General features: G+C 42.4%; 1 protein-coding gene, 1 long non-coding RNA gene and 1 other non-coding gene across 52 annotated transcripts; 2 read left to right on the top strand and 1 right to left on the bottom strand.

Moving 5' to 3' along the window:
- Positions 1-25,769: 25,769 nt before the first annotated feature.
- LOC118152128 (uncharacterized) lies at positions 25,770-64,623 on the top strand. The gene is made up of 3 exons (XR_004740483.3): positions 25,770-26,083; positions 54,544-54,619; positions 64,508-64,623. It is a non-coding gene; the product is annotated as an uncharacterized LOC118152128 (long non-coding RNA).
- Positions 44,114-436,743, bottom strand: SORBS2 (sorbin and SH3 domain containing 2). 50 transcript variants are annotated; one of them, XM_078366090.1, is made up of 31 exons: positions 282,892-283,442; positions 247,694-247,833; positions 162,390-162,439; positions 156,344-156,436; positions 150,474-150,500; positions 150,126-150,247; positions 148,719-149,345; positions 137,463-137,936; positions 133,575-133,713; positions 128,273-128,445; positions 123,532-123,598; positions 122,632-122,676; positions 120,227-120,416; positions 117,171-117,285; positions 109,348-109,503; positions 108,559-108,642; positions 106,177-106,233; positions 101,506-101,555; positions 98,032-98,210; positions 93,857-95,440; positions 90,954-91,042; positions 89,510-89,556; positions 85,678-85,792; positions 85,464-85,592; positions 82,890-83,090; positions 78,595-79,326; positions 76,084-76,269; positions 72,026-72,133; positions 65,768-65,817; positions 61,668-61,774; positions 44,114-46,589 (listed from the first exon to the last, which is right to left on the bottom strand). In XM_078366090.1, the coding sequence occupies exons 3-31, from the start codon at positions 162,397-162,399 to the stop codon at positions 46,528-46,530; spliced, it is 6,018 nt and encodes a 2,005-aa protein (XP_078222216.1). In that variant the 5' UTR covers positions 162,400-162,439; positions 247,694-247,833; positions 282,892-283,442; the 3' UTR covers positions 44,114-46,527. The 50 variants fall into 50 exon arrangements, with proteins under 50 accessions (XP_078222216.1, XP_078222217.1, XP_078222218.1 ...); XM_078366091.1 differs by lacking the exon at positions 156,344-156,436; XM_078366092.1 differs by lacking the exon at positions 156,344-156,436 and having other exon boundaries at positions 150,126-150,181.
- On the top strand, positions 428,542-428,645 carry LOC118152634 (small nucleolar RNA U13). Its single transcript, XR_004741369.1, has one exon. It is a non-coding gene; the product is annotated as a small nucleolar RNA U13 (small nucleolar RNA).
- Positions 436,744-477,468: the final 40,725 nt, after the last annotated feature.

The raw sequence follows: 477,468 nt of genomic DNA, 5'->3' as shown, positions 1-477,468 counted from the left end.
AGGAGCACAGTCGCCTGTGGCCATGTCAGTAGATAGAGGTGGGAGACAAGGAGCACAGTCGTCAGTAGAGAGGATTTCATACGTTACACTAAGGTTTTGATAATTGGGAGCCTTTGAAGGGTTGTAAGCGACATGAATAATAATCAAATTTGCATTTACAAGCATTGTTCTGGGAGGTGGGAGGCTGAATCACAATGGAAGGAGATGATGCAGGGCATCCCATGAACGCTGACTGCAACAGTTTAGTGGAGGGCTTTGATTGGGCGATGATGATGGAGCAGAGTTGGCAGATATGGGAATCACTTAGAGGATAACTGGCACAATCTGGGGACAAATCTCACCTGGGGGATTTGGATGGCTCCCAGACTTCCGGACCGGGTTTTACATGAATGGTGGAATTATGACCAAGGAGAAAATGTGTAAGAAATACAACAAGCTATTATTGTTTTAATTAGGGATGGTGGGTTAGAGAACCATTTTGGCTGTGCTGGTTTTGAGATCTGTGTCATATAGTGTACTGGTTAAAATACTAAGATTTGCAGCCACACTATCTGGCTGATATTCTGGATCCATTGTATTTTCTGTGTGATCTTAAGGCAAGTTATTTACCATCTTTATTAAAATGGTGATGGTGATAGTATTTGCCTCCCAGAGTTACTGTAAAGTTTATCTGAGTTAATAAGATACCTGAAGTGTGCCTGGCACATGCTTTGTGCATATAACCATTTGCTATTATTATTACAAGCAATTGGAGATATAAATCTGTCTTGAGATGAAGATTTTGGAATTATAATAGAATCTGGCTGTTTGACAGTTTTTAAAAAGTGGTTGCAAATCCTTTGACTTTATTCGAGAAGTGGAGGATATGTCTTCTCTCCTCGAGCTTGCATAGATGTAGGACTCTTATATTACTAATGAAATGAGGTGAGACTTCTGAGGCTAGGTTAGAAAGAGTGATGTAGCTGCTGCCTTGCCGATTGTAACACTTGTGTCTGGTGCCTGTGGTGCATGTAAGAGCTCTGAGGTGCCATGCCGTGGGGAAGCGCAGGCTGCATGAGGAGGTCACATATTATTGGTTACTCCAGATTAGCCACAAGACATGTGAGAAGAGATTCCTCTTTCCAGTGTTACTTAGCCAGTTCAGGATGCTATCGCGAAATACCGTAGATTGGATGGATTAAACAAAAAGCTTTCATTTCTTACAGTTCTGGAGTCTTCGAGGTCCAAGCGAGGTGCTGGTAGATTCAGTGCCTGGTGAGGACCCTCTCCCTCATTTGCAGATGGCCGCCTTCTTGCTGTGTCCTTGTGAGAAAACTCTATTTAGTTTCTTCTTTTAGGGACACAAATCTCATCATGGGGGCTTCACCTTCATGACTTTATCTAAACCTAGTTGCATCCCAAAGGCCTCACCTCCTAAAACCATCACAGTGGGGATTACTGTGGAGGACACAAACATTCAGTTCACAACACAGTCTCCAGCCCTTGCATCCCTCAGCCTCTGAGTCCTCTCATCTCAGGCTCCAGACATTGTGGGATAGAGAAGAGTCATTCTCACTGTATGCTTTCTGATTTGCTGGCCCATATCATCTGTGAGCATAATAAAATTGTTGTTTCTCAGCTTCTAAATTTGAGGATCGTTTGTTACACAGCAATAGTAACAGACACCAGATGAAATTGCCCAAGGAGATTAGCTATGCAAGGGGAGAAGACAGACATTCAGTGATTGAAACTCGAGGAGCAGCAGCATTTAAGGGGCAGGAGAATAAAGGGACCAGAGAAGATGATTTTTCTCTTATAAAAAGCTTAAAGAAAAGCATGAAAGTGAAGGCATGGAAGACAAGTGAGGAGAAAAATTCAGAGTGAAGGCACATATCACAGAGGGGTGGAGGTAAAGCTGTAATGACAGGGGCTTGTTAGGTTTGCTCATTCTAACGCTACTGAAATCTTAGGGCAGAATCAGCAGAATGGAGAGGACAAGGCCACCTGCTGTGGTCTGAAGGTAATGGGTAGAGACGAGAATACGGAAAACCTTTCCAAAGAATTTGTTCATAAAAGGGAAGGAGAGACCCAGCATGGTCAGCTGAGGCAATGTGGGTCAGGAGAAATGACTTTAAAAAATTAGGATGCGAGGGTTTGCTGACGTCAGAGAAGATGCTGAGAAAATGGAGAGGGGTTAGGGCTGAGCAAGGGCTGGGCGTCGAGCGGTGGAAGCGTAGCTCTCCAGGATGGCAGACCCCTTCTCTTCTGAGAACGTTTGGAGTTCCCGTAAACTGAGGTGTGCTCGCCGTACAATAACAAATGGTCTAGTCCTGTGATATCGATCATCTCCCTGCCTGCTTCCGGCTCTCAGGGACCTCACCTCTTGATGGCCGCAAGGGTTCTGAGATTGCTTCCTTGCCAACAGTCTTTCCAGCGCTTTCTGCCTTGCAGACTTCCGCCAGATGGAGACTCTGTCACTCTTTGGGTCGCGGACTTACGCTAGTGCTTCACTGGCCTGGGATAGAGCAAAACTCTGCTACTGAAGGGCTTGGAAAGTCTTTCATCATCCGTGACACCTGCCGTGGGTGCCGTTCAGGTTTGTCTCCACATCACACAACAGTCATTGCAGAGGCTGGCCGGGGGCTCTGGTTCCTCTTCCCAACTTTTCTATATTTTGACATTTTAAAACTTTCTTTTTCTTTCTTCCTTCCTCCTCTTCCCTTCCTGCCTCTTTTTCTTCCTATCTTTAAGGGAGGATTATATATCTGTTTACACCTTGGGTTCTCTTAGCCAGCTCAATGTTTTGTGCATTGAAAGAGCATTGGTGGTTATTAGAAATGCAAATTCCTGGGCTCCACGCTCAAGAGATTTGAATTCAGTTGCTGAGGCCAAAATCCACTGTGGGTGGTCTGTGGACCACACCTTAAGAAACAGGAATTCCAGTCAACACATAGGATTAGACCTTCTTATACTGTGTCTTTATATGTGCTGCTGTTTCTTTCTGGAATGTTCTCTTGTCTCTCTCCCATCTCACCCTCTTTCCGCATTTCCTGGGAAGACTGACCGTCTATAGCTACCTCTGCCTTTCCCTTGCTTAGTTGTTATATCTAGGCAACATAACACGAAAGTCTGAACTTGGCCACCCTCCAATTTAGCCAATGGCTTAGCAGTGAGAGGCGCTGAGCTAAACAAAAGAACAAGGCATGCATGGATGTGGGTTTGGGAAGCACACACTCTTGCAAACATGCCTTTTCACAAGGGCTAGTTTTTAAAATTCCCAATCAGACAGTAGGCTCCTCCAGGGCAGCGGCTGCATGTCTCTGGAATCAGCCACAACTGCCATCCCAGAGCTGAGCACTGAGGCGGTGGTCGCTTGTTGCTGATCGTGAGAAACAGGTTTGCTTCTGAGATTTGTTGGGCAGGGGAAGCCGACTCTTCCTTCTATATGTTCCTTCAACAGTAGTCCTACCAAGAAGCACCTTCTGGCCAGTTGCCATTGTGTGCAGTGTTGGCAGTTCCATCTCCCTCAGCTTCACCTTGCCATTGGTGTATTTGCGTATACTCACGGGTCTGGTTGTGCAGATGAGCTTACCCCAGGGCCAGCCAGCCAGCCAGCCAGCACTCCCAAATCTTCCACACATTGCGTATGACTTCCCCTTTGGGAAGAGCCCATGCGATTTTCATGCTTCGGAGGACCTGGCCCTCATGACGTCTCTTGTGGGGAATTAGCTACACTGAATTCCAGGCTTTGTGTCTGCCCTCGGTGCTGGCCTGAGCCTGTATTGTTTTGTTCCCACGTCGTCACACTCCCCGGGCTGATGCGATGGTTCAGCTCGAGTTCATTTGGTATTCCCCTCTGAAATCTCAGAGTTTTCCCAGTGTTTGTTCTGAATTAACTAACAACAATTGAGGGAATCATTAGTATGCTGGGAACATGAACTGAGACATTGTGGGCGAGCAGCAAATTGGGGCCCCCTTTGGGCATCAGCTTCTGTTGCTGTGTGGCTGCCATACCAGTACGAGTGCTTTTGCTGGGTTGTGAAGAAAGAGGGTGCATGTGTGTGTGTGAGAGAGTTAGGGTGGGGGAATTCCTTTTTTTTTTTTTTGAGATGGAGTTTCGCTCTTGTTACCCAGGCTGGAATGCGATGTCGTGATCTCAGCTCACTGCAACCTCTGCCTCCTGGGTTCAGGCAATTCTCCTGCCTCAGCCTCCTGAGTAGCTGGGATTACAGGCATGCACCACCATGCCCAGCTGATTTTTTGTATTTTTAGTAGAGATGGGGTTTCACCATGTTGACCAGGATGGTCTTGATCTCTTGACCTTATGATCCACCCGCCTCGGCCTCCCAAAGTGCTGGGATTACAGGCTTGAGCCACCGCGCCCGGCCGGGGTGGGGGAATTTCATGTCTTCCCATGTGAGCAGCTTGCCCCGGCATTTCCATCCTGCCTGGATTGACTTCCAGGGGGATTTCACGTCGAGTGAGGGCGCATTGCTTCTTACCACTTCTTTCCTTGTGGACTGATCATCTGGTTCTGGTTCTGTGAAAGTGAATTTGGTGAGAAGAGCTGCTGTGAAGTGTCAGGCATTGTGCCAGGCATTTGAGATGCTAGTTACCTCTCATTCTGAAGACGATCTTGTAAAACACACGTGATGATCCCAGGGCACAGAGAGGGAGAAGATAAGGGGTTCCTGGAGAGTGGCCGAGCGCGACTCAAACCCGAGTCTGCACCTTTTCGCAGCTTCCCAGTTCTCTTACTGCTTCATGTTGCCTCTTAAGAAGGCACATTTGCTAAGGTTTGTGGACCCTGCAGCCTCTCTCACAACCTCTGTTCAACATTCGTGCAATGGTTTAAACTCCTGAAAAGCCAGCAGCTCTATTTAGACTGAACTTCCATTCTTCCTGGGGACTAAGGTGACATCTCGAAGTGCCATGGAAGATGTGGCTGAAATTTGGAGTCCATTTCCCGTCCATTTCCCTCATCACAGCCTGATAGTGCTGTTGTCCAGATCCTAGAAATGCCTGCCTCGATGTGCCTCAGAAGATCAGAAGGACCTGGTGTTTCGTCAGTGGTATTTGACTTGCTAGGGTGAGCTGGCCTCAGATTCCCTCTGCGTGCACCTGCACGTGCTTTCCATGGCACTGGAGAGCAATCTGAAGCGCCGGGATGCGTATTTCTAATAGTAACACATCTGAACCCATTCGTCAGTAACAGAGACCATTCATTTCAGGGCTTTTAAAAAAAATCTGGAGTCCGTTTATCATCACTATAAAAACATTTCAAATGAGAACGGAGTGCACGGAGACCCTAGGGAGCCGTACAGGGAGTTCTGGGTTTGGATGGCTGCATGCCTGGCCTCGGTTGAGTCACTCCCAGGGTCTGCAGTGAAGCACTCAGCTAGCGTTTAATCTGTCACAGACGCCTCAGCCTTCTCCCTGAGCTTTCCCACCTGCTCTGCTGCTGGGATCCGTGGCTGGTAAAATGTGTGTGTTCTGTACTAGACGTGTCAGTTAAGTCAAGAGAGGACTGGGTTCCATATATAGTCATGTTTGTGGTGTTTTCTTTTTTAAAAAAATCCTTTAACGAGAGATGAAAAATGAGGTTAATAAGTAATGACTAAGTACTTTACAGGGTTCATATTGAAATGATATGGAAAATATTGTTCATATTCCAGGATAATAGGCTCAGACTTCTCTTAAAGAGAAGACAGAGACACACTTTAGAGTGGAGGAAAATTACTGCTTCCACCCTGTTTCTTTCCCAGTTTTCTGATGACATTGAGAGGAAACGAACACTTTAGGTTTTAAGTCCTGGCCAGGTGGTTGTGGTTAAGGGGAAGGTCAGGCCAGGCTCAGTGGCTCACGCCTATAATCCCAGCATTTTGGGAGGCCAACGCGAGCAGATCAAGAGGTCAGGAGTTCAAGACCAGCCTGACCAACATGGTGAAACCCCTTCTCTACTAAAAAAAAAAAAATACAAAAATTAGCTGGGCATGGTGTCAGGCACGTGTAGTCCCAACTACTTGGGAGGCTGAGGCAGGAGAGTTGCTTGAACCCAGGAGGCAGAGGTTGTAGTGAGCCAAGATCACACCACTGCACTCCAGCCTGGGCAACAAGAGCAAGACTTCGACTCAAAAAAAGATAAGAAAAGAAAAGGTCTTCTCTCTACAGGAAAGCCATCTGCAAGGAAAATACACTTGCTGAAACTTCTGTAGAAGAGAGAAATCACAAAATTGTAGACATAAACTGGATGTTCATGATACAAATTAAAACCAAACTCAGTGAAGGCCCTGGGCCCAGCTATGGTGTGAAGATCATTCATTCCTTGGATCCTGCCTTACCGGAATCCTCTGGATTTTCTCTGACATGCATCTCTGGTGCTCCTTATAGTTCCTTGAAAAGGTCCCCCTTCTAATTGCTCTTGCATGACAATGAGTCCCAGACTCATCTCATGTTTTGGAATATCACTGGGTGGTGTCATTAAAACCCATGTCCTTTTCTACTTAAAAATGAAAGCCTGCCTCTCCCAATGAAATCTATGGCTCCTGTTTATTGTTTGCTGGACCTGAGATTCACATACTGAATTGTCTATTCAACTTTTTCTCTCAGAGGAGCTCAAGCTCAAGTTGTCCTGAATTCATATCTTTTGCTCCGTTCCCTTCCTCTCCCGTCTGTTTCGGTGAACAGCACCGCCACAGCTGTCCCTCAATGCTCAAACCTGAGAGTGAGCCTTCCACACCTCCCCTCCACCACCCCAAGTACGTGACAGGTCAGCAAGTCTCTTGGATCACGTCGGCACCTCATGTCCACGTCCCGTGGATCACATCGGCACATTTTCCTCTCCTCTTCCAGTTCTCGTGGGTCACGTGGGTATGTGACCAGCTCTTGTATCCAAACCCTTGCCTCCATGCCCGCTCTTGTAGTTGTTCTCACGGACTCTGTGAGGTGACCAGAAGCTTCCTCTCGCCTCTTTTCTTGCTTTGGGTTTTACCCCTGACAGTCCAGCCTGCATGCTGCTGCCACCATGATCTGAAGGATAAGTGTCACCAAGTACCTTCCCTGTTTAAAGTTCCTTGGGGGCTCCCCAGAAACATTCAGGATACATATCAGTTGCCTTAGCTTAATCCATAGTCCCTGAAGCTCTGCTTCAAACTGGGTCGGTAGCTTCAACTTCCACCAGTCCCTGGACAGATGCCATTTCTCCAGCTGTCTAAAGCTCTTGTTCACGGAACTCCCCAGATGGCTTTTTTAAGTCCTTGACCATGATGCCTGTTTGGCCTGGATTCATTCATTCATTCATTCATTCATCATTCATTCATTCATTCATTCATCATTCAGTCGTTTATTGAACAATTGTTTGTGGAGTGTGTACTCTGTACCAGACACCCTTCTAGTGATTCCTGCTCTCAGGAAACTCACGTTCTGGTAGAGGAATACCGTAAGCGAGCACACAGTGAATCGCAGGCAGTTCTGGAGGTTCTGAAAGCAACGAACCAGGATAATGAGATCGCCAGTACTAACAGGCATAGGTGACAAAAGTAAGTGGCATGTGCATGTCCTCATGCAGAAAAGAAACTAAGGCCTCATGAGCTCAAGAGAGCTGCCCGAAGTTGGGGGGCGCCAAGTGGCAGAGGCAGTGGGCAAACATGGCGGTGTGGGTCCAGCGTCCACACTTACAACACAAGGCTCTCGCTGTGCGTGTTATCCTTGGATCCAGTCCAATACTTGGCACATAATAGCCAAGTACACTGAAGGAGGGGAGGATAACGTTTCCACGTGTCCAGGACCATTTAAAGCCATTTCCCACACGTTTATTCACCCATGTGGAATCCTGTCTGCTCTAAATTCACCCTACACCATCTGTGGCGTTCATCATCAGGAAGGAAGGGTCTAGTCCCAAAGGCAGGCTGTTGAGCTCAAATGTACCAGTGGATCCAGTTTCTTCTTGTGAATAAAAATGTGGAGTAGACGAATATTTAAAAAAATAAACATGACAGCAGTCAGTTATAAAAAATGGCGTATGTGAATCTGCAGGGGCTGCTTTAGACAAGCGTTCTGCAGGATCTATTTTTCCAGAGATCTCAGCTGGGAGGGAAGAGCCAGGACGTGTGAAGAAGAGCGGTGTGAAGGTCCTGAGTCGAGAATGCCCTGAGTGTTTCAGGGGTGTTTAGAAGGCTGGTGTGGTTGCAGTTCAGAGACTGAGGGAGAGTGTGGCAGAAAATGAGGAGGGAGAGACTGAATCGTGTTGGACCGTGGAGGCCACGGCCAAGAGTCCAATTTTTTACTTAAATGGAGGAATGACGTGATCGGATTTATGTTTCAAAACGATTGTTCTAAAATAACAAGTGTTGGCAGGACGTGAAGAAACTGAAGGACTCGTATATTATTGGTGGGGATGTAAAATGGCGCAGCCACTGCAGAAAACTGGCAGTTCCTCAGTAAGTTACCTCACCAGCTTACCATAGGATCCAGCAGTTAACTCCTAGGAATAGACCCAAGATAATAAAAGCCTAGTGTTCACACACAAACTCACACATGAGTGTTCATAGCAGCGCTATTCACAATAGCCGAAAGGTGGACGCAAGGTCAGTGTCTGTCAGTTAATGAATGAGGAAACGGAATGTGGTCTATCCCAACGCCGGAATGTCATTCAGCCATCGAGAAGAACGAAACATTTATACACGCCGCAGCATGCATGAGCCCTGAAAACATTACACTCAGTGAAAAAAGACAGACACGAAAGGGCACAGATTGTACGATTCAGCTTACATGGACATCCAGAACAGGCAAATCCATAGAAATAGGAAACAGATTAGTAGTTTCCAGGGGCCGGAAGGTGTGGGGAACGGGGAGTGACTATGTAATGGGTACAGGTGTCCTTTTGGGGTGATAAAAGGTTCTGGAACTAGGTGGTGGGGTGGGTATACAAACTGTAAGTTTACTTAACGCCACTGAATTATATTCCTTGAAATGGTTCAAGAGGTCGATTTTATGTTTATGCGTATAGGTCAGCTTGGGCTGCTGTAGCAAGATCTGGCAAACTCAGCGGCTTAAATGTCAGCAGTTCGTTGCCTCACATTTCTGGAGGCTGAGGAGTCCAAAGTCAAGGTGCCAGCAGGGTTGAGGGCCGGAGAGGCCTCTCCCTTTGGGTGGTAGAGGGCTGCCTTCTTGCTGAGAGCTCACATGGCCCTTCCTCAGTGCCTGTGTGCCCAGGGACAGAGAGCTCTGTGGTGCTTCCTCTTCTAAGACTGTGAATCCCATCAAACCAGGGATTGTGACCTCATTTAATCTTAATTATTTTCTTTTTCTTTATTGCATTTTAGGTTTTGGGGTACATGTGCAGAACATGCAAGACATTTGCATAGGTACACACATGGCAGTGTGTTTTGCTGCCTTCCTCCCCTTCACCCACATTTGGCATTTCACCCCATGCTATCTCTCCCCAGCTCCCCCCACCGCCGTTGTCCCTCCCCTCTTCCCCTCAATAGACCCCAGTGTTTGGTACTCCCTTCCTGTGTCCAAGTGTTCTCATTTTTCATCTCCCACCTATGAGTGAGAATATGTGGTATTTCATTTTCTGTTCTTGTGTCAGTTTGCTGAGAATGATGTTCTCCAGATTCATCCATGTCCCTACAAACAACACGAACTCATCATTTTTTATTGCTGCATAATATTCCATGGTGTATATGTGCCACATTTTCCCAATCCAGTCTATCATCGATGGGCATTTGGGTTGGTTCCAGGTCTTTGCTAATGTAAACACTGCTGCAATGAACATTCGTGTGTGTGTGTCCTTATAGTAGAACTATTTATAGTCCTTTGGATATATACCCAGTAATGGGATTGCTGGGTCAAATGGAATTTCTATTTCTAAGGCCTTGAGGAATCACCACACTGTCTTCCACAATGGTTGAACTAGTTTACACTCCCACCAACAGTGTAAAAGTGTTCCTATTTCTCCCCATCCTCTCCAGCATCTCTTGTCTCCAGATTTTTTAATGATAGCCATTCTAACTGGCGTGAGATGGTATCTCAAAGTGGTTTTGATTTGCATTTCTCTAATGACCAGTGATGATGAGCATTTTTTCATATGTTTGTTGGCCTTATGTATGTCTTCTTTTATAAAGTGTCTGTTGATATCCTTTGCCCATTTTTAAATGGGCTTGTTTGTTTTATTCTTGTAAATCTGTTTTAGTTCTTTGTAAATTCTGGATATCAGCCCTTTGTCAGATGGGTAAACTGCAAAAATTTTTCCCCCATTCTGTTGGTTGCCGATTCACTCTAGTGACTGTTTCTTTTGCCGTGCAGAAGCTATGGAGTTTGATTAGGTCCCATTTGTCTATTTTGGCTTTTGTTGCCAATGCTTTTGGTGTTTTGGTCATGAAGTCCTTGCCTACTCCTATGTCCTGAATGGTTTTGCCTAGATTTTCTTCTAGGGTTTTTATGGTGCCAGGTCTTATGTTTAAGTCTTTAATCCATCTGGAGTTAATTTTAGTGTAAGGTGTCAGGAAGGAGTCCAGTTTCTGCTTTCTGCACATGGCTAGCAAGTTTTCCCAACACAATTTGTTAAACAGGGAATCCTTTCCCCATTGCTTGTTTTTGTCAGGTTTATCAAAGATTTTATAGTTGTAGATATGTTGTGTTGCCTCCGATGCCTCTGTTCTGTTCCATTGGTCTATATCTCTGTTTTGGTACCAGTACCATGCTGTTTTGATTACTGTAGCCTTGTAGTTTAGTTTGAAATCCGGTAGTGTGATGCCTCTTGCTGTGTTCTTTTTGCTTAGAATTGACTTGGCTATGCGGGCTCTCTTTTGGTTCCATATGAAGTTCATGATGGTTTTTTCCAGTTCTGTGAAGAAAGCCAATGGTAGCTTGATGGGGATAATGTTGATTCTGTAAATTACTTTGGGCAGTATAGCCATTTTCACAATATTGATTCTTCCTAACCATGAACATGGAATGTTTCTCCATCTGTTTGTGTCCTCTCTTATTTCGTTGAGCAGTGGTTTGTAGTTTTCCTTGAAGAGGTCCCTTACGTTCCTTGTAAGTTGTATTCCTAGGTATTTTATTCTTTTTGTAGCAATTGTGAATGGGAGTTTGTCCTTGATTTGGCTTTCTTTAAGTCTGTTTTTGGTGTAGAGGAATGCTTGTGATTTTTGCACATTGATTTTATATTCTGAGACTTTGCTGAAGTTGCTTATCAGTTTCAGGAGTTTTTGGGCTGAGGCGATGGGGTCTTCTAGGTATACTATCGTGTCGTCTGCAAATAGTGACAATTTGGCTTCCTCCTATCCTATTTGAATACCCTTTATTTCTTTTTCTTGCCTGATTGCTCTGGCTAGAACTTCCAGTACTATATTGAATAGGAGTGGTGAGAGGGGGCATCCTTGTCTAGTGCCGGATTTCAAAGGGAATGCTTCCAGTTTTTGCCCATTCAGCATGATATTGGCTGTTGGTTTGTCATAAATAGCTTTTATTACTTTGAGATATGTTCCATCGATACTGAGTTTATTGAGGGTTTTTAGCATAAAGGGCTGTTGTATTTTGTCAAATGCCTTCTCTGAGTCAATTGAGATAATCATGTGGTTTTTGTTTTTGGTTCTGTTTATGTGGTGAATTACGTTTATAGACTTGCGTATGTTGAACCAGCCTTGCATCCCCGGGATGAATCCTACTTGATCATGATGGATAAGCTTTTTGATGTGCTGTTGCAATCGGGTTGCCAGTATTTTATTGAAGATTTTTGCATCTATGTTCATCATGGATATTGGCCTAAAGTTTTCTTTTCTTGTTGAGTCTCTGCTGGGTTTTGGTATCAGGATGATGTTGGTCTCATAAAATGATTTGGGAAGGATTCCCTCTTTTTGAATTATTTGGAATAGTTTCAGAAGAAATGGTACCAGTTCCTCTTTGTGTGTCTGGTAGAATTCGGCTGTGAACCCATCTGGACCTGGGCTTTTTTTGTGTGGTAGGCTCTTAATTGCTGCCTCAACTTCAGATCTTGTTATTGGTCTATTCATAGTTTCAACTTCTTCCTGGTTTAGGCTTGGGAGGATGCAGGTGTCCAGGAATTTATCCATTTCTTCCAGGTTTACTAGTTTATGTGCATAGAGTTGTTTGTAATATTCTCTGATGATGGTTTGAATTTCTGTGGAATCTGTGGTGATTTTCCCTTTATCGTTTTTTATTGCATCTATTTGATTATTCTCTTTTCTTTTTTATTAATCTGGCTAGTGGTCTATTTTGTTGATCCTCTTGAAAAACCAGCTTCTGGATTTATTGATTTTTTGAAGGGTTTTTCATGTCTCCATCTCCTTCAATATTGCTCTGATCTTAGTTATTTCTTGCCTTCTGCTAGGTTTTGAGTTTTTTTCGTCTTGCTCCTCTAGCTCTTTCAATTTTGACGATAGGGTGTCAATTTTGGATTTCTCCACTCTTCTCATATGGGCACTTTTTGCTATATATTTTCCTCTGGAGACTGCTTTAAATGTGTCCCAGAGATTCTGGTATGTTGTGTCTTTGTTCTCGTTGGTTTCAAAGAACTTCTTTATTTCTGCCTTGATTTCATTGTTTATCCAGTCAACATTCAAGAGCCAGTTGTTCAGTTTCCATGAAGCTGTGTGATTCTGGGTTAGTTTCTGTATTCTGAGTTCTAGCTTGATTGCACTATGGTCTGAGAGACTGTATAATTTCCGTTGTTTTGCATTTGCTGAGGAGTGCTTTACTTCTAATTATGTGGTCAATTTTAGAGTAGGTGTGACGTGGTGCTGAGAAGAATGTATATTCTGTGAATTTGGGGTGGAGAGTTCTGTAAATGTCGATCAGGTTTGCTTGTTCCAGGTCTGAGTTCAAGCCCTGGATATCCTTGTTAATTTTCTGTCTGGTTGATCTGTCTAATAGTGGTTGATCCCACGATTATTGTGTGGGAGTCTAAGTCTCTTTGTAAGTCATTAAGAACTTGCCTTATGTATCTGGGTGCTCCTGTATTGGGTCCATATATATTTAGGATCGTTAGCTCTTCTTGTTGTATCGATCCTTTTACCATTATAAAATGGCCTTCTTTGTCTCTTTTGATCTTTGTTGCTTTAAAGTCTATTTTATCAGAGATGAGAATTGCAACTCCTGCTTTTTTTTGCTCTCCATTTGCTTAATAAATCTTCCTCCATCCCTTTATTTTGAGCCTTTGTGTATCCTTGCATGTGAGATGGGTTTCCTGGATACAGCAAAGAACTTACTCATGTAACCAAATACCACCTGTATCCCAGTCACTTATGGAAAAATTTGGTTAGTTTGGACTAGTGACTCAGCTTACATTTTGGATGTCTGGAGGTTTTAGATGTTTGAAGGGAGTCAGTAACTCATTGAGAAAGACTTGCAGAGCATTCTCTTCCTTTCTGTTCTTTCAGTCTTTCTTCTGTTCACCTTAAAAATGCCAAACATTCCTTGATTCCAAGATTTTTACTGTAATTTTGTATTAAAAGAGCCTCTTACAAGGGCAAATGTTTCATTGATATTCTTTCTACAAATGTCAAAAGAACATAAGTGAGGATGAGTTTTATTGAGCCCTGTAGGCCAGAGCCAACCAGATACATCCTTTAAGAAAACTCCATGGTTGTTACTTTGAAAGTTGGGCATGGTTACTTTCCATCCTGTCATCTGCTCCTCAGTGGCTCAGCTCCGTGTTGATTATTAGAATCAAACATCACCTTGGAGTCTGGGAAACAGCTGCCCCATTTGGTTTAAAGGCTAGAGCCTTTTCTGGCAAAGAAGATAGATCTGCTCATTCCAGAGGAGTTGGTTTGGATCGAAACAATGTGCATGTCTGCCAGGTCTGCAGAGATCAGAATAAAGGCCAGCAGTACACCTAGGTGGTGAGCTGGCCCGGAGGGTACAGGCCAGGTCTCTAAACTCAAGAGCCTGGTTGCTAAAGGATTAAATGTTGAGATCTCAAGCCAGCAAAACCCAGTCCAAGAACAATTGCATAGTCTTGGATCTTGGTATACTGCTCTGTGTCCCCTGAAAATACTTACATACTGCAAAGGTTAGGCATTGCCTGGTCTTAAAGCCCCCCGCCCATACATCATACTTAATGAAAATGGTAATAGTGATTTATTCTTACGACTAGAACTATTTTGGATGATATTGTAGTAAACTAGCGATGATGGTTGATATTAAGTGTCAGCTCGATTGGATTTAAGGATGCCTACATAGCTGGTGAAGTATTATTTCTGGGTGTGTCTATAAGTGTGTTGCCAGAGGAGATGGACGTTTGAGTCAGTGGACTGGGAGAGGAAGACCCACCCTCAGTGGTGAGCTCTGTGGGCTTTTGGACGTGGACCGATGGATGCATTACTGGCTTCCTTCCTCCTCAGCTTGCAGACAGACTGTTGTGGGACTTCACCTTGTGATTCTGCAAGTCAATTCTCCTTAATAAACTCCCTTTTCTTTCTTTTCTTTTTTTTTTTTTTTGAGACAGAGTCTTGTTCTGCAACCAGGCTAGGTGCAGTGGTGCGATCTCAGCTCACTGCAACCTCCACGTCCCGCATTCAAGTGATTCCCCTGCCTCAGCCTCCTGAGTAGCTGGGATTAAGTGTGCACCATCATGCCCAGCTAATTTTTTTTGTATTTTTAGTAGAGATGAGGTTTCACCATGTTGGCCAGGATGGTCTCAATCTCCTGACCCCATCCTCCCAAAATGCTGTGACTACAGGTGTTAGCCACCACACCTGGCCCAATAAACTGCCTTTCATGTATACGTAGTTCTGTCCCTCTGGGGAACCCTGCTAATACAGTAGCCATTACGTAGCCATTGTGAATCTACCAGCCTCTGGCTTATTTGATTATCTCATCAACTCCCATGCCTCTAGCGTTGTGGAACGGCACAAAAAAATGGAACAAGAAATGACATTATCTGACTTTGGGAAGACAAGATATGCTTTATAAAATAACTGGAGGGTAATACAAGGGTAAAAGTTAGACAATTCTGACAAAAAAAAAATTGTACCGGGGGTGGAATAGTCAGTGAGGCAAGGGTCCCTGAATGCTTTCACATCATGAGGAAAAGTTCAGTCTTAGTTGGCAGAGAAGAGAGGATTTAGCTTTGGAGGCTGGTAGCAAAGATTAATTAATTTAAGCAGAAGAATTCATTTTGCCTGGAATGGAGGCAGGGCTGAAAAATCTTGGAGAAAATCTATGTTCGTAAGCAGATGGAACTGATGAAACAGGCTCATAGAAGCATTTGCTCTTTCTCCCTGTGGAACAATCCAGACACAGGGAGAAAGGGTCAATGCTGGCACATCAACTGCAGTGGTGCCGACAGACACGAGGACGGCGGAAATACCTCTAAGATGCAGCAAAGCTTAGGTGTGCAGGAGGACCTAGCTTTGAACTTCTGGACAAAAGCAGTGATCACAGCATAGCTTGGCGCTTACAATCAGACACCCGATATTGTCAGTAGAGATACGTCCCTGGCATCCTTGCAAGTAGCAACATGCTCAGTGGGAAAGGACTGTGGACTCCCAGCCACATTCCTGTTCACAGAGACAGTATTTTTGATTATTTTCTTTTTCAGTCCTCCACTACCTCCAGCATTTTTTGTGCCTCTGAATCTGTGTGTCTTACTCTACTTCCCCTCCATCCCTCGAGGGCCCTTGCTCTCCTGGAAAAATCTTCCACATCCTTCAAAAGTCACTTCTCTAACACCCCAAAGAAGATCTCACTATTCTGGGTTAGTATTTCTACTCTCTGAATAGCTCGGCTTTAGCACTTAGATTTGATTATATTTAGTCATTTACATGTAGATCTTTCACCCCAGATGATCCATTTTTCAAGGACAGGGACGACGTCCTGTTTATTGTAAATGCAGGTATTGGGCTTAGTCTTGGCTTCGAATCCCTGCTTTATACTTACTTGTTTTGTGACTTTAAGAAACATGATTAATCTCTCTTTACTGCAACCCCTTCCTTCATTTACAGAATAAGGCAAATAGTATCCACCTAATAAGGCTGCAAATTAAAAACTAATTGAGATAACATATGTAAAACACCTGTCATAGTGATTGGTTCATAGAAACTCAACATTAATTTTTTTTCTTCCTTTCTTGCTTTTTATATAGCAAGGCTCAGCAAAGTGCCTTGTGTTTAGCAGAAACTCAATAAGCTTCATTGGAACTTACAAATGTTAAAGTTTACTGAGTGCTTACCACATTCCAGGCACTGTTCAAAGCTCTGTAGATGTATAGTAGCTCATTTAATACTGTCCCTAATAGCATGAAGAAAGCACCATTAATATGCCTGTTTTATTTATGAGGAAACCAAGACAAAAAAAAGCTAAGTACTTCCTCAGGGAAGCCCAACAAATAGATGGCACAGGCGAAATTAGAATCCAGGTGGATGTGATGCTGAAGTCCATGATTCTGCGGGTTGATGCTACGTAGTTACATAGGATGTTGAATCTTCTCAAAATCTCCTGCTGGTGATGATCTAGCTCATGTAGAGAGTTCCAAGAGCAGGGATGGCAAATGGCTTGAGCAAGTCCATTCCTAGTATACACATCCATTCCTAGTATACACGTCCATTCCTAGTACACATGTCCATTCCTAGTACACACGTCCATTCCTAGTATACACATCCATTCCTAGTACACAAGTCCATTCCTAGTACACACATCCATTCCTAGTATACACATCCATTCCTAGTGTACACGTCCATTCCTAGTATACACATCCATTCCTAGTGTACACGTCCATTCCTAGTATACACGTCCATTCCTAGTATACACGTCCATTCCTAGTATACACTTCCATTCCTAGTATACACGTCCATTCCTAGTATACACGTCCATTCCTAGTATACACTTCCATTCCTAGTATACACGTCCATTCCTAGTACACATGTCCATTCCTAGTATACACTTCCATTCCTAGTATACACGTCCATTCCTAGTATACACGTCCATTCCTAGTACATGAGTCCATTCCTAGTATACACTTCCATTCCTAGTATACACGTCCATTCCTAGTATACACGTCCATTCCTAGTATACACGTCCATTCCTAGTATACACTTCCATTCCTAGTACACATGTCCATTCCTAGTATACACTTCCATTCCTAGTATACACGTCCATTCCTAGTATACACGTCCATTCCTAGTACATGAGTCCATTCCTAGTACACACGTCCATTCCTAGTATACACATCCATTCCTAGTATACACATCCATTCCTAGTGTACACGTCCATTCCTAGTATACACGTCCATTCCTAGTATACTACTCCAAGGACTTCTAAATTGCTCTTCAATTTTTGTGAGAAATTATTTCCCATGAAAGGAAAGAGCCAGTTCTGCCTTGGCGCTCCTTCCTTAGGGTGGACGTGCATTCAGATTAGCTGATGAGTTGACTGAGGAACTTACTCATCGGAGTACTACCCAGAATTTGCTTTACTGCTGTCGTGCAGTGGAGGGTGGCCCAGGAGCATCACCACCACCGCCACCGCTGCCACCAGCCACCATGTGCGGAACTTCTATTGGCAATGCTGTGGAGTAGGTCCTGCTCCATTTTGCAGCTGAGAACATCGGCGCTCATGGAGGTGACTAATATGCGCAAAGCCACACAGCCAGCAAACACTTATACCCAGAGCGAGCCGACTCAGGACCTTCTCGGGGACCCAGGAGCACATCATTAGAGAAGCTGATAAGGGTTCCCCAGTGGCTAGTCCTTGGCTTGCCTCAAGAAGGGAGGTGAGAAGGTATGCCATCAGTACTCCTAGGGCAGAGTTTTCACAAACTATCTTAGAGAAGGAGACAGAAAAAAAGTTTCCTCTGATCTGAGAAATGAGCATTTCTAGTGAAAAAAGAAAAGCAGTGCAGTATAGAAATGTTTTTTCAATTATTCCTGATTTAAATTAGTACTAAATTTTGGTTTGAGCAAAAAAAAAAAAATTTAATGACCTAAAATTGTAGTTACCCTAAAGTCAGATTTGTTATCTTTAGGAAAAGTTAGGTGGAGCTCAAAATCACTTCCTCTTCTATTTAAAGGGGAAAATATTTTTCTATAATAAATTTCACTTCAAAATTAAGCAAAGGGACTACAATAGTTTCCTCTTTCCCCTAACTCGCTATGTAAATTTTCCATTTGCAGGAAAGCCAGAAGATGAATTTCTTTGGAGGAAATGGGACGTTGTGTATATATTTTCTCAGAAGGGGCATGCACAGACAATATTAATTAAAAGTGATGAAATAGTAGAACCTTATGACATCTAATTTTGGTTGTGTTAGTGTGTTGATTGATGGAATCCAATTTCCTTTTAACTTTGAGCCCGTCTTATGGTTCCACAGCAAAAAGCTTGGAACTGAGCAGACATGGTAAGAGAGACTAACGTGCACAGACTGCACATTCCTTCCAAGATGGAAAGGGACATGACCTCCTTCCCCTTACTGGGCCAGCTGAGCTCACACTGTACTTGTGAATAAATCAAGAATAAACTCATAAACTTTGGACATGAAATGTTGAACAATAATTGGTATATTTGAATTTTCCCTTAGAAAAGATGACCTAAGGACTCGGTATTGGGGCTCTGCACAGAAATGACTGCCTCCCTTCCCCAGTGAAGGCCTCCTTGCTGCCCTCCCTGCCCTATGGGCATTATTGCACACTGGGCTTAGCTGGATGGAGACCCCATCAGGCCCGTGTGATGGGGGGATAGGAGGAAGGACAGCTCCAAGCTTTCTGGTGTCACTGTTTTCACAAAGGGTCTGGGTCTTTTACCCATGGGCACTAATTCTCAATGCAGTAAGACTGATCTGTCCAGTTTTGTTTTTCTTTGTCTCTTTCCTTCAATTTGAAGGTAGCTCAGACCCAAGTGGTTCTGACTCCTGGTTATACTGACTGATATGGTTTGGATATTTGTCCTTATCCAAATCTCATGTTGAAACGTAACCTTATGTTGGAGGTGGGGCCTGGGGGGAGGTGTTTTTCTAACTACTACAAACCCCCCACCTCCCACCGCCAGGAGATCATTTTGTTTCATGCAGACTTTATGTTTATTTTATTTTATTATTTATTATTTTTATTTTTCCATAAGTGACTGGGATACAGGTGGTATTTGGTTACATGAGTAAGTTCTTTGCTGGTTATTTGTGAGATTTTGGTGTACCCATCACCTGAGCAGTGTACACTGCACGGTATGTGTAGTCTTTTATCCCTTACCCCCTTCCCAGTCTTCCCCCCAAGTCCCTAAAGTCCGTTGTATCATTCTTACATCTTTGCGTCCTCGTAGCTTAGCTCCCACATATCAGTGAGAACATATGATGGATTGGTTTTCCATTCCTGAGGTACTTCACTTGGAATAGTAGTCTCCAGTCTCATCCAGGTCACTGCAAATGCTGTTAATTCATTCCTTTTTATGGATGAGTAGTATTCCATTGTGTGTATACTTATGTGTGTGTGTACACACACACACACACACACACACACCCCACTATTTCTTTATCCACTTGTTGATTGATGGGCATTTGGGTTGGTTCTACGATTCTGCAGTTGTGAATCGTGCTGCTATAAACATGCGTGTAAGTATCTCTTTCGTGTAATGACATCTTTTCCTCTGGGTACACACCCAGCAGTGGGACTGCTGGATCAAATGGTAGTTCTACTTTTAGTTCTTTAAGGAATCTCCACACGGTTTTCCATAGTGGTTGTACTAATTTACATCCCCACCAGCAGCGGAGAAGTGTTCCCTGATCACTGCATCCACGCCAACATCCAATGTTTCTGATTTTTTGATTATGGCCGTTCTTGCAGGAGGAAGGTGGTATCGTATTGTGGTTTTGATGTGCGTTTCCTTGATCATTAGCAGTGTGGAGTATTTCTTCATATGTGTGTTGCTCATTTGCATATCTTCCTTTGAGAATTGTCTATTCATGTCCTTAGCCCACTTTTTGATGGTGACAGTGTCTAGAAGGGGTTTTCCAATGTTATTTTCTCGAATTTTTATAGTTTCAGGTCTTAGGTTTGAGTCCTTAATCCATTTTAAGTGTATTTTTGTGTAAGTTGAGAGATGAGAATCCAGTTTCATTCTCCTACATGTGGCTAGTCAATTATTCCAGCACCATTTGTTGAAAAGGGTGTCCTTTCTTTACTTTATAGGCTTTTGTTTGCTTTGTCAAAAATTAGTTGGCTGTAAGTACTTGGGTTTATTTCTGGGTTCTCTACTCTGTTCCATTGGTCTATGTGCCTATTTTTATACTGGTATCTTGCTGTTTTGGTGACTATGGCTTTATAATATAGTTTGAAATCAGATGATGTGATGCCTTATATTTGTTCTTTTTGCTTAATCTTGCTTTGGATATGTGTGCTCTTTTTGGTTCCACATAAATTTTAGGATTTTTTTTTCGAATTCTGTGAAGAATGATGGTGGTATTTTGATGAGGGTTGCATTGAATTTGTAGAGAGCATTTTGATCATTTTTGTAATATTGATTCTACCCATGCATTAGCATGGGATGTATTCCCATTTGTTTGTGTTGTCTATGATTTCTTTCAGCAGTGTCTTGTAGTGTTCTTTGTAGAGGTCTTTCAACTTCTTGGTTAGGTATATTCCAAAGTATTTCATTTTATTTTTTTGCAGCTATTGTAAAAGGGGTTGAGTTCTTGATTTGATAATCTGTTTGATTGCTATTGATGTATAGAAGAGCTACTGATTTGTGTACAATAATCTTGTATCCAAAAACTTTGCTGGATTCTTTAATCAGTTCTAGGAGCTTTCTGGAGGAGTCTTGAGGGTTTGCTGATCATATTGTCAGCAAACAGTGACAGTTTGACTTCCTCTTTACCAGTTTGGATGCCCTTTATTTCTTTCTTTTGTCCGATTGCTCTGTGTTGAAGGGGAGTGGTGAGAGTGGGCATCTCTGTCTTGTTCCAGTTATCAGAGGGAATGCTTTCAACTTTTCCTCATTCAATATTATGTTGACCACGGTTTGTCATAGATGGCTTTTATTACATTGAGGTATGTCCCTTGTATGCTAATTTTGCTGAGAGTTTCAATCATAAAGGAATGCTAGATTTTGTCAAATGCTTTTTCTGCATCTATTGAGATGATCATGTGATTTTTGTACTTAATTCTGTTTATGTGGTGTATCAATCACATTTATTGACTTCTGTATGTGAAACCATCCCTGCATCCCTGGTGTGAAACCCACTTGATTATGGTGGATTATCTTTTTGATATCTTGTTGGATTTCATTAGCTAGTGTTTTGTTAAGGGTTTTGGAATCTATGTTCATTAAGGATATCAGTCTGTAGTTTTCTTTTTTGCTTATATCCTTTCCTGGTTTTGGTACTAGGGTGATGCTGGCTTCACAGAATGAATTAGGGAGAGTTTATTCTTTCTCTATCCTGTGGAATAGTGTCAAAAGGATTGCTACCAATTCTTCTTTGAATGTCTGGTAGAATTCTGCTGTGAATCTGTCTGGTCATGAACTTTTTTTGTTGTTTGTAATTTTTAAATTACCATTTGAATCTTGCCACTTGTTATTGTTCCATTCAGGGTATTTAATTCTTCCTGATTTAAGCTAAAAGGGTTGTATTTTTCTGGGAATTTATCAATCTCTTCCAGGTTGTCTAGTCTATGTGCATAGAGGTGTTCATAGTCGCCTCGAATGATCTCTTGTATTTCAGTGGTGTCAGTTGTAATATGTCCTGCTTCATTTCTTAGTGAGCTTATTTGGATTTTCTCTCTTCTTTTCATGGTTAATCTTGCTAATGGTTTATCAATTTTATTTATCTTTTGAAAGAACCAGCTTTTTGTTTCATTTATCGTTTGTATTTTTGTTGTTGTTTCAATTTCATTTGATTCTGCTCTGATTTGGTTATTTCCTTTCTTCTGCTGGGTTTGGGTTTGGTTTGGTCTTGTTTCTCTAGTTCCTCGAAGTGTGACCTTAGAATGTCACGTTGTGCTCTTTGTCTTTTTGATGTAGGCATTTAGAGCTATGAACTTTCCTCTTGGCACTGCCTTTGCTGCATCCCAGAGGTTTTGGTAGGTTGTGTCATTACTGTCGTTCAGTTTGAAGAATTTTTGAATTTCTATCTTGATTTCATTTTCGACCCAATGCTCATTCAGGAGCAGGTTATTTAATTTCCATGGTTTTGAAGGTTCCTTTTGGAGTTAATTTGTAGTTTTATTCCACTGTGGTTTGAGAGAGCACTTGATATAATTTCAATTATATCAAGAGGTTTATTCTGAGCCAGTATGAGTGACCAGAAATTACAGGCAAAGACATAAATCCATACATGGAAAGTGCACATTGGTTCAGCCTAAAGAGGCAGGATATCTTGAAGAGGTGGGGCCTTACAGGTCATGGGTGGATTCAGTGATTTTCTGGCAATTGGTTGAATTGGTAATTGGTTGAGTTAAGCTTTGTCTAAAAGCTTGGACAGCAGAAAGAAATGCTTAGTGAAGATAAGGAGGTTATGGGGCTGGGCATGGTGACTCAGGCCATAATCCCAGCCCTTTGGGAGGCCAAGGCGGGTGAATCATCAGGTCAGGAGTTTGACATCAGCCTGGCCAACATGGTGACACCCGTCTCTACTAAAAATACAAAAATGAGCTGGGTGTGATGGTGTACACCTGTAATCCCAGCCACTCAGGAGGCTGAGGCAGGAGAATCGCTTGAACCCAGGAGGCAGAGGTTGCTTTGTTTTTGCTAATAAAAATCGTATCTAAAACGTTCTAAATATGTGAAAAGATTCTATAAGGAATTGTTTCATAATAAAAAGAATGATGATCACATGTGAACATTCCTAATTTATTAACTATTTTATAATAAACATTATTGAGGTATAATTTACATACAGTAAAAGGCATCCATTTAACAGTACAATTAGATTTAAAGTGCACAATTTGCTGAGTTTTGACAGTGGTACACACCCATGAAGTCACTGCCAAAATTTAAGACAAAGAATATTTCCATATACCCCCAAACGTTTCCTTCTGCCCTTTTAAAGTTTTTCTCTTTCTGTCCCTGGCCTCATGCAACCACTGATCTGCTTTCTGTCACTGTGGACTTAGTTACATCATCTAGAACTTTACAAATAGTATCATGCAGTATACTTTGTGTCTGACTTTTAAAATCTATCATAATGGCTTTAAGTCACCCGGGTGGTTGCATGTAGCAGTTGTCCACACCCCTGACTCTTTCACCATGCTTTTTTCTTTTGTTAATTGCTAGTCTAGCATATGACTGCCACAGGTTGTTTACCCATGCCCATTGATAAGCATCTGGATTATTTCAGTTTTTTGTTATTGTGAGTAATGCTGCTGTGAACCTTCATGTGCAAGTCTCTGCGTAGACTTATATTTTTATTTATTTGGGGTGAATACACAGGAGTAGACTGACTGGATCCTATGGAAGGTATATATTTACCTTTTTTTTTTTTTGAGACAGAATCTCACTGTTGCACAGGCTGGAGTGCAGTGGAATAATCTTGGCTCACTACAACCTCCCCACTCCTGGTTCAAGCAATTCTCCTGCCTCAGCGTCCCAAGTAGCTGGGGCTACAGGCACGTACCACCATGCCCAGCTAATTTTTGTATCTTTAGTAGAGACAGGGTTTCGCCATATTGACCAGGCTGGTCTTGAACTCCTGACCTCAAGTGATTTGCCCTCCTAAAGTGTTGGGATTACAGCATGAGCTACTGTGCTTGGCCATATTTTCCTTTTTAAGAGACTGCTGTAGAGTTTTTCTAAATGGTTGCACCATTTTGCATCCTCACCGGCAGTGTATGAGAGTTCTAGTTTCTCCACATCCTTGCCAACATTTTGCATTGTCAATTTTAAGAAGAGTGTAAATTCATGCAAATTGATGGTTCTAATGTATATGATTATGCATATTACAAATAGTACTGAAGAATTTTCTTTTAGTGATTGAAGAAGTTTTTGAATTTCCCCCTTTTTTCTTTACTTATGTTAAATCAAACACTTAGGATAGTAAATTTGAATTCTTCCAATCATAAGGACTCTTTAATCTATTATAGCTGCGGGTAACAAAACACACGACTTTTAGTATCCTGGCAGGGAAACTTTTATTTCTTAAATATGTAAATTACAACTAGGGAGAAAAGGAGAATGAAGAAAGATTTGATGAAAAGTTGTATGGAGGAGGGGAGGCTTAGTTTGGAATGCTGTAATTTCCACCGGAATCCTAATGATGTGTGGTTGTGTTGCTGCCTTCAATCCACAGTACTGCCTCTAGGTTTCACAGGCTGGCACCAAGTTGAGCTGCAGCACTCTTGCTAACCTCTATAATGCTTTCTCCAGTTTTTCATTCTCCACTGTTACTCTGGGCATTTGAAGAGTCTTCTAGAAGACCAAGGGTCCTGAGAAGTTGGCAGTGGCTGTGACCAGTTCTCCAGCTTGCCTGGAGGTCTTGTTGTTGGCCATGATTGCTTATCCTGTGAAGTTATCAGCAAGCAAAGCAGCTGGCATGGGGTGGAGGGGGAAGGCCTCGGGGAGAGGGAGGGCATGGGTGGGGTGGTCACTGAAGCACCATCTGGCCCTAGCAAAGACACTGGGAAGGTTTGAGTTCAGCTCCACGTGCAGTTTAAGAATGCGTGGGGCTGCATTGTAAGGTGAATGAATGTGGAAAAGTGGGGAGAGAAGGAGACGCAAGGAAGAGAATGAGAAAAAAAAGGAAGGAAAAAATTTATAACCAAAGAAAAGAGTTTTTTTAATACAAAAATGGTATACGGCAGTTTCCTATTATTTTCATTTTAAGGAGGGAAAAGTTTAATAGGCAAGAAAAATGAAAGGAAGAAGCAAACAGTTCCCCTGTACACAGACAGAGGGAGGGGGGATTGAAACAGAGAAAACCATGGGTTTCCCCCTTTTCTAGTAAGAGTAAAACATGTTCACTGGTGACCTCTGCATACTATTGCAATTGCATGTTTGGAGGGGGAGTACCAGCACCGTAGGAACGATCTGTGGCACCTGGATGTGTGAGCCTGTCAGTGCGTCTCACCTAAAGCACAGTGTGTGGGTGGTGGCTGGGTGAAGCGGAGAATGAGCCTGGTGTGAGGCCAGGAGCTGCCTCTGAGACTTCCTGACTGGACCTGTTTCCTTCCCTGTCAAGCAGTGGCGATAACGCCCTCATCGCAGGGCTTCTGTGACGATCGCAATGAGACAACGTGGGAGTGGGCACTTATTACAGACTTTCTGTTCATAATACAGATTTTCACATTTGTCAGTTTGAAATAATATTCCTGAGAGTTCAGTTCTCAACAATCTCTCCTTATCGCCTGTCTTCAAGAGCACGATGGGAATGTAGGATTAGAAAAAAGTGTTTCTTTTGCGTGTCTTTTACTTCTGTTGTTTGGAGTGTCAGCAGCCCTGACACTTGCAGGAGGAAGCTCTTGGCTCACGGAAGTTGAATCCCGTCTGGGGAATGACTGTAGCTTAGCGTATTTCAGTTATTGCCATTTTGGGTTTCATATTATCTGACCTCACAGAATTGCACCAAACCTGTCCTACCCCTGAGGCTTCTCCACGATTTTTCTCCAGTCAACCCTGCAGTGAGTTTTGTTAGCAGGATGCCTGACGTTTCCATGCCGACAAGTCCTGTTTTCCAAACTGGCTGTTCTCAGGCTGGCAAGAGTGACCTGATTTCACTCCAGAAACATTTTAAACTTCCTGAAAGATTACATGGCTGTGAGCACTCCCACAGATCCTCTGCAGCGTTCTTTGTTAAGGTCAAGGTTCATGCTTTCTTTACAAATGTGATGATTTTTCTGTAATTCTCTGTCTGAGAGGTGGTGTCCATCTGAAGCTATTCTGAAGCTGCCAATGCTTGTTTTCTGACTGTCCCTCCTTTCTAAGGCTTTGATTTCCAGATACTCTGTCGGTGATTCTGGCTTCCAGAACTCCTACCTGTTCTAGAGGGGCCTGTAATCTGTGAACAGCCTTGGGAATGCGTCCCACGGCGTTTGACACTCAAGACTAAAAATAGCAAGATGAAGCCTGAAGTATTCTCCAAGGAAATGGAATTGAATCATGTAACGGGATTATTCTTGGTTATCTTGCTGATAGCCGCGTGACCAGACGTCTACAAATGCTGGTGAGATCATTTCTTGTCGCCTTTTAATCTGTTGGCAGCTACTTCCGAAAACATCTTCAGAGTTTTTTCTTTTTTGCCTGAACCGAAGGCAGCCAGCAATTGTGAAGCTTTGCATATTGGATAGTCATTGTGACTTCCACAAGTAACTTTGCAAAGTTCATTTTTCCTCATTTCAGACTTATTTTTTTTTTTTTGGAGGGAGTAAGGGTGGTTTTACTTTTTCACAGTGGTTGCTAAGAAAGAATCTTCTCTGTTTATAGCTCCTAACAAATAGAGACAGCTGAAAGACAAATATGGTGCTGTGTTTGCAGGAGGATGGAAGGGGGCCAGCAACCCGCCGCCTCCAGGCACACACACTCACAATGAGGCCTTTGAGAGAGCCGCCTGGCATTGTGTGTCCTCAGATTGCTTGAAATAATTTAAAAAGGTGTTTGTCTCATACTTTCAATGACAAGGTATTTCCAGAGATCTGCCAACATTGTATACATTGATAGGATTGTGAAGTTTTTTTGGTTTTTGTTTTTGGATCTCAAAGCTTTTGCTTAACAGGGGCTGAAACACGGAAATATTTGTATCCATTCTCACAACAGAAATCTTTGACCTTTGGGTCAGACGCTAGAAGCCAGGGTAGGTTCGTTCACGTTCACCTTTCTTCGGGAGAATTTCCTCCATTCTGGTGTTGTCCTAGAGCAGGATGGTGGTGAAGGGGCTACAGTTGAGAAAATCATTATGCAGAAAACAAGAGAGAGTGAGGGCGCCTTTCAGTCTAAGGCCAGCATGTACACGGGCATTTGGGTCTTTGTTTCGTAATTTCAGTCTGAAGGAAATGGTTACCTGGGGTAACACAGAAGACTCTGAAATGATAGCTATTAAAGAGGAGGCCTAGTGGAGGTGGGCCGAGCATGTCGCCCTCAGCCAAGGATCACAGCGCAAGGTCAGAACAGCATGGGCGATGCCGTGCTGAGGTCGAGGATGACACGCAGGCAGCCCAGAGGGCCCCAGGCTCTCTTTGATCATCCTTTATGCACCTCTCAGTATTCAACACAGCACTGGTGGGTCGGCATTGCTTCTATCCAGATTTACAAGGAAACGGAGGGCAGAAATACTTTGTCCAAAATACGCAACACTTGGCAAAGCTGCGGTTTGAATCCAGGCGGTTTGGTTCAGACCGGGTGCTTGAAGCACACACCATCCCAGTGGTTCTTAAAACCTGGGATTTTCTCCTCTATTTCTTTTTTGTGTGTGTGTTTTTTTGAGTCAGAGTCTTGCTCTGTCACCGAAGCTGGAGCACAGCGGTGTGATCTTGGCTCACTGCAATCTCCAACTCCTGCATTTAAGCGACTCTCTGACCTCAGCCTCCCAAGTAGCTGGGATTACAGGCATGTACCACCACGCCTGGCTAACTTTTGTATTTTCAGTAGAGACGGGATTTTGCCATATTGGCCAGGCTGGTCTTGAACTCTTCACTTCAGGTGATCCACCTCTCTTGGTCTCCCAAAGTGCTAGGATTGCAGGCATGAGCCACCGCACCTGGCCTTATTCTCCATTTATCAACAGCACCTCCACTTCTGGGGAGACTGCCTGTCCTGAAAAGCGTTTTTCACTAGCTTAGTAGGAGAGAATGCCTTTCCTGCCTCTTTTCCCCTAAGCCTTCTCTGAAAAATGTCTGTGTGTGTAGAAATCTGGAATCACTGGAGGTGACGTATGGAGCTTTGATGTGAAAAGGACACGAAAAGACACAGCATGCAGCAGAGAATCTGAACTTCCCAATTCATCGTCACCATCCTGGATTTTCTTTTTTAACCCAAATAGTGTTGGACTGGCCATTTGGACCGGGTTCTATGTCAGAAACCATTTGCAGGCAAATGGCGAGGCAGGGCTCAGGCCGTCTTCAGAGGGGACGTTTGTGAGTTTCTGTCGGGGAGATTTCAATTCCGCTGGAGAGCTGAGCTATGCATTTGTCCGTATGAAGCTGATGAAGCAGGGTCGTCATTGCCTTCGAGATGAAATTTATACTCCGGGTTGGCCAGGCTCCTCCTTGGCTTTTATCCTCCAACAGGTGATTTTGCAAATGCAATTCTGTAATTCTTTCCTGCCCTTCTTCCCCTAGAAACTTCTAGTATAAATTTTCTCTTTTACCAACTCAGAGATACTTTATATTCTCATTCAAAAACAAATTGAAGAAAACATAAACGTTTCTACAAACAAGACACTAGCCTGCACTGTCTGAGGCTGAGTGGAGACGTACTTTTCATCTTATATTTACCTCTGTCATGTGATTATTTTATAAAATGCACATGGTCTTACTGTGAAATAGAAATATAGTTAATTAGACAGAACAAAACTTCAACTAATTTTAATATTTATTGAGCATAACGTTTACATGGGAGTGATCTGAGGGTGGCCTTGGGAAGCCCCCACGTGGGCAGTGCGGGAGAGGGGAGATTGATAATGTAGGAGAGATGAGGCGCATTGCACGGGCTATAATACAAGCCAACGAATGCTCCGTGTAGCAGCAAGATCTTCTTGTGGGAAGTAAAAGTTTCTCTTCAAAGTTTCCTTTCTTGTTAAAGAATAAATCATAAGTGCACTAATAACTCTTTGTTAAGCCGTATCCTATGTAGCCGTTAGACATGCCGTGCTTACAGGCACGTGGTATAGTCTGTGTCCTTGTACTTTAACCAGGATATCTGTGCTGGACGTGCTCACAGGCAGGTCCCAGCTCTGCATTGCTTTTACCTATTTAGAAAAGTTTTAAGGTGTTAGCCAATCAGGTTTTAGTTTAGAGTGTGAGGTCTGGCTCCAGCCAACGGAGATCAGAGACAGCAGTAAGGACGACCCCAAATGTGGAAGAGATAAATATGTCTGCTTTTCCTTTGTTCATTGTACTCTCGTGGCAAGATGGCCTGCGAGGGTGCCCTTCCTGCAGTCCAGAAAGTTAAAATTGCGTTGCTGAGAGACCCTTTGTCTCAGTGCCGACTTTTCTTTGTGGCACTGGGCGTCTGTTTCCAACATTCTTAGCAGAGCACCGAGGAAGCAGTGGGAGGAAGGGGTGGACACGTGGGCAAAGAGTTCACAGTTTCAGCTGAATTTTGAAGGATTCATTCACTCATATGCTAGTGACCATGGCAGGCGCAGGGTATACGGTGGAGGAAAAGGGCCAGGCCCACCCCCGGAGCAGACACGGAGTTGCTGAGAGGACCCTGAACAGGCTGAGGCCTGAGCTAGCAAGAGGAGACTGCTGTGGGCAGTGATCTTCACGACTGGAGGCAGAGTCGAGCTCAGGTGTTGGCGGCAGGAGGAGCCGTCGTTCACCAGGAGTCCAGTCCAGACCACTCCTCTTGAAGGGCGCTGACCCAGCGACCAGGGCCATTAGGCCACAGCCGCAGGGGCCAGCATAGAAGGCAGCCCAGCCTCCCACCACTGCTGGGAGGACTCCCCGTTTCCTCTGTCCCCAGACCATCTTGGGAAGGAAGAAGAAAGGGGAGAAACCATTCATTAGTGCGTGTACATGAAGCTTGATGAGTGTTTACCAAAATTAAATTGTCTTAAACTGGAAAAATCTACGATAATATTAATTGCTAAATTTCAGTGAAAGTAAAATTTTACTGCCACCACCTAGCAGGGAGTTCACAGGGGTAACTGAGTGGGTTACATATTATATGATTCTATTTGTATGAAATGTCTAAAGCACGCAAGTCCACAGAGACAGAAAGTCTAATTAGTGGTTGCCAGGGGCTGGGTGAAGGAGGAGGGGAGTAACTGCTAATGGGCACAAGGCTTTTTTTTTTTTTTAAGTGATAAGAATGTTCTGGGATTTGATAATGATGATGGCTGCACAAACTTGCAAATACACTAAAAACCACTCAATTGTACACTTTAAAGGGCTAAGCCTGTAAATTATATCTCAAAGAACAACACAAAAAGATTAGATTGGTTAAACAAAATAAGGAAGCTACAATTTTCTTCACACATTTGAGTAGCAGTAGGAGAAAAGTGTCATACTGCTAGCTGATAATCATGGATCATTATGATAATTAATAAAATCAATTAATTATCATTAATAAAATTAATGATCATAAATGATAATAAAACGTTGATTTTCCAGATATCTTAATCTGATACTGGTTCCAGGTTTTGGGGTGCACGGGAGCACTTAGCTCCCCTGAAAGGATGTTTTTCCAGGCTCTTGGTCTCTCACTCACTCAAGAATGGGACAGTGTACCAACGGCAAGTGTGCTCAGTAAGAAAATATCGGACCCCAAAGAGGTTTTTTTTTTTTTTTTTTGCAAAAAAGTGATTTGTTTAGGTAGAGAAAGAGAAAAAGATGAGAGCGAGAGAAAGCTTCCACGAAGTGTGTGGAAGAGGACCCAAGTATGGAATCCGGCCAGATGTGGGGACAGGGACTTTTAACCTGGGAGGAATTCCTGCCTTCTCCAAGCCCCCCTGGCCAATGAAAAGAGTTCCTTTAAACTTCTGCTGGAACGTTTGACTCGTGATCTTTTCCTGTGCCCATGAAAATTTAAACAAAGTCCATTAAGTCTCCTGGATGGAGAAGAGGGGAGGGGGCATTGGGAATTTCTTGCCCTTGAAACTACGCCCCCTTGTGGACCCGGAAAGAGAATACATTACCTCCATACCATGTTAGATAAGCTTTACATTATTTCTCCTAAAATAATAAATTTCAGAAATAACTCAACTGCTAATCAGAATTCAACTCAACTAGTGCTTGAAGCCAAAAGCACTTAGACAACTATGCAAATATAAAGCGCAAATACAAATGCACATAGTGTATGAACCCAGTGTGAGATGCACACGTCAGTCCAGGAGTTTTTACTTAGGTCAGAACTTTGCCTTTTTATTTTCTTCATTCTTGAAGGTAGAAACGAAGAGCTATATTTTCTAACTCAGAGGGTTTGTTACAAACACACACATTGCGCTTCTTAACGACATTAAAATTTGTACTCAGTACACATTTTTGAATTTTGAAAATTTTCTTTCAGGTCTGTCAATATTGTTATAACAGGAACTTGTAAGTGGAAAATATATTACTGTTATTCTGTTTCAAGAGCAAGACTAAATGTTAGCTTTTCCTTTTTCTGTTTCTATCATTCCTGCCGTTGGTCTGCCTGGAAGCCCATAGTCACCATCGACTCCACCATTTCCTTCAATCCCTAAAGCCAACCAGTGGCCAAGTCTTGCTTATTTTATTTTTGAAACGCCTCTCACGTGTATTCCCGCTCCTGCTGCCCCGATCTGGTCGATCCGTTCGCCCCACCGGGACTAGGATCACTGCTGGCTCTGGGCTTCCACCTTGATCCTCCGGAATCCCCCAGAATCATCTTCCCAAAGCTTCCTGCTGCCCAGTCACCTCCGCAGGCTCTCCCGCCACACTGCACTCTGATTAAGCCATTGTTTCCTTCTGCACCAAAGTTTGTTTTCTTTACAAAGCTGTATCATTTCCAAAACTTCTTTCTTTTCATAATTCTATCTTGTAAACTAGGGAGTTTTTGATTTTAAAATCCTTTTTAGAAGAATCATCCTTTTTTTGAAGCTTCCTGATCGTCTCCTGCTCACTTTCCCCGTAGAGTAGGTCATGTCTGTTAGGTGCAATCCTTTCCAGAAGAAGGAGGCATTTGGTGTCTTGATTATTGATCTTGGCATGCTGTACCTTTCATGCCCATGGCAGGGAGCTGGGGTGCATCAGAACTGCTGCTCTCCGAAGCAACTTCAGTACTTAGAGAAATGTCAAATATTACAAATAAAAATACACAAGATATTTTAATTCTTATCTTTCATGCACTGGTTTCCTTCTACTCCTTCTTCGTTTTAGCATCTTCTAAGTCTGTTCAAAGCCTCCTCCCTTTCCTGATGCCTCTCCATTTTAGTTAGGTATATATTTACGCTGCCTCTTTTTCTTAAATAATTTGATAATGTAGCAAGGTTTTAAGATAGTTTATTTTGCTTTTTTTTTTTTTTAGAGACAGTGTCTTGCTCTGTCGTTCAGGCTGGAGGGCAGTGGTGCAATCATAGCTCACTGTAACCTCAGCTCCTGGTTTCAAGTAGCTCAGCCTCCTGTCAGCTGGGACTACAGACATGCGCCACCACGCCCGCCTATTTTTTTATGTTTTTGTAGAGATGGGGTCTCAATATGTGTCCCAGGTTGGTCTTGAACTCCTAGGCTCAAAAGATCCTAATGCCTCTGTTTCCCAAAGACCTGGGATTACAGGTGTGAGTCACCTGGCTCTTTATTTTGCTTTTATGAATCAAAAACATTTGTCTCTTCCTTTTTAGCATTCATCTAAGTATATATTTTATAGGAGAAAGGCCAAGGGGGAGACCAGGGTAATATTCAATATTAATATACTGTGCTTCAGAAAAATAATGACATAAGCTATTGTTTTGAGAAAGAATCCCTACAACCCTTTATCAAATTAATAACAGCATAAGGGGCCCTATTCAGAGAGGTGTTTTTGTAAAGCCAGGGAGACCCTGCATACCTGGCTGGAGAGGGAGGAAGAGATTGAGGACAGAGTGGAAGTAAGGAGAGGCCTGGCCAGCTTCTGGTCCTGGGGATGGCAGGAAGACGGAGACAGAGAGGGAGGGCGCAGAGTGAGGTTCCTTTTGACTTCCTTTCTGGAGGCTGAGCTTCAAGGTGAGTTACTCCAAGAGCAGTCTGTCCTCAGGCACATCACGGCGAGTTGAGAGCTGGGTGGCCTGTGTGGTCAGGCAGAAAGAGGGCTCTGGGCCCCAGCTTTCCAGGGTGCCCTCGACCTTTACAGGATAGGGATGCAGAGTTGAGAAGCAAAGGATCGACGGCGTGCGCAGTGGCGAGGGCAGCTGAGCCTGGGTGCGAGGCTGGGCCAGGGGCTGGAGGAAGGGCATGGTAGATACTCTGGAGTCTGCAGCCCAGGGGAGCTGACCTGAGGCTGAGTCAGCAGCGAGTGATAATCCTGCCCAGACCCAAAGAGATCGGATTACCAGCGACACCAGCCTCAGGTTTCAGCCCTGAAGGTCAGGAAATACCCAGGGAACAAGGGACAGAAGAGGCCCAGGTCTTCCCCCCACCTAAGATGCTAACTGCTCCCCCTTACCCGGAAGGAAGCAGAGGAGGGAGACTATTTGGAGAGAACAAGCATTTTTATCCCGATGAGCGATTTTTTCCTAATAGGTGGCTTACGTCTTTGGAGCAGATTACACTAAAGGGATTAGACATTTGGCTAATTTAATCTCTCTATATAAACTTCAGTTATGTATAATAGCTGAAATTAACCATGTACACATATGCTGTGTATTTCTGTTTATCATATGTAGAGGAAATTGCACACTTAGACCGATACGTGTGTAAATTATTTAACTTCACTGCAACATTTTTGTTATATTAAAAGAAACGCATCTTAGTTGTAAAATGTTTGAAAAATAAAAGTATCCATAAAGCACTGAAGATATGACCATAGTCAACATTTTTGTGAATAATTTTCAAGTCTTACATCAGCGTATATGTGTTTATTTAATAAGTAGAACCGTAAGAAATTTCTGAGATTTTACTGTTTATAACTTACAAAATTAGAGATTTCTCAGAGTCAACCTAATACATCTGGTTTAGGTGCACACATGCCCATGCACACATGCCCATGCACACGTGCCCACACCCGTGCACCTACGTTCTAGGTGCATATGTGTAGCTGTAGAAATAGATATTCCTCCTTTCAAAAATGAGATTATGTAGTTTTATGCCTTTTTTTAAATTTAGCAATGTCGTGAACATCTTTACACATTATTAAGTATTTTTCTAGGAGGTCCTTTTTAAATGATTACATGGTATTTCACAGTAAAAAGTGCCACAATGTGTTTATTAGATAAATAATATCTGAATACCTATTGTCATATGTTTAGATTTTTTATAATTATTTGCTGTCATGAATAACATGGTGATACATAAACTTACAGCAGTATTTGGCATGAGAACTCTTGTAGAGTAAATATACGGAAATAACATTGCTAGAACAATGGATACGCAGTATTTAAAAATTGTTTTTAAGCTTTTATTTTAGCTTCGGGGTACATGTTCAGGTTTGTTATATAGGTAGACCATGTGTCTTGGGGGTTTAGTGTACAGATTATTTTATCATCCGGGTAATAAGCATAATACACCATAGGTAGTTTTTTTGTATTTTAAAGTCAATTTATCGATTTACATTCTCTTAACACGATAGGGAGACAAGTCTTCACTTGGCAGCCGATTTGCTAGGTGAAAGGCTGTAACTAATTTTGCTTTTGGTTCCTGGGATTGAATAATCACTCATGTACTTAATGGTGATGTTTTCTTTATCCATTTTTTTAAAAATGATCTTTTCATGGCCTTTGTTTTGTGCTGAGCTCCTGATTGAAACTGCGTGTATGGGAGGCTGAGCTCACAGTCTGGCCCCCCATTGTGAATTCTCATGCAGATTTCTAGCATCAAAACCAGTTTTTATGAATTTCTGTTCCTTTGAAATCCATATTCGATTTGTCATTCAGTGTGTCGGTATTTTTACTGAACTATTATTTCACGGACAGTTGAGAAATGAAAGGATCTTGATGATTAACTGATGTTTTTTCATTTCACCAACAAGGATATTGACATCAGGCCATGCTAGTAACTTTCTCAATGTCAGCGGTCATATGAGGGCCTAGTGCTGGGCTCTGGGCTCCTGGTCTGGCTGTGTATTCATCACCCCTCGTCCTGGGAGGCTTCCCGAAGCTAGGTGTCTGTCGTGGAGCCATCCAGATAGATGCTGGCTGGTAGTGCTTTACCCAAATTTTTCTCTGCTCTGTTGCTTTTCTATTTCTGGCTTCTACCTGTGCTTTTATGTCATGTTCTTCTGAAGACCTGATTAGCTAACTGTGAACAATTCTAGTATCTGTTTTATATAATATCTGCTTTAGAAATCTCTCATTGATTTTAAACGTATTTGTAAATGCCACATTCTGACTGTCTTCATCAAACAGCTAGCTGATAAAATGGGTCAATGCAGCCAAGAGGATCTAACAAGCGTATTCGCATGTTTGATGCTTATGAGAATCAGCTTAATGGTGGCTTCCCAAGGACAAGAAGGGCAGGGAATTAGCCTGTTAGAGCCAACCACATGCTGGACTGTTTGTATATTTTATCTTATTTGCTCCTCAGATAAATATGATGTGATGTTCTTTTATTACATCATTTTACAAGCTGATTGAAGTCACCAGTGCAGGCCCGCTTCCTTAGAAACCTAATTGAGTCTGAGTTTGGAAAATATGCTTTTCATACCATTTATAGGATTCGCACTGACAAAGCAAGACATTCACTCTCTTATACTTTTTCTTTCTGTAAACTCTGACTGCCAGAACAATCTTCAAATAACACATCCTTAGCAGCAGCCAGAAAGGAAGCTTGGACCCTTTTGGATCCGAAGTTTGCACAGCGGTCCTTGAGGGTGCTTTAAATCTTTCCTCACGGGGAAACAATAGCTCCTGGAGTCAGAAGGGTCTTCGTGACCCCATTTGGAAAATTGGTCATGTCATCTATGCATCACCAGTGTCGAGAACTATGCTGTGGCTTTTAATACAGCTGTCTAGCTGTTTATCTTTGATAGTGAAAGGAATACCACGGCCATTAGTCCAAGAGCAGATGTCTGCTAAGCTTTGTGTCACATCATGTGACAGCTGACCAAAGCCGTAAGCGTGTGTGCTGAAGGATGTCGGGTGGGTGGGAGGTCTAGACGGCACTCAGCCCTCAGCGTTCGTAAACATTTTGAGGTTTCTCCATTAGCAGGGAGGAGAGAAAGAGTGAGGGAGAGAGGGAAAATAATATTTTCGAGACCTCATTGTAAATAGTTGGAACAAGTAGTCTCCGTGTTTTTCCTACGGAACGGGCCAAATATAGACTTACTAGTTTCAACTCATTTCTGTCTGGCAGCCACCAAGTTTCTTTGCTGAAGGGTTAGGGTGGAAAATGCCAGTAATTCTAAGGAGAAGCCTGTGCTATCAGCAACTCTGACTAGCTAACAACTGGCTAGTTTGTATAGGAGCAGCCTCTGAAGGGGACATTCTTCTTTATAAAGTGAGCAAGTCTCACGCTCCTGGTCTGGTCTATGGTGACGTATCAGGTTCAGAATATCTTGATGTCTATGTGTGATTTCTTCTGCTTTGAATTAAACACACTGTATTAATATTGAGTCACCACGATGAGCCCGGTGGAATTATCAGAGTGATATCTTGCTGTGTCAACAGCTCTGTGTCCCAGCCCCCAGACGGCTTTAGTTGAGATGTTGGTGGCATTCAGTCAGGAATTGTCAAGCCTGAGCTCTTTGAATGACAAGCTTGAGTGGAATTTTGGTTTTGAAATCCTTTTCCTTGTATCAAAGCTCATCTGTTAAAAGAAAAAGTGGCACTGGTTCAAATATGGGCTAATGTCACTGAGCAGGGACAGACAAAAGAGCTAGCGGTTGTCATTGCATTATAGACCTAATAAGATTGATGCTTATGCCAATCTAATTTTCAGACCCATTTCACTTGGTTGATTAAAGAATTGTCAGGAGTCATTAGAAAATTAGAGCAGTTAGAAAAGGTATACCTCCTCCTTGCATTTTGTCCCAGGAGGTTTCTCTGGGATGAGTATCAGCTGTAAATTCTTATGCTTATATTTCATCATGGCCCTGCACTGTCATGACCTATACTTGCACGCTGGCGAATAACACTGATCTTTGATAACTCTCTAATTAATAACTTGTGATATTATTAAAGACAGGATCTGGCTACGCTGCCCAGGCTGGTCTCAAACTCAGCAGTTCAAGGGATCCTTCCACCTCCACCTCTGGAGCAGCTGTGACTAAGGCACCACCAGCACACTTGGCTTCATTTTCCTTTAGTATTTTAACAGAAGACATAGACGAGGATTTATTTACTGAGTGGTGACCACTGTTGATTGACTGTTTCAATGTCTCCTCTGTCCCTTGTGGAAGGAACACTAGCAGGCTGCTGACACTTCCCTTGAAGCCTCGGTGTGCATTTGAGACAGCTTCTTAAAGCCAGTGATTGAGAACATATGATGAAACGAGGTAGATCAAATAGTCTGGTCTTGTGGAACCAGGAGCCAACTCGGGAGCCCACAAGCGTCTGATTGCCCGAGGCATCCCCTGAGAGCTCCCGATTCCATTTCTTGTTTCTTTTTTGCCTCTTCAGCTCACTTTCCAAGTTGTGCAATTATAATTTGGAAATGTCGGTGTTGTCCCCATGGAAGCAGCCCTTGCAAGGCTATGGACCAAATGTTTGTGTTCCCTCCAATTCGTGTGTTAAATCCTGGTCCCCAAAGTGCTGCTATTGGGAGGTGGGGTCTTTGGGAGGTGATTGTGTTACGAGAGCAGAGCCCTCATGAATGGGATGAGTGCCTTATGAAAGAGGTTCCAGAGAGCGCCTTTCTCTTTTCATCATGTGAGAACACAGAAAAAGAACTCTCTTTTCTTGTCTATTTTTTTTTTTTTTTTATTGAGACAGGGTCTTGCTCAGTTGCCCAGGCTGAAGTGCTGTGGCATTATCATAGCTCACCGGACCTGCAACTTCCTGGGCTCAAGTGATTTTCCTGCCTCAGCCTCCTGAGTAACTGGGACTGCAGGTATGAGCCACCATGCCTGGCTGATTTTTTAAAAAAAATGTTTTTGGTGGAGACAGATCTCACTATTTTTGCCTAGGCTGGTCTTGAACTCCTGAGCTCAAATGATCCTCCTGCCTTGGCCTCCCAAAGTGCTGGGATCACAGATGTGAGCCACCCCATGCAGGCAAGAAGGCTTTCTCTGAGGACGTGGGCCGTCACCAGACATCAAATCTGCTCATGCCTTGGTCTTGGACTTCACAGCCTCCAGAACTGTGAGAAAGAAATGTGTGTTGTTTATAAGCCACCTGCAGACATGAAAGTCAGTAGGGAAAGTTAAGATTCTCCCCTTGTAGAGGGCTATTGCTATCCCTCAGACTCAGATAGAGCTTCTGCTGCAGGGTAGATTAATGGTACATTCCTAGTCTGTTGAAGTGTGTGCATAATTAACAACCAGTGGGAAGGCCTTGCTAAATATTGACGCCCTGGGCACCTAGACCTTTTTCCTGCATGCCTGGGTATACCACTGGAGGTTTTGATTCGGGTGCTGTGTGTATGTCTGTGTGTGTGTAGGAAAGGGGAGTCTTTGTGAAGTTATAAGCTGAACTACTCAACAGTTATCTCCTACTATGTCTTGTTTTTATATGCAAATCCCAAATTGAGGATGAAGCTTGGGGGCGGGGGGATTTCGGTTGTCACCCTCTGGAACAAGATACATCCTCTGCATTTATCATCCGCTAGGAACTGGGGAGCAGAGAAGTGGGTGGAAGTGGGTGTCCCTGAGAGAAGGCCTGTATGGGTAGCCGTAAGCAGGTACCGGAGGCTGGGGGCTCAAACAATGGACGTTTATTTTCTTCCAGTTCTGGAGGCTAGGACTTGGAGTTGTACGTATCTCGGGGTTGGTGTGTGGGAAGCCTCTCTCCTCGGGTGTAGATGGCTGCTTTCTTTGTGTCTTCACATGGCCTCCCTGTACATGTCTGCGTCCCGATCGCTTCTTCTTATAAGGATTCTAGTGACATTAAATTAGGGCCCACTCAGATGACCTTACTAGCTTATCCCACTCATTTTACCTTAATTACCTTAATAGGGCCTCTTTAAATACCCTATTCCAAATACATTCTGAGGTTCTGGGGTTTAGAACTCAATGTGTGAACTTTGGGGGATGGGGACACAATTCAGCCCCTAACAAGGACTGACCCCTGGTTTTGTGTTTAAACACACAGTTACTATGAGTATAGACTGGAGATGAGAATTTCCCCACCTTTTCTTCACTAGGGACATGGGCATCACCCGCATTGCAGATGGTGTGAGTGATGAGAAGTCATGATGGAATGCCCCGGGTAAAGCGTGGCATCGCAGCCTCACCGACGCTCCCACTCTGAGCCCGGGCTGGCGTCGTCACCAGCGCCCTGCAGGCTGCGTGTCTTCTGGAAGGCGATGGAGTCTTTTTAGCCTACCCATGTGGCCGGCGACAGCTCACTCATAACCGAGCTTCCTTCACTTCACACACCTGGCTTTTCTGACGACATCATTGCCTCTGAGATCACGTGGGAGGGGATAGCCTCTCTGCCCTGGGCTGACCTGAGCCTCCGTAGAGATGTTTTTGCAATGACCGCTTTGCCCAGAGACATTCTGCAGGGATCCATATTTATCTCTAGGTACTCATCTACCTTGCGCTTCAGTCCACCTCAGGGACTGTCTGACTCCTTCCTATGTGTATTCCGGCTTTACCCCCTGAGTTCGGGAGGAGGAACTGTTTTCTACAAAGGGTCTGGATCAGCCAGGAATAGGGCAGATGAGAACATCAGGGCTGTGGCTCTTAGCTTTTAAATTCTGGATTAAAAAAAGTCTTTTACAATGATTTACAGTGGTTTAAAAGATGATTCTCCTACATGGTTTGAGTTACCCTCGGGCAGGGCTGCTGACCTCAACAGGAGAGGCAATTTGGGCTGGATAATTCTGAGTTGTAAGGGCTGGCCTCTGTATTGTGGGTCCAGCAGCATCTCTGGTTTCTATGCACTAGATACCAGTAGCACCCCCAAGATGTGCTCATAAATTGCCAGATGACCCCTGGGGGAGTGACAGAACCACCCCCAGGGAAGAAGCACTGGGCTAGTACATTATAAACATAACGCTCAATCTAACTTTTTGAACTATGTCGAATTTCAAAGTAAATGATCTGCTCTGTCCATTTTGATTCAAATAATTGGAACACACCTTCAGGATGGTTTGGATGTTACAGCCAACTGCAGTCCACACACTCATTTCTCAGTTTGATCTCTCTCTCCCTTTTGCTGTCTGTTCACTGTACAGATGCTTAGACCATGTGATGGCCGACAGTAGGAAGGTGTTACATATTATTTTCTTTTCTCTCTTCATTTTTCCTTTCCACCCTCTACCAATTCCTCAGATTACAATAGATTTTCTAACCTGATGGTAATTTTGTAATTCTCGCTTTTGAAGTTTTGAGTTAATGGTATTTTCATGAATTCCGAGGACTGACGTAGACGACTTCTCCCTCTTTAAGGTCCTCGCTAACGTCAAACTGACTTGAAAACATGATTTATTCACTTTATATCAGAGTCCTGATCAAGAGTAAGTGCAGATTATAAAACAGCATGTTAAGGCCGGGTGTGGTGGCTCATGCCTGTAATCCCAGCACTTTGGGAGGCCGAGGCAGACTGATTGCCTGAGGTCGTGAGTTCAAGACCAGCCTGGCCAACATGGCGAAACCCCATCTTTACCCAAAATACAAAAATTAGTCAGGCACAGTGGCTCACACCTGTAATCCAGCCACTTGGGAGGGTGAGGCAGGAGAATCGCTTAAACTGAGGGGTCGGATGTTGCAGTGAACTGAGATTGTGCCACTGCACTCCAGCCTGGGTGACGGAGTGAGACTCTGTCTTAAAAAAAAAAAATGCACACACACACACACACATACACACACACACACCCAAAACAAAACAGTATATTCAGTATGATCCCATTTTTACCTACATGGCCCCTGCCACAATAAATACACATGTTCAGAGATGTGCTCACGAAGATATGTTCCATGCTCTAATCCAGACCCTACATGGATCTCTTAGTGAATCTGTTTCTTTTTGTTAATTTATAGTTTTCTATTTTTTCCTACAATAAGCATCTATTGCTTGTGGAATTGAAAAAGAAAAAAAATGCTTGCAAAAGTTATCCTCAAGCTCCCTGTGAAATCAGTTCAAGATTCAGCACGGACTCACTGGTGTTGTTAATGGTAACAAGAGTTGTATTGGAAATGACACTTATTTTTGGAAGACATGGGGACAACTGAGTCACTCTTAGTATTTTAGGGAAAAGAATGAAACAAGAAACCCCAAGTGAACAGGTGAAGATTTGCTAGGCAGATTTCTGTCTTGTACCGAATGTTTTTTGGGTCAAGATTAGATGTATGTGCATGAGCTCAGATGGAACTGTCCTGAGCTGCGGCGGGGCTGAATTTAGCAGTGAGCTCAGGCTCAGGTCACTTAGCGTCACCCTGCAGAGAATGACTGGTGTAGCCTGGGGCTTTGTATGCCTAGGAGATATCCGGTAAGCACACAGCGCTCCTAGAGCATGCCAGGCTCGGCTGTCTCCCAGTGAGTCAACTCACAGACAGGCTTGTGTCACTCAACACCTGTCAGTAATGGAAAGCACATGCTCACTGGTTAGTGTCCTTTTAGAAACCAAACTCAGATTTCTTCAGGGAAACAATTTGTGCTGATGGGTATAACACTTTCTCTTCATCCTATGCACAGTAAGATGCTGTTAAGAGGGGTGTCCTTTCGTGCCAGCTCTGTTTGTGAGAATGGTGGAGAGGGAAGGAGGCGGATAGGTGCAGCTGTTCAACACTGAGTGCCCAGCTTGATCAAACATGGTTAGCACCAAGCTTTCACGGTTTGAAGTAAGATGGCATCTTGGGAGATGGACACATGACATTCTCCATCTGATTTCGATCGTGTATTATGTGTAATACCTTATATGTCTGGGTAAGTTATTTAACCCCCCAGAGCCTCAGCTCCCTCATCTCTAAAATGGACACAAAGCAGGCTTCCTCTTAGATCTGGTGTGAGCATAAAAATAGAGAACACACGTGGATAACAGCCTGGTATACAGGAGGTGATCAATATTGCTTTCCCTCTGGTCAGTTTCCAAGTTCATTGCTAAAAATAGGCACAGGCCAAGCATTCACAAAGGTTTTCTCTAAAGGAACTTATAGCAAATACTCTAGGTTTTGTGGCCTAGGAAGCAAAATTAAGGATATTATGTACATTCTTACATAATAAGGAGAAAACACATTTCTCCCAATTGCTATTGATTTGGGAATATAATAATAAAAATAGAGCACAATGTTTTTTTCTAACATAGAGCTACTAATGAAAATAAAGGATTCCTTTTCTGGGGTGATAGCATCTTACTTAACTGAGGTTCAGAGTCAGAGTTCCATCCAATGGATTGCCAGTGTTCACCTGGACAAACCATTCTTAATTTTCAAGCCGTGCAACAACCGGTCATGAGCTGAATTCGGTCCACAGGCCACAGTCTGGACATCTCTGCTCTCTACTGCTCATTACTAACACCAGTCTCTGCTTGCATTCTATCTGTGATCATTAATGGTGAATAAATAATCTGAAATCATAACTGATGAATGAACTGCTAGAGAGCTACCATCTGCAGAGGGGGATGAAGTAATGAAATAAACAGGCACTTAGAAGCTGACCGAGTGCTTAGTCTTATTTGATCAAATAATTCTTTTTTTTTTTGAGACAGTCTCCCTCTGTCACCCAGGCTGGAGTGCAGTGGCGCCATCTCGGCTCACTGCAACCTCTGCCTCCAGGGTTCAAGCTATTCTCTTGCCTTAGCCTCCTGAGTAGCTGGGACTACAGGCATGTACCACCAGAGACCAGCTAATTTTTGTGTTTTTAGTAGAGGCCGGGCTTCACCTTATTGGTCAGGCTGGTCTCCAACTGCTGACCTCATGTGATCTGCTTGCCTTGGCCTCCCAAAGTGCTGGGATTACAGATATGAGCCGCTGTGCCTGGCCGTGATCAGATAATTCTTTAAAGAGAATCTTTCTTTGTGGCGAAAATCTGGAAAACAGCAGGAAGAAATGCTCAGGCCACACAATCCAACCACCTATGATGAGAGACCAAGCAGCAAATGATTATGAAAAGTCACTCAAACAGGTTCTTTCTGTGTTGAACCCCGTGAGAAATGGACATGCTTGTTTTTGGTGGTAATGCAGGTAAGGGAGGGGTGAAGGTTCGGCATGTAAGTATCAGAGGGTCCTTTCCTTTCACCCTTCCACCCACCTGGATGGATAGGTCAGATTGATCTAGTTATATGATCCTTAAACACTCCGATGAAAACAAGACCAAAAGAGTATTATGGGGTATACTCCGCACCAAAGGGATTGCATTTTAGCAGAATGCTAAATAGACTAGGAGTTATCCTATGGCATGGAAGGCAGCAGAGTGGGTGTTAAGAGGAAACAATGTAGGGCCGGGCGCGGTGGCTCAAGCCTGTAATCCCAGCACTTTGGGAGGCTGAGGCGGGTGGATCACAAGGTCGAGAGATCGAGACCAACCTGGTCAACATGGTGAAAGCCCGTCTCTACTAAAATACAAAAAATTAGCTGGGCATGGTGGCGCGTGCCTGTAATCCCAGCTACTCAGGAGGCTGAGGCAGGAGAATTGCCTGAACCCAGGGGGCGGAGGTTGTGGTGAGCCGAGATCACACCATTGCACTCCAGCCTGGGTAACAAGAGTGAAACTCCGTCTCAAAAAAAAAAAAAAGAGGAAACAATGTGACAAGACATCTCTGATAACTGAGTTGGCAAGAAAGGAATATCCATATGTCCGAATATTTAAGAGATAGATATGGAAAAGGGTCAACACACACAGAGCAAGAAGGGACAAAGGTATATGAGAAAGGGTCCAAGCAGGCAAGCTGGCTCTTTCCCATTCGTGTGGCAGAAAGCAGGGTCTCCACGGCCACCCATCATTTGAAATTCACTGGAAGCCTGTAGACATTTATAGAAGCTGCTGGGTCAATTGTGCCCAAGCTGCTTGGGGCAAAGATTTTTAAATTTAAGAGTGTTGAATTGGGAAAGTGCTTACAACTCCTTGTAACAAACCCCTCCTTGGAAAAATAGTTGTTTTGAGGCAGAAATATTTTAAAATATATTGTTTTAGCAGAAGGGCAATTTTTAGCCAAAGAACATTTAGCAGGCAAGCTTTGGCGGTGGGTTTAAAAATAGCTTCTCTCTCAGCTGATGCCGACACATCTTTTCTCCATTTTTGTGTTAAAAGAACACACAGCAAATGCAGTTTCTCTTAGTTTAACTAACAAGTTGGAATAAAATACACTATTTGTATAAAGATAAATGTCAAGATGAAAAACTGAAGTATACTTCCAAGCAAAATTTATTAGATGTCTATTCAAGAAAAACACAACGACCTTTGCTTGTACGAATTCAAAGTCAATGCCTGGAAGCCAGGCATGAATATTTTTTTCTTTTAAAATCAGATACAGAGAGTAGAAACAGTCATTTTTCTTAAATATGACAGGCAACAGATATTGAAGTTTTTTCCCAGAAACGGCATCAAAGATAATTATTCATTTATCAGCAAAGCTGCATGCACTTGATTTAATTTCAAACCCAAAGCCTTTAAAATATAAAGCTGGTTGTGAACTTGACAGAAATCAAGGTAGGCTACTCAGAGATGTTTCTTTACCTTCTTCCTAATGAAATCAGTCTGTGTATATGTACATCTCAGTTTGGCTTCTACGATCTTTTAACTTCATAGATTTTTTTTTTTTTTTTTTGAGACAGAGTTTCGCTCTTGTTACCGAGGCTGGAGTGCAATGGCGCGACCTCGGCTCACCGCAACCTCCGCCTCTGGGTTCAGGCAATTCTCCTGCCTCAGCCTCCCGAGTAGCGGGGATTACAGGCACGCGCCACCATGCCCAGCTAATTTTTTGTATTTTTAGTAGAGACAGGGTTTCACCATGTTGACCAGGATGGTCTCGATCTGTTGACCTCGTGATCCACCCGTCTCGGCCTCCCAAAGTGCTGGGATTACAGGCAGGAGCCACCGCGCCCGGCCGTACTTCATAGATTTTTGCATAAATGCTCTCTGACAGAATGACACTATCTAGGGGTGCTTGTGATCTGTGAGACAGGGAAAGGCTGATCTGCTGAAAGTGTTGCAGGATAAAGAGCAAATCAGGAAACTCCCCTGTTTTCTCAGCAACTAAATAGTCTGTACAAAAAAAGAGCAAACATATGTACAAAATTCTAGAGGCTACGTACATTGTGAAAAGATCACTCACTGTCCACGGGAGAAATGCCATAAAAAGTTTTATCTATAAGGTGCTCAAGATCCAAAGATGAGTAGTTCTTATGCAAAGTCATAAGAAATCCAAAGCTAGTTCTCGGAGTATGTGTAATGTAGGCACTGTGAACTATATTAAATCCTTCAGGTCCCAATATCATTTTGTAAATTTCTGCTTTTATTTTCAGGGCAGAAAATACAACCTGAATGATTTAATTTTGTTTCTAAAAAGTGCCTAATTTATTCCTGGGAAATGTTTTACACACACCAGGAAAATCAGGCTCAACATATCCCTGCCCTCAAATGTAGCCAGGATTCTGAGTCCCATGGAAGAAAAATAATTATTATAGTAAAAATAATTGTATTAATCACAATCCTTGCTAAAACCAACCTTAATAGTTGTGATGCTTCTGTACTCTATTTCTATAAAATAACCTGTGAGATTCTATTACATTTCCATAAAATGTACAACATATCATATGGATTATATGTTCTTATACAATCTCAAATGTGTATGTGTACACACAGTGAAATCTTACCTACTAGTATTGCTTACAGATACTTTCAAGTGTCTATGTTAGAATAATTCTTTGCACCTCGCGCTAACACTGCTTTTACTTACATTTTTTTCAGATAAATAAAACACTAAGAGCTCATTGTTCATGATGCTGATCATTACATTTTAATATAAAATAGCGACGCAACTTTACAACACAATCGTTTTCCCCTGTAGTCTAGCTCAGCCTCTTGTATTGTCATGGTTATTAACAAAGGCTCTTATTCATTTATTCTTTGCACTTCTAAAAAGTGCAAAAAAAAACTTGCAGAAGAAGATTCCTATTTGAAAACTCACATTCAGCCAACAAAATCGCACTCATCCAGATGAACTTTCCTCCTCCTGCTTCAAAGGTTGTAATCACTGTGCATATTACCACATATATGTGCAGGCAAACGATTTTTAAAGTACAGTTACAGTTGTCATATGGTGTAAACCAAGACACTAGGCAAACTTGTGAAAAGAATATACACTGCCAAGCTAAGAATGTGAAAATGCGAACCACAGCATTTCCCAATAAATGATTTTCTGCTTGTTGTGGGGAAAACATCGCCCGGGGGCGGGGGAGATGTTGAAATAGAGCCATGAGGCTGGAGAGCCTCCTGGGGATGCTTGTTTTTTTTTTTTTTTGCCTCAAGTATTTAACCATTTTTAAGTATCATGATTTTCTTTCTGATCCCACATTCTGATGTGTCAAAGCTTAAAGCAGAAAGTAGGAATCCGCACTTTCACCGCGAGGCCAGCCTGCCATGTCGGCCCCAGGCTCACAGCAGTGGCAGTTACTCTGCTGGTGGTTTGCTGGCAGGTGGAGATGGTGACAGCCCATTGGAAACCGTAAGGCATGACAGAGGGAGGCCCGCGGGGTGTCTGAGGCGCGGTGACGCAGGTGTGTGGCTGAAAGGCGGCCTACAGAAGGAGGGAGAGTCATTTACAGCCTCTTGACGTAGTTTCCGGGGAAGGTACCAAAGAATTTGGTTCTTCTTGAGGTTCCTGAAAACAGAAGTGAGTAATGAAAGGTGGGTAACAACAATATCAGCTCATACACGTGGGTTGAATACTTCCCATTACAAGGCCTTGCGAAGAGACCAGGCCCAGAGGGGTCCGGAAGAGAAGGTAGGCAACTCACTTTCAGCCCATAGGCAGACAAAATCAGCAGTTTTAGCTGCTTGCCGGATGCTGTCCCTGCCCCTCCAGCATAAACGATGCCCTGCCATCGCGTCCGCCTAAACAGGAGTGCTCAGCCTCCCAATCTAAAGGCAAAAAAGGAACTCCTCCTGCTGCTGAAGAGGTGGGCGGAGGAACTCAGCCACGGAGGCTGCCACACAAGAGTGGCGGGTGAGGGATTGAGGTGAGGCTGACAGGTGACAGGGTGAGTGGAGAATCCTAAGAGCAAAGCTTCTCAGGGGCCAGGTGTGACAGGAGGCATCATTGGCAGCACCCGGTCACTGTCCAAACAGTTTCATCATCTCATAGAAGATCATGCTCAGTGCCACATCATTTATTTAAAAACAGCACTGCCGAGTCCTTCATCTAGTATACAATTAAAATTCTTCAACAGTTTACAAATCATTAAAGAAGAAAAATGTTTAAGCACTATTTGTGTGTGGGAGTTCTATCACTGAGCATGATTTCTTTTCTCATATATATATATATATATATATATATATAATTGTACTTTAGGTTCTGGGGTACATGTGCAGATCATGCAGGATTGTTGCATAGGTACATACATGGCAATGTGGTCTGCTGCCTCTGTCCCCCCATCATCTATATCTGGCATTTCTCCCCATGTTATCCATCCCCAACCTCCCTACCCCCTGCTGTCCCTCCCCTGTTCCCCCAAAACAGACCCCAGTGTGTGATGCTCCCCTCCCTGTGTCCATGTGTTCTCATTGTTCAACACCCACCTATGAGTGAGAACATGCGGTGTTTGATTTTCTGTTCTTGTGTCAGTTAGCTGAGAATTATGGTTTCCAGATTCATACATGTCCCTACAAAGGACGTGAACTCATCATTTTTTATGGCTGCATAATATTCCATGGTGTATATGTGCCACATTTTCCCTGTCCAGTCTATCATTGATGGGCATTTGCATTGGTTTCAGGTCTTTGCTATTGTAAACAGTGCCACAATGAACATACATGTGCATGTGTTTTTATAATAGAAGGATTTATAATCCTTTGGATATATACCCTATAATGGGATTGCTGGGTCAAATGGAATTTCTATTTCTAGGTCCTTGAGGAATCACCACACTGCCTTCCACAATGGTTGAACTAATTTGCACTCCCACCAACAATGTAAAAGTGTTCCTGTTTCTCCACATTCTCTCCAGCATCTGTTGTCTACAGATTTTTTAATGATCGCCATTCTAACTGGCATGAGATGGTATCTCAATGTGGTTTTGATTTGCATCTCTCTGATGACCAGTGACGATGAGCATTTTTTCATGTTTGTTGGCTTCATATATGTCTTCTTTTGAGAAGTGTCTGTTCATGTCCTTCGCCCACTTTTGAAAGGGTTAGTTAGTTTTTTCTTGTAAATCTGTTTTAGTTCTTTGTAGATTCTGGATATCAGCCCTTTGTCAGATGGGCAAATTGCAAAAATTTTTTCCCATTCTATTGGTTGCCAGTTCACGTTAATGATTGTTTCTTTTGCTGTGCAGAAGCTCTGGAGGTTCCGTTTGCCTATTTTGGCTTTTGTTGCCAATGCTTTTGGTGTTTTGGTCATGAAGTCCTTGCCTCTGCCTATGTCTTGAATGGTTTTGCCTAGGTTTTCTTCTAAGGTTTTTATGGTGTTAGGTCTTAAGTTTAAGTGTTTAATTCATCTGGAGTTAATTTTAGTGTAAGATGTCAGGAAGGGGTCCAGTTTGTGCTTTCTGCACATGGCTAGTCAGTTTTCTTTTTTTTTTTTTAAGAGACGGAGTTTCGCTCTTGTTACCCAGGCTGGAGTGCAATGGCGCGATCTCAGCTCACTACAGCCCCTGCCTCCTGGGTTCAGGCAATTCTCCTGCCTCAGCCTCCCGAGTAGCTGAGATTATAGGCACGCACCACCATGCCCAGCTAATTTTTTGTATCTTTAGTAGAGACGGGGTTTCACCATTTTGACCAGGATGGTCTCGATCTCATGACCTCGTGATCCACCCGCCTCGGCCTCCCAAAGTGCTGGGATTACAGGCCTGAGCCACCAGGCCTGGCGGCTAGTCAGTTTTCTTAACACCATTTATTAAACAGGGAATCCTTTCCTCATTTATTCTTTTTGACAGGTTTGTCAAAGATCAGATGGTTGTAGATGTGTGGTGCTGCCTCTGAGGCCTCTGTTCTGTTTCATTGGTCTATATCTCTGTTTTGGTACCAGTACCATGCTGTTTTGATGACTGTAGCCTTATAGTATAGTTTGAAGTCGGGTAGTGTGGTGCCTAAAATTGTCTTTGCAATGTGGGCTCTCTTTCGGTCCATATAGAGTTTAAGGTGGTTTTTCCAGTCCTGTGAAGAGGGTCATAGGTAGCTTGATGGTGATAGCATTGAATCCATAAATTACTTTGGGCAGTATGGCCATTTTGACAATATTGATTCTTCCTCACCATGAGCATGGAATGTTTTTCCATCTGTTTGTGTCCTCTCATTTCCTTGAGCGGTGATTCGTAGTTCACCTTGAAGAGGTCCTTTACATCCTTTGTTAGTTGTATTCCCAGGTATTTTATTCTCTTTGTAGCAATTGTGAATGGGAGTTCCCTCTTGATTTGGTTCTAAGTCTGTTATTGGTGTATAGGAATGCTTGTGATTTCTGCACATTGATTTTGTATCCTGAGACTTTGCTGAAGTTGCTTATCAGTTTCAGGAGATTTTGGGCTGAGATGATGGGGTCTTCTAAATATACAATCACGTTGTCTGCAAAGAGAGACAATTTGACTTCCTCCTTTCCTATTTGAATACCCTTTATTTCTTTTTCTTGCCTGATTGCTCTGGCTAGAACTTCCAGTACTATATTGAATAGGAGTGGTGAGAGAGGGCATCCTTGTCTAGTGCCGGATTTCAAAGGGAATGCTTCCAGTTTTTGCCCATTCAGTATGATATTGGCTGTGGGTTTGTCATAAATAGCTTTTATTATTTTGAGATATGTTCCATCAATACCTAGTTTATTGAGGGTTTTTAGCATAAAGCCTGTTGAATTTTGTCGAAGGCCTTCTCTGCATCTATTGAGATAATCATGTGGTTTTTTCTTTGGTTCTGTTTATGTGGTGCATTACATTTATACACTTGAATATGTTGAACTGGCCTTGCATCCCTGGGATGAAGCCTACTTGATTGTGATAGGTTTTTGATGAGCTGTTGCAATCGGCTTGCCAGTATTTTATTGAAGATTTTTGCATCCATGTTCATCATGGATATTGGCCTGAAGTTTTCTTTTTTGGTTGAATCTCTGCTGGGTTTTGGTATCAGGATGATGTTGGTCTCATAAAATGATTTGGGAAGGATTCCCTCTTTTTGGATTATTTGGAATAGTTTCAGAAGGAATGGTACCAGCTCCTCTTTGTATGTCTCGTAGAATTTGGCTCTGAACCCATCTGGACCTGGGCTTTTTTGTGTGGTAGGCTCTTAATTGCTGCCTCAACTTCAGCCCTTGTTATTGGTCTATTCAGGGTTTCAACTTCTTCCTGGTTTAGGCTTGGGAGGGTGCAAGTGTCCAAGAATTTATCCATTTCTTCCAGGTTTACTAATTTATGTGCATAGAGCTGTCTGTAGTAATCTCTGATGACAGTTTGTATTTCTGTGGAATCTGTGGTGATATCCTCTTTATCATTTTTTATTACATCTATTTGATTATTCTCTCTTTTCTTTTTTATTAATGTGGCTAGTGGTCTATTTTGTTGATCTTCTCAAAAAACCAGCTACCGGATTTATTGATTTTTTGAAGGGTTTTTTGTGTCTCTATCTCCTTCAGTTCTGCTCTGATCATAGTTATTTCTTGTCTTCTCCTAGCTTTTTAGTTCTTTTGATCTTGTCTTTTGATGATAGGGTGTCGATTTTAGATCTTTCCTTGCTTTTCCTGTGGGGATTTATTCCTATAAATTTTCCTCTAGACACTGCTTTACATGTGTCTCAGAGATTCTGGTATGTTGTGTCTTCATTCTTGATGGTTTCAAAGAACATCTTTATTTCTGCCTTCATTTCATTGTTTATCCAGTCAACATTCAATAGCCAGTTGTTCAGTTTCCATGAAGTTGTGTGGTTCTGAGTTAGTTTCTTAATCCTGAGTTCTAATTTGATTGCACTGTGGTCTGAGAGACTGTTTGTTATGATTTCCATTCTTTTGCGTTTGCTGAGGAGTGATTTACTTCCAATTAAGTGTTCAATTTTAGAGTAGGTGTGATGTGGTGTTGAGTAGAATGTATATTCTGTGGATTTGGGGTGGAGAGTTCTGTAAATGTCTATTAGGTTTGCTTGGTCCAGATCTGTCCTTGTTAATTTTCTATCTCATCGATCAGTCTAATATTGACAGTGGAGTGTTAAAGTCTCCCACTATTATTGTGTAGGAGTCTAAGTCTCTGTGTAGGTCATTAAGAACTTGCTTTATGTATCTGGGTGTGTATATATTTAGGATCATTAACTCTTCTTGTTGCATTGATCCTTTTACCATTATGCAATGCCCTTCTTTGTCCCTTTTGATCTTTTTTGGTTTAAAGTCTATTTTTCAGAGACTAGGATTGAAACTTCTGCTTTTTTTTTTTGCTATTTGCTTGGTAAATCTTCCTCCATCCCTTTATTTTGAGCCTATGTGTGTCCTTGCATGTGAGATGGTTTTCCTGGATACAGCACACTGATGGGTTTTGACTTTCTGTCCAATTTGCCAGTCTGTGTCTTTTGATTGGGGCATTTTGCCCATTTACATTTAGGGTTAATATTGTCAGGTGTGAATCTGATCCTGCCATTTTGATGCTAGCTGGCTGTTTTGCCCATTAATTGATACAGTTTCTTCATTGTGTCAATGGTCTTTACAATTTGGTACATTTTTGGAGTGGCTGGTACTGGTTGTTCCCTTCTATGTTTAGTGCTTCTCTGAATAACTCTTGTAAGGCAGCCTGGTGGTGACAAAATCTCTGAGCAATTGCTTGTTCATTAAGGATTTTATTTCTCCTTCACTTACAAAGCTTAGTTTGGCTGGATGTGAAATTCTAGGTTGAAAGTTCTTTTCTTTAAGGATGTTGAATATTGGCCCCCACTCTCTTCTGGCTTGTAGGGTTTCTGCTGAGATATCTGCTGTGAGTCTGATGGGCTTCCCTTTGTGGGTGACCCGACCTTTCTCTCTGGCTGCCCTTAGCATTTTCTCCTTCATTTCAACCCTGGTGAATCGGACGATTATGTGCCTTGGGGTTGCTCTTCTTGAGGAATATCTTTGTGGTGTTCTCTATATTTCCTGGACTTGAATATTGGCCTGTCTTGCTAAGTTTGGGAAGTTCTCCTGGATAATATCCTGAAGGGTGTTTTCCAGCTTGGATTAATTCTCTCCATCACATTCAGGTACACCTATCAAATGTAGATTAGGTCTTTTTACATAATCCCACATTTCTTGGAGGCTTTGTCCATTTTTTTTCACTCTTTTTTCTCTAATCTTGCCTTCTTGTTTTATTTCGTTGAGTTGGTCTTCAATCTCTGATATCCTTTCTTCCGCTTGGTCGATTCGGCTATTGAAACTTGTGTTTGCTCCACGAAGTTCTTGTGTTGCGTTTTTCAGCTCCATCAATTCATTCATATTCTTAAGCTGTTTATTCTTATTAGCATTTCATCAAACCTTTTTTCAAGGATTTTAGTTTCTTTGCATTGGGTTCCAACATGTTCTTTTAGCTCAGAGCAGTTTCTTATTATCCACTTTCTGAAGCCTGTTTCTGTCATTTCATGAGACTCATTCTCCATCCATCTTTGATCCCTAGCTGGTGATGAGTTGTGATCCCTTGGTGGAGGAGAAGCATTTCGGTTTTGGGTGTTTTCATCCTTTTTTCCCTGGTTTCTTCCCATCTTTGTGGATTTATCTACCTGTCGTCTTTGTAGTTGGTAACTTTTGGATGGGGTCTCCGAGTGGACGTCCAGTTTGATGATGATGAAGTTACTTCTTTCTGTTTTTTAGTTTTCCTTCTAACAGTCAGGCCCCTCTGCTGTAGGACTGCTGGAGGTCCACTCCAGGCCCTGCTTGCCTGGGGATCACCTGCAGTGCCTGCAGAACAGTAAGGGTTGCTGCCAGTTTCTTCTTCTGCTATCTTTGTCCCAGGATACCCGGCAGATGTTAGTCTGATCTCTCCTTTATGTGGTGTCTCTTTGCATATACAGGGGTTGGGGAGCTGCTTGAGGAGACAGTCTGTCCCTTATAGGAGCTCAAGTGCTGAGCTGTGAGCTCTGTTGTTCTATTCAGAGCTGCTGGGCAGGTACATTTAAGTCTGCTGCAGTGGAACTCATAACCAACTTTTTCCCCAGGTGCTCTGTCCTGGGAATGTGTGGCTTTATTTTTAAGATCCTGTAGTGCTGCTGCCTTTTTTCAGAGGTTCCCTGCCTGGAAAGGAGGTAGCCTAGTCACAGTCTGCCAACAGAGGCGTTGCTGAGCTGCCGTGGGCTCTGCCCCGCTGCTGTGTGAACTTGCCTGTGGTTTTGTTTATAGAGGTATAGTTAGAACTGCCTTGGTAATGGCGGTCTGCCTCAGTAACGGCAGACTGCCTCTGTAATGGTGGACTGCCTCAGTAATGGCAGACTGTCTCTGTAATGGTGGACTGCCTCGGTAATGGCAGATATCCTTCCCCCTCGCAGAGCTGGACTATCTGGGGTCCAGCTGCACTTGCTGCAAAACTCTTAATCCAGGGCGTTTCAGATTGCTGGTCTTTGTTGGCGTGGGACCGCCCAAGCCAGATCACCTGACTCCCTGTTTTCAGCCCCCTCTTTTTCAGTTGAATCCACAGCTGTCTCCTGGGCGTTCCAGGCACCAGTTGAAACAGCTGCCCAGGTTTGTATGAGTTTTTGTGTGGAGACCTGCTGCACCAGCTGAAACAGCCTTGCTGGAATTGCATGGTGCTTTTCAGCCCAGGAATCTCCTGATCTGTGGGCAGTAAAAACTCATTTGGAAATGTGGTGGTCACTCAACCTCTGCATTGTTCTCACCTGGAACTGCACTCCAGAGCTGTTCCTATTCGGCCATCTTGGATCCCTGACCACTGGGCATTATTTCTAATATGGTATGTTTATTAGCCACATGCACAAATGGCTGTCATCATTATGATCACCCCTGATTTCAAATAACATAATTCCTTGGAAACTTCATGTAAAAGTTGTTCTGCTAAATTCTTTAGGCAGCGTAGATGGAGTGGACAGGGTCTCTCAAGCTTCATCTCTCCCCTATATCCTGGTGCTTACTGCCTTGGGTTTGATAACTGTTTTTCTTTCTCCTTGGCTAGGCAAGCCATTTTACATTTTGTCTTCTTCTTCTTCATTTTCTTTTTGAGACTGAGTCTTGCTCTGCTGCCAAGGTGGAGTGCATTGTGCGATCTCCGCTCACTGCCTCCCAGGTGCAAGTGATTTTTCTGCGTCAGCCTCCCGAGTGGCTGGGATTACAGGCACCTGTCACCATCCCCAGCTAATTTTTGTATTTTTAGTAGAGAAGGGGTTTCACCATTTTGGCCAGGATGGTCTTGAACTCCTGGTCTCAGGTAATCCACCTGCCTTGACCTCCGAAAGTGCTGGGATTACAGGTGTGAGCCACTGTGCTTGGCCTTTTCTTTTTTTAATAGAAATAAAATCAGAGGCTTGTGGCTGCAACATGGCCTCAATTCTTTCATGGTTTTGCCACCGATGGATGTCTAGAGTGAGCCCTCCTCTCCTCTCACCTTTCCCCTCTGTGTCCCAATGTAAAATACTTTTGTCTACAAATGTTTTCTCAGAAGACCTCTCATTTTTTTTTTTAGGATGGTAAGAATAAAATTGCCTTTTAAGTGGGAAGAATGGAACTTCTCTCCACTTCCAACATAAATTAAAGCTAAGGTGAGTCACTGAACTTTTAGAGATCTACATGAGAGCTAAGAAATGAGGGAGCTGTTCACTGAATCTCGCTCTCTCTGAAATTGGATTCTCACTGTGGACAACTAACATTTTCCACAGAACTGAGCATTGATATTTCTCTTCTGGGGACCATCTGTTGTTGTTGTTCTTAGATCTCAATCTTTCCTGGTTTCTGCTATTTAAAGAAATTTTCTTCTCTGAGTTGAGTTGGAAATAAAGTCAGCAGAAAATCACACATAGCTGATGCAGGGAATACTAAACTGTATTAAAAATGCAATAGCTGGAGATGGATCCAAGATGGCCAATTAGGAACAGCTCAGGACTGCAGCTCCCAGCGAAAGCACAGAGGGTGAGTAAATGCTGCATTTCCAGACAGACTTTTGTTTCCCACAGACCAGGAGATTCCCAGGTGGAGGAGCCCCATGGGTTGCCAGCACAGCTGTTTTGGCTGGCACAGCCAGTCTCCGCACAAAATACAAGGGTCTGGGTGCCATTTTAGCTGGCGATTGGAGCTCCTGGGAGACAGAGTCACCCATTCACCTTATAAAAAGGGGGACTGAAACAGGGAGCCAGGACAGGAGATTGCCAGGTAAAAAAGTGCCACGAATTTCAGTATGGCCATTTCAGCAGGCACAGTGGGTCACCGCATGGGAAATCACACAGATCCCGGCACCTTTTCAACAGGTGACTGGGAGACCTGGGAGACAGAGTCACACATTCAACTAAAAAAAAAGGGGGAATTCTGAGGCAGGGAGCCAGGTGATCAGACTCGGCTGGTCCCACCCCCACAAAAAAAAACCAGCAATCTGAAACACTCTGGATTGAGAGTTTCACAGTAAGCACAGCTGAACCAGGGATGGTCCAGCTCTGTGGAGGAGGGACATCTGCCATTACCAAGGCAGTCCACCACTACGGAGGTAGTCCGCCATTGCTGTGGCAGCCTGCCATTACAGAGAGAGTCCACCATTACAGAGGTTGGCCACCTTTGCAGAGGCAGTTCTAACTATACCCATATAAACAGGACTGCAGGGAAGTGCACACAGCAGACGGGTAGAGCCCACAGCAGCTCTGCAAAGCCTCTGCAGGCAGACAGTGACTAGGCTGCCTCCTTGCTGGGCAGGGAAGCCCTGAAAAAAGGCAGCAGCATGACAGAAACTTATAAATAAAGCCCCAACTTCCCAGGACAGAGCACCTGGGAACAAGAAAGTTGGGGGGTTTATGAGTTCTGCTGCAGCAGACTAAAACATACCTGCCCAGCAGCTCTGAATGAACAATGGAGCTCACAGCTCAGCACTTGAGCTACTATAGCACTTGAGCTCTAATAAAGGACAGACTGTCTCCTCAAGCAGCTCCCTGATCCTCATATATCCAGAGAGTCACCTCATAAAGGAGAAATCAGACTGACATCTGACGGGTATCCTTCTGGGACAAAGATAGCAGAAGAAGAAACTGGCAGCAACCCTGACTGTTCTGCAGCTGCAGCAGGACTGGAGTGGACCTCAGCAGTCCTACAGCACAGGGGCCTGATTTTAGAAGGAAAACTAAGAAACAGAATTAACTTCATCATCAACAAACTGGACGTCCACTCAGAGACCCAATCTCAAAGTCAACGACTGCAAAGATGACAGGTGGATAAATCCACAAAGATGGGAAGAAACCAGTGCAAAAAGGATGAAAACACCTGAAACCAGAATGCCTCTCCTCCTCCAAGGGATCACAACTCCTCACCAGCAAGAGAACAAAGGTTAGATGGAGAATGAGTGTGATGAATTGACAGAAACAGGCTTCAGAAGGTGGGTAATAAGAAACTTCTCTGAACTAAAAGAACATTTTTTAACTTAATACAAAGAAACTAAGAACCTTGAAAAAAGATTCCACAAAATGGTAATGAGATTAACAACTTAGGGAGGAATATAAGTGAATTGATGGAGCTGAAAAACACAACACGAGAACTTTGTGACACATACACAAGTTTCAACAGCTGAATTGACCAAGCAGAAGAAAGGATATCAGAGGTCGAAGATCAACTCAATGAAATAAAACAAGAAGGCAAGATTAGAGAAAAAAGGATAAAAAGGAATGAACAAAGTCTCCAAGAAAAATGGGACTATGTGAAAAGACCTAATCTATGCTTGATCGGTGTACCTGAATGTGATGGACAGAATGAATCCAAGCTGGAAAATACTCTTCAGGATATTATCCAGGAACACTTACCCAACCTAGCAAGGCAGGCCAATATTCAAGTCCAGGAAATACAGAGAACACCACAAAGATATTCCTCAAGAAGAGCAACCCCGGCCAGGCATGGTGGCTCAAGCCTGTAATCCCAGCACTTTGGGAGGCCAAGGCGGGTGGATCACAATGTCAAGAGATCAAGACCATCCTGGTCAACATGGTGAAACCCCATCTCTACTAAAAATACAAAACATTAGCTGGGCATGGTGGTGCATGCCTGTAATCCCAGCTACTCAGGAGGCTGAGGCAGGAGAATTGCCTGAACCCAGGAGGCAGAGGTTGCAGTGAGCCGAGATCACACCATTGCACTCCAGCCTGGGTAAGAAGAGCGAAACTCTATCTCAAAAAAAAAAAAAAAAAAAAAAAAAAAAAAAAAAAGCGACCCCAAGGCACATAATTGTCTGATTCACTAGGGTTGAAATGCAGGAGAAAATGCTAAGGGCAGCCAAGGAGAAAGGTCGGGTCACCCACAAAGGGAAGCCCATCAGACTCACAGCAGATCTCTCAGCAGAAACCCTACAATCTAGAAGAGAGTGGGGGCCAATATTCAACATCCTTAAAGAAAAGAACTTTCAACCCAGAATTTCACATCCAACCAAACTAAGCTTTATAAGTGAAGGAGAAATAAAATCCTTAATGAACAAGCAAGTACTTAGAGATTTCATCACCACCAGGCCGGCTTTACAAGAGCTCCTGAAATAAGCACTAAACATAGAAAGGAACAACTAGTACCAGCCACTCCAAAAACATACCAAATGGTAAAGAGCATCAACACAATGAAGAAACTGCAACAACTAATGGGCAAAACAACCAGCTAGCATCAAAATGGCAGTATCAAATTCACACATAACAATATTAACCCCAAATGTAAGTGGGCTGAATGCCCCAATCAAAAGACACAGACTGGCAAATTGGATAAAAAGCCAAAACCCATCGGTGTGCTGTAGCCAGGAAACCCATCTCACATGCAAGGATACACAAAGACTCAAAATTAAGGGATGGAGGAAGATTTACCAAGCAAATGGAGAGCAAAAAAAAAAAAAAAATATTAGACAGATCAATGAGACAGAAAATTAACAAGGATATCCAGGACTTGAACTCAGACCTGGACCAAGCAAACCTAATAGACATTTACAGAACTCTCCACCCCAAATACACAGGATACACATTCTTCTAAGCACCACATCACACCTACTCTAAAATTGACGACATAGTTGGAAGTAAATCACTCCTCAGCAAATGCAAAAGAACGGAAATCATAACAGTCTCTCAGACCACAGTGCAATCAAGTTAGAACTCAGAATTCAGAAACTAACTCAGAACCGCACAGCTTCATGGAAACTGAACAACTGGCTCCTGAATGTTGATTGGATAAACAATGAAATGAAGGCAGAAAGAAAGATGTTTTTTGAAACCAACAGGAATGAAGACACAACATACCAGAATCTCTGGGACACATTTAAAGCAGTCTCTAGAGGAAAATATATAGCAATAAGTGCCCAATGAGAAGAGTGGAGAGATCCAAAATTGACACCCTATCGTCAAAATTGAAAGAGCTAGAGGAGCAAGATCAAAAAAACTCAAAACCTAGCAGAAGACAAGAAATAACTAAGATCAGAGCAGAACTGAAGGAGATAGAGACACAAAAAAACCCTTCAAAAAATCAATAAATCCAGGAGCTGGTTTTTCGAAAGGATCAACAAAATAGACCACTAGCCACATTAATAAAAAAGAAAAGAGAGAATAATAAATAGATGCAATAAAAAATGATAAAGGGGAAATCACCACAGATTCCACAGGAATACAGACTGTCATCAGAGAATATTACAAACAACTCTATGCACATAAACTAGTAAACCTGGAAGAAATGGTTAAATTCCTGGACACTTGCGTCCTCCCAAGCCTAAACCAGGAATAAGTCAAAACCCTGAATAGACCAATAACAAGAGCAGAAGTTGAGGCAGCAATTAAGAGCCTACCACACAAAAAAAGCCCAGGTCCAGATGGGTTCACAGCCGAATTCTACCAGACACACTAAGAGGAGCTGGTACCTTTCCTTCTGAAACTATTCCAAACAATCCAAAAAGAGGGAATTCTTCCCAAATCATTTTATGAGACCAACATCATCCTGATACCAAAACCCGGCAGAGATTCAGCAAGAAAAGAAAACTTCAGGCCAATATCCATGATGAACATAGATGCAAAAATCTTCAATTAAATACTGGCAAACCGACTGCAACAGCACATCAAAAAGCTTATTCACCATGATCAAGTAGGATTCATCCCGGGGATGCAAGGCTGGTTCAACATACGCAAGTCTATAAACATAATTCACCACATAAACAGAACCAAAGGCAAAAACTACATGATTCTTTCAATTGATACAGAGAGGCCTTTGACAAAATTCAACAGCCCGTTATGCTAAAAACCCTCAATAAACTACGTATTGATGGAACTTATCTCAAAATAATAAAAGCTATTTACAACAAACCAACAGCCAGTATCATACCGAATGGGCAAAAACTGGAAGCATTCCCTTTGAAACCTGGCACTAGATAAGGATGCCCTCTCTCACTACTCCTATTCAATATAGTACTGGAAGTTCAGAGCAATTAGGCAAGAAAAAGTATAAAGGGTATTCAAATAGGAAAGAAAAAAGTCAAATCGTCTCTATTTGCAGACAACATGATTGTATATTTAGAAGACCCCATCATCTCAGCCCAAAATCTCCTGAAACTGATAAGCAACTTCAGCAAAGTCGCAGGATATAAAATTAATGTGCAGAAATCACAAGCATTCCTATACACCAATAACAGACTAAAAGAGAGCCAAATCAAGAACGAACTGCCATTCACAATTGCTACAAAGAGAATAAAATACCTAGGAATACAACTGACAGGGAACGTAAGGGACCTCTTCAAGGAAAACTACAAACCACTGCTCAATGAAATGAGAGAGGACACAAACAGATGGAGAAACATTCCATGCTCATGGTGAGGAAGAATCAGTATCGTGAAAATGGCCATACTGCCCAAAGTAATTTATGGATTCAATGCTATCCCCATCAAGCTATCTATGACCCTCTTCACATGACTGGAAAAAACCACCTTAAACTCCATATGGACCAAAAGAGAACCTGCATTGCCAAGACAATTTTAAGCAAAAAGAACAAAGCTGGAGGCATCACACTACCTGACTTCAAACTATACTACAAGGCTACAGTCATCAAAACAGTATTGTACTGGTACCAAAACAGAGATATAGATCAATGGAACAGAACAGAGGCCTCAGAGGCAACACCACACATCTACAACCATCTGATCTTTGACAAACCTGACCAAAACAGCAATGGGGAAAGGATTCCCTGTTTAATAAATGGTGTTGAGAAAACTGACTAGCAATGTGCAGAAAGCAGAAACTGGACCCTTTCCTGACACCTTACACTAAAATTAACTCCAGATGGATTAAAGACTTAAACATAAGACCTAACACCATAAAACCCTAGAAGAAAATCTAGGCAAAACCATTCAGGACATAGGAGTTGGCAAGGACTTCATGACCAAAACACCAAAAGCATTAGCAACAAAAGCCAAAACAGACAAATGAAACCTAATCAAACTCCACAGCTTCTGCATTGCAAAAGAAACAGTCATTAGAGTGAATCAGCAACCAACAGAATGGGAAAAAATGTTTGCGGTCTACCCATCTGACAAAGCGCTGATATCCAGAATCTACAAAGAACTAAAACAGATTTACAAGAAAAAAACAAGCCCATTCAAAAGTGGGTGAAGGATATGAACAGACGCTTTACAAAAGAAGACATACGTGAGGCCAACAAACATCTGAAAAAATGCTCATCATCACTGGTCATTAGAGAAATGCAAATCAAAACCGTACTGAGATACCATCTCACGCCAGTTAGAATGGCGATCATTAAAAAATCTGGAGACAACAGATGCTGGAGAGGATGTGGAGAAATAGGAACACTTTTACACTGCTGGTGGGAGTGTAAATTAATTCAACCATTGTGGAAGGCAGTGTGGCAAATCCTCAAGGACCTAGAAATAGAAATTCCATTTGACCCAGCAATCCCATTATTGGGTATGTATCCAAAGGACTATAATTCATTCTACTATAAGGACACATGCACACGAATGTTCATTGAAGCATTGTTTACAATAGCAAAGACCTGGAACCAACCCAAATGCCCATCGATGATAGACTGGACTGGGAAAATGTGGCACATATACACCATGGAATATTATGCAGCCATCGAAAACGATGAGTTCGTGTTCTTTGTAGGGACTTGGATGAACCTGGAAACCATCATTCTCAGCAAACTGACACAAGAACAGAAAATCAAACACCACATGTTCTCACTCATAGGTGGGTGTTGAACAATGAGAACACATGGGCACAGGGAGGGGAGCATCACACACTGGGGTCTGTTGGGGGGAAATCGGGGAGGAGACAGTGGGGGGTGGGGAGTTGGGAAGAGATAACATGGGAGAAATGCCAGATATATGTGATGGGGAGGAAGGCAGCACATCACACTGCCACGTGTGTACCTATGCAACAATCTTGCATGTTCTTCACATGTACCCCAAAACCTAAAATGCAATAAAAAAGTTAAAAACATGCAATAGCCTTGGGATTACATGGTGCATATGAACTTCTGAAAGATGAGACATCATGAATTGAAAGGAAGCTTGGCTGTTTCAGCGAACCACGCAAGTGAGGAAACTCAAGCAAAGTACAAAATAGCCAAATGTCTCTGAAGAAAATGCGCACATACCCACAAACCAGCCATCGTCGCACTTTTCCATCACATCAATGACGTCACTTTCTCTGAGCTCCAGCTCGTCTTCGTTCCTGGGAGTGTAGTTATACAGAGCCTGAAACCTTAAACAGGACAAAGGAACGTGTTTAGACCAATCTTGACAGCTTTGTGAAATACAGAAGATAGAACACTATTCATTCTACCTTCGCCATTCCTATTCTTAACAATATGAACAATATTATATTGGGTGGCACATGTCTGGTAAACATGTAAACAGCAATGTTTAGACCTTCACAGGCATTAGACCAGTCTAACGTTTTGGGACTCATGAGGAATGTTCAGGAGAATTGTAACGCTCATAAATTGATTAAAATATTTTAACATTTATGCGTCAAACCTGCATTTCAATTGTCCAGCCATCTAACGTCTGTCATTCAGACATTCAATAATAGTACAAAATATAAAATAAGTGATATTTACATTATTTAACCATTTAAAAACAGGAAGGAATCACAGTTTTGGCTAGCCATAATCAGAAGCAAACAATTGGGGCTTAAGAATTGAATTTTCCAAGGTTCTAAATTGAAAGTGTCTCTGACATGTCTTTTAAATCACTATATGTGAATTACTCTACAAAGGAAAATCACTGTTTTTTAACCAAGAGGAATTCTTTACATCACTTTAATTTTATAGTTTGGTTCCATGTTTGCTGAGGATGCAGTGCTGGAAAATTTGGTGTAATTAGCCTATGACATTGAGTACATGTATTCTGCGTGCTGTTACTACTGAGTCAGTTTCAAACAGGTTATGGACATAAGTCTCTGCTTCAAATGAGTCCCGGAGAAACTGTATTTGATTTTAAAACTCTGTCTTGAAATGACTTTATGTCAAAAAGAATGATTAATAGAATGCTACCACTTTCCCTGCCTGAATTCTTTGACAGCATATGCTGTGGCAACATTGATCAAGAATGAATTCAGACACTGAGTTTGTGGAGAGAAAACAGCATACATCACAGTACAGAATAACATGGACGGGTGTCTTTGGAAAATGAAGGGAGAAATTGCTGTAGCCGAGAAGGTGAAGAAGAATTTCATGTGGAATTAACATGAAAACTTCTTCATAATAGTACTAAAATATTACCAGTACTGTGAGGGGGGTTTAAAAATTGGGAATTTGTCTCTGCTGCTTTTTGTGACAGTCATGTCATTCTGCTAATGTGAGAAAATAATAACTACATTCTAGGGTATTTTAGATTTTTTAATGGAAACTTAAAAAAGTTGATAATCTTGACTACTGTTCTGGAACCAGAATGATTTATTTTTAATTACTTCATGAGTCAGAAAATCATATTTCGGTAGAACAACCCTATTCTATCCTTTGAACTCAAATCTAATGATAGCAACTGTGACCCATGGCTTCCCCATTCATCCACCATTTGGATTGGGGGAGCTGGATAGAGTCGGCTTCAGGGATTCTAGGAAAGTGGTGAGAATAAGGGGTGCCTGACACCATTCCCTAGAAAACATGGTTTTCCCTGCCCTGGCTGCAAAGCCTGACATTTCAACATGAGAGGTTTCTTCCCGTTAAGACTTTGTCCTCCCAGTAAACCTTACAGCCACTTACACTCTTTAGAGCACGGGCTTCTGAGGCCTTTTCTTGAGAGAGGGGTTTGGGGAAGGACAGAGAAGGGCAGCTAGCATCCCAGAGCAGTGGCCGAAGAGACAGGGAGCTGTGGCATACACAAGCATCACCTGATTCGGAGGTTTGCGTGCGGCCAGCTTTAGTAGAGGGAGTCGATTCATCTTGTTTGTGTTAAGAATTTGATTTGGAGGCTGCTCACGTGAAGGGGTGATACCTTTTGTCTATCTCTGGGGGCAAGTTCATGGTCCTTTTTCCAATTTCACGTTTGAGAGAGAGGGTCATTCCCGGGCTGCTGTTCTGATGGGTATACACAGCACTTCTCACTTTGGGAAAACTGATTCTTTTATTGAGATTCTCGGGCTTGAACCCTGCCCGGGCTCATCTACAGCCACTTATGGAGACCAGTTACCTAAGGCTGCAAACCGCAGCTGCTGGAAAGAATCTCAAGGTCTCAGAGCTAACGCAGCAAGATTGGCCCAGGCTCCTTCACTTTTGCGGGATGAAAGCCAACGTGTTTGTCCGAATGTATTTACCATTCTGGTTTAATTAGGCCCCAAAAACAAAAACCAAACCAAACCAAACCCAAGGGGTTTTATGGAAGCATAAACACACCTTCAGGAAATCCTCCTGCCTCTGCTGGCTTTCAGAATCAGTGCGGTGCGACAGGAAATGGAGTGAAATCGCAATTTAAAAAAACGCTGTTCTGAGATGTGTTGGTGAGATGAGTGATGGTGGGGGGTTAGGGTGCCTCAGAAAGAAACGTGTCTTTTTCACAGGAAATGCCGAGCCAAACCGGAAGCCCTCCCTGTAACTTGCCGCTTTTTCTAGCATGTATTTCACTAAAACACTGAACTGTAGTCACATAATGTTATGTTCCTACTTTTGCTCAAAACTTATTTTTAAATGAAAGCAACTAAGCAATACCCTAAAATCTTGAGTTCAGGCTATAATCAAATATACCTTTAAACAATGTTTTATAATATACAAATCAGGACTTTGAAAATGTAACCTATCTTTCATTCATAAACACTCTAAAAGCTGTTTGATATAGTATGTTGGTAATGCGGTAAACCTAAACAGCCCTTAAATTTATTGTTTATAATGTGATCTTATCGTTTGGGTCAATAAGAGAACAAAAACTTTAGAATTATAAGTCATTTTTAGTGTTTTCCAATTAAGCGACCTTTTCTTTTTTTGTTTTTTTGAGGCAGGGTCTCGCTCTGGTTCCCAGGCTGCAGTGCAGTGTGCCATAATCACGGCTCATTATAGCCTTAACCTCCCTGGCTCAAGCGATCCTCCCACTTCAGCCTACTGAGGACCTGGGACTACAGGTGCATGCCATCACACCTAATTTTTTGTTTTTATTTCTGTAGAGATGGCGTTTCGCTATGTTGCCCAGGCTGGTCTTGAACTCCTGGGCCTTGGCCTCCCAAAGTGCTGGGATTACGGGCATGAGTGACTGTACCTATCCTTAAGTGAGATTTTAAATGATTATCACTTGTAACCTGTTCTTTCCAAAATACAGACTTGCCCTCAACAAGAACACGTTTCTGGCTGACTCTGTGAGAAACAGTCTCGTCTGGAGAGTCTCTTTGCTAAGTTTCAGGTCTGTGGGGAGCCAGGAAGGACTTGATGGTGACAAAGGCACCAGGCCACATGCCAGGACCTCCCACAAGGAGGCGGCTTTGGTTAGCCTGTTCTGCTCCAGGCCAGCAGTGTGGGCAGTGGGTCAGGATCCCCAGCGTATGCTGGATGAGCTGGACGAGGTTTAGGTCCATGAATGAGCCTTCCCGGGGGTCTCACGCTTGCCTCACAGGGTGGGCAGTAGCCAACAGGAAGTTGACAACCCCTGAACATCTCTCTGCGACAAAATGGGCCCAAAAAAGAGAATCTTCAAGACAATGTGTGACACCTTCAGGCTGACTTAGCTCATGTATCAGAAAGGAGAGGAAATTTGAAAGGAAAGTTTGAAAAGGCGTTTTCCTGGTGCTGTGGAAGTACCAGCATGTCACTGAGTAACAGTGAGTGTTTTAATACTGCCGTTTTCAAATGACTCTCCTAAGCGTATAACTTTGGAATTACATTATTAACATCACTTTCTGTCTCTTTTACATTTAGGTCCTCTTTTACTGTCTCCCAGCAGGGTGAAAACAAGGTTAGACCATTCTCTATAAGCCAGCAAAGCAGAGAGGGCGACAGAATGATTCAGCTTAAGAATCACTGAAGCATTGGAAAGTTTTCCTATGTTTCAATTAAAATCTTCTCAGAGAACTATGGGTTCTTTTAAAAATACGTTTCTGATCATTGTCTTAAAATATCTAGATTATTGCAATTTCTTGTAATTTAGGAGGCCTCATGTTAGTTACTTTGGTCTTTCACTTGCAAAGCTGTACCATCTGACATTTTGGTACAGTTGTCCATTTTGTGGGTCAAGGTTAGTCTCAAATTTAGAAGATAAGAAGAATACTTACGGTTCCCCCCCACCTTGAATATTTTCATGAGTAAACACAGGACGCTGTGGCTGAAATGAAATGATTTTCAATGTAATCAATGTTTAAACTGTTACTAATTAAAAGATAATTTGGATAATGGCATGGTACTTTTCTTGACATTTAATATTTCCTGTTGTAAAAAACCAAGAGGAAGAAAAAAAAAAAACACAAAGGGTTTCTGCAGGACTAATAATTAAAATATTTAAAGGGAGCTTTAAATTAAAGCAAAATAACCAAGGTCAAATGTTATGAACATGTCTACAATCTCATCTGCTCAAGCTTTAAGGAAAAGTCAGGGTTTAGTCCCACTGATTTTTCAAAGGCCAGGAATAGGGCAAGAACATAGACAGCAAACCACTAGAATAGGAAGTATAGACACCTTCATACAACCGTAGTCTCCAGCGTTTTCTCAAACAAGCAGAAAATAAACCACATTTAGGTTAACAGCAGAGTATCCACATTCATTCTTTCAACCTTTCCTTCACAGACGACATTCTCACACACAGTACACAGGAAATGTCAGTAAGCAGACATCCCATGCGACACTGGAATGAACATTCTCTGTTTTCAGTGTGAAGAAAACACATGCATTTTTAAAAAGAGAAAACAGAACTTTGGAATGCAACGAACAATATCCAGGTAACACGTAACATTTTACCTTCGAAGAGAAATACTGGTAGAAATTTCCAGTGCACTGAACTCTCAAAAGAGTTTCTTTTCTTTTTAAACTAAGCATCAAGACCAGTATCTGTAATAGATACTTATAATATTGGAAATGACAAGCCTTAGCATCCCATATACCCACATTAATATTTGAACGAATGAAAGTTAACACGTTTGTTGAATATATAAACTCTAATTTAGATTGACCACCTCAACTTTACCTTTTAGGGGAGAAATGCATACAAATCATTCATAACACACTTTAAAAGCATTTGCTTCTAAATGATAGCTACAGGGTAAAATCAGAATTTGCATGGCAATTATATAAGTGATGTTCGATGACTACTGATTAGCTGTGAGATCCATGTCCTTAGACATGGATTTCCATAGTTATGAGCGGATTCCTGATAGGCTGGAAATCTCTTCCTGCAAATGCCCCACTGGTCCAGGCTTGGATGGATAACTCTGAGGCTGCTTTTGGTCTATGAGTCTGTGATTTAGCCCTTCCTAAATTCTTTATCCATTCCCTTTCAATCCTACCTGTCTGTCTAGCATAAGGCTCGGTACTTACAGTACTAAAACTGTAAGCTTTGGCTCTGCTAACTGGAAACCTTCGTTAACAGTATTCTTAGAAACTTCACTCAACAGTCTGTGGATAGAATATTTAAAACCAGACTGAGTAAGAATGACCGGACACAAGTATGACTTAAGAGTGTGAAATAGTTTACTACTGTACATCAATAGAAGTCTACTAAAACTGTCTTTATTAAAATTAGAAGATATTCATATTTTAAGAAAAATGATGACTAGATAATCTTCCAGCCATCTTAAAGGTGATTTAATTCAAGATATTATTAAATCAATTGAAATATCTAAGCTGGTAATTTAAGTCATTGATAAGCCTATATCATATTACCTATTTCAAGTTCTCTTCCAATCCAACAGAACTTTATATATGTATAGAACTGTTACGCAGAAGTGAGATTTGTAGACATCAACTGCCATTAACACTATTTTGTAATCATTTTCCAGTGTTTTTCCCCCTTAGTCTTTCTCATTTTAAATGCCTGCAGAATAATGTTCTCCCACGCGTGTCCACGTATCATAGTTTTCTTTGTTTTGAAGTTGGAATTGGTCTAGTCTTTTTTCCCACTATCATAAATAGCAATGCTACACACATTGTTTATGCAAAGAGCTATTTTCTTCTTTTGAAGTACTCTTTAGAATATATTCTCAGGAGTAAAATTTCTGGCCTAAGAATATGCATTAAAGCCACATGATTTTGCAAATGTACATGTGAGTCACAGAAAAATACTGTATTCAAAAGCAATCTGAAAAGGTCTGATATGCCACACTTCATATCATACCCCGAGATAGCGAGTACTTTCCCAAAACAACGGCAGCACCATTCGCAGTGCATAATAGTTATAAATAAGAAAGTATTGGCCGGGCGGGGTGGCTCACGCCTGTAATCCCAGCACTTTGGGAGGCCGAGGCGGGTGGATCATGAAGTCAAGAGATCGAGACCATCCTGGTCAACATGGTGAAACCCCGTCTCTACTAAAAATACAAAAAATTAGCTGGGCGTGGTGGCGCGTACCTGTAATCCCAGCTACTCAGGAGGCTGAGGCAGGAGAATTGCCTGAACCCAGGAGGCGGAGGTTGCGGTGAGCCGAGATTGCGCCATTGCACCCCAGCCTGGGTAACAAGAGCGAAACTCCGTCTTAAAAAAAAAAAGTATTATTTCTTCTTCAGATAAAATGTTGCGTAAAATATATTTCATTATGCTCTAAAATTGGTGTCCCTGTTTTCACACATTTAAACCATTTTAATATTTTAAAATTGAGTCAGAGTTTCAACTTGTACATCACAGCATCTGATGCTTGGTATAACTGGTGATTTCATTTCACTGCTCTTGTTAAAATGTGAATACCACTTTAAAAATCAAGTTGTTCATGAATATAAAACAATCTACTTTTTTTTTTTTTTTTTTTTTTTGAGACTGAGTTTCACTCTTGTTACCCAGGCTGGAGTGCAATGGCGCGATCTCGGCTCACCGCAACCTCCGCCTCCTGGGTTCAGGCAATTCTCCTGCCTCAGCCTCCTGAGTAGCTGGGATTACAGGCACGCGCCACCATGCCCAGCTAATTTTTTGTATTTTTAGTAGAGACGGGGTTTCACCATGTTGATCAGGATGGTCTCAATCTCTCGTGATCCACCCGCCTCGGCCTCCCAAAGTGCTGGGATTACAGGCTTGAGCCACCGCGCCCGGCCCCCGTCCTGGCTTCTACGTGTTTCCCAATATCTCGTTTCCCTTCCTTCGTATCTTCCAAACCCTGCCCCTCTTTTTACCCACAAATCATCAGTTTTCTATACTGTTCACATCCTGTGACCAGAATCAATCAAGACTTTTCTTAGCAGAGAAGTCGTGTGTGTCTTATAACGGCGAGTTTTAGAACTTTTCGAAGCTTACCTTTAACAAGAATCACCTCCATATTAATGTGGATAACTAGGAGACAGTTTTGAGGAAAGCTGTCTAATCACAGTCCTTGAATTAGTTTATTTTTAAAACATTTGACTAGTCGGGAATGAGTACCATGAACCGTTATTTGTGACGGATCATCTGTGTCTTTTTTTGTCTTGGGCATTAAGCACCATCTAACCTTGGGGCTGCATCTCGCCTTCCCTATCTCTGAAATCAATGAGTTGGACAAGATGCTGGTTAATCAGGTCCCCTCAGGGGTTCCATGAAGGATGTATATTTCCACAGACGTTTCCTCTGCTGTGTAAAGGTGTCCTCATCAGCTTTACACACATTTGTCAGACAGCCGTGACACTGACATTAATTGGTTAATTCTCATGTATCCCAGTCATGTAAAAAAAATAATGGTTACAATTCAACTCCATTTTGCAGGTTAGTAAACCAAAACCCAAAGATACTGGATAATTTCTTAATATGACAAATAGGTACAAAACAAAACAAAAGAAACAAGATGGTAATTTTGATGTGGGCTCCTTATTGCATGAACGTTTACTGTGATGGAATAGTTGGCCTAGCTTGGCTAAAGTCAGCCTCGGAATTTTGACCCTCAGGTAGGTGCTGATGCATCTGCACTCTGTTGCCACCTCGTGGTGAGCAGTGGCAGCAACAAGCTAGGAGTTTCTGCTTTATCCACCCCTCTCTATCCAAGTTCCCAAGCCTGGATTAATGTTAAGAGTCTGTTATAAAGGCCACAGAGTGACGTGGAATAGATAGCCATCTATTTTTCCAACCACGTTCTTCCCTTCTCACATTTTATATTCTTGAGAAAGGATCCCTTGTAAGCCAGCAGCATGTTTGGTCTGTGTCCAGTTCATTTCCATTTCTCATAACTTCTTAGCAGTTTTAAGATAAAAATAGAACAAGATACATTTGTGACATTCAGAGGGACTTACATGAACCGAGCATAGAAAGATGCCTTTCAACGGACACAATCACTGTGCTGGACGTTTATTTTGAGCAAGAATTATATTATGCTTATATTTCCTTAATAAATCTGAGGAGTAGACTAAGAGAAAATCCAATGAAGCATGATGCTGTTTGCATGGTATCATATATATATAATATATATATATTTTTTTCTGTAGCCTGAAATAAGTAATTTTTTTTCCTGTAGCTATCTTTTAATGTTGTCAAAAATAGATACAAAAGAGACAAGCTTTAATCACATGCTAATTTCCAAAGCTAGAACCGATCACAAGTTACTGTTCATAGAAAGCTGGTTTGAAATATCATGGAGTCTGTAACATCAGTAAAACATATCCTTTCCTGTCTTAGCTACAGTCTGTTGAAAAGCCATCGAATTTATCAAAGCTTCTGCAGTTATCTCTGGAGGATTAGCTATATTTACTATCAAAGAATTCTTAAATAAGGATTGCCCGTTACTTTAAATACTAATGCAGAAAAGTCTCTGAATGCAATATAAGCAGTGCTAAAGTGTTTTTGTCATTTTTTTCATAAAATATTAGTGGAAGTACTTGCAAACGAGAATTAGATGAAATTCTCCAGTAGCAATACCATGCTTATGTTTATGGGCTTATTTTTCCTTCTTAAATTATGAAGGTAAAACATAACTTTGCACAAATCTAAAAAATAGAATATGGTTCACGCACACACACGCATATAATCTGACATACAAATACATAATGTAAAAATCAGGTAAAAAAAATCTTAAGGGGAACCAAAGCATACCATCTCACGGACCCATAGGAAATTTATAGATGGGTCCTCTTAATTGTGAAAGCAGCTTATTTTTTGCCTCGACTCTCGAGGGCCATTCGGGAGAGTCTAAGAATCTCTACAAACTGGCATTCCCCTCTCTACGGCAACACAAAACTCTGCCTCAGCAACAAAATGAGAGCTTCTCATGCAATACAAAAAGCGCAAAGTGGCATAAATACAGAATAATATCTACTTTTTTTTTTTTAGAAATGAAAAACGAAGACTTCTTTGAAATCAAGCCCTTGAGAACATGAAATGCAGACCCATAGCTACTTGATGGACCAGCTAGGGTCGAGTCAGTGTCCACTAAAACAGAGATGGGGAAAGGAATCCTGACTTACATCTGGATGACTATTTCCAAACTCCTTGGCTGCATTCCTTAGAATTGATAGTAAGTAGGCTGGGCGCGGTGGCTCACGCCTGTAATCCCAGCACTTTGGGAGGCCGAGGTGGGTGGATGGTGAGGTCAAGAGATCGAGACCATCCTGGTCAACATGGTGAAACCCCGTCTCTACTAAAAATACAAAAAATTAGCTGGGCATGGTGGTGTGCGCCTGTAATCCCAGCTACTCAGGAGGCTGAGGCAGGAGAATTGCCTGAACCCAGGAGGCGGAGGTTGCAGTGAGCCGAGATCATGCCATTGCACTCCAGCCTGGGTAACAAGAGCGAAACTCCGTCTCAAAAAAAAAAAAAAAAAAAAGAATTGATAGTAAGTACCGTTTTGGGTCCATGTCTTTTAAAGTACGGTAGTTATTATCGAGCTAAGTAGCGAAGGGAAAGTAATTTGACCTTTGAGTTCAATCAAAGCTGGCAGGAAATGGGAAGTGGATCGAATGCAGAGCGCAGTACCGGGAGAAAGGGCGCACCCAGAGGATGGAGCGCACCTGACTAGAGCAACAGAAGACTTTAGACAAGAACCACGGATTTAAACAAATCCAAATTGAGTGACACAGAAGCAAACATGACTGGAAGTGTGTGAGTTTAGTACTGCATATGCTTGGCAACAGTTTTGTTCTTTGCAGGAGAGATGGGGACTACAAAGCAGTGATTTCGTGTAGATACATGAGACAGATGTGGACCGCAACGCACACGACACCCTTATTTAGAGTAGAGAATCTGACCATGTCTTTGTGGATTTGGGAAACCTCATGCACACCTAAAAGGGAAGCCCGTCACCAGGTGGTGACTTCATCTCCAGGGCATCTTCAGCCTTGCTTTGAGGCCAGTTCACAGCAAAGACAACAAAGGAAGAGCCGGCCCCTGAGAGGGGTGGTCAGGATGTCTGGCTCAAGGTGGGGGCATGCTGACCCTACCCTGTGGGAACTGCTGAGCCCTCTGACAGGCGAGCCGCACGATCTCCTAGACATCACTGGGCTGCGAGGAGGCTTACCCAGGACACATATCTCGCTTTTTAGGTCAGCCTGGAAAATCCATAAGAAGTTAGTTAGTTCTTCATCACACAGCCTTTAGGAGTTTTCTTGGGTCGCTTTTCTCCATGCACACACAGCATGCCACACGCCTGAACAACAGCAGGGCAGAGAGGGTTAACAGCTCCTCCAGCTGCTCATACAGTTTCCACAACACAGGCACCAGCCGCCATCTTAACACGGGACCCATGGGCACAGCAGAAAAAGGTTTGTAGAGGAAAGCTGGTATAAGGAAGAGGCCAAGAATATAGAAGAAATGTTATGTTTTTTTTTTTTTTCTTCAAGACAAAGTCTTGCTCTGTTACCCAGGAGGGAGTGCAATGGTGTGAGCTCAGCTCACTGCAACCTCCGTCCTCTGTGTACAAGCAATTCTCCTGTCTTGGCTTCCTGAGTAGCTGGGATTACAGGTGTGTGCCACTATGCCTGGTTAATTTTTGTATTTTTAGTAGAGACGGGGTTTCACCATGTTGATCAGGCTGGTCTTGAACTCTGACCCCAGGTGATCTGCCTGCCTCAGCCTCCCAAAGCACTGGGGTTACAGGTGTGAGCCACTGTGCCTGGCCAAGAAATGTTATGTCTTTAACAGAACGCTTAGCAATTGGGATCAACATGCTCTCAAGCCTGACCTGCTTCTATGTGCTTATTGAAGAGATGCAAGGTGAGATAGAGGAGAATTTGGCTTAATGCCCATCACATTTCATGGACTATGTCATACATTTTTGGGAGGCAAAATTTTCTAACAGAGAAGAAGAAAACCAGGCCTTTTTGGGGGAAAGCATGCTGAAATATAATGAAACACTGAGGTGCAGGCTTGACTGTGTTCGTGTTCTTTCAGAGTCAGATACTTCATATGACAATGAACAAGCTGACCTTGTGTGTGTGTGTGTGTGTGTGTGTGTGTGTGTGTGTGTGTGTGTTTCGTTTTCCTTCCAATAGCAGACAGCATCTGGCAAAGCACTGCCTGGAATTTGATCTGGCTTAAGAGAACTTTGGTGGGAATAAAACACGCTTAAATAAAAGCATGTGGTTTTCTCAACTCTCGTTTAGAAAAGGTTTCCTAATTCTCAGTAATGATTGCCCTCAAATCCCCAGCCTCTCGGGATGAAATGTGTTTGGCACTGTTGCTTACAAGGCTTCATGCTGTCCAAGTCCATTCTCTTCTTGGTCCTCAGCAACAGGACCAGGCTGTTGGGTAGGCATGTGGCCATTCTGGATAAAGATCCCACTTCCTGACTTGTAACTGCACGTGCTCATGTGATAAGCTGTGACAGACGGGGTACGTGCAGTTTCTGGGACATGGCCTTCAAGGGAGAAGGTGTCATCTCCCCTCTTTTCTCCTTCCTGCTGCTTCGTGTACAACAGGAAGGAGAAAAGAGGGGAGATGAAACTTTCTTCCTTGAGCAGTTCTTTTCTCTGCTGTGACCCATCACAGAAGCTTCTAAGAACGGTGATGAACCAACATCAGATGGAGCCTCCTGGGTTCTCTGATGACTGGAACCACCATCTCAGTCCTGGAGACGCTACATTTATGTGTAAGAGCAATGTATTTCTACCTTGTTTAAGCTATAGTTATTTTGAGTTTTCTGGGACTGCGCCTACCCCAGTCTTGACAAATACAGGGGTTCTATACATAGCAGAGCTCTTAGGGAAAATAACTCAGTTTAGCTGTTAGAGTGATATGGATAATAACAGCTGGAAAGACCACGTGAACCTATTAGAAACAATCAGGGCCTGATTTCACGTTGGAAACTACCCTAGGGATCCCTTTCTCATGGGAATGCTTTAGGGCGATGAGATTATCTGTGGGACCACAACCCCTGAGTTTCTTGGAAGAAACCCAAGAAAGAGCCTCTCACTCTCCTCAGAGAGCTTCCGCTGCAACGTCAGTCAGCATGCTGCATTGCAAAATAGTCTCTTGGATGGAAACGGAAGCTCAGCTTACAGAGGAGCTGAGATTTATACTATTTTTTTGTTTTGAAAAATCATTATTTTTAAAAACAAATGCTCAAAAGATGGGAAATATTGGGTTCAGATTTATACATCAAACATAATTTATGTATCAGTCATCTGTAATCTATAAAGTGGTAGTAACTTTTACGTTTATGGGAGATTTTGGGATTGCCTTTATTTTTATGGAGATTTTCAATGTCTTAGAAAACACTTTGAAAGAACAAAAGTGCATTGACTTAATGTAAGTTAACTAAACAGTGGTTTATGGGAGTTGGTAAAAATGCCAGTGATTTCATGCATGCTGTGCTCTGCCTATGAAAACACGAGGAAAAGTTGATTTTCTCTTTGCTTTCAGTGCTCGGTTATTTCTTTTCTTTACAATGATCATCAGCATTCTTGAAATGGAAGAAATGAAGAGGCTTTGGCCTCAGACTGACACAGTCTGTAACTGGGTCAGACACGGAATCTAACTGCAATGGCCTAAAACTTGGAGTTGATTCGATTTGTACTTAAATTTACAGGCACAAATAACTTCAGTGAATATATTCTTTCAGTGACTACAAAATAGACTTATAAGGTTTAAAAACACTCAGTGGGAGATTCAAAAATCAAGATTTGCTCCTACATAGGAGATAAAATTGAGAAAAACCACTTTGCTTTGCGGTAGTTATAAGTATTTCATGTAGTTACTAGTTATTGTGAAAATCTCCACTCTCTCATGCCATTTTGCAAACAATTGAAACCTGAAGAATGTATGAGAGGGATTTGGTTCTCACAGAACCACCTTTTTACATCCTGGTTTTGTCCTTATACGACAATGGTGCGTCCTCTATCTTTCTAAATTAGAGAACTCAGATTCTAAAGCTACTTAACCTCTTCCTGATTAAGCTTAAAGTCTGAAAAACCAGTAAAAAAAAGACAAGAAATAAATACCTTGGCCTTAAAAATAAAACCACAGAAGGAGGGGAAAAAAAGAGAAATTCTTAGCCTTAGGTTTCATATAAAGTGCCATTATTTAAAACATTTCTAATTATTTTTGCCAGCTAAGAAAAAAACCTCCAAGAGCAAAAAGCAATTGGTCTTTAAAGTGTTCCATTTTTTACAAAGTTCCTTTCACACCTAACTGGAGCACGTAGACCATGTCAGCGAATGAGTTTGGTGATTGTGATTTTGAGATTGTATAAATGGCACTTCCTAATGTAGAACCTTAGCTGTATCAGAGCCCTAAATTTTTACTTCTCTGCAGAGGCTCTCATTTCACATCGAAAAGATTGAATGTGAGGGTGACTTATTATTTGAAGTCTGTCACCTTTTGTCTAGAGGAAAATGTTTCAGGATCATTCTAAACACAGAAGGAAAACATTTCTGTGATGGACTAATTTCATTCAGGCTGTGGTTGTCACTCAGTCTCTCTAAGGCAAGTCATTCATTCTGTTAAGATAATTATTAAAACATGGTCTCTTTAGGTTAAATACCAGCAGAGCCGTCAGCCTGCAAGTCTCAGAGATGGATGCTTTGGGAACTGCTACAAAAGGTTGATCCTTCCCATATCCTCATGAATTTACTCTATTCATGGAAGAACAAGGCTTAAGACACTCAGTGCCAAAGACCGTCCTGTCTCCAGGCTCTGCTGAGCCTGCTGATGGGTGGGAGATGACGGCAGGCAGTGAGTCCACTGAGAGGGGATGGACAGGCACTGAGCTGGGACACCTTCGAATGTGATGGTTCCCGTGCTGAAGCTCAACTGAAAAAAATCCAATCATTCCTTTTCATTCTGATATGCATTTCAGTTCGTTTTCCCCCGCAGTCTGGGCACAGCTGCTATGCAGATGTGTCTTTTAAATGTTTGGTTAGAGGCCATGCTAAAGATGTTAACAGTCAGCAATTAGTATTTATATAACTTGTTAGGTCTCGTGAGAGGGCACAAACCTGAGAGCATACATCTTACTAAGTTCTTGAAGACATGCAACGGAGCACACTCAAGATGCAGGTACCTTTAATTTTGGTGGATTGATCTCCTGTTGATAAGAATGTTTAGGGAGGAGAGGAGGTGAGCAGGGCTGAGAAAGTGTAGAGTCCAGGTCAGGCACAGAGGCCAAGAGAGAATGAAATGGAGGGGAAGAAAGCAGGTGGCTGGGAAAGGGTGTGGCGGCTCGCTCTCCCGAAGAAAACGGTGGTGGCTTAAATATTGAGGAGAGACAGGACGTGATTAGGCTTGTGCCCAGAAAGAGGTTACAGAATATCCTCTAACCCCAAATCGTTTGAAAGTTACCAGTAACCCGGGAAGTTATATTTATGACACATTTTTTTTTGCTTTGAAAGCACTGTTCCTCTTTGATTGAAAGTCCTCAAGTGATCAGTATGATTTTTCAGATATGGGTGGCTGGAAATAGGAGCACCTATATTCCATACTTTTATAATATATTTCTATGTGGCTCCTTCTAAAAGTGAAGAAAAAAAGTGTTTAAAACCCTGAATGACTCTTTATAACTTGCTTGTATAGTAGGTCACCAGCTATAAATAGTCAGTGTGTCACAAAGCTGGGGAAGTCATGGCCCCCACGTGCAGGGTGTGAGCTGGTGCTGGGATGGGGCGGCCGGGGGCACTGCCTGCCAACAAAGCCACACATCTGATCATGTCTTAAAATGGATTGAATCGAAAGGAAAATTAGTTATTGAAATAATTGGTGTAGAGACAGGCTTGACTTATTGCAATAAGTATCTATCTGTTATTAAATAATGTGTTTGTTTTACACAAATGCAGGCATAGCCAGGTTATTTTGAAATAGAGGAACTAGGAAAGAATATGACTTGGATAGTGGCATACCATGAACCATGCTTTCTATTATTTCATAATTTCCATAATTGCCAGTAATTATACTTGCTTCTTAATTCACGGGATACATTTGAGGGATCAAGTTTCTTTCTTTCTTTCTTTTTCTTTTGAAATGGAGTTTTGCTCTTATTGCCCAGGATGGAGTGCAATGGCACAATTTTACTCACTGCTATCTCTCCCTCCCGGGTTCAAGCAGTGCTCCTCCCTCAGCCTCCTGTGTAGCTGGGATTACCTCTTGAGGCATCCAAGGCCACACCTGGCTAATTGTTGTATTTTTAGTAGAGATGGGGTTTCGCCATGTTGGTCAGGCTGGTCTTGAACTCCTGACCTCAGATGATCTGCCCGCCTTGGCCTCCCAAAGTGCTGGGATTACAGATGTGAGCCACCATGCCTGGCCTCAAGTTTCTTTTTTTTTCTGAGATGGAGTCTCACTCTGTCACCCAGGCTGGAGTGCAATGCTGCAATCTCTGCTCATTGCCTCATCCTCCTGAGTATCTGGGATCGCAGGCGCCTGCCACCATGTCTGGCTAGTTTTTGTATTTTTAGTAGCAATGAAGTTTCGCCATGTTGGCAAGGCTTATTTCAAGCTCCTAACCTCAAGTGATCTCCTGGCCTCAGCTTCCCAAAGTGCTGGCATTGCAGGCTTGCTTTTTGTTTTAAGAGAGAGATTTGCAAGGTAAAGTTTCCAGGTATTTCTTGCCTTTGCTGATTAAGACCATTGTTCAAGGTTCTTTGTAACGTGAAGATACAGTACCCATTTTTTTTTTTTTTTTTTTTTTTTTTGAGATGGAGTTTCGCTCTTGTTACCCAGGCTGGGGTGCAATGGCGCGATCTCAGCTCACTGCAACCTCTGCCTCCTGGGTTCAGGCAATTCTCCTGCCTCAGCCTCCTGAGTAGCTGGGATTACAGGCACGCGCCACCATGCCCAGCTAATTTTTTTGTATTTTTAGTAGAGACGGGGTTTCACCATGTTGACTGGGAGGGTCTCGATCTCTTGACCTCGTGATCCACCCGCCTCGGCCTCTCAAAGTGCTGGGATTACAGGCGTGAGCCACCGCGCCCGGCCAGTACCCAATTCTTAAGTAGTCAACATGAAGTCAACATAAAGAGGATGACTTCTTTAGAAAATCCTAAGGGGACAGATTGCTCTTTTTCTGTTTTCTTTATTATTATCAGTGTTATTTTTGAAAAGTGCCATTATACCAAAGGTATGGTGTATAGTTTTCTCATCTTGGAATAGGACACATTTCTGTGCTTCAGTTTCCTCCTCTCTAAAGTGGGGGTGACAATATCACGCACCTCACTGGGATGAAAGATGTAGAGTTCTTAGAACACTGTCTGATACTCAGTAAGACTTCACCATTAGCTGTCATTATTAATATTGGAAGATTACAAAGACTACGTAAATTACACATAATTTTAAAATATAAGTTCATGGTCCTAAAGAAATAATGGGATAATGGAATTATATCGCATATTTACATCATTTAATTAAATGTGGTGTGTTTTGATATACCCACTCCTCCCCCAGCTTACATAGTGTTTGTGTTTTTTGTTTAAAAAGCCCTGTTAGATGGTATCAAAACAGATATTTATTAACATGATTAACTGTAATAGCTGATCATAGTAAGGCCGGTTAGTTCTTCAGTAATTAGGCAAAATTAAAATACCTCATTACTGGTTTCTGCTGCATTGCTGTCCTCCTTGGGGATCCTAGAATCTGGGGGGGTGGCTAAGGAGTCAGGTTTCTCCTCTTCCTCCTCCTCTTCAATGTGCAGGTGTAGGGTCCCCTCTGTCCCATTGTGGCCACACCACCAGGCATCTCCTTCCTGAGGTCCTGGCCCCCTCTGGATGCCTGACACCATCCCCTCATAGGCGGCCTCATCTTCCTCTCCGATGACGGGAAGGGGTGTGGGCAAGGAACCCACGCTGGGGCATGCAGAGGCCACAGACTTATCCCCTAGGACTTCTGGCACCTTCTTAGGGTCTGAAAAGCCCCTTCTCATTTTTCTCAAATCTGCAAATTTGCTTTGAGTTGTGGTTATGGGATCCCGAAATCGCTCTGCATGGTAAGGCTGGCCTGCGCCAGCGGAAGGGGACTCAGCCGGCGCAGACGCTGGAGGCGACCGGAGGGGGACAGCAGGTTCCTCCTTAATTTCCAGGCTGAGGTCCTCTAGGATGTTTGGTTCGGCTTGGTCAGCTGACAAGGCTAAAGCACCAAGCTTCTCCAATTCATCCAAGAAGTTGTCCAGGGAAGGAGGTGGTGTTGGGGCCAAAGTGTTTGCTGGTGGACATGAGGCTGTCAGGGACACCCGGCCCTGGGCAGTTCCCCAGAGAGCTCCTTTATGTGAGCCAGGTGAGGCTGTGTGGGTGGGAGGAGGGGCTGGTTCACTGGAAGCCAGCTTGGAAATGAGCACGGATTATGAAGTTAAGAAAAAATAAAGTAAGAAAATAATAATGCATCAAAACACAGAGATGAAGGAGTGCAGAAAAGGTGTGCTGGCGAATATGAAATAATTTCATGTTAAAGACATTTAGAAGACATCTAGATTTAAATTTAAATACATAAAATCATTTACCTTCATTAGAGAAGTTGCTTCAACAATGAAACCCTACTAGCTTTGGAAGGGGCCTTGAATGTCAAACGAGATGGAGATGATACAGAGATTACAAGAACAGTAAAACCTAAGAGACTGAACAGCTCACGCATTTTAAACTGTGTTGAAAAGATATTACAGGTTTCCAGGTACCGATTTAGTAGTGTAAATGACTCCAAAGAAATGTAATGTGGAATGAAAACCAAGAGTTAAAGCTTTCTCATTTCCTGAATTTGTGTAACGCTCTTCCTTTCTGACAGTACGGCCCAGTCTTTTAGACCCTGACAATGCTCCCGCTTAGGCTTGCAAGGCGATTAGAACCTATGAATAAAGCATTTTAGACCGTGATATGTTAACAGATTTCTAAGTGAACACATCCTGAAAAGTACGTTTCGAAGACAGGAACCCATGATCAGAATGAAGCTCGGCTTACGTAACTAAAAAAATCCAAAGTAAATGTTTACACAGAAAAAGCCCATCTGATGCGAACGCAGACAAGACTACTGTTTACGGCTCCCGTTCTTTTTCAAAGCTTGACATTTGTGGAAATCAGAGGAGGTATGATTTATGAAGCGTAATCTCCTGAAGTAAAACTATACTTCTGCATATGTGGTATTAGCGAGGCATTGTGGATATAGTAAACACAACAATAAATTTAAAATTTTATGGAAAGCCATTAAAAGTAGTTCTAGTAAATATATACACCCCACATATGCCCATAAAAGTTAAAAAACGTAGCTCTAGAAGTACCATTTACCAACATTGGAGTACATTGATGTACCTTTGCTGGACTAGAGAAAATGCCACCTGCTCTGTGCATAAAGGCCTCGAGAAAGGGACCTTTCACTTTACATCTTTCCAGGTAGATGCCTTTGATTTGGAAAGAAGAAAGTCTCCAAAAAGATTCTGGAGACACATTTTCCACCTGAGTGTTTAGGATAACACTTTACACAGGAGGCCGGGCGCGGTGGCTCACGCCTGTAATCCCAGCACTTTGGGAGGCCGAGGCGGGTGGATCACGAGGTTAAGAGATCGAGACCATCCTGGCCAACATGGGGAAACTCTGTCTCTACTAAAAAATACAAAAATTAGCTGGGCGTAGTGGCACACACCTGTCGTCCCAGCTACTCAGGAGACTGAGGCAGGAGAATTGCTTGAACCCGGGAGGCAGAGGTTGCAGTGAGCAGAGATCGCGCCACTGCGCTATAGCCTGGCACCTGGCAACAGAGCAAGACTCTGTCTCAAAAAAAAAAAAATTTGGAAAGTCTGTGAAATATATAATAATTTAAAATAATCAAGTTTCCACTTTCACTTTCTATTATACCAGGAATATTATGTGGATGAGAAAGAAAGCTCTAAATTCCCTTGTCATTACTGCCACCAGCACCACTGCTGTCTCCTGCTGCTGCTACTCTAGTGCTCTCACCATCACAGTCACCAAAACACAGATTTTCAGGCTAAACTGGTTAGCTTTACGATGGACTTGCTTACACCAAAGCCAAGTGAGGCATCCTGGCATAACTATATCACCAAACTATACCTATAAGACAAAAGCCATACAATTGATTTCCAGAAGCACTAGAGTTGGATTCCAAAGCACGAAAAGCAGAAATATCAGAAAGAATATCAACTTACATTTTAGTCTCCCCTAAGATGAAGACAGTATGTCAAGAAATGTGATTTAAATGTGTCACCAGAATAACTTATCAATTATTAATGAGCTCTCTCTGTAAATATCAGTTAGACAATAGGTTCTATAGCATATATATTTTGAATGTCATCATTTAGAAATACATCATATTTATCTTTCTAAAAATGATTGTCACCACTAAGAAGTTTTCTTCATTAAGCTTGTGACATCACAGCATGGGTTACCAGTTGGGATAAAACCATTAAGTATTTATTTCAAATTACAGACATAAGCTTCTCAACATATTCTTTCCCCAGCAGTGAGCAATAAAACACTAGTTATTAGTGAAATTTTCTATTTAAGAATCTGGTATTATTTTAGAAACTTGAAAATATATCCAATTACATTTAAATTAGATTCACATCAAAGACTGGAATTGAAAATATTGTATTGCCATTGTTAATTAGGACATATGAATAATTTGCTAGATGTTTAATGAGCTTTTGTAGATTCATGCTTTTCCTTCCTCATTTTATTTGAAGGTACAGTTGCTTTAAAATTTCTGTGATAGTTTTTTAAAGATGACTGAATGGTGGATAAGACAAATATATGCATGGAGATTCTTATCTTTTCTCTTTATCAGTAGAAAATACTGCAGGAAAGATGCTAAGCTCTGGTAATGAAGTAAACATACTTAAGAAGATTCTGGAAACCTTTTTGGCTTGGTCAGCTGACATGGTTTAGCTTTCTACGTCTCAGCCTTGATCTCAAGTAAAATCATTAATCAATTATGCAACTGAATACATTTTTTAAATGTTGGGAAGTACTTACAACATTTTAAGTAAGTAATTAGCAATTTTTATTCTTAGAAGTTAATGAGAAATAAATCCTTAAATGCCATTCATAAAAAGAATATAATTCAGCAGAAAAATAAGAAAAAAATTCACATTGTGAGTATAGACTGTCAAACGGCCTTTTTATGAATTCACCAATTAAGGAAGCAAAGTCTCTTTTAAGTTACATATTGAGAATGATAATCATCTTTATCCCGCTCAAGTGAAACAGTAGAACTGGCATATACCTGCCCTAAAACTAATAAAATAAACTTGAGGACTTATAATTACCTACAACATTTTCGTTCAGGCTAATACACAAATCGACTTATCAACTCGAATTCAAAGTTTTGGCTCCAGCTCACTTTTCACATAAAAAGCTTGTATGGATTTGTGAACCTAATAACCATGTGTTCTTGTGATGTACCATTTTGAGATACACATAGTGTTTTATGTTGTGTGTATTTCTATTTCAAAGTATAAATCATAATTGTATATATGTATATATACTTATATTTATTTATATCTAGATCATATTATATACATAAAATTTACATATATACAAATCAAGCTTTAGAAAAAACTGTTTTAGAAAACCTTTATGTACATAGGAGTACAGATATATGTCATGCAAGACTTTCTGATATTATTGTTTGTCTTTCTCTTTTGATATTTTAACTTGAAAATGAAATGAGCAGAATTAATCATGATATCTTTATGCCAGCACCTGTTTGAGAAAAATTGTTATATTTACCGATGTGGCACTCACACACGCAGAAACGTAGTATGTAAACCTCTTTCTCTGCAATAGATGTGCTATTCTAATCTAATATCCCCAAATCACATAGCGCTTGTCTTACTTGGAGCTCCCAATATTTCATGAACATGACAGAGTATCTTCTTACCTTATTTGAGCTCAGACTGTGAATCCTATCACTAGAATAGCTGTGGGGCATTGGAGGGTCGGGGTAATCCTCAGCACCTTTCGTGTTCTTCTTGACGACTTCCACATAGGAAACAGGGAAGATGCCTTGTCTGTTGGCTCCTGGGATTTTACCTTCATACCAGTTTTGATCAACTCTTTTAAGAAGAATAACTCTATCTCCCTGTTGTGAATATGAGAAAAATGCATTAGAAGTAGAGATAGAATAACATGAAAATATAATTGTCAGTGTTTTCTATGAAACGGTAGCTTTCCTTTTGGGAAAGTTTTGTATCTTCAGTTTTTGTTGGCCAGGCTGGTCTCGAACTCCTGCAAATAAGGTCCCAGTGCTTACCAGAAAAATACACATTATCCACATATATGGAATTAAATTGTCCATTCAGGACATCAGACTCTTCCTGAAGGATGCTTGGTTAAGGTGAACGGGTTTATACTTGCTCATGCTGGTATCGTGTGAAATTATTTGTCTAAGTTAGCAGAATAGTGTAACAGGTAATGTCTCAATGACAATAGCACTATATCATCTCTGGCACATTCGGTGCCTTGGCCTTCCTATAGGAAGAGCTTCAGAAAGGGCACCACACCTCGCTGTGAGAGTGTGTCTAAAATGGGTCACAGAAAACGCTTCTAGAAGGGATAACATCGAATGGCACACCGCTTTCTTTTTTTATTTTTATTTTTGAGAAGGAGTCTCACTGTGTCGCCCAGGCTGGAGTGCAGTAGCACTATCTTGGCTCACTGCAACCTCCACCTCCTGGTTTCAAGCAATTCTTCCCGAGTAGCTGGGATTACAGGCACTCACCACCACACTCAGCTAATTTCTGTATTTTAATAGAGATGGAGGTTTCACCATGTTGGCCAGGCTGGTCTCGAATTCCTGACCTCAAATGATCTGACCGCCTCAGCCTCCCAAAGTGCTGGGTTTGCAGGCATGAGCCACCGTGCCTGGCTCATTTTCTTCTCTAATCTACATGCACTGAGTAGTGACAGAGTGAACTAAAGGGATGGGGGAAAGACAGCACCCTAGAATATCAGTAGCTGTGACAAGGCTGGCATTCCCCTGGCCTTCACCCTGACAATGTGAACCCAGCGTTCATCTGAGTAGTTGGTGACCATCCCACACTTGTCATTAAATATTTGACTAGAACCCTTGGCTTTCACATAATAGAACTTTCTACCATCACTATTCCTTCCACCTGCCGTGACCGAGCCGATGCCACACAACTCAGTTTAAACTTCAACTCAAAACTACATGCGTCCTAGAAATAGGCAGGCAAGTTGGTGCTACGTGGCAAAAACCGCAGCTGCATTCAGCAGGTGATACAGAAGTGTGGGCAGCTGTGCCTGCCTGTGTGACGGAGCTGAAACACTCGTCAGTCTCACTCTGATGGGGCGCTCTTGTTCAGGGGCTACCCAAGAACGTCCACCTTGAGTAGCACTTGAAAGTTCTCTTTCTGTCAAAATGCGGCATGGTTGATTTTGTGTGCTTCACCACCACAGAGCAGAACGTGCTGAAGAAAAGTCGGTCTCCCCAAATGTTAAAATTGCACTGCTTTCTAATACACTGAGAACAGGCAGGTGCTAGGCTGTGTGTGAGCTGTCAGATGCCTCGGCGAAGCCTTTCTGTAAAGCGTGGAACCGGAGACAGAGTTCATGTCGTGCTCTGTGGTTCTCACGCTGGCTGGTGCAGCCCAGAGGGTAGAAAAGAAGGAGTCGGCTGACGATCCAGAATTAGGACTGAAAGGAGAGAATGAGACAAGGTTCTGCCAGGACTGGAACAAACCAGAACTATGGGATTGCCCTTCGCTGTACCCGGCTAAGGAATTCACTAGTAGGCATGGGAGGTCCTAGAACCACTCTAAGTGCTCCTGTCTCATGTGCATTGTGTGCAGACCGGCGGTTACCTCAAACAAATATATGCCATGTTTAGAAAGCAATAAAAAGAGTTCATTTCTCATTCTCAGTGATGGAAAGTAGCAGGTTAAAAGAGTCTTTTGATATGATTAAGAAGAGATGCTAGGATTGGATGGGGTGCCAGAGAAATCTGGGTCAATCATGAGGAAGAGCCAGGAAGGAGCCCCGCACAGGCAGTTCCTCAGGTGGCTCCCCCGAGAGGAAGGGTCTTCATCACTTAGGACCATTCCCACATTCCAAGACAGAGGAAGACAAGGATTGGAATATCTTGTTTAAAAAAGATTGGAAAATAAGGCAGCAAAACAATATTTTGAGGCGTATCAGCGTGCCCTTTCCTTCTGGTGCTCCCGAATGCATAACTCCCTGATTTTCGGCCTCCCAGACTAAGCCACAGAGGGAGGCCCCTAGAGAAGCCTGGTGTCCCTCTGGGAACTCCTCTGAAAGTACACAGGGACCAGCAGGGAACTGTGACTCCGGGCTACCTTAAGGAGTCCTTTGCAGAAAACAGGAAAAACACAAAGATGTCTAAAGAAAAAGAGAACCTATCTTAGTTTTGAAGATATACAGCCTTTTCAAATGCACTGACAGAAACAAACAAACAAATAAAACACAGCCGGGCTACCTTTCTGAGTGACAGCTCCACGTTGGTGTCTGCGCTGAAGTTGTATTTGGCTATAGCTTCTCCGATCTCCCCAGGCTGGGCTGGCGGAGGCGGTCTTGCCGGCTGTGCTTTCTCAGGAGGCGTGAGTTTCTATGAAGGAAATAGTCATTTATTCTCAAACCTGTGGTGACCTTTGAAACACCCACCATCCAACAGAGAAAGGGAGAGGACTCACCTCTACGTATGAGATTGGGAAAATGCCCACTCTTCCATGGTGTTCTCCCTCATACCAATTTTGATCAATTTTCCTGAGAATGTAGACAGTATCTCCTTTCTTAAAAGACAACTCCCTGGAAGAGACACGTTTAAATGGTTTTTTCGTGACGCACGGCAGTGATTCCCAACATCACCGCCCTCACTAGATCTGCATTTGTTTGGGAAATACACTTACAATATTAAAGAATCCAGTCTAAGATTGAGTTGACTCCAGTTAGATGAGAATTATCCCTGCAAATTCTTAGAATGGACCTTATATCATAGAAATGATTTCAGATGGACTTGTAACAAGTATAGGCCGGGCGCAGTGGCTCATGCCTGTAATCCAGCACTTTGGGAGGTCAAGAGATCGAGACCATCCTGGCCAACATGGTGAAACCCCTTCTCTACTAAAAATACAAAAATTAGCTGGGTGCGATGGCGTGCACCTTATAGTCCCAGCTACTCGGGAGGCTGAGGCAGGAGAATTGCTTGAACCCGGGTGGAGGTTGCAGTGAGTTGAGATTGCGCCACTGCACTGCAGCCTGGCACCTGGCGACAGAGCAAGACTGTCTCAAAAACAAAACAAGACAAAACCAAACAAAAGAGTAAGTATAAACATCCCATTGGATACAAATCACAGACAGATTAATATGAAGTTGTAAGGAGGGGACAGACTCTTGCGACTTTATCATTAGTTCATAGAAGAGGCATTTTGAAGCTTGGCAAAATGCATGAAAGTTCTGCTCGGATTTTTTTTTTTTGTCCTGAAGCTAGTCAGCTAGTTACTATCGCCTCTGCCCCCTTTGACGTACTAAAGCTTCCATGAAGGAAAACAAATATCATGTAGCCTCAGAATAGAAGTACCAACAGCAGAACAGATTTTATTTGTGGGTCTTTGAAGCTGGTTGACAGGTATTTAAATAGAATATCTTGATAAGGAATTTATTTTGTGTAACAGAAAAGATCTTACACTTTAAATTTTCAGTGGGGCACAAAGAATGTGTTTTAAGTGCAAAGACGTGTGCCAGTGTTTGTCGTCTATCTTCTCTTTATAAAAAATAAAAATAGTTTCAAGACATTCACTTTATTTTGCCATTTTGGCTGTTTCTAAGAAAATTGTAGGTATATTTGATTTGGAGTTTATAATTTTGAATTATAATGACATTATTCGTTTTGAATAATTAATGCCCAAACTTATCACCTTCCCTACATCCATTTTTCCTGGATTAATTATCCAGCTGATTAGATTGGTTCATTATTTTGCTTCCACAGTTATTCCTGGACAGAGGGCAATTAATGTATCTTCTCCAAGAGCATCACTTTGCAACACACCTGCCTTCCCACTCTAGAATCTTCTGCATCGTTTCATTAGAATTTTCATTTTTTAAATTAAAAAAAAAATTTTGGTTCAGAATTTTTAGTTGGACCATTTATTAGTATAGACCATATGAGAGAGAGAGAGAGAGATTTATACCTGCTGGAGAACACTTCGCATTGATTTAAAGAATTAATTGAAAAAATGGTGGCATAGTAAAAGAATGACCACACATTTAGTTAGGAGTGCTAAAATCTCCACAATTGAAAATGTGTTAAATTTTCAGTAACCCTAAAGACAAAATCGATTCACAGAATTTCACATTCAAATACAGTGCTTCCTTCCTTTCTGTGAATGCCTGATGTGAGAAACAGAAAGCAGAGCAAAACAAGATACTTAATGTTCACAGCACAACAGTGTCATTCATACCAGATATGTTTTGTTTCTGGAAATGAGACTAGCCTTTAAAAATATATATGTACGTATGAATTACAGGCAATCGATTTTTTTAAAAATTCTGTACAGAACTCTTGTATTTGTATAGGCTTGCATTTACAATTTTGAAGTCATTAAGACACAGGAAGGTAGTTGTTGCTGAAACTCTTAATTTTCAAAACTGTGTCCTTCTCATCTCAGATCAAGAATTTTAAAGTCCCATTTGCTTTTTTCCCTTTATTGATTGATGGATTGATGGACTGATTGAGACAGAGTCTCTGTCCCCCAGGCTGGAGTGCAGTGGTGATCTTGGCTCATGAGAACCTCCGTCTCCCAGGTTCAAGTGATTTTCTGCTTCAGCCTCCTGAATAGCTGGGATTACAGGCATGTGCCACCACACCTGGCTAATTTTTATATTTTTAGTAGAGATGGGGTTTCGCCATGTTGGCCAGGCTGGTCTTGAACTCCTGACCTCAAGTGATTGCCTGCCTTGGTCTCCCAAAGTGCTGGGATTACAGGCATGAGCCACCATGCCTGGCCGCTTGTTTTTTATTAAGACTTCTCAGAAGACACTGTGAGCCTTGGGTGGACACCCTTCCTCCTTCATATCCCCTGCCATTCCTCAGGGGTTTATATATTTAAGAAAGCTATGGATTGATTTTTACAAAGAGGAAATGAAACGTGTGCTCCACAACATTATTTCATAAAACTGACAGGCACTGTACGAATTGTCACACCATATCCAAAGGACAGTCGTTAGGACCAGAGTGCGGCAGAAGGAAAGCATCTTATTTCTCCAATCCGAAAAAAAGATGTAAGCTTTTCTTCAGGCCAGATTTAAGCCACGTTCACATCTTAATTTCTAAATAGGATTTTTCTCATCTATTTCATTACCAAATTATGAATGATTTATTTTTATATGTCTTCTGCCAGAGACAGTTTCTGGAACTATTCATTCATATTATTTGCATTTTTATGAATAAATTATTTTGGTTATAATATATTCAGTGTAAAATCATATAATAATTTAATGACAATTTACGATGAATTCAATATCTGTCTTGAATTCTACTGGAGACCAAAGTTTCTTAAAGGTCTGTGCCCATGGCCACAAAAAGGCTGGGCAACTCCCTCTTAAGTTTATTTATGTGCTTTCTCAACCACATGCTTATCTGATGAACAAAGAATAAAGGCAAAAGAAATGTTGCAATTCAGGAGTGTGAAAACACCAACACCCAAAGACCACAGGAGGAAACTTTGCTCAGAATCTCTGAAGTTTGCTGGCTGAGGTTGGAGACTTCGACATAGAAATCTCTGTACTAAGTTCTTGTCATCAACCCACAAACTATGCTTGGGATGTTTGGATAAACACATGTTATCAAATTCCCCCAGCTAGTGTTAATTACTCCCCAATACTTTATTTATTTATTAATTCATTCTTTTTCTGAGACAGAGTCCTGCTCCGTTGGCAGGCTAGAGTGCAGTGGCACAGTCTCAGCTTTCAGCAACAACTACCTCCCAGGCTCAAGCAATCCTCTCGCCTCAGCCTCCTGACAGTTGGGGCTATACAGGTGCACGCCCCCATGGCTGGCTAATTTCTGTATTTTTTTGTAGAGATGTGGTTTTGCCATGTTGACCAGGCTGGTTTTGAACTCCTGGGCTCAAGCAATCCACTGCCTTGGCCTCCCAAAGTGCTGGGATTACAGGCATGAGGCACTGTACCTGGCCCTCAATACTTTATTAATTCGTTATTGACACAAACATTCTAAAAACAAATATTCTTAACTTCTTTTGGTTTTTCCTATCCTTTAGAACTCATTGGGTTCTACCTCACATGTTCAATATAATTTAAAACTCAGTATTTCTCAACCAAACTTAAAATGAAAGTAAAATTACCCCATCCCAAGTAATTCTGAAGGAAGCATTTAACGAGAGTAGATTGCTGCATTGGGAATTAGACCTGGTTTTAACACATCCCATTGCACTGTTTATCTCTTAAAGTATTACTAACGTATTTAAAGCCACCTCAGATCATACGGTGAATATTTATCTTACTTACTTAGATGTCTGAGCCTTAAAATCATAAACAGCTTTTGCAGGCAATTTCTAAAAAGGAAGATAAACAATTAATTTGAATTTTCTACAGGGAAGTAGTTTCGTGTGCCTTAAAGAAAAAGGAAACCTCAAGAAATGATTAAACATATGTAATGTAAATGCTATATGCAATTTATAAATAAATCCATTCATTCCTCATTTAGATATTTAAGCTATAACAGGAATATAATAGATGGCTTATTCAGCATCATATTTTATCTCAGGGACTAAGATAGATGAATGTTATAATGAGAGAATAAAATGCCCACAGAGATTGCATCCTAGGCATCATTTTGGCTGTTACAAAGGCTTTTCCTGGGATAAATGTGAAGGGTCAATGGCTCTATGTTCTATGGAGATTGACACCACTCCTTCTGAACCATAATAAAAGGATAAGATGTCATAAAGGAAGTCATCATTACCTTCATTAGACACTTATTAACATATTAGCAAAAAATATTAGCTCAATTATCACTGGGAGGTTGGTTAGCAGGCAGAAGTATAGGTGTGATCATCTTGCATTCCCTGGAGGGTTCGAGCATTTTTCAACACTCTGTCAACCTGTCACTCTTTTAGTTGTGATGTGATGAGACACGTGCCCATCCTCAACCTTTGGGGCCCACGAATCTCCCTGAGGCACGCTGTACCCTATAGCTAGCTAGACCAGCTCTTCCTTCCCCACCAACCGACAGTCCCTTCACTCCATTCTCTTTCCCCATGACTCTGGTGAACTTCAGGGATCCTGGACCATTTCTAACTTCTCTGGGGATCCCACAGGCACTGGACTACATCAGACACCTGTAAGATCCTTCTGGAGTGGCTGCCAGTCCGTGTCCAGCTTTTAGTTTCTATCCAACCCTGAAAAGTGCTGATCCAAGGCAGTTTGAGCAAGAGCTGTAGCTCCGTCTCAGCACCCTGGACAAAACAGTCAGTCGGCACGTATTTCCCAGGGGCAGTGTCCTGAGAACTGGGTTGGTTAGTAGCTTTTCCCAGGCACCTTCCACAACAGAAGTAAGCCAGCAAAAATTATGTAGGCTCTGGATTGATTTGCACCACAGCTGACATCAGGCTTTCTCCTAGACCAGTGGGACAAGAAATTATACAGAGGAAACCTCTTCCCTCCGTGAGGTGCCCTAACTCAGGACACTGTTCGGTCACAACACTTAAGTTCATGGGCATCAGGTCAAGACTCAGAGAGGTCTCATGGCCAAAACTCGACCACCACTAGGGAAGACCCCAAGCTAGGGTCAGGGTTGCTATGCTCGGGCTTCAAGGAAATTGTTTCTAGTTTCTCAGTATTTTCACATTTTCTGTCTGAGTTCTTCACTGCTTGGGGATAATTTTTGGCTGGCAAGTTGCTGCCTCAAGTGTGTTGCTGTAAAAGACTCCAACGCTATTAAATTAACTACCTCTTTTTCTGGAGTTCCTCTTCTTTCCCTTGGCCCACTTCTTCCCATGTCAGTCAAAGTGGATGAGTAACTTCTAGGGGACTCACGGTCTATTGGAAAGAACAGAGCCAGTCATGGTGAGTATCCACTCAATTACAAGCCAACTTGTTCCGCCATTTTCCCTGGTGGCAACTATTTTTTCCCCAAATTTGGAGAGACACCATTATCAAACACATGGGTATAAAACTCATAGGTCGGTATAAAATTGCGAAACAAGACACAAAACAAGAGCATTTCAAAAGGAAAAATATATGAAGTTGCGGAAGTGTTATAATTGTATAAAATGTATAAAATTCTATATGAATAAAATTGCTGCCTTGCTGATTAATTCTATTGCCATGCTCAGTATAGGCAATTCACAGTTAGAGGGATTTTTGATATAAAAAATTTTCAAAACTTTCTGTTTTCATACCTTTGCCTCTAATTTATAATTACTATTGTAAGGTTTATAGAGGATGGAGAATTTGAAAATAGCAACAATGTGTAGAAAAAGAAACATTTTATGGAACAATTTAAGACTTTAGTGATGAAAAAGAAAGAGACAAAACCAAAGAAAGTATGAGGATGACGGGAGTGTGGTCGTGAACATTCTCCTTCCCTGTTGCTCTCCCCTCCTCTCTCTCTCTCTTTTTAAATACTTACTGAATCTTAAGATGCCATACTATTTATCTATGGCCTTCCTTTGTGCCCAGATGATAAACACCTTATCAGAAAGTAAAGAAACAAAGGGATATTGTTTCCTTTTACTCCAAGAAAAAAAGGGATAAACAGAAAGCATCATGCCAATTGCCAAATTGCTTATGAAATATTGAATTATTTTTATCTTAAAGCAAAGCATAATCACATTACAAAATTATAATTGCATGTAGTTCTTAATAGTATCTCATACTTTTTGCACTTGTGTAACTTATATATGGAACTGTAACTAGACATTAAAAATATTCCAGCAGTCCATGTTAAGCAATTTTATCAGTATAACTGGGTCAATATTTGTCAATTTTTAAAATCCCTTTAAGAAATCTAGTTATCCTAACAAGAATCATTAAAAATAAAATGTATTTTATCTATCTATGAAAGAATTTAAAGTACTGATTCATCATAAGAAAACACCGTTTGAGGGTTTTGACTACATTGATGATATAAAAGAATTACAAGTGGGATATCAGTTGCATGAAATATAAGGGTAAATGTCTAACTCTGTGAGTTGTGAATTACAAAGCTAGTTTCAGGAAGGTAACATGGCACAAATGTTTCTGGTAAAACTTAACCAGTTGTTTTCATTCATGCCAGAAGATTATGTGCAGTATGTTTTTTATTCTAAGTGAATATATTTTTATAATCATAGGGCCTCATAAAGATCATACATTTTAAGTAACTTTTTCTAACCCATGAAATATAAGCTATTTTTCACTTGGGTGAAACACAATTAAAAAGTAAACATTTTATTGAAAAGCAAAATACTTTTAAATGCATTTCAAAGCTGTTTGAAGTCATGTTTCAAAAATGTACTCTTATCTGCACATAAAAGTGAGAGATGATTATATTGAGATTGAAAAACTGGAGAAGGTTGCTAATTTATTAAAAAATTGGATTCTGACACATTTCAATTAGTGAAAGTTTTCAGTGGTAGAAATTGATTTTTTAAATTCTAATTTATTATTTTGAAGCATGTTGCTTCATTCTAAGTGCAAGCAAAGATAAATATGTGTATAGTATAGCACAAGTAAAAACAGATACATACTAAGTACATTTGTACAAGTTAATGAACAATTGAGCCATATTTGACACTAATATGAAATCTGAATTTGTCTTCTTTTGTCTGAGATTATATTTTATACAATAACTTCTGAAGTATTAGGGATTTCAGTCCCTTTTCTGTCACCTACTGTTTGCGTGACCTTGGACAAATTTCTTATCCTCTCCAGGCCCAACTTCCAAAGTGAAAAATGGTTCTAGTTTCAGCCTGGAATGTTCATTTCAGCCTCTTAAAATTTATATAGTGAACAGATGTGCTCTAAGAATTAGAGAAAAAAATTGGGTAAAAACATTAAAACACCCTGATAAGTTACATAAATCTCCAAAATAGTCCTCTGCACGTTCACTGCTATTTATCCTTGTGTTGCCATTTTAAGGTTATCTATGGAAACAGAGTTGAGAGTCACCTTTAGCCTGAATAGTCTAATTCGTATTTCATTACAGGATTGTTTTAGCAGAAATAGAAAGTGAATGAATTAAGTAATGGAAAAGAGAAAATGAATACACTAAACGGTGAAAACGGGACTTTTATATATACAGCTTAAAGATACATTCACAAAAATTGTATTGCAATTGTGTCCTTGAAATGGAGAAAGCTATCAAACAAGCCCTAACTTCTTGGTGTCCATCAATCACTAATCGCATTTTTCAGTTTTGCTTCCTGAATGTTTTGATATAGTATCTTCTATAGAGAATGTCAGCAAATTATGTATTAATTGAATGAATATAAAGTTTTAAAGTTAATGTGAACATTTTAAAAAGGCTCTTTGTGAAACTATACGTTTTGATTCACGTTACAACGTAATTTATTGTCTCAGTGTGACTAATGGTTGTTTCAACCCTAACACTAAGCTACCAAATGGCCTTCCCTCTCGTTTTTGAGAGCAAATTTTTGTGAATTGATGATCACTTTAAGCCACACATCAAGCCCGACTATCACGTGGGCAAATGAGACATATTCACACGTTTGCACAAGTTTCTGCTTCACAACACATAACGATGCCAAATGGTCTCCCAGCTCGGGAGTGATGAGATGTTGGAATGGCAAATGAAAGAGCTGGAGGGCGGGTCTCTGAACCCCAAGGAAAAAGAAAGAAAAGCTCATCCACCTTGGAGGGTGCCGCCACGGTCTTGGGGGTGGTAGCTGTTGCTGGCCGTGTCCACGTCTTGGAAAGAGGCACTGAGAGTCGTTCTCCCGCCATCGTTCTGGTAGGGTGGGCAATGGATAGCACCATCGGGGGGCAGCGGGTGGAGAGGCAGGTGCAGGGGGCTCCTCCTCAGCACGCTCAGGGACGAGTTCCTCTCGGGGACATCGGGCAGCAGCTCGCTGATGAGGCGGTGCAAGATGCTGTTGTCGGGCAAGCTCCCCCTCTTCTTCTCAGCTTTGATCTGGTCACAGATGTCTTTAAGGGCAGAGTCGAGAGCCTCAAACACGGACGCCTTGCATTTCGCCTTCTCAGTCTGTTTCTTAGGAGCCGAATTTCTTTTCCTCCGGAAAGGCACAGGACTGACTAGAAAAGCGAGTTTGGAAAGGCCGGGGTCCATCTCTGGCCTTCTGGGCTCCTCCGTGTTTTCGTGTCTGGCCCTTTCGTGTTTCAGCATCGTGGTAAATCGCGTGTAGGAGGCCGGGCACCTGCCTTTGCAGGAGCTGATGAGGTGCCGGTGGTGGTGATGGTGGTGGTGGTGATGGTGGTGGTGGCTGGATCCGTAAAAGCTTTCAGAGGACGTGAAGGAAAAGTGATCGAGGTCGCTCTCGCTGCAGAACGATGACCCCTCCACGTGGATGTAGTCGCTGTGGTCAGACACGACCCCGTCCTGGTCGCTGTCGGAAAACTCCACGTGGGCTCTGGGCTGCTCGTGGCTGGTGACCTCGATGTGAATGGGCACCAGCGCGTTCGACGCGCAGCCTCGCGGGGCCGGAGCGGGGCGCCCGCCTTCATCTTCGTCCTCCAGCAAATACTCGATGGAAAATCGCCTCTTGGGACACAAGCCGTTTCGTGGCGGTTCTAGGGTCACGGGAGAGAGCGCGTCATCCCCTAAGTTGGGCATGGATTTGGATTTCTGAATCAGCTTTTCGAATTCGGAAATGCGCGTGGGCACCATGTCCCGGGGCACCTCCTCCGTGGAGGACTGGCTCCACGCGTGCCCCAGGCCCTTGGGCTGCTGCTCGTTCTCATACTGCAGGATCCTGGACTTCACGGAGCAGATCACCTCGGAATTCATCAGATCCTTGCGGTTAATGCGGTGCATTTTCTTGTACATTTTCAGGAACCCCGGGGCGTTGTGGGCTGACCGGTGTCTGATCCTCGATCTGCCGTTACTGCGAACCTCCTGGATGTAGGGGGACCCCCAGGTGATGGCGCAGCTCCCTTTGGAGTCCTTGTCACATAACAGGGAGCCCATGCTTTCTGACTTGATTTTCGGGTCCGGGAAGCTATCGCAGTCATCATTTAGGAGATCGTCACAGCTACGGGATTTGATTTTGGGAGAAACGGTTTCTTCCGTGCTGCTCCAGATTTCTGCGTTTTGCCGGGCCATTTGCCAGCCATTCTTGAAAGTAATGGCCCTTGGTGAGTCCCGAGGGACGTCCAAGAGCTGTCTGTAAGTGCTACAGTAATCTAACTCACTTGGGGGGTTGCCGTCGAGCCCTGAGTAACTGCAAAGGGATGGACACATTTTGCTATCATCCCCACCTTTTAATCCAGAGCAGCGTGGTAGAAGAGAGACATTTGGAGAAGTTAAAAGGTTCACAAAGAGAGGAGAGCATGTCAGTAAGCATCAGACAGCACAGCAAGGAGAAAGCAGTTAGTGTGTTTTAATCTAGAGGCCGCTTGTTAGTACATGTAGCTTCAACGCTAGAAAAAAAGGTCTAATTCTAAAGCGAGCTGATACGTTTTCAATGAATGTAGCTTTCCGGAGAGAGCTGACAAAATCATGTATAAGAAGTAACTGATGCAAATACGCCTACTTCTTTTGCGTAATCCATACATCTTTCTGATAATATTGTTTGCCAAAAACACAATAGAACCTTTTCAGCTGATAGCATGATCTGGTAGTAATTTAAAGGTTACAAACTTAATGAACCTAACAGGGCCAGAATTGGACTCTCATTTGATTCATAATGATACATAGGTAAAGAGAGGTTCATAAATTTACATTTAGTTAATACTCTCATAACTATACCAAATAATTTTTATGAGTTTTGGATTTTAAAAGCTATAAGGCAAAGTATTCAACAAAATTGCAAAATCGAAATGCTGTGAACTATTGCTGCTAATCCTTTTCCAAGAAAAAAATAGCTAACGCTCTTTAAACAAACTAATTTACCTCTTTAATTACTCTGCCTTTAACCTCTTGTTAGGTACACAGTTCTCGTGGGAAACTGAATATAATGCAAAACTTTCTTCAGAGGTACATACATGATGCTTTTTTTGGGGGGAAGAGTTTTTAAAAAAAATCATTTGCAATTTGATAATACAGATCCACATTTGGCCTGAGTTTTGAATAGCTACGGAAATGTTCCTTTGCTTTGCTGAGTTAACTAATAAATGAGAAGCCAAATTATATCTAACGGGATATTTTCTTCTTAGAAATAAAATGTAATGGAGGAAAATATCTCTATTCAATACTCATACCCTCCGATGTTCCATAAATTCTTTAAAAGCAGAGAAGCACATTAAATAGATACGTAGTGTCTAGGAAAGGAGGTTGATTTAACACTCCCTGTGATAAAACAAACATCTGAATTTATCAGAATCCTTTTAACTTTTGGGTAGTATCCAAGAGCAATGAGTCACTGGCATTTCATGACCTGCTTGTTACATTAAGATACTCATTTGAATAACTGAGTTGGATCTGATAAGGCATCTCTGGTTCTCAGAGGAAGGGTGTGATGGATGCGGCTCACACACTCTGAACCATCAGCTGATACAGCTTTACAAGGCCTTTAAAAGGCTAGGCCTCCACCTACTCTGAGTCCAATCATCATGACCAGAATATCTTTTGCACACAAATCAGCTACCTCTTTTTTTTTTTTTTTTTTGAGACAGAGTTTCACTCTTGTTACCCAGGCTGGAGTGCAATGGTGCGATCTCGGCTCACTGCAACCTCCGCCTCCTGGGTTCAGGCAATTCTCCTGCCTCAGCCTCCTGAGTAGCTGGGATTACAGGCACGCGCCACCGTGCCCAGCTAATTTTTTGTATTTTTAGTAGAGACGGGGTTTCACCATGGTCTCGATCTCTTGACCTTGTGATCCACCCGCCTCGGCCTCCCAAAGTGCTGGGATTACAGGCTTGAGCCACCGCGCCCGTGGCAATGGTTTTAGCGCCTATAGTTGATATGCGTAGCCAAATTGGTCTGGTTTTATGGAAACCTATGTCAGAGCTCAATTTCTTCACACATTTCAAAATCCCTTTCTCTTCTGTTTCAATGCCAAGATATTAGAGGAGATTGTGGGGTCCCAAGTTTGGTAAAGCCCTAACCAGGTCCCTGTGGGTGCTGGTTCAATCCTCACTCTCCATCTCGGCAATATTCCTGTCCTCAAGGAAGGCCTCTAAATGGTCTTCCAGAAACCTGAAGGAGTGACTTACTCCTTTCAACAGTGACCTTCCCACATTTGCAGAGAGGAGACAGGTCATCCAGAAAAAAGGCTTGGAGATTCCTGAACTCCATAATTGTGGCTTGGGACCAGTGAGTCCTGACTGTGAACTGTTGTGAACTGACGACTGTGCTACATGACAGGATGTGGATGCCCCACTGCTCATATGAAGGTGGCTCAAAATATACAGCAAATGGCTAAAGAAATTAATAGATTGGAATTTCAAAAAAAATCTAGAACTGAATAATTAAAAAAAACCTTCCAAACCAATGTATATTTTAGGTAACAATTTCCTCTGTTGCTGCTTGTAATTTCTATCCTATAAATCTGACTAATCTCTTAGTGGCAGAAACATTAGAAAATTTTGACTATATGTCAGTGTTTACAATGGCATCTCTTCATAGCCTGATGATGCACTATTTGATAGTTTCAATTTGTTTAAAAAGTGACCTATTTGGGGAAAAGGAGCATTAGCAGATGCTAGTCAGAGTTCTTCAAGCAACGTAAGTGGCTCGCCAGCTTGAGTCAGTGTGGGTGGGAAGAAAGCTACTGTTCTAAATCTATGTTTTACTCCAGACACTAGATGGGAGCTGGCCCAGGCCGCTGTCACTGGGCCAGCTTTCAGGCAGTGCTCGAGGCTAAAACGTAAACTAGTAAATTGTTGTGTTTTCATCTACTATTTCTCACCTTTTGCTCTCGATGGGGAAGAAGGAGAAGAACTAGTGAAAGACTTTGTAAGGGTGGTGCTCGATCCGGGGAGGTCTGCTCGGCCGGGGCTGGTCCTTTGATCTCCCAGGCCCCGTGGTGGACCCACCGCAGGCTCGCTCTTCCTCCGTTTCCTGAAGTCACTGGCTGAGCTTGCAGAACTGAAAGAAGGAGCAGCATCTGTTTGATTGCCAGTGGAGAAGGGCAAGGCGTGCACCAGGAAAACCAGTGGCATGTGCTAGTGACAATGGCATGACTCTTCAACCTCTACCCCCAAAACCGGATTGCTAGGAACTCATCCCTTGACATTCAACATGATTTCTCTAGAAGGATCTTTTAAAAAATCAATAGACTTTATTATTTGTTTTGAGGTGGCTTCTGGCTCCATCACCGAGGTGCAATCACAGCTCACTGCAGCCCCAAACTCCTGGGCTCAAGGGATACTCCCGTCTCAACCTCCTGAGTAGCTGGGACCACAGGTGTGCACCACCATGCCTGGCTATTTTTAAAAATTTTTTTCTTTATATAGAGATAGAGTCTCACTATGTTGTCCAGGCTGGTTTCAAACTCCTGAGCTCAAGTGATCCTCCAGCCTCAGTCTTCTGAAGTGTCGGGACTGCGGGCATGAGACATTGTGCCCAGCTGACTTGATGTTTTTAGAGCAGTTTTAGGCTTGCAGAAATGTTGATTGGAAAGTGTAGAGAGTTTTCGTATAGTCCCTTCCCTCTTGCACAGTTTCCCTTATCATTCACATATTCTGTCAGGGGGTACATTGTTACAATTGATGCATCTACCCTGACACATCCTCACCCCAAGTCCAGAATTTACATTTGAGTTCACGTTTTGTTTTAAAAGATTTTATAGGTTTTGAGAAATGTATAATGATGTGTGTCCATCATTAATGTGTCAATCATATAAAATTTTTACTGCCATAAAAAGCTGTTTTCCAGCTTCTCCTCCCGCTCATCCTGGCCCCACCCCACCACTCATCTTCCACTGCCTCCACAGTTCTGCCTTTTCACCATGCCCAGTTGGTATCATGCAGAATGTGGCCTCTCAGATTGGATTCCTTCACTCAGTAATGCACTTTTAAGGTTCTTCCATGTATTTTTGTCACTCAGTAGTGGATTTTCTTGTATTGCTGAGTCACATTCTATTACATGGATGCGCCACAGTTTAACCATTCACCTATTGAAGGATATCTTGGTTGCTTTCAAGTTCTAGCAATTATAAATAATGCTGCTAAAAATACCAGCTGCTGGTTTTTGTGTGAACATGTTTTTAAACATCATTGAAAGTCAACATTCTCCTATAGCGTAATATGTTGTGATTGAGAATTCAGTGTTATTATTTTTATCCTGTGTCTTTTCTCTATAAAGTAGAGTTCTAACAACACGAATGTATCCAGAGGGCATATCAAATGCAGGAAAGAGCTGAAAAAAAAAAAGACATCAAGAGAGGCAAACTTCTCTCACCTCAAGAGCTGCCTGCAGCTTGTCCTTTCATCTTAGCTTTAGAAAGCCTTATATTAAAATTCCAACATTTTCTATTTAAATAATGAATGAAGGCTGAACATGATTGCTCATGTCTGTAATCAAGTACTTTGGGAGGCCAAGGCTGGAGGATGGCTCAAGGTTAGGAGTTTGAGAGCAGCCTGGGCAACTTAGTGAGACCCTATCTCTACAGAAAATAACAACGTTAGCCAGTAGTGCCGTGTGCCCGTAGTCCCAGCTATTCAGGAGGCTGAGGTGAGAGGGTGGTTGAGCCTAGGAGTTCAAGGCTGCAGTGAGCCACGATTGCACCACAGCACTCCAGCTTGGGCAACAGAGCAAGCCCTGTCTCATCAATCAATCAATCAATTGATCAATCAGTACCAGTAATCTGGTCATCAAATTAACTATTAAAGATTCCTTCCCCCAGTTACATAAAATAGTCTAGAAAGCGGGGAATTTCTGTCATGGTTTTGAGTTTGAGTTTGAATGTGGCTCCATTCAAACAGTAGTGAATGGAGCCACATATGACACACGAACAGTAGTGAATGGAGCCACATATGACACATGAACAGTAGTGAATGGAGCCACATATGACACATGAACAGTAGTGAATGGAGCCACATATGACACACGAACAGTAGTGAATGGAGTCACATATGACAGTGTACTGTGCATGAAATCACTGGATTCTTAGACAAGACCTGTGTAGGTGACAATGATGACAGCAACTGTCACCTGACAGCAAGAGCAGCAACCCCAGCTCCTCCGGGGCCCAGCAGAATGCCACGTGCTTGACTTACATTTTTGTCTTTTTAGCCCACACAGCAAACCTTTGGGGTATGTGCTGTGTCTCAGTTTTACAAATGGTAAAGCGAACACATGTGCCTGGATGTGCGGAAGAGGAGAGGCGGACCTCAGAACTGGTCGGTCCTCTCCGGAGAGGATGCTGCATCTCCTAGACCTGTTTTTTGCTGTGACTGTCCTGTCATGTGAGGGTCTGTGTGTCTTTACGGCAATCTTTAGATCAGATTAAAACTCTAAAATTCAAGTGTTTTAGGTGCACAGATAGGAGCACAAGATAAAAAGAAGGGGTTTGAGGGATCCTTTCTCAGGGTTGTTACTGCATCAGACACCCAGTTTACGAGGGACCCGATTCACAAGGAAATCTACATAGACAGGTAAATTAATGCTACTAAAGAAGTATTTGTTACTTATGGTACAACATGGCTGGGAGTTTGTATTATTCAATATTGCTATTGAACTATGTCTGAATTTTGTAATATTTTGAAGTAAGTGTGATATTTAAAGCTAACAGAACTTACCCCAAGCGAACTCTGATGGAAGTTAGGCCTAGCGGTTACGAGCTCTCTCTGCTCAATTTTGTTTTTTTCTCTCTCCTTGCCAGCTGTGTAAACGTGGCAAGTTACTGAGCCTAGGTGTCACTTTCCTCAGAACTAAAGTGGGGACAACAGGATTTAACTATAGTATCGTCTTAGGACTGAGTATGTTTTGTACCTACGCCTGGCATATGGTGAACCGTCATGTACTGGGAGTATTAATAAAAGCATTTCTGATTTGTGTGGTCAGAGTATAACTATGTGTATAACACTATATATTTTTTCAAATATGTTATTATAATTTTCTAATTATAATACTTTACAACACTGAAAATTAGTTGCTTATAATTCCCATCTAAAGAAAAGGAAACTGGGTAGTGAGGGAAGAGAAGGATTCCTCAGTCTGGGAAGGAATTTATAATGAGTTCACTAATTTTTTTGGAAATTCTTGAAATGATTGTATCCGCATCACAGATGCAGAAGCAAAATAAAACAGCTTCATGAGGCATGACATTCACATGGAAGTGACTGATACGTAATACGCATTACGAGTTCACGGAACCATTTATTGTTGAAAAGAAACCATTGCTGTAGACTATCCTGCTCCAGCATGATGAGATTCTTACCTCATGGGTCTCTCCAGGCTTCTGTCTATGGAGGACTGATACAAGGAGGCCTGTTAAGACAGGATAATATTCGCGTGAAAAATTCTACCGTGGCCAAATTTTGTTCACTTGTCAACATTAAATTAGGTATCCTAAAAAGAATATTACGAAAGTCGAGGTCTAAAGTAACATTCATTATGGCTATACAAATGTCTTCCCAAAGAGATCTCATGCAACCTGATTTCGCTTTGGACCTATTTGCTTTCTCTTCTGATATGATGCCTTGCATTTCTCTGTGTAGCTCAAATTATCCACGACCCAAGCCTTGCACGGGGGGAAATTCAGGAATACTGAAATAAGAGCTAAAGTTTTCTCCAACCTCAACTTCAGAATCTTACCTCTTCATTGTAAATAGAAATGTCCTTCATAAAGGACTGGTTTGATGTTTAAAAAACTTTGCAGCCATCATTCAATCCTTAGAAAGCATCGTATTTTAACGTTTTGTGATTGTCGTTGCCAAGTATTGTCTTTAAAACATAACATGTAAACAGAACTTACGCGTCATTCATTTGTCAACACAGACATGAGATTTAAATAAAACCCACAGAATGTGAAGTGAAGAAATTAAGTACTTGTTATTTCAATCAGGTAAATACTTTATACCTTTACAATTAGGCAACTTCAGGGTTAGTTTAAAATAAATGAGCTAATGAATCAAAATATAACTTCAAAAGCGGACTTTAAAAATGTTCCCTCATTCTGAATAATGCACTGAAATAGACAGTAAGCAAAAAGGATAATATGAATTTTTCATTTTCCATGGCATCTACCGGGATGATTGCTAAAACATCTAAAAGGCAAGAGAGGATACTAGGCTACCAAGTGTTGGAGGTGACAATGTGGAACGATGTCCAGAAAGTATAGGGAGATGGCCGGCCATGGTGGCTCACCCCTCTAATCCCAGCACTTTGGGAAGCCAAAGCTGGTGGATCACCTGTGGTCAGGAGTTCAAGACCAGCCTGACCAACATGGTGAAACCCAGTCTCTACTAAATACAAAAAATTAGCCAGGCATGGTGATGCATTCCTGTAATCCCAGATACTTGGGAGGCTGAGCCAAGAGAGTCACTTGAGTCCTGGGTGCGGAGGTTGCAGTGAGTTGAGATTGTACCATTGCACTTTAGCCTGGGCGACGAGAGTAAAACCCCGTCTCAGAAAAAAAAAAAAAAAAAAAAAGAAGAAAGAAGCATAGGGAGATGTATACCAAGTATACATAGTTTTGGCTTTGCTCATATTTGATGATCAATTCATCACAGAAAAACTTTGGTTAAAGAATTGGAGTTCTAGTTTAAAAACAGTTGTCTGTGTGAAAGCTTAAAAATGTCAGCCAGAAAGGCAAGATTTGACAAATGTTGTCGTAAGTTGCTATAATCTAGAAACAAATTATCAGAATATTAAAAATCTACTTAGTGGAAATTAAATCTCACTTTATAAACAACTTATATAACTCAGTTTTCTATTAATTTGTGAATTAGCCCCAATTAATCAATTAAAACATTAGTATACAATTTTGCAATTCTTTCTGTATATGAGTACAACGTCCCTTTTGTATAACTTATTCTTCTATTAACTAATAATTTAATTCTATCTTACTAAATGAAAATTGAATCTTGCCTAGAAACAAAAACATCTCTGTGTAAGAATATTCCCCACCCTCCTTTTAGACAGAAAAAGCAGATTCTTATATTTTTAGTTCCTAGAAAATTTTAGATTCCTAGGTTCTCAACAGATATAAAATTAGGAGAAAATTTGGTTTTCTACTCTGATAAGTTTACAGGATTATTTTACTTTGCTGAGCTCTGAATCAGACATTGGGAAGGTGGAAAATAGACACTAAATATGAAAGAAAGCAAACAAGTCAACAAATAAAATCAGACAGTTACATTATAATTAAGAAATATTAATTCTACGTGTTTGCAGAAGAGCAACACTAGAGAGCCTGAGAGCTTTGCGGTCTGTGCAGATCATGGCTTTCATGGGACATCTGAACACACAGCTGATCGCCAAAAAGTGTCAAGTTCAGAACACTCTTAGATCACCCTACAGTGATCAGAAAATTTGCATCGTCAACTTATAATGAGCTTAAACAATATTGTAATGTAAAAGAAAACATAGTGTAAGAACAGACTGTGTTTTAGAGTTAGGCTAAGAAACGACCGTTTCTCCTTGTACTGCTTCCTACATCCGGAATAAACTAAAACCATTTTTGTGGTTTTTTATACACTCAGAGAAAGTTCAGTATTAATTTATAACAGTAAAAAGTCTAGATTGGTGACTAAGAGAAAACCTTGTACAATAATTACAAGAAGGGTACTCATCCCAGAATGAAAATTATCTCCAGAAAAGAGGTTACAAATTTTACCAATTGTGAGCTTCTGAGTATTTACACATTACCATTATTTTAATACACTTAGAAGGTCAATTTAGTGAAGAACAGACGCTGAATCACTCTTTCTGGTAAGTAACTATGAGATTAAATTTTGCTGAAATGTCCTTAACTGTTCTTCATTAATGCTAATTTTCTGGTTATGTATTAAAAACTATGTTATTCCTGGTATATACAAGGCAGTTGATAAATGGTAGCTAAGGTAATGTCTAATCAATTAGTTTTTTAATCAGAAATGTTTGATAACAAAAGGTTATTAAAGACAAAACCAGATACCTTAAGATAATATACTTTCTTACATTCTGAAAAACTATAATGTGAAATTAATAATATAGTTAACATATGCTGTTAGAATCATACAACACCTCCTTCCCAATCCCAGAGATAATTGGTGAGTAGATAGATCAACTACCGGCAAAATGCTTTTCATGTGTTTTTTGCCACTATCCTCGCATTATAGAATGCATAGAATTAAGTTCCTACTATTTTTATGCCTAAGAATTACTGTGTAATATTAATTATCAGAACTCATTTCACAGAAATTAAATAGAAATTAAATTCAATAGAAATTCAATAGAAATTAAATTAAATAGAAATTAAATTCAATAGAAATTAACAATTGTAATATAAAAGAAATAGCACTGAAATGAAGGTTAAGAGGTTTTTTTTCCCACCACTGTGTGATTTTGGACTTATTTCTTAAAATTATTGTAGTCTACTTTTTTTAACTGAAAAATGAGTGAGTTGGACGTGATGCACTCTAAATTCCATTTCAGTTATCTATGAACCAACTATTTTAAAACACACTAGAAATATCTGAGAAAAATATCTGACCACATTGAATTTCAAAATAAATTCTTGGGTTGTTCATATGTTGAAATGAGACTGCAGATATTAAGGTAACATAACATACAGAATAGAACTCCTTGTTTTATTTGATTTTCTTCTGCTTATATGCCTGTCTGCTTGGCTATAAAACATAAGCCTTTAGAAATGACTGAATTCAATCACCTAGAATGTTCCTGGTTACTCTATTTTTTATTAAATATATAAATATTTTGATCACTTCTCAGTTTTAACACATGCTCTGATACTTACCACAGGTAAATAATTTGAAACTGCAAATTGACACTAGAAATTTGCATATTTCCTTGAGATTCTATACCTGCAATTCCAGTGGTCACCACTATGTGTCAGTAGTACCTCCAACAATATAAATGTTCTGCTAGTTTTGTTTTCCAGTTGCACATATTTGAGACTTTTAATGAAAATAAGATATTTATTGTGTTATAGTATTCACTTAAGACCACAGAGCAACTGCTGTGCAAAAACCAGTGTATTTACTTTGTTCCCTTGCTAGTTGCTTCTAAGAGTTCCTTGCAAAGACGCTTTTGTATAGCTGATGGCTGGCAAAACAGTGCCGTTTTTGCTTCTGTCTTCTAATGAGTCATGTAACTACTTTCTAAAGTAATTTTCTAATTTTCTTTAGAGAGTAGGGTAACACACTTTTGACTCTAGATTATTTTTGCCTATTTCATACTCTCTTTGATTCAAATAAAAATGTACATTAGCTGCCATAATTTTTTCAACTAGCTGATTATTATAGGCTTTTTAGCAGAGATTGCAGAAGCACTGGATTTTATATGCCAGTGATAATTTGTTATAGTGGCCGGTGGGATTACAGTGTGGAGAAGGAGTAGCAATGTCTGTCATGGGTAGGAGACAGGGAAGTTGTGATACACAAGTTCCAGGTATTTGCCAGCCCTATTCTCGACTGATAATACAATATGCAAGTTGTATTTAGGAAAATGAAAGAATAAAAATAAATTTTAGAAATGGGTGGGACACAGGCATCTGATCATCCACACTCCAAGCGCTGTAAGAGAATGGTTCTAAGAAGCCTTCTAATAGTATTTTACTCAGTCTAATAAAGACAGGTGGTTAATACATGCAATAAGGCTATAATACTTTTGATTTTCTATTTTCACACTGCTGAATATCAGAACTACATAGAACTACATAGCATAGTATAACTAGAAGTTGCAGTGGGAGTGATCCTTCACCCAGATTCAGAGATAGCCGACAACTCTGGCATAATTAACGTCCAGGCAATGATATTGGATGCAACGTAGTGATGCAGAGATAGATGTTTTCAAAAATAGCTTACACACTGCAGAGAATCATAGAACACAGATGCGCGGAATCACAGCCGCAGCCTCTAAGAAAGAGAGAATCATGTGTTTTTACCTCATTGAAAACACCAGAAGAATGATCTTGAACATAGTCCAGAGGCTTTTTAGGAGGCTGGGTGTAGATGCACCACAGAAGCAGAAGTGTAGGGATGGAATGGAGGAGAGTCAATGGCAGCAAGAATGAACATGTGGAAAAGGTGACAACAGTTAGAAATTGAGTGCTGAAGGCATCGGCTGCACACACAGAATGACACGAATGGAGCAAAACGGGGAAGCTGGGAGGGAGTGTGCCACGAACACACTCAAGCACTTGGAACATTTGCTAGTGTTCAATTAGCATATTTATAAACTCATTTGTCAAATTTAATTAGCACTCCCAGTCTCTGGCCACAGAGGAATGCAAGGTGTATTAAAGGAGCAGTGGGTGGCATGCTGGTGAGTTTCCACGTGTGGCTGAAAATGATTACGGAAGAGCTGATAGTTTAGGCTCAGTACAGAAACCGGATAGCACTATATGCTTTCTTTTTAGAATTTATTTTACTTTATTTTTTTGAGACAGGGTCTCACTCTGTCACCCAGGCTGGAGTGCAATCTCGGCTCACTGCAACCTCCGCCACCTGAGTTCAAGCGATTCTCCCACCTCAGCCTCCTGAGTAGCTGGGATTACAGGCGCATGCCACCATGCCCGGCTAATTTTTGTATTTTTAGTAGAGATGGGGTTTCACCATGTTGGCCAGGCTGGTCTCGAACTCCTGACCTCAAGTGATCCTCCTGCCTTGGCCTCCCATAGTGCTGGGATTATAGGCGTGAGCCACCACGCCTGGCCGTCCCTAAAAACTTTCTGACCAATAGTAACAAAACATATAAAATAGAGCTAGAGAATGTTTTTCCTTGAAATAAAATACATTTCTGTTAACACTAAGATACAAATGAGGAAAAAAATGAGAGAAAACATTCCTCCTATGAGATAATAAAAATCCTATGAAAAACTATTTGGTTTATATTCACTTACAGTCACGTTTGATTCAGTTCAATGAGCTACCTTGAATCTAACCAGGTCTCCTTTGCAGTTCAATGGACAAAAGGGACTACCATCACCAACCAGTAAACCATATATGATCAATATACAGGTATATAAATCAGCATATGGTATAGAAACGCTTATATTCTGATTTCTAAAAAAACTACTATCGGTATAATTGGTATGTCATTTAAGAGTCTAGAACTCATAAAACTGTTTGTAACTGACACACATCAAATGCACTGCTGTTGGTGGAGGCAGTTCTCAATCAGGTAAGTTGTTAATGAAACCTCCACTTGACTCTTTATCCAAAACAGGCTAAGCAATAAGGCCCAACCTCAAGGCTTCCTCTGGTGGGAGTCTGGGGATTAGAGAAGTGTGATAGCTTTTACTAGTAAGTCAGGAAATCAAGATCCACAGGGTTTCCTGATTTTTGTCCTTCCTCATAGCCCCAGTGGTAAACTGGGTACAGTCACGTGTTGCATAAGGACATTTCAGTCAATGATGCACCCCACATATGATGACAGTCCCATAAGGTTACAATACTGTTTTTACCGTGCCTTCTCTATGTTTGGATATGTTTAGGTACACAAATACCACTGCATTACAGTCGCCTAACGTATGGAGTGCAGTAACCTGCTGTACACCTTTGTAGCCCAGGAGCAACAGGGCATACCGCACAGCTGAGGCCTATAGCAGGCTCTAGCATCTGGGTTTGTGTGAGGACTGCACGATGTCTGCACAATGGCAAGTTCACCTGATGACAGATTCTCAGAACCCATGCACGTTGTTAAGCAACACGTGACTGTATTTTATAGTGGGATTACTCTGGCAGTATATTATAGGAAGAGCTGCCCAGAGATTTGTTTTTTTCCTTTGACAGGCTCTGGGTTTAACTTCCTACTCTGTTATTTACTATTCTGGGCAAACTACTTAACCCCTCTGGTCCCCATTTTCTTCTAATTGGGGAGGACATCAGGAGGACTCAAGGAGATAATGAAGACGGAGCCCAGCACTCTCCAGGTGCCTGATGACTGCTTAGCAAACAGGACCGTCAGTGTCAAGGTGCTCTTCTGCTTGAACTAGACCAAACAGGCTGTAAACAGATACAAATCTTCTATAAAGCTGTGATCATCGTCTGAATACTCCAGCACAGAAACTACCTCAACATTCTGAACTTTCAATTAACTAGATACAAAGAAATCCTAATGAATGATTCAAAAACCATATAGGAACTATCTGAGCACATGTAGCCGTTTGGGACAGAAATGAACCTGCACTAAGCTGGACCAAATTTGCATATATTATGCACTCAGCCTTGGTTGGCTGAATGACACCCATGTCTCTGATAAGGTGTTTCATCAATCAAACAACATTCTCCAGGTTTTCTTACATTAATAGTCCAGCCTCACTTACCGGGCGTCCAAACTCCAGTTCTGAAAAGAATTTATACCAGGGCTCATTTTCTAAATCTATGTCATCTGGATTTATGCGATCAGTCTAGAGCAGATGTGAAGGAAAAGGGAAGGAAAAGGCACACTGAGCAAAGTGAGGGAAACGCTGTGTGGTACGAAAAACTCGCGCGCGTTCACACGCAAACGTGCATCAACTCTCACCCCACGAACCTCAGCAGGAGAGAACGGAGGAGGTAAAGGAAACGAGTAAGGTGGGGATGTGAAGGTGAGCTCGATGGCACTGGGTCCCTGGCGATTTCCTCTGTGCACCGTCTCTAGCTGGCCTAAGTTGCGGACGACTCTTACCGAGTCCACCCACTTGATAAGCATGAGGCATGAGGCATGGACCACTCTCTATGGCACGAGGCTGGGGCTGGCTGGCACGCCCGATGAGCCCAACAGGCCCAGCCCAGGCACCAGGTAGCTCTTTGGGGCGAGTCCCTTCCTCGTCCCTGCCCTCACTGGGGGCCCAGTCCCAGCATGGGAACCCGCAGTCTGCACACAATTCCCTCCGGTGCAGCAGGTGGAAAGTCTGGGGTGGGGAAGGGTGCGGGAGGGGTGGGGAGAGTGGGGAGCAGCGGGAGGGGACAGGGCGTTGGGGGGCTTGTGGGGGCCTGTGGACGAGAAGAGTCTGGGGTCTGGGTGGGTGCGGGCAGGCCCGGGGAAGTGGGAATCGCCAGGATCCGAGCCAGCAAGGGCCGCGCCTGAACCTCTGCCGGCATCCAGAAAGGTAAGGAAGGAAGGAGCTCACCCGGGTGGGAGGCAGAGCCGGGGCGCGCGCGCTTGGCGTGGGGGCGCCACTCCGGGGCGGAGGGGAGGGGCTCGCAGCGACTCCTCCGCCGGAGCTAGAAAGAGGCTTCAGGCCAGGTTCCCTTGGAACAGGTGTCGGAGTTGTTGGGAGAGGGGGCTGCAAGAAAGAGGGGTGCAGAAACTGGGTCATTAGATGGAGGCCCTGGGCTGAACCGCGAGGACACCCTGGCAGCGCGCTGTGCCTGCGTTAGCCGGGCGGGAAGGGCTCCCGAGCGCCGAGTGTCCCTGGGGACCCAGGCATCTGGGGGACGATCGGGGCCCCTGCGGAGCCCTGCCCGCCAGGAGTCCCTCGGAAAGTGAAGGAAGATCCCCAAGATTCACCTCCCCGCTGCTGCCTACTTGGAGCTGAGAAAAGGATCCGGGTTTTCCCAGTACCCTGGAGGCCGGGCAGGAGAGGGACTTGGGACCAAAATTCCATCTTGGTTTCCTTGATGTTCTAATTTAGAGAAAAAGCCAATTCTATAATTGACTTGCTTTCCTTCAGAGGTTTCTGAATGTTGCTTTTAAGATGGAAAAACTAGGAGTGTTGATATAAACAGTTGGAGAAAATACACACAATTATTTTGGTAATACGGAACAGATGCAGTGTTTACTTTACCCAATAATATTCTTAATATTTTCAAACAGTACATGCCTGACTAGATCGATTCAGGCTGCTGATTTTACATGAAATCTAAGTGCTTAAAGTACTACATGCAAGTTATCACTTATTTAATTATCATATGACACTAATTAAATGTGGTACAGTTGAAGAGCACCGTATCTTCAGTCAGAAAAAAAATTCTAAGAAAAAGTATATAGTTCCCTAAAAGGCATTCACTCCGGCTAGGAGAGGAGCCGTGACTCCCAGGACATATTCTAGGAGGGCTATGAAGCGCTCACTGCTTCAGAGCAATTCAGCATCATTTGCTTACAATTCTTAAAGAAACTCAAGGACTTGCACTGAGTAGCTACATCCGGGTTGTGAAAGAAATGCCATGTAACTTTTTCAGTGCTGGGAGCTTGAAATCTTCCATATTCCAACAAAAGCCATGATTTTGACATTGTTCTACTGTTTTATTGACTCATTGCATTTACAAGTTTTGCTAATGATACACAGTCTATACTTAATAATAAATGATACTCACAGTGTTTTTAGCGATGTGATTTTGTTTCAATACTTTATAATGAAAGATGATAATAGCAATTACAGACAACGACAGAAAAGTTGGAAGCATCACGACAAAATAGTGCAAAAGTCTAAGTTATGCAAACTATGTAGTGATCATAATTATAAAGTCTGTGAAATGTCTCTGGGAAACGCTCACGATGAGATACCAACCAGTGAAAACAGGATGTAACCATGCACCTGTGTGGCAGTTACAATGGATCACAAAGCTTGTCTCTGCACACACACAAGACTACAGCGGTGTGCTGGGACTGAGACTGTATTTTCTTTCTTTTAAATACTACTTTCCTTTATTGTTATAATGTTATTTTTGTAATTAGTGAAAGTCAGAGACAACATCCTGCTCTTAGACATGTGAAAATGCCTAGAAATCTTGGGATATTTTTCCTTGTTTATGCCAGTATCATACCTGGTTTACACCCCAGAAGTAATAGTGAAATTGGTAGAGACAAAATATTCTAGTAACCAATTTGCTAGTTTCTGTTGAATTTAAAAGTTTGAATCAATTTGCATTTGATTGAATAGTTGCAACAGTATTAAGATTTTAATCTTAATGAAATACTGTTTTTCTCTACTTATTACTCAGATTACTATAGATGCATAATTATTTCATGAAACGGTTTTATTGGAGCTAATTTAAAGGGTAACTGACAGTAGAGAAAATTTCCAGTCGTTTTTCTTTTGTTTATAGAGATACACTATTTCTTCTACAGGAAACTAATCTCTGACTCTTTTAAACTTCATAGTTTCTAATGTTATATATTGAATGATATTATTAATTGATTATTACAACTTCTGCTTTCAAGAATAGTATTTTGTTTTGCTAGAAACTTCTCTTACAGGAAACGAATCTGTTTAAGACACTTGAACAGCAGAGGGCAGCAGATCTACTAAGCGAACAAGACTTGTTCGCTGTATGACTTCACTTTGACGTCCACCTTAAGACATACGTAACAAATGGATATACCAAGTCCTGACTTATAGAAATGCATCTCTATGATGGAATATGGAAAAGGAAGCAGAATATTTACCGTCTTAGATTGTATCTTAGAATGGAAATTTCCCATTACTTATGCTTTTGTTGATTGAAAAATTCAAATCATAGTTACAAGGTAACTATCTAGAAAGCATGCCAATAGAAATCGGCAAACACCCAAGGCAATGACAGCTGGTAATTATGGATAACTTTGGAATGCAACAAAAGGCACATGTTTGAGCAGGGTTGTGTTAAAGGAAGTGTTAATGGCACAACTAGAATTTTCTCTTTGCTGTGGCTGACCTATTGCCTCTTTTAAGTCATGCACAGAGGCACTGCTAAGGAACACAGAAGCCTCACGATGGTCAGTGACACACAACAGATGGATAGACACACAAATCACTGATCTCAGGAATTCAGCACTTTCCCTGTGGAACATGGACGTTCCTTTGAGCTTAGCGGTAACAATAACACTCAGAAACTCATTGAGGAAGTATGATGATGGTTTACTCTAATTGCTCATAAAAGACAAAAGAGCAAAGGTACTGATATGTTTTTCTAACCTTGGTGTGACTTTGTTTCTTCTCATTAAAGAAAAAAACCCAAAACAACCAGCAAACCTCTGCTTAAAACTAACTTTGTGTCATTAGGGCAAGAGGACGTGTTTAAGAAAAGCTATAGCTATAAATCACATGTGATCCCTACTTAAAAGCTACCAAGCGTTAACGACTTTAAAAATTGTAGGGTTTTCTCCAATGTAAAAGCATTTAATTCCTTCTGTAGTTATAGAAATTTCACTAAGTATTCTCAGCGAGGCATATGCTTTCTATCTGTTGTTCTAAATGGGAAGAAGGGCCAGTGCTATTTCATTTTTGAAAACTATTCTTGTTCCGTTTTAAGCATTAAGGACATTGGCTACAAATTGACCGTGTTTTATATTTATTGTGGATAAATGCTATATACATTGTTAGTTGGGATAATTCTTAATGGTCATCAGATGAAATTCCTTAAATTTTTATAGTTTTAGTACTGACTGACAATCTTGATTGATAAAAAGCTTAAGTTTATTGAGGGTTTAAATTGTATTTCAACCGTGCACAGTGTTTTCAATGATGATTTTCTTCTGCTTTTATTATGATGTTCAGGTTTAGTTATTGTAGGGCAAAATAATGTTTTCATATTATTTTCTACTTTATCAAGCATACAGAGGTCCTAAACAAATGCTTTATTAATTTTTTTTTAAATTAACATTCATCACCTTCAAACATATCCAATCTAGATGGAATGTAAGGTTTTTAGTAATCTAATCCCAGCAGGGTTTTTATGATTGTCTCATGGAATAATTAAATTGCAGAAATATGGTTCTGATTTGCGGTTCAAGTCGGCTAAAGGCAAATTCCTGGTGACTGCGAAGTGCTTTTCCAGATCAAACACTAGGCCCAATTAATCAACATTTCTAAATTTACAGTCCAATGAGTACCTATGAGCTTCAAAAGAGTGTCGCCACCTTTACTTTCTTGTTAGAGAACATAAATGCATACGCCACTGATTCCTAAGGAAGATCTTTTTGCCAGGGTCTCGGGCGGACTTTTGTTCAAACAGTACTACCCGCTCTGCCTCCTCTGTATCCCAGGGAATCACGGAAGTAGTGTCATACCTACGAATAGCAGTGTGTCCAATTCCGCCATGAATGTTTTGAGACCCACTGGGCCTTTGGCACTAGAAATGTATAGGCTTCATGGATAAGCAACAGAATAAGGATTTAGTCCCTCACCAACTTTATCCACTAACGGCAAGGCTGAAATCTGTGTTCATACATTCACTTAGAAATTCCACGAATGCATGTTCACTCAACACCTGCTAGAGGCCAGGCATTGTGCCAGGTGTCGGGATACAACTGGTGGACCAGTCACAGTCCTCACCTTCAAGAAGCTCAAGATCTCATGAGGAACAGACTGTGTCATGACCACACAGCCTGGGGAGCCTCCAACCTACTGCTGAGGAATCAGGGACATTCCCTGGGGGAAGTAGGGCTGTGCTGGGACCTGGAGGATGGGATGGAATTCTCCATGTGAAGAAAGACGTGGTGGGGAGAGCTTTTCCTGGTGGGGGGGAGCAGTCTTTACAGAGGCCTACAGAAAGTTCTAGCTACAGAAAGTTCTCTGTGTAGCTAGAACCTAGTGAGGCAGAGAGGGTGGGAAGGGAGATGAGGCTGGAGAGTTCAGCTGAAGCCCAATCACAGGCCTTCTATAAATTATGTCGGGGTTTTAGATTTTGCTTTAAGGACAGTGAAGAGCCAGGAGAAAATGTTGAGCTGGAGGTTTTGTAAAGATTTTTCTAAAGATTGCCTTTTCTGTGGTATGGAAACTAGACTGGAAAGGCAGGAAATAAATGAGGCGCCTGTCACTGGAGCCCAGGCACAGACAACTGTGGGCCAGAAGAGAGGAGTGGCAGGGACACTTCTGGCAGGCAGACACTGAGTCCAATGGAGGAGAGGGGAACATCCAAGAGCATCCTTTGGAAAACTGGGCAGATGGGGAGGCCATGTAAGGATTCAAAACAGCAGCACAGAACTGCCCAGGTGTTGTGTATATTTTTCAAAAATTAAAAAGGAAAAGAGCAAAGGGATGCTCCTGAACCATCTTCAAGTCCAAAGACATGAGAATGCACGGATAAGACCCTGGCACCCTCAGCGCTGGCCATGTGCTGTGACACACTCTCATTCAGCAAGCCTGTTCTCCACCCTCTAGCTTGTCTTCTCAAACACGCCAGAATCTCATGTCAACTATGTCCATATGCAGCCAGTCTCTGCACCACCAATGCCCACTTGGCTCTTTCTGTTTTCTAATTTACAGAGGGAATTGAAATGAAGTCAGAGCTACTTTTTTTAAATGATGACGTAATCCTATACTGGAAAGGCTGACCCCAGTGATCCATATGGCCGGCTCGAACCATCATGCTTAAGATTGGTCCTCTCCAGAATTGTTTAGGAGCATAAAAGTTTTGCTTCTTTGCATTTCTCCATAAGGTAGCCGTTCCCATTTCCTTCTAAGTTTCTAAGTTCCCTCTACTTATCTTCTCCTGTGACTGCAGAGACCTATCCACACTCGAACCTCTGTCACACTCATGGCCACTGGTCCTGTGTGGCAACTGCTTAGGGCCTAAGTTTCTGATAAAGTAAACCAAGTATACTTTAGTATGAATTAGCCAAGAAATAAATGAATTCATACTGCAAAATTAGCAAATAAGTGAATCAAATAACAACTACCACTTAGATGTGTTTCCTGCTCAGCTACGCCTGGAGTGGCTGTCTAGCAGTGTCAGGTGCACCAGGCGTGAGGATGCCCAGGTACCTCCAGCTCCCAGCAGCTATGTGTCCCTGGGGCAAAGAGAGCTAATGTGCGTTTCAATCTCTTCGTCTGTAAAATGGAAATGCCATGTGTCTGCTTAATGGGGCTGTTGGAAACTTCCCATGAGATAAGGCATACATTACTAATTACAGAGCCTGGCTTACAGTAAGTGCTCAATAAAGATTTACAATTATTGTTATTGCTCTTGTTCTGTCTATTGGAGGAGGCTTTAAGGTCTTTGTGACCCCCAAGACAAGAGTAATGTGAGCATTTCAGCCACAATGAAAGTGTCAGTGTATAAATCCTAAAGGCAGCAAAGGGAGGGTTTTTTAGGCGTGCGGTTGTTTTAATCACAGAAGAGGCTGTTTATTTTGCAGACTCGGATCTAGTCTTGCATGGATATTAAATGATAGACTTGAAGTTCCTCAAGGCAGAGACTGTGTCCTGTCCCCCACTGTGCACCTCACATAAAGCCTGGCACGTAGTTGGTGCTCTATCAGTTTTGCTGACTGAGTAAAGAATTGAAACATCCTGGCGGGAAAGCGTCTAAAAGCAGTCCTGCCTCCTGACACCACAGCTACCGAAGCATTCCAACACAATTCCAACGCTCGGTATCCTGAGTCTCTCACAGTATTAGAATGATCATTAATGTTTTGCCATTCACATTTAAATCTGAGATTTATAATTTTGCAATTTTCAATTTTATGCAACGGGGACACCGTGTTTCACTCAATTCTTATTTGGAAAGTTCAGAGTAGCATGATACTCAATCCTGGAAACCAGTAAATGGGTTAGAATTTTGCAATGGTGCCTGCAAATCAGTGATTTTTTTTTTCTTTCAGTTTTTCTTTTGTAGTCCTGTTACTCTAAAAGATATGAGTTATTTAAAGAAAGGGTAAGAAAGCTTAAATATCACGTATGAATTATCTGATGATAAGGTTTTGAACATGCTTCTCCAGAACACAACCACAAATACAACGTTTCAAAAACTAAATCAAGGACACTCACGTTGGGTGTGGCAAGGCTAGGGCTGCCAGGAAACCACAGGGCTGGCCTTGCACTACACAGGAGTGTGATTTCTTCGCGACTCTTAAAGGGGCTAACAGAGAAAACTCTCTTTTTCCTATTTTCTGACACCTAAAATTCTTTTAAAGCAAAAATGAGAGTACATTGCAATTGATTGCAAATGTTTTCCTAGCAGTAGGTTTGGGTGAAGATGCAGAGGAGCTTGGGGTTTCAAAGAGATCCTGAGGGCACTGATTTTTGAGGGGAAGCAAAGGACATGCAAGGGACTACTGGGGAATCCCAGCCGAGGGAGGCCGAGGGAATCCCAGCCGAGGGAGGCCGAGGGAATCCCAGCTGAGCGAGGCCGAGGGAGAGCCTATGTGTGAACCTGCACTTTGAGGAGGCCAGTGGTTCTTCTTCAGTGCATAGACATTTTTGTTTGCATATAATTAAATAATTGGAAAAAATACTGCAAAGTGAAATATAATCTTGATCCATTAGAATGACAATCAATCAGGAAGCTTGAGGCTTGGTAACCTGAGGAGGGATTTAATAAGAAGCAATTAAAACAACTTATTATAAAAAGGGCAATTGGAATATTTCCCCTTCATCCAAAGAAATATTAAAGAGCCAGTATGGAAAACCAGGGACAGAAGTGCCTGGGTCCACGTGTGCTGGGGAGATTATAAAGTTTAAAGTTTCATAATCAGAGGTTCAACTCCTCTTCTTAACAACATGTCTGTAATTAACCTTCTCCTGCTTCTTATCCCCACCCTGGTCGCTATAGCATTCCTTACACTCATTTAACTCATTAACGATTTTTCTTATTAGGGATTATATTTATGAATGTTTTTTAAAAGTTAAACTCTGGTTAATGATTAGGCACAGTTATAGTTACATGCAAATGAATCTTGCATATAAATATATATGTATTAGTGTGTATATATATAGATATACATATATACATGTGTATGCACGTGTGTATATGTGTATGTATACACACCTACATGTGTATGTATATTAACACACACGTGCGTGCACACATAAAAATATTTGGTCAGTAAAGACAATATATTAGAATGTTTATCTTTCAATTCTGAGATGAGATGTACAAATCATGATACAAAATAAACATGATTTCTAATGTGTGACGAACAAATACATTACCTTTGTGACAAAAATTGCTAACGGATCTGAAATTCAGGTTTATTTGGTGACCCTGGGAGCCTAGCGAGCTGGCATTCTGTTTAATGACAAGTGCTTACTGGTCTTTCATGCTGCAGGATCGATGACTTGCCAGGTTCATATTCAAAAATACTCCTTGGCTCAGACCGAAATTTTCTTGTGTCCACTTTTCTGTCTGGAGGATCCCAGTCATGCCTAGAAATAAACAACAAATCACACATTAAAATAATCCTGTTTGCTTAAAGCAAGTGGGTAAAACTAGTTGTTATCTGTTTGCGAAGTTACTTTTAGCATAGCTTCCAAAAAAATCCCTCAGGATAAAAAGTTAATCTGTGAAAAATACCACATGTCCTCCCACTGGCTCAAAAACTCACACAAGGGGTGTGCAGAGAGTGACCTGTGAGTGAGCCTCTGGGTCACTAATGGCAGCTGTGCATGTTTGTGCTTAAAATAGGTGGCCATAAGCTCTGCTGAACTACGTGCCTTTGACCCACCATTTTGTGACCTTTGTGATGTTTGATCAAAAGTGACAAGGAGTAACGCACACACCATGTTTGATCTTATTTCTTGCAAGTGGCGTCACTGTTTGTCTGGGAAGAGTACAGAAGTGTCATGTGGGTTGGCACGCACCAGGGCAAGCAGTGTGGGACAGGAGGTCATCTTTTGGTGTGAGCCTTGAAAAACGAGAGTCAAACGTCTCACTCAGGAACCAGAACTTTCCCCCCAAGGAATATCTTTCAAGAGGTTGTCGGAGGGCTTACAAAGTAAAGCTTTAAAGGATTTCACAAAATTAAGCTTTTCTAGGTTGCTGAGCTAAAGAAGAAGGCTACTTTTGGGTCGTTTAAAAATTATTTTATTTTTTTAAGAGACAGATTCTCCCTCTTGCCCAGTCTGGAGTGCAGTGGTGTGATCATAGCTCACTACCGTCTCAAACTCCTGGGCTCAAGCCATCCTCTCTCCTCAGCCTCCCAGGGGCCATGATTTTTAGGAGCAAAGATTTTCTGACTATAGATCAGGGTAATTCTGATTCCATGGAGTGGAATGCAATTCTGGCTCCGTGGCATGTTGGAAATAGAGACTGAATTAGGGGCAAGTCCTAGCTTTCTACTAAATTCATGCATGAATGATACCAAGGAAGACCCCTTAAACTTTCTCAGTCTTTGTTTTTTCCATTTGTGTAAAACACAGATAGCAATAATGTGTCATTCTTCCTTGTAGAGGAGTTTTAAGCATACATGAGACAATACATATGGAATTTCTAAGGGGTAATCATATCTTATAATGAGATATTTAATTTTAACAAAATGTATCAGACAGGCAATTTTGGTTCTTTTTTTGGTTAATTTTGGCTTTTTTTCGATGACAAAGATAATTTATGTCTAGAAAACTGTTTCTCAATTTTAAGACCTCACCTAATTCATCCTGAGGAGGCTGGTGTTAAAATGAGAACCCCATTCACACATGATGTGTGTGTTTTGGTGGAATGCTGCACCCTATAGGATAACCAATTATTCTTTTATATACTTTTTATTTATTTATTTATTTAGTGGTGATAGCATTTTGCCATGTGGGCCAGGCTACTCTCGAACTCCTGGCCTCAAGCAATCCACACACCATGGCTTCCCAAAGTGCGGGGACTAGCTGGGTACAGTGACTCACGCTTGTAATCCCAGAGGCCGTGGCAGGTAGATCACAAGGTCAGGATTTCAAGACCATCCTGGCCAATGGGGTAAAACCCTGTCTCTACTAAAAATACAAAAATTAGCTGGGTGTGGTGGTGGGCATCTGTAATCCCAGCTACTTGGATGGCTGAGGCAAAGAATTGCTTGAACCTGGGAGGCTGAGGTTGTAGTGAACTGAGATTGTGCCACTGACTACAGCCTGGGCAACAGAGCAAGACTCTGTCTCAAAAAAAAAAAAAAAAAATGCTGGACTCCAGGTGTGAGCCACCACACCCGGCTGGACCATCAGTCATTCTTAGTGGCACAACAGGGTGTTGAATACAATTTTTCTGGAATGAGTATGATAGGAATAATTTTTATATTCTTATTTATTAATTGCTAGGATAGCATAGGCTTTGGATTTAATCAGAGCTGAGCTTGGACCCTGGCTTGAACATACAGGCTGTATGAGCTGAGTAAGTTCCTTCAATTTTTGAAACTGCAGTTTCTTCCTCTCTAAAATAGAACATATCTCACTGGGTTGTTCTCAGAATCAAATGACATGATACAGAAAAAGTGCTTAGCTTAGTGCTTGGCTCACAATGAGTGCTCAACAGAGGTTACCTATAAGTAGAAGAAGCAGTCATAATCCCAATAAAAATGACCCAATAAAAATGTATTTATAAATTTTTATTTTCACGTGGCTAGTTTGTATACAAGTATTTCAGTGGAGAAATGAAAACTTGTATTAGCTGGAAAAACTGGTCGAACCAGTCACAGACATTTGTTAGCTAATGCCTCATTATGATTCATGAGTACCTTTCCCTCCTTTCGAACATGTATCTTATTAATAGACCTGGGAAACAGAAAATTAACTGCATAGCCTTTTACCTGATACACCAAAGGAAGCGCATGTCAATTATTTCTATGTACTTGTCTCTTTTATGTATGTATTGATTAAAGCAGAAACTGCCCATATTACTTCAAGTCTCATTTAGGGCACTCCAGTATCATGAAACAAGACAGGCTCATGCCTGTAATCCCAGGACTTTGGGAGGCCAAGGCGGGTAGATCATGAGGTCAGGAGATCGAGACCATCCTAACACAGTGAAATCCCATCTCTACTACAAATACAAAACGTTAGCTGGGTGTGGCAGCGTGTGCCTGTAGTCCCAGTTACTCAGGAGGCTGAGGCAGGAGAATCGCTTGAACCTGGTTAGGCGGAGGTTGCAGTGAGCCGAGATTGTGCCACTGTACTCCAGCCTGGGTGACAGAGTGAGACTCTGTCTCAAAAACAAGAATCAAAACAATATTTGCTACAATCCCAGTAGAGGAGTCAATATGGTATATGTAGGGACCAACAAGATTATACATAGCTCTCTCTGTGACATGTGCACTGATTCTTTACCGAATGTCATGTAGCCTTATTTTTACCCTAAGCTAGATATAGGCCACTCTGGGGAAAAATGCCTTACTTTTCTGTTGAAGACCGATCTCTTGGTCGAAGCGGTGGGACTGGAGGGGGAACATGTGGGGGAGGCACTGGGGAGGACGCATCCTTAAAGGCATGGGTGCTGTTGTCGGAGTGGCTTTTGGAAAGAGGTCTGTAGGTTTGGGTCTTTGCAGCAGGGTGTGACTGAGCACTGTACGGTGGGTTGTACAGACCTATCATGACAGAAAACAAGAGCAGACAAAAAACAGAAGCAAATAACTTCTTTAAAAATGCCTTAAATTATCTGTCCCCCTCAAAGTAGCCAATGATTGCATAGAAATGATTATCAATAAGCATATTCATAATGCATACATTAGAAGGTAGTTTCTTATTAATTTATTATTATTAATTTACTGTCTATTAATTTGTTAACTACAGATTTATTCTTTACATAAGCCCTGATCAGAGGAAATCTTTGTCAATTAAATTATTATCAATAAGCATATTCATATGCATACATTAGAAGGTAGTTTCTTATTAGTTTATTAATATTATTAATTTATTAATGTCCATTAATTTATTAATTACAGACTTATTCTGTATAGAAGCCCTGATTACAGTAAATCTTTGTCAATTGTTTCAGAATGATACTAGGAATATACCTGTAAGTACTCAGCAAGTTTTCTCTTCGATTGTATACACTAATAACATAGTTCAGGTTTCAGGGAAAGATAAAAAATAGAACTGTTTCCAAATACCTTCTAATACTTTAAAAACCCTGATTTACATAAGAAAATTGACATGCTGATTGTCAAGTAAAATACTGCACACGGTTGTGTTTATAAAGGGCTGTGCCAGGTACAAGGAAACATGCGTCCTCAATATGCTTAGAGTGCGCCTGGGAAATCAGACACAAATAGAATTACGATGGAAAATAATGGGTAAAACATCATAAAGACCAAATGAAGAAAATACATATTAAGAATTAAAGGATGTTAGTGGGTGGTAGATTGCCCAGAGGAGATTTACGAAACCCATGCGTTCAGAGCCAGCCCTGAAGAATTAGTTTGGGTGGGCAGGGACGTATAGAAAAAAAGGCAGAAAAACACACTATGTGAAGCATGGGATGCATAGTTAGACAGCAAAAGAGACTAGCTGCAGTTGACTTGTCTACTGATCAAATGCTCTACAAAGTAACAGGTCACTGCTGTTCCTTCACTCATCACTAATGTGACACAAATCTCAATATCAAAACAGTTATAAAATTTCTAAACTTCCCACAACCCAACCATTCGGGCTAATTCTATCTGTACTCGTTTGCTTCTCCCGAAAGTTCATGCAAGTCTCCACAGCAAGTGAAAGGAGACAACGTCTACACTGACAGCTTGGCTTGGACTCAACAGCCGGACTTCAAACTTGTGAGTTTGGCGTGTGTGGGAGCAGGGATGAAAGTGAAGGGGAACTTCTTTGTGGGCCTCAGCTGTCACTGGGCGGAGCCAAGACCTAAACCCAGAGGCTTGCTGACCTTCTTCTATCCAGTTTCCCTCTATCTATTTGTCTTTGGAGATAGGAGCACACTTCCAAACAGTTAAAGGGCCTGAGTGTGTGTGGTCTCCGGGTGTGCAGAGCGGGGAGCATCATGCGACCCCAGGCCGGCCAGGGGACCCCAAGTGAGGTTGCCGCTGCTGAAGGGGAGGGGAGCAGTGCAAGCCTCAGCGCCTGGTCTAAAGAAAGAAGAAAAAAAATAGTTGTGCACCTGTCCTGAGCTGCTGGCTGGGCAGGGAGAGGAGGCCTGGGTAGAATCCCCTGAGGAACATTCAGGAGAAAGTGGTGAAGGGAAAACATTTCTCAGGGGTCCCTCCCTCCAGCCTGCAGACCTCTGAACCGGATACCAAGGCACGCCAATCCAAGTGGCAATGCCTGGAACTGAAGTCATTCTATTATGACCACTGGCAATTCTGAGTCAGAAAAGTCGCCCCGCCAAGGGGGATTTTAAAAATCTTTCAATGAATGGTTGCATTTTGGAGCAAAAAGCAGGGACAAGGTCACCGAATACTTTGCTTGACTTGTTTTTTTGTGAAGTGTATCTGAATGATCTTACACAATTGTAATCTTTCTCTCTGCTGATAAAAGATCTTTATGTTACTTTGTGCCCTGGGTTACAGTGTGTCCTTTCAGGCTGTCCTTCACACTTTGGTTAAACATTCCTGAAGCTGAGAATAAACCAACAGTGGGAATGAATGAGATAAACCAGTATTAGTTCTCATTTCCATGAGAAAAGTCAATCCTTTTGTTAAGCAAGCTCTGAGAAAAGAAAAGGAATCATCCTCCTGATACATGGATTGAAAACAGGTGCTCAAACAGAAGGGTTAAAAAAAAGTGACTCTGCAGTTCTTCCCAACATTGCTGAACATAAATAGTCACTGCATGCAAGGGAACCCATCCTACCTGCATTATATGCATAAGGAGTATTATACATGTCTGTGTCGTCATCTGGAAAGTGAAACATAAATACATGGTGATACAGATTGGCACCACAGCATAACGAGAAAGCAGAACGTCAGAGACACAACAGGAATTTCTTAGAAAAGCAATGTATTTTTCCTAGTTCAGAATGCCACTTTTACTTTTCTTTTCTTTCTTTCTTCTTCTTCTTTTTTTTTTTTTTTTTAGAGACAGGGTCTTACTCTGTCGTCCAGCCTGGAGTGCAGTGGTGTGATCATTGCTTGCTGCAGCCTCCAACTCCTGGGCTCAATCGGTGCTCCCACCTTAGCCTCGTGAGTAGCTGGGACTACAGGTGCATGCCACCACAGGCCTCTGCAAACTGCCCTTTTTTGTCTGTAACACATTTGCCTTGCTGCCCTCTTCAGAGCCTGAAAGTCAGGCCCTTGTCCTTGCTTCCCTAGAACCCCCTCCACTCTGGATTCTGAATTTCCCTTACTAAGGGCTTTAGTGCTCTCCTGTCTACGGCACAGGCTCAGTCAGACCTGCTCAGATGGATTCTCTTGACGAGAGCAGACAGGGGTGGGCAGAGGAACAATGTGTCTGTTTACCCAGGCAACACACCGATTTAGACTGTGGACAGGGGAGGATGGAGGGCTGAGGCCACTGTGCCTGGTTGTCCTCCATGGGGAGGCTTCTTGGCAGTTCAGCGGGGAGGGAGAGGCACAGGAGCTGTCATTGGAGGGGTGATAAAAGGAGAACAGGAGGCATGCCGAAAAGGAAGGGGATATGGAGTTTGCTGGGGTCTTGACGTTTTGTGTGAATGAAACTGAAACCTATACAAAAGAAGAGTGTACACGCTTCAACCCACAGGGACCTGATGGGAAAGCAGAGCAGGAGACATACCGGGCTTGTGCACCATGTGAATCTGCTTAAACATCGTCTTGTACCAGTCCTTCGGCCGGTCGACTGTCTGTAATAAACACAGCGTCCTGGAGTTACAAGCTGGCTTCAAATCAGCACCGCTCCCCAGTGTTTTCACTTCTCCATTTTATCTTCTTCATAACAGAGTTCCATCCTGTGATAAAGTGTTCTGACTCTACTATGACTTCATGACAATTCTAGCAATTTATTTAGTTATGTTTGCGGTTTGTAAATATATTGCCTTGTGTTGAATTTCGGCTGAATTGGAACATTAGATGCTATGGTTTTATTTTTCAAATTGTAGCTGTGCCCAGCGCTAGACAGTTGATATTTGCACACATATGTTTATGTAAAGTTCACTTAATAAAGTTATTGTTGTAAGAATGTGCGTAACTCCTTTTGGTGATAATGAGCATTATCCTTAGATCTTTTTATTGAATGTTCTGTCAAGACCGTGTTTTCAGAACTAACTGGGGAATATTTTTGGTTTAAATTGTATTCTGGTCAGGGTGGATCTAGAGAAATCAATTTGCTACTTACTAGTCCAAGTTACTAAAACACAGGATGTAGGAGGCATCCCAGAGCCTTAGAGAAAATGTAAGAATGTAGCTATTGCTTCAAAAAGTTTATTATGATAATAGAGCATATGTAACATTTGCTTGGCTGAAATTGTACCTTCCTTGAGAGGACAAGTCCTTATGTATCCAGGCTCCGGACATGATGGAAACAGTAGGTTGTAGTGGAAAGATGAAATTAATGTGGAATCTTGAACCAAGATTCAAATCTTGGTTCCTTAAATTTCTGCTTAATACCCCCTAGTAATATAAATTGGGGCAAGTCACATCACGTTCTTGAGCCTCAGTTTTCTCCTCTCTATGACATAATTATATCTAAGTCATAGGATGGTTGTGGAAATTGAATGAGACCATGTATACACAGGGCCTCGAGTAATGCCTGGACTATAATAACTACTCAATAAATAATAACACTGGGGAACCTCAAATATTTGTAGAATGAAATAATGAATGAATATAGCTTATGGGACGGAACTCTGCCTTTCTGACACCTGTAAAAGTAAACACATGCTTTTATAATCCTAGTCACAGATTTGCTTGGCCAGATCTTACCCCAGATTTCTTACAGCTACCTGGGCAACAAACTTGACCATTCTGCTTATAGTAACTAAATATACCAAACTTTCCAAGACAGCTCTGTTGATTTAAAAAATTCTGTTAGGACTGAGACAAAAATATTCCTCTACTTATTAGACTGAGCTTTGCTTTAGTTTTTATTGCCTGATCTTTTTTTCCCCAGGAATGTGGTCACTGCATTTTTCATCTGGACGTTAAGGGTTTTGTGCTATACCTAAATTTCTTTTGACCTCTGGGAAGAATTATTCTGAAAATCACCCCAAATACCGACCAAGGGCCACTTGATGTTGTTGTGAGTCAGCTCTTCACTCTCACATGGAAGAGTTGAGATTATTGATTGAACATTCAATCAAAGGATGGGAAATGGTGGGAGGGAATGCCGTGACGAAGCAAAAGTCTATTATTTGTTCAGACAAAGTAGGTAAAACATGTACCTTTCAAGGAAGTTTATTTTTATAAAGGACAGATTTCTCTTTCATTAATCCTCCTTTCCTTTATAGTACTAAAGCTACAGAAAATACAACGTAATGTTATGCATATCTGTTTTCCTAGACACACCAGTGGCAACAAGAAAGGCTACGAAGTCAGTTCTGCCACTGTATATGGCAATGCGTCTTGACAGACAGGAGTTTTTCCTCACTTGCTGGAGGGCCTATATCAGGTGGGATCTCACAGCTGTGCCATCTGCTAGCTTTATATGGTGAGCACAGAGACGCCAGGGCATGCCCTGTTGGCAAAGGGAACTATGAAGCTGGCAAAATAAAATACTAAAACTCTATGTCCCTTTTTAAAAGAAGTATCTGAAGCGTTTGAAGTTCCTTTTGTAAATGCCATCATGGAGACTGCTATGCCTAAAATTGAGAATAAGAAAACAGAAGTCTGCTCAAATTTCAGGAAGTTCACTTTGGCATGTAAAATCATTCTGCATGAAAAACAGAGACTGGCAATTCACTATGCGGTTTTCTTTCTACAACCTTGATTGAATAGACCTGAATTTTTACATTCCTATAGTTTTCAAAACTTCTGAACGCTACACTGATTTAACACGCAGAGATTTCAAAAAAGAAAAAAAAGGCATATTTTCTACATAGCAGTACACAGTAGTGACTGTGTGCTTTTTCTCCTCTTCAGTTTTGAAAATACCCCAACAAGTGTTATATTGGAAGTAGAAGAAAAGAATCTTGTATTTCACTTAACTAGCTGGCTTTAATGACACAATCTCATGGGAGCTGAGCCCTGGTGATTTTTGTTGTTGTTTTGAAGAATGGCAGTGAAAGGCTCACATAGGTGTCCCAGGTCACATGAGAAAGGCAATCTGGAGGGCTGCTTCCCTTCATTAAAATAGCTCAAAAGTACTGTTTGTTGACTCTTGGCTTTCTAGAGTTTCTGGATGACTTTACAAAATTCTGTTTCCTAAGTATAGGCTGGCTGTCTAAAATGATACCACACCATGGTACATTGCGACAGTACCACCACTGGCGATGACACTGAATCTGATCATCATTATTTTCTACACACATAAGAAAGAAAAACAGCCTCGGAGAGTCTCAGCCTGCTGTGGCTCAGAGACAGCCTGACTTGAGATTTAGAAACAAATCTATACTTGGGGATGTGCTCTGCACAGTCAGTGTCGGAGGAGAGTCCTCACAGACCTGCACCTTCTTTGTAAAGATTTAAAGGTCTAAGCAAGAAGACAGTTGTACATAAAAATTAAGGTTCCTTACAAGAAACTTCTGCATTGCCTAAATTGTATTTTCTGTTTTACAGAAGGGGAACTAGCATTAGATGTTTAGTGTGTTTGCTTATGCATACCCAAGCATGCTTTTGATTTGGCAGTAGATAAACATTTTTTAAATTTTAAGATGACTTAATTTTCATCAACCATCTGTAGCATCTCAGTTTTTCCTTTTGAAACTAATGGAGCAAGGCCTCGTTGGTTAAGGAAATTGTATTTTAAGGGATGAAAACGTGGACCAGGCTTGCATGTCTATTACATATCATTTATTGACCTAAAAACATACTCAGATTTCTTTGATTAAATCCTCTCAGACAGACTCTATAACTACATAGAATCAGGGCTTTCTTAATTTTGTCCATACTGTGCCTCAAGTGTCAATTACACAAAACCAGTGACACCATACCTGTCGGACTCTCTATCCCTGAATAATTAGGAGAAAGTTTCAAATTTAACCATTTTGAGCCAGAAATCTTAGAAGAGAAATGAACAAGAAAACATCATCACCAGAAACATGTACTCATCATAAAACGAAGAATATTGGTCATAATCCCTGAACTTTTTCTTGGCACATAATATGGCGATTGTCAGTTTCAAGACAGATTGTTAAAGCGTCGTAATTAGTCACATTTAACATTCCTACAATCTAATGAGTCTAAAACCCCAGTAACTGCTGTGCAGATTTACTTTTTGGTGTTCAGATGTGATACAGATGCTGAGAATAATCCGTTTTAAGCTCTTCTCTCTGTATATAAAATACATAATCCCCATATAAAAGTCAAGAACAGAAGAAAATCCCCACACTTTATCGTTACTTCTTTTTGATGGTTTCCAATCTTACCACAGCTTTTTCTCCCCCCATCTCTTTCCCGTTCTTTGCCTCTATCCCTCATTGTTTCGGCTGCCCAGGTCTGCATTCCGGGGATCAGCTCTTGGCCACACCCCAGCTTTACATGGGTCTTGCTGGCTGGAAAGTATAAACAGACGGTGCTCCCTCCCCACACAGCCCCCAGCTTCACCTGCAAAGGTGTTGCTGCTCTCATGCTGTCCCTGGCTTCCTTCTCCTGGCTGGTGGAAGCCTTCTCTTCCAGTGGACCTGGTCAGCCAGCAGCTGCCTGCCCAGGCTCTCAGAAGCTGCCTCTGCTACTGCTGCGTTTTGCCAGAAGGGGCTGCCCAGACACACTGAGCAATGCTTTGGCAGAGTTTAAAAACTTAAAAAAAAAAAACCGAACACTTTCACTTATCATCCCAGGAGAGCTCTCAGCAGGCACAGCTGAAGAAGGACACTGAAATGTGTATTTTTCCTCAGACAGCTTTTCCTTTCCATGACATTAACTCCCCTCACTCCAATCCTCTCACCTCCCAACTCCCGAATCACAGCTCCCAATCTCCAGGCTTTTTAACACACATCCATTTCAAGAAAGGAATACATCACTGGTTTACTTGCAACCCACATGGGAATTCAATGCAGCCAAAGAATTTCCATTGTCTTGTTTCCTTCTCTTTCCTCTCTATTGCCCTAAGCCTCCTTGGTAAAAGGTAGAAAAAAAACAAAAAAACAAAAAAAACAGCCAAACCACACAACACAGTTTTATCATTTAACAAAATCACAGTGTTCATGATTTTTCATTCAAATGGAAAAACAGATTGTGTAATTCTCTTCCATCGACAGCTTTCTTTCTCTGCCACACACAGCATAACATTCATGAGAACTCGGATGGCACGGAGGGCAATCCTCATTATATAAGACCCTAGGAATGCACAAAGCCATGGACAATGTGTCCTTTGTGGAGCCTCTGCACAGCCCCAGACAGACACACATGCTGGCATTTCCTACCGTTCTAATTGCTGTGGGGATTCCGGATTCATCCACGGGCCCAATCCCTGGGTAATGTGGGGCTTTGATGACCGTCACCCTCTTCTCTTCCTCTGAAGATCGGTACAGTGGGATAGAGCTGCTGCTGGTGCCGTCCAGAGACTGTGCATGCTGGGGATATGTCTCTGCGGAATCTGTGCAGAAAATTTGGTAACATGGAATGTATCTGATGCACAATCGATAAATTAATGGTGTCTTGTTGCATATTTATGCCAACTGTAACAGAGTCCATATTTCCGTCACTACCTCTTTTAACTCATTCACTCTCCGTTTGAGCCAGTGGAAGTTGTGTAGGTGTGCAGGGAACATGCCAACAAGGGCCTCACCATTTTATGAAGAAGGCTGGGGGAGAATGGCATTTGCTAAAGGACCGTGTGGAAGCCTCTGTGTTAGCAAGTAGTGTAGATACATGATCTCTTCCTGTCCTTTCAGTAATCTTGAGGGAGGGCGGGATAGAGGGAGCAAGAACTGGTTTTATAGTGAAGGGCAGGAGCTGAGACAAGTTTAGTGATTCCCCTCACGTCATCATCCACATTAGTACTATTCTTGTGATGTTGCTAACTGCTATTATTTACAAGTTTTGAAATGTATTTCTAGACAAAAGATATGATGGTTGAGTGGTAACAGTGATTTCACAAAAATGAAGCAAAACCAAAAATCACTTAAAAAAATCTTCACATCCAAGCCTATGAAGCTTATGAATGAACAAATGCTTTAAAATTATTGGTACTAACTCATATGTGCGTTTTTTACCTTAAAATATCAAAACCCATGACTTTTTACTCTTTGAGGACAAAAATTGCCCTAAGGATATAATTTAGATGAGGCTTATCAATTTCTTCATGGTTTTTTTTTTTAGTAACTTCTAGTATACTTTCCTTTTTTTTTTTTTTGAGACGGAGTCTTGCTCTGTCACCCAGGCTGGAGTGTAGTGACACAATCTCGGCTCACTACAACCTCCGCCTCCTGGGTTCAAGTAATTCTTCTGCCTCAGCCTCCTGAGTAGCTGGGACTACAGGCACATGCCACCATGCCTGGCTAATTTTTGTATTTTTTTTTTTTTGTAGAGACAGGGTTTCACCATATTGGCCAAGCTGGTCTTGATCTCCTGACCTTGTGATCCATCAGCCTTGGCCTCCCAAAGTCCTGGGATTACAGGCGTGAGCCACTGTACCCAGCCACTAATTTCTAGTATAGTTTCAGAAGCATGTCTGTACTCTTACAGACATGCAGTATATATTCCATTTACTCCTGGTTCACAAGTATTTTTAAAAATCAACATTATTACCATTCCTCTGGTACAATTAATATGCCTTTTTATTTTTCTGCAATTAATTTGAAAATGGTGTTGACAAAGAATGACACTGTTTATACACTTTATGTCATGGTTTGTCAGGACTGTCACTCAACAAGTCCTTTAATGTAGAAATGAAAAACATTCATAATCCCAGCTACTCAGGAGGCTGAGGCAGGAGAATTGCCTGAACCCAGGAGGTGGAGGTTGCAGTGAGCCGAGATCGCGCCATTGCACTCCAGCCTGGGTAACAAGAGCGAAACTCCGTCTCAAAAAAAAAAAAAAAAAAAAAAGGAAATGAAAAACATTCGCACATTTCAGGTGGGACTCACTAGTTTCATTTATGTGTATATGATATACATCATATGTGAATCTATTTTTCATGAAAAATTTGCATAAAATATCATAACTAAACTTTTTAAGAAATTTTAACTCATCAATATAAGGATAATGAAAATTAAGATCTCTCTAAGGTAAAATCCACTGTAACATTTGTAACTGCTATTACTGTGACTATTTTCAATTTAGTATTTTTTAATACCCTTTTTGACGAAGGATGGATAAGGTTAGTTAGAAAACTGCTTGATGTGCTATGGAGTGTGAAAGTGACATTCAAGTTAGTCCTTATTAAGACACAATGAGCTATTTGACACTAATTGACTTTCTATTTAATTCCAAAAAGGACTTGAGTGGGCAGCCATGATGCCAGTATTTTTATCAGCAACAAAGGTTTTCCCGAACACTAACACGTGCAAAGTCCTACTCTAAGCAAAGAGAATCAGCTCTGCCTTCACACCTGCAAAGTCCTACTCTAAGCAAAGAGAATCAACTCTGCCTTCACACCTGCAAAGTCCTACTCTAAGCAAAGAGAATCAACTCTGCCTTCACACCTGCAAAGTCCTACTCTAAGCAAAGGGAATCAGCTCTGCCTTCACACATGCAAAGTCCTACTCTAAGCAAAGAGAATCAGCTCTGCCTTCACACTTGCAAAGTCCTACTCTAAGCAAAGAGAATCAGCTCTGCCTTCACACCTGCAAAGTCCTACTCTAAGCAAAGAGAATCAGCTCTGCCTTCACACCTGCAAAATCCTACTCTAAGCAAAGAGAATCAGCTCTGCCTTCACACCTGCAAAGTCCTACTCTAAGCAAAGAGAATCAGCTCTGCCTTCACACCTGCAAAGTCCTACTCTAAGCAAAGAGAATCAGCTCTGCCTTCACACCTGCAAAGTCCTACTCTAAGCAAAGAGAATCAGCTCTGCCTTCACACCTGCAAAGTCCTACTCTAAGCAAAGAGAATCAGCTCTGCCTTCACACCTGCAAAGTCCTACTCTAAGCAAAGAGAATCAGCTCTGCCTTCACACCTGCAAAGTCCTACTCTAAGCAAAGAGAATCAGCTCTGCCTTCACACCTGCAAAGTCCTACTCTAAGCAAAGAGAATCAGCTCTGCCTTCACACCTGCAAAGTCCTACTCTAAGCAAAGAGAATCAGCTCTGCCTTCACACCTGCAAAGTCCTACTCTAAGCAAAGAGAATCAGCTCTGCCTTCACACCTGCAAAGTCCTAGTCTAAGCAAAGAGAATCAGCTCTGCCTTCACACATGCAAAGTCCTACTCTAAGCAAAGAGAATCAGCTCTGCCTTCACACCTGCAAAGTCCTACTCTAAGCAAAGAGAATCAACTCTGCCTTTACACCTGCGAGGTCCTACTCTAAGCAAAGAGAATCAGCTCTGCCTTCACACCTGCAAAGTCCTACTCTAAGCAAAGAGAATCAGCTCTGCCTTCACACCTGCTCCGTCACATTCTATGAACCTATCACTTACACAATAGAAGTTATCCCTTTATTGTATTATTCTCATATGTAGTTGTCATCTTTGCAATCTTTCATCCTACACTAAATATAAACTTCATCTAGGGTAAGGTACATGTGCATATTCCCTCGAGACTTATCACAGCACTGGCCAGCTGGAATTTGTTCAACGTTTACATAGGGAATTCCTTCCCAGGTAGAATATTTTATATATTAAATCTACTTATCCATCTGTTCTAAAATCAAAGCCTGCCTGCATTCAAGTACTTATGTTTTTTTTGTTGGGTGGGGACAAGACAAAGCTTCATCACTAAGATAGAAAATGAGGCAGGGTCAGACTTTGTTAATAGTTATTTGGGGAGAAGCGATGGCTAGAATGATTTGTCGAGTTTGACTTTATGTGTGTGTAAATGCATAGTTCCATTTTAAACAACCCTAGATATAGTGGACTTCCATTATAATACTACACTATGGGCTGATTGTTACAGGGCAAAGTTTTGGCAGAAGCAAGTTTTACTCTCTTATACTCTAAAAGGACAGCGTTGTAAGAGTCACAGAGGATCCTCAGGCATAGCATCAGAGAAGATGCAGATATATTTAGACTTTAATAAGTCCCGCGGTTACCTTTAAAGTTTTATAGTTACAGAGCTTTTGTTGACCTCAGAAGGTCAATTCCACCATGTGCATGCTGGATGCTGACAAAACGTCCCTGAACAAACAAACAGCATCATAACCTTTCAAGACTGAGTCGGTGCTAGGGAAGGAGGTGTGCTCTCTGCTGTCAGAGAAGCAATGGTGGTTCCAGTCCTGGGTTTTAGTTTTTTCCCCCGTTGCTGGTCCCCGTGGCCAGAGGACCGGGCTTCTCCTTTTGTGGGAGGCACCAGATGGTCCTGCTGTCCTGAGGATTCTCTGCTCTCTGCTGTCCTAGAAGTTTCCTGGTGAAGCAACATCATGGAAACTTGTTCAGCCTGAATTCCTATGACAGTTCACTTTCGCATTGTCTCCTGATATTTTAGGTTTTTTTAAGTTACATTTTTACAAACTAAGAAATATTTATTACACTATTTTCTAAACTATCCAAATATACTTGACCATGGAAGAGCATTTCTATCTCTGTATATCACGACTTCTTTCCCAGGAGGCCACGAAGGCCCATGAGTCCTATGAAATTATTATCTGCTTACAATTTTTTATGAATGTCCCTTTGTTTTCTGAGGAGAGCTCTATCTTTCACTGAATTCCTAGTCCTCGAAGGGTTAAGAATGATTGCTCTATACAATCATGGAACCTTCATTTAAGGAACTGTCTTTTTTTTTTTGAGATGGAGTCTCACTGTGTCACACAGGCTAGAGTGCAATGGCACGATCTCGGCTCACTGCAACTTCTGCCTCCCGGGTTCAAGCCATTCTCCTGCCCCAGTCTTCCAAGTAGCTGGGATTACAGGTGCCTGACACGACACCCAGCTGATTTTTGCATTTTTAGTAGAGACAGGGTTTTGCCATGTTGGTCAGGCTGGTCTCGAACTCCTGACTTCAGGTGATCCACCCACCTCAGCCTCCCAAAGTGCTGGGATTACAGGTGTGAGCTACCACACCCAGCCAAGGAACTCTAAAGTTTCTCTTGTATGGCTTCCCGCTACCATATCCTTGACTGCAGGTCTTCTAGCCTTGGTTTGAATGGGGGTTTTCTACTTCGTGGCTCAGTGGATGACTGTGTCACTGCTTTGTGGGGCAGCCTGCCCTCCTGTTAGAGTGTTTTAACTGTCAAATGATTCTCCCTTCTACAGACACCCAGGAAATAGTCCATGGTGGAAGAATTTCCAAAGACGAACAAGCTGCCCCAGTGAAAAGCCTGCATTCACGTGCTCCAGTGGCGCACACCCCCTGCCCTCAGTAGGCATGTTCTTTCTCTTTCTACTCCACCACCTGAAACATTTAAGTGCTCACTCCAGGACCAGATACAGGCGGAGTCATCGTCTCAGAATATCATGGTGCCCATTTTCTCCCATGTTGGGTCCTCTGCCCCAGTTTGTCCCTGTGGATAGGGTCATGAAATAGCAGAGTGCTAATTGCTCCTGCCTCACCTCGATGGCCCCTATTTTTCTCATGTGGTTGTACTTGCTGTATTGCGGTTGCCATGGAAATCAAGGTGAGTAAATTACTTACCAAGGGACGTGCCGTGCTGCATGACAATGCTGGAGTTGAGTGAGGCTGGCAGAGAATATGCTGAGGGGGAAAACGGCCTCTGATAGTAACTCATGGGACTCACGGCACCTCCAGAGTTTCCATTCACTGTTATCTGGCTCTGAGAAAAGTGCAAAGCCGTCGAGTTAAAGCATAGTTCCCTGTAAACATCATTCCATTAGGTGATAATAAACGACTTCCAATCACATGACAGTCATCAGCTGCCAAGCTCTTACTTATTTTGAAAACTGATGTCAGAGGGCATGGTCCGTTCTTTGCCTTCTCTCTCTTCCTTTATTTCTGAAAATCACTCTTTGTGTATCTGAGGGCCCAGGGATTGGTTAGGAAGGATGAAGGCAGCTGACCAGCCGACAGGCCACTCTGCCAACAGAGGTGCCAGATGGTATCAGTAGGAGTCAGTGCCGAGTAAACGTGGAGGACGCCTTTGCTGACGGCCAAAACGTCAGTGGTCAGAACACTGCCGTGCTGTTCCATGCAGCACCGACATGATACCCTTTGCCGCGAGGCACGGGGTCAGTTCTCAGACTTAGTCAGGGATACCCACTAGTGAAGGAATGCTTCCAGAGCAACGTGACTAGCACAGGGACCGGGTTGTCTGGGTTTATATCTCATGAAGCAACCTACTCTAGAAGGATCAAATATCTGGTGAAGGATCGGAAAGACGTGCTGACCACTGGCTTCTCCCTACTTCAGCTCATCCAGCACTTCTCTGTCTGATTGCTGAATTACTCATCGTTTTGACTTTTGTATCTGAGCACTTTCTATCCCCAACGGTATCTCAAGGTTCCTGTTGAAGATGGTCACGTATATGCTTCTTTAATCGTTTTTATAGCGTGCAGCCTAGTGCTAATGACAGAGTACGTGCTCAGTCCCTTCTGATTGAACTGAATCGGCCTAGTTCACAGACACCGAGCTCAGGACTATCCAGCATTCCTGTCTACCCACAGCACAACACTGACCAGTACGGAGCGCATACAATCCATGCAAATACGACCAAACATTAGTAAGAACATTTAGTTAATTTATCTTACGGTTAAATACACACAACACACATAGGCACACAGATAAAGAACCGTAATTTGTGAAACTTTTCTACTTCTTTAAAAAATAAACTTCTATTACACAGGCTTGAAACATAGATATAGTAACTGCACATTTCCATGATTTCACTTTAAAGCAGGTAGGGTTTCAAATGACCTAGAATAAGTCTAATTCCATTATTGTGCAGCCATATCACTTATGTCCCCAAATCAATAAACATTTCATTACAAGCCTTGTGCTTATTGATTAAGTACTTCTCCAGGCTGTTAGAAAAATTACTGTCACATCATAACCAGCCATATCTCAAGGACCTGCTCCCTGGAGAGAGCTGGATGTTCAGGTGTGAGGCACAGGCCTGCCCAAATCTTCAGAGGCTTTATGTACCTCCGATGAATGATTTGAGAACACTCTCACCTCTTAGCCCAAGTTAAGTTTGGTGGATCTTTGTCAATATCATCGTAATAGTATTATAATATGTTATAATTAATGTTAAAAGCTGAGCCAGGTGCGGTGGCTCACTCCTGTAATCCCAGCACTTTGGGAGGCCGAGGTGGATGGATCACAAGGTCAAGAGATCGGGACCATCCTGGTCACCATGGTGAAACCCCGTCTCTACTAAAAATACAAAATTAGCTGGGCATGGTGGCACGTGCCTGTAATCCCAGCTACTGAGGAGGCTGAGGCAGGAGAATTGCTTGAACCCAGGAGGAGGTGGAGGTTGCAGTGAGCCAAGATCACGCCATTGCATTCCAGCCTAGGTAAGGAGAGTAAAACTCTGTCTCAAAAAAAAAAAAAAAAAATGCCGAATAATCCTTCTTATGAGAAACCATCAGGTTAATTAGGTTACTAAACGTAGGAAACTTGCCCTAAATCCTATTTTGAAGGTTTCAATAATATTAACTAGGGGTTAAAAAAGTAAACACTGAAAGCAGATTTATTCCTTTATTGCGTTAAACCAATCAGAATTTTACGACTGAAATAATATCATTAGCATTTTAGAAAACACTGTATTGTTACATTGAGTTCATTATCAGGAAAAATGTCATGGATAATCTATTTGCAATTTTAAACTGATAATTGAAATTAATCTGTTACAAGTATCTCTGCTTGTGCCCACAGGACTGTATATAAGATAGGCTCCTGAAGAGCCTTAAAAACAGAAAAGTGAACTGGTTAGTTTGTAGATTCACACACTGTCACTGCCTTGTATTTTTAATTAAAGGTCCTGGGGAAGTTTTTAAAAGCTCAGAACCATCTGAAGCACGGTAGGACATGGCAGGAGCCCACACCTGCTGCGCTTCTGGCACCTGGGGTTGGGCTGGTCCCCTGCGGCAAAGGAGGGACTTGCTGTGGGGTCAGGCCTGGAAAACGGGGCTCCTTCTATAGCCAGTCTCTGAATGGAACATTTGGACGCAAAGTGTTAGACCCCGCCATTGTGGGAATACTAAATCCCATCACCAAAAAAAAGCATCTTTTACTTTCTGAAAATGGCAGTGTCTTAAAAACATATGGCTTATTATAACATTTCTCTGTACATAACATTTTCAGATGTATGAGCTTGATAGAACATAAAAATGATGTAGCACAAATAACGTTTTGTCTGTGACAGTGTTTATGTGGAACCTCATTATCATATCAATTAAAAAATGACTATTTTTCGCTTGAAGCGATGTGCCTCTCAAATGGAAGCCATTACCTAGACGTTATTTGCAATCTGTCATAAAATTTTGAAACATTTTAGCCACTCACAAACCATTTATTAGGGATTGCTTATCACATAGGTATATCTAAGTAATATATGTATGGAAGAGATGTATACATTGCTATAAATGAAAGACAAATTATTGATATATAAAATTTAAACATGGCCAGGCACGGTGGCTCACGCCTGTAATCCCAGCACTTTGGGAAGCTGAGGCAGGTGGATCACGAGGTCAAGAGATTGAGACCATCCTGGCCAACACAGTGAAACCCCATCTCTATTAAAAATACAAAAATTAGGTGGGCGTGGTGGTACACGCCTGTAGTCCCAGCTACTTGGGAGGCTGAGGCAGGAGAATTGCCTGAACCTGGGAGGTGGAGGTTGCAGTGAGCCGAGATCGCACCACTGCACTCCAGCCTGGCACCTGGCAACAGAGCCAGATTCTGTCTCAAAAAAAAAAAAAAAATAGTATTCATAAATTTCTATACTGAAATGGCTCAGGAAGAATAATTACAAAAATCATACGGTTAAGTTTCTGGAAGGTAGATTAGGATTACTGACATCATTCACTCCTGGACAACAGAAGAGTTCAAAAGTTGTAGTTATTAGAGAAAGAGGAGCATGAACAATTAGCCTCGTGCAGTCAGTAACCATTCATGTGAGAAACAAGGATACAGAAAAGCATCACACAGGACACACTGATGTGAGACTGGGAAAAACTACTAACAGGTATTAATACCGGGTTAAAATGTTTTGAAACATTTTAGACTTTATGATCATAACATATTGTAATGTATATTTATGTAAATTTCTGAGGTAAGGCAAGTCACTGTACAACTCATCAGCCACAGTAACACGAGAAACCGTAAGTAACTATTTTAGAGTAACTGTAAGTAATTCTAAAATGAATGAAGAGAATACAAGTGACCTTTTCAGCCTTTAGCAGGCTTATGAGGATGACCGTTGTGATTTCCCTGACAGATGGCACAGAATTGGTTTTGGAATCAACACCTATGCCAATAAAAATGTCAGCTGAAAAATGAGACGGCACAATACATCAGTCCTTTTAAGGAAAAGGTGGAGGCAGAGAAAGGCAGAATAATTACATGAATGGCCGCAGGGGTGGTTAAGGTGGTGCCATCTGTCACAGCAGACCTCTGACCCCAGGTCGGGGAGGGTGTCTCAGAACGGCCAGTGGTGTCAGAGTCACCGATCTGCAGCTCCTCTAGCATGGCTGTGGAGGACTCGCTCTCCGAGCGGGAGGAGTGCTCGGCCAGGGAGGAGTCTGTAGTCAGAGAACCTGCGTCGTGGCTGCGGATAAGGCCTTCTGGAGCTGGGAGCAGGTGTTTGTATAAGCAATGGGAAAGGCTCTGGGGTGTATGCAGGCGGGAAGACCCCAAACCATCGGGTGGTGGAAGGCTAAGTGGTGCTGAGCTGGCAACACTGCCTGGTGAGAAAGTGGCTCGGTTCAAAGGTACCACGGAAGGAGGGCATGGAGGAGAGGCTTCTGGTGTGGTTTGTCTGTGTGTCTGGGAAGCGTTTACCTCCCACACACTGGCAGGTAAGTTCTGATTTCCAAGCTGAGTATGAGGAAAAAATAATAAGAGATAAATTATCCAATTAACAAAAATACCTCTTTTTGCGATGTGGCAGAGAAGGCAAAGCATCGGTTTTACTTGTGAGCACTTCAAGGAGTGGCATTCAGATGGATTAGGGGCCAACCGCACTAGTGCAGAAAAACCATGAAAACACGAGGAACGTGAACCCAGTCGGTGTGTTTTGGAAACCAGGCCGGTTTTCACACAGCACTGCCGTGGAATTTTCGGGAGGGGCTTGAGAGTGTTGGCATAATGAAAGCTTTTCCTCAGAAGCTTTAGTTTTTGCATTTCTGACAATAATATGATATCATACTATTGGTCAGCAGGATCGGTTTGCCCTTTACTAGAAAAATCTTACGGCATAACTGCCTCCCCCTTGCCAAAATATCCCCGAAACATAAATCTGCCTTAGTTTTTTCCTGGTTTATGAATCTGAATATCGATAATACCAAACACAACTAAGTGGAAAAGAGATTTTATTTCCTTTCCACTTATCAAAGCTGTTCTTTGATTTCTCTACCAAATACTGGAAGAACTGGCCTTCGGAATATCCGAGCAACGCAAATAGAGGTACCGTGTGTGAAAATGAAAACCAGCCGCTGATCATCGTTAGAATGCACCCTAGTCGGTTAGGACTACAGTTGGCATTGAATCTTAGGTAAAGGAGAAAGAAACTGAAGGAAAAACAAAAGATTTAGCAGCTCCAAGGCCATATATAACCCAACAGGCTAAATATAGCAGAGGAACCCTCTGTAGAAGGCAGAGAAAAGATGGTCGTTTGAACATTTCACAGCCTCCGGTGATAGCCTGATGCCTGACCACACGTGACAAATAGAATGATAAGCACCCGGTTCAGCATAAGTGAGTAACACTCCAAAACAAGTAAGAACTTGTTTTTTCTACCTTCCGGAATAGATATTTTTTGGAGGGGATGTTTCGGGGAAGAGATGGCTTTAAGATAGATCACTAGAATTACTGGAAGATATTAGTATGAAAACGGGAAATGCATGAAAGAGCCGTATCAACTTAGAAGTACTGCCCAGCAAGGATTTCAGTAGTACAATTTGGGGTTCTTCGCAGGCCTTAAGTTTCATCATGGCTGATGTCGTGTGGGTTGTTGGCCTAAAAAAAGTTACAATAATTTTTTCTCAGACTTTTACTTGAATACTTTAAAAAAATCCATCACGTAAAAGGGGCTCTCTGAATCATAGATCCCTTAGAAATCTGATAAAAGCAACTGATCCTTCTTTTAGGGAAATGCACAATTTCATACTTACATAAAGTTCTGCAGAAACTTCAGGGGGACAGAGACACTCTCAAGCAGATCCTTAATCTGACAGGTTAAGAAACCCCAACCTTGGATAAAAAGACAGATTTTCTCGTCCTAATTTTACTTAATATGATTTTTTTTCTTGTTTAAACACAGTCATTAAAAATGTGATAGATATATTTTCTACTTTTTATGGTTGCTCTAATCTCCAGAAATAACTGACAGAAATCTCAGCTACCCAGAACCTAAGATGTTTTGGTGAGAATGCATCCTTATTATTAGTGGGTACTTATAATAACTGCAATCTTATTGGAAGTAAAACTATAATTTTATAAAATTATCATAATTCAAACTTAATATATTAAAATGCTGCTATAAGTCTGAATGTAATTCAGTATAAAGCAGTCTTTGAAACAACACAGTTTCACTGAGGATGTTCCCATGTAATATGAATCTCTTTCTAGTTTTGTTTATACTAAATGAAAACTCTAAGAAATAATACAAATCATACAAAAGGATTTGAGTTATCTGCTCAGGATACTTTTCCCTTTAAAATTAAAAGGAAAACATCTAATGACTTTAATCCCTATTGGATTGACTTGTTCATATCTTTTGACTTGAAACATCTCAAAAGCTGAGGCGTATTCTCTCTAAAATCATCCTTGTCACAGGAGATATGATCATTAGTTTGCATAGCACAGTGTCTGGGGATGGCCCTCACCCATTCAACTGTTCTTCCAAATAGAATGTCCACAGAAAACAGAATTATTCCACCTTTTGAGTTTCTTTCACCATCTCCTGACATGCTCCTGGTTTTGAGTCTTTCTCTCAATGCACTCATGTGTATGTGTGCATGTGTGTGTGTGTGTTTTCAAGTGTGTGTAAAAAGCCTCTTGGCGAGTCACATTACACATACATTTCTACAGATAAAACTCAATAATTCAACAGTGTACTGGTCACCTACAAAAAAGCTTTTATAAGACCCCAATCTCCACATGAATGGAGTACCCTGTAGACTCAGGGGGAGGGAAAGACCATGTTACACATGTTTCTCCTAAGGAAAATAAGGAGAGCAGCAGAAAAGGTGTGAAAGGGGAAGAAGGCGGTATTTTCCCAAGCTGGACTACCTTGAAAATAGGGGAAACTACCTTCACCAAGCACATTTTTTTTTCTTACTTACTTCAGGAGTGGCAAGTAGATGACTGTGGAAAAATCATCCTAATTGTTTCATCAAGACCATGGAGGGCTAAGGTGTTTGAACAGGGATCAAGGGTCACGAACTTTTTGTGAGTATAAAATTTTTTTTTCTTTCCCCAACAGTTGAGCTGGCAGGAAGTGGGTAATGAGAAACACCAGCTAGTAGCTGGCAGCTGCCTGGTCTTCTGCAAAGGACAGGGACGGTGCTTAAACCTTAATATGATTGATGCGCCAAGAGAGAGCACCTGCTTACTCAGACTAATACAGAGAGCTTCTTCGTCCAGATGAATCCAACTTGGAATGCTAAAGAGAGCCTGTGGATGAGAGAGATCACCCAGTCAACACTGGAGTTCCCGAGGAAAGAGGGAGCAAGGAGATTCAAGGAGGCTAAGCTTCAGCAGCGGAAAAGCGTGTCGAGTTGGACGAAGGTCCTGCAAACTCACGTGCCCATCATGGGCGCGGAAAATATCCAGGACGTGCAAATCAAGCCCATGTTGAATGGCGGGAATGGTGAGACCAGTGGCAGAAGGCGTGTTCCCCCTCGAGGTGGGGTGGATTTGCCCATATCCTCTGCCTTGAAACACACCAAAAGCTAAAGCTGACTGTCTCCAAAACCACCATAGTCACAGGTAATATGACCTTCAGTTTGCTCATAAACTCAGTGACAACGCGTCTATAGTCAAAAAAGCTCCTAAGCCATCAGTTGCTGATTCAGTAGATGCAGAAGCTGGAGGTGAAAGACGGCAGGTGTGAAGCTGGGGTGTGAAGCAGGAGTGCGAGGCCAGGCCTAGGGAGTGGTGAGTAAAGGGCTTATTGGGGCCCACATTTAAACAGTAATTGAGATAAATTCTGTTTCAATGCGATCTTTGAAAGAAAATCAAAATCGTGCAAAAAAGAAAAAAACACCCATAATGACAAAAATGTCACAAATTTAAATCAAGACCATGCCACATCTCAGGAAAAGAGAAAAAAAAATTGGGTCTGGAGGTTTTAATGCAAGAAAATGCATCAGTAATATTTTCAAAATCTACATTTTTGCTTATTTCAGTTTTACATGAGAGAATGGACACGTTTGACAATTTCCAACTTACTGATGGCAATCTTAAACAATTTTTAATTAATTTAAGGTGAAGTAAACATGTAATAGGGCAAACATGGTGGATCACACCTGTAATCCCAGCACTTTGGGAGGCTGAGGCAGGTGGATCATCTGAGGTCAGGAGTTCAAGACCAGCCTTGCTAACATAGTGAAACCCTGTCTCTAATAAAAATACAAAAATTAGCGAGGGATGGTAGTGGGTGCCTACAATCCCAGCTACCTGAGAGGCTGAGGCAGAAGAAATGCTTCAACCTGGGAGGTGGAGGTTGCAGTGAGCCGAGATCCCACCACTGTACTCCAGCCTGGGTGACAGAGCAAGACTCTGTTTAAAAAAAAATTGTCTCGCTTTAAATAAAATATTTAAACTCAAAATAATGTGTGAGTGTTAATAAACCTGCATTTTAATTTTTCAAAAAAATCTAATGACTTAAACATTCTAGGAAAAAACTCATTCACAATATACAAAATAGGTATTTGGGGGAAAGAACTTCCTTCCACCCCAGGCTCGACATGGCCCCATGCTCGAGGATCCTAACACCTCTGTATTCACATCTTTCGTATTGAGCTTCTAGGCCTCATTTCTGAAGGAACATAAGGGATATATATGAAATGTCATTTGACAGGCTTTTGTTCTCTTTTTTCCAGCATCATTGACAGTAATTGACTTGAAAAGAAAATATCTAGGAAGGGGTGAGAAATGCCAGATACAGGTGATGGGGAGGAAGGCAGCAAATCACACTGCCATGTGTGTACCTATGCAGCAATCCTGCATGTTCTTCACATGTACCCCAAAACCCAAAATGCAATAATAAAAACAATCTTTACCTCCCATCCCCACATGCTTTTGGGACAATTTGCCCCCTCTCTCCCGTCCTGTCCTGGGGGTATGAGGAGACACGCCGGGCCACCATATCTGTGCCAGGTCATCATTTCACCATTTTGCTGGCCATAGCTGGTTAGGAAGGGGAAGGACTGGACTCTGCTAGGTCAATGGAGCCCTGCCTCCCTCCTGGGAATTTGAATTATATGACACTGAATGGCCCTCAGGTAGCTGTGGGGTACCCAAATGCAAGAAGTCAGAGAATGTCATGGAAACCCGTGTGCAACTTGGAGTAATGACAGAGCAGAAACTAAGAGAGAGAGAGAGACACAGGGAACTCCACGCCATTCCTACGATTGAGAAGGAGGGAGGGCAGCTGCCTGGTTGCTGCCCATTTTCTCCTAAGGCCCGGCTGTACTGCCTGCATTGTAATGATGTGAGATTGTCTGACAGCCTCATGATAAAAATTATTTTAACCATCTGCTCCCCACCAAAGACCTGGGTGACAAATGATGTAAAATTGTCACACAGATCGGGCAACATATGCGTGCATGTGCACAGACATCAAATGGAGAAATTGCCAAAGATCTCATCAGCTAACAGCATTATGACCCCACAGAAAGGAAACCATATGAATAGACTACATCAACGATTGGGGCTGGTCTTGATAGGAATGTTCCAGAAAGTGTGCCCTGCATTTCTGCACCTTTCATCCCCCACTGCTGATGTGTCTGCCTTACTCTGTCCTCCTTAGCCTCTACATACTGATCCCATGAAGCCAAAGAAATGAGTTTCCTCTCCCTTCTACATGACAGGCAGACAAATTCCCCTTTGAGTCCCCAACATATGTGCGGTGGCAGCTGTGAAGGTGAGGCCTTGGCAAATGATCGATTATGTTGCTTCAGGACAAGCTTATCTTCCTGAAGCAAAGCACATAGGACAGATGCCATAGAAACTGTCTGGGGTGCAGCTTTTTGCTGTCTTTCCAAAGGATCTGGCTTATACCTTCACTTATTTGACACTGAGAACAATGTGACATTTTTAGCAACAGGATATCTGGTCACACAGTGACTGAAAGGTAACGTGCCTCATTTCTGATCTGTTTGTAGGAGGTAAATTAAGGCACATGCCACTCAGAAAACACTATGAAAAACTGTCAACTATGAAGGGAATTTCTAACAGTGACCTGTAGTTTTCTTGTTAAATGAATGGTCAGACTTGAATAACAACAAAACTATGTAAGTGAAACTTCTGGAACACGGAAACGCACTTTTCTCATCCTGCTGTACTTTTATTGCCTGGGCCTGCTAATTCCTGGGAGCTGGATTCTTTAAAATGGAGCACATGTTTGGCTGATTCACAGTGTACGGCTTCCTGCACTTGGCATTTGCTAAGACTTGCCAGAATGTGGAGTGCAAGTGTTTAAAATGGAAAGGTCACCATTGTGAAAGATCATTACACGGAAAATGAGACGTGAAAATGAAGCATGTCACACTAGGTAGAAACAGGCCAAATGTCCACTGTTGGATAAGGAGATGAAGAAAATGTGATGTATGCACACAATGGAATACTACCCAGCCTTAAACAAGATGGAAATCCTGCCATATGCTGTAACACGGAGCAACCTAGAGTATGTTACACCAAGTGAAATAAGCCAGTCTCAGAAGAACAAATATCTGAGCAGAGAGCAGAGTGGTGGTTGCCAGGGGCTGGGGGAAGGCGGAAGTGAGTGGCTATTCAGTGGGCATAAAGTTTTAGTTACACAAGATGAATCAGTTCTAGAGATCCGCTGCACAGCATGGTGCCTGTAGTTCACAATACTGCATTGCACACTTGCGTATTTGTGAAGAAGGCAGATCTCGTGTTAAATGTTCTTACCAAAATTTTAGACAGAGAATAAAAACTGCAACGGCTTCATGCTACCTTTTTTACAAAGCCTGATAAAAGAGGACACGGTGTCTTGGAACAAACTGAAAGTTTGTTGAAATAAACTTTTATCTACCAGTAAAAAAAAAAAAAATGTATATATGTATATATATATATGTATTTTTTTTCAACAACCAGTATTGTTGAAAATAACATATTTTGTTTTCCCAATCATATGTATAATTTGGAAAAATATTATTTAAAGATGATGACAGGCCCGGTGTGGTGGCTCAAGCCTGTAATCCCAGCACTTTGGGAGTCTGAGGCGGGTGGATCATGAGGTCAAGAGACCGAGACCATCCTGGTCAACATGGTGAAACCCCGTCTCTACTAAAAATACAAAAAATTAGCTGGGCATGGTGGCGCGTGCCTGTAATCCCAGCTACTCAGGAGGCTGAGGCAGGAGAATTGCCTGAACCCAGGAGGCGGAGGTTGCCGAGATCGCACCATTGCACTCCAGCCTGGGTAACGGGAGTGAAACTCCGTCTCTAAATAAATAAATAAATAAAAAGATGATGACGGCTACTGTATGTTGAGGAATGACTATGAAGCGGGCACCATGCCCAGATCCTTATACGCTTATCTTACGCAAACCTCCCAGCACTTCTGTGAATGGTTGTTATTATTGTCCCTGTTTTATAGATGAGAAAAGTGCTGCTTGGGGAGGGCGAATAACTAGATGAATGGTTTTATGTTAATAAGATCTTGAAAGAGCTGACTTCCCAACCACTGGCTTCACAGTCTCTCTCATACCCACTCCACGAAAGCCTCCTTCCCCACCACGGAATCGATGGTAAGTTTTCAGCTTTCATTTCATAACTTGTCTTATCGACGGTGTTTGAGCAGTTAACCATCCCTTCCTTTCCACACATGTTCCTCGCATGGCTCTTAGGATGCCACATTGTCCTGAGTTTCCTCCTCCCTTAGAGGACCTGCTTTCAGTCTTCCTCTTACTGTTGAGATTCACTAGGCTCAACTCTTGGCCCTCCCCTTTTCTCTGTCCTCCCTCCTCTGTGATCTCACGCCATCTCATGGCCACAAAACCCATCGATTAGCCAATGGCTTGTATCTCCAATCAGGACCTTTCCCCTGAAGTACAGGCTCTCACATCCGAGTGCACACTTGACCACTTCGTGTGGGTGTCTAACAAACACCTCAAACTCCCTGTATCCCAAACGGAACCTCTGAAGTTTCCACCAACCTGCTGCACCCACAGTTGTCCAGTCTGAGCTGATGGCAATGCCACCCTCCAGCTGGAGTCAACCTTGACTTTTCTCTTCCTCACATCCCACGTGCAATCTGCCAGGAAGTCCTGTTAGCTCAACTTTCAAAATACGTTCTCACAATCTGATTTCTCACCACCTCCTCTGCTGGCCCCTGCTTGGATCCCCCATCATTTCTCACCCAAATGACTGCAGTAGTTACCTAACTGGTTTGCCTGATGTCCTCCTTGCCCCACTATGGTACATTTTTCACTGAGCTGCCAGAATGATTTTGTTAAAATCTAAGGCAAATAATGATGGTGGTGGTCTCAACGTCTTCCAATGGCCACCACTTTTATGGAGAGTAAACATCAAAATCCTTGAATCTGGTCTTTGTTATCTCTGACTTCACTTCCTATCACTCTCACCTCGCTTACCTCCTCTCCCTCCCTCAGGCTTCCTTCTGGTCCTCCCACAGCCCCAGCATGATCAACCCTAAAAGCTTTACATGAGCTGTTTCCTCTGCCTGGAATATTCTTCCCCTTCAAAGCTGTTCTGTCTTCTCAGGGAGTCCTATTGACTGAGCTACCATTCTTGACATGACATCTGGTCTCCACATCTTGACTTTGCACGGCATAATTCAGTTTCCATAGAGTAATCTAATATATGTAATTTATTCAAGTTCTTATTAATGTTTGCCCCTCCTGCCACACACAGACAGATTTTAGGCATGAAAGCTTTCAAATCCAGCTCTGTCACTAAACAGACTTGACATAGGTCAGGCACTCAATAAATATTTGTCGAATAAATAGCAGTGACGGGATCTCAAATCTTAACTTTTGGATGGTGCTGATACCCTGGGGATTATATAATTAAACCAACTGTCCCCGCTCAGCCTGGATAAAACCATGCAAAACAAAGGTTATCAACTTGTTTTCAAACATCACAAAACCATTCTGAAGAAGCAAACTATGTTGGATGAGTCCAATGACTGCCACATGTTCGTGTGACTTCTCCTACCCCTGCTTCCTGGCGTGCCCATCCTGGGATGCCCGTGATTCTGCCCACTGACACTGGGACAGGTCTGTCTGTATAGTCACAGAGGGCTTCTGCTCTCTCAGACCTTCCTGGATTCCTGGACCCCATCAAGACACATCTGCCTTAGCTCCCAGTGTCACGGCCCCGTATCCCCTTGTCACTGCTGAGTAACTCTTTCACAATGAGAGCTAGCAGTCGTTCTGGGTGCCAGCCCTGCAGCCAGCCTGTGAGGGTATGTATCCTGGTTCTACCTTTTGCCAGCTGCATGACCCTGGGGGAGCAACTTGTGTGCCTCAGTTTCCTTATCCATAAAATAAGGACAGTAGTAATACCTACTCTATGAGATTGTGGAAATTATTAATAAACATAAACAAGCTGGGACAGTGCCTACTTAGGGTAAACCTTTCGTATTTGTTAGCTGCTATTAATGTTATGATGATCATCTGATTTCACAGGGGCTTTCAGAACATATTACCTTAATTAAAGAAATTGCTCTACTGAGTGAATTTTGTACATCTTGATTAGCTGATGGAGAAAATATTTTAGTAGAGGTATGATAAAACTAGCTTGTCTCTTTAATCATTTACTCTATGAGTGGGTGGGGGGAGCTTGGTGTCAATTAGTTATCTTTTGGAGATTTCTACACAGTTGAAAATGTATCTCCTCATTTGAGACCAGCCTGACCAATATAGTGAAACCCTGTGTCTACTAAAAATACAAAAATTAGCTGGGTGTGGTGGTGCATGCCTGTAACCCCAGCTACTTCGGAGGCTGTGGCAGGAGAATCGCTTGAACCTGGGAAGTGGAGGTTGCAGTGAGCCAAGAGCATGCCATTGCACTCCAGCCTGGGCAACAAGAGTGAGACTCTGTCTCAAAAAAAAAAATTTTTTAAATATATATTTTGGATGATCTTTAATAACTCAGATACAAAAAGGAGTAATAAACAAATTATTTACTTAGGCCCCAGTGTTTCAATACTAGCAGTACTGCCGTGGCTGCTCCCACGGGATCTTTCATTAATAGCCATCATTTACTGAGGGCTTGCTCTATCCAGTCCATGGTAATTTCCTAGTCTCACCATAACCTATGAATTAAGGATCGATTATTATTCTCATTTCTTTGCTCAGACTCAGAGAAGTTTAGATGAATATCTCACCACATAGTCAGTGATGCCTGGATTAAAAGCTACAGTTTATCCTTAAAGTTTATGCTTTTAGTACTACATTATTTTATGGAGAAGTCAAAAAGAGAAACACATTTCTCCTGTTAACAGATTAATACATGTGAGCAGAAGGATGCCATGAGAGAATTCCACATATATGGAAAGAAAGATTTCCTTCCTGCAAGGATAATAAAAGTTGACTCATATACTTTCTGAAATGATAAACGGATCAAGTTTTTTTTTTTTTTTTTTTTTTTTGAGACGGAGTTTCGCTTTTGTTACCCACGCTGGAGTGCAATGGCGCAATCTCGGCTCACCGCAACCTCTGCCTCCTGGGTTCAGGCAATTCTCCTGCCCAGCCTCCCGAGTAGCTGGGATTACAGGCACGCACCACCATGCCCAGCTAATTTTTTGTATTTTTAGTAGAGACGGGGTTTCACCATGTTGACCAGGATGGTCTCGATCTCTCGACCTCGTGATCCACCCGTCTCGGCCTCCCAAAGTGCTGGGATTACAGGCTTGAGCCACCGCACCCGGCCCAACGGATCAAGTTTTAGTGAAAATAAATATTGAGTTGCAAAGAGATAGACACCACTTAAAATTAAGATAACTATTCCCCACTGAAGCAAACTATAACTGACAATTATTTGAAGAGATTTTACACATGTAAATAAAGTGGAACTAAGTACAAAAAGTTCTGATATGAAAAATATTTCTTTGAAACCTAAACATGCTTTATGGCATGAAGTAGTTTGCAGTGTCTTCAATGATAACTGACCCATCAATAATTTCTCATAAATATCTAGAAGAAAAAAACTTTTAGAACATGATTTTTGGATGAAAGATCTGCATACACATACTTAAATTGAAAAATACCTAGACGTTTGCTGATGAATTTGGTAGGGTTTTAAATGGGAAAATGGTTTCTTTCTCCTTTTCCTTCCTGCTTGGAAACTAACAAAACATTAGGTAGTATAAGAAGCTCAAACAAAAAAGTTAGTGTCTCTACAGTTCGCAGGTGTTAATAAGAGACTGAGAAGCGTCATGTACCACCCTGCAGTCTGAGGACTGCGAGGCCGCTGCAACCGCAGATTTTTGTCTCTCTTGCTGAAGAGGTATCTTTGCAGTCTCTGGCGGAAGCTCAGGTAGCCGTTGGTGGCTTTCAGGATCCTGCCCTGAAAGGGGAGCTATCTGAATGGAAAGAGATGCTGTGTGTGTCTCAGGCACCGGATGAGGGGGCAGTGAGCAGGACCTTTGGAGAAACGATGGTACCTGGACAGATTTGGAAAACTGTGGAGTATTCATGGGGCTGCTACTTCCTAGATCCTGGTTATGGGTTAGTTTCAAGGTAGAAATTCTCCGAGTTTGAGAATCTTGCCTGTAGTCCTCTTGTATGTCAGTGAATGGTGGAGGATCCGTGCTGGAAGCTGCTGGTAGTGGATTAGTGATTTTTTGTGTATATGACACGGTTGTGTTAGATTCTTCAGAATATACAATTGTCTGTCTGGAATCTTCATTGGAATACATAGTTCCCTGAGGAGGTTTTTTGTTAGCCAAGTACTCTGTACAGGAGGGAATTTGTGTGTTAGTTCCTGACTGGTCTAGAATCACACCCTTTGTGTGACCAGTTATCAAAGAGCTATGAAGGCTCTCTTTTCTGTCTGGTGGAGGGGGTGCCTGGATTGACGAAGGGATCCGGAAAAAGAAATAAAGTTGAAAGGAAAACAGAGAGAAAGTCAAAGTTAGTCATGAAAGAAATGAGTGTCGACCTTCCTTACAGAAGTAAAGCAGTGCCACGCCTTCTGGTCATGCTATCCATTTCTCTAGCTAGATGGAGCGATCGTTTGCATTCCGCTTAGAATACATTTACATTTATTATCAATGTTTGCCCTTAGGGGAAAAAAGGGTTTCCAGAGAATACATTATAACATTTGTTCCACCTAAATTCTGGGAAATTACATTAAAAGTGAACATATGTTCTCCTGGCATATTTTTTAATTAGACTTTGAAATATATCTATGGTTTATTTGATAGCGTTGTTTCAGAACAATTTTCATGCTTGTGGCATAATTTTACTAATATCTCCAACACAGAGTCCCTTTAGTTAATATAATAGTTGCATACTCATAGTTACTGAATACATAATGTATTCCTGACCTCATCAGTTTAAATCCAAAGCATCAGCTGTTATCTTTTAAAGAATTAGAACATATCCTAAAGATTATGTTAGAAACTGATATACTTTTCTGAGCCTAATCAGAAATAAAACAAAATCCTCCTTTATTAAAATTTGTTCTCCATGTTGTAAATACAAGCCTGGCAAGCAAACCAAACACAAAAGCAAAAACATATTAAAAATATAACACGTATTGAAATATGCACCCTATGAAAGGGGCTTTAAGCAGTGGTCTAATAACCATGCCTTAAAATCACATAGTGAAGAGTGTGCAGGGTTACCTGAGTTGGTGATCTTTTATCTTGTAGGTTCGGTCGAACGCTTCTAAAACCTTTTGCTGCAAGAGAGGAATATGTAGCATCTCCGTTCAGTGCCTCTTGATTGCCATGGTAAGATCTCCAAGCTTTCATTAAGGGAAAACAATTGGATACAAAAATATCTACGTTCACTTAAACATTTTTTATCAAATTTATTTTTATTTTGAAAATTGTAATGTTCTTACTAGAGGTTTAACTTAATATGCATAATAGTATATGAAGTTTAAGTTTTACGTGAAGTCAGAAATGTGGCTAGGAATATGAAAAAGTCACAACATAATGCAATAGTTATTCAGAATATCTTTTCTGTACCTGAGTCTGGTGACTGAGAATCACGCCCTGAAAAAAAAAAAAAAAGGAATGTTGAAAACTAGGGTGAAATAAATGAATGACCCAGACAAAATAACATGGCAAAGAACTTATGCATTATTTTTGCAAACGTTATTTCAGTTTTAAAATCTGGGTATGTCAAACATGCCAAAGGGAGGTTTGTACATTTATTTTTACTTTAATTAGAATGTCATTCATTAAATATCTATAATATATAAATATCTATATAGCAATCACTAATTTCCCCCCTCAGCAATGTTGCAACATGCAATTTTCATCCGATTATGGCCAAAGATAGAGGTAGGAATTTCTAAATACCAAATTAAAGGATCATTGTTTATAAACAGTGAGTGCTAATTCAAATCCCCAGATCCTTAGCTTCCAATGCCCTGCCGTTAATAAGCATATTTAACTCCCATGTTACAGAGCTGTACCTTGCAATTTAGTTTTTACCTTAAGAAACTGTAGACCTGTCTACCATATCATGTGACATTTTCAAATTATTCTCTAGACTTTTAGTTTTTTTCTTATTGCCATATAACAGTCATGTTACACTCAAATATGAAAGAGCTGGTAGAATATGTTCCACTGTCTTTCAGCTAGTAAGCTGTGGAAATAAATTTTAGTACTAATGAATTGCTTTTATTAAGGTTGCTGGCAAGTTATCAGTGATATATTTATTATCAATTTTATTGAAGTTATATATTCCAGAATATTCTTTTTTTTTTTTGAGACGGAGTTTTGCTCTTGTTACCCAGGCTGGAGTGCAATGGCGCGATCTCGGCTCACCGCAACCTCCGCCTCCTGGGTTCAGGCAATTCTCCTGCCTCAGCCTCCTGAGTAGCTGGGATTACAGGTGCACACCACCATGCCCAGCTAATTTTTGTATCTTTAGTAGAGACAGGGTTTCACCATTTTGACCAGGATGGTCTCAATCTCTTGATCTTGTGATCCACCCGCCTCGGCCTCCCAAAGTGCTGGGATTACAGGCTTGAGCCACCGTGCCCAGTCCCAGAATCTTCTATATGCACATTTGAGTTAATTAGTTTGCACGTTTCACTTATGTATGTTTGAAGTTATCACTTGTGTTGCCTGGTTCTATTAAAGCACGTGGTCAGCTTCATTTAGATTTATTAAGCTTTGACTTTGGAAATGATCCTAGGGGTAGGATGGTTAGCCCAACCTGCTGCCCAGTCCTGGATTTCTTCTACATGACCCCTGGGACCGTTATTAGATTCCTATTTCAATACATATAGCAGGAATTTTACATGCTGAAAAAGTCTTTTTCTTTTAATGCTTCAGAATAGTTACTTTCAAGTTTAAACGTGAATTTAGAATGATAAAAATGGGTTGAGAAATGCAAGCGTTTGATTTTTAGATAAAATATTTGATGTGGATTCTTTCCAAATCCAAGGAAGAAACATGTGAGCCAGCACAGTGTCGTCAGAACGATTCCTGCTCGGGTGAGCTACAGAAGACAAATGAATTCCCATTCTTTCTGATCATTGATAACTTTGTATGGATTTTATCTCCAATTAATTTAAAATTGGAGCAATAAAATGGGCACCATAGAGAAAAATTACTTCAAAGAATGATGCACGAAATGTTTATTGGACGCTATGTCTAAAATTTGTACAATTTTAAATTTTTATTTTATGTGTTAGAGATGGGGTCTTGCTACTATTTCAAGGGTCTGGCCTTGAAATAGTGGGCTCAAGAGATCCTACAGCCTCAGTCTTTTGGTTAGCTGGGACTACAAGTGTGTGCTACCAGGCCTGGCCCTACTTCTAGGATGTGGTGGAAGCAGAAATGATTGACATTCTTAATTAGTTACATGACAAAGATAAAGAAACACACAGTTTGGCAATATGGAGCTATTAGAATTCTGCTTTGGGACACTCAGGAACGAGACTTAATAACCACAAGGGTGCCATCCACTGTGAACAGTGAACAAATTTTGGGATTTGGGAAAGGACAATGAAAAGTAACTTTTGGGATTTGGGAAAGGACAATGAAAAATAACTTTTGGGATTTGGGAAAAGGCAATGACATAGCCCAAGGCTACTTTATGAAAAGAGAAGCAGCATTAATAACAATGATTCCATTCTGATTATTTGCTTGAGGACAGGGAGTTTATTTTATGCTTGGTTTGGTAAACTGAGGTAAACAGGAAGGCTGTGTGGTATGTGCTGGGGATGAGGTAACAGGAGCCGGAGGCTTGGAGATGCAAGGGGTGCAGGGGTGGTGAGAAAGCAGGGGGTACTGCACTGGCCTGAAGGATGCTCAGGTCATCTCCTCCTAACTGATCATCTGTAGGGGCAGGCTCTATTTCTTCACACTGGTGACTGTGTTGAAGATGGTGGAGCCCCAGCAAACAGTAAGTGGGAAAATCAGAGGATGGTCACTCTAGGCTCAACTGTGGGCCTCTTCCTGGGATCCTGGGCCCAGGGATTTCCAAATGAATCTGTCCCTGTGCCACTGGAAACACTGGACAGTAACAGTGTTGGGCTCTACTGAAAGGCCTGGCATCACACCATAGATACATGTGTGCAGAATTAAGAGAAAGGAGAAAATGGCCATGGATTAAAACTTCAGGATGAACCAGGATTTTTAATATATTTTTAAATTGTATTTATTTATTTTTTGTTATATTTTAAGTTCTGGGGAACATGGGCAGATCATGCAGGTTTGTCACATAGGTATACACGTGCCATGGTGGTTTGCTGCGTCCATCCCCCTGTCATCTACATTAGGTGTATCTCCTGCCCCTCCCCTAGCCCCACCCCAACAGGCCTCGGTGTATGATGTTCCCCTCTCTATGTTCTTATTGAGGATGAACCAATGTGTTTTAATAAAGCTTGTGTTGGTGATTAAAGTCTGCTTTGACGTGGGTGGTCTTTTAAGGAGACTGAAGTACACATCATTCCTCTATCTTTAAAATAAATCCAGTTATAGATACTTCAGACACCCAGTCCTGATTTGCTCTTTTATTATAGTCTTCTATGTGGACGCCGTTAAACATAGCCCTGCTTTTATTTTAGTCCTGCAGGAAAGCTTGGGAAAGGGAGGACACCTGTTCTCTGGAGCAGGAAATAGAAGGTATCATGGATCCATGTTAAGTAAAGAGAATATAGGTTACTAAAAAAAAAAAAAAATGTCGGTCAGGTAAATGGCTGGCTTGGCAGATACGTGGGGAAAATGGTTTTCCTCCAAAGCTGCAACCCTGGTGATGCACATTCACTTGTGGAAAAACAAAGCTAGGACTCTGGGGGTCTGAGTCTTTAATTTCTAGTGTTCTTTAGTAGATAGTTATGGCTTCACTGAAAATCCACGGATGACTAAATGGTGTCAGTTTTTCCCTTTCCTGAATATACTAACAGCGTCTATGTGCTCTTGACCAGCACTTTTCCCCGTATCAAGGCACAAACTGGTGAGTACCTGTCTGAGATTTTGGGCAAGACATTCCTGGTTCCATGTCAGGGGTGGAGCTGGATCCCCTCAATGGCCCTTTCTACTGTTACGATTCTAACACGATAGATTTTACATAGCTGTGTTTGTGATACGTGTCACATCATAATCTCTACGCTCAGGTTTTATTTAAATCCCTTTTAACTGATATGCCATATTGACAGAGTGGCTTAGGACCGTTTGTGGAGGTTTTACATAAAGGCTGTTGTATTTTAACAATATTGAAGGCAACTAATATTGATCAATTCTCTTTTGACTCACATAAAGACACTGTGTCATCTAAGTTCTTTTGAAAGCTACATAGAATGCAGTTGTGCATAATAATGCAGACTTCTTAATTAAAAAATATAATGAAAACCTCTTTAAAAAAGGGGGCTGGCCATGGTGGCTCATGCCTGTAATCCCAGCACTCTGGGAGGTCGAGGGGGGTGGATCACTTGAGGTCAGTAGTTCAAGACCAGCCTAGCCAATATGGTAAAACCGTGTCTTTACTAAAAAAAACACACACACACACACACAAAAATTAGCCAAGCGTGGTGACAGGTGCCTCTAATCCCAGCTACTCAGGAGGGTGATGCTGGAGAACTGCTTGAACCTGGTAGGTGGAGGTTGCGGTGAGCCGAGACTGGGCCACTCCACTCCAGCCTGGGAGACAGAGCAAGACTCCATCTCAAAACACAAACAAACAAACAAACAAAAAAAGGGATCTTACTTTATGTGTCTAATTGACACAAAAGAGGGCTGCTTTTAAACAATAACATCCAAAATTCAGTGGACTTCATTCTCTAGGACTCTTACTCCTAGTGATAGAAAACTTAAAATAGCCCAAAGCTGCATTGTTTACTGAAGAGTAACTCATATTCTTGAAGTGTGAAATCTTTTTTTTCTTTTCGCTATTTTAATTCTGAAGCATTAAATCTTTTCTATTAAGTAGAATTACATGAAATTGCCTACATTCCAGTTTCACCTCTCCAAATTGCCACTGTTGGTGCGGTGGGCCATTCCCCAGCACATGCATTAGTGGTTCGTGACTGAGTAGGTTGGGCTGAGATCCTATTTGGTTGAAATGTCAGCGCTATTCAGGGTACTGGCATTCCAGTTACATGATGGCCCCAAACTCTTAAATTTATTGTCTTACTTGCCTTCATTCCTGTTTCCCATGGTATCCAGTGTAAACACGTCTGTAGTTTTTCTAACACCTTTTTGTGTTCATACACACATGAGCCAATACATACAAATAGAGATTTGTATAAAGATTTTTTGTAACCAAAATGAGGTCATACTACAAACCTTGCAATGCAACTTGCATTTTCTTTTAACTTAATATATAATTGAACTCACTAGCCTGGCATTTAAATGTGAACATTGAAATCCATCAGTGTATTAGAGGTGGTGAATGGAAGTGAGATTCTCCATATGGAAGTTTAGTTTTTTTTTCCTCAAGGAAAGCTCAGTAATTTAGAATCAAGTGGCGGTAAAGTGAAGAACACCCTGAGTATTTAATCAATTGCTAGATGTTCGTGTGTAAAAGATTGTGATATGCATAGTGAGAACTAAAATTATTTAAAGACTCTCCATCCCTTTCCCACTTCTGCTGTAAGACCCATTCATCTTATAAATACAAAACAAGTAATCTCCAAACTGCAACTACCCAACCAGACAACCAACCACCCAGTCACCAAAGGGTGTGGGTCTGTTTCAGCGTCTAGAGGCACTGGGCTTGCTGGCCTCCCTTTGATCTTCTAAGAGCTGCACCCCCTCCCAGTGCAGACTGTGCCTTAGGTTCTGTGCCTAACTTATGTACTGTGGCTTAGGTAGTCATGATAGAGATTTATTATAAAGAGGCCACTTGAGTGGATGCTGAAAAGTCATACCCCCAGTCACTTCCTACCTGTGGGTACATGTTATTCTTAATTGGTCAAGATTTTGATATGTTTAAATATATATATATTAGAAGGGTCTTTGCTGATTGCATTGAAGGACAGGAAAGGTCTCTTTCAAAACTAATGATCTATCATTCTGTTGGCAACTTTTGTCAAAGAATCTAATTAATGAAGAGTTGGGTTCCTACAAATCCCTCTTTTCATCCTGTATCCCTGTACTCCCACCCCAGCAGTTTTTAGGTTACCCACCCCCCAAAAAACCTATGAGTTATCCTAAAGAAATATGTTACTTAAGTTCATGCGATAACAGAAACTTACATAGTTATTAACACTTGCAGTTACTCAACCTATTTTTGGTAAGTGACTGTTGTTTTTAATTACACGTGTAAAATGTTTCCTACAAGATCTCATTTTCCTTTGCCTTTTACATTTAGAACGAAAACAGTCAGAAGAGCTAGAAGCCATTCAGGTGCGACATTCTGTGAGTTAGTGATATTATACCTGCGGCCAAGAGGTTTGGAGAACTTTGCACTCTCTTCACAGATGTTAGCGTGACAGACATGGCGGCACGTTTGCGAGCAGACCCACCACTATCTGGAAGCAAAAAAATGACATAGCAGAGGCCAAGGCAACAGAAAAAGCACATGCAATATCATGCGTTTTAAGTGAAATGTGCCAGACATCCACGAGAAAGATGAACAGTCAGAGTCGGTAACCACAGAATGCACCTGCCAATTTCACACCACCTCAAACTGCAACAAATGAAATGAAACAAGATCAGGGATCTGCCTTAGAAATAGATGTCACAGGCCGGGCGCGGGGGCTCACGCCTGTAATCCCAGCACTTGGGAGGCCGAGGCAGGTGGATCACGAGGTCAAGAGATCGAGACCATCCCGGTCAACATGGTGACACCCTGTCTCTACTAAAAATACAAAAAATTAGCTGGGCATGGTGGTGCGTACCTGTAATCCCAGCTACTTGGGAGGCTGAGGCAGGAGAATTGCCTGAACCCAGGAGGCGGAGGTTGCAGTGAGCCGAGATCGCACCATTGCACTCCATCCTGGGTAACAAGAGCGAAACTCCGTCTCAAAAAAAAATAAAAAAATAAAAAATAAATAGATGTCACTGCTTTAGTGAAGGCATGGAAGATTCAATACTTAACATTTTATGGTTTTCCTTGTGAAAACTCAGGCACAGAACTCAACTTTGTTTATACTGTTTAAATTCAATTTAATCTGAATCTATAAGCATTGGACTGGCTTTTAGAGTCAAGGATTCGCACTATTTCTGGATTAAGGGCTATGGTACAACATACTTTTAAGTTAATATCATTTAAGTTTTACCATCTTCTAGCTGCTGTAATTCCCAAAGGGAGCCTGAATAATTCTCGCAGTAAAAATGATTAGTGACACAGATGTGATACAGTTTTTAGAATTCATAGAGGAACACATGGCATTATGGAAAGGTCATTCTTTCTGTAGTTATTGTTAGTTATGGAGAAAACTAGTCTAATTAAAATGATATATATGGCATTGAAATGACTATGTTTAAAGAAAGTAGTATATTGCTTTTACTTTTAAAATTTTTATTTTTAGGGCTGGGGTCTCGCTCCGTCACCCGGCTGGAGTGCAGTGGTGCCATCACAGTTCATTTCAGCCTTAAACTCCTGGGCTCAAGCAATCCTCCTGCCTCAGCCTTCTGAGTAGTGAGGACCACAGGCACATACCACAGTCCCTGGCTAACTTCTTAACTTATTGTAGAGCCATGGTCTTGCTATGTTTCCCAGGCTGGTCTCAAACTCCCTGGCTCAAGTGCTCTTTCCACCTTGGCCTCCCATTGCAAGCATGAGCCACCACACCTGGCCTCATTTATTGCTTTTATACTTTTAGCAATATGTTTACTATGATCTAACATTTAAACTTGTGCAAGTCACAATGTGAAGTAAAATACGTGTAAGTGCATCAGCCATTTTATTGTGCTGTGAGAAGTTGAGACTTCTAAATTTGGAAGAGAGGTCTTTCGAAATGGTAAGGCCAGTGTTCTATTTGTGACCAGATTCAAATTCCATTCTTACATTCCTCTGTAATATGGCATGTGCAATAAATAGTTTTGCTCATTCCTCTCATTCTGCTCATTAAGTAAAACAAAATGAAATCAAATATTTTGGAAAGTTATAAAGAAAGACAATATAACCACAAATATAGTAATACAATCCTTATATACTGTCACATTCCTATTTTTCCTTTTTCTTTGTTTTCATAGGGAAAGTATCAAGTGTGTTTATTGGACATGAAAGAATTTAGATTAGTAAAGATGCTTGGAAGTACGATTTGGATGAATTTTTCATAAAGATTATAAAGAGGAGGATTAATAGAACTTAAAATCAGTGGAGTGATTCCTATATCAAATTTAACTTCTTTAAACAATATGTTTAAAATAAGAATTTCTTAATATAGAAAAATAATTAAACCAGAAAACCGACTTGAAAGAATCTTAAAAGAAAATGAGCCAAATCAATCAAAGGTTATAATTAAGAACCCAAAGAAAGTGACCCAAATGGTAGAAACAACAGAAGTTTCCTTCAGGAGAGGCTCCAAAAGGAATCGAGGATTTTAGCAAACTCAGCAAACTGAGAGTAGCTTCGAGACAAGTGTGTCTGATAAGATGGAGGGAACGTTGTTGCTTCCAGGAGCTGTGAACTGGCCTAAAATGGTTGTGGAATCAAAGACGTTGAAAGTGAAAACTGCCGTCACTCTAAGAGTGATTTTATTTCCTAGTTCTTTTATTTCTGAACATCTAACAAGCACCTAGATGAAAGGAGAAATTTCCAGAATGAGAAGATCCAGGGTCACAGGTTAAACTATGGTGTTCAAACTGTGGACTGAGGTGCCCCGGGCTGCCCTGGTGAATTCACAAGGGCGTCGGGCATATTTCCGGCTTTTAAGGAAAACACTGTGCTGACTGTATGTGCTGTATTCCTTTTGATGATATCATATTTTTGAAAAACTGGGATCTTGATAGTTGCTCTGATAAAAAGCAAGTATCCTCTGAAGAACATTTTATTTATTTATGTTTAGAGAAAGGGTCTTGCTCTGTTGCCCAGGCTGGAGTGTAGTGATGTGATCACAGCTCACTGGGCTCGAGCTGATCCTCCTGCCTCAGCTTCTCCGATAGCTGGGATTACAGGCCCATGCCATCATGCCCAGCTAATCTTTAAAATTTGTATGGAGATAGGGTCTCATTATGTTGCTTAGGCTTCTCTCCAACACCTGGGCTTAAGTGATCCTCCTGGCTCAGCCTCCCAAAATGCTGGAATTACAGGCATGAGCCACTGTGCCCGTCTGGCCTATAAAACATTTTAGATCAGTAAATGAGAGTGTCCATGTACAATCTAATTCTAAGGTCTGAGAATTTTTTCAGTGTGCAACAGGCACACACATACCATTAGTAAGTAATTCTTGTTATAAAGAATGAAATAAAATTATTTTCTTTCAATTTATATGTATTATTTTGTCAAATGGCTTCTAAGTCATCAAAACAAAATACTTATTAAGTAATTACTAAGTTATTAAGTTATTAGCACCTAACTACCTAATAAATAGAAGTGTTAGGCATTTTTGGCCTAGAAGCACCATGAAAAAAATTACTGAGAAATTAAAAGTCAGTGTAAACCAAAGAAGTTTGAGAATCTTTGGGTTAGACAATTTATGTATTTTAGGAAGTGCTGAGTCCTAGATCAAATAAATGGAGACTCTGTCTTTAATCAAGTTTCATGAAGAGCTGAATTCTAAAGCCTGAGGCACTTGTAAAATTGTTGGAACAGAATGTTATATTCTGTTTCTACTTTCTTATGTATTGATACTTTTTGATACTCCCCGAAGATATGTTTAAGATGTAAAAGGAGGATGCTACCTTTCCTGTGTCAGTTTATCCTTGAGAATCCTAATGCTGGTCTTGCCTTTTGTCCTCATTAATGACCTGCAGCCCTCCTGGGCTACTCTTCCCCTGAGCTGCAAGATTCCTGGAAGCTGTTTCTACGCTAGAAACCACTCATGTGGAAATTACACATGGAGAATTATTTGATGTCTTTTTCTCCTTTTTTCAATAGCTAAGATATGCCTAAGAAAGTAATGGGTTAAAAATTCTAAAAGTGGACATATAACATGTTTTGTATATTTTTTATATTGTTTACACACTTTAAAAATTAACCACATTCCCCATGGCTAGTTTATGTATTGATTAAAAGCAAATACTTAATTTAAAAGAATGCTTTTTAACCGTAGTGACAGACACATGAAGACTTAAATGGGAATATATCTCTTTATTGATTAATAATATTGATTGAATTTAGCTTATCCAATATATCAAACAATAAAAAGATGTATTCTGATTTAAATGATATATTGATATATATATATATCAATAAAACTGGCCTGCGTTATCTATCTATATAGATTATCTATCTGCATTATTTATCTATCCGTATATTATCTGTATTATCTATCTATCTATCTATCTATAGATAAATAGACAAAAGAAGTCAGAAGAGCTAGAAGCTATTTTTGGGATGAGAAAAATAAGAACTTGTAAGGCCACTTTATTCATCTATCTGTTATCTATGTATCTACGTATCTATCAATCATCTATCAGGCCAATTTTATTTACTATCTCTTTAGGAACAAATTCCTGATTCATTTTGTAAACACAGTCACAATGCTTTCAACTTCCTAAGGCAGTGTGTGTGTGTGTGTGTGTGTGTGTGTATAAAAATATAGAAATATATATATTTAAGAGTGGTATGTTTTTATAAAAATATTATTTTGGAATTTTGTGCAAAAGTCTTTAGTCACTTTTGATCACATTTGTGCATATGTTTGAACACCATATTTTCCAATCATTATACATAAGTGGAAGTTCATCCACGTAAGCAAAATAATCCCATACAAATTGCATCCCATTCAGAGTCAAGCTTACTCCTTAGAAATGAGAGGATGCTTTAGAGGGTTACATTTATGCTGCTAAGCAGTAACTTGGCTCAAGCACCTTGGTGACTTAAACAAACTGACAAATGTCTGTGTACTTACTTTGCCATGAGGTATGCAGTTATATGGACAGGAAGGGCAACTATTGAACGCACTGCACATGAACACAGTCCATTCAGTATATCATGGATGCACATCTCTGTCATAATAGGGTTATAATAAATAGGAAAATCAGTACTCATTAAAATGAGGAAGACTGGGAAGTTACGATCAGCTTAAGTCTACAGGGACACGTCTTGGAAGGATTAGAAAACATCACTTCCTCACGTGGAGCTTCTGCTGGAGAGACTTTGCAGCTCCAAACGTGGCTGATGCTAGTCCAGCTGTGGGCTCTATGTTCTATTTGCTTTCTTCCCTCTCCTTTACTTAATAACATTTTCTACTTCATTCTCCATGTCTAATTCTGACATCTCCAATCTTCAAGATGCATTTGCGTGATGCGTTTGCAGGGCTGTAACTTCTCTCGATTGCTAAGCCTTCCCTGTGTGTTTGACTGTCTCCGGAATCCTCATCTTGCCCGTTGTCCACGTCTGCAAGATGACTGCATTGTCAGGAGCCTGCCCACCCAGCCTTCTCAGGGCCACCGTGGCGCATGGAACGTCATGCAAGGCTCTGCACTAGACCTGGGGATTAGGGATTGGTCCTCGCCAGTGGTTGGTAACCCTCCTTGTAGGCACTTGGATGCAACAAGAGACAGCAGAAAGGCAACCAGCTGGACGTGAGAGAATATCTTGGGCCATCCCTTCTCCTCTGCCATGGGGTGACGGCTCAAACAACTTCCCAGTGGTCACTTGTGGGTAGGAAACGGTATCATTTAAACACAAGTTACAAAATTTCAGTGAGAAAGCTGTTTCTTGAATTAGTTAATACTGTATATTTCAAGGTCGGGGGAAGGCAAAATTAGAAGCCAAATTATTTCTACTGTGGAAAAGAGTTCATATGTACCTAGCATGTGTTCCGAAGACTTCTACAGTTAAAATGTATACGGTGCCGTCCAGAGGCGTGGCTGTGAAGCTGTGTGGAGATACCATTCTCACGTCTATAACACTATGTGACTTGTGACTAGAGGTTAATTAAGCTGATTTTGTATAAAGCTTTGACATTCAATCCGCTGACTTCTTCAGCATAAAGAGTTTATAAAGCGAAGAAGTTTAGATATTTTCTCCTAGAGCAACTTACCTTTGAATTTAGCTTATTTTTAAGTGAGCGATTTCAAAAGTACACATACAAACGACAGACTACCTCTTCCTATTGTTTATAGGTGTTAATTCTAACGTGATTAATGGAAAAGGAAGGAGGAGCGAGTAGCAGAACAGAAAATTCGACTCTTGATGTCTATGAGAGTGGAGCACAAGCACAAAGAGAGCGAGTGAGGACTCCAGGTCCTCCCTGATCAGAAGTCACAGTCACAGTCAGGAGGAGCAGAGTGCTCAGCTAATGATTCAGCGCCACCACGACTCTTAGAGAGCAAGGCTACGAGAGTTTGAACTAACAGACAGCGTACCTGTGTTCATTCTGACCTTGGAGACTTTGGTATTAAAGTCTTCAGTTTTCCTGTAGGAAAAAAATGGTGCATAATTTGTTCGCTAGCACGTGGAACACAGTATCATAAAAGTGTGTTTTGTTTTTGTTTTCGATGTACCCTTAAGTTAATATCACATTGTCCTTAGTCCTGTTTAAATCAGTGTTTAATAAGGCAGGAAGAATTTATAATTCTATTCATGCTAAGCTTTTATCATTGGTCCTGTGACCATGAGACAGATCACACTCTGTTTTTATGCTTTTGTTTAATGGTTAGCGTTGATGGATGAAAATGGAGACGTTTTGTGCTGGTTTGCTTGTTTTTTAGAGAGAGGTTGCGCCCTGTTACCCAGGCTGAAGTGCAGTTGATTGATCCTAGTTCACTGCAGTCTTAACCTCCTGAGCTCAAGCCATCCCCCCACCTCAGCCTCTCAAGGTGCTGGGATTACAGGTGTGAGCCCCCGTACCTGGCTGAGTTTTCATTTTTAAAAATTAAATTTCTTCTGCAAATATTTATACAAATAATTTTTGTTCTCTAAGCCTGAAAGGATTGTCTGTTAAGTGTCCTCTTCCGGAATTTTAAAAGCTGCCCTGGAGCTTTAAAATCATTGCCTTACATGTGCGGGTCATTTTACTACCGGGGAGTATGTAATGAATGGAATGCATATTTTGAGGACACTATCAAGAAAGATGAGATTCATCTCTCTCTTTTTAAGACACAGGAAATAGACGGTTACTACAAACCCCATTTCTGCATTCATGTTGAACACCGATTTTTCCCAGTGGTGTTGCATGCATAGCCTTTCGGATGAATTCACTAGAAATGGTTGGCAGAACGGACATGTCTCAGAAAAAGTTTTAAATCTTGCGTATCATCTTATGACATGTGAGATGACTTAGTTCTTTCTCTGGCATATTTTCTTAGCCCATTTATGGAGTTTCTTATTTATCCATAACCTGAGACCAAAGAGAAAAGACACACTGACAAGGAAGGAAATCTGCTAAGTCCAACAGTTCCCTGCGAGCGATGTCTGACCCGGCCATTGGCCTTTGCTCCTGAGTGGGCCCGTTGTTCAGTATCCACAAGAACTCGCCAACACAACGCAGTCACGGCTTCCAGGCACATTAGTACTGCCACATCTGAACATTTTCAAGAACTTTGTTTATTCCTTCTGGATGAATGAGGATGAGTTTGAAATGAAATCACTGGCATGATTACCTGTCAAGAAAGACTTTTGATAAATATATTTTTCTCAGTCTCTAAAAAGAGCAGCCAACGAGCTTCCTGGCTTTCTTGCCTTTGTCTGCCAAGGTTCTCACCCTCTTCTCCCTTCTGACCATTTCCTCTGCTCAGTTCGACAAGTATTATTTTCTTTCAATGTGGCTATCGGAGTTCACCTCTTATGGAAAGCCTGGCTTTGTTCATTACTATTGCAAAATTATAATAATAATATCAAAATGTGAACATTAGCTAAACATGATGGTACCCTTCTCCCAGTGAAATAAAATAACATTAAAAAAACTTACATCCTATGAAACACAATTATAAAGATTTTATATATATATAATATAATCCTTCTCATTTTGCTATATACACACATGCACACACATACACACACACATACATATGTATATTTGCCTAGATTGAATTACTAATACCTCAGGTGTCAAATACTAAATTCATGCACATTTAAAATGGGTAAAATCACAATACTGATAATCACTTCAGTATGTTTTTAGAGCTATAAGCTGAAAACAATACAGATGGTAGCCTTGCTATGCAGCATTTAATTTTTGTGTTGTCTGACTGTGTTCAGTGTCACACCGTGCCCATCTGCCCTGGGCCTTCGCTGCAGGGTAGGGGGCAGGACAGGAGCCATGCATAGTGCGCCGGGCTAGAGCTGAGTTTCCACACTGCTACTCAGGAACACTTTGGAACCTTTTCCAAAGGCCGACTGACTTTGGAAAACGATGGAAGGAAATTTTAGGATGATAAATTTTATAGCCTATTTTTCAGTGTATGTACTAAACAGGTACACTTCTTTTTTGCTGTTGCTCTTTGTTCTGTTTTTCTCCAGAATTGCACATAAAAATGTGACCTGTTTCTAAAAACTCTACTTGGTAGCTGAATGCCGCCTGTATGGAAGGATACTGAGGAAGTCAGGGAAGAGGGCAGCGGCCAGCCCAGGAGCTTTGGGAAAGCGCTTTCAAACGCATTTATTTTAGTCTCTCGATAGCAAAACTCCTAATCTGTTAACCTTAAATGGACAAAATAAATGGAAAAGAAAAGCCTCAGGGGATGTGTGTGACCCAGGCAAGTTCTAAAACAAGAAGGGCTAAACAGTCTCCAAAAAATGAGGCTCATAAGGACCTTTCCCAAATCTGACTTTGTCATTCCTTTTGGAACCAGGCAACCCTGTGCTTAAAATGGCTTAAGGTTTTAAAGCTGCATGAGGAAGACAGTATTTGGGCTAGAATAATACCGACCGACAAAGAAAACATCAAACACTGTCAACTCAGAAGACAACTGCTGATAGACAATAATCATGTTTCGTACCGAGTTAGAGAACTAGTTATCAGCTTCTGTTGTTTGAATTCAAATGCTGATATTTACAGAACATCTAACACTCAGAAAGTAAAATAGGAGCAATGAGAACAAAGAAAGGCGCCACAGATCCTTGAGGTTTTCATCTTGAAAGTGACGTATCCTGTTACTTATAAATGTAATTTGTGAGGGCTTTCAACTTCCCATTGTTTTAGATGGCAAGATGTGAAATGACTGACTTCCTAATCAGGCAAGACATTTTCCAAGTTGTTAAGAGAAGAACCCCAGTGACTGAGCTCTCAAGAAGAACCTGAAACCGAAGCGCTTCTTGGGTGACTAATAAAAATGCGTGATTCTATTTCCATTATTTGTGCTAAGTCCATTAACAAATCCATGACTAAGAAATCTCTTTAGACAATTCAAACTAAAGCGAATTTAATCTCTTTGTTCTGCTCTGAAAAGTGTCCTTGATTGTACTTACATAACAAGCACATATTATTCTGGAAAGCATCGAATTCCTAGAGTGTTTGCATGCTACTAGAAAACAGTATTTCAAGTTTTCTCTTAACTTGGAATTGAACCAGGGACGAGACTATGAGAACTAAGCATTACACGGAGATGACCTTGAGCCTCAGCAGACAGTCCACAGAGCAAAGAAGCATCTGAACATTAAGGTGTCAACATGATTTCAACAGGTGCTATGGGGTTGTATTTACTTTTGTCAAAGTTTCATATAATGACCAACTTTCTATGTGTCCCAATTTGTGACAACAATGGAGTTGGTTTACTTATGGGTTGGAGTAGCCTCCGTTGCCAAAACACATATGGCAAAGGACTGTGTTGATAGTTCAGGGAAGGGCTGCTAACAGCATGACTTCGGGTCTGTAGTCTTTTAGCTCTGCTTGAATTTCTTGGGATTATCAGAGATCTCATTTTTCTGCAGGAATCAGAGCAGCCTGTGTTCTCAATGTGCATAAGAGAATAGACTGGGTTATTCAACTTTTGAATGAGGATCCCAAGGAGTTTGATCCTGCGTGGGCATTAACATGCCTTTGTGCCTGCTGTCTTGTAATTCTGCTTGAATTGTTTTGATTACCAGGCATGCCATTCTGAAGAGCAGCAGAGACAAAATCCTTTCCCCAGCTTTGGCCAAGAATTCTGTGTAGGTTTTTTATTTTTGAAGACCTGAATTTAAGTACCAAGACCATGTATGAAACTAGAGGATTGAATTTTTGCTCAGTTAATGTGAGGAGTTACCCTAAAGATTTTCCACAGACTAACCTTACCCCAATACATTGCTATGGTTATTTTGAAATTTGTCTATTCACACTTCATATATTATTCAAAAAGGGACACACTGATGTTTAAGCAGTAAGAAAACATTGCAGAATATTAGTTTTTAATAAAGAGATGTATTTTAAACAGAATAAAAATACAATCATATTAAAATTATGCATCAGATTTTAACTTGAATTTACTTATTTATTTTGAAATGGGATTATATGTAGCACTATTCTTGGATAAGCTGCCCTAATGGATCAATGCATTAATGCCTCTCTATCTCTGACTGTGGTAAAATAAGAAGTATTCATAAATGCCAATTGATTTCACCTTTCAATTATAGTCAAATGACTTCATTCAGGTTGGCATGCATCTTTACCTGTCTTTCCTATATGTCAACGTGCCTCTTTGAAATAATTACAAGAAAACTCTAAATTATTTATTTTGGGAAGTTAGAAACTCACCTCAACCCCTTTTCTGACTAGTTTCTCTAAATTGGCTCAGAGACTCTTCCGCCTCTGAGTGGGTGGCACACAAGTCAACAGCAATGGCGTGAGTGTCCAAGCTCGTAAGAACACCGAGTCCCTCCCAGAATTCCTGTGCTAACAGTGCCTGAAAATGTTCCTGACCATCCAGGAGCCAGTTTACCCACAGCATCTATTTATCTATGCTGAAGTCAAAACACATTCAACATCAGTTCTAGGAATAAGGAGAAATTACCACAAATAGTAAAGAAACAAATGCACATGAGGTCATTGATAATTTTTTTATGAGAATATGCAGTGTTTGTTTTAATTAGACCAAGTGCTCTGATACCTGGAAAATTTCCTGAATAAAGAGCACTACATGTCTTCCAAGGAAACTAGCAATTTTCTTTTCAAGACTTTACAATGTAAGTTGTTCAAAATACTTCTTAATCTTCCCTAAAGGCTTTCTGATTAGAAGTTGATCACTCAGTAAATGATTCATTCCGATGTTATTCCAAAGTCTCAAGGTTGGTGAATCACTCACTGAACTATTTGCTTTAAATGGTCATGTGACTTAACATTGCTCCAGAACCTTCCTTTCTTTTCTTTAAGATGGAGTCTCACTCTGTTGCTCAGGCTGGAGTGCAATGGTGTGATCTCAGTTCACTGCAACCTGTGCCTCTGGGTTCAAGTGATTCTCTTGCCTCGGTCTCCCGAGTAGCGGGGACTATAAGCATGCACCACCACACTGTATTTTCAGTAGACAGGGGTTCACCATGTTGGCCAGGCTAGTGTTGAACTCCTGGCCTCAAGTGATCTGCCTGCCTCGGCCTCCCAAAGTGTTAGGATTCCAGGTGTGAGACACCACGCCCACGCAGCTTACTTTCATGGCATTCCTTACTTTTTTTTTTTTGAGACGGAGTTTCGCTCTTGTTACCCAGGCTGGAGTGCAATGGCGTGATCTCGGCTCACCGTAACCTCCGCCTCCTGGGTTCAGGCAATTCTCCTGCCTCAGCCTCCTGAGTAGCTGGGATTACAGGCACGCGCCACCATGCCCAGGTAATTTTTTGTATTTTTAGTAGAGACGGGGTTTCACCATGTTGACCAGGATGGTCTCGATCTCTTGACCTCGTGATCCACCCGTCTCAGCCTCCCAAAGAGCTGGGATTACAGGCGTGAGCCACCGCGCCGGGCCTTTACTTTTATGTGGTAATCTTAGGGATAACACAGAACACATCTAAGTATTTACATGTGCATCTTTTTGCTAAGACTACGTCATTTGTTCAACTTGATAGGACAGTACTGGGAGAATTCCATTAGCTTATAATATGCAAATCAAAAGCCAAAAAATTTTCTAATGAAAATAATGCAGATCCTGAATGAGGACCTCATGAGTCAGGCACATTATCAAAGAGACACGTGAGGAATTCATTAGAATATTCCTATAACACGTGCATAGGTGAACTGAATAGTGTTGGAAGAATAGGTCAAGAAATAGACAAAGCTTGACTCAAATCCCAGTTCTGCCCCTTTCTACGCATCTAAACAATGTATACCAGTGTCACTATGACCGTCTTGTCCACCGATAGCAAAGCGTCTCCGGTCCGGCAAACTGGCATTGTTCCCATTCACCAATATTCCAAACATTTTGAAGCAGACCATTACCTTTGATTGAGTCTTAAGAAGATAATCTAGACTTTCCTGAAAATACACAGGGCATGATTGTATTGCTTTAGACTGAAACAAACCATATGGTTTATAAGATTGATTTCTATGGATTTTCCTGTCTCCCAATTGTCCCACACCCAGCTTAGCAACATGTTGAAATTGAAAAGGAATTCCATTTTCCAGGTGGCTTTCTTTGTTCTTTAAAAATATCCTTTTTTTTTTTAAGCTAAAAAAATTTCCCCCCACATTGCTATGAACAAGAGAAAATCTAAGAAAATAGGTGAATGAAACCCTTGCCCCCAGCCCAGCTGCAAACAGTGTCACTGGATCTAACGGAAAGTGACACTAGAAGGTGGTGATGATTAGTTTGTTTTTAAAAAAATCATTCTTTCCCTTTGACAGCTGATAGCCTAAAGTGATGGCTGGATGAAAAGAGATGTCTATAAAATGTCACTTAACAAACTGTGTGACAAATTGCAGAGTGAGAACATCCTGACGGCAGCCTTCTCCTGCTTTATTCAATAAGGGAAAGTGCCTCTGATTTCCCACCTTGTACTGGGAAGCACACATTTCTATTTTGAGGAGAAAAGTGTTGATCTTTTTAAATAACCATTTAAAAAATGTTTATGCTTTGCTAATTTTCTCACTGCTTTTAATTTTAAAATCTGCCATTTTAACTTTCATATATTGAAATATAAAAATCATCTGACATCAACAGAATTATGTAATCTAGTCTAGTTTTGCATGTCTCCAGCTTAGATTTTAGGTAGAAGCAAGCATCAAAGGCTGCGGTAGGGATTGAGATCAATCAAGGCATTGTTAGGGTTAAGCATCTGAAGATAAGATAAATGGATGCCCCAAGCAGATACTCAAAAGTAGTTCATCTCTCCTGAGTCTTAGCATGTAATAGGCATCCTCCATTAAGGAATCTTAAAACATCATTTGAGATCAAGATGTTGGCTAGGTGTGGTGGCTCATGCCTGTAATCCCAGCTCTTTGGGGGGCCAGGCTGGGAGGATCACTTGAGGTCAGGAGTTCGAGGTCAGCCTGGCCAACATGGTGAAACCCCATCTCTACTTAAAATACAAAAATTAGGCCGGGTGTGGCGGCTCAAGCCTGTAATCCCAGCACTTTGGGAGGCTGAGGCTGGTGGATCACGAGGTCAAAAGATCGAGATCATCCTGGCCAACATGGTGAAACCCCATCTCTACTTAAAATACAAAAATTAGGCCGGGTGCGGTGGCTCAAGCCTATAATCCCAGCACTTTGGGAGGCCGAGGCTGGTGGATCACGAGGTCAAAAGATCGAGATCATCCTGGCCAACATGGTGAAACCCCATCTCTACTAAAAATACAAAAATTAGCTGGGTGTGGTGGTGCATGCCTGTAGTCCCAGCTCCTTGGGAGGCTGAGGCAGGAGAATTGCTTGAACCCGGGAGGTGGAGGTTGCAGTGAGCCGAGATTGTGCCACTGCACTCCAGCCTGGTGCCTGGCGACAGAGTGAGACTCTGTCTCAAAAAAAAAAAAAAATACAAAAATTGGCCGGGCATGGTGGCACACACCTGTAGTCCCAGCTCCTTGGGAGGCTGAGGCAGGAGAATGGCTTGAACCCAGGAGGTGGAGGTTACAGAGAGCCAAGATTGTGTTATTGCACTCCAGCCTGGGCAACAGAGCAAGACTCCATCTCAAAAACAAACAAAACAAAACAAAAATGATATTAAGATCTTTCTTTTTAAAATATTACAGTCCCCTACTTAATTAATTACTGAATCATATGAGGCAGGGGTGAGGGAAAAGAACAAAATGTGAGAAGACAGTGTAAAAGGCAAAACTGGTGAATAAAATTAGAACTCTTAACATAGAACTGTGTACTTCTTCACTAAGACTAACTGGGAAATAGTGGTTGCTTATGACAAGGATTCCTTTTGCCCAGTTATGGCACAAGTCCAAATGGAAAGTGCTGATCAGGTCCCCTAAACCCAGAGCATCTTAGACCTTCTTGGTCTAAGCCTAGACCAACAGCTATTGATATTTTTTTTTCCTGAAAAATCTCAGAAATTTAAGTTAATAAGTATATTTATTTTAAATTATTTTCATGGCAATGCTATACTATGAAACATTACAGTTAAATAAGCCTGCTTATTGTTAATTCACTATTTTTAAAAAGCCAGACTTTTCTTCTGATTGAATACACCTGTTTCCTGAACACCTGAAACAACATTTATGTACCTCAGCAATGTCAAGGTTTGTCAGAATTGCTGACAGAATATATTGTCGGAATTATTACAAATTCGTATTTATATGTGTCTCAGATACGCAGTGGTGAAATTCCCTGCTTGCTATGTGGAATTTAAATTTTGGGGTGGGGGAAAATTTGCTCTAATTTGATCTTACAGTCTTAAAATTTAAGTAATACAGTACTTACAAAGTTTATTCAGATTGAAATGTGCCTTTTTTTTTGAGACAGGGTCTAGCTCTGTTGGCCAGGCTGGAGTGCAGTGGCACCATCTCGGCTCACTGCAGCCTCCACCTCCCAGGTTCGAGTAATTCTCCTGCCTCAGCCTCTGAGTAGCTGGGACTACAGGCACGTGCCAGCATCCCTGGCTAAGTTTAGTATTTTTAGTAGAGCGGGGGTTTCACCATGTTGGCCAGGCTGGTCTCGATCTCTTGACCTCAGGTAATTTTCTCACCTTGGTCTCCCAAAGTGCTGGGATTACAGGTGTGAGCCTCTGCGCCCGGCCAAAATGTATCTTAAATTGTATGTCTTAGGCAGTTTGATCCATTTTAGAAAATTTGAGTGAGAAAATAATAAGGCAATGGGGGAAAAATATCATCTGAAGAAATTCTGAATTTATTAAAAGTTGTGTTGATATTCACACAAATATCAAAAGCACAAAGGTGGATGGTTTATTGTACTGTTCTTTGGGAGGTAATTAAAGAAGATGACAAAGACGGAGATCTTCCACTGTCACTGGTAAAGTGACTACTTCTGACATCAGAAATGGACTATCTTTATTTATATACTGCTGCTCCTCTGCTATTCAGAAATTTGAAAAAATGCATTCAGTTTCTCTATCACTAAATGGACAAGTGGTTCAGCAGAATCATAGGTGAATAAAAGGGACTCAATTTGAGGAGTACCCTTTTCTGACTGTGTGTCTTCAACGTTTTGATTTTAGGGCAAAACTAAGTGATGTGTGTGTTCTGCAGAAGGCAGCCATGTGAGAGGGGATCGGTCATCAGCAGAGAGCTGATCCTGACAGGCTGAATTAAACTTTAACAGGGATAAATATAAAATCCTGCAATTTCGCTAAACTAAACTTCATGATGAGGTTGAAGAGGCTTTTCAAAAATTTATATGGAAAGAGTCTAAGGGCTTTAATGCAATTGTTGAAAAGTGTGATCAGATCAACGTGTACATGAACAGTGGTTGCATGAATCAAGGAAGACTGGGCTCCAGCCACCTCCCTTTTAAACTGTCCTTATCTCAACGTCAGGGCCATGGATCACCTTACAGATCCAACCTGGGCCTCTTGTTCATACCGACTCTACCCGGCACTCAGCCTGTTCTCCTTCAGGCATGAACTTGAGTCTCTAGACAGGCTTTGGAGGCTGTGCTGGGAGGTCACAGAGCGATATGGTAGAGACACGTGGTCAGTTTCCAGGTGACTACGAGCAGCGCAGGAAAGGTTATTCATGTACTTGAGGTTTATTTTTTTCTTTCATCTCGTGGAAGTCATCCCAGCGGCCCTCAGGGTTAATGCTCTAAAATACACCAAATTTATGCTTTGACTTGACAAGGTGCGTGGATAACGGCTGCAGCTAGAAGCTTCAGTATTCCCTTAAGATGTACCTGAATTTAGGAAACACGATATCCAAAGGAGACTGTTTCTCCACGCTGGGTTTTTAACCATCTGGTTCACAATTCTCATCAGAAAGAATAAAATCAAGTCCATCCTAGAAATAAGGGCTTTAAGACTTCGGAATTGGACGACAAAATGGGATTTGGTATCTATTGCCCTTTTGTTCAGCAAAATGCCAACCTAGGTGACCTCACCTCTGGTTCTTACCCCACACATGTGTTCCTGGCATTCTCCATTTCTCATACCTAATATAGTCATTCATGCCCTGCCGCTATTTAAAGCTAAAACTTTTACTCAATCCACCAAAAATAGGCAAGGAAAACAACATACAAGTTTATACTCAAATGACACGGTGGAGAACGGCGAAGCTTATTTGCCCAAAGCTTCTGTTGTTTCAAACACCCTAACTTATTTGACACAGTGGCTGAATGCAGAATGATCAGAACGGTCTTTAAGATTACGGGCTGGCATATTTTAACATAGGTAGTGAAGTCTTACTTAGCCTGATCTTTATTGGCCATCTTCTCTCCTGTTATCTACAGAGACACTCTCCACACTGTCTCTTTTATCTTGAACTTTCGCCGCTCTTGGAAAAGCAGAAGAATTTCCTTCTGACTTCCCAACTGCATGACTTCTTTCAGAGCAGCCTGGTTCTCGCTCCAGGGTAGGCTGCCACGGAGTGCGGGGCCACGGATCACCCTACAGATCCAACCTGGGTCTCTTGTTCGGACCGACTCTACCCTGGCACTCAGCCTGTTCTCCTTCAGGTCCACAGGTACAGACTGTCTCTGTGGACATCTTCATGGATGCAGATACCCCCTCACTTCTGATCGGATACCTACTGACTTCATTTCCCTTTCTTCTTTTCCAATGGAGAGTAAAAGCATTTTGTCACTTGTGTTGCAGAATTTGGTAAAGGAAGCCCCGAACCCGCATTGTGATCACTTGCAGTTACATGGATTCTAGTTCGTTACGTTTGAGAGCAGTGGTCACTTTTCCGTCGTACACAGAACATGTTAACATAAACTATTTTTATTGGGATGTTGGCTGTCTGCCATTCCTATGACAGAGCAGAAGAAAATGTCACTCATATTGGGAGAGGACAAACAATAATGGATGGGCCAAAAAACAAATTTCTTTTTTGTGGGAGAAGCAACTTTAGAAATACATGTCTACATACTTTGTCTAAGTCAAGGTGTTGCTATAAAGGAATGCCTGAGGCTGTGTAATTTATAAAGAAAATAGGGTTATTTGGCTCTTGGTTCTGCAGGCTGCATGGGAGGCAGGGCACTGACGTGTGCTTGGCTTCTGGAGAGGCCTCACGATGCTTCCACTCCTGGTGGAAGGGAGGTGAAGGGGAGCGGTGGGCAGAGATCACACGCCGAGAGCAGAAACAAGAGACAGCGCGAAGGTGGCAGGCTCTTTTCAACAATCGGCTCTCAAGAGAACGCCTCTGGGAATGAATAGAGCAAGAACTTACTCACTCTTCCTCCCCAAGGAGGACATTCATCTGTTCATGAAGGATCTGGTCCCATGACCCAAACACCTCCCATTAAGCCCCATCTCCAACTGGGGATTGAATTTCAACAGGAGATTTGGAGGAGTCAAATATCCAGGCCATAGCACACATCAATAGCTAGGAAGTGGCAGAGTCAGGGTTCAACAACCTATGTTTTAGGGAACTTGCGGGTATGTGCTCTTAACATCACATTACTTTTTTACTGTACTAAGCCTGTGTGGGAAGGGATACTTGGGCAAATCCCGTCACTTTGATGAGCCTGAGTTTTAAAATGTATGATACGAAAGACTTGATTTAAAATATAAAAGCACACAAGGGCCTTTTATGGTGTGAACTTTTCCTAAACCTAGGAAAGGTATATTCAACCAACAAACGTTTATTGAACTTTAATGTACAAGCCACTATGCTACCGTCATGATTGTACATATCAAGCAGATACTAACTGGAAGCCAATATTTAACGACTCATTCACATATTACAATTCAGAAGAAGGAGATGATTAAAGACTCCTGTTTCTGATAGCATCACCATGAGATGAGATACATATTATCACACGTCCAGGTCACCATCCAAGGCTGTCTCCCTCTTTGCTATCTAGTTTACTTAACTCCAGATACACGATCTCGAGAACTGTTTAAATATTACATGTCTTTCTATGCTATCTCCAGGGCCTACCCCTGAGCTTCTCCATTTTAGAATGTGATTGTTCCTAAAATAAAATCTGGTTTATAAATCTACACCAGAGCAGACAGAACTCCGGTCCATAAATCTTCACTACTTTTCAAAGCCTTTTTCATGAGTAGTGCCAGGAACATTGGTGGTAACAAGAATCATTGATATTTTTTTTATTCTGTTAAAATGTACAGTCCTGGAGAACTTCAAAACAGATAACTCAATCACGGAGGCAGCTTGGCATTCCAAATACTGCATTTTTACATAGCTCCTATTTTGAAGAGTAAAAGTCTATTGGCTTTTGAGGAAACAAAAAACTAAAAGATCTAAGCAGATATTATTCCTAGCCAATGTTCTCATCATATTTTCCTTAGTGGCTGAATCAGTCATGCCATAACTTGCTAAATTACAATAGCATGGGAAGCGCAATGACATTTTGAGTTATTCTTCACGTGGATGGCTGCTGTTCTGTGCTTTGATTACTGTTGAGAAATGTTGGCATCAGGCTCACAAGCAATTGCCAACGTCTTATGACCCACACCAACTTCAATCAGCCTGTTCCCATGTTCAGAAGTTCCGGAATTAGGATGTTTACTTTACATTAATTATGATTTAGTATTACGGCTATTTGCAAGGCTACTATGTGATTAATGTATCATTAACTTCGAATGATTAAGAAAAGCAATCTGAATCAGGGAGAAGTTTGAGTTATGAAGTGCTTGTGAAAAAACAATTTATTTTGCTTCAGAAATACAGATTAACTCTAGGTCCAGGCAATAACACCTAAAATGAACCCTTCAGGTCCTAGTTTAATGAATACATAAGAATGGCTTGTACCGCTAACCTCAATTTATATGGAACGAATGCTTCTAAGAAGGTTTATTTTGTATAGTATAAATATTTAAGCTAGTACTTTGTACAAGAATCTAGCTTTTAATATAATCAAAAATAAAGACAGCCTAGACTCTCAGTGAATTACCTCTATTTCTAAACTGGTATGTTTAAATTACAATTCAGACGTAATTCATACTTACTTCCCATTTCATGCTGGGGTCATGATATTCCCTTCTCCCCAACCTCACCCCATCTTTCCAGAGTCTCACTCTGTCTCACAGGCTAGAGAGCAGTGGCGTGACCTTGGCTTGCTGCAACCTCTGCCTTCCTGGTTCAAGCCATTCTCCTGCCTCAACCTCCCAGGTAGCTGGGATTACAGGCATGCACCATCACATCTGGCTAATTTTTGCATTTTTAGGAGAGACGGGTTTCACCATGTTGGCTAGGCTAGTCTTGAGCTCCTGACCTCAGGTGACCCACCCGCCTCAGCTGCGATTACAGGCGTAAGCCACCATGCCTGGCCCATTCATTCATTATTTAATTCATTAATCAAAAAGCCTGAGAGCCCATTCTACTCCAGAAACTACCCTGGATGTTCCCTCTCCCTCAACTCTCTAAGTTTTGAGAAATAAGACAAGAAACATTCAGCTCTGGGAAGGGCAGCGTGCTTCTATCTGAGCCCCACAGTTCATTTGCCCAAGAGAATTGGGCACAGGAGACAAACATTTCTAGTCCTGTTGATTTTGCATAGGCCGGATATAGGCTAGACATAGGCTAGCATACACAGTGGGCAGATGGGAGTCTCTGACCAGCTCACGTGGTGCGGGAGTGCACATGTTGCTTCATGTTCCTGTAACAGCAATGGGTCCTAAATGGATGACGATGTTCCAGTCTCCAGTTCCTATCTGTGCTGGCACACAGATAGGGGCAGCATGGCAGATAAACGCGAGAGAAAAAGCAGTGTGTGGATGCACGTGTGCACACACACGAACACACCTGCACACACACGCATGCTGTCTGTGTTCCCTACCCAGTTGTCTTGAAGTGTGCAGATTTTATCTTCCTAGTTCACGAGAGTACTACACAGAAGTTGGTCAATATGAAAGCCTCAAAGGAATCATAATGTCACTTGTGTCCAGATTTATTTTCCAATCCCCTCTGTTTTATCAAAAACACTTTAGGAATACATTCTTTTAAATGGATTATGTAAACACTGGACCTCTTCATTAAAAAAGGTTCTTAAGGTTTAATATTGATATGTCCTACATGCACACAAAAATGCGGGTTTTCTCAGGTTTTTTCACTGCTATATGCCCAGTTGCTAGCAATATCTGGCATACATTATTTACCCAGTAAATATTTACAGAAAGAAGATGTCCTCATTTATAGACATGACAGAATGACTCCCATCGTGAAGTAGTTTGTCAGGGAGAGTTAGGCAAAGAGGCTGGAAGAGTCCCCTCATTTGCCATTACAGTCCACCCCTTGGCTCTCTGAGGCTACTGAGGGCCTTTCCTGTGAGCTCCTGTTGGACATCTTGAATGTAACGGTGTCCCTAGTTTACACTGTCTTCTGGCAGATGTCACTTGAGGAATCTCTAGATGCTTTAGAGGCATCAGGCTAACAAATCCACACTCGTTCCTGAAAATCACTGGCAAAGGGTAAAGTTAACTGAGCCATATTTTGGCAATTGGCAGGATGACTTTGTTTGAAGTGTGAAGTGCGTTTTAAGGAGTTATTTAGGTTTCCTGAATACCAACGGTGTCATGAGAATGCTATGCTTGCCACACTGATGTAATTGACTCTAAATGACCAATCTATATCATACATTTGAAACAAAAGCATTTTTACCATTGAGCCTTTAAACATGAATGTGACTTGTGATTTAGATTTTCCAGGAGAAGACTAATACAAACATTCATTCTAGAAAAATTCTCAGTACATGGGCCATTTGTATATATCTTACTGCTCCAGACCCCAACCAAAACGAGATCTGCAAACAGCAAGCAGAGCCTTGACCTTCATCTTTTAGTGAGTTGTAACATAGCATAAGTGAAATCGATCGTAGTAACGGAGAATGATTATTGTTCCTTTGGGGGCTTTGTCTAGGCATCCCAAACGCATAAACCATAATCCTGGGTGTATGACGAAGTCATGGACATCCCTCCCTCCTTTCCTTCTGTCACTAAACACCCACACACCCACCATCGAAAGCCAAAGACAGACCTTCGTAAGAACCTGTGTCTAACCAGATGACTTCTGCCGTTATTACATCCCTCATCTCCACACACGTGAGTAACCGCCATTCTGAATTCCATGCCTATCATTCTGTTGCTTTCCTGTCCATATAATTTCATCGTATTTATATGTCTTCTAAAAGCACATCTACTTTGTTTCAATCATATTTACAGTGACGCCATGCTGCATATAATTACACTGCTAAGTAGTTGTTTCCGTCTTTACAGTGACGTCATGCTGCATATAACTACACTGCTAAGTACTTGTTTCCGTCTTTACAGTGACGTCATGCTGCATATAATTACACTGCTAAGTAGCTGTTTCCGTCTTTACAGTGACGTCATGCTGCATATAATTACACTGCTAAGTAGCTGTTTCCGTCTTTACAGTGACGTCATGCTGCATATAATTACACTGCTAAGTAGCTGTTTCCGTCTTTACAGTGACGTCATGCTGCATATAATTACACTGCTAAGTAGCTGTTTCCGTCTTTACAGTGACGTCATGCTGCATATAATTACACTGCTAAGTAGCTGTTTCCGTCTTTACAGTGACGTCATGCTGCATATAATTACACTGCTAAGTAGCTGTTTCCGTCTTTACAGTGACGTCATGCTGCATATAATTACACTGCTAAGTAGCTGTTTCCGTCTTTACAGTGACGTCATGCTGCATATAATTACACTGCTAAGTAGCTGTTTCCGTCTTTACAGTGACGTCATGCTGCATATAATTACACTGCTAAGTAGCTGTTTCCGTCTTTACAGTGACGCCATGCTGCATATAATTACACTGCTAAGTAGCTGTTTCCGTCTTTACAGTGACGCCATGCTGCATATAATTACACTGCTAAGTAGCTGTTTCCGTCTTTACAGTGACGCCATGCTGCATATAATTACACTGCTAAGTAGCTGTTTCCGTCTTTACAGTGACGCCATGCTGCATATAATTACACTGCTAAGTAGCTGTTTCCGTCTTTACAGTGACGCCATGCTGCATATAATTACACTGCTAAGTAGTTGTTTCCGTCTTTACAGTGACGCCATGCTGCATATAATTACACTGCTAAGTAGCTGTTTCCGTCTTTACAGTGACGCCATGCTGCATATAATTACACTGCTAAGTAGTTGTTTCCGTCTTTACAGTGACGCCATGCTGCATATAATTACACTGCTAAGTAGCTGTTTCCGTCTTTACAGTGACGCCATGCTGCATATAATTACACTGCTAAGTAGCTGTTTCCGTCTTTACAGTGACGCCATGCTGCATATAATTACACTGCTAAGTAGCTGTTTCCGTCTTTACAGTGACGCCATGCTGCATATAATTACACTGCTAAGTAGCTGTTTCCGTCTTTACAGTGACGCCATGCTGCATATAATTACACTGCTAAGTAGCTGTTTCCGTCTTTACAGTGACGCCATGCTGCATATAATTACACTGCTAAGTAGCTGTTTCCGTCTTTACAGTGACGTCATGCTGCATATAATTACACTGCTAAGTAGTTGTTTCCGTCTTTACAGTGACGCCATGCTGCATATAATTACACTGCTAAGTAGTTGTTTCCGTCTTTACAGTGACGTCATGCTGCATATAATTACACTGCTAAGTAGTTGTTTCCGTCTTTACAGTGACGTCATGCTGCATATAATTATACTGCTAAGTAGTTGTTTCCGTCTTTACAGTGACGTCATGCTGCATATAATTACATTGCTAAGATTCATCCAGATTGTTAGTTATTCCTGCAGTGTGTTCACTTTGTCCCCTATGTTATATTCGATTTTGTGAAAATATCGCATTTTGTACATCCACTCTCCATTCAGGGGCATCTGGGTTGCTCCCACATTTTTGCTATTCTGAATAGTTCTGTCATAAACATGTATGTATGTATTTCTTTTTTCTTTTCTTTTTTTTTTTTTTGAGATGGAGTTTCGCTCTTGTTACCCAGGCTGGAGTGCAATGGCGCAATCTCGGCTCACCTCAACCTCCGCCTCCTGGGTTCAGGCAATTCTCCTGCCTCAGCCTCCTGAGTAGCTGGGACTACAGGCACGCGCCACCATGCCCAGCTAATTTTTTGTATTTTTAGTAGAGACGGGGTTTCACCATGTTGACCTGGATGGTCTTGATCTCTTGACCTTGTGATCCACCCGCCTCGGCCTCCCAAAGTGCTGGGATTACAGGCATGAGCCACCGTGCCTGGCTGTACGTGTTTCTTAATGCTTTGCTTGTTAGTTAACTGCTTGCCAGACAATTTAAATGATACCAGTAGCTCCTACTTAAAAAGTTTTTTCTATGAGCTAAAAACTGTTTTAAGAATATTGACAGATATTGCATATATATTAGTCACATAAATATTACATATTACATACATATTAATTGACTTGAGCCTCCCATCAACCAAACAAGCTAAACACTGTTATTTAACTTTACTGCAAAGAAACGGTAAACCAAAGGGAAGTTACAGGTCACACCGCTGTTAAGTAGTGAGTGACGCTTGGGAATCCAGGCAGTGTGGCTTCGGAGTTTTTGTACCGTAAGGTCTTTCTAGGATCTAAGGACATAAAGGATTGCAAAGTTTATAACACACAACTTAGTACTGACCAAAATTTGAGTGAGTCTGTCATAATCCAGATTAATCAAAGTACAGTATACCCTGCAGTGAGCGGTACTGGAAATGCTCATGTATACTATAATTACTCTAAAACAAATTTTATATAAATGCCTTTGTTTGTTTTTTTAATCATGGGTACAAGGCACATAAATTTATTTCAATGGGACACTGCTGTTTTTGATGCTTGTTCTCACCAATCAGTGGTGGTAGTTGCACCTAATAAAGACACACCCAAGACTGGGTAATTTATAAAGGAAGGAGCTTTGATTGACTCACAGTTCCACATGGCTGGGGAGGCCTCACAATCATGGTGAAAGGCAAAGGGCATCTGACATGACAGCAGACAAGAGAGCTTGTGCAGGGGAATTCCATTTATAAAACCACTGGATCTCATGAGACTTATTCACTACCACAAGAACAGCATGAGAAAGACCCACCCATGATTCAATCACCTCCCACCAGGTCCCTCCCACGACACATGGATTTGTGCAAGCTACAATTCAAGATGAGATTTGGGTGGGGACACAGCCAAGCCATATCAGTATTTCTCTGTATTTCTCACAAACATCCCTGAGCCTTATCACCCACCGTAGGATGGTCAGGCTCATCTTTCTTCCCCTGCAAGGAGCCAGGCTTCTCCTAGGCTTCAGTGTTAAGGGCATAGTAGGTTCTGGGTGACCCTCACAAAACCAAATCATGAATTTAAGGCAGAGCTGACTTGGGCTCTCATTCTTCGGAGGAGGAGATGTTCTTAGATGATGAACAAAAATTCTCCTTAGTCAGAAAACCAGCATCCTCATAAATGTGTGGAATTGTGGCAAACACATTAAGCATGTCGTTCCTTAAGTTTGTATCTGTCACTACGTAATGACCCATGATAAATAAATTTGGTCAAGAAACTATATTGTCACAGATACATGCAAAGACAGGGAGCATAAGCAGTGCTGGTTTAATTTTGCAAGGATCAAAACCGTCATCAGAGCCACGCTTTGTGGCTTCGTTAATTTTTTTGTTCATCCTGCTTCTGAATGTTTAGTCTCAAGAGGAATTATGAGCCATCAGATTGGATGAGTCACCTTTTAGTTATAATCACAGGAACATTCAAAACTGAAATCACTTTATTCAGCTGGATGAACTTGATAAAGAGTAAATGACTTCATATACATTTGGCATAAGGCTGATGAGCTCTTCTGAGTTTTTCCTGGAATCAGCTCGTCCATTCTCTCCACGCTCCGTGATGCGCGCCTCCATCGTCTCCCTTCCCAGTGCTTTCCCGGTCATGTTAATCAAAAAGGAACGGGGAGGAAGCAGGTGGTTTTGCTAACCTTCAGCTCATTAAGGCAAGGGGGAAAAGGCCCACAAAAGGTGGCATTTGAAACCTGAGCAACTTTTCAAGATCCAAATAAAATGTTTTCTAGACCGTTCAATGTTATTTTTACCATTACTTTTATAATCTACTAACTTTTAAAATCTGCATTAGGATATTATTGCTGGATCTCTGATCTTCATATCTGTTTCTATCTGGGGATATATGTATGTGCCTCTCAAAAAACTTCAATTCAGTTCTTGTGAACCAGAGAACTTTTCAACCTTTTTTCTTTTTTTTGAGATGGAGTCGCTCTCTGCCGCCCAGGCTGGAGTACAGTGGCGGTATCTCTGCTCGTTGCAACCTCTGCCTCCTGGGTTCAAGCGATTCTCCCTGCCTCAACCTCCCAAGTAGCTGGGATTACAGGTATGTACCACCATGCCCAGCTAATTTTTGTTTTTTTTTTTAGTAGAGATGAGTTTCGCCACGTTGTCCAGGCTGGTCTTGAACTCCTGACCTCAGGTAATCCGTGTGTCTGGGCCTCCCAAAGTGTTAGGATTCCAGGACTCATGCTCAGCTGGGAGTACACACATGCACCACTACACCCAGCAAATGGGTCTTGCCTTGTTGCCTGGGCTGGTCGTGAACTCCTGGCCTCAAACCATCCTCCCACCTCAGCCTCTCAAAGTGCTGGGATGACAGGCCTGAGCCGCTGTGCCTGGCTCTGACATGAGACTCTTTTTTTTTTTTTTTTTTTTGAGACGGAGTTTCGCTCTTGTTACCCAGGCTGGAGTGCAATGGTGCAATCTCGGCTCACTGCAACCTCCACCTCCTGGGCTCAGGCAATTAATTCTCCTGCCTCAGCCTCCTGAGTAGCTGGGATTACAGGCACGCACCACCATGCCCAGCTAATTTTTTGTATTTTTAGTAGAGACGGGGTTTCACCATGTTGACCTGGATGGTCTCGATCTCTTGACCTTGTGATCCACCCACCTCGGCCTCCCAAAGTGCTGGGATTACAGGCGTGAGCCACTACCCCCGGCCCGAGACTCTTAAGATCATTTTATAACCAATCACGCCTTCTACAGTTAAATAAGATAGTAATTATGCAACAGATCTAGACAACTTTTTCATACAGATATTTATTTCCTCAAGTTCAGCTTGGGCCAGAGCGGCCTGTAGAAATTTAGACGTCTAACCGCTGCTTCAGGCCACATGGTCTCTTGCTGTACAGCCAAGTGAGCTCTAAGTGTCAAGGTGCCCACAAAAACTGCAGCGTAAGGAAGACATCTTTGGTGTCTAACATACTGTTCCTGTGTATTCACTTCCCATCATCTTTTTGCATTATTTTCTGTCTCAAAGCAATCTGTCCCACATCCCTCCCCATCCAAATTCCCAACATACGCCGGGATTTAGGCAATAATCTTTGAGGCAATTGTAGAGTAACGTACAGATGCGTTTGAATGAGGGGCTGTTTAACCTCATTTAGAGCTATTTGAAGATTCAGAAATGTACATCTCAAGCCCTGATTTGTCTTTAAAAGGGCAGCTTGGTATATCAGCTGCTGATTCAGCAGCCCCGCTTGGCTGCCCGATGCCACACTGAGCGGACTGTGCTCCCCGCCGCCTCTCCTCTCCTCTGATGGATAAAGGGCATCGTCGTTTTGCTTGTCCAGCCCCAAAACACTGCCAACATATTTCACTCATAATTCCTCCTCCTATCCTCACATTGGAGATCCTACTGATACAAACAGGAGCCAGAGAAACTCCAGGCAGAAAAGGGTGAGTCTCCGGAACAACCCCGCCCTCAAGCCAAAAAGCCTGAAACCAGAGCCTAACGTGACAGCTTGTATCCCGCTTTTGCCACTCCAATGTTGCCTTTTCCTAAACCATCCACAGCCCTGCCCCACCCCACTCTGTGCCTTAAAAACCCCAGACTTGCTGGTAGATGGGACTACAGCTGGATGTCAGAGAGAAGCAGGTTGACTTCAGAGGGACAGACTGACCATATAACTTCGGAGAAGAATCCAGCCAGAGACAGCGGGAGTCAAGGGAAAAATTACCTACCTGCCCCATCCCCTTTTCAGTTCTCCTTCCCGCTGAGAGCCACTCCCATCAGCAATAAAACCCTCCACATTTATCATCCTTTAATTTGTTCATGCAACCTCATTTTTCCTGGATGCCAGACAAGAGCTCAGGAGCTACCAGTGCAGATACAAAAGGCTGTCACACTGGCCCTCTGCCTTTGCTGGCAGTGGGCAGCTGCCTCCCGCAAAAAGGCAGAAGGCCCACTAAGCTTTAACATGTAAGCCATCCGTGGACAGTGGAGCCAAAACAGCGCTGTAACACGCCCTCTGGGGCTTTGGGAGTCACAGGTACCCTCACCTGGACGCTCCCACGGGGACTGCATGGAGCTCACTCCTGCCAGTGCCAAAGGGGCTAGCTGGTTCCGGAGCTCGTGCACCCCGCCCCCGCTCTGCTTGCTGCCTCGCTCCCTCCTCTTAGGAGTTGAGAGTGGCAGGCTGAGTAAATGAGCATGCCCATCTGAGTCCCGTGAAGGAGTCAGGGAAATATCCTGCTTCCCTACTGTCTCTTCAAATCCTCCAGCACCCAAACACTTCCCCCCGCCTTCTGTTTTACCACCTAACATCTCAGTCTAGTGTTCCAGCAGCCTGTGGTTGTTCTCCCTTCCTCCACTGACGTCACCTGCGTTCCACTGTTCCCAAAGTATCCAGAGTGATGCTCGAACGTCTGAGAGAGATCAGGCATTCTCCTATTCAAAAACCTCCAGCCACCTCCCATCTCCCCTTCTCTGCCTGCCGGCAGCATCTTCCATGTCCCGGGTCCTCCCTGCATCTCTAGCTCATGGCTGCCACTCTTCCTGTTTGTCCTCCAGGCTCACTGGCCACCTGACTGAGCCTTGGACACTCTAAGCTCACACTGTCCTCTCCCTGGAGCCCCGATCGCTCCTTGAGTTCTTGAGATTTATGCTCCAGCAGCACCATATCAGACCTTCCTGACCGCCCCATGTGAAGTGCAGTTCTCCGTGCTTCCTTTGTCTTTTAAAGTTTTTCTGCCGAACAGTTCCTGTCACCTCTCATCTTACATGTGTGCTTTTTATTTCTCTCCCACCACAAGGATGAGCTCAGAAGAGCAGAGACTTTCATCAGGAGAATGTGATTCAGAGGCAGGAATTTAATCATGGGTGGAACCTGTAAGGACTTCAGCCCACGTGCTGGCATCGTCTGGCTCTACCCAGGGTACAGTAAGGGGAAGGGATGAGTATTACAAATTGCCGAAATCAATATGTGCTTTTTTCCGTTAGCAAATGCCAAGAGGTAGTGAGCTTCGCCACTTAGACACCGTGGAAATACTGCTGCCACGGAAAAGGGTGAAGAGGGAGTCACAGTGAAACAAGTCAGTGCCTTACAACTGGGTCAACAGAAACTGTCATTACCACCACATAGTTGCCCGCCGTCGCGATACTGCAGCCTGGCGCACGTTAATATTGCCATGTGCTCCTTCTGAACACCATTACTTGCTTTTGTTGTTTCACGTGAAACTAGACAAACATCACAGTCTGACTGTGGACTCTGGTCACTAGCATGGGTTTCAAACAGTGCTGAGGCAATTCTGTGACATCTGAATCTCACCACCACGACACGTGATCTTAAATTTCAATTCTAGAAATGGGATGGAACAGCTACCACCTATCCTTAAGTATAATGAAAAAATCACTTTTCTCGTGATAACACAACCTTCATTATTTAAGTGGACATAGGGTTGATTTCCTATCTTACATTTAATTTCCTCGGGTTTTGTTAAAATTGTGAATGATGAAGCAAGCACTGCTTTATCAAAAATAGCACATTTGCGTTTTTACAGATTTCCTTCCATTCCTTTCTAAAGGTGTGTCTGGAATAACGGACGGGTCCGCAGGCCGGAGGGTAGGATATGTGGGAGCAGCGTCTTGCTTTTGAGCTTCCAGTCATACCACTGCTGGCTCGGCCAGCCTCTCACCCTGTACTTGGTCTATACCAGGTTTACATACTGAGTTTCATGAATACACTTAGGGAGCATCAAGTAGAATAATGGCAGATGTAACGTTTATGTAACTTTACTTAAGGGTTGTGCTGTCATTGTTGTTTTTAAAGACAGAATCTTGCTCTTGTCATCTAAGCTGGAGTGCAATGGTGCGATTTTGGCTCAGTGCAACCTCCGCCTCCTGGGTTCAAGTGATTCTCCTACCTCAGCCTCCCGAGTAGTTGGGATTACAGGTGCCAACCACCATGCCCAACTAATTTTCTAGTAGAGACAGGGTTTCACCATGTTGGCCAGGCTGGTCTCGAACTCTTGACCTTAGGTGATCCACCTGCCTCAGCCTCCCAAAGTGCTGGGATTACAGGCATGAGCCACCTCGCCTGGCCTAGGCTTTTTTTTTTTCACCTCATCAACACACAAAACTTGTAACCTAAAATTTGTGCAGCAATGTGTTTCACAACAGCAATTAAGTATATAGGTGTCTTCATCTGTTCTCACACTGCTAATAAAGACATACCTGAGACTGGATAATTTATAAAGGAAAGAGGTTTATAAAGAGCTGTGGACTTACAGTTCCACATGGCTGGGGAGGCCTCACGATCATTCCAGAAAGCAAAGGGGGAGCAAAGGCATGTCTTCCATGGTGGCAGGCAAGAGAGTGTGTGCAGGGGAATTCCCATTTATAAAACCATCAGATCTTGTAGACTTATTCATTACCATAAAAACAGTTTGAAGGAAACCACCCCCACCATTCAATTATTTCCACTTGGCCCCATCCTTGACATGAATGGGGATTATTACAATTCAAGGTGAGATTTGGGAGGGGACACAGCCAAACCATACCAACAGGCTTGCTACCTAAACCTCTCAAATCATTTAAAAGTTTCATTTAAGTTACCTTCAGAATACATGAGTCTATAAAGAAAAAAGAAATTGTGTTTTGGGGCTATAAGTTAAAGGCTTGTAAATAATTTTGTTTTTTAAGAAACTACTTCACCGTGGCATTTTTTATGACAGATTTTTATAAGTATCAAAATTTTCTCATTAATGTACATGAATTTGTTTGCAAAGAATAAATTTATCATTAGCTTTATTCTGCTTTTGGATTGCATGACTAAGTAATTTGTCTAAACTGAAAGAGTGATGTTAAAAGTGGATGTCATCAGTTTTGTTTTTTTTTTTGAGACGGAGTTTCGCTCTTGTTACCCAGGCTGGAGTGCAATGGCACGATCTCGGCTCACCGCAACCTCCGCCTCCTGGGTTCAGGCAATTCTCCTGCCTCAGCCTCCCGAGTAGCTGGGATTACAGGCACGCGCCACCATGCCCAGCTAATTTTTTGTATTTTTAGTAGAGACGGGGTTTCACCATGTTGACCAGGATGGTCTCGATCTCTCGACCTCGTGATCCACCCGCCTCGGCCTCCCAAAGTGCTGGGATTACAGGCGTGAGCCACCGCGCCCGGCCCCTGTCATCAGTTTTTATGCTGACATAACAGGCATAAAATGAGACTATGCCAGGCAATAAGGCAAAAGAGAGATGAGGTAACAAAACTCCTTCTATGTTGGTATTTGGTCTCTAGCAGTTTATAGGTCTTCTCTCCAAAAAACAGCACTCTCGTACTCCAAGAAGGAGATTGTACAGTTGAGAAAAGGCCCATGAAAAGGTCAAAGGAACAGACACAAAATAAAAAATAAAATAAATATTTAGCTCAAAAAAGAAAAAGAAATAAGTTAGCCTAGAATAATACTAAAGAAAAATGCGACTGAAAATTTAAAATCAGAAAAAAAAAAAACTGGTAAAGTTAACTCTATCTTTCCCTAAGCACTAACTTACCAGCATTAAAAGACCCTCTATTGTACTTCAAAATTGTTTTTGATAGAAATATATTAAAAAGTATTTTATGTAGGAAGTAGAACATTTCCGGAGCTCAACAACTTGAAATACAACAGAATAAAAACGTAGACAGAATCTAAATCCTTGGGAGGTATCCAGGAGGGCGGCTCCACCCATGTTTTCCTCCCTTGACTATAAATGGCTTAAAGACAGAGGTCATAAATAAAGAGTGAAAACTACTAAATGCTCAATGGATAAATAATAAACCTTAGGTGCTTATATAAATGTTGCTGGAATGTGTAACAGACTATTCTGAAAGGAAGACAATTTTTTTTTTCTTTTGAGATGGAGTCTTGCTCTGACATCCAGGCTGGAGTGCAGTGGCGTGATCTTGGCTCACTACAACCTCTGCCTCCCAGGTTCAAGCGATTCTCCTGCCTCAGTCTCCCGACTAGCTGGGACTACAGGCATGAGTCACTATGACCAATCCGTTTTTTTTTTTTTTTTTTTTTTTTGTATTTTTAGTAGAGATGGGGTTTCACCATGTTGGCCAGGATGGTCCTGATCTCGACCTCGTGATCTGCCCACCTCGGCCTCCCAAAGTGCTGGGATTACAGACATGAGCCACTGCGCCTGGCCAGTAAGGCTGTTCTTAACAGTCATGCCCACTGTGCCATGTCCTACAATGTGACTGCTGGAGAGAGATTAGAAGTGAGATCTTTTTCTATATCAAGCCACGCAGTCAGAGACCTACGAGAAAGTAGTCCTCTTCCTCTTGCAATAAATAGAAATAGTTCCTACATCATCAGAAGACTTCATAGAAAAAGTATTTATAACGAAGGTGTATGATACAGATTATGAGCTACTTTTGAGAAGTGCAGCATTGGCTGGGCATGGTGGCTCACATCTGTAATCCTAGCACTTTGGGAGGCTGAAGTGGGCGAATCACCTGAGGTCGGGAGTTCCAGACCAGCCTGGCCAACATGGTAAAACCCTGTCTCTACTAAAAATACAAAAATTAGCCGGGTATGGTGGGAGGAGCCTGTAATCCCAGCTAATCAGAAAGCTGAGGCAGGAGAATCTCTTGAACCTGAGAGGTGGAAGCTGCAGTGAGCCACTACACTCTAGCCTGGGGGACAAGAGTGAGACTCCGTCTCCAAAAACAAACAACAAAAAGAACTGAAGAAATGCAGCCGCACCTGCCACTCAGCTTCCAGACAGAGATGGGCATGGTCTACCATAACACCTGCTGCTGGGGCAGGCTGGCAAGGTCGTCGAGAGCGTAGATGGTAGATGCTGGGCCGAGCCAGCTTTTCGAAAAGCCCATTCTACCACATCCAGACGGATCACTTCAGAAAGTGCCTTATCTTCTCTCTCAACCTGCCCACATTTCCTCCTCTAGAAACAGGGACAACAATGGTGCCAAGCTCGTGGGGTGGATGAAGAACCCAGTGGATGAGAAAACACAAAGCACTTAGCAGTGGGTCTGGCATGTCCTGCACAACTGTGACTCCTGCTGCTGTGAAACAGGGGGTGTTTCCTTGGCACGGACAGGTGTGACCAGCGGTTGAAACACTTCAGATACGGGCCCCCTCCTTGCCTTGGTCATTCATTCAAGTGAATTCACAAATCACGTTTCGCTTGTAATAAATGAATTTTTTTTTAAAGGCATGTGCTACATCTTGGTTTGAAGGATGCATTCTTCTGGACTCTCATTGGCTTCTTCACTCCACAGATGGTGGAGTAAAATGTGTGTTGATTGCACCTTCAGCTGGTGCTTCAGGCTCCAGCAGCGGCAGCTTCCTGGGCTGAGTGGGAGCCAGATCTGACTGACTGGTCTCACCAGCACACCAGACTGCGGTGGCGGGTCCAAGGCTCACGGGGAGGAAACATCAGTGGAGGGAGGACCCTGGGGCGGTCCACCCCTGCGTGACAGATGTCCCTTCATAGAAAAGAGGTGGGAAACAGGCTGTGGCAAAGGGAAACAGCAGAGTAGCAAGATGATTCTGATTACTAGTGACGTTTCATTGCAATTACATTTTTAACCACAACAACAAAGATGCAAAAGCTTTTCTGTGTCTTCTCCATAAAACTGTCCCAGCTTAGGACACTTTAGTGCTCATTCTTCTTGCCACATTACCTGCCACAGGTTCACTGTATTGGAAGAATACTGAAAAGAACTCATGGCTAGCGTGGGAGCACTGCTGTCTTCAAACCAAGAAGTGAAATGCACCCACACCAGCCACACCAGTGATCCCCGGGAGTGATCTTCAGGGAGTGGCTAGGAGATGCCCACTCTGTGTTTCCGTGAAATGCACCCACACCAGCCACACCAGTGATCCCCGGGAGTGATCTTCAGGGAGTGGCTAGGAGATGCCCACTCTGTGTTTCCGTGAAATGCACCCACACCAGCCACACCAGTGATTCCCGGGAGTGATCTTCAGGGAGTGGCTAGGAGATGCCCACTCTGTGTTTCCGTGAAATGCACCCACACCAGCCACACCAGTGATCCCCGGGAGTGATCTTCAGGGAGTGGCTAGGAGATGCCCACTCTGTGTTTCCGTGAAATGCACCCACACCAGCCACACCAGTGATCCCCGGGAGTGATCTTCAGGGAGTGGCTAGGAGATGCCCACTCTGTGTTTCCGTGAAATGCACCCACACCAGCCACACCAGTGATCCCCGGGAGTGATCTTCAGGGAGTGGCTAGGAGATGCCCACTCTGTGTTTCCGTGAAATGCACCCACACCAGCCACACCAGTGATCCCCGGGAGTGATCTTCAGGGAGTGGCTAGGAGATGCCCGCTCCGTGTTTCCTTTGATTACAGGGCATAACCGTGCTGCGGTCAAAATGCCAAAGAAAAGGGCAGTGACTGCTGGACATAATTTTTTCCTGTTACTGCCCACGAGATACTGTTTTGCACAAAGGGAAGAGGCTAAGGGAGCCATGAATATCTCTGCAGCAGAAACACAGCAATGTTATCTGAGCAGGGCCGGTGTCCCCCAGCTGCGACCCTGTGTGCCACGCGTACCGTCTGCTTCATCGAATTGAATTGCGTCTTTTAGTAATTTCTAGGATGATAGACAGTATTTCACATAGGTATCGGGGGTGACTTCTGCTTTAAAACCCTGGGGCTGACACGTACAGGTAGAAGCCACGTGTGGTCAAAGGAGATAAGGTACCACAAAGTGAGGAGTGTAATGAGCTCGGCGCCCTAGACTGGGGCAAAATAGAAAAAGGCTAATCCTTTTAAGCCCAAGACGTTTCACTATGCCGCACGATCTCCTGTATGTGCAGTGATTAGACATACACTTCTTTTTCTGTGACAGCCAGTATGTATCATTTAGGGCTTACAAGTCACAGCCTGGGTTTACATCATCTCTCCTACCTGCTAGCTGCATGACGAGGGGTGACTTACTTCCCCTCTTGGTGCCTCGCTTTCTACAACTATAAAACTGAAACACTTCACGGTAAGTACTTGATAGGATCACCGTGAGAATGAAATGAAATAACGTATGTATGGTTGGGGGTGGCGGCTCACACCTGTAATCCCAGCACTTTGGGAAACTGAGGTGGGCAGATCAGCTGAAGTCAGGAGTTTGAGACCAGCCTGGCCAACATACTGAAACCTCGTTTCTACCAAAAATACAAAAACTAGCTGGGCATGGTGGCACGCACCTATAATCCCAGCTACTTGGGAGGCTGAGGCAGGAGAATTGCTTGAGCCTGGGAGACAGAGGCTGCAGGAAGCCACGATTGTGCCATTGCACTTTAGCCTGGGTGACAGAATGAAACTCCATCTCAAAAAGAAAGAAAGAAAGAGAGAGAGAGAGAGAGAGAGAGAGAGAGAGAGAGAGAGAGAGAGAGAGAGAGAGAGAGAAAGAGATAGAGAAAGAAAGAAAAGAAAGAAAAGAAAGAAAGAAAGAAAGAAAGAAAGAAAGAAAGAAAGAAAGAAAGAAAGAAAGAAAGAAAATATGTAATATCCTTAGAAAAATATCTGGCCCAGAACAAATGCTTAAAGGAACGTGAGTTATCGTTTTCATTACTATCAGCAGCATGGACATTATTTCGATGTGTTCTGAAGGTAGCTAAACAGCACTCAAGAGCTTCAGGGTCAGCTGCGTAAAATCACAAAAAGTTAGAAGGTCACCATCTTCAGGAAAGACGAGTTTGTATAAATAGGGCAAACTGCTGAAAGCAGGAAAAGCTCACGGAATCCAGGAGAAGCCGAGAAAGTTTTCTTAAATCTCTTGTCTTGTTGGTTGCTGATCACTGCCTGGTTCTCCAGGATGGGTGCACCGTTGGTGTGCAGCTTACCTAAGGCTGGATACTGAGCGAGCATGTCCTGCGCATGAGGTCACCTATGTTTATTCCACTTGGAAGCCTGATGTTGCCCTGAACGTCAGATGACAAAAATAATGCACTTCTCTGGAGGAGCTGGGCGTTCCAGATTGTGCCGTTAACTGGCTGTGTGTCTGCCTTTCTGGACTTCCGCTTCAGAAGTGAGAGAGGCAGACACCCGGGTAATGTTCCCTGGATCCCCACCTTTAAAACAACAATCTTCTAATCTACCTTTACAAGAACAGTTGTGTGCTCTAATTTTCTTTGCTTTTAGCTCTATGCAGACCTGCCATGTGGAAGCCCAGAGTTATAAATTAGAAACAGGTAAATGATTTACTTTTGCCCTGCAAATGAATCACATTCTCACAAATGGATTATCAAATTCCACTAAATAACAACCTTGTCCAATGCTTCTAAAATAGAATCTGGTTTTCAAGAAATCCGTGTATCTGTTTTCAATGGTATAAAGAAAGGTATGTGATAGCATCGTTAAACTGTATGTTTTAGAAACTACTCTGGCAGATACTTTTCTCAGAGAGAGGTTATCGAGAAAAATGAAAAGAAAAATTTAGTTTTTCTGGTTTGGAGAAGCAGCAAGTTAAGGTCACAGCTCTGGAACCGAAGCAAGAGAAGAATGAGGAAGGGGATCTCCACAGCATGAACTGTACACTGCAATTAATTATTAAGTGTGATCAGGCCAGGTCGAGCTCTGCGAACAGAATTCAGACCCGTTTTTCTCTCCAGCATTTGGTTATCGGTTTGGTGACATATAGAGTAACATTTATAAGGATCTGTTTCTGCAACTCCATCCCTCAACCTACTTTTTTAAAATTGTAAATAGACTGGATGAGGAGGAAAAGGCAAAGAGAAAAACGGCCATGCTGCAGGAGCATTTGCCTTGAAATCTTACTGACAGCCTTCATCCAGTTAATTCGATTTGGCTCTGACTAGCTTAGCATAAGATGTTAGTTTTTAGCAGCAAACGAGTAGCACTTGACAAGGTGAGAAATCCTCCTTCGGTTGTTGAAATCACCCAATATGTGTTTCTAATCTACATTTTGAAAACAAAAGCCCTAGTAGAATGCAATAGGAATTCTTCGTGCCTGGATTCTGCTCTAGGGTCTGGGGGGACGGTTGTTACACATGGCAGAGACAGCTACGAGCTCTCTTGTACCCTATCCCCCTTCTTATTTTGTAATGGAAGTTTCAGCTGAGCACGTGGCTTTAGCCAGGCTAAGATTACATTTTTCAGTTTCCCTTGTTTTGCCACCAAATTTTGCCCAGTGGGTGTGAGAGGAAATGCTGTGTGCATCCTCCAAGAGGCTGTGGTCTTGAAGGCCAGGGGCTCCCTCTTTGCTTTTCCCCCTTCCCACTGGCTGGGATGCAGAACTGATGTAAGGAGCTGGGGCAGCCCTCTTGACCACCACAGGAAGCCACGTATTTAGCATTGAGACAGACAGAGCCCAGGTCCCCAGAACTGTGACGCCTCCAAGCTAGCCTTGTACTACAGATCGGTACTTTTACACAAGTGATCAATAAGCATCTTTTGTCTTTAACTTCTGTCAATTTGAATCTCTGTAACGGCAGCTGAGGTTTTATCCCAATAAATGTATTCTCACAGTCAGAATCCAGAAAATTTTAATGGTTCCATTAAGTTTATATTTATGCATAATTATAAGAAGAAAGTCCCCAGTTTTACACTAAACTCTATATTCCTTCCAAGTGTCTTGGGTTGAGTGATATGTTGGCTGTTGGACATGCTTCTGGTGGCACTGTAACCCAGGAGCTCACACCTCTGCAACTGCTTTTCTTCCTTAGGCCCAGGTCACTTTGCCGGCACCTCTTTAAAGACTGTATTTTTCTTTTTCCTTCCCTCCCTTCCTCCCTCCCTCCCTCTCTCCCTCTCTCCCTCCCTCTCTCCCTCTCTCTCTCCTTCCCTCCCTCCCTCTCTCCCTCCCTCTCTCCCTCTCTCCCTCCTTCCCTCCCTCCCTCTCTCCCTCTCTCTCTCCCTCTCCCCCTTTCTCCCTCTCTCCCTCCCTCCTTCTCTCCCTCTCTCCCTCCCTCCCTCCCTCCTTCTTTCCCTCTCTCCCTCCTTTTCTCCCTCCCTCTCTCCTCTCCCTCTCTCTCCCTCTCTCCCTCTCTCCCACTCCCCTTTTCTCCCTTTCTTCCTTCCTTCCTTCCACATATCTAAGAGATTGCCCTGGGCCCCAGGTACCCAGCTAATCTGCCTTGTGAATCCATCTTATGTGAGAACTGTGCCAGGTGCCAGAAAACATTTGATTTTGAGACCTTGAGGATGCATTTACTGCATTGTTTGAAAAACATTTACGTGATCATCTCAAAGAATGAATTGCAGTTTTTTCACAGTGGAGGTATTAATAATCCTCCCCTTGAAATGGGGCAGTGTGGGATAAACAACTTCAAACCAGGGCCTTAAAAGGGTAGAACACAGCCACGTGACCGTAGGCACAAAACTTTGTCTCCCTGGGCCTCAATCTTCCCACCTTTGCGGTGAGAATGATACTGAAGTTCCTCATCCACCTGCTCATGGGGTTGCTCAGAGGATAATGTGAGACAATCTACCGCAAAGTACAACTGGGAGCTACTTTCTAACTCCTCCTTTCCCACCTATTCTCTTCTTTGAGACGGAATCTCACTCTGTCACCCAGGCTAGAGTGCAGTGGTGCAATCTTGGCTCACTGCAACCCCTGCCTCCTGGGTTCCAGTGATTCTCCTGCCTCAGCCTCCTGAGTAGTAGCTGGGATTACAGGTGCCCATCGCCATGCCTAGACAATTTTTGTATTTTTAGTAGAAACAAGGTTTCACCATGTTGGCCACGCTGATCTCCAACTCCTAACCTCAGGTGACCCACCTGCCTTGGCCTCCCAGTGTGCTCAATGACAGGTGTGAGCCATCACACCCAGCCCCTACCCACTCTCTAACTATGATAGATGTGAACATTTGATCTCTTGGAAGACAAGGTCAGCAGTGACTGGATCTTTGCCCTGCCTTCCTAAGCGAATGACAGAACCGGTACCAGGGAGCCTTTCAAGCTTCTGCAAGTGAAGTTCCTGGAGCAGCCCCAGGAAGTCAGAGCTCCCTCCTTTTTGTCACATGCAGTTGGAATTTTGGAAACCCAGCATAATGGAGAAGTAACTTTTTTAGTATAGCCAGAGATAAACCCTGGGGTACAGTTCTAAAGAAGTCAAATGTTTTACTGTAAAGTAGGAGAAGAAAATACCCAGATCTTTCTGCACAGTAAAGTGGCTTATGTTTTGCGTGCACTGGAAAGAAGGAAAACAAAAGCTGTCTGGAAGGCGAAATCCATCCCTTGAGAAGTGGCACTGCTCCAGAGAGCTGAGGTCTTCCTCTTAGAAATGACACTCTGTTCCATCCCAGTAAGCCCTGTGTTGCTCAACTTCCACACAATTTAGAGAGAATTATCATGTGCGAGTACATACATATATATATTTTTTTCCAAAACAACCTTCTCAACATGTAGCAAAATGTAGTAAGGGAAGAAAAAAAAAGGAAAGATTTTTGGATTTCAGCCAAAACAACAACTTAAGTTCCAAGTCGCTATATAAACACCTGCTAAAAGGTCGCAAGTTCTGTAAGAGATGTTTGGAACGAATAGTACTTCAGAACTACCCACAAAAGTAGATAAAAAGGAAACCATATTCTGTCACTGGGTCCAGAGAGGATGGGGAAACAGCTACGATCATGTATAAGCTTTATTCCTTTCCAGAGAACAGTGCTAGGGACTATATGTTATTTTCCAAATTTTGATAAAAATATGAAAAACTTCTGAAAAATTCTGGTAAGACAGAAGAGTTTCTAATTCTTTGGGTCTTAAAATGATTCTTCAGCCCTAATGAGCTGAGAAATTATGTTAATTTAAAACTATTATCATTCATGTGGGTATCTAATTTAAAAGTGGCATTTTTGGAAAATTGTTTCTGCAATTTATTCTAATGTAGTTTAACATGAAGCAGCTACGTTGCCTTTTTGGATATTTTGGAGGTGTGAAAACTGTGAACATCTCTTCAGGCTTTGCAGAACGGTACTCTGCAGTGAATCTGTGTCTGGCCTCTGGTTGGTGATAAGAAAATTATTGGGAATAGATTATTAGTTGCTCTGAGACAGAATTTTGAGACAGCTTGTTGAAAGAGTCTTGTGTGAAGAGTCCATAAGGAACGTCCTTCATACCCACACTCTGGCTAAGAATGTTGACCCTTTTTCCCTTAATTAAAGGCTGAATCACTGATAATATTGTTGATATTACGTTTCTACCAAGCAGGAGCAGGAGCTTTTAATACTTTTAATGTCACCCAAAGCCTACCCAAAGTGCCCAGGAAAATAATCAGTTTTTATTTTATTTTTGAGATGGAGTCTTGCTTCGTTGCCCAGGCTGGAGTGCAATGGCACGATCTCGGCTCACTGCAACCTCTACCTCCTGGGTTCAGGCAATTCTCCTGCCTCAGCCTCCTGAGTAGCTGAGACTACAGGCACGCGCCACCATGCCCGGTTAATTTTTTATATTTATAGTACAGACAGGGTTTTACCATGTGGACCAGGACGATCTTGATCGCCTGACCTCATGATCCACCCACCTCGGCCTCCCAAAGTTCTGGGATTACAGGTGTGAGCCACCGTGCCTGGCCAAAAATAACCTGTTCTCTAAGATTCCGTATAATTTTGTTTAGTAGCTAAAATGAGCCAGAACTGAATTCATATCATCACAGTGGAAATAAGGCAAACATCTGAGAAATTAATAAATTCCCCAGTCACTAAAACTGTATTGTATTTTGGGCACAACTCTGACCATGGAGGCGAGCACCTGAAATCACACAGGTGCCTTCTCGCTGGTTGTGCGGTGGCAACTCTTCTGAAAACGGAGACAAGAACTCTTTCTCTCTGTCTCCCTTAAGAGCTTTGAACACACTCATGCTTTTGGAGAATGAGTCCCGATTTACTCTGCATCCTGGATCATCTGTTCTCATGTGCTAAAACCTAAGCAGTGTATTAACCAGAGCAACCTATTTCCGTGAGGACCGTGAGGAAATAATTCAGAGGCGTTAAGGGAAGTTGGGAGAAGAAGAGATTCAAGTGTACTCAAACAGCCAGAAACGCAGAGATGCCGAGTGCTCCAAGCAGTACCGTGAGGCTTATTCAATTCATTTCCTTAGAATAATTTCCAGTATTTGTTAAGTCAGACGGAATTTGGGGGCTTGGGGTAGGGAGTGTGTCTTACCCATGCTTGGAAATATAACAGCTTTTGAAGTTGTCTGTTTCTTTTTAAAGCATGAATCATTCTAGTTCAACTATCTCTGTGGAGTCCAGAAAAAAAAAATAGTTCATAGACACAGAGCAGCATGTTGACCTTTCTTCAGTGAATGTCAAGGTCCTGGGCTCGTGAGGGAATAAGGAAAAGAAGCCTCAGTATATGAATCCACGGACTCCAGCCACGTGGCAGCTACACATTTTCAATCACTTTGCTTACTTCAAACTTTTCTTGGTGGGCCATGTACATAACTAGGAAGCAAGCGTTGTCGGTGTTTTTGGCATCTACTGATTAGCACCTGACATTCCAAGTTATTTCCTCCTCTCCGTGGCGTGCTAATTTCTGTACTGTTGAGCAGCAGGAAGTGGTTTCAAGGGTCTAATAAATTAGCCTTCATTGTTTCAACTTCCAAGTGAAGTTAATAGTAAAAGCAGCTTAGTAGGAAAAAGATCTAGGGTTTCCTAACCCGCCTCTTACTGCTTATTTTCTTTCAGTATTTATTTATTTATTTTTTGATGTTGCTTGGGTGTTTGGAGAGGGGAAACACCATAAATTTGGATCTTAAGCTGCGCTGGGATAACTTCTGCATGTTTTTATTGAATACTTGGGATTCTCTGGTGCCCAGAGAGTGAAAAAAAAAAAAGACAAAAGGATGAGTAGCTAGTTAATAGTCTCCATTGCCACCAGTGACCCTTCAGTCTAGTGTGTTCTAATGTGCTGTTATTTGCTGAATTAAGACACAAAACAGTATTCTATGGACCAAGCGGTGATGGGATTGAGTTCGCCTTTGACAACTCTAGTCAGTGTCCGAACGTAACTCTCCCACCCTCTTCACTGTCATCTATCCTGCTGCCCGAGGGATCTTCCTAATACCTAGCCAAACTGGAGGGGGGCTCTGCTGTCTGAGAGGTCAACTTCTAACAATTTATTGCGACCTCAAGGTTGCTCCATGACCTGACTCCACTGTCCCGTTTTACCCTCGTCTTTGACCATCTCTCTCAATTTGTCAGTCTATCTGCTCTGCCTGGAACCCACCGTGGACACTCACGCTGTCTCCTGCATCTGGATGTAGAATTTCCCTGACCTTTCTATTTACAAAATCCTACTCATTTTTTAAGGTTTTCCTTTCCTTGCATTGATTACTTTTTATTTCTGTGTTCTCAAAAACACTTCCCTTGAGCAATGCTAAGTACTCGCTTCCTTTATATCTGTCTGTTTCTCTCACTATAGCATCTGCGAGATTAAGGATAATACCTTTTTCACCATTTCTCTCTCACTGCTCCTAGTTCAGCACCTTGCATGTCTTACCTACTCAGTATATTTAAAAACGAAAGAATCATATGTAAGATCGTGTTGCCAGTTTATAATTTAATAGAGTTTTTTTTTTTTTTTGCAATTATGGTAAATCTTTGACTAGTTCCCAAAAAGATGTAGGCAGGTCTGTTTTTGACCATTTCTCCTGTTAACATTTACACTGAACTTCAGCCTTTTGTGGGTCAACAGCTATAAACCATCACAGCCTGCTATAATCCAGTAGTTACAAAAGACAGAATGATCCTGCAGGAAACGCCAGGCTGCAGAGCTTCTGGTCTGGAGGAGTACACTGAGGCTGGACATTCTAGCTACCCACTGTGTTCAAAGGGGAAGCTGCATTTGAGAAAGGTTCCAGGTGTGGGTGTCTGGCACCTACCCTGTAGAACTCCATGCCAGAGTTAAACCTACTTGCCATCTGTATTGGAATGCCTGTGAGCATCCTAACATAGATTCTAACAGAGCGTCTTTGACACAGCCACTTAACCTCTCTGAGTTTCAGTTTCCTCACCTATAAACCTGGGAGTAACGACTTTGTGTGGTAAGAGTCCCAAGTAATTAATCAAAATTCTAACTGTGCGCTTGAACACAAGCATGGGCATAAACATGGGCTACTGTCGTCCTGATCTTCGTTTCTGCGGTTGTTCATACAGTACTTACTAACATCGTCACCAAATTTGGCTTGTCATTTCTGTCATTTTAATTTTATTTTATGAAATAAATTATCATAATCTTTTCTTTGGCTCTCCTGTCCCTGGTTCGGCCCCTAATCTTGATTACTCTCCTTCTTTTAATTCCAAGCTGCAATGGCAAGGCTAATATTTTGAAAGGAACACTGACTTCACATTACCTATTAATAAATTTTAAACCAAGCTCAACACAACAAGATCCCAACCTAATTTTCAAGACTTTATAGTCTATTTTCCATCTCAGTTTTTTAGCCAAGCTGAACTTTTTGCTGCTCTGTTTTATGTACATTTTATGTTTGGGCCTTCATTTGACTTCACTCGGCACATTTTCACAGGTGCCCACGTTGTGACAGATACTTTCTGGGTCGTAGGGGTGTCAGGCAAATCCAATCATGTCCTGTCTTCCGGGAGCCCATGACTGGTGTGGCGAGGCAGGTGTGATTTTGAATCACCTTTTGTGAGATGTTTTTGTTACTGAGATGACCTGTAATTACTCTTTTTTTTTTTTGAGACAGAGTTTCGCTCTTGTTACCCAGGCTGGAGTGCAATGGTGCAATCTCGGCTCACCACAACCTCCGCCTCCTGGGTTCAGGCAATTCTCCTGCCTCAGCCTCCTGAGTAGCTGGGATTACAGGCACACGCCACCATGCCCAGCTAATTGTTTGTATTTTTAGTAGAGACGGGGTTTCACCATGTTGACCAGGATGGCCTCGATCTCTTGACCTCGTGATCCACCCGCCTCGGGCTCCCAAAGTGCTGGGATTACAGGCGTGAGCCACCGCGCCCGGCCGACCTGTAATTACTCTTAAAATTACACACATTTTTAAAGGTCCATCTCAAAGCAGCCCCCTATGAAAACGACATAAATCCCCCTTACTCGTTTAAACTAATATAGTTCCCCGTCGGCACCACTTCAACTTGTCTTACTTTATGTTACTGATGTTTGTGTTTTCTCGACGGGAGGGGTCATGAATAAAGCACGTTTTTCATCATAACAGGCTTTCGATAAATATGCGCTAAATCTCAAAGGAATATAAAGTATAATTTGACTTTCAATAGAACAACACCCAAAGTTTTCACGGACCATTTTTCAAAAGACCCATTCCCCCAAGATACTTAACCTATGATACTTATTTTATATAAGCTCTGTTACTTAAGCTAACAAATGATAGTTCTAGAAAACTCATACACAGAGACATAAGGATATTTTGTTACATCACTAGACTTGGCTTAAATGAGCAAGAATATTGCTTGCTTATTTTCTTGACATTCTTTTCTTACAAGGTTTGCTCTACAAATATATAAATCCTAGTATATTAGTGCTGGAAACAGATGCAGGAAAAATAGACATAAATATAGTATGGGGGCCTGGACATAAACCAGGGATTTCAGAAATAGAAGCTGTGGAGATGTGTCTGGGAGGAGGGTCCGTTTTAGCACATTTGGACATGCATCTTTAAATAGGAGGCACTTTTCTGGAAGGAACATAGGGTCCTGTGGGTGAAGTATTGGGTTGCCTTGTTTTATATTTACTGGAGGCTATTACACAGAATCAACTACAGTGTAAAGGGAAAGCAAAAACCAGGCGAGTTTGGATTTAGGGACATTAAGTATGCTTTGAACAGATCAGAAGCCCTGGACGGACGCCACCACAAAAGCATCTGGAAACGCACACACGTGCTCATCCCTTCGTATCGCTTGGTGTGGTTTCCATGGTTACTAAGTGAGTCATTCACTTCAGCCAACATGGATGTGATCAACACGGCTTCATCAGAGCAAATTCCCAGCTCCTCTGAAGACGGACAGATGGTTAAGGGATGTCCACATTTGCATTAGTGACCCTATGGCTTACGCTGTCGCAGCTACAGCTAAACAAATGCACGTAGTCAGTGGGTTTTGTTAATGACTTACGTTCGAAGTAATAACACTCACACACAAGCAGAAGTTAGAAGGACTTCACTAAATTCGGTAATTGGCTTTTTAACTACACGTTTGTGTCTGACATTTATAATTAGCAAATCTTACTTATTTCAGAATGTTGGATTGTTTTGAAATTAGTGACATTAATAAGTTTGCTATCAGATTACCAAATTAAACTTTTATCAGATTATGTCTACAATAAAAAAGAAAAGCCTGAAGCATTATTAACTTCCTTTCAACAAGCTTCTGTAAGTAAATAGGTTTTCATTTGGAAATCAGCCTTATTTATCAGGGTTATCAAACCATTATGAAACAAAAGGCATGATTTCCAAAAACGTCCATGATTAGGCTTATTTTATTTTGATACAATCAGGTTTGCTACACATTTTAACATAAAGCAATAAATAGCTTGTTCAGAAAAAAGAAAACCTCAGAAAAATCCACCTTCATCACTGTTTTGAGTTACTGATTAATATTTGTCCCTGAATCTGCTCCAGACAGGTTTTGTGTGTTTTTTTTTTTTGATAACTTTCACCAGAATCTGGTTGGCTTTTATGATTAAACCCATCCTTACGGTATAATCCTTGACTAGGAGTTAGATATTGAAAAGCACTTAAAATATACATGGTCAATTTCTAATAATTAATTTTTTTTTTCAGTAAACTTATGGAGAATAACTTTGGTGGTGATTATTAGAACACTCAAAAAATATTTCTGTTGCAAAAACCGAGTGCTTGCTTTCTGGGTCTGCGGGTCTATCCAGCCTGCCCAAGAACTAGATTCAGCTAAGGTTCTCTCTTCCATGATGAAGCATGGAAGATTTTATGCAAAACCAGTGACTGTGCTCAGTTGTGTGCTGGAGAAAATCTGACCAGGAATTCGTGCTTTCACATTCTGGTTCTAACATCGGTTACACAGGCAAATATTTTCACCTGCCTGTGGGTTTGATAAAGGCTTCTGGCTTGCCAAAACAAAGAAACAAACAAAACAGAACCCTGTATGTGTAGACGGGAATCACTTGAAAGTATTTTGCTAGGGCCCGGTCTTTGCCAGCCCATGTAACCCTAGGAATCTTGATTGCTCTTGTGCTCTAGATGAATACTGATAATACTTCTTTCACCATCTGTTTTGTGCAAGCATGGGGGTCGCTAGGATTATTTTTGGTGAAGCAGCAAAACCACAGGGCTTTGTTCCTAAATCTGGTTAACTGAATGCCTTCTGTATTCACCTGTCATCACAAAATGATACGCAGGAGCACTAATTATTTTAATCAGAGTCATTCCTACTTCTGAAGTTAATCATGGTGATTCTCTGATCAGGAAGAAAATTAATTAAGATGCTATTTCCTTGTCTCCCATGGCGACATCTCCCAGGTTTCTCATTAAATCACCCATTCAGTGTTTGGTTTCAGTGCTTTGGAGCCAGGCAGACCAGATGCAAATCCCAGCTGCATGTCCCGTCTGCTCCCTGAGGAGGCAGAGATGATGGCCTTGCTCCAGCCGGCATCTCCAGCCCTGGACCGGTGCTGGCTGTACATGAGGAGCCAAATGCATGTTTTCTGAGGGCAGTAAGTGGGGGAACGAATGAAATCAGCCCTTCCGTCTTTTCTTCCTTAGCTTAAAGCAGGATGATGATACCTATTTGCCACTGGTTGCTTTGAGGATTAAATCATAGACGTGATGCATTTAGCACAGTGAAAGGGCACATGATAAGAATCCTATAAATGGAAGTTGTTCATCTTCCTGCAGGAAGGGCAGATCTCTGAGTCACCGAAACTGCTTCTTATTTCCCACTTTCCTTTATTTCCTTATGTGGTAAAGTGTAAGTCCCACTGGCATTCAACGAGCAATGTGCTACTAACTTTTAAGTCTGCATATTTAAAAATGATAGAGAATCCAGTTGCCTCATTAACTTTCTACTTGCGTCTTTCTGGGCCCGCTCAGCAGATCCCCACTTGCAGAGGACTGCCCTCCAAGTAACCACAGACAGGGTTTCCTTCTGTAGTTCCACTTTCTAAATAAGTAACGAGGGGAACTAGACCCTCAGGGCCTCCTCTGCCTGCTTCGTCCTTACGGAGCTGCTGTAGGGAGAACCCTCCTCACTGACCCGTCAAGGGATGACCACTGTTCTGCAGCCACGTGGATCTTTGTACTCGAGGTCAGCTAATTCCAGGAAATAATCCACTCTAACGTTTGCTCAGATTCCCGAATTCTACTCTGGAATACAAGGAACGGTACCAGTCTTCAGTTTCCTGGGGGAGGGCCTCCTCACCTGTCCTCTTTTTCTTTCTACTTAGTCTAATGACTCAGCTTCCAGATGGTTCCGCCTAAGTTTAGAATGATCATGATCTACTTTGTAGAGAGAAAAGAAAACATTTCTTGTACAGTACAACTTATGTAATTTTTTTTTCAGGGAAGTGAGAAAAACATAACACTCAGTGTAGAAGAATTTTGGCTCTAACATCAGACATCAGTGTTTAGTATTCTCTCATAGGGCTGGGTTGTAATTTACTTATTTACTCTCTGATGCCCCTGTAGCTAGTGAAGTTAACATTTTCAAAGAATGTTTTAATGATATGGAAAAATATCCTCAAAACAATGAGGTGAAACTACAAGGTACGAACCAGTACAGTGCAATTCTAATTTTTTTTAAAAGGTAAATATACTTTTGTTTTTTAAAAAAGAAATATTGTATTCCTAAAAGAGTTCATTTTATCATCTGGAGAGTGGGTTAAAATGCTGTGAAATTTAATTTTTTCATTATAGACTGTATTACTTTAATAAAAGCTTTTCTTTGGTGTCACCCATTGGGGGCAGCACCGAGCTGGGGTCCTGACCCTCGCTACCGTCCATCTGGCTGCACCGCGGCCAGCACTGCATTCAATGAATTGTAACAGAATACTGATGACTCAGCATTTCTGCTGTGGGCAGGAAGTCCTTATGCGAATCTCTTTGTAGTTCCTCCAAGAAATGATGCTCAGGGATTCCTTGGGTAAACTGCACAGGCCTTGGAAAGGACAACCAGGTTGCAGCAGTCAGTTCGCACTGAGCCATCCCAGAGCTAGAACAAAGGGACAGGTCAGCTCCTAGAGTCCCAGAGGTCACAGACTTGGGCAGGTCCAGGCACTAGATAATGCTCTGTCATTGGAGCTGGACATCCGGGTACCCGGCTGCCTCCTGGGAACAGGTGAGCCTGTATCAGCCACCGTGAAGACATCCAGGTCCCCGGCTGCATCCTGGGAACAGGTGAGCCTGTATCAGCCACGGTGAAGACATCCAGGTCCCCGGCTGCCTCCTGGGAACAGGTGAGCCTGTATCAGCCACCGTGAAGACATCCAGGTCCCCGGCTGCCTCCTGGGAACAGGTGAGCCTGTATCAGCCACCGAGAAGACATCCAGGTACCCGGCTGCCTCCTGGGAACAGGTGAGCCTGTATCAGCCACCGTGAAGACATCCAGGTCCCCGGCTGCCTCCTGGGAACAGGTGAGCCTGTATCAGCCATTGTGAAGACATCCAGGTCCCCGGCTGCCTCCTGGGAACAGGTGAGCCTGTATCAGCCATTGTGAAGACATCCAGGTCCCCGGCTGCCTCCTGGGAACAGCTAAGCCTGTATCAGCCACCGTGAAGCCTCGAAAGGCTTCATCCTGACACAGCTGCAGACCAGGTTCTCCCCAAACTGCCTTGTTACTGACAAAACAACTTAAGAAACAACCAATGATATCTACTTGAGCATTTTCCTCGTGCAGGCCATTAAACAGGATGCTGCTCTCAGGGAACAAATGACTATGCAAATGACTATTTTGTAGGTTTTTCTCATGGTCAAACAGCCACAGATCTTTTAATAGCTTTATTTTAACTCAGTCCCAATGGTTATCAGTGATATCCAGCACTTACTCCAGTCCAGTCTCATCTGGACAGATTCAGATGCGGAGGCTCTAATGTTGCCCACCAGAGGAGGGGGAGCTGGAACCCAGGAAAACAGCTCAGATGCTTCATGCAAATGAGGAAGCTCAATTGGCTTCCAGTGAAAATACCTCACACATCATTTTCTCTTGTCTCTACTTGCCAAAATATTTATAAAATATCTTTGCACAGTCACACCTAACTAAGCCTCTTGGTATTTATTTTTTCAGTAAGATTCTCCGATGCAATAAGCCAGCATTGGCTTTTAGAGAGTGTCTCCCTCCCCTCCCTCGCTGCCCCACCGTCTCTCTCTCTCTGTCTCTCACTGTCTCTGTCTCTCTCTCTCTCTCTCTCTCTGTCTCTCTCTCTCTCTCTGTCTCTCTCTCTCTGTCTCTCTCTCTGTCTCTGTCTCTCTGTCTCTCTCTCTCTGCCTCTTTCTCTCTCTGTTTCTCTCTGTCTCTCTCTCTCACTCTCTGTCTCTCTCCCTCTCTGTCTCTCTCTCTCTGTCTCTCTCTCTCTCTGTCTCTCTCTCTGTCTCTCTCTCTCTCTCTCTGTCTCACTCTAGATAGACAATCAGTTTGCAGGTGAAGGACCGAGAGTATCACAAAGTTGTTATTGTAACTTGTGATAATAACTTTCAAAATCTGATATCTGTGCTCCAATATCTGACTTCCTTTTTTGAAAAATGTGCACATGTGAAACCTGATTTACAATTGAGGAAGTTAAAGCTTTCCTTGTGAAAGTAATATGAGTAGAAAATGCAAAGTTCAGTGGAGATTGGTGATCTCCTAAGTGCTTTGCATGAAAATAAGTAATTCCCAGGAATTCTGAAACTCTCCAAAGTCAGAACAGTCAAGAGGACACATCAGGCTCTAGAAAAACTCATTCCCTTGGAAGATAGTCTCAACAGCATGTGTGAATAGGAAGAGCACCGAAGTGTGACAGACAGAGTGTCAAAGAAGAGTGACAAGCATGATCCCAGCACTCAGGAAAAGTAAGTTGAAAGCTCATGTGGATATTCATACAGCTGCTTTCCAGGGTTTCAGAGGGTCATGGTTTCTCCGGGAGACCAAAGTGCATGCGTGACTGTGAGGGGTTATTAGTCCTCTGGGTTCTCGCTTCACTCAGAAATAGCCCGGACCACAGGTGTCAGTCCTGCCCAATAGACATCAGGCCCCCTCCCGGGGCCCCTGCAGAGTGGGTCAGTGCTGTGGATGTGGGAAGGGGTGAGTGTTGGGTTTGGAATAAAAAGCTGTGTCTTGAGCTTACAGTAGATAATTTAGAGCTGCTTCTTGCTTAGAGATGACCCAATGCCCAAAAGTAGCCATTGTAGGCAAGTCGTGTTCCCAGAAAGACATGTTGAAGTGCTTCCTAACCCCCAGTACCTGTGAGAGTGACCTGATTTGGAAACAGGATCTTTACAGATGTAATCAAGTCAATTGAGGTCATACTGAAGTAAAGTAAGCCCTAAATCCAAGGACTGGTATTCTCATGAGGAGAGAGAGATTTGGAGACACATCCATAGAGAGAACATTGTGTGATAATGCAGGCAGAGACGGGTGATGCCATCAGCCGAGGACTGCTGGCAGCCACTAGAAGCGGGAAGAGGTGAGGAAGGAGCGTTCCCAGGCAACACTGCCCTGCGACACCTTGACCTCAGACTTCCAGACCTCCACGTGGAGTGTGAGACGATAGATTTCCGAGGTTTGAAGCCACCCACTTGGTTGCACTCTGTTCCAGCAGCTTTGGAAACTGATACAGTGGCTCAAACAGAGTCTCTAGGTGTCTCTTCTTTTGCAATGCAAAGCCTGCACCAATATGACCTGAAGGGATAAGAGAACTAAATACATTTGCTTTTGGGGAGATAGATGTGGGCAAATTTCTCTATGTTGAATTAGATGAGTGATATAAGGTGGTAGTAAATTCCAGATACCCCTCGACCGTGGTGATTTCAGAAAGAGGGCAAGGAGGCCTGGGAGGCAGCAGGCCAGCAGGGGGTCTGCCCACTGGCCCTGAAGCAGCGAGCAGCGATGTCTGAGCAATGCCATCCTGTGCTTCTCTGGAGCCCCACTGAGCAGAGCCCAGTGGAGAGCCAGGAAGCTGCACCTCGGTGGGTGGAGGGGCTTAGAGGGGCTGAGACAAGGTTTGCGCATGGGGATAAGGCATAACTGGTCCTCTGTGAAGCATCAGTGAGCAAGAGGCCTCCTCTAGAAGAGGTAGACACTACATGGGAAGGGAGAACAGCGTGAAGGAAGGAGCTTTAGGACAAGGGTACTCGGCGACAGTTTCCTCCCCATGTTCCTTAGACCCACGGCATGATATTCCACTCCGAAATAAGGCCGAGTGAAGAATTCAAAAACAATCACTCTTGGAGAAAAAAAGCAAGTTATCTTGATATGCTTGCTTTCTCCTGGCCTCACCTCCTCTGACGTTCCCCTGGCTTCTTGCAAATCAATCAGCCTAAATCAAGGATATCAAGACAGAAACGCACAGAGTGAATGTCAAGGAGAGGTCAGGGCATGCGCATACTCTTTGGCGCCCATGGGCTTCTTTACTTAACTTACTGGGAAATCTTTTTGCTAAGGTGCATGCGTTAAATTTCTTCCTGGTCTCATCAGCCCCAAGCCCAGGCAGTGACGGTTCCCCGCGAGGACAGCGTACCTTCTGAAGAAATGCACCCAGATCAGAATGGTATATGAGTCTGTCCTATTCTCGCTCTAGAAAAGAAATGTCACAATAAATAGGTGGGTGGGGTCTGCCCCACACTCCCCAAAACAGCCCAACCCGCGGCGGTGAGATCAAACTGAGGACAGCGTTATCATCATACACTCTGTTCTTTCCACAGTTTGATACCTACCTACTTCCCAGGACAAACACCGCGGAAAGGAAACTGGGTGAAAACTTATTACTTTTAGTGTGTTAGTCACCATCCGCTAACTATATGGAAAAGGCTGAGCTGGGACTGCTTAACTCAGAGTTGGTTTCAGGTGGGGGCGAAGCAGGCAGTGTGACACGGGCAGCCCCGTGGTGGGTTTTGCTGATTCACTTCCTCTTTCCTTGCCCCCTATTTAATATAAAGTTCCTCTAACAAAGTTTCCCGTGTGACCACTGGTCAGCATTTTAATAGAATGGAGGCACGCGGGACAGCAAAGGCCACAGTGTTAGCGCCTTCGCGCCCGCCATTCCCACCTCCTCCTTGCTTTTCCTTTCCTAATCTGCATAGGATGGTGGGGAGAGGAGGGAGATAGAAAGGTGAGAGGGAGGCAAAGCCATTTCCAGCATTTTAAAGTCAGCTCTCCCCAGATGCTCTCTGTCCACACCCCTCCTCCCCGCACTGGGGCTCCAAGACCTTCCCTCCAGCTGAACTGCCCGCTCGCTCCTGGAAGATCCCTTCCTTCCCTAAATTTGGCAGGAAGCTTCTGTTGCAGACTCGTTTTCCTACTGGGATTCCCTTTCAGGGACTGCTCTCTGCCACTTACAGGGCTGCAGCAGCTCACCTGACCATTTAAGGCTCTACACTGCGCTCACAGAAAACGAGCACACTCCTCTCTCAGATGCCTTATATTTTATACAAGCCCTGTGCATTTTCCAAGCACAGGATTGACCCTCATGGGCAGGAATTGGAGACCAGGTAGGAAAAGAGAGTCGCAGGATGCAGGGGGGGTGCTTGGTGGCTGGCGGAAACTTGCCAGGGATCCTCATATCCCTCCATGAGGCAGTTGCTTGGTCAACCTATTTCAAGGGATGGCCCTGATTTCACGGTGAAAAGCGATGCATGTTTCTGCAGATACCTCAGTGCTCTAACAGCAACGTGTCCTCTGCTTGACGTCGTAGGAGGTTTGCTTCCATTGAATCATAGTAAACTAGTTTTTTGCTTCTTGGCAGAATATTATTTGCAGATATCTGCAGATTTGGGAGGAAAGCTTTTTTTCCTAAATGGAATTATCTTGAAAACAAGGGGAAGAAAGGGCAAACACACACACAAACTTACACACTCACACACACACACTCACACACTCACTCACACACTCACTAACATGCAAACCTTCCCCCAAATCCCTCCAAGTCTTCATTCTATTTAAACTATTTATAAATAATACCTGATGATAATCTCACTGAAAATGCGTTTGTTTTTATGTTAATTTCCATTCATTTGACATTTCTAGATCATATCATGAAAATATTTACTGTGTGTACGTTTGTGTGTGTCTGTAATTTTGTTTCCTTAGTCCATGATGGATTAAAGTAAGTAGTTTATCTATAGATAACTAAAATTCTGTATATGCCTTCATGAAGTTTACCTACACAGTTGCAATTAACACGTATCCCGGAAACTGTTTAAATGTTATTTTTAATACAATCCCAGCAACACAATTATTTATTGCAGCCAACATCTGCTGTGTTCACTATTACAGCAAGCTCTTTCCCAAGTTCTTATGTCAATAACACACAGGTAGGGCTGCGATATTTCCCATTTGTGGATGGGGAAGCAGAGCCATGGACAGGTGCCAAGTCACCTGGGTCTCAGTGGTGGGAGCGGGCTCTCCCCAGAGACAGCCTGGCTCAGATAGACTCTCCAGTGCTGCAGCACAAGGGTCCCTTGTCATCATCCCACAGAATCTGCCTCGTCATTGCTTCTTAGGTGCTGAGATACTGTCAGTGAGAGACAATCTCAATACACTCTGTGGTTCTGTCACCCTAACAAAGACCAGTCTTCATGAGGGTGGTGTCCTGCAAGGCTGGGCTTGTGTTAAAATAAAAAGTGTGCTTTGCACCTAAAGCAGTCATGGGATTAAAACAAGTAGCAAATGGATGCTGTCATTTAAAAGTCTTCCCTGGCCTGTGAGTGCCCTGGATTACAAAGGTGAAAGAAGCCTGTCCACGAAAGAACTGGGCATTCTGGAGGATCCTGGGCAGACCCTAAGACCCCAGGGAAAGTAGGAAGAGGAGGCACATTTTCAGGAAAGGCTGACGCCGATGTCAGTTAATGATGGCAGTGTCAGTGTCTGTTTTTACACTTTCGATGGTCTAAAAATGGGGCTTCAGACAAAATACCTTTCCCAAATGAAGCCAAGGCCTGCTTCACTACAGGCACAGGGTAGGGACTGTGGGTGACAGCTAGCCTCCCTCAGATTTCCTGTCTTTCCTGGGGTCTTGCTTGGCTTAGGGCTCCTGGAACCCAGCCCACCAGCTGACCCTGGGGGATTCGAGCCTGTGCTCAAGGTTCACACGCCTGTGTGTGCCACAAACGATGCAGAGGAGAAAGACATCATCCACACAAGGTCCTGCCCTCAGCAGGGACTTGGAAAATCAGGAGCCCGATAGTCCACAGCGGGGGAGACTGAAACTTTCTCCAACAAGCAAGGCCGCTCATTTTACCTAACAATACCACACCGACTGGTCCCATTGCTAACATTTCTACTTCAAGTTAGCAAGCCCAGAAAAGCACAGTGGAAAGTGTCTGAGTTCCAGGTTGCTCTTAGCAACATCTATAATCTGTGCTTCTAACCTACTTCCCTACAGAACAAACAGTACCTGAAGACCTGGCAATGCTCATCGACGGCAGAATTGCCCACGATTTCTCCCTTTTCAGCAAGAATTTAAGTGCTCCAAATGGAGCGCCTTACTGTTTTCAAGGCAAGATAGAAGGAGATGTTACTCTTGCTTAGAATTTCCTCTTTCAAGTTCCGGGTTGGGGTGTAAAGAGGTACAGAACTGCAGCTGCCCAGGGCTGGCTGGGGCCGGGGTGTGGGGAGCAGGGTCTCCCCTCTCCTCCATCAGTCAGGGTGTGTCTGCGCCTTCACTGGAACCACTGCCTTCCCTGATGGCTGCAGCGTTTGGGGGGGAGCCTGTGCTGAAATGCAGGTACAGTTCAAAAGAAATTCCATTAAAATAAAGTGGGCAGTGGGAAGAAAGGGGGAATTCTGACATAAAACATTAAACCTAAAATGCTGTCTGGTCAAAACCTAGACAGCCTATAAGACCCATGAGAGCTCGGAGACCCTGCTTCCAAAGCGAGGGTGGGGAGCTGGTGGGTGGGGCTGTCAGCAGGGTGTCAGCTCAGCCCCAGCCAGAGAAGGCGGCTGCCTCTGCGGGGTTGGGCCCTGCACATGTGCCCGTGCGCGACAAGGGCGAAGGACCTTCCCATGGACCGTGCAAAATCTTCAGGAAATCAGGATCTGTCCGTGGTCTAAAGATCGAGACCTCACGCTGAGTTCTGAGGTAAAATGGGAAAACCATTTTCATAGTACGGGGAAGTTTCCTGCTAATAAGCAAACCTTTCCACCCCCTGCTCAGCTACAGAAACACATTTGGGAGCTCCAGGGAGGAGGTGGAGGAGCACAGGGGCCCCCCAGGGCAGGGCAGGCTCAGGAGTCCCTTCCAGTGGCAGTGGCACTGCTTTGTGAAATGCACACACTAATGGATGGAAAACTGAGAGGGAAGCCACAGCGTTAAGAAGGAATAATCACAGAACGTCTTTGGTATTTCCACGGCTCCCTCGACATCTGCCTCCATTTCCAAGTTAACTGAGGCAGGCTGTTTACGTGGAGCTTTGAGCCGACACAAATCCTTTGCTGACCCTAGCGGAACACACTTTCCACATTTAAAGCAACTTTCGTGTAAATGATTGTGCCGTTGACCTCCCAGGGTCATTCAAATATTTGCTGAGAAGCTGGCTGCTTTCAGGATTTTCTTAGAACGCCATATATTTCATTTTTGTGCAGGACAGATGACAGGCCAGGCGTTCCAACAGGAGTTGAGTTCATTTAACTAATTCCTGTCAGGCGAAGGGAAGTGACGGGGTTCATAAAGCTAGTCCCAGCCCGGAGACTTTCCTTCTTCCAAAACAGAAAAAACAAAACATGCTGTGTGGTTTTGCAACTGGGCAAGTTCTGAAATATTTTCAAGCTTTCTACTTTGCCAAGAGTTTCATTAAAAACTATTTTATTTCTGTTTGATGCCAAAAAAATGTCACCCCCAAATATTTTTTCCCATATCTGGTCACATGTACAGGACTTTTTCTTTTCTAAGAATAAATAATTCTTCTGGGTTATAAAAATGCCGCTTGCTCTATCAGATTAAACATATCTTTATATAGAAAAAGCATTTGAAACATTCCACAAGTGGGTCTAAGGGAGGAGTCTTACTGGATACAATTTTGTTACATTAATTTTGATTAAATATTAAGTCTTGAATTCTTTTTATGACTCTCACAAAGTTCAGGCAGATTTTGTAACACTTTCAATCCTTTTGTTCACTAGCCATATACGTTTCCTTTTATTAGAAAGCACTAAAGAAGAATTGATTTCAGTCTTTGACCAAAATAATATGTTGGCTATGACACCAGCGCAAGGGAGCCCTCTGGGTTCCATTCTCTGTTCCCGTAGTTAGCTGGAGTTAGAACGTTCAGCTCGCAGGGATTGAAGAACTCTAGCATTAAAAAAGTGTGAACTTGCAAATGAGCTGTCAAGGTTCACAGCAAGTGGAGAACGCAGCCTAGAGCTGACTTGTCTCCGCCCTGGTGTTCTACTGGTCTTGCTGCTAGGTAAAGCTTGGGCACATAGGAACACTGAAAACTAGCTATTTGTATGGGTTGGACTGGCATTTTCTTTTTTACCAGTTAAAATGGTAATTACATTCACAAAGTCAAAAAGCTGAATAAATGGTCTTAGAGTTGGAAACAAAGGGCAAAACAAAACACAGGCTTGGAAGAGCAACAACAGCTATACACCTAAAATGTGCCGAATGTTCGTAGGGAAATGACTGCAGGGCATCAGCTCTTGCAAAGCGACTGAGGGCCTGGTGTGATTAACATGCTACAGATTTGAAACTTGACGTTGGGCAACTTAAAAGGCAGGTATCTGTTACTGATATTTAACTCATCATTGTAGATGAATCTCCTGTAAGTGAAAAGCAGTGTAAAGATCTGTAATGTTACTGCTGGTGAGCAGGGTAATTCTGAAAATCGGTGTGTTTATTGGTGTGTGAGGGGACGTGCACACTGAGGTGTGTGTTCAGGGAGGGGGCTTCTGGTCCTTTATAAATGGTTCCTTCTAAACTTCCTGGTTTTCAAATCTTCATCACTCTTTTTAAAATCTAAAAATGCAGGCTTATAATATATGGAGAGCACATTGCCGTGAGGAGATGAGGCATTTCAGAGAGCACATGGCACTGATTCTGAAATGCCACAAAGTTGCTTCAGAATATACCCAAATTATCTTAAAGAATAATGATACTGTAAGAAACTTCAGGACGCAGCAAGCTGTTTTGCTTGTCTTCCACCCACTGTCACCTGCCACAAATCGAACCTGATCAAATTTCCATTCCGCTCCCATCTTATCAGTATATGACCCCTCCCCCTCATGCATGAGGAAATTGTTCTTTACATCACGAAAATATCAAGCATCTCCAAACACTTACGTTTTGTTGAGCCGGGTCTCCCATGGTAAAATGATAGAATGCAACACGGTGAGTTTGCTTCCTAGGAATGGCAAATCGGCATCACGATGCACTCAGACCCGAAATAATACCCTCCATTTGCTGCAGCTGGTTTAGTATCAGTGCTATAAAAAATAGATGATGGAAAACTGGAGCCCTTGACAGAAATACAAGTCTGCCGTGTGTGGCCTGTGCAGGAACGGAGCAGAGAGAAGCGGTGGTCTTGTCTACACATCACACTTGGGCTTCGCCCATGCTGACAAGGGGAAGCACATGTGCAGTGGACACACGCTGTCAGGACGTTCGTCCCTGCTGGCACATAAATGGCAGGGAGCTACACATAAGAACTCCTGTAAGAATTCAAGTGGCACAGAAACCTGAGCCTGTGGAATATCACTGTGGAGAGGGCAGACCGAGTTCTTTACCGTGCTCTTTGCTTTTGCAAAGAGGTAATTTCCAACTCAAGAGTGCTCTGTGGCTTTGGCGTAAAGAAAGCTGAAAGTCAGTGAAATAGAGCCTTGAAGGTCATCATCCGGTTTGCGCTGCAGCAGGAAGTGAATGTTGGGAGCCACAAATGCAAAATAGGCAGCTCAGCCCAACATCAACTCAGCCCAGCATCAGCTTAGCCCAGTAGTAACTCAGCCCAGTACCAACTTAGCCCAGTACTAACTCAGCCCAGCACCAACTTAGCCCAGCAGTAACTCAGCCCAGCACCACCTCACCTCAGCACTAACTCAGACCAGCACTAACTTGGACCAGCACCTATTCAAATCCCCACCAGCTCAAATCAGCACCAACTCAGACCAGCACTAACTCAGACCAGTACCAACTCAGCCTAGCATGCACCAATCCTTTGGCCTAGACTCAGACTCCAAACGTGTAGGGAAAGTCCAACCAAAATTTGCAAAATTAGAACCTGTGGTCAGTATCTTGACTAAATATGACTCTGTCTATGAACACAAATAGGCATAACGTGACATAAGACAGTAAAGAGGGGCATCGTTAGAAACCTTGAGCATTGGGCCGGGCACGGTGGCTCACACCTGTAATCCCAGCCCTTTGGGAGGCCGAGGTGGGTGGACCACTTGAGATCAGGAGTTTGAGACCAGCCTGGCCAACATGGTGAAACCCCGTCTCTACTAAAAATACAATTAGCTGGGCGTGGTGGCGGGTGCCTGTAGTCCCAGCTACTCAGGAGGCTGAGAATCGTTTGAAACCAGGAGGCGGAGGTTGCAGTGAGCCGAGATTACACCATTGCACTCCAGCCTGGGTGACAGGGACACTCCATCTCAAAAAAAAAATAAATAAATAAACCTTCAGTATTAGCATTATGTCAGAAAGGGCAAGAGGACTGAAGGAGAAAGGCAGAGAGAGCGACAGGGGGACATGCATGGGAAGTACTTTTTGCTTCTTCAGTCCTGCGACTGCATTAGGAGCAGAGGACACACCCGAGAGCTGCCCTCTCCTCACTGTTCTTTCCTTTTTTTTTTTTTGAGAGACAGTCTCGCTGTGTCACCCAGGCTGGAGTGCAGTGGCATGACCTTGGCTCACTGCAACCTCTGCCTCTCAGGTTCAAGCGATTTTCCTGCACGTGGCTCATTTTTGTATTTTTAGTAGAGACGAGGTCTCACTACGTTGGCCAAGCCATTCTAGAACTCCTGACCTCAAGTGATCTGCCCGCCTCGGCCTCCCAAGTGCTGGGGTTACAGGCGTGAGCCACCACGCCTGGCCTCTCCTCACTTTTCATCACACACTCCTGCTCTGTGGCTCTGCTTGGACGCGATAGCAGGGCCTACATAAAATAAACTGAAATACTTTTCTTCCATTATCTGCTTTACTTTTGGTCCATCACACTGGAGATACCCAGCCAGAAATCATACACTGGCTGCTTTCTAGGAGCCAACTGGAATGCTCCACCTTTGAGGGAAGTATTAAGGTGCTCATGGTCTCCGGCCCCACTGGTCCTCCGCTCACGGACCCTGGCCTGTGCTCACTTTGTCTCACAGCCCACGCTGCCCAGCTGTCCATGTTTGATGCAGCCCCCGGTCCTGCCAAGCTTGGAGCCCTCCCACCCACTGACTTGCCTTTCTCTGAAATCCACATCTTGGCTTCCCTGCGTTGTTTCTGATTGGACTTGTCTCTGTGGCTCGTTTTATCCGAGAATTCTGGTGAAGACGATGATCTCTAGCACTCAGGGGCCAGCTCTGACTCCAGAGGTTTGGGCGTGGTATTCAAACGACCCTTGAGAATCTAATTTTTCAAGCCTATTGACTGGACTTTAGGGCTAAAGCAAGCGGTAAATTAGAAAACAAAACAAAGCAAAGCAAAAACAACTGTCCTGGCTGGGCATGGTGGCTCACACCTGTAATCCCAGCACTTTGGGAGGTTGAGGCAGGCAGATCACCTGACGTTAGGAGTTTAAGACCAGCCTGGCCAACACGGCGAAACTAAAAATACAAAAATTAGCCGGGCACGATGGTGGGCACCTATAATCCCAGCTACTCGCGAGGCTGAGGCAGGAGAATTGCTTGAACCCGGGAGGCAGAGGTTTCAGTGAGTGGAGACTTGCCACTGCACTCCAGCCTGGGCGACAGAGTGAGACTCCATCTAAAACAGCGGCAACAACAACAGCTGGTGTAAGTGACTAGATGCGCCCAGGGCATGACTGTGCAGACACTGCCCGCCTTTCAATCTCACTGCCGCCACTGACTGGCTGCTTACCCTGACATATCACAGGATGGGAATAATAACAGCACCTACTTCCTAGGTTGCTCTGTTACCCATCTGTTTCTTCACTCCTTCCGTAAATATCTATGGGGAACCCAATACTTCCCAGACGTATGGATCCAGAAACGTCCAGCACAGAAGAAGAGTCCACAGCCTCATGAACTTCACACTCCAGTGCATGTTTCTTTAAGGACCCAGTAAGATATACCCCTAACCTGTACACCATAGAGCCTTTGACACAGTAAACACGCATGTGCCACTAGCTATTATCACAGTAACAATAAAAATAAACTTTTAGCAAAGGTTTTAACTGGATGAGGTGACACTGAAAATTAAAGATATATTTGCTATAGTGAAAAGGAGGGAAAATGTGGGAAAGTCGGGGAAGAGAAATAGCTGCTAAAATTGTTCATGAATCTGACACAGGAGATTCTGAGCGTGTCCTAAGCCTTGGCCTGTGCTATTTGATGTGACACTGCACACCTGGGACACGTGAATTATGAGGTTTAGACCAACTGCACACTACTTGACACACTCCACAGCTGGACAACCTGCAGCATGAGTCAGCACCATCAGCATGAATCAGCACCGTCCTAACCTCTAAAAAGCCCAGGGGGCAGAGCAATGGCACCTCTCAGCCTTTTGGGCATGGTAGGGACCAGCTTGATCTAGATCTAAACCATAGATCTCAAGGTCAGAAAGGGGGTTCGGTTGAGGTTCTGGAGTGCTACTCTATTCGACACATTGTCCTTTTTAAATTTCATTTTTACAATAACTTCTATTTATTATTATTTTTCTGTGGCATTCTAGTGAGGCAGGCTAGCTTGTCAACATGCTGCTTAGAGGAAATTTGCTGTTGATAAGTCATTTGAGCTCCCTAAATTTTGGTGTAGCATGAAAACCCAGACTGTTTTCAACTCTCTCTTTGGCACACCCACTTGATTCCTGATAATGCTATTAATTTTGCAAAGGTTTCCCAATTTGCCTCCCGGTTGCTACCTGGGACGGTGAAGAACAGACAAAGGACCCCTCGGAAGCGAGCAGTCTCAAAACCAGGCTGAGCTTTGTAATGGCTTCTTCCACAATGTCCTCAGTGCTGAGGATGAAAACACAGCTAACAACTGGGATACACAATGGTTTATCACCTCCTTTCCGTGCATACACCCAGTAGTTTAGAACTCTGTTAGCTTCAAAATCTACTGAATCACATCATATTCCCCTCCCAACTCCCACAAATGCTACATGAGAGAGGGTTCAGGTATGAAACGAGTGGCTGGAAGGACAAAATAAGATTCCAATCATGAGTTCCTCCTCCTCCTGATTCAGATTTTTTTTTGAGACGGAGTCTCTGCCAGGCTGGAGTGCATGAGGGCAGTGGCGCGATCTCGGCTCACCACAACCTCCGACTCCCTGGTTCCAGCGATTCTCTTGTCTCAGCCTCCTGAGCAGCTGGGGTTGCAGCCATGCACAAACGCATCCAGTTAATTTTTGTGTTTTAGTACAGACGTGGTTTCACCATGTTGGCCAAGATGGTCTTGATCTCCTGACCTGGTGACCTGCCCACCCCGGACTCCCAAAGTGCTGGGATTACAGGCGTGAGCCACTGCGCCCAGCCTCAGATAATTTCTTCCTCCTCCTCCTCCTCTTCGTCTGGTTCTTTCTTCTCCTTCTTCTTGTTTTTCCTCCTCCTCTTTCTTCCTCTTCTCTTCTTCTTCCCTCCTCCTTTCTTCCCCTTTCTCCTTCTGAATCTTATTCTTCCTCCTCCTCCTCTTCCTCTCCTCTCATCTTTCCCCTTTCCCTCCTCTTCTATGTCTTTCTTGTCCTTCCTCCTTCTTTCCCTTCTTTTCCTCCTCCTTCCCCACTTCCTCCTTTTCCTTATCCCCCTCCTTCTCCTTTTCCTCTTCTTCCTCCTCCGTTCCCTTCTCTTTTTAGTTATCCAATCTCCAATTTTCACTTCCTAAAATTTCATGTGGTTGGATGCTATTATAATTATTCAATTACACGATGATTACATGAGGGCTGGTGGTTTGAAACAATGTACCCTCTTGTTGGCCTTACTGCATTCAAGTGGAACTTGAAACCGTAGGAGGTCGGTGCAGGCTTTTCCAGGGTCCCCAAGAGTACTTCGTGGGTTTTGGATCCAGGTTTCTGTTTCACTAAATCAGCATATTACTCTAGTCTATAGTGTACTATCAAGATAGCAATTGTCTATTGACTATTTTACACTCTGCATTATGAGAGGAAATCTATGGTTTTGATTGAATTTCATGGGAGAATACTGACAAAATAACATTGTTCAGATCATTACTCTTCTTTAGCTCAAATCAAACAATGAAGTGATGTCATTCTTGCAAACTATGCAGACAGGTGGTGGCACTAATGAGCCTGCCACATTGGATTAATCTTTGAATTGTCAGAATCTCAGAATGAGAACTTCCCACAAATTCAAAACTGGTGGGCTGGCAACTTGGACCATTCAGAGATGAAATTATATCGTGACATAAGAAGCCTAAAGGAATGAATGGCCACTATGCATTAAAGACCAGGCTGCTAAAACCTAGCCCCTACCGTTCACACTTTTCTGAAATTGTGAAACATGATTTTCCCTCCACCCTAAAGAAGATCCTTTGGCAAGGGTACAGGCACTAAGGGCGAGCCTTCCTTCGGATTGGAGGCTCAGAAGAGAGTCATATTAAAGTCGCTCAAACTGATCTTTGCCCCGGCTGCCTGCTGACTTTGTTAGGCAGCTAGTGCTAAGGAGGGGGTAAAGAAAGCAGAGGACGCTTTCGGGCCGGCTCAGGGGTGGGCAGTACCCGGCCACTCTCTTTGTATGATGTGATGGCTTGTTCTGAGCTGTGTGGGCATACAGAGTGGGCACGTCTCCACTGCAGCCAGGGAAGATTGATGTGGGACTAACCAGGATAGAGGGGGAGGAGCTGCTGGGAAGATGCCTGAGCAGGTGCCGTCAGGGGGGACTAGGGAAGCAGCGTCTCTGTCCAGGAGTGCATGCCGGTGGTAAGGACACCACCAACCTGAATGTGACCAGTAAGAACACAAACCAGACCTCCCAGACGTCTCCCACAAGTGAGGAGAGACCAGGGACTGCTCTAATTTTTGGCTTTCACACCTTTTAGACAGATGTCTTGAAAAGTGTTGGTTTCACTTGCATTAGGAATTAATCATGTTCCAGAATTATGGTCAGGTAGACGAGGAGGACCAAAGCCACAGCGGGCTCCTTTCGACCTCACACCACATCTTCCTCACAGCACCTGTGCACCCAAGGTGCAGATCCTGATTTGATGGCAACCTACTACAAATCTACCTAGCCTGCAAGCAGTCACACTATACTTTGCTATTTTTAGTAGAATACTTAGATTAATGCTTGGAGAGAATTTAAATGTAAATATTATTGTCACAGCTAAAAGACAAAATAGCAATAGACAAACGCATTCTCTCTTTGGTTTTCTCTGGCCGATATATTTCATTTTTAAGCCTATACCCCCTCCCAATTTGAAGACATCCCTCTTATAAAGTAAGCACAAGAATACACATAAAAACGTTAGGTCAAGTGTAGCTGGGACATCATACACCCCAGGCTGCCTGTGATGAGAGCCTGTTAGATTGATCGCTGCAGTTACTACCTCTTGGCCATGACTGTTCCTGCCATTTGGCCTCTCTGAAAAGTGAGGCAGACTCAGGTCACCATAGATATGTTTCCTGGTCATGTTTTGGCTCTCTCTATAAGAGAAAAAATCCGGTATCACCAAAGTCCTAACTGTATCCTCCCACTCTGTGAACTACAGAAAAGGAAGCAGCAGAAGAAATAATAGAAGAAATAAGAAAATGACAGAAGCATGGAAGGAAAAGTAGCAGGTGAGGTTTCATCAGAGCAGCCTTTGGGTAAGATTTACAGGAGATGACGTTTTCTCTGCCTCTGTGGGCTGAAAGGCAGTGGAAGGAGGACTCACCAATGACAGAATTCAAACACTCGTAGATGTGCCTCAAAGTCCTCCCCGGACATCACCACAAGGCGTGGTTTTAGGTTGTTTTTCTGAAGGGCGATGGGTTTCTATGGTTCCATGTATTCTCTTTTATCCAGTTAGAGTTTCCTTTTTCTTTTCTTTTTTGAGATGGAGTCTTACTCTGTCACCTTGGCTGGAGTGCAGTGGGACCATCTCGGCTCACGGCAACCTACGCCTCCCAGGTTCAAGGGATTCTCCTGCCTCAGCCTCCTGAGTAGCTGGAACTACAGGTGTGTGCCACCATGCCTGGCTAACTTTTGTATTTTGAGTGGAGATGGGGTTTTACCATGTTGGCTAGGCTGGTCTTGAACTCCTGATCTCAAGTGATCCTCTGACCTTGGCCTCCCAAAATGCTGGCATTACAGGCATGGGCCACTGTACCTGGCCTTATCTAGTTAGAGTTTCTTAGGTGGGAATGGAGTTGGTGGTCCCAGGCTGGGCCGAGCTAGGATGAACTGAGGAATGCATCCTGGACTTGACAGGTGGTGGGAAATACCCAAGCAAAATATTCTCTTGTGAGGCTTAGACTCTGTAAGAAACTATCACAAGAAAGAAGAAGAGACTTTCTTCTCCCATCAACCAGACTTTTCCCTAAATTAGCTGCAGCCTTGTTATGGGCTGAATTCTGTCCTCTCAAATTCATGTATTGAAGGCCTGGCCCCTAGGACCTCAGAATGTGCCTGTACTCTGTATTTGAAGACACGGACTTTGCGGGGGGGAGTTAAACCGACATCATTAGGGTTGGGCCTTAATCCAGTCTAGCTGGTGTCCTTTAAAAGAAGGGGAAATCTGGACACACACACCAGACACCAGGGATGCATTCACAGAGGAAAGACTACGTGAGGTCACAGCAAGAAGGTGGCTGTCGGCAAGACAAGGATGGAGGCTTTGGAAGAGACCAGATCTGTGTCAGCTTGGTCTTGGGCCTCCAGAACTTTGAGGAATAGATTTCTGCTGTCAAAGCCACCAGTGGTACTTGTTATGGCCCCCCAAGTGGACTAATATGACCTGCAGGCTTCACACGAGGAACAAGGGATGTGACTTTATTGCAGGACCAGTAATCTGAATTTCTTGCAAATGCTTGAGTGTAAGCTCAGCTAGGCTTTCAGTGATCTGGCTGGAAAGAACGGAGGGCATGAGTTCATGGCAGTGTGCTCAGGGGTACCTGGCCCCTCTATATAAGAGCCTCATAGAAGACAAGGCGCTCTGGTCCTATCTTGGGGGCAGCGGCAGCTTCCAGGACACCAGAACCACTGGTATCTTTCTTCTCCCCACTTGGATCCGGACAGATGAGGCAGGTCCATGGCGGTCAGGATATAGCTACATGGGTTATAACCACAGTAGATTCTCCTCATCCTCCTCCAGCTTGCACTACTCCGTGCCTGGAGCAGTGAAAAACTGGCCTTTGCTCAGGCATGGTGGCTCATCCCAGCACTTTGGGAGGCCGAGGCGGGTGGCTCACCTGAGGTCAGGAGTTCAAGACCAGCCTGGCCAACTTTGAAACCCGATCTCTACCAAAAATGCAAAAATTTAGCCAGGCGTGGTTGTGGGTGCCTATAATCCCAGCTACTCAAGAGGTTGAGGCAGGAGGGTCATTTGAACCCGGGGGGCGGAGGTTGCAGTGAGCCGAGATCGTATCACTGCAGTCCAGCCTGGGCAACAGAGAGTGAGACTCTGTCTCAAAAAAAAAAAAAAAAAAAAGGCCTTTGCTGCTTCCACAGATGCTCACATTTCTCCCCAGCTCATTCTAAGCTGTGCTAAGATCTGGTAACAAAGCTTGTTTTACTTAAGGTACGTATTGTGAGTTTTCAGGTGGCCCACTCTAAGGTAGAGAGGCCTGCTCTTGGGACTTGCCTTGGAACCTGCAAATCAGCATCTAGCTCTACTACTTCTGGGCACGTGACCTTGGCCTCATCCGTTAGGGCTGGGCTTGCATGAGGTCAGCTGCAGCCCAGGGCCTCACCTCGGGGTGTGAGGAGTGCAGTGCTGTGTATGACTGGCTCTGTCATCAGGAGCCCCATATATTCTCCAGGGAAACTTTTTAATCATGCTGCTTTTGATTGAGGCAGTATCTTCTTGAAAATATTTTCATAGTCTAGTCTCTGTCAATCTTACTCTTCCAGATTGACATCTGCTTCCAGAATCTGCAGTAAGGCAAATTGGGAATTAGGGCTCTGGAATCTCGAAGGACCGCCTCAGTCCCCTGCACACAGCAGCAAAAGCAGCCTCCACAGATGCCAGCTTGTCAAGGGAGGGTTCGTGGGCAATTTCAAGGACCTCGACACTGATGATGAGATAACGTGTATTATGAATTTTGCACCTGCAGTGTTGACGTGAGTGGCATTTCAGGCATACATAAGGTTGATTTGTTAAACACCTCGAAATAATTCTCCCATTCGCTTAGAGTTTGTTAGTGAACTTATTCATCAGTTTCAATAATCCAAGCAGTGCACTGAAAAATGACAGCTGAACCTGGCTCATGACTGGTGCTGGCTTACGTTTTGCCTTTGGCAAGTGGAGGATTTCCCTGGGCTGTTTCTGGAGCCTGTTGTATTGATGAGCTTCTGTGGCTACTCCAAGAAGCATCTTTCCATCTGAAAATGAGGGGCCCCATTTACAATGTTCTTGGAAGAGGACCTGGGGAAGAACACAGGAGAACCCCAAACCAAGACGGCATTCAATCTCAAGCATGGCAGAAAGTCCCTAGAAGTATGGCTCAGCTTGCTACTGTTATGGGTTTTTAAAAAAAGGTTATAGCAAGAACCTTTTAGGGAACTCCACAGGCAGCAGTAGGGATCAGTAGGCACGTTGCCCCAGCCAGCCGCTGGCGCGGTGCTCCGGGAGGGTTTGGGACGCCGATGCTGCTCTGGGCTGCCTGGGACGGAGCGAGGTGCAGGGACAGTCGGCATAAAAGCACCTGGGGACTGGGATTGCCACAGCCCAACAGCCTGATGATGGCCTGAGGAGCTCCTAGGAACCGCTCCTGCTCTGAGCTGCCCTCTGGGAACAGCAGAGACTGTCAGAGAAGATTGAATTGCTTTGATCTTCTGACTTTCTTTATATCCCATTGAGAGTCACCCTTCAGGGAGAAGGAGATAGAGTCATCATTTTGAATTAAGCAACGACAAGGAAGAAAAAAACCTTTCAAGATGAAATCTTGATGGGATTGGAAATCAGTTAATCAATCACACAGACCTGTTCTGGTCATTCCGGCTCATAATTACCGAGGTAAGTAGGTGAAGTTGTGTTACATTAGGGTATATGGACTTTTAGACGAGTAGAATTTTATGGCGAGAAGACACAGTAAAGATACATTAGTTTAATGTATGCATTCATGTATAAGGTAACAATTTTGGCTCAAAAGAGAATGAGGCAGATAGACTAGTTTGCCAGGAGTTTATGGATCTAATGAAATAGTTTCAGTTGCTCATTTAGAGAAAACAAATACAGAAATAGAGACCAAAGCTCTTAACGCAACGGAAGAGAGAAAATGCATGTTGACCTAACGTATACCCATTGGGCTCCTTATTAACAAAAAATTTGAAGGTATTCTTCGGGGACTATTGCTCTCCTGCTGCCCTGTCATGGTGCAATGGCTTCATTTTCCATCTACAAACAGCAAACACTGGAAGGCTGGTTGCTAAGAGACCGCATTTGGGAAACGGTTAACTGTCCAAGTGTGACCACTGACGCAATAGCACCCTCGGACCACATCCGTGGTTACGGAGAGACACGATATGCAGTGGACTAAAGCTGGACACCAGAGCGTCCCACAGACCACAGTTAGAATCCCTGCCCGCCACTCACTAGACATGTGACTCATGGCAAGTTCTTAAAAACTTTTGAAACTATTCCTCACGTGCGAAAAGAAAAGGGTGGCAAAGCATGATTTTTAAAGTGTCACTGTGTATACCAGTTACGAACACATTGTAAAATCCCGCTTCATTTCCTCACCATCAAACCACAGGCTTAAATTCGCTCATAATCCCAACAACACTGTCTGCCTGGGAATAGCAGGAACATCGAGAACTGAGAGCACATCTGCATTCAGAATCCATGCGGCTCAAATAATACGTTTGAAAAGACTCCCACGTATTCCGAAGCACCACAGTACCTATCACAGCGTAACAGCTAAGACTTAGCACACTCTGTTCCAGTATCCCAGCCATATGTGCCGTAGAGAGCTGTACAGTGGATAAATGGCTGCTGTGCAGTCCCCGACATCTCATCTTTACTGAAGTGTATTCACACAGCTGGTGCACTCCTTACACAGTTATTTTGTACCATATTGAAAAGACATTAACTAATTATAAAGTAACAAGCACCGCTATTATTGCTGGTTGGAGAATAAAATGCTCTCTTTGGTGCGGTGAGTAGCACTCGTGACAGATGATTTGAATAAGAAAACTAGGCTCTTTATTTAGATTTTTGGCTTTCATTTATGTTTTGAAACTTGGGGGTAAGGTACAAGCTGCTTAGGAATACTTATTTCTTCCCCCTGCCCTTCTGACATCATTTCTCTCTCTTCTCCTTGACCTTAGGTGGGTGTTGGAACTGAATCACAGGAGCAAATGGCAATCAAGTTTACATGACATATAAGCCACTTTATGGATGCAAAAAAATTACAATATAGTTTCTGTCAAAAAGTTTATTGTCTTGTTTGGGGAGACAAAACATACCACATGAAAAGTTCAAGATAGAGGATTTAAACAAGGGCTCAACACATCGTAGAGGAATTGTTATATAACATGGGTTCTTCCATTAACTGCTAAAGGAATGCTATTAGCTCTAAATACTAAAAATAAAAATAAGAGAGAGAGGGAGAGGGAGAGGGAGAGGGAGAGGGAGAGAGGGAGAGAGGGAGGGAGAGGGAGAGGGAAATGGAGGGGGGGGGAGAGAGAGAGAGAGACAGAGAGAGAGAGAGAGAGAGAGAGAGAGAGAGAGAGAGAGAGAGAGAAATTCAGGAACTGTCCAGGTAGGATCGAGGTAATGGACAGGGACGAAGTGAACTTTCTGAGACGTGTGTAGGTGGCTGAGTCAGTTTGTATGTCAGGAACTACACTGAGAATCGGGAGATGAGGAAGATCAGTGGCAAACCAAAATGAGACAGGCTGAGACAAAGCGAGATGACAGAAGCTTGGTGATCATCTTGGACATTTTACTAAACTAGGTGGCAGAGGAGTGAGAAACAGGTACCCTTAGGCAAAGGCCATCTCTGCCCAAGCTTGACGAGGGCAGATTGAGGACTGAGTCTAGCACGAGAGGGAGGTGCAGGAGCGGCAGCTGCCCAGCACGTCCTCAGAAGACCGTGAAGCCACTACTCTTCACAGTGGAGATAAATACTGAATGTGAGACAGAATGTGTACGTGTGCGTCTGGGCACATGAATGTGAGAGCCTAGGGACGTCAGAGGGGAGAGGAAACACAAGGAGAAGGGAAGTCAAGGAAGGACACCAGAGGTTCCATGGGGAAGCTTCTGCATAGGAGCGACCAGGACAACAACTTCAGATGCACTGGAGAGGGGTTTTGCTAGCGAGTCAGCATCGCAAACAAGCAGAGGACCTTTGCGTTAAGGCGCGATTTAAAAACGTTATTATCTGAGATTGTGGTGCTCAACCATGGTGATTTTTCTCCCCAGGGAACACGTGACAACTGGGAGACAGTTTCAGTTGCCACAGCTGGCAGTGGGGATGGGGTGCTAACTGCCATCCTGTGGGCAGAGGACAGAGACACTGCTCAACACCCAACAGCATGTAAGAGGATTCTACAGCAAAGAATGGCCTGGCTCCTCATGTCGATGGCTGTTGACAAATGTCAATGGCTGAGAAACCAAATTCAGAGGATCCCAGGGAACTGAAAAGTATCTTAAAAATGAACGACACTACTCGGTGTTGTACGGTTGACAAATGCTAACACTGCGCATTTATTAAAAATGAATGTAAGCAACACTTACTATTGTAGTTAGAATTTTTAAAATGGATACATGTACTGCAGCAGACATTTAAAAGGATATATTCAGCTTCATCACCCTTTTTTTTAAAAATTGAGACTACTTTTGTCAAAATAATGCTGGTAGGAAGCAATGATATGCTAAGCATAGTCCTTTACGGAAGGAATTCAGATCTGATGAGTGGAAAATAACCTTAAAGAAGCTGGAAAGAAGCAACAACTTAATGAACCCAGCTACTGGTTCTATTTTATATTTATCTTTCCAAACTGCTGATGAATTCTGACCCATGTCGTCAAGACAAAATACACATCCTGAAGAATCTGTGTCCCTTTTGAGGTACTTAGTGGATGTTTAGCAGGCAAGAAAACACGGCGTGCCTATGATTCATCGTATTTGATCTTTAAATTGACATTAAGATGCCACATTTAGAGTACTGGGGAGATTCGAGCCAAATATCTAAAGGCGCTACTGAGATGAAAGGCATTCCACAAGGGGGAAACTGATCTCAGAACCAGTTAACACAGCCACGAGGGCTTCAGGCTGCTACAGCACATTAGCCACAAACAATTTCCACCCGAGGAAGTGCGCTCAGTGCAGCCACTGATGCATAATAAATGTTTGATCCTAATTGGACCTAATGATGAATTTCGATTCTGTATTCACCATTCTTCTGTAGACACCAACCCATAAATATAAAAAATAAGAAAGGCTTTGGGGGGCACTTTTCATTTTCTTAAGTCATTTAATAATGATGAATTGCCCAGGAGGCGCTCTGAAAAGATAGAAGTGGCTAAAACGTTATCGGGAGAATTAGAAATTGCACAAGGATTCAATGCAAAATACTTCGTAAAAAAAATTAACTTCCTTGTTTAACTTATGTTCATTCATTGAGAAATTAAAGGTAAAGTTTACTTTCTAAAAATGTAATCTGGCAAACTTTAATTTTGGTACCAGTTTGGAATTTGATTAAACAGGTTCAAGTCTATTTTTAAAAATTATTATTATTATTATTTGGTTTTCGGAGTCAAACTGACACAGGAACAGAAAACCAAATAATAAATAATAATAATTATTATTTTCTGAGACAGAATCTTGCTATGTCACCAGGCTGGAGTGCAGTGGTGCGACCTCGGCTCACTACAACCTCCATGTCACGAGTTCCAGTGATTCTCATGCCTCAGCCTCCCAAGTAGCTGGGACTACAGAAGTGCACCACCACACCCAACTAATTTTTGTATTTTTAGTAGAAACAGGGTTTTGCCATGTTGGCCAGGATGGTCTCAATCTCCTGACCTTGTGATCTGCCTGCCTCAGCCTCCCAGTGCTGGGATTACAGGTGTGGGCCACCTCACCCAGCCTCAAGTCTATCGTTATAGATTATAAAAATGCTCCTTTTAAATAAAGTAAAAAAGATCACTTTGTTTTAGGAATTAAAAGAATAAATATCTGGGGTCCTTTAGTCTCAATATAATAACTCTTGTTCTATTAGTAGGCAGAAATGTTGAAGCAGCTCTGTCCAGAAAGACGTACAAGTAATTTAAATGCCTTTAAATGGAACAGAAAATGAAATTCTCTGGTCTTTTTCTTGTATTCTTTCAAAATCACAGCACCAATGGATGTGAGTTTCTAATTATTCACCTATCTGTTAAAAATTTATCTCTGAACACTTACACACTGCTGTTGGAAATGTAAATTAGTTCTACCATTGTGGAAAGCATTTGTTGATTTCTGAAAGAACTTAAAACAGAACTACCATTGACCCAGTAATCCCATTATCGAGTATACACCTAATGGAATATAAATAATTTTATCTAAAGGCACATGCACACATATTCACTGTGGCATCATTCAGAAAGACATGGAGTCAATGTAAATGCTCATCAAGGGTAGATTGGATAAAGAAAATGTGCTATATACACACCATGGAATACTATGCAGCCATGAAAAAGAACAAGATCCTGTCCTTTGCAGCAACGTGAATGGAGCTAGAGGCCATTTTCTAAGCAAACTCACACAGGAACAGCAAACCAAATACCACATGTTCTCACAAGTGGGAACTGAACACTGAGTACATATGGATACAAAGAAGGGAGTAACAGCCACCATAGACTACATGAGGGTGGGAGGTAGGGGGTGGGGTGAGGACTGAAAAACTACCTATCAAATACTACATTTATTACCTGGGTCATGAAATAATCTGTACACAAACCCCACCCCCCATGACAGGCAATCAGTCTCCCTATATAACAAACCTGCACATACACCCCTGAACTTAAAATAAAAGTTAAAAAAATAATAAAAATGGAAAGTTTACCCTTGATAACATGTTTCACGTATAATCACTAAATCTACTAAGGCACATCTGCATTATTATATTAGAGTATGGTAGCTCCACAGTTTCTCCAACTGTGTACAGTTGGCCAAGTACCGGAACCCACGTCTTCCAAATCCTAGTAGCTTAACAACGGAAAAGGGAATATCCAGTGCAACTCATGGAGTCTGTGTGTGTGTGTGGTGGGGGGGTGCAGGGTGGAGGGGGACTCTGTTGTAAGCAGCCATTTAGATATGAGGCTCCCTGCAGCTATTACTCCACCATGCCATGGGGTCTCAGAGTTCTTCACATCCCTTGAGTCCAGCTGTTAGCTGAGAGGAGCGAGAATATGCAGGATCAGGTACAGCCTTCAGGAAGCAGACCTAGAAGGGCAGTACACCACTTCTACCAGCCAGAAATTGTCATATGATTCCTTCTAACTGCCGAGGAGGCTGGGGAAGGTAATCTACCCACATGCCCATGATGAAAGGAAATGGGGTTTGTGAAAATGCACAGCATTATCCCTGACAAAGTGGCAGGAAAAAAACCCACTAATGTCATATCTTTATATACTTGAGAGATGTATCACCAATGACCCTGGCAGAATGCTGATTGGAAATAGCTTTGGACAGGGTCAATATTACGCTCTGTCGAGATGATCAGCATATGTCCCGGCAAGCTGACAACAGACTCTGTCAAACAGTCAGCCTCCCGGTCTTCCGAGCAATCACGCTCCCCTTCCCAAGTTGAGACTGACACCTTTGCTTCCCACTGCAATCACAGCCGATTCATCGAAAGGAGTTGACTAGTGTCACTTGCATTTTCATCTTCATAGGGGAAGAGTCACCGTCACGTGGAATGCAACCGTAGACTCCATTATCCTTAGACTACACCAGAAGTAGGCTCCTTTAAACTATTTGGAGGTCAAAGTCACAAGAAACTAACAGGCCACAGAAGCATACACACATGTGAGACATTTGGCATGGAAGACAGTTTGCTACTCATAAAATATACAATTTGAAAGTTGGTATAAATGTCAGATTCAGAATAATGGCAGCCACATTTTTACTGGCAGGCACAGCAGGAGATAACACAATGAAAATTCTCGTAGAGGTGGGAAGTAGCAACAAGTCTTGAAAACTCATTTGACTATCAAGGAGGGGCTAGACCACACTTTTTTTTTTTTTTTTTTTTGAGACAGAGTTTCACTGTTGTTACCCAGACTAGAGTGCAATGGCACAATATCGGCTCACAGCAACCTCTGCCTCCTGGGTTCAGGCAATTCTTCTGCCTCAGCCTCCTGAGTAGCTGGGACTACAGGCGCACACCACCATGCCCAGCTAATTTTTGTATTTTTAGTAGAGACGGGGTTTCACCATGTTGACCAGGATGGTCTCGATCTCTTGACCTCGTGATCCACCCACCTTGGCCTCCCACAGTGCTGGGATTAGACCACAAAGGTAAAGGCCTCACTTAGATGCTCTTATCACTCAGCATTTAGAACTAGAAGAATAATCACATTCATTCTTTCAAAACCTTTCCTTTCAATTATACATAAGAAAATTTCTTCTCATTCCTCACATCTCACTTGGCATAAAATCTAATGTTTGTTCATCTCACTTATCCTAATCCCATACCTCCTCATGTTTATTAGAAGAAAAAAATTTACCTCTGAATTTCAGGAAACAGATCTGAAGTAAATATCAGTTCAAATGCAAAGCAAAAAGCGAAAGTGGCCCAGATTCTTACAAACGTTGTTTTATAGAAGCCACAAAATTGAGGCAACTTGATTTCAAACAAGTGAAGACATCCAAGAATTTTAATAGTGTGCAAGCGATTTGGACTGGCGGTTGGCAGCACCCACGTTAAACCAGCTGAACTTTTCATTGACAGCTCATTAGAAGGATGTTCCAAGAATATCGAATGGAAGATGCTCAGCAGCAGCTCCTCTCTAGGCGGCTCAGAACTGCTATTTCGTTTATGTCACTGCAAGTCACGACTCACGTTAGAATACGTAACTGCGTAAGATTGAAAGATTTTTTATAAATTGCCTGAACAAATTCTACTTAGTACAGCTGTAATTTTGCTGTTTATGTCGCATGGATTTTTAATTACGTTTTCCAAACACGAAGGCAGTCAATTTGATAAAGAGACTATTTCACAAAATTCATCTTCTGTTCTAGGATCTTGGTTCTTGGTAACTCATTCTCCAGAAAGAAATCATATCAGTCAGTTCACAAAAGAAAAAAAAATACCGAAGCCACCTAAAAACTCCAGTGCTATTCATTGCTGATTATGTGTGGATCTTTCCAGCGCCTAAACTCTATGGTCGGTCTATAAAAATGTATGTGTATGGATGCTTACAGGCAATATGCAATGCAAGTGACACCCAGGGCTGGATCTGAAGCTTCCATTTTTTTTTTTTTTTTTCCACTTTGGGATGGTTTTCTCATCGAACTGCATGGAAAAGCAGGAAGCACATTGTCCACTGTGGGGGGCCTGGATCAGTAAAAGACTTTCAGATACTCTCAAGTTTGGTCCACTTCTCTGGATCTCAGTGGCTTTTATTAAGACATAAAATATTTAGAAGGGCTGGGCACGGTGGCTCAAGCCTGTAATCCCAGCACTTTGGGAGGCCAAGGCGGGTGGATCACGAGGTCAAGAGATCGAGACCATCCTAGTCAACATGGTGAAACCCCATCTCTACTAAAAATACAAAAAATTAGCTGGGCATGGTGGCACGCGCCTGTAATCCCAGCTACTCAGGAGGCTGAGGCAGGAGAATTGCCTGAACCCAGGAGGCGGAGGTTGCGGTGAGCCGAGATCGCGCCATTGCACTCCAGCCTGGGTAACAAGAGCAAATCTCGGTCTCAAAAAAAAAAGATATTTAGATGGTGCAAGCCCCTTCAAGAAACATGATTTTATAAAGAGGAATATTTGATTGTGTGGCCATTTCATAATTAGCTTCCAAAATGAGACAGGAAATTGACCTACGTGAAGAAGGCAGAGCAGGACAAAAATGACTGCTGCTTTTCCAATTCCAATTTCTGAGTAGGAAACACAACTAAACCTCCTATCAATCTTTAGTCTACCTGTACATTTCTAACTTTCCGAGGTTTTTGTTAATGTCCCTTTTTGTTGTTAACTTGACATTTGATATTCAAGAAACTTTGGAAACCAAAGCCTGTGTAACACAATTTCAAGGTATTAAAATCACATTTATCTTTAAAGCCACTTGCTTTGTGCCAACATCACAATTCCGTTTTAGGGTTATTTTGTGTCCTGAGAAATTAAACCACTGTCTCAACTCTTCCAGGTGTCATAACAAGCCTACATGGTAAGGATTGTTCACGCTGTGTAGCATACTACAGAGACAAAGGTATATATTAGTTTAGCAATTTCAAGTTCTTTTTTTCTTTTGAGACCGAGTTTCGCTCTTGTTACCCAGGCTGGAGTGCAATGGCGTGATCTCGGCTCACCACAACCTCCGCCTCCTGGGTTCAGGCAATTCTCCTGCCTCTCAGCCTCCTGAGTAGCTGGGATTACAGGCACGCGCCACCATGCCCAGCTAATTTTTTTTGTATTTTTAGTAGAGACGGGGTTTCACCATGTTGACCAGGATGGTCGCGATCTCTTGACCTCGTGATCCACCCGCCTCGGCCTCCCAAAGTGCTGGGATTACAGGCGTGAGCCACCGCGCCTGGCCATGTTTATCTTCTACTGTATGGTTTGCCTATGGGAATTTAAGCTCTGTGGGGGCAGGGATTTTTACTGAGGTTGTTCACGGATGTGTCTCAAGCACTCAAGACAGTCCTTTGCCTTTGGACAGGGCTCGGATTTGCATGTGTGAATGGCTGTGCTTGCTCCGGAGTGAGGAGGGTGGCAATGCTGCCAAGTTTAGAAATGAAGCACCTCCTATGGTCCGACAGAGCCTGCAGAGCAGATAACAGCTTCTCGCTTAAAGACATGGAGTAGGCGTTAAACATGATTTCTGCCCAGTGTAGGAAGAACACTTTCCAGTGATCAACTGGAAGGACGAGCTTGCTCTTTCCTCAGTGATTCTCACAATACCATAGCTATCAAGGTCCACCGTCCTCTGTACATGTGAGGGTAAGGTGCTCCATCTGATGTATCTTGAAGCAGAACAGAGTTTGTGTCTGTGAGGGGGGTGTGTGCCTTTTTCTAAGGATCGAACTGGATGAGCAAAGGATGTGGCATATGTGATGGGTAGAGAGAATTCGGGTATAACAATTCACAAAAATCTCACAATAGTGAATGAAGGATGAATGAATAGAGAAGGCCTAAGGAATCTCTCAAAGAGATGAGCTTTCTAGGAATTGAAAGGGTTTTTTTTTTTTTTTTTTTTTCCTTTACAGTTTAAAAAAATGTGGAAATGGAATACTTGATAAGATTTTTTTTTTCCTGCCTCAGGTTTATTTGTACAAATAGCACAGGAGGACCCCAGCCCCATGCAGATGGCAACCCGGGGCGGGGGTTACACCAGTCCTTCTGTCCTCACATTGGCAGACAGAAACATCTACTCTGAAGCCTTTGTAGGGGCCTGGGCACCTTGGAGAGCCTGAGCTGGAACTGAAGCTGGAGCTGCAGCTGTGGTTTTGATGAATGCTCTAAGACTTATCCCCGGTGATAAACATTCAAAGATAGATGTTGATGATTTAGATAGCAGTCAACAGTTTTTCTATTGCCTGTAACAGGGTTCCTTAGTTATAATTCTGTTCATCGCTTTCAAGGTCTTATGCTACTAATACAGTAATTATCTCAAAGCTTATCACCTTCTGTAAAATCCTAAACTTCGTAGCAATAATCCAAGTCAACTTTAGCAGTCAATTACGGGTAGATATTTGACTTCTATGAAGTACCGTATACCACAGCACTTTCACACTCCTATGTGGCAAATTTCTGTTATAGATTCCACGTTGGCTTATTGAAATGGTGTGTACTCGAGGACACCCCACATCAGGGGACCCCAAACGCCATTGCAGCTTTTACTCTCTGCAGCGTCCTCCATCCGTGCTCAGACTTCCCAGCTCTCAGGTTCAACTCTCAAGTCAGGAACAACCATATGTTCTATCTTTTGTTTCCATCGAATTGGCAGTGAGTCATTATTTCATTGCTCTCAAGGTGTTGGTCAAATATGAGGAAGGACACTCTGGAAAGTCAACAGAATGCATCTATACGGGCATCCTATGTCTACATAATGCATCTACACAGTCTTTGTGACCACAGCAGCATTGGACAGAACAATAGTGATCCCTGGAAAAGCTATGCCACAAAAGAGCTCAGCTGCCTGTCACAAATATGAGCTCAGGAACACATTCAGGAAAATGAAAGTGTGCAATCCATTAAAAACACATTTCCCTCTCATTAGTTGCGTGAGGATGTAAAAATTAAATCAAATCAGCTTTGCTGCCAATTTCAAGAATGTGACTGAGGACAAGGAGCAAAAGAAAGCAGTGTCACCAGTCCTACTCTGAATAATCTGTCACCATGTTAGCAGAGCAGAGAACATTTTATTTTAAATGTCTGCTATTTCAGTTACATAATAAAAGTTAATAGATACGACCCCAAACACAAGACTTAATTCATCCGGACACACACATACTTTGTTAGTCTATGGAGGAAGTACATCTTTGATGTCAAAATTCTGTACCTCTTTGAAATGTAGTTCAAAGTAAAGAAGAAAACTTTAAACATTTTCCTTCACTTTTAACTCCTTACATGCCCCAAAGCAAACACCTGAACATATGTTAAAATGCTTGAATTCATGGCTGCCATCAGTAATGTCTTTATTCATTCAGAAATTTTGTTTCAATATCCCTCTGTTAGACTTTTTCCTGAATGTTGATCTTGAAAATCTGTCCTGAAAGCTTAAAAGTTTTTCTGCAAAGTCACATTTAACTTCCATAGATCCCTTCAGAGTAATATACCTTTGATATCTAAATAGAAGCGAATACAACCATCTCTCTACGATCCATGGATTATACACACACACACACACACACACACACACACACACACACACACACACACACACTAGCACAGATAGCTACATTCTGAAGACATTTTTCCCAAGGCACAAAGGCCATCACATAAATTCTCCTGCAGTTTTGGAGTGGGTGTTCATGGCGATACCATTACAGAAACGCTGTGGTCCCAGTGTCTGTCACGGAGGCTGGTACAGAGTATTGAGTAGGCTCTCCACAAACGGTTGTGGTGCTTATTAATTGGAGAAGGATGATCTTATATATGAATCAGAAAGGAAGGAAATCAGGAACTTACTAGTAAAACCAAATAGTTTGATAGCCGTTTTTAATACCTTAAGCGATTTCACATTCATTGAATGAAATATTGCCGTAAGGATCGCTTTCTGTTGCTTCAGTCATTGACTTCTTGAAGGCTCCTCTCACTACCATTTACGAAGCATAGGATTTTACCGTTTAGAGCTTTCTCTTTTAACGAAACTTTTCTGATTTAGCATTTGCTTCCACAATCATCACATTAGTATATAATAAGGGGCAACAAAGGCAGTGATTTGTGAACAGTGTCAATACTGTGTCCGAAAGAGAATCTGAGGAAAAGGGTTCCTTGAGGTTAGTAGCAGAGCTGACATGGAATCTGAGTTCTGTGCCCAGAGGTGAGCCACACCCTTTCCTTAGTGAGGAGTCTGCAAATGTCGCCAGCCCTGCCTTTTAGCTTGAAAAACACAGGGCTATTTATGTGTAAACACAATGCACTGGATTTACCTTCACCGGCTGACAGGGTTACCTTTCCTGGTCCTTAAACCCTTAACAGACAGCAAAGGGCACGCACCTGCTGTGTAACAGAAGTTTGGTAGATGGGAAGTCGACATGCAAGGCAGATTTATTTTTGCAAGATAGCTCAGCCACGAGGGTTTACATGGAAGCCAGAGAGAATGGATGTATGGTAGTGAGAATACTACCGAGAAATCCGAGTCAAGAATGTGGCAATAGCCTGTGAACTGGGAAAGAATGGATTGAAGGTGTGTTTGTAGGTAGAATCGATGAATAGGGATGAAGCTGGTATGAAGAAAAATTTGAATGCTTGTCTAAGATTCTAGTTCTCAGTAAGCGGGTGACACCATCGTCATGGTACAGTCCTGGGAAGGAAGAGCAGAGCACGAACTGGAAAGCGGGGAGTTTTAGATGTACTGCATTGGAGGTACTGGGAAGGCGATGTTTACCAGCTTCTTGGAAATGCGAGTCTGGAACTTTCACAAGAGATCTAGGATCCAGACATAGGTTTAGGGATCATCACGGAGCAGGAAACAGGTGAACTCAGGGATGATTATGAAGATTTAGATGAGGGAGAGAACCCAAGGGAGTAATTTTTAGGTCGAGCAAAGAAAAAGGCATCTGTAAGTGGAATTCAGAAGATGTAATCAGAGAGACCGAAGGTAAATCAGAAGCCTCCAGTGTCACGAAGGCAAAGAAGAGAGCTCCTCCAGAGGTGAGAATCCACTGGAATCTAAAAGACCTGTCCTCACTTTTGTTTCCAAGTACCACTTTATGTTAATTATGTCATATCTGGTTTCTCAGTGTTAATAACAATAACGTGAAAAAATCAAAATTATTCTTTGTGTCATTTCTCTCAGTGTGTTTATTAGTATTTAAATAGATGTATATGCTTTCATGAACTTTACTTATGAAGGAGTTAAGAACATGGCATTCCCCAAATACACCACTCTGGCATATTGAGTATTTTTAGTTAAAGGCATTCAAGAAAAAACAAGTGAGGTCAGGTGTGGTGGCTCATGCCTGTAATCGCAGCACTTTGGGAGACTGAGGCAGGTGGATCACCTGAGGTCAGGAGTTTAAGACCAGCTAGGCCAACATGGTGAAACCCCATGTCTACTAAAAATAGAACAATTAGCTGGGCGTGGTGGCAGGTGCCTGTAATACCAGCTACTGGGGAGGCTGAGGCAGGAGAATCGCTTGAACCCAGGAGGCGAAGGTTGCAGTGAGTTGAGATTGCACCATTGCACTCTGGCCTCAGTGACAGAGTAAGACTCTGTCTCAAAACAAGAAAAATAAAAAAAAATAAAAAGCAGGTGCAAAAACATCACTTTGACCTCCTTTCTGTTTCTTAAAAGCAGGTTATGAAGTTCCCATGTGACAGATTTCCTCCCTTGGCCAGAAGGGAGGAGTCGTTCCTATGGGCAAGGACCAGAAGATGAGGCTGAGGGAAACCTGTACCACCTGCCACACTGGCCCTTCCTTCCCAGCAATTCTCCTCCCGCCACCTGCCCCGGCCTCATTGCATTTCTACAATTTACTGCTCTTTGTCTAATTCCTTATATAACTGGTCAGTGCAAACTGTGTCTTTGGGTCTTCACAAATGATGAAGGTTTTCATGCCATGTAAACCTGTATTAGGTAAATGTATGTTTTTCTATCGTAGATCTGTCTTACGTCAACTTAATTCTCAGACACGACACCCACATGCCCCTAACCCCTAACAAACCCCATAACACAGTAGAGGTACAATTTTGCCTCCCTTACACCTAGAAACAGAAAACATCTTTTCTTTGAATTTAATGATTTAAAATTATAAAGACTTTTGGCTTGCACTCGATTTTCAGATTACATGTGAAATTACTTGTAAAGAAAAATTATTCAATATTATCCATCATTTGTCAAAACTCTTAAAAAGATAGTGATGTCTACCAGCTTTCCCATTTTAACATATTGGAATGAGTTTATGGATAAAACAAGTAGAAAAAATTGGAATAAAAATCCTCAAAATTCAGCACTGATTCCTGCCAAATGCTAATGAAAAGTCACTAGCTTTTTCCTATAACATTAAGGAAGTGTCAATATTATTAAGGAACAGCTGTGTGTATATAAGTTTTTCTGAATAAATTAAATTGTAAGGAATATATAAGCTACAGAATGAAGTCTTTCTATTAAAAACAGGTGGTCCTCACGTGCCTGGTATCATGTCAACAGGAAACTCTGCATATCCACCCGTATCGCTGCTCTCTATAGTCCTGTATGTTTCACTCACTTTTCATACATTGACTAAATAAACTCTTTTAAAACAGAAACGCTTTCTTCTCAACCTATTGACCCCAAATCAATGTTAAAGAGGTTAAGATAATGTGTTCAATGCTAGATTCACAGCCCATTATAAATTTTCATAAAACATAACGATACATCATCTGAGAATTTTAAGAGTAAACATCACATTTATAACAATGCCATACAAAAAGATACACACTGCGAAATCCATCTTGGATGTGGGCTTATAAAAGATGCTTGTCTGCTAAGGAACTAAATTCATTTTCTCTTCTAATTCACCATTTTAAAAGTTTTGAGCCCTAGGCAAAAAAATATAGATGCATAGGCCAAGCATTATACTGTCTACGATACATTTTCAGAAAATGTGGGCTGCTTTAAGTAATATATTTATGTTTTATATAGTCTCTCAATATTAGCAGCTGCAAAAGCTATTGACAATTTACTTCCTATGTAGAATTTTTCTTAAATTTAAGAAGTGGGAAACAGAGGGAAAAATGTTTTAATGCAAGTCTTTATCCAGACATTCAAAAGATAAAGAGAATAATGTAATGAATGACCATGTACCCATCATTTATCTTAAAATAGAAGATACTAATTCAATTAAGCCTGTTGCGTATCTCTCTAATTGAAAGCTCCTTCCTACCTCTAGAGGTAACCAGATTCGGATTGTGATATTTATCAGTCTACATATTTCCTTACGTGATTACGATGTAGGTTTATAATGAATACTCTTTTTAAGGTGAAAGTAATTTCTTCCTTTGTCTGGTTGTGAGTTTTTATCTTGAAAGCCTGTGTTGGATTTTATCAATTTTTCTTCTGCACTGATTGGGACTGATCTATAGTCAGAATGTAAAGTTTTAAACCACAAACCTCATGATTCACATATAATGGTGAAAGAAGTCTTTAATAAATAAACTATTGAAGCAATATTAAAAGATCCTTATGAAAATATTTTATTCAATGAATATGAAGTCGCTTAAGGCATTAAAGTAGTGATCCATGGTCACCTAAAACGCTTTTTGGTTTTTCTAGTGAATTCCTCATTTCCTTCCCTTCTGATTTATATGTAAGATAATTCTTAAATTAATAAGTACAGCTGAGGGTTAAGCATACCAAATGGTCTTTTGCCAAATGTTTTTACACCTATTAAGTATTTCAGAATATCGATTAGAAAAATGATATATGTGAACATATAAAATTGTGATGTGGACACAAATGATTTTTAACATTGAACGTTTTTTAATTTTGATATAAAAATATATAAAATATTGTAAGGAAGATAAAAATCTCACTGCAATCAAGCTTTCTCACCTTCGCATAAAAATTATCACTTTGATTTCAGACAAGTCTTTACAAGCTGTGGTTATTAAAAGATGGATCTCACCATGTGAGAAAGAGTGCGTATGTGCCAACTCGAAATTAATTTCCAAACATGAAATACATCCATTAATTTTTAAAGATGTTCAAACACAAAATAAAGTATATTTTGTATGCAGACAAGTAGGCATCATCAATTTTTTTACTATGAAAAGTAGCTTTTATCACTTTTTCCACAAAAAAAGTACCTCTGAATTTACCTTTTCACTGTTTTCATTCTTTTACTTGATTTATTAGTTTCCCTTAATAAGCCAGTCTTCTATTATATCGATATAAACTTTATAAACTTGTTTACACCTAATTTTTGTCTTATTCTACCTTGAATAAAAATAATCATAGTAGATATAAAAAGAAAACTTTCTTGATTTAATTTGATGTCAGAAATACAATTTTTTAAAAATCTAATTTCTGCTGCTAAGAGATGTTACTCTGTAAGCTTTCTCCAAAACTTAGTGTTTTACTGCCTTTTACAGACAGAAGCAAAAACCATTTTCTACTTCACAATGAGGCCTGGATCCCTTAGTCTGACATCTGACATCTTCCTGAAATCCCACAGAACCTCCATCTTTATTTCTAACAACTCCCTGCTGAGTCCCTTCACCATGGGCCTTCTCATAGATGTGCACATGGGGTGAACCATCTGGTGTGCCAGGCCATACCTTCTAACACTTGGCTTTGCTGGGCCCACAAGGATGGGTTTTCTCATCTCACTGGACATTTACATGGCCACATTAGGTTTTGGATAGTTTCCCATTCTTAACCATGATCTTTAGCCATTTTTTTTTTTCAAAGTGAATACTCTTATGGTTAAAAAAGAAGTGAAATAGAAAATATTTTAGATCAAAATTATATTTAGATCAAAATTATATTTGAAAACTATATTTAATTGTATATTCATTAAATTCACATACACTGTACCCATATGTAACTTTTCAACATTCTTGAGTATGTTGAAAATTAACAATTTGTTCTAAAACTTGAGGGTTACATAGTTTTGAAATATTTCAAAGTTCAGTTCAAACAAACACAAAACTTCTGGACACCACTTGGAGCTAAGTTCAATACCAACCAAATTTCTATGGTTTGCAGAACTGAACTAAACAAGTACCACTGAGTTGAGAGCGTGTCAAGATCTAGCACTAAACCGATTTAAAGTTGTACTTGGACGAGCATATTCCGGGTGTCACAGTAACCAACATGCGATGCCTTAAAAATACATGCTGTATGTGTGTTTTTCTATTAAGCTAACTTCAATCTCTTTTTTTTTTTTTCCAGGCGTTCATTTATTTGAGAACAAGAGATGAATGTTTCTATGCCATTCTTTCTAATATCAAGTTGGTCTTTAAAATATATTTTTTAAAACTGTGTCAATTTACCAACCTGATTCCTTTTGGTATACCGACAGGTTACTTTAACCAGCCTTGCCCTGCCATTTGGCTCATTATGCTGTTGCCACATTTATGTCTTTCTCTGTAATCTTTACCTCTCCTGCTTGCTCATCTCTCAGTGAAGTACAGAAAGTCAAAATTTATCATTTGAAATGTCTCCTTCATCGCCTGGACCAATGGTTTTCTTGTGTTTTATTGACAATGAAAGAGCTATACATATGGTGAAACAATAAAAATACAATCTTTCATCTCTGATAATACTGAGCATTAAATAAAATTATAGATGTGCTTATTTCACAGGTGGAGGTTTACTTTCTAGGACAAAGTCTAGATAAAGAGGGCAGTACTGACCTGCCCCAAGGCCTCAGTCTCTGCACCAGTTGGTCTCATCCTATTTCTACTGCTCTCGTCTTCATCTTATTTCTACTGCTCTCATCTTTGCCCTCTTCTTCTCAATTACATCCATGTAACAGGGACTGTCCAGGGTTTCATCTCTCTAATCACCTTGAATATTGCTCAGCAGTATTACCAACTTATGAGCCTGAATGTGAGGCTTGTGTTCTCAATGAATAAAGTTGGGCTTTGCATGGGACCTAAATATTCTTTGAGTCCTGAGTTTTCTCTCCTCTGGGGTCTTTGCTCTCCATCACCTTCTGCCATTTGAATACCCTCTTATCCAAACCAAAGTCCCCAATTTTAGTACAGCTTTTCCTCTGTGATAATACTGTGTGATTTTCTAGTACAATATATACCCAGCTCCCAATTCCAGCTCTGAGCTCCAGGAATTCTGGGGGACACTGTGTTGCCTGTCTTCTTTTGCGGAGTGTTACGACCCAGGGGTATGTGCCCAGCCCTCTTACCAGACTGTTCACCTGTATGTGGCATGGCTCCTTGCACGCAGTATGTGGAAGGCTTGGTAGCAGACTCCCATGTTCACTGAATGGCCTAGACCGATCATATTTTAAATAATTCACAATGTTCTCGCATCCATTTAAGGAAGAAACAACTGAGTCCTATCTTCAAAGATTACATTTTAAGACTGTATATATCAAAGGCTTTGAATCTCTCACCAAAACTAACAATAAAAAACAAATCTGGCCAGGTGCAGTGGCTCACACCTGTAATCCCAGCATTTTGGAAGGCTGAGGCGGGTGGATCACTTGAGGTCTGGAGTATGAGACCAACCAGTTTGGACAACATGGCAAAACCCCATCTCTACAAAAAGTACAAAAATTAGCTTGCGTGGTGGCAGGCGCCTGTAATCCCAGCTACTAAAGAGGCTGAGGCACGAAAGTCGCTGAACCTGGGAGGTGGAGGTTGCTGTGAGCCAAGATCGTACCACAGCATTCCAGCTTGGGTGAGAGAGTGAGACTCTGATTCAAAAAAAAGGTAAATTTTATCATATTTAATTGAATTTGTTTCAAAGTGAGGGAAAGGGGAGTATGCAAGGGCCACATGTGATCTGCTCTTCTGAAAAAGCCAGAAAGGTTATCTTTATACACCAGATCAAGGTATTGTCAGCTACAGAGCGGAATTCCATACAGAAAAATAAAATTTTCTTCAAGTGAAAAATTAAGTGGCCAATAAGATCACATTCAAACATTAAAATGGGTGCCCTGGTCTTGATTACTGACACCTTTTCTCAACAGAAGTAACCGGAGCTCCTCGAAGAGATCATTGAGTTTAGGATCGGGACATGAAATATACAGAATGACTCGGGAGCATCTTGTAGTGCCAGGAAAAAAAAAGTCAGCCCTTGAAATGACGGGTACAAGTCAAAGGCACATGGGAGACTGGAGACGCATTTTGGATTTCAGATCTTTTTCAGATTTTGGAATATCTGCATATCCATCATGACTTATCTTAGACCCACATCTAAATGTGAAATTCACTTATGTTATATGTACCATATCTAAATAACCTGAAGGTAATTTTATACAATGCTTTTAACAGTTTTGTGCATAAAATGAAGTTTGTGAACACTGAACCATCAGAAAGCACAGGTGCCAATGTCTCAGCCACACGCTTAGAAAATCCGGGATTGTTTGGCATCACCATCATTCCTCACTGAATTTATGTTACCGACAAGCAATCGTCTTCCTACCTTTACTCGGACATAAGTACTTAAGAGTAGAAAATACGACCATTTTTTAAACAGTAAAAATAACGTACTATGAATACAGTGAAAAAGAATGTGTTTAGATAAGTGAGCAGCACAGGAATGGCACTGTTTTCCCTTATCAGCTGTTAGACAATAGCAACGAACAATGCAGGCTTTTAGTCACCACCGAGGATGCTGTGTTTTGAGCAAAACTGTACACTGTATTTTTTTATTTTTTTTTCTTCTTTAGGTGATAAGAAACATCAGAAGCAGTTGACACACCATGAAGTGGGTCCTCTAAGAAAGGAGGAGGCATTCTGCCGGATGGCTTTTAAAATGTTTTCTCCAGAGTCATCTGCCTCATTAAGAGCGATTTTTGTCTTAGAAGTCTCTCTTTGGCCAGGCACGGGTGGCTCAAGCCTGTAATCCCAGCACTTTGGGAGGCCCAGGCGGGTGGATCACGAGGTCAAGAGATCGAGACCATCCTGGTCAACATGGTGAAACCCCGTCTCTACTAAAAATATAAAAAATTAGCTGGGCATGGTGGCGCGTGCCTGTAATCCCAGCTACTCGGGAGGCTGAGGCAGGAGAATTGCCTGAACCCAGGAGGCGGAGGTTGCGGTGAGCCGAGATCGCGCCATTGCACTGCAGCCTGGGTAACAAGAGCGAAACTCTGTCTCAAAAAAAAAAAAAAAAAAGAAGTCTCTCTTTGAGTTTATAAACAGACACGTCTTCCTGTTCTGTCATGAATGCTCCCTGCCGTATTCCTTCGATTAGCCCATCACGTTGTCACCATGGCATCTGTACGCGTATTTTCCAAAGTGTTGACATCATCTTCACTGTCCATTTGTGGCATCATGTTGGTGGTGCTCAAAACCTTCCGGATTTTGGAACGTGTTGAATTTCAGACTTTTAGAGTAGGGATGGTCAGGCTCTACTACTTCTCATTTCAGAGAAAAACATAATATCCAAAGAACTAATAAACACTTGGTTGGAGAACGATGACTTCTAGAAACGACTGTTGAATCCGTTTCTGAGAAATACTTCTCTTTGCTCTCTAGGGGAGCCTACGGCTGCTGCTGTTCTGTGTCATCATGTCCCGATCAGACAGACACGGATTTTTTTTAGAAAAGAAAACGAGTATATTGAATATGTAAATTTAGGCTGTAATATGTCCTTGAGAAATAAATAAATATTACATGGACTCCATTTTTTTCTGACAGTCAATTAAGCACAAAAAGATTTTTAAAGCACTGAGTTTTGCATTCTTAAATAACAAATGACGTCTCCTTGAAATAAGGTTTTTAATGATTTAGAGAAACATTTGCACATCCTCTAGCTTGGTGTTGATTCTCAACTTGGCATTTTTATCCCTGTTTTTTTGAGATGGAGTTTCGCTCTTGTTGTCCAGGCTGGAGTGCAATGGTGGGATCTCAGTTCACTGCAACATCCGCCTCCTGGGTTCAAATGATTCTCACGCTTCAGCCTCCCAAGTAGCTGGGATTACAAGTGTGCAGCACCATGCCTGGCTAATTTTGAATTTGTTTTTAAGTACAGATGGGGTTTCGCCATGGTGGTCAGGTGGTCTTGAGCCCCTGACCTCAAGTGATCCACCCCCGCCTTGGCCTTCCAAAGTGCTGGGGTTACAGGTGTGAACCACCGCACCTGGCCTATTCTTTCCCTTTTGCTGTTTTGCTATGGATGATGAATGTCTTAAAACTACTGAACTTCTTATACCTTGATATGTTTAGTGAGAACTTCCTTGTAGGATGGTTCAGAATGATTTTCTCTAGAACCTCCATTTGAACATCTTCCTTTTCTCTGCTCATTGTACCAGTCTGTAGAAATCAAAATCATATATGCTGAATAGATGCTACACTATGACAGGTGAAGCCAGTGCTAAAAAGCCGCTTCTACATATGGCACTTCCGAATTATGTTAGTGCGATGGCTTTCCAAATGCTTTCCCTGCTAGGCTGCCCGCTGCATGTCATCTGCTAACATGCAAACGATATCTTTAATGAAAGTCAATTTTATTGAATAAATAAGTGATTATAAAATTTTAAAATGAAATTTGATGGCAATTTAATTTGAATCTACATATAGATTCAAAGAAGGAATCTACATCTATACATCTCACCAAAGATAGTGTAAATCTTTGGTGAGGACACAAATTCATTTTTGTGAAAATTCTTCATATGAGTTTAAAAATCTTCCAACTGAGAAAAGGACAAGTCAAACCTTAGTGCCCTGGCTGGCTTAGCATTTCATAACTGCCAGAGAACCATGAGGACCTTCCGGACACTGACTCATGGGAGTTCATCTGCAACAATTCAGGTCTCCTAGTGGGTCATGTTTTCGTTGGAGATTATTTACTATGCCTGGAATCCTAACACTTGGTGTCTCTAACGAGAAAAAATAATCCAAAAAATTTCGGTATTCAGCCAACATAAATTTATATGATCTACAAAAGAAAGGAATGCTTTCAGCTCCTGGGCTTGATTATTTTTGTTTTCGATGTGACAGATTGGCTGAACAAAGCTTACAAATCCTCCTCTTCCTCTCTGCTCACTACTGCCCCCACCCAGAAAACATACACGCACACCTTCCCAACCAGGTCCCCTCTGACTGTTAACGCCACATAAACTGTAGGTCGCCATGCTTTTCTGAGGGACACTGCCTCCGCGGAGGGCGCCTTTATTCTCAGTCTCCCTACGTTCCCGGCCACAGGACTGGACTTCTCAATGCTCACAACGTTCCCTTGGAGTATATCAGTTGAGCAGGCAGAAAAAAATATCTGGAAGTTTATTATTTTTCCACCAATATATTTGACACCACCTTTGGAGAGGGAACAAAAGGCACACTGTCAAGCAGATAGACCTGGACAAAATGTTACTGTTTGTTCCTCACGAGCACAGAGGTATATTTACGCAAAGAAAGACATTCCACGGCTCTCCCGGGACTTCCTTCCTTCAGCTGAATTATAGCAACATGTTCACACCACTGGGGAGCAGGCTGCTGGAATTTAAAACGCAGACCTCTATCTGCCAGTGCTCCAATACCACAGCTAGAGCCATTCATATTAGGATTGAACCTGGCTTTCAGTGATCATGAGATAAATGGGAGTTTATTGGGGAAAGAAGTGTCCACCCTTGAAACTACAGCAGAAGATGCGGAAATAGGACTGTCTTTGTTCGGCAGATTCTATGCTAATACAGTAGAGCCTCAAAGTCACCAGAAGTCACCTGGCCTTGGGTTATGTTTCAAATCCAGGCTGACGGACATTCATGAAGCCTTTGGCAACACCGCCAAGTTTCGTGCAAGGCTGGGTAGAATGCTTCTTTCATGTGGAACCTGTGTGAAACCAGTGGCTTTGGCTACATTTCACCTGAAGTTTCACATTCAAACAATCCAGAGTCTCCAAGTAAAATTAAGGGGTGAAGAGAAACAGAGAAAACAAAAAACGGGAAAAATGGCCTGCCTGGGAATGGAATGATCACCCACCATTCTCCAAATAGGCGTCATCCTGGTGCCGTGTAATTTTGCTGCTGGACTTGCCTCTAGCAATATGTTTGCACTCAGCACTGCCAGAGCAAGCCTTCCCAGTACTCAGTAGGGGCGAGAATTCCAGCTAAACCCTCTCTCCCACAAAGCCCAGACTCAAAATAACGAGAGGATTTAAAATGTTAACTCTACACATAAATGCGATGATTAACATGCTGCTTATATCGTAGATTTGAAGGGGAAAAGTGGCAATGAAATGCCCAGGTTTGGGAAATAACAAAATTATACTGAACATCTCCAAATTGTGGAGATTCCATTGCATCTTCCCCTGATCCAGGGGGATCTCTGCCATATCTTTCCCCACAGCTCCGCCCCTTTGGAGAGTGTCCTTGTGGCCACTTATGTCTGTCCTTCTTAGCAAGGTGCGGAGGACAGGGGGCAGACTGCGTCAGCACTGAGGAGCCATCGTCCTTGACTGGGACTTAAACAGTCTCCTGACAGGATTAAGCTCATTCTATTCCTAACCTTCAACAGAGCACGCAGGGACGGTTTGCCAGGGAACGTCAAACTCTGTATTTGGCTGAGGACTTTGGAAATACCTTGTGCTTGGGGTGGGCAAGCAAAAGGGAACAGATGTGATACACACTTGTGCTTTCTCTACAATGAAGAGAATATTTCCAAGTTGACTGAATGGCTAGTAAGTGCTACGTGCTGCTCACTTTATGAAACACATTTTAAAGAAATCCCTTATCCCTGACACAGCAGAAGTTTCACTCATAAAACAGACTTCTGGCTACTGAGGGTTTTTTCCCCCAGTTTTCTTTTGCTTTTAATTTTCTTTTTCTTTCTGGTTGTTTTTCTTCCTCTTTTTTTTTTTTTTTTTTTGTTACTTGGAATATCATTATGTGGTTAAAATTCATGCTTTCCTTTGACATGTGGTCTGTGATACCAATAAACTTTTCTGGAGAAAAAAAGAATCTCTGAACTCCAAAGATTTCAGCATCCATGTTTTAAAAAAAGTGCCAGTTGGGCCCCAAAGCACACAGAGATTCCGAGGCAGCAGGGCAGCCAGTGCCAGGCTCTGTGCACTGTCATCTGTGGCTTTCTCTCAGACATCTGCCAGGCAGGGGTCATGAACCGTCATGAAGTCAATGTCGGGAGAGCCTTTCCAGAGAACACTTTTCTTTCAATTGGGGGTCCCTCTAGAAGTAAAATCTAAGATGTATCAGTGAGGAAAACCGAAGCTCCAATCAATTACTCAAAGGAAATGCTATCAAAGCATTAAACCAAATGAAAAGAAAAGGAGATTTTTCCTGAACGTAGTAAATAGCCACAATCAAAGTCAATGCCGTGTTTGAAGTTAAAGTCCACAAATCAAAGTACTTTGCAAAATGTCAAGCACAGGCATACAGAGGGCGAGACGGGAGCCACCGAATGGACCCAAAATACCACACTGTCACATGGGAGAAATCTGCCAGCAACTGTACCTGGCAAAAGATATTCAGCGTAGTGAGGAATCCTCAAAACAGCCCCCTAGAATGTGCTAGGAGCATACACGACAGCAACCGAAACAAAGCCCCAAATGCCCCCAAACAACCACTAATTCTCCGCCAGCAGTGAGCAGAGCAGGAACGAGAGGAGAGCATTATACAGGACAGCCGCCTGCTGCCCTTAGAGAACAATTACTTATCTATGTTCTGTTTACTCAGGTGGATGGTTGCATCTTTTTCTTTTTTTTTTTTTAATGCCCCTGGAAAGTTAAAAATAAAGCAGTCTAAACAACAAAAGTATGATGTCTGCAAGACCCTCTCATTGCCTTGGCAATCAGGCTTAATTAGACCTCTGATCCGGGGTCCAGTCACAGTGAGGTCCGTACCGCAGGTCACTGGCATGAGAACTTGAAGCAAAGTTTAAAGTTACAGCCACAAAAGTGCCCCGATGTTCCCGCTCTATTCTGGAACACAGTGTTTATCTGGGAATTGTTCACAACTCCCCTTTATTATTTTCACTACGAATAAGTTATTTTAAAGACATTAGTCATGAACATATCAGAAAACAATCAAATAATTCCGGAATAAAAGAGTCTTACCTACAGGCAGCTGAGTTCAGCAGTTGCTCTGGACAGAGGAAGTAGGAGTCAGTGGCCTTTTACATGTAGAGATTGTTTATTTAGCCCTTTTTAAAAGGTCTTGAACTCCAGAGGTTTCAGATTAAGTCCAATCCAAGTGTCTGAAGGAAAAAAAGGCAAGAGAGTGGCAAATAAGCGAGGGAAAGAATCCCAGCTGCTGGGTGGTGCTACCGTTCGGAGAGCATTTGAGCTATTTTCAGCATTCACAGCAGCCGGGGTTGTCTGCAGAGGGATGAAAATTCCCTTGCCCGGATCGCCACCCCCCACTCCAGGGGGCAGAAAACACCAAGCAGGAAACCCACCACAACTTGGTTCATTGTGCAAATATTCATTTAAGTCTTGAGGAAAACTGCCAGCCCCACTGAAAACAAAACAAACCCAAACTGGACTGGAATCTTAAAGGAACACAGTGCCCTGCCATCCTCCTCAAGTTTTCAGAATGAATTACCTGACTCATTGAAAACGAGATGTCCCAGTTATGCTGTATTGAGAAGGAAGACTTTGCTGCTGAGATTTCCTAGCTTGCTTAGAATGGGGTGTGAAGAAATACTCGAGAGCTCGCTGGTCTGTTCTTAAGACTGAAGACAAGTAATTTCTTTCTAGCATGCACCTAAATTTCCAGATTCATCAACTATGCTATTTTTGAAAGCTACCAGGATAAGTGTTGACATCTCTTATCTATTGGCAGAGACTGGGGGCCATTCAGTGACATGAGACAGACTATGACCTCTGCTTCTGCCTCCACAGGCCAAGGAAGAAATCATTCTGGCTGGGTCACTGGCAATGACTGACAAACTTGGAACTTTCATTTTGTTTCTGGAATTAAAAACTAAGAAGTTGCATTCATTCATTCATTCATTCATTCATTCAGCAAATATGATTTGTCAAACACTTCAGAGCTTACTATAAGCCAAGCACTCTGAGAGTACAGCGGTTGGCAGAATGAAGTGTCCTTGCCTTCAAGGGTACACAGCACACAGATGCAGCAGAATAAATAAAAACAGAATTTAAAAAAATGTTTTCCAGACGTTTTCACATGATAAGACTATTCACATCATGGTGGCTGAAGACTGAGCTCTCTTTCTGCTGTGGATGAAGGAAGATACTGCGTGTCATCAGACCAACTCCAGGCTTCCATCGAGTCATTATGCCGTCACACCACCACCAGGAAGGAAAATTAGTTACTCTCTGCAAAGAAGCAGTCACGTATTTTTAGGAAAGCTTCCACTGCATGTGGGTAAAATCCCTGTTTCTTTTCAACTCTACTCCCCATTACAAAAAGAATGCTTTGGTAGTCAGAAAGTTCTACTGAGACGCTTGCCATCGGGAGATGAAGACTCTTCAACCTGAAGCCAATGTAAAAAACCGCCCTGATATATTTCATAATTAATGGGAGGGTTGCTTGCTAGATGCTCATACAATTCAATTCTTTCTTTGCAGTTAAAGAAAGACACTGCAGCTAATCATGGAAAATACTGAGGATTATGCCATGTAAAAAAAAGGGTTACCTGACTACTATTTCAAAATAGTAAAATCCTTTCACTCAACAGACCTTATATTAAAACTATATTTCACCATGTGCAGTGGCTCATGCTTGTAATCTCAGCACTTTGGGAGGCCGAGGCAGATGGATCACGAGGTCAGGAGTTTGAGACCAGCCTGGCCAGCATGGTGAAACCCCATCTATACTGAAAATATAAAAATGAACTGGGCGTGGTGGCAGGTGCCTGTAGTCCCAGCTACTCCGGAGGCTGAGGCAGGAGAATCCTTTGAATCTGGGAGGTGGAGGTTGCAGTGAGCTGAGATCACACCTTTGCACTCCAGCCTGGGTGACAGGGCAAGACTCTGTCTCAAAAAAAAAAAAAAAAAAAAAAACACAAACTATATTTCAAATAAAAAATTATACATTAAGTTTGAAATCTCTAATCTGAATTTTGTAATAAGATCAACTTTGTTTAACAAACATACACCAGGCTTTAAAAAAATCACTCTAGAATAACGCATTTTTCTGTTCATTTATTTTAAATGGTCACATTTTACTATGTGTTAAATACCTGCCAATCCAACATGGGATATTTGTTTCTGTTGGCCTCAATGTGGAATGATAATTCTACTGGTAATAATTGAAAACTTAGCCTCAAATAGACACATTTTTAAAAACTTGTTTTTTCCTTTTTCCTCCTTAGTTTATACCAGAAAGAAAACTGTATTTAAATATTGGTCTTCCTCGAGAAGCTATGGGTGTTTAGGAGACGAAGAGGAACTCTTTGAGTCACCACTACTTCTAAATCCCAAACAGCCTACATTCTGCATCCATGTAAGGGAGGCTCGCTGCCTCACTGGCACCTGTTAGCGTCATATTATATCAGAAGCTGCATTGCCCCAAGCAGGTTATGGCTCTGCAGCTGCTTTCATTTAGGACGAATCCTGTCCTTCCTTCTGACTTGCCAAGGTTCCCCTTGCTCCACAGGGGTCCCAACTGTCCAAGCAGCCTGTTAGTAACCACCTTTCAACAGATGTGATGTCACGGAGGTGTGCAAGTCAGATTTTAGGCATATTTTAAAAGGTTAGAGGATAGAAAATTCTGACTCTTCTACTCCTCCAACTACCATGACTTTTACGTTGTATGCCACTGATGTCTTAACAATTGTACTAATGTTAAGTTTGAGACCAGCCTGGCCAACATGATGAAACCTCATCTCTACTAAAAATATAAAACATTAGCCAGGTGTGGTGGTGTGGGCTTGTAATCCCAGCTACTAGAGAGGCTGAGGGAGGAGAATTGCTTGAACATGGGAGGAGGTGGTTATAGTGAGCCAAGATCGCACAACTGCACCCCAGCCTGGGTGACAGAACAAGGCTCCATCTAAAAAAAAAAAACAAAAAAAAACCACCACACCTTTTTCTTTGTTGTTTCTCTCTTTTTATTTCACAAACAAGTATATTTAAAATAATTTGGGCCCTGTGTGGTGGCTCACACCTGTAATCCCAGCACTTTGGGAGGCTGAGGTGTGAGGATCATTTGAGCACAGGAGTTAGAAGCCAGCGTGGGCAGCATACCAAGACCCTCCTCACTCAAAAAAAGAAAAAAAAAAGCTGTATGTGGTGGTATGCACCTGTAGTCTCAGCCACTCAGGAAGCTGAGGTGGGAGGATCTTGTGTGCCCGTGAGTTCAAGGATGCAGCTGAGCTATGATCACCCCACTCCACCAGCCTGGTCAAGAGTGAGACCTTGTCTCTAAAAAATGTATATCTAAATAAATGAATTTTTAAAATATACAGTAATTTGAACAGGTTTATATGGGAGTCGATTTCTTATATCTTGATGAACACTAAAAAGGACCTTGGTATAACCCACCTTCGTTTGAAATGGGGATGGTAATGAGTTGTCACAGGGCTCATACGAATAATGCACATAAAATGCTTCACTGAGTAACGTCTGACACCCAGCAAGCAACTCACGGAAGTCGACACCGTCGTCACTGCTCTAAGTGTGAAGCCTTGCTATCCAATACGGCCGCTACAGGCGGCTACTGAGCTCCTAAAATGTGGCTATTCAGAACTGACATGTCATGTGAGTGTAAAATCCATGCTAGATTTTCAGGTCTTCATACACACACGAAAAAGGTGAATGATGAGAAATTACTCAATGGGTATGATGCTCATTTTTCAGGTGGCGGATACATTCATTCAATCCGACTTACTACCGCGCAGTATATCCATGTAACAAAAGTATCCCCGTGCCCCACAAATTTGTACAAATAAAAACAGATTAAATTTTTTCTCTTCCTAAAATATGTAAATGATCATCATTTTTATATTGAATGCATGTTGAAAAAAGAATGCAAATCTTCACATTAATTTTTATGTGTTAGAAAGACAATATTTCGGACATACTCTGTTACATAGGATATTTTGTTAAAGTTAATTTCACCTGTTTCTTTTTTCCTTTTTTCAAATCTGACCGCTAGCAAATTTAAACTTACATATGTGACTTGTGTTATATTTCTACTGGGCCGTGCCACGTAGGCCAGTGGTTCTTGAAAGGTAGTGGGCACCGCTGACCTGGGAGCTTTGAAAAAACGGATTGCTGGGTCCACCCCAGAGTGTGTGATTCAGGATGCCTGGCCGGGCCTGAAATTTTGCATCGTTCCCAGGTGATTCTTTGACCACACTTTGAGAACCGCTGGTCTTGGGCCTTGCCACTTAGAAAAGTCGTCCATGGACCAACCTTCACGTCCTCCCTTAGGATCTTGGTAGACATGCAGAACCTGAGGCCCCACCCAGACCTACGGAGCCAGCACGTGCATTTTCACAGCGTCCCCGGGCTGTGTGCAAACGTGTTGAAACTTGAAAGAAATTGATGTAAAGTCGTGGATGAGAGACGTTAGGGTGAATGAATATAAGGTAAACTTTTAAAAACACCAGGACCCTGGCCCCACCCCTAGAGAGTCAGATTTAATGACTCTGGATGTGACTCAAGCATCTGCATACGTGAACAGCTGATTCCAGGGTAAAGCCAGCGCTGAGAGTCCCATCAGACCAGATGTGGAAAGGCCAGGATCTAGAGACCAGACACTCTTGCTAGTGAGGGGGCAGATACCTGGGGACTGCCAGGTGCTGGAAAGACAGGTCCTGTGCTGAGGGGGAAGAGAGTCAAACTCAAACAGCCAGGGCAATGAGTGGGTGCTGCAGCCAGTGGGGTCGGAGGGGAAGCCAGGCAGAGGGCCTCCATGCCTCTGCAGGTGTGACAGAGTCCCAGCTGCTCCAGGTGTGGCGTTCCACAGAAGGCTGGGTAAAGCAGGGCACTCCTCAGTCTTGGAAAAGCTAGCACCCTAGGGCAAGTTATCTGCGCAGAGACTCAGGCTCTGAGGAACAAGATAAGGACCTTGCTACAGGAGCCCCGGTGTAAGTCCAAGTGGGGCCGGGAGCCCTGGACACTGTTTTGTAGACACTACATAGCCACAGGTTTGCTTTCAGAGGCTGGAACAGGAATCACCTTTTGGATAGAGATGAGGAGGGAAACAAACGGATGAAAATGTTGAAAATCAGATTCATTGTGTATTTTTTTTCTCTCCCTCCCTAACATCATAAAAACATCCAAGAGGGTTCTGGGATGTGTTGGTCCAATTAAAACAATGTACATCATTAAGGCATAGTTGACACAACTCAAACCATATTCGAGGATATTTACATCCCAAGAGAGGATCTTGTTAACCCAAATAACTCTGCAATTGTTAGAACTGGTGAGAAAGACCCATATTTTGGAGTAGAGAGGCCTTCTGTTATTCACCACACCTCTGTTCCGGCCTTAAATAAGTGAGCACGTCAGCCTTGAGACTGTATCTGAATAACCTCAATAGTTTGCCAAATGACTTCTCACTTTTTCAGGCGGCACCCAAGCATTGTGTTTCAGAGAGCTTGGTAAAAATAAACCCTCACTGTAGGAGAGAATCTGGGCTCCCTGCGGTCACACTGAACACTTCCCGTTCCGTATGCAGAGACCATCTGTAGCTTTACTTCTCACTTTCGTGGCTGATCCTTTCAGAAAACTTTTGAAAGTGCATAATACTTGAGAGTAGAGAGTCTGGAGGCAGGGTTCCTGGGTTCAAATCCTGATGCTGCCACTTACGCGTGGCTGTGGCCATAGGTCATTTACTCAGCCTCCCCACACCTCAGTTTTGTCCTCTGTAATGAGACCTTTCTTATTGGGTTGTCGTGAGGGTAAAGATTCTTATCTGAAAGGGCCATGGGAAAGTCTGCTGCTTTGTACATTGTACACGAATGTTGGTTCAATAATCAAAATATATTTGAAAAACAGTGCAGATTTCCATATGTGGCTACATTTAGTAATTTTTTAAAGATACTGTGGTGATTTCCAAGGACTTTCATGGGCATGATTTTTTGAACACATCTTTAGAGGGTTTCTTTGAATGTTGTTTTACATTTTTTCCCCAAGAGAGCACAGAATTCTCAATTGATTCCTCACCGCTTCCTATTATTTGAGGGATCCTGGTAGGAAGGAAGTGAATGTTGTTTTCCCCTGAGCATTGTTTCTGGAGAACATTCTTTACCCCTGCAGGCCTTTGAAAAGTGAGTTGTGCTATAGATGTTTCAGCCTTTCCTGGCCCCTGTCCCTTTAGTGGCATTGTCTAATATGCCAGGAGAACAATGTGTCATTCTCTCGGTCAAACATTTTAGTGCTTAGGGAGAGGCAGCAAGACCATCTGCAGCACTGGCATGAGTTTCAAAGACGTTTTGAAATGGCAGTGAGATTCTCCTATAGAAAGCAGCTAGTGCTGACTAAAAGAAGGGTGGCACCGAAGAGAAGCACGCCGTAAGCAGAGCGAAGGGAAGACGAAGTGGAGTCACACCTTTTATGCTTGTCTGCTTCAACCACACTCAACATAAGTGAAGCCTAGGCAAGGAAAAGGAGGATACCTGGTAGCTTCTGCACGTGGTGAGCATCCGTCAGGTCCTCTGCAGGAACCTCACCCCGGCATGCCACGTGCTGGACAATGCTTGCATGCTTGGGCTGAGAAACGAAAGCCCATAGGTGGAGCAACGTTAGACCAGTCACGCAAGCTCCCTGCACTTGAAAGGTAGGCAGAGAAACGGAACTGGACCCGCCTCACTAACTCGGAAAACTCTGCTTCTGTTGGGGCTTATCTGGATTACATTCGGCAGTCTGCCGTGATTTACGCCTATTGGCGACACTGTGTGAAATGAGTCAAATCATGTGTCCAGTCACTTCCACTGCCCAGTGACTGATGTGAAGTAAATGTGTTTGAGGAGGTGATTTGTCATCATGTGCCTTTTTACCTCTGGTACTGGGGTTTATCACGTGAGGTGAAAATCTTAACAAAAGGTTAAATAAAGGACTTATATCATTGAAAGAGATTATACGGAAACAACATCTTAAAACCTTTGTTATAGCTCGATTTGCTAGTTGAAACTTTGGTTTATTTATTTACTATATTTATTTATTTTTGAGATGGAATCTTGCTCTGTTGCCCAGGATGGAGTGCAGTGGCGCGATCTCAGCTCACTGCAACCTCTGCCTCCCCGGTTCAAGCGATTCTCCTGCCTCAGCCTCCCAAGTAGCTGGGATTACAGGTGCGTGCCACCATGCCTGGCTGATTTTTGTATTTTTAGTAAAGATGGGGTTTCTTCATGTTGGCCAGGCTGGTTTCAAACTCCTGGTCTCAGGTGATCCTCCCACCCCGGCCTCCCAAAGTGCTGGAATTGCAGGTGTAAGCCACCGTGCCTGGCCTGAAACTTTGTTTTAAACTGGCTGCCTGAATGCTTAGAGTATTTAAAAAGCACCCCTGCTGTTTACATAACCATGACTTAGCTTTTCTTGTTATTTCTATTCCATTTGAAATGGAGCATAGGCAACAGTTGCTAAATATGATATGAAAATCGTTAAGCCTTCTTCCCGTGGCCTGCTGAAGGCCCTGCATGATCTGGTGTCCTGCGGCATTTCCCCGCGGATCTCCGCCGCCTTCCTCCCAGCGCACTGCCTCCAGCCTCACCAGCCTCGCCAGCCTCCCTTCCCTTCCTGGACTGCGCCACGTGCAGTGCTCTGGCTCGTGTGGCTCTGGCTTGCGTGGCTCCCTCTAATGGGAACGCAGCCTTCAGCATTCAAGTGTCTCTTCCTCAGGAAGAACTTCACTGTTCCACCAGCGCAGCCCCCCCTCCCCGTGTGCTTTTTTTAACTCTTAAAGAATCACCTTCCTCATTCCTTCTAAATTCAAGCTCAGTTGCTTGAATCTGTTGGAGTAACGGATCGAAGCCCCCCTCCTCCACTGGCCTATCAGCTCCTGCTTGCCCCTCACATACTTACATTCCTCACACAGGTACCGCATTTGTGTCTGGCCCCAAGTCGGGGCCAATGCGTAGTTGTTGAATAAGTAAATGATTAAATAAATTCTGCCTAAGGCATTAGGCAACACAGGAGTACATTTTTTGGTTCTATATTTATCAGAACTTGTGAAATAAAAAGTATCTGATCATGGAAAAAGCAAAAAAAGAAAAAAAATGTATTCTAATTAAGCAGCTGTTTCCAAGCAGGACGATTCTATGAAATACTGCTTGGTAGCTCCAGATCTGCTTTGAAAGCCGTCTTAAGATGCAGATGCCATGTGCTTTTTCTTTCGGGATATAATATGTTCTGTTATCTTATTTTGCATTTATTCTAAAATAGATTTGAATAACACTAGTTACTTGCATTCATAGATCATATTCCTAGACCTTTTTCACAGGCATGTGATACTCTACGAGGGTGGAGTGAGGTCCCTGATAAACATTCCTTCTGATTAGGGCTACTGAGAGAATTCTGTATTTGTTTATATATTGCTTGGCAGTTATGCCACCTGAAGCCACCTGTGATTATTTGTAATATAGTTTTTTGAGCAGACAGGCAGGTGTAAAGTGACCAGCCATGCCACCTGGTCAAGCCATCGTCATTCCAAAGGTACAGAGCTCTTTCTCGTGGGCATGTCATGTTGAGTTATAGACAGACAATGAATTAATAGTCACTAATTGAGATGACTGGAGATCTGCAACCTGATTTCCCAGCAAATAACCAAGTAATGTCAACAGGAGTGAAAAGGAGACTTTTGTGTGTCATAGACCACAGAGCAGGAGTCAAAGGCTGGGCTAGGAGAGGGCTTGGTCTTTGCTGCATTGATTTGAAAAGGGCTATGTAATCTTTCCTTCTACCACTTGGGCAGAGGAAAGCTTGCTATGGCCCAACAATGTTTTAAAATGGCTCTTCATAAATGTGTAAAACACTCTGAAATCACTAAGATACGGGATGAAAAATATCTTTTCTGAGACATTAAAAAACTGAACGAATTAGTCCAACAATCCACGGCACAATTCCATAATTACTATGAGCACGAAAGTTAATTTTGCAGGGATGGTACATGATACACCCAATGCTAGAAAAGTGTCCTAGAAACTCACAAAGGTGAAGGATGAGTAAGGAACAGTGAAGCATTGTTCTGCTGACCAGCATTCAATCATTAGAAGGAACTATGGATTCCTGGCATCAAGTGCATAAGACACACTTCTGAATAAATGAAGCTGGAAACAGAAACCCTCAGAGACTGGACATAGAAATGTTTCCTATGTTGTCTGTTTTCTAATCAGACCCTCTCTACTTCTGCGAGTAGCAACAACTACCAAGTGAGGCCTTGGGCAGCTAAAGTGCCTGGACGGGCCACCTCTGGCTATTAGCAACCTCATTTGTTTACCTCTGTGCCTCCAAATATTCTTGATTTTATGTATATTATGATATAGAGAAGTCCGGAAGGGAATGCTTTACCCAGCAAAGTCAATCTACTAAACAAAAAGCTATGGGAGAGACAAGTTAAGAAGCCAGTAACCATGTCTTAGTTTAAAAATAAAAAATGCGAAGTCTTTGTTCAGACCCCTGGGGCTAAGCGGAAGTAGACAGGTCTCCAGTGGAGGCAGGAGAGGGCACATTCGGCCTGCAGGGACGGACATTTCACACTCAGGCAGAGAGGTGGGAAGCTGCCCTCGGAATCGGAGTCAATGCTCACATTTTTAGCTTCTAGCAAAGAATTCCTTGGCAAGAATTCCTTCCGGGATCATTTTCAGTTTGAGGTTCTGTCTGATACGTTTTATTTAACATTGAAGTCACCATTTCCATATTCATTACTCCGTGAAATAAGTACAGGCTGTAAGAGGTGTGGTAGATGCTGCCTCCTGCCTCCCAGGATCCATGCTGCAGTCTTCCTCACTACAGAGTCCTGACGATTCGCCCAGTGAACAGCCGACCTTCCCGGATTCCTTGCAGTTTGCTCTGAGCAATAAGCCAGAGGCGAGGCATCCTGTGGAAAACTTCACTAAAGCTCCTGGGAAGAGGGGTTCTCGTCCTTGTCTTTCCAACCTCGTTCTGTTCCTCGTTTCGTAGGCTGAAATGCAGATGATGTCATCCTGGGGGAGCGCACGCGGATGAAGAACCTACCCTGGACTGCCTGTCCGTGGGATTTCTTGGTATTTGAGGCAAACCCAACCTGGTTAAGTGGCTGAACTGAGGTAATCTGTTCCATATGAGCTAGAAACAGAACCCAAACAATCATCTAAACACAATCTTCATGACAGCGGACTGCCTGAACGACAGCAGTAGACTATTGCTCCTGCCATTAAGATATTAGTAAAACAGAATTCTTCCAGAGGTTTTGAAAGAACTTCTGGATATCAACAACCAATGCTTACAACAGTTGTGGCAATGAAGTCTCAGGCCCGTTAACACTTCCTAACGGAGCAAGCGTGGCCATGAGAAATGAGCTGATATGTCAGACGCCCTGGGAGCTGTGTCATTTGAATATTTTTGACTCTAAATTTAGTAAAGTAGTTGGCTCTTTCTTGTAAAACTCCCATTTACTGATCAGTGACATTAAGAGAAATAAGGACACAGCAATAATCTACAGGAAATACAAAACAGGAACCCACTGTTTATTCTGTTCTCAGCGGACACTGCCAGGTCATTGTTCAGAGAACTTTGAACACGGCCACTCCAACAGAGTTAAAGGGACTTTTTAAAATCTAACCTGAATGATGAAATTTGTCCTTGTGACAGAAAAAGCAATTTTGAAAAAATTATTCAAGACCATAATGTATTGACTTTGAGTTAAAAAAAAAAAACCTTTAAGAATCTTATGATTTCTTAAAATGGCAAATGCCGTCAGTCATAATGGAGGCAAAGATATGTTTGATTAGGCCAGTGATTTTTCAGAATTAAACAACGTTAAAAATACACATGCAACATGAAAATTGTTCTAAGCATTCCCGTGTCATGGTTTCTGATTTAGTATCATGAATGGAAGAAATGAATATACATCATAACAATTCCGTTTTATTACAGACAATCTCGTATAAATATTTTGTCTTCCTATCCACATTTGCCAAGAACTGCGTTAGAGTGTAATGATTGAGAGCGTGGTCTGTAGTTACCCGCCACCTTCAAACCTGACTCATTATTGCCAACTTCTGCGGCTGCTACGGTCTTCCTGGGCTTCAGTTCTCTTACCACCCAATAAGCACTGTAGCTGTTGTTATATTATTAACTCATTCAAGCCTCTTAACCATCCTTGTCACGAGGCTTAAGTGAGTTAATACATGCAAAGCTCTTCGGCAGCACCAGCGCACAGTAGGCACCCCCTGCGTGTTGGTTGCTCTTCGGCAGCGCCAGCGCACAGTAGGCACCCCCTGCGTGTTGGTTGCTCTTCGGCAGCGCCAGCGCACAGTAGGCACCCCCTGCGTGTTGGTTGCTCTTCGGCAGCGCCAGCGCACAGTAGGCACCCCCTGCGTGTTGGTTGCTCTTCGGCAGCGCCAGCGCACAGTAGGCACCCCCTGCGTGTTGGTTGCTCTTCGGCAGCGCCGGTGCACAGTAGGCGCCCCCTGCGTGTTGGTTACTGCTGTTTTCAGCATCATCTTAAGAGCATGGGCTGGAGGATAAAGAGTTCTGAGATAAATTTCTGGTTCTGCCCCGTATTCGCTTCCTGGTTTGGGCAAGATCACTGAGCCTCATTTTCCTCAGATTGTTCTTTACCTTAAATTGTTAGGAAGAGGGTTGGAGAAAATAATGCTGGAAAACCACACCTGGTGCACAGTAATCATTAATACAATTTCGCTTTACATTACATAGAACAAAATTATTTGCAAATTGATCGTCAAAAACATGGATACTTTTACTTTGCTGATGGGGAAAATGGAATGGACTGGGCACACCCAGATATTGAATTTCCTTATAACTTATTTCAGATAGCTCACATTCAAAGTTTTATGTTTTGGGTTTTTTTTTCTATTTTAATTTTAAACAGGAATACATGGGATTGTCAGACAACTGGATTGAGAAGAGTCCCGCATGTGAGCGAATCACTTCGCCCTGTGGTTGATGTAACAACCTCTTCTGAGCAACAGCATTACCATCACTTCATAAGTAGAGAAGGCTGAAGAGGAAAGACAGTGGCATTAAGAGAAATGACCTGGAAGAAATAGAGAAGAATGAACTTTCTAAGGCCCTGTGAGAATCTATCATTCCTTTAGCAGGTGGGTGGAGCAGAGTTATAATCCTATCCACCTTGTTACAAATACACACTAACTGAACATTGATTGACTGTGGTTATAATGAATGGTAACCGAAGACGTATCCTTCTAGCACAGCGGTGATTACATTCCAAGGAAAGAAGGCTTTGGAATCAGGCACAGCTGACTTCCAGGCGTGGCTTCTCCCATGGCCATGTCACTTTGAGAGAGCTACTTAATCTCCCTGAGCCTGGATTTCCTTATCTATAAATAGCAGACAGGCTGGGCATGATGGCTCATGCCTGTTATGCCAGCATTTTGGGAGGCTGAGGCGAGCCGACCATGGAGGTCAGGAGTTCGAGACCAGCCTAGCTAACATGGTGAAACCTTGTCTCTACTAGAAATACAAAAATTATCTGGGTGTGGTGGCGCACGCTTGTAATCCCAGCTACTCGGGACGCTGAGGCAGGAGAATCGCTTGAACCTGGGAGGCGGAGGTTGCAGGGAACTGAGATCATGCCACTATACTCCAGTCTGGATGATGAAGCATGACTCTGTCTAAAACAAAATAAAGCAGACAACCCTACCTACCTGTCTGGGAGGTTTCTGAGAGCATTAAATAAGACTTTACATGAATATTGGTGACTCCGTCAAGTGGCTGCTGAGGAGGGGTTCAGTATGTTCTTACTGTTTGCCTCTTTTTCCTACTATACTGTAGGCTCCTTGAATACTGGAGTCCTTTAAAAACATAAATACAGGCCAGGCACGGTGGCTCACATCCGTAATCCCAGCACTTTGGGAGGCCGAGGTGGTTGGATCATCTGAGGTCAGGAGTTCGAGACCAGCCTGACCAACATGGAGAAACCACATCTCTACCAAAAATACAAAAAATTAGCTGGGCATGGTGGCACATGCCTGCAATCTCAGCTACTCAGGAGGCTGAGGCAGGAGAATTGTTTGAACCTAGGAGGCGGAGGTTGTGGTGAGCCGAGATCACACCACTGCACTCCAGCCTGGGCAACAAGGGCAAAACTCCATCTCAAAAAACAAAAAAAGGAAAGAAAGAAAGAAAAACAAAACCCTAAAACATGAATACAACCCGTTCCAACACAGTGTCTGGCTGCTGGAATGTACTGAGTGAATATACACCAAATAAAGCAAGATAGGGATACCCTGAATGGCAAGCTGAAACAGCAGCAATATTGACTAGAAGGCTTGACTTCTTTAAGTGAAAAGAGTTAAGAGAGACTGGCGCTGATGAACTGGACTGAGGCACTGGGGAACAGATTAAGTAAAAAGTGCCTAAAAGACAACGTCTTCTGCACACACATATTCAGAAGGGAAAGATAAGTGGTAAGGGACAGAGAAACCACTGAACTACCCGAGGGGCTCATAAATCACACCCTTAAATGGGGCTATTTCTATATAGCCTCTCTATTTTTTTTTACCCTGTAGAGAGATGATGATGACTTCAGACCTATGATTTCTGTGAGCTCTGTCTGATTTCTTGTTTAATTCACAGGTGTTTTTATATAAAATTCAGGTCTTCTCGTTTATCTGTGAGCCTGCCTCCTCCCATTCTGACTCCACCCTGTCCTAAGTGCCTCCACTTCAGGTACTTGGGTTTTATGGCTAAATCCAGCAGTGCAGACTGTGGGCAGGCAGGCTTCCCATATTGTTCCTACCCCACGTTTCTCTACAGCATTTCTTCAATAGGGCCCAGTCTGGAGACGTTCAGGACCAATATTATAGTTCCTACTTTTCAATAGTATAGCACTTACTTGAATCACAGCTGGAAAGAACATTACAAATCCTATGTAATCATCCCCTTCACATGCCGAAAACTGGGGAGCAGAAGATGATTGCACAGGGAGAGCCCTGACTAGGAGCAGGGTCTAAGAAACATTGTTGGAGTGAATGGGCAAATGATACCCAGTGGCATGGGCAGGGCAGCATGGGAGAGGGGTCTCCACGGCTCCTGCTGGCCTGTCCATCACCACAGCTGCTCCAGCACTGACCACCATTTTGTTCTGTCTGGGCACAGCCTTGCCGGAGACTTGCTGTTCAAACCCCTGATGAACTAAATTAGCTGTCAATGCCATTTGCAATAGAAGACTCATTTAAGTATCAGGTGATAAGAGTCAATGGAGCAACAAAGAGAGTTTTTCATAGAGAAAGAAAAGCGATACCAACAGAGAAAATGAGATGCGCAATAATTTTAGAAAGAATGGATTCAGCGGGGCAAAGAAATTAATAGGCTATATCCTAGAAAGAGAAGCACATAAAAGTTGGTGCTTCAGAGTTTAGAACTCGGCACGTTTCAGTTGAGACATATCCAGACACTCAAGTAAAGCAGCGTGATCTCAGAATCAATCCACTATCGAAGAAGAATAACAGCATTTAAGATCATTAGAAAAATGACTGAAGAAATGAGATAATTCTCAGAAATTAGTAATACAAGGCTTGCTCGTAAAGCTTCGGAAGAAGAGAAACTGGAGGCTGAATTCTTTTTGTAGCATTATATTAGGGTACACTTATTTGATCAATTTTATAATTTTACCCTGTAGTGAATTTTACAGGCAACGACAGATAAAAACCAAGTTCAGGTCTCCTTTAGATTTGCATATATCACGTTGGGTAAGAGAAGGAGGAATCGGAAAGGTCTTCACAAACAGTGCCCGTCGCTGTGGCCAACCCTGGGTTATAATTGTGGAGCCTCCACCATTCTGTAACTTGAGCCCTGTTTTCATGTTACAGATTAAGATCTACCCGCTTGGCCTATTTTAAAAACAGTTGCACACATTCGAACACACCTTCGAGACTCCAGACTGGACTTCTGCACCGCCTTCTATCTTAACCACAAGGGTGCTGGAAATTTCGAGCAGCAACAAACGCCACGACCTACAGACTTAAGACCATGAGCTGGGGAACACACGATTCCTGGCGGCAGAACGCACCTGGGTTCTGGGCTACAATGATTCTTTGGGGCACTGGAGCTACAGATCAGGACCAGGCCAGGTCATTTTGTTAGGGATGTTTATACTCTTTCTTGTGGTGGCTTCAACATAACATTGCTCTTTTTATAACACTCAAAAGTCAGTGTAAGATCCATTGTTAAAGCTTATTTTTGTATTGCTTCGAGATTAATATTTCCATTTTCTGTAAGAAATGAGATTGCCTTCCTTCTACTCTTACGCGGTCTTGTAGGGGACTCCTGATACTCATTCAACCCCACTCACCTCATCCAGATTCAAATTAGCTACAAAGGTACTCAGGATTTCTATGCAATAATTGTTCAAAATAAAGTCATAATAATTTTATTATTTATAAAACTATAATTTATCAAATAAATCATATTTATAAGTATATATATTTATAAATCATATTTATAAGTATAATTATATGTTAATTGCTTATCAAATATTATAGAATACATTTATATACAATCAATTAAATATAATTCCTTATAATTTTTAAATATAAAATTATTAAATATAATTTCATCAAATAAAGTCATAATTTCATTCTATATTCTCCTCTATTTTTATTTTTAAAAGGAGACATTGGTGTCCTCAGAGTATACCAATATTTTTACAGAAGAATCATTCAAGAGAGACATTATAACATTTTAATTATCTTGATTTTTAATGCAATATTTCATCTAAACCTCTTTAAGTGTTAGAAGTGTTTGAGAATGTGCAAGGGGAGATACTGTTAGGTAATTTGCTGCTGTTCTTGCTTCTCGGCCATTTTCTCACTGTTCTAGTGCCTTTGGAAGTGAGTTTGACCCTAAGTTTCTCCCTACCTGTACAAATACTTACAAACTCTCGTGCTGTTTCCAAATAAAAGGGAGCACTTCCTCCTGGGCTATCTTTGCCATTATCTGCTCCACTGAGAAATAATATGTCTGCTGTAGTTAAAAGGTTTATGAATGGTCCTTGCCAATTTCTAGGCTGTTGAAACATGTCTCTAATTTCACAGATTTTGAGAAGGCAAGAGAGTTGGAGTCTTATTTCTTAATCACATTTATCTCCACTCACGGCTTCAGTGGTTAGAGCAACTAGCATTGGGGTAAGATGGAAAACACAAAAATAATGATATTATTATTCAATCAGTCCATTAACCCGTACTGATTACCCTCCACAGTAAAAAGACACATTATGGCGAAAACATTCCCAGTTCTCACTCACATGATAACCACCCTGGCTCTACAACACGACACGTTTCTTTGCCACTTATCTGCTGAATGTGTACTGATAGCTTCCTCCAGTGAATAAGGACTGAGATCATTACATAACGTCAGAGATCATTACAAGGTACCCGAGGAGCTGGGGGCTCTAACACTGGAACCGTTTTTACACTGAAAGAGCCAAGAACCCTATCAGCACATGTTTTACTCAATTTATTTGTGCAGTCCGTATAAACAGAGGGTCTATTCATGTAAAAGAAACTACTATTTTAATTCTAAGGAGGTTAGCTTCATTATTCATAAACTAGTCCATTGGTCTGATAGAAAGCCTCTCTCATTTCACAAATACTCTAAAATATGTTTATTACAAATCAACTGGCTTTATTAATTTAGGGGACAAGTCAAGATTCCCTGATCACATTTTCTGAAACGACCCAGTTTTGTCACTCAGCATTGACTCTGTACCGTGGAAACTGCATTTCTGTTCCACATTGTGTCAATGAAAAAGAGGCTGATTTTGGGACTTAGCTAGGAATGTTCCATACCGCCTGTTCTCTGAAAAATGTGAACACTGAGCAGAAACACATGAGTATGGGGGAAAAATAATAAAACACATGAATGTGCTTTTAAGAACATAGCAGTGTAATAAGGCTTATTAAAATGCCATTTTTCATACACAATTTAAAAAGTTTCTCTAAGTACTAATTTGGGAAAGTACGCTAATTTTCAATACTTAAAACCTACATCTGTTCAAATTAGAATGAGCACATTTGCCACATGCCACGTTTTATTACCAGGCAATAGTAAGTGTAAATTTACCACCTGCACAAGAACAGAACATGGGCAATACGTTTATGAATACACTAAATGTTTAAGAAAAAGCTTTTCTGAAATTTACATGCTCTCACTTTGTTTGTACACACTCATGTTTGTGAACTGGGCAAGTTCGCTTCAGATACAAGGTATAAATAGACCTTGGGCATACGAGGTCCAGGAGGGCGGTGACTTCTGTGCCTGCCTCATAGAAAAAGCCTAGCTCACAGCGGTGAAGAGTGATGGAGCAATGGAGGTACAGAGGCAGCCAAGGCGAGGCTGTACGCTGTGTATTCAACACTGAACGTTCTGAGGATGACCTCTTGACTCGTTTGTCCTTATTTTTCTTGGTTTAAGTACTTCGGGTGAGTTCTTTTATGTTAGGACTAATCTGGAAAATGGAATTTATTATAGCAGTGAGTGCTGATACTTGATATCCGTCACACTATATACTCTCTTAAAAATGTGCGGAAAATAAGACTGTTTTTTCCCCACAAGTACACGCTGTCAGAGTGACCATTTTCTTCTTCAGATCAGAGTCCTAATAGTCAACAAAGGGAAATTGTTCAACATGTACAGGGCCACAAGACTCTTGATTCTTTCTGAACTCCATGTGAACTGTATTTGGTTCCAAAGCAGAGCTAATCATCCTTAATCCAGGGGTAAAAGCACCACCGCCAGTAAACAGACAGGCGCACTGGCATTGAAGATCAAGTTGGTGACAATCAGTGTTCTAATGGGACCGTTTCTAAATAATGTCCCAATTTAAAATTGATGCAAATTTTAACATTAGAAGGAAATTGATAAAATATTTATATTCAGAGGGTTAAAAATGTTTTTCTATTGCTTAGTCTTGTAGCATCCTAATTAGATGTCTAAACATGATTGGTGCTACCTAAATTTCCTTTGGCCCCATTCTAGATACATCTCCTTATTTTGAAATTTTTGTAACGTTAAGTAGATTTAGGAAACATGGGATGGGCATAGTGGCTCACGCCTGTTATCCCAGCACTTTGGGAGGCTGAGACGGGAAGATCATCACCTGAGGTCAGGAGTTTGAAACCAACCGGCCAACATGGTGAAACCCTGTCTGCACTAAAAATATAAAATGTAGCTGGGTGTGGTGGCGGTTTCCTATAATCTCAGCTACTCAGGAGGCTGAGGCAGGAGAATTGCTTGAACCCAGCAGGTGGAGGCTACAGTGAGCCGAGATTGCACCACTGTACTCTGACCTAGGCAACAGAGGGTGACTGCATCACACACATGCAAAAAGAAAATATGAACAAGCAAAAAAGAAAAGAAAAACTACAGAAAACAATCACTGTTGACATCCTGGATTGTTTTTTTCTTTCTCCCTCTTTTTATTGTCGTGCTATTTCTGGTCTTGAGAATAAGGAAATTTGGTGTTCACTTATAAATAACGGTTTCCATAGAGTCCCTGAGCAAAAAATACAGAGCGAATGATAACATGAGAAATGTAACATTTTCTTTTGGCTGATCTGTCCTTCCCACAAATGGGCAGTCTCGAGAACTGTTCAAAGCACAGGGTTGGAATGCGGCCGACAAGCTGGAATCCTGCTTTCCCCACGTGTGACCCTGAGCAAGTTGTTTAAGTTCTCTGCGCCTGTTTCCTCTTCTGTAAAATGAGAATAATACCCTCATCAGAGCGTTTTTGTGAATAGTCAATAAGAGGTATTTAAAGAATTTGGCACACTGCCTGACACAGTGTGCATTGAATGAATGCTGGCCATTATTATTATTTATAAGAATACTTACTGTTATTTTACATTCTCAACTAACCTTGCAGATCACAAAGCTCCAATACCATGTGACGTGAGGACTCACTTTAGATCAGCCCAAGAAAAACATCGTTAATCGGGTAAATCCAAATTCTGTTGCAAAAAGATCATATGATGCATTCTTAAGTACTTTAGGATTGTGGGACCGTAGCTATTAGCCTAGGCAATGGCAGGATGGCCATTCTTTGGAAATAGGGGCTTTAGAAAACAGTGATCTCCCTCATTCTATCCTAATATCACTTCTGCAGTGAATACTCCACATAATTTATCTCCAGAGGATCAGTTTGCCTTAGTGTAATGCAATCAGTTGGAACCAGCAGCTACACAGTGTGTTATATTCTAATGAAGTTTCTTTGAGTTTTAAGTTGGACTTCAACAGTTTAAGAACACCATGATCACGGAAAGTCAAATGGGTTATATATTAAGATTTTCATTTAATTATTTATCTATTATGGGAATTTATTTTTGTTTTGTGTATTTATTATTTATTTATTTTGGCCCAGTTGAATTTGTTTTGTCAACAGCTCTGGGAGATCTTGACAAAATAAAGATCGTCTGGGCCAAAAATTTATTTTCCACCTTTGGAGATTTTTCTTTATTGATGATGAAGTTATTATATATTGAGAGCCAGTTATGTGCCAGGCCTGTGATATATCCTTTGCATAAATTATTTCATATAAGAGAGTGATTGGTCCTATGATCTAGGCACAGCATCCTCCGTTTACAGAGACCAAGCCTGTGGTTGAAAGATAGGAAGTCACATGGCAGCAGTCACCCCTCCTCAAAGGCTAAATCCATGACTGGACCTTAGTCCCCACAGGCTCCTGCCTGGCTCCCCCTCCTGTCCTGCAAAATTGGAGGGACATTGGTGCAGAACTGGGGGAGCCCTGCCTTTGACAAGGCACATACAAAAGGAAAGTCCAGCATGGGATATTGAGATGTTAAAAAGCAATTGTGATACTTTCTTTAAAAAAAACGTTGTTATTTACTTTTACTGAGATGTTAAAAAGAACTTGCGATACTTTCTTTTTTAAAAGAAAAAAAGAAATATTGTTATTTACTGACTTTTAAAACTAAGTGACCAAACATTGGTGACATAAAGTTGTTTCTTAAGCATAATAAATGGCACTTCAAATTACTTTTGGAATTGTAAAAATAACCAGGTGAAGAAACGATGTTAGGCTGGGGAGAGGAGAGGGCAGCAGAAAGAGTGGCGAGACAGGTGGAGGAGGAGAAGGAGGAAATCCAGGCCATGGGTGGGGCACAGCCACACTGATGAGTGTCTGAGCCTCGGTGCTTGGTGCTACCCAGGGAGACAGGTCCTACGTTCACAAATAATGTACTACAGGGAAAGTCTGAAAGTGATCATTAAATTTACATTTTTAAGGCAGGGGAGTCGCAGTCACAGCCATAAATACAAACATCCAAATAAGGTGTCTTCAAGCCTCTTCCTGGGACAAGAACTGCAGACACAAGGCCCAGCTTCAACTCTACATATCCTGCTGATCTCAGGGAATTCACACGGTGTTTCCTGGGTCCAGCGCTCCTTCCCCCACCCCTCTGAGGAAGCTCGATCTTATAAAGGAAATCCTCACCTTCCTGCTTGAAATATCTCAGTGCCTTCCCATCTAGCTTAGGGTGACACAATTGTCCCGCCATCTGGCTCTGGTCTGCTTGCGTGATTTTATTCACTCTGTCTCCATATGGGGCATCCTGCATTCCAGCCATACCAGTGGGTTCCAGGGCTCAGAATGCATCGCGCCACACCTGGGTGCTGGAGCCATGCTGTTCCCTGGTCGCCGGTAGGGCTGGGCAGCTTCCAAGGTGAATGCACACATATTCTTAGGTCCTACCTCAAGCACTTCTTCAGAGATACCTTAGAGGCTCCTCCACAAGCCACGGGTACCCCCAGATTTCCCTTGCTCTGTGCATCCCAGGCACCTCTAGCAATGCAGCACCGCACTGAAGTAGAATTGCCTATTTTTAAGACTTTGGCGAGTCCCTGTGTTAGATGCGTTCCAGACATTTAGAGACCGACGGACACAGAGCAGGACCTGACCGAATACTTCCCTCGCTCAGTCCTCCCTGCGCTATTGCCTTAGTTCATGCCCAAGTCGTTCTCTTGTCTAATTCACAGACACTATCATTTTGTAATGTTTTCTTGTACTCTTCATTTAATTTGATACTGCTACCAGGTATATATTTTTCCACCCACAAATATGATCATTACTTTTCCTCTGTAAAAAAACTTCACCCGCCGAGGTCAAGAGATAGAGACCATCCTGGTCAACATGGTGAAACCCCATCTCTACTAAAAATACAAAAAATTAGCGGGGCATGGTGGCGTGTGCCTGTAATCCCAGCTACTCAGGAGGCAGAGGCAGGAGAATTGCCTGAACCCAGGAGGCGGAGGTTGCGTTGAGCCGAGATCGCGCCATTGCACTCCAGCCTGGGTAACAACAGCAAAACTCCTCATTGAAAAAAAAAGAAAGAAAAAAACTCTACTGGTTCTCTCTCTCTCTTTTCCCCTTAAAGAATTAACCCAAACTACTTAACGTGATGCTGATCCCTGATTCTGATGATGAAAATAGGCATGGCGACCACTCATTCTGCCTCTGATGTGCCAGGCACTGCACTGGTCACCTTCCAATAATCCCACGTAATCCTAATGATAACCCTCAGATGTAAGCACTCTCATCCCTTCCCCCTAAGGAGGGAAATAGGGGTCTGGAGAAAGCCCAGGAGCCTGTTCCTCAAGACCGAGTTAGCAATTACAGAGCTGGGAATGAATTCCAAGTTTATGTGACCGCAAAGCTCTTCTGTTCCCCCTCCAGCACCCCATGCTCAGTTCCCTCTACCGTTCCTGCATTCCAGACGTGCCATCCAGCCTGCAATGTGCTTTCACACCGTGTTCACCTGCAGACCATGCTCTCTCCACCTAAAGACCCTGCCTTCACCGTGTACACACTGCAGTTGACAGGAGGATCAGTCACACGCTATGCTCTGTGCTTTCCCTCTGCCTCGGCACTTGGGATGCTGTTGGGTTATAAGCTTCCCCTCCCTCATCCCAAAGACGGAACAGTCACCAAAAACAGGAAGTCCGACTAGTCACCACTGAACACACAGGGCCTGGAGAATCAGAGGTGCACAGTGTGTGTCTTTCACATGAACTCATGTATACACCAAGAATGACAGAAATGGAGGCTCACATTTGTCCAGCATCTCCCACGCGCTGTACCTCACCCTATACAATTAGAATACATAATCCATGCAACCCTCGTGCAACCCTTTGGGGTAACGGTATCATCTTAATCCTTATTTTTATTTCCAGAATAAACCTGCAATTCTTACAACTTCCACAGAAAATAAATAACTTTTGCTCAGTATCAAACTCTATAAAATCACTAAAATTGGCCCAATATCCTGAGTTTTGTTAACCTGCATTATTTTTTTCCTGGTAATGGCATTTTTACCAGTCAAATCCCGTATCACTTTTTTAATCAAAGAACAAAAGATTATTAGTTGCTTTGAAAAATTCATGGGTGACAAGTAGAAAAAAACTGGTGGAGGCAGTTTCAACATTTAACCTAAGTGTACTTAGCAAGCATACTGAATGGCTTTTTAAAAATTCTCATTTTACACCTATAATCCCAGCACTTTGGGAGGCCGAGGCGGGTGGATCACAAGGTCAAGAGATCGAGAACATCCTGGTCAACATGGTGAAATCCCGTCTCTACTAAAAATACAAAAAATTAGCTGGGCGTGGTGGCATGTGCCTGTAATCCCAGCTACTCAGGAGGCTGAGGCAGGAGAATTGCCTGAACCCAGGAGGCGGAGGTTGCGGTGAGCCGAGATCGTGCTATTTAAAAAAGTGTGGATCTTTCTTTGCAGAGTGACTTAAAAGACATCATCATAGTCTTTTATTAATTAAACATGTTCTTATCAGAAAAAAGGCTCTTGTAAAGCTAGTATATATTCTTAATTAAGCTATCTACAACCAGCAGTCCATATCTTGAATCAGGCTACATGTGAGGCCCTGATTTGCCCCACTTCTACACTGGCTACCAGTGTTTCCAGCAAGGATATAAAGTTCTAGATGTCCAGACGTTTCTTCCCTGATATCAGATACGAAGCAAAACAGGTCTTCTCCACTCCCGTTTGGTTAACAGCATCACTATCTACCCACGGGCCTGACCCACCAAGAAGCCTGAGTCTTTTAACACCGCAAATCAAACGCTGCAAACGGTAGGGTGAGCATTACAGTCCTGCTGAGGTCGCTGAGACGTTTCACAGGAACTGCAGTGGTACCTGGGCTCTATCTCCCCGAAGGGTGGCAGAAACAGTGGCCCGTCCCTCAAACTACACACATGCATGGCTTCTCAAGACTCCAGAGTTTACTCAGAGACCAGTACCTGGAGCACAGGAATTTGGAAGAGAGTCTTTCTATAAACTCCCAGGAACAAGAGCAGTAGCGGTCAACATGTATGAGACCTTCTTTATGTCAGATGCAGTGCTCTGATTGATGTACAACAGACGTGTCTTTAATACTTGGGATTATGGTGACATTCATTTAGACGTGGGAACTTGGGCACAGGGATTTTGTACCTTGGCTCACTTCCCTGCAATCAGGTTTCTAAACCAGAACTCCCACCCAACAATGTGTGAGCCCAAAGTCCACGTTTCAAGGTGTGGTGGCTCATGCCTATAATCCCAGCACTTCGGGAGGCTGGGGCAGGCAGATCACTTAAGGCCAGGAGTTCAAGACCAGCCTGGCCAACATGGTGAAACCCATCTCTACTAAAAATACAACAATTAGCTGGGCGTGGTGGCGCACACCTGTAATCCCAGCTGCATAGGAGGCTGAGGCGGGAGAATTGCTTGATCCGGGGAGGCGGAGGTTGTAGTGAGCTGAGCTTGCGCCACTGCACTCCAGCCTGGGCGACAGAGCAGAAGTCCATCTCAGAGCAAAAAACAGAAAGGTCCGTGCTTCTAACCACTAGCAATCATGGTATAACATATTCCCCTGAATGAAAAAGACTGAATCCAATAAATCTCACCTACTTCAGACTTTGAGTCATAGAGAGTTACAGGAATAATTTTAAATGTGTCTTTGACTTTCAGGCCCAGCACATAAAGCAGGAGAGTGTGAGTCAATGCCATTCCTGGGCGCCTGCTGGGAACTTTCCTGACTGTCCTTCTGGATCTCAGGAGTGGAGCTCACTTGCTCACTTCTTCCCAGTGTCCCAGAGATCGCGCTCTCCCCTTTGTGAGCGGGGCTGTCCTCAGTGCCCGGGGCCATCCCTTTCCGTTCCCTGGGATCTTGCTCCTGGCATAGCCCTGCTTCCCTTGCAGCTTCCTTCTCCGCTGCTGGCACCTTCCCCAGGGCTCTGCATGGGCTTAGCTCTTGGCCATCACAACACATTTCTTCATTTCTCCCCCTCTCTCCTCTTTTCCTTCTGCTGAGCTGGGCCCCCTCCATCCTTTCATTTCCCAGTTGTGCCTGCTGCTTCCACACCCTTAAAAATGTGCTCTACTTTCTCCTTAGATGTACTGCGGTAAAGCTGACAAAGCTGTGGACATTTTTTTTTTTGAGACGGAGTTTCACTCTTGTTACCCAGGCTGGAGTGCAATGGTGCAATCTCGGCTCACTGCAACCTCCGCGTCCTGGGTTCAGGCAATTCTCCTGCCTCAGCCTCCTGAGTAGCTGGGATTACAGGCACGCGCCACCATGCCCAGCTAATTTTTGTATTTTTAGTAGAGATGGGGTTTCACCATGTTGACCAGGATGGTCTCGATCTCTTGACCTCGTGATCCACCCGCCTCGGCCTCCCAAAGTGCTGGGATTACAGGCGTGAGCCACCGCGCCCGGCCCAACTGTGAACATTTAAGGCGTACCACGGGCTGCTCGGATATACGGATATACTACGAAATGACCACTGCAATCAAGTGAGTGAAACCCTCCATTACTTCTTATGCTTCTCTCTTCTTGGGTATGGTAAGAACATTCATGACCCTGGCAACCTGCAAGTGTACAAGGCAGTTTTATTAACTAGAGTCCCCATGCTGCATGAGATCTCCAGAACTTACCCTCCTATGACTGAAAGTCTGTGTCCGTTGACCTCATTTTCCTCCCCCCACCAACTCCTGGCAACCACCATTCATTTGACTCTGTTTCTATGAGTCCAGCATTTAGGCGCCACATTTAAATGAGGACATACAGTATTCATCTTTCTCTGTCTGACTGGCTTCTCAGCATAATATCTTCATACGTGTCGCAAATGGCAGTGTCCTTCTTTTGTAGGGCTGAATACTGTCCCGTCGTGTGTGTATTCACCACATTTTCTTTACGCATTCATCCATGGACAGATCCTGAGGTTGCTTCTGTATTTATCCATTTCCTTTGTATGTATACCCAGAGGTGGGGTGGCTAGATCATATGGTAGTTCTAGTTTTATTTTTTTTGAGGAAAACTGCACAATTTTTTATAATGTCCATACCAATGTACATTCCCATCAACAGCTTGCAAGGGTTTCCTTCCCTCCACATCCTCACCGACACTTGTTATCTTTGACTTTTTAGTGATAGCCATCCTAACAGGTGTGAGACGGTTTCTCATGGCGGTTTTGACTTGCATTTCCATGATGATTAGTGTGTTGAGCACCTTTTCATATGCCTGTTTGTCATTTGTATGTCTTCCTTGGAAAACTATTCTGGCCCTTTGCCCATTTTTTAACTGATTTCTCTCTCTCTCTCTCTCTTTCTCTCTCTCTCTGTGTGTGTGTGTGTGTGTGTGTGTGTGTGTTATGCTCTTAGTTGTAAACATAGTTCCTAATCTTTCCATGTGCTTTAATCCCAGCACTTTAGCGGCCTCTCAGAGTCAGCCACTGACTCACAACAGGTGAAATGCAATGAGCATTTCCTGGAACCTCAGTTTCTTCTTTCCTCATGTGAAACAGTGATGATACAGCATATCTCCCAGGGTTGCTGAGCCAGACTCAACAATTTCCATGAAAGCACTGAGGAGATGACAAATAAGTGTGAGTTGTATAAACCAATTCTCGACGCTACAAACCCTGCTTTTCCAAACTACTGTCAAAATCCCACCTCATCCAAGCCCTAATTAAAATACCATTTTCTCAAATTCTTATTTTCTGATCCTCTAAGAAACTTCCCTTCTCTGAGCAATCTATTCTCATATTCTGGAACTCCATCACTTGAGAGGATGAAAGAGTTTCTTTGTTGTATAAATTACTTCTGCATGTGTCTTTTTGAAAAAGTAAACAAACGAATTGATACCTCTCACAGCACTCTGTCACCTCCTGTCTTTAAATCCTAGTTGGGTGGCATCCCTGTCTTCCTACACTAAACTGCAAGCTGTTTCAGTGGCTTCCTGGCTTATTTCTTCATCTTTTCCTCCACTCTAAACACACGCCTACAGGTCCTGGATGGATGTGTGATAAATCAATAAGTAAATTATATGAAAATGCAAGTGTCAGTTTTTAATATGTGGTTACAACTTCGACATCCACAGTTGGGTCTGGTCACTTGTTAAGTTGTACCCAGAACTTAGGGCTTTCTCATTCTCTGCTTTCCTTATCAAGGCAATCTTTTCAATACCAAACAAATTAGAAAGGACACAATCGGTTAACTTACATGCACATACTAACAGACGGGACAGCAGTCTCCGAGGTCTGCAAGAGGAGAGCAGAGAACTCACTGTGGCCTGCTCAAGCCTATCTACCAGGAAGGGCAACTCCAGACACTGCGGGCCCTTTGGCAGTTAGGAACTCATGGGACTGATCTGTTTGTTGGGCAGATACAAGTTGGATGATAGTGTTACAATCATTTGTCACCTCTCATGACGCTTGTCAGATGAAATTCTGATTTTATTTCCCAAGAGAATGCACCTGACCTTTAAAGGGGTGATATTTCTTGGTGTTAGTCAACAAGGGACCATTCTGTTTTGTTGGGCAGATAAAATACCTTTCACTCTCTGAGGGGTTAGCTAGAGTGCATGCGGATTTCTCCAGTGCTTTGCTTTTGGTTGGAAAAGAAAACATTTGAATTTCAAAGCAACACTTCTCCTAATTCCTACTGAACTCAAAAGCTCTAGTGGTTGAGTGATCCCACTGGTAACAAATACTAAGAGGGCCAGAGTCCTTTTGGGTCCTGTCCTTAAGCCCCTGTTCTCTCCTCCTCTCAGGCCCTATCTGCACCACGCAAATCCAGCACCTCTTCTCACAAGCTGGGCTAAAGGCAGAATGCCTTACTGTGACTGAGGAGCCTGGGAATGAGGCAATTTACAAGTGGAACATGCCCCTGGAAATATAATTTTATGATCATAATATTTTCATTCTTGACAGTTGCAAAGTTAAATACCAGAGCCAAAAGAAGTGAAGCACAATTTTGAGGGTGTTTTCCTAATTCCATCTTCAAAGGAAGCACAAGCCTAGGGTTCAAAATCATGATGATGCACTATTACGCCACATGATAATACACAGATCCAATCATTTTACCAGATAACTGTCAACAGAAGGCACTGACGGGACGTTTGGGACTTCGCTTCAACAGGAAGGTGGGCTTTCAAACTAAACCATATTATTTATCGCTTTGTCATTTGCTTTTATAACATGAGGGTGGTGGTAATTCTGCTCTTCTGCCAATAAATCTAAAAGTTAATTTAAAATGTAGTCTAAGTACTTGGCACACTTTAGAAGGAAGATTTTTTTAATTAAAAAAAGTCTATTAGTCATTATATAAATGGGTTATGTTAGTCCGGTAAAATTAAATCTGTGGTGGAAAGGAAGTCAGTGAGTGATATAATCAGATTTCAGAACACACATCATATAAAAAGTTATGTTTCTAAATAAAGTCGGTGTGAAAGAATTCAGGATCTATTATCAGTCATCTGAGTTACTGACCTAATAAAGCCCTTTTCCCAAAAGAGATATGGTTTCGCTGACAAAGAAGATAAATATGCCTTCTCATATTTTATTATTTTCTCAACTGTCAGATATAACTCATAGGTAGTTAAGTTGTTCAGAAGGTTACGTTCTGAGGAAAAATTCTACATTAACTGACTGGGTTTAAATGAGCCCAGTCAGTTTTCGTTGCATCATGATTTCCTCCGTGGAAAAAGTCTCAATGACTGAAAAAGGGTTACTTGGACATTTAGCTTAGTGTTTTATCCAAAAAGCACGCTAACCAAAAACAAACAAAAAGCCCTTAACAAAACAAACACTTAAAGATATGCAGACCAGATTAGTGCTCTCACGATGAAAGTTACATGGACACACACCGTCTGCATTGCTTTCACCAGGTCCCTTTCCTTGGGTGTGAATTTTATTTGTTACAATAAACTACTTGGCCTAGTTATTCACCCACCCTGCGATCACTCTCGGCAATGGACATGGCAGGGCGATGGGTAAAAACTAATAAACATGACTTCTGTCTCATGGAGTTCACTTTCACATGGAAAGACTGCACATGTCAGAAAACGTCATTAACATGATATAAAAATAATACGATATGTAAAGTGGTATCAGAGCATCTAAGACAAAACGATTAAATGTGACATTTGTTAAATCCCTCTTTGGGAAATAATTTAAGATTGCAGAAAATATTTCTAAGAAATTCCGATGTAAATACCTTTAAAAGTCCCCACTTTTTAGTATTTGGTGTTATAGAGTTTGTGATTTTTCATTAAAAGTTAGTATATATAAAACTCTTGGGATAGTAGCTAGTATAGAATAAAATCTATATACATGATTATTATCATCAACATCTTTTGGAGTGAACAAATTCAATTTTTAAAAAATAATCTTTTGTGTAGTTGTTTGAATACTAGCTAACAGGTGTCTATTGTTTTCTTGAGTTAAATCAGCAGCAGATATTTTGATTGACTGTGTAAGGGCTTCTATGGTTTAACTTGAAAAAATCTTCCCAGACCATCTTAAACTCTCTGTTCAACTAGATTCTAAAGCATTAAAATAAAGATCTTAAATTTCATAGCTCTGGATTTAAACTCTTCTTTCTTATGTTTATTTTAAAAAGGAAAATTTTAATTCTAGGTTGATTACATTTCTCTATGAACGTGACTGTACAAAGAGGCTTTTTAAAAAGTTGAGATTAGAAATCAGTTTTTCTTATGTGGATGTGTTGCATTTGAGCTTTACCTACGCTTCTGGTAATATTTCTGTGCTATGTAATTGTTAAAGTATAGTGCTTCTCACCAGGAGACAATATTTTATTGTTTTAAATAAGAGCCTTTTTAAAAAAAAATTTCATGTGTTTTTTCTTCTCCTTTGTTTTGCGATTTAAAAAAAAATCAGAAAAATGGCTGAATTGTCACTTTACCTCTAAATTCAAAGAGCACTTTCTAGTCATGTGTTAGTATCGGCACAATCCAGGGGAAGGTCTGATTGCTCTAAGTCGTTCATTCATTCATTCAGCAAATACTGATTGAATACGCAGTCTGCTGACCTGTTTGCAGAGGGCCTGTTTCAGCTGTTATTCTAAAGTGAGTTTTCCCTGTAACTGCTGTTCTGCAGAAGTAAACTTCCTTTTTCCATCCTCTTGCCATTCAGCTCTCTCCTGACCTCCCTTTGCCTACACTTGGCGCAAGCCTGGTGCTCTAGGCACGTCAAACAACACGTCTGTTCACACTGCAGCAGAGCAACTAAGTGGTTGTATGATTTTCATCCTAACTACGAGTAATGCTATGCTATAAAAAGTTTGAGACCTAGATTTTGAGACAGTGAGCAAGTGAAAATACACAGTACTTTATAGTGCAAGAATACATCTGCCAGATTAAATGTACTTGCTTTGGGAAGTGCTCAAACCCTTCACCAGATGACACAGTTAGCGCAAGAACAGCTGAGGTTATTGTTATCTAATCTCCTTTCCCTTGTTAACTTTAGCACGGAGAACTGAAATAATCAGGTGTGAAGGCATCTTGATAATCTACCAGAAAGGCTCACGTTTTAGCAGCAAAGTGTTGCTTTCTTAAACTTTTGCTGTTTAGTAGTATAAAGTGTAGGCAAACTGTATGAAGTATAAAGATCTAGTATTAAAAAGACCCAATAAGCAGAAGTCGCTGACTCCTGTCAGTTGGTGCAAGAGGATTTTCTGTGCAGCTGAAGGCTGAATGAAACATGTTTCTACCAACCAGGCTGTTCCCTCTGTTGTGTCACCTTGTCAGAGACTCAGTGCCTCCAAGAAACTGGCTGTCCTCAGCTAGAAGCAGGTACAGGGGCTTCAGTTCAGAGGAGAGTAGAATGAACATTTATACTAATAAATCGTCTCCACATAGCCAAAGTCTCATTTGAGTATGTTTTTTGGTGTGTGCATTTAAAAAACCTGCCATTCTTCACGGGACCCCATGCTTGTACTCTTAGAGGATCTTCACAGGCGTCCCAGCTCTTGGCTAAAAGCCTATTTTTGCTATAGTTCATTGGACTCCGTGGGGCTGATCCTTGCAGCTGCATTCATCTCTGAGGGATGCTGAATTGACTAGCACATCAGAGGATTTGGAACCTGACGGGTTTATGTTGCCCCTGTCCTCAAATTCAACTATTCCAGAAAAAAAGTACTGGGACAAGGAACCTGAAAAGAAGAATTATTTCTAATAATGGATTGGATGAACTCTCCCATTCAAAGAAGAGGATATAATTCGTTATAGGAGAGTATTTTTGAATTGTAATTTACCCACTGGGAAAACATCTCAGAGGGAACACAGAAAAACTGAATTTCTGATTGCATAAAATCAAAAATTTAATAAGCAGGCAACAGATAAATGAACAGGAAAAAAACCCAAAATGTCACTGATGAAACTTTCAAATAATGTTCTTTATTAAAAATAAATTTCCCTAAATTATGATCTAAAGAAAAATTAGAAAATACAATGAGAACATTACCAGGGCATTCTCTTTTCTTTCTGTTTTGTAAGTAAGACCCTTGATTGGATTCAGGAAAGTGAAAGCTTTCTACCTTTTTAGCTCAAATAATGCATCGCTAAGGTAGAGAATTAATGCTGACCCTATGCCTACCTCACCTGTGTAGGGAAGAGAAAACCACGGGGTTTTTTTTTTTTTTTGGCCCAAATTCCTTTGGCAAACTAGTATATTTCGGTTTTGAAGACCAGGGTAGAGTACAGCATGGTACAGTTCCATATGGATACCTCACACTGAAAACACCAGAATAAAAACCCATCTTTGCTGGTTCACTGTCATTTATCCAACACATATCATCTTAATTGAACCGAAGCTGAAATGAGGGTTCTTATTTGCCAATATTTAGAACTCAATAGTTACAGAAGTGTTTCCTTTTAACTAAATCCACGTCTTGAGTTTTTCAGAAATAATACAGATGAACACATTTTGAACACATGTTTACCTGTATTATTTCCACTTGACAGTGGCAGTTTAGGATTTAATAGGCATATCCATAATTAAATTATTAGTTGGAGGAACGTTTAGGAAATTACCTAATACAATCGTATATGACAACTCTTCTTTATAAAAGTGCAGCTCATTTCATGACACAATCAATGTAGTTAGACGTAACTTAGGCCTTCAAAAATACTATGAATTTCCTAAAATAGAAAATGCTAGAAACAGTACAGGCATATTATAAAATCATGGTTTCCAAAATCTAATTACTATATACAATTCAAAATAATTTGATTAAACATGATTAGTCTTTAAGATGAACAGAACCAATTCCAACTTTAGCTATTAATGATAGCATGCTGTACATTAAAATCAGCTGGAAGATAGCCAAAATGAAGCTTTAAAGGACAGTATGATAATTAAGAATTGGTGTTTATCTTACTTTAATTAGAAAGCTCGATGCTGGAGCAAATGCAGTAATGTCTAGAAATATGAATTTTAATAATTTCCTAAATATTTCACTTTCTAATTCCAAACATCAGGATATTTTAAACTTCCTCATCGATTCTACTTTATATACAATAATTCATACAGTATTAATTAGAACTTCTGCTTTCAACACAGATATCTTAAAGACAAAGAATTACATATTTATAATTTCTTAATAAAATTATGGGTATGTTCTTATTTTTGGTTGTGGCGATTTTTTCATAAAAAGGCTATTGAAATCAGGCTTATTTAAAAATAATAATTAACAATAATGTTATCTGACATAGAACAGACGGTAGGAATTCTCTATAACCAGAACTCTATCTACATCACTAGTGACACTAAAGGAATATTCTCTTCCTCATCCAGGTGTTCAGATTGTAGGGTGACATAAGCAGTGTAACGTAACTGGTGATTTCCAGTCACCTTTTGGGTTTATTTAGGAACATTAAAAGACATGCTGCTATTGTGGACTTTGTTTCAATTATTTAATCTCCTTCCAGTTCCCGACCTTTCTCCTGATTTCAGTACGAAAAACGACTTCAAAGTGTCTTACTTTATAATCGGCTGCTAATCATCATCAATTCAACATTAGTTTTAAATAGTCTGATTCTATAGCAAATTTCTAATGGGGATATTTTCTATAAATTTTATAATAGCTATAGATAGAAAAATACTATTATCTATATACTAAAACATTCAAGTTTTTTTGTTTAAAATATGTATTGTACAATTTTCCCTCCAGAAATTTTGATCTAGGATAGGACAGCTGTAACTTTTATGAAATTGGGATCCCGATGCCATATTTTCAAACCAGAAATGAAAGGCTCATTGTTGTTTTCCAGTGTTTTGAGTTTCTTTGATAAAAGGCAGTATTAAGACTTCTAGTTCTAGGTCAAGTCTATATTTACAGTAACTAATGGGAAAATACTGAAGTCTGAGGTTACCAGTACAATGTCTGAATGCCAGATTCTGGACACCGGACAGAATACTTTAGAATCAGAGGTCAGAAAAGTCTGGAAGGTGGTGAACAGGGACAGATGCATGTGGTGCAGTAGACGAAAGTCCGAAGTAAGATTCAGATGTAGCCAAAGAGGGTGGGGGACAGTCTGGGGGGATGTCTGAGCTGCATTTGAAGAGCATATGAAAACAGCTGCCATTGCAGGGGAGATTTAAAGGAAATGACTCGTCAGGGGGCATTGCATTTGCAAAAAAAAAAAAAAAAGTCTGATACAGTGTGTTTTGGAAATTCCAAAATATTTGCTAATGCCTGCAGAAGAGTTGGAGAGTGGCAGACGACAGGGGTCTAAATATCGCCGCAAGCAAAGGTGCAAAGCCTTGAGAGAGAGATTATGTCTCTGAATTCGGTTCGCAAAATTGTTGCATTATTAACTATGTAGCTGTGCTGTGCGGAATTGAACTTAAAACGTCCATCTGTTTATAGCATGTCACCTTAAAAGGTTACTAACACGGGAAAGAAACTGCACAGGTATAAAGTGTGTGTCATTCTTCCCATGGGCTAAGGGTCTTGTCTCATCTGGTGCCACCATCAAGGGAACAGGCACAGCGGTCAGGTGTGTCCTGGGTATTTCTACTTCTCATTCTTCTAAAAGCTCCCCCAAGAAAACTTAATAGGAGATCACGTGCTTGCTGTGGGTCTTTGCATTGTATCAATTCTAAGAAGTCCTTTGGCAGTGTAAAGCTTCGAAGGACATTAAATGAGAGAGACTTTCTCTACCTTTCATTCAGTTCATATAGAATCACTTACTTAGCTGGGATTTTTACTCATAGAATTGGACTCAGGACTAAGTCTGTTCATTTAGTTTTCCTTTGAATGTTAAAACATAATGAAGTACAAGGCTGTCACCTCACCATTTATCCCCAACGACTTTCAAAGGCATATCCTCATCATTAAACATTTGAACGTGGTTCACTCCACTGAGATTCTTAGTCTGTATCTTTATATCTTGACTATTTTGACATTTAGAAAAAAAGTTTTGAAAACTGTTCTCCTGCTGCTTTCGAATTCTCTTATCTTAGGGCATATTAACATTGTTACATCTGTGAAACAGGTGGTTCCTGCTCATGTCTATCAGTGCAAATTATGCTTAAAGTTCTAAGGAGACTCCCATGTCATCCAGATTTTGGAGAAAAAAGGTAGCGAATAAAAATATATTTCTTAGAAGCAGATCTCAGTTACCATTTTTTTTTAAATTTCATGGCAGATTTCATCTTTAGTAGATAGGGGTTTTATTCAAAGTTTTCTACCAAACATTTTAAAATTAAATATTTTCAATAGTATTATAAATGATCTGGCATTTTTGGTAACAGAACAGCAAAACAACAAAAGAACCGACTTGGGTAAGCAAGCGAGAAATATTGCTGAAACACAATCTAATCCTTACTCGGTCATTTCCTTACTAGGGATTTTGATTTCACTAACCAGTTTCAATCCACAGTAACAGCTTTGTTCCTCAGAGGCTACAAATCAAGGAAATAGTCACTACAAGGCAACTCCTCCTGTAATTCAGGGTCTGTGCTGTTATTACAAAGCAACTGGCAGCAAACATTTCCTCCACGTACGAGCGCACATCTATGTGAGCTGTGTGGCGTTTTCGGTTTCACTCTATCTCTGAAACCTATCTGCTGGTGAGAAAAACCGTGCAAGAAAACAAGTTTTACCGCCACATACCTCAGCTGTCCTAGAACTCAATGCAGAGACTTCGCTTCCTTTCTTTCCTTGGATTCTGAGCCGGGGGAGCACAATGCGGGTGTTGTGCTCTGGGCTAGCTAGGCATGCAGACACTCAGACAGGAGGTGTGAACGGCTTCCAATGCCTACACCGTCTACACTGTTTGCTTTACAACTACCCCAAAGAGATCAAACAGGACACCAAGACCCTCAGTCCAGAGTAAGCAAGTACAGAATCCACTGGCGATGACGACCTACGTAGAGAACAGAATTCTTTAAGCGTGTACATAGGTGTGTTAAGAGTTAAATAAATCATTTTCGAGGCGTAAAAAGAAATGCTTCACAATTTATGTGCCACTGCTTTTCCATGGAGTTCTCTGAATATAAGTCAAAGTGCAGGTCACAAAAGAATCCATTGTTCGCAAGCGAGAAATGTTGTTGGCTGCGAAGAGGGTTCAGAACAAGCCATCGTGGTCTGTTAAAACAGCAGATACTTATTTTAAACCCCACAGCATAACAACAATGTTTTTTATCTTCCAATTGTTAGAACCAAAATTCACGGAAACAACTCTATGCCTCTGATACTATTTTCTAGAAATGTGTGTGTGTCGATGTGTCTGTGTCTGTTTGTTTGGTAAATCCAAACCACACAATCGATGTAAATCTTTCACGCTGAGTTTTGCCCCAGTTATTTTTATGCTGTGCTTTCAGAAAGGTCAAAAAAGCTTACCTCTGTTAGAGTAGTGGGAAGCCCCTTCTCCGCCTCAGCCTCAGCCTGCAGGCTATGCCCTGGGAGCCCACAGTTTGTTAACAGGAAGCAGGTAAACTGGGGAGCGTCCGCCTGCGTTCCAGTCCAGCGCCCGTCCGAGCACACACCTGCTTTTTCAGACCTGCCGCTCATGTGCCACAGCCACGCACAGGACCAGCCTCAGCAGAGGGCAACACCCTCCGTTTGGATCCCTCGTTTTCAGGGTGAGTGGCTAGGGAGCTGCTGAGATAATGTTGCAGGGAAAGCTTGCCTTCCCAAGACAAAAACCTTTGCTGCTGCCTGATAGCAGACACGCAGCATTATCACTCTGCATTCCACATTCTCCAATCAGCTAATTGGAACAGCAGTCAACAGCCTGTCCAAATGGCAGCTTGCAGGCCTGCGTGGCTGTGATCATTGTGTATTAATATGCCCATTGCTTCTGTCTTCCCCGAAGAGATGTATAAAAGAGGCTTCTTCCAGGGGGAGGCTCAGCAGAATATGCCACACTGTTTTCCATAAGTAAAATGGCTGGTCCTCTCAGCACCGCTGCAGACAGCTCATTGGGTTCCACTGGCTTTTCGTAGCCATAGCAACAACCAACAGACAGACTTAGCAGGCATGGCTGATCATGTGCAGCACACCCACACAGCTTGTTAATTTCTTTTCATCAAACTCATCATTTTTTTTGAGGAGGGTAGCTTCTGTTATCCTTCTACACATTTCACGGATAGTACAAGTGCTCTGATTTTTCCGCTCTCCTGAAGAACTCTTTTTTATCTAAGCCAGGGCTATGTATGAAACAGAGGAAGTGAAGCCCTATTAATGGCTATCCAGGTTAATAACATGCAAATCACTTGACAGACCCTAACTGGAAGCATTGTCTAAAGTCCTACCTTCCAGTCATATAATGAGTGCAGAGCAGAGCTGCAAAGTTGTTTTTAAATGATAATCTTGTAGCCACTTAATTTAAACTAAATCCTGTGCTTTGTTCTGTAGGGCCAGAATAGTAAGTAAATCAGGTAGACTACTGTAATAAGATCTATCCATTTGCTTACGACTCATCTGATTATTTTAAGATGTTTTTTATGCAATTTAAAATAGAATTTTTAAAAAATTCCATTGTTTTACTGCAGAAAATGATTCTTTAACTCAATCTTATTTGTAAATTAAGAATTCTTCAAAAAAAACCGGAACCTAATTAAAAATTCTTTGACTTTAAACATTACCTTCAAGGCAAGAATAGTTTTACTTCCTTAGTAAGGTGGCTCACATTCCACCCTTCCATAAAATTTCACCTCCTCTGGGAATCTCCCATGATTAATGCCATTAACAACTTAAATCTTCTGCAAAACCCCCAGCCTTTTCTTCTTTTTCGGTACCGTCTGGCCACCAAGGCACTGTCCCATTAATTTTGTTTCTAACAATCTGTTTGAAAGAGTTATGTTCGCACTTTGGACTTGCAAATACAGATGTTTTATTTGCTAAGTAGTCATTGATTTAGGATTCTGTTAGGTTTGCGTTTCTCTACCCATGTTAACACTCCCACCTTCAGTATTAATCCCCACATTTTGACCGTGTAGGAATCCTGTGGATGTAGATTTGGGGATGCCCGCTCCCTTTCCTCCCTAGCCAGATTCATGTTAGGTAGGTTTGAGTGCCCAGGATCAGCCAGTCCATTGAAGACAAGTGGGTGGAGCTTTCCTGCTGGGGAGAGTTCTCACCCCTTCAGATCACCTCAAGCCAGTCTGCCTCTTCTCACTGCACTTCCCTTCCCTGAAGTTATCTTGCATTTGCTGCTGCTGAGTGTGCCCCCACCTTCACCCTCAGCCTCCCATTCTCCTCTTCACTGCCCACATTTCAGAATCCTGCATTACACACCATTTCATGCTTCCTTGCCCTGCAGATGCTGCTACTATTGAAAAGCTTCTCAGTCTGACTGCTCCTCACCCCAGCACTGTAACCCCCATCCTTACCTGCTCCTCTGTCTTTCAACACCTGGCCCGAAATGACCACCTCACTAGTGACTCTCCCAGGTGGAGTATGAGCGACGTCTTCCATGCCTCGCCTGTATTGGGGTCCACCTCTGCAATTACAGGCCTTGTCATGCGCTGCTGAGTTCTTAGGAATTCTCCTTCTAGGTCTGACTCCCAGACTGTTCTGGCAGCTCCTGGCCATGTCTTCTTTGCCTTCCATGCTTGAAATAGTCTAGTTTCTCAGTACCTTTGAGTGAGGACCTACAGCTCTGTATGAAGAGGTACTGAGGACTGGATGGTGAAGTCTGTGTTTTAATTCCCATTTCAATGTCACACATTTGTTGACTTATCACTTCAGAAGAATTCAAGAGATTTTGAGAAAATGTTGGCAGGTTACAGAAGGATGTCGGGAAAACTCTAGGTTCATTTGATGTTTTGGGGGGCTGTTCTTTTCATTGTGTGCCTGAAAATGTCTCTATACCCTCACACTTGATTGACTGCTTGGCAAGGTATGAGGATCTCTGGCCGTGGCTCACGACTTACTCCCAGGGCTTTGGGAGGCTGAGCCAGGCGGATCACTTGAGCCCAGGAGTCTGAGACCAACCTGGGCAACAGACCCCATCTCTACAAAGAAAAAAAAAAAAATTCAAACAATTAGCCAGGTGTGGTGGTGCACACTGTGGTCCCAGCTACTTTGGAGGCTGCAACAGGAGGACTGGTTGAGCCTGGGAGGGCGAGGCTGCAGTGACCGTGGTCACACTGCTGCACTCCAGCTTGCAGCAGAGGGAGACCCTGTCTTTGTTTTTTACTAAAAAAAAAAAAAATCTCTGAAGTCATTTTCCTTCAGAATTTCGAAGGCCTTCATCCCTTTTCTCATATCTCCTCTTCCCCCACACCTCTAATTCCTGCTCCTCCAAAGAGAACTGGAACCCCCCGAGGCCGCACTGAATGGAACTGGGAAGCTGGCAGAACCTGAGACTAAACCCTTTCCCTTCTTTGCCCCCAGCTTGGCTCCCGGCTTCTCCGTTGGTCTTCCCACATCACTCCAGAGCTGCAGCTCTGCTTCCAGTGCTCTTGGCTCCTTCGCCTGCCCTAAGCCTCTCCCCTTGTAACTTCGTGTACTGGGGCCCATCAGCGTGGCGCTGCCCTAGCCCAGGCCCCTGTCAGTTATTCTCCTTCAGAACCTATTTGTTTTAAAATGTGCTAAACACAGATTTCCAAGAGATGAGTATGGTTTTTCCAGCCCATCTTTCTGAGTAAGACGAGATACCACTGATGTGGCCAGCAGCTTTATATCTGGACCGCCCTGTGCCTTGGTCCAGTCAGCTATGACAAGGACACTTGGCCTCATCTAGTGTTAAAATTTTGCTAATATGATAGGTGCAGAGTAATAGCTCATTACTGTTGAACTTGTGTTTCTCTATTTACTGACAAACAGAATACCTTTTCATTCTTGGTGGCTTTTGGGGTTTCCTCTTCTGTAAAATTTTCCCTTCATAGTTTTTGCCTGTTTTCTCTATTGAGATTGTCTTAGTGTGGAATTTTAAACAAAATGGTCATAACAAGTTTATATATATATTTAATGTTTATATATATATTTAATATATATTTAATGTTTATATAAATATTTAAATATTATAATTAAATTTGTCATATTATTAAAAGTTATTGGGCAGGTGCGGTGGCTCACGTCTGTAATCCCAGCACTTTGGGAGGCCGAGGTGGGTGGATCACGAGGTCAAGAGATCGAGACCATCCTGGTCAACATGGTGAAACCCTGTCTCTACTAAAAATACAAAAAATTAGCTGGGCATGGTGGCGCGTGCCTGTAATTCCAGCTACTCAGGAAGCTGAGGCAGGAGAATTGCCTGAACCCAGGAGGCGGAGGTTGCGGTGAGCCGAGATCGTGCCATTGCACTCCAGCCTGGGTAACAAGAGCGAAACTCCGTCTCAAAAAAAAAAGTTATTAAGATATCCACTAACATATAAAGGGAGCCCTATAATTCACACCGCTAGTTGCTTTGTTTTTTATTATGAAATGAAAATACAGAGTGTGTGAGAATCTTCACTCAGAAATTATTTTCAGTATGAACACACAGACTACCATACCATAATATACTTTTCTAAAACAAATATTTGTTTAGAAGGATTTTCAAACAAATATAATGCTATCAGAGAATACATAGACACACATATGTGCTCTAATAGTACACACACACACACACACACACACACACACGGAGAGAGAGCTATTTATTTTTCTAGCTTCTGTTTTGAGTTACACCGTGTACGCGCCTACACATCAATCAATCTACCTATCATCTGTCTATCGTCTACTGAAGGCAAACACAGATGTTCAGAATACTAACACCTGATGAATCTTAAGTGAGGATATTTTCAGTTTCTTTCACCATTCTTTCCACTTTTCTATAAGTTTAAATTTTTTGTTTTTAAGACACAAAGTTTAAAAAAATGAAACAAAATGAGAATAAAATAGTGTTTAGAACAGACACAGATTGAAGGTTACTTGATGGGGACATAACTGTCTATCAGAGTTGAAACGAAAGAGCTCGGTAAGTTATGGAGTAAGTGAAGTGACTGCTACTGTTGTTATTATGAGGCAGCCACTTTGGTAGAGCGTATTGGAAACATAACTTTGCGCTTCCTTAAAATAAGTTTGCTATTTCCCTACATTTACTGCTTCCCTGTATCCTCATCTGAAACCATTCATCCTCTGGTTCATATTTTGAAATCCTTATTAGTCTGGTTCCTTAATTCAGCAAGATGCCATTGCTTGAAGCAATAGGCTCTTGTCTAGTCGCATCTGCTGCTGTGGACTCCACAGCTGGGACCCACCAGATCTGGCCCGTGGCACAACAAAGAGGCACTTCGTGTGACTTAACTTAGAGACTGGAGTTTAAGCATGGCTTGTGAGATAGCAGAGACTTTTATAAAGCTTAGATTGAATTTTCTAATTCCAAAAACAAATCAAATGCAATATTCCAAAGGTTATTCCTAAACCTTGCATATTTAGCTACTCTCGCAATGAAAAGAACAAAGTCAAAATAGGACGTTGGTGGGAAACGTGACAACCACCTTCAGAGGAGGAGTGAAGCATCTCAGTTAAGCAAATTGGATTTATTTCTATGATTCCAACCCCAAGAAAAACATGCTGGAAAGCAGACTGACCCACAGGCTACTAATCAAAGCCTTCATATCCCCTGAAGAAGAATGAACCTGACCCGTGTCCAGAATGACCTTTATAAATCAGAGGTGTCCAAAATCCAGACAAACACAGAAGAGTTGAGGGTTTTTGGAAATTCACTTATCAAATGAATTTGAAATGAGTAAATGATCACAGAAGAACAAAACCTCACCAGAGGGCAAATAATAAGAAGGTAAACATCAGCAATATAAAACTGTTTAAAAAACTAGATAGAAAGCAAAACCTAGTAACATAAAAATACTGTGTGTGTAGCCCATTAGTAGTTATTAGAACCTTCTAGAAGTTCCATATACTCTCTAGTTTAAGAGGAATGAAGAAAATGTGGCAAGAGGTACAGGAAGAAGTTTTGCTAGTCCTATGTCTGGAAGGCCTGATCTTCACTGGCTAATAAAAACAACATTGTTTTAAATATTTCAGGTTTTTCAAGCTTTGGGCTTGCAAATGACTATGATTGCAGCAGCTGACAGGAACTACTTTATTTTAAAGTGTGTTAATATGTGTCAGTACCAAGTAGGAAAAAAATAATGTTATCCAGTAGTAATAAAAGAAAACAAAACCCCACAATTAACCCCTCCCACAGCCCTGCTAAGCAATCTCAAACACACAAATACATCTTGCTGTGGCTAAAGAAAGGACTCCTGGCTTTTATTAAACCTGCAGTGTGAGAGATTCTGTGAGCAACTCGGAAAAGCTGCAGTTGCTCCCAAGGAATTTGACTGTTTATGCTTCATAATGATAAGCTTAAAAAGCGACCTGGAAAGAGTAGGGCTGGCAGCTTCACGCTCCTGTGAGGGGCCACGCTTTGTTCTTGGAGAGGCACTCTGACCACATTAACAGAGTGTATCTCTCATGACCTTTCCCACTTAGCATTGTGTCCTGTGGCAGCAGCGGCCCCCAGGTACTTCCGGGCAATGTGCCACCATACCCGGTACAGAAAAAGCACCAGGCTCTGCCGTCACGGCATTATTGAATTAGTAACGAAACACACCAGGCTTAGCAAACAAAGCCTGGCAAGAAGGATTTTAAAACAAATGCTTCTGGTTTCACCTGAGCCACTGAAACAAAGTATGAAGCACTGGGTGAAACTGGCCAGCTTCTGTAAACCCTGAAGAGGCTCATGTTAAAGCCCTCAGGAGTCAAATGCGCAAATCTCAGAGAGGTGAAAATTAGAGGGTCACCTTGTGTCCTCTAGAAGTGTTTCTGAAACACATGATCAGTAAGATTCATTGATCAAGGTAAAAAGATGGGCCCGAGTGTTGTATTAATACAACATTTTAGAATCCAGTGGACCAATACGAAGTGGAAAATATTTTTGAAAAACAAAAATCCTCAATCCACACTGGGAATAGTAGATGGTCAGTTAAAGGCCTACCAGGGAGAGCACATGCAGCTAGGAAAACTGAACTATGCATGCTTACAGAATGTCGCATGGGAGCCATAACCCGGAACGGTAATCCTTTTACCAAGGCTACCCAGATCAGAATCCAATGCCTATGTTTTAAAAGTCAGACTCTGGCATCCTAATTGCCGGATCATTGCTTTGAAATGAGAACGTTCTTCTGGATATTCCTACATCAAAGGAAGATGATTAACTTTAGAAACATTCCTTGTGAGGTTTAAAGTAGCATGAAAAATCATTTCACAACCAGGTTTCCTGAGGCATGAAGGTGGATTGAAAAAATTCGTCTAAGAGCTGACACCTGAGCTGCATCTTGAAGGATATGGAGAACTTAATGAAGGATAGACATAGGAAAGAGTCCATAAGCCAAGAGAATAACGGGAACCATGTTTAAGAGATGTGAGACGGCTTGGAATGTGTCCTTTCAAAGAAGATCTATGAAAAAGTCTTTTTTTGAGATGGTGGTTCATTCTTGTTGCCCAGGCTGGAGTGCAATGGTGCGATCTCTTTCACCACAACCTCCACCTCCTGGGTTCAAGCGATTCTCCTGCTTCAGCCTCCTGATTAGCTGGGATTACAGGTGTCCACCACCACGCCCGGCTAATTTTTTTTGTTTTTGTTTTTAGTAGAGATGGGGTTTCTCCATGTTGGTCAGGCTGGTCTCAAACTCCTGACCTCAGGTGATCTGCCTGCCTCAGCCTCCCAAAGTGTTGGGATTACAGGCATGAGCCATTGTGCCCGGCCAAAAATTTTAAACTCAACAATTGGAAGCAAAACTCAAGTTGCGCTTCAATTTTTGGTAACACATGAAAAAGTCTTATCACAGGATTAGGACTGGCTGCATAGAAGAGAACGCTCAAATAACAGTGCTTAAACAAGACAGAGGTATATTGTTCTCTCACCTGAGGAAGTGAGAAATAAGCAGTTCAAGGCTAGTAGAAAATTGGCCTTATGATTATCAGGACTCCAGCTCCTACTCTCTATTCTGCCATCTTTTGAAACTGGTTTCAATCCTCAAGAATTCTCATGGTCCAGAATGGCTACTTGTGCTCCAATCATCACGTCCATGTTCCAGGCAAGAAGAGGAGAGGGAGAGCCAAGGGGCCCATTTTCCACCTGAGTTGGCCTCTTTGGAAGAGCTTCCCCCCAACTCCCACCTGGCACTTCTGCTGATACCTCATTGCATCCTGAGTGACAAGTAAGTCTCAAAAATGCAGTCTTTCAGCTGGGCGCCGAGTGGTCCCAGGTAAGTCAGTGTTCTACTATTGAGAAATAAATTGAGAAGAGGAAGTGGATGGACAATCAGCTGCCTCTACCACCTCATGTCAGTCTGGATATAAAGAAAGTACTATCTCATTTCTTGATATTGTCACTGAGCCTTCGGTCCTGGCTGGTCACTTATCAGTGCAGGGATCCTCCAGGCTGACTCGGTGGCCTTCCTTGATTACCACATGGGGCTGTCCTTGCCTACCCAGACCCTGTGCTTATGCTCTCAGCACAGACTCAAGGTATTGCCATCTCTCCTTATGCTGGTTTCATGTCAATATCTCAAAGTATACTTGTTCATTCACTTATGGAACAAATAAATGGTGTGGATTCAAATATTTTGCAATTTGTTAGCTGTGTGATATGCAAATTACTTAACCTCTTTGTGCTTCAATTTCCTCATTAATAAGGATGATCAGATTATCTAATTCTGAGGCTGTCGTGGCAGTTAAACGAATTAGTATAAAATGGTATTAGGTTTTGTTTTGAATTTTGTATCTTTGATTTATGGTTCAGCTCTGGGTGGGCACAGACCTCTGGGACCTTCTAATACAGTAAGAAACATCAGCTGGCCATAGACCAGAGCGACAAAAGCAACACAAATGCACGTGCGCGTCAAGACAGTGGTCCAGACGGCGAGGGCCAGTGGGCTCCAGCAGAGGAGAAGCAGGCGCTAATGTCCTGAGTGGGAACTTCAGCTGGACCGCGCAGGCCTGTGTGAACAGTTGGCTGGAGGCCTTTTCACTCCTGCCTTCTGCCTTCCTTCCTGGCGGGTGTCCTCCCCACCCTCTAATATAAATCGGCACCAGTTTCCCTTTGTCTCGGTAACCCCAGTTCTTTCCCTCATTTAACCCTTTCATAAAATCTAGTGGGGACTTTATGGACCAGATGCCAAGGGGCTGCCAGGGCAGGGCTGGCCTTCAGAAGAGGCGCATGGTATGCCCAAGTCCTGCAGCTAGGGAAGCAGTAGGGAGCTGGGACCACAGCGGGACAGGGACAGAGGCTAGGGAGCAGCATGTGCAGACACCTTGCCTGCGGGAGGCACCATAGGAGGCCTTGCAGACAGCCTCTCAGGCGACTCAGAGGGCCCTGGGCGCGGTGGCTCGCACCTGTAATCCTAGCGCTTGGGATGCCGAGGCAGGATCGCAAGGTCAGGAGTTAGAGACCAACCGGGCTGAGATGGTGAAACCCCATCTCTACTACAAGTACAAAGATTAGCCGGGCATGGGGGCAGGCGCCTGTAATCCCAGCTACTCGGGAGGCTGAGGCAGGAGAATCGCTTGAACCTATGGGGCAGAGGTTACAGTGAGCTGAGATTGCGCCACTGCACTCCAGCCTGGGCAATAGAGTGAGACTCTGTCTCAAAAAAGAGAAAAGAGCCACCTTGTTCTTTAAGACTTCTGAGCAGAGTCCTGGCTGTCCTGGGATGTCACGCATCGCAGTTATGTTTGCTTGTGCTTTTATTCACTCAGTCTCTGTCTGTCCTGTGAGATTCGGAACGGCAGGACAGCAGGGACACTTTCTGTCTTGTCTTCACCCCATTTCCAGGGCTCAGCATCGTACCTGGAGTGTGGATACGGAGGTGGCGAATGAACAAATGAGTGAACGAGAGGGCCACGTGAGTCCCAGGTGAATGAATTCTATCTGCCCCTTAAGGCCATCCCTCGATTCAATCCGACGAACAGGTCTTTAACTTGAACTAACCCAAGGGTCAGATTGTTAAAAGTACTGGCCACTGCTGGGTGGGTGACAGAACAAATAGTGACTTCCAATGCCCAGGGAGCAGGGGCAGCAGAGAGAGCAAATGAACAGTCCCCGAAGTTCATGAAGGGGCCACACGTGAGCTGAGCCAAGTGGCTGAAGAGGAGTTTGCCTATCCACAAAGCCAGGGACAGGACTTCCAGGTGGAGGAAGTGGCAGCTGTGACTGCAGAGAGACAGGAAGCAAAGGCAGTGCCAGGGAGGGCAAGAGGTGGCACGTCACTGAGGCCTGGGTGGCATGTCACCAAGGTCTGGGCTATGGCAGGAAGCAGAGGAGGGAGGTGGACAGGGTAGATGGGTCACTGTTTGTCAAACACCTTGTTCTTCATGGTAAGAACGTTGGACCTTGTCTTCCGGGAAATGGCAAGCCAGCATAGAGTTGGTTTTTTTTTTTTTCTTTTCTTTTTTTGAGATGGAGTCTTACTCTGTCTCCTAGGCTGGAGTGCAGTGGCTTGATCTCAGCTCATTGCAACCTCCACCTCCTGCGTTCAAGGGATTCTCCAACCTCAGCCTCCTGAGTAGCTAGGATTACAGGTGTGTGCCACACCTAGCTAATTTTTGTATTTTTAGTAGAGATGGGGTTTCACCATGTTGGCCAGGCTGGTCTTGAACTCCTGACCTCAGGTGATCTGACTGCTTCGGCCTCCCAAAGTTCTGGGATTACAGGCGTGAGCCACTGCACTCAGCCCCACCATCAAATTTTAAAAAGAGCCCAGGTGTGATCATTCTTACATTTTGGAAAAATAGCTCTAGGACCCATTTACCAGGGAAATATGCTTTCATGGAGTAATTCACAGGGTTTGATGTTTTGGTCACTTTTATTACTCGTCATTATTACAAAACATTTGTCAAACACCTTCTCCTGTGCAAGGTATTCATACTGGTTGCCTAAGGAGGTATCAACAAAATGAAGAACCCATAAATGACAAGACGTACCACTATTTTCTGTTCCGCTAAAAAGAAAAAATACGGTTGCCAATGGGATTGTAACATAACGTGAGTTTTTAAGCCATTATTCGTCGGAAGAGATCTTTCAAATGTATTGAGATTAAATTTCATCCTCTAACACTCTGTGTATAGAAAAAAGAAAAATGAAATTAGTTGGTTACAATAGTCTCGAAATTCTTCACCTTCAGCGTTCGGCGCTTCTCGATGACGATAATATTTAGGGTTTGATAATCATCCTCACGTTTCCCCAGTTGGCATGCAGCAGGGTCACCGGGAAAAGCGGAGGAAATGGAAGCCTGAACCGTTCCAGGAAGTCTGGAGCTCTGTGTTCCTTATTGGTAACTAAAAGATCCTGAGACCCCAAAGATGAGGAAACGCTGTCCAGGGCATCCGGAGAGATGGCACACAGTGCTTCTGAAGTGGGTGCCCTGCTTCTGTTTTCAGTATTTTCGGTATTTTTTTGTATTCACTGACTTTTCACAGACACGCATAAGGTTGACATGGCTGCCATGTGCCTGGCAGAGACATTGCTCCTGGGATATTACGAAAGAAATAGGATTGGAACTTGACAAAATATGCAAGAAGTGCATTAATGATAACACCTTGACTTCTATGATCAGGGACTGACTAAATAGATCGCGGCACATCAACAGCACGGGAGAGGCTCAGTGTTGAAACTGTTGATGCTGTAGAATGACATTTTCCACAGTCTGTTCCAGGACAGGCTATTCTACAAGGGCACCATGGGCAGAGCAAGGGAAATCCTGCAAACCACGCTCCCGCCCTAGGGTTTCGGAGTGTGCCTCAGCATTCTGAAAGTTCTGAGAATGCTGGGAGCATAAAGATTTTATGTTTTAACCTAGAACTTTCCAATTTATGGCATTAAAGAAAGGAAAATAAAATAAGAATTCGAGACCCCAATTCACAATGGCAAAGGAAAAAATTAAGCTGAAAGCTGAGCCAGGCAGGAAGCAGCCTTTCCTACCATTCCTAAGCGACAGCTACAGACAGAAGGTTCACTATCTCCACAGGGAGCTACTCTACGTTCCCCTTGTCTTATGTACGCTGCTGATTTACGGAGTATCAGAGGAACATGTGTTGACCCTTCCCCTGCCTGCTCCTTTCCTCCTGCAACAAGTCGATTCAGTGGTGTGACCAAACCTTCCTTCTTTCCCCTCTGGCTTGGTTTTTCCCTTTGAATACTGAAGCCCCCAAAACCATCTTTGGAGAAGGCCTGTCTCCCACGCATGTCCTTAGCCTTGGCACAATAAACTTCTAAATTGATTGAGACCTGTTTCAGACACTTTTTGGTTTACAATTGTTCACATTGTATTTTAAATAAATACCACCAATAAGAAACCCATAAAAATGTATGGCGGCACGATTCCATTTTGTAAGTAAAATTTTTCTACTGTCATAGAAAAAACAGTAAGGAGGTACACCCTACAAGAACAATGTTTAATAATGAGTGATTGAGTTACATATACATTTCCTTTTAATTGTGTATTCTTCAAGGAATTGACATATTTTCCGTAAGAAAACGGCTGTTAAAAATAGCAATAGTAAACTGACTTTATAAAAAGTCAAAGAAAGATTTGAGTTTTCCTGAGAGGATCTGTGGAGGAAGCACTGAGGAATATTAGAACAATTCAGTGAGAAGAGGTGGACTTGTTTTAGGAAACTTCTCAATTTCCGTGAGTCAGAAAAGAAGTGTTCTCAGTTTGAGGAACTAGAGTTCCTCGAACTCTAGTGAGAGGAAAGCAGGATGGAATACATTTGGCGTCATCTGTAATTTCACTTGGTCCTTTTCAAGGTCTTGCATGCATGAAATAGAACATTTTAAATGAACAAGTCAGGCTGGTTTGTCTGTGGTTTGATATAAAGGCCAAGCAGAGAAGTCAGCTGACTGGAGCTCAGAAATTTGTGAAGCTGCTAAGAGAAGCTAGGTACTAAGAGAAGCTTAGGTACTAAGAGAAGCTAGGTACTAAGAGAAGCTTAGGTACTAAGAGAAGCTAGGTACTAAGAGCAGCTTAGGTACTAAGAGAAGCTAGGTACTAAGAGAAGCTAGGTACTAAGAGAAGCTTAGGTACTAAGAGAAGCTAGGTACTAAGAGAAGCTTAGGTACTAAGAGAAGCTAGGGACTAAGAGAAGCTTAGGTACTAAGAGAAGCTAGGTACTAAGAGAAGCTTAGGTACTAAGAGAAGCTAGGTACTAAGAGAAGCTTAGGTACTAAGAGAAGCTAGGTACTAAGAGAAGCTAGGTATTAAGAGAAGCTTAGGTACTAAGAGAAGCTAGGTACTAAGAGAAGCTAGGTATTAAGAGAAGCTTAGGTACTAAGAGAAGCTAGGTACTAAGAGAAGCTTAGGTACTAAGAGAAGCTAGGTATTAAGAGAAGCTTAGGTACTAAGAGAAGCTAGGTATTAAGAGAAGCTTAGGTACTAAGAGAAGCTAGGTACTAAGAGAAGCTTAGGTACTAAGAGAAGCTAGGTACTAAGAGAAGCTTTGGTAGCTTCTTTTAGTAGTGTCACAGGGTAGGAATACCTCTTACTAGTTAGGTCATCTTGGGCAACCTACTTAACTCTTAGGGTCCTCATTTTTGGTATCAAAAGAGCTATGATTACTGCATTTGTCACCCCAGACCTGGTGACATAAAACAGCAGATGTTTTTCTCACAGTACGGGAGACAAGGCATCAGCAGCTGAGGTGTGGGGAGCGCCATGCCCTCTCCGAAGGCTCCTAGAACTCCCAGCTGCCAGCAATGTTGGTGTTTCCTGGCTTGTGGCAGCGTGACCCGCATCTCGGCCTCCATCTGCACACACGTCTTCCCCGTGTGTCTGTGTCCAGATTTCTGTTTGCTCATAAGGACAGCGGTCACTGAATGAGGGCCCACCTTAATCCCTGTGACCTCATCTTACCTTGTTACATTTACAGCGATTTCAAAGTATCTTTTGATGGGACACAATTTGACTGGGAATAGTTACAGTGTTACAGCTCTTATCCTTTTTGAGAATAAAGCTGTTGTTTCCTGCTCAGTTGGGTCTGAAAAACTAAGGCAGGGACAATTCAACTGAACTCGATTCATACATGGAGGAATTCCCAAGATGCTGGTGGAAAAGGTCAATTAAACTACGTCTCTGGATGCTTTTTTTCCTCTTTTTACTGAATTGTCTGAAAACTCCTCTGCTCGATTTAGACTGAATCTACCATGATAAAGTTGAATCAACAACAAAAAGGGATAGGTGTGATACGTTGAAAAGATCCTACCAAATCTTCTCCAGACTGATTGCTCTTTTCATTTTTATTTATTTTTATTGAGATGGAGTTTTGCTCTTGTTGCCCAGGCTGGAGTACAATGGCACCATTCTGACTCATGGCAACCTCTTTCTCCCAGGTTCAAGAGCTTCCCCTGCCTCAACCTTTCAAGTAGCTGGGATTACAGGCACCTGCCACCACACCCAGCTCATTTTTGTATTTTTAGTAGAGATGGGGTTTCACCATGTTAGCCAGGCTGGTTTTGAACTGCTCACCTCAGGAGATCCACCTGCCTCAGCCTCCCAAAGTGCTGGGATTACAGGTGTGAGCCATTGCACCTGGCCTGATTGCTCTTTTTAGAAGAATCTTCCAGAGTAATATCTCCCAACACACACCCTCATGCCAAGGTGCATCCTGGCCCCACCAGAGTGGCAGGAGGACTGATCCCTACACCTGGTTTCTGGGATTCATCGGGGGCCTCCAGGTTCTCTTTAACCGTCAGTTTCTGAGGGGAGCACATGGGATTTCATTGCATCTCCAAATACAGGCATCGCTTCTTCATTCAGGCTCTCCGGATTCTGCACCCTCGCCCGAGTATAGGTCAGGCCCTTGCGGCAGCTTCAGACCACCAGCAAGCTAAAGCGGTATTGCAGCCTTCAAAAGCCTAAAATCTCAGAGAATTATTAGGCGCATGGAGAACATCTTTATTTTTTTGTTCATTTTGTTCTGTTTTTGACCGTACTGAGTGCCATTTATAATATTCAAAACACAGTGTAATAACAGTCACTGGAATTTATTTAGCAGAGTACTACGTGCCAGGCACCAGCTACAAATGTTAGAAATATTGAATCTGTTTCTTATAGAAAACCTGCCAAGTAGAAATTATTTTCATTTGACAGATGAGAAATTAGGCTTAAAAATGTGTGACTTTCCAGGTTAAAGAATCACCTGATTTTTCTACTCTGCAAAATGTCTGACTTCAGCACCGTTTCAATGAATTGTCCATAAATGTAGCAACTCCTGTTTATTTGGATCAGATTCCCGAAAGTCGATCAGAAAGAAATGGTGACATTCCCAGTGTTTTTGTTATTTTTCTTTTTGCCATTGATCTAGGATAAGTCATTTTGATCATTTTGGTTACAGTTCCCCTGTATCAGAATAAAGGGACTATATTTTTCATTGCTCTGAGGGAGGGGAGGAAACATTACCTGGTCTAGAGGCTAAATTACCTTATCAGCAGCCGCAGCCCTTGAAAATCTAACTACAGAGTTGCTCCTGAGGTTCATGAAACCATTTGTTTCCAGCTGTTCTTTACATTGGGTCTAAGTCCACAGTGAAGAAAAGAAGGGTTGGTTTTGATTTTCTCAGTTGCGAGGACCTAGCTTGCTCAAGATTTCCTCTCTCAGTGGCTATAGAATGTCTTCACCTGAACCTCCGACAAAGTGAAACATCCCACGTCACCCCAGGGAGTCTTTCTGCGGCTAAACAAGCTGGCCTGAAAGGGGTTCAAGTCCACGGCTTACCAGCCAAACAAGAACTGCATTCAGGCACAATCTGAGTGGAGGGGAATCATGTCGTCAGGCACATTTTAATCAGCCACGCCGCATCAAACGGGGACTCAGACAAAACATTTTAAAATTCATCTTGCTACATCAGTGCATTTATATCATCACCAACATCGCTCAGAGCTCACATGCTCTGCAGAAGAAGGGGGATTTTCCCTACAGTTTTCTTTTTTAATTGAGGACTTGGTGGAAACATCTCCACTCACAGTGGTCCTCAGGCACCCTCACCTAGCTGAGGGACCGAAGCTCCCCCACCATTACCACCCGTTACTCAAGCTATCCCGGGCTACGATCAGCACAGATCCAGAGCCTTTCAGCGTGGCATGGAAATCTTTCCAGAGTTTTTTTATATAACTTTTCTTTTTTCTTTGCCTTGTGCATTATTCATAAACAAGTCATTCTAGTCTCTAAACAGAACAAGTTGGTCCCGCGAGCTACTGAGGATATGCAAATGTTCTGAAAGACGAGACCATGACTACCTTGCAAAATCAGGGCCATCAATATATACTAGTTTTCTCCTTTTTGTCCTGATCCCTTGGATTAGTAGGAAAAAATGGAAGGATAAGGGGCCAATGAAATCACACTAATATATTCAACAAATGCTTTTTTCTGATTTCTGTGATGTGTAGGGCACTGTAATCAGGTGAAATGACAGTAAAATGGGAATCAGAAAGCAGAATTTACTATAAAATTGATCCCTAATTACGTGACCAGGAGCAGATTCCTGACTTTATGTCCCTTGATTCTTTGATGTAGATTGAGAGTGATTTAGGCCTCTGCCCAATCACGAGCTGCTATGCAGACCAAATGTGAATCTTCTTACTTGCTAGTGTAAAGGACAGTGCTAACGAAACGCAGTGGTTTTCCTTCTCCACTGCCACCACTGTACCCCGCCCCGATACATCATCCTCCTCTGCATTAGGCTGGTTCTCTAGAAACACGGTAAGGAGGGGATTTACTGAAGGGGTTTTGGGAATGTGTCCTTAGTTGTCATATCTGTAAGGGAGCAGGAGAGGAAAAATTGGACAAAGGGAGAAAGTGAACTCTGAGAGAGCTTCAGCAGAGGCCACAGGTGCTGAGATAACACCTTCTAGTTGTCCCAAAGGAAGACAAGGAGTCTGGAGCTTGGGAGCCCTGCATCCACCCACTGCCTGCAGGCTCCCCACACGGAGAGAGGCAGTAGTGGGGGAAGCCATTCTTGGAGACAGACTCACTTGTGAGCCCTCAGCAGTGCACACTCTGGGGGGCTGGATGAGCGGATACCTTGGTTCTGAAGGGGAGAGATGAGGGATTGCAGCATTCACTAAAATCAGCATGGTACTGGTACCAAAACAGAGATATAGACCAATGGAGCAGAACAGAGGCCTCGGAGGCAACACAACATATCTACAACCATACAATCTTTGATAAACCTGACAAAAACAAGCAACGGGGAAAGGATTCCCTGTTTAATAAATGGTGTTGGGAAAACTGGCTAGCTATGTGCAGAAAGCAGAAACTGGACCCCTTCCTGACACCTTACACTAAAATTAACTCCAGATGGATTAAAGACTTAAACATAAGACCTAATACCATTAAAAACCCTAGAAGAAAAATCTAGGCAAAACCATTCAGGACACAGGAGTAGGCAAGGACTTCATGACCAAAACAGCAAAAGCATTGGCAGCAAAAGCCAAAATAGACAAATGGGACCTAATCAAACTCCACAGCTTCTGCACGGCAAAAGAAACAGTCATTAGAGTGAATTGGCAACCAACAGAATGGGAAAAAATTTTTGCAGTCTGAATATCTGACAAAGGGCTGATATCCAGAATTTACAAAAAACTAAAACAGATTTACAAGAAAAAACCAAAGAAGCCTATTCAAAACTGGGTGAAGGATATGAACAGACACTTTATAAAAGAAGACATATATGAGGCCAACAAACATATGAAAAAATGCTCATCGTCACTGGTCATTAGAGAGATGCAAATCAAAACTACATTGAGATACCATCTCACACCAGTTAGAATGATGATCATTAAAAAAATCTGGAGACAACAGATGCTGGAGAGGATGTGGAGAAATAGGAACACTTTTACACTGCTGGTGGGAGTGTAAATTAGTTCAACCATTGTGGAAGACAGGGTGGCGATTCCTCAAGGCCTTAGAAATAGAAATTCCATTTGATCCCAGCAATCCCATTACTGGGTATATATCCACAGGATTATAAATCATTCTACTATAGGGACACATGCACATGAATGTTCATTGCAGCACAGTTTACAATAGCAAAGACCTGGAATCAACCCAAATGCCCATCGATGATAGACTGGACAGGGAAAGTGTGGCACATATACACCATGGAATATTATGCAGCCATCAAAAATGATGAGTTCGTGTCCTTTGTAGGGACATGGATGAACCTGGAAACCATTATTCTCAGCAAACTGACACAAGAACAGAAAATCAAACATCGCATGTTCTCACTCATAGGTGGGTGTTGAACAATGAGAACACATGGATAATAACGGGAGGGGAGCATCACACACTGGGGTCTGTTGGGGGAAATAGGGGAGGGACAGTGCGGGGTGGGGAGTTGAAGAGAGATACCATGGGGAGAAATGACAGATATAGGTGATGGGGAGGAAGGCAGCAAATCACACTGCCATGTGTGTACCTATGCAACAATCTTGCATGTTCTTCACATGTACCCCAAAACCTAAAATGCAATAAAAAAACATTGTCATCGTCATCATCATCATCATCATCAGGGGCTTGAGATGACCTTCAAGTAATCCTTGAAGGCTCCTGGTCATTTCATTTATCTTCTATAACACAACAAAGAAAGAAAAGGGCGTTTCCCTGACACGTAGCACAAAATTAAAAATATTAGAGCTTAACCTCAGGGAGGGCAAGGCCCACCCACGCATCATGGCAACCCCAGACTCTACATGGCCCAAGTGCAGATACTGTGCATCAATTCCACTTCAAACATCTCTCCTCCTGCATTAATTGCCCCTCTACTGCCATTTCTGTTATCGAATGATGGACTCCCAGGGTGGAAAAGGGCTTTGCAGGTCAGGCAATTCCAGTCAGCCTCCAGTCACCCTACAAGACGGGCCATCCCCGTGATGGAGGTAACCACAGTTTCTAGAGGCCTGTTCCCTTCCCAGAGACTTCTCCAAGCGTGGCTGGAATCTGCCTTCCCACAGCTTTTACCATTGGTCCTATTGCTTGCTATGGGACAATGCAGATTAGGTTTAATCCATCCTCCATATGTGACACATAAAGATTTTGGAACTGCGCTTTTTTTGAAATGTGCTCAGTTTCCAAAACGTGTTCCTTTTCAAAGCCAAAACCTGGCCTCAATCCTTGGAATATCTTCTTTTCCTCTTAAACTGCGAAGACTGCTCCAAGTTTTTTTGAATCCATGTAAAACGGGTTGGGGCGATCATCACACTCTTGCTGTTGGCCCTTTCTGTACATGTGGTCTAATATGAACATGCTGGACTCTCGGCTTCGTGGGTAAATGTGTGACGTGGTTGGCAAATCAAGCTCTGCTTCTAAGCCTTATGTTCTCTATCCTTGTGCTAATGCAGCTGGCTGTTCTGAACAGCAGCAGAGTACCTATGAGATCCGTGTGAAATGCCGATTCTGGTGACTGAGATCTTGGCGTATACTCACCTTGTTTCAGGATTTTACAGTACCATTCATGTGATCACATGCGCACAAAATGAATAGAAGTATTGGACAGAACAGCAGAAATTCAGAAAAGGAAGAATGAGAGAGAGAAAAGCATTGCGATTCCCATCCCCATCCTGCTCCCACTACACACACAGACACACAAACCAAGGGAAGGCTTTGAAGGATTCACTGAGGCAGAGTGAGCATTTGTCTTTCCAGAAGGCAGAGGAACGAGTTTGAAGTTTTGCTCTTACTTTCTGGCACATTACTTATTGAATGTGAACACCTACTGTGTACTTATACGTCAAGCTAAAACATCCAAGAAAAATTATTTCATAATGTCACAGTATATTTTCTTCATTAATTATTAATTCCCACCGTCTGCTGTATACAACCTGAGGCTGCTAATTTCTCTACCCAGCTTCCTGAGTGTTACCAGAAATGCATTACTCAAAATAAATAATTGGATTTTTCATATTTAAATCTTCAGGTGAAATGACTTTACTGAACTAGGAAAAAGAAGGGTATGGGAAGAATAACTAACACTCCTGCATTCTCTATCTATTAATTAAATTAAAAATTTAAATTTCCGCTACAATTTTCCCAAGAGTTCCAGTCCCCCGGGTATGATATAATGTTAAGAGGCACAGTTGTGATTTCATGTCATTTGATTATACATTTGTACTGGTGATTTTTCCAAGTGAAATGGTGACTTCTTCACATTTTTTCCCTTCATTTCCCTGATTACTAATAGTAACCTGGATGCAGCACATTGAATGGTGCTTAGGAAGATAGTGAGAAAATGCGCATTCTGGTTGGACCTCCAGATGTTCTCAGATCACAGTCTGGAAAATGGGCCACTAAGCTGCTGGAACTTTTCCAGTGAACGGATTTACAGGATGACCATGCAGAGGTGTGAAATGCAGACGCACAGGAGTGCTGCGAGGTGGGTCAGCACATTTCTGCCACGTAGCTCTTTGAATCACCCACGACCTGATTTTGAGTCTGCAAACAGAAAAGGTTATGGAAGGAAGCAGCTGAACAAACATCGTCATAAACGCTGAAGAAATAGGAGCGTATCTTCAATGCGCTGGAAGAGGCCTCCTTCTGATCTCCGAAGTGCAACCAGGTCCAAGTTAAGAAAGGGAGTAGCTTCGGGGAAAGTAAAAGCTCGTGGTCAAAGGATCCAGAAGATTTTCTCAGGATAGAGTCTCGCTGGTTCCAGTGATTCCTTTTCAATGTGTAACCCAAATGTCTCGGGTCGGTGCTGTTTGTGGAAGTAACATCGTTAATCATTTACCTTCCTCACCATTGGCTGAGGCTCTTTTCTTATCAAATTGCTGTGTCCGAACCCAAAACAATCAATCTCCTGCAGGCAGCTAGTGAGCACCTTAAGCTGGGTTTGTGTGAGGGCGGTCGAACATTTCTCTACTACTTTTCTCATGGCCTCTGCTGTTCCCAGTACCCATTCTGCTAGAGAGGCCTGGAGCTAATTTGTGCTGCTAGGTGGGTACTGAGGGTTTGCTGTGACTTGGTTGTTTTAGATTTTTTTAGACCTGCTCTTTAGAACTCTTCCTTAACTGGGGGCTGTTCTAATGCCTCCATTCAACACGGTGTTTCAGGTTTCACTAGAGAAGGAAGCCTTTTGTCTTCCCAAGGTTTTCCGGCCATTTGGACTTTCGATCATATACTCTGAAATGGACCCAGCATGGCCATCTAGAAATGGGATGATTTAGTCATTAAAAATAATTACACAGCAAGCCTGATATTTTGGGCTCTTCTCTTCTTTCCTCCAGGACTCCTCCAGGAGCAGATTGCTCTGGCCAAATGCGCAGAAGAGCGGGTAGGTGGGATGCTTTCAATCCACAGAGGCTCTGTCGCTGCAGCGACTTCCAGGCTAAATTCCACGCCCAGACCAAGCAGCTATTCTTAGCCTGGACTTCGGAAATAGTTTTCTCTCTTCTTAAAGTCCATCGCTCTTGACCTTTTATCTTTATTTTAAAGGTGTTGTGCAGCTGAGTGTTTTACTGTGATACCTCCCATTGCTTTTAGAAACAAGGAAGCTGTTACTCTAGGAAAGGAATGCCACATGCATAGGGCCCTGAGGGGTTAAAGCACCCGGCGGGATCAACACTGCCGGCGGCACCTTCACTCTCTCCCTGCCTCTGGCATTCCGTGGAGCCTCACCAAGTTTTTATTATGCGGACGGGTGTTGGCCATGGAGCGGTAACCAACACAGAGTCCCTACCCTCAGGGAGTTTCCAGTGGAGACTCAAGCACAGCTCTCTTGACTCCTAAACTTCTCTTTCCACTGCACTCTGAGATATTAGCAGTGCTTTAAAAGATGCATTTCCTGTTTTTCTAAATAGGACTGAACTGAGGCGAAGCTGTGAAGGCAGCAAGACCTCAGTGCTCTCATCTCTAAATGGAACTAATCGCACCTTACTAAAACAACGCAAGATTAAATGAAATAACTCCCTCAGAGGGCTTAGCATATTAAATGAAATAACTCCCTCAGAGGGCTTAGCATCGTGTCTAGCACAGACTAACTGGTCGATAAATGTTCAATAGCATTACAAGTACTGTGTTCTCTGGTTTTAATATGACCAATCCCTTTATTGAAGAGAAGCAGTTTCAACATATTTGAAACTTATGAATATTTAGTTCTTTGAATACTAACACTTGGTAAGGCAGGAGCTTCAGTCTTTACAATTATGCCGTGACAGATGGGTTTCCCTAAATTAAGCTGAGTCATGTTATATGTAGACATTCCCTTGTCTGGAATCTTTTCTAGGCACTCGTTAAGATTTAAAATCATCTAACTTTATGTAAAAACGCTACCTGATACTGTTTTATATCTGTAAAAAAGATTATTATTTTCTTAAATTTTAAGATTCCACCTTTGCTTAAAAGCCTTAGAGTATTAAATAGCCTTAAAGAATAAACACACCCTGACCAACTACAATAAAATTATATTTACATACTTTACCTCTATCTATCTGGGCTGGTTAAAAATAAACTTCACATTTTGACCTAGAAGTCAATGATTTTGATTTTGATTTGTGTCAAATGAGACTATGGGAGAGTCTGGCCCTCACGGACATGGTTCGGTCACAGTTTGTTCTGGTTATCGCAGATTAAAGCACAGTCCAAGGACAGCTGATGAAATAGAATTACCCCTTTTCTTAATTTCAGTTTCTTATATCTTAAAGCTGCCCTCCTCCCAAGCTTAAAATTGGTCTAGCATTTGTCCAGTTGTTATTTTTTCTCTGGATTTATTTAAAAGCATGTTTGGTTACCAGCAGTCTATGAAACCTTTCTTGTAATAACTCAATTTGCTCAAAGTTCTCCTTTGGAAAAAAAAATGTATATGTATCTTCCCCATAAAAAACTTTGAGAGAAGAGTAATCTACTTTCACAACGCAAGTTAAAAACTGTTTCTGAACAAAATGAAACTATCATTCATGATTAGTCTGAATTCAGGTGTAATGCTGAGGTCTGATAGTTTTTGAAACTTATCTTTACTTCCTTGATAAAACTCATGTCTTCTAGTGATGGCAGAAACCTAAAGCAGGTTTGATGCCCCTAAGATCTCTCCTATCTAGCTGTTACAGAGGATTAAAAGCACTACTGTATGTTGCTGGAACATTTTTTGTTATCACATTTTCTTCATAGGTGGTCTAAAAATGGCTAATTCCAAAGAAGAAAAGATAAGTTCTATCCTTGGAAAATGAAGTCATGATTTTATCTGTACCCCCTCACCTCACTGTAACCACCATGCACATCATGTCCCAGTAATGTGAACCTGTCTGGCTCAGCCACAATGGCAGGGCTGATAAGTAACTGACCAGCCTATCCACGGCATTCCTTTCATGGGAGGTCACTGTCTGCTTTGTTTCTAAAAGTCCAGCAAAGCGTAAGCATTCCAGAAGCTGGTAATTCAAATTAATTACATGGCGTCATGTACATGGCTCCTGGGATTATCACCTTGTAATACTGTGGCTTCTGTGCTTTTAAGTTTGCCTAATTAAATCCTTTCAAATGAAACCAGTTAAGCAATTAGTGCTACTAAACCATGTAATTAATATATGCCTTAAACATACTTTTAAAATAGAATGGTTTGAAAAAGAAATACTTTGGATAATAGATTACTACAATACACAAAATACAAAAGGATTATCAATTTTTTAAATTACATAACTATGAGATTCATCATATTTCTCCATATGAAAAATGGGAATTATAGCATCAAATTCATAGGCTTTTGTTAGATTTACACAGGACATTTAATTCAATTAAATTTAATGTTTAGTTTTCAATGAATATTTCATATTCATTCTCAAGTAATCTTTATTTCAGTTAATATAAAAATAAAAATGTAATAAAATGCAACACTGTAATCATAGTAGAGATAGTTAGTTTCAAATACCGGATTCACAAAGCACTTGATGTCTGTGCGTCGCATAAACGGTGTCTCTCTCCCTCATTAGACTGGCAGCTCCAGGAGTTTGGTTCCTGGAACGGAGCACATGCTCCACAAAGAGTTCTAGAATTAACCAATGGGCAGTACGAACATAAATTATGACCCTGGAAATGCCAATTAATAGATAGCCAGGTGATGAAATAATGGTTCAACAGCCTTCAAGTATACGCCTTATAAGTAAACACAAAGTAAGAAATATACACACTTGTATCAGTCCATTCTTGTGCTGCTATAAGAGGTTTAATTGGCTTGTAGTTCTATAGGCTGTGCAGGAACCATGATGCTGGCATCTGCTTCTGGGAGGCCTCAGGCGACCAACCTGCACTCATGGTAGAAGACAAAGGGGGAGCGGGGTGTCTCTCATGGTGGGAGCAGGAGCAAGCGGTGAGCGGGGGGAGGTGCCAGATCTCACGCGAACTCACTGTCTCCACCACAGCACCAAGGGAGGATGGTGGGAAGCCATGGAAACCGCCCTCATGATCCAATCACCTTTCAACACTGAGGATTACAATTTGACATGAGATTTGGGCTGGGACAGATCGAAACCATATGAACACTTAGGACACATTCATTGGATAAGACATGTATTCTGTGGTGTACTGTTTGCATGGATACATTTCTATCATGTGCTTAAGAGCAAAACATACCCTACCTACTCTTGAAAAGTTTACATTCATGTAGAGAAGAAAACACTACATGAATTGTTCTCCACTTTGGCAGAATGGAATGAGTGCTACACATACACTTCTACCAGCCGTAGAGGAGGAGCAGCTAGGGCATGAAATGAGGACTGCTCTTCTCATCCCTGAACAGTGAATGGAAACATTTCCATTCAAAATAATACATTCCTAGGTTGGGCCTTATAAATTTTAAAACTCAAAAGTGATTTTTAAGTTAATATTATAGAATATCAGTATACATTTGATTTATGCATAATAAAAAATAATCATGTTTTGCCAGCCCCTACACTATTATTTTTCAAAGCATATTCCCAAAGATGATTCAATGTCATCAAGTGCACCTAACGTGCAAAGTTATAAAATAACCAAAAAGCGTTTCTGACATGGTTTGGATTTGTGTGTTGCCTGCCAAATCTCACATTGAATTTTAATCCCCAGTGTGAGAGGTGGGACCTCGCGAGAGGTGATTGCATCGTGGGAGGTGGACTTCCCCTGGCTGTTCCTCTGAGTCAGTGAATTCTCTTGAGACCTGGTTATTTAAAAGTGTGCAGCACCTCCCCGCAATCTCCCCCTACGTCCTGCTCTTGCCTGTTAGGTGCCTGCTGCCCCTCTGCCTTCCGCCATGAGTAAAAGCTTCCTGAGGCCTCCCCAGAAGCAGATCCTGCCAGGCTTTCTGTATAGCTGTGGAACCTCTTTTCTTGATAAATACCCGTTCTCAGGTATTTACAGCAAGGCAAGAATGAACTAATGCAGTCTCCAAAAATAATTTTTAATCAGTTTATAAGAAAAAGGAAATAAAATAAAGAATAGAATTAAATATTAAAAATGTTGCTTAATCACAGAAACATTAAATTTTTTTTTTTTTGAGACTGAGTTTTGCTCTTGTTACCCAGGCTGGAGTGCAATGGCGTGATCTCAGCTCACCGCAACCTCCGCCTCCTGGGCTCAGGCAATTCTCCTGCCTCAGCCTCCCAAGTAGCTGGGACTACAGGCACGCGCCACCATGCCCAGCTAATTTTTTTGTATTTTTAGTAGAGACGGGGTTTCACCATGTTGACCAGGATGGTCTCGATCTTTTGACCTCATGATCCACCCACCTCGGCTTCCCAAAGTGGAGTCAAGGTTTTTAAAAAGAGACTTTATACCATCCATGTTATACCTCTCGCCTTTGCATAAGGCCTCGCGTTCAGTTCTAATCTTTATACACACAGGAAACAAAATTACATAAACCTAAGTCAACCTGCTTACATCAGATGTGCTCCAGAAAACCATCCAGTTTATGCAGATTTTTGAATTGTACACAAAACAGATCCTATCAACTATTTGTCCCTGGAGAAAAAACACAGATGAAAGGCCAGACCACCGCCTGCAAGTTGCAATGTCGCGGACTTCCCGGCAAGCACGGCAGCCGTCCTGGGGAATCTGAACCTGAACTACGCTTTTGAAACTGCTGAATTTTTGCCTTTACTGTTTTTCACATTTTAGAAACAGGGGAGCTATTAGCTTTCAGACTCTTGTGTTTTATACTTTTTGTCTTAAGCATTTCAAAACTCCCAGATGAAAAGCTAAGTATGAGAGAGGTTCCCATGCAACGTTCATCAGATGCAACCAGGTTGGAAGAAGATCTATGTCCGTGGCTCTGCTGAAGTGCCTTTTGTTCTAATTGAATAGGCTGAGGTAGATTATTCTTATTTAGACTTAGAAACAGAACCTCTAATACGATCGTTAGCATTCCGGCAGTCAGATCGTTTCATACAAATATCACGGTGACAGGCTGAGATATTCCCTTTGCAAAGCCTATAAATCTCTATGTAGTTAATCAGCATAAAAGTATTAAAATCATAAATATGAATAGAATCTCAAAAGAAAGATGAGTTACATTAAACTAAAAGACTCTACAGCCTGTCCCCAAAGGCATAATTTCTTTAATAGAAAAAAACCCCACATTGCTTTGAGAACAAAAAAGATTCTGGATTCTTCTGCAGGGCTGCTTGGGCAGATGCCACCTCTTCCACCGGAAGTGTATTTGTTTGCTTTTCTCTTTATGTGGAGAAGGTCTCTAGCAGCCTTCCGTTTACTCAAGTCTGAAAGTCCGTGTCCCTACTGACGTTCTGCGGCTTCCTTTAGGACGTTTCCCATTTGACACTCATTCCCATAGACGATGTGTTCTGAGTTTGTGTTGTTGACGACGTACAGAACCTCGGTGTAAGCAGAGTCTCTTCATCTCCGCAGCACCGTGTGCGGGACCCATACCATCTGCACCCAGGCCTGGCTGGCCCCAACCCCAGGCCTTAGTTTCCTGCCCAGCTTCCCAGCTGCAGTGGGCCTGGCTATAACGCACTGTGTTCTGATGGCTTTGAAGCCAGGGCCGCAGTCTCTGTCATCTCATCACCTCACCCCATGGGCTGCCTCTGAGCTCCCCTGGGGGCCCGGACAGGCCACCATCATGCCAGGAGCATCAGAGCCCTGGAAATTCTCTACTCTCCTCAACTGACGGATGCTCTGACTGCCCCAAAGTCTGTGTCGGCGGTTCACAGAGGAGAGCCTGGAGGTGAGGAGGAATTACCAGTGGCCCACAGAGAGAAGACGGAGGGAGGGCCAGCAGACGTGAGGTGCGGTAATTCCATCAGGGCTTCACTCCGGGGGGACACAACCACCACCCAGAACGTCTAGAGAAACCGAGGCCAGCCCAGTGCTGCAGTACCTTGCATCTGCTTTGCCTCTTTTCCCGCCTCATCTCCAGTCCCCTTCACTCTTGCATTCCGGGCTGGCATGCCCACCATCCCTGCCTTCTCCCATAAAGTATTAGCATGTACGCCTGCCTCGGGCTGTCTGTCCCAGGGAAACCAGTCAAGCTGCAGAAACAGTGACAATCCAGATCTCACCGTCAGCACTTTGCCATGGAAGTTCCCATCTCTGATTGCAGCCAAGAGGGTCAGGATCACCAGAAGTTATCTCACATCCACTCACAAAGACGTCTGCTCAGCTGCCACAGGGGGTCGGAGGTGTTCATTTCTGTGATGTTTATTTGTCCTTCCAGCAGGCACTGCTGCATTCCACGGGGCATAAACTGGACATCTCTCTCTCACCCCGTTTTTGAGGCACTGAATCTCAAGGCCCCAACACCGTGCAATGTTACTTTTCAAGGAAGGAGAGAAGATTCCTCCTTCTCATAACCTGCAGTCTGTCTTCAGACAGATCCAGTCATGCTGGGACTCAGGCTCCCCATTGTGAAAAGAAGTTGAAAACGTGCAGAAGGGAACTAAGTCAGAAGATACATGCAAATGGCAAACACTCAGCATCACTTGGATACAAGCCTCTGCTTTAACCTTGGCCACTGGCTCGGAGCAGAGAAGGAGGGCACGGAGAAGATGAACACGATTCTGAGAATTTCCAGATGAGTCACTGGACCAGGGCCAAGCAGATCCAGAACACTGCCCTTGGATTCCTCAGGCTATTTTACCCAGGACTCGTTTTGTTAACTCATTTCTGAAGACAATGACCCTGGCCCCAGGGGTCAGTCCAGTAGGAGGCCTGGGAGAGGTCTTTTCTGTTGCATTTGTAACATCCATGTACTCTGCAGTCAGAGTTCCCAAGAATAAGCCAGAGAACACTGAGTGCTCCCTAGGGAAGAGGCCTGGGAGAGCTTACGAGGCCAATGTCCTCCAAGCTGTATGTGCTTGTAATTTGTTTATAGTGCTGTAAAGGTTGTTTTTCCACGGGATTGTCTTCTGAGTTGTGTACAATAAACGGCACACATATAAAACTCTAAAATATAAATTAAAAGCCATGTCACCATAAAACAAAGGCAGTTTGTACAAACTGGGTGAGGTGGCACGAGAAACCCTAAGTGAATTGTAGTAGCATCAGACGATTGGCCTGTTCAAAGAAGGATGCCCAGAGGGATGGAGTCATCAACACGGGGGACACGGGCCTCGGAACAGAACGGAGAAGGCACCGGTGAGCAGACTGGAGACATGAAGCATCCTGCCATGTGCTTACATGTCGGATAGCCTCAGGCTCTTAGCCTGAGTCTTACCCTGTGGAAGAAATGGAAAGAGAGGGGAGGAGCCCCTCTGAGCAGCACAGCTCCAAGCAAAGTTTCACACGAGTGCTTGTCTGTGAGGTGTAAGCACAACTCTCTGCCGCCTGAGAGGACAGGTGGAGGTCACCAGTATGGAAGCATGATGGCGAGATTCCACGGTTATCTGTGGATGAACAGGGACTGTTCATTGCAAGCGTGTTGGTGGGTCAACCAGTAAAGGTCACATCTTCCGGTGTTATAGAAATGCTCTGAGAAAGGCAGCTCACACAAATGGGTCAAAGAGAATGTCCAAGTATGAAATTCTAGCTTATCTGCAGACCAAAAATCTCTCTCATTCATGCAAGATAGAATCTGGCTGGATGGTGGTGTGTTCCTTCATAGCCATCTCTCTGTCGTGGCCGACTGCTCCTATTCAAAGAATAACAATGCTAGCATCTTGCACAGCTGACCCATGACCCTACCATTTATTTCCTGTAATCATGCCCGTAAGTTTTCTGAGTGGTTCGAAGCCTTTTCAGTTCCATTCCAATCTTCTTTTTCTATCAAATCCAACCAGGCAGGAGGAAACAAAATGTGTGACTCTTGGGAAAAAAAAATAGAGCTATGACCTCGGACACATGTGAAGTACCGGCCCTCTTTCACATACAACTCCATTTCTTTCTCACACCCAGTCTTTAAAAAATAATGAGGGGGATCTAATGCACATGGTACTTTCGTGTGCGTGTATTTTTTCATTCATTCAACCATTGCTGTGTGCCTTGTATTGCAGGCACTTGACAGCAAGATGAAGGCAACAGAATCCAGCTCTGGAAGATGTTCACTCTCGGAGGGGGCAGGCCATAGAATGACTCACATGATCAGAACAGAAGCACTGAGGAGAGACGCTGGAAACTCAGTCTGGGTGTGGGTGTTAGCAGAGGGGCAAGAGGGAGCGAAGGAATGGGGGTGAAGCAAGGTATCCTGGGCTGGTAACATCTGAGCCGTGTCTTAAAAGATAAGTCAGTCAGGTGGAAGAGGGCAGGAAGCTTAGGCAATGTGGGTGACATGAAGAAAATCAAAGGGGGCAGCAAATGTGCGGCGTGCAGAATCCGGAACACAGTTGTCAAAAGGCCAGGCCTTTCTCCCTCAGCTGCGGAGCCTGAACGCACCTTGCAGGGGATGAAAAGCACTGACGACTCTAAGCTGGGTAGTAACCGTCAGAGGAATATTTCTGGCAGATTATTTTAAGAAAACAAGGCTGAAGAAAAGCACAACAGTTAGTTGTGGCCAAAGACAGTGAGGGTCTAGGTGCAGGCAAAGGCGGGAGGGATTAGCAGAGGTGAGGCAGTCTGATACTTGAGGGAAATGTTGGGTAGAATAACTGCACCTGCTCATGTAGTAGAGGTGGGTGAGTCCGTGGGCTGGACTGCCAGCGTTTCAATACCTTTTTTCCCTCCCGTTCTCTCCTCTGTACTGAAGGGGCCAGAGCCTTGGCCTATTATACATTTTCCTCACTCGCTAGCCAGCAGAATCTCATGTTAGGTTCCTCCCATGGAGGTCTCATGAGAGATTTGGAGGACAGAAGAAAAGGAAACCTCCTATTTTGCAGCAGTGGTGAGTCGGTGCGTGGGTTTTGGTAGGCGGCAAAATGAGGTTTTCCAGGAGCTTCTGCACAGTCTCCTGAGAAGCTCTGGTGTCGTAGACAGCTGAGATCGTTGTTATAGGTGCCTCAGGATTCCTGCAGTTTGTTTTCCAGAAGACTAGCAATGGCTTCTCTGACTGTTGCTTCTTTAGTACTTTTAATGGAGTCTGTAATTTGCCAATTCTGGATATGAAATTCTTTCTTGCTTAAAATACCTAGAGTGGTTTCTATTTTACTGACCAAACGCTGTCAGAATCATGTGATATGCAGGTTTCCAGCTTAGGTGACCAGGTGGACAGTGAATCAGAAAATTAATTAATTCACTCAGCATTCACTATTTACTGAACATCGACTCTATGCTCAGGCGTTGGTGTAAGTACCAGAGACACAGTTACTCCTTTCCAAATGACCAGCCCTCCTGCCCTCAAGGATCTTATCTCCTAGAGGGAGAAATAAGTGAGTATAAGAAACTAATAATTAAGTAATCCCAGCACTCTGGGAGGCCGAGGCAGGTGGATCACCAGAGGTCAGGAGTTCAAGACCAGCCTAGTCAACATGGTGAAACCCCGTTTCACCTAAAAAATACAAAAATTAGCTGGACACGGTGGCAGATACCTGTAATCCCAGCTACTCGAGAGGCTGAGGCAAGAGAATCGCTTGAACCTGGGAGGTGGAGGTGCAGTGAGCCGAGATTGCACCACTGCACACCAGCCTGGGTGACAGAGTGACACTCCATCTCAAAAGAAAAAAAAAAAAGAAAGAATCTAAGAATTAATGTCATTTCAGATGATAAGGTTAGGAAGAAAACAGAGGACCATACGAAAGATCACGTGTAGGCAGCAGAGTGGCCAACGTAGACGGAATAGAGAAAACCTTACTAAGGAGGTCACATTTGACTGAATGACCTAAATGTCCAAAAAGCTCTGGTCGTGTAAAGATCTACTTTTGGTTTAAAGGGAGAACAAGCTTAGTCCGCTCAAGGAAGAGACTGGAGGTCCATGTGACTAGAGCATAGTGGAGGAGAAGGAAAGGATCAGAAGATGAGACCTGAGAGTTAACTGAAAATCAGATCTTGTGGGGCCTTCTTAGCTGTGGTAAAGAGTTTGAAATAAGCCCTGGAAAGGTATATTGTACACTAAAAGGTACACTGGGGCAAAGGGGCAACTTGATCAGATTTGTGTTGAACAAACAGACACTAGAGAAACTGGCCCATGGTGGCAAATGGGGAAGGTAGGAGTGATGGAGTAAATACTAAAAATATTAAATTTGACATGTTTCTGGGACAGGGAGATTGCATGTCGTTGGAAAAGGTCTGGGATTGAATATGGAATTAGGAGTCTGGACATGGATGACATTGGGTACATCAAGGGTGGAGGCAGAAAAACAGAACAGAAATAGAAATTCCATTTGACCCAGCAATCCCATTACTGGGTATGTATCCAAAGGACTATAAGTCGTTCTACTATAAGGACACATGCACACGAATGTTCATTGCAGTACTGTTTACAATAGCAAAGACCTGGAACCAACCCAAAATTCCCATCGATGATAGACTGGACAGGGAAAATGTGGCACATATACACCATGGAATATTATGCAGCAATCAAAAATGATGAGTTCGTGTCCTTTGTAGAGACATGGATGAATCTGGAGAACATCATTCTCAGCAAACCGACAAAAGAACAGAAAATGAAATATCGCATGTTCTCACTCATAGGTGGGTGATGAACAATGAGAACACATGGACACAGGGAAGGGAGCACTACACACTGGGGTCTATTGTGGGGAATAGGGGAGGGACAACGGCGGGGGGAGCTGGGGAGGGATTGCCTGGGGAGAAATGTCAAATGTGGGTGAAGTGGAGGAAGGCAGCAAAACACACTGCCACGTGTGTACCTATGCAACTATCTTGCATGTTCTGCACATGTATCCCAAAACCTAAAATGCAATAAAAGAAAAAAGAAAGAAAAACAGAGCACCTGGTTAGGGAAGACTGTGGAACAACTACCCTGAAAGGTAGCTGCAGGAAAAGGCCCCTCCAAAGGGAGGGTGATTCAGAGGGGATCTGAAGAGTGTGGAGTCGCAAAAGTCAAGAGAGTTTCAGTAAGAGAAAGTGAAACAGCAGCGAAAACGGGGAGGAGATCAGGAACGAGGAAGACACACCCACCTTCACTGTCCTTATCCATTATTTTGTTAGAGGTTCTAGGTGCAGCAATAGGATGAAAAGAATGGACAGGCATATAGGTAGAAAAAAGAAAGACAAAACTGTTTTTATTCGTAGATGACAGAATTGTCTGCATAGAAAATCTCAAAGAACATGCAAACGAGCTACTGAATTAATAAAGGAGCTCAACAAGATTGTAGGACATAAGTCAACATATAAGAATCAATAATTCCATATGGTAGCAATATACATTTAAATTAAAGTTAATAAACAATACCATTTGCAATAGCACCAAAAAAATGAAATAATACTTAGAAATAAATCTAACAAGATATATGCAAGATTTGTATGCTGAAAACTATAGATTACTAGTTATAACTATAAATTATTAATGAAACTAAGACCTGAAAGAATGAAGAGATATATCATGTTCATGGATGAGAAAACTCATTTGTGTTAAGATATAAATTCTCTCCGAATAGATCTTAGATTCAATGCAATAAATCTCAATTAAAATTCAATTTCCATCAGAATCCCAGAAAGCTATCTTTTGAAATGGGAAATCTTATTCTAAATTTATATTAAAAATCAAAGGAAGTAGAATAGCCTAAGTGGTTTTGAAAAAGAAGAACAAAGTTGGAGGCCTCACTTACCTGATTTCATGACCTTACATAAACCTACAGTGCTGAAGACTGGACACTCCATGAGCATATGAGACAAAACATTTCAGGCCGGGCGTGGTGGCTCACGCCTGTAATCCCAGCACTTTGGGAGGCCGAGGCGGGTGGATCATGAGGTCAAGATATCGAGACCGTCCTGGTCAACATGGTGAAAACCTGTCTTTACTAAAAATACAAAAAATTAGCTGGGCATGGTGGCGCGTGCCTGTAATCCCAGCTACCCAGGAGGCTGAGGCAGGAGAATTGCCTGAACCCAGGAGGCAGAGCCGAGATCGCGCCATTGTACTCCAGCCTGGGTAACAAGAGTGAAACTCCGTCTCAAAAACAAAACAAAAGAAAACAAAAACAAACAAACAAACAAAAACCATTTATTCTTTGGATGAAGGCAGTTCACATAGATCAGTGGAAGAGAACAGAACCTACACCTTCAACACGAGTGCTAAGGCAATTCAGTGGAGAAAGGATAGTCTTGTTAAACAAAGACTGGAACCATCTGTGTAAAACTGAACATTGGTAAATAACCTAGAGCCTATACAAAAGGAATGGGTCACAGAGCTCAATGTAAAACTCAAAACTATAACCTAACAACAGAAAGACAAAGAACCCAATTCAAATATGGGAAAAGGACTTGAAGAGACTTTTCTCTGAAGAAGATGCCCAAATGATCGGCAGGCACGTGAAAACGTGCCCAATATCATCGGTCACCAGTGAAATGCAAAACATGACCCGCAGTAAGACACCACTTCACACCCACGGAAGAATTAAAAAAAAAAAACAGAAAATCACAAATGTTGCTCAGGATGTGAAGAAACTTGAATGCTCATATGGCTGGAGGGATGTGAAACAGCATAGCAACTGTGGAAAACAGTTTCCCGATTCCTTGATAAATTAAACCAGAATTGCCACATGACCCAGCAATTCTACTCCTCTGTAAAAAGTAAACGCAGACCTTCAAACCAAACTTATACACCAGTGCTCACAGCAGCATTATTTACAAGAGCCAAAAGGTAGAAACAAACCAGATGCCCGCCAATTAATGAATGAATAAAGAAAATATGGTATATTCATACATTCAGATATTATTAATCCACAAAAGGGAATGAAGTACTGATACACGCTCCAAAATGAAAAAACTTTAAGAACTTTCTGCTAAATGAAAGAAGACACAAAAGATTATGTATAATATGATTCTATTCCATTTATATGGAAACACTCAGAAGAAGCAAATCCATATAGGCAGGAAGTAAGTTAGTGCCTGCAAGGAGCTAGGGAAACAGAAGAATGGGGAGTGGCTGCTTAGTGGGTATGCATTTTTTGTTTGTTTGTTGGTGTTGGTTTTGTTTTTTTTTTAGGGACGATGAAAATGCTTTTTTTTTTTTTTTTTTTTTGAGACAGGGTCACAGGGTCTTGCTCTGTTGCCCAGGCTGTAGTACAGTGGTACAATCATGACTCACTACAGCCTCATCTTCCTGGGCTCAAATGATTCTCCCACTTCAGCCTCCCTAGTAGCTGGGACTACTAGTACATACCACCACCCCTGGCTAATTTTTAATTTTTTTGTAGAGACAGTCCCACTATACTGCCCAGGTTGGTCTCTAACCTCTGGGTTCAATTGATTCTCCCACCTTGGCCTTGGTGGGATTACAGGTATAAGCCACTGTGCCTGGCCATAAAAATGTTTTTGAACTAAATAGTAGCATTGGTTGTGCAATATTGTGAAGGTACTGAATTATATACTTTAAAATGGATATAATGGTAATTCTAACATTACGTATATTCTGCAACAATACAAAACTATACAATTCATCAAAGAAAACAAAGAAGAAAATCTTTGTAAATTTGGGTTAGAAAAAATGTTTTATATTGCACACAAATTACACAAGCCATAAAAAGAAAAATTAACTCACTGGGCTTAATCACAATTAAAGTATTCTGCTAAATAAAAGGGAAGCCAGAGACTGGGAGAAAATATTTACAAAATATGTATCTGATAATAGACTGGTATACAGAACATATAAAAAACTTACACAACTCGGTAGTAATAAAACAAACAACCCAATTAAAAAAAAAAGCCCTTAGCATTTTCTCCTTCATTTCAACGCTGGTGAATCTGACAATTATGTGCCTTGGGGTTGCTTTTCTTGAGGAATATCTTTGTGGTGTTCTCTGTATTTCCTGGACTTGACTATTGGCCTGCCTTGCTAGGTTGGGGAAGTTTTCCTGGATGATGGACTGGACAGGGAAAATGTGGCACATATACACTATGGAATACTATGCAGCCATAAAAAACTGTGAGTTTGTGTCCTTTGTAGGGACATGGATGAACCTGGAAACCATCATTCTCAGCAAACTGACACATGAACAGAAAATCAAACACCGCATGTTCTCACTCATAGGCAGATATTGAACAATGAGAACACATGGACACAGGGAGGGGAGCATCATGCACTGAGGTCTGTGGGGGGACCTAGAGGAGGGACGGGGGGCTGGGGAGTTGGGGAGGGATAACATGGGGAGAAATGCCAGATATAGGTGATGGGGAGGAAGGCAGCAAACCACATTGCCATGTGTGTACCTATGCAATAATCCTGCATGTTCTTCACATGTACCCCCAAACCTAAAATACTATATATATATAGTATATAAAGCAAAATAGGCCAAAATTTTGAACAGCCACTTTAACCAAAGAGAAGATGCAGATGTAAATAAGGACATGATAAATGCTCCGTACCATTAGTTATGAGGAAAACACAAATGAAAACTAATTTAAAAGTATGTAAATACCTTTAAATTGGGCAAAATATAACCAAAACAAAATCTGACAGTATCAAATGCTGACAAGGATGCGGAGCAACAGGAACTCTCATTGACAGCTGGTGATGATGCAAAGTAGTACCGATTCCTTGGACAATTGTTTCTGATACAGTTAAACTTCATGCCACCTGGCAGTCCCACTCCTTGATATCTATCCAAGAGAAATGAAAACATATGTTCATGCAAAAACCTGAAAGTGAATGTTTATAGAGGCTGTATTCATGATCACTAAAACCGGGAAGCAACACAAATGTCCATCAGCTGGAGAGTGCATAAAGGAGCAACGGTACATCCATACAACAGAAAGCTACTCAGCAACAGAAAAGAAGAGGCCCCTGACAGCTGCAACAAGGGGATGCATCTCCAATGCATGCCAGCGAGCGGAGCCAGACCCGAAAGGCCACGTACTGCGTGTTTCCATTAATAGTACATTCTGGAAAAGATAAAACTACAGGGATAGAAAGCAGATAAGGATTGCTCAGAGGCTGGGGTCAGGAAGAAAATCAACTAAATAGGCCAAGCATCCTTTTTTGAAGTGGCGAAAATTTTCTATATGTTGATGTGTTGGAAGTTCTAAAATCTGACCCATTTTTCAAAATTCATTTATCTGTACTCCTAAAAACAGTGAATACTGTATATAAATTATGCTCTTATAAACCTGACTTAAAACATGACTGAGAATATCATTTGGTTAAAGCTAACCAAAAGGGCATTGGCAATTCTACTGAGGACAGTTTCACCGATAAAGCCTGAAGTGAGATTGAGATAATGGTGTACGTTTATTCAATGAGGTAGAAAGCCAGGCAGAGAGTAGGACCCGTGGGCCTCTGCTGAGTGCTCCATTAATCAAGTTAAATTGCTATTTCTTTCCCCCTGGGCATGTAATTCAAACCAAGGAAAGTCTGGGGGAGGGGGGAAGGAGGAGAATGGGGTTATGATTCCGTCTCCAAGGGCATTTGTGTTTGAAAGTTTTATTGATGATATTTAAATGTAGAGGTAAAGTCCTATTTGTCAGATAAAAACTAGGGAAAGTAAAGAATGACAACCCCTTTTGTTGATGATATCCAGAATAGAAACGGGACTCACTAAGGATCACGCTCCCGGGGGATTCTTTGGTATAGCTGGAGTGGCCATAGAAGATTTTTTAATAATAAAAGACGGCAAAGGATAAAATAATCGGATACATTCTGTCCCCAAACTTACACTTGCCTCGTCTTTAATAATAGCTTCAATGTTGATAGTGTTTTAATTCTTTTTACCACTTTGTATTTGAGCCTCCATTAATAGGAAAACCTTCATACTGAGGTAAGAAATCAAAATCTAATTTTGTTATTTCTCCCCAGTGAGTGGACATTCTTTGGGGTTGGAGAAAATGGACTGAATCGATTTCCTTTTAAAATGCCCTCAGTATCTTTTGAATTGGTGCACCAGATTCTCACCCTGCCCCGTGGGGAGGTGACTGCTGAGTGCCGAAATGCCGGGACCAGAAATCCAAGCTGAACACGTGCGTCAACGGTGAACAATTATAGCTCGGAATCCATCCTTGCAGGGTCTGGGGTCCCCGTGATTGTATCATCCAGACATATCTCCTCCTCTCCTCCCAACTGCGGCAAGTCCAAGCCAGATGTCACAGGATGAATATGGCATGTGTGAAATTCCACTCCACCCTGTTGCCCTTCCCAGAGCTGCTGTGGACGGCTGCAACCGTTATAGCAGCCTTGACTCCAGAAGGAATGTGACCATTTAAACCCTGCAGACAGCTTAGCAGTGAGTTGTTCCAAGCCCTAAGTTGTACCCTAGGGTCCTAGAATGAACTGAAGAAGTGCTGGGCTCACATCTAGGGAGATCTGTTCATCAGGCAGAAACTGGCTTAATAGACAAGCACTCCGATTTTTCTACTATCATTTCTGACGGCTAGTCTCATCAAAGAGCAGACACCATGTCTCAGATCAGAGCTGTGAGTCCTTTGGCATTCCACAGGCTTCTCAGATTCATGCCAAGACACAGGGCTGACCTGGCCTACACTGTGGAATCTGAACTCGCACAGAAATTTAAGAACCCCCAAATTTGTCCCCAAATCATGGTTTGGGATTGGGGCCACCCCAAAAATTCAGTAGACTCAGAGACTCTGTGAGAATTACGCTTTAAGCTCCAGCCTCAGATACTCCCAAATTATGAGTACAGTGGAATGGAGGCGGAGAAGGGGATGTGTGGTAATGATTTTTTCATAAGGGTCTGGGATTCAGGTCAAGTCTGTAGTGGTCCCTATGCTGATTCTGGGCTTCAAGGGTATCCTGGGGAAAGGCAACCTGCAAGTTCCTGAGTGCCTCTAGCCACAGAACCCCGAATATCATAGAATAAAAGCGAAGTGAAAGTTACTGAACAAGGAATGGTAACTTTTAACTCATGAAATCCACGACACGCCATCCCAGCTTTTGTTTTGGCAAATTTTTTTTCTGTGTCAACAACTGCTGTGACTCTGATTTTGAAACCAGAAAATCAACTTGAATGCAAATAAAAATTCAAATGGACACGTTTATGAAAGGTAAAGTTTTAAAAAGTATCAGAAAAACTGTCACACAAATGAAGATTCTGATGGTTTAGAGTTAAGCCCAAGTTTTAAAAGAACATCTCTTTCTTTCTTTCTTTCTTTTTTTTTTTTTTTTTAAGAAAGAGGGTCTCCATACATTGCTCAGGCTAGATTCAAACTGTTGGGCTCAAGGTATCCTCCTGCCTTAGCCTCCCAAGTAGCTGGGACTACAGGCACACACCACCATGCCTGTCTAGGACATTTCTCGACAAAGAGTTAGAGTCTTTTATCTGACTGTTAAGCCTGCTAGGTCCAGTACTAAATTTCATTTCTATAGCTAACATATCCAAAACATTTTCAAGTTGCTTGAGATTATTAGATGTCCCGAGATGAACCAAACTAGAGTATCTCTGCGGCCCTTTCACTGCTGTGGCTATTTATATTAAAGAAGCACACAGTAGTGACACATCTGTGTCACAGGGACTTGACCGCTGCTAGGTGGTATGGGAAAGGTTGGCTGGTTTATTGTGGACAATGCCCATCAATCATGAGAATAACATTAGAACCACCTCTTACATAGCTGGTCATTACTGAGACAAGCACTGTCCTTCTAGGACCCTGTCTGATTAGGGCTCTAGCAGACTGACAGAGTGGCTTTGTCCTGCTTGGGGTCTAGTGAAGCTCCTGGTATCCTGGCACACCCCTGTTGCCTCTGTTGCCATTCTAGAGAGCAGACACCATACAATGGAGCCACCAGCGCTTCGTCAAGCCCACTGCAAATTCTGACTTGAGACACTGCAAGGCTCAGCCCGTTGTATTTTGAAGTAGGATTTTCCTTAATGAAAATGTCTTTTTTATTATTTCTGTCCAATTGACAAATAAGAATTTATGAATTCCAGGTCACGTTCTGAATTGACCACTCAGACTCGGTTAGATTGTTGCTTGCCACTCTCCCTCTCCCTGCCATTTTTTTTTTTGAGATTCTGAAAGTATTCCCATCATAAAAGAAGTCCACGCCAGTGCAGATAATTCCTCACTTACATGCTCTGCAGTTCTTGCGTCTGACTAACCCCTCTCCTGTCTCTGTGATTACTCTTTTAGACATAATCTTCGAGGCTTCACCCCTTGCTGCAGAATAAGATGGTAACCCAGCAGCCCACACTCTCACAGGGGCAGGTCTGGGGCTTTGCCTATAAAATAGAAAATCAGCAGCCCATTATTTCAATTCCAATAAATGTGTAACTATCAAAGAGCTTATTCCATCTGGTACTGTTCACAGGAGACTGAGAGACGACAGACAGGGATGTTGATGGCCAAACCACTTAATTTCTATTGACTCAGAAAGAAAGAACAGATCGAGGCTGCCAGAAAACAGAAGAGAAGCATATGGTTGTTAAAATTACCAGAACAACTGGGCCAGAGGAGACAAGCTGCTTGCAACGGCATAAGGGCTTCTACGTTGCTTTTCGATCCACACCCACCCTGGAAACTACTGCAATTGCATAAGCCTCCAATTCTTCAGGACTGTGCAGATACTGATTTAAAACTGGTCTCTGGCTTGTTATGAAATGCACCTCTTTCACGGCACAAATGTAGAGCAGAGGCGAACCTGGTTTGAAGATGCCTATGAGACCTATATTCCCATCCTGCCTCCTAGGCATGAGTCACCACTTCCCCCTAAAATACGGAAAAATGCTAAAGTGACTTTCATGTGGGATGTACAATTGGTAATGACTGAGTTGGGAAAAACACACAACTCTGAATCATCCACATGCCATGAGTTCTCAAGGCAGTCTTGCTGAGATATTATAGGAAGTCTAACATTCTGCTGGCTTGTCCCATATGTCGAGAGTCTAACAACTTTACAAACAAGTTGTTAGAGGGAAAGAGGACAGTGTCTTCATGGTTGTCGGAGAGACTCAGGCAAATGACAGCACGTAGCTCCCTGGTATCCGGGCGTCGCTGGCCTTGGAAAACTTTTCTCCAATGATAGCTCTGTCCTCCATCAGAAAAGGGACTTCATGGCTTTGATGTGTGAGTGATATTAAAAACCCATCTTCTCTTTTTGAGTAAGTAAGCGTGGTCAACTGCCCGTGCTGAAAGCCACTGATGTGTATATATCATACGTTTCGTAAGACTCCAGTTTTATTGAGTGGGGTTGAAATATACTTAAGAGCATATGATGGTTAATTTTAACGTGTCAACTTGACCAGGCTACGGGATGCCCAGACAGCTGGTAAAACGTGATTTCTGAGTGTGTCTGTGAGGGTGTTTCGGGAAGACATGAGCATTAGAGCTGACAGACTTCAGTAAAAAAGATCCGCCTTCCCCAGTGTGTGGGCATCATCTCATCTGTTGAGGGCTTGAATAGAACAAAAAGGCACATCAGGGTAAATCCACTCCCTCTGAGGTTGAATTGGGACACCTAGCTGCCTTCCGGCCTCAGATGCTGGTGCTGCTGGCTCTTGGGCTCTCAGACTCAGACCAAGATACCAAAGGCTTTCCTGGTTCTCCAGTTTGTGGCAGCAGATTGTGGGACTTCCTCACTGCCATAATCACATGAAGCAATTTCTATAATGAATCTTTATCTATCTATCTATCTATCTATCTATCTATCTATCTATCTATTTATCTATCTATCATGTATCCATCCATCCATCCATCCATCCATCCATCCATCCATGTATAAAACATATTCCCTGGGAACCGTTGACTAATACCAAGAACACTCATTAAAAAGCATTCAGGGCAGAGAGGATGAGTGGTTTGTCTTTCACATTTTGCCTCTGACATGGCTACTGTTAGACTCGGAAAGCCTGTGTCTTCTCAGACATGCAGAACGTCACCTTCGTCTACCACAAATACCACGACTTGGTGTTTACAATCTTATCTACAAGCAGATACTTTTTAAAGTGTTCCGTTTTCTCATATTCCTTTCAGGAACTATAATGATAGGGTTATAAAGAAAAGGTAGATTGATTCACGGTCATCTCTATGAGACAAGAATAAGCAAGAGGTCACACTTACAGGCTGTCCTGACGGAATTTTTTAAAATCGTATTTACTTCTTTTATGCATGGGATTGAAGGTACAAAGTATTGATCCTGGGTGTCTCTGTGAGGGGGTTGCCAAAGGAGATGAACATTTGGGTCGGGGCTGGGGAAGGCAGACCCACCCTTCACCCAGTGGACACCATCGAATCAGTGGCCAGTGCAGGTAGAATAAAATCAGGCAGAAAAATGTAAAAAGACTAGACTGGCCCAGGCTTTCAGCCTACATCTTTCTCCCATGCTGGATGCTTCCTGCTCTCAAACACTGGACTCCAAGTTACTCGGTTTTGAGACTCGGACTGGCTCTCCTTGCCCCCCAAGTTTTGCAGACAGCCTATTGTGGCGCCTTGTGATCGTGTAAGTTAATACTTAATAAACACTCACGTATATATCTACCGGTGTTTATTAACTTAATACTTAAACGATCACAAGGCCCCGCATACATATGATTAGTTCTGTCCCTCTAGAGAACCCTGAGTAATACAAGACTGTAGAGGAGAGCTTCATATATGTAACAGGGACCCTTGCGTAACGGAGCTTGGCTCATACCAGAACATAACTGTTTGATGAATGAACAAATCATTTCGGGATACTATAATTCAAAGCTTTTAATACATTTAGCATAAAAACAAAACTCCGTGGAGTCAGCACTGATCCCGGTGAACATCCGCAGGACACTCTCTAAAACTGCAAATTCTGCTCCCACTTTTTACTTTTTAATATGCCCCCTGTCACTCAACACTCAGGCAGGTTGGAACAGAAAACAGGTGAGGGACTAGTGCTTTGGGCCCATAGCGGCGTGTTCACCCACCTCACTGCAGTCTCCTGTTCTAGATTCCTATCCTCAGACTGAGATACGGTGCTCTCTAGCCCAGATCATACGCCTCTTCCATAGGTATGGGTCAGGTCACCTACCAAAAAATAGAGTACACGGTCTAACAGATACAACGCTATTCGTGGAACATTTGAGTCTGTCCTAGAAAACTCAGGTCGTTTGGTTGCTTGGTAGTGTTGTGTTCCAGTTTTGATGTGGCTATAGCTTTCTAGAGATTTTCTGGAATGACAGGAAGAATCTTAAAGAGGAAAAACGGATTTCCACATTTGAGCTGTACTTCCGATGGAATTTGTGGGCTGCCGGATTCGAGCCTCCGCGGAAGGTTATTCTGCTCACGCCTCTTCTAACACTCAATGCAGCCGGCTTCTCAAGTCCACGCGAAACCCTAAGAGCAGAGGTATGTGGACTCACACCCTGGTGTCTGGGAAGAGTTGGAAGCGACCTCTCATTAGCACACAACATTTTCGTGGTTTCTCTTTTTGTTCACTTGCATTAACATAAAAACAGTGCTTCAAATTATTTACCACCAAGCAAATCATCACTTGAGGACACTAGGTCATTCTGTGACCCCTTGGTCCTGGTGTTCAGTCTCCTGTTGTGCCTGCCACCCTGCAGGGGTCCTTAGGAGATCGTGAAGGTCACCACACTTTAAGTAAAAATTAGGGGAGTGGGTTTGTGGAAATAAACGCCCACAAATACACACGAAATGAGAGGCGCGCACATACGGCATGGAAAAGACCTTCTCCCTGCACATGTCTCGTGGTGACCCTGAGCTGGATTCTCAGTGCCATCCTCAGCTTAAAGAAAAAGGGGAAGGAAATGATAATATATGCTTGGAGTTTCAGATAAATAATAGCAACCAGCGCAACTATCTGGGGAGGCAGGTATCATAAAGCTGATTTTATGGATGAAGACATCAAAACTAAAAGAAAAAAAACACTTCTACAATGTTTTATGGGACCAAGTGTGTATCATTTTCCAAATATGTATGTATAAGCAGAAAGTATGTTATCTTTGAGGTTATTTTTTAAGGCACGATCTTGGCTTCTTTTAGTTCGTTCAAATACAGAATTTCTACTACACTCCAAATAAACTCCAAGAAATGTGCTTGGATAGCAATTCACACAGGGACAGATTAGGGCAACTGGATGTTTGCTTTCTTGTGAGTATGAAAAGGAGAACATGAGAGGGATGCATTAATGAGTTACACCTTCTGCCCACTTTTGGGGAGAAATTTGCAATCTTATTTTTAATGTGGGCTATAAGTGCAAACTTTGTTTCTCTATATTGTATTTGTAAAAGTTCTCAAACACTCTCCTAGATACATGTATATGGTATTGTAACATCCTAGATACATGTATATGATATTGTAACAGAAGTGAATCCAACGTATGCCACAGACTCTGAGCAGAAACATGGCAAGTGTTCCAAAATAATTTTTTTAATGGAGCTGATTGTCTAAGAACCTGGAATGAGTTTTGATGAAGAAATAGGGAAAAAAACATTTTTGTATTTTCTAAAATGAAGGCAAAACTATGACATCTTTGCGTCCGGGACTTTTGGTAAATGTTTCAGTGAACACCAAATGGATTAAGGAAATAAAGATGTGTTATTCGTATGTTACTCTGGTTACTTATAGGAGTCAGAGTTTAAGAATAGTCTCTGAAATGAAATACTCAATACGTGCATTATCCATTACAGCTTTCAAACAGGTTCTATACTAAAGAGGGTGACAAGCATTTCTTTAAAGAATGAACAATGGGCCAGGCACGGTGGCTCAAGACTGTAATCCCAGCACTTTGGGAGGCCGAGGAGGGTTGATCATGAGGTCAAGAGATCGAGACCATTCTGGTCAACATGGTGAAACCCCGTCTTTACTAAAAATACAAAAACTTAGCTGGGCATGGTGGCGTGTGCCTGTAATCCCAGCTACTCGGGAGGCTGAGGCAGGAGAATTGCCTGAACCCAGGAGGCGGAGGTTGCGGTGAGCCGAGATCACGCCATTGCACTCCAGCCTGGGTAACAAGAGTAAAACTCTGTCTCAAAAAAAAAAAAAAAAAAAAAAAAAAAAAGAATGAACAATGAGGTGTCTTGGAAGTACAGAGGGGAGTGTTTGAGGAAGTCAGCCCAGAGAAAGCAGACCCTGAGCTGAGTTCTGGAGGTGGATAGCCGGTCAGCAAAGGGGTGGGGGAATGGACATTCTAGACAGAGACAAATTCACAGGGAATATGAAAAAGACTGATAGCAATAATCGTTCATTTTTAAGCTTAGCTATGGAAAGCAATGACCCCATTTGAACTAAAATCTAACTATCAGAGGCCACTGATGAAGAGAAATTGAATTTTCTTCACCGCGTCTTCTTGAGAAGTGAACCTGCCCTTGTATCAGTAGAATGGCCGAGTGACATGTTCCTCACTACAGCTCACCGTTTCAGGGAACGGCACGTGTCTGAAGCCAGGCAAGGAACACGGTTGTTGTAATTCACAACTGGGATACTTTCAGCATTGAGAAACTGTTTTCTTTTAGCCACTAAGGATGTAGTATGGTCCTTTGTCAAAAGATGACAAGGCGCTGCCTTGGTTATTCAGTTTGTGAAATGAATCACAATGCTTTAAGGGAATGAAATCTGTCTACTGTGACTCTGAATTTGGAGTTAAGAGATTCTACTCTCAAAGTGTTTCTCTTGATGGGAAAGATGCCCAACTAGAAATTCTTGTGGAGGCTAGAGAAATCCCCACAACACGAAAAAGAAGAGGAGAGAGAGACGGAGGGAGGGAGGGAGGGAGGGAGGGAGAGAGAGAGAGAGAGAGAGAGAGAGAGAGAATGAATATGAATTGGCCAGTTCCCGATTCCAAATGCATCCTTGTCCTTGAGTGCTGTGAAAGTCTCCTGTAACTCTAAGACGTTTTCCACTAGAATTAGTGGGTTCCTAAGACTTAAAATGAGAGCATCTTATACACACATATTTATATGAAGATGTCATAAAGACAATAATCTCATTACATATTTATATACACATTTAAATGATGTAATAATAAAGACCAGCCTAATGGTTTCTCTGCCTCTGTAGAAACCATCAGAGACTATTAGTTTCTCCAAGAATTCATTGCTTGGTTTGATCCAGGGCACAGTTTTTCCTTGAAATACAGCCTTACATTCTCTCCAAGATTTTAGGAGCTTTTGCTGTTTTCAGGTGAGTAAGGGAGACCTTCTCCTCTGAAGGACTCAGGTTTATGAAGAGTCCCTCTGGAGCTGCGCATGTGGTAAGTTTACCTTCAGCTACACAACTCAGGTGTGGGATGTAGATAAAGCATTTGCTCCAGTACATATGTGGACACGCACATTCATCTATTTCGGGGCCCCATTTCTTATGTCACATCAATGTTTATGAGTGTACCTCGGAATAGCGCATAGCAAACACAAGCACTTTACACTGAGAGCACTAGATTTTATTAACCACTTGAAATCCCTGGAGGGAAATTTCATTTCATTAGGAGGCTTCTTGGCTGCTAATCAAGGGCTTTTCATTTCCTGAAGTACATTGATCTGGTAACACATTTTCCTCTTGGAAAAACCATTCGGGAAAGCATTTTCTAAAAGCACAGGAAGAGAGGTCTATTTTCCTTTGGTAAATACAAACACTGAAGAATCACCAGGAATTAAAACAGAATAGAAACCATGTGTCTGTACCGTCATTCATTATTGGAACTCCCACCAAATCCATCATAGAACTTACTACTCATCAAAGTCTTTCTTCACTGCCACACATGCTGTGACGTTTGCTGCTGTTACTTTACATCTGGGATCCTAGTTAGCATTAAGATGCCATGTTCTGCTGGGCGCAGTGGCTCACGCCTGTAATCCCTGCACTTTGGGAGGCTGAGGTGGGTAGATCACGAGGTCAAGAGATCGAGACCATCCTGGTCAACATGGTGAAACCCCGTCTCTACTAAAAACACAAAAAATTAGCTGGGCATGGTGGCACGTGCCTGTAGTCCCAGCTACTCAGGAGGCTGAGGCAGGAGAATTGCCTGAACCCAGGAGGCGGAGGTTGCGTTGAGCCGAGATCGCGCCATTGCACTCCAGCCTGGGTAACAAGAGCGAAACTCCGTCTCAAAAAAAAAAGAAGAATCCATGTTCTTTTGGTTACCTGAAGTAAATCATGGTAAGTTGTCCAATGATGACAAGGCCCTGCCTTGGTTGTTAGGTCTGTGGAATGAATCATGGTGTTTAATAAAATTAAATGTTCCTTTGTGATTCTTAGCACATAGCACTCCATAAATGTAAGTCAGGTATAAACCTACATTTTAGATTACAGTGCTGTTGTCTTTTCCACTCAAATCTAGCTGTTTCTTAACACGTATACAATTCAAACAAACACTGGAATTCAAATCAGTGCATTTCTCACATTCTGTTCTGTTACTCATTTAGTCCAATGTCCGATTTAAAGCATGCATCTTAACTAGGATGCTCCTAGTTTACAGTAAGCTGTGCCATGCAGTGGAAAGACTGTGGGTTTCATGATGAGGCCAGATTCCAATTTCATTTCCTCCCACACAGCTATGTGACCAGGGAAAGTTTCTTAACCCATTGAGTTTTAGCTTCCTTTTAGGTAAAATCCCAAGAATACCATCTGACTACCATCCAAAGTTACAGCAAATAATAACTAAGATTAAGAATTAATATGCCTAGGTCACTGCCTGGCATGTAGGAGACACACAATAGAAGTCACTCTTCCCTGCAACCGCCCCCCCCACTTTTATGACCCCACGATCCTGCCTACAGGTAAATCCTTTGTGAGCTTTATAAATCTCTGGATTTTTGATAGCATTAAAGCATCTCTAGCAACTTATTCTTTAAGGTAAAATATTCTACTTTCCTTTACTATGGCTAAAGTTTGAAATATTCCCCAAATTTAATGTGTTGGAAATTTAATCCCCAAATTCACATGTCGATGGTATTTGGAGGTGGGGCCTTTGGGAAGTGTATTGGTTCATTCTCGTGCTGCTACAATGAAATACTCAAGACTGGGTAATTTGTAAAGGAAAGAGGTTTAAATTGACTCACAGTTCTGCATGGCTGGGGGGCCTCGGGAAAGTTACAATCGTGGTGGAAGGAGAAGGAGAAGCAAGGTGCATCTTACAAAGTGACAGGGAGAGTATGTAAGAGAAAGTGAGGAGGTGCCACACTTAAGCCATCAGCTCTCATGAGAACTCCCTCACTATCACGAGAACAGCACAGGGGAAACTACCCCCATCATCCAATCACCTCCCACCAAGCCCCTTCCTCAACACCTAGGGATTATAATTCAAGGTGAGATTTGGGTTTGATGCAAAGCCAAACCATACCAGGAGGTAATAAGGTCATTAGTAGGGAGCACCCATGATGGGACTGGTGGCTTTATAGGAAGAGGAAAGGTTCTAGCTTTCTCATCAGGTGACACCCTCCACCATGTAAAGAAGAAGGTCCTCACCAGTCTTGGACTTCCCAGCCCCCAGAACCGTGAGCTAAATAAACCTCAATTCTTTATAAATCACTCTATCTACAGTATTCTATTAGAACAACAGAAAACAAACTAAGATAACTACTTAATCTTGTATTTTTAAAACTCACTTTTTCTCCTCTTTTTCCCTTAAGCAGCAGGAAAAAAAATATGGTCAAATCAGATGCTTAGCATATGCTGGGTGTTACAGCTTGCCATTTGCCACATTTCCACACCACTGGGTGGCTTTTAGCTGAGGTTGCCATAAGCACTGATGTGTCTTAGGCAAGCCTGCAGCTCACAGTGAGCCATGAAGAAGAGACACAGATAAGACTTAAAGAAACCCACATCACCTACCATGACGAATGAGATCAAAATCCACGTGTAAACATAAAATGGAACACGTTTTAACTAAATAAGTGATTGGCTCCATGAACATACTCCATGTAATAATTTGAGAAAATCCAAAAGGTACGAAAAAAATGCAACAATTTTTTATTCTCTTTCCTTGTGACAGCTTCATTTCTTTCTTGCAGTTTAAGAGAGATGAGGCTAAGAACATCGACAAGAATCTGCAGATTCACAGCAGTCTCTGCTGATGCCTTGAAGGTACTGATTATTTGTTCCCGTAAAACCCTGGACATTTTCTGGTTTTTGAGACTGCAGTCCACTTACACAATATAACGAGTATATACGTGGTTTTGGTGAACCCAGAAGGCTTGCGGAAAACAAGCACGAGAAAAATGGTGCCAGAAATCACCAACAAAACAACAAACGTGACTTGTTGGAGGTTCTGGGGTCCACTGTTTGTAAGGAGGTTTCTGCTGGGTCTTTAAAAGCATGTGCTAATGGCCATAATCAGACTTATTTCCATCAGAAAACCTGAAGAAAGGGAATTCCTTCTGCAAATGGACTATGACTCTCTTGGGATTCCTTAGCGTAGAAAGAAAACACCTGCCATGGTGATTTTTCCCATGACACAAAACTGAAACGTTTCAGCAGAGCATACCTTATCCTCTAGCCGCTCCTCCTTGTGTGCCTGCCTCTCCCTTGTCTCTTAATGCACTTCCCTCACACCCTGTGCTTCCCACACTCTGTGCAGTTCCTCAAAGTACCGGGTGATTTTACAACTCCAGCCTTTGCCAATCTCGATTCCTTGCTAGAAATGCCTGTCCCTCCCCTGCGAGATCACACCTCCCTAAAGCATTGCTGACTCCCTCAGTCTCATGGAAAATGAACACTGTCTCTTGTTTGGGCCCCCGTGATTCCCCATAATTAGACCATATTCTAGACCCTATGACACATATTGCTTCTGCTCGTTTATGTACCTTTTTCCTTTAGAAGTTTCCAAGCTTCCTGAGGTCAGGGACCATTTGTAAGGGACCTTTGTATCTCACTGCCTGGGGTACAATGGGTGACCCACAAAAGGTGGTGAATACATTCGAGCATATGGCACAGGCAATAGAAGCTTCGCACAAAGAGAGGGAGTGCATAATCAAAAAACTACGGTTTATTTCCAAAAGCTGATGGCGATTATTTCCAAAAGCTTAGATGGAGAGATGAATGGTAGGTAAACATGACACTGAGTCTTTAAATTTTTAACAATATGCTGAAGATCCTTCCGTAATTTATTATTAACATATTTTTCCTTTTTAACACTGGAGGTTGCCTAAAGGTGGTTCATACATAAAAGGTCACTCATAATTGTCTAAGCAGGTGCAGGTTCCAGAAAACTTTCCACTGGATACGAAATAGGATCACACAAAAATATAATGAGCAAATGGAGACGGAGAAGAGCAAGAGAAAGACCAGCTCATTGACTCAGAAAGCAACTGCTGGACTATGTAAGTCCTGAAGACCGCACCAGCCCCTGGATGAATAAGGTTGGCATGGCTTTTCCTAACAAGCTTGCATTCCAGAGCAGAGGATGGTGGCAAATAAACAAACAAGTAAACAAATGAATAGTTGACGATTTCGATAATGAGCGTCATGCAGACAATACACAGATCACGTGACAAAAGAGTGCCTGAGGTCCAGCTTCAGCTTGGCTGCTTAGAAAGGGCCTCACGGGGAACTGGCACTCACGCCGAAGCCCCACTCAACAGAAGAGGCATGGGGGCATCTGTGAGAAGGATGTTCTTGGTGCTGATGAAAAGGGTCAAACTCTGCCTGCTGTGTGGATACTTGATACTAGGGGGGCAACTGGAAGCTGGGCAAGGCTGGCAGTAGTCTGGATGAGAGATGACGGTGGCATGAACGAGGTGCTGGGGGCAGGGAGGGGAGTATTACAAGCACGGCAACTGCCGGAGTAGAGCATGCAGAGGAAGGCAGCTTCCGGAAACACTACACAAACTGAATCAAAAACAGTGTGTGTTGTGTGCATGCATGCGTGCGCATGTGTGTGCACGTGTGTGTGTGCATGTGCGTGTGTGCGCGTGTGTGTGCGCATGCATATGCGTGTGTGTGTGTATGCAAGTGCAAAAGAGAGAGAAGAATTTCCACTAAGAGCAGTGGGATCACCGAGACCCGACAGAAGCTGGGCTGTGTGTACAGACCAGGTGTGAAGGTGCCTGGCTTTGCAGCTTCAGACTGCACACAGACAGATTCTGCAGGGCCCCGGCCCTTGCAGGGCCATGGAACAGCATTGTAGTTATCTGAAAAGCCATGAAGAATGACTACTGACAGGTTGCAGAGGCAGGAGAGCAACATGACATAGTTGACTGAGCCAATTGCATTTCTTTACAGTCAGGACTGTGAACCGGTGGGTCCCAAGGCGGGAGTCCAGGCTCACCAACATGGCATGGTTGCCAAGGGACTTTCCTCTCCTAAACACAAAGTCCACTTAGATCCCTCGTGGCTGAGATCACTGCTTACCTGGCAGTGCCTTTATCTAAGCCCTTGACTTTACAAAATTCTTAGCTTATTAGAGGCAGCCACTGCCTGTGAGGAATTTTTAAAACAGTTAATAGTATCTCACACACAATAGGCAAGGAATACATGTTCCCTGGATGAATGCTCCACGGTACAGGATCATTTTTGCCCTAGCGTGGGGAAGGTTGCCTCTTCTTCCCCTCGTTTCCTCCGCTGAAGGTGGTGGTGGGGTTGTCTTCCTTCCCACATGCACCTGACACCTCTGGGTTGCTGGTTAAGACTGAACACAATTACAGTTGGGCACTTGGCAAAATTCATTGTTAGTACCAACCCGCCTGCTCTTGCGGAGCCCCCGGGACTCTTGCAGCCCACCTGCTCACGGATGTACTGCCTACCTTTATGACCCTTCATCCCAGCCTGTGCCAATGCCCCCTGCACGCCAGGCCAGTGGAGAGGAGGGACAGGGAAGGAATCACGAGAAGCTCTCAAGCAGCTTAAATGATCTATTATCTTAATGTGTCCCATGCTGATTAGACTAAAGGCACATATGCCTCCACATGGATTTGCATTTTTACATTAGGGGAAGCACAGCATTAAACATTTTTGAAGAGCAGTGGCCTACAATGGGAATAATGAGATCTGCCTTCTTTCAACAATGTGTATAATATAAACCTTTTCTGAGTGCCTGTGTGTGCCAGGCAATGTCGGGTACTGAGGTTGAAAAAGCGATAAAAATGATATGCAGTCCTATAAGGATACTTTAATTCTGTTAGGGAGACAGGTACGTGGCTGGGTCATTACGATACTGTGCAATGGCGTATCCTCATTTCCTTCTGGACTGTATCACTGTCTGCAATCCAACATGCTCACAGCTTTAATTCATAAACAAAAAGACACGTTTAATATACTGCCTTCCTATCCACTTAGAATTGAGCTATTTCACAGATTAGTTTAGAAATACTAGTGCTATTGCATAAGATTATTCTATTTATTGAGTTTTCCAGTTTTTTATCTTGCCAGGGTCTTCAAATTCACTGATCATCCTTCTTGTTTCAAATTAAGCCTCCAATTCTAATGGTATTTTTATGATTTCTAAGCAGACTCATATTCCACAGAAAATGTAATTGGAAAACGTAACTCCTAAGTGGAAGATGTGTGCCCCCTCCCAAGTCTGAAAGATCAGCTTGTCACTGTACATTTTTATTAATCTGTCAACTGCTGTGATTGTGAATTTAACATAACCTCTTCATTATAGGACTTCAATTTTCTCCCCATGTTAGTGTTGTTTGTAACATTCAGAAAGGGCGATGTTGAACAATAGGTGATCCTTTAATTTTTTTTTAGCTATGAAATAAAGCATCAAAAGATGATAAAGGTCTCTATAGGAACACAGATTATCATTTACAAAGATTAACCACGCCCCAGATTCCCATGTTTTCCGTCCTAGTTATTGCACTCCGCGAGATAAGCTGAAGTATGCGATGGCTAACTCGTGTTAATTTTAACCCTCATATCAATAAGCAGAAGCCTTTTTGAGTTATAAAAAGTGTGCCGTTATTACTATCAACTGGAGAGAATGAAGTCATTGTTCCCGTTATGCTATAAAAAGCCAGAGTATAACAGAAAGGCAAAAACATACCTCAAGAAAAAAAATCTCATGCAACCAACAAAATACCTTTTGAAGCAAATAACGTCACATTGACTTTTTCCCACAACTAAACATTAGTTCAGAGAGAGAGAATAAAAGCCCAAAAATCAGGGTTAAAGGCCTGCATTTATTTCTGTGATGCTCCACTTATTGCTTTATAGCCAGACTTTTACATGCTGATTTGAAACTCTTCTACAAAGCAAAAAGCTGGAATAAAAATATCCAGTGGAAATGCAGCGGGTAGGGAGGTTGGGAGGGAAAACATGAGGACAAATGCCAGATATAGGTGACAGGGGGATGAAGCCACCTTGCCGTGTAAGTATCTATGCAACAACCCTGCATGATCTGCACATGTACCCCAGAACCTAAAGTACAATTAAACAAAAGAAATTCAGATAATTACTCCATTTGAGGATTTGAAATCATCGCCATATCACTAGATTTGCTTCATTAAATCAGATGTTAAGGATTTGGGAAGTGGGGGCAGGCAAACATTATTTAACAGTTCACTAAAAGGAAGTACCTTGGTAAGAGCAAATTATCCTGGAACGGCCTAGCGTGGTGGCTCACGCCTATAATCCCAGCACTGTGGGAGGCTGAAGCAGGTGAATCACTTGAAATCAGGAGTTCAAGGCCAGCCTGGCCAACAGTGAATCCCTGTCTCTACTAAAAACACAAAAGAATAGCTGGGCAGGGTGGCAGCTGCCTGTAATCCCAGCTACTTGGGGGGCTGAGGTATTTGAACCCGGGAGGTGGAATTTGCAGTGAGTCAAGATCACACCAGTGCACTCCAGCCTGGGAAACAGAGTGAAACTCTGTCTCGAAAAGAAAAGAAAAGAAAGACAGAGCATAAAAAGCATGTTCCTGGAGGGTGGGTTGTGTTTACTGAGAACGGGGGCAGAGGGCATGAATGGGAGTGGCACAGCAGAAGAGCAGGGGTCGATGCTTTGGGCTCAATCCTCACCCTTTGCCCCACCTGGTCCATATTCTTGCTACCTTCCCAGCTCCCAACATGAAAGCTCAGTTTCGACCTTACCATGGGCATCTGTTGCGTTTTCCTGTCTTTGATATGGCTGCCAAGATGGAATAATATACAGTTCCCTTTATGACTCAAAGAGAGTAATTCATGTAAGTTTAATTATCAACCTCCAACTCCAATGACGGAACCGTTAAGAGGTGCGGTGGAAATAGCACCGTGGCTCCCTGTGCAGGACCGAGGGGCAGCAATTTCAGTGACTCCACTGTGGCTGTTGTTTCTCCCTGCTGTCTTCCACTCCCTGCTCCACCCCGCCATCTCCATCAACACCCACTAATTAACTCTACTGGAAATCATCCTCCTGGTTGAAGTGCCATATGCAACCTCAGGCCTGAAATCAGCAGATTTATTACCAGTCTCCCTTGTGACTTACTTAAGGAAAAATAAAAACTGAAAGACTTAAAAGATACATAGGCTTTAACAGGTACTAAGTTCTGGAATGGGAACATGGAAACGGGCAGAACACTATTTTAAGGGTATCCTTCCAGAGGAATCAGTTCATCCACTCAGGAAATTTTCTACACACTCTTAGCCTAACTTCTAGACGTTTCCTTCCACTTCAAGCACGTCATCTTTTTCTTTGGTCCTCGGTAATGTGACCTCTGGCTCTGGTCTCAAAGAACCCTAGTCAAGTTGTGGCACCATCAGGTTTTAAAGTCTGCTTCCAATTTTTTATCAGATACTGTACTACGCAAATTCTAATTCTTTCTTGAGAAATATAGCTTTTTAATTTCTCTTACACACGGTGCTGAGATTTTCATTTTAATGACAAAACAGGTTTGGCTCTGAGATACGAACTGTCCGCAAACTGCTTTCAAATGGCGTGATGTAACTGGGCTTTCTGCCAGGTGAACTCTCTCACCCAGGAAATGCAGGTTATGATATGTACGAATTGCCAAGGGGAATTCCAGAGGGGCCCAGGATCCCTCAAAAATGCAGTCATATTTGAGAGTGTTTTCTGTTTTCTAATCCTTGCATAGGTTTCTGTGGTTAAAAGGTTTCTGTCACCAGCCGGTTGTCATTGTAAGATACTGATCACCAAGGAGTGGCTGGGGTTGCTGGCATTCAGTGAGTCCCAGTCCTGAGATTAAATATGTCAGTGTTCCCAGCCTCACAGCAAACAACCCAAGCACAGTGGTTACCAGGAAGCTGAAAAGGAGAACCTGTCCCAAATCAGATTTATTTCATTTCTAGTTCACTTACTGTAGTTGTTCGTAAGAAGACTGAATTTACATAAAATACATTGCCTTGAAACTGGGTGTCACTTATATAGAACTGCCCCTCTTAAACAAGAATACACTCACACACACATTGCACTTAACGTACATTCAATTTTGTAAGGGACACAAGCCCAATTCAAAAGCATCATTTTTCTTCCTCCTTTTTTTTGTTCCATCATATATAGCGGAGGTAATAATGAATTCCTTTGCTTTAGCTCAAATCATTAGAAAGAATTATTTCTAGGCAAAGCACAATCAGTTAGTTTCACCTCATTTCTTTTTCCTCCATCTCAAAATTCTCAGTACGAATCTACATAACAAATTATACTTTATGACAAGGTACTTGTTTCCCATCTTGAAAATCATCCAGAAACCTCAGTAAAACCCACAGATTACTGCCACATCACAAATTATTGATCACTATTGCTACCATATCCTGAATTGCCAGTGCCAATAAATGTGCATTTCTTCATGCAGATTGCTTGTTTCAGTGAGTGTTCTATGCCCAGGCATTGGCATTGTGGAAAAGGGCAGGAGAATTGCCTGAACCCAGGAGGCGGAGGTTGCGGTGAGCCGAGATTGCGCCATTGCGCTCCAGCCTGGGTAACAAGAGCGAAACTCCGTCTCAAAAAAAAAAAAAAAAAAAAAAAAAAAAAGAACTTCCTAGTAGCAAAGGGTGAAATAACTTTTAGCTAATTTAGGTTTTGAGTTACGAGAAGATGATCCCTCTTCGCTTGAAATGAAAACAGGCACAAGTAGAGAAAAACTGCACCAGGGGGAGGGCCTTGCTGTCATGTCTGCACGGTCTGTGTTTGCATAGCTTTCCTTTCCTTTTCATCTATAATACAGGAGGTGGAAGACCTTAGTCCAAGAAGGCAGGTGGGGAGGAATGATCACATTTCTTGTTTATTTCAGTCAGCTCAAATTTGAGTTCAACCACTGGACTAACAGGAAATGAAACCCAAATCATCATTGCTTGCTTGCTTCCTTGAGCTCTATTTGTGTCATGCAAAGTCCTGACATCTACCTAGGCCCAGGATCGAAGGGAGGTCCCAGGCATTAGGATGTTGTCCATTCCCTACCCTCTAAATTACCGTCAGGTCTGGGGACTCTACTGCCGGTTGCCATACTTGGCTCTGAAAGTCCCCAGTGAGGCTGGGACACGTATAGCTCAAGGGGGCACCTTTGCTGGAGGCATACAGCCAACCCTCGGGGGTCCCACCAACTATTCACAGCACAAATGGCACCCCACTTCTATCTCATCTGTTAGAAAACCTCTCCCTGTTAAGGCCTCTCAAGATCAAGTCTTTTTTTCCTTTCCTTCAGAATACTCCCTAATCTCAGTTCATTTCAGCCTCTATAAAAGTCAAGAAGTGCCTCTAACTTCTAACAGGAATTTATTTAGAGAAGTAGAGTAATCAGTAGAAATTGAAAGCTTCTACTTTTCAAAGGATACCCCAGCTCCTAAGTTTTCAAGAAAGAGGGATTGGTGCTGGGTTGAGGGTCATGGACGGAAAAAACAAAGACAACGTAGACAGATTAACATCTTAGTAAACTGCTCACCACTGTTTAATATCATGAGTGTTGGCTAAGCACCAACTTTTTTGTACCACCACTGATTGTAACTTTTTTTCCCGTTGTGTCCTCTGTATAAAGACTGTTTGGTGGAATCGAGAAAAGCTAAAGGTATTTGGCAAAAGTTAGTGCCAGGGAAGTTTCTCCATCACCAGGGGCAAGCCATGCTGTGTCAACACTCAGTTATTTTTGAATCAGTAGAGAAAAATCCCTTGTCTCATGCAGTGGGTGGACGGTTTGTCAGATATAAATCACATGCTCATTAAGTGAGCCCAGAATGTTCTGCTTTAAGTACAAAGTGATCAAGACGAACAGAATACCAGGGGCTCAGCCTGGAAGGGACACAGAGCTGGTTTGATGGAGGGTAAGAGAAAGTTCGGAACGCTCCGACTGTTGGCAAAGAACTTGTCTTTGGTGGTGAGCAAGGGGGAAACCGAACAGAACTCTGCCCATATGGGACGGGACGGTACCACAGCCGCCAGCCAGGCCTCGTAACAGGCTTTCTGTTCCGAACAGCAGACGCGAATAATTGATAGAAAATATTTTCCTCATCTTTCTGCCTTACTGAAGAATGGCACTGGGACACTTTTTCAGGCAGGAAATTCATTCAGTTGGTAGGAGGAGCCTGAATAACTGCAGGTTAAACAAATATGAGGTCTACTTTTTCCTACTGAAAATAGTAGATGGGCGGATCGAGACTTTTCTGAAGGGCCCACTGTATTATCCCTGTCTCAGCCTCCTGCTGTCTTTATTCTGCCACCCTTGATGTTCGCCCTCATACTTGGCTCCCACCAGACGGCTGCTGCACCCTCAGCTCCCACACCCACATTCCAGCGAGAAGAAGGAGCAAACAGGTCCAGAGCGATAAGGCAGATGCTAAGATTTCTCAAAGCCTCATTCATTGACCAAGCTGGCTAAAATAGATGCTGGAAAATGGAGTTGTTACTTGGGCATGTTGTCGCTTCTGACACAGTTGGGGTTCTGTTAGTTAGAAAGGAAATCTGATACTGGGGTGGACAACTGGAGCTTCTGCCAGAGCCTCCAGGCAGGGAGCAAAGTCTCATGGACAGATCCATGGATTGGAAATTGCTGAGCCTTGTTTCTGCTTTTGACTCTGCAGATTTAGCAAATTCCCCAGCTACAAAAGGAAAATTCTTTTTCTAATTCCAGGGGAATGGATTTATCAAGGACTCATTTAAATGTTGGTTAATTCATTAACATTTTCTTCAAATAAAATATTACCCTAAGATGCAACCATTCTTTTATAAGTTTCAAGAGAATAAAAAGTTGCAAAATCTTAGTTGTTTACTGAGGAAGACTTTCAATCAACTATACTTAGGTTAGTTATATATTAGTTAGTAAATTAGAAATAAAATAATTATAACAACTAAGCACTACAGTAGTTTACACTGTTAACAAAATGCTGCATTTTCTGATTTATCGGGCCATTGTATGCTCTCAACTTCTGCTTTTATCTGCCTTTTAAGTGAGGAAAATGTTATCGTCATTATCTGGAGCTCACAGTTTGAGATCTACTGCAAATAAATATCAAAGAAAAGTTGGGTTCCCTGCTTAGGGGAACTGCAGAACACGTGAACTCTTCAGGAGATTGGACACCTGCAGTCTGACATAACACTGCCTGGCCCAAGGGGTCTCCCAGAAGACTGTGAGCTCTGAGCCCTGTGTCTGTGTCTCTTCTTTTCAGGACCCGATACGGGCATCCCAACCATCCAGACAAAGGAGGCTTATCTGAAATACCTGGCAGCCACAGCCACATTCTTAGTGTTATGTTTCATTCAAACTGTTTGTCTCTGATCCTGTTTGAAGTTTGATCACAATATCTGTGTCTCTAATGAGACCCAACTGCTGTCAGCATCTGAAAACCCTGCCCAGCACATGCCTGAGGTTGGCACGTGAGACAGATCCTGTGCTGGTACCTCAGGGGGAAACCACGTGGCTCCTGCTTTGCTTTCTCAGACACCTTCTGCAGGGAGTGTGCAGGTCATGAGAGCTGCCCGGTGAATCCTGGGACCGGGCCTTGGGAGAGTTTTCAGAATCCACCTTTGGTGAGGTGATGTGATGGGAAGGAGCCCACTGCTGTGCTTTCACAGACCCAGTGTCAATAAAGTACTCTTTTCTTTTTCTAAAATAATTTCATGAACATTAAGGAAGGAAGCCACATTCATTCATTTAACCTTTCTGAACACCTGCTATGCCTCCATCACTGTGCAAAGATTTGAGGAGACATGTTAGGTGACATTGGTCATTCTCTCTTTGGCGTCTCTTCATATGCACAGTAGTGATTACCGGACCCTCGAGCAAGTTTCAGGGAGGCAAACAAAATAACTTCCCAAATAGAAAGTTAATGCAACTGTCAAAAAGCCATTAGTGCACACCTTTGAATCAATGAAACCACACAGAGTCTATTCCCCTGTCATCAAGCCGATGTTTATGTATCATCTTTAAATAGTGTACGCTTTAGGCATTTGACAAACAATCATATTTTACAAGTGAATTCTGTGGCTGGGTGTGGTGGGTCACATCTGTAATCCCAGCACTTTGGGAGGCCCAGGCGGGCAGATCACGAGGTCAGGAGATCGAGACCAGCCCGGCCAAGACAGTGAAATGCTGTCTATGCTAAAAATACAAAAAATTAGCTGGGCATGGTGGTACGTGCCTGTAATCCCAGCTACTCAGGAGGCTGAGGCAGGAGAATTGCCTGAACCCAGGAGGCAGAGGTTGCGGTGAGCCGAGATCGTGCCATTGCACCAGCCTGGGTAACAAGAGCAAAACTCTGCCTCAAAAAGAAAACCCTACAAAAATTAGCTGGGCCATTGCACTCCAACCTGGGTGACAGAGTGAGACTCTGTCTAAAAATAAAATGAAATAAAATAAATAATGTGAATTTTGTTTTCCTTATACCTTAACAAAAAGTTAGCCAGTTGAAATTCTTTTTCATCCTTAACAATTTATTTCAAAATATTCATGTTTCTGAGAATACTGAGCACCCATGGCTCAGAAAAACTGCCCATGAAACAATCCTTAGTGTGAAAATACAAATCAGAATAAGATAGATTTTACAAAGGGAAACACTAAGAGGGCGTAGGTGACTGGAAGTGCTGTGAGGAGAGCCTGCGCCCTCCAGAAAGCCCTGCACAGCTTCCCTTTGCCAACTGATAATGCCTAGCGAGGACTCAAGTTCAGGGATGCTGCAATTAGTAGGCACTAAATCCCACACAAGAAAAATACGCGAGCGGAAATGCTGATGTTCTTAAGACTGGCAGGCAGTGTTTCCTGCTGAAAGAGGATCTGCAGTTCTTTCTTTCGTGCCTTCACTAATGAGGAAATGGCCTCTGTGACAGCAGATCTCTCTCTCTCCACCCAAAGGCTGTTCTGTAGTTAACCACATGTTGCAGGTTCTGTGAAAGGTGGAGATTGGCTCACCTGAGTCGCTCTGGCGTGGAAATACACCTGCTCTCTGATGCACAGCCCCCAGTGTTGTGCTGGCTTTCTAGGTCTGCTTTTACATTTCCTTGTGCAGGATATCTTGATGAATGGCGGCTTTCTGTGACTGATGACAGTGCCTGGTTTGTATGCAGATGTGACCGCCCTCTCTCAGGACTGCCATCAATCTCTAAAGTCATATTGCTCATCAAAGCAAACCATACAGACTTTCTTTGCAAAACACTGAAATAAGCATACATCTACCTTTAAACATTTATTTTCTCTTTTTAAAAACTCTATTTGTATAAATTTTAGAGGTAAAAGTGTTAGATTAAACATACAATAGATTTAAAAATTACATGAAGTTGTCATCATGCTTTAGCCTCATTTTCGTGTTCTGAAAGGCACCCTTAATAGAAACTCTGACATTTACATTTGGAGATATATCAGGAGAAAGAAGAGAAATTCAATGGATCCTCCTACAGGCAACTTTTATCAGACGCGTGTAAGGTACTGTGAATGCAGTTAATTTGGGCAACTGGTGCATGATGTATAGCTTTGAAGATCTAATCTAATCTGGGTTCTTCCTTTTATTAGAGGTGTGAGCCTTGGCAAATCACACACATAGTCTTCACTTCCATTTTCCTTCATCTGTACAAGGGGATACTAACACCTCCTTCTCAGAGTTGTGAGAAATTCACAAACATCTGTGTGCTTGGAACTCACTAAATATCAGTAAATGACCAATGATGATGACAATGAAGAATGATGATATTTATCAATAACATTAATTTTCAAAGAAAATGCTTTCATTGAATTTTAAATTTTTTAGACTGTCTATGCCAGGAAAAGGCCACAAGACATTGCTTATCTTTTATCTAAGTTTTTCTAAGCCGCCAGAGCCTAAAATCAAAATGATTTATGGATTAATTTCAGGAAGAGAAAAAAGAGAAATGGGGCTGGGGGGAGGGAGAGAAGGAGGGGGAAGATCTTTTCTTCCTGTCTCCTGAGCTTCCATCATGTCCCTCAGAGGTGGGAACCTCCGGCCTTTCTCCCATGCTGTTCAGTGCTGGGAAAGGAGGAACCCTCTATACCTCCCATTCTTTTTGGGAGGACAGCGCTGCTGTGACTGCTCTCACCTTCACATTCATTGGTGACTCCTAGGGTGGGAGTCACTGCGATATTATTAGCATAGGCTGGATGACAGCTCCACGGCAGGTACGTCAGCCACCTCTGCTTCAGGCACCAGCGTAGGGCTGTGCTTAGCAGAGAGTCTGGCATAGAGAGGATGCTTAATGAATACTGGTTAAAAGAATAAAATGATAAATAAGGGCCATTATAAATTGAATGTTACACAGAAAGGTGTTTCCCCCAATTCACCCAGACGAACACTTACAGAGCAGCCCAGCTACTCCTCCCCATATAGAACTCCTCTTCTGCTGTGTTGCAATGACTTCATTTCAAAAGTGTTCTTGAATCTTTTCTGATACACTGTTTGACTCCCAGAAGTGTGTATAGGCCTTTTACCTCACGTGAACTTACAGAGATGGAGCAAGAGGAACCTATTCTTAATGATGCCTGCCTCTGTATTCCCTTCCCTGAGTGCGAGCTGTCCATAGCTCCTGCCTTACTACTTGAATTTCTCATTGATTCCAATACAAATCCAGTGGGATAAGAAATGTCTTAATATTACAGTGCAAGCTATCTATATTTTTGAGAGCTTTACTTATGTTTCCAACTTTGAAAACTGGTAAGTGGAAATTGGGCGGATCCAAGGTGGCTGAATAGACACAGCTCCAGCACACAACAGCCAGTGAGAGAGATGCAGAAACCCAGAGATCTCCTAGCTCCAACCAAGGTACCAGGTGCATTTCAACAGGTCTGGTCCGATGGTGAGCAAAGCCCATTCAGGGCAGACCGAGGCGGGGAGGGGTGCTGCCTCACCCAGAAAGTGAGTCGGAGGCTCCCCCTCTGGTGCTCCGGACAGATACAGTGCTTTGCCCAAAGCCTCAGCAATACATAGAAAAGGGGATCTTTGCCAGTCAAGCACCTGGAGTTACAAGTGCGGAGTTGAACGATAATCCAGGACAGTATCCTGGATTGGCGCACACACCTAAACAGATGCATAAGCGCAAACGGTGGCCAGGGGAGCCTGTGGACTGAGCTATCGCCCCCTCCTCCCGCCTGGAGAGAGAGGGAGCTGTAAGTGGGAGCTGCTGGGCGGGCCCTACCCCATGACTGGAGAGAGAGGAAGCTGAAAGGGGGAGACGGCCCTGGCAGGGTGTGGCTGGACAGGTCCCTACCCTCCCCCACAAACCCCAGAGGGCTGAAGCTCTGACTCTAGTGGGTTGTGCAGCCAGTGCCACAGTCTGAGATGAACCCTGAATGATCCAGCCCAGTGGAGGAAGGGCACAACCCACCATTAGAGGGGTGGGACTGGGCTACAGGTTTCAACAAAAACGTAGGAAGCCCACATAGCAGCGAACTGCATTCTAAAGGTCAGCGGAAGAGGCGGGCCTAATCTCCCAGCATAAACAAAAAAGACACAGGAAGCTTCCCTAGTAACCTGAAGGAGTCAGTAGAAACCCAGTAGCTCCCCCACAGGCAGATAAGCAACCTCATCAAGGAGCTCTCTGACACCACAGCCAGGTAAATCCACAAAGATGGGGAAAAAACAGCGCAAAAAAGGTGAAACCATCAAAGATCAGAACACCTCTTCTCCTTCAAGGGATCACAACTCCTCAGCAACACAGGATCACACCTTGACTGAGAAGGAGTGTGAAGAATTGACAGAAACAGGATTCAGAAGGTGGATAATAACAAACTTTTCTGAGCTAGAGGAACATGTTCTAACTCAATGCAAAGAAACCAAAAGCCTTGAAAAAAGGTTAGACGAAATGCTAACTAGAATAACCAGCTTAGAGAAGAACATAAATGACTTGATGAAGTTGAAAAACACAGCACGAGAGCTACGTGAAGCAAACACAATTTTTAATAGCCAAACCAATCAAGCAGAAGAAAGGATATCACAGATTAAAGATCAACTCAATGAAATAAAAAGAGAAGGCAAGATTAGAGAAAAAAGAGTGAAAAGAAATGAACAAAGCCTCCAAGAAATATGGGATTATGTGAAAAAACCTAATCTACGCTTGATCAGTGTACCTGAATATGATGGGGAGAATGAATCCAAGCTGGAAAACATGCTCCAGGATATTATCCAGCAGAACTTCCCAAGCATAGCAAGGCAGTCCAAATTTCAAATTCCAGAAATACAGAGAACTCCACAAAGATATTTCTCAAGAAGAGCAACCCTAAGGCACATAATCATCAGATTCACCAGGGTTGAAATGAAGGAAAAAATGCTAAGGGCAGCCAGAGAGAAAGGTCAGATCACCCACAGAGGGAAGCCCATCAGACTCACAGCAGATCTTTCAGCAGAAACCCTACAAGCCAGAAGAGAGTGGGGACCAATATTCAACATCCTTAAAGAAAAGAATTTTCAACCCAGAATCTCGTATCCAGCCAAACTAAGCTTCGTAAATGAAGGAGAAATAAAATCCTTTACAGACAAGCAATTACTGAGAGATTTTGTCACCACCAGACTTGCCCTTCAAGAGCTCCTGAAAGAAACACTAAGCATGGAAAGGAACAAGTACCAGTCACTGCAAAAGCAAACAAGTTGGAAAAGACCAAAAATGAAATAAAGAAAATGAGTCAACTAATGGGAAACAAAACCAGCCAGTAACAAAATGGCAGGATCAAATCCACACACAACAATAGTAACATTGAATGTAAACGGCCTAAACACCCCAATCAAAAGACACAGACTGGCAAACTGGATAAAAATTCAAAACCCATCAGTGTGCTGTATTGAGGAAACCCATCTCACATACAAAGACACACATAGACTGAAAATAAAGGGATGGAAGATTTACCAAGCAAATGGAGAAAAAAAAAAAAAAAGCAGGAGTTGCAATCTTAGTCTCTGATAAAATGGATTTCAAACCAACAAAGATCAAAAGAGACAAAGAAGGACACTACTTAATAGTAAAAGGATCAATCCAACAGGAGGAGCTAACTATCCTAAATATATACACACCCAACGCAGGAGCACCCAGATACATAAAGCAAGTTCTTAATGACTGAAAACAAGATTTAGACTTCCACACAGTAACAGTGGGAGACTTCAACACTCCACTGTCAATATTAGACAGATCAACAAGACAGAAAATTAACAAGGATATCCAGGACTTGAATGCAGAGCTGGACCAAGTGGACCTAATAGACATATACAGAATGCTCCACCCCAAATCCACAGAATATCCATTTTTCTCAGCACCACATTGCACTTACTCTAGTATTGGCCACATCATTGGAAGCAAATCACTCCTGAGCAAATGCAAAAGAACAGAAATCATAACAGTCTATCAGACCACAGCGCAATCAGACTAGAACTCAGGACTAAGAACACACTCAAACCTGCACAGCCACTTGGAAACTGAACAACTTGCTTCTGAGTGTCAACTGGATAAACAATGAAATGAAGGCAGAATAAAAATGTTCTTCAAAACCAATCGGAATGAAGACACAACCTACCAGAATCTCTGGGACGCCTTTAAAGCAGTGTCAAGAGGGAAAGTTATAGCAATAAATGCCCACATGAGAAACAAGAAAAGATCTAAAATTGACACCCTATCATCAAAATTGAAAGAGCTAGAGGAGGAAGGTCAGAAAAACTCAAAAGCTAGCAGAAGACAAGAAATAACTAAGATCAGAGCTGAACTGAAGGATAGAAAGACACAAAAACCCTTCAAAAAATTAATAAATCCAGGAGCTGGCTTTTTGAAAAGATCAACAAAATAGACCACTCGCCAGATTAATAAAAAGAAAAGGGAGAAGAATCAAACAGATACAATAAAAAATGATAAAGGGGATATCACCACTGATCCCACAGAAATACAAACTACCATCAGAGATTACTACAAACAGCTCTATTCACATAAACCAGTAAACCAGGAAGAAACTGATAAATTCCTAGACACTTGTACTCTGCCAAGACTAAACCAGGAGGAAGTGGAAACCCTCAACAGACCAATAACAAGGGCTGAAGTTGAGGCAGCAATTAATAGCCTACTAACCAAAAAAAGTCCAGGTCCAGATGGGTTCACAGCCAAATTCTACCAGATGTACAAAGAAGAGCTGGTTCTATTCCTTCTGAAACAATACAAAAGGAGGGAATCCTCCCTAACTCATTTTATGAGACCAACATCATCCTGATACCAAAACCAGGCAGAGACTCAACTAAAAAAGAAAACTTGAGGCCAATACCCATGATGAGCATTGACACAAAACTCTTCAATAAAATACTGTCAAACTGATTGCAACAGCACATCAAAAAGCTTATCCATCACGATCAAGTAGGCTTCATCCTGGGGATGCAAGGCTGGTTCAACATATGCAAATCCATAAATATAATCCATCAAATAAACGGAACAAAAGACAAAACCCACATGATTATCTCAATAGATGCAGAGAAGGCCTTTGACAAAATTCAACAGCCCTTCATGATAAAAACTCTCAATAAACTAGGTATTGATGTAACATATCATAAAATGATAAAAGCTATATATGACAAACCTACAGCCAATATCATACTGAATGGGCAAAAGCTGGAAGAATTCCCTTTGGAATCAGGCACTAGACAAGAATGCCCTCTCTCGTCACTCCTATTTAATATAGTATTGGAAGTTCTAGCCAGAGCAATCAGGCAAGAAAAAGAAATAAAGGGTATTCGATTAGGAAAGAAGGAAGTCAAACTGTCTCTATTTGCAGGTGACATGATTGTATATCTAGAAGACCCCATCAACTCAGCCCAAAATCTTCTCAAACTGATAAGCAACTTCAGCAAGTTCTCAGGATACAAAATCAATGTGCAGAAATCACAAGCATTCCTATATACCAATAACAGACAAACAGCCAAATCAAGAGTGAACTCCCATTCACAACTGCTGCAAAGAGAATAAAGTACCTAGGAATACAACAAACAAAGGATGTAAAGAACCTCTTCAAGGAGAACTACAACCCACTGCTCAATAAAATAAGAATGGACACAGATGGAAAAACATTCCATGCTCATGGTTAGGAAGAATTAATATCGTGAAAATTGCCATACTGCCCAAAGTAATCTATAGATTCAATGCTATCCCCATCAAGCTATCAATGACCTTCTTCACGGAACTGGAAAAAACCACTTTAAACTTCACATTGAATCACAAGAGAGCCCACATAGCCAAGAAAATCCTTAGCAAAAAAAGAAAAAAAAAAAACAAAGCCAGAAGCATCACACTGCCAGACTTCAAACTATACTATAAGGCTACAGCAATCAAAACAGCATGGCACTGGTACCAAAACAAAGACATAGACCAGTGGAACAAAATAGAGGCCCCAGAAGAATCACCACACATCTACAACCATCTGATCTTTGACAAACCTGGCAAAAACAAGCAATGGAGAAAGAACTCCATGTTTAATAAATGTTGTAGGGAAAACTGGCTAGCCATGTGCAGAAAGCAGAAACTGGACCCCTACCTGTCACCTTACACTAAAGTTGACTCCAGATGGATTAAAGATTTAAACATAAAACCTAACACCATAAAAACACTAGAAGAAAACATAGGCAAAACCATCCAGGACATAGGCATAGGCAAGGACTTCATGACCAAAACACCAAAAGCAATGATAATAAAAGCCAAGACAGACAAATGGGATCTAATTAAACTCCTGAGTTTCTGCACAGCAAAAGAAACCATCCTTAGAGCGAATTGACAACCAACAGAATGGGAAAAAATTTTTGCAGTCTACCCATCTGACAAAGGGCTAATAACCAGAATCTACAAAGAACTAAAACAGATTTACAAGAAAAAACAACCCGATTCAAAAGCGGGCGAAGGATATGAACAGACACTTTACAAAAGAAGATATATATGAGGCCAACAAACATACGAAAAAATGCTCATCATCACCAGTCATTAGAGAAATGCAAATCAAAACTATATTGAGATACCATCTCATGCCAGTTAGAATGGCGATCATTAAAAAATCTGGAGACAGATGCTGGAGAGGATGTGGAGAAATAGGAACACTTTTACACAATTGGTGGGAGTGTAAATTAGTTCAACCACTGTGGAAGACAGTGTGGCAATTTCTCAAGGACCTAGAAATAGAAATTCCATTTGACCCAGCAATCCCATTACTGTGTATATATCCAAAGAACTATAAATCATTCTACTATAAAGACACATGCACACGTATGTTCATAGTGGCACTGTGTACAATAGCAAAGACCTGGAACCAACCCAAATGCCCATCAATGATAGACTGGACAAAGAAAATGTGGCACATATACACCATGGAATACTATGCAGCCATCAAAAACGATTAGTTCTTGTCTTTTGCAGGGACACTGATGAATCTGGAAACCATTATTCTCAGCAAACTGACACAAGAACAGAAAGCCAAACACCGCATGTTCTCACTCATAGGTGGGTGTTGAACAATGAGAACACATGGACACAGGGAGTGAAGCATCACACACAGGGGGCAGTTGGGTGGGGGGTAGCAGAGAGACAGCGGGGGGAGGGGAGGGACGGGAGGGTGGGGAAGGATAACATGGGGAGAAATGCCAGATATTGTATGCACCTGAAGTTAAATAATTTAAAAAAAAAAAGAAAGAAAATTGATAAGCTTGATCCAGGAAAGACAGTCTGAAATTCTAATTTGAAATCTAGACATGAATACCTGATTTTCTTTGCTGCTAAGAGCTGTTCAGAAGGGTAGATCAATCATGTAACAGTGATTCTAATTTCTGCTTCTACATAAAAAATGAATGCTTTAGAGAAAGACTGGGATGTGATGCGGTTCTAAGCTCATAATTTACCCTGCATCTGCATACGCATACATTATCCATGCATTTTCACAAATATTTATCATATATTATTAACATGTAAATAATATGTGTTATACATAATATATAATATAAATAATATATTATAATGTATTAATACTATAATATAGAATATATTCATAAAGATATTAACTGACATAAATATATTTACTATTAGTAATATTAAATACTATATAATGAAGTAAAAATAAAATAGTGTATTTTATATCGTTATAAATAATACACATTATGTATAAATATATATTTATATTAATATATGTTATATAATATAATGTAATAAATATAAGATATATTAGTATATTACATATAGTTATATACTATATAATAATCTATATATACATATATACATATATAATACACGTATAATAATATATTCATATATAGGCCAGGGGCAGTAGTTCACACCTGTAATCCTAGCACTTTGGGAGGCTGAGGTGGTGGATCACCTGAGATCAGGAGTTCAAGACAAGCCTGACCAACATGGAGAAACTCCATTTCTACCAAAAATACAAAATTAGCCAGGCATTGTGCTGCATGCCTGTAGTCCCAGTTACTCGGGAGGCTGAGGCAAGAGAATCACTTGAACCAGTGAGCCGAGATTGCACCATTGCACTCCAGTCTAGGCGACAAGAGCAAAACTCCATCTCAATAATAATATATACATATATCCTATCTATGATATATGTATGCATGTATCATATCTACATATATCATAGAATTATAAAATTACAAAATACTATAATTTTAAAAACATATATTTCCTAGAATAATGTGTAAGAAATAGAATGCATAAGAAAAAGCCAAATTATGTTAACTATTCTATTAAAGAGGACTATTCTATGCGACAGAAAAATACAACATGAACATTTATATTATGCTAAATAATTATGCCAGTATAACTGAACTAATGTGATTCCCCCTTATTTTAATTAAATAAAATGTAAACTTCTGACTTTTTGCTTTGCTAGCCTATATCAAACATTAATTTAAATATTAAAATAGTGTGTGAACTTTCCTCAGTGACTGAAGAGCACCTGTGACCCTTTCATGCTGCAGTTTCACTTACTGTTTATTCTGAAGTAGTCTTAGACATGTGCACACATTTATCTACAAGGATGCCCATCATATTGTTGTTAATAATGATGAAAAATAAAATTATCTGAACAAATCAGAGATTAATTGAACTACAATTTGCTAAACATTGGAATATAGTGTGCCAAAAATAATGCTGTTGAAAACTATTTATGAATATGGAAAATGTGGCTACATTAGTTCAAGTATAAAATACTCACTGTGATTCCATTATTTTTGTGAAAAAATGCAAGTATAAATTCAAGGAGAAAAGATCAAAAGAGATGTATCCAAATCTTTTTTTTTTTTTTTTGAGACAGAGTTTCACTGTGTTGCCCAGGCTGGAGTGCAGTGGCACAATCTGGCTCACGGCAACTTCTGCCTCCTGGGTTCAAGCAACTCTTCTTCCTCAACCTCCTGAGTAGCTAGGACTAAAGATGCCTACCACCACGCCCCTGCTAATTTTTGTATTTTTAGTAGAGATGGGGTTTCACCATATTGGCCAGGCTGGTCTCGAACTCCTGACCTCCGGTGATCCACCCACCTCTGCCAATCCCAAAGTGCTGGGATTACAGGCATGAGCCACCACGCCCGGCCAACGTAACCCAATAGTTTTATGAAGGTGGTGAAATTACAGAGAAACGGTTCATTAGAATGCAAGCTTTCTGAGGGTAGGAATTCGGGTCAGTTTTGTTCAGCACCTGAATAGGCCTGCTGCAAAATGAGGGCCCCCAAGATGCATGCTGAATGATTCATTCTTCTTGTTTTTCGTATTTATGATCTCTAGATTTCTATTATAATTGAAAAATGCCTTTTTAAGGTCCTAATCAAGTTAGGCAGTAGCTTTAGGGCCAAGGCATTTTCTAGTGCCATTTCCCACACAGCCCATTCTCTACCGATATTTTTAGATAGTTTCATACGGAAGCTAACAGTAAATAAATTCTGCTGTATCTATATGTATTTCATCAATTGCTTTCAGTTACTTGCTGGCATTAACCTTCCATTAATTGCCCTGGGCTAGAATCGTGGGAGTGACCTTGTTCCTAACACAGGGACAAGGCCATTTATTTCCTCCCAATGTTAAAGAACTATTATCATGTTTTATCTCACCTTGATTTTTTTTTTTTCTTGCATGCTACAGAATATTGTGTTTGGCACAGAGCTTCACACATGTGAATATTTATATTTTAAAACTTCTGACTCTTTTTATTTTCATTCTGGAATACCTGGCTGAATGGGATCAGGTTTCCTCATGAAAGTAGAGGGGTGATTCAGGGAAACTGTGAGGCAGTCATTTGGAAATTCCCTGAAAGTTCTAACACCAGGAAGTATGTTCTGAACTACTCGTTTTATAGAATACCCTACTCTAAGGGCAAAACTTTCCTGGTTAAAAATAAGGCAAGAACAAATAAATAAAACAACAGCGAAGAGTAAATTCAAGATATCTACTGGACAACATGGTAAATATAGTTAATAACAATTTACGAATTGCTAACAGAGTGGATTTTAAGTGTTCTCACCACAAAAATAGTATGTTTGTTACGCCGAGTTGTTCATATGTTCATTAGCTTGAGCTGGCCATCCCACAGTGTTTACACATTTCAAAACATCATGTTAGTATACCGTAAATATATACCTTTCATTCCAGCATCTATGTGGCTTAGCACCTAACCTGGATTTCTATTTTACCTGAATTATTACATGGATTTAAGTAAGCCAATAGTGTTAGATAGACCTCTACGTTGTATTTCCAAGTTCTACAATAATTTGAATTATTGGTACATAAGACACATGGGCAGAAAAAGAGGGCTCATTCAGACATGAAGGGAAATCCGAAAACTCACCTGTGATAACGTTTCTTTTTTAAAGACACTTCTTATCAATTAAAAAAATTAATTAAAAACAACGAAAAACCAAAAACCTCTCGGGGAGGTAGGTACTTAATTCTCCTTGGGCGCAATTCCCATCACCGCAACGGAGTGAATCTGCATAGGAAGTACATTTGTTGAAGCATACATTAATGGAGAGTGACTTTTCATCTTACAGTGTGGTTTTTAAAAATTGTACACATAACCTATGACTAAATTTTCTGTGTTACAGTTTCAGGCAACGCAGATCTGGAGAGTAACTATGAACGTCTCCTTCTGGCCTGCCTTGCAGCCCTCTGCTCCCTTCAGAGGTAAAGGCTAGAAAGCGTTTTGCGTGTCTTTCCAGGAGCGATGAGGTTCACGCTTTCGTGCATACATAACTCCACACGATGCACATACATGGTGTTGCTTTCTTATCACAAAAGGCGTCCTAGATCTGTGTTGTCTTTGACTCGCCGGTTTTTCATGTAATAACATGACTTCCAAGACATTTTTCCCCTCATTATGCTCAAACATTATTTCTGAAAGTTTTATCATATGGAATTGTTGTATTTTAATTAGTCGCCTTTCCCCCAACTCGTAGTCATTTGTATTCTTTTCAGCTTCTCTCAATAACAAACCTTTCTCTGTATTTTGTGTCCTTCTGCATAAACCTTCTGGCATGAGTGTAAGGCATTTCTGTTTGGCAGAATACTAGAATTGCAAGCTTTAAGGTTTAATTTTTTTTGAGATGGAGTCTCACTCTGTCGCCCAGGCTGGAGTGCAGTGGCACGATCTCGGCTCACTGCAACCTCCCCTGCCCAGGTTCAGGCGATTCTCCTGCCTTAGCTTCTTGAGTAGCTGGGATTACAGGTACCTGTCACCATGCACAGCTAACTTTCGTGTTTTTAGTAGAAATGGAGTTTCACTATATTGGCCAAGCTGGTCTCAAACTCCCGACCTCAGGTAATTCACCTGCCTCAGCCTCCCAAAGTGCTGGGGTTACAGGTGTGAGCCACCACACTCGGCCTGGGTTTAAATATTTTGAACTTTCGTCTTTACTGATAAAATGCCTCTCCCCCAAAATGGGATTTACTAAATTAGACTTCCACCAAGACTGGAAGGAATTAGCTGTCCCAGGCTGAAGAAGTCCCTGGCACACTTTGTTTTATCCCTGAGCACTTTTACTTCTATGTTTGAAAGAAAAGGATTGGTTTAAGATGTCCACAAAATGTTTCTAAAAAAGAGAAAAGTTATCACGGGTGAGCTTTCGGATTTCCCTTCATGTCTGAATGAGCCCCCGTTTTCTGCCCATGTGTCTTATGTACCAATCATTCAAGTTACGGTAGAACTTGGAAATACAACGTAGAGGTCTCTCCGCTACCGGCTTGTTTAATGCACATCATGATTCAGTTAAAATAAGACCCCAGGTTAAATGCTCAGCCACTAGGATGCCGGAATGAAAGTGTACATTAGCGTCATTCTGAAGAATAACGATTCTTGGCCCCACAAACCAAACTTTAAGAATCAGAAAACGTGTTGAGGAGGTTAAAATAACAAGGTACTCTCTTGGTTAATTTTTTAGTCATTTGCAGCTTCAGCCTTTTTCAGATTTTGAAATGCCATTTCTCTTGGATGATGAGGCCATAAGTCGGAGATCTGCTTCAATAAAAGAATAAAATTGCCCATAATAACCTGGGGATCATGAAGGATAGAAGCATAATTACATTGCCGTTAAAAATAGCTTCCTGGGGGCACAAATAAACCGCAGCCATAATAATGTCACATATGAATATAACCATCCATAAAAGAACCAGGAAGATAAAACCTGTTATTATAACTTGCAGTCTGTTAAACACATTAGCTATAAAATTAAAGGCTGATTTAAAAAACATTAAAGGTTATATTTTTTAAAGAGCCAAGGTAAGCAGAAAAAAAACATTGGTTTAATAAGGTTGCTTTTTAAAAATTTTTTTTGGGACGGAGTTTCGCTCTTGTTACCCAGGCTGGAGTGCAATGGCGCGATCTCAGCTCACCGCAACCTCCGCCTCCTGGGTTCAGGCAATTCTCCTGCCTCAGCCTCCCAAGTAGCTGGGACTACAGGCACACGCCACCATGCCCAGCTAATTTTTTGTATTTTAAGTAGAGATGGGGTTTCATCATATTGACCAGGATGGTCTCGATATCTTCACCTCGTGATCCACCCGCCTCGGCCTCCCAAAGTGCTGGGATTACAGGCGCGAGCCACCGTTTTTTTTTCAAGAAATTAATGCAGTTATGTAACAATTCAAATGCACTTACAAACTGTATAAGACTTCAGTGTTCTCTACTCAAAGCACACTAACAATCAGCGTCATGTATATTTGATTTAATCATTGAAAATACAACCATTTATTTTAAATCATAAAATTTAAAACGTTGGATAATCATATACTGAAAAGACAGAATTCTGATAATTGCTCATTAAAAACGGAAATTAGGCTTGGCACAGTGGCTCATGCCTGTAATCCCAGCACTTTGGGAGGCTGAGGCAGGTGGATCACCTGTGGTCAGGAGTTCGAGACCAGCCTGGCCAACATAATGAAACCCCGTCTCTACTTAAAAACATACAAAAAATTAGCAGGCTATGGTGGCAGTGCCTCTAATCTTAGCAGGCTGAGGCAGGAGAATTGCCTGAATCTGGGAGGCGCAAGTTGCAGTGAGCTGAGATCATGTCATTGCACTCCAGCCTGGGTAACAGAGTGAGACTCTGTTAGAAAGAAAGAAAAGAAAGAGAGAAAGAGAGAAAGGAAGAGAGAGAGAGAGAGAGGGAGAAAGAAAGAGAAAGAAAAAAGAGAGAAAAAAGGGAGAGAGTGAGGGAGGGAAGAAGGGAGGGAGAGGAAGGAAGGAAGGAAGGAAGGAAGGAAGGAAGGAAGGAAGGAAGGAAGGAAAGAAGGAAGGAAGGAAGAAAGGAAGGAAGGAAGGCAGGCAATTAAATATAGCAACTCTTTACCGAGAAAACAAAAATAAACATTATCCTAAAAGGCGTAACATTAAAATATTTTCAGTTAAAATCAGAAACTAGGCAGAAGAATTTTCCACGGCTGTTAATAGCCTTGAAGATTTTGGTATATATGATTAAGGTAAAATATAGTTGCGTAAACATTGAAAAGCAAAGAGCCCGTGATCCCTATTGCTGTGATGATATTTTGTACCTGGCAAAGCAAGTGATTCTAGCTAAAGTGAAACTGCAAGAATTCAGACAAGAATTTGCACGTATACCAGAAAAGGGTTTTAAAATAAGTTTTCTCTATTTTGGCAATTAGGTAAGCGTGGAAATGTAAAGAAAAAAAAGTATTCATATGACCTGAAAAGCAGTACATTTTGTAGCATGTCCATGTATGAGGATCAGTATAAAATCTTATTAAAAGACCTCAAAGCAAAGCAACTTCGAGCCCACCTCTCCCCACTTCACCTTGCCCCTCTGCCTCATTTCCCCATCTTGGTAAATGACATCTCCGTCTACCCAGTTTGTTGGGTCAGAAGCCCAGGAGCCATACCTGACCCCTCGGTTTCCCCATCCCCGTATCCAAGCCCTCAGCATGTTCTGTTGACCCTGTCACCAGGGACCTGCTGAGTGGTAAGTTCGCCCACCACCTCTGATGGCAAAGCCTCCTCTCACGCGGATCAGGTCTCTGTCCTGGATCCCCGGGATTCTTCCTCTTGCTCTTCCGCATTGTGCCTTCCACCCAGCACCCAGGGAAATCCACACCTGGCATCCGGTTCTATCACTCCCCAGTGGAGAGCCAATTGCCGCTCCTGCGGTCCCAGCAGTTCCAGGGCCTCGCTTCATCCTACATGACCTGGCCTCTGCTCCCTCCAGGTGGCATCCCCTCTACCCTCCCCACTTTCCTCTTGTTGCAGAGGAGCCGTCTGCCTGCCCCTTGGCCAGGTCAAGCTCACGTGGGTGCCAGGGCGCCCCATCACCGCAGCAGCTACTGGCACCAACTCTCCAGTCGCTTTTTTCCCTTACTCGACTTTGTTTTCCTCATGAGGACACAACTCTCTAAGCTTCTATCTGTTCGCAGGTGAAAGGACCCTCAAGCCCACAGGAGCATGGGCAGAGTGAGAGACAGGCATCCAGGGTCTGTCTCGTGCCCTGCTTTACCCTGTGCTGGGACCTTCTAGCAGCTACCGTGGCACGTACAGCTGGGTTCCCAGACATGGTAGTTGTGAGAAGAAAGGAAGGAAGGAAGGGAGGAAGGAGGGAGGGAGGGAGGGAGGGAGGAAGGAAGGAAGGAAGGAAAAGCAAAGTGAATACTTTCCCATTTCATAGATTGGAGAGTTGAGGTTTGGCAAATTATGTAAATCGTCCATGATTAAATAGCTAAGGTTTGGCCAGGTTCAGACTCCAGACTGGCTGTGTCTAGCTCTGACCCTTACTTCTCCTTTGCAGGCTGCCTTGGACTCTGCCTGACTGTCACCTGTGTCTGAATCTTTCAGAGCCGCCTGTCTTAAGCAGGAAGAGACGGCCTTTATGTACTTTTGTTTTTGTTTTTTGAGACAGAGTTTGGCTCTTGTTGTCCAGGCAGGAGGGCAATGGTGTGATCTCGGCTCACTGCAACCTCTGCCTCACGGATTCAAGCGATTTTCCTTCCTTAGCCTCCCAAGTTTCTGGGATTATAGGCACCCACCACCACAGCCAGCTAATTTTTTTTTTTTTTAGTAGAGATGGGGTTTCACCATGTTGGCCAGGCTGGTCTCGAAGTCCTAACATTGTGATCTGCCCACCTCGGTCTCCCAAAGTGCTGGGATTATAGTCGTGAGCCACTGAGCCTGGCTATATACTGTTTATTTTTTATTTTTACTTTTTTTTTTTTGAGATGGAGTTTCCCTCTTGTTACCCAGGCTGGAGCGCAACGGTGCGATCTCGGCTCACCGTAACCTCTGCCTCCTGGGTTCAAGCAATTCTCCTGCCTCAGACTCCGGAATAGCTGGGACTACAGGCATGCGCCACCACACCTGGCTAATTTTTGTATTTTTAGTAGAGATGGCACTGTTTTTAAGAAAACCCACTCCATTAAATGTTAGGCTAGATGGTTGTTAGATGCATTTTGTAATGCTGCCTTCTGGTATACTCTGCACAGTTGGGGGACACGAGAGGGTGATATGGTTTGTAAATGCCTTTGCATTGTTACATAACTGCATTGATTCCTTGAAAAAAGCCATCTTATTAAAACGAAACAAGTAATATTAGGCCCTGTTAATGCTGACCTATCAAAATGTAAAAGAAATAAAGTAATGGAGGATGCCTCGGGAAAAAGAACATTGTTTTGTTAGTGTCAGTTACACTCAAAGACAAATACTGACTTGAAAGTATATTTTTAAATCAAGAAATGATAAACCCTGAAAACTACTAAAAATCTTCTATAAAAGTAGCAATATCGTATTCATAAATAACTAGGATACATGTAAATTTCTCCTTGATATTTTCTCACCCCTTTCCATCAACAAACATTGTGCTTAGGACCAGTGACCTATCCTTTCCTGCCAGGCTTTCAAAATACAGAAAAGCAAACAGAACAGAATACTCGATTTTCAGCTCATTGGCTGGAGGCAAATAGACTTTGGTCAGACAAGGGTTGACAGGTTCACAGTAATTTTCCTCATTTGTGATAGCGAATGAAAGATCTGGAAAGTGCTGTCCGTGGTACAGAAGCACAGGAAAGTGGCATGGCGGCTGTGTAGACACAGCGCTGAGGCGGAGAGGAAGGAAGGGAAGAAAAACAGGAAGAAGGAAGGAAGGAAGGATGATACAGCAGGGAAAGGAAGAAGAGAGGAAGGAAGTCACTAAGCATCCATTGGGTATAAACCCAGTAACGGGATCACTGGCTCAAATGGTATTTCTAGTTCCAGATTCCTGAGGAATCGCCACACTGTCTTCCACAATGGTTGAACTAATTTACACTCCCACCAGCAGTGTAAAAGTGTTCCTGTTTCTCCACATCCTCTCCAGCATCTGTTGTCTCCTGATTTTTAATGATCACCATTCTAACTGGTGTGAGATGGTATCTCAATGTGGTTTTGATTTGCATTTCTCTAATAAAACATCCAGCTATGAAGACACATGCACGTGTATGTTTATTGTGGCACTGTTCACATAGCAAAGACTTGGAACCAACCCAAATGCCCATCAAAGATAGACTGGATAAAGAAAATGTGGCACATATACACCATGGAATACTATGCAGCCATTATAAAGGATGCGTTCATGTCCTTTGCAGGGATATGGATGAAGGTGGAAACCATCATTCTCAGCAAACTGACACAAGAACCAAAAACCAAATACTGCATGTTCTCACTCATAAGTGGGTGTTGAACAATGAGCACACATGGACACAAGGAGGGCAACATCACACACTGGAGCCTGTCAGCAGGTGGGGGACTAGGGGAGGGAGGGCAGGGAGAGGGAAGATAGGGGAGGGACAGCATAGGAGAAAATCCTAATGTAATGGGGGGGATGGATGCAGCAAACTACCATGGCACGTATACACCTTTGTAACAAACCTGCATGTTCTGCACATGGACCCCAGAACTTAAAGTATAATAATAACAACAAAAAAGAAGTCACTAAGCAAAAACTTGGATTTAAAAACTCGTAACATTTTAATGGAGTTATGTAATAATACTTTTTTCAAATTCTTAGCATTATAGAAGGACTTAGTAATGTTACGTCACTGAAACAAGGTCAAACATGGTTGAATAATAAAACTATGGGAGATTGTAGAGTTAAGGAAATGGAGAAATTAAATGCAGTAGAGACAGCAATCAGCATATTTGTGTGAAAGCCCAGGAAAGGAAACTAAAGAAATGGAGACTAGGCCGGGCGCAGTGGCTCAAGCCTGTAATCCCAGCACTTTGGGAGGCTGAGGCAGGTGGATCACGAGAGATCGAGACCATCCTGGTCAACATGGTGAAACCCCGTCTCTATTAAAAATACAAAAAATTAGCTGGGCATGGTGGCGCGTGCCTGTAATCCCAGCTACTCAGGAGGCTGAGGCAGGAGAATTGCCTGAACCCAGGAGGCAGAGGTTGCGGTGAGCTGAGATTGCACCATTGCACTCCAGCCTGGGTAACAAGAGCGAAACTCCGTCTCAAAAAAAAAAAAAGAAATGGAGACTAGAAAACAATGATCCAAATAAGTAATATTCCTTAAAGAAGAAACTGTCATAGCACCAAGCCTTCTTTTAATAAGAATTTTGTACCCAGGAAAATGCTCTGAAGTAACAGAAACTGCTCCAGGAAAAGTGGATACAAAATAACTGACACCAATACTTTCTTTCAAAATTCCTGGACATCAAGCACAAAGAAAGAATTATCAGACATTCAGACAGACAAGAAAAAAGAAAGTCAAATACAGGTGGTGAAAAATGCAGGCTACCCAGAGAGCTCTAGAGAATCCAGGGAATATATCATGAATTATTTTTGAGAAAAAAGTGTCAACAATATCTGACTATAAAATCCAGTGAAATATGTTATTCATCCAAGCAAAAATGCCAGGAATGGAGAAGCAGTGGTGAGAGAATGGGTTTGAGGATTGATTCTTTCTTTAATATGAAACTAAAGCTAGATGATGGTGGGAATTTCCATTACGGAATTTAAGGTGTTATAATATTGGCAAAATAAACATAATATAACCAAACATTAGGAGGTGGGGGAAGAAAAAAAAGAAGTATAAAATTGTTAATGTTGTTTATCTTTCATATGATTGAGTTTATCGATAATATCTAAATTTGAAACAGAGGTATAAAAACTTAATGAGTATAATTCCTTAATTATTTTCAAAATCTTTTTTTCATTATCTTAATGTGATCTCTTAGACACCCGTAGTTCATTTGATAAAGTAAGATTTATCTGCTTTCTTTATGTAGTTTCTTTAATAGCACTTTTCCCTTGCATTAATGCAAAATTACACTTGGTATTTTTTGAAAAGTAAACTCATGAAAAAGAAACAATAGTCATATTGATTGGGAAAGAAGAAAAAGTTGTTTTATTCAAATATAATATTATTGTCTACATAGAAAATCTCCAAGAACCTACCAAAAACGACTGGAACTAATGAGCGGGTCTAGAAGTTGCAACATCCAAAGCCAGTTTGCAAAAGTCCATTGTATTTCTATACACTGGAGACAAATAAGAGGATTTTATCTGGAAAAGTATAGTGTAAAACAACATTGAAAAACAAAATTCTTAGTACAATCTAACCAAATATGTAAAGATTTTTATGCTGAATACCAGAAAACAATGACAAAAGAAATTAAATAAGATCTATGTAAGTAAAAGATATACTATGTTCATGGATCAGAAGACTCAATATTGTTAAGATGTCAATTCTTCCTAATCTCTTTGCTCAAGATAATCCCAGTGAAAACCCCAGCAGAATTCTTTTTGTGTATATTGACAACTTGATTCTAAAATTTATTTTAAAAAGTGGTAGACTAGAATTGTTCAAACAAATGTTTAAAAGACTAACGACATGGAGAACCCACACTATACAATTTTGAGCCTTACCATAGACTGTAATAAATACTGTGGTGGAGCTGAAAGCATATGCCCATAGGACAAAAGAACAGAATAGAGAGTTCAAAAAAGCCCACAGAGCGATGTCAATTGATTGTTGACATAGACAGAGAGGCTATTCAAGGGAGAAAGCACAGTCTTTTCAACAAATAATTCTGGAGCTTGTGGTTACCTATAAATCAAAACGTGAACATCTCAGCTGATACACAAATGAACTCAAGTAGATCACAGAAATGCATGTACATCTTAAGAATATAAAACTTAAAGGAGAAAATACGGAAAAAATTTTGTAACCTTAGATTAGAAAAAGATGTATTAGGAGCAGTATCAAAAGCATAAAAGAAAAAAAATGGATAAACCAAATTTTTCCAGAATTAAAACCTTCTCTACTGTGGAAGATACTGTTAAGAGAATAGAAAGGCAAGCCACAGACAGGGAAAAATTTTTTGCAAAATAATTTTTAGAAGAAGAACTGACATCTAAACCATAAAAATAACCTTTAAAATGCATTAATTAAAACTCAATTTAATTTTTTAAATGGGGAAGAGATTTAAATAGATTTTTCACAAAAGAATATATATTTTTGACAAAGCACAGAGAAAATATGCTTAAGTCATTAGGAAAATATGAATTAAAACCATAAAGAGATACCACTACCTTATTTTAAAGCCTGACAGTGTTAATGCTGGTGGGGATGACATGGAACTAGAATTCTCATACATTGCTGGTGGGAATGCAAAATGGTACAGCCACTTTGGGAAACGATTTCCCAGTTTCTTATGGTGTTAAACACAATCCCTGCTAGATTTTTATCCAAGAGAAATGAAAACCCTCTATCCCCACAAAGTCCTGTGTACAAATGTTCAAAGCAGCTTTATTTATAATAGCTGAAACTAGAAGCAGCCCAAATGTCCTCTGACTAGGGAATACATAAACAAAATGTGGTACATTCGTATAATGAAATAGTATTCATCAACAAAAAAAATCAACAAGTTAAATTAGCGGGTGTGGTGGCGTATGCCTGTTGTCCCAGTTACGGAAGCCTGAGCACAGGAGTTCAAGGCTACAGTGAGCTATGACCGTGCCATTGTATGCCAGCCTGGAGGACAGAGCAAGACCGTATATCTAAAAAAACATTGTTTAAAGGAACGAATGATCATTACACACAATACTGTGGAAGAATCTCAGAAGCATTATGCTAAGCGAAGGATACTGGACGCATAAGTCTATATACCGTATGATCTTATTCATCAGACTTTCTGGAAGAAGGAAAACTACAGAGGCAGAAGTCAGATCAGTTTTCACCAGGAGCTGGGGGAGGAAGAAGGTTCAAGGGGTGGGGGTAATATTCTGTATCTGGATTGTGGTGAAGCTTACGTGACTGCATTTGTCAAAACTCATAGAGCTACATATCTAAAATGGCTGAATTTTACTGTATATAAATTATACCTCAATAAACTTAACTTTAAAACTCAATTGGCATGTTTATAGTTCCTATACATGGGGATCGTTCCATTTATCTTTTCTATCTGGATGTTCTTATAGACAAAAACCTTGATCTTTAAGTCTTTGTTAACACAAATGTTAACACGTATCAGTTGACATTAACGATGGTGACAGCAGGGTGATCGGGACTTCGAGTGACATCTTGCATTCTTCTTTGTGTACTTCTGTATTACTTGATTTTTCAAATAAGCATTTTTTTTTAAGTTTTATTTTTGTTAAGGGCTCAAAATAAAGGCTCCAAGAAAATAAAGGATTAGTAAGACTTGAACAAAAGAAATCCAGAATGGCAATGAGGGCCCAGTAGAGCTGAGAGGTGAGAATGTGATTTTCATCACACTGGCCTTCCTGGGTTCCAGGGCTGGATCCGAGTATGTGGTCGACCACTGACCTATCACCTAGACTATGGTCTCCTCAATAGAGGACCCCTTTCCTACAATGACCTCTCAACTCCCTTTAGTTCTTGACTCATAAGAGGTTTCCAACATACAGACTTGTATGGAGTCGCTGTATTCCTGGAATGCTGAGACAGCAGGAAGTTTCTTTAGATGGTTCTCATATTGTATTGGCATAGTCCTTTTTCAGTTCTTGGGAGAAATTACTACATACTTTATGCAATCATTTTAGTAATCCAATTACAGTCACACTACCGATTTCCCTCAGAAAGCCGGGCAGTGAAGTGGTGGCAGTGCACACTGATACATCAGATCCACCATCTGTTCTCAATGTACGCATCAGCTCTTCCACACCCGCCTGGACTTAGGTTGGGAGGGAGAGCTACAAGAAGAAAAAAAAAATCAAAATGTTTAATTAATGTCGCCAGAAAAGAAGGTGCTATTAGCAAAACTGAACTCCGAGATACTCACAAATTCACTGGCTCCTTCTTCAAAGCTGCTAAGGTGTGAGCTAGAAGTAAGTGGTCTTTAGCTACAGCCCTCTGATGGCTGGCTGGGGATGGGAAAGTTAACAAACCCTCTTCCGTGAACTGCAGAGCCTGAGGGTGAGGAAAAGCCCACTCTTGTGCTTTCACATTTCTGCCCTTGAAATATGACACGGCACCCCCGGGCACCTGCTGTCTTTGCATCTTCTCACACTCTGAATAAACAAGCATTTTAGGAAAAGCCAAGCATATAATGAAGGCTTAACTCGGAGTGCAGGAGTGTCTAGGGCTGCCCACTGCAGCTCAGAGGCCGAGTCACCAGGATCACTTCCATACACATAGACTCCATTCACCTTTTGAGGTCACCTCCATTGCCAGTGACACAGTTCAAAAGCATAACATTTCACAGTTTATTTTCCAAGATCTCCCTAGGCCTACTATCTACACATATAAACTCAAGTGATAAAAGGACTAACTAGCTATTTTTATAACCTCTCATTTTACTCTTCAAAATTTTTAGGCAAAAATAGAATATATAACAATGTATAAATGAACTTGAACACTTGGCTCTTTAAGATTCCTCTAGAATATCCTTGGCATCTCTGTAGAGAAAAAAAGGTAGCATGAAGAAAAGGCAGATCGTGCTGCACACACACCCACTCCATTTTCCGTAATACTCTTTGGGCATGTCTTTTTAGAAAATAAGAATTTGCTCTTATTCATATAAGCTTCCATGAAGTAAGTAGTGCATGATTTTTAAACTTTCTCTTTTGATGCGTAGGTGCCAACAGGCAACTTTCTCAACTTGTCATCCTATTTAAAAGTTCCGAGAAAATCCACAGCATTAAACATTTCTCTTGTAAGTTACTGCGCTCCTCAGTAAATCACATGACACGTTGGTAGATACAAGCATTCATAAGCAAATACAATGTATTACAAGCGAACAGGAGAATTGCTTGAATCTGGGAGGCGGAGGTTGCAGTGAGCTGAGATTGCACCACTGCACTCCAGTGTGGGCAACAAGCACGACACTCCATCTCAAAAAAAAAAAAAAAAAAAAAAAAGAATAGCCAAAGAGGGACCGAATAAATAGGCTGGCCTTGAGGGTGAGGCTGGCTTTGCAGCACAGTTGAGGTGCACAAGCAGAGCCTGGGCAGCCGTTCAGGAAAGCCAGAAAAGGCGTTTAGCAGTTAGAAGCAAAAAAGGGTCCACGAGTCCATACAACAAACTTGGCTGTTGAGTGAGAAGCCGGCACCCACCTACATAGGCGCTCACAGTTCGGGTGATGATGGAAATATTGCCACATTTCTTTCTGCTGGTAGAACCCTACATGGGCTGGGTAGAAGAGAAGGTACTCCGCGTATGGAGGAAGTCTTTGAACAAGCGAAATTACGGTGTTTGAAGCAGCACACTTCCCTCTTTTACACAGTTCTGAAACTGTTACAAAGATCTGGTTGTTTGAAGGGTTGAAAAACCGCTTCATTAAGAACCACACTGTGGCTTCAGGAAAAGGAAGTCACAACTTGCGGGCCAGCCCAGCCCGAGGTCTTTATATTGAATGGTTTGACACTGTAAATTCATGCCGTGCAGCAGGCAGATTTATGAACTGGAGATCTGGTGGTATGTTAAAATATTTTTTGCAAGTGATTTGAAGCATGCTATTTTTGATATTTCAGCAAAATGAGCTACTGTAACCCAAGTTAAACAAGTTATTCAGTATTCTCGAGCAGCAAACCACAACCTAGCAAGACTTTGGAAACTGAAGGGTGGCAGCACCCTCCCGATGTAGAAAGCTATTCTTCAATTATTTGTAATTATTATTAATCATTTCATATCTTCTGGGGAGTTATTAAGAAGATGGGGTTTGTGACCTTCTTAATAACAAATTATCCAATTTATTATCTGTAATTTTGTTCTTCAAAACTTTCTCCCTTAAGTTGCCGTTGGACAGAAGAGATTGCTTTGTTTGTTTGTTTTTTATTACATTATCATGGATTCTCACATATATATACACATCTACACTGAACTCATATCTTTTCATTATAATATATGAAACCTGACATTCTATATTATTATTATTTTGCTCTCTGGCACTCAATATATTGCCTGTCCCAGTTTATTCATTCTGAGTTTTCACTGTATTTATCATACTCAGTAAGGTGCTTGTGTTAGTAATGACTCCCAAAGATATATCCACATACAAATCCTCAGAATATGTGAATGTTACCTTATTTGAAAAAATGGTTTTCGTAGAATGTGATTATCCTGGATTATCTGGGTGGGCTCTAAATGCAATCGCACGTGTCCCTAGAAGAGTGAGGCAGAGAGGGATCTGAGAGAGACACACAGGAGAAGGCAATGTGGAGATGGAGGCAGAGACTTGAGTGATGGGGCCACAAGCCAACGCATGCTGGCAGCCACTGGAAGTAGGAAGAAGCAAAAAATTCATTTCCTCTAAGGCCTCCAGAGTGAGTGTAACCCTACCTCCATCTTGGTTTTGGATTTCTGGACTCCAAAAATGTGTGAGAATAAATTTCTGTTACTTTTTCATCCAGTTTACGGTAACTTTTCGTATCTTCTCCCGACTCTAAATTGCTCACATTGTGAGCATCCCCATACTCCTGAGTACACAAGGCAATAAAGGGACAAGACAAACTGTGCTGTTAGAAAGGGCCTGAGTGGGGCACAGGAAAGTATTTGGCCTCAGCAGGCAGAGGTGAAACCACTGAGTGGAGCGTGATCACGTCATGAAGCCATCATGGTGAGTGAGTGGGGAGTCCGGAAGTGGGTACGAGTGAAGGCAGCCTTAAAGATTCTCTCAGCTGGGTGCAGTGGCTCAAGCCTGTAATCCCAATTTTCTACCTTCTCCCAATTTAGGGATTAAATTGGGAGAAGGTAGAAAAACAAACTCTGGGAGAAACAAATTCTCCTGATTCTAAATTGCTCATATTGGGAATTTCCTTCTGTACTAAAATCCCACCAGAGGGTCCAGGCATACCTTCACACCGTGTGGCCCCAGCAGCCTGCTGTCTCCACCCCAACCCACATGACTGGGGAGTCTCTCAACTCTTCCCTTGAACACTCAGCATGGGGAAAGCCCTCTAGTCCTCATTGTCTCATCAGAAAACCCTCTCGTGATTGTTCTCAGGCTGCATGAGATAAACTGAAAATATTTAGCATTGTGTTCGGGACAGAGCAGGCGTTCAGCCCACCCGTCCCCTTCTGAATTGCCGGTGCGTGGCTGTATCTCTTCCCCAGCACGCGCTCCAGCAGGCCACTGCTGTCATTTGCCTTGTGAGGTGATTGGGGCTGAGTGAGAGTGCTAAGCTCTCCTCTTTTTCACCTAACACCTTTGCTTCCTATCTTCCCTTCTTTGTTTTCCTCTATCTTAGGGGAACAGTGTTTTTCTTCCATTCCAAGGTGAAACTTTCCAACTTGGCCTTACTGTTCATCGCTTGTATCTCCTCTGGAATGTCTAGCCATTTTCTCCTTCTGGAAAACATCTCAATCAATCCCCCCTCTGTTTTCACCTTCTTAAACTGAAAAACAGAATAAGGTGCGTCAATGTTAAAATCAAGAAAGAAAGTGCAACTGCTCCCTTTCTCTACCACCCTACTTGATCTTTTCCAGTCTTTTTTTTTTTCTTTTAAAGACTGCTTCCGATGCCTCACCATTCACGCATTCTAAATAGTTTCTAATCTGGTCTTCATGTTGGCCATCTGCTACTTTTTCAAACTCACTAGTGACTTCATAGTTATAAAGCCCAGTCGCTGCTTCTGGGACACGATGCTGTTGCACGTGACTCTGCTGCGGCTGCGTATTGCACATCTCTACTGGTCTCTTTTGTTCAAAATGTTTGAAATCAGTATCAGCTCCGAGCTCCAATTTATCTTTCCATTTTCCTTTCTCAGTCTCTCACTTGGGTGCCAAGTGTTCGTCTTTGCTTTCTCCCCTTCCTTCCACCGAGTCCGTGCTGCCGTCCCCTCCTCTGCCTGACAATGTTACATCCTGAATGTCTGTGTTATTTATTGTTACTCCATTTGCTATAACGAGGTTCTCATCACTCACTTCCCACCTGGGCTACTGCCATTTCCTCCTGATGCTCATTCTACCTCCTGCCTTGTTTCATTCCACCCAGTCCCCCACGATTTTGTCAGATTATTATTATTTTTTTCTTTTGAGACGCAGTTTCACTCTGTCACCCAGGCTGGAGTGCAGTGGCTCAACCTCGGCTCACTGCAACCTCCGCCTCCCAGGTTCAAGCAGTTCTCCCACCTCAGCCTCCCAAGTAGCTGGGACTGCAGGCACGTGCCACCATGCCCAGCTAATTTTTATATTTTTAGTAGAGATGGGGTTTTGCCATGTTGGTCAGGCTGGTCTTGAACTCCTGACCTCAAGTGATCCACCCGCCTTGGCCCTGCAAAGTGCTATGATTACAGGTGTGAGCCACTGGCCCAGATTTTTTAGTGTATTTATAACAAATCACTTTTTTGCGTAAAACCCTTTTGTGGCTAGCCGTTTTCCACGGAATTAAGAATATTCCATTCAATTCAATTCAACTGCATCGCAAAGCTCTTCACAGTATGGAAGTCACCGTGGCTAACATCTGTGGAATTCCACTATGTTCCAGCACTCCACATGCTGTCTCCCTGATCGTCATGATAATCCTATGTGGCAGGCTCAGTATTGTTTGGGGTCACAGTGAGAATCCAGAGGTTTAGCCAGGATTAAAACCATTTATCTCTATAGGCTAATGAGAGAGCCCATGAGAGAATTTTTTTGGAGTTGGAGTCTCTTTCTGTTGCCCAGGCTGGAGTGCAGTGTGGCTCACGGCAACCTCTGCCTCCTGGGTTCAAGTGATTCTCCTGCCTCAGCCTCCCGAGGAGCTGGGATTATAGGCACACACCACCACACCCAGCTGATTTTTGTACTTTTAGTAGAGACGGGGTTTTACCATGTTGGTCAGGCTGGTCTCAAACTCCTGACCTCAGGTGATCCGCCCACCTTGGCCTCCCAAAGTGCTGGGATTACGGGTGTGAGCCACCTCGCCCAGCTAAGAGAATCTTTAAGGCTGCCTTCATTTGTACCCAATTCTGGACTCCCCACTCAGTCTCACCCTGATGGCTTCGTGACCTGATCACATTCCACTCAGTGGTCTCAGCTCTGCCTGGTGAGGCCACATGCTTTCCCGTGCCCCGCTCAGGCCCTTTCTAACAGCACAGTGTGTGTTTGTCTTGTCCCTTTATTGCCTAGTGCACTCAGGAATATGGGGATGCCTTCCTTTCATCATCTTGGGGTCCCCTCAACACCTAGCACATGGGCCTGAACATAGGAGTGACTCCATATGTGTTGAATCTCAACGCCTGGGTTTTCTGCCTTGTTAGAAAACAGGCTCTTTAAGGGTAGGACAAAACATAAGAAATGTTTGTATATTTTATAGTATTGAACATGATGCATTATGCATAGTTGATAGTAAATATCAAATGGATGAGCAAATAGAATAAACAGAAGGAATCAAGCTGTGTGGATTTCTTCAACCATAAATGGGTTAGGATAGACTGTCTCTAAGAGTCCTCCAAGATCTAAAATGTTGAGTTTCAGATTCTGCTGATTCTTTGTTTTTTAATTCTGCTTATTCTAATACGTTCTTCTGTTGTGTCACTAAACAGAAAACGAAGCGGACTTCTGTATCTGTGAAATTAAACTAAGAAGCCATCATAATGAAACCACCTTTGCGAGAATTATACGACAGTGAGAAAATGATCGCCGTGAAAGAGAACTCATCCAATCAACCCCCATCTTGCCTTTAAGCTCCAAACTGCCCTTAGTCATTCCTGGCACGATAGCCCTTCCCAAACCTACACAGCCTTCGCAAAGCTAATGAAAGACCACCAGTCAGGAGAATGAGGGAGCTGATTCTAAGGTACAGATGTGGACAGTTATGAGCCATTATTCCAGAGGAAACAGATTTGCAACACCCTCAGTGATTTCTGCAGGTAGTAACACTATTGTATCACAGAAGCCAGGACTGGCCTGGCCTTCTGAAATGTCTTCTTAGGTATCTGTGCTTCTGACCGCCGATGGCTGCCCTTGGGTCCGCCAACCAGCTATATGGCCGCACTCACAAGCAGACTATCCTTGAAAATCCCTTGTCTCTGAATTTTGGCGGAGATTGATTTGAGCAATAACTCCACCTCCCACGTGCTGTGGCCAGCCTTGTGTCACCGAAACTCTTTATCGCAATTCCAGAGTCTCACTGAATTGGTTTTGTCTGTGCAGTGGGCAAGAACATCCCATCGGTGGTTACAACTATGCTTTTAATATCTTATATAAAATGTTAGATTGGGTACTAAGTTAATTTCTTTTACTCCTGCTTTTACTAGAAATCCTTGAGCATCAAAGTAAACTACCGCATTTCAATTGCTTTAAGAAACTAACCTGAGGGTACAGAACAAAGATGGTGAAGAAGACATCCAGCTCTGAAGGAGCTTGGAAGCTGTTAATGTTCTAGAATTGCGTCAGTGTCTTTAAGGGGCAAAGGGTAGACCTAACTTACACATCCGCTAGAGAGCTCTACAGCATTTCCTTTCTGCAGACATGAAGCAGTCAATGGTAGTTATTTCCCAGAGCAATGTCAGCACTCCCATATATTCATTTTACTAACGAGGACTTTGATTAGACACCCATGTTCATTGCAACGTTATTCACAACAGCCAAAGGTGCAACGACTTGGGGGCCTGCTGACGAATGAATCAGTAAACAGAATTTGGTCCATACATATAATAGAGTATTATTCAATCTTAAAACGGAAGGAAATCCTGACACATGTCACAACGTGGATAAACTCCGTGGCTGTCATGCAAGGTGAAATAAGCCAGACGCAGAAGGACAAATGCTGTATGACTGCAATCATGAGGAAGTACCTGGCGGAGTCAAACCCCAGAGACAGAATGTAGAAAGTGGTTGCCGGGGCCTAGGGTGAGGTGGCCCGTTATGTTTAACGGGTACACAGCATTAGTTTTGGAAGATGAAAACATTCTGGAGACGATGGCGGAGATGGCAGCCCAAGAAGCTGAATACACTTGAGGCCTTACGGTTGTATATTTAATAATGATTAAAATAGTCAATTCTATGTCATTTATATTTACTCACAATGAGAAAGGAGAGAAACCTGGAGCAAGTGAAAAGGAAAATTACAGCATCAAAAAAACAAGAATAGGGAACTATGAATCCATTCTTTTGCGGTTTAAACACTCCGATTCCTGTTGAGAGCTAGTGAAGTGAGTGCTATTGAATCCGCTAAGGATGCCAGCAGTGGAGGAGCAGGAAGAAAGAGATCATCGGGCACAGCGTAGGGGAAGGCAGGCACTGTGACTGCTATGCTGGGTAATGAGAAGGAAGAAGGAAGACAGAAAGGCCTTCTCATACTTAGGAAATTGTCTTGTGCTGCCCTGTGTTCCAGAGCAATGTGTGGTGAGAGGGCTTCAGGTGGGATGGTAGCATCTGCGAGTGTGAGTCCAGTGGAGGCAGAAGGGAGGGGCTGATGCTCCCCAGACAGCACCACTGCCACGCTGGAGCAGAGGCCCGGGAGCTGCTTCCTGGGCCGGAGTCCACCCTCTAGCAGGGCTGGTGCTTGTCAAACTTCATTATTCTCCATGATACGGAGAGACTCAGGCCCTTTGGCACCCCACTCACGGATGTTAAATCTGGAATAGATAGTGTAGAGGTGAAGGGAGTTTTCTTCCCTCCAGCTTCTGAAGGTTTGAAAATTTGAGTCTATAAAACAAACTGACAATAGAGAGGTTAACAGCTAGAAGAGCCTATGAATTTATGAACAGGTACATGGACACGGGGGTCCCACAGACATGAGACTTAAAGAAGGGTCACAGGTGGCTGAGGTTTTTAGACTATCTTTCACGCCAGGCTACAGAAGGAATTAGGGGTAGGGGTGTCCCTGGGGACGGGTGACCAGGTTGTGGGAGAGTGAAGGCAGATAAGCCTGACGAGCAAACGGTGTCTTGCTATGTAGATAAAACTCTCCTGTAACCCTGGAGCTGCCTCAGGAAGAGTGAATGGGAATGGGGTAAAAGTCTCTGTCAGACCTTGAGCAGTGTCAGACCTTAGCCTCCTTTTTCATTAGTTAACCTTTCCCAGATCCGGGTGAGGAAGACGGGGCGGGGGGGGGGGGGTGCCTCCGAGCCTGCCTGCGTGGTCTGTCTACCTACCTAATGCAGATTTTCCCTACAGAGGCAAATCTTCCTCACAAAGGACAGCTTTTCAGAGCTATTCCTGTGTTCTCCAGCCCCTCTGAATAGCCATCTTGAAATACGCCAAAGAAGCATATTTTAGGGTAAAATATTCCAGTTTCTTTCAATAGAATCATAGCAATATGCATATTTTAAAAGAGCAAAAAACAGTATGGGAACATATTGGAGGAAAAATATGAAAAAGACAAGAGTAAAAGAATTAAGTGCAAAAGAAAACGTTAGCAGGAGGTGTTGGGGAAAGTGGGCACAAGACGCCAGATGCCTCATGGCCCTCTGTGTATTTGCATAACATCAAAATTAGATTTTGACTAATTTTCCAACAAATTGGTTGGCTTCAGAAGTAAAAAAATAAACAGAGATAGTCATTTTTACCATTAGTAATCATCAAAAATAAAAACCGATTTGAAAATTTCTGTGTAGATACTCAGTTTTACAGACTTAATTTCCAGCTCCTTTTAAGAAGGGTCTGAACCCAGAGCCTCTGTGTCCTAACCAATTAAACCACATGTTACACTGAAGACTTGACCGGGGCGTCACAAGCACTCAGACGTCCTACCTCGCAAGGTGCCAATGTCTCCCTGTAATGGCTGCACTGTCAGAGTCAATATCTCTCTGGGGTCTGCTTTTCAGTTTCGGCCAATCCGCTCCATTGTGCTGACACAGCTCAGCTTATGCCAAAGAGGGCTGCCATCTCAGTCCCCACAAAAGAGCAAAACACACCATCATCCCAGATGATGCAACCCACTCTCTCAGCAAACATCACTGTAACCTGAAAATCACAGACCCTCAAGAATGAAGGCGGCCTGGAGACCATCTCCCTCCCAGCCCAGCACTTTCCTGAAGCAGAGACAGCAGGGGCATGATCACTCAGGGAGCTTCCTGACACCCAGGCTGGGCCTGTTTCCATGCTGCCAGGTGTGGCCACGTATCTGTGTTTTAATGACCCATTCATCTGATCACATTGCTTTGCACACTTATTTTAATTTTAAACTTGAAAACGTGATTTTCTAGTTGTGTGCTTCCAAGAATCCATGACACAGAAAAGAAAGAAGAATGAATTAGGACAATAGGCTCACCGGGGGCCAAAATTCTCATTCTAAGGCTTCATCTCTTATGAGGGACAGGGCAAGCCATGGTAAATATTACTGAAGCATGAGCAGTGAACTAAGTCAGGGTCAAGGGGCTTTGATGCCACAGTACCTCCTGAACTCCTTGCCTGTATGTTTCAGCAATTCCCTACCATACAAACCTCTACTCCATTGATCCATTCCAATATAGAATCTAAGAAGGCCAGGTAACACTTCCCTTGTTCTGGTAACCTAGGCTCAACTTAGGTTCAGATTTCCAAGGTGAACGAATAACCCAAAGGTGAGGTCAGTGGAGGAAAATGTGGCTGTGGCGTGAGCATCATTCTGCTATAGTGGACGCAACGGTCATGGCGCCCGGGTTGTACCTGGTGCTGCATGGCAGTGGCACCACCCCAGCCAGGATCCCGGGAGCACTAGGCCCAGCACCTGGCTGCCTTCTTGCTCAGAGTCAGGCCTCAGTGTCTGTGGTCCTAGACAGTACCTTTGCTGATTGGCCCCGCCAGGGCAGCTGAGAATGAAAAACCAGGGTTCTTCTCTGAGAACTTTGCCTTAACAATAAGAAACTTGAGTAACAGTGACTTTGTAAACTGTAACAATTTCTTTTTCAGGGAAGTAAAATGTAGGCAGAGTACAGTTTTCCTGAAATAATCTAATTTTCAAATAATTCTGGCCAATCCCTTTATTGTTTTCTTTTCTTTTTTTTTGAGACGGATTCGCTTTTGTTACCCAGGCTGTGCGATCTCGGCTCACCGCAACCTCCGCTTCCTGGGTTCAGGCAATTCTCCTGCCTCAGCCTCCTGAGTAGCTGGGATTACAGGCACGCACCACCATGCCCAGCTAATTTTTGTATTTTTAGCAGAGACGGGGTTTCACCATGTTGACCAGGATGGTCTCGATCTCTTGACCTTGTGATCCACCCGCCTCGGCCTCCCAAAGTGCTGGGATTACAGCTTGAGCCACCGCGGAAAAGCTTGGTCCCAAATTCATAGTACGGAGTTTCATTTGGATCAAAATCAGCCAGAGAGAATGATTAGTGAGGACCAGGAAAAGGGAGTCTATGAGAGTGATGCAGTTTGAAACCCCATTGAGTAGGTCCAGCCACAATTATCCAGCTCTGAAGAAGGATCAAAGGCTCATCAGCCAAAAAAAGCTCTGGATTAGGCTAAATAATCTCACTTAGCCAGCTTGTATATGACAGATACCCCCATCGATTCCACAGGAATTTCACTTTGGAATTTGTCATGGGAAATAAATGGGAAAGACAGATTGCAATGGATTCTTGCATAAAGAAATGCACTTATACAGAAAATGGGTGATTTTCAGCATGACGGGTTGTGAGTTAGATACAAACCTACAGAGAAAAGATTTAGACATGTTTGCTGACATTAGTACCTTCAACAACTGTCAAGAGTAAGCAGGATGCCGGATTAAAATAGAATAATAGGTAGTGACAACTGGATTAGCGGCCTCCTACAGGGCAAGGATGGAAGAACCTTTTGTAGAAAGAGCAGGGTGTCCTGGGGGCTGACCTGGGGAGCGACGGGGAGTGCAGGATACACAGATGGGAGAAAAGGAAACTCCAGAGGTGCAATGTTTTAATTTAATCAAGGGCACTAACCTCAAAGGTTAACTTAGAAAGCAAAGAAAACATTCTAGCAGAAATAAAAGAGCAGGGCTCTTTGGGAGGCTGAGGCAGGCAGATCACGAGATCAGGAGATCGAGACCATCCTGGTCAACATGGTGAAACCACATCTCTACTAAAATTACAAAAATTAGCTTGGTGTGGTGACACATACCTGTAGTCCCAGCTACTGGGGAGGCTGAGGCAGGAGAATCTCTTATCTCTTGAACCCAGGAGGCAGAGGTTGTGGTGAGCCAAGATCTCACCACTGCACTCCACAGTCCAGCCTGGAGACAGAGCAAGACTCTGTCTCAGAAAAGAAAAAAAAGCCATAGAAATATTTGAGAGACAATATAGTTTACTGACCTTAACTAGAATCTTAATATGCTGATAAGGCAAAACTTCAGACAGTGGAATTTTCCTAAGCTAATTTCTTTTGGGAATACAAGCAAAACTCAGAAGACAGTATTTTATGGCAGACGTAGTGAGGCCACAGATTATACAATAATTTTCTTTAAACAGCTTGTAACCAGGTTTTGACATATGGAAATTCCTTACTTCCTGTTTCTATTAACTGCTCTTTTCTAAACACACTACCATGTAGTGTAACAAGATGATTGGCAAGGGGTGCTGTGTGGCCCCTGAGGTGAGTGCCCCTAACAAAGAGTCCTCTGCAGAGAGTTCTTAGTGAAGGATGGTGCCACTGGAAAGCCAAGTCACTGGGTGATTCCAATGGCACCTGCCTTACATTACAAATACTGCTTATGTATGGCCCCCCCCCCAAAAAAACACGTCAGTGATCATTGTATTACTGAGCTATGGAAAAGCTGCCTTCATCTGCAGCAACTGTTGAGACTCAGAAAATAATACCCCAAAATGAAGACCTCAGAGGCAAGAGCTTCTCTCTGCCTTTCCGCCTTCTGGTTTCTCAGCCAGATATAGAAACCAGAATCCCTCTTCCTCAAGGCGCGTCCCTGTAACCACAACCCCTTTGCCCCAGAGCCAGCCTTAAAAGCTGAAAGTATTACTCTAACTTTGCCTCTGCCTTTCTTTGTAAAAGTGGTGGTAAAGACACTCCTGACTCACCTTGTCTGAGTGTAGATCACGAGACCCGATTCCAAAAGGAAGCTGCCCAAAGAGCCCAAGAAGGATCTGGACAGACCGGCCTTGCTGGGTTTCCCCACTCAGTCTACTCGCGTGGGATCAGACCCTTTCCATCCAATCATATGTCTACACGGCTGCCCACACTTCGTTAAACCTAAGCATAAGAATGGACAGTTTCCCCTGTATCTTTGGGTCTTCAATCCGAAGGCTCCCATGTACACATTAATAAAATTTGTTCGTCTTTTCTCAAATTAATCTGCCTTTTGTGAGTTGATTTTTTCAGTGACTCTTCAGAGGGTGAAGGGAAAATTTCCTCTAGGCCCTGACACAGCCGTAACTACTGAAGTCTGAAAGATGTGCTCCAGAACTTACAACCGGCATAAAAAGTCTTGGAACATAGATGGCGACGGTGCAAACCAGCATGAGAGAGAGTTCAAAAAGCCAAGGAGTTAGGCTGGGCTTAAGCCTATAATCCCAGCACTTTGGGGGCCAAGGCGGGTGGACCACCTGAAGTCAGGAGTTCAAGACCAGCCTGGCCAACACGGTGAAACGCCGTCTCCACTGAAAATAAAACAATTAGCTGGATGTGGTGGCAGGTGCCTGTAATCCCAGCTACTAGGGAAGCTGAGACACGAGAATGGCTTGAACCCTGGGAGCAGAGGTTGCAGTGAGCCCAGATCATGCCACTGCACTCCAGCCTGCGCGACAGAGCAAGACTGTGTCTCCAAAGCTAAGAAGCTGGATAGCTCCACAGCAGGGCTAACATTCCATCTAAGCAAGTGACTATGATATAAGCACTTTTTGACATCTAAATAAACTTTGTGCCTTTAATGACTATTTTCTGATTAATATCCCATTACTGCCTGAAGGCAAAACAAAGCTGAAAGGGCGAGATTGTGGGATAACCAAACAAACGCGTTCACGTATTAAGCCATTGATAGTTGTAAGATTTATATTCTAAATGGATCATTCTAGCAATTAAGCAGAGAGGAAATGAACGGCAGGGGATATAAGAAGGGAAAGTAGAAAGGAATTCAACAGTTAATGTCAAAAATAAGAAAGGCTCAAACTAGTACCACGTCTGTAAGGAAGAAAAGAAAGGGAACATTTTCAAAACATATGTAGAAGTTAAATCCATCCACTCTATTGTTCACTGGATGCTGAAAGACTGGGTGAGGAGCATAAAAGCATCAAGAATCGTTCGGGGGTGTTTTGGAGGCAGTATTGCCTGGGGTTAGTCATAAGGGGTGAGAAATAAGAAGAAAATAATGACTGAAAAAACAAGAATGAAACTAACTTGTCACTGCGTTGATTTGCATGTCAGCCTTACAGTCTTTACTCTGGGGGAAAATCATCGAAGCTGTAATAGGAATAAAATGCAGAGCAGTGTGGAGAGGGTGCTAGTTTAGCACAAGGTAATACCCAAATCTTTAGAAAAAGCAGAGAATGTTATTGGGATACTGTGAGCTTCACTGTAGAGGCGCAGGCACCGTGAGATTCAATGTGCACTGAGCATAAATGTAAAGGCGATGATGCCAGCGTAACCCACGCGATGTTGCGGATGAGGTGTTTAATGGCAACATCCCGATCCACTCTTGCCCAGGGGATGCTAACGGAGCTACACAAAACCTATCATGCTTTGGTTCAATGAGAGATTTGTTTTTTTAAGCTCACACTTCAAGCAAGGAACCGGAAATGTCTTCCATCATCTCAGCACACAGAGGCAGTGCTAATTTTCAGGGCAGCCTGATGATAAAGGAGATAGGAATCAGGGCAGTCTCTGACGGAGTGTTCACAGGAGACAGAGGTGGTGCCGTCCTGCACAGCCACTCCCAGCAATGGCTGGAGGTAAGCAGCAGCAGGTCCAGTCCAGGTAAGAGCATTTGGGAAACAGCAGACAATCCAAGCTACTCCTTAGATGCTTAAGGTTTCTCGACGAATTGCTGGCTGTCATCAGGACCCACCTGTCTTCTTTGCCATTTTCTGTATTTAAGTGTGCACAGGGATTTGGACATGTTTTTCACTTTAGGGTAGAGATTCTGCTGTTCTTAAAAATCCTTTTTCATTTTGTAAAGCACTGAGTTTATTTTTTTTTTTTAAGAGACAATGTCTCACTCCTTCACCCAGGGTGGAGTGCAGTGGCGTGATCATGGGTCCCTGCAGCCTCAACTTCCTGGGCTCAAGTGATTCTTCCCCCTCAGCCTCCCCAGCTGCTGAGACCACAGACATACTCAGCACTGAGTTTAAACCCACCTAACAACCAGCTACGCAACATGCCCAGGAATTCCCAGAGCCAAGATTGTCTAGCTGAGTCAAGGGCTTGATATTCAGAGTTGGAAAAATAAAGAGCTCCCCTTAACAAATTTTATCTAAGTAGTCTTGTATTTGGGGGAGCCAAGTGTTGCAGTTGAGGCCAACAAGAATTACACCTTGAAAACGTAACACGTTCTTTACCGTCATAAGCACTCAACAAATGGTTACCATGCTGGATGCGATGGAAGTCATATTAGAAAGGGGTAAAGCTAGAAATATGAAAGTGAGTTTGGCTGTGGTCATAACCTGGAGGAAAACAGGTAAGGGTTGATCTAAGATAGAGACAATGGCGCTGGAAAGGAGAAGACAGGGCCGGGCGCAGTGGCTGACGCCTGTAATCCCAGCACTTGGGAGGCCGAGGTGGGTGGATCACGAGGTCAAGAGATCGAGACCATCCTGGTCAACATGGTGAAACCCGTCTCTACTAAAAATACAAAAAAAAAAATTAGCTGGGCATGGTGGTGCGCTCCTGTAATCCCAGCTACTTAGGAGGCTGAGGCAGGAGAATTGCCTGAACCCAGGAGGTGGAGGTTGTGGTGAGCCGAGATCGCGTCATTGCACTCCAGCCTGGGTGACAAGAGTGAAACTGCGTCTCAAAAAAAAAAAAAAAAAAGAAAAAAAGAAAGAAAGGAGAAGACAGCTGCATGTGGTGGTACACACCTGTAGTCCCAACTACCAAGGAGGCTGAGGAAGGAAGATCCCTTGAGTTTGAGGTTGTAGTGTGCTGTGATCACACCTATGAATAGCCACTGCACTCCAGCTTGGGAAATATAGTGAGAACTCAGCTCTAAAAATAAAAGAAGAAGAAGGAGAAGAAAGAAAAAGATAGCTAAGAGAAATTTAGAGGCAGACAATCGTTCATAAGTAAAAAGGCAGTGTACTACATGGGACAAGTACATTACTACACTTGGGAGTAAAGTATTAAATTGGCTTAACTTGCGAGAAATAATAGAGCTACTCCTCACATACTGACACCCAGCAGTGAACCACACAGCCTTTAGGTTCACAAGGGGAATTTCTTCCTTCTTCAGGCAAGTACAAGTCCCAGTTCTCTTATCTAAGATAACTCAACTTGGATTTATATGGAGGTCAAAGGAGCCAGCTCTGTAAGTCACACCTAAAAACATTCCATGAATAAAATAATTAAGACTACTAGGCTGTAGAGATGGCCATTTGCAAAGCGCTAGAATCCCATTTCTCATTAATTTTGAAATAATTTAGGACAAAACCAAGAGCAGATGAAGATAGGTTATACACACACACACACACACACACAGAAAGAGAGAAAATTTCATAAAATATAGCAAAGGCAGTGATACCAAAACAAATGTGAATCACATACCCAATATTTTTCTATTTGCCAAATATGTTATTAGATGCGTTGAAAGAAACCGCCTACAATTTACTGCAATACTTGTGTGTAGGTATGAGTCGGAGAGAGAGAGACAGAGAGATAGAGATAGAGATAGAGAGAGAGAGAGAGAGAGAGAGAGAGAGAATTATATTTCAGACCAAGAATCTGATTCAGTGACTAAAACTACAGACTGCTCTTGATTCAGAGCCCAAGAATAATCCGGAAAGCAGTGCAGTTACCAAGTTGTCTGAAACATTGTTTATGGACAGCTCTCTCTTTTTGGGTAAAGATCGACCTCATTTTTCACAGATCTAACATGTGCAATCTCAATTGCATGAAACAAGGTGGATAAATTAGGTTGCATTTGCTTCTTTTTCTTAAGTATTAGACCTAGGATTTCATTAGCCTATTTTAAATGATGCCATTTATAAAATTCAATTTATATCTATCTTTTCGGAATACACACACCATATACACTATGTTTCCAAATTTGATTTTTCTCCTTGCCTTACCCAAAATGTTGAAGAGAACAATTTATAATAAAATAAACTTATGGTAGAAATATGTTAAAAATATCAAGGGGCTATCTGGGCATTATTATATATTTATACTAATTACCCAAATACTCATGTCTATAGTGCTTTTAACAATTGGAATTTCTTACAATGAATTGTAATATTTTGATTGACACACAAAGGTAAATTTATATTTGCTAAACTATTCTCATTAAGGCAAATGTTGACATAATTATCAGGGTTTCAAAGAATGAGTTGCGAGCTCCTTAGCAGAGAGAAATATGTGTGTATTTACGGTACACTTCTTATGAAGGTAAGTTCTGAAGGTAACAAGATATTAAGGCTAAAGTTAAGGTGATTGGAAAATTCATGTAATCAAATCATTTGAAACCTGAGTTTTCTGGTTAAAAAGCAGCCTTTCTGTTAATTTTAAGTCTTCCATTTTATAAAACATAAAATAGCAGCCCCTTAGTAAAAATAAAGTATAAGAATCATAAGAACAATCTACTGTAAAAAAGGCTATTAGGTAGATCATCTATAAATTAGAACCATTATATAACTAGTTTGTTCTCTTCTGTATTAATTACATCAGGGAACAGTATTTTAAAGCATAGTAGTTACTTCTATTCATTCTTCAGAATTGTTTCTTGTGACATCACTGCTGAAGAAAACATCACTTTAAAATATTACTTTTTTTTCTTTTCTTTTTTTTTTTTTGGAGATGGAGTTTCACTCTTTTTACCCAGGTCGGAGTGCAATGGCGTGATCTCGGCTCACCGCAACCTCCGCCTCCTGGGTTCAGGCAATTCTCCTGCCTCAGCCTCCTGTGAAATATTATTACTTTTTTAAAGTTCAATTTTTGAGTCCTTTTAACACTTGAAGATAAAATGATAATTTTAAATTTATTTATTTATACATTTCCAGTACATTATGATGAGTAAGAATTAATTAAAATACTAGAGGTTATAGGTTCTAAAATAGTTATTAAGGACAATATAGAAAGATCATCTTTCAGAAGGCGGAGACTGGAAAGGAAGAAATTCCATCTTTGCAGTTTGAGAGTAAATGGCCTATGAAGTCAACTGAACCAAGTCATCCAGCACGTTAATGCAAAGGCATTTTCAAATTGTGAAAAACCCTTATTTTGAAATTAGAGTTTTATTACACGAATCTTTTGGTTATTTATATTCTTGGGAAGACTAACTTCAATAATTAATCTGGAGAGAGGATGGGGCAAAACTTACATGGGGAATTTTACAGCCTCTGTGTGAGGAAGAGTTTAAGATAAAAATGGTGGTTTTACTAAAACAAACAAACAAACAAACAAAAAAACAAAAGGAGCAACGTGCATGTTCAGTCCTGATTTTTTTTCTGCATCTCCTGTGCTATTGACTTTGTATGTGACTTCAACTCGCCTCTGCTGAGAAGAATTGGTTTAGCTGTTCTGGGATTCATCCCGTATTCCCAACTGTGATGATAATTCTCTGGTAAAGTACATAAAAGCTCTGCTCTGAAGTCATAATCCCGGAACTCGGCTTTGCCACTGGCATGACTTCATGGAAGTCAGTTCACTCTCTAAGTCTAGGGTTCCTCATCTGTGGACTGAGAATGACTGACAAGAGCACTGATTCCATGGGGTGCCGTGAGCATGAAGTCCGTGGAAGGTTCTTGGTGCCTTCCTGTAGCAAAATATGCATGTAACGAATATCAGCCATCATTATTTCTACTGAAGCACTAAAAGAAACGTAACTAAAAATCCGAAAACACAGCTTCATATTTTATAGTGATTTTCGGGGACATGTCATAGGAATTGATTTGACATCTGTAGATTTTAAATTCAAAATCTTTCATGGCTAATTGAGAAAAATGTTGGGCTCTTTGAGATTACTGTGATGTTTAGAGATAATAAATGTAAAGCATGTGACACGGTGCCTGACAGGTAGTCGGTGGCAGGAGATGCTATTATTACCAGTATCATCATGATTCCTACATTTCTTTTTTCTCTCCATGTTGGCTTGACATATGGATGCATGAGGCCAAGAGGAAGAAGTCACCTATGGCTCTGAAACGACCTTCTGGGGAAGGCCAAGATTTTGGCCACCACATATCCTTCAAAATTCCTTTCCCCTCAAAAAAAGGGTCTCTCTGATACCTGCTGGTCTAGATCTCCTCCCTCTCCCTCTGCCAGATATGTTTTTTGGAAAGCATTTGTTATATAATGAAATCATTGAGTTCTATATATTCTCTTCAGGCTGTGTTTTTGCATTTTGACTGATAATTCATGAAGCCAGGATAAGGATGGAATGGCCTATGAGAGTAGCTGTGAGCACCCTGGGGATCCTTCCCGGAGTCTCAGCTTGCACGATAACGTTGAAGCTTACAGACACAGCTTTGGCCATAAAGGAACCATGTTCAAGGGAACTACTGAATACAAGTTATTAAAAGTATTAAAATCAGCAGAGCATGCCGAGAACTATAGGGTGATTACGGTAGAAGTTATTAAAAGTGTTAAAATCAGCAGAGCACGCCGAGAACTATAGGGTGATTACGGTAGAAGTTATTAAAAGTATTAAAATCAGCAGAGCACGCCGAGAACTATAGGGTGATTACGGTAGAAGTTATTAAAAGTGTTAAAATCAGCAGAGCACGCCGAGAACTATAGGGTGATTACGGTAGAAGTTATTAAAAGTGTTAAAATCAGCAGAGCACGCCGAGAACTATAGGGTGATTACGGTAGAAGTTATTAAAAGTATTAAAATCAGCAGAGCATGCCGAGAACTGTAGGATGCTTACGGTAGCACTCATGCTCAGTAATCAATACTTGATTTAGAAAACGAGTGGCCCACAGATTTGATCTTATTTGCCATCCAAGAACACTTATACGGCAAAAATACCCATTCTCCTGGAAACTTACTCTCTTGACAATGGCACAATCATATTTTAAAAAATCTAGAAACCACCGTACATTCATTTAAAACTACTCTGAGATAGGAATTTTATTTACCTGAGAACGGTGGTCCCCTATTGTGGCTTCGATTTTTCTAAATTTAACTTATGAACATATAATATTATTAATTAACTAGGAACATGGTTTCTGAGAGAAAAAGACCTGCCTAAATGTCTACCGCCCTTACAATATGAGGACAGCAAGATCTCCACCTGTGTGTAGGAAGGAATGCCACAGGATTGGGAGGATGTGTTTGTGCACTTCAGAAATGGGGACAGAGCTGGGAGGAACATCTAAGTCCACTGAAGGTGTGTTCCACCCCACTCCAGTGACACTGGATGGACTCGGAAGCTGGACAAAAGAATCATCTTACTAGGTGACAGTGGCCTCTTCAGACTTCGGACTGTGGAGAGACACCTGTCTCTCTGTGAAAACGGTAAAAAGCCTCCCTGTATGTGGTGCTTCACCTGTATGTGTAATATCTCAGAGGCAGTTGGGAACAAGAAGAAAGTTCCCCTGACTTGGTATTTCCCTGAATTGCTGCTTAGATAAATAACATTGCATGCTGCAGCACAATGACAGAAGCAACTTACAAACATCAAGGGTTACGTGAGGCCACCGCAAATCTGATTTTGGTGTGGACTTGATATTTCAGGAGACTAAAAAGAAGAGAAAGTACAAAAAGAAGCAGTTTCCCAGGGAGTTATGGCAAAGTTCAGGACACGAAACAAGACTGAACCAAGGGAGAAATGCAACTACCTCCAAGGGACAAAGACAGAGCGCCAGCCCCAGACCATCTAAAGTAGGATATCCTACTCCAGTGAAGCAGCCTTCCCAAGCTGGGGGCTGAAAACCTCCACAGAGAGACAGGTTCATAAAATAATGTCTAAAATGAGCTCATTTATATCTATACAAATATAAAGATAGACAGTACATGTAAATGTACATATTTGTGTATGTAACAATCACTTAAAGGTGTGTAGAAGACTACTTAAATATACTGTTTATAATAGTGCTTCATCTTCTCAAACGAGAGATTCTAAAAGCTGTATTGTTTTCATAAAGAGGTCTACAAAATGTTTTGGCTCTGAAAAATAACTCTCACATGCAAGTGAGAGTAAAACAGTATTTCCTCCCTAACATGAACATAACAGTGTTTTACTTTAGAGTAAAACAGTATTTCCTCCCTAACATGAACATAACAGTGTTTTACTTTAGAGTAAAAAACAGTATTTCCTCCCTAACATGAACATAACAGTGTTTTACTTTAGAGTAAAAAACAGTATTTCCTCCCTAACACGAACATAACAGTGTTTTACTTTAGAGTAAAAAACAGTATTTCCTCCCTAACACGAACGTAACAGTGTTTTACTTTAGAGTAAAACAGTATTTCCTCCCTAACATGAACATAACAGTGTTTTACTTTAGAGTAAAACAGTATTTCCTCCCTAACACGAACGTAACAGTGTTTTACTTTAGAGTAAAAAACAGTATTTCCTTCCTAACATGAACATAACAGTGTTTATTTCATTTCTGAAGCACAATGATGCACCTATCGAAATGGTTAACATTTGAGTCTGAATTAGATTTTCATTGTTCCTTCTTTTTCATAAATTACAAAAAAATTTTTTCTAGAGGCAAGGTCTTGCTAAGTTGCTCAGTGTGATCTCAAATCCTTGGCCTCAAGCAATCCTCCCATCTCAGCCTCCAAAAGCAGTGGGGATTATACACATGAGCTACTATGCCCAGCCTTTTCTGTCTTTTTGCCCCTGTATTTATGAACTAAGTAGTGCCCCTATATAAATTTCTGTGACCCTATATGAATTTCCAAGTCAAAGAGAACAACTGCAAGACAAATAAGGTAGTCATGGCCCTTCAAACAAAAATAAGTTTACTGCTGCCATGAGAGTCAACACGGAGGACTCTGGGCCCAGCAAAGGGACGACTCTCTGCCTCCTTCTCATATTCCATGTGAGCCCCAAGTGACCGTCCAAACTATCGTTGGGCAGAGCTCATCTGGGGCAAGTCACACTGTGTGGTCCATTCCCACTTTTATTCAGATAAAAGAGAGCAAAGTAATGTCAAAGGTAATTCAGAAGAAAATGGGGAGAAATGATGAAAAGCGCTCAAACATCTCAAGGCCAGTAAAGTGGGTAGAAAAGGAAGTGAAGCCTTGGGCCAGGCATGGTGGCTCACACCTATAATCCCAGCACTTTGGGAGGCCAAGGTGGGAGGATCACAAGGTCAGGAGATCAAGACCATCCAGGCCATCATGGTGAAATCCCATCTCTACTAAAAATACAAAAATTAACTGGGCGTGCTGGCATATGCCTGTAATCCCAGCTACTCAGGAGCCTGAGGCTGGAGAATTGCTTGACCGGGGAGTTGGAGGTTGCAGTGAGCCGAGATCATACCACTGCACTCCAGTCTGGTGACAGAGTGAGACTTCATCTCAAAAAAAAAAAAAAAAAAAAAAAAAAAGAAAGGAAAGAAAAGGGAGCGAAGCCTTGCTCTCAGCACTGGTGATACCGTGTTGTGGACTCAGGGCCGGATCTTTAAGCAAATACTATGGAGGAAGTAGACATGACGTGGTGAGCAGGAAGAATTCACCTTCATTTATGTTGAGTCCCCATGCAGAATATGTCATCAACATCAGCTACACAGGTGCTAGAAACTATTGCTGCTTATTTTTATAAGTAATGATTTGCTTTATTCATCTCTAGATTGAATATGCCACTCTATCCAAAATTGGGAAAATTTTATTTATTTCACAAAGTTTTTAAAACAAACCCCCTCTACAGACGTTAGAAAGTTAATTAGAGATATTTAAGATATTTGGGTCAAAACCGAAACATTTAAAATCATTTTTGGCAGGACTACTTTTTGGTATGAAATAAATACATATTGAAATTACCAAAAATGTGTTATTCATAAACACAGCTTCAGAAAATACCTAACATAGCACTCTAGAATGCAGTAACCATGAATGAAAAGTGAATGACAGCTGCCACTGTTTACATGATCCCATACATATCTTGGACTATCTGCATGACACTAATACAAATAAATATGGTATTCTATCTTTATGACAAGACAAAGATCTTTCTTCTAATAAATGATTTTTTGCTCATTATACTCCAAGTTGCCATTTGGGAGAAGTGATAATTATGGGAGAATTATTGGAAGAGGTCGGGCGCAGTTGCTCACGAGTTGCTCACGCCTGCAATCCCAGCACTTTGGGAGGCTGAGGTGGGCGGATTACCAGAGGTCAGGAGTTCGAGACCAGCCCGGCCAACATGGTGAAACCCCGTGTCTATTAATAATAGAAAAAAAGGAGAGAGATCCAAGATGGCTGACCACTAGCAGCTCAGGCTTGTAGCTCCCAGTGAAAGCGCAGAGAATGAGAGGATGCCACACTTTCAGACAAATCTTTCTTGACCAAGGACCAGGAGATTCCCAGAGGAGGAGCCTCACGGGTCACCAGCAGGACTCTTGCAGCCGGCTCTGTGGTTTTGCCGGTGCCCTGGCGTGGCAGTTCTTGGTACAGAGTAAACAGGACTGGTTCCCCTTTTGGCCGACATTTGGAGCTGATTGAAGAAGGGATTCAGGAGGGAAGCAAGACGGGAGACTCCCGGACAGAAAAGCACCAAGAATCTTGATGCCGCTGTTTTAGCCAGCGCAGTGGGTTGCTCACATTTCGGCCCTGGGAATTAACAAGTTGGATGTCCACTAAGAGACCTAATTGGAAAGTTGGTAATTACAAAGACGACAGGTGGATAAATTTACAACGATGGGAAGAAACCAGCGTAAAAAGGCTGAGAATACTCAAAATCAGAATGCCTCTCCCTCTACAGAGGATCACAGTTCCTCATCAACAGGGGAACAAGGCCTGATGGAAAATGAGTGCATTCCAATAACAGAATTAGGCTTCAGAAGATGGATAATAAGAAACTTCTGTGAGTTAAAAGAACATGTTCTAGCCCAATGTAAAGAAACTAAGAACTTTGAAAAAAGGTTTGACGAAATCCTAACAAGAATAGACAATTTAGAGAGGAATATAAGTGAAGTAATGGAACTGAAGAATACAATACAGGAACTCCGAGAAGTATGCACAGGTTCAAACACTCGAATTGATCAAGCAGAAGAAAGGATATCAGAGGTCGAAGACCAACTTAATGAAGTGAAATGAGAAGACAAGATTAGAGAAGAACAAGTAAAAAGGAATGAACAAAGTCTCCAAGAAATATGGGACTATGTGAAAAGACCTAATTTACGTTTGATAGGTGTACCTGAATGTCATGAAGAGAATGAATCCAAGCTGGAAAGTATTCTTCAGGATATTATTCAGGAAAACTTCCCTAACCTAGTAAGGTGGGACAATACTCAGCTCCAGGTAATACAGAGAACACCACAAAGATATTCCTCAAGTAGAGCAACCCTAAGACACACAATCGTTAGACTCACCAGGACTGAAATAAAGGAGAAAATTCCAAGGGCAGCTAGAGAGAAAGGTCAGGTCACCCATAAAGGGAAGCCTATCAGACAGCAGATCTTTCAGCAGAAACCCTACAAACTAGAAGAGAGTGGGGGTTAATACTCAATATCCTCAAAGAAAAGAATTTTCAACCCATAATCTCATATCCAGCCAAATTAAGCTTTATAAATGAAGGAAAAATAAAAGTTTTCACGAACAAGCAAGCACTCAGAGATTTCATCACCACCAGGCCTGCTTTACAAGAGTTTCTGAAAGAAGCACTATACACAGAAAGGAACAACCAGTATCAGTCATCCCAAAAACTTACCAAAAGGTAAAGAGTATCTCCATAATGAAGTATTTATATCAACTAATGGGCAAAACAGCCAGCCAGCATTAAATGACAATATTAAACTCACAAATATCAATATTAATCCTAAATTTAAATGGATTAAGTGCCCCAATCAAAGACACAGACATGCAAACTGAATTAAAAAGTCAAAACACATCGGCTCTCTGTATCTAGATCCATCTCATAAGCAAGGACAACAATGACTCAAAACAAAAGGTTGGAGGAAGACTCACCAATCAAATGGAGAGGAAAGAAAAACAAAACAAACAAACAGAAACAGGAGTCATAACTTTCGTCTCTGACAAAATAGACTACAATAGTAACCAAGACTAAAAGAAACAAAGAAGGACATTACATAATGATAAAAAGATCAATGCAACAATAGGAGTCAATGATCATAAATATATATGTACCCAATATAGGAGCACCCAGATACATAAGACAAGTTCTCAATGACTTATAAAGAGACTTGGACTCCCACACGAATAGCGGGAGACTTTGACAGCATATTGTTAATATTTGACGGATCAATGAGATAGAAAATTAACAGAGACATCTATGATTAGAACTCAGACCTGGAACAAGTAAACTCAGTGAATATTTACAGAATTCTTCACCCCAGGTCCACAGAACATACATTTTTTTTTAGTGTCACATTACACCTAGTTTGAAAGTGACCACATAAATGGAAGCAAGTCACTCTTCAGCACTTGCACAGCATTTCACAGACTTAAACGAAATATTGGTTGACTATTTGTTTGTTATTTTCTTTCCTTATTCCTTCCTGTCTCCACTGTTAAGCACAATCATCAGCATAAAAGAGGTTTTTAATACCTATTTCTAGATTGCATTCCAGCCTGGGCAATAGAGCAAGACTCCTGTTCTCTCTCCCCCTTTTCTCTTACTCTTTCTTTCTTAAAAATAATAATAATAATAATAATAATATTAGAAAAAAATTAGCCAGGTGTTGTGGTGCTATAATCCCAGCTACTCAGGAGGCTGAGGCAGGAAAACCACTTGAACAGTGAGCTGAGATCGTGCCACTGCACTCCAGCCTGGGTGACAGAGTGAAATTCTGTCTAAAAAAAAAAAAGAATTATTGGAAATATCTGCTGTCCGTCTATTTCATCGTATGCTCACTTGTCTTGTCAGCTGAGGTCGAGCCATGGGATAGAGGATGTTCAGCCAATGTCCTTGGTAGTCTGTCTGTCCATCTTCAACATTTTCCCTCAGTTGCCTTTCACTGTTATGTTAGCTTTCATAGTAAGAAACTATCAGTGCTCTATATCTCGTTTAGAGCACTTCAATATAAAATTCCTTATTAGAAATTTATTTTAGAGATATGAGGTAGAAGAAGCTTGGTTCTCCTGAGAAGGTGTTTTTTATGGTCTTTGTAACATAATTGTCATGTTTTCATTTTGAATTTAGCCATGAACAAACAAACTGTGGCCTGCATGTTAATGTTTAGCTGTTTTCCTGGAGAGCTTTGCTTCTTGCCTATTTTGTTTCTTGATGATGGATGTTTTATTTAAAATCACATATTTTCCTTAAGTATAATGTGATTTTAGTTTCTGGGGTTTAATTGGTAAGTTCAGCTACCTCAGTTCTTTAGTGGAAAATGCAAGGATGTAGCTGATATTACAGATAGAGATACAGAACTCTCAGCTAAGTACATGCAGTCCCCTTCCTCCTTCCTGCTCTCCTTCCTATGTGTGTATTTAAATTGCACAGTTTGGTTTAATTCATTTCCAATCTTCTCTTTATACAAATGTGCCCTTGGTTTTTAAAGATTCATTAGACCTGTGCTTTGTCTTGGTAAACATAACCATATACACAATTGTCTTCCTTTAAGGGAATTGAAACAATCCCAGAACTGTGTTTTCAACATAGCTTAGTATAAGGTATAATTAAACATTTAAGGACATTTGAGAGGCAACTGTGGCAAATCGACTTGGAGAGGTCATCGGCAGAGCAATGCTGAGCTCCTCGCTCACTCCCATGTGCTTTCTCCCAAAACAGACGCATTCTCAGGATATTGCTTTTGCTTTTCTCCTCTTAATGAGCCACTTCACACACATTCTGTTCTCAAGAACCTACTTCCTACCTGACCTGGCTCCCATCTAGCATAATAAAAAAAGAAAACCTGTTGTTTATTTCATCTATAGATAAATATGGTTCTAAATGAGCTACAAGTGAACCCATGCAAAGGAAATATATATAAAGGAGATATATATAACTATATATATGGAAAATTAGCCTAGTAAAAGGCCACTTCGAGGTATAGTAGGTCACCCAAAGACACCGCAAACTATTTAAATATTGGAACTATAATTGAAACAGGCCTATTCTCAATGAGCAAAAGAAAAGGACCACATTCCCTGTGACTTTGACAGGCTGAATTTGCTAAATCAAAACCCTTAGGAAGAAAAATGACTCTGTGGAGCAAACCCAGAGACACACTCAAAGGGATCTCAGGGTAACGGTTCTCAGGCTGTACTGCGTTTCCCCAGGAGGCCATCTTCTAGACCTCTGACATGCAACGAGTCCTAAACCAAATGAATTTTGGTAAATATTTCTATAAACTAGTAAGAACTTTTAGAGCAAGGGAGTTAGTTTAGGAGAGTAAGATACAGCGGACCACAACGATAGGGCCTCTGCATTATCAAGATACAAAATATACAGGTTGAGCCATGAAACACGAAGCCATAAGGCTCTAAAATATAAGCCTTACATAACATATAAAAATACATTTTACATGAACATATGCATTATACATGTACTTTATATATATATGTATTTTTATATAATACATATATAAAAATAAATTTGGTATATTTATATAAATCCAACAATCCCACTACTGGGTTTCTACCAAAAAGAAATCATTATATCAAAAAGTCATCTGCACTCATGTGTTCACTGCAACATCACTCCCAATAGCAAAGACACGGAGTCAACCTAAGTGCCCATCAACAGCGACTGAGTAAAGAAAACAGGGAAAATATACAATGGAACACTACTCAGTCATAAAAAATGGAATCATGTTTTTTGCAGCATAATGGGTGGAACTGGAGGTATCTTAAGTGAGACAACTCAGAAATAGAAAGTCAAACACTTCAAGTTCTCACTTTTAAGTGGGAGCTAAATAATGTGTACACATAGACTCTTCTGCTGCAGACTCAGAAAAGTCAAGGGTATGGTGGGGGTGGATGATGAAAAATTACTTAATGGGGACAATGGACATTACTGGATGATGGATATGTTGGGACAACTAAGTTCCTCTTCAAACTCAACTTCCTGGCTATAAGTTGTAAGGTTGTAAATCAACCCAACCTCCCACCCCCTTACTCATCTCCTTCTATACTTCGGCCTTCAAAGTTTTCGTTTTACTACCTTATTAAGAAAAGTTTAAGTCTTAGCCAATCGGGATCAGCTTAGATTGTGCAGTCCAACCCTAGCCAATAGGGGAAGGACACAGAAATAGGAACTGTGTTAGGAATAAAAGCCTTTCTCTCCTTTGTTTGGTGTGCGCTTCTGATTACATCAGATGCAAGCAGCAGCCTTCTGCAGAAGTCAGGTTGCCTTGCTGAGGAATTTTCAGTTTAAGTGCTGGTTTTTCTTTGCAGCACCAAGCACGTATTTCTAACAGATATACTTAAAGTCCAGACTTCACCACTATACAATATATCCACATGACAAAATTACACTTGTACTTTAAAAATTTATATATATTAAATAAAAGGTAAATGAAAAGAAAAAAAAGTCATTGCATTAAAAATCTTTCACACATTGCTTTATCATCTCATAACTACAGCCAAAGATTTTTAAGAATTATGAGGTCTTCTGTTAAAATGTTATTTCACTGCCACTTGGTTCAATATAACTTGTGAAAACTTTGGTCAAGAACTCTAAACTAGGAAAACATGCAAAGAAATATTCAGTCATAGCACTATTTGACACAGTAGATTTTTCTGCTGCATTTCTGTTTCTACAACGAGAAATATTATTCACAGAGAAAAAATTAGCCAGCTGTGGTGGAGGGTGCCTGTCATCCCAGCTCCTCAGGAGGCTGAGGAGGAAGAATCACTTGAACCTGGGAGGCAGAGGTTGCAGGAAGCTGAGATCATGCTACTGCACTCCAGCTTTGGCGACAGAGAGAGACACCATCTCAAAAAAAAGAAAAAGAGCAAGCAAGAAATATGTTCACTTCAATGTCATGCCTGGCTGTGTGTCTGACATAGTCCAAGGTCCAATGAAAGGAAATTTTAAGACACACCTAGTATATGATTCAGCCCAAATTCCAGCCAGGCCAGGGGGACTCTACAACTGTGCTCTTTGCCACAAATGACCCTGTGTCCTGCAGTTCAGAGGACACTACAAGTGACAGCACTGGAGAACGATGCGTGGCCCAGCATGGATGTTTATAAAATGCCACGGTACCTACCGACGAGAAAGGCCTGGTCACAGCCTACCCCATGTGTGTTTCTATCTCTTCCTGAAAAGAAGTGATGGTTATGTGGCAAAGAAGCCTTGTCTGTCCTCCAAAACTCTTTACAAAACGGACTTCATTTTATCCTCTCCGTTACCATCGTTACCCCCAGCTCTGGACCCTTTCTCATTTCTTATTCCTCTACGGTCCTTCCTTCTTTCTTGCCTCATATTCAAAACATAGAGTTTGAAGATCATGGCTGGTGGATGAACCTTTTCTTATTATTTTTATTTTATCTTTTTTGAGATGGAGTCATGCTCTGTCGCCAGGCTGGAGTGCAGTGGTGCGATCTTGGCTCGCTGCAGCCTCCACCTCCTGGGTTCAAGTGATTCTCCTGCCTCAGCCTCCCGAGTAGTCAGGACTATAGTGCACACCACCACACCTGGCTAATGTTTGTATTTTTAGTAGAGATGGGATTTTTACCATATTGGTCAAGCTGGTCTTGAACTCCTGACTTTGTGATCCGCCCGCCTTGGCCTCCCAAAGTGCTGGGATTAAACCTTACTATTTGTTTGTTTGTTTGTTGATTCTGGGTCTCACTGTAGCTCCCAGGCTTGAATGCAGTGACTTAATCATGGCTTACCGCAGGCTCAGACTCCTGAGATCAATCAACCCTCCCACCTCAGCCTCCTGAGTTGCTGAGATGACAGGCATGAGCCACCACACCTGACTGCAACTTTTATTCTATAACATAAATACTGTGGGTAGATAAAGATACAGATATAAACAAGCATCATAGACTGTATTGTATCATATATGAGAAATAAAATATTTATAATTTCTCTACTTCGGTAAATCAGAATTTAACATCCAGTTTCCCTTCCAGTGTCTGTTCAGGTGCATGGCTTCATGTAGTAAGACTCATTTCTTATATACAATGTGGTGTTTGATTAAAAAAGAAACTTCCCTTGGAAAATCCTAAAACTATTATGCATCAAGTCATTTAATATTCAGAATGACCTCACAAAGCAAGTGTTAATACCTTCCATTTGACCCATTACAAAACAAATACTTTAGAGAGATTAGATAAGTAGCTTCTCCAAGTTTACAAGCACTAAGTAGCAGACACTGGATTTAAGCTCAGGTTTACGGTCTTTCTACAGAGACAGAGTCCAGCTCCGTCATCCAGGCTGGGGTGCAGTGGCATGATCACAGCTCACTGCAGCCTTGACCTTCCCGGGTTCAAGTGATCTTCTTGCCTTAGCCTCCTGAGTAGCTGGAGCTACAGGTGTGCACCCCCACACCTGGCTATTTTATTTTATTTTATTTTATTTGTATAGATAGAATCTCACTGTATTGTCCAGGCTGATCTTGAACTCCTGGGCTCTAGCAATTCTCCCACCTCAGCCTCTCAAAGTCCTGGGATTATAAGCATGAGCCATCATGCCCAGCCTGATTTTCTTCTTAAGTGCACAAGTTTTCTTCTGGGCAGATACAAGTTTCCTTCTTGGTGGATACACTTAACTGTATTTTAATGGTTCTAAGATACACATTTTAACATCTAAGTGGGGATGTATCTCACGATCAAGGACCACTGACATTTGCTGTCACACTGGCCTGGTGGTAGCGGCGACAGACTGGTCACTGCTTGCAGGGGCTTAATATGGTTTTAGTGTCAGTGGCACAACTGGGCATAACTCACTTATATCAGGTCCACAGATTTTTCTTGCAGAAAAAATAGAAGTCCCGGCTGGGTTCTGAAAACCTCTTGTTAACAGTTTATAAGATCAAGAAACAATTAGCATCAAAATTCACAGAACAGGTTGTGAGCATCTTGCAAGAACATCCCAGCGATGGCTGCAGGGCACAAATAAGACATGCCACATCACCGGCGCTCTCAGAAACACGGATGGAAAGTGTGGCACAGAGAAATACGGAAAAATGTGGACTTTAATGACTCATGGTTGAAAACTGACTCAGAAGAGCTGGACAGCATATGAGAACAACATTGAAAATAACCTCACCAATTATTTAACTTATTTTTCCTTTTCACATAGGCACAAATGCATGTTTAAATAGCCTTAAAAAGCTCTTTCAGTACGTGTTATTTTTAATTAGTAGTCCTTCTTTCTTTTCTCAATGGTGTGTAGATAGCCTCGTACAGGTGATAAAATACAGGTAATTTATCTGAAGCATCTCTAATTGTTTGGCATTCATTATTTTCAAATGTTTGCTATTAAAGATGGATACTGCTAGGCTGGGCAAGGTGGCTCACATCTATAATCCCAGCACTTTGAGAGGCCAGGCAGATCATGTGAGTTCAAGAGTTCGAGACCAGACTGGCCAACAAGGTGAAACCCCATCCCTACTAAAAATACAAAAATTAGCTGGGTGTGGTGGCACACACTTATAATCCCAGGTACCTGGGAGGCTGAGGCAGGAGAATTGCTTGAACCCAGGAGGTGGAGATTGCAGTGAGTGGAGATCACACCACTGTACTCCAGCCTGGGCAACAGAGTGAGACTCCATGTCAAAAAAAAAATTGTCTTCTTTTTCTTATTTATCTATAGGATACAAAGAATTATACTGGCAATTTGTATGTGTCTTTATGTGTAACTGATGGGAATATTTTGTCCATCATAGTTCTATAAATATTTCCAGTCTATTTTATTTTCTATTGTTTAAACTTCCACGGCATAGATGTTATAAAATTTTAGATAGTTAAATGTTTTGTGATTTCTACTACTTTACAAACATTGAGTTTTGTAAAGTTTTGTTACTTAAGTTTTGTTTTTAACTCATTCATTTGAAACATATTGATATATGATATGAAACATGAATCTAAATTATTTAGTTTTTAAATGCTAATTTGTTACCCTATTTATTATTCATTTTATTAATTTTTTTCTCCCTAATTGTTTTGAGATACTACTATGACAACATATTTTTCTTCTATGCAATATAAATTATTTCTTCTTGTATTTTCTGTTTTGTTGACTTTTTAAAAACTTGTTACCAAATAAAGGTTCTGTTTTTTTTTTTTGATGAAAGATTTCACATATTAAAAACATGACACAATTACATAAAATTGAAATGAGTTAAAGGAAAGGGAAAATATAACAAAAAAATAAACAAACCAGAGGCAAGAATTAAATGGAGCCAAGGGTGAAGCTAGCCATGCATGTCACAATGTCCTTACAGGTGCAGAGGGCAGGCCACAGAATCAGCGCAGCTTTCTAGTAGGCTGTGCAGAAAAGGGATCCCTTCCTTTTTTTTTTTTTTGAGACAGAGTTTCGCTGTTGTTACCCAGGCTGGAGTGCAATGGTGCGATCTCGGCTCACCGCAACCTCTGCCTCCTGGGTTCAGGCAATTCTCCTGCCTCAGCCTCCTGAGTAGCTGGGATTACAGGCATGTGCCACCATGCCCAGCTAATTTTTTGTATTTTTTAGTAGAGACGGGGTTTCACCATGTTGACCAGGATGGTCTCGATCTCTTCACCTCGTCGTGATCCACCTGCCTCGGCCTCCCAAAGTGCTGGGATTACAGGCGTGAGCCACTGCCCCCGGTGGGATCCCTTTCACCAAGTCCTAGTGTCCTTGGGATGAGGAGAGAACAACCGTTCAGAGTAGGAGAGAGAGATTATGTGCTGAGTTGGCGGGTATTTCTCACTGGGCTTGTGGGGAGCTATTTGGGACATGCTGGATCAGTGACTGGACAATATCCTTACAGTTGATGCAATAATTCCATGAGAATCCATGTAAGTTAGCGGCTCCCCAACAAAATAGAGAGTAAATTTAGGGTGATGCTTTCAGACAATCTTATTTTGTTCACTGTTACATCCTCATCACCTGGCACAGTCATGGCGCACCGTAAATAAAAGCACATGGCAGATGCTGTGAATGAATGAAGCAAAGTACTGAGGGGCACCGCCCATAAGACTGTACTTCCTATGAAACGCTTCTAATGTGGCTGCACAGTACAGCAGGTTCAGTACCAGCCCGCATGTTTCCGCATTTATTTGATCTGGGGGTGGGTGTAGGAGCTTTTGGTGGAAGTCGAGGCGGCCAACACGCACTCCTACCGCGCTGCTGAATGTCCTGTCACTCTGTAATACATGTTTTCTAATCTGATTGGCTAATCCTCTTTCATCTTGTTTCTTTCCTCAACATATTTTTTCCTATTATTTAATCTCTACTTTTAAAGTTCAATCCGTCACTGAAATGGTCTGTTCTATTGTCTCCAGGTAAGGTACCCTTAAGTCCTCCTGTCCTCAGGGCAGCCTGGTTCAAGCCTGTTGTCCCAGCATCTTGTGTCCTTCTCAGAGTGCCCAGACTTGGATGGTAGGTCATGTGGTCACCCTGCTTACATCTTCTGTCCAGAGCCACTATCGTAGTCTGACTCACCTCCCTCCCAGCCAGCCCCCAGCCCCACACCTCGGACCCTTCGCTCTCTTCCTGCTTCCCATTGCATGGCACCAACCCCTGCTTCCCAGCTTACAGCCCAAATCAATGCTCCTTTCCTGTTTTGAAACCTTTAAAACACGTGTACTGAATAAGTTAACTCATAAACTGTTATCCATTTTCCCCCAAAGTATGTCAAGTGGTGAAACACTCTCTACAAAGACCAGCCTGGCCAACATGGTGAAACCCATCTCTACTAAAAATATAAAGCGTAAGTGTTCTGCAAAGCAGTTTAGTTGATGTACTCTAATAGAACTTAGAGACAGGTGCTTTTCATCTCTTAAGAGTTTCTACTTTGTTGGGCTGAGTGCGGTGGCTCACACCTATAATCCCAGCCCTTTGGGAGGCCGAGGTGGGTGGATCACAATGTTAAGAGTTTGAGACCATCCTGACCAACATGGTGAAACCTTGTCTCTACTAAAAATACAAAAATTAGTCGGGCATGGTGGCAGGCGCCTGTAATCCCAGCTACTCAGGAGGCTGAGGCAGGAAAATTGCTTGAACCCAAGAGGCAGAGGTTGCAGTGAGCTGAGATCGTGCCATTGCACTCCAGCCTGGGTGAGTGAGACTCCATCTCAAAAAAAAAAAAAAAAAGGGTTTCTACTTTGTCATAGTAAAGGAAAAAAAAGTGTATCCAAAACAAGAATTTGTCACTAGACAAAAAAAATCATAATTACCTTGAGATCCTGGCAGCTTCTTTTCAGCCTTCAATTTCACCATGCTAATTATAAAGAAAAGTAAACTTACATTTTTTGTTCTGGAGAATATCAAGCAAAATATTTGGTCCACTGTCTAAGCACTTGATAATTTGAACAATTGGAACTATTAGACAACAGATAATAACATTAAACACGAACCTTCCCATTCTGAACGTTACATAATAAACAGCCGGGTACTGCTGACATTAACACCTATTATTGTGCTGCATTAATTTTATGGATACAATAAACCCTCCTGGATGATGAACATTTTGTAATTCAAAGAATGACTCATGGAAAAGATAATTTTCATTTGCTAAAGTGCTGTAGGATTGAATTTAGAAATGTCTTGCTGTGCTAAAATGGATTCATTTTGAACGGCAATTCAAAAGCTACAATAAACTTTAAAAATGCACAAGGATGTTTGCTTCTTTCATCTGATTGGGAAGACTGAAGCAACCAAATATAATAATGTTCCTGGGACCCATTACACGGTTATGTCCTGTTACATAAACAAGCATCATATAAAACAGAATCATGATTAGCCCAGGTTTTTATGGAACAAATAAACATTAACCAAATAAAACCAGTTTTTACAAGATGGCATCCAATAAAATATTACAATTGAGGTTCACTCTGTCCAAAACTTAAAAAAATGTCAGCATTCCTTGGTTTAGGTTGACCTCACAGACCAACATCTGGACTTTTAAAAGAGGCTTTACCAGACAATTCGCTGAGTGATTCTTTAAGGACAAGTCTAAACTGATACAATCAAATAGAATTCAGTTTAAACTTAGTATTTGGCAAATGGATTGTAAAGGAAGATAGGCCGTGTAATGAATCACGACACTAAAGACTGATGTGGGAAAAGAAAGGCTTTCATCTGAAGGCATCATCTGCGGACCAAGGTTTTTTCTAAATTATTATTTATACTCTGCTTTTCTCTGATCACAATGATTGTGTTAAGAGGTCAGTCTTGAGAAGTCAGTTACTATTAAAAATTTTCTTATTTCATATCTTCTTGAAGGTTTAATTAAACCTGATTCTGAAGAGGATGGTGACTAGTTGGTCATTGTTAGCAAGACAGGAGTTGCAGCAAATGATTTCTTAACAGCAAGAATGTCTCTCTTTAAGATATTAAAACTAGAAGATATTCTCATTATTCTGGATTTTAGGAAATATGAATTACTTTTCAAAGACTCATTCATTGCAATGGTTTAGTTTGAATGTAATCCAAGGAAAATATTTTTTTTTTAGCTCTGAAGATCAAATCTCTAAAATGTTTATGTAGAAAACATAATTTAATCTTTGTAACGCCCCCATGTGTGACATGGTCAGCTCTAAAACACACTGAATTAACCCAATAAGACCATACGCCTTCCTTCAGGGTTTCAGAGCACAAACCTTCAAATATGTTTCATTATGGACAGGCCAAGGTTAAAAATAAGAAATCTGGAGTACCGAAACAAGTATCTTTGAAAGTACTCCCTCTTCGGTCTGAAATTCCACGATTCTATACCTGAGCGATTTCACTGCAGACAGTAACTAGCTCGCTCTAGCTTTGCCAAAGTTGCCACAACAAACACAAACAAAAAACCTGGAAGAGAGAAAACAACACTAAACTTTTCATTGTTTTCTCCAGGAAATTTAGAAATAAGTATATTTCTTCTCCTGTCAAGTTCTGAAATAAAACCCCACGAATCGTGTATCATCGCACTGATTATTGCTTCACTAAATCTCAGCCAAATAATTTGCTACAGTATCACTTCCTCATTCCAGTGTGATTTCTACGTGCAGAACGTTCTCTTTATTTCACCCTCATAAAAACATACTTTCATAACCTGGTCTGCGGAGCTGCTGCTCTACCGTTACTTTAGAGAAGTGACTCAATCGTCACGTTCCATATCAAGTTATACAGGTACACACTGGAGTATCATTCACCAGCCGGCTCCGAATTTAAGTTTATAAACGTGCAAATATCTGAGATTTGAGGCTGAAAGGTACTGTTCTGTTATTACTGTGAATGCGCGTTCATTGTAAGGACTGCGGTAACCCAGGCCTGAAGGAATCTATGAAGTTAACATCATGCATTTTTGGGTTTTGAGGTTTCTGAAATGCAGCCATCATTCCTGACCAAGTGACGTTTACAAATACCACGAAGCCTGACCGTCGGGCAGCTTTGTTTTCGTTCCCTGAGCCTCCCTTGCCCTCTTCCTGTCTCGGCATCTTTAACCTCTGTAACCAGTCACAACTCATTTATTATCGTCCGAAAAACAGTGCTGAAACGTTTATACACAATCAGTTTGTAATTAATAGAAACTGACTTTGTGGGGTCGTTTGATCCCTGCTGGTGGGAGAAAGCCTGGCTTCCGCCTGATGGATTTTTTCCATCTCCTTCAGGGGTGAGGTGTGGCAGATGGATTGTAAATGAAGATAGGCCGTGTAATGAATCAGACACTAAAGACTGACGTGAAGGGCCTGAGGGAATCATCTGTGGACCAAGGTCACTACTCCCACTGCTCATTTTCTCATGTCGTTTTAGAACTTTTTTTGGCCTTCATAATGCTTTCAAGAGCATTTGTATGTAAGAAAGTGGACGATGACTTTAATAAACAGATCTGAATGGAGCATTTGGGATTTTTTTGTTGTCATTGTTTTTTCTGTTTTTTTTTTTTGAGACAGAGTCTCACTCTGTCACCAGGCTGGAGTGCAGTGGCTCAATCTCAGCTCACTACAACCTCCGCTTTCCGGGTTCAAACAATTCTCCTGCCACAGCCTCCTGAGTAACTGGGACTACAGGCGCACACCACCACGCCCAGGTAATTTTGTATTTTTAGTAGAGATGGGGTTTCACCATGTTGGCCAGGCTGGTCTTGAACTCCTGACCTCGTGATCTGCCCGCCTCGGCCTCCCAAAGTGCTGGGATTACAGGCGTGAGTCACCTCGCCTGGCTGGACCATTTGTTTTTGAAGCAACTTTTGCTGTCCCCAGTTTCATCTCACACGAGCCTCCCTCAAGGGCACTGCGGTAGACTCACACATATTTCCTCTAATGCCTTGAAAAGCAAGCTGCGTCCTGGGCTTGGGGGATCCTTTCACCTCAGCCTTCTGAGCCGCTGGGACTATAGGTGCAAGCCACTATGCTGGTCTTGAACTCCTGGCCTCAAGGGATCCACCCACCTCAGCCTCCCAAACATGCTGGGATTATTACTCCTGGCCTGTAATATCCTTTATAATAAAATAGTAAATGTTTCCCTGAGTCATGTGAGCCACTCTGGTAAATCAATCAAACCCAAGGAGGGGGTCATGGGAACCCCAGCTACAGCCAACCAGTGAGAAGAACGGGTTATTCACCCTGGGCTTTGCAACTGGTATGGAAAATCAGGAGAGGCAGACTTGAGACTGAACCCTCAACCTGCGGGATCTAACACTATTTTCAGGTAGACAACATCAGAATTGAACTGAACTGGGGGACTCCCTGCTGGTGTCTGCTGCTTAATGAGTGGGGAAAACCCCCCTGACATTTGGTTACTGAAATCTTCTGTGTTGATTGTTGGCGTGTGAGAGCAGAGGAAAAACACTTCGTGTTTTTTTCCACTCAGACTATGAAACCCTGACTTTCAACGATAGAACTGATCAAGACTTCCACATATTATGAACATGACAGAGCTCTTAGCATCGTAACGGAAATACAGGAGACACATGATGTTCCAGGAAAGCAGCTGAGACGTGTTCTAACAGAATAGCTTATTTGCAATAGATTGGGTATTTACTCAACCGGTGTTTACTAAGCATCAAATAAACCCAAAATAATTGTTAGACAAAAATGACATACCTAAGATGTTTGCACAGATTCACTAATCAGCAACATTTCTTTTCTTTTTTTTTTTTTTTTGAGAGGGAGTTTCGCTCTTGTTAACCAGGCTGGAGTGCAATGGCGCAATCTCGGCTCACCGCAACCTCCGCCTCCTGGGTTCAGGCAATTCTCCTGCCTCAGCCTCCCGAGTAGCTGGGATTACAGGCACGCGCCACCATGCCCAGCTAAGTTTTTGTATTTTCGGTAGAGACGGGGTTTCACCCTGTTGACCAGGATGGTCTCGATCTCCTGACCTCGTGATCCACCTGCCTCGGCCTCCCAAAGTGCCGGGATTACAGGCTTGAGCCACCGCGCCCAGCCACCAACATTTCTTAGAAGGTAAAAAATCTTATAAAGGTTTTTTTGCGGAAATTAAATCAGTGATTTCCCAAATTTGACATGCTGTTTGATTCTGCTTACAGATGATGCAACTAATTTTTTTGTTCGTACCTTTTCGTGATTACAGGGCTGGAGAAAGAAACATTCTGTATGATAAGATGTGCTTTTGGTATCAACACTGAGCGACTTCGGTTTAAATTGTTCATAAGTCATGTCTTTCACATTGATGTGCTAGACGGCTTCTCTCTGTCCCTCCAGGTCACTCTCCATCTTCTCCGCCAGTACCCAGCTGACCGATCTTTACAGATGGTGTCAGCAGATGCATCCACCCTCTGGCTTCAAGTTGAGTTGGTCAATGAGGGGTGAGAGAGAAAAGTGAAGTAGGGGGTCTTCGTTCACCCAGCCCTTCCCCAAGAGGTCACCACAGCCTAATAGTGGCCCCCACGGCTCATCTTAGAGAGACATTTGTGTAGCTGTTTCCACGTGCCTCTTCCAGCCCAGGGTGGGAGCAGAGCCTCTGCAATACCTCCTGCGTGCCACAGACACACCACTGAAAATAGTCTCATTATTAAACTCTCATTGAAGAAGTGTTCTAATCGAATTGAACTATTTTGTGCTGAGAGCCTGATGAATGTAACTCACCTAATGATGATGTAAATGCTCAGGAAGATTTACACTTTCCATACATGATTACAGGGTACCTTACAACGGATGCACGAATGATCTGGATAATAAATCCATGCAGTTGGAATAAATCCACAGATGCAGCATTTGATGTACAAAAATCTTTACAAACCAAAGCATGAGGCAGAAGGAAAGCTTTGTAATCTCCACATTATAGATGATTCCAGGCATCAGCGTAGTATTTGCACGGCTCTCTTAGGACAAGGGACCCTGTAGACTCAGGAAGAATCAGAACTCTTTTCATGAATTTCTTTAGTGCGGTCAAGTTCCTTCTTTTATGAACCAGCATAGTTAACCCATCTTCTAAAGAATTCGCTTGTTACCACTTACACAGTTCAATCCCCAGCTTGCTTGGAGATTGAAAAATATCTCTAAGATACTTTATTATGTAAGTGTTCTGCCTAGAAATCCTGTAAGTCTTAGTCTTTTTGCTGTCATAGGAGGCACTGCTCAAAGTACATGATATTTGCAGTTGTGGGTGACTCTGTGCCGAGGAATGAAACTAGGTTCCTCATCAGGCTGAACATAGGTTCAAGTCTCCATCTTAGCCACTCCCTAGATGTGTGACTATGAATAAACTCCTTAGCTTTTCATGATCCCTGTAATGGGATTAATATTCTCTCTTCCCAAGAATTGATTATAATTAAATGAGATGATATAAACTGCACAGACCAGTTTTTCTCTTTTTCTTTCTTACTTTCTTTAATCTACCCTAATTTCACCTCTAGGCAAGTAGTCAAAATGAGAGAAGTCAAACCCGCATCACGGAAGAAGCAACTTGACACACACATGCAATTAAGTCACTTCACCAAGAGATGTCACTGAATTGAGATCACCAGAAACAGCTGACACAATGGCTTGCTTCAGTGTTTATCAGTAATCTCTTTAACTTCTCTTTTCTCTTTACTTCACTCGTATCTTACTGCCCTGCTGTCATCTTTCCGTGCCATGTATCTCTGGGAAACCCAGCCTGAAGTGGCATATATTTGACGCTCAGTAATATATGGTAGATGACATAAGATACTGACTTTGCAAAATCTATTGCTATTCTGAAGTATCCTACAAGGAAACTCGTTTTCAGTATGCCATCTTTCTTATTAATGTTCCTCATTAATACTGACAATCTTAATATTTCCCTTTAAGAAAAAATGCAAGCTGTATGTTGCTCACATTTGACAAAAAATTATTCTAAGAGAAAACATTAAAAAATCAGTTTAAAAATAGTGGTACACAAATTTGATTCTATGTCAAAAGTTTTAAATATAAAAGTAGCATAACCGTCGAGTCATAAGTCTAAATTAGGATATTCAGGATATTTAAATGGTCTTCATAGCTTCTACAAAAGAGGACTTTCAAAATTCACTCTTCTTACAGATCTTGAATGGCCAGATAAAAATCAGAGCTCCAACCAGTTCCCACCATCTCTGATGTAAGCCCCTATTTTGTGTGCCGGATGACTTAGTGGACGCCAGGGGCAGATCAATTTACTGTAGCACAAGGTGTCTCTGTCCCAAGATTTGTGTACTTGCATTTGTGACAAGTCCAGTCATATATTACAGATCTCCTCTGGCTGTAACTGGAGACAGCTGATGTACAGTAGTGCTGAAAGAAGTGTCCTTTTCCAGCCAGGGAACTTGTAACAGATCCTGCTTCATCTTGCATTGCCATACAAGGTTCTTCCATTCCGTCCTCCTAAAAGTGCTTCAGTGACCCAAAGTAGAAAAAGTGGAGCAGAACGGAGCACGTATTCCCCAGAGAGTCTAGCCACCTGACAGTCCTGACACGATACCGTTTAAATCTTGAGTGGTTTTACTTTACAAAAAAAACTGGCAACTCTAAAAAGTTTACTAGGAAGTAATGCATTTATGAATTTTCACTCGTTTTCTTCAAGAAGCTAGGATTTTCATAGACTCAATACACTAAATATTGAGATTTGATACAATTAATTTTGCTGATGCAGAGGCAAAGTGAAAGAACAGAGAGAATACTACTACTCGATGTCATAAAGATGGGTCATCAAAATGCTTTTCAGTGATCCATTCAATAACGTGTCCTGCCATGAAGGTCTGAGTATAAAATATGAGAGAGAGTTGTGGGGCTTCCTCCTTTGATGAGAGCCCCTCAGCACAGAGAGGCAGGGGGTGGGTAATGCTGATATGTTCCTTGTCAATTACCAGGCTGGCTTCCCCTTCATGATCAAGGAGCGGAAAGGGGCAAATCAGATAACTCGTGGCTTAAGTCGTCTGTATTACGTGTAGGTTTCAATTTTCCATGGTTCCCATTCTTGTAGACACTACACAGCTACCCTTTAATCTTTTCCTTGGCAGCTTTAATCTCTCTCCACTCAGGCATTTCTAAATTGGGGATAACATCAATACCGTGAGGATTAGCTAAGCATATCTGTAAGTACGTGACAACCACCGTAGGCTGTCTCTATAACGTAACTTCAAAACAGAATCTGTTATGGAATTGCTCAAGTTAACCATTTCCTGATAATGAGTTGTTTATCAGGAAGTGAAGATGAACAACCCAGATGCTTTGCAATAATCGCTTTAGAAAAATATGTTATTAAATTGTTCCCTACTTTCCTGGCGGAATATGTCACACAACAAAATGTGGAGAGAGTGGAAGAGAAAAAAAGGATTGGAACATATTTTAATTGATGAGTTTAAGACTAGCCTGTGTCATACAGCAAGACCCTGTCTATAAAAAACAAGAAAGAATGAAGTAGAGTATTTTTGTGGGCAGATACAGGTTACAGAGAACTGAGGATCCTCAGTTCACAGAGCAATGGATATTTACTTTTCCACTATACAGACCTAACAGCCTCCCGCAATGCCGGTTGCTATTTTTAGCCAGTTCTTTTCTGCAAGCCTTCCAGGATTTCAAAGGAATGCTTTTGGTCTTGAAAAGGAGTAGTCTTGCATTCCCCACCATGTCAAGGATCAACACTCCCAGCACCTTCACTCCCAGAGATTCCTTTACTCAGACCCTGCTGTTGGAGCTACCTGTTACAGGAACACCGCCAATCGCGGAAGCCACAATTGTTCAAAACACTGGCTCACATTGGGAAAACAGGGGTTGTTCATTTCGTGGAAAGCATTCTTCATCTTATGAATGGATTTAGGACCAACACGGTCCTTTCATTGGTGAGCCCCTGATTTAGTTACAATTGTCACAGCTCTAATCAGGCACATGGTGGCTACAGATGGTGAAATTTCCCGTGGCATTTGCTTTCAGGAGGAGAATTCATTTAGCTTTAATGGTTGTGGTTAGCGTAACTGTGGTTATTATCTTCTATTATTAAAAAAATTCTAGGACATAAATTTGATTATCTTCTGGACGGCTGTTGATAATAGGGAGTCTCTCCCCTTCCTGTCTCTGTCCCAGCCCTCACTGGAGTACAACACTCAAAATGATCTCTAGGGCACTAAGGATGGTGGGGACGGAAGAGCACACAGGCCGAGCAGCCCCCAGTCTTGGCTCTGGCTCTGGTACTGGGAAGCCACTGAACGCTCCCCATCCCAGATCCTTCCTGGAAGGTTCCTTCTAACTCTTACAGTTTGAATACATAGGACCACATCGTGGAATTGAGCCCCAGAAATGAATTCTATTTCAGGGACTTTTCTCATTTCCTCTGGAATGCCTCGGGTTTGCATAACCTATGCTTTTTATTGAGAGTGCTGTGGCATTGCTGCTTTCCTTCTTGTTTCATTATTTGTAATTTATCTCCTTAATGAAATTATAGTGATTATCATTTTCTTAGAAAATCTTTGGAGACTTTCCGTATTTCTTAACATTCAGCAATTGTTATAGTTCCCAGAGTGCTTTATGGGTCAGAAAGTCACTTCATCTAGCTTTTCCTTTAAAAATTGACATCCTCATATGGCAAATATTTTTATTCTCATTTACAGGTGAGGAAAGGAAGATGTAGGAAATATAGTAACCTGCTTTGGTTCCCATGCTATGAACTGAGGGAACCGAAACGTAACATTCACACCGTTTGACTCCTCACGCAAGCAGTTAAGACTGTGGGCTGGGCGCGGTGGCTCACGCCTGTAATCCCAGCACTTTGGGAGGCCGAGGCGGGTGGATCACGAGGTCAAGAGATCGAGACCATCCTGGTCAACATGGTGAAACCCCGTCTCTACTAAAAATACAAAAATTAGCTGGGCGTGGTGGCACGTGCCTGTAATCCCAGCTACTCAGGAGGCTGAGGCAGGAGAATTGCCTGAACCCAGGAGGCGGAGGTTGCAGTGAGCCGAGATCGCGCCATTGCACTCCAGCCTGGGGAACAAGAGCGAAACTCCGTCTCAAAAAAAAAAAAAAAAAAGACTGTGAAGTTAGATTGAAACCCTGGCTGAAGCTTTCTAACTAAAAGGCCTTTGGGAAAGCTACTGAATCCCTCCGAGCTTCAGTTTTCTCCTCTGTAGAATGGCAAGAATACTGGCTAAGCGTCGGTGAGGCTGTGAGGGTTAAAGGGGATAGTCTTTATGGGGGGAGCCCCACACAGAGCCCAGCAGATAACGACCAGATGTTCCATCAAGGTGTGTCTTGTCCCACCTTCTTCCGTAGCCTTCCTTGTCTCTGTTGTGGTCAACCTTGGATCTATGCTGCTTATGCTGGAAAATTATGCCCTGCGTCCTTTGCTGAGTAACTTATTCTCTTGGGTCAGTCATATAATACTTTAAAAATATTATTTTACAGATGGAGTCTTGCTTTGTCACCCAGGCTGGAGTGCAGTGGCACCATCATTACTCACTGCTCCTGGGCTCAAGTGATCCTCCTGCCTCAGCCTCCTGAGCAGTGGGGACTGCAGGCATGCCACCATGCTTGGCTAAGTTTCTTTTCAATTTTTTGTTGTTGTTGTTGTTGTAGAGACAAGGTTTTGCTATGTTGCCCAGGCTGGCTCGAGTTCCTGGCCTCAAGCAATCTTCCTGCCTCTGCCTCCCAAAGCTCTGGGATTCGTGAACCACTGTGCCTGGCCTCATGCTTTTTCTATAGACCTTTGTCTACAGCATTTGTGAAACTCCACTTGCAATCTGATTCGTAAAGGACACTCATTTCCACGTGATGATTGCTCTGGAAGTGTAAGCTCAGCAACACCTTAGGTTTGTAAATAGAAAAGACACAAAAGGAGAGATACACTTCTCCATGACCTCCTTCCTTAGATACAGTATCAGGGTTCTAAAATTAACTTCTTATATTTAAAACATATGAAATTTATTTAAAAGAACTGAAGAAGAAAAATGTGCCTCTTATTTCCATGGATACTTTCCTGAATACTAAAATCAGTTGATTTTCAAGACAAGAATTGTTAGGAGACGCTCAATCAACAACTGGCCATTCCTTTGCAATGTGTATCACTGCACTGGAACGCAAGCAGCACGAAAGCAGGTCTCTACGTGCTCTGTTTTGTTCTTAATCTCCTGGTGTTACAGCAGAGCCATGAACCCCACAGGCCACAGTAAATATCCGTGACATGAATGAGTGAAATGGGTACATGAACAGGCTGAGTGCTCTGAGGATAGATACACTGAGGTACAGAAGACACTCTCCCGCCTTCGGGGAGCTTGCAGTCAGCCTCAAGAGATACAGTTTACGAGAAAAGAGGAGGAATACACATTGCCAGGAGTGACTGAGTGGTGTCCATTAGTGCACAAGGAGGGCTTGGGGAAACAGCAGTTCACGGTGGTGACAGAAACCTGACTTTGTTATAGGAGTTATTAAGAAATTATTTTAGGCAGATAGAGAGGAAAAGTGGTCCTTGGAAAGTTTTTTTATTTCTCCCTTTTTTTTTTTGAGACAGAGTTTTGCTCTTGTTACCCAGGCTGGAGTGCAATGGCGCGATCTCGGCTCACTGCAACCTCTGCCTCCTGGGTTCAGGCAATTCTCCTGCCTCAGCCTCCTGAGTAGCTGGGATTACAGGCACGCACCGCCATGCCCAGCTAATTTTTTGTATTTTTAGTAGAGACGGGGTTTCACCTTGTTGACCAGGATGGTCTCGATCTCTTTACCTCGTGATCCACCTGCCTCAGCCTCCCAAAGTGCTGGGATTACAGGCTTGAGCCACCGTGCCCGGCCGAAGTTTTTTTTTTTTTTTTTTTTTTTTTTCAATAGCAATTCTATTAAAAAAGACAATTTTTAAAAAACAAGTATCCTACTCCTGAAGCATCATTTTTTCTATATTAGTTTAAATACTGCCCTGATAAACATCCTTTAGGCTTACCTTTGCCCACAGCTGGCTCCTTAGGAAACATGCTAGGCTAATTGACACATTTAAAGCTTTTTGATATGGCACAAGGATCTTTATTCTAAGACAGTGACTCACACGGTCCCCTTTGAGCACATGGGCTCCCCTTAGAGACTCATCCATTGCTGACACTGACATTCATTCTATCAGTTAATCCTAATCACAAATAAGTAATCCTTAACCAGCAGAAGAAATCTAGTATCGCTCTATATAAGCCACAAGCCAAGGAAAACTCTAACAAAGAGGATTTTACAGTTCCTTACACTCCCACTTCTTACTGAATCTGCCACGCTACTGTGAAATCAAGTCAATTTTATATACGATATATGACATCTATTATACATACCACATTTATATAAAATATATGATAGTATACATTATCATCTATAATATATAATATGTATATGTGTGAATATATGTATACAAAATATATTCTTATATATAACAATATTTGCATATACAAGATATACCTATTATATATAATGTTGTAACATATGTGTATATATAATTTTTGTTTGGTTTTCCTAACATAAAAGATTTTGAGCACTCACGTTATGTTTTTAATTTTACTTTCAGTTCTGGGGTATATGTGCAGAACACAGGTTTGTTACATAGGTATACCCGTGTCGTGGTGGTTTGGGGCACCCATCAACCCGTCGTCTAGGTTACAGGCCCCGCATGCATTAGGCATGTGTCCTCATGCTCTCCCTCTTCTCTCCCCGCACCCCGACAGGCCCCGGTGTGTGATGTTCCCTCCTTGTGTCCATGTGTCCTCATGGTCCAACTCCCACTTATGAGTGAGAACATGCCGTCTTTGGTTTTCTGTTCCTGTGTTAGTTGGCTGAGACAGCACTCAGTTCTTAACCAAGGGCTCCTATTTAAGTATGTAAAATATTAGTCAGAATTCCATTACCTCTTAATTTGAAAACTACATACATTTAATTACAAAATACAAGCCCAATTACTTCTAATCACCTGTACTGAGGAAATAAAGTTTATATGCCGTTTCTACTATTCATTCACTAGGTGGTTTGTCAGATAAGTCATTTTTTCCCCAAAACGAATCTTGATTAATTTTGACAGTTTTTCTTTCCAAAGCCCTTATAGGTACTGTTGTTATGTGGCGAACACTCAAGGCATACACAAGTCCTATCATTTTTTGTCACCAATACTGATGTCTGATTTGTTTTATTTGATACGTCACCTTCTTGATTTACCATAAATTGTTTCATTTTCTCAATTTCTGAAAAATACTCATATTTCTGGTTTATTTTCACTGAAAGCCTCCTGTCCAATTCTTCCCTTCTACTTTATCAAAAAGGATTGAGCTCTCAAGTGACACAAGAATATTTGAATCACTTATAGAGGGCAAGAAGAAGTGTAAAAAAAAGATTTCTGGCTGGGGGCAGTGGCTCACCCCTGTAATTCCAGCGTTTTGGGAGGCTGGTGCAGGAGGATTTCTTGAGCCTAGGAGTTTAATGCCAGCCTGGGCAACATAGGGAGACCCTATGTTGTCTCTATAAAAAATAAAAAAAATTAGTTGGGAGTGGTGGTATGCACCTGTGGTCCAGCTCATTGGGAGGCTGAGGTGGGAGGATCACCTTGAGCCCAGGAGTTTGAGGCTGTAGTGAGCTATGACCTTGTCACGGGCAATGTATTAAAACAGAGGGCATATACCCTACATAAAGACATCCAAGGCGGGCACAGTGGCTCACGCCTGTAATCCCAGCACTTTGGGAGGCCAAGGTGGGCGGATCACCTGGGGTTGGGAGTTCAAGACCAGCCTAACCAACATGGAGAAACCCCCTCTCTACTAAAAATACAAAAAATTATCCTGGTGTGATGGCAGACACCTATAATCCCAGCTACTTGGGAGGCTGAGGCAGGAGAATCCCTTGAACCCAGGAGGAGGAGGTTGTGGTGAGCTGAGATTGCACCACAGCACTCCAGCCTGGGCAACAAGAGCAAAATTTCCTTTAAAAAAAAAAAAAAGACATCCAAACTCTCACAGTAACACACTGTGCTGGCCAAAGGAAAAGGTTCTGTCATTCAGGCCATGAGTTTGCAATTCCTGGTTTATCCTAATTATAGTGATGTTCCCTTCAGCATTTGAATGGAATCTTTTTCCACCTATGAAAAGAGAAATCACTCTTATCACAGTGGTTTTTAAACTTTGGGTTTACACAAGAATCCTAGGACAAGCTTGTTACCACTGCCCAAGGTGTTCCTGGGCAGCACCTCAGAAGATTTCCGATTCTGCAGATCTGGGATAAACACCTCTGAGACCGGAGGTCCAGGCTTCCACAAATGCTGCAGGGATTTGGATTCATTGCAACCAGTTAACACTCAGAGGGTGTTAATCCAGTTCTGAGGGACTTCAAGAAATCAATCTCGCATGATGTAGAAAGATTCAATCTGTAAATCAGCATAGCTCCTGTTTCTGAAGTTTTTTATAATTGAGTTTGAAGCAGAGTACAAGCAAATATCTCATTTGTATGATCCATCAAAGGTCAATTTTTTTCATTAAGATAGCAAAGAGATTTTTTTTTTTTTTTAATGAAACAGAGTCTTGCTCTATTGCCAGGCTGGAGTGCAGTGGTGTGATCTCAGCTCACTGCAACCTCCCCCTCCCAGGTTCAAGCAATTCTCCTGCTTCAGCCTACCGAGTAGCTGGGACTCAGGCTACAGGCGTACACCACCACGCCCAGCTAATTTTTGTATTTTTAGTAGAGACAGGGTTTCACCATATTGGCCAGGATGGTCTCAATCTCTGGATCTCATGATCCTCCCACCTGAAGTGCTGGTGTTACAGGCTGAGCTTCCTCTCCTGGCCACAGAGATTTTTAAGAGCCCAACTTTGGGCATGAGTGATGCTAGGGGTTGAATGTCATGTTCTGCCATTGACAGGGGGATAAACTTCAGCAGCTTCCTTCACTCTCAAGCCGCAGCTCAGCCACGGATGAAACAGAGATAAGAAAGAACCGCACGATGTGGTTGTGGATCCAGTGAGGCAATGTACATAAAGTGCTCACCACCATGCGGGGCACGCAGGGGCAGAACCAATGTGTGTTATTTTTGTCACCATTTTTCTTTTCTTTTTTTTTTTTGAGATGGAGTCTCATTCTGTCACCCAGGCTGGAGTGCAGTGGCGCAGTCTCGGCTCACTGCAACCTCCACCTCTCAGGTTCAAGCAATTCTTCTGCCTCAGCCTCCTGAGCAGCTGGGACTACAGGCTTGCGCCACCACACCTGGCTAATTTTTGTAGATTTTAGTAGAAAGAGGGTTTCACCATATTGGACAGGCTGGTCTCGAACTCCTGACCTTGTGATCTGCCCGCCTCAGCCTCCCAAAGTGCTGGGATTACAAGTGTGAGCCACTGCGCCCGGCCTTTTGTCATTACTTTTCTACAAGAACCAACGCATAATGCTAAAAACATATGAAAATGGTAATTCACTGGTTTTCAGGGATATTTTAAATATTCACCTCCTTGTCCCCCAAACATAACAAGAAAACCCCACAGAATGACAGTTATTATTTTATGTTAGTGAATAAGATCTGTATCTCTATCATAACACAAGGCTAGTGTTCTAAATTGGGGGGTTTTAAATTCTTTCACCTCTGTTTTGATAAAATATTTCTCTTTATCACTATCTTATGTTATTCTGAAGGTATAGCTCAGGAATATGCTCTGCCTCCTCCAAGGCTATCCAGTTGTTTCCAAGCAATGAAAAATCATAGTTTCTTTTTTTTTTCTTATAAAATAAACAGAGACAGAATTCCGTGATGGAAAAAGTGATAATGACATGTGTACAAAGTCTGAACTTTTACCTTCTCCCTTAATCAATGCATCAATGCCACACAGTTTTAGGAAGCACTAAGTGCTTGTGAAATGCATGTCCCTCCAAAAGCTCAATGCACTGACATACCCACCCTATTGACATGGACGATTCCATGAATATTAGAAAATGCTATTAAATGAGGAATAACACATGAATATATTTAAAGTGATAAAGATACCTTCACTTTTTACGGCATAATCGTGTGAACAATTTTATACAGAATTCCATACATTATGATCACATTAAATAATTTATCATTATGATTCATCATTTTTATCTAAACAGAGAAGGAAAAAGGAGGCAAGACAATAAGGATGGTATGAGGGAAAATGGGAAGGACCAGGAGAATCCATCTGCTGGCAAATGTTCTCTAACCAGTGACTACATACTCATATTTCAGGAGCCAAGGAGAAAAGTTTTATCTTGGAAAAGCTATGGTCTAATTAGAATAGGAACACTTTTATTGCTGGATAAAAAAATATTCACGACACTTGTTAAGGACAGGACTTTATGAGGGGGACACCACAAGGATGTTTGTAGTGGCGAAGAGTGACTGAGCTCAGATACAAGGACGGGTGCAGACTGATGGCTAAGGAGCAGGGTGCAGGGGAGCACGCAGAAAATTACTAAGAGGAAAGATTGAGGTTGGGGAGTTGTTGCTAGACTGAGTCAAAAAGATTCCTGCTGAAGGCAGACCAGGGTGACAAAACAGCAAGGCTGGGGGATGAGGCATTTGATCAGGTACCAAGGGGGGTCAGGCATCAAGGGCAGGGGACTTCCACTGAACTGATACAGCAGGAATCTTGCTGAAATTAGATCAAACAGGCCAAGGACTGACCAGAGTGAGGTCAAGGAGAGAGTCACTGACAAGACAGAAAACAAGAAAAGAATGAAAGAAAAAGACAGAGGCAGAAGGCAGAGACAGACACATGCACACATATGATGCATGCAGAAAGAGAAGAAAGGTAACCAGGCCGTGTACGTAAATGGTCCAGCCTCTAAGTTTACAGGAGATAAGAGAAAGTGAGTGAAAGAGTGTGGAAAAGAATTCTTATATGAGATTGCCCCAGAGTGCATGTTAGGAAAGAACCTGCCGCCCCCTTTCTCTCTATATACCTATGTATAGAGTGTGTTTATTACATATTGATATATTTATGCAGGTCTGTGTTTATTATATGCACATAATAAACACACGCTTTGGTAAACCACGTGGAGGATGAGACCCCAAGATCATGACTCAGAAGCAGCTGAACAGCTACGCTTGAGAGACGAAGAGGCGTTTGTCAGAGGGACAGCTAAGAAGGGGGACGTGGAGGGGAAAAAGGATGGACCCCCTAGATTCCTAGGGGAAGTCTTGCAGGGGATAGTGGAGGATAGATAGCAGGGTGTTATGTCACCTTTTAGTAACTACACATGGCCTGGCATGTCTGCTGCCACTTGTCCGCAAGCAGAAATGGCTGAGATTCTGTGATAGCCTGACTTCTGGATGATTCTTTGGCCAGACAATACTGTTATCATCCACAAGAACAACAACAGAATCCACACGCACTAAGTACCTCGGTTGGCTGAAAACAGACCCACCCCCAATCAACACCTCCCTATGAAGGAGCTAAGCCTACCACATGGCATTTTCTCTTTAGCTGGAGCCACATTTTTATTAGAAAATATGAAGAGAACAGAGAGTTGCCTGAATGCAGTGTCACCACATTGCCAGGTAGAATTTGTTGGCAAGCATCTGAGACCAGCCTCTGCAAACTGTGCAGGCAAGGCCTGGCCTCAGGCGGATGGGGTCCCCTGGGGCTCGGTCACCCTCGCTGCACCATGATCCTTCTCTATGAGTCACCCTCTGAAGAAAACACAGCTTTTCCTAGCAGCTAATAAACAGTGTCTCTTGACTTCTATCGTTCGTGATAAATGCAGCTGTCTAAGGATCGCTTTGTCAATTATCCTCCTACAATGTTTTCAGTTCTTAATAACCAACTAACTACTTGACACTCACGGGAAAAGCAGAATTCTTCTTAAGCCTTCTGATTCAAAATGCTTCCCCTAAAAATGTCTTCCTCTGCTAATAAAGTGTTTCACATCATTACAACACGGAGAAAACATGTAGATCCCAGCAGTCAAGGCTATGATGAATATCTCCAGCTTTTCAGAAAGACAAAGTTGATTCAACATCACCGTGATTCCTAATGACAAGTTTCCTCAAGGGAGCTCTGAGTCAGACCCAGCAGTGTCTCCAAAGGCAGTTTGGTGCTCACGGATAATTATATTTCCATGGGTTGGTAAAAACACAATCCACCAATGATCTTATGTCCCCTTGAATGTTACAGCAGTTGTAGAGAGTGACTGTAGAATAATCGTGAACTGTGGGATTTCACAGTGACCATTCAAGGACAGCAGTGTTTAAAGCATCCTGTGGGTCTATTCATCTGCTTGGGCTGCGATAACACAGCGGCACAGACAGGATGGCTTAAACAACAGAAATGTATGACCTCACAGTCCTGGAGGCTGGAAGTCAGATCAAGGTTACCGCAGGCGGGTTCTTTCCGAGGCTGTGGGGACAGTCTGTTGCTTGGCTGTCCCCTGGCTTCGGGTGGATTGCGGGCTCTCTCTGGCTTCCTTAGCTACCAGAGGCACCACTGGACCTCTGCCTTCCTTTTTGCATGGTATTCGCCTTGTGTTTGTGTCCATGTCCAAATTTCCCCTTTTTATAAACAAGGACACCACTTATACTGGATAGATGCCCACCCTTCTCTCATATGACCTCATCTTAACTAATCAGTTAATTACCAGCCACTGATTTCCCAATAAAGCCACATCCTTGGGTACGGAAGGTTAAGGCTTCAAAATATGCTTTTGAAAGGAAGCAGAATTTAACCACTATCAGTAGCATTTCAGTGAAAGTAGGCCACCTGAAATGAAGACCCTTCTTGAAAAGATTGCAGAGCTTAGGTATACAAATTGACCTCCGATTGGCTTTAACGTCTCTCTATATCTGGCCCTCATAAGCTGCACACTTTCCAGAGACTGTGGTTTTGTTCTCAATCAAAAGTCTTTCCTTCAAAGCATTTTTCCCCATAGGAAAAAATAAAATCTTTAAGGAAGACACATCTGCCAACTTTTCCCAGTGGGTTTCATTCAAAGCCCCTCTCTGGTTGGCACTTTTGCTGACTGATTTCCCTTTTAACCCTCCTGTCTCTTCCCGTATGCCCGTGTTGGATAATACAGCAACTTGAACGCTGTTTGAATAAGAATCTAGAGGACAAGAGCCTTTCCTGCTTTCATTCATTTGTTCATTCCACAGATGACTTTCAGAACCGCTCTTCATGGTGTGACCTCTGTAAGCCCTTCAGGATACAACATGAATAAGGCACTGTCCCTGCCATGCAAAGGCTTGCGCTCTACCAGTAAAACTGAACAAAGACACTCTTCTAGAATAAAGGCATCGAATTCGCTTTTGTTTAGAAAACTCTCACCCTTCCACAAAGCAATATGAGCTTTTACACAGCAAAGAAAAAAAATTTGGCTGAGTGTGGTGGCTGAAGCCTGTCATCCCAGCACTTTGGGAAGCTGAGGTGGGTGGATAGTCTGAGGTCAGGAGTTTGAGATCAGCCCAGCCAATATGGTGAAACCCTGACTCTACGAAAAATACAAAAAAAAAAAATTAGCCGGGTGTGGTGGTGGGCGCCTGTAATTCTAGCTACTCAGGAGACTGAGGCAAGAGAATCACTTGAACCCGGGAGGCGGAGGTTTCAGTGAGCCGAGATTGCACCACTGCCCTCCAGCCCGGGTGACAAAAAATTAGAAAAAAATTAAGATAGAAATAAGGCAGTTGTCGACATTCAACTCTGATCGGATACTCACGACTAGCTACATTTTTCTAGGAATTGTTCTGTGGTCCCGTGTAGACATCTCTAGACTCATCAGAAGACAGTTGATTGTGCCTCTTTGTGATAGTTTGTTATGAGTCAGGTAGCTTCTCCATTATTTGGACTTCAGGTGTTTTGGGCAGGCGCCTTCTATGTATGAAGTACGTTCTGTCTTTCTATCCCAAGTCAAATCATTAGAGATATCACAAATAACCCAAGGCTAATGTAGGTCTTTCTCCGATTCTTAAGAAAAATCCAAAGAAACACAGTTCGTACCCACAAACCAGTGGGCAATGTATCAGTTAGTAAACCCCAAGCCAAATTCAGTAACTGGGTAGCTTTTCTGGTCTTAAAGGCACAGGGGGTTCAATCCCAAGTATCTGCTGTTTCCACAAACTTCTGTCCCACCATAAAGGGGCTGAGTGTCTGCTGTCAATACAACATTTTAAATGGATTATTTTGTAATAATAAATCTTAAACATCACTCATCTGTAACAAGAAACTCAAAACTAAGCCATGGGAGATAATGCGTTTAAAAGACGCCTTGTCTTCTGCATCAGTTTTCTCTGCCCCCATAAGCTCGTTGAGATACAAAGCGAGATAATAGCAAACACGTAAGTGTCTCTCACTCTCGCCATGTCCCAGCACTATCCCAAGGGCCACAGCAATATTAAGACAACAGATCATCGGAGCAAACCCCACCAGAAGGCCGGCATTTTACCCTGAGTAGCCATGGTTAGTGCCCAAGAACTAGTTCTTTAGACATCCTGAGTTTAACTGGGCTAATTATTACCAATTTGAAGCTGCCCAGTTAAAACCTGGAACAGTGTCCTGTTTCTGAGATCTGTATATCGGTGAAAAATGTGATTCGCTCTCCACAGAGACACCAATAGTCAGTCAGAGCCAGAGCTGGTAACGCAGAACAGCATGGGAGAATGTGGAAGAGAGACACAGGTCATCTTTGGAAATTAAGCGGGAGAGTGGTGCACAGGTACATTTTCTTTTTCTTTGAGACAGGGTCTCACTGTCACCCAGGCTGGAATGCAGCAGTGTGATCTTGGCTCACTGCAGCCTCTGCCTCCTGGGCTCAAGGGATTCTCCTGCCTCAGTCGCCCGAGTAGTTGGGATTACAGGCGTGCACCACCATGCCTGGCTAAGTTTTGTATGTTTTGAAAGATGAGGTTTCACCATGTTGCAGGTTGGACAGGCTGGTCTTGAACTCCTGAGCTCAAGTGATTGGCCCGACTCGGCCTCCAAACTACTGAGGTGGCAGGCATGAGCCATCGCACCTGGTCGAGCTTTCAATGGGAGACGTGTATTCAAACTTAGTCCCATATTTAGATGTACCAAGAGAAGAAGACATAAAGCTGGCACAAGAAAAGCACCAAGGCCCAGAGTTTATCCTGGCTCTGGGTGGCTCCAGTTTCACCCACCCTCCTCCCTGCAACTCACATTTACTGAGGGCAACTGAGAGTGGGCACTCTCCTCGGTTCCAAAACTACAAAGGCTGGGTGCAGTCGCACATAGGCAATGGGTATTTAGACCATCAATGACACAAAGTTATAAAGCAGGTATAAGAACTCGTAAAGGGGATATTTAGAAGGAGGAGGTGGTAGGAAGTTTTCAAGACAGAGAATTAAATGTTCCCAAGTGTGACATATTCAGAAATGAATTTTTAAAGTAAAGTTCTTAAACTCTAAATTTGAAGTCTGAGTTCTTGAAGCTGACCTTTGCCACTATTGATAATAATGTGATAACCATAAATCCCGTATTTCTGATCATTCCCAATTTTGAGTATTCTGTCTCTTTGTCAAGTCACATGTCCCAATTTTAGGGCTAGAAAACACGGTCACGATGGTGATTAGAAATGCAGTTTACAGAATATTTCCCTTTCTCTCTGGTTCTCAGACTGCACAGGAGTCTCCTTTCCTCTCCCACACCCAGCTCCTGCTCTCGCCAACAGCACAGCACGCAGACATGGCTGTCAGTCTCACTAAAGGTGGAAGTTCCTCAATAATGTCTAATCAGAATGTTTGAAAAAAATAAAGTCAGCTTCTTAGTGAGTAAGAGGACTACCTCCTAGAAGATTACATTGCACAATTATTTTAATTCTAAATGTAATTGAAATTCCACTCAGAATTGTCTTCTTGAATGACAAGCCATTCTATTCCAACATGACACTGATTGATTTTAATTACGACGTGGTTTACTGCCAGCCTGGTACTTTAACCCAATTTTAAGGAAAACTCATTCATCTTGTGCTTGTGCAAGAGCCAGCGAGTGCTTTACAAGAATCGGATGAGAGTGCTTCCTAAACCTTTGAGAAATACCCATGGCCTTTTGAAAAGCATATCGAGCTCTGCCCTGTCCTAGCAGCCTGTCCTCGGGTGAGGCAACTTCTTGAAGCTTCTGTTTATTTACTCTTACAGTGAGATAGGTTTCATTTTTTTTAATGGAGCTACTGTAAGGTTAAATGAAATAGCTGCTTAGCTATTCATTTATCTGAATCCAAGCTTTTTGCTCTTTATTGATGCCAAAATGCCTCAGTATTAAGCTTGATGGGCAGTAAAGGGCTTAACCTCACAAGTGGAGAACCCCACGTTCCTGAGCACATGAGCGAGTGCACTAAATCCTTCATCGAAAAGTAACTCTAGGTCTGTTCTCCTGCCCCAAAGTGATGAAAGATGCATTTAGTGGGACTCGACGTCTTTGGTGAAGTCCTCCCACCGGCTCCTGATTCAAGAGCTCACCAAGTGATGCCTCATTAAAACCACCGAAGCACAAACCACCATTTTATTCGAGCTGGAAGCGGAGGGGCAGGGGAAATGGGGAATGAGAAAGCTGTGAACACAATGTGATGTAAAGAGGAATGCTGCCTCAGTGAGCCCGGGCGCCCAGTCCCACAGGTGCTGTTCTGTGGTCAGCTCCAGCGTCTACTCCTTTCTCTGCCATGTAAGTGGAAGATTACACATCTCTTCTGAGTTGGAATATCTTCTCTTCTCTCTGCCCCTTCAAACTCAGTGTCATCTTTGTAAACAGCATGCTGACACCACTACTCCTGTTCAGATGCTGTCAGTGGCTGCCCATCTCCTAGGTTTTAGAGAAACCATTCTTAACTTTTTGTAGTTCAGATATTCTAGGGGAACCTAGGATCCCTCTTACTTAGAAAAATGTAGACGCACACACATCCTTTTATTCTAGTTCCGTGCTCTAAAGCTTGTTCACAAACTCCAGATTCAAAAACTTGCTCAAAAAAATTAGAACTGGAGCTGGGCACGGTGGTTCTTGCCTGTAACTTTGGGAGACCAAGACGGGTGGGTCACGAGGTCAGGAGATCGAGACCATGCCAGCCAACATGGTGAAACCCCATCTCTACTAAAAATACAAAAATTAGCTGGGTGTGGTGGCACATGCCTGTAGTCCCAGCTACTTGGGAGGCTGAGGCAAGAGAATCGCTTGAGCATGGGAGGCGGAGGTTGCAGTGAACTGAGATCACGACACTATACTCCAGCCTGGGTGACAGAGTGAGACTCCACCTCAAAAAGAAATAAAAAAGATCAGAACTGTCCTGAGTGTCAAAGCTCTCCATAATCTCACCATTCATTACCAATGACTTGACCATTTCTGAAATCCCAGTTGAAAGCATACGCTCAGGTAATTATCTCTGATCATTCCAGGCAACTTACCCTCGTATCTACGCTCTGGTTACGCTCCACCTCCCTGAGAACCCCAGCGCACCAACCCCATGAGTTTGCCACCTGTCAGCACCGCTCCGCACAGGCTGCTTTCCTCCCCAGCAGCGTGGAGGCCAGAACCCAGCACAACCAACCCTTCGTATTCTGCCCTCATCCCCAGTTCCTCCACTCTCCTACTGTACACGTGCCTGGCAATACACCAGTCTAGTCACTCTCAACCCTCTAACTACTTTAGGTCCACCTCAAAGCACAAAAGTAGCAAAGAAAAAGCAAGCAAATGGGCCGATGGGTCTCACTTTAAATATATCACTACGCAGTTCAACAGGTATTTAAAACTACCTGGTGATTCTCACAGGTTTCCTAATAAATACTCTATGCCTTTTTATCTTTTTTTCTGCCCTTTAACCTCTGCTTTCTGGCCATATGTTAATGGCCTTGCTTTATACTTGAAGAAATAGAAGCATTCTGACACAAATTACTTCATTTTCCAGCCCAAATGTACCGCTTGACCTAAATTTCTCCCCTCTCCCATTTAAGGAACTGTCCAACCTTCTCTCATCAGACAAACTGACCCATTGTGTGCAGCACATTTTACCTCTTCCATTCCTCAACAAATTCTTCCATGCAATTGCTCTAAGATCTCGTCGGATCATCGATTTCTTTCTCTTCACTGGAATGGTTTCATCAGCAAATATGCTGTAATACCTCGACCTTAACAAAAACCAGTGTGTTCTTTGCCCACATGCCTCTCTGACTGCTACTCGATTTCTCCCTTCCCCTTCACAGAAACGGTTCTCGGAAGAGGTATCAGGTATCTACACTTCCTGTCTCAACTTTTTTTTTTTTTTTTTTTGAGACGGAGTTTTGCTCTTGTTACCCAGGCTGGAGTGCAATGGCGCAATCTCGGCTCACCGCAACCTCCGCCTCCTGGGTTCAGGCAATTCTCCTGCCTCAGCCTCCTGAGTAGCTGGGATTACAGGCACGCACCACCATGCCCAGCTAATTTTTTTGTATTTTTAGTAGAGACGGGGTTTCACCATGTTGACCAGGATGGTCTCGATCTCTTGACCTCGTGATCCACCCGCCTCGTGTCTCAACTTTCTTAACGCCCACTTGCTGTCTCGAGAATCAATGCCAGTGGGCCCCTCATCCCCATGCCCCCAGTGAGACCTTTCTCATCGTAGTCACCAGCGCTCTCCACCTCGTCAAATCCGGATGTCAGTTCGGAGTTCTTGTCTTGACCTCTTGGTTGGACCCACATGAGCCATATCCTCTTGAAGCATTTCTTTCCTTATGTTCTAAGGTGCCGCACAGCCTCTGGGCGGATCTCCTGTATCACTGGCCATTTCTGTTTTCTCTACCTCTTCAGAGAATGTAGGCATGCTTCAGAACTGGTCCGTGGCCTCACCCTCCTCTCTGCTTTGGTGATCTCAAAAGCTTCCATGATTTGATTGCTGTCTAAACACTGATGGCTCCTAAACAGGTACCTCCAGGACCGACCTTTCCCTTGGTCTTCAAACTAGTATTGTCAACAGCTCAGTTACCACTTGCAGGAGCTCAAAGGGCACACGGTCTAGACAGAATTATTGATTCATCAAACTCCTTCCTCATAAATGTGCTCTTCCTTTTGTATCTTTACTCCCCACATATGAAGAACCATTCTGCAGATTCTTCAACCATAGTACGTCGCAGCTCGCCAGCTCCCTACCCGTGACCTCCGACTGCTTCTGTCCTAGCCCCCTTGCCTCTCGCTGGACTGCGCATTCTTCTCCTCACCAGCTTTCCTGCTTTCTCATTCTCTGCCTTAATACCTCTAATAACGTCTCAGCATATGAAGCCTCAAGAGTAAAATCCAAACTGATTGCCAGGGACTTCACTGCCCTTCAGACTCTGATCCCACCTACTTCTTAGACGTAATTGTACTTTCCTCCACCCAAGCTGGCCACGCCAACTTGTCCCAGCCTAGGGACTTCTATCATTGCTGTTGCCTCTACACAACACTTTCCCCCAGGTTTTCTTGTGGCTTCAAAAATTGTGCAAAATATCATTGTGGCACATATACACCACGGAATACTATGCAGCCATAAAAAATGATGAGTTCATGTCCTTTGTAGGGACATGAATGAATCTGGAAACCATCACTCTCAGTAAACTGACACAAGAACAGAAAACCAAATACCACGTGTGCTCACTTATAGGCAGGTGCTGAACAATGAGAACACATGGGCACAGGGAGGGGAGCATCACACACAGGGCTATGTTGGGGGGCAGGAGGCTGGGGGGAGGGAGGCTAGGGGTGGGACAGCAGGGGGTGGGGAGTTTGGGGAGGGGTAACACTGGGAGGAATGTCTGATGTAGGCAAGGGGGGGATGGAGAGAGCAAGCCACCATGGCATGTGTGTACCTATGCATATGTACCCCAGAACTTCAAGTACAATAAACAAAGTCATTCAGGAGTCTGTCCCTGTTTTCCTTTGAGGAACCCTATATTGCCCTATCTAAAAACATCACGCTCTTTATTCTCTGACCCAGTGGTTTTAATCGGGAGAGACTTTCACCTCCCTGGGTACGTTTAGCAATGGCTAGAAACATTTTTGGTTGTCATTACTGGGAGTTGCTACTGGCATCTAGTGAGTAGACGCCAAGGGTGCTACCATACACTCGAGAGCCACCCACAAAATGAATTATCAGGTTCAGGCCCGCACAAATGTCAGTAGGACTAAGCCTGAAAAACCATGCCATTCATCAACTTCATTATCATAGCACTTATCTGAGGGAGAGGGAGGAGGAGGAGGAGAGGGAGGAGGAGGAGGAGAGGGAGGAGGAGGAGGAGAGGGAGGAGGAGGAGGAGGAGAGGGAGGAGGAGGAGAGGGAAAGGGAGGAGGAGGAGAGGGAGGATGAGGGGGAGGAGGAGGAGAGGGAGGGGGAGGAGGAGGAGAGGGAGGGGGAGGAGGAGGAGAGGGAGGAGGAGGAGGGAGGAGGAGGAGGAGGAGGAGGGAGGAGGAGGAGGAGAGGGAGGAGGAGAGGGAGGAGGAGAGGGAGGAGGAGGAGAGGGAGGAGGAGGAGGAGAGGGAGGAGGAGGAGAGGGGGGAGGAGGAGGAGAGGGAGGAGGAGGAGGAGAGGGAGGAGGAGGAGGAGGAGAGGGAGGAGGAGGAGAGGGAGAGGGAGGAGGAGGAGAGGGAGGATGAGGGGGAGGAGGAGGAGAGGGAGGGGGAGGAGGAGGAGAGGGGGGAGGAGGAGGAGGGGGAGGAGGAGGGGGAGGAGGAGGAGAGGGAGGAGGAAGAGGAGAGGGAGGAGGAAGAGGAGAGGGAGGAGGAGGAGAGGGAGGAGGAGGAGGAGAGGGAAGAGGAGGGGGAGGAGGAGGAGGAGAGGGAGGAGGAGGAGAGGGAGGAGGAGGAGGAGAGGGAGGAGGAGGAGAGGGAGGAGGAGGAGGAGAGGGAGGAGGAGGAGGAGAGGGAGGAGGAGGAGGGAGAGGAGGAGGAGGAAGGAGAGGAGGAGGAGGGGGAGTTCCTCACCTCTACTCAATAAAAAAAAAAAAACTCTCCTACGCCAACCATACAAATGGGTCCTATTATTAGACAGATGAGCACTAAGGCAGGAAAAGCTTAACTATCTTGCTCCAGATCAAGTTGGAGAGCTGGAATTTGAATGTAGATGGCCTGGCTCTAAAGCTTTTACCTTTAACCGTTGCATTCTAGGGCCATGAAGCTACATTTTTTTCCCTATAATTTATTATCTGTCTTCTCCCACTAATATACTATCTCCATGAGAACATGGAAATAATATATTGTTTATCTCTGGATCCTCTCTGGCTCTTGAAAATCTGGAATGAATGAAGAGTTCTGTATACCTTTCCAGCGTCGCTTCTTATAATCTTCTCACACAAAGCTCACTTCCCTGGAAATGACCCGCTTTCCAACCTGGAGACGTTACCGTTTCTAACACTCCCTCTGCTTTAGCCCACACTCTCTCAGGTCTGCCTTTTCCTCCTCACCCCTGTGCTCAACATGGGTATGATTGCTCCCATCTCTCCAGCCTTACCTCCAATCTTACACACACGTTTCAGACCCATAGATCCATAGAGTCATTTGGTGGAAAGAATTTTAGAGATTATAATTTTCAAATTATTTATTTTACATGTAAGTAAAATAAGACTTGGATGGCTGGCGCAATGGCTCACACCTGTAATCCCAGCACTTTGAGAGGTGGATTACCTGAGATCAGGAGTTTGAGACAGGCCTGGCAAACATGGTGAAACCCTGTCTCTACTAAAAATACAAAAATTAGCCAGGTGTGGTGGCGGACACCTGTAATTCCAGCTACTCAGGGGTTTGAGGCAAGAGAATCGCTTGAACCCAGGAGGCAGATGTTGCAGTGAGTCAAGATCACGTCACTACACACCAGCCTGGTGACAGAGAGAGACCCTATCAAGAAAGAAAGCATGAAAGGAAGGGAGGGAGGGAGGGAGGGAAGGAGGGAGGGAAGGAGGGAGGGAAGAAGGAAGGGAGGGAGGGAGGGAGAAAAATGAGACTTGGAGAAACTAAGGAAGATACTGATGAAAATTCCAGTTTTTCTTCCTTCTTTTTGGAATTTTGATGTGACTCTGAAACGCTGCTGGGAGGAAGGAAGCTGCAGAAGCTCTTAGGGCCACAGGCCCCCACAGCTCACTTAGGGAAGCACTTTTTGCCATCCAAAAGGACCTTCATTTAGGTGACTACATTTCCCTAGGCTCATATTTTCGTTACTCCTGTCCCTCAGTACAGTGTGTCCCCATGCTCTTATCAAGAACAATTTCCACCTTTGCCCCTTGTTTTATCCCAGTCCCCACATCAGAACTCTGGTCCTTGCCTTTAAGGAGTTTACAACGTAGACAAGGAAAGAGATCCTGTATGTCTTATCTTAGATCTTCCATTACTTTGCAAACTGCTTCATAATCTGATAGAATCACTGGAAGAACAAGTGATAACTTTCTCTTCAACTTGTTCTACTTGTTTCCGAGAATGTAACAGAAAAAATGTGGTCTACCCCCAGATGCCCTAATTATATTTAATAATTAGGACACGAGAAAATAAATTACACAGATAATCTATATTTTTCCATAACGTAGATGGTTTAATGCAACAATCATTTTTAGAAGGCTTATGACGTTTTTCCTGATGCAACAGATTTGGATTAATGATGCTTCTAGGAAATAATTTCCTCGCAGATCACCACATTCAAACACATTCAGAAGAGAGATATCCAGGAAAGATCCCTTAGGCTGCTTAAGGCCATTTCAACCTACAAACCTAGTAGTTACGGACAAATAGAATATTCCACGTAGCAACAAATTACCACCCCTTGGATTACATAATGATTGCAAAAGGGGAAACCTTTCTTTCTGGAAAGACCTGGCAGTCGCCACCTTAACCAAGAAATCAGCCGCAGCATCACTGAAGTGTGAGGCCATGAAACTGTGTGCCTCCAAATAGGATGCCATAGAAACGTCATCTAGGACATATTCTTGCCAACAACGTACAATGGTACCTACTTGAGCTATGAGAAGTCATTTCTAGTTAATAGAAACCAAAGGGAATGGGAAACAAGAGAAATATCATTACATAAAGCAACCACACAAATCCTCACTGTGGGACGTTTCACAAGGCAGTTGGCTGGTTCTCTTCATAAAGTCAATGTCGTGAGGAAAAATGACAGAGGGAATATACTAGATTAATAGAAATGAGGTGCCTGAGCCTCCAAGATAAGCTGGTCTAACAAAAAAAAGATTAAAATAATTTAAAAGGAACAATTGAAAAACACTAAAAGTGAAATGGATGTTAGATTATTTTAGAAAACTATGAGTTTTCTTAGTTGTAGTATAAAATTGAGGCCGTGTGATATAATGCCCTTACTCTTGGGGTCTCCTGTTTCTAGGAGCGAAGTGTAACATGCTTCTTCAAAACACGTGGTGGCTCAAGCCTGTAATCTCAGCACTTTGGGAGGCCGAGGCAGGTGGATCACGAGGTCAAGAGATGGAGACCATCCTGGTCAACATGGTGAAACCCCGTCTCTACTAAAAATACAAAAAATTAGCTGGGCATGGTGGCACGTGTGCCTGTAATCCCAGCTACTCAGGAGGCTGAGGCTGGAGAATTGCCTGAACCCAGGAGGCGGAGGTTACAGTGAGCTGAGATCGCGCCATTGCACTCCAGTCTGGGTAACAAGCAAAACTCCGTCTCAAAAAAAACAAACAAACAAACAAAAAAAAAACAAACAACAACAAAAAAAAACCACTCACCATGTGCACATGAGAATCTAGCAGTATGGAGATGTGTTAATAATTAAATCCCCCTAGTGGGTATCTGATGTATCATCCTTTCAATCTTTCTGTTGTTTAAATGTTGAATGTAAAAATGTTGAAACGAAGCTAACGGTAGTGCTTCAGGAAATTACTCAGCAAAGCGGTGTCCCACTTCCGTTTGTCCTTCTGCACTCCTTATTAGAAACTACTTCAGGAAATCTGTAATATGACTGATGCACGTGCTCCACCAGGAAGGCCCCCACGTGGAGAGCCAAACGCTTACACAGCCAACTACTTTTCCTTAAGTCTTCTGCAAATTCTAAGTAAGTGACTGGCAAGAAATGTTTTTGGGGACCCAAATAGAGATGAGGGGCACCCAATGAAAGCCACTATGTGGCCCCTCGCCTGGACCTCGTTTCCAAAGTGACGCTTGCGTTGACAGCAATGTGATGTCAGCCACGTCACTTAAATACCTACACAGATCGAGTCTCAATGTGATTTCATTTCCAGAGATCAGGATCGTACATTTCAATTCTAACAAATGAGACCAGGTATGAATTTATATAATACAGTACATGTAGAGACAATAAAGATACCACACATCTAAAATTTGAATCTGAAGTGCATAGTGTAGAAGTCACACAGCCCTTGTGACGCACTGACGCTTTTCAAACCACAGAGAAGCTCAAGTGTGGCACAAAGTCATTATAAATATTTAGCAGGAAAAGTCTGGCATGAGTGAAAGAGTTCAGAAACATGCTCATCATATCCGTGAAGTGTCATCGCAGATCCTCATGAGACAAGCACATCAAGTGACTTTACGCCCTGGAAAATGAAGATGGGTATAAAGAAATAGGATGCTGTGAATGTCATTCGGGGACCCTCCGTATTATGGTGAGTCCCACGATCCTAAAACAATGAGCTTTTCCTTTAATCCCATGGCACGGGTAAGTTCAAGATTAGTATCGCCACCAACAGCCGAAACATTTGGTGTCAAACCCCTGTTACAAAAGCACCCTGTCACTGAATTTCTCAATGCAGCAGCCAGCAATGCATAGGAGAAGGAACACTGAAATCGAGGCCTTCGAGAGTGCTCCAAACACAAAATCCTGACTGCTCTGGAACTTTTGGAGTTTATGAATCACACTAAGCAACGTCTTCGTATGTGCCAATGCCCTCCACATTTTACCCCAGACTCGGCGTGATTTGGAGGTGGGCCCCCAACATTAAGTAGAATATAAACCATCAGGAGTTACTAAGATAAATGCATTGTGATAGCTTGGAGGTTTAATCCACCTATTTGATTCTGTCAACTTGTTGATCAGAGACCATTGCGATGACAAGCTGACTATTTTGAGAAGTTTATGATCCCCGTCAGCTGTCTCCTGAGAGAATGATGTTGACTAAATGAAGAAGCCAGGCCAAATATTTGGTCAGCATTCCCGACATATGAATGGTATCACATATTACTTAGCAAACTTTTTAGCAGTGTCTTCAGAGTTTTGACTGAGGTCAGGCCAAGGGGAAGCACATTTAATGGGCAACATTTTGTAACAAGAATAAAAAAGTGATGATGATTCAAACCCCAAGTTATTTCCTGATCATTGCGCAATTTTGGTAAACCTTTAGGGAGAAAATCGGATTTCATCTACAGATTCTCTTCCAGTGTTCCACTGATTCTATTTCCTTAGGAAATACGTGTTCTTTGCCATTTTCATTTTAGGGATTCTTGTTTTTGTCATTATCCACTCAACAGACATTTCTGGATAATCAGGAAAACATAAATTAAAAACGGTTGACATGTCAGAAACACAAACGGGTGCTGAATGCATGGAGAAGACAGATATCTGACCCATGCTGGCTCAGGGCAGAGCAGGGGCTTGCGGTGAGATGCACCACGAGCCCGGAAATGGAGGGATTCGGGCTGGAGTAAGACGTGACTGATGGGACGCAGGGATAGGAGAATGTTCCAGGAAGCAGCAGCAGCTAGAGAGGCAAGCGTGGTGGGGCAGAGGCGGCTGGGAGCTCCTATATCGGGAGACGGTCAAGACTTTGTAATCCATGAGCGAAGCTGGACCTCCTTCTGAGAACAAAGAGCTATCCTTAAAAAGTTTAAGAAAGGGACTAACATGAGGAGTGATCCTTTTGGGGTTGGTGGATGTGATGACTGGGTTTCCATGCACATGTCTGACATGTGCCTCCCGCAGACCCTGTTACCACATCCGTACAGTACCCGTAGGATGTGAAAGAAATAAAAAAAGGACAAACATGAAGAGGAGGAGAAAGAAAACATGAGTAACTGTGCGTGTTAGGAAGTGAATCCTGGTGTGCATGCAGAGGTGGAGGAGGCGGGCCTAGAGATCTGGGACAAGGTTATTGCCATAACTGAAACAAAAAAAAATGTGAGTGTGAGTGAAGGCAATGGGGAAAATAGAAGAAACGGGGTGGGTTGGAAAGGGCAACAAGCCTACAAATATGTTTTGTAAGTTTAGCATCTGAAAGAATCTGAGAATGGATGAGGCTTATAACTTGAGACGGGAGTTAGACACAGATGTGAATTCCAGAAAAATCAATGTATGACATTTCTTGCACATTCATGTCTCCAAATATTTTCTCTTTGTAGAGTTCCAATCGAAATGTCAGCAAAGGGACTACAAAGCAAAGCAAATAAATCAACAACAGCAAAAATACTTCCGTTTTCGCACCCACCCTACTTCTCTAAATGATGAACTCATTCTTTTCAAAACACATCAAGGGAATAAATTCAACACTTAATGTACACCTGAACGTAATTTTGTAAACAGAACACATTTTACAGCACATATCTTTCAATGAAAGTGCCAGATAAGACAATAAAACCTTCAGTTCACTTTTTATTTCATTGAACAGATAAAAATACTTAATTCAATTACATAAAATGCAAAATTATGCCCTGTCAGATTGCTCTCTGGCTCCAGAAATCGTCTTTCACCGTGACTATCTGTGCCAGGGTCATACAACCAAACCTCTCCCTGGGGTGTACTCCAACAGATGGGTACGTGGCCCACAACTTGGTGCTGTCACTGCCTCTCATCAATTTCTACTCTATTCCCCAATAATTACGTATCTGGGTAAAACAGGGTCAAGGGCAAAAAAAAGGATTTTTGCCTCTGCAGTTGACGGCCCTGGAATTTACAGCTTTTCCTCTTTCAGTTTCCTTGACTTCCTTCCCCAACCTCTCCCTTCCCCTTATCCAGAAAGAATGCAAACCTTGCATTTGATGAGCCTTCAGCATGACAGCAATCTCCCTGCCACAGTAACGGGACGCTTAGGGAATCTGCACAATCCTCAATGAGTTTAGCAGGGAATGGAAGACTGTTTCTTCTCCTATTTTAATTTCCTGGGCTTTTCAGTTCTTGATTTCCCTCTAGTTTCGAACTTTGGAGGTGATGTCAGCTGTTTTCTTCCTAGGTTGATTCCCTTTTTTTTTTTCCTAGCCCAAACCATCTCCCACAGTATCCATAGAGGGTCAGAACTGCAGAGTCATAAAGGGCAAAAGTGAGGCAAACCTGGGTTTCAACCTGACCTTCCACTTGCCAGCTCTACATTTTTACACTAGTCTGGCTGCACTTCCGTCATCTCAGCTACACAATGGGGCTTACAAAATCTCTTTTCTCTTGTTTTTTTTTTTTTCTTTTTGAGATGGAGTTTTGCTCTTGTTTCCCAGGCTGGAGTGCAATGGCACGTTCTGGGCTCACTGCAACTCTACCTCAAGCGATTCTCCTGTCTCAGCCTTCTCAAGTAGCTGGGATTACAGGTGCCCACCATCACGCCCAGGTAACTTTTGTATCTTTAGCAGAGACGAGGTTTCACATCGTGGGCCAGGCTGGTCTCGAACTCCCGACCTCAGGTGATCTGCCTGCCTCGACCTCCAAAAGTGCTGAGATTACAGGTGTGGGCCACTGTGCCCAGCCCTTCTGGGTTTTTTTAAAGTAAGTTCAAACGAGCCAATTCATGTAATGTGCTCAGCATAGAACCTGGAACTAAGGAAGTGCTAATCAAATACGGTATGACTTCCTAAAGAGGCTGGTTCTTTTGTTGATCTATGTTTGTTTTCATTTTCCATCTAGGCACCTCTGGCTAGTTTGTGTAGGAAGTGAAGTCCATTCTTAGAGCAGTCCTAGAGCCTCCCTTCAGGAATCCTGGGATGCAGCTTCTCTCTGTTCTCGCCTTTCCTATCGGACCACCTAGCTTACCTGGAGCTCTGCAATCTGCCTCAGACCACCCTGGTTTCAGCTTGCCTTGTTTTTGTTTACACAGCACCTTTTCAGGCATTTCTGGGCTTTGCTCTAATTCCCTTCCTAAGAGATCAGCCATTTCAGTGAACAGTTTCACCTCCCCTAATACACATTAGCCTTCCCAATATTCTTCTCTCCATCTACCTATCTGTTCACTCATCCATTCAGTCTATGATAATCCCTTGTTTCCACGCTCCAGGAGATCATCGATGTGTTGGGGAAGACAGTATATTGTGATGAGGAGAATAATTTCAATATTACAATTTTTTCTTTTTTACTTTGTTTTAATTGAAAACATTACATTTCCTTTTTCTTATAAGGTGAAAAGTGATCCATATTGAATTAGATAAAATGTTTAAAAAGCTCACCTAAAAAAGCTCCTGGCACATAGAAGGGATTATCAAATGTTTGAAAATTTATTACAAGGTATAAGAAATGATCACTGAAAGAAAGAGTGCTCTCTATCTATGTATTCAATGATGCACAAAAAATTTCCAAGGAATGGGCGTGGCATTGGGAGAGCCGCTGTTACACATTGAGGAACCAGCACAGAAAATGGCAAACAGTGAGGAATGCAGACTAAACCACATTCCTTGCTGCTTGAGAATTCCAAGTACGCTAGAGAATAGACTTGCAGGAGGGAGCAGTGGTTGGGACAACTAGGAAGCTGCTAAGGTAGGCAGACGGCAGATGATGAAAGTCTCTTTTACAGGGCTGGGCGCGGTGGCTCATGCCTGTAATCCCAGCACTTTGGGAGGCCGAGGCGGGTGGATCACGAGGTCAAGAGATCCAGACCATCCTGGTCAACATGGTGAAACCCTGTCTCTACTAAAAATACAAAAAATTAGCTGGGCATGGTGGCGTGTGCCTGTAATCCCAGCTACTCAGGAGGCTGAGGCAGGAGAATTGCCTGAACCCAGGAGGCGGAGGTTGCAGTGAGCCGAGATCGCACCATTGCACTGCAGCCTGGGTAACAAGAGCGAAACTCCATCTCAAAAAAAAAAAAAAAAAGAAAAAAAGAAACTGAGGGCAAAACAGGACCACTCCTACCATGTCTGATAAATGGCTGCGTTCTCCGATGACTAGCAAGGGACCCATCACCCTGCCTCATAAGAGAGGTCCTTCCTCTGGCTCAGCTCACTGCCCTGGTACCGCTGCCCTGTCGTCTCTGCCCTTCATCCCTCTTAGAAGCCAGCCCTCACTTCCCAGTAGGTGGCAGCTACTTCTGCTGTCCTTTGCAGCTGCCCTCAACAGCCCTCCCTGACATTGCATATTTGGATTTGGCTCCTACACGAATGAATGAAAGTGACCTGTTATTTATCAGTGTGGATTCCTCAGACCTGCGTAGGCATAGACACAATTCCTTGGTATCAGCAGTACCGCGAGGGTCCCTGGATCCACTGACCTAAGTTTGCTGAGATGCTGAACAAAGATGTGCCTAATTTGCAGATTGTGGTGAAGTCAAATCGAGACTATGAATTTGGCCACGTTCCCTTTGCGTAACTTAGGCAGCTTGGGAGCTCAGGCATCCGAGAGCTTCTTGGGAAATAAATTGTGTTGGTGAGTGTGAGAACAAGTACTTATGCAGTATTTTCTCTGTGATAGGCATTTTGCAAGTTAGGCAATGGTAAATTAGAAGGCCAACTCTTCTTTTTTTGGAAGAATTCTAATCTGGTGAAGGAAACAAACATCTCCAAAATTATAAAAAGAAGGCAGAATATCAAAAGTGGCAGAAGAAAGTTAAAATAGCCTATTTTCTTTTTCTTTCTTTTTTCTTTTTGAGACAGAGTCTCACTCTGTTGCCCGGGATGGAGTGCAGTGGCGTGATCTTGGCTCACTACAATTTCCACCTCCCAAATTCAAGCTCTCCTCCTGCCTCAGCCTCCTGAGTAGCTGGAACTACAGGTATGTGTCACCACCTCTGGCTAATTTTTGTAGTATTTTTAGTAGAGATGGGGTTTTACCATGTTGGTCAGGGTGGTCTTGAACTCCTGACCTCAAGTGATCTGCCTGCCTCAGCCTCCCAAAGTGCTAGGATTATGGGCCAGAGCCACCACACCTGGCAAAATAGCTTTTTATCGTGTTCCTTTACCCCCAGGTGTTTACATTTCAGTGGGATTAAAGGCAGAACTGAGGCCTGGGCCCATGGATAGAGATGCCTGAGAACATTACCTCCCATTACCCCCGCTGCCTGGGCAGTGCCCTAAGTATGTGGTCCTCAAGTAGCACGCAGCACTCCTAAGCCCTCAAGGTGGGGGTATATGGGATTCATTTCAAGTTTGAGAGAATCAAGGGGTGCACTGCCGCTCCCTTGAATAGGGAGAGTCTGGAGGGTGCACACATCTGAAACTCATTCCTGCTCAGGGCTGTATCATTCTTCCTTGAGATCAAAGTCTGGCACGCACGCAAACAGCGATTATTTTGAAGCAAGCCATTCCTCACATTATCGCCTCGCATTTTGCCTCCTCCAGCAAAAAAATAAAAATGTTCTTTCCCTTAGATTTGAGTTCTTTTTCCTCTAGTTTATTCTGCTCCAAACCAGTAAACAAATTCTTCCTACAAATAGCAGGAAGAATTCGTTTTCTTTTTTTTTGCTGTGAGTGGTGACTCACAGCAAACATCCTCACAGGTGACCAAGGAAAACAGAATGTGTGTGTGTGTCATGTCCCCATGAAGGCTGCAGCCTGAGTTTCCAACTTCACTTTGGCCACAGCCCGCTTGCAGGTTCCTGGTCAGCCTGGTCCCTCTTTCAGCTTTTATTATGTTGGCCTCTCCAAATGTTTCCTGGGCCGGGTGTGGTGGCTCACGCCTGTAACCCCAGCACTTGCAGGAGGCCGAGGTGGGTGAATCATCTGAGGTCAAGGAGTTTGAGACCAGCCTGGCCAACATAGTGAAACCCTGTTTCTACTAAAAATACAAAATTCAAGTGGGCATGGTGATGCACACCTGTAGTCCCAGCTACTCGGGAGGCTGAGGCAGGAGAATCGCTTGAACACCGGAGGCTGAGATTGCAGTGAGCTGAGATCACGCCATTGCACTCCAGCCTGGGTGACAGCGTGAAACACTGTCTCAAAACACAAAAAAACCTAAATATGTTTCCCAGACTCCATGGAGCCCTTCCTCTCTCAGTAGCATCATTTTGGTCTGGTATTCCCATCCTTCCTTTTGAAAAATCTCTCTTCTACTCAACATTCCCCACCAGCCTCGGTGCCCACGTTCCACCAGGACACCAAGGTGAGATAATGTGTTAAAGTGTAATTCCCAAGGCTATTTGCATCTGAATAGGCTTCAGAGCATTAAATACAAGGCAATGCTCTCAAAAGGTAGAAGTCTGCGTGTCAGTTCAGAGATGAAAGAGGATGGAGAGGGTGAGGACGGAGAGGAAGACTCTGATGAGGGCTTTTCTGTAGCTGCCTCTGGAGCCAGGCCCATCTTCTCAGGAGCAATGATGTCAACTCCATCATCCCCAAGGAGGTGGAAATCTATTTTATCACACCTTTATAATTTAGACCCTTCTTATAGTTATGTGAACTGCTTATAATTATGTGTATTTCTTACAACTCTCATAAGCCGCCCAAGTAGGGCCAATCTACCTGGTGTGGGCAGGGAGTAGGTGCAGAGCTGGGCTTTCTGCCAGGCCTGTGTGTGTCCAAGGCCAGCCTTGGTCCCTTATCTCAGGCCTGGAGGACATCCCAGAGGGGGACGTCCTTTCTTTTGCTTTAATCCATTCCCTGAGTTAACTCATCTCTTGCTGTCCTGAAACATTTTATTGATGCTAACTTTATTTTTAAAGATGATAATCTGTCCTTTTTATTTATGCTTCAGTAGAAATAGATTTGATGTGTCTCAGGTCTAAGAACAAGAACGCTTCTTACGGTTCAAGACATTCTCCTTCTGTATTCTCTTCTGCTGAGTAACACCCAGTGACATCCTGCATTCCCACTGCCAGTCATCAAAGCTACCAGTGGGCTCCTACGACCGTCTGATTAATGGGTTGATTCACCTTCTCAAAAGCAATGCCTTTTAAACACAGAAATAAGGAAGGCAGGAATTTCACATGCAGTTTAAGAAACCTTATTTTTATCTTACAGTTGACTTTGGCATCTTAAAAATTTCAATTTTAAGTTTGTATTATTTTGATAATGAATTATATTACACATAAATAAATGGCTTTTTAAATATTCGATGCACAGTGTCATTTTACTTGCTTATAATATTTTATAAATAAAATGTACATTGCAAATATTTTGGGAAACAAAATCACAAAATGTATTATGCTAGCATAATTGACGATGTCACAGAGGCAAAGTGTGTTTTCATTCACTAGGTCACAATTAGTAAATAAATGAATAAAAAAGAATAAAAATACTGCCCGGGCGTGGTGGCTCACACCTGTCATCCCAGCACTTTGGGAGGCTGAGATGGGTGGATCACCCGAGGTCAGGCGTTCCATAGGAGCCTGGCCAACATGGTGAAGCCCCATCTCTACTAAAAATACAAAACTTAGGAGGGTGTGGTGGTAAGTGCCTGTAATCCCAGCTACTCAGGAGGCTGAGGCAGGAGAATCGCTTGAACCTGGGAGGTGGAGGTCGTAGTGAGCCAAGACTGCACCATCGTACTCCAGCCTGGGCAACAAGAGCAAAGTCCAACTCAAAAAGAAAAAACAAAAGAACACCAGACTAGCAATTTAGAAACTATAATCAATGCCTTAATTTGTCCCTTCTTTTAAAAAAATAACCACACAAAGCATCTGCATGACTTAGGAGAGCTTCCACAAATACACCATAAGACGTTAGCCCTGATAATTTGCTGTGACATTGAACATTTCTGCGGGGCAGGCGTCTCACTCTAGATCACTAGAAAATGAAGCCGAGCACTCCTGGCATTCATTTCTGCTCCCCGAGAAAACGCTTGCTCTCCACTTCACTCAGGCCACCATTCATAACCCAGTGATGTGTGACGTCACTTGTCCCACAGCAGATAATGAACAGCTTCCCAGGGAAATCTTTCCACGTGACTAACGATTTAATGTCTTAGACAGAAATGGAATCTTACCTACCACATAGAAGAAACAACCGTGTTAGTTTAACTGAATGGTACAGGATGAAGGTCCCTGCTATAGCTATTCCTTCTGACAGATAATGGATGGGCCACGAGACAAAAGAAGGAACCCACTCTCAGAAATAAACGCTCCACAAAGCAATCTCATGCCTCACCTAAGGCAATATGTTTCTCATGGGTCTTTTGTTACTCTAAGATATTAAATTATCCTTCCAATTACCTTGGCAACTGAAACAAGAGCCCCTAACACGCTGACGACTGTTGGACGAGCACACCAGCTGTCAGTTGTAAATGATAATTAAGGCATCTAATTATTAAGCATAGTGAAAATACGCCGCGTTCACTTTTTAAATAAAACTTGTGCCCTAAGTATAGGAGAATTTTCATACCAACCAAATGCTATTTCTCTACCTCGGATCAGCAGCTTGGCCCCTTTTCTCTCTGAGGCTGACGAACTGCAGCAACCTTTGCGATACTAGACCCTCCACCCCCACCCCGGTCTCCCCCCAGGTTTTCTTAGTTATAAAGGTAGCAGAACGTTGAAAGCTGCATTCATAACCAGCTTACCTTCGGAACAATAGCAAGAGTAACAAAGAATCCGTCTTAATAAAAGACCTGTGCACAGGCAGCTTAAGCAATCAATGTAAAGGGGTCCTTTATTCTGCTTAGTGGCTTCTCCCCCAGAGGTTAACCATTTTAAAGCTGGCACTTAGCCTGAGAACAGGAACAAAGCATTACTCGAAAGCAGGGACCTTCCTCCAGGATCAGCATCTCTGCTTTCCGTAATTCTTAAGAAACATGGAAACTCAATGACAAGGAGGCGATACCTTTGGATGGGAACATTCCAGCGCAGGAAAACCGCTGTCTTGGCAGCTGTGCAGAGCGAGTTGCTTGAGTGTGTATTCCTCTCTTCTCAGCTCCCGGGTCGGCCTGGTAGCGGCTGCCAACCTAGGGAGCATTTACGACATGTATGTGGTGTTCATCCGCAATAAAAGGATTGACTAACCAGCTCAGCTTGGCGCTGCTCGCCCAGAGGCATCAGATCGCTGGACCCTCCCCATCTGATTGGCTGCTTCCCAGTCCGGCCCAACGCCTCTGCCTTCACCTTCTGCTGTGTTCAATACATTTTCCCTCGGGATACAGTCGGAGAAGTGCTGGGCAGGCAATCAGCGGCAGCTGAGCCAGCTTTAACAACCAGTGACATGATTTTCTACCAACATGTTTAATTTTCCAAAGTTCTCCGTAATACACCAGGAGAGACCTAATAAAATGGATATAATTTGACAGTAGTGGCTTTATGATTTCTCCCTGAAAATACCTTGAGTTTAATGCACGCATAACACACTACTAAAGTGATCAGGTGACTTTTCGCAGCGCGGCGTGTCGATATAATCAACCTTAAATCAAAACAGATGGGAACGACAGAATATATTAAGAGCCTTATTAAAAATGCCAGGAGTGCAGTTGAATGAGGCTACTGAGGCCATCTCAAGAAAGTGTTATAAATCATCTACACGAGTGCTCTTCCGACGCTTATCGTTGATTTTAGATAGCTCTGATAATAAACATAAACGTCACTGACAGGCAAAAAGGTATAGTCTGCATTAACTTCTCTAGAAGGCAAGTAACAGAAAGAAATATCAAACATTTTACTCTACAAAAGTGGTCAAATGAGAAAAGAACACAAGTGCACCTTCATCATCTCACGTCCATGTGCTAAATTCCATTTGGTCCAGGGTCCAGGGCAGGGTACTGAAAAGGCCCCACTGGTGTTTTGTTTTTTTCTTTTGTCGTTCTCTTTCTTTCCTTTCTTTTTTCTTTGAGACGGAGTTTCGCTCATGTTACCCAGGCTGGAGTGCAATGGCGCCATCTCGGCTCACCGCAACCTCCACCTCCTGGGTTCAGGCAATTCTCCTGCCTCAGCCTCCCGAGTAGCTGGGATTACAAGCATGCGCCACCATGCCCAGCTAATTTTTTTTTTTTTTTGAGACGGAGTTTCGCTCCTGTTGCTCAGGCTGGAGTGTACTGGTGCAATCTCAGCTCATTGCAGACTCCACCTCCCAGGTGCAAGCAATTCTCCTGCCTCAGCCTCCTGAGTAGCTGGGATTACAAGCATGCGCCACCGTGCCCAGCTAATTTTTTTTTTTTTTTTTTTTGAGACGGAGTTTCGCTCCTGTTGCTCAGGCTGGAGTGTACTGGTGCAATCTCAGCTCATTGCAGACTCCACCTCCCAGGTTCAAGCAATTCTCCTGCCTCAGCCTCCCACACAGCTGGGATTACAAGCACCTGCCACCACACCCAGCTAATTTTTGTATTTTTAGTTAGAGACAGGGTTTCATCATGTTAGCCAGGCTGGTCTCAAACACCCCAGGTGATCCGCCTGCCTTGGCCTCCAGAAGTGCTGGGATTACAGGCATATGAGCCACCGTGCCCAGCTAATTTTTGTATTTTTAGTAGAGACAGAGTTTCACCATGTTGGCCAGGCTGGTCTTGAACTCCTGACCTCATGTGATCCACCCGCCTTGGCCTCCCAAAGTGCTGGGATTACAAGGCACAAGCCATCCCACCTGGCCAGTTTCGTTTTGTTTTGTTTTTCAAAATGAGAGGCATCAAATGGAAGAGAGTGAATTGACCACAGACATTTATCCTTTTCTCCCTCACAGAGCCCCACTAAAATGACAATAAATTTTTGATTTTAAGAACCATAAACCCACAAGGACAAAGAAATGGGAGAAAACAGCAACCCAACTTAGAAAAGGAGAAAGCAAAAGGGTAAGTGGTAGGTGGGCAGAGAGAGCTGGATCCCAAACGGGCAATGGGGAGAGTAACAACAGGCAGTATTGCCAAGCCGGCAGCCCCAGCGTGCTCTGGAGTTGGCAGAGATGAAAGTGGTGCTAAAAACAGGAGGTGACCCGACTGCCAATCCTTCACCCTACAGAACGCGGAAGGTTTATTCTCCGGAGAGACGAACAGAGGCCCTCTGGACTGGCATGGCTGGGAATAAAGGTACCAGACTGAAAATATTGCTGTTAATGAGAAAATGAGCTATAAAATCCTGGGCCTTCCTTCCCCACTCAGCTCCTGGGAGCCAGGTAGGAAGGTAAATAGGCTCCAGAAAAAAGATGTGAAGCGCGCTCTTCGGGGATCCCACCATCCCAAAATACGGGACTTAAAGGTACTAATATAGGGTGCTCTCTAAGATGTGGCTGGGCTTGACCTCCTGAAGTTCAGCCCACATGCCCCTCTCTTACATATAAGCAGATGAGACAAATCTCTAACACAGAAGCAGAGAACAAAACAAAGAAGAAAGAAACAGGCAGATAACAGGCAGGCAAGCAAACATGGGAAAAGGAAACAAAAGGAAACAGTGGGCGTGCAGGGAGAAAAACGGTTTAAACACTATCATTCACGGCCTTGTCAAAGTGCGAGATGTGCGGGCACTTCCTACTCTGCACAGTTACAGTATTCACGAATATCACCTACACGGTGTGCCTGACAGCGTCCGTCTTCCAGCAATACAGTTCAAATGTCAGTTCTGAATTTGATGGCGTGTTAACCCTGAGTGATTGTGCAGCATGCAGCTCTTTCAGCTCTTCTGCCACAGCCACTGAGTAATAACAGATGCTCGCCCCGGTCACTGGCCAATCTCCACGCCTCTTTCAAAGCCTGCCGGTGACTGGTTACTGCGTGCCTACGGGTCAGCTCACTACGTTGTGGTTGTTGAGTTGTCGCACAAAGTGTGTTACTGAGTTGCGTCCTTGTCTCCGGGTGATGCACCCGTGCAAGGTTTCACAGGGATGGTTAATGAAAAGAGGGAACTGGTCGACAAAGAGGAAAGTGCAGCGAAGAAATAAACAATTTCATGGGAAGTGAAATTGGATATGATTAGATTTGAAAATGGGGACAGCGATGTTTACGATCTGAAGGAACCTAGCTTTGCATGAACCATACTTCAGAAGCCTAATCAATACTTTCTTAAAACGTAAAGTTTCTTCAACATCTTTTTAAATTTCATGAAGGAAAGAAAGCACTCTGGTTGAAGACTGTCATTTATTTGGCTAATATTCGGGTCAAAGTGTTGATGTTTGTTCCCACCTGAAAAGAAAATGGTAATTACAAAAGAAAAGAAGAAGACACCTTTTACTGCCAGAAAAATCTGGTTTCAAAAGTTGGCAGAAATTGATTAATGTTAAACCATCTCGTGAAGCTGCCAGAGCAGAAAGGTGTCCTCCTATGAAATGTACGCCTAGATTCCGAGGATTGGTTAAACCACATGATCATTGTCAAATATTCTGTGCGAATAACAGTGTTTGTGATGAAGAAGATGAAAATGTCCCAGAGGAAGTGATCCTGGCAAAATAATTTACACTAACGAATTCTTGGGGCTGGATGTGGTGGCTCATGCCTGTAATCCCAGCACTTTGGGAGGCAGAGGCAGGTGGATCTCTTGAGGTCAGGAGTTCGAGACCAGCCTGGCCAACAAACATGGTGAAACCCTATCCCTACTAAAAATACAAAATAGCCGGTCATGGTGGCACACACCTGTAATCCCAGCTACCAGGGAGACTGAGGTAGGAGAATCACTTGAACCCAGGAGGCGGAGGTTGCAGTGAGCTGAGATGGTGCCAGTGCACTCCAGCCTGGGTGACAGAGCAAGACTCTGTCTCAAAAAGCAAGAAAAAAAAAAAAAAAGAATTATTGGAGACATTTCATTCATGACATTGAAAGCACAAAGGAGAAACGATGGGAAGCTGCTCCAAACTTAGAAGGGAGGATGACAATTCCCCAGGATGTGAAGAAGATACTCCTTTAGTCTTCTAATTCACATCATGAGAAGGGGACAAGCTCTGTTCCAAGAGGAAATAACTAATTTTCTATGTTTTCAATGCTTTAAATTACAGTGTACTCAGTAAACATTCGTTTTGTTTTTATTTCCCTATGCATTTATAACTGATAGTGTGAGTGTTTTTAATGTTATAGGAAAATTATTAGAGCCCACAGAGCAATTGTCATTTTTCTCATTGATTATTACGATTGTTTTTCATGGATTCAGCTTGCACGGTCAGTTTTACGGTCCTGTACTGCCACGCAAAGTGAAAACTCATTATATTTTTCTATGAAATAAGAAAAAGCAACTTTATGAAAGAAATATATGAAACAGAAAAAGCTCTTGGAAAATTAGTAGAAGAATTGGAAGATAAAGTTAAGAAAATATTCTTGAAAGTTGAGTAAAAAGGCAAAAAGAAAAAAGGTAAGAAAATTGATAAGAAAATTAGAGATATAGTCTAGGAAAGCAACATCTGGATAACAGGAGCTCTAGCAAGAAACAAGAAAACAAAAGGAAGAAAACTATGAAAAATAACTTTTAAAAAGTTCTCGTGAGTTTCCAGAATAGAAGTACGCTATTAACACATGGTTAGCTCATGGCTGTAGAATTTCGGAAAATCAGAAATAGAGACATTTCTTGGCCTGGTGAGATAGGTCATTCCTATAATTCCAGCAGTTTGAGAGGCCAAAGTGGGAGAATCGCTTGAGGCCAGGAGTTTGAGACCATCCTGGGCAGCATAGCAAGACCTTCATCACTACAAAAAATGAAAATGAACATTTAAGAATTAGCCATGGATGGTGAGGCACACTTGTAGTCCCTGCTGCCTGGGAGGTTGATGTTGGAGGATCACTTGAGCCTAGGAGTTTGAAGCTGCAGTCGGGCTCAGTTAAATCAAGACTCTGTCTCTTAAAAAAAAAAGTTCTTTAAACTTTTAGAAAGAAAAATATGAATTTCATATAAAGGATCAAGAATTTGGATGGTATTTTTCTCAGTAACAATACTAGAAGCTGGAAGACAAGGGAAAAATGTCTTTGAAATTCTGAGACAAAATGATTTCCAACTTGGAATTCCATACCTAGCCAAAATACCTCTAAGAGTTCAGACAGAATAAGACATACTTTTCCTGGATTTGAAAGGTCTTTAAAATTTTCATCTGAAGAACCTTTTCTCAGGAGTCTATTGCAAAATGTGTCCCACCAAAACAAGGAAATAAAACAACAAAAAGACAAGGCTTGGGATCCCGAAAACTGGGATCCTACAAAATGAAAAGGTCAGGAATCCACCCACCCTGCGGAATGGTAATGGAGTGACGTTTCAAAATAAAGACAGCGAGCAGATCCAGGGAGCCGTCAGCCAGATTGCACCAGGTGAAAGGAGGAACCATGCCAGGAAGACAAGAATTTGAGGTTTTTGAGAAAAGGCTTATACAATCGGGAGAGGACTCCAGGCTGCATTAAGTATATAAACAACTGAGCAACAGAAAAGGTAATGTCATTGAACAGGACAACAAAGTGATCACAGTAAATGTCGTGATTCACAACTAAGTAGTCTTTCCTTCGCCGCGGTGATAAACATGCTGAATACTGATATAAGCAAAATTACAGCATTTGAAGGCTAGCTGACTGCGAGTGTGGATGCATGGTGAGTAGAAGCCCTGTGATTGAAAGAGAAATACATCCTCACCTTCCAAAGGGAGAAGTCAATATTTAATGCTTAAAACTGAAATATCAAGAAGTGGAAACACAAATACTTACAGGTTAAGGAAGTAAATGCTAGAGGAGCTGACTTTAATATGATTGCCTCCAGCAAACAGGTTATGGCAGGATTTCCTGTTTCTGTAATTGCTGGATGCAACTTTACACGTGCATGTGTAACTGTAACAAAAATAAAAATTAACAAAATATTAAAAGTTGAGGTAGACTTGTAAGTCTTTATGTGCTAATGATAAGTGGAGAAAATTCAAGATGTATAGCAGTGTGAAAAAGGAATCCATTTATGTTAAAAAAAGAAATACTTACACCTTTTGGGAAGATGTACAGGAAAATAATCTACTGATGACGGTTGCCTCTGGGGAGCAAAATTGGAGGGTTTCAGATGTGGAGGGAAAACTTATTTTTATCTATGTAATTTCCTGTACTGTTAAAATCTTCACTTATATACATTTTTCAATAAAATTAACTAATTTTAAGTGATAAAATTTCCAAGAAAAAAAATGTCTACTTTGGTTATTTAAGTGCTTGTCTTCTACAATAAATAATCTTACTAATTTGGTCTTCTTACTGAATTTGTTTTCTAGATAAAAAAAATGAAGACTTTGAAAGCAATGAAAGTTAGAGTAGCCTGTCATTCTAAGTAAGCATATATGATGTCACATGTATGATGTCACATGTATGATGTCACATGTATGATGTCACAAACATAATGTATCTCAATCACCTATTTAAATTGTCTATCTGGATTTCTTGCACGTTCATGGCTCAGAACTTCCTTTGTAAAACATTCCTTGAAAAGTCTCCTTAGCACTTAATACGGGATACACTTTTTCGGAAAGGGAGGTAATCTTGCTGTCTGCGGAGGCTGAGGAAGAGATAAGGAATTCAGAGAAAGCTGACAGTAAGATGGCAAATGGCCTCTCGCCAAATCATCAATAAAGACACAACATTTATGGAATATTTGAGGGACAGAATTTTTAGAGAGGGGTGAAGAGGTTAGCTTTCTTGTCAATGTTATGGAAAGAACAGAAACAGGTCATATTGGAATAGAATCTTGGAGGCAGAGAAAAAAGCTCCAGGAACGTAGAAAAATCACGTGGAATGCTTTGGATGGTCACAGGCGTGTAGTCATAACCGAGGGCTGCCCAGTTTACTTCTAAATTGTGCATAGAAACTACAGACATCCCAGGCTTTAATTCTAATGCTTGTTCCACCATTTACCAAATGAATAACACGGGGGTAAGCAACATAAACGTTTAGCATCTCGACTTTCTCAACGCACCTACCACACTGCCAGCTCTATTTTAATCAAATGCTTATAAACCCTTAAACGTTTTTAGTGTGAAGCAAACCTATGATATAGCAGTGCTCTTTACAAAATGTTTTATAATTTTCTCATTTCTCAAACTGTAGTTCTTTCATCTATTTCTTTTTTTATATCTTAGGTAAGTGTAATAGTTTATTCTGTGTTTTTTGTAGGATACTTTGCAAATTATAGAAGGCAATAAAAAAGTAAAAATTCCTACTGTCTAAGCATTTTATTATTTAGTTCCAGCTTAGTTTACAAGATCATCTCTGGCCTCAATGGTAAAAATTTGAATTTCCTCTGGAATCCTCCACTCAGTGTAATAAGTTCACTGGCATTCTCCTTCTGACTTGTCGATTTCAGGCACTTTCTTGTTAGAGGCACTTCACGGAAGATAACAGATCTTAAAATCAATACTAGAACATTCAAGGAGTACTATTTGAAGTTCTGAAGTGACGAGAAAACAATAAAATAAAATGACATTCAAGAGCAATATACAAATATGTTCAGCATATTTTTCTCCAAAATATTTATAATTATTTAAAAATAAATTTTAAACTCATTCATAAATATAAAAGAACCAGTAAAGTAAAACATCCTTAATACTTTACCACCAAAATCATATATAGAATTTAAAAACAATTATAAATTTTACTTCTTAGTGACTTTTTTTTTGAGGCAGAGTCTAAGTCCGTCACCAGGCGCCAGGCTGGAGCACAGTGGCGCGACCTCGGCTCACTGCAACCTCCGCCTCCCAGGTTCAGGCAATTCTCCTGCCTCAGCCTCCGGAGTAGCTGGGATTACAGGCACGCGCCACCAAGCCCAGCTAATTTTTTTTGTATTTTTAGTAGAGACGGGGTTTCTCCCTGTTGACGAGGATGGTCTCGATCTCTTGACCTCGTGATCTGCCTGCCTTGGCCTCCCAAAGTGCTGGGATTGCAGGTGTGAGCCACCACGCCCAGCCCTTACTGGCGTGAAGTCAAAGTTAATTAAAAATGTTGAAACATGGCTGGATGCGGTGGCTCATTCCTGTAATCCCAGCACTTTGGGAGGCTGAGGCAGGTGGATCATCTGAGGTCAGCAGTTCAAGACCAGCCTGGCCAACATGGTGAAACCTTGTCTCTACTAAAAACACACACACAAAAAAACTACAAAATATTATCTGGGTGTGGTGGCGGGTGCCTGTAATCCCAGCTATTTGGGAGGCTGAGGCAGGAGAATCACTTGAACCGGGGAGGCGGAGGTTGCAGTGACCTGAGATCACGCCATTGCACTCCATCCTGGAGTAAATAAATAAATAAATAAATAAAAATAAGAAATAAAAAAAGTTAAAAACACACAGTTGATGCCTACTGAGGAATTTCAAGAAGATAACAATAGTTGATTCAACTGTACAGATTTGGGAGTCACAGAAAATACCTTGCAAATTGAACTTTTTAGTTAAGAAAAAAATAAGCATTCTTTAGCATGTAGAGTATCTTGAACTTCAGAATACAATCTACAAGGCTAACATTATAAAACATTTTCACAGCTAATATTTATATTTCTATTCGGTCATTTAATTGTTCATTTGTTTATTCATCAAACATTGAATATTCTATATTGGTGCCCAAATTTGTGTGGAACTATGGATTTTGAGGAATAGAAAGGGAAATGAGAAGGAATAACTAGTAGGAAGAAGATCCTGACCCATCCTGTCGTCCTATAGTGTCTTCCATCCCGTCCGTCCCAGACTCTGTCCCTGTAGGACACACCCATTTGGAGGGTTGTCTCTTTACCCTTTCTTCTTCCTATATCTATATGATACATACAAGCAGATACTGTTCCAAAAATCTAATCCACTTTAATTGGTTTTGCCGGGAGTGATTGCAGACTTTCTGTTACATCTTTGCTTTTAGAAAGTAATTGGATAACTTCTTATGCTACTTCCTGTTTAATTAAATTTGTACATCTCCGACACAAACTTGACTATGAAGATTTACAGTAATGAAATCTCTAAAGTTTTAACATATAAACTTCCACTGCCAAATCCAATTCCAAAGACGGGGATATAAAATACACGTTAGAGAACTAACCAATGGTACGAAAGGGAGCCCTTTCCTTAGCACGCATTCTCGCTGTCTCCTGTAGCCTCATTCTTTTGAGTCGTCCTTGTCTTTGTCTTTTCACTTCAATGCCATATTCAGCGGCAGATCTCAAACACAATGGAGTGGGCTGGTGTCTGCTTACTAGAGCTGAATGCCTTGTTTTAGAATTGCCTTAACAGCTAACCTTCTTGGTCTAGATTTACCACCTTGACCTACTTCATTCATTCACGTATTTTCATGAAAATGGAGACTTCTGATGCTTATTCATATGAAAGCATCCATTAGAACAGAGTTCTGATAAAAGTAATGACTTTTCTGATAAATTGCTTCATTCACATGAGCTTTTCTGGGCACTAGGTAGGAGGAAATAAAACACTGATATCTCTACAAGTAATTCAGGGGGAGCACAGATGTTTTTACCCTAAACCATGTTATAAAATGTGTGTTTAGTCTCTGATAAAAATAAATTATCCCTCAACCAAACTTCTGGAGGGGCTACAGGACCACTTTCTCTTTGCCCTCTGAAGGTTCACTGAAAATGAACAGACAAAAGGCAGATTAGGCTGGGCATGGCTCATGTCTGTAATCCCAGCACTTTGGGAGGCCGAGGTGGATGGATCACCTGAGGTCAGGAGTTCGAGACCAGCTTAATCAGCATGGCAAAACCCTATCTCCACTAAAAGTATAAAAATTAGCTGGGCGTGATGGTGCACGCTTGTAATCCCAGCTACTCAGGAGGCTGAGGCAGGAGACTCTCTTGAACCTGCAAGGCTGAGGCTGCGGTGAGCTGAGATCGTGCCATTGCATTCCAGCCTGGGCAAAAGAGCCAGACTCCATCCCGCCTCCCCCGCAGAAAGAGACAGATTAACAGGAGAAAAGGCACACACATTTCTATTTCAGCATGCACCAGGGAATTGCAGAATGATCACCCAGGGGCACAGATGCTTACATACCCCTGATCTGAGCTAACCTTTGAGTGGACAAAATATCCATTTTTGCTACAACTGGATTTGTTGCATTTTTCTCTAATTTGGTCTTGAAGCTTCTCTCTGAAAAGCAGCTGTAATCCCTACCCCTGGCCAGACAGGTTTATCAAGGTAGCTGCTTTCTAGGAGACCCCTGATGAGGAGGGGAAAGCTTGAATTCCTATTTTCAGGCTTTACTGTTGGCTTCGGGGAAGCGGGAGTCTGGTCTATGTGACCCACCTGGAAGTAGAGGGCTTCTAGTTTCTACGGCTTGCCTCATGGGACTGTGGGGGCCGAGGGACAAGAGGCCAGGAGGGAGAGGTGGCTTGAGGCTGCTGCTGGAACCTTCACTTCGTTTTCTGAGCCTCAACACTATCGTCTCCGTCACCTTTAGACGCACTTAAATCAGAGCTACCTTTTGTGGCTACGTGGCCTCAGGTAAAAGAAAGGAAGCTGGAGAACAAACGGAGAAACTGAACTGAGTGCATTTGATTGGAAGCATCTTCTTTCACTTTGGCTAAGGATAAAGGATAGATTAAAGTCAGATTTGCTAGTAGCTTAAGGAAGGCAAAGTCACACATTGAGAGCCAAGAACGAAGTAAGGAGAATTCAGTAGGATGTACATTCCAGAAGAAAACTGGTTAAGACTGAAACTCAACCAAATTGTTACTGAGGACCAAAACTTCCCTGTTACCACAGAGTCCCCTTTATTGTTTTCCGAGATGGACTCCGTGATTTGACGCTATTGATAAAAATCTATTCCCTCTTGTCCTCAATTGATAAAATATAAACATAATTAACCAATAAAGCATAAATTATCATGTGATAACCAGAGGCAGCTTGGCTAACTAGGACTTTGAAATTTTGTGTCAGCTTTTGCTGCTTTATTACAGGAAAACTGTAACATTTATTGTTGAAGAAACAAAATTTCAACAAATTTACATTGAAAATCGAGTTGGCTTTTATTAGCAATTCATGAATTGGGCAGTATCTCATAATGTTTAGTTTTTATGTATTTATTTATTTGCTTTTTTACACCAAGACAGCAAGGGCATAGGAGAGCTAGGAAAGGTACTCTGATGAGCTGGGCAGATGTGGTGGCTTTACAGGCAGAAAAGGGCTGAAGAAGCAAAAATAGAGACTGAAACAGAGATTGGTCATTTCAAAATGACTTTCCTTCCAGGGTTAAAGTAGGGGGGATTGTTCTTTTTTTTTTTTTTTTATCATGCTGACGTAGATAAATTAGGCCCTGTTGATCAGCTGTTGTGAATCTCCTAATTTTTTGAAAACTGACCGCTACAAAATTCAGTTTGATCATTGGCACCTCTCAGGAGGGACTCCGTTCTGGCTGGTCTGGTCTGCTGGGCCTGGTGCGGGAGCTCAGTTCAAAGCAGTGGACTCTTGTAAGTTTCATTCAACACCATTATACTTTTAACATATTGAACAGTTTTATAGACACTCATTATTTTTATTTTTATTTATTTATTTTTCTGAGACAAGGTCTTGCTCTGTCACCTAGGCTGGAGTGCAGTGGCACAACCTCTGCTCACTACAACCTCCACTTCCTGGACTCCAGGAATCCTCCCCACTCAGCCTCCGAGTAGCACACACTACAGGCACACACCACCATGCCCAGATAATTTTGGTAGTTCTTATAAAGATGAGAATCTCGCCCAGGCTGGTCTCCAGGTCCTGAGCACAAGCCGTCCCCCTGCCTCTGCCTCCCCAAGTGCTGGGGCTACAGGCATGAGACAGCACTTGGCCTTGATAGTCATTCTTAATTTCTCATGTTAGAATCCAGAATGGAAACCGATCTCTGATGTAAGCAATGGAGCTGATGATTAATTTTAAAACCAAAGGCCAGCAAATTTTGAAATTTGAAAAGCACAGTTATTTAGCTCAATGATATTCTATTGATTGTAAATCATTCTAATCTTTAAAACACCCTTCTGATCATATGAACAAAGAGCAAAAATTAAAAACTATCTCTCTCTCTCTGTCTCTCTCTCTCTGTCTCTCTCTGTCTCTGTCTCTCTGCCTCTCTCTCTCTGTCTCTCTCTGTCTCTGTCTCTCTCTCTGTCTCTCTCTGTCTTTCTCTCTCACTGTCTCTCTCTCTCTCTCTCTCTCTCTCGACAGTTTTGCTCTGTGGCCTAGGCTGGAGTGCAGTGGTGTAATCATAGCTCACCACAGCCTCAAACTCCTCGCCTCAAGGGATCCTCCTGCCTTAGACTCCCAAGCAGCTGGGACTACAGGGGCACACCACATGGCGAGCTAAATTTTAAAGTTTTCTTGTACAGATGGGGTTTCACTATGTTGTCCTGGCTAATCTTGAACTCCTGGGTTCAAGTGATCCTCCTGCCTTGACCCTCCAAAGTGCTGGGATTATAGGTGTAAGCCACCACACCAGGCAAAACATGAATGATATGAAAAGGACCTGATAGAAAAGGAAAAGGATCAGGCCAGGCATGGTGGCTCATGCCTGTAATCCAGCACTTTGCAAGGCTGAGGTGGGTGGATTACCTGAGGTAGGGAGTTCGAGATCACCCTGACCAATATGGAGAAACCCCGTCTCTACTAAAAATACAAAATTAGCCGGGCATTGTGGTGCATGCCTGTAATCCCAGCTACTCAGGAGGCTGAGGCAGGAGAACTGTTCGAACCCAGGAAGCAGAGGTTGCAGTGAGCCAACATTGTGCCACTGCACTTAGCCTGGGTGACAGAGGGAGACTCCGTCTCAAAAAAGAAAGAAAAAAGGAAGGAAGGAAGGAATGGAAGGAGGGAGAGAGGGAGGGAGGGAGGGATAAAGGAAAGGAAAGGAAAGGAAAGGAAAGGAAAGGAAAGGAAAGGAAAGGAAAGGAAAGGAAAGGAAAGGAAAGGATCAATAATTAGAGAAAACTCTTAGCCTTTCTTTTGCTGGTTTTCACGCCCTTCACTGGTGCCCTGCACGTTCTGCGGAATCTGGGCACTGGGTAGAATGGAGGAGATGAGCAGTGGGCCTTGACAAACAGCTTTTTCCCAAACCTGTTCACTTAGAATAGATTTGGTTGTGTCTGTTTCATAAGCCAGAGTTCCTGGAAGATTGCATTTGAGGAAAGCAGCCTTTGCTAGGAAGAGCTTGAAACAACACCTCTAGAAGCATTGGAATCTGAGTGGAAAAATGTCTTTTCTTCCCTTTAAATTCACTCTTGTAATGACTGTATTTATCAATGAAAATCAATTTTATGCATGCACTATTTCATTCTACAAATATTTTGAAGCAGCTCATTTATTTCTACTTGCAATTTCAGTTATCTGAATTAACCTGCTCTACTAAATTATAAACACTTTAATGATAGGTATCTTCCATGCTGAGAAGACAATGAAATGCAACCTCTGGAAACCCGGTGAATAATTTCAGTTTCATAAACTCAGATTTTAGACTTGGATGCTTTGATTTCAGGTCACTATACACATTTTGATCATATAACATTGTTAAACATAATGTGTTAGATCACCTGAGGTCAGGAATTCGAGACCAGCCTGGCCAACATAGTGAAATCCTGTCTCTACTAAAAATACAAAAATCAGCCAGCATGGTGGCGGGTGCCTGTAATCCCAGCTACTCTGGAGGCTGAGGCAGGAGCATCACTTGAATACAGGAGTTGGAGGTTGCAGTGACCTGATATCATGCCACTACCCTCCAGCCTGGGCAAGAGAGTGAGACTCTGTCTCAAAAAAAAAAGTAATAATAATAATTTGTTAATACATGCATAGGAAATATCATATGTAAACATTGCTTATGTCTTGCAGGTGGGATTACGGAGATATTTGCTTTATTAGCAGTGGTGCATGACTGTATGAGTTTGAAAATGTTACTTTTGAAAACGTCAAGAATTTGAATGAGGTAGATATTCACTCCTCAGTTCCCAGGAACAGTGGATAGGGAGCCTTTACAAGGCTTTTGTTCTCCTTGTCCCTTTGTATTTCCCAATATATACTTGATAATAAAAGAAAAGCTTCAGCCAAGGAGTTTAATTGAGCAATGAACGATTTTTGAATCTGGCAGCCTTCCGAGCCAGAGTAGGCTCTGAGTCTCCAGTGCGGCCATGCACGTGGTGGAAGAAGATTTATGGACAAAAATGGCAAGTGACGTAATGTAACAGCTAGATGAGTTGCCAGTCGGCTTTTGCCTTACTGGAACATGGTGGGAACAGTTGGCTGTATTTGATTGGCCAAAACTCGGTGATTGGCACAAGTGTCCGTTATGATCTGTTTACACCTCCACCTGCTGTAGTTCACGATGTACAGAAAAGCCTTTAGGTTGAATTTAAAATATGTAAGGAGGCAGCTTAGGCTAAACTTGATTTAACATGCATTGCTTTACTTTGCAGCACCTTTTGAGTTATTTTTATATGCAGTAAAGTGCTCAAATTTCAAGTGTACAGTTTGATGAGTTTTGACAATTTTATCTACCCATGTAACAAACCACCAAAATCAAGACCTTGAGCATTTCCATTACCCAGGAAAGGACTTTCATGCCTCTTTCTAGTAAATTCTCCTCTCCACAAGGCAAACATTGTTCTAATTTGTATCACTAAGAATTAATTTTACCAGTTCTGACCTTGATATAAATAGAATTACGTAGCTTGCACCCTTGGGTATGGCTTCTTTTATTCAACATATACTTTAGAGATTCATCCATACTGTTACATATATCAATAATATGTATCTTTTTTATTGCTGAGTGGTTTTCCATTGTAAGAAATGGCACAAACTGGCCGAGCACGGTGGCTCATGCCTGTAATCCCAGCACTTTGGGAGGCAGAGGCAGGTGGATTATATCTGAGGTCGGTAGTTTGAGACCATCCTGGCCAACATGGTGAAACCCTGTCTTTACTACAAATACAAAAATTAGCTGGGTGTGGTGGTGGGGGCCTGAATCCCAGCTACTCAGGAGGCTGAAGCAGGAGAATCACTTGAACCTAGGAGGCGGAAGTTGCAGTGAGCCAAAATTGCACCATTGCACTCCAGCCTGGGAAACAAGAATAAGACGCCATCTTAAAAAACAAAAACAACGACAAAACCACAAACTGATTATCCATTTTTCTGTTGATAAACATTTGGGTTAATTCCAGAAGTTTGAGGCTGCAGTGAGCTGTGATTGCACCACCGCACTCCGGCCTGAGCGGCAGACTGAGACCCCGTCTCTAGAGAAAAAAAAAGTCGTTTTACATTTTTGTTAAATTTAATGTATTTATTTTTTTCCTTTTGTAATTAGTGGCTTTATTTCTCTACTTACCCCACGTGATATAATTTTCTTCTAGAAAATTTACAGTTTTAGCTTCTATAATTTGGAATATGATAAATTTCAATTGACTTATTGTCAGTTGATTTTGGAATTTGATAGGAAGGTCTGTTTCAGTTTCCCCTTAGATTTGGGGTACAGTTTGTAGTCTTGGAACATGACTTTCTTCTGGTAGCGTGACTCTTGGGGTTTCCTTGGAAAATCCAAAATGTTTACCAGTCTCCTCCTTCTTGACTAGGTTTGAACTCTGAACTATCTTCCTAGAAACAGGCAGCGACTGAAATCTTTGCTGATGCATTTTCTTCTTTGAGTCTGTATGCATTTTTGTTTTTGTATTGTGTTTCTGTTATTTTACATTCTGGAATACATGTGCAGGACGTGCAGGTTTGTCACAAGGGTTGCTGCACCTGGCAACCCAACACTTCCGGCTCAAGCCCTGCATATATTCGCTTCTTTTCCTGATGCTCTCCCTGGTCTCTGTCCTCCCGACAGGCCCCAGAGTATGTCGTTCCCTCCCGTGTCCGTGTGTTCTCATTGTTCAGCTCCCACTTATACGTGAGAGCATGCGGGGTGTGGTGTTTGGTTTTCTGTTCCTGTGTTTTTGCTAAGGATAATGGCTTCCAGCTTCATCCATGTCCCTGCAAAGGACGTAATCTCATCCCTTTTTATGGCTGCATGATATTTTATCTTTTTAGCCCCCCAGTTACTGATTTCTGCTGGGTTCCTTGAGCGCCGTTTGGGAACCAGCCGAAGGCCAGCAGGGACTTTGTATGCTGACTGGCGGCAGAGCTCGGTCTTTGTGGCTCCTTTCTGTGTAAGATTCTGCCCCCTTGATTTTCAACTACTGTGGTGTCCCTGAAATCTAGTTCTGTTTTCTGAGCAAAAAATTTCTCCTCTCAGTTTGATTTCCTCATGCATCATGTGAACTGAAAAGCTCCCGTGTGGGAAAAGTCAGGTAAATATGGAAGCCACTCAGTACCCTCTGCTCCTTTCAAGCACCTTCTGCTGAACAGTTTCTGCCTTCTTTGAGCTGAATTGTGTTTTATATTTTGTCCAGAACGTACCGTTGTTATTAGCATGAGGGTTTGTCTCACACGGCAACTCCATTGTTTCTTTACTCTCATTAAATTCCTGTTTAACACTATTCCTATTATTAAATTAAATTAGTCCTATTTTAAATTCCTGTGTTAAATTCCCATTTTCCTAACAGTTGACCTGTGTAACCCCTAAAAGCATTTGAGTTCATAGCCCCTATTTGAAATGTGTAAAAGCCTTTTTTTTTTACAAAATATATTTTATAATAACCATGATCTATTATTAATCAGTAAAAAACCACAACCAGCCCATTTGGAAAGGGTCTATCTCCCTAGATTTAAACAGGTATGGAAAATGGTATATCTCGTAAGAGTGGGAGAGCACTGCCCAGTGAAAGCACTCTGCGGGGGGAGTGCAGAGATGAGACCTGTAAGCAGACGGCTGTGAGAGACAAAACTCAGGGCTTCAGGATTCTCAACTTCAGGCTGGGCGTGGTGGCTCACACCTGTAACCCTAGCGCTTCGGGAGGGCAAGGCTACTTGAGTCCAGAGTTCAAGACCATCCTGGGCAACATAGTGAGACCCTGTCTCTACATGAATTAAAAAAGAAAAAATTAGGCATGGTAATGCATGCCTGTAGTCAAGGTGGGAGGACTGCTTGAGTCCAGGAGTTTGAGGCTATAGCGAGAATCACGATTGCATTACTGCAGCGAAGCCCAAGTGACAGAACAAGACCCTCTCTCAACAACAACAACAAAAAAAAAAAAAAAAAAAAAGAAAGAAAGAAAGAAAAGAAAAGATTCCCAGTTTCAGAAAGATTCCCTGCTGTATTGGAGATTTGGAAGCAGACATCTAAGGGAGTTTTTAAAAGGTCAGTGGTGACCATGGTAACATTGATCCTCATTTCATTTCCTGGGGTTCGTGAGAACAGCACCTTCTGGAGCATCCTTGGAAAGGATCCCGACAGCACTGGAGAAATAATTCCTCACCAATACAGTGGAATGGGAGCTGAAATCCAGGATTACGTTCACAGAGATCTATTTTTCACACAGCTGGGTTTTTGGCCTGTGAATCACACTTTTGCTATCCTATGGCAGACAGGGTGAGACATGCTGCAGATCCTCGCCACAAGGTTCCAATCGTAGCACACCAAAGCACACTTAACAAAAAAAACAACAAAACATGCTTTATGGATGGGTCAACTCTTGTCAGATTAGGGGACCCTGTCCTCACCGATGTCACTTGATGCTGTTAATTACCGAGTCCTGAGAAAGAGACACAGGTAAGAGTAAGCTCTGTATCCTTGGGCCATGTGATGCTTCCAGATAATTTCCAGGTTATCTGTAGTTGAACAGAGAGTTCACAAGCCTTCCCCATGACTCAGAAAATTCTAACCGCCCGAAGAATTTTTAGAAGACTCTAAGTGAGGAGACAGTCCTCTGGGACTGAGCAAAACATAGAAAACCATGCTGGATTTTCCAAATGTGGGATGCGATTTAGATAAGCTTCCACCCTTGATATGCTTTGCAAAAATAGCCTTTATCATGTTGTTATTTATTATTTCACTCAACACATAGTAAGTGTTTACTAAGGACCACTCGCTATTTTAGGCACTGACACTAACACAGGCCCCAGCAGAGACAGCTGATTGGAAACAGTCCTGCAGCCTCAGGAGGTGTCTAAAAACGTGGGAGATTTCCTTGTTTATAGAATGACTGGGAGTCTCTACTGACATGAATTGTCAGGTGTTAAGTGAGGGTAAAATGTGACGCAATGCTCGGAATGCTTCGGCAAACGAATCCCAATAGCACCTGCATAGGTCAGTATTTGTGGAAGAACACAGAAACTATTTGAAATGGAAAACTACTTACTACGGCAAATAGGCATGTTCAAAACCATTTTCTGTGCTGGAGCATTTGCAGGCCTGCTGTTCTTTAGAGACTGATGAAGAGGCTTCTGATATCCCTGCCAGGAACTGCAGGAACCCACACCAATAGTCACTGAGAAACACAGTGCCCTGAGGCCACCAAGAAACCTCAGTTCATCTAAGCAGCCAGGAAAAAGTAATGCCTTCTGATCTTCTGCCTTCCAGATCAAAACCAGAACCTTGCTGACGGTTATTCTGGGAAATGTAGTTCCCCAGTTTCTGGTCCTGCAATGCAGAGAAATAGCATAACTTAGAGATTCTCAGACTCCATCATCTCTAGTCACAAAGAAGGTTTGTTGACACACTGTTGGGGTTCAGTACACCTTGGATGAGCTCGTGGAATTCCAGTCTCTAACAAGTCTACAGGTGATGCTCATGCTGTGGTCCACACTTCGAGGACACCTGCTTAGAGGGGGAAATAATGATGTATGCAAATATCCAATTTGTCACAGCCAGATAAGGACATGCGTTCATTCTGAGTGAAATGAGGGGCCATTGGAGAGTTTTTCAAGCAGAGGAATGACGTGATCTGACCTCCATTTTAAAGGATCACCTGGGCTTCCAGGGAAAGAATAAAAACAGCCATACCAGGCAAGAGGTCATTGTGGGGAAAAAAAGGTCATGGTGGAAACTTAGGAAAATACAGAATAAAAAGACAAATATCAAAAAACTCGCTTATAATCTCGCCATTCAGAACCAATCATGATTAATATTTAGATATGTTTCCTTTTTATGTGTTCACTGAGATTATCGTTTACACAAGGTGAAACATCATTTTCTCCACTTCGACATATCATGCCACTGAGAATTCTGTGTCATGGAATAGACTTCTGCAACATTAAGAGGAAGCTAGTTGCTGGAGGGTGTGCATGAGCTGTCGTGGAGTAGAAGGGCCTATTAATGAGCGTGCTTCCTGAGATGCTGGTGTCCTTGTTCCTTTTCCTAACACACCCAGCCCATTCAACAAAAAATACTTTAATCAGAATTCCAAGTCCTTGACTTAGCAAGTGCTTTTGAATGACAAAGCCCTACTTTTTAAGTCACTGAGGCCACGAGGGAGGAGCTTGGGCAGGGATCCTTGAGATCTCCAATCCAGGGTTCTTAAGATCACAAGTGTAGACAGTTAGCTGTCAAAGAACGGTCTCCCAGGATTTTTCCACGTGTGTCTGATATGGTTTGCATTTGTGTCCCTGCCTGAAACTCATGTCAAATTGGAGGAGGGCTTTAGACGGGGGTGATTACCCCCTTGGGTAATCATGGGGCAGATTACCACCTTGCTGGTCTTTGTGACGGTGAATTCTCACGAGATCTGATTGTTTCAAAGTGTGTGGCACTCCCCCCGACCGCCGACTCTTTCTCTTGCCGCCATGTGAAGAAGGCACTTGCTTCCCTTCCCCTTCCGCCATGACTGTTTCCTGAGGTCTCATGTTTCCTGTTAAGCCTGAGGAACTGTGAGTCAGTTAAGCATCTTTTCTTCACAAATTGCCCAGTTTCAGGTAGTTCTTTATAGTAGTGTGAGAATAGACTAATACAATATTCTTTTTACTTTTATTTTTTAAAAATACGGTTTGTTTGTTTTTTTCTCCCAGAAACTTGCTTTAGAAGCATGGTTTGCCCCTGTAGATGTTGTAAAGGATGGATCGGTATTGTAGCAAAGCGTGTGTTGGGCCAATATGGATACCTGTACCGGATAAAGTATAACAAAATAACTTTTAAAATATGTCACCGAGAAGGAAAGAAAGTTATTGAGGGCCCCCAAAGAGAGACATGAAGGCCTCGGTTCTCAGCAGGAGCTGGGGCAGGGAGGGGAAATGACATTTTCATAACCACAGAAAGAATGTGCCCAGAGAATGCACAGTTAAAGGACTGAAAAGCAAAAGTAACTTCGTCCGTGTAACGAACCATGGCGAGCTGTCTTCCTCGCAAGAAGGCCTCAACAGGTGTTCGCCCAGCACACTGCGGAAGCTGACACTGCACTGGGCTCCCGGCAGCATCAACGTCACCCACGAGAACCCAGGTCGGGCACAGGGTCAGGCACAGGCCCGCCGCGTAAACGTGGGAGAACCCGGGTCGGGCACAGGAACGCTTTGTAAACGTGTCCCTTTTCCGGTTGGAGAAACATGAAGAGTGGAAATAGTTTTCTCTGGAAAGAAGGATAAGAAACTACACAATTAGCTGGGCACGGTGGCGCGTGCCTGTAATCCCAGCTACTCGGGAGGCTGAGGCAGGAGAATTGCCTGAGCCCAGGAGGCGGAGGTTGCGGTGAGCCGAGATTGCGCCATTGCACTCCAGCCTGGGTAACAAGAGAGAAACTCCGTCTCAAAAAAAAAAAAAAAAAAGAAGAAACTACACAGTTGGAATCAGGAACCCCAGAGTGCATTTGAATAAGGCATAAACGTATTAACCTCCCAGTGAAAGTAGAGCCCCAAAGTCAGCTTCCTTAACGGGCTGGACAGAAATATGTGCATGTTTCGGAGGGATATGTTTGTCAGTAGGTTGGACTGTGGCCTATGATAAATACAATCAAGACGTGTTGGAACTGTACTTCCCCAAATACTACGAATTAGGTATCCTGGAAAACACCTCTGAAAAGAAACTTTAAAATACCAGGAAAAAAAACGCAATCAATATTTAAATACTTGAACGTTTAGTTGAAGGGCCTCATTCTAGGTAAGCAGGGAAGCATTTAGATAAAGCAAGGGCGAATGCAGCGAAACCCTGGAATTGCTGACACCAGAAACTTTATGTTTTGGGTTCTAATGTGTGAGAGATAAAAGGCAAAGCTTCGGCCGGGCGCAGTGGCTCAAGCCTGTAATCCCGGCACTTTGGGAGGCTGAGGCGGGTGGATCACGAGGTCAAGACATCGAGACCATCCTGGTCAACATGGTGAAACCCCGTCTCTACTAAAAATACAAAAAATTAGCTGGGCATGGTGTTGCGCGCCTGTAATCCCAGCTACTCGGGAGGCTGAGGCAGGAGAATTGCCTGAACCCAGGAGGCGGAGGTTGCGGTGAGCCGAGATCGCGCCATTGCACTCCAGCCTGGGCAACAAGAGCGAAACTCCGTCTCAAAAAAAAAGAAAAGGCAGAGCTTCAGGTCAGCATAAGATACGGATTTGGGACTGAGATTTCCTCATACATAAGAATCTTGAAATGCTATAACCTTAATGAAAGAATAGCTTAGGGGAAAAAAATCTATATATTGTCAACAGGAAGAACACTTTTCTTTCTCAGCATCAGATCTGAGTGAAAAAAACAAAAAACAAACAAATAAAAAAAACCTTATGTAATTCTAAGCATGACCCTATTAAGAGTCTGTAATTTCCTGACAATCCATGAAACCCCAAGGAAAGAATTAAGGCAATGGCCCGGGATTAATACCACTCTTAGTTGTGTGTTACAAGCCAGTACTTTCTAGCTAATAACGGTCCCTCCACTAAGTCTTCCCGGAGAATTTACTAGGCTTGGGTCAGTCCAGTAGGTTGGAAAAGGCACTCTTCCACTTAAAGCTTTCTAGACATTCCTGATCCACAACATTAAGTTATTGGGCTAAAATGTTTTTAATGTCATTTCAACTTCGTGTTTGTCTGATTTCGCTTGTTCCACAAATCTAAAATTTTTACAAGCTAACATCATGGCCATCTCCAAGTCACTGGAAAACAAACAATAAGAGAACTTTGTCGATGTCTCTTGTTTTCCTGTAATGTTACAAACTCTGTCAGTGCTCGATACATTGAAATTAACATGATGGAAATATGAAAAAAGATTATTCAGCTAATTTCAAGCAAAATAAAAAGCTCTCATTCTCATCAGTCAAAATCTTACTCTACTCAGAAGATGATCAAAACCAAAACTAAAGAAGCAGGGACTGAGTCATCATTAAATTTACTTGAAACATGTTATGTAAGCAGTCTTGTTCTCAACCATGCAGAAAAGAAAAACATTCTGTGGAGGCTGATTTGAATGGAACAGAACAAAACTCACGCCTGTCAGTCACTGATCCTTGCCAAGCTGTGGGAACCATACTTGTTAAAGCCACGGAAGTCCTCAGTTGTAGAATTTATTTTGCTTCATTTTCACCAAAGCTTTACGAGGAGAAAATGTTTCCATTTGGATAAAAGTTTCCATTAGTACTGACTAATTTTAATTTTAGGTCCGTTGAAAACCCACATCTAATTGTCTAAGGCATTTCTGGCACTAACAGTAGGCAAACTGTGAATATTTGTAGGCAAAGGTGAAGATTTTTCTCTGGAAAAAGGGTAAGAAAATAAATTGTAAAGCTGGATTTAAGAAACCCGGAAGACATTTAAATGACATAAATGTATTACTTAATAAATATTTGATGAGTAGATTAAGAAAAATAAGCTCATGATAATTATGCAATGACCACTGTACTTAAAGCAAAGTCATCTGGGTCCCAAAACTAACTGTAAGGTGAAGGTGAGCTGAGAGCAAACAAAAGGAAATGTAGAATTAAAAAAAAAAATAAGAAACGCACAAAGTTCAAGTCATTTATTCAAACTGAAGTGAAATATTCAGGGCAGAGATTGCAATTGTTGCTGTCTGTTGTAGAAAAAAGCTAGAACATAAGTCTTCATTAACTGCTTTCAACTGAACAGGTCAATCGCTCCCCTGATTCATTATTAAAAAACCAAAAACCTTAACAATGTATTCTTGCTGGTGTGCGAAGGCACAGCACCCACGTCATTCTCCAAGCTCTCGTTAGGTGTAGAATGAAGTCAGGGCTGAGGCTTATTAGGGCTTTGGGGAAAAAGTGAGTGTTTAGGGCACTAACAGTGGAAACTGCTTTTCTCCACACTAATACAATATTCCAAGAAGGTTTGCTAAGTTTAATTGAGTCTAACTGAGCTAAGTTGGACTGAATTGAATTCAATCTGAATGAATCAATTGTAGGTCATACTGTTGAGTTTTAAATCCAATTTTTTTTTTTCCTGAAAGAGTCCTTGAGACCCATCCTTCAGCAGAGGCTGAGAATATCTATCTATAATTTCTTTCTGAGAGCAGTTAACATTTTAAAAGATTTTGTTTAGAATTGGTTTCCTCAATATCTTTATTATGCAATATTAGTTCTCTTTCATATCCACTATTTTCTGTTGCAACCATAAATAAGAATATTTTTTGCCTGCACTTCTTGTTAACATGATTCCATAACTAGACTCCACATGCGTTTTGCTCATCCCTCTGTCCCAGGACTGGTTTAGTGTCTGGCGCAGAAAAGCTGCTTAATAAATATTTGATGAATGGATTAATTAATACAAATAAGAAGAAAAATAAGATAATTCTAATTATGTAATTACCATTGCACTTGAGGGAAAACCTCCGACTAAGGGAAATGTTAATTCTTGCATTTACACTTCATAGGTACGCTGTAGAAGTTGTTTCTCTCTATACAGCGTTGGCCTGTAAGCTTTTGGTCTGTAGAAGGAGCTGATTTCTTTGAAGTGCTCCATTCATTGCTGACATTGGTATGTACAGAAGGAAATAGCTGATTTGAGAATATGCCAAGGTGTTAGAGCATCAGATATGGGTCTTGGAACAAAGGGAACAGAACTGAGTTTGTTTAGCCTTGACAACAAAGTTCGTACCTGTTAAAGTCGATTTTATGTATCAATTTCACCATGAAGAAAGTGAAGACCAGAAAGGCCAAGGAGCTTGTCCGAAGTTCAGTGGCAGGGCTGATGTGCAGGCGATGCATGTGCTCCACACTGTCCTGCTTTGCCAGCTGTGCCATTACTGGTTGTTAAGATTCAGGTACTGCTGTGGACAGCAATAGCACACACACAGAAATAGACTACAAAGCTCCTGCTTTTTCTAATATTCTCTATTTGCTAGCACTATATTTTGAGTTCAGAAACTGGGAGATGACCCAGAATCTCCTTTTATTCACTCTTTGGTACTGCATAAGTCACTTGTGTCCTCTGAGCATCAGTTTCTTTATACGTGAACACGAGGACAACCATCCCCACTTCATTATTTTGAGAGTTAAATGAGAAACCTTTGGGAAAGGTAATGGAAACATCACTCAAATCTGGATCTGTCGTGAACCCCATACATTCTCTTGATATTCAAGGTTTGATCCATATTTTCCTGGCATTGCTCTGAATTGCATTGTCTCACCCCGTCTTCAGCATCAGAACAGTTGGGACCTACGCACTAAATTACCTCGTTTAGTGTCTCCCGAAGTTCCGTGGTTGGACGGAGCCTCTGCTGCCCACAGGTGAGTGCCTGACACCACACACCTGATTGGCTTCCTGCTCTTCCCCATCCTACTACGCTGCTTCCTGGATTCAACACGTAAACTATTTGCATTTAAACTACTTGTCTCAGGAACTCAAACCACTCAACCTAAAAACAATAATTGCACCAAAAAATGAGCAAAGGTCATGACTAGACATTTTTCAGAGGAAATCATACAAATGACCAACATTGAAAAAAAAAATGCTCAACATCACTAATCATCAGAAAACTGAAAATTAAAACCACAATGAGATATCATCTTATACCAGTCAGAATGGCTATTAAAGAATAAAAAAGATAGCAGATGTTGGAGAGGCTATGGAGAAAAGGGAAAGCTTATATACTGTTGCTGGAGATGTAAATTAGCACAATCTCTATGGAAAACAGCATGGAGATCTCTCAGAGAACTAAAAGTAGAAATACCGTTGGGCCCAGTAATCCCCCCTATTGGGTATCTACCCAAAATAAATGAAATCATCATACCAAAAAGATACTCACACTCATATGTTTACCACAGCACTAGTCACAATAGCAAAGTTATGGAAGCAACCTCAGTGTCCATCAAAAGCTGATCAGATAAAGAAAGTGTGATATGTATATACATACATAATGGAATACTATTCAGCCGTTAAAAAGGAAATACTACCTTTGCCAGCAACATGGATGGAACTGGAGGCCATTATCCTCAGTGAAACAACTCAGTCACAGGAAGAAAACTATCGCATATTCTCACTATCATATCTTCATATACGTGGGAGCTAAATAATGAGTAAATGTGGACAAAGTGTGGAATGAGAGCTATTGAGCAGTAGGGGTGGATAATGACAACTTACTTAATGGGTACCATGTATATTATTTGAGTGATAGATACACTAAAAGCTCAGCCTACACCGCTATGCAGTGTACATACGTAACAAAGTTGCACTTATACTCCTTACATGTATACAGTAAATAAATGACTTGCCTCAGGGTCTGGTTCAGGGGACTCCAATTAAAATAGGGCATATCTTCACGAATGTATTAGTCTGAGTTCTCCAGAACCAATTGTGTGTGTGTGCGCACACATGCGTGTGTGCATGTGTGAGTGTGTGCACGCGTGCATGAGTGTCTGCATGTGTGTGCCTGTGTGTGTGTGCATGTGCATGCATGTGTGTGCATGTGCATGTGTGTGTGTGTGTGTGTGTAGATAATACGTTATGGAAGTTGGCTTGCCCAATTATGGATACCCAGAAGTCCCATGATCTGCTGTCTGTAAGCTGGAGAACCAGGAAAGCCAGTGATGTACTTGAGTTTGAGCTTCAAGGCCTGAGAGCCAGGAGAGCCATTGGTCTTGCTCCCAGCTCAAGGCCAAAGGCACCAGTGTGGCTGTTGATGCAAGTCCTGGAGTCTGAAGGCTCAAGAACCAGGAGCCCCAAGGTGAGGCGGGTGGAGAAGGTGGATGTCCCAGCTCCAGAAGAGACAGAATTTGCCTTCCCTCTGATTTTTTTGTTCCATTCCAGCCCAGAATGGAATGACTAATGTCCACCCACATTAGGGAGGATAATCTTCTTTACTCAGCCACTAATTCAAATGCTAGTCTCTCCCAGAAGCACCCTTCCTCCCCCCACCCCCCCCACACAGAAATAATGTGTCACCAGTGCTGTGAACTGAACGCGAGCCCGGGAATCTCGTCCAGCGAGACGGTCCCAAATCTGGAAGAGAGCGTGCACAGAAAAAAAGGAGGCAGATAGGAGCGGGGTCTGGAGGACTGAGTAGGCTATGCCCAAACAGCAATTGTATTTGTGCAGTAGGTTCCATTATATACTTTTCTACTTAATGTTGTTTAAGTCAGATCATAGCATTTCTCGAATAACAAAAGAAACAGAAAACAATTCTGGGGAACTAGTAAAAGGAACAGATACTGATTTAAAAGGTCAAGGGGGAAGTAGGGGATGCTGATTATCAATATTATCAGAACAACCAGTAACTCAGATAACAATCTTCAATTATCTAGAAGTCACAAGCTCAGCAGTAAATCACGCATCTGCAAAAGACAAGGGCCGCAGGGGAGGTCACCAGGCTGAGACAATGCCTGGTAAACAAAGTCATAGAACAGGTTTAGATTAGGAGCCAGAAAGGGGAACACAATACCCAGTTGAATCACTTCAGCGCTCACCCAGTCGTTATCTCATCAACCAAGAAGGCTGAAAAAAGTGTTCTGTTTAGTCATTCTTCTCCCAGTTTTTCTTCCCCATAGCTTGACAGCCTCCAGCCAGGGAAAGTGTGTAAGAAATCAAGCTCACCTAATGGCGGAGGCCAAGTTGTTAGCCTCTCGCAGGGGCGATCCCCACACACCAGCTATCTGGGCCTCTCTTAGTGCTGACACATGTCAAGCTGACACATGAAGTCCACCACACAATGTGTCACATCCCCACATGCTCCCAACAGGTTCAAGCTCTTTCTTTCATAGCAGCCCCACAGCTTTCTGTATCCTAGGGTGGCACGCTGCTTTGGCAGGGCATATGTTAGAAACCTCTGGTTGGGCCACCTTAGCATCTCAGTTTGTGCCTGTGTCACTGTTTCTGAACGTTAATCCAATTGCCATCCATCCTCACATAAATGGACACCTGCTCTATGATTTACGTGTTCCTCACCCTTTCTTGGAACTCCAGGGTCTGCTTCCATCTTTCACTCTTTCATTCTTATGGCCTTAGCTGCTGCCTGGAGATGCATGACCACCTGGGATGCAGATCCTGAAGGTGTCGGGAACCAGGCTGTAGACAACCTGGCAGTAAGATTTCCACAAAATAGAAATCTGCGGTGGTGAGAGGGACTTTCCCAACTTCATTATGATTATGAGAATGTCAAAGAACGGACATCTGGTTTCTTGAATAATTTACTCAACATTGTTTACAAAACATATGTGACCCTAAAAAGTAAAATAAGCCTGGGGACAGTGGCTCACGCCTGTAATCCCAACACTTTGGAAGGCCAAAGCAAGTGGACACCTGAGGTCAGGAGTTCGAGACCAGCCTGGCCAACATGGTGAAACCCCGTCTCTACTAAAAATACAAACATCAGCCAGGTGTGATGGCAGGCACCTGTAATCCCAGCTGCTGGGGAGGCTGAAGCAGGAGAATCACTTGAACCCGGGAGGCGGAGGTTGCAGTGAGCTGAGACTATGCCACTGTTCTCCAGCCTGGGTGACAGAGTGAGACTCATCTCAAAAAAAAAAAAAAGAATAAAAACCAACATTTACCAATTATGAGAAAGTGATACAATCTTCAGATTAGCACTGTTGCCAACATCAAGGCAATGATACATTCACCTTTCATCCATTCATTTAACAAATTATAATAATTGATATTTACATGCTTGTGGGAATGTTTTGTTTGTTTCTTTCTTTTAAACCCATAACTGTGCCAGGTGCCAGGAGATAGCCTCATGAATTAAAATCAATAGTCCATGGCCAGGCACATTGGCTCACGCCTGTAATCCCTACACTTTGGGAGGCCGAGGTGGGAGGATCACTTGAGCCTAGCAGTTCAAGACCAGCCTGGGCCACAGGGTGACACTTTGTCTCTATTTAAAAACAAAATTTAAAAAGCGTTTAAAAATCGGTAGTCCTTGACCTCAGAGAGCATATAGTCTGGTAGACAGGAGGCAAAAAAATGAAATAATTATTTAAGAGAAAGTTATAATCATCGTGTGAGATAAACACCTGAAGGAAAATACATCCAGTTTTATGAGATCATAGAAAAGAAACCTTAGGCCGGGCGCGGTGGCTCACGCCTATAATCCCAGAACTTGGGGAGGCTGAGCGAGGCAGGTGGATCACGAGCTCAAGAGATCGAGACCATTCTGGTCAACATGGTGAAACCCCGTCTCTACTAAAAATACAAACATTAGCTGGGCATGGTGGTGCGTGCCTGTAATCCCAGCTACTCAGGAGGCTGAGGCAGGAGAATTGCCTGAACCCAGGAGGTGGAGGTTGCCATAAGCCGAGATTGCGCCATTGCACTCCAGCCTGGGTAACAAGAGCGAAACTCTGTCTCAAAAAAAAAAAAAAAAAAAAAAAAATAGAAAAGAAAAGAAACCTTAATGAGACTAGAGTCTCAGGGCAGGGTTCCTTAAGGAAGTCACGTGTGTGCTAATATCTGAAAAATGAACAAGGAGGAGCTACAAATAAGTGGAAATTAACCAGGTGTAATTAGAGATGTAAGGTACTAAAGAGAAGTTCCAAAAGAGAGCAGATGCTGCCTGCTTTATGATAGAGGAACATTCATAATGGGAGAGATAAAACTATTTATCTAGCAGCCCATACCCTTAGAGGAGGCTGCACTGGACGAGAGCCTGCAACAGGGAAGGGACCTGCCTGCTCTGCTGCCATTGCTCCTCCAGCTCTCCGGAGGGTGCTTGTCAACACCAGCCAGCAGCAGTGCAGACAGCCCCGGGCTACCAGCTGGCACATCCGGGGTGCCCACAACACACTTAGTAATTAAAGAAAGTAAATGGAGACTCTAGAACATAGCTTCATACCTTAATATTAGGAAATTGTTCTTTTCCTGTATTTTTCCTGTTTTATATTAGCAAAGGTAGGAACCATCTGGACATCATGCATTGTTTTACCTGACAGGAAACACTCTCCTTCCGCTTTTCCTTCACAAAGAAATAGACATTCCATAATAGGATCTTAACTAACTAGGGAGAATTTACCAAGATAAACCAAAGAACATTCCTTCCAAAGTGTATTTTTCTTTAAAGGTTTCAATGACAATTTCTTTACAAAGTTCAATATATGCTAAGACATGGAAAGATACATTCTGCCCAGTATTTACTGCAGTCATGAACTCTTAAAGTCCTAAAATGTTGCTTTATTCAAAATCCAAAATTATAACTTGCAGTATATGAAAAATTCCCAGAATCTAAGCGTATGAAGTAAAATTGGCATGAGGCATATGCTTTTATTTATTTATATTACAAAATCAAGTTGTCAAAATGTTGGCAAAATAATTTTAATGTCTAATAGAAAAAGGCAAAATAAACACGGCTGATATGTTACACACACACACACACACACACATACACACACACACAGACACACACACACACACATGCAAAACCTACATTCCTGAAAATTTTTATTGTGTTTGCAAATCTGTTACCAAATTGAACATCTATAAATGGAAAGATAAACAGTTGGAGCGTCAGCAAGCCCTGGGTTCCAGTCCCACTGCGTACACCCGGATTCTGCAGGCGTGGCATGGCCGGAAGCCCACAGGCCTGCCGAGAGGCCGTGGGCACAGTGCCACGCCTGAGCGCAGTGTGGCAGTGACTGGCTGGTGGCCCAGCACATGGACCTCGGAATCTATTGTGGTGTCTGACACCATGCAGGTGTCACCACACATGGCACTCCCCAACAGATGGATGAACTGAATTTACAAATAGCTGTAATTGGTTAGCATCAGGATGAAGACTTAGTATGGTGACAAATCCCCCCAAATAGTGACATAAAAACCTTTACATGTATTTCTTTCTTGGAAAACCATCCCCAGGTGGTGGGAACTGCAGGCTGGCAAAGAACACATTCCTCCCATCTCATTAGCACATCCTCTTCTGCCTGATGGGAACCTGGTCAGAGGTGCCTGTGTCTCCCAGCTTGGGTGAAGGGAGAAGGTTGAGAAGTGTGTGATCGGTGTTTTAAGGCTCTGATCCAGAGTGGCAAGTGTCACTTCCACTCAAACTCCACTGGGTGGAACTCAGTCACAAGGCCACCACTCTCTCCACGGAAAGCTCAGAAACATCACCCTGGAAGGCCAACCGCAAGTCAAGGACCAGCACGGTGTTTCCAGGGAGATGTGAAGCAGATCTCATAACCTGCCCTGCCCACCTCAGACCCCGCCAGTGTCACCTGATACTTGGGAGTGCTCTTTTCCCGCACACAGGCACATGTGCTGCCCTCCCTGGGGAACCCCGGAGTCCCCTCTGTATTGCCCCCAGCGCAAGGTCTAGGTCCCGAGGTATTGGAGGCTCTTTTTTTATTTTTATTGTTTTTTTGAGATGGAGCCTCACTCTGTCACCCAGGCTGAAGTGCAGTGGCACAATCTTGGCTCACTGCAACCTCCACCTCCTGGGTTCAAGCAATTCTCCTGCCTCAGCCTCCCATGTAGCTGGGATTATAGGCCTCTGCCTCAATGCCTGGCTAATTTTTTTTGTATTTTTAGTTAACACAGGGTTTCACCATGTTGGCCAGGCTGGTCTTGAACTCCTGACCTCAGGTGGTCCACCCACCTAAAGTGCTGGGATTATAGGAGTGAGCCACTGCGCCCAGCCTGGAGGGTCTTTTTCATCTGGTCCAGAGGTAGCAGCTCACTGTCCAGTGTACTCCAGCTACAAGGCCAGTTGTCTACGTCCCTCCCACTTACGACCACAGTAGTGAAGCTGGAACAGCGCATCTGCAAGGAGGACACAGCTGGGGCCAGGGAGGGGCATAGGGCAGATCTCTAACGGTCCCCGCTGGGCAAGAGATGCTCAGGTTCCTCTGCTGTGCCCCTGAACGCGTCCTTGCTCACATCCCCCTGCTGTGGCTGGGTCTGTGCCTCCCAGAATGACTCTTGATCACCACCTCCCATGACACCTGGCTCGGACACCTGGCTCGAAGACCACCTTTTGGAGAGGGTCTTCTCTAATGCGTTATGTCCACACCCACGTCCAAAGTGGAGCTAAATACTTGCTTAGGTCTCAAGTAGTCACAGACATTTGTAGACCAGGTCTGTGGTTTTAAAAATTGTGTAGGCTTCTTAGTGGGTTTATTTTCTTCCACTGAGTCGTGGGTTCCAGAAACTGCACACGCAGCTCCAGCCTGCATGTAGTCCTCAGGCCTGCCTGATGGCCTGGCTTCCAGAATCCATCTGTCTCTTTATTGTAAAGGCACCAAGTTTGAGGCCATGGGAAACAGTGAATTTATATGTAGAAGTAACATCCTTAGTCAGGTCATTCCGGCTCCAGCTTAACAGGAGGCCTTTAAGAAAGGCTCTGAAAACCAAGTTATGTATCTCCTGCTGTTGAGAGCACAGAAGCAGGAGGGGTTTCCAACCCCAGCCCCATCTGCGTTCCTCCGTCTCTGCTTTAAAACGAGCCAGCTCTTGCTGTGTTCATTTCTCTTGGGATACCTCCCTAGCGCAGCAAGGCTGAGTGACGCACAGCCACACTCTGACACCAGGGCTCCGAGTTTGGTCAGGTCACGTGGTCTGCCGCCCTGGTTATCACAGGGGAGAGTCTTCCAAACATTTCACCAGAGCATGACGAGGCTCGCTAGTTCTCCACCCTGAGATCTACGTGCCTTCCTCTGCCACCTCCTGAACGCTTACTCAGCCGACAGATTTTGGGTCCTGTTGTGTTAGCATTCGAGGTGTAGGCGCTGGCTCCTGCGCCAGTTGTAGGGAAACTAAGCTGCCAATATAAAGAGGTGCCACGATACCCTGAGCCAAAATAGGGTGACTGTGTGATTCAGTGACAGTGAAATTTCAGTTGACAGTGAAAGGGAATGCCATTTGTAATGATGCCAAGACAACAGGCATGAAACAATGAAAACCACGTTCACGCTATTTAAAAAACCAAACGTATTTCACTCTCACGGAAGCGTACTGAGGTGAGGGGTTGGAATTGGCGGTGCGGCCCTCTCCACGGGGGCCTTCCAGGGAACCAGTTCCTTCCATCTTTTCCTCCATTCCCTGGGGTGTTTTCCCCAGAGTTCAATCAGACCTCAGTATTTTAGAGAGAGGCAGATAGAAAGTATGGAAGCGTGCTTGCCCAAAGCTTGAAGGCCAGGACCAGCAGCGGCGAACATCACTTTATTCTCATTTCATTGGTGAGAACCATTGTACCTGTTCTGCGAGGGTGACTTGGAGATGTGGTGTCTGCCTGGGCAGTGAAGGGCCCAGAAACAAGGCTGGCTGCTCACTCAGGAGGAAAGGAAGGGAGGTTTGGCTGGACATCCAGAGGCCTCCAGCAGAACAGCGACCTTCCTCATGAGGAATTCTTTCCTCATTGTCGTCTAAGGATAAAATTCCCAGTGTCCACAGGCTTTCATAGCTTCTCTAAGATGGCATCTACATGTTTATTAATTTCATTCGCCCATTAAATATCCTGGCTTAGAAGTCTCCAGGGCCTGAAGCTTTAACCAAGCCTTTGACATACGGGGTCTTCCAATATCACGTTCCGTATTCAGGCTTAGTTTTGTATTTCAGCGGTGGCCCATCTATTTTCATACAAATTGACCTCCCCTTTTTTGTGAGCACTGACACTACTCTCAACTATCAAACAGTACAGCCTTTATTAATATACTAGTCAGAGATTCCCAACTTCGCTTGCCAAGGAAAAATCCGTTTTTATCCTTCTCCTTTCCTTCATTTCTTAAACATATGTTCAGATTTTCCCTGATTGTGCACAAGACTTGAGCTCCTGTCTTAAGAGCAGTTAGCACCCAAGTATCCTGTGTGGTCTTTTACGGCATGGAAAACTGTTACTGATACTTACCTAACGATAATAATGATGAGATGGTTTCCCTTCCTTTTCAGGAGGGAGCGCAAACACCTCTTTCTGTGGCAGAGTCCCGTCCTCCTTCCTGCCCAGTGGGGATGGCGGCTGCTCTGACTCTCCCCTTCCCTGGGAATGACTTTGCCACTTTTCACTGCTCACATAATTCACTTTGGTGCTTAGGGATTTACTAATTGAAGCCTTGACAATCTTCTACTGTTAGAGAGGCATGGTTTGCCAAAACAACCTAGCGCCCGTTTCACTGAAGAAAGATGACTTCTGTGCCCCTCATACATGGAAGGTGCTGTGTCTCAGGCCTCAGTACTCCTCAATCCTTCAACGTTCCACATTTCAATTCTACCACCAAGGATATAAGTCCCCCACCCCCGAAAACTTGGTGTAAGCAAGCGCGGAGCAGTCGCCTATGGCGAGATGCTTGTCCCAGTCGTTGTGCGTCTCTAGGGCACATGATGTAGCCTTGAAGTCGATTAACTCTCCCAGAAAGCTAGCGTAGCATCTCCACTGGGCCACCACTGCAATAACCTGAAAGAGTCACTGTGCTTTATAAAGTTCAGGAGATTTAGAAGAAGACAGCTGGGGGAATCTGTCTCGCTGTGGGATAAATCGCTGAGTGAAATAAATATCTTTGCACAAAAAGTGCCTCGAGGTGAAAATGTCAATGTATTAACGTACTGCGCAAACATGAATGTATGAAATGACTGTGAAATAAACAATTAGTGACTGCAGGTGGAAAGGCTCGTTTTACACGCAGATGGCAGTGATGGTGAAGGTGACACTGGGCCATGCATTTACGACTCGGCTACACTATCGGAGGGACGATGGTGCTTTCTTCTTCCTTTCAGATTTCCCTAATACCGTATATAAAAATAAAGCCTTTCATGGGAATTAAAATGAAAGAGTCCTTTCAGAGTTCCAAAAATAATACCCAAACCCTGCCAAGATTAATATGGTGAAAGTTTCCATGAAAAGCATAATTTCATGGGAGTTACGCTTGTTCAGATGCATACAAAAAATACCGGTTGAGAACTCCTTTCCATTAAGAAGAAAACCACACCCTCTGAAGGTGAAGTTGGTTGACCTGTCACCACACTCATTGCCATTGCTGTTGCTGCTATAGTTTTGTTCATGTTCAAAGGCTGAAGTTTTGTTTTTTCTGGTTTGCCGTCAAACATAGGATCACGTCTGTTTATACGTCTTTATCCTTTACAGGGTTATGTAACGCTTCCTCGCATCTGAGCTGTTTCTTAGGTATTGTGTTTTCCCCATTTTTAACGATGAAGAATGTGAAGCACAGAGAACTTAAGTGACCTAAACCAAAACCATATAGCAAGTAACTGTGAACTCACGCTGAGGGCTCCAGGTCTGTCATTTTTCTGTCTACTAAAATACCTCTACAACACACCATGATTTTAGTGAAACTGGGTGGCATGAAGCAATGAGCTGCATCTAACATAATTGCAGCCAGAGACGGCACTTTTTCCTAATGCTGTCCCTTCATCTTTAGAGCCTGTGCGGGCCACTTGCGTGGGAGAGAAAATAAAGCTCCTGGAAAGGAGGTCACCTCCAGACGCAGTCTGTGGGTCTGCCCAGGAGAGCTGGAGGCAGCTGGTGTTTTTGGGAACTGTGCTGCCTTTGAGATATAGAATCACTGTAAGCCACACTGCCATCTCATTAGCACACATTCGAATCTGGCTCTGTGTGAGATTTTCCACTCGGTCCTCGGGTTATTGTCCTTCGGTGGAGAGATCTGGCAAATGATATTCCAGTGACCTCATTCCCCTAAAGCACCGGCTTCAGCCAGAAATTGGGTTCTGCAAAGTGGAAATGGCTTGAGGGCAAAGGAAAGTGTGAAGAGTGTACCAGTCTGGAGAGGCGGCTAGAGGGAACAAACGAAATAGGCCCCAGCAACTGAATTTGGCTTCCTTCTTAAAGATCAGTTAACAGGTGGACTTGTTCCGGGCGGACCGCTTAGGAAAATGGTGTACCAAATACAGAAGTATTAGATTTGGTGGGCTCCGAACCAAACTGACCCTTACGAAAATCAAATTCCCTACAAAGCGGTCATGTATGTGTGGCACAGATTACATACAAAACACATAAGGCTTGACTCGTATTCTAACTGGATTTTCCATAGCACCTGAACTTTAAAAGAAACTTCAGAAGCATCCCTGATACACTGACTTAATTGAAAAGCAAGATTGTATCCTGAAAATATCCGAGAATAATAGTGTGTCAATTATAATCGGATTTGCCATGTAATATCTCCTCTGTAATTAGACCAGAACTGTCGAACAGAAAGGGTCCATTTGAATACCTCACTACTGTTAAAGGCAGACGCCCTCGCACTCATGTAAAAAAGATAGCAAACGAGGTTAAAGCATGTGTAGACCCATGGAAAAAGTAACTATCTGTGGTCAGTTTATAGGCAGCATATATCAGCACACGGAAATGAGTTTCCTTCTTGCAAAAAACAAACAAACAAAATTGGGGTCCTTCATGCTCTTTGGCGGAGCTGAAGAGACACAGCCTAAGGAGCCAGCTAGACTTGGATTCAGATCAGACCTGTCAATATGTGTGTGGCCTCAGGCGAGTTCTTCATCTTCTTGAGTCTCAGTTGACTCATCTGTGTAATAGGGTTGGTAGTAACTGAGATAAGAAGGGCTTGGCACTCAGCTGGTGCTTCCTAAAGGTACGTTCCTGACCTTGACGAGCCTGCTGCAGGTGGCGGGGTTAGTTTCCACATGCAATGTCTGTTTGGCTAGCATGGTAGAAATTTGTAAGTCAAATACTCTTAATTAGTATCCTGCACTATTTCATATTTTTTGCATTTCATAACAATCATATTTTTTTACAATTTAAAGTTTTGTGGAATATAAATTTACATTTTAATTTTGTCACTTTCCACTACACGTTCATAGATTGAGTCCTGAGCTACTGAATTTTCCATAGTTTTACAAATAACTTAAAAAAAAATACTATTCACAGACATTGTTTGCCTGTCTAGTAAATTTTCAATACTTTTGACTGGCTTTATTCAGTGTTCAAGTCATAAACTTCTTAGCTGTCTGGCAAAGATAGATAGGTGAAGTAAACGAACATCATATTGTAACCAAAAAATATTTTTTATTTTTTAAATGGACATACAATAATTATATATATTTATGGGTACATAGTGATGTTTCAATACATACAATGTGCAATGATCAGATTGGGATAATTAACATATCCATCACTTCAAACATTTACTATTTCTTTCTGTTGGAAACATTCAATAACCTCTCTCCTAGCTATTTGAAAATATATAATAAATTATTGCTAACTACAGTAGGCCCACAGTGACATAGAGAGTAGAACGAATTCCTCCTATTAGCTGTAACTTTGTATCTTTTAACCAATCTCTCCCGTCAATAATTAGTATCTACTTTCTACTTCATGAGACCAACTTTTTCAGCTTCCCCATATGACAACACGTGGTGTTTATCTTTCTGTTTCCGGCTTGATTCAGTCACTGTAACGAGCTCCACTTCCATCCATGTTTCTGTGAATGACAGAATTTCACTCTTTTTATGCCTGAATAGTATTCCCTGTGCGTGCGTATGTGTGGGGGTGTCTGTGTGTGTGTGTGCGTGTGTGTGTGTACACACACACCATATTTTCTGTGTGCATTCATCTGTTGATGAACACCCAGGTTGATTCCATACCTGGACTATGGTGAACAGTGCTGCAATAAACATGGGGATGCAGATATCTCTTAACATACTGATTTCCATCAGGTGCAGTGGTTCACACCTGTAATCCCAGCACTTCGGGAGGCCAAGGCGGGTGGATCACTTGAGGTCAGGAGTTCAAGACCAGCCTGACCAACATGGTGAAACCCCGTCTGTACTAAAAATACAAAAAATTAGCCAGGTGTGGTGGTGCATGCCTATAATCCCAACTACTCTGGGAGCTGCGGCAGGAGAATCCCTTGAACCCAGAGGCAGAGGTTACAGTGACACAATCTCAGCTCAACAGAATCCCTTGAACCTGAGAGGTGAAGGTTGTAGGGAGCCGAGATCACGCCACAGCACTCCAGCCCGGGCAATAAGAGCGAAACTCTGTCTCATATGCATGTGTGTGTGTGTGCGTGTGCGTGTGCGTGTGTGTGTGTGTGTGTGTATATATGTATGTCTGTGTCTGTGTCTGTGTCGTCTGTGTCTGTGTCTGTGTCTATGTCTATGTCTGTGTCTATGTCTGTGTCTGTGTCTGCGTCTGTGTCATCTGTGTCTGTGCCTGTGTCTGTGTCGTCTGTGTCTGTGTCTGTGTCTGTGTGTCTGTGTCTGTGTCTGTGTCATCTGTGTCTATGTCTGTGTCTGTGTCTGTGTCGTCTGTGTCTGTGTCTGTGTCTGTGTCGTCTGTGTCTGTGTCTGTGTGTCTGTGTCTGTGCCTGTGTCTGTGTCGTCTGTGTCTGTGTTGTCTGTGTCTGTGTCTGTGTCTGTGTCATCTGTGTCTGTGTCTATGTGTCATCTGTGTCTGTGTCATCTGTGTCTGTGTCTGTGTCTGCGTCTGTGTCTCTGTCTCTGTGTCTGTGTCTGTGTCTGTGTCTCTGTCTCTGTCTCTGTGTCTGTGTCTATGTCTGTGTCAGTGTCTGTGTCTATGTCTATGTCTGTGTCTATCCATATACTGATTTCCTTTCCTCTGGATTATATGGTTCAGCAATGGGATTGCTAGGTCATATGGTAGGTCAATGTGTAGTTGTTTGAGGAAACTTTAAATTGTTCTTCAGAGCGGCTGTACTAGTTTACATTCCCACCAATAGTATATAAGAGTTCCCTGTTTTGTTTTGTTTTTTTTTTGAGACAGGGTCTCTCTCTGACACCAGGCTGGAGTGCAGTGGGCACGATCTTGGGTCACTGCAACCTCCACCTCCCAGGTTCAAGTGATTTTCCTGCCTCAGCCTCCCAAGTAGCTGGGATTACAGGAGCGCACCACCACACCCAGCTAATTTTTGTATCTTAGGTAAAGACGGGGTTTCACCATGTTGGCCAAGATGGTCTCGATCTTTTGACCATGTGATCCCCCCACCTTGGCCTCCCAATGTGCTGGAATTACAGGCGTGAGCCGCCGTGCCCGGCCAGAGTTCCCTTTAGCCCTCGTCAGCCTTTGTTGTTTTGTGACTTTTTGAAAATTGCCATTCTAACTGGAGTGAGATTATAGCTCATTGTGGTTTTGATATGCATTCTCTGATGAGTAATGATGTTGTGGATTCTTCCATATACTTCTTGGCTATTGTATGTCTCCTTTAAATAAATGTCTTGAGCCCAGGAAGCGAAGGTTGCAGTGAGCCAAGATCATGCCACTGCATTCCAGCCTGGGCAACAGAGACAGACCCTGTGTCAAAAAAAGAAAGAAAGAAAGAAAGAAAGAAGGAAAGAAAGAAAGAAGGAAAGAAAGAAAGAAAGAAAGAAAAGAAAAGAAAGAGAGAGAAAGAGAGGAAAATGTCTATTCATCTCCTTGTCTACTTTTTAAATGAGATTAGTTGTGGTTTTTTTTTCTGTTGAGTTGTTTGAGCTCTTTGTATAGTTTGAACATTAGTCCCTTATCAGCTACTAGTTTGCAGATATTTTCTCCATTCAGCAGGTTGTCTCTTCACTCTCTTGTTTTCTTTAATGTGCAGAGACTTTTAAGTTTAATATAGTCTTATTTGTCTATTTTTGTTTTTGTTGCCTGTGCTTTTGAGGTCTTAGGTAAAATTTTTGCCTAAACCAATGTCCTGCAATGTTTCATCTATACTTTCTTCTAGTAGTTTTATTGTTTCAGGTTAGTCATTTTTGCTTTTAATCCATCTTGAGTTGATATTTTGTGTAAAATGAGATATATGAGTCTAGCTTCATTCTTCTGTATGCGTATATCAAGTTTTCCCAACATTATTTATTAAAGAGACTGTCCTTTCCTCAATATATGTTCTTGACACTTTTATCAAATATCAGTTGGGTATAAATACCTAGACTTATTGCTGGATTCTCTATTTAATTCCACTGATCTATGTGTCTATTTTTATACCAGCACCATGCTGTTTTAGTTACTACAGCTTTGTAGTATGTTTTGAAATCTGGTAGTGTGATGCTTCCAGCTGTGTTCTTTCTGCTCAGCATTGCATTGACTCTTAGGGATCCTGTGTGAATCTCAGAATTGTTTTTTCTCTTTCTGAGAAGAATATTATTGGTAGGGATTTCTTTCAAACTGTAGATTGCTTTGGGTATGGCCATTTTAATAATATTTATTCTTCCAGTTCATGAACATGGGCTGTCTTTCTATATCTTGTGTCCTCTTCAGCTTCTTTCATTAGCATTTTATAGTTTTCCTTGCAGAGATCTTTCACGTCCTTGTATTTTATTATTTTTGCAGCTATTGTAAATGGGATTGCTTTCTTGATTTCCTTTTCAGCTAATTCATCGCTGGTGTACAGAAACACTGCCAATTTTTGGTATGCCGATTTTGAATCCTGCAACTTTACTGAATTTGTTTATGAGTTCTAAGAGTTTTCCAAATGTAAAATCACATTGTCTGCAGAAAGGAACAATTTGACTTCCTTTATTCTAATTTAGATGACTTTATTTCTTTTGCTTGCCTAATAGTTCTGGCTGGGACTTCCAGTATTATGTGGAATACATACAGTGTGAGTGGGCATCCCTGTCTTATTCCAGTTTAGTATGACGTTAGCTCAGGTTTAGTCATATACAGCCTTGACTGTGTTGAGATATGTTTCTTCTATACCTAAGTTATTACAAATTTTTATCATGAAAGGTTGTTGAATTTTATCAAATCCTTATTCTGTGTCTGTTGAGATGATCGTGTGGTTTTGTCCTTCATTCTGTTGATGTCATGTTAATAACACACTCTTATTTAGCAAAAGTGAGATCATGACTATATCTGATTTTAGAAGCCACATTCTCTGAACTGACAGTATGCCTGTTTAGAACCTGAAACATAAGAATTCAGACAAACTGGGACTCACAAACTTGAGAATTTATGTCCTAATTTTTTTCTGTTATGTTAATATTGGAAGAGTTTTCAGGTTTCAGAATCTTGGCCATTCACGTTCCACGTTATCAGAATAAACAAACTCCATAGAGACTTTAGGGCTGAATCGTATTTCACATAATGGCACCAAACCAATCAATGTCTGAATGCAGATTTTAATGTCTAACTTTTCTTTCAACAGCTTGTATTTAAAATTTACAAAGCGGCTTTATTTCTACTGATGTGTGAAACTCTAGGTCCTGTTTTGCAACCAGTTTTCTTCAGGCCCACAAAAAATCTTAGACTTTTTTCTTTATTCTCTAGGTTCTAGATCAGTTACTAATTTCAGACATCCAATTAAATATACTGACGTTTTTGTGTAATTATTCATAGTGTGGTAATATTGGCTTTGCTCTATAAAATTTGCCTTATGTATAATTCTGTATAAAACAAAATCATATATAATGATTTATTAAACATTTTAGGTTTTTCATTAACTTCACAGTAGCAAATTAGCATGATTAACTGTGGGTGAAGCAGACTCACCCACAAACAGACTTTTCTGAATGATTGAAACAGACTCACCCTAAACAGACTTTTCTGAATGATTGAAAAAAAGATTCAAGCTGAATTGAGAAGATCCTCCTTTTGCTGCCTCTATTCCATCAAGCCCTTTGATAACAGAATCTTGATTTTCTTCAGCAAGCCACAGCGCTCCTCTTCACTTCCAGATCAGTGGTTTTGGGGTTGCTGATGCCAACCCCAGGCTCTGGTCAATCCTAGTCTGA

This window comes from Callithrix jacchus, chromosome 3, assembly GCF_049354715.1.
Source record: "Callithrix jacchus isolate 240 chromosome 3, calJac240_pri, whole genome shotgun sequence".
NCBI classification, from domain to species: domain Eukaryota; kingdom Metazoa; phylum Chordata; class Mammalia; order Primates; family Cebidae; genus Callithrix; species Callithrix jacchus.
Note: the sequence above shows the minus strand (reverse complement) of the source record. Positions and strands in the feature narration are given on the sequence as shown.

Bases quoted from the DNA above. Each gene is read 5' to 3' on its own strand.
- SORBS2 (XM_078366090.1), bottom strand. The intron at 98,211-101,505 runs GTAAGAATCTCA...TCCTTCTTTCAG, and splicing joins AGCCTGGAGAGACCCATGAG to TTCTGCAAGCTCAGCCAGTG. The intron at 46,590-61,667 runs GTATGTGCGCAT...TTCTGTTTTCAG, and splicing joins CGACGATGGCTGGTTTGTGG to GAACCTCAAGAAGAACCAAA.